The sequence below is a fragment of the Callionymus lyra genome, chromosome 13 (genome assembly GCF_982586985.1).
Source record: "Callionymus lyra chromosome 13, fCalLyr1.hap1.1, whole genome shotgun sequence".
Taxonomy (NCBI): Eukaryota; Metazoa; Chordata; class Actinopteri; order Syngnathiformes; family Callionymidae; genus Callionymus; species Callionymus lyra.
In genome coordinates this window covers 18,064,179-18,623,565 of record NC_141830.1, presented here as the reverse complement: position 1 = coordinate 18,623,565, position 559,387 = coordinate 18,064,179, and the positions used below count along the sequence as shown (strand labels likewise).

Genomic DNA, 559,387 nt, shown 5'->3' with positions numbered 1-559,387 from the left:
GAAAGTTCTACCTGAAAGGTCCATCTTGTGTTTGTGTCTTGTCAGTAGCTTTTTTTTTTTTTCCTGGAAACATTCCCGATCCTTCCACAAACATGATGACTGAGCGTGAAGGAGTGGCCGGTTAAGTGCAGATGTGTCCAAACGATTGGAATTATGGTGGGGTTGGTAACAAAGGGAAGGGTCTGTTCTAATATTTGTCTTAAAAAATAAGTCAGTGTTATTACTTCTGGTGAGACAATGATGCTTCCTGTTGAACTCCCACTCAGAATTTATTGGAAGTCAACCATCAGAAGCTTTCATGAGTAGATGCCCTTAGTAAAGGGATTTCTTTCTTGCTACTCCCACTGGAGTATATTCCCTTCCATCCTTGTTCGTGCACATACTGACCCTTCATGTGTTACCAGTAGCACTTTAAGTACACTTGTACACTGTACTTGAGATCTTCCCTCTTCAATCCTCGCTGGCTTTAGTCAATCGCCTGCTCGTACATCATCCAGGCTCGTCCAAACACAACCTCCAGAACTGATAAGTTGATTTAAGGTGATCGATCCTGTTCTGATGAGTCCTGACGGTGCACATAAGTAGTTGGTACTATATCTGTGGAGAGAGTTTTTGAAGGCCTCGCCTTCTCCCTTCAACTCCCCTGCATGACTCAATGCAAACTGTCGCCATCACTCATCACCGTTATGCATTCCCAGAATTCCCCGCCCGCTGCACAATGCAGTAAAAGGGAAGAAGAACTGAGTGTTAAAGGAATATTGACAGGTGTGTTCACAAGTATGGAATATCGGTATTATATGAGCAAAATATGTACCTGGAAAGTTATCAGCTATTCATGTCCACCTAAGGATATCTATGTAACATTTTGTGATTATCTTTTCATCAGATTCATTTTAAACTGTGACTCATAGCCTTTTGTGGCTATCGTATTAACGGTTATCTGTAGTGATGTGTTGATGAAGCTTCATGAAGCAGTGTCATTATCTTCAGAGTACACTAGATGGTAGTGATGTGTTGATGAAGCTTCATGAAGCAGTGTCATTATTTTAAGAGTCCACTAGATGGTAGTGATGTGTTGATGAAGCTTCATGAAACAGTGTCATTATTTTAAGAGTCCACTACATGGCGGTCTCTGCACTATTGTCCCCTGTTTTGAACAACTGTTCTAATGAAACATCATTTTCAAAGTGATGGCGCCACCTACTGACCTCTTGATCATGAACGAGATTATCCAGACAAGGCACATAACCATGTCTCGGTTCATTGTTCCTCGTCTGCAATGTCAGGTGAGAACTGGAGAGGCGGAGTGGAGGAGCTTATATTTATTTATTTATTTTCGATGGAAACCATGCGTAAGGTTACTTTGATCCAGAGCAGTCGGTCAGAGACAGGGCTTGCATTAATTTCCATAATTTCTGAGAGGACTTTTTGATGTTTCCAGGAAGAAAAAAAAGGAAAATAGAGACTACAAACGCTTTGAGTTCGTGTATCAAGAGTTGTGAAGTGACTCACGTTGCACAGACTGTTGGAGTCAATCATGTTCATCAGCGTCCTATCGAGACCAGTTGCTCATCACGGGGGATAATTAGGCTGAAGTGTTTTTGTCATACTTGTGGTACACACTGACAGCTGGGTGTATGTCACGTGCATTTGTCTGTCCATTGAGGTTTACAGATGATAATGGTGTCAGTATATAATCCATAACATAAACCACTACACTGTTTCAACTCTACTTTTCCATAATAATGTGGTCGTTGACTTGCTTTAACCACAAGTAGAATTTGAGGTGTGGGATGCGTAAATGCATTTATACTGAAAATAAGATTCAATTCAAATGTTGACGAGCACTTTGGAGGACTCAAACTGTTCAGTAAATGCTAATGCTAAGTGCTTTTCGGTGCCTGTGAACAGAGCAGGGACACATGATTACACAGTCGACGCGAGCGTGTTCAGTAGTTACACTGTGCACAACAAAAGACCTTATTTGGCCTTGATTGATCATTTCCGTGAGTGCCATTCAATTTCCATCCCATCTAAAAATGAAGCCAGAGAAACAGTTACATTATAAATTGAGAAGGACAAACTGAAAAATACATGTTTTAATCTTGATGGCCTTAATAAGATGATCTTTTCATGAATAAAAAAAGGATATAAAATTGTAAAAATCCATTAAAAAAACGGATTTAAATCTATAGAAATTAAATCTCTTTCCAGAAATCCAGAAATCCCAAAAGTAAGATGTGATTTAAAAAAAGAGAAAAATATAAATATTAGAGGTCTTAGAAAATATAATTTTTCTTTATCTTCACAATACTATATTGATATTTAACAGAACTGCATCGATTATTGAAATAAACAATTTTTTTTAAAAATACTTACATTATTAATGTTTGGCTTGCAAATCACGTTTTCGGTGTTACTCCTTTTCTATGGTTTATATATATAATATAATAATAACAACTCTTTTTTTTTTTTTAGAATTAACATGCACATATTTGCCCTGTTTGTTCATTTTTGTGTTGCAATTAAATTTAAGGCTGTTAATGGCAGCAGTCCTAACTCATACGCAGCTGAGGGAACATTGTAAACCCGAGAGATACTGGGAATGACTGAGAATGAGAGGATACAGTCGACTCCATCAGATTTTAAAGCTGATGTTTGGACATATTTTGGTTTCAAAACAAATGAAAGCAGTTACGACTTCGTCAACAGTCATGTGGTCTGTAAATTCTGCAACACCAGAGTCAAGTCCTCGAACAAAGAAATCCCGAAATGCAAACCTGGAAAACTGGAAAATGTACCTTTACATTTTTGTTCTATTATCAACTTTTCAGGAAAATAAAATCAACATAACTTCTCATGTCATTTTGCTTAGAGATAGATTATAAATTAATTATATCGATAATTATACTGCAATAAAAAAACTTCCCCTGAAGCATTTAAATCAGATCCTTATAACTATTGTTTTCTGGTGAAGTAGAAGAGAATCAATGTTCTAACCTTAGAATCGTTGTTGCTCGGATATCATCCATATTGATGTGTTTGTCTGTAGACTTCTATTACACGACTGCAGTAATGGACTCACATCGACCCTTTTGAATTTGTTTAGTCGAATCGGGTAGAAGCAGCAGAACAAATACATGTGTTCAGTACTCTGATAGTGCATTAGTATTGATGGAAAGGACACACACACCTACACACACACACATGCTCAAAAAAAGATGTGTAGCAAAGGGGCAAAGCCCTACTGGGAACCCATTTGCTTCCCCTCGCAATCATCACACACTCATGGATTGAAAAAAAAAAGTCCACTCTTCGGTTGTCATGGCAACCATGGCTTCATTCATTTCACTTTCATTTCATATTACCTTCTCGTCCATGGAAGACCGGTGAGCCCTGTGGGTTAGTCACTGCAACATAAGCGAACATGCTCTTTCGTGTACGCCAGCATGTCTGGAAGTGTCTGAAGAGAGAGCGGTGTTTGAGGAATGTCGTAGGAAAAGCTTCACCTGAGGGCATCCTTCTCTTGAAAACAACATCCACTGATCTGACGCTCACTGTAACACATCGTGTCGTGTTTGGAGGAGCTGTAGTGAGCGAGGAGTGTGTGACCTCAAACACACATATCTCTCCCCCCACTGCTGCTTCCACCGGGTAAGACGGGAAAACTCCCTGCAGCTAACCCGGGGCACACAGAGAAGCCACACTTAAGGTTACAGAGGTAAACGCATTTAAAATAACCCGATGATTGAGAATGATTTACCCTCACCAAGGTCCAAGATGCTTTGCTTTCTGTGCAATCATAATATATGCAACAACACACTCAGTAGAGGAACATACTGTATGTGAAATGAAGCAAAGCACTCAGAGAGCGAAGACCCCTGCCAAGCTGATCATTTACAGCCGGTACATCCAGACAGATAAACGCTGAGAAAAACATAACTTTCTTGGCGGACAACTAACGTTGTTGTAAACATACACTAGAATATCCCCTGTTAGTTTAACTGAAAGGGCAACTAATGTATTTATTTGAGTGTCTCTTAAATTGATCCAGGATCTCTATTGTACTCCTCAGTAGTGATGGTATGATGAAGCGTCATGATGTAAGTGTCATTATTTTCAGAGTCCACTAGATGGCAGTCTCTGCAATATTTATTTTGTTTTAAACAACTCTTCTAATGTAACATCACATCATTATTAAACTTACGGCGCCACCTACTGACCTCTAAACAACATGACACTTATTCATGAAGCTTCATCAGTGCAACACTAGTCATCAGTAATTATTTGGTTTTACAAAACTCTCTTTTAATTTAAATATTTACACCAGAAAATGGTGTTAAGCCCCATCCACTAAAAACACTTATTTTTCTGGAGATTAAATCTCATTTACATTAATCAAGCCCACTCTACTGTGATAAATTAAGCATCAAGGTTTGTCACCTGTGCGTTATTAATCCTGGAAGTCTCTACCTTCAAAGGACTTGTTGTATAAACAAAGCAGGGCTTGATTACAGCTGGCTGGGGGAGTGAAGCCATTATTACATCATAATGGACATCGCTCTCGTAACCTCTCGTTCACCCAGATTTCAGTTGGGGGAGAACTTTATAAATTAATAAGTTTAAAACATGGTGATGATGAGAGACTTACTGCATCTTGGAGAAAAAGACATTTGAAACATGTGTTATTTGTCTTTTAAAGGGGCCAAGGGATCAAAACAGTAAGAGTTACCTGTTTGACAGACATCATCTGTAAAGAGTTAGCGCTGCATTGGACGCCTCCGCTTATTGCTAAATAGATTCTGCAGACAAGGCTTCCAGGTGAAATCAGACAGAAAAGTGAGTGAGCAGAGAATCTCATGCTTCATTTACCTCAGTGGTCCTGCTGAGACTTCACCACTTCACGCCTGAGAGCCATAAATAATTAATATTTTTGCCCTGATCGTCTTGGCGCTCCGCACACTAAGGACTGCCTGGCTGTTTAAGAGCACCAGCAAATGGATTAAAAAGTGACAGGATTCTCAAAATAGAGATGGATGATGCCGTCAATGCAGCATTTACAGTCACATTGACAAATCCTGTCGAGAATAATGAGCGATAGCAGCAGCTCAGCCTCCACATCGTTGTGCTCCATCAAGCTCAAACCACTGACAGTAAGGGACAAAGGAAAACATGTTTCTTGCCTTTTTTAAAAACATGTATACTATCAACACTTTAACCAAAGATGAGTCAACAGCTCTATTTCACATACTTGTGGAGCAGAAGTATATCTCATCAGCAAGATCTGCGGAACAGATTCATTGTTTCTAACGTCCCACTCCTTTCCCCTTTCTTGAAGACAAAAGTTCCGTCACAATGAAACCGTTTCCTAGTCATCAACAATACACGTTTACAACGGATACTGGGTCAATACCGAGCCGGCAAATGTGACAAACACCAAAATGATCTTTGAATATGAGTGTTTACATTTCTGGTGGTGACCTGCAGGTTCACACATTGTTTAGTTGTAGTTTTCCACACTTGTCAGTACAACAAACACACACCAAAAAGGGAAGCAGGGTCAGAGAACACACACATAATTAGTGAGGAATGTCGGCTGCTCGGACCCCACCCATGTTTGCCCCTTACCAGACACGACCTGATACAGTTAAAGTTCAGCGTCAGTGAACCTGAAGCTCCTTGAAACTTTTTAATAGGTGCGCATTTATAGGTGAGTTCAATGGCCTCTCATTGACTGGTCTTATGGAAAGTGTGTGTGTAGTACAGTTTGTGTGTGTACATTAAACATAAAGACAGAGGCGTGTGACGCAAAGAGGATTGTGTTGAGGTGTAAACACCAGAACAGTCGTAAAAGTGACACACAAGCATTTCACAAGCATAGACACCAGGTTTAATTTTTTTTTTTTGTTTTAACTCAGATTAAAAAAAAACATGTATGTAAAAGAAATAGGAGGAAACCTTTTTATTTAATATAAATACAAATGAAATGAATAAAAATTATTGAATTATATAAAGCTAAAAACTGCAGTTTTATGAATATATTAATTGTATCCGAAATATCAAACTCACTTAATTTGATTATGAACAACCTTCATTTTCTTTTCTTTCAGATTCTTTACATTTTTATAAATACATGTCATTTTTGTGTCATCTTGTTTTAAGCATTTTGTTTTCTTGAATAAAATATTGTATGTTGACTTTTAAATAAAGCTTGGTACATTTTTAAGTTGTTGTTTCTTGAAAAAAACAAAACATTTTAGATGACATTAAAGCCTTTGTGTATACAAACTTAGATTTTTATTACTTTTTATTTTAGTTTTTATTTTAAGTGTCTCGATGCATGTGCAAGGTCATATATGACTATTCATTTGAAGTTTATTTTGAATACAAATGTTCTTTTACTACTTGATTGTTGAATTATTGTGTCTCTGATTGTTTCCATAGAAAAAAAAACTCTCAGACTTTTTGAAAATTTGAAATGAAATGGATCTTCTCAGGCTCTAAAGTCCACGTCTTCTTTTGAACATCTGACAAAACATTGTTTAAATATCTACCACTAGACAATTCATCCATGAACCTTTGGGTCATGACCCAGACAACAGGTGGAGAGATTAAAGCCTGTCCACTGAAAACTAAGATATCCATAGAACAAGAGTGTATTGGAAACTGCTTGCACACAATAGGAGGTAACATGGACAAAGAACATTAAAGAATGAGAATCCTTCAATAGGCTCATGGATCCAGATGGTAAACTTGAACACCACAAACAGTTAATCATATAACCCATCCATCAATCTAAAGATTTATTTTTTCAATCATTCCTCTAAGAGTGCAACAAACAATTAGTCGGATAACCTCCAACTTATTCTTCCACCATCACAGAAAATGATATGATATGATGACAGAATTAACCACGGATGTCAACGGAGAATTCTAGACAGTTTAATAATTTTTTAAGTGTCACTTTTATTTGGCTAAAAAAGGAGAAAGAACAAAAACTAGCCAAGCTACACGATAGCTAGGAGGGTGGAGTGTGTCAGATGTTAAAGAGCAAGGTCATGTTGGAACCCTCAGTATTTCTATGGAAAGGGCTGAATCAACGGCAACCCTAAGTATTCTAAAAGTAATTTGTGTTCTCAGGTGAACCCTCTTCTTAATCATGTTAGAAGAAACTGACAGATGAGGGTAGTTAGAGGGGGGGATTTAAATGGAAACTAATAACAGACACATTGTGACTTGCTCCTGTTTGAAGGCAGTCTTTTGCAGAAAAAACACAAATAATAAAGAATGGCAATCTGCAGTACGTTATGTTGTATCTTTAGATTATAGTTAAGAAAAAAGAACTTGACTGTGGGGCTCACGGTTCACCACCAACCCTGCAGCATAATGGACTGTGCATGTATAAAGTTGGCACTTTGAGAGAAATGAAGAATTCAGTAAACTGATACAGCTTTGCTCCCCATCTCAAAAGAATGTCGCCAGAAAGCGTGTTGATGTTTGGTCAGTGGGGGCACCGTGTGTTTCAGCTTCAGGGCAGCTGTTGCTTTGTAACGTTAGCCGACGGGAGGGGTCGCAAAAACGTAGAGGAGTCCATTCAACAGCTGCACTGGGACTTCGCCCTCGACCCTCTCCCTCGTCTTTTATCATGGACTTTCAGCAAGACTTGATTTGCCTCTCCACTGGGGATTCTCACACACTTTCAGAATGATTCACGGCGTGTGACTGTGTGCGAATGAATTAGTCAAAGTTATTTGTGTGGGTTTCGCTCTTATTTTGCCCAGAAATTGCTTCTCAATGGAGGCAGTTCATGGTGTTGATATAATGTCTGGCGTTTCACCCGTTAAGGAATATTTAGCCATGGTTTTCCCAAATTAGTAATTTCAACATGATTCCAAGGACCCTTTTGGACATGGTAGAAGGAATTCAATCATGAATCACAAGCTATCACATGTATATCTTCCTGAGGGTTCTGGAACAAATCTGGATCATTCAAATCATTATTTGATATTCATATTCTGTCCCCGACTCACCATTAATCTGGAAACCGTGTCATTAGATCACACTCGCAGCTAAAATGTCACGCAGATTATAGACTTAGTGTCAAAACAGGTCTCAACTGTTGCCCACAGGTTCATTAAAGATCGTAGTCTAGACAGAAAACTCAAATCATTGAGAGGATTTATCAAAATAGGATATCCTTAAATCCCCTAATTTCCACAGAATAATGGAAACTAAAGTTGAATTAACATGGATTTCTAAAAAGTTCAAGACACTAGTTAGACAAGAATTATTGTAAGAGGAACAAAAGACTAATATTGGAATACAGAAGCGTCCAGTTTTTGATGTGATTTGTTTCTTCTTTGCAAGGAACGTTGCACGCCTCCGTCATCTGTCACAAGACGTTCTTGTTCATTCAAAATTGACGTGATATATTATATTATTTGAATATTTATTCATTAATTGCCATACGTATACTTTTGTATAGATAAGACCTTGACATATTGAGCTTTTTCAAGCAAAGCTTGTAACACGGCAGTAAAACGGCAACATTAAAAAGAATGTTAACAGTTGCTGCTAATGCTTCTATTACCTCTGAGAGCTTTTGTTGTCTTCTTGCATTGACAGTCCTTTCCGCTGCCGTCTCCAACTTCTCACGTTGATTCATTGATGCCAAGTTTATGTGAACCCCCTATATTTTCTTCTGTTATGTGTCACCTTTAACTTAAAAATGGCATAATTTGCATTTCTCAAAATAAACTATCGTTTTCTTAATGGCTGTATGTATCCAGATTTTTCTGCATTAGCATCACTTATATTCTTCCTTATTATCTCTTCCACCTCTCCGTCTCGTTTGTGCTTACTGCCACAGCGCCTCCTAGAGGCTGTGAAACTTGTAAAAGTCAGTGGTAAAGTTATAGCGCGATTATTTATACTAACACGTAAATAGGTGAAATAGAAATTCTTAGTAAAATTCCAAAACATGGATATATATATATATATATATATATATTTGAACTACTGAGCCATTGAGAAGTGTATCTTACGCAACATGATTTATAAACGTGTAATAAAAAGAAGGAGTCGAGCGGGAGAGAACAATAAATGGAGGGACGTAAAAGGGAAGACAAACACCCAGAACACTGGTACCTTCCGGCTTCTGTAACAAGCTGCCAGTACAGGATATGAAACTGTACGACTGAAGGAGATAAAGACATTTATCACATCTTTTCATTTCAGTCCCCCTGCACTGCTTTTTATTCCCTTCCCGTTCCTTCGTCTCTGTGATAATTCATGTATAAATCTAAGTGATAATTCAGATTTGTGATTCTTTCCCTAGATATAATAAATCATCATGTAAAATATGATCCCTGTGCATCCAAAGTTGAAGTTTGTGTTTTGTCATTCCTTAAAATCAAGCTTAAGCATTGTGTCTTTTTTCAACCTAGAAAAAGATATAAAAAATATATTATTATTAACACTATATTCTTTTTTTTTTCACTATTGCCAACCTGACACAGACACGAATCACTTCCTAGAGACAAAATGCAAATTGTTATTTCAGTGCTGGTAGAATTCACCTCAGGATGAGGGCAGTACTGTTATCTACTAGCTAAAGCAACAAGTATAGCATTCAGTCCAAAACAGAGGCGTCAAACTTATGATTATCTTTACTACCTCGAGCTTGATTTCATTTGACATGAGTTGTACTCTTGGAAGTGTCTGTCTTGTTGTTGCCATGATAATGTATGTCCCTTACAGACTGACATCTAGTTCAGATCAGTTTTCTTCACAAGACATTAAAACATTATGTTATTCACTGAAAGTAACAGTTAAGATATACAAAATATATTCTTTTACATTTTTGAGAATGAAATGGACCATCAGGACGTCAGTGTTTTCTCAGCAAAACTGAGAATCAGTAATCTCAGGTGCGACACTATCGTAGCAGCTTAACAGCAGAGCCGGATTCAATCCAGTACCCAAGGGAAGTGTGTGGCACACAGAGGGAATGATCAAACTATGATGATATTTAATGGCAGAAAAAGCTGTCTGGCATGCTGGTGAGGAAGTGAAACCACCATTTTCAAGAATAATTACTCTCCACATATACTATATATATATATATATATATATTTATATATATATATGTATATGTATATTTATGAAGCCAAAATAGAAGCTTATTCAATTGACTATTAGTTATCATCCTTCACACATATATTAAGTTTTAAAAATATATAATTTATTTAATAATTTCTCAACAAGTCTATTGGATTGTTGTGATATGTTGTGGGATATTAGTCTACATCCTCTAGATCTATGGCAGTCATCAATTGTGGATATATAGCATCATAAACCTGTCATCTTTGACATAAGAGTCAAAGCTGAAATAATATGTTTTAATTATCAATGTATTTAAAGTTATGTTTTCAAAATCTTTAACCTACCATATTTAATGATATGAGACATTTCAATTGGCTGAAAATCTAAATTCGCTTTAAACCATCAATGGATATAAAAAAGATGAATGAATTAATAAATAATAAGTATTAGCAAACGTGGACTTAAACAGCATTGAGTATGACCGTGATAGTAAAGGATTACAAGGAAGACGCAACTGATTCAATGCTCTTAATTTGAAAGCATAATAAATACATATATATAGTTATGTTTTCAAAATCACCGACACGACACATATATATATATATTCGTTCAAGGGTTAGATCACCCAAAATTCACCCATTTTTTACTCACCCTCTTGTCGACTGACGGTTGGGATTACTGTCAGAGTAATCCTTTCTTTTATTTAAGTTATATACAAAAATGTATGTCAAAGCAAATGTAGCGACTGGAGCTCAGTGGTCGTCGTCTTCATCTACAGCCAAAATGACGCACTTAGAATCTTGATTTTGGTACTACTATCACTTTAAGGAATTAATGTGAGGCTGTAACGTCTCTATGGCAGTGGAACTAACTGGATCCCTAAGATAGACTTTCTTTCTTTTTGTGGAAGAATCATGAAACAAAAGGTTTGTTGTCACACTATTAAGAATGATCTCCATCCGTTAGACTCAGTGACTCGTGTTGATCTTCTCTGAACACTCGTCACACGTGTGCTGATCACGCTGAGTGATGCCAGGTCGTGAGCGGAGCCCTGAGCCGCTGGCCTCTATCTCAACAGAGCAGAAAATAAAGTTTATAGCTGCAGCCGAGAGGCCATCAGATCTGGGTCGAGCAGCTCCGGGGCGACAGACATTGGCTGTCATCCCTCAATGAGCCGACACTAAATGGCTAAATAAGTTTAAAGCCTCTGTAACTGGAGCGAATGGAGGCCGAAGAAGAGTTCACAGCGGGAGTGAAAAAAGGAGGAAGAAAAGGAGGAGGGAGGGATGAGAGTAATCCTCTTGTTGGATGGAAAGAGCTGATCGTCTCGTATTTAGACTTCAACAACTAGCTACTGTTTTATTTTGCTGAACTCTGTTTACACTCTTCCCCAAGTAAGACGGAGAAACACTGTGAGTGGAGAGTGAATCTTCTAGGACTAGTCATGTTACGATGGCGTCACAATATAAAAATATACAAAAATACTTTCGTAAAAAAGTAGTACTATGCAGAGTACTATGGACACTTGCGGAGTAATACTTAGAAGTGTCTTGGAACAATACTACGCAGCCTGTCAGAGTAATACTAGAGAGCCTCGCAGAGTAGTACTTAGGACTGCGGGAACAATACTAAGCAGCCTGTCAGAGTAATAATATGTAGCCTCGCGGGGTAATACTAAGGAGTGCCGTGGAACAATACTACACAGCCTGTCAGAGTAATACCAGAGAGCCTCGCAGAGTTATACTAAGGGGCATCGTGGAGCAATACTACGCAGCCTGTTATACTAGAGAGCCCCACATAGTAATACTAAGGAGTGTCATGGAGTTATACCAAGGAGCTTTGCGGAATTATACTACTTAGCTTCGTAGAGTAGTACCACACAGCCTTGTGGGCTAATACTGAATAGCCTGTGGATTAATACTACAGAGCCTTAAGAGGTAATAATACAGTGTCTAGCGGAGTTTTACTTTAGAGCCTCATGGAGTAATACTATGGAGCCTCGCAGAGTAATAATAGGGAGCTTCTTGATGAAACCACATAAAATCAGTTTGAGGTCAAAAGTGCAACCAGAATGAATTCATACATGATCCATTTTTAGTCCGAAGATTCTGGTAATGAATTTGCACAAAGCCCCTCAAAATAATCTGTGAAACTTCATCCATAACATGATATCCTTACCAGAATCGAACCCACGTATCAGCCTCTTCTGATTGAACTTCATTTCTCAGCGAGAGACCTCACTGGAGTGAAGGTGTAGCTCGACAAACACACTTCCTCATGACAATTGTTTTGTACTCACTTCATTGTGTGAACTAAACAAAGCATAGTTCCTCATCCGAGCACGTGTTTGGATTAATACTGTGGGGTCATGAAGATGTTGACCTGCACAAGAACCTCCAGCACAGCACGTTATTTACACTTACTCATCATTTTCACACCTTTCTGCTTTATATCCCTCACAAAGATTGATGAAATTGCTCACATTGATGGGTCACTTTTCATTTCCTAATGGAAAGTTGGCAGAGGGAGTGTATGTGTGTGTGTGTGTGTGTGTGTGTGTGTGTGAGTGACAGGACATTCATCAAGTCAGGCAGGGAGGAAGGAAAGTGATGAGGGCACGAGGTTAAAACACATTGTTGCATAAGTAGATCAAGATCATGAAATATGACACGTTTTTAATCTCTGGTTGCCGGCTTTTGCTATCTAATTGAAATGAGGATTATGGTGATAGGATTCATCCTTCAGCTGCAAACAAAGATTCTATCGCAGCTTCAACATCTATTTGAAATAATTGTACAGGCAAGAAAAAGGCAACGACGGAAGCTAACGCGTCGATATCTTTAGTCATCAATAACCGACGTTAAACTCGCTTCCCTTTAATGTTCCGTCACAACAAACCATGACATCAATCGCGGCTGGAGGAAAACCGCGCGTCGGAGAGATTAGACGAAGAATTAATTAAGATTTACTCTGACATGAAGTTGAGGCTAAAAGCGAGAACCGATCCTGACTTCAAAGCCGGTGTGTTCTGAAAATGACGAGATTGCGTCTGAAGACTTACTTATCTTGTGACACGCACACTTTAGCGACGGCAACCGCCTCTGACACGCTGATGTGCGAGCGTGCACACGGCAGGTTTGCCCGCTGCCAAACCATGCAGATGAAAGTCAATCGTTTTATTTTAAGAAATGCTTTGTTAGCTTTTTAATGAGGTCAATCCAAAATTCCCAGAAAACCTGATAAGAATCGAAGCAGGTTGATGGTTGAGAGCTGAAGGGCTCATTGGAAAGTGCTTAAGCCCCGCCCACTGAAACATTTTTTGGAGATGCAGATTGTGATTGGTCAAGCATCAAGGTTTGTCAAAACACGTCATCGATCTCTCCAGCTCCAAAGGACTCATTGTATAAACAAAGCGGAGCGTGATTACAGCTGGCTGGAGGAGATGATGATCACATCATAATGGACTCCGCTTTCGTAACCTCTCGTTCGCCGAGATTTCAGACGGAGGAGAACTTTATAGAATAATTAATTCAAAACATGGTCATGTTGAGGGACTTACTGCGTTTTGGAGAAGAAGACTTCAACATTTGAAACATGTGAGTGAGGATAATTGGGTTTTCACATTAGTTGCCCTTTAAGAAACATCTTTAAAATGATAGTACTGTGATATGTCAATCAAACTTAACCGCTGTTTGTTCCTCCCTCTACCAACGGAGGTGTCCTATGTTGACGGACGGGCTATGATGGAGTCTGGAGACAGTTGATGACATCATAGAACAGGTATAAAGGCGCCAATAACTGATAAATAAGATAATAAACTCGAATGCATTCTGTGTAATATGATTACCATTAGATACAGGGGAAAAAGCTATTTAATAATGTAGGGAAAATATAAAATATGCAATGTTTTCAACATTAATTTAAAAAGTATGTGACCCAACATTAATTTATAGTCAATATAAATAAATAAACATCAGGAAAAGGGGAATATTCAGCGTTGGAAAAGCATAAAAGCCTTAAAATGTGATCAACTTGTAGTAAAAAAAACAAACAATAAACCATAGCAGGAACATTTATCCACACCAAGGACGTTGATTGGCTGTGTTTGTGTTGCGTTGCACACACCCACACAAACGGAAACACACACACACACATACACTTTCTCTGTAAAAAAAAAATGAAACACAAATGGTCTGTAAAAACAAAAAACTCAGGGGATAAACAAGTTGATTCATTTTCTTGTTTTTTATCATCATAAATTCTACACAGCCGGAACAAAATAAAAAGATACAGTTACACACCACGGAGGTCACAACAGCGTACCACAAAATATACAGTATACAGTACCCAGAGAGAGAGAGGAAGGTAAAGCACTGAGATGTTCTTCTGAAATCAAACCTCCTATTAAAAACTCTAATGGAAGAAAATGTAGCAAATGAAAACTCAGTAGTTCCAAACATGAAAATCCCCTTTAAGTAAAAAACAAGAAAAAAAACAACTATAAAAGCACATGTTTTTTTTTTTTATAAAACATTTAAAAAAGTCTTCACCTGCGAACACATGGTTGCTTGTTGTCAGTGGAAAGGTCAGTAGACAAATATTAAACTCGCCTCGTGGGCTCAGATAGTGGTTGGACCGAAAATATTCCCGAAAAGAAGTCAAGGTCGTCGGTTCCAGTGTTCAACTAAGTAGAGCTTTTATACCGGTTTTGACTCTTGGCCACACTGCTACCTCTTCATTTGGAATCACAGACAAAACACCTGTCGAGCATCAGTCGTGTGCAGCCCAACGTAAACAGGAAGTCAACCTTTTTACAGTTTTTTTACAGTTAATTTCGCTAAAAATGATTGATCACCATTTATTGCTTCATATTTGAGTATTATTGTGGACTTTTTTTTTTAAACTAGATTATTGCTGATTCACAAATTTACATTTAATTTACAAAATATTCATTGATCTGTTATCAACTTTCAACAGTTGATATATGGTATAGTATAATTTTAAATCAAAATGTCAAAATTTTAAGGATTTTTTTTCCTCTTTTTCTTTTAATCAAAGAGTTGACTTGAAATAAAAAGGTGGAAGTGTGGATGAGGTCAAAAGGGACAGTGTCAGGACGATCCCAAACTTCCGTCTGAGCGAGAGTCAAATGGCATCAGGGATAAAACAAAATTAAACCGTGATTTCAATGCAACGATCATAATTAGACGTTTGTTGAAAAACCACTGATTTCTTTTTTTTTTTTTTTTTTCAAGGATCAACCAAAAGGAATTCTGGGAAAGCAGATTCCTGAAATGCTGTCACTCTTGTGTCTCCGATGCTTCGGTGGAGGACTGAGCAGGATAACAACTGACACAACATACACATAATATATTAGAAACAATTGTACAACCGAAGAGCTTGTTTTTTTTTGGTGAAAGATGCTGGATTTACACAAAAAAAAGCAATTTAAAATCCAGGAGCTTCAGAAGTCTGGACTGTCTCACTGCAAGGCTAATTAACTGGAAAAATATAAACATTCTCAAGCGGCAAAAAAAGGCAATTAAACAGCAAATTCCTCTTTTTTTTTTAGCAGTAATGTCAAACAGTGCACAGCAGGATTGGATGATGTGAGTTAATAATCACTTATTATTGTGGTTATTATTTTGAGAATATGCTCAGAAGACAGAGGAAGAAATACAGGAGAGTCCAGAGCAGAGAAGAGGCAGCAGTGACAAAATGAAGATTTGATTTTTCGTCTAAGTTTGTGTTGGTGTCGTCACGACAGCTTTCTTCTCTGCAGAGGAGACGAGTGGTTGAATGATGAGTTTACAATCAAAGTGAAGAGTATCAATCCAGTGAAATCATCATTTTGTCTTCACCTCCAGCAGCACCAGTAGCTGAAGCTTCAACGTTTTGATTTTGGAGAAGAAACTTCAACTAAAAGTTTTGCTTAAAGTTAGAAAAAAAACGAGCAACGTCAGGCCCCTTGTGCTTCCCAAAGTCTCCGTGCAGCCCCTCAGCAGGTAAAAGAAAATGAAAAAGTCCTGTTTGTTCTCGACTGATGGCCGACTTCCCTTCATCCCTCCATCGCTGACGTCTGTCTCTTATCACTGTCAAAGATAAGAAGAGAAATATTATGTGTTAGAACATCAACCATCACTTTTGGGGGCTTGACAGGGAAATGATCGACCATAATCACAGGACCTAATGAGTAACACAAATGGAAGTTAAATACACAAAACCGTACGACAAACATTATGTACGCTGCATCAAAGTATTTTAAGTTTACTGTTCATTTATACAGAAAGAATCTTAAAGCAGTGAAGGTCGAGTTTATTTTAGATTCTGATTTTGTATTTTCACTTTCTCAATATCGACTTGAACTTTCAAGTACTCTGATTTTTAGTTAATTTAATTATTTGTTGGGCTGTATTTTGAACACGGGCCTTAAGTGCTGTATGTGAGCACATGAAAAAAGTGTTATACAGTATCTTCAAGTTATGACTCACCTTTTTTTTTAACCCCCGCAACAGCACAAGAAAAATAAACCAACAGTAAGAATTGAAATGAGATCAATGTGATTAGAACACTTATTATAACTAAATTGTATAATTTAAATGTATGATAACAATGTCAAGTATGCAGACTAAAATACTTATTTCTCATAAAAACATAAAATATTTTGTATTCGATCGTGTAGGTAAAACCTTCACGGATAAAAGAGGGAAGACATCATTCATTAAAAAAACATGTTCCGACTGAATCTGATGATCAAAACTTTCTTCAAGAATTCTATTTCAAAGTGAGCGCGAGGTTAGCTGAAGCAACTCATCGTCAAAATGCCGGAGCCGTTATAAGTTTTCATGGGAAGATGTCGTTTTCCAGCTGTCGCGCTTCATCACCGAAACTGCTTTTACTGTCTTTGAACTCCGACAGACTTCACCAGAGACTGAGTGGATTCTGCCGCTGTTTAGTTTGATTTCATCTTCTTGGATCTACTTTCACAGATTCTGACTCTTCGGGTGGCAAAGGAGACGGAGGGAGACGTATGAAGTGCTGCCCACCTGCTCTGCAGGCGGTCTCTTGTTGAGGAGCCCGGCTTCTTCGTTGGCCTTTTCCGTTTTCATCTCCACGACGATGTCGTTGTTGAGCTCACCGGTGGTCCTGAAGGGGGGAAAAGAGACGGATGAGAGTTCAATTTATAAATGCAGGGGTTTGTGTTGTAGTGGTTGGCATGACAAGGTTGCTGGTGCAATTACAGCTCGAGGGAAACTGGGTTCGTTGTGTTTGGAGTAAGTTCTCCCCTCCCATGCTTCATGCTTGGGTTTATAACAAAAATATATATATATATATATATATATATATATATATATTAGCAGTTGTTTATGAGGTATAAATATATATATAAGAGATAAGAAAACGACCAATGTGATTAAAACACATATTATAACTAAATTGTACAAACAATAAGGTGACTTAAAAAGTCAAGTATGCAGGTTCAAATATATATTTCTAATAAAAAAGGAATTATTTCATATTTTTTGATCATGGATGTAAACATTCACTAATCAAATATATATTATATTGAGCCTTTTGAGACCAAATATTATCGTAACAATAAATGTCCAATATCATAAGAGATCATGTATTTTAATGTGACCCCCAAATCAAAACCTGCGATAATTTCATTATTATTATTTAATAACATTCAGAAATTGTATAAATTAATAAATAAAGATTGACTTTGACATTTTAAAACCCAAAAAATCCCCAAATATAAGTGATTAAGATTATACAATAATAAAAACAATGACATAGAAGAATAAATATATTCCATTCATGTCATTGAATCTTTCTAAATCTAGCTGCATATTCACGAACGATGTGCTCAGGACTTACACTTCCTTCTTGTCTTTCTTGCCACACGGCAGTTTGCTCTTCTTATTCAGGAAGTAGATGAGTCCGACCAGCAGCAGCAGCAGAAGAACACACACCACCACAGCGACGACCACCCCGCTGGAGCCTCCCTGCTGGCTGTCAGCTACAGCGCCGCAACCGGGGGGGGGGGAACATGGAGGGGTGGGGAGGGCAGGGTCATGATGGAGGGTGGATTTGGAGGAAGGGAAGGGGTAGTAGCGGGAGGATGATGATTGGTTGATTTCGTTGAAAGGGGGTTGATTTGGTGAGGAAGAGGAGATTTGATTTTTCATGAGGAAGAAGAGATGGATGAGGTGAGGAGGTGGGCGGGTGGGAGAGGAGAGGGGGAGTCGGAGTGGGGAGTTAGTCTAACCTTCAGAATGTAATGACTGACATGTGATGGGACCCAGAAATTGGGGACCAGAATATACAAATATGGTGAACAAAACAGGCAGAAGACGACACCAGCAAACCCGCCTGACAAAACTAGTATTACTGAACTTGTGAGGACAAACCAGAGAGAACAAGCTAACACGCTAGTCTGCACAGGAAACTAGTTCAGGTTTCATCCAATACTGGCACGTTTGTAAAGGAGCTTAGAGAGTGCAAATAATGCTATCTTTGTCCAAATACTTAAAAATAAACAGTGTTTTGAAAGTGTGTCCATCGTGAATGGCTTCTGTCACAATTATTTGGGGGATAAATTGTTAATACGGTGTGCATGAGGGGACAATTTAGATGCAGAGAGTGCAGAAACCCTGATTATAAACTTACTATTTTTAAATACATGATTTTTATTTTTGTGTCTGAAGCCAACATGAATCACAGAAGTTTTGTTAGGAAAGTTAATGCCCTTAAGGTACAGACTATGATTCTTCTTAACATTCTGGTATACTCACCCACATGAATTTAAAGTTTTTTTTCCACCTCATCTATCTTTGTGTCAGAAGTCTCAGAAGTGTGTATAGTTCTACACTGAATTAAAGTTTGAACAAAATTGTTTTGTTGAGTTGTAACAAAGACAATCTTGTGGAGATAATACAGTATTTTATCAGGTTTTCAAAGCATATTTTATCAGGACATGGCACTGTTTATTCCTGTTTGACCTTGAAAGGGGTCGGAAAAGACTCGCCCTGAATGGTTGAACAACCTTTTCCGCATTAAAATAAAGTCACAAGCACCTTCTTGTTTTAATCAAACGAAAAGTGTCCTCACAACTAGAGTAATACTAGCATGCATGTACAACAACAACAACAACACTGGCTCTTGTAAACATAAAAACATGGATGAGTGTGTGTGTGTGTGTGTGTGTGTGAACGGACGTTAAGACACACACACGGAGACTAGACAGATCTAGACGGACGTAGGACACGTTAAGCGGTACAGACCTGACTTAAGCACAGGGTTTCCAGAGAGCAGCACTTTGAGAGAAAGAAAGTTTCTCAGTCCCAGAGCAAAGCAAACACACACATTGGAAAAAAAAACACGCTACGAGTTAAGCTAATGCCACAGTCACACACGGCAATCCCGGCAGGTAAAAGTGCGGAAAAAAAGAAGAAATGAAAAAAAGGAGACACTGAGTGAGGAGACACGGAGAGGAAAAAGGAAGAAATAGAATAGAATAGAATTCTTTATTGTCCCCTAGGGGCCACAAAAACTTGTAGTAGCATCCACAAAATATAGGACAGACATTATACAAAGCTGACAAGAGAAGAGGAACAATTTACAATATCCACAGTGTCTGGTAGCAAGAGGACAAATGTACAAGAGAAGATCAGAAGAGTGTGTTAATATATGTGTGTGTGTGTTTGTGTGTGTTTGTGTGCGGGTGAGAGGAGATGTGTGAGGTGGTTCTAAGTTACAGGGACTGTACAATAAAGAGTCCTGATAGTATGAGGGAGGGGAGGAGAAGGATGGAGAAGGTTCTACCTCTGTTGGCCGAGTTGCCAATATCTGAAAAGAAGAAAGAGAAAGAATTAATATCGAATTTCTTAATATAAAATCTGGTTTCAAGTAAATCAAACTTGGAAATCATGATTTATGTCTTTATTTTTATTTTTATTTGTTTTTTTAATCTCAGCTTGTCCCTCCTTCAAATACAGTATATTCACAAGTTTTACTTCGATACTGGATAAAGACAGACATGGAATGAAATCTATTTATTTTTTATTTTAGCTGGAATTCCAACTTTTTTTGGACTTGTGCCTATCTGTTACATTTCTACATTGATAAGAGAGGGATGACTTTCAAGGTTTTTAGAAAATCTATCGAGGGCCCATTACTGGGAATTTTTATCTCAAAGACTGAATAAGGAAGAAAAATGATCTTGGATGCAAAAAAAACAAACAACCTTTAACAATCTTCCAACTCACCTTTGAGAACTACCATTAACTTCTTGCTATCGGTTCCGTGCTCGTTGTTGACCTGACAGGTCACTCCGTCCTTCATGACCTCGGCGGTGGCCTTCAGGGTCACCATGCTCACCACCTTGGCGCCTTCCATTGCTATTGACTGAGGAGAGAAGGAGGTTGAGGAAAAGGTAACAAGAGATTTTACTCAGTTCCAGTAACCATTGAAACATGTTAATGAAGTCTTTGACGATCAAATTACTCAATAATTATAAAGAACGTTAGCTCGAGTCGTCAGCTTCATTTGAGCATCTTTTCATTCCTCACATTTTGCTTCATTTTGACAATTTAAAAACATTAAAAGAGCAGATTATTTATCTCATGAGAAAAGTGCTCATCTATCTCTTGCCAATGGATTTAGGAAAGTAGCCAACGTTTCTAGAGAAGCAGCACTGGAGAGATAATAGTCGACAACTCGCCACATTCGTACCTCTTTTCCTGAGGGCGTCCAAGTGAACTGAGGGCTGGGGAAGCCGAAGGATGAGCACTTCAGAGTCACCATGTCTCCTTCCTTTCCCACTTCTCCTTTAGCTGGAGCCTCAATCATCGGCTTTCCTGCAGGAAGCGGAGACGAGGACCTCACGTGAACACTTGCTAATCTGGCTGCATCTTAGGTTTACAGTAAACATCAGGCTGAGACGTGTTTCTTCACGTCTACTTCCGGCACACAACAAGCTCTGGACCTAATTGTTTGCAAGCTTTGGTGTTGACCAAAGATCTATTATTAGCCACATCTCAAATTAGCAAACATTCTTGCTATTTGTTTTAGCTTCTTGCAAATTATATAAGCTTCTAGTTATTTATTACATTTTATTTAATTAATCCAAGCTTTTGTTATTTATCTTAGCTTTTTGCTATCTATCTTAGCTTGTTGTCATTTATCTTAGCTTTTTGTTATTGATCTTAGCTTGTCGTTATTGATCTTGGCTTGTTGTTATTTATTTTAGCTTGTTGTTATTTATCTTAGCTTGTTGTTATTTATCTTAGCTTTTTGTTATTGATCTTAGCTTGTTGTTATTGATCTTGGCTTGTTGTTATTTATCTTAGCTTGTTGTTATTTATCTTAGCTTGTTGTCATTTATCTTAGCTTGTTGTTATTTATAGAAGCTTCTTGTTATTTATCTTAGCTTGTTGTTATTTATCTTGGCTTGTTGTTATTTATCTTAGCTTGTTGTTATTTATCTTGGCTTGTTGTTATTTATCTTAGCTTGTTGTTATTTATTTTAGCTTGTTGTTATTGATCTTAGCTTTTTGTTATTGATCTTAGCTTGTTGTTATTTATATAAGCTTCTTGTAATTTATCTTAGCTTGTTGTTATTTATATTAGCTTCTTGTTATTTATCTTAGCTTGTTGTTATTTATATTAGCTTGTTGTCATTTATCTTAGCTTCTAGTTATTTATCTTAGCTTGTTGTTATTTATATAAGCGTGTTGTCATTTATCTTAGCTTCTAGTTATTTATCTTAGCTTGTTGCTATTTATATTAGCTTGTTGTCATTTATCTTAGCTTCTAGTTATTTATCTTAGCTTGTTGTTATTTATATAAGCTTGTTGTTATTTATCTTAGCTTGTTGTTATTTATCTTAGCTTGTTGTTATTTATCTTAGCTTGTTGTTATTTATAGAAGCTTCTTGTTATTTATCTTAGCTTGTTGTTATTTATCTTGGCTTGTTGTTATTTATCTTAGCTTGTTGTTATTTATAGAAGCTTGTTGTTATTTATAGAAGCTTGTTGTTATTTATAGAAGCTTGTTGTTATTTATAGAAGCTTCTTGTTATTTATCTTAGCTTGTTGTTATTTATCTTAGCTTGTTGTTATTTATAGAAGCTTCTTGTTATTTATCTTAGCTTGTTGTTATTTATCTTGGCTTGTTGTTATTTATCTTAGCTTGTTGTTATTTATCTTAGCTTGTTGTTATTTATAGAAGCTTCTTGTTATTTATCTTAGCTTGTTGTTATTTATCTTGGCTTGTTGTTATTTATCTTAGCTTGTTGTTATTGATCTTAGCTTTTTGTTATTGATCTTAGCTTGTTGTTATTTATATAAGCTTCTTGTAATTTATCTTAGCTTATTGTTATTTAGATGAGCTTCTTGTTACAGTAGCTTTGATTAGTCAATTATAAAGAGACACACCCATTTTATTTTACCTTCAACAACTTTAACCCTATGTTGTCTGAAAATAAATTAAATTAGATAGACAAAGGAAAATATATCATGGTGAGCTTGCAAAGTAGCATTTATTGGTCGTGTGTATGTGTGTGTGTGTGTGTGTGTGTGGTTCTGCTACCTTTGACGGTGAGGTTGACGCTGGCCTCGGCGACCAGACCCGGCACCGAGGGGACCGCTCCGACACACATGTACTCTCCGGCTTTATCGTACGAAACATCTTGTATTGACAGAGTGCCGTCCTGAGAGAGAACATTGGAGCCCTGGAGGAACACAAACCTGAGCTATCAGTACGAGTCTGCGCTGGGAACACACGCCAGCAACCTTCACAAAACACATTGAAATGTGATGTTTGTGTTTGATTCAAAAAGTGTTCTCAAGGCATTCCTTTCTTTGGAGGGAAATATGCTGGAGAAGCAACAGCTATCAAGTTTCTCTCACACCCTCGAGACACAACAACAGATAGACACTACAAAAGGTCTGAAGCGTCACAACTCAGCGCGAACAAGGAGAGCAGGAAACATCACACTGTTATGAGCTGTTCAATAATCAGAGAGAATTGAAATAGAATGTCCTTGTGAACACTTGGATGCTAACAGTGTGAGACAGATCTCAAAATCTACATTCCACATGAGGAGAGATTGATACGATCTGTCGTCTGCCAGGTGTCATCACTCATGAACACAGTTGTTCATTCATTTATTTTGGCTGCTTGACATTGAGATTCACGCAGTTTTCTTTAGCACTTTGCAAGACACAGATGTTACCCAAGTCAATAGACATTAAGTAGATGTGACCGCTAAGCATCATTTTGTTCGTTAAAGGTGGGGCAGATGTTCTTCAAAGTGGTGTGATCAAGCAGCATCTGGACTTCAGGTAAAAATAAGTTTCTGAAACCTCAAAAGTAGCAAAGCAGTGATCGTAATTTTTAGCCATGGCTCTTTCAAAGAGTAAAGAGAGGGTAGGGGTGGGACATTTGGCAGTTTAAATTTAGAATAGGTACGCTAAAAATAACCTTGATATAAGGCACAATCCATATTTTTTTATTTTACATGTTGCTGTTTAGACAGTTGCCAATTTTTGTAGAAAACATGCTTGTCATTTTTTCAGTTAAAAGGTCAAGAGTTGCTGGAGACTATCGCACATTGTGTTCTTGCGAAAGTCAGAGGACACCCTGGAAAGGGCCACAGTCCAGCAGAAGACACATTAGTAAACAGTAAACCTCTGCCAGGTTAAACCTCTTTAAGGGGTCATCATTTTGACTTTTTGGGGGCTGTGGGAGGAAACTGGAGTGCCAAGAGGAAGTCCACAGAAGAACAAGAAGCGTCCGCAACAAAGCTAGCGAACATATTTACCCAAATTTCCTTTTTAAGATAAATCTTACATTTAAATCTTAAGTAAGTCACAAGGTCGCCGAACAAACCTTCTTCCATTGGACAGTGTGCTGAGCCGAAGCTTTGGTCTTGCACTGCCACTCCACTTTGTCTCCCAGCATGACCACCTGAGGTGCAGCCGGGGTCACGCTCACTGGGTCAATGTCTGACGGAAACACAGCGACAAGCAAATAAGATTTAAGTTCTGCAAACAAGACCCGCCCCGGCCTTCAAGATAACAACCCCCCGTATCGTCAGGTCGGTGGAAAATTAAAAGTAAGAACAGTTACTCACAATTGACGCTGAGTTGTATTTTTCCGCCCAACTCCGCATCCAGGTTGTCGAAGTCGGTGGCCGTGCAGACGTACGCGCCAGCATCGGAGCGCTTGACCGATTTAAGGGTCAGTAGACCTCCTTCGCCCCTGATCACATTGCCCTGCAGGTGCAAGAGTGGAGATGGTCAACACAACAAACACCGCACAGGACCAAGTGAGAAGACAATTACATCTTTTGAGAAGTCGAACTCTGGCTGAGGGTTTCCGTCCGTCTCGCACATCATGGTGACCTTATCGCCCTCTTTCACTGGGCCGGTGTTCATGAGTTTAAAGGTGGCTGTCTCGGAGGGATCTAGATCCATGGAAACATAGAAGGAACATGTTGTTTTTAGATGCGGGCGCCGGAGCAGCAGCAGCAGTTAGAAGCCATACAAGTCAAAGGAGTAACTGCAACTACACAACACTACCACAATTGAATCATGATTTTGGCTACTTCGGTAAACAGATGATCACAGAAGCCCTGGCGACTGTTTCCACTCACAGTGCAGGTTGATGGTGATGATGTTGGACTTCTTCTGCTTGATCTGGTTGCCTGGCATGCTGTACTCCACAACACAATGGAACTCAGAGTCCTTGTCTGCTTTGGTGGGCAGCATGTTCAACGTGCTCTTGCCAGTGAAGAGGCCTGATGCCTCCTTCACCATCGAGGGGATCATGTAAATATCTGATGGAGAAGATAAGGAACAATGAGAATCTTTGCTCTCTTGTCCAACATTGTTTCACTTCCATTGGCGACTACATACCCCTGTTCTTGTCCTTGACCTCTGGGAGGGGCTGGCTGTCCTTGAACCAGATGAGCCTCGGCTGCGGGTGTCCGTTCTTTGTCTGACAGACACCGATCTGATACAAGAGGGAAGTGTATTTAGGAAAAAGTCTCACAGAAAGGGAAAGATTCTAAAGGTGTTTCACCTCAGAGCTGGAGGTCTCCGTCACTGAAATGGCCTGAGAGGACGGCTGGGTCAGTTCTGGATCCTCTGGAGCATCTGAGACACGAAAGTAGAAAAACATTTTAGGACCTCAGAAATGGTTGAATAGTTAGTTGATGACGGTTAACTGCTTCGTCCTTCTAAAGGCATGAATCCTGGGAATATACAACATATTTTCTAGGCACCTCCAAAGCTTGCAGTTGCAAATATTTTACTCTTGCTACCAGATCCATGGACTCTGATGGCTCTGGCCTAAATCTTTTCTCCAAAATCTTCTTTTCTGTCCTCCCACGCTTTCTTTTATGTCTTCTTCTCCCTCCCAGCCACTCACAGCAGAAGGCTGTCCACAGTTAGTCTGGTTCTGTTCAAGGTTTCTGCCGGTTAAAAAGAAGTTTTGATTGGCAGGGACCTGTTTTTCTCTTCTCTTGTATAGTAGTGTAAAGTTTCGCAATCAAGAGTCGTCTTTCAACAACAAACAGATAATTTCAGCCAGAGTTGAAAGCAAACTAAGGAAAAGGAATAAAAAAAGGATTTCTTTTTTTTGTCTTTTGAAAACACAGTCAAAGAAGATTTTCCCACTTTTGAGGATTTTATGCTTCGTAATTCTAAATTCAGCCATCAAAGACTTGAACATGAGCAAAAGAACTCCAGCTCTGTTCGAAAATATTGCTTTTTCCCCCTTTTTTAGCTGAAAGAGCAGCTTCTTTAATCAGGTAAAAGGGTAACCAGAAGTCTTTTCTCTTCCTGATAATGTCATCTAATGTAGAAGATATCCACCCATAGATCGCCCAGGACTGCACAAGATTTTCTACCCTTGAGGGACTGAGTCTGACAATCCTGCCTGAGAAAAACATTTTTCACTATTAAATAGGTAGAGTATAAACAGTATAATATATATGATTGAATTTGTGTATAAATAATAATATACGCATGTAGTTAAAACATAGTTTGAAACACTAAAATACATGATTAAATAAAACACATTATTTGAATGTGAGTGATTGTGTAACGCAGATAAAATAATTGTGTTTAAAATTTCAAATAAACATTTTTTTTTTTTTTTTATGATGACACCAAACACAATTTATGGATAATCATGTGGGAATTACCCAAATTACATTAAACATAAAGTTGCGTTAAGTTTCAATCATCAACATTTTAAAATCAGAAAGTGACACAGAATATTGTAGTACAGAATGAAATAAATAAGAAAGAATAAGAAAATCAAATCAGAATGAGACATTTTTCCTGAAAGACATTTATATTTGATTTCCTATTGAAATGTCGACAATAATAATCATCATCAAATAGTTTTTAAGAGTATAATTGAGGGAAAAAAAAAACACTTCCCAGCAGAGCTGCCACATGATTGAACCGTCCAATCAAAAATGCTAATGATGCCACTTCGTCTTGTTAAAGGTTTGATGAATGCGTGACGGGGGACGGCGCAGTGGGGGAGCGGCGAGGACGCTGGCGTTCGGACTTTGGCGGCGTGCGATAAATCCCCTTCCGTTATTAAAGATATGAGACATGACAGGTGGGATTGAGGCTTTTATCAATCGTGTCATTAGTGATTAGATTGGGATTGATTGATCTCTGGTGACCTCATCAAATTAAATTGGTCACCATCTGCCGATACACTTCCAGATACACCTTTAAGGACAATTTTAAGCTCTTTTGAAATCCACCAGACACGTTGGTTTTACTGGGGAATTCAAGCCAAAGATTTCCACTCATGACGTCGACAGGTTAGTGTACTCACGGAAGACTTTGAGCATGGTCTTGCCCTCTCCAACTCCGGCAGGTCCGGCGGTGACCTGACAGTGGAAGGTCAGCTCATCGGAAGGCTTCGCATTATTGATGACGAGGGAGGAGTCTTCTCCGATGGTGACCCTGCCCGACAGGGGTGTGCCAGCGTCACCTTCGCCTTCACTGCCCTGAGAACGGAAGGCCACGCGTTTCCTGGTCTCCTGGTCGTCCTGGATGGACGACAAGAGCCGTGAACTTAAATCGAAAACGAAGACAGAAGTTTGCGCGAAAGAATTACTAAATGTACTCACGATGTACCACTCCACCAAAGTCTCGCTGAACGGCGGGGAAACCGTGTAGGTGCACGGCAGCTTGGCGGTCTCATCCTTCAACACCTCCACTTTTGCGGCAACTTGGACGTTGACAGCAGCATTGCACACTGTGAAGGAAAACAAAAATGGTTAGCACGGAAGGTATTGACGGACATGTCCCGGAAGTGAAGTCGCGATGAGTCATATTCGGAATCCAGATCACGGATGAGTGGACAGAAGGAGGGCAAGCGGAAGACCAACAACTAGTGGCTTTGTTATAAACTAAAGGGTTTGTTTATATCCCTGCAGGCTTTCCCGAAGCCTCAAACATCATGTTCCCACAGCCGAGTGGGATTTTATCGCGGGCGGAACATGCCTTTGCGATGCCCTGGATACTTCACACTCATTACTGCTCAAACAGAACTCCAAGATTCGCACGTATGCATGGCTGCTTCCACACTGTCAACACCAGCGCACAAACAAACACACACTAAATGTTGTGTGAGCCTCAGGAGATGATAGCTACTAGGGATACTACCAGAGGAGATACAGATAGTCTGAAGCTCATCTTTTTTTCTTTTTTTTTAACTTGTAGCCTGCCCGTGAGAAGATAATAAGTAGCCCTTCTATTTGTTGTCTACGTGGTCTGTGCAAGGGACTCCATCTTTATACAATGTCAGTGTTCAAAGTTGGGACCGTCATATACAATGCTATCAGTTATATAGCTTTGATTTTATAGTTAGGTAAGAACTGACCACTGGTGGACCCCAGCAAGGTTTGAGACCCCTGATTTAAAAGGCCATAATGTACATTAAAATAGAAAAAAGAAGGGAATTATAGCAAACCTAAAACATTGAATGACCAATAACAACACATTTATCCATAATTTCACTAGTTTTTGTGCTTTTCTGATTCCTTAAAAACCTTTATTAACCCTTGTGTTGTCTCTGGGTCAAGGTGACCCGAAGGACCAAATACAAATGTGTTTTAAGTATCCCCTGTGGTGTCTCTGGGTCAAGGTGAACATCCTCCCTGGCTTCCAGAAATACATATGTAGTGGTGGAGGTTATACTTCAAACACATTTGTTTTTGGGCCTTTGGGTCACCTTGATCCAGAGATAACACATGGTTTAAATGGAACTTCAGAACACCAGCAGAATTATCAACTGGCTACACTAAGGAAGAGAAAGTAAGGAGTCTGAAAGTATGTCAGAAAACTGTAACAAAATAACAAACTATTTTAAGTGTCTACTGTCATCCAGCAAAACTTCAGGGTCATGTTTGTGTTGTTCCCTTGTCTTCTAATGTACCCAAAGCACTTCATGTAATCATGAATCAAAGTTGATGGGGTCAACTCATTTTCTTGTGAATCTTTTCCCACAAATGAAAAAAGTCAGCAGTGAACACTTGAGGATGCTGAACTGTCCCCCGTGACTCTCTAGAACACGAGAAAAAAAACGGTTTTCCGTGGGAACTCCAGCAGATGCTTTAACAGTTTAACTGAGTTAGAGAGTCTGGAGATAGAGACTGTCTGAAAACACCATTTTTTTTTTTTGTTCCTGAAGTTGCACAGAAGTTGAAAACGATGTGTGAGAACCTCCCACACGGTTTCCTACGAATTCTTCAACGATTGCAACTTCAAAGAAGTCTGAATGTCTGAAGAAGTCTGAAAGACCGAATGTATGCATTAGTTTGAATAAAAAAGTACGGTAAGCCAAATTTCAAGACCTTTCAAAATCCTATTAAGGACAAGATATAGCTTTTTTTTTTATTAAACACACATGAACATATAATAACACATACAGTACACATATAAAAACAATAATAAAAAATAATAAAAATGATATATATATATAAACAAATAAATTAGTCCAATAAATAAATGTATTTAAAAACAATAGGCCTAATGTATAGCACCCGCTGATACCCTGTTTATTGCAAATTCACATCAGCATATAACTTTTAAAATTCTTCATTTTAGGGTTCGTCATTTTTCCTAGGTTGGATGATGCTCACTCAATAAATGAAATCAAAGTCTTTTAAAAGTGACTTTTAATTAACATTTTTAAATGTTGTATAAACCTGACTTGTAATCTCAGTGGTGCATCTCTACGTCAGTATCTGAAGCACCATATCCACTGGGTTAATTTTTAATATTTTGTGGAGGAGATGGACGTCAGGGACTCGCAGTAGCCGGGAGTGGACGGTTTAAAGAACATGGCTCAGACGTGGAGAGGATGAAAGAGAACTTGCTCTTGGGCAGGATGAGAGGAGTAGAGGGTCGTTCTTATCGCTCCTGCTCGGAGGAGGAGGAGGAAGGCATGAAAGACGGGGCGTGCTGTGATAAGGCACCTTTAGCTCAGGGTGTCCGTACGTGTGACATTCCAACAGGGTCAGACACTACAATTCGGCATGAACCCGACAAGCACACGGGAGTTCAAAGGTCAGTCGAGTGCTGACATCTCAGGAGACGATACGATGTCTTTCTCCTGGTGCCTCGGTTGGAGACTGTCATAACTTTGTAACGACACCAACGTTCTCTCAGGTGCAGATTGTTTCGCCGACTGTTCCGAGAGACGCTCCTCTGCCACTGTGCCAAACCAAACGGGCCGCCAAGATAAACAAGCGTTAAAGAATGTGTGAGCCGAAGAAGCGGCCAGCTCTGAGGCAGCACTCAGGACTGAAGTGGTGCATGAAAAGGACACACACGGCTGAGTTAAATAAAGTGACTCACTGGCACGAGTGCAGAGACCCTCACATTCTTCCCTGAATGACTCAGCTTCCTTGTTGCTTATCCTCCAGCAAAAGTCACCTCTTTTCAACTTGTCATCGTTGAGGTCAGTGTGACACATAAAAGTTATGTTTTCTAGGAGCTTAGTCATCCAGAAGTGGCTCAGAATAGAGCTGCAAGTCAAGAAAGCCTGAAGACCATCCTATTATAGATTTCCTCTTGTGGTTGTTCACCCAGAAGAGACACCAGCAGATTCTTGGGAAAGTCTTTAAACAGACAGTTTAACAGATTTATTAGCATTTAAATTTTAAAAAAACAACAAAGTTCTTTGTTTCAAAAAGTATTATTTTCAAATATATCAAATCATCTACTGAAATTATATTCTGTGATGCATAAATGTCTTTACAAGATCTTTAAATTTATATTCACGATCTAAAGATCAAATTTATAAAAATAAATTATAATATTTCAAGATTATCACGTCCAAAGTTACAAGGTACAAGAGCAGCTTTATTTGCCCTTAAATATTGGTAAACATACATGGGATTCTTAATAGCTGTGGACGTCCATGGAATTGGTCTTAAAAATGTAGATGAGGTAGATAAAAAAAAACAATACTGTATATACAAAATTATACAGAAAATAGTGTGGAAAAAAACACAAAAAAAGCAGTGCATAAAACCATCAAACACTTATACTATATTTACTTATATATATTTATGCTTATACTATTTACTTATGTATACTTATATGATCTATTTTGTTCTATCTTATTAAGATGAATTTTCTTTTGGCTTGTAATATTTTAACATACACCTCTTTATCTAGGGTACGCCTTTTTACTGGGACAGCTGCCCCCACGATATTTCCACAGATAAGAGAGGATCAGTGGGAGTCCATGGGAAGACCCAGGACACGCTGTAGAGACTGTGTCCCCGGGCAGAGCTAGAAGGTGTAGCTAGAGGGTCCGGGCCTCTCTGCTACAGCTGCTGCCCCCAGGACCCGACCCCAGAAGAAGAGATGACAACCAATGAAAGTGAGGAACCAGCAGGTCAATTAGTCTGCGTGTAAACTAGAGGTCCAGGAATCGATGCTGCTAATTCAGCGTCTGTGATCTAGCAACACAACATCTCTGTCACACCTTTTGTTCCCGAGTGATCCATCAATCCGCCGCCCTTGTGTTGTGCACGACGGACAGCTGGACAGACGGATCCGGCAAATGATGGCCTAATTAGATTCTCTTCTGCCCAATCTGAGCCCGGAGCCGCATGCATGTGTTTGTGTGTTTAAAAAACACAAGCTGCTTGCTGTCACTTTGTGTGAGGAACAGAGTCAGGGAGAGGGGTGAGTATTGGAAGGAGGGGTGGTCAGGAGGCGGATCCAGCTACATGGGGGTCTCGTTAGCTGACGCAGGCCAGATTATCGGATTTAACCAACGAGAGGGAAAGTGTGTGTGTGTGTGTGTGTGTGTGTGAGGTGCTGTGTGACGGGGTGTGTGACCTGGTAGGAAGACAGATGGAAACGAGACGGTCAGACTTGGACACACACCCACACACCCACACACACACACATGAACAGTTAATCTATAATGCATGGATTATTTATGAGCAGCTGAAGTAAGCCAAAAAAACTACAGTTGAGTACAGGGTATGTGTGTTTTTGTGTGTGCCAGAAAAGCGGGATGAAAAAGATTCCAGTCTGCAGTCAAGTCAGCATGACAGAGTGGAGTCGACCCGAGGAGCAGCAGCAGTCCCACATCTACTGAAAAGTTAATGTTAAACCATCTTCAATACTTTTCTCTGTCTGGCTCTTTTCGCCCCTTTTTGACGAGGCTGGCATCATGTCTTTCTGCCTCTTCCTGCACACACACACTCTTGCATGTGCCCCTCATTATGAGGAGAACCAGCTTCTGTCCTCTCACTCGTTCCCCCTCCTTCCCTTCTTCACCTACTGTCGTATTCCGGACATCAAACTCTTTCTCTCCCTCAGACTTCTCCTCCTTTCATCCCTCCATCACAAAGAGCATTCTTTAATACCCAGAGCACACACTCTCTTGTGTGCATCACACATGGTTAAGGGTGGCAAAAAAAGCGAAGCCTGGTTACGAGTTAGGATTCCAACGATGGTAAAAGACAGGTTTTAAGTGAAGTGAACAAATAGATCCGGGTTTTACAACATCTGGGTAAAAAACAGTGTCTTGTCTGTCGTGTGACCTTTGATGACCTTTGACATGAATCCAGGAGAGGCTGTATTTTTTCTGGAGGACGAGACAAAAACCTTTTCTTTCCATTTCTCGATCGAACTTGAGAGTTGAAATATTTACACCTACACACTCTCTCTCTCTAAGCCGCTGCACTACTGTGCTTGAAAAAAAAAAAAAAAGATTCCAAGGTGGGTGTGTGCGGGCACCTTTGTTTGAGGGTGGTCTGCAACAACCTTGGTCTCTAACAGGATTAGAAAAAAGTGTGTGTGTGTGTGTGTGTCTGTTGTCAAAGCAAACAGTACCTGTGGAGGATTGAGTCACCTTCAGAGAATATTATGAATTTAAACTAGTGCATCCAGAGAGCGCAGACCTCCCCCGTGCAGCTCATGATGTTTTTCTCAGTCATTAAATGAGCAGCGTTCATAGCTCATTCTTGATAGGCCTCTAATGAGACTGGAAGTAAAGCACTAGCATCCTGAAAGGGTAAGATACCAAACCACCATGAAAGTTGTTTTCCTACCAAATTAAAAAAGATAGAAACTTCTATAATCTTTAATTTCATGTTTAAAGGTACAGTGTTGGCCAAAAAAGTTTTTAAAACGGATGATGTTTGGGGTTTCAAAAGGCACTCCAAGTAAATGATCTACAGTTTAGTGTTTATATAAGGAAGTATGAATGTGAATGCAGGAAGTTGCATTTTAGCACTGAAAACGAATGACTGGATAATGGTCCATTAATGCTCCGAGCTGGACTCCAAAATCCTGTTTACCGTCCTCTTCGTGTCCACTTATTAGCCCATTATTTTTGGCCTCTCTCGGCATCACCAAGTCATTTATCTTGTCAGGGAAAGTTTGTTCAGTAAGTTTGTTGGTTTTGTCTCATGGAAATTGTCAAGGCTGGGACTTATAAATCCACTGCAAAGATAGAAAGAAGAGGTTATTTATAGCATCTTTCTAGACAAGGGTCACAAAGCGCTTTAACAATAAAAAACAATACACATTTAAATATATATAGAGATTTAAAAACTGTAAAAGGACAAGAAATTGTACACAGAAGTCCCAGAAAATTAGGGAAAAGTCTGCACAAATAAAAATGTCTTAAGATTTTTCTTGACATTGAAGGAGTCAGTAGATCATCAAACACAGAGGAAGATTGTTCCAAAGTTAATCAGCAACAGCCTGGAAGGATTTCTCTCCTCTGGTCGTGAGCCGTGTGCGAGGAACCATCAGTAGATTCTGATCCACAGACCTCAGAGCCCGAGCTGGGGTGTGAGGCTGGATCAGATCACTGATGGAAGGTCTGACCATGAAAAGATCTGAAAGTACCAGAATTAAAAAATGGATCCTGAAACAAACTGGAAGCCAGTGAAGAGTTTTAAAGATCGGAGAAATGTGAGTTCTTCTACTAGAGCGGGTCAGAAGTTTTGTATAAACTTCAGGCGAGACATCTCCTCCTTGTTTAGACACGGAAATAAAATTAATATTTAAATATTCTTCTTATAAACCTGCACCCTTTTACCTAATGACAATAACTACAAAATGATTTTACATAACATCTTCAATGCAGATTTAAATAATTTATATAATCTGCTATAGGGTATATAAGATATTCAATTTACTCTAGAATGTTAAATAACTCATCCTCGAAAACTATTGATTTTACCATTTAAACCAGATAGTTCCACGCCAGTACAAGATATTCACTCCCATATGTCCATATTTCTTGCACACGTGTCTGCATGTGGGTGTCGTGTGGGTCCACATTGGGCCAGAATATCCGTCAGCGTCTGACTGATGAGACATGAACAGGTGCAGATCAGGACCAGCAGCTGCTCCAAAACACACACTCACTGGACTCACAGACCAACAAAGAAAGTCACACAGGGTGGGCGAGTGTGAAAGACAAGCACAGAGACACGACTGAGTGACAAACGGGGAGGAGAGAGGGAACTTCTCAAACAAACAGAAGAAGAGTTTGGAGAAGTGAAAGTAGTTAGGAAGGGGCCATAAAACACACAAACAAGCAGGGAAAACACACACTAGTCGTCTCTGTCTGGCTACTTCTATTCTGGGAATGTTGAATTATGCTGTTGTTTGCCCATATAATAGCATCAAAAATCACAAGAACATGGGATTTATTAAAAACGTTTCATAAAATCATGAAGTTATTAAAAGTTATTTTAAAATAAAAGTGCATTAATAACTTTGAGTACAATATACTAGAGTTATGGTCTTTAATTAAACATTACCAAACCTACATTTCAGACATTATTGTGACTCATTTGATGGATAAATTGAACAGTTTTTCTTTTTGATACATCATAATGCTGAGTAGTGGAGGCTCTGGCCTGTATATATATTCTTAGCTCTAAGAGCAAGTACAGGTACACACAAGAATTTTCACTTTATATTAAATGGTAAACTGATAAAAGTTCATACCACAAAAAGAATAAAAGACACAATGACAACATTTATTAATATAAAAATCCTACCTTATCATTTAATTTGATAATCTTTTTGTATTCCAGTATTTAAAGAGGTAAACAATTTGTTCACTCCTAGACTTTACTCTACTACAGAAATGATGTACTCTTGATAACAAATCCCAGACAAGCAGCGGTAGTTTTGGATCACTGCTCTTGACACTGTAAACATATGAGGTAAGCTGGCTAGGGCAAAACACTTGCAGGGTTCAAAATGAGTATTAAAACAACTAGATGATCCCAACACTCCCAACAATTTCTTCTTCTAAATATCAGTTACTTAAAATCAAAGGTACTTTCAGTCAAGTATGTCTTCTTAAAGGTAGAGAATTAATTCGGCCTAACCAAACTAATTACTGCAGATTACATCAGAAAATGTTCCCGTCATAAAAATCTTATCAGACTTCACAGGGAAGTCAGATGCTTCAAGAGACTCTCGACTGAAGACAATTGCTGCCTCTTGAAGCCCACCTTGATTCATCTGCTGGAGTGAAGGTCTCCGCTTTAATCCACGACTTTGTGTAGTTTTTCTTTACACCCGAGTTTATAGATCGTTGAGGAAGATCCCAGATGTTAAGATCCTAAGTACTACAATTACAGGACACCCGAGCGTCTGTCTGGACTTGTGAAAAGCTTAATGGAGACTCACACCTGAAGGCCTGTGGCGACATCTAAAGGACAGGCTGCAACTAGTTCTGTAGCCAGAGTGACGATTATGGTCTGTTAGGAAACGCTAACAGCACTTTGTGATAAATTGAAACTTAGGTTGCTTGGAGAGAAAATGTAACAATATCCATCACAATGAGTGTTCCCACAATGCACCAGTGCCAACGCCCACATATAGGATGCAACTGGCCTCCTATGAAGGCGCCTCGTGTCAAAATGGGGGAAGGTATGCTTTTCTTTTAAAATGCTGGTTCAGGAATGATGTATGTTTTCCAATGAGCCACAGAACATTTTTGCAACAAGAGACACCAGCCCTAACGGTCGCATGAAATCTGACCGAGGGCTGCAACTTGCCCCCCGGGACAGACTTTGAATATGCCTGCTTCAAAATAATGACCACCTGAAGAGTGCAGAGGAGGTTTTATAACAAGAGTGATTCACCTCTGTGGTATTCTGGGAAAACCATAATTCAGATGAAAGCTCAAAAGTTCAGGGAGTCAAGCTGAGTCAAACTGTTGAGTAATCTGCTAAGTATGCGTCTCCAGAGGCATTCGCTGGACAATACAAACAAGCATGTGTGAAAAAGTCTGTGCAGATATGTGACTCAGCTACTGACCGAGATGATTGTGTCGGAGCCACATGTGTCCGTTCATGTCCTTTAGTGGGTCCATTGCGCGGCGGGGCAAGATCACAGTTGTTGCAGATAAATCACAGCTTAACCGCCGAGTGTGTTGTGTCATCCCGTGGCTGTTTAAGGGTTCAAGACAAACACTATCAAGTGGGCAACAAGGTCGCAGACACACACTCTTTTGTCGAGAGGGAGATTCCTGTCGCCGGGTCTTGTTGTCCCGGCAACGGGCGAGAAGTCTTACCCTTTTCAAACAAGAGGGTTTCGGGTTGTAGTGAGGGTTGGTCGTCCTCAGCTTGGAGCCGAAAATGAAGATAAATGGTTGACGGATAAAAAAGATGGAACACGCAAGGGGAATATTAAATCACTTGGCTGACATTGCTGTTTCTGTAGGAGAAAATTAAACAAAGTCACCATAAAAGGAGACTATAAATAGAGCGATGAATGGAGAAGTCCTACTGCTGCTCCCTGATGTCTCCATGATAAACTGAATCAGTGTCTTTTTCCATTAGAGCACAATTGAACTCATCTTTTATCCACAGAATTTGGGCCGTTTATTTGGTTAATATCTCGAACAGACGGGAATCGCTGGCTGAAGTCGTCCTCCTCCTGTTAGAGCATGAATTATGAACCAACCAAATATATAGGCTTTAGTAGTAATAGGGCGATGAAGAAGATCTAAGCATGTTTTCTGCATTAGAGTTGGTTGAAAATGTAGTTTTATCTCTCTACAGGGAGAATCCCTGAAACTTTATTTGGCTCAAATTATTCTTCTGCAATTTAATTCGCTATAGAATAAACTACAATGAACCCCTTTTTTGTGCTATTTACACCATAATCTATTCTTTTTATATAGCTTTTACAAGGAAAAAAATAAATAAATAGATAGATTTAACTTATGAATTAGAAAAACAAGTAACTTTAATTGGTGGACAAAATTGTGCCAAAATGATAATAACAAGTAGTAGAAATATTTTTTTATATGGTTTAAATATGTATTTGAAATAACTATGTTATTTATTTTTAACTGCCTTTACTCAAAATCGTAGTAACACTAAATACACAGTTTTGTAAGGGTTGATGTTTTTTTTTATGTATTTGGCAAATTGGTTCCAGATAAGTACCGTCATTTCAAATTAAAGGGCACAAACTACACCCACCGATTATGCCGACCTGTCGACTCCCGATTACCCCACCTCTGGTTTTCAGGGGCTCAATTTGATGGAGGGGGCGAGGAGAAAACCCAATCAGCGGAAGTCACTCAGGGGGCCGAGATGAGAAAGGGAGTTAATATTTAATGTTTGGGGGGCCCCCCGAATATGGGCCTCAATTCCTCTCCTCCATCTTCGCTCCATCTCTTGCCCGCAGGCTTTCCAATTAACACACCCCGTCCTTTCTCCTCCACCCCAAGTCTCACTCACTGCTCTTTACATTCACTGGACAAAATCTATTTCAAACAGAATAACATGATTTTATGAGTGATTTTTCTTCGAAAGTGATATATAAACAAGTCCTTATATGGAGTCATTATGCATCGTTTCCCCATTTCCTACTGACAGATGAGAGGAAGAAATGCTGTACAAATATCGTAATGATGCTCCTTTGGATAATGGTTTTGTAAAAAAAAATACCCAAAACAAAATGCTGAAATAGAAAATGAGTTCATGAAGGGAAGCGATTGAATTGAGAGTGAAGGTGAGAGAAGTATGTTTTCCATGTATTTTGTCTCCAATCCCCCAGCCTCCGGCTCTTTATGGAAGTAAATGACTGACTTTAATGGACCAAAATGATATGCATTGTTTAGCCGAGGCAATCCGCCGGCACATGTTGCTACTAATGTCGCCAGCGTGGATAATAGACCGACCTAATGAGCTGCATTCAATGATGAGGAGATCTTCTAATTCACCGAGGGGCACACGTAACAGCTTCCTCTGCAGTGATGATGATGGACTGCTAGATGACAGGGGACTGACAAGTGAGGCTGAAATGAGCTGAGATCATGTTTGTGAGTGTATATGGATCAACTGGGCCGTACGTCTTTTTGGACATTAATGTATTTTTTTAAAAGCATCTTTTTCTATTCATTTAGTCGTTGATCGAGATCAACCAGTTGATGGCAAAGTAGTTGAAAAACAAAAACTTGATTGACAGCAGCCAGTCAGGTCTCTGACAAGAAATGTATGTTTTCTGTCTTTGGATTTTCAGCAAACGGAGGAGAAAAAGAGGCTGACTGAGTGTAAATAATGGTAGAGACATTATGGCTGCAGCTAATCTCACTAAGAGGACAGAGTGCTGCCGTCACTGCAGTCCCCTTTCTCTCGCTTCCTCTCTTTGTCGATCCTGGAATCAATTAATTCCACTGCTCATTTCCAAGCAGATAAATACTCCCATTTACTGTAATAAAAGCTCTTCTGGAGTCAGTCCATTTCCCGTTTGAGTCCAGGTGCACCTTTTTTTTTGCCATGTTTGAATAACAAGCAGATGTTGAAGAGAGGAAGACGACTCGAGATGGGAAGATCGTTGACGGGAGGTGAAAGCAGGCCACCGAGTCTCACATTTCCACTGAGGGGGTCCTACTACAGACTCACACCCACCCACTCGCAGTTTGTCCTGCCAAGCATGCTGCGATACTGATGAGTCGCAGGATGTATGTCTCCATGTTCTATTTACAGTCACCTATTTACAGTAGCGTCACTGTAGCGTTCACAAACACACCTGCCCGGCCTTCACATCTCAACACCGGCTCTTGAAACAAGCGGTAGTCGCACATTGGGTGCATTGTTGGGTGAACAAAGGATCTCTTGCGTGTGGGCAGGGTACACACACATGGTCGTCGAGCTCAGATTAACAACAGGGTCTGCTGGTCGACATCATGGAAATGCTTAGTCTCTCTTGTTTCCACTTTTCAACAAACCGACAGTGTTGATCATTAGTAGCTTTTAATTTGAGGTGCTATTAAACACGATAAATAATTCATTCTACACTCTAAAAACAGTTAAGATATTAAAGTACACTTTTAAAGGGCAACTAACGTCAGAACCCAACTTGTTCAAGTCTTTACGATGCAGTTAGTCACTCATCGTGATTAGGTTTTGAAGTTATTACTTCATAAAGTTCTCCACCGTCTGAAATCCCGGCGATTGAGAGGTTACGAGAGAGCATTTTGACGTAATAATGGGCTTCACTCCTCCAACCTTTTATAATCACGCCCCGCTTTGTTTATACAACGAGTCCCTTGGAGGTGGAGACTTCCAGGAGTGATAACGCGTGGTGACAAACCTTGATGCTTGACTAATCACAGCAGATCAGGTGTGGTAGGGGTAAACACGATTTGATCACATTTTCTAGTGTAAATGTTTCAATGAAAAGAGACACATACTGATGAGTACAATAGAGGTCCACGATCAAATTTAGAGACGCTTACAGGAAATCAAACCATTTGTTGACCTTGAAAGTTCCATTAATCTACATAAAGCACCAGAGCAACACTAGATCATTCTAATGATCGACTGTACCTACAGTTGGGACTAGCTTCTATGACATAGTTTGAGCTGCCAAAGATCTCAGATCCGGTGATACACAAGATTAGCTACACATGCTCTGATATCTGAGCCGACCCGTATCCCTGAAAACGTTCTGCGAAAAGATTTTAGTGGTCTATATGAGAAGCTAATGGAAGGCAGCCAACATTGTAGGAGACAGTGGTCATTCGGTGCATTTAAACCGGCTAATATCTACAATGATCCACTGTAAGGTTTCAAGTATACCTTGAAAACTCAATAAGCACAAAGTGTTGCACCTGTCCTTTTTTTCAATTACCTTTTTCTCTGCAGTTCTCTCTATTACTAGTTATTTTCTAAGCTCTCACCCTTTTTCTGCCCTTAGATTGGCAGGAGTGCTGAGTAGCACTCTCCCTTTTTTCCCCCATTTAAAAACACCACCACCCCTTAGTCTTAATGAGCCTTCATTTTGGAGAGAGACCTGAACAGCAGCTAAGAGGAACACCATTTCATCTACTTCAACTGACAACAGTTCCCACTTCAAACCCTCTCCTGATGCCCACGCAGGAATCTGCTAAAGCGGCAAAATACCTTGGAAATGATGGAGCAAATGGATGCCACACTTTAATTTAGCCTTGACTGTCAGCAAGTGTGTGTTCTTGTTGGTCACATGAATGACCCGGGACTCACGCCGACTACAGTGAGAAGAAGAAAAAGTCACAATATTCTTGTAAAATACAACATTTTTGTCTGTTGCATGGGTTTTACTGGGATTCCTCCCACAGTCCAAAATATACAGGAGGGTCATTGAGAACTTGGGAAAACTGTCCATAGGTACGAGTGTGTGTGAAAGGTTCTTCCTGTCCAGGGTTTCCCTAGCCTCGCGCCCGAAGAAACTGGGATAGGCTTTAGCCCACCTGCAACCCCCGTAAGGAATTAGGCGGCACAGAAAATGAATGAAAGAAAGAATTTAAAACTTTTATTGAGACTACACAGTCACAGAAGTTATGTTTGCGAAAGTACAGCTTATTGGACAAGGTTATTAGTTTACTAGAGGTATTTACTGCTATTTCTCGGCAGCAAAAAAAGCACCGTGACCACTTTCGGTGAGAAATCTTGATTTTATTGGTGACATTTAAGTAAATGAACTCTTTTATAATCATATAATAAGATTACACGCTGATTTTGAGCCGTTATTATTAGAAAATTCATGCTATAACAAATAGGGAATGATGTAAAAAAAAAGAAGTAAGCCTGGACAGATGCAGAGAGCTGTCATATTCTTTCAGCCCAAACGGAAATAGGAGAGCACTCGGTGAATAAAAGGGGGAATTATAAGGGGAAGAGGGCTCTTCTCGTCAGTCGGGCGTGACAAGCTGGTACCGCTGTAATGAGATAACAGGCCACTGGGGTACACATTGAATTATTTGTCATGTCTTCCACGTTACAGTTTTCTTATCCGCTCACTGCTTCATTTAAAATAAAAAAAAGAAAAAAGAATCAGACCATCAAGCTGGATAGGCTGGCTGAGCCGCAGTGTGCTGGCGAGATAGGGGAACAGAGCGGAACGAGCAAACATGTTGGCCAACTGATAGGAGAAGACAAAAAGAAAGAAGCAGGAAGTGTGTAAAAAGAAAGAGTGAACGCTGGTGTGTCGGTCTATGTGTTCAACCACGGCTTAACAGATAAAAGCCTGACGGTCTTATGAGGATTTTGCAAAGTCCGATTCAACCAGCAGGCAGATTCTTCACACGATCTCACTCTCAACAATATCTTAAATGGTTAGTTTGCCAAAAATTAAATGTCGCTCATTTTTTACTCACCCTCATGTTGACTAAGGGTCAAGAGATATAGGCGAAAATGTAAGTCCATTTTAATGTAGCTTCTTGGCGCTACAGCTCAGTTTCAGACGAGCACCACGGAGGTATTTGGATGTTTTTAAGTGTGTCATTTTGGGCGACGATGAAGTCGAAGATTCCTGAGCTCCAGTCGCTACGTATGTTACATCCGTAAAACATACATTTTTGTCTATAACTCTAAAAAGGAACGTATTACTAGTTAACCCCTTAGTCTACATGAGGGTGAGTAGAAAATGAATTTTATTTTATTTTGGGTGAACTATCATTACTTTAATGTTTTGTTTTCGGCTTCACTTTTTACGGCATTCTCTGTTTACCCACGAAATTAGTGTGTCTAATTTTTCCGACCCATAAATGAGTACCTGGAGAGGAAGAGAAATGTGTAGGAGATGTGGTAGAAATGAGTGGAAAGGGTGTGCACAGTTATGGGTCACTGGCTCCAGACAGACTGAGTCAAGCTTTAGGTCCACTCCTCTGCCATTACAAATGACTCCGGCACCTGCCCTCTGGCTCTCCTCCCATCATGCCCTGCTCCCAAAACACTCCAATCTTGGTCTCCTCCCTCTCGGGGACAAACAGTCTTCTACAGTGTTGACTGTGGCAACACTAGGTGGGAGGTAAAGAGATACGGGAAATCCCGGATGAAACTCCTTCTTTGTGTGCTTGGAATATATGACTTTGAGCTCATTTACTTTCTAGATGACAAAGAGTAACAGCCAATGACCTCTGCAGGGAAAGGTGCAGTTGCTTAAATAGATCGCGGGTCTTACATCAAGTTTGTTGTTTTAGTCAAGATGTATTACGGTGATAGAGGCTGTGTCGTCATATGATTGGCATGAGCTGCTGCTATCAACACCCTGCTGTCCCACAACAGAGTTTAAGCCACCGATTTACAATAGTCTGTCTGGCCCTAAATCTCCCTGGCATTCCTCACACACTGCTACACACACACTCTGATGTGCCACCTCCCAACCAGTGTTCTTTTCCTTCATACCTTCCCCCTATTTTTTTTCCCCTATTATGGTGGATTAACTTATGATGCTTGAATGAACCCTAGTAAGTGGGGGGTACAAAGTCACACACCAATTCACTCACAACCGCGGCTGCCGGGCAGATATGGTCACAAGCCCACTGGCACAGACACACTGAGCTTTGTGGGGAACACATGCCCACAAAACACACACATGCGCACACACATGCGCACACACATGCGCACACACAAGCACACACAAGCACACACAAGCACATAGAGGAACTAGACTCCCATGTTGAAACTGAGTGAAAGGTGCAGGATTCAAATTAAAGCCGATATTAATCCCCTTGATTCCACCACGATAGAATAATTCAGAGTTAATTACTATTCTCCCGCTTTTCACCCTTTCTTTCTTGGGATTCCTTAATCTTCCTTAATTCCTAAAACTCCTGCTTTCACTCTCCTAAGCATCATTGGAATATATTTACAACCATTTCTTTACAGTAGATTCCTCTTTGACTTCTTTCCAAATCCATTTCTGGATTATTTTGCCAGCTGCTTATGTATATCTCAGGCAAAAGAAATATATCAAAAGTACTTCAATTAAATATTTAGCAAATCACTTATGTGGGAGATCCACAATAAATCATTTAAAACTATTATTCACATGAATAATGGTTTTCAAATAATAGCAAGAAAAATGTTAACTCGGAATATATTAGCATTTGTCATTAATTTGTGATTATTCTTTTAAATACTACTTTTTATAATCTTCTTACAATTAATCCTACATGAGATTCCCCATCTACATTTGTTATTTTATTTATTTTGATCTTATTGTTAATAGCAAAAATATATATTTGACTTTGGAACCACCCTCGCTATTGGTACAGAAGTGATCATCACTTTAATTTAAAGTAGCAGCTCAAAAAGTAGGTCATTCTACTGGGAGCAGGTATTGTGTCAGTGGAGACTCAAAATGGCAACTAGGAGCAGAAGTACTGATCCGAATTCTTCGTCTATTTGTCTTTTTTTCTTTCTCTCCATTAACTCTGTATGATCTGGCCTCTGATTGATTTAAGAATCTAAATATGACTCAACTATAAGTTAAACATTAAAGAAAATCCTTTTTAGTGTTGATGCTAATCGAGCTAACCATAATAATAGTATCGTTGTATATTCAAATCTGAGAGTGTTTCATTGCCCAACATGATGTCCCTGTTCTTTTAAAAGCCTCATCCTGTATTAACTTGCGTATTAGAGGAATTAAACAAAAGATCAAACTTATTAGAGTTGGACAAAGCCGCCGTCATGACAGTGAAACCTGAGGTAAATGGGTTGATGAGCTCCATGTCGTCCCAATAATTCCCTCTCCTACTACTCAGTCTTGGCAGAGTCGGACAGAAAGTGTCTGGCACGGATGTTGTGTGTTTCTGGTTGGAGTTTGGAACCACTCAGAGATTAATTAGAGGGGAGGGGAGACCACATGGCTGGGTGTCTGGCTGAGACGATGACACTCACTAACAACCTCAGTGTCTGACACAAGCTCAGGTGGAAATATCCTTTAGGTTGGTTCGATTAGAAATGCTGGTCCAACAGTATAGTAGTCATATCAACCTTCAACAAATATAATTATAAGGTATAGTTAACAGTCTCTTCGGGAGATAATACAAAGTGTTTAAAAGAGTATTTAACAAGATGGTCTTGTCACTTTTAAATGGCATGTTTGCAAAAATATTTAAGGTTTCTGTTCCATTCCATGTGCGTCGTAAAAGGTTTTTCTATCCTGTCCCTCTCAGCGGCTCACAGCAGAAAGCCAATCACAGTGAGTCTGGTTCTGCTTGAGGTTTCTGCCTGTTAAGAGGAATATTTTCATCGCCCCTGTCGCTCATTGTCTGAAACCCGTTCCCCAAACCCCGAAAAGTGTCTGATATTATTTGTTTCTTTAATAACATTATATTCAATCAGGACTATAAATATGTCACCACTCAATTGGCGTGTGACTGCCAGAAATAAACAACGAAAAAGTAGGAAAGAAATCTCAACAGTGGAACAAACACTATGACTGAAAAGCATGAAAAAAAAGTTGCCAATTTTGCCAAACAAGGGAAGGTTGTTGTGGCACCGTCTACAAGTCTGAATATAGATGGATAAAAATCCTGCAACTCCGTCTAGACCATCTACGATAATACGTTAATTATTCATAGAGCAAAGTGTATGTGCCTCTACCATAGAGTACTTTTTCCCTTGAATAGTGTGCGTACAAAGTGGGATAATATTAAACTAGGGTAGCCTCATCCTTGCACACAATGTTACACGTAATATATTTATAGATGCCGGCGCAGTTGCTGCACATCATTGGTATGCAGCAACATTCCATCTGTATCGTTTTCATTGTTGACTGTCGTGTCTGCAGGACTGCAAACAACAGAAGATTGTCATCATCGCACCATTATCTTGGGTCTGGTGGCCTTCAACACGTACAACATTTGACACTGTAAAGAAAAATATGTAATCATTAAAGTTTATTTGGGGCAGATAAGCCGGTGGGAAGGAGATAGTTGGCGTCGCCTGGCGCCTACAGACATTCAGAGATGACAAGGACGAGGAAATATTGTAGAATGCGACCGTCCTTCCGCCTACTCGTACTCTCACACCCAGCTAGCAAATTTCAAGAATCAAGCAGCATATGGACAATGCACGAGTGGCATGCAGATCACGATCACCCATGCATATTTTATCATAAACTGGAGGGAATATGAGCCCACGCACACAAATAAATACTCCGCTTAGCCGGCACTGGAGTGCGCTAACCTCCTAGCATTCCTCTCTAATCTTCAGTATAATGGCACACCTGTCTTCTCCCATTCTCTACTATCTCCTCTGATATACAGTTGGGAGTTGACTATTCATGAGCCAACAGCTGATCCTTCCTCTCCTTCTTTACGACCATGAGTGTTTTATTAGTTTGCAGTATTAAGAGATTTAACTGATCCCAAAGTAAGTGATTCATGGTTAGCAGGAATTGTTGAGATATAATTAATTTAAGTTATAAATGTAAGAAGAAAATTGGTTTTAAGAGTCATTTTAAAGGGCCATGGAATCACCTACCATTATATCATTATATTATTGCCATACCTCGATGCTTTTCTAGCATTTGAAATATTGTTCTTTGCCAGGATATCAATGGAATAGTGACTCGAACTCACTTACACAACACACAAAATGAGCATGAGCAAGAACTGGAACTCTGAAGCTCCTTCTGCAGCAATGTTTTGACTATTCAAAAGATTCTTAGACCCAGATGTGTTTTCTGAAAACCATCACCATATGTCACTTTATCAATAATTAAAAAAAAACTCTGTTTTTTTTTTTCATTTGCTAATAGACAAATGGACAGACAATCAGAGGAACTCCTTGAAAGGGGACGCCATAAAAATAGTGATCCACTAAAAGTAGATTCTTTTAGTATTTTTTGATGTGTAGTTTTTTTATTTCGCTAATGAAATGAAAATATTAGAAAGTTCATGAATAAATAATGGAAGAAAAAAAAGTGCTACTTTAGGCAAGAAAGCAGTGTAAAAAAAATAGCAACATGTTATAAATGGTCTGTCAATAATAGCATTTCACTCAATAATACCTTGTGCTTGTGACCAGGGGTTGCACATGCTTCAGCAGGGGAGCTTGTTGCTTTGGTAGCAGACACTGGAGATAATACCATAGCAAGACAAACATTGGTAAATGTGGGTGTAAACGGGGTTCTTAGGGGCACTGGCAGGTCAAAATGGTAGCAGTTAAGGCCGGGGGGGGGGGCGAATAGCTGAGGCAGCGGGCCGGCGGGGTACGTACCCTGGTCACATCATTATTGATCGCCTGACATTATGTGGACAGCGGGGGCAACGACGGAGACAGTCGAATAAATTGTGGCTTGACATCAAAGCCAGACTGCTGACATTGAGCCTGCAGGGGACAAAACGTGCTCACGGCCGGATTAGAGGTGAATAGATCCACGTATTGTCGACACAGACAGAAATAAACAGATGGGGCGTCCGACGGTTACCTCATCAAAATGAAGCTTGTACTGAGAGAGAGCGTGAAAATGACAACGACAGGGTGAAAAAGTGGAAATGTCAACTTTAAATTATTCAATATCTATTCCACAGCTTCTATTACAAATTGGGTATTTAAAAAAAAAAAGTAAGACACCAAGTGTCGCACGTTCATTTACATATCAAGGCTTGCCGAGACTTTTTCAGAGTGAATTATTCCAAACCTCATTAATTTCCAATCTGCCTTCTTTTTCTCCTTTTTTTTCTTTATAACCTAGTCATTCCCTTTCCAGATGGTGATGTCTTGGTTTATGAAATATTTCAAGGTTATTGGGAATAAATAAAAATGAATAAATAAAGGTTTTTGTTTAATTTTAATTATAGAATTGCATTTGTTGTCAATTTAAATAGAGGAGAGGGATTATTTGATGCAAATATTAGTCACCGACAGAGTATTATTCATCTAATCTCCTATTAAGAAAACAAAAGAGCAGTTTCATTGTTGACATGTTGTTGTTTTATGAAATCAAACATTTGTGTTATTTAATATTAGCATTTGTATGGTCTTTAGTCACGTTTCCGAGCTGATTTATTACTACATTATCTTATATTTAAGTCAAATTGAAATTTGAATTTATAGAAAACATGGTTTCTGGTGATTTTACATTTTATTAACAGATCCATTGTCTTCTTATTCCGTGGAAACATGGAAAACGGTGTGCTAGCTGGAGGGGGACTTTGACTTTTACAAAATAAGTTATTTATGTGGTCAAAATGTAATTTTCATACGACAAAATAATGATTCAGTGTTTTCAGTTGCATCTGATGAAAGAGCTGATAAACGACTTATACTGCAAAGCTAGCAATTAGCAAACAGCATTAAAAAAAGGGCGCCACAGGCCAAAGTTATACTGCCAGACTTTTCAGCCTAACTCTCCTAAATCTCTTAGAGCTTTTGGTCTGTCGGAAACACCATCAATCAGTGTCTGTTAAATGATAGACTGCCCCATTGCGATGGGTATCAGCTAAGCTAACCGGAGCCTGGTGATAAAATCTGGAATGCCAGGAACCTGAGAAAGACAAAACAACACACGTCAAAACCTGCTCGAACCTGCAGCTACAGGTGATGGAAGGCACGTCGCAGCTGAAGTGAGGAAGGGGAGGCGAGAAGTGTTTGTGGCAGGATAAGATTGAAAAGTCAAAGGATGTTTTCGTAGCCTGAGAAAAAAAACATGCGGCGCTGAGTGAAAGGTTAGAATTTTTTTTAGAACGCCTCAGCTGCAATCCAATCATTGAAAAGTAAATTCCTCGCAGCTTTTCTTTTTTATAAACTGACACGAGATTACTAGGTTTCACAAAAGCCCCTAGAATAGATGACCGGAGGGGGATGAGTTTCCCTTTGTTCTACACAAACAGATCGAAGTCTGACCTAAGATCCTTCCTCAACATAATACCTTCTTCGTAGAAGCTATGAATGTTCGACAGTGTTGTTTTTTGACACCTGTTAAATTCCTTTTTTTTTATTTGCGTGAGGGGCTGGTCCAATCAGCCTGATCTGGGACCATTTTCGAAGTGTAAACGCACTTGTATTAAAATAATAAAATACCAACGTCAAAGGTCAACAGAAAATATAAATATATATATTTGACAAGAATATTGTGTCTGGAGAGAAAACATCCGGGGTTTATCAAGATTCCATGGAGAAAAAGGTTGCCAGACCAGCATGTACGAGCCTCACTATGCATGACATGATGAAAAGGAAAATGAAGAAAGCAATATAACAGGATGTTCTTTGATCGTGGCTACTGCATAAAATTACAGAGAGACTGATTTGTTTCCCTCCTTTTCATTAACCGAGTGGAAAGAGATACCATCCCTGAAAGTAGCGGAGGAGTGCCATCCTGGCCCTGTCAGTCATGCCGAACTTCAAAATAAAAAGAGCTGGGACTTTTGTAACAAACTTTCTTTTGACTTATTATAGGTTTGCTGGTGTATAGATGTGTGAGGAAACACATGAATACCGATAGAAAAACTGTAGAATACGGTGTGATTGAGTTTAAAGTTTTTGAGAAATGGATCTCGTGGGTGTTTGTTCAGGAGCAGATGGTCCAGGTAGGCGTCTCCAGAGAAAGTGAGCAGGAAATTAAAACCTCATATGTTACAGGGGAACACCAGATGATACGATGAGGACGATGAGGGGGAGGAGGATTTCGGCTCGGCTCACCTGGCACCACGTCCTCCTACGTCGACTCCAAGCATCTGGTTGTGATGAAGACGTCTGAGCGAGGAAGTGGGAAGGCTGGGTGCAAAGCACGGGAAGGTGTCTCAAGGGGAAACGGGGTGAGGGGTCAGATGTAGGTCAAAGATGAAGGATGATCTTGGATCAAACCTGTGCTTTGTGCCACGTCAAGGCTACATTTTATAGATTTTTCTTTGTACATATCCTTTTCAACCATCTGACATGTCATATAACATCCCCATAATAAACACTATATAGAAATGATTTCTATATAATTTCTACATTATTTTTGACACTTATATATTTATATTTAAAACCTTTGAGAATGAAATCGGGGAAAACGTTAACAATATTGGAAAAAGAACCTGCTTTAAAAAATGGAAGAAGACAGTAAAACATATCAGTTCTTCCGGCGCAGCAGACATGCAAAGATAGAGGGATGATGAAAGAAAAAACAACCCATATTTAATGGACATCTGCGATCCTGGGACTTTATTCATGTCGGCCCCTGCCTTTCATTTCAGAAGTGGGGGATGGAGGCAAAAGAGATGGAGATAAAAGCGGACATGACACTTTTGAACTTGTTTCAATTAGAGGAACTCAAAGACACCGGCTTTGAGGAGCAGGACCTCCCATCAGCATCCTTTATTTATAATGCATGGCACTGTGTCCAAAATAACAGGCTTGCACTTAAGAACATGTGTTTTTCTCCGAGACCAAAGGAGTCCAAGTGCAGAGGTGCAATTTTAGACTTACAGTAGCACCGCTCTCAACCTCCTCCCTCAGTCCAAAAACGGGAAGGTTCACTCATGACTTTAGGTTGCCTTCAAGCTTTCCAGGGTGTCCTCTGTATTTGATTTATTGCACCCCCCAATACTCAGGGAATAACCAGAAGTATTCTTGTCAAATGTGATATTGGTGAAAGAACTTTTGTTCTCTCTCCAAACTACTAGAGCCATTTTCAGAATGTGGAGGTTAGTATTACACGGGTTGTGCGGTTGAACCTGCCCCTCAGGCCAACGTTGGCATTTTTCGTGTCTTAAAGAGCGTTTGCAATGGTGAAGGGGAAAGCTTGTTCATACAGGTAGGAGGCAGGAACGGCGAGCGTGAAGGGCAAAAAGCTGAAAGTGGGGGAAGGTTGTCAAGACGAGCAGAAGTTGTAAAGTATACTGCAGTATACCTGTGTGCTCAGGAATGTGGAAGTTGATGGACAGGAGATGTGCAAGCTGCCTATCACCCACGCCAAAGTGAGATTTTCCATGACTTGAGCCCTACAGATGCAGAGGGTTGCTGGGGGGCAAAGCAGCCTCCTCGGAATCACTGTAATGAGCAGCGCTGCAGGCTGAGATGGCAGCTAGACACTCGAAGGTAACACTCAGCACTGGGTTTCAACAACACACTCGTGAAGGCATAAGGCTTTTTAAGAATCGAAGACAATGTGCTTTCCAGAGAAAAGCGGCATATCGCACATTTGGCACAGCAGCGTCAGATGTTCGCCACCGTCTGCTGTTGGTAATCACACCAACTGCAAGAGTATGTCACTCGTGCACATTCAGCTACAGCCTATAGAGACACAGTCCCACTTCACACGAATAACCTCTTTCAGGTAAATGACACTATTGGTGGGAACAGGTGGTTTAAAAAACAACAACAACATGCAATTTGATTTCAATTCTACCGTACTGCACCAAAACAACTCCCTGTTTTATACCCCACAACAGACGGCCAGACAACTACATGGGCGCACACAACCTGACCCCGAATACCCCTGACCTTATTCTTATGGTATTCAAGAAAGACCACAATTATCGAATCTCACACACATGCACAAACATTATTGATATTGTATTGATCACGTTACATTTAAATAATGGTCTCTTCACTTAAATAGTTACAAGGACTTAAAAAATGGCCGCTGCTACATGTTCAAAATGTTACGACAACCCTTTTTGTCGCAAACTCCAGTTTCAATTATTAACCAAAGCATTTCTGCCTAAAACTAAATTGATTAAACAATATTATATAAATACTTATAAAGTTGTACTTTTTCCATTAATGAGACAGTATTATAGTAAATGACTTCTCTCATGGTATGTACACCTAAAAAAGGGGTAAATAGAGAGAAGTTAGTTTTCACCAAAGTACATTTTTTTTATTACTTTTGGTTTTTACCTGTTAATAACCAGTAATTGAGTTGTAGTTCACTCCTAGTTATCGTGTAATTAGTCACAATGAATAAGGTATTAGTTAGTACTTTATGATGGTTAATAAGTGACTAACTTTCTGTTAATACATAAGTAGATTATTAATAGTTAATATGTGTAAGACAATCTAAAATGGTGCTGATGTATTTTTTTTTTTATCTTCAGGGTTTCTTTAGCAATATGTTTGCTAGAACTACCTATTTGCTCACATCAAAATAAAAAAAAAGCCAAATCAAAGCAATGTATTCCAAAGATGAAATTGTGTCTCCTTTACACTCAATCCTAAAGAGGAAAATAAATATATATGTATACATGTTTTCGATGTATGCCAAGGTTTGACCCTAAGAACAGTATAATAACAGTAGATATCTCGTAAAAACCTGAAACAGGATAATAAGTACTCTTCAAGTTTAGGACAGGTTGTGAGTTCTTTACAAGAATCTGAAAAATGTGCCCTCTGGCTAAGCTCTTTTTATGTTAAAAAGGTGCTTAAAAGTGAAGATGTTTGATAAGATTAGAATATATGATAGTTTAATTCATCTTGTGTTTAAGTTGTTTACGAAAAAAAACAAATGTCCAACAACATTCTGGTAAATGAAAAGACAGAGGTCTTAATGCTTCATTAACTCCTCTTGCATATTTAAATTACTGTTTTGGATTGAAACACCCATCTCTAATTATCCAATACAATTTCTGCAGTTGCATAATAATAACCCAGTACAGAGTTATTATCCAGATAGCAGCTTCTGTGTTTATCTGATAATTGGCCCAATTTGCCCGGCAGAGCCGGCTGCTGCGAGCAAACAGAAGCGCCGTTGAGTGTCAGTGATACGAACTAATGTGGTTTTATGAACAGACCTGTGGACCAAGCCTGGCTCAGACTGATATGGAGGTTTGTTTTCACCAGTCAGAGCCAAAAAGCCAATCATTTGAATTTTCTGTCGCGTTTGAAAGGGCGGCTTTGGCTGCCCTCTGAGAGTCAACTGACTGATAATCCACCGCAGGGGCTCGAAGTGGAAAAAGCCAGACAATAAAAAAAAAGGAATCAGCAGAAAGAGTGACATAGAAAATGCTTTGGGATACAGGATTCATTTTGTTTGTTCAGATAAAAGCCTGTATCGACAGCAGAAAAGAGCATGGTGGAAATTGATAAACTCAGGTTGGAGGTCATTGCTAAGTTACTTAAGGCCTCAAGGAGAATTGAACTGTTAAGTTTGTCCTTATTCCACCCATCAACGACATTTAGTCCCGAGCTCTACTACTTCTACATGTTGAGCTAAATTTGAGCATGAAGTCACTTATGTGCACTGAGCCTTGACTCTCGCGCCCTGTCATGCCGATAGTGGGCTTGGCTTTGTGGCCATTGAACCGTGGCTCCAACTGTTCCCGCACCAGCGCCAACCGTACCCACATACACACAAATGCAAACAGATGGATGGAGGCAGGGGGTTGTGAGTGGGTGAGGGGCCACAGGCAAGGGTGTAGGTGGTTGATTTTTTTATTTTTTTTTATTTTGCAAACTTCCCAGCCAAGAAAACCACAGTCCCGCTCTGCCAGGCTGGATTTACCAGATCCCACCAGCTGGCTTGCAGAAGTCCCAAGCATGGCGACACAATATGGTGCATCGCAAACCAGACGAATGACAAGCACACGTTTGTAAGAAGGATTACAATTATAGACGAATAAAACGCTCGCTACCAAACGGACAGGTATTTTGAAGAGGTGGCATCCAAGATATAATAATAAAAATGTATTTACTGAGAGCCAATTACATTTTTTTTTCTTAATTCATAAATTATTAAGAGAGTTTAAGGTTTAATTTCAAAATTACATTTTGCTTTGCCAAGGATTTTTCTTTTTTAGGTCATTTTCAATCTACTATTATGTGTTTTATACTTTTAAAGCATGCAGGCGATTGCGAAGATACCTTGGCCCACATTAGAACAATCTGAACAAACAAAATGAAGGGTTCCACTGGAAAAAAGGTAACGCCAAGAGGAGCCAAGAAAGTCTAGGCCTCTTTGCTGAAGCTGCTGCCCGTGTGATCCAACCCCAGATGATCAGATGAAAAAGATGATAAAGACTAGGTTGATACTGAAAATTCACACCACAATAGCCAAAAGAAAGAAAGGAACTAGACGGGAGGGAGCTTTGAATCCCTGTGAGGTGTCGTGGCTCACTGGTGGGCTCTCCCTCAAGTTCACGAGAGCTCTGCTGCCCCATCACAAGCTGGTACAGTCACCGATGTGGGCCCAACACACACTCACCTATTTATAACCTCCCCTTAAATCCGGATTCCAGCTCTTGTTAGGTTTCCAATAATGTTCACATGCTCATAACATGTCTGACGAACGGCCACACACACTGTGAAATCCAGTCCGAGTGCCTCCGTCAAACACATGTACTGAAACATGTGAACACCCAGAAACTCCTCACACACCTTTGACACATGCTTACATACAAGTAGAGATCCCAGTGAAATCCATTGTTCCCTGTTCCTCTGCTGCCTTCACTCCTCACCTCCTCCTGCCTCTCCTTCTCCTGCTTTCTCCCTCTCTTCTGTGTGTAATCAGCCCAGGATTAATACCTGCATTCCTACAGCTACAGGAATGTTTTAACAATGTCCCCTTGTTCAGGTGCCGAGAGAGAACAACTCACTGAAGAGAGGGAAAAAAACATCTTTTAAGTTGGTATTGACTTTATTTTGGGAACCTTTTTTTCAAGTTCTTCAGCAACACCTAGACAGTAAAACGACATTTTTAGAGCTGCTACGAGCTGCGGTTACATTTGTGTCTAGATCAGGAGTTGCAACCTTTAACATGTTAAGATGCATTAAGGAGTACTGCCCGACAAATAATAACTCAATCACAGTCGCAAAATCCTTTTAACTGATAAACCAAGGCCAACAAACTACATCAGATCTATGTTCTTTATATTTATCTTAAGACTTAGATTGTATCATCTTGTTCTTTCTCTTTATTTCTCTTTGTCCTTCTTCTTATTTTATTTTGATTATTTTTTTATGAAAAATTGCTGTATTTGCTGTGGATAATTTGGAAAAAAACAATCAATAAAGTTCTACCTAACCTAAACACATATATTATGAGAATAACATCTTTTAGTCAAAAACAGAAAAGGCGTTTTAATTTAGACAAATAAAAACTGAACTGTCTGAATCTTGCTTACGAATGGGAAAGTTAAACATTTTAAAACACACAAAGATTCTACGCAACCTCCAAAAATATTATTCAATAAATAATAAATAAAATAAAATAAAATAAATAAATGAATCAGGTTTTATTAAAATGTCAGAAGAACTACCTGTACTCATAAACAATCCAATTAAATAATGAGAGAAAAATGACATTTATATTATTTGTTTACATAATATTTTCTCCTTGTTATGTGGCCAACAAAGTAATTTTACGTGGTCCTCAAGAGAATGAAATACACATAGTTTGCTTTGGTATAAACTAGTGCAGGTTAGACTTCCATGGAGATAAATTTGGATTAATCATCTAAATGAAACCTCAAAAGATTGATGTAGCCAGACAAGCGTTTCTTCCTTGTAAAAAGTGAAACAACTTGGTTAAGTGCATTGACTTCTGCTTCTGAAACAGCGAGTTAATTAAAAGCAGCAGAATGCCGAGCGCCGTCACATCCCTCCCTCTCCTCGTCCATTCTCCTTTGTCAGCTCTTATTATTGAACATATGTCCTCGCTGCCCCCGACATGAACCAAACCTCCCCTTCCACACAACCTTCAGTGGACGCACACACTCCTCTAGCTGACATGTGCTGTCTAAGCTGCTTCGTGGTTCTCCGTGGACGATGGCCTTGAAGCTTTGAGAGCCCAGAGAGGCTCATCTAACCAGCTCTAGAACGAACATCTCCATCCTTAGAGAGGCAGAGATGATGTCATGCAAGCATCATCTCTGCCTGATAATGACTGAAGAAGCTAAATTTAGACCTGGTCCACCACCGAAAAGCTTTCTGGCTCTAAAAATCTTAATGACTTGAGAGAGAGAAATAACCGGATAAATCAGTTGACCACTATGTTAGTGCGACATGATCCTCACAATCACTGTCCATCATGTTTGTTGTTCTGCTGTTTGTACAGACGTGTAATTGAGAATCATTTACTCTAATGGACTTATAACCCAATTCGATGCTATTGATTCTGGATTAAATATTCACGTAGACCATCGCCTGGCCTGTTCTTTTCCTGCCGAACTCATTACGGATGAAGCCATGATACTTGAACCGTATGTTTTGGGATGAACCACCCAACAACTCAAAGCTTGTTGGTCCATGCTACATAAGCATTTGTGCTCAAACATCGATAAATGTGTCAACATGCAAAAAAAAAAAAAAATTGTTATAGATCTTATACTGTATATGTCAAATAATTCAAAATATATTAAAGAATTGAATCAGTCCTGCAATTTTGCAAACCACCACTGCTCTAAGTGATACTTGTAACAAAATAACTTTGCAGGGGCCAAGGTCTCAAGCAGGCAAGTTGGCACACAATAAGATATGATTTATTTACTCTTCAAGGTAGTTAGATAGTATTTCTAACTTAAGACTAGTAATATATGATAGCTATACTCTGTTTTTCTAGAGAAATATAAAATGAAGGACATTTTAAACTGAATGCTATACCTGCTTGCATGGCTAGTGGCTAACAGTACAAGCAAACCATCATTTCTACTATTCCATTTAGGATATTTTTGTGGAAAGAAAATATTGATTTTTATATACATATATCTCTGTCACAAATGGAGTACATTTTTGGGAGAGTAAAGATGAAATGAAAAACAAATAAAGAGGCAAAGCAAAATGTTTTCGGAGGGGATATAGCTCTTTCATGTGAAAGTGGCTTGACCTCAAACTTATAAATATAAATCCTGTCATGAAGAGAACAACCAGATCCGTTTAAAAATAATTGCTTCCCATTTGCTGGTGATCATATTTGACAGCCACATTTTTAGTTGAGAAAGTGCAAAACAAATTTGAAAAAAATAAATAAAACCCAAGGGAAAAGATGTTGGAAATCTGTGCCCACTGAAGGGCTAGAGTGTAGTTTTGGCCTCTGTGCCAGTTAGTTGCTATTTTCTAATAAACTAAATATATGCTAAAAGTGTCAACACTAAGTGAAACTATAAAATGGCCCGGTGAAAGATGAAGGTGCTGAGAGACAAAAATCTCTTTAAAAGTGTCTATTAAAGAGAGAATTCAGTGAGGCAATGAATTCTTCTAAGAAATGTACATTCGACGAGGTGAAGAACAGGATGAGACTTGAGGAGACATTTACTTTCAGAATGCGGTAACTTTAACTCCTCGTTCTTGCCTTTCAAAGTCAAGATCATACAGGCAGAACTTTAGTGCGGCGGTGGTTGTTTCAGAGGGACTGTGTTAAAACAAAGGCGGAGAACATCCTCAGGGCACATGAGAAGATGTGAAAACCGAAACCTGCTTACTGATGCTGCTCTGGTAACACTGGAAGTCCCCTTCAAAGAGAGTCTTAATCAAACCAGCGGAACAAACTCATACAATCACACCTTTGCCATCCTGCCTCTTACCCCGGACTCACACTAGAAGCATTTGCGATAGACTGAGTCGACTGTCGTGTCCCTGGACAGAAGATGTTCCATTCTCCCTCCTGACTGTGAAGGATTAATGTTCCCACTGCTGCCCTCTCAGGTCCCAGCGGCACAGTTGAAGCAATAAGATCTCATTGTCAAACAGTGACCAGCCTCACCAGAGAGGTTAACCACCGCTGCTTAACCATTAACTAGATTAAAGTCAAACCGGGTGCAGGAATGCGGTCGGACAGATGGAGGAGGCAGATTGAACATGAAAGCTGGTTCTGAAGGGTGAGCAGTAATCCGTGAGGTCTGGGCTCACCATTGTTGCGGAGATTTGAGTAAATATGCTCATGTGTGAGCACATATAGACACATGTATGCACAGACCCTCGGGTGGTCCGGTGAACTTTGAGTAACCTTCGTCTCTCCGTTATCGTAGCGACATCAAGATAAGGAACAAAAAGAATTTCTTCCTGGCTCCACAGTCATATTCCTGTATCCACTTCTGAGGTAGCGCTGAAACTGGGTTGGTCGCGTAAGAAAATACTCTTAAAACGTATGAACTGAAGAAAAAGTATGTACTTGACTGTATATTTTACTGTATATCCAAAGTTCCCTTTCATTACCTCCAGTAATTCAAAATAGAATTGGAGTGAATGAGTTTTCTCAGAACATTTACAATGTTCGTCTTAAAAGCCCTGATCTATGTCAAAGCTAGCTCAAGAACATCGCAAGCTAGTTAGCCTCAGCTAATGTTCTTCTGAGCCTTAGCTTGTCATCATGCTAGCAACTCTTTACAATCATTCATTCATTCATTCATTTTCTACCGCTTTATCCCTTACCGGGTTCTAGGGAAAAAACTGGAGCCTATCCCAGTATCATAGGGCGAGAGGCAGGGGACACCCTGGACAGGATGCCAGTCTGTCGCAGGGCACACAAAGACAGACAACCATTCACACACACACACACTCATACCTACAGACAATTTCGTAAAGTTCTCAATCAACCTCTGTATGTTTTTGTTCTGTGGGAGGAAACCGGAGTACCCGGAGTAAACCCACGCAACACAGGGAGAACACACAAACTCCACAAAGAAAGGTCACAAGTTGGCTTGGCCTGGAAGCGAACCAGCAACCTTCTTGCTGTTCTTTACAATCAGCGTCATTTGTTTGCATTTCCATGCGTTTTTCTCAATACTGATAAATTCAACTTTTTGTACTCGAAACCCTAAAGTCAATCATGAACTAATACATATCCATCAGAGGACGGAAATCAAGCTTTGCGCCGCCAAAATAGGATTGGTTTCTATTGTATCTATTGTATTGTATGTGGATTAAATGGTTCAGGAAATGAGTGATAAAGGTAAAGTGTTCAACATTACAATATATTAAAAGGACAAAGAGAGGTATAAAGTGGTATGGGTCACGCTTTCCTTTGGGTTTATCGAATAGGAAGTCTAGCGCGGGTCATACTGCGAACACTTCCAAAGCTCGGTTGGGGTTTTCGTGACAGGCTGCTCGCTCAACAGTCTCGCAGAGCCCTAACATAAAGGTGTGAAAGTAGGAACACACTTGTGCGAACGATTTCAAATCTCCAGTGAAGAATGAAGTCTCACTTAGGAGGCACATGGTGAACATACACGTTACACTGGTTTCCTAGAAAGGCAGGAAGTGGTGACAGAAGGAAGTGTGTGCGAGCGTTGAAGAAAAGGGGGTTGATGAGGCTTAAGAGGAAAAGGGGGTGCGTTCGACAACTGCTGCTGGAGCAACTGTTGACGTCTAAAATGCAACAGCTTGCGGGGCTCCCAGTGGACCCTCTGCCAGCCAACAGTCAGATGAAGGGTTTAGAGTTGAAGGGGTGCTGGGGCTAGGATTTACCCATCACTGCCAGGAAAATGATCTCCTTGGCCACAGATCTGGGATTTTCCATGACATTCCCGATACCTAATTGGTATTCCTCAATGTCTAGGAAGCTCACCCGTCTGTAGCTTTCCATGTCTTTCAGCCTTGACTGGACATTGTAGTTTAATATTAGATGTAAAATGATCAACATATTATATGTAGATTAACAGATGTCCTGACGTTAAGTCATAAGATAACATTTACACTGAATCTATGATGCGATTCGAGAGACTTTCTAGCTCCAGGCTGAACTTGAACTTTGACCTGCCTTGCTGCTGAGCAAGAAATATTCATAAATTACTGTACACAACTCATTGAATCCCTGTGGGCAGTCAGGGCGAAACAACACACTCCACACTTGTTCAGATTACCGCTCACATTATTGTTGTACAAGAACAATAGAGGCGTTAGTTAATATAGAGCTTTCCCTGTTTATTGAATAATATGAGTTGAATAAATATACTCACATTTAAAGTATAGTTTAAAAGACTGAATTAAATTGTTGGAATAATTATGTTTTGACTTGTTATGTAGGTTATTATTGCAGCTAAGAAAAATGTTTCTGCATTTAATCCCAATTTAAATTCTTTCAAGGGTCAAGCTTGAGTTGATCTGTAGAGTATTAAGAGGTGCTAGCGTGTACTATTTACGGGGGTTAAAATCCCTCTTTCCATTGCAGACAGAGCTTCATGTTTATGAAGTGAGACGTGAGGGTTAAGCAACTATAATGATACATTTATAAAGAACATTTCTCATATCAGTTTACTTCTGTTAACAAATATCAAGGACATCTCTGATGTGAGCGTTTGACAATTTGTAGCTAGTTGGGTTGGAAAGGATCTCTTATTTTCAACCTAAAACGTCGCTCTCAGGCTAAATGGATTGGCAGCACTTAACCTCGTCTTCCAAAAGAGCTTTATGAATTTTCAATTTTGTTCCAGCCCTGAGTACCAACCCCCCAATACCCCCTCCTTGTTTCTAAGACAAGGACACACACACACAGAACTGTGTTGCCTCTTTCCAAGGCTGCATTTGAAAGTGCGCTTCGCCATCATCGTCCTCCCCTGAGACAAGAACAACAAGATTGCATAGTAGCAACACAATAGTCAGCTTAAATCATCTCCCGTCATTCCCCTTGATCTTTCTTCATCCTTCCTTCCAAGGCTTCCTTCCTCTCCTCCCTTTAACTCCCACTAAAGACAAGAAAGCTCAGCCTGAAAACAAATGAATGAAAAACTTTTCCGAGATAGCCCTTTTTTCAACCGCTTTCATGATTAACCTCGCTCCAATTGTAACGTTTGTTTTGCTTATTGGTAGCAAAAGATAAGAGGGAAACGAAAGCTGGAGTGTCGCCAACATGATTAAATGAATGGCAAACAAGGGACCAGAAACGAGTGTTAATATTGGAGTCAGACCGGAACCACTAAAACTCTTCCTAGTTTTCCTTAAGTTACTTAAATGTCTAGAAAATTATGTAAACAATCAAGTTTATCTATCCATCCATCCATCCATCCATCATCACCATCATCATCATCATCATCATCATCATCATCATCATCCATCATCCATCATCCATCATCCATCATCCATCATCCATCCATCCATCATCCATCATCCATCCATCTATCATCCATCATCCATCATCCATCATCCATCATCCATCATCCATCATCCATCATCCATCATCATCCATCATCCATCATCCATCATCCATCATCCATTCATCCATCATCCATCAGTTCATCATCATCCATCATCCATCCATCCATCATCATCCATCATCCATCATCCATCATCCATCATCCATCATCCATCATCCATCATCCATCATCCATCATCCATTCATCCATCATCCATCCATCCATCATCATCCTCATCATCATCCACCATCCATCCATCCATCCATCCATCTATCCATCCATCCATCATCCATCCATCCATCATCATCCTCATCATCATCCACCATCCATCCATCCATCTATCCATCATCCATCCTTCCATCCATCCATCATCCATCCATCCATCCATCCATCCATCCATCCATCCATCCATCCATTCATCCATCATCCATCATCCATCCATCATCATCCTCATCATCCATCATCCATCATCCATCCATCCATCCATCCATCCATCATCATCCTCATCATCCATCATCCATCATCCATCCATCCATCCATCCATCCATCCATCCATCCATCCATCCATCCATCCATCCATCCATCCATCCATCCATCCATCCATCCATCCATCCATCCATCCATCCATCATCATCCATCATCCATCATCCATCATCCATCATCCATCATCCATCCATCCGGGACATACATAGTAATGTGACGAAGTATGAATATTTATTTATAGAGAGGATGAAATATAATTTCGTATGAATAGAAAGTTTCATGTAGAATTATTTGTGAGACAGCTGTTATCCAACACTTAAGGTTGGATAATAAGGTTAGAATCTCTATCATCTCAAAAATTAAGAACACAGCTGGTAGTAGAGGGATAATTACCATCTGTGTTCCATCATTTCACTGATCATTTGTTCTAGTTTTGGGAGTTCCTGACGAGCATTGGTGCAAGTTAAAAACTGCCAGCCGGAGTGACTTGGTGGGCGGGGCTTTTGGACTTTGAAACGATTTGTTTCTGTTGAGACAAGATCCTTGGAATGGGAACTAATGACAAAATCATTGACAGTTTTGTGTCACCCCGACATGGTGGATCCTAGGGTGACCTGGTTTATGGTGTCATTTCGGGTGAATAATGGACATAAAACAGCAGCAACATGAATGGACTTAACTCCAGGGACACTGAGCCTTCCTTTCATTTCACACACTAATGTTTAACTGGGCCCTCGCTGTGGTGAAACTCAGTCAAAGCACAGGAATGTGACAAAATCCTGCTTTGTAACTAAATCTCCGGGGATTTTAGGATGGACTCTCTTTTGTCTCTTGTGTATACGTGGATTATTAACCACGACTTGTTGTGAGAGGACTGGGGTTCCAGAGAGAAAAGGAAGTGCTGCTCAATGGAATTTGAAGTAATGGCAAACAAACAGTGCCGCGCGAGCAGCGACCTGTCCGGAGGAATGCCACTCATTCCACATCACATCACAGCTCCGTCACTGTCACACACACTCGGCCATTTATGCATGAATCGCCTCGGTAATTACAGCCGACAACATTCCAACGTTCGCTCGACTGACACGGAGACGAGTTTACCTGCTGCTGGAAATCATCGCCCGTCAATCCGTCATTCAGTATTTGCAAAAAGTTTCCGTTATGTGTAATGACAGGATTGTTCCAGAAGGGGCACACCTAGCGAAGAGAAGCTAGTTTTTACCATCTATTTTCTCTCTCATTTCCAACTGGGGAGTAACTTCGGGTCAGACCAACGATAGTCCAAATCATCCTCCTCTCATTATGATGATGTGAGAAGATCTTTTGATCGTCTATTGCTGAAGAACCTTTGAATGGTGAATACAATAAATATTTAATACTTAAAACGGGCAAAAAAACATAAGCAATGAGAAAAAATAGAAAATTCTGAAAGAAAACCATCTGAAGTGATGAAAATAAACCACAATAAAATGAAGAAAGTTGGATAAAAAGTCAGCGCTGTTGCTAAAAGGTTTTAAAATAGGTCAGAATGGACAGAAAACGGTTGGCTGTGCAATTTGTAGTTCAGATTTGCTCTCAAGAGGATCCTCCGAAAAGAGGGTCCGAACCTCTTTTATCTCCTTAAGGCCAAATGACCCTTTTTCTGGCCCTAATACCATAATAATTACACGTGACAGCAGGGGGTGCACTTTTGATTCCACGCCGGCATGCGGGGAGAGAAATTAAAGTGAGGAAATGACTGCGGGAGTTAAGGCGGCCGTAGACAAAAGCGACCGACACCACCAGTCAGAGGCTCACGTCTGAAACTCAGCTGATGCTTGTCGCTCCAATTCTCTTCACTCGCTCTTCAAACGAAGACGGCGTCGCAGAACTCTTTATTGTTTTTATTCGCCAGTCAACCAGGTGTCTGGAGTCATTGACCAGGAAGTGAGGAATCCGACATCAAACAAGGTTTTGATGTGGTTATGGAGCTACTACTCAGTTGACCAGCGTATATATTAGTAATTAAGTAAGTAAGTAATTAGAATATTAGGTCTATTTTTGATAAACTTAATTTTCTTATACTTAATTATGTAAATATGGTGCTTTTTTATTTATTTTTTGCCAAAATATGTCCAAACATCAGCTTTAAAAACAGCTGGAGTCCACTGCATCCTCTCATCCTCAGTCATTGCCACGTAATGACTGCTGCCAACTACCTATTAGTTGCAACACCAAAATAAAAATAAAAAACTGAGCTGTGCTGAGAATATTTGTATGTAAATTGTAAATAAAAAAATCTTATAATTTTATTTTACATACTTAATTGAAATATTAACCATAACAGAACTATGATAAAACTCATTTGAAAGCCCCCCAGAAAAAAGAAAATAAAGTATATTTAAAACTTGTTTTTTTTTTAATATAGTAACGTGAAAAGAATTTCGATAAATATCAGTGTATCCATTTTTTCTCACACCCCTAGAGAAAGTTTTTTAATGAAGAATACCACTCAGGCTGTGACAAATGTGGTACTAAATGTTAAAAAATGTTATTTGTAAACATTTTAACTGTATTTCCGTATGTCAGATAAGAACTACTTGAGGTTCAAGGAGTTTTCTACCCTCTTCACTCAACAATAACAACTTGCCTGACCTTGAACGTCGAACAAAAACAACACGATTCGTCTGTTTCAGTCCGTCGTCAAGTTTTAACAGCGAAAGGAATCTTAAGAGTGCAGAACAGGGACCTCATACCAACATGTCTGGGTAAGCCCGGGGTCAAGAGGTCAGCATGATCCTGGGACACACACATACCGAGGTCCTCAAGACCTTCAGTTGCAATGAAGGCGTGTCGCATCTACACAATATTTAAAAAGCGACGACAACCTGTGTTCTATGTCTCCATTGGTCTGATTTAGCAAACTTTAGCTCGAACCGTTGACAGGCGTGTGACCAACAGTCGAGTCCCACTGCGACCTTGCTGGAGCAGCTATTATTAGCCAGGAAAAAATGTTGGGCGCATAAAAAGACTAGCCGATGGGAAAACATGTTCCAGATGTTTGTACGGACTGGTGAGAAGAAATCAAAGCAGCCCCCGTACCAATGTTGCCGACTTCAGAGTGATAGTAGAAGACCATGGGGAGCTGTGCACCTGGAGCCGGCTTACGAATCAATGCACCGCAGCTGTACACAGGGATTTGTGATCTTCACAGCGTCCATCAATTATGGGATACATCTTCCACCTGCTTAAAGGCTCCAGGATGGGCAGACCAGACAGCAAGGCAACGCATCTGATCAAACAACAAGGGTTGCTTGTAAAGTGCTCGGAACTTCAATGAAAGCTAGTTGTGGCGGGTCATTTATCCTGAACTAAAGGTCGTCCAGACGCTGTTTTACCTGGAAGCTGTAATTACAGCTAATATGATGTTTATGCCGGTATTTTCTTTCCACGCACTAGACTTTATTAGGGTTGAGAGGTTAGTTAAGTAGAATAAACATATTTTATCGACAAAATGCACCGGCGTGGCAATGATTTGTCCTCTTTTTTGACCAATATTGCTTTCAATTATAATAGAATTTCACATCTTTAAATGGCTACTTTAAACTTATTAACATTTGACTCAACATTTTGACATTTTTTAAGTTAAAAATCCATCAAATATTGTCACCACTAACTTTTCATACAAAGTCAAATAAAGCCGATAATTCATAACTGGAAAACCATAATATAATGCTGTGATTTAACTTTTGATGGACCACCAAAAAAAAAAAACACCTTATAAGGGAGTCGCCCCAGAACAGCCACGCCCTTCCAATCCTTCAGCTGGATGATGAGAGATAACGACTTTCAAACCAAGAGCCCTCAAGGCACCTATTTTGATTACACACATATTCACATGAAAAAAACACCGCGTATTTGTTTAGAATGACATGCATCTTACATATGTAGCAAAATCCAGTTTGAATTTGCACGACAAGCGATCGATCATCATGCGGTTTTTACCATTAAGAAGATGCAGCCTTTCAAAATAAAAGCTTATATTTTAATCTCCGTTTTAAATCAATATCTTATTGTAGAAAAGGAAAGTTACAGAGGGGGTGAGCAGAGAGAGAGAGGGGGGAGAGAGAGAGAGGGGGTGTGGGGGGTCGTCCTCCAACAAGTGCGGAGTCTTGTTGCGGGACTTCCCGCAAAACTTCAAAGCGAAGACCCGCAGTTTTGAACCAGCAACCTGCCGCTGTCTGCACTTGTAGACAAAAAAACACGGCAGGAAATCTAGTTTGTTTTTATGTAATCGCTCAAAGTGAGCTGGCACCTGGCGATGAATTCCACAGCAAATGTAGAATTCTTTTTTTATTGTTTTTTTTTGTTTTTAAAAGAATAAAAAACTCACCTTGCAGGGTCCAGAGCAACAAGGTGCACATGAGAGACGCGCGTCCAAACGTTATCCCGTCCATTCTGGCAACTTTGTTTTCAGAGCAGGTTATTGACTTGAAGAGCAGTAGAAAAACGTAGCAGCAAAGTCTTCTCTTCTCCCAAACCTTCTGGTCCTCTCTCTCTCTCTCTCTCTCTCTCTTTCTCTCTCTCTCTCTCTCTCTCTCTCTCTCCTTCTCACACACACTCACACAGAAATCTGATGCGGGTGGCAGTCGTCTAGGTTGATATATTTGCACAAAAGGTGCCCCCTCCCACCCTCCCACCCTCCGTCTTCCACTCCCTCCCTCCGGTGCTCCCACCCCCATTTCACTTGCAGTGAAAAGACCTGCTTGACTATCCTCTTATCTTCAGGGGGCCACGAGATTCCCTAATAATCTCAGATACTTCTCAAGTATTTCCTTTGAGGGAGAGATACAATAAAAGAATATTCTGTTTTATACCCTGTAAAAAAAAGGGCAGACACAACTGCTCCTCTATCTCAGTTGTTGAACTTTTATCTAGTGTTCAAGACCGGAGAGTGTTTTGCTTTTACTTTAGTGAATCTTTTTTGCCAATTTTCAAGTGCTGAAAAGGTTGAAATATATGTGGCTCCAAGTTTTTATTTTGAGACAAGACCCCAGAAAAGTGCTCTTGAGATCAAGACCAGGCTTGAGTACTACAGGTTCTACTGTTATTCTATCATTTGCAAAACACTTGATTTAAATTTAAAACTCAATATAGCAGGCTATTAACAGGTCCTATTTTAGCATCCCTTATAGTTTTTTGTTCGTTATTTTGTAATAAATAAGTCCAACAGGGAATCTAAATCATGACTAAATCAAAAATGTCAACAATTTAATAAAAAGATTTGGTGTTTTCCATTGTTTAATCATCCTTATTCAATTATTACATGATTATGATTATGACAATTCATTTCCTCAGTATGTACTGTGCTAGTTTTAAGGGACCGTCAAGCCAATTGAAAGGATGGACAAAACCTTTAAAATAAAATAAAATATTTTATTATGCCTTTTATAACAAAGGGAAAAAGTGAAACTGAATTAAACATTTCATGTGATAGTATGCATGTTGTTTTCTCTACATTTTTAATAATGTACTTCAAAATCATTTTGAGGAAAAACAAAAGAAAGGAAAAAAAAAAGGTTTGAAACAAACAAAAATACATGTTTTTTTGGGTTTGTAAAATGGTGGAATTAATCATAAAATTAATACAAACTAAAATTGTTTAGTCAGCTATCAATGTAATTTCAACATGATCATACTTTGACCTCATGAGGGCCGCATAAATACAATCAAAGGGCCCCCAGATCTATATTAATGTCTGTTTGTCATCATCAATGTCTTTACCTTCAACATCACATTACTTTAATTGGAACCTGTGAATAATTGTTGACTCCCATCATTTCTGTTGTCTTTTTTAATTCTGCCATCTTTATAGATCGCCAACATGAGCATTAATGTACAGTACGATCCAGCGAGCCACAAAAAATAACTTGGTGGGCCAGATTTGATCCCTGAGCTTTGAGTTTGACATTTAAATGAGTGCACGAATGATCCTTCCCAGATGCAAAACTAATAGACTCAAGGACTCATTCATTCCTCGGGCTATTAGATTGTACAATTCTGAGTTTGGGGGCAGGAGTGGAGCGGAAGTATCATGATGTTCTTTTCTATTGTATCCTTTGTCTTCGTTATTTTTCTGTGATCTATGTTCTTTATCTTTAGACTTAGATTGTATCATTTTGTTTTTATTTTAATGAATAATTGCTGTATTGCTGTGTCTAATTGGAAAAAAAACAATTCAATAAAGTTCCACCTTACATTAACTTATCTTAAATTGTGAGTAAGTTACAGACGAAACATTTGACACACTATGAGCTGCTTATTTTGAAGGAAAGTGCTCCTGATACAGTAACCTGGTCATGATCTCAATCTACCCCAGAGCACCTTGGCGGAGATACAGACCAGCGACTTCCCTGCACAGACAAATTTCCTGTTCGGCGTTGAACCTCAAACACAGACCATCCCTAACTGGCTCGTGTCTTAAATAATGCTGTGGTTTTCAAAGCAAATGGAGGCCACCAGACTAATCTGTCTCTTATACTATCAGACATACCAACCATTCCGAGACGAATAGCTCCATAGCCCGTTTGAGTATTTACCAAGTGTGACTCTGGCGGTCTGACTATTTTTACTTCCATGATAAGACAGAGGGCAACGACACAAGGGTCTTTGAATCATTCCTTTCTAAATAAGGAACAAAAAGGAAAAAGGAAATATTTTGGGCAAAGGTTGCAAGGTTTTGTTACTGTAGTTCAATACTACATGTTTTTTAAATCACACAACTCAACGATTGTCAAGGTGATGTCATAAGATAAGAAAATAATTAATTTCAATCCACTTTGCACAACTTTTGTCGTGTCTGAGAAATTAAGTGCAGCATTGTGGTTGACACTCGGGGTAGCTTGATTTCTCCACCACAGCAGCAGCTTGAGCAATTGTGTTTTTTTAAAGTGTAGAGTGTGGGTTTCAGCGGCTACTCTGTGACGCTACAGTTGCTCCTTCAAAACTGGCTACTTCAATTGCTTTTCAAGGAAACCAGATCTGGAAAAAGTCACTAGATTTGTCGCAATTTAGCTACAAAGTCGCCCTCATTGGCGCTTGCAAAGTTCCCACCCTTGACCCCGGAATTTAAAAAATGTTAGATTTGATCGGAAAAAAATGCCTTTGCAGTGTTAAACGACACCGAGCCAAGTACCAGGAAGTGACATGGAATGAAATAACACTACACTAAAGTAAGAGAACATTTTGAAATCCAACATTTCTATTCCCAATTTCTTAGGTAATTGGTCCTACAATTAAAAACCGCATTCCAAACTCCTGAAGTACTGCGAGAAGCAAAACATTTTTCCGTATCTTGAAGTGACGTGGGAGGAGAATCGAATGTAACATCGAACTGGATCAGAGTGAAATACTATGTGGTCTTAAGTACAGACACCCGTCCACGATGCTTAATAATAGTGTGCCATTACCAAGCTAAGTGCGCGATAGCTCTTTGACTGTGCAGCACCACTAAATAATCGCCGCACCCGCAGGTAATTATAGTACTTTGCAGAACAGTTGCTCTTCCAACATACATTCCGAACATACTCGCTCCAAAAACAGCTGGTTAATTTTTTTCTTTTTTTGTGGCGTATAAGGAGGCGATGTGACATCTTTCAATCAGATCCATCCACAGATTGTTGGCTCAGGCTCATCTCACATTGCCAGCATACGTCGAATGTCTTCACCACTATCTTGGGATGTGACATCAGAGAAGGCATCTGCTCATCGTTGATATCGACCTGCTTTTGACCCGCTCGTGATCATCGGAGGTCCATTTAAAAGTCTGCCGTCATGTGGTCAAGGACTCAGTTTTGAGTAACCCTGCTTATGTAAGATGTCACGTGCTGATTTAGCAGAGTACAGGGCGTTCCTTCAGGAGGTGCTTTCTGTGATTTACTTTATTGGTTCAATTACCTAATGGAGCTGCAGTAGAGGAGAGGAGAGAGGGAAGGGCAGGGGTAAAGGAGAGGAGAATTCAGATGACGCTATTTTTCTATTTGTAAATCCTCTTACGTTGACTGCAGAAAACACTAACAAATCAAACAATCGGCACTTATTGGAATTCATTCACTCAAGGAAGACATAAAATCATTTAAAGAGGCTAAAGCTTGACTGATCCACAAATGTAATCCCAGAAAAAAATCTTAATATTCAATACTATAGCCTTTGGATTTAAGTTTCGACTTAACTGTCCTTTGTCGTGAAGCCAAATGTATATCTACTAAACTTGGGATTTGATCAGTGCTGACCAAAGTAACTTCATGACAGAATTTAGCTTCAAGTGACAAATTTGTTTTTATAGTGAATTGATATATTTGAAGGGATCTGTAAAATCATCAAATCCTGGACTAACACACGGTGAAAACATCAGCATTGATTCTGCACCTGAAAAAAAAAAAGTTAAATCCCTTTTAATTCATGTTTTTATAACCAGCGAGCGTGCACTAACACATCCACCGTCACAACATTTCAATAGTTTAATCCAGCCATAGCTCAGATGGTAGACATGTTGACTTAGAAGTTGCGGGTTCAATCCCAGCTCCAGTTGGTTTCCTGATTGTTCCTGATGGTTGAGCTGCCGTATTGACTTCAACCATGTTTAAAACAAAAAATTATATTGTTTGGTTCAAATAAAATGAAAAATCTCAGATGGGCACAAATGTATGTTAATAAATATAAATAACCTTCTTATGATGTTACTAAAATTATACTTGTTTCAAATGTCCAATGTTATAATGATTGTGAAATATTGACATGCAGTGTTTCATAAAAAAATGTATAAATACTTTACTATGACTGGCATAGGCACTAAATGTACATCCCTTATAAAGAACCTCTCTATCAAGCTAGTTTGTCTTTCAAATTTACCTCTGTAACATTTGACAGAAACATTTTTCATGCAATATTGAAACTGGTTCTATGAATACTTAGTTATTCTTCAAAGTAGTTCAGCCATGAAATAATGAACAGAATAAAATGTTTTATTAGTTGAATTAAAATATATAAATGTGTCAGACTAAATAAAATAAATATTAATGTTAAGTAGGTCAAAATACACTATCTTTTTTAATGTATCTTTTTTTTTTTTTAAAAAAACAAGGGTTTATTTATGTTATTTGAAGTCATAGTCAACATGTTTTATTCAAAAGTATTAGTCTTGTGATGCCAATATTTTTATTTTTATTTCACCTTTGCTTTGTGAAAATTTATTTTCTGAATAGTTTTTTTTTCCCAAGTTCAACATATAAACATTGTAGCAACAAATATGGTGAGTGTTATTTTAAGCAGTTGTCGTTTTTGTGATGAAATTGAGAGTGTAATCAGAAGAGGAAGTCGTATTTTTACTTTGTACTATCATCACTCTGGACAAAAAACATATTTTGCTGTTGGTCTGGTCGGTCTGAGATCACATCCAGATCTTTCAGATTCGACGACGTGATGACGAGATAAATTAAACGATTTCAAGAAAATCAATTTCTTATCTCACTGGTGTGTTTAATCACCAGATAATAAGATTCAGTTTTGGCGCCAGAAACAGATTAGTAACGAAAGATTTTCCGGCAACCTTACTGGGGTTCAGGATTGCCATCATCTAACAAGTGTAGTTAGTGTGTTACCCTTATCTTAACACTTGTGTGTGCATGTGTAAGTATTGCGACCAAAAACCCAATTACCAGGAGAAGAGAGTTGTTGTTTTTAACCAAATGTTATTTAAAATAAATGAACAAATATTGTATATATATGAGGTCAGATTTAAAACTGATCAAAATCTGTAATAACATTTTTAATACTTAACAAATAACATGAATTGTTATATCGAAGATGGTCCTTTTCCTCCAATGTTGTCCCTTATCGAGTATTTGAATTTTTTTTTTTAAAACAATTGAAGTAAATATGAATATAAGAAAGTGTTGAGGAAAATACCCCAGCATTTTACCTGAATTTTTAATAGATAGAATGTACATAAAATATCTTTCTTTATTAATGTCATGATATTATTACATTTTAATTTGCAACAGATCTTATCTTATTTTTACTGTTTTCATTTTAATTTATTTGTTGTTGTTTTTATCATATTAAGGCTCTCTGCTCCTTCTTTCTTTTGGTTTGACGGCCCCTCACAACACTCCGAGTATAGGATTTGGCCCCTCGACAAATGTGATTACCAAGCCCTAGTCTGGATACACATTCTGTGTAGGAATTTGATTTTTAAAACCAGCATGTTCTTCATCAACAAAAGCAGCACAACAACCCTGTAATCACCACAATGTGCATTCTCTCCTCCTCAGGCGAGTCCTTTATCGAGTGGCTGAAAAGCCAAAGTGGTGCCAGGACAACCTTGCCAATAAATACACAAGTACACGGACATAATTCCTGCGGTCGCTCTCCACGCGAAAAGCTTCATGGTGACGAGCTAACCTGTTTGCCATGGAGCTCCTCGGCAGATGGATTTCATTTGGACTGCTTCAAGAAAAGAATTCAAAATGTTGCCAGGACCTAAAGGTCCAGCAGAATAAAAGATGAATCTGTTTTCTCTGGATGTCAGTTTGCTGGAATGGTTCAGATGGGGTTGAAGACTATATTATGTTCTGCAAAGTCTCTACATAGTTTATGAGCTGTGTTTATCTTATTTCCTTCAGTATGAAAGCTGCAAGAGTCAACATGACGAGGACATCGTGGCTGTATCAGTGTCATCAAAGATGCTATTCCACACCAGACTGAAGGTTGACCTCTTTAAAGCTTTGTGTTTATGACTACGTCTATCGCATCATATTTAAAAAACACTTTCTTATGGTATGGGAGAGATAGTGTTACTAGTTTTGTATCTTCACATCACGACTGTCTCGTGTTTGGATTGAAATTTTGGAATCTTTGGGTTGGACCTTTCTTTGTTGAGTTTGTATTTTGCTTTTTCCTTCAGCATTCTTCAGTTTCTACTCATTGACTAGTGTTTACAAGATGTATAAACAAAAAATGTTTCATTTACTCAGAAAAGGCATCTAGAAAAATGGGGTCACAGAAAAATGTGGACATAGAATTCCTTAAAACGAAAATTCATTAATTTCCTACTCATGTCGACTATTTTTTTTAGAGTAATCAATTCCTTTTAGATTATAGTCAAACATGTATGTCCATTTTAATTAAGTGACTGGAGCTCAGTTGTCTTAATCCAAAAAGACACTTTAAAAAAATCTGAATACCTCCATACTAATCGTCTGTAATGTCCATCATGTATTGAAGCCTTGACGAGAAAAATAGTTAGGAAAAAAATTAAATAAGTCTATATTTTAAGTTTGTTTGTTGCAGCAGTTTAAAGAATAACAAGCCATACAGCAATGTTTTAGTTTTTCCAGAACAATTCCTCTCGTACAAGATGGACTTTACAGACGAGCCTTGGAGGTATCTGGATATTTTCAAGTGTCTTTTTGAACGAAGACGAAGCCAAGTGAGCCAATCCTTTTCTTCATTCAGATGGATATACATTTTTGTCTATAACTCTACGAACAGATTACTCTGAAAATAATCCCAACCCTTAATACTAGAGGTGACTGTGTAGTTCTTTTTAGAAAGAGTGCGTTTGGTCAAACCACTATCCCTGTCCCTGTATCTCAAAAGTTGGAATTCAATACCAAAACCAGTACTTGAATTCCATCCTTGACTTCTTTCACCAAACCAAAGTAGAGTTAAACACAAACTCTATATTGGACCATGTTTTTTCAGGTAACTTGCCCAGGTCTACTGCTGTTCAAGGGGTTATGTTGAGATGTATTTTCATGACCTTTCTTCTATTTTATTTATTTTTTGTTCATATCTGTATGCCGGTCCGTGAAAATATTGCTGACATTAAAGTGGTCCGCGGGGACAAAAAGGTAGGGGACCCCTGGTCTAGAGAACAAGACTGGGCTGGACAAAAACTCTACGATGGACCATAGTTCACCATAATTCTCACTGTAAACAGTTTTTAAAATGTTTCTTTATTACATGGGTTATTTCTGAACTATTGTTTTACAGTGCTTTGGTATGGAGCACCACTCTTAGAAAACTCTAATCATCACAAAGTGGTTAGAAAAGTCTGCCAGTGATCTGGATAGAGATGAACTATTACCTGGATATAAGACAACATTGTCCGTAAATAACTAGATTAACATTGACTTTGTTTTAAGCAGGTACAAATCTGTCACCGCCCGGGGCAATAACTCTGTGAACCTTAACGATCCACCATCACAGTTTGTGTCAGCAATTTCGATCTCACCATCCAGACGTAATTTGTCAACCCTTGTTTTAAGTGATATTCCCCCAATTAGATGCCACAAATCTGACGGAGGAAAAAAAAAAAACCTGTCAGCTGTGGAAAGTTTAAAGGGAAGGAGAGACGTGGAGGCACTACAAAGGGGACGGAGATGTGAAATGAAAGAATAATGAAGAGACAAGATTAAAAGTGCAGGAGGAGGGGAGAAGAAACTCCACAGTCAGGGGATGGGTAACATCTTGCCCCGAGGAGTAATGGTGAACTACAAGAATTAAAAAGAGAGGATGTAATGAATTCATGTATGAATGGAAGATGCACTGATGCGTCTTCTTGTTCTTTGATCCCAGCCTTCGTTTCCCCTTTTATTTTGTCATCTCTCCCCGCGTGCCCTCCTTCTTTGTCCACTCTAATCCATCCATACATCTTTATTACCCTTCTGCTCCCCTCCCGGGCCAATTCCTGTCTCCCTCACTTTCTTTTTTTGGCTCAGCTACAGAACCACCATCTCTTTTCCAGGCAGTGGTGGCTACAGAATGTGTTGTGAGTCACGAAGCGGGATTTGCAACATGATGGAGCATTTCTGGAAAACAAAGCTGCTTGTCAACTTACAGCGAGCAGGGATGATCCACAGACCCGACAACTGTTCGTCATCATGATTCATCTCAACGTTTCTCTTCCGACTGCCCCATGTGATTTCACAGACCGCGGGGATCATCATCCTCCCGATGAAATGATTCCTGCTCATGAGGCGGATGATCATGACGAACAAAAGAGCTTCGGTATTGAATTTGTTTTTCAGCATCACCGGGACCAGGAATAATTAACAGTAAAATGTTTCCTTCAACTGAGAAAAATCTTTAAACATGATCTGGAACTTGTAATTCATGCGTTTGTGTCTTCTCTTTCATGTCTTAACAAGAAGGATCTGTCTCGTCTGCAGTTGATTCAGAACTCTGCAGCGAGAATTCTGACCCGCTCAAGTAGAAGAACTCACATTTCTCTGATCCTTAAAACTCTTCACTGGCTTCCAGTTTCTTTCAGGATCAACTTTAAAATTCTGGTTCTTACTTTCAGAGCTATTCATGGTCAGGCTCCGCCTTACATCACTGATCTGATCCAGACTTACACCCCAGCTCTGGCTCTGAGGTCTGTGGATCAGAATCTACTGATGGTTCCACACACACGGTTCAGGACCAGAGGAGAGAAATCCTTCCAGGCTGTTGCTCCTAAGCTTTGGAACGATCTTCCTCTCTCTTTGTGTTTGATGATCTACTGACTCCTTCAAGAAACATCTTAAGATTTTTTTATTTGTTCAGGCTTTTCCTTGATTTTCTGGAACTCCTGTGTTGTTCTCAGTATTATCTTGACCTTTAAAGTACATACTTAATTGAATTTTGTTTAGTTTGTTTAAGAGCTTTGTGACCCTGGTATGGAAAAGTGCTATATAAATACAAATTACTTACTTACTTACTTACTTACTTAAACACATCTTGGTTCTGGAATTAAATGTCCCACAGCAGAAATAGACGTTTTAATCTAAATATTTCAACATTTAAAGAGCATAATATACACGCATCAACGTTACTAAGCACTTTTAATTAAAACTGCTCTTTTGATGTTTATATGTTCTTAAGTGATAGTTCCCCCAAAATTCAAATTTCACTAATTTCCTACTCACCCTCATGTCGGAAATTATTTTTAGAGTAATTTGTTCCATTTTTGAGTTATAGACAAAAATACATGTCCATTTTAATGTATTGACTGGCGCCCAATGGACAAACTTCCTCCAAAAATACATTAAAATACGTCCATACTGCTGTAATGTCCATATTGAAGCCTTAAAGAGAAGAATTGTTACTGGAAAAATTAAATGAGTCTATATCTTGCGCTTTTTTGTGGCGGACGTTTAATGAACTATAGCGATATGAACAAAAAGTACACCGGAAGTATTCTGGGTAATATTGCCAGCACTTCCAGTGTAGACAGTAGACTGTATGTGACAGTGCAGAACATGCATTTTTGCCTATAACTCTAAAAAGAAAAAGATAACTCTAAAATAAGTCCAACCCTCTCATCGACATGAGGGTGAGTAGAAAAATAAGTGAAGTTTAAATTTTGTGTGAACTAACCCCATAGTCTAAGATAAGGGCAATCAGGTTTTGAAAAATCACTTTTTTATTCAAAAAGTTCACTAAGAGTTTCATGAACTGCCTGATAATAAAGCAACAGATGTGTCGTTATGTGTGACTCCAGGAAAATTCCAATTTACTGTCAATCTCCAGCAGGAAAGAAGATGAGAGACAAGATGGCTCCATCAGCCAGAGGCGAGAGCAGGAAAACGTATAAGTGTTCCCCATCTGTACCTCCTCATTTACACACAAAACATTTTGATGACAGGATGTAAAATCAAAACTGTTTCACTTACAGACAGACAAAATTATAATTTAATAGGACACAGGGTTTTGCCTGGAGGAGGTGTTCTGCTCCTTTCGAGTCACCTGAATTCCACTCAATGTTTTCAGAGGCTGCGCATGTGCTTGTGCCTGCAACTCTTCCAACTGGGTCAACGCAGGGGAAGATAGGTCGGTGCTAAAAATCAGTTTAAAGGAGAGAAAACTCTTGCATCGACATTTCACAGCCCAAACATGAATTTGATCAGACGATGACTATTTTACTCTGTCTAATAAACTATATCTAGGGCTTAATTTAAAACAGAATAGGCAGAAACCTCTAATTAACTGGACAACAGCATGTGGCTGAGGGTCGTAGAAAGTGGGAAATGACATGAAGGGCTGATGTGGGAGTTTACTTTAAATTTAAGTTTCAACAAGCATGACTGCGGCTGATGAAGTCAGACAGTGATCTGAGTAAACTGACTACTTAAGAAACTGTTATTGACACAGTCCGTCGAAGATTTGACCTGTGAGGTGGAGCTATGATATTTTAGGGGTTGCAATATCACCTAATGCCTAGATGATTGTTTTCATCTTTCTTATTTTGTCTTATTTCTTTATTATTATATTTTTTGAGTGTGCCATCATTCCTTTGGCTTTCTTTGTTGACAGTAGAGTTGTGACAAATACACACAAAATTATAATTCAGACTGAACATATTTACTACTTTTCGAGTCTTATTTACAACAAATATAGTGTCAATCTAAGAAATGCTTCAGGACTTGATAGTTATTATTTTCAGAGTTATATGTTATGTTTTAGAGTTATATGCAGAAATGTATGTTTGTGTTCAGTTGGCACTTAAAATTAGTGTTGTGTCTGATGAAGCTTCATGATGCAGTGTCATTATTTTCAGAGTCCACTAGATGGCGGTCTCTGCACTATTTTCCTGTTCTAATCATTTTTAAATTGATGGCGCCACCTACTGACCTCTAAACAACATGACACTGCTTCAGGAAGCTTCAGTATAAAACACTTAAAAACATACAAATACCTTCATGGTGCTCGTCTGTAAAGAAAATATATATATACTATGGGAATCCGTTACCTGTAAGTTAACTTCAGGGGCGATTAAAAGTGCAGTGCAACCAAGTTACAAAGGAGATAAGGGACTACATCGATCTAATGCATGAGGGTATTTCATAAACAAAGGAGTGGGTAGGTGAGAAACAAGATGAAGAAGTCTCAATGGGCCATGATGTTTGCAGATGACATAGTGATTTGAAGTGAAAGTCAGGAGGCGTGGGAGGAGAAGTGGAAGAGGTAGAGATATGAGCTGAAGAGAAAATGATGCAAATCGTGAGTTATGTGAGAGAGAAAAGAGGGTCAGTGACAATGCTCAGAGTAGAGGTAGTGAACACAGAAGTATTTGGGGTCGGGCAAAAGAATAAGAGAGTGCAGACAGGACAACCAACAGTGGTGATCTGTGATAGTAGAGTAGCCAAGAGAGGGAAAGTGGTGAGAGGTGACACCTAAGGTTCGTAGACGGAAGTTCTTAAACACTAGAAGCAGAGTTAAAAGAGTCAGAGTTGAAGATGCTCAGGCTTTCAGCGGTTGTGAATAGAAAGGATCAGAAAAGAGAATACCAGGTGGACGGATCATGTGTGGGGACCCCATGGCTTGTCAGGTGGAGAGGCAAAACAAGGTACACATTGAACAAGGAATAAACTTGAGGTGCACGATGAGATCGACCTTCGATGAGTTTGTGAGTCTATGCTGAGTATGTTTGGATCTTGGGGATATTTTTGCTCTCGGTTTTAATCCTAGCCTTAAATAAAAGATTGTAAAATCTGCACTAATTCAATGTCACAACGATGCTTCCTGTCCTCCTAGAGTTTACTCTTCAGTATTGCTTAAATAATGAATTTGATTGTACTGTTTGTTTGGTTTCAAATCCGTTCAGCACATGTTTGCACGTCGAAGCCCAGAGGGAGAGCACGTTTAATCCGGTTCGTTTTCTCTAAATGTTTTACACAAAATGGTTCTTTTTAATTGTTTTGATTCAAATCCAGAACGGCGGGACTCTAATTATGTTTTACTTTAATGATATTTGTTAACTTTAATCATAGATTTCATCTCCATGCTTGTTTTAATAGGTTAATAAAATCACATTAAAATGAACAATTTAATGAGCAAAGACATACTCCTGCATGTTAGTTCTATTATGTTGTGAGCTTCTTTATTTGCTTACAGTCCACGCTTTCCTTCAGACATCTCTTCTGTGTTTGCATGTAGCTTGCACAGAAAATTAATTAGGATTCAGCTCTTTGCCTTCAAAGTGGATCATCTCTGTGCTGTACTTCTTCTTTTTTTTTTTCTGTCTTCCTCCGCTGCTGGCTGTGTGGACTTCTTTATCGAGTGCTTCTCTCGCTCTTCGCGCTCTCCTCCTGCAGGCTTTGAATTCATAAACCACATTATGGAATATTAATCAGCCTCCATCGCTGAATGAATTGCAGGCAATTGCGTCGTCTCCGTGTCCAGCCGTAGGTTACAGTGGGAGCGTAAGTCAGTCAACACCTCGTCCGGCCCTAAATTGTGTGTTCTTGTGTGAAAGTTCACAATTTACATATTTGTATCATTTGAAAGGGTTTTTTTTATGTTCTAACCCAGAGCAATGTTCTCTTGAACTTGTAAGCGTTCTCAAGTAAATAACTGTTTGTGTAAGCAATTCATAGAAAAGGCAACAAATAATTCATTTCTAAATCAAATATCAAAAGTCATTTCTATTTAAATCCGTTTGGCTTTGAGAGAATGCACAGTAAGAAGTGAAGTAAACAAATCATCAAAGCCTAATTTTGCCAAAAAGAAATAGAGTGTATTTGCAGAGTGCAGTGGGCCAAGGAAGGCAGAGTTTTAAACCCACAACCCATATGAGCGTAGGCAAGCCTGGAAAGGTCGACCACGGTTCACTTATTCTTTTGACTTTTTTTTTCAGAAAGTTTGCAAGTTAGCTTCCACAGTGACCCATCTTTACATCCATTAACCTTGTTGGTTGACTTTCTCTTCTTCGCCTTCTACCGCTCTCTCTCTCTCTTTAACACACATTTTCTTTCATCTGACTTTCTGATTTTTCTTCCCTTGAACAAACATCTCTAGCCTCCCAACATCCTCCTCACTGCTGAAGGAAATAAAAACGCTGCTCGTAAGATCAGCATCAATGAATCAATGGTGAGGCGTTGGCGACGGCAGCGTAAAAAACAGAATCAAAGCAAAAAGAGTGAGGTTAGGTTTGTTTATTTGCTTTTATGTTGACATCATCGTGAGCTGTTTTTTTGTGTATGTATGGTCTTCAGTTTCAGAAACGTTTGTAAACGTTTGTGTATTTCAAATGGAAAGATTCTTGTGTAGCTGTTCCTCTTTAAAAGTGTGTACAACAAAATGAAAAGTGCAGGGAACAGACCATAGTTAGAATCAGTGCCTTACTCTTATATTAAATACATAAATCTTTTGGGACTGAAAACTTGCTTTCAACTATGAACTTAAAACCTTGCAATGTTTAATTTTCGAGGAATTAAAGTGTTTTTTTTTTTATATGTTTTTAAATGTTTCAAAGAAATGTATTTGCCAACATTCACCTCGGTCAAGGGTCAAGATCACCACACCCTCAAATGACTGATCTCCAAAGAAGTAAAAAAAAAACGTGAAAACGTCATTGTTCAAATCAGTAATTCTGGTCACAGTGCTGTCAGGGTTGTTTTTCCACCTGTGTGTCTTCTTCACCCCTGAAAAGGGACCCATCTGTGTGCGCCCAATGAGGCCTGAACCATTACATCACTTCTCATGCAGCCCCTCGTGTCCCCCGAGGCATACGGCGCCCCGACAGCCGCCAGAATCAAGACGTCCAGTCGATTGATGAACTCGCATTATGCTGATTCACAAACATTTTCTTTTTACAGAACCTCCCTCGTCTCACCTCCCAACGTCTGTGTCCCCCCCTCTTGGGCTCATAATGGGGGGTAATTATAGTATTAGAGCCACAATGGCTGTGCAGTGGGAGGCGAGGAACCATGACACACGCTCACACACGATGGGTTAGCGCCGCCATCAATATGGTCGTCTGTGACTCGGCAGGGGGTATCGTCCGGGAGGGGGGGAGGCTTCGACCAGAGAAAAATAAGAAAGACACTCGAAAGGGAAGCAGAACACGCTGGCTGGAGGAGGCGTGGAGAGTCAATTAGTGTGGAAAAAGCAGGTGAAAAGTGGAAGAAACTAGAAAGAGAATTGGAGATTGGAGTGTGGCCGGGATCAAAAGAACATGATGGAGGGAAAAGAGGGGAGGGAGGGGCGGGTGAGACTGCAGGATGCAGAGACGGAGGGCGAGGAAAAGCAGACGCAGAAAAAGTCTATCGATAAAAGCAAATCTGAGTCAGTGAATTTTTGTCAGTCCTGCAGTTCGTCCAGTCTGGGCTGAGCTGACCGGTTGGCACAGGGCGGTATACAGTGGTGCGTCAGCAGAACCGCCCGTCCACACAAACAGAGAACAAGTGAATACAGGGGACGCAAAACCATCACGCCGGGATCATTTCCAAGCTGGAATGATGTGTTGTAACCCGTGTCAGTTTTTTAACTCGAGCCCAGTCATCTGTGACCCATTATTGAGTCGTCACAGGAACCACTTAGCTTTGTTAAAGTGACTAGTATACAAGTTAAGGGTTCAAATGCAACTCGTTTTTTACTCACCCCCAAGTCAACTAATGGTTGGTATTATTTTCAGAGTAATCTGTTCCTTTTTAGAGTTATAGGCATAAATGTTTGTTCATTTTAATGTACCGACTAGAGCTCAGTTGTTTTTCCTTTTTTTCAAAAAAATGTCTTATGTCAAGGCTTCAATACAAGCTGGACGTTACAGACGAGCACTATGGAGGTATTTTTATTTTTTTTAAGATCACGACCAAGACAACCGAGCTACATCAGGGGTGGGCAATTATAATTCTGTGAATGTTGTTAGGGGCCTTCCTGCAAAAAGAAAGACGAAAAAATCCCCCCAAAAAAGGACATTCGTCATTAGGCCATGACTTTTATTAAGATAAATAAGCTGCAATTTTATTCTTGAGTTTTTTTCGAAACATTTCTTCAATTAACTTATAAAAAAGTGTTTTGAGGGATTAATATATACTCGAAAAATTACACACACAAAGTAAATAAGTGTTATGTTGAAATGTAAATGAATACTAAATACAAAATACTTTTGTTAATGCATTAGAACCATTTATTCATGATCATATTTTGACATTACGAGGGCCACATAAATACAGTCAAAGGGCCGCAGTTTGCCTAGGGTCTGCCCTACATTATAATGAACATACATATTTGTCTATAACTCTAAAAAGGAAAAGGCTTACTTTTGAAAATAATCTCGACTCTGAGTCGACATGAGGATGAGTAGAAAATTTGTGAAATTTGAATTTTAACCTTTTAAGTCAACGTAGAGGCAAAACTGTTGTGACAAACAGAACGAGATGTTCAAGAGTCAATGCATTTCTTATAAAATAACATCAGTAGCTAGAAATACTCACATTGAGAAACTCGAATTTTGATAAATCACAGCTTGTAAGACAATCAGAGCTTCGATTTTAAAGCTGATGTGTTCAGAGGTAAAATTAAAAATGAATGTGAAAATAAATAAAACATTGCTACCTACAGCTCCTCTGATGGACCAGGAGTCTTGTTTTCAAAGCCGACAGATAAAGTTACAATACTTTATTGTTGCGTATGAACACATCAGTCACAAGAGAAGCGATAAAAAAAAAAAATGGAAAACTACTTTTGTTCGTGTTAAAATTTGGTGTAAGATCATGTGAAACATTAAAGAAATATAGAGTTATGTGAATTTAATGAATCACCAGAAACAGACACCATCATCTTGGCTTGTTTATTTCAGTTTTCAGGGTGACAAGGAGCCACGGCATTAAAGATTTAATAAGCCAGTTAAGTGGCGGCCGAGTCACACGCTTCACTGGGTGAGTGAAGCACTTGAGCAGCTGAGCTTCTTCACGATCAATATCCACTGTTTTAATCAATTTGTGGCGGATGCTTTTTTTCCGTAAACGGCATGGACTTGAAATTGGAGCTCCAGCGTAGCAGGACGGTGCTTTGGGGAGTTTGTCTCAAAACAACAACATCAAAGCTCTTTTTCTGTTGATGATGCAGAAAGCTCATGTGACCAAAGAACGAAGAAGTGACTCAGACATCATCATCATCATCATCATCATCATCATTGTCAGAACAGTGATGAGCTCATGCTTGTTTCTTACCGCTCGCTGGATCTGAGGGAATGTGGGAAAGCAGCTGATGTGGTCAGAGATCATCATCGACGGTCAACCTCAGGGGCCACAACTGGTCTTTTGTGTATTTCACACAATTAGTTTTTATTGTTTTGAGGAGAAATTGGAAAGTGTTTAAAAAAAAACACTTACTCTGTTAAGATAATGAATGAATGTATTAAAAAACAGGAAAACAGGAAAATAAATGATATAGCAAAACAGTATATTAAAGATCTAATCCAAACTTACCAACCCTCTAGGACCTTACGATCCGTAAACTCGGATCTATTAGTTATACCACAAATCTCTAAATGTAGATTTGGAGCCGGGGCCTTCAGTTTTCAAGCCCCTTTTCTCTGGAACAAACTACCTGCCTCAGTCCGGAGCGCAGACACCCTCTCTATGTTTAAAAACAATCTTAAAACCTTACTTTTTGATGAAGGATTCTCTCCAGCACCTCCATGGACTCTCCCATACTCTCCTCTCTCACTGTATCCTCCCTCACTCTTCTCCTTATCCATCCGTCTACCCCCCCATCCTTCCTCCTAGCCGGTCAAAGCAGGAGGCCGTCGACAATGAGTCTGGTTCCGCTCGAGGTTTCTGCCATCTAAAAGGAAGTTTTTCCCTCGCCATAGCTCACTGCACAGTGTTTCGCTTACTGCTCATTGTTGAATTGCTGGATCTGTTTTTCCTTTCTCCACTATAGTCTTACTTCAACTGTAAAGTGTCTTGAGATAACTTTATTATGATGACACTTTAAATAAAATTGAATTGAATTAAATATGAATGAACAGTAATCTAAAGATATGTGCATCAAATGGTGTTATCCGTCTCCATTGACGCTTATGATAAAAAGATGTCGATCCTTTAGAAAAGGAAAGTGCGGTAAAAAAAACAACAACATTATTATAGATGGAAGTTTCATTCCATCAATTTCATTTCTTCTCTCCTCGCAAACCGAGTCACCTCATCTGCATTTGAATGTGTCTTGGTTCCAGCTGTGAGAGGAGGAAGAGAATGAAAAATGCAAAGACGTGAAAGAGAAGATTACACTTCTTCGCCAGCTTGGCCCCCTGGCCAGAGCGCAGGAGAAAGGGAAGGCTCCATTGGTGGGAGGCTAGATGGGGTGTGATAGGCTGAGGAGGACACAAATGGAGATGGATGAGAGTGAAAGTGCAGGAGGAAACATATCACAGGCAGAAGATTACTTCTGGAAAAATCCAAATCAAAAGAAGAAGAAGAAGAAGAAATAATAACTTTGTTTTGTCTGACAATGAGGCATGCGAGTAAAAACTGAATTAAGATAATTTAGTGGTCAAGACGATCATTAACACTTCGGTTCTCTTCACCCGTTATAGATGGTATAGATTCCTTAAAGATCAACTAATGTGTTGATTCAAATGTGTCTTAAATTAATCTGGACCTTTATTGTATCATCAGTATGTTTCTGTTTGTACAAAACTCTCTTTTCATTTAAATATTTACATTAGAAAATGTGCTTAAGCCCCGCCCACACTTCAGTTTTCTGAATATTAAATCCTGAGATTATAACCCCACCCACTCTGCTGCGATTGGTCAAACATCAAGGTTCGTCACGCAGCGTCTTCAACCCCGGAAGTCTGCACCTCCAAGGGACTCGTTGTATAAACAAAGCGAGGCGTGATTACAGCTGGCCGGAGGAGTGAAGCCATTATTTCGTCATAATTGACTCCTCTCTCGTAACCTCTCGTTCGCTAAGATTTCAGACAGGACAAAACTTTACAAAGTACATTATTTCCACCTTATGGAGAGGGGAAGACTTGTTTATTATTAAGCTTTTGAGAACCAAGCGTTATACTATAGAAGTATTTCTTACTGATGGTGAGTTAGCGATAATAGGAAAAACCTGAAATTGTAGGTCCTGTGGTTCCATGATGCTGATGAGCTCGATCAAGATGAAACTGATGTAGCAACGATAACTGTTGTCATCATCATGCTAATACTCAAGAGCTAAGTGCACACAGTTGGTCCTCAGATATGTTGGCAGGCTGGAGGAGAGACCTGACTAGATCTAGTGTTGCTGTTGGAAATGAAATATTGAAGTCCAAGTCTATAAAATGCACCACATTTGCTGAAGCATTGTCCATTGCAGTCTTAACTAGAAAAGCACTGAAACAGTTCATGCCTCTGCCAAGGTGCCAATTCACGTAAGGGGCTGAAAATAAGCTTCCAAATCTGAGGCCATGGTTCTTAACCAGAATAAGTTGGGCACCCTCTTCAGGTCGAAGATGAGGTCCTGTATCTGGTGCCAATCGTTGGTGGTGAAAAGAGAGTTAAATATAAAAATATAAATTACTTACTTGCTTACATTAAAATTGTTTGTACACGCCAGTTAGATTCATATATGTGGGTCCACTTTTTACTTTGACTGTTCTTAACAGAGCTAGGGGAGCAGGAGTTAGATATTCCTTAATCAGATTTATTTGTTCCTTTTTTTTTTAGTTAGAAATGTCCTAATGATTTTATATAAATGTTTATTGTGACAGATAAACTTGATAATAACCTCCTCAGTTGAAACAAAATATCATGTTGTTCTAGAAAGCAGCAAAGGGAAGTACTTAAGTGAGAGAGTTTAAAACCGTAACCCTTGTGTTATCTCTGGGTCAAGGTGACCCGGAGGCAATAAAAACAAGCCAGGGAGGTCGTTCACCTTGACCCATAGATAAAACAAGGGATACCACAAACACATTTGTTTTGGGGGCCTCTGGGTCAACTTGACCCTGAGATAAAACAACGGTTAAAAGCCTTTGCATTAGATTTTAAAAAAAAAAACAATTTTGTAATCGGAATAGAACGAACATAACTGACAGCACATTCCCTGCAAATGCTTCCCAAAAAAAACCATCAACCCTATTGCTGAGTTCACTGATTAAAATGGCGGGGAACAACAGCTCCGCTGTGTATCATAATCAACATATTGAAATGATCTTCTTAAATCCATTTTCAAAATGTCAGGGGGCGCCAGATTGATACATTTCTATTCATGAGATTCTGGGGTCCTGGTGATACCAAACTGGCGAGTATCGACCTCAGCTGGAGCCCAGAGATGAGCTCAAATTGGGGAGAGGGGGGGTGGGTTAATAAAGTAAAACAAAAAGGAAATAACAGACAAGAAAAGCAATTTCTCTGCTGGGGAAGCAAGACGGTAGGAAGGTGCTCCATCTTGACATTTATGTGTTTAATGTTGTTCCGAGACGATTTCACAGCACGACTCGCTGGGCATCCAATTAGATGCAGTGAACATTCTTAAGCTTGTAAAATGCTTCCCGTTGATTTATAATAATTATTTACACAGTAGCCATTAGTGTTAGCCCCACCCCATCTGCTTAGGGTGTGAGACAGGGGGTCACCAGTGTATCTCAGGGGTACTTTTTAAACAAGCATTACTGAAAATATAATTTAAGATTTACAATCTAAATCTCAGTCACACACATGAGAGCCAGGTTTCTCCATTTCTCCTCACAGATGAACAAAAGGCCCTTTGAGAGTGTTGAGGATCCTCAACTTCAAGGTCGCACAACAGTTGTAAATAAATGTCCGCACAAGCGGTGGAGGAGGAAAAAGCGGCAGAGAAACAGAGGCGACAGGAAAAATCAAGGTCAAGACGACTATGAGAAAATGTGTAACAGAAATGGTAGAAAACAGGCGTGTTTTGCACTTTATCCAGGAGCGAGGAAAGAAATTTAATGGAGTCAGTGAGGTCAGAGAAAATAGCCTGAAATGATTTTTAAACGAAGGGCATGAATATAAGTCGGGTGTCAGGAAGTGGAACAATTCCGGGCAATGACAGGCACACGGTGTCTCTAAGAGTTCAGCCTTTCCCAGCTTTTCTAAATTCAATTGTGACACCGTGTGAGGAAGTCACATGGTACAACACACACATGTCAGGTGAGAGGAGTTAACCAGAGCTGACGGTGTGTGAAACGGACCAGGCGACCGGCTGTAACTTACTGTCACAGACGGTGGATTTATGTGCTGCTAGAGACTTTAATTGGAACGAACATACAAATGGTTTAATTACGAGTCTGCAATTTACTTGATGTGGAAGTAGATCAGTACCATCAGAATATTTAATGGTTGAATTAAAACCTTTTTTAAATGTTGTATTTTGAATTATTGAAATTCTTTAAAGGTTTAATTCATTTTTATTAAATCATTACTTTCGATAATTTCAATATAGAACGGTTTAATTTAATTTTTTCCAAAAATTAGTGATGTGCTGATGAAGCTTCATGAAGCAAAAAAATGATGTGATGTTTCATTAGAACAGCTGTTGAAAACAAAGGAAAACAGTGCAGAGACCGCCATCTAGTGGACTCTTATAATAATGACACTGATTCATGACGCTTCATTAGACCATCACAAAAAAATGTAAATGTTCAATAGTCAATAATCTGAATAATCTGATTTTCTTTAAGCATTGAATTGAATTATTGAAAATGTAATAATTTCTACATTAAAATGTTTAATTCGTTTTTATTCATTCATTATGGTCAATTAATTTAAATATAGAACGGTTGAATTAATTTTTTTCCAAAAATGAGCGATGGGCCGACGAAGCTTCATGAAGCAGTGTCATGTGATGTTTCATTAGAACAGCTGTTTAAAACAAAGGAAAACAGTGCAGAGACCGCCATCTAGTGGACTCTTATAATAATGACACTGATTCATGAAGCTTCATCAGACCATCACAAAAAATGTAAATGTTTATTGGTCAACAATCTGATGGCTCCTTCCATAACTTCAGAGCCACTGGAGGCCGGGGATAACAAATTCTATGATTCTATGATTCTATTACTATGAATAGTAAGGGGAAAATCATTAAAGATTTCCTTGAAAATATGATAGTGTGAAAAGGAGAAGATGCAAACTACTAATTTTTTTTAATATAAATAGTTGTTTTAGAGCCCTAATGTGGTGCACGACACCTGGGTTGGGGTTGAAGTTATAAAACAGGATCTCTCCCTAAACAATTAGCTAAAATCATCCACTCCTCTCTCTCTCTCTAAGCCCGGTGCTGACGGCACCAGCTGAGACACAGACTGGGCCATTTCCTTGTATAAATCATTTAGGCGGGCAGTTTCCACATGATTGTGTTTTCTGAGATAAGATAAGGCAGCAATAAATGTTGCCCTAATGAGATTTTATTACTCGTGTCGTACACGTGGTTCCTGATTCCATCTGCATCGGAAGTTGGCGAAGATGGTAAGTGTGCAGCGACGAGGAGGGATACAAAAGTAGCTCACTTAGTGGTCCAAAAACTCCATTTTGCCGACTACATAAAGAGCACTTTTACTTAAATGTGCCGGGCGGCAAGTCATCAGAGGTCCATTATGACTCAGACCAAATATGGACAACATGAAATTTCTAATCCGATTTAAAAATAAACAATAAATCAAGAGAGGAGCCGACCTCACTACTTACGCCAAGAGATGGAGGGAAGTGTGTTTATTAATTATACCGTATATGTTTTGAGGCAGATTAAAATTAAAAGATGAAAGAAGCTTAAAATATATAGACTTATTGACGATTTTACGGAACAATTCTTCATGTCAATAGAAGAGGGACATCAAAGACGAACACCACGAAGGTATTTGTATGTTTTTAAGTGTCTTTTTGGTCAAAAGACGAAGACAACTGAGCTCCTGTCGCTACATTAAAAATGAACATAGATTTTTACCCCTAACTCTAAAAATTACTCTGAAAATAATCCCAACCATTTGTGGACATGAGGTTCAGTAGAAAATGAGTGAAGTTTTTTTATATGATAATTTGAAGTGTAATTATATGAAAGCAAACTGTACAAACAGCTTTTTTAATCAGGTATAGTTTAAAAAACGTGAAAAAATATTTATATATAATAGAAGAAGTAAAACATTGAAAAATTGAAGTTGCTGACTATTACTGTAAGTAATTAAGTAGGTATTTTAATGTCTATGAAATCAAAATAAAAGGTAAAATATAACAAGTTATATTCATATATATACAACTCAAGAATGTTTAAATAGTTAGGACTGAAAATATGAATGCCAAATATATTCAATGCTATTATTGTTAGAAACGGAATTTTAAAATGGAAAAATTGACAAAAGACAAAGCTATCCGTAGATAATAAAGACTATAAAAGTGTGTTTCTAATCTCTATGTTTTTTGGCCCATGCTTTAAATATCACCAACCCTTTGATTGATACGACTATTGAACACACAGTTTGGTATAATTTGGACAAATGGCTCATTTGGAGAGTGAGCCTCAAAACATCCTCAGATAATTAGTGTCAAAAGACTGTCAGCGACAACTCTTTTCAGGGGCCCTTTTTTTTTTTAGTCCATTCAAAACCGACACACACTGTGTGAAAGATAAAGAAAAGAGGCTCAGGGCTACAAATACACACACTTCCTCCTATCTCCGCCACGAGTACCATGAGCTGTCACTTGAGGCAGCGCTGTGGTTTCTCTCTCCGGCACACAACAAAGAGTGAAGGACTTGAGAGGGACTGCTGTGGGTCGTCCCTGGACGGACACACTCACAGTGGCACGACTGAGGCTCGCACACTTCAGCTGGCGTTAGTCGACGGCATCTGTTCTAAGCTCCGTCTCTCCGACAGGTGGAGGGGATTCACGGGACCGAGTCGACCAACAACATAGTCAGTGTTGTCTCTCCGGTCACACCTGCTGTAAGGCCAGTGGTCTGGTGGTGCCGTACAGGCTGAGTGCCGCGCTGGGTGTTAGCGCCACCTGCTCTCAGGCCGAACACTGGACGATTACAGAGCAGCGATGACTGAAGGTTGTCGGTATCACATTTTTAAGTCGCACAGGAGTCAATGCACCACTGCTGTAAAACTTTTTTTTCAGAACATAAACAGAGCGGCAGCTAAGAAACATGCGAGTTTAAGACTTAAATGTACAAAACATTTGTCAATGTCGCTTACAACGCCTTCTGTATTTAGTCTGATTCACTGACTTCTAACATATTATGTGGTACACACAAAGATCTGACAGAATGTTGCAGCACCAGGAAGCAGCGCAAGATTTGTGGTATTACCTGGCAATGCATCATAGAATTAACTCCTAGGGCTTTGTTGTATTACTCTGTGAGTCTGTGTAGAATTACACTGCAGGGCTTTGTAGAACTACTGTGTGAGGCTTCTTAGAATTACTCCATGAGGCTTGGCACAATTACTCTGCAGGACTATTCCGCGAGTACAATTATAGGCAAGGCTTCATATTATATGCCAAGGGGATTCATAGTATTTTTCACACTATAAGGCGCAGTTAAAAGCCTTTAAATTTAAAAAACGACAGTGACCCTTATAATCCGGAGTGGCTTATATATGAACATTACCTGGTGTGTGACTTGTTTACAAACACTTTCAGCGGGCGGAATCACGCCATTGCGTCGTCAAAGGGTTGGATTTACAACGCACGTTACATCATGGCGGACATCTATGGAGTATGATTACTGCCACCGGTTTGAGCGAGTGTGTCTTGGTTGTTCAACTCAAAAAAAATGTTTTGCCGCAAAATCACTTGTCATACACGTGCGCTCTAGCTGTCATACACGTGCTCAACTTCTCTGCTGCGCACTCAACATTTGTCTGCTCACAACACCAGTCTCACGCGCTGCTGCTTGAAGCCTTTTAAACATCATTTGAACATCGTTACCATGGTAAGAAACGGAGTTGTCAGAATGCTTAATAAAGTTTGACTTTATCCGACTGTTTTGTTGACATTCCCTTTAGCATAGCTTTATCTAGTGGATGCATAACGCAACCCCAGTCAAACGTTTGACTGTATCTTTTATTCTATGCTCCTTATAATCTGGTGCAACCTTTTTATGAAAAAAGTTCTAAAATAGGCCATTCATTGAAGGTGCGCCTTATAATCCTGTGCACCTAATAGGGCGGAAAATACGGTACTTCAAAATGATTCATAGTATTACTCCTTATGGCCCTGTAGTATACATTGTGAGGCTTCGTAGTACTACCTCGCGACGCTCTGTTGCATCAGACCACGAGGCTTTGTAGTATTACTCTTCGTGATGTACAGAGTTTTGAAAACAGCAGGACAGAAAAGGGTTGTTCCAATATCTGGGGGTCAATATTGTCGTAAAGTGACTAGCGCTGGTTTTAAAACATGTTTTTCATAATTCTTTTAGAGAAAGCCACACAGACGAGTTGACTTAGCGAGAAAAGCACCATGTTTGGTGCGAGAATATTTGTGCTGCTGGAACAGCTAATATTAATTTTTCCCAAATCCAACAGAGGATTGCTCAGGCTCTACAATAGCTCCCCTTGGAAGGATTCCACATGGCAGGGAATATTTTAAAGGTGTTTGCGGTGGTGGTGGGAAGAGAGGCAACAGCCACGAGGCATGAAGCTGTGGCTTGACGAAGTGTAGGTGTGTCAGCGCTCTCCTGATAGCTGGTTCTATTTTAGTGGGGGGGCTTGAGCAGCAGAGACATGTCTTAGTTATCTGCTGGTTCCAGCCCTGAGGCGGTGAGAGGAGCGCCATCCAGGTCCTGGGTGTGATCCAGAAAATGTGACTCGTAAGTGGGAGTCTCTATGGAAGGACTGGTAATTAGCCAGTAATGACAAATGTGTTAATATTGGCACGGCCACGGTCTAGAGATCGGCACCTCGGACGTGACGTTGAGTAGATATAGAAGGACATGGAAACTCATGCATCATCGAGGACGGTTGACGGATCAGAACAAAGAAAACTTTTGCACTAACAAGCCAAGGACACGCTCATATTTCCCGTTCAGTGAATAACGAGCTAGAAAAACAAGGATTACAAGACGGCCGGGCCCGGGGAGGCGGGTCGACGCATCCAGGTGTGCAAAACAGCTGGTTACCTCTTGCAAAACAGCAGCAATCTGACAGAGATGGACGGTGAAGGATGTTCAGATCGCCTGAAGCCACAAAGGCGTAAGATTCTGTGTATCCGTGAACCTTTGAGACGCCAAGTCTAGTTGAATACAGCAACATGATCTCTTCCAGTTTCTTTGTATGTCACACAATTAGGTTAGAAAAGAAAATGGCAAAATTGAAAGTGTCTTCACTGTCGGGGGAATCTTTCTCTACTGATCTTTCTGTGACGAGTTAACAGCAAAACTACTAACCCATGAACCGTCTACGTCGAAAGTTATCGTGTGATGAAGCTTCTTGAAGCAGTGTAATGTTGTTTAGAGGTCAGTAGATGGCACCATCACTCATCAAATAAACTGATGTTCCATTAGAACAGTTTTTTTATTGCACAGACCGCCATCTAGTGGACACTGAAAATAACGACACTGCTTCAAGAAGCTTCAGACCTTCACTACCAAAAATCTAAATTCTTCTGGGCCGAAAGCGTGAACCCGAATGGATCTTCAGCAGCTTTTTATTCTGAAGCCGAGAGTGAGCAAGAACCTGAGATCTTCAGATGACCTCATTGAACTATGGATTTAACTAATGGTTATAGGCTCATATATTTTGCAATCATATTCTAAAAGCTGCTGATACGAGTTGTAAGCAATTTCTCCAAGGAGAGCCAAGAAGAGACATTTGATAATTAAATATAAAATCAATTTCTCACACAGCAGAGGCTCGACCACAGAGGGAGGTAAAACAATAAGCTAATAATCCAACATGAATCACTGATGGCGTTACTCACGAATAAATGTAACCCTTGGTGGGTGATTTATTCACGGCCTGACCACCACGTGCAGGAGGGACGTGACATTCCATACGCTTTGGCGCCCTCTGCAGGAATTTAACAGCAGCACTTACTCAGACCATTTGTTCTTGGAAACACTTGTTCAAAATTTAACACAGTAGCTTGAAAAACAAGGTCACAGAGCATATTAAAAAACATTCAACCGTGTAGTTAGAAATGTGTACTTGAGGTGAAATGTGTTCCAATTATCTACAGAAGTAGCTTTAAAAATATATATTAATGCAGATATGTTTATATTCTCTAGGAGGCACTGTGGAGCCAACAGACAACGTCCTTCTCCACTCTGGGTCTTGAGATTTTATGATCCAAGAGACTTGTTGTCTCAGTGAGAACACATCAGTCCATAACACCTCATGTAGAAGAACGAGATTTTAGTAACAGTTTGACACCAGGACTTTCAATGAGGTGCACTAAGGATTTAATCTTCGATTCACTCACTTAAATACATCCAATATGTAATTATCTAACGGCAATCATTAAAATAAGCAGTTAAACCAGATAACTCTATTTAAAGTGTACTCAAATACACAAGATTTAGAAAGAAATTAAGCCATATACAACCCTTTTATTTTAAGTGCTACATCCGTATCCAGATGTCTAAATATTCCCCGACTATAAAAATATCTGTAAGCATAGATGCAACTGACCTTCACATTCAAGTACAAGGTGACACTGCAACTACACAACTGAGGAAAATATATTGTTCTGTGTAAGCAGGATAGGAAATATAACCTTCTCTTGGATTACAGGATTACACCGTATACATACATACATGGATCCAATGCAGTTTACCCTCATGTGTGAATGTGGGCCAGGATGATGAGACGACAGTGGACGTCTCTTGAGTTCCAGGCACACCCCAGAAGCTCCAGTTGAAATTGAAGCGCATTCATCAGTCGAGTAACCTCTTCACTATAGACGAACATCCATCTTTTCGTCAAGGCTCAGGAGCATTTCCTGCATATTCTGGGGAAATACCTCGAGGATGCTGGTGCACTTCTACAATCATTGGTGTTTTACATGCTCATGTCAATATACGAATCACTTACAAACCAAACGATACTCGTTTTAAATGTGTAGTGGCTGACCAGGGTTCTCACCAGCGCCATTTAGGATAGCAGATAACAACCTGCTAAACACTGAAGACTATTGTAAATCTGCAGAAATAAGATGGTTGCCGTGTGTAATCAGGGTTTTATACTCAAGTCATATGTTCTTTAATCGAGAACTAAGCATTTTTTTCCAATATAAGAATTTAAGAACTTAACTACCTAACCAGGTAGGTAAAAAACCACCTTGTCATATAGTGGCCAACCTTGCACTACCCATTACCCCCCCCAAAAAAAAGGGATATAAACCTTCCAATCCCAGGAAAAAGTTACAAGTATCAAAGCTTGTGGTAGTTTCTTTGCAGTGAGAAATAATGTAGACAACTTTTAACTTTCTCCAAAAAGATTTATTGAACAACTTTCTTTGCTGCAGCAACCTGTTGGAGAGAAACACAATGTTCAGATTTTCAAATCCATTCAATGAGGTTGATGGTCATTTTTCAACCAAGTAAAGATGCCTTGCAGCCTCCCTGACCATCTAAGAAGTCTCTCTTGCTGCTCTAGACTCCATACAAGTATAGCACGAAAGAAAGGAGGGGTGAACAGTTGGAAGACGCGTTTGTGTTTCCTGGCATAGAACAGTGCATAGCGACAATACATGGCAGAAACACAGTCCACAAAGGAAGCCAAATCAATGTGTGTCACGGCCAGCTAAAAGACAAGAGGGGATTTTAAAAGGCCCTGCCATGATTCTTGCCAGTTCTACCACAGACAGGAAGTGGAGGGACTGGTTCTGCTCATCTGTACACAGCTCATTAGCATTGGTAAACAGGGAAGAAACCGGTGCCATACGGCAGATTTGCCAAGCATGAAAAATCCTCCAAGTTTACTCCCATTACCCTTGGATTATCACAACACTGTCAAACTCCCAAGGTCAGTAACTGGTGAAGGTGACCATCACTATTCTAATTGGGATGATTTGTTTGCAGATCTTAAAAGGCAACAGAAGAGTCAAAATAATTTAATATTTCAAACACAAGCTCAATTTAGTAATAGCTCAACACTAAACCCAAACTCTGCTTGTGCATGTCGAGGACATCAAGTTAGTCAAACGACTATATAGCAAATCTACAGGAACAAAAACAATTTTTACCAGCGCTTATACACAATATTTCAAACATGTGATTCATTAGGAAGTAATAAATCACACATCCCAAATACAAAGTAAAAAGTTGCTCAACTAGTGTAAGGAGCAAGCAACGCCTAAATATGGCAAGGTTTTGAACAAATACCAACTTTTGGGAAACAATATTGTTGTCAAGTGTCATATTTCAATCGTGTTAACTGAACTTTCATTTTCACCCAGTAAAAACAGTTACCGTACAGCAGAAAGACACTAAACCATTTCAGCGGTTTCTTCCATGAAAAGTATTTTGCCATAAAAGCTTCCAACCGTGCGAGTTCACATCATGCAACAAATAGTAAGATTAGTCTGGACATGACATTAGACCCGAGTCAGATGAATAATGTTTTGATCCAGAAGAGACGTTCTAAAACGCATCTAAGAAAATGAAGTGTGACAGAGAGAGTATTACAGCTCTCGTCAGTAAAATGAACTTCTTTTCCCCTCTTTGATGTTTCATTTCTAACACAGTAGGAGGCAAGAGGAGGAACAGGCGAGTGGTCTGCATTGATCTAAAAACTTCCCCTTCACAGACGTCAACTGTGATCTTATGTCACATTTTATCAAAAACCATAGATCAGGGTACATATCCCTAAAATAATAAAGCATTATATTTTTTTATAATTTCCCCCCAAAATTGAAGAGGTCTCACTATTAACTATTTGAGATTGAAGCATTATAAGCATAATTTCTCACCTGGCCAGCAATTCGGTCAAGGTCTCTGGCTCCCTGGGGGGTTATTCTGCGACCACTAGAGATGGGGAAACACCATGTTAAGACCACAAAAAGACAAATTGCACAAATCCTGAGAAAGGAAGGTCACAATAGCGTTTGGCACACTGAGCAAACATTTACTTTGAAAATGATGTGCCGTCTCATTCACACTGGTGTTGTGCCAACTTGGCAAATGACCATGTCCATAGAAAATTACAGCAAAGTGAAGACAAAGGCATTGTGAATCAGTCACAAAAATGATTCCTGACATCAGTTGAAGCTGCACGGACAAAACTGGCAAATTATAAAAGCCATCTGATGACAGGGACACATCAGCTTCTATTATTGCTGAAAAGTATCATATTTACAAAATGTTTTTGTTTTAAAAGAAAGCAACTATAATTTTATTATTGTCCTTTACCTGCAAGTTATTACAACTTTAGTGTCGTTTTACACCGTTGACATGAATTTTTGTACCTAAAGCCAAAGATTTTAATGATGTAGTTGGATTCATAAAATCGCAAAATATGTCATCTTATTTTCTATCCTTTCTTAAAGCAGCTACATAACTTAAGAGCAGAGATCCAATTTTGATTGTTCAAGCACTTTGTGACCCTGCTCCAGAAAGGCACTTTACAAATAACTATAACTTACATTCTTAGCTTCTTTTTTTTAATTTAATAACCAGTTGCAGTTTTGAAATCACTTTTATAAAAACGTTGAGATGTGGTAACAGCAATTAAAACAATAATTTTGTATAGTTTCTACCAGGCTTCTCTTCTCTGAAAAACACCTATTATAACAGCTTGCTGACCAACTCACCCATTGGGCTTCTTTTCAATCATCTTGAGGAGCTCCAGAGACTGCAACACCTTACGGGCCACATTCTTTGACCCGACACTGTAGTGGGAAGGGCACACACCGTTCCTCATTCGACCGCCATAGATCTTGATCATGGAGCCAACACCAGCACCACTGCGGAGGTACAGGTGGCGAACAGTGGAGGCTAATGGAGCAAGAGATGAGTTGTTCAGAACACATGCATTTCTATATTCCGCATCATCACATAGATTCAAATTATACATATTTTACAAAAAGTGTTTAAGGTCTAGCAGATACAAAAACGCTGAAGCCATTTGCCTTTCCCTGTTGAACAAAAAAAATGCTTGTTTTGTTTACATCAAGATGTCATAGAATTTTTAGGAAGGCAACTTTGTCATGTGACAATTTAAATATCCTGCTTCATTAAATGAACTTGATGCTTTTGACTCACCTGCTCTGATATAATACCAGTTCTCATCACTCGGGGCCAGTTCCTTGTGTTTCCCAAGTTTCACAAGGTCGACCCAGTCAGGCACCTTCAGCTTTCCTGACCTGCAGGAAAAAAAGAGACATTTATTTTCACCAGAATATAAACAAAACCTTGCATAGTATTGGTAGCATTACAACTTTGCTTGGTTTAACTAAGAATGTCACTTTATACTGACATTGAATTATATTAAGTGTTATATCAAGTTCTCATTTGAACCCTCCACTTCATAATTCCGTAAGTAAGTAATTTTTATTTATATAGCACTTGTCCAGACCAGGGTCACAAAGCGCTTAAACAATTGAAACAATATTCAATAAAGTATATACTTTAAAGATCAAGATAAAACTGATAACACAACCCATAAGTAATCATTTGCTTCATTTAACCTTTAAGAAACTTTCAGTATTTAATTTAACTTTCATCAATTAACCTTTTGTGATCAACTTCCAGGAATAAAAACGGTTGTAGACAAGACAACTACTTTCTGTGAACATTGTAGAGCAGTGTAGCATTTACTGACGACCAAAATGAAGGCATGTACAAGATACTCACTTTTTCAAGAAAGCTGCCAAGGCAGTGACGAATTCCTGCTGGTTGACGTCTTTCACCGTGACACCAGGCATCTTAAAAAGATAATACAAGATCATTTTAACAAGTGTAACAATAAGTATCCACGCAATAACCATCACCAGTACTTCACGGAACACGTTAGCTACATTAGAGCATGATGGCAAGCAGACAAAAAGATTTTTTAAAATTACGGAGGAAAACAAGTTAACTATATTAAGAAGTCGCTTATGTGACATTATTCAATTGATGGCTTGTTGTTTCAGAAGCATGCAGCCGGTGTTAGCTTATACTTAGCTTAGCATTCCTCTATAATAGAGAATATCACCCCGGGGTCACACGTTAGAACATTTATTTTTAAATGTATGATTTATTGGTTAAGGTAGCCATTTTTGAGTAACGTTGATAACGTTTGAGTCCAAATGTTGCGTAAAGATTAGCCACAGCTAGCAGGCCTCAACGCGGGCGCATGGGAGCAGCCATCGTCGGCTCAGATTCATAGCGTCAAAAACACCTCTTTAACATCAATAAATGGATGTCCAGCGAAATCTACCCATGAACACGCACTTTATACCTCGCTCAACGGATTTCAGCGCCGAAAAAGTCAGACATTTAATAGAAAAACCCGTGAATGTATGAGCGCAATAGAGACGGCGCTTTACCTTGACACTGGACAGCGAACGGAAGAGGCTGAAACGGGGTTTACTACTCGAGTTAAAACGGGCAAATCTCGTTAGGTATCGCGAGAATATAAACGAAGCATGGCTGTTTTATATAAAAAGCGCTTCACGACGGCGATGCTCTATGAAAGTAGAATATTCTTATCAGAATATTGAATCGTTTAGTCAAACATCGGGATAAGAATAATACACTTTTATCGCCAGTGTTGTAAACAAACACACTTTAATGATATTTGTGGTGCCATTACAGAAAACACTTTAAATAATAGTAAGTAAGTAAGTAAGTAAGTAATATTTATTTATATAGTGCTTTTCGAGACCAGGGTCACAAAGCGCTTAGACAATCAAAACAATACTCAAAAAAAGTACATACTTTAAAGATCAAGATAATACTGAGAACAACACAGGAGTTCGAGAAATTCAAGGAAAAGCCTGAACAAATAGAAACGTCTTAAGGTGTTTCTTAAAGGAGTCAGTAGACTCCATCAAGCGCAAAGAGAGAGGAAGATCGTTCCAAAGCTTAGGAGCAACAGCCTGAAAAGATTTCTCTCCTCTGGTCCTGAGCCGTGTGCGTGGAACCATAAGTAGATTCTGATCCACAGACCTCAGAGCCCGAGCTGGGGTGTAAGGCTGGATCAGATCAGTGATGTAAGGAGGAGCCTGACCATGAATAGCTCTGAAAGTAAGAACCAGAATTTTAAAGTTGATCCTGAAAGAAACTGGAAGCCAGTGAAGAGTTTTAAGGATCAGAGAAATGTGAGTTCTCCTACTTGAGCGGGTCAGAATTCTCGCTGCAGAGTTCTGAATCAACTGCAGACGAGACAGCTCCTTCTTGTTAAGACATGAAAACAAACTGTTACAATAGTCCAGACGAGAAGAAACAAACGCATGGATTACAAGCTCCAGATCATGTTCCGACAACATTTTCCTATAATAATAATAATATGAATGAAAAAAAAATTAGATGAATAACATGATACATTAAACTGAAACAAGATACATAACATAACATAACCATAAAATAACATATAAATAATGAATAATTAAAATTAAATTAAAAAAAAGTTGAATTTTAATTCAAATGTGTTTGATTTGAGACATACTATTTGTGAAGAATTTGCGTACTAGTTAGTATGTACACTATCCTGATGCATACTAACTTGTAGTATACTAAGAAGTATGCGATTTGAGACACAGAACAGGTGTATTTTTCCTGCAGAGTTTCAAGAGGGCAGCCTATCACCTTCTCCGCTGCAGTCTCCTCAGCTGTTTCATCAGGGTATGGTATAGATCATATACGGTGATGGAGGAGGTGGCGATGGACTCCACAATGGCAGTTTAAAACTATAAAACTGCACCAGTACGTGGGAGTTTGAATTTTATCAACTGACGCAGGAAGAAGATCCGCTTCTTGGCCTTCTTCACAATGAGGCTGGTGTTCTTTAAATTACATTTTAAATGGTAATTGAATTCAATCATTTTTATTATGAAAGGTTGAATTTGTTTTTGTTTAATAATTGAATTCAATTATTTGTATATTGAAAGGTTGAATGTAAATTAATGTAAATAAGTACACGTTTTACTTCATTGTCTGTATTTTTATTTGCTCTTTGGTTACATCTATGTAGCAAATTGTTATATAAGTCAATATTGTTATTTCGTATTTTACATTTTGGATTGTTTCTCTGCAACTTTTAGTATTCGCTACAGTGGCTTGAAAGTCATGATGAAATAATGATCAACATCTTCAAACTAATTTTCAAACTAAAATCAGAGCATTTGTAAATTTGTTTAATTATTTAAATGTTTTCTTTCTTTCTTGTTCATACAGTTTTTAAATGTCTTTCAATATTTTGTACATTTGTTTTAAATTTGCATGTGTATCTATAGACTACATCTTTTCGAATTAAACGCTTGAAAAATGTTGATTTTATGTCCCGCAAAAAAATTGTAAATTGGTTTCATTTGTTTGTAAATTCCAGAATAAACATAAAACGGATCCAACCAAAATAAAAAACACTTTTTCCAAAATTTCCGTAAAACCTGATTTAAGAATAATAAAATAAATGTCTCAAAAGCCCAAAGCAAGTTAAAAAATGCACTAGATTAGCCTTGACACATCCACAAAAATATAAAGTTATCAATTCTCTTTTACACGCAGTCAAGAAATATTTTTAAGTTGATCCGTTCAAACTATTATCAAATATCAAATAGCGCACCATACAGTTTAACATAAATGTGAAGGAACCTAGCGATTTACAGTCCCATTGAATTTTTCTCAATCTCAGGATGACAAACTTCTGCTGGACATTAAGAACTTCTTGCTGAGGCGGAACCTCTCAGCTATACAGGTATTCAATTAAACGTATCTCGATACTGTTTGGTCTAATAGTATTTAATACATTAATACTTGACTAACGCATCATTGATTGAAAGGGAGATATTCTACAAACCCACAAAAGTTTAGCAAACCAGCTGAAATGTGATCAACCAGCTAAATGCAACATGTTTCAATGACCTCAATTGTGTGGAAAACCCATCCAATCTGACAACCTTGAACACAAGCATGAAAATGACTCCACTGCCCTGATTCATTCTTATTGTTATCACTCGAAAATCCATGTTTCCTTGATGCATTCTGAAAAGCAATCTTGCTCACTTGTTGATCTGCCTACTTGTCTTGTGTAAACTGAAAAATCAACCAATTAAATACCTCATTCTTCTATTGTTTATTGAAATGAGTAGGAAAACTGATGTTGTAGAAGGGTTGATGAATACAAAAGCTCTTGTTAGGGTTGAGACATTTGTTCTCATTTAATTGCGAATAATGTCACATTTATGCATTTGCAGTGGCAAAGGTGTTGTTGGCCTTTGGATGCCTGGAACGGAAAGGGCGGCCTGACCCAACATTGACACAATTGACATGTTTGCATAGGCGGTATCGAGCCATTTAATGCGAGAAGGGAGGCAGAGGTTTATGAATCAGGTGTATTCTGTTGGCAAGGATAAACATTAGGAGCAGAAAGGGCACAGTAAGAGACAACGCTCCAGGGGAGGATAGAAGAAAAAAAACACGACATAAAACATCCCATAAAGTGTCATCGCAAGGCCTCACGACAGGTAATTGCATCTTTTTTTTTATGGTGTTTCTTTCCAGTCTCACCCTCATGATTTCACTTTAATTGCACAGAATGAACATGTGCATCAATTAAAACCTCACAGATTGGGGGCGAACAAAAAAAACCCCCAATAATAATAAATTCTCAAAGAGCATTAACGTGAGTATGTAAAATATTAGCCTTGATTTAATTGCACGATTAGCATGCCGAAGCAACTTTAGATCATCTGAAAAGGTCAAACTAATTATGTTGGAACAGACAGGTGGCAAATTAGATCAGCCACTTGACTGTGTTCTCTCTAACCCTTCGTCTTTCATTTTCGCAATACTGGCTGCCGATCATTTCATTAATACCGATGAGTCACGCGTTGACATGTTTTTTTACGGGGCAGGAAGGAAAGCAGGCGGTAACCGTCGGAGGCCGCTGGTTGCTGTGTTTGTATTCTGCCCACATATCAACAGAAAAGATCACTTCAGTCTTGTCTTGTTTGACCTTTTCACACCAGTGCGGCCCTCTGATGTCCTTAGATACAGTGTCTCTGTGCTCTCAACACACAACTCTCTCACTCCTTTTAAACCTCCTCGCACGCACTGGAATATTGCTAGTCTTGTAGAAGGTTAAAGAATGTTAAACCCCTTTATTGTCGGTGTTGGCAGGTGTTTCAAATCGCTGTGACTCCTTGACGGTTTGTAATATAACTCACACAAAGGGACAAAACATATTATTTCCCTTGCTTTTGCTGGTTGAACACTTCTTATATTTTCCAAACTGTCTCTGAGTAGAGTAGAAAACTCCCATTAGATGAAAATAAATCCAGGTGACCTGTAAATAAGTGGCGTAAACCACATGCAGGCGAGGATCTGTAGGTAGAAATGGGGGAAATCCAGGTCGAGGCATAACATATTTATACACAGCTATTGATAAACAGCTGAAATATAATAGGATACATTGGATTTGAGCTGGTTTTGGTCTCCTGCCACCTGTGCCAGCGTGGCTCTGGATGTTGGTGTGCGTTCCACTTTTAGAGGCATAAATAAACTTGAATAAGCCCATTGAGGATTCCTTACACCTTATAAAAGCTGTCCTATTTCATCTCAAGTGCGGGTGAAGCAGTAAATACTACTTTTCAAATATCATAAATATAGGGGGAAATGATTCCGCTTGGGTTGGATATATGTTCCAACTGCATCCGCCTTTGTCTGTTTTTTATCATTGATCGTTTGTGAAAATGAATAAAACCATGACCTTCGCTCATTGAAAGCTACACCTCTCAAGGTCTCTGGCATGATGATATTCTTTTCAAACGCTTTATTCAAGTCTATGGTGATCAAATACAGGCAGAAACTTCCAGATAACTGTGCCTCACATGCGAATGCGTGTTCCCATACACGCAATGGTCACATGATGTGTAGTTCCTCAGCATATCCCCAATATAATATTAACTGCCTGTGTAATGTCCTGAATGTATTTGTGATTTATGCGTTTTCTTTCACTTTATAAAGCACAAAGAAAGAAAATTCAGTGAAGCACCGCAGTAATGTGGCTCACCTCTAGGGGAAAACGTTATTTCTAAGGGGTTATTTCTAACTTCACTGCTCAAAAAGCAGAAACTGAGAAGAACAGTCGCTGTTTTCGAATGACAAATGACTACAAATGAGTGGCTGTTCTGTTTTCCTTTGCCTTTTATTTAAATCTGGATTGAAGCTGAACTGAATCCCTCATCGAACAAAAAAAAATCAATCCATACAAAGACCGATTTCTTTAAAAACTTTTGGACAGTAGCCTCCACCATTCTAAGGTAAGGGAGTAATTTAAAAGACCTTATCAAGGCAACATTTTTTCTAACAAATAGGGTCCAGCATTTAACCATGAGAGAACACTTACTCTTACATGCTTTTACTGAGAGAGCCCTTTCACATCAATTCATGTCAAGGTCGCAACAAAAAAAATGTATTATTAGGATTGCCAACTAAACCTAAAGCCTGAAGAATTTTTCTTTTTCCTTACAACCTTTTATTCCATTAAAAATGTACTTTCCATGAAAAACATGATCCTGTGTTTATACTGTGAGTAAGTGGTGTCATTAAAGGGTTATACTATTATAGGATATTAGGCCTTACCAGTCACATGCTGTTGGAGGCTGCTCTTCTGATTTCTTACAACCGTATATCTGACTCCAGAGGATCAACACTACGTGTGGTGAGGTTATGAACCTCACCACACGTAGTGTTGATCTAATGCAAATACCGCAAAATTCTGTAAGGAAAAGATAATATTCTGGATAAAAACAAAGGATTTTGACAAAATGTCTTGTATGTATGTGGCTGCAAAAATGTGCTTTTTAGATGTCCAAAAGAACATGAAAGGAACCTAAATTTCCATCAAACCACCAACTATATTCAATATTCTGGTCTTATTTATAGCTTTGCACCATTAAAGCAGTAGGATTTCAATTCCTCTTATGTGCAACAAAGTGACTCTCTCTCTCTCTCTCTCTCTCTCTCTCTCTCTCTCTCTCTCTCTCCCTCTCTCTCTCTTTCTCTCTCTCTCTCTCTCTCTCTCTCTCTCTCTCTCTCTCTCTCTCTCTCTCTCTCTCTAGATATGGAACTGTCCTGGCTCTTCACACTATGCCAGTGCATCGTCTCAGCGGCTGTCATAGGTGTGAGCGTGAGGTTATGTGTCGCGGTCAGCGGTTCAAAACCACTGCTCCGGGTCACCAGGAGGAGCGTGTCCGACTGCATCCTTCTGTGTCTGGGATGGTTGGGGGCTCTGGGGGGTGCTCTTGAGATCCCCGTGACCGTGTTTCTGAACCTCAGAACCGTACAGTGTCTGTACACCTGCATAACGTTGGTGTGCTGCCCCCTTCTGGTCAGGCAATTCACCATGTGTCTCCTAGTGATACTGACTTTGAACTCCCACATTCTTCACCGCTTCGCCGACAGGTGAGCGTATTCAAGATGAGCAACTAAAATTGTTAATATTATTATGCCTTACCTGGGCAAAACTTGTGTTTGTCTGCACTTAAGCAGCCCTTTTTGAGGTTAGAATAAAAAACTATAAAGCTGATGATACATCATTTCATCTGGTATCATACGATTAGTGTTTATAATTCCCTATCTTTGGAATATTTATTAGGATTTAAACATAACCTTTTTTTTTATTTGTATGCCTGTTTTTCTCTCCAAAAAGACATTAAAGTGCTTCTTTGAGTTATATATTGTATACGTCCTGTCTTGTCTTTGACCTTTAGGTAAAAACATTGCATAATGAAGTGCGTTAATATCCTTTGAATTTAATGATTTAACGTGAATTTAAATGTACAATAGATTGTTTGAAGAACCTTATAAAGAGAATCTCTAAATACAATGTCAGGTAGTACTTAACAAAAAAAACAAAAACAGAAATGGATCGTGACATAAAATGTATAAAAAATGTATGTTATGAAACAGCATTTGTAGCTTAATCATACAAAGATCTTTTGTTAATTATTTATTTTTTCACTCTGTCTTTTGATTTGACAGCCCCTAACATTCAGGGTATAAAATGACGGGCCCTTAGGAAATGTAATAGTAAAGCTCTCCCTGAAGACGCTGGAAATGAACTATAAATCAAAGTTCATCAAGAAACAGAGATGTCAGGATTTGACTTTGCTGTTTTATCAAATCAGACTGTCACGACTGCAGCAACATCTAACACGGTCAGCCTTTCATCCGTCTGACTGACCTTGGGAATGACATTTAGCATGATGTGTCATCATATTGATGAAGAAGAACAGATTAGGAAGCGATATCAGCAAGCTTAAGTCTTTTTGTTAGTGCTGCACCAGCTTAACGTTTTATGTTCTCTCAGAGGAACTGTTGTTTTCCTATGAGTGTAAACGTTCAAGGATTAGTTCACTCAACATTTAAACTTCACTCATTTTCTACTCACCATCATTGTCCTTTGTACTAAGGGGCAGGGATAATTTTCAAAGTAATATGTTCCTTTTTAGAGTTATAGACAACAATTCTCTTTATCTTCACCTTCGTCCAAAAATACACTTAAAAACATCTATATACCTCCGTGGTGCTCGTCTGTAACGTTCCTCCTTTATTGAAGCATTGCTATTAAGAATTATTCTGGGAAAAAACACAAAAAAAAAGTTTTTAATTGAATTTCAGAACAATTGCTGAGGCTTTTGTACAAGATGGACGCTACAGACGAGCAGCATGGAGGCAGTTGGATGTTTTGAAGTGTGTCCTTTTGGACGAAGATAAAGACGCCAACTCAGCTCCAGTGGCTTCATTAAAACAGATATATATTATATTTTATAAATAATCCCAACCCTTGGTCGATAGAGGTCCAGTAGAAAATGAGTTAAACTTTGAATAAAAATAATTCCTTCATGGAGAGTTGGAACTCATTTGCAACACATTTGCAAATAATTGAGGGACAGCATCTGCCATTTTCGTAGTCCAGTCCATTAAATCTGTGCTTTTTTAAGTCAACTTTAATAAACTTCATAAAGAAAAAACCTTTAAAAAGTTATTATGCAACATTACTCTCTGGGTGTAAAACTCTTAATAAAAACGTCTCAATAAAGCTCTTTCACTTAAGCATCATAAACATCAACATAATTTGTTGTTTTATTTCCATCTGTAGATACCAGACGGTGATGACACATCGGCGGGCCCTGTGTGCCGTCCTTCTGTGCTGGGTGGGTTCTATATTGTCATCCTTCGCCCAGTTCATCAGCACAGATGGTCTCAGCACCTGGATTAGCCGGCAGAATCCGGGCACCTCCGGACTCGAGGCTGAGGGCAACTTGACTTCACCCGACGTCCCACCGACGCCCAAGCACCAGCGCGAAGTCATCGGAAGATTCCTGCCGTACGGAGGTTTCCTGTCCAAGTTCTACACGCAGGACCTGCACAACTTAACTTATTCAGAAATCCACCGCAGCCACATGGGCGTGTGTGCTCCAGACACACTTCTCAGCCCACAGTTTCTCGTTTATGTCCACGGGGTGACAGTGTTCATGCTCCCACTGCTCTGCCTGCTGGCGGTTTTCCTCGATCTTCTGTGCAGAAAACCCCATAAAGGTCCTTTTAGTCATGCAGACTTCTCTGAACACAACTCCAGGGTCCGGTCCCTGGCCCTGTCTCTCTCCCTGTTAGTTCTGCTGTCAATGCCGCTCCATATTCTCCACACTCTGCTACTGTTTAGCCCCAGCACCAAACTTCCCATCTGGGCTCATGCGGCCGCCACTTTCCTCTTCCAGCTGTACAGTCTGGTGCCACAACTTCTGTTTACTCCTCCGAGGAGGAGAGTGAGTGACAGACGAGCATCATTTCCTCTGTCTGTTCTTCACCTTCAAGCCATGGGGAAACGTGTACCGAAAGCTGTGTGTGAGGCCATCCATGTCGCACCGTGGTCTGATGATAAACACCCTCGGAAAGCCCAAACTTTCCAGCAGAATGCCTGAACCACGAGTAGCATATTAAATAAACACATCTTGAAGGCTCCTTGACATTAAATTCAACCTTAACTGTCTGTGGAAAATATTTCAGAACTACCACAAGTATCGCAGTGATGTAGATGATTAAGATGCTTGATTGTCGTGTTTTTGCGCCGTAATTGGTGCAACCAATGACCTTCTTGACTGAGTAAAGTGAAGCAGAGGTAGTTGGGGAGCAATGAAGGCTGGGCTGGGATAGGTGATGTCAATTTCATTCATTTGTCAGTAACTGTCTGTTTAACATTCCTAACTATCATTTATCAATAAAAATATTTTCTGGTCGTGTCTACGTTCCAAGTTTTTGAACATAAGTTAAAGTGATAGTTCACCCAAAATTTCACTCATTTTCTACTCATTCGTCGACTAAGGTCTGAAATTCTTTTTCAGGGTAATTCAGGGCAGAAATGTTATGTAAATCCATCCATGTAAACATCCAATTTCCTCCATACTGCTTGTCTGTAACGCCCTTCTTATTTGGACACTGCATCAAGAGAAATTGTACCCAAAAAAAACAAGTCTTTTTAGATTGTTTGAAGCAGAAGCTAAAATGCTACAAAGACAGGAAACACTCACAGGGTATACTGTATATCCCGAGAGCTCCCAGTGTTATGTCATCAATGTTTTTCTGAACAATTCCTCTTGGGATTTCATTACAAGATGTTTGGATTTTTTAAGGTCTTTTTGGAAAAAGATAAAAAACAACTGAGCTCCAGTCTTTACATTTAAATGGACATACATTTTTATCTATAACTCTCAAAAGGAACCGATTACCCTGAAAATAATCACAAACCTTCATCGACATGAGGGTGAGTAGAAAATGAGTTGGAATTCTGGGTGAACTATCACTTTAAGACCCTGTAGTTTTTATGACAGTTTGCAATAATACTGTTCCAATAATAAATTAAGTCTTGAATAGGGGTTGGCAACACACTGGCCTTCAAGGTGTGGCAGATAAATACATCATAAATATGAATGTTAAGTCGGTGAAAATGCAACTGAATGTAACACTGAATAATCTGGGGACGTTTTAGGGTCAGAGAGGAAAAGCGAATTTCTGAAAAAATATGGTCGTTTTTAAAAAGGATTAAAATTTCTAAAAAGACTATTATAATCAATGTCTTAAGAGGGCAACACCTGGTGGTTCATTCAAACCACACCTCGAAGAAGAAGAGATGGAAGAGGGTAATCATCGGCGACAGTTGCAGCAGAGTACCACACAGGGATGGAGGTGATAATAAACTCAAGGTTGATGTATATCTGCAATGACCTCAATAGAATGTTTTGACCTTCTGCAACACGAGTAAACATTTTAACGACCAATCCCCACGACCCCTAATTAAAGCTCTTTTCATCAGTTTTTTCGTCTGCTTATCCAAAGTGGAAGCAGCTCCTCCTGGGGTTCCACCATATTATAATCAAGTCAAATGAGATGAGTTATTCACTTTTTCTTATACTGCATAGAAGGTCCGCCTCCAGAAGACCAGAAGAGTAACGGGTATTTTATGCAGCGCTGGAAGTGCAAGTCCACTGTTTGTCCTGAATTCACCCAGGAGCTGGGAAATTGGTTTGCTTTACAACTGTCTTTATTGTCAACTAACCAATGGGAGTGAGCGATGCACACACTGGGACTAACTATGAAATCTATAAATAGAGACATAAACAACATCTGGGCAACTCTGGCTTTGAAAATGTCACGTCGGCCGGTTGTAGACGTCTGAGAGCCAGAAGAAGAAAGATCGTTTGAGACTCATATAATGGCAAACACATACTGATTGTTGATGTTCATAGACTAATTATATGTTTGTCAGATGCGGGGGAGTGAAAAAGGCCAGATTAATTAAAGGATCCGACGCAAAAGGTCAGTAAAAATATGAAAACCTTCAGAAAAAGATCTGATCACAGATGACGGTCTTTCTTTGATTGCACATCCTGCAGGTTTCAAAATCAGATTTTAATCACAGCTAAGCCAACCGCTGGTGATATCGACGCACGAGTGACAGCGTTTAATTGAGCCTTCGTCCAAAGAGAGATGGAACTTAATTAACTTGGTTATGACACGTTTCCTAAGAAAGTAGCTACAATGTAATGCTCTGGTTTAGATATTAGGTCATGAAGTCATTGCTTGAGAATAAATATATTAAATCAAGTCATAGCAGGAAGGGTTAGGATATGGCAATGCTTGGTACTTGCACTCGATCCATATAATAACACTGTAATTATTTTATTACTGTGTTCAGAATAAACTTCTGCTGCAAGTACTTGTTTTTCCTTTTTAAATTTTGCCTGTAATTTTCCATTAATTTAACATTAAACCTAGCACATTCTTCTTATTTAATTAGAAGTAACTTCTACTTCTATTTTATAACCAGCTGACTTAAAGGGATATTTTACCCCAAATTTGAGTGTCGATAGTAGACAATAGTAGACAATGCCCAAATTTTCTGTTTCTGTTGCATGTAAGCCGCTTAGATTCTGCTACAAACTAGCTTAAAATATTGACCTATTTAAGTTTTTCTGAACAATTTCTCATTTCAAGCTTTCAGTTAAAGAGGGAAATTACAGACAAGGAGTAATTGGATGTTTTTTTATGTGTGTCTTTTCGGAAGAGAAGGACCAAGAAAAGTCGGCGCCGTTCTCGACCGTCATATTTTCTCTAAAAGATTTCCAACCCCTTAGTCAACACGATGGTGGAAAGTAAATAATAATAAATTAGAATTTTTGGTGAACTAACAATTTTTAAAAATGTTACATTTTTCTTTTTGTTTTCAAACCAGGTTTTTTCAAGCTTAGCATCAGCCCATTAAAAAACAATAATTCATTTTTTTAACATTTAACATTTTGTTCCTCATCTGTCCCATCCTTTCTGAATGTAAATTTTATTTTAGTTCTCTTTGATTATAAATGGAAAACCAAGGTAGAACTTGATGGAAGAATCCAAATAAACCAGCACTCACATATTGCACAGCCGGTCCGCACTAGTTGTTCCGTGAAATTCATCTGTCCATGAAATTCAGAAAAACCCAGCCACTGAAATATGAACGTGAGACTGTGGCACATTATTATTGACAGAAATGTGGTATGGGACGACAGAGACAAAAGATTTCCCCAGCCTGGCATTGCACAGCTGGTCATTCAATTGTTCCGTCAGATGCATAAAAATGTGTTCCCTGATTTCACAAAGCCTGGACACGGTCAGTCATTTCAATCAATGCTTTCTCCAGGTAAGCGGTCGCTTTACACACCTTGGTGCTCTGCAGAGGGAGGTCTAACTTGTGAGCGGACATCGAGCATTTTAAAAATCAGCAGGATGTTGCCGATTGAACATTAGTGAAGCTATTGATTTTTTTTAGGACACCCCAAAGTGTAGAAGGATTGGAAATGCAATATATCGGTTGTTATATTATATTAAGCAATTGTTCAAACAATGCAGACGTCTGTTTTTATTTCTCTTTAGTTTTACTAAAAACATGACATCACAGTGACATTATGAGCATACAAGTCATCTGTTGGATTTACTCTGGAAGTTCCTATATACAGTCTCAGATGGACATTGAGTTAGTCTTCCATTGTGTCATTTGTATTATTTTGATCGATTGCTTACTACCAAGATGCCGCTTGGCTTAACTTAAACTGCCTTGAAGCGGGTCTCTGTCTTCATGTTTCAAATGTTGAAGTCTTCCTCTTCACGATGCAATGAGTTCCTCATCATCATGATGTTTTGAACCCATTACTTTATAAACTTCTCCCCTGTCTGAAATCTCAGCGAATGAGAGGTTACAAGAGTTGAGTCCATTATGACGTAATAACGGTCTTCACTCCTCCTACAGCCAGCTGTAATCACACCCGCTTTGTTTATACAAAGTCCCTTGAAGGTGGGGACTTCTGGGATTGATGATGCGTTGTGGCCAACTTTGATGCTTGACCAATCACAGCAGAGATCATGGTAAACAAGAGTGTATCTCCAGAAAAACGTGTTTTTAAGGACTTTAAGGAGCTTAAGCACATGTATTTCAGTAAAAGAGAGTTTTGTACAAACACCTACATCAACACATTGCCCTTTAAGATATGCGACAAAAGGTAATGAACCAGGTAATGTTGCATCTACTTTGAATTTACATGAAAACCATTAGCTCGAGGCATTCGAGTGAACCCTCCTAAAGGTGCCAAATACACTGAGGGGCATCAGTAAGTCATCTCCATCACACTTCCTAATCATCTACAAAGACACAAGATGGATCCATGCTACATTTTGACGCCTTCTGGTGGAAAATAAATAGGAAAACCCGCTCGGTTCTGTAGGTTTACTGATGAACCATCCTTCTTCTGACCACATCAATGTGCAGCCATTGGCTCATGGATGAGCCGTCAGTGTTAGCTGACTAGACGAAACCTCATATGATTGAACCCTACAGGCATATACAAGACACTTTTCATTGTGTTGAAAAAATCTCCAGGATGAAACAGTGAACCACACACAGCGGTTGTATGAACCAAACCAAAGAAGAAGGCATGTCAACACTTATGTTGTTCAATAATGTCACACGCCACAGCTGTTGATTTAAGTTTCCGTCAACAATCATTTGTTTTTTACGGCAGAACCGAGTCTTGCCAGCGACGGAAGAGAAGCGCATCGATCCATCACCAGCGACCTCCGGCTTCTTTCAAATCCAACCCTGTGCACATATGGACATGTTGAGTGCTTCCCGACAGGATCAGTATTGATTGCTGGAAACTTAATGGCAAGTCATATTTTTCTGTGTGCCTTTGACTCTACCCTCCATTATTTCCCTGTTCTCCTCTTTCGATTCATTATAGAAGCTCCTGCTTTGTTTGTTCTGTTCGCTCTGAACAAGCTGCCAGTCGATATTGCTTTTTTTGTTGTTCTCGCTCCAGACAAACTCACACCTGATGATCTTTTTATCCACTCTCCAGTCATTGTGAAATTCATCAACGTGTGTTACCGCTGTGGAATATGCTGTTGCTTCTCTGTTTGGAGCTTTTTAAAAATGTTTTGCTCATCTACAATCTGTCGTTATGATGAACCGTTACTTGCCTAATGATAATCTGGGATGGTGTAGTGGGACCAATGTTTTTTTTTTAGCAGATTTGTCAAAACCCAGGCCCCGGGATAAAACCTATCCCATAAGAGCCAAAATGACTCTTTGTTGGCTTCATTTATTGTTTAAAAGGAAGTTTTCATGGTGTAGTAGCACAATTTAAAGCAAGGGTGTCAAGCATGAGGAGCAAAAATCTTTAACACTCGAGGTGACCCGAAGACCCTTGTGTTGCTTTTGGGTCAAGTTTAATAACTTCTGCATATGAATTTATGTAACCCAGAGACAAGGGTTATAGCCGCAGCCCCAAACAATTACTGATTACAGGTGTGCCTTTAGCCCTATTCGCACGGGATAAGTATTACCTGGGGACCTCAGTGTTTTGTAAATGACCCCCCCTCCTCTGCGTTATTTTAAGTGCATTCACACGGGATAAGCGACGTCTGTAAAATAGTAATTTTTACTGACATTACCTAGAGATACAGATCTAAAAAGGAGCGCAATTACTGAAAGAGAAAGTTAGTGTAACCAAGCAATCAATCAAGTGTTTATTTTCTTTCGTTTCTCAACTTGTGCAGACGCAACTTACAGAAGAGACACAGTCTGTTACAATAGTGTAACTGAGTGTATTCATCTGGGAAACAACGAGGCTGGAACTTAGTTTGTAGCTGCGCAGCGCGCACATCTTCTTTTACTTTCGTCATGTGGAACACACCCCCAACAACAACAAACTTCATCTACTTCCTTTTCAACCTCTTCAAAATAAAACAGTGTAAGTAAATATGAACACAATGGCGAGTGTCTAGAAGTGTGTTACAGTGGCATATATGTGGCATTCATAATTACAAACACAGACATTCGGATTCACACATGATTAGTATTATCACCTGACGCCTGTGTTTGGTGAATTACAGTAGCTAATTTGCGGCGGAATTATTACATTACAAATCACAGACATTGCGCATTCACACGGGATTAAAACTCAGACATTCTCCGCAATTATTACAAATTACCAGAGGTCCCCAGGTAATACTTATCCTGTGCAAATCGGACATTAGGCTGGCCACAATAAAAGTCTGCTCTAAAAATGTTCAGTTGTATCACACAGCACAATGTCACAGATGTCGCAAGTTTTGAGTCTCCGGAGGCTTTTTAGAGAATTGGGCACTACATCCAACCAGCCTCACAACTGCAGACCACGTGTAACCACACCAGCCCAGGACCTCCACATCCAGCATTTTCACCTCCAAGATCGTCTGAGAACAGCCACTCGGACAGCTGCTGCAACAACCGGTTTGCATTTCCAAAGATTTTCTGCACAAACTGTCAGAACCCATCTCAGGAAAGCTCATCTGCATGCTCGTTGTCCTCATCGTGGTCTCGACCTGACTACAATTTGTCGTCGTAACTGACTTGAGAGGGAAAATGATTACATTCGATGGCGTTTGGCATGTTGGAGAGGTGTTCCCTTCATGGATGAATCCCGGTTTTTACTGTTGAGGACAGTGTGTGTGTGGTGTCGTGAGCGGTTTTCAGATGCCGATGTTGTGGATGGAGTGGTGGCAGTGGGGTTATAGTATTGGCAGGTGTATGTTGTGGAAGAAGAACACTTTATTTTATTGATGGCATTGTGAATGCACGGACACCTTGACAAGAACCTGAGGTCCATTGTTGTTCAACACATCCAGGAACATCACCCCATGTTGCAGCATGAAATGAACGGCCTCATGTTGCTGTGATCTGTACACAATTCTTGGAAGCTGAAAAACATCCCAGTTCATGCATGGCCAGCATACTCACCAGACATTTCACCCATTGAGCATGTTTGGGATGCTCTGGATCGGCGAATACGACAGCGTGTGTTCCATTTCCTGCCAGTATCCAGCAACTTAGCACAGCCATTGAAGAGGAGTAAAACAAACATTCCATCCATTCCATGGATTATCTCGGCAAAGGAGAAGTGCTCACTATCAGAGGATTAAACAGATTTGTGTACAATATTTGAGAGATTTTTTATTATTTTTCTTCAGTGTATTTACTTTTTAAATTACTTTTAAAGCTTCTGCTATAGAACTACAGATTTATATTCACGTTAACCTTTCCCCACCCCTTTGTGCAGTCAAGTGAATAATTCATCAAAAAAATAAAGGCATTCTCCATTAACAGTGTATTTCTGTATTAAGTAATACGTGCCATCAACTGTGCATTAAAGGAGAAAATAGCTGTAATCTCAGTGTTTTTTTTGAGTTTCATTAATTATAACACACCTCATGTTTGCCTGAGCTCCTGCTTTAATTATGGATAAGTAAAACGAGCTCAAAGGCTTCACAACATTTCAAACATTTAAATGCTCTAGGTAGTGTTTGATCAATCGTTTGTCAACTATATTCCTGATCCCTATGAATTTAAAAATATATATATATATATTCTCTTTAATGCTGCTAAATAACTTTTTATTTACGGTATTTTTCTACAGTTGAACATGTTTCATTATAGACTGAAATTCTACAATATTATGTGAGTGATGTATACAAATCAAAAATGTGTATAAGACAAAGTGTATACCCTTTTAAAAACCAAGAAAATGTACTTAACTGATGTTAAGGACAAGATGAGAAACAAAATAAAACCCCCAAAATATTATTTCCTTAACTAGGAGAACTACAACCTATTTTCTGACGGCAACAGAATGTAATACAATGAAAATAATATATGACTTTCATGTAGCAAGAGGCAGGAGACATCTTGGATGGACAGAAGCTTCTCTTACCAAATCATTTTGCACTTCTACTGTATATAGTCGTATATTGTGATATTTTTCACTGTTACTGTTTATTGTACTGCCACCATTTTGTTTCGTATGTGAACTTACTGTAGGATGAATAAGTATAAATTCTACTCAACCCCTGAACTGGAATTGAACCTGTCCCCCGATGTACTCGCAGTACGAAACACACAGAAGGAAAAAAACAAATAAGCACACACCACACAAAAAAACAGACTGACTGCCAACACATTTTTCAGCTTTTTAATTTTCTCGTGCTTCAAATGTTTCCCTACAAAGAAATAGTTAGCTATATATCAACAATGGCACATGAACGCTCAAATTAACCATGAAGGACGGGAGAGGAAGAGACTACTTGACACAAGAGACAATAAGAGAGAAATACTGGGTAAGAGAAGAAAGGCGGAAGGAAGAAAAAAGGAATTTCTCTACATCATAACCAAAAACAAAACCATGAAAATTGTATTTCTTTGACATTTACATTTGTAAGAATAACAACAGCAATAATAATAACAACAGTAACAACAATCATATTTGTTCAAATAATTATCATAATTATTCAAATAAATCTTGTTTATCATAAAGACAAATGATGTATATATATTTATATATATATAGAGAGAGATTTTTTTTGTTCTTTTTAACATTTTTCTTTAAAGATCACTGGACAGTAGTTTGTTTGCTTTCGCTTCTAGGCTAAAGTCAGTTGTTAGTATAGTTGCAATATTCAATAGTAAACAGTGTTTCTTGTCTTTAAAAGTTTCACTTAATTTATTCTGATGTTCATTTTCTATACAAATAAAGAATTCAGAGATATGTATACTTGTTTTTTTTTTCTATTTTCTGTATGTATAAATGTGTGTGTGCTGCATGTGTGCGGCATCGTTCAGTAAAAAATGTTTTCCCTTCACTCACTTCTGTGAACTATCAGCCCCCCTGCCCTTCTTAAACCTTTCATCCCCTTAATGACGCTGGGAAATAATTAAGCTATTCTTTAATGCCTTCATAAGTCATATTCCTTTCTTCTACGTTAGAGCACGGCCCGACACTAATCCTTTCATTACGCCGCACAGACAAAGAGCGAGAGAGAGAGAGAACAGATGGGAAAAACGAGAGAGGAGGAGACGGTAAGCAAGCGAAGAAGAGCTCGCGAGTCATTTGTTCATGCAGGATTCAATTAGGGACCACTGGATATAATTTAATAAAACTGTGCCACTCTGAATCAAACATTTTACAGGGGAAAGAAAAGAAGAGGTTTTTGCAATTAATTTAGCATTTATTTTAATTCTTGCGCGTGGTTTTCAGGATAAGAAAGACGTCCGGAGCAAGAGCAGAGCAAGAGCCATAGAAAAACGTTCTTTTTTTTAAAAGAAAGTTTCTATACATTTGTTTAAAAAGTATATTGATATATTGATATACTGACTCTGGTAATGATTGCAGGTACAAGCCAACCAAGAATAAATTTGAAGGTTTAGTTTCTGTTCGTCCAAAATTTAGTAGTGTTTTAGTCTATTGTCTACACTGGGAGCTCTTGCTATATTTACCCGGAGTGTCCATGTAGCATTTAAGCCTTTTAGACTTTGCTACGAAAAAGCGTAAAATATCATCCTGTCGAGGCTTCAAACCAAGATGGACGTAACAGACGAGCACCACGGAGATATTTGGATGTTCTCAAGTGACTTGTTGGACGAAGATGAAGACAACTGAGCTCCTGTCGCTACATTAGCATGGAAATACATTTCTCCCAGTTAGTCTAAAAAGGAATGGATCACTCTTAAAATAAGCGCAACCCTTAGTCGACTTGAAAAGAAAATGAGTGAAATTTAGATCTTGTTTGTGAATAAAGGGCCATTTGAAAATTTCAATTTCTTTAACGAATGCATGATGATCACACATCTATTTAACATCAATAATATATCATCACTTTAGTGTCTTGAAAGGGCAGGATTTGGGACAACAACCTTGATTTCAGGATCAGGATTTTCTGATCATGGACAAAGAGACACTTTAAATATTTTATAAAATACCCTAGAAAATCTTCTACCTCCATTTTCTACCATCATAAGAATAATTCTATTGTCTTCCATCAATGCAACATCATCCCTGCAGCTATGTATCGGCCACAAAAATTTGAGAAAATACTTTTAAAGTTGATAAAAGTTTCAAATTAAAAATTAGTTACATTAGAAGTTTAAAACAAGTATAGATGGTGCTCACTCCCTCTACGATTGTTAAAGAATTAAGAATGACTACTGCGTGTCCGAAAGGATCGCTTGCACTTCTAAGCATTATTCATTTCGAGACACTTTACGGCCACTGGTCAACATCCCTTCTGCGTTCTCTCTCGCTCTTTCTCAACCTCACTTGGAGCTGCTGAATATTGAGCTTTGTGAAATAAACGATTCCCTCCAGGCGAGGATGTATATCAGTCATCTGCTTCTAATTCCCTTTCCACTTTGGCGACTGCACTCTCCGCTCAATCAAAATAATTATGGCATCATTTCGGCTTCGCCGTCAGCCCTCCTCTCTTCCTTCATTTCCCCCCAGATTCATCCGACTTACAGTATATGGCACAGTCGTTAATAGCTGGTGGGTCTATAGTCGCTCGCTCTTTCTCGTTTCCTGTGTGATGTGGAGTGAAATGGATTGGCTTCTCGCCGTATCAGGACGTAGTCGTTTTCACAAGGCTGCCCGCTCTGGCGTGTTGTGTGTGTGTGTGTGTTTGTGTGTGTGTGTGTCAATGGGGAGACTGGGGAAGGACTAAATGAAGGGATGAGGTAAGAAGAGGAGAGGGTTCAAATAAAGAGATTGGGGCTACAGAAGGTACTCCTTCTTGCCCTGGCTGGCGTCGTTCCCGTTGAGAAAGGCTTCCTGGACCTCGCCATGTTCATCCAATCCGCTGGCCTCGTGGGTGAGATAGGAACCTGAAGAAAGAGAGATGGAGAGAGGTAGGGAACACAACGGGGGTGAGGGTTAGGCGATGAGGCGTAAGTATAAAAGCTGAAGGTCAGTATAAAACCATCCATTCAATTATCAAACAGTAAAAACACCTTTTTTTTTTTTTTTTAAAGTTTCTTCTAGGTCCTTCTAGCTTCATTACTTTCACATAATCTAACTTCAAGGTGATCAGCTGTCTTTACCCCGCGGGCCTAAAATATCCAATTAAGTCACAGCAAAAATAATGATACAACTGATCGGTGCATAATGAATGGACAAAAAAAGTCACTCTCTCTCTCTCTGACTAAAATAGCATTAGATGACACTATCAACAAACATACCGGTGAGGGATTAATTTAGGAATTGTTAGGTCAATACCAAGCAAGAATAGGCTCGCGGGTTCGGTACGAGCCTGCCGGCCAGAATTAATAATGTGGATGGACGTGCGAGACGATGTGGGTGGGAGAGGGAGGAGTGGGTGGGAGGAGGGATTGGCAGACAGGGGAGGATGAAAGGTCAGATGAATTGGAACGATGTGGAATGGTCATCACTTAGAAACAAAACATCCCGGTGTGACCTCAACCATTTCGAAAGGCTTTTTGTTAATTTGTCTCTAAAGATCTTCGTTGATTCGAAATGATCTGAAATAACGAATCAAATAACCTTTTCACTATTGAGGCGGTCGGATTGATTTAAGTTAATAAACCCCTTATTGTAAATTAACCTTTTTAATAGAGAAACATTTTTCATTGTGGCCAATCATTGCTATTGATGAGCCTGTCTAGAAACGCTGATGTGAGGTTACGGTTGAAACCCCTGTTTCAATATTTTGTGAAATTCTAAGACGTTTATACTGTAGTGACAGTTTTCTTGTCTAACAAGCCTCCAAATCCACTTAAAAAGTATTGTTTAATACAACAGGAGTGTTTCTTTGACTTGGATTAATTGCACAGAATGAATGAATATCTCGTTCAAAAGCATTTTTTAACACATGACATGACAACATAGGTACCATTAAAGACCACATGGAATACCACATCCAATAAAAAAATGTTGTCTAAAAAAATGCTTGCAAGTTATGAATTCAAAGTAATTGTCATGATCATAACTTCTATTTTTTCTGAGGAGGAACACATAAATGAAGATTAAAAAAACAGGTACAATTGTATAATAAATATCTAAAAAATGTCATGGTGTGTTCATATTTGGTTGAGCAAATGGCTACGGGCGAAGATTTATATAAATTCAGATAAATCAACCGAATACTTTTGTTGTTCCTGTCGATGTCATACTGACATTCAAGCTTTGGTTGGTCAACAAAAGCTAAATAATATTTACTTTTGTCATGGTGTTTCTTCAACACCATGACAAGTATCCCAACCTGCCATGAGACCACAGAATACAACTTAAACCATTCATTTTACCAGTCAAAGCTGAAATAAATTATCCTTTAGCCTCAGTCCGGGTGTTTAAAAACAGGGACGAATGTTTACCACTGTCCGTGACAAATGTGATAAGAAGTAGGATGGTCACGTATGTCTATGAAAGACATACATGAGTGACTGAGATGCTGTGTGGATGACTGAGTAAGTAAGTAAGTAAGTAAGTAATATATATTTATATAGCGCTTTTCGAGACCAGGGTCACAAAGCGCTTTAACAATCAAAACAATACTAGTGAGCTCAAGGGTTCCTTCCCTGGGGGGTAGAACAAGTATATGGCACTAAGTATAACACTAAGTATAATACTGACTTGACCTGCTCACTGGTGCAGCTTTTATTTTAAAAGGAGTTTATCTATGGCCAAGCATGGCAGCTATGTTGAAACTGTTGAAATAAATGCTGACTTGACACAAATACAATGCACAAGTTGCCCAGTTATAAACATCCATTTCTTCTGATTGGTGGTCAAGCCCCGATAGATATGAACTGACAACTGGGGCTGGTCAATAGCTCGGCACGCTAGTCTCTGAATCATTGCTTGGCAGCGTTGCTGGTCAGAGAAATGCTGCCAATACGGGGGGCACTTTAAAAGATAGAAAACACTGGGAGGTTTCTTTTAACAGATGAGTCCTGCTTCACTTACATGGAGCCATAAAACATGAGGACCACACCGACGTTTTCCACCAGCCAAGGTTATCCATCAGGGATGGCAGCCTTCTATATGATGTTGCTAACACCAATGTCTAACGCCTTCATTCAGAATTATATTTGAATTATTATTGTATTTTATATACTTATATGAGCAGATAACTGAAGGTTTCTTCATTAAACTGAAAAAAAAAAGAAATGCAATGCTGTCGGACAAATGTCCAAGTGGATATTTCATGTAATTCACATACACATATGGTGCTTGTTTTCACAAGATCACATCTTTTTGGAATATAAATCTATATTACTTTTATAAACGCACTTACACTTAGTCAATTTACTAACAATAGTTTTGGTTGGCTACCACCAATTAATAATGAAATGTGAAAGAAGAATTCTTTCAAATATATACTGTTAATGGTTGTTGTTGAGCTTCATGATCAAAGGATTGACGGCAGCAAAAACAAATTATATTGGAAATTCTTAGAATAACTGACCCCTTTTTTGACCATTAAAAACATTAAAGCATTAATAAATCAATTAAAATTTGGAAATCAAAATGTAACTTCAAACAGAAAATGGCAATTAAAAATAATAACAGTAGCACATGCATTTTGTGTGTACTTGTGTTACCTTTCTGTCGCACAGAACACCAGATGGTGACGATGAGAACACAGATGACGGTAAACACCAGCAGTGCAAGGACGCCACCTATCACCGCATATGGCACTGCACTGTGAGTCTCCACCACTGCGCCAGGATCTTGGGAACAGACAAAGATAAACAGCTTTAGTGGCCAGGAAGACGTGGCGTACATGACACAGCGAGGGAGATTAAGAGAGTGATGGATCTCAACCAGAAGGTTGGAAGATTTTGGAAGAACCTCAGAAGAAAAGAAGAAGCATTAAAAAAGAGTGTAAGAGGGTGAGTGAGACAGCAGGAAGGAGAAGTCGATATCTTCCATCCAAGTTGCATTAGCACTTTTCATTACAACACCAAGATGGAACGGAGGGGGATATGTGAAAGAATAAAGAAGTAAAAAATACGCTCTTTAAAAGCCCTGTGGAGAAAAGCGGCGGTAGAGAGGACTAGGCACTTTCTTCTAAACCAGGGAAACTTGTGAGTGTATTTACACCTGAGAGCTTCAGAGCAGGAAATTAAACCCTCCTATTTGCCCCAAGAAGTGTCATAAGATAAGAAGAGCAAAAACAGATAAATGGCTTGTAATGTTGTTTGTGAAAATTGCTTAAAATTGCCGTTATAAGACTTTGGATGAAGAAAAAAATCTAAAACTGATGCGTGACTCTTTCTCTGAGGTCTTCAAAATGTTGAACATGTCGCTGAATACGACAAACACGAGTAAATAAAACCTGTCAGAGCTAAATGTGTCCAACTAACACATGAAAAATACTCCAAAGTATCTTATATATAAAAAGAATAATAGATATATATATAAAAAATTATGTTAACTTAAAAAATGTACATCCAGTTTACTTAATTAAATTGATAGTTCACACATAATTCATTTCACTCATTGTCTTTTCTTTGATTTACGGTTGGGATTATTTACAGAGTAATCTGTCTGTTTTTAGAATTATAGGCAGAAGTGTATTTTCATTTTAATGTAGTGACTGATGCTCGGTTGTCTTCGTCTTCATCTTTGTCCATCCATCCGGACGCCTCCATGGTGCTCGTCTGTAACGTTGCAGGCGTAATAAAAAGCTTAAATAGGACTTTTAACGTTATCAATCTCTTGGTTGTGAGTGTATTCAAGGTAATTGAGTTGCATACAATAATCTGACGAATCGTTGAAAAGAATCGGAATCGATGAACAGTATTTGAAACAGGAACAGTTCAAATTCAAACTCAAATCTAGCAGCGAGACTTGAAGTGGATCAACGAATAATAGAAAGCGTTGTGTAGAGGAGGGCAGGGAGCCAATCGGAGCCAAGGACACTGAGTCATTGCAGAAGCTCCTGCACCTTCACAGTGTGGAATTAAAACATGAATCATTTATATCCGCTTTGATTCAGGTAAAGACCGGATATGAAGTGTAGGAGTTGACGACTGAAAACCGATGAAATACAGTTGAATAACCACGATCTATTCAAGTTGAAAGAACCTCCACGACATGGATCCAAATGTTGCTCAGTATGTAGTTGTTCATTCTTAATATACTAATATAATCAACTCATACTACTTAGAACTTGCTCTTGTTCTCCACCTAACTACTGTATAGAAAAGATGAAGGTGTCATTAAAGTCAGTTCATAACAGAAGATCAATTAGAATATTTTGTTAGTCTTTTTGTTGCCATATTTATAAATATATACATCATAGTAGAGAAGTTCTTCTCATTTTTATACTCGCTACTTTCAAACATCATCACATCAATTTTTCATAGAATATAAGATGCAAAAGATTAATAAAATACTGTTTCACATCAAGTAAATATTAATTAAATATGCGCACAAGTATTTTTTTGTTACACTAATTAATTAAAAAGGATAGTGTTTGTTCACTGTTGCCCCCTGCAGTAGAGGGGGAGGTACTGAATGAACCACAGAGCCATGACTAATACTGAATATGAGTGATCCTTTATGTTTTTGTTGGGAATTAAAGAAATTCCACCAATGGTTCAGAAAAAAAGTTTCCAAGGACGTGTTCTCGGATTTGGGTACAAAAAAAGGTTTGAGTGAATTAAGAACTTAAGAACACAAAGGATGATACTTTCTGATTCCGACAATGCCCTGAGGGTGAACAAGCTCAACCTGTCAGAGATGGTAAAGGAAAAGAAGTCACAGAGAATCAAAAAGGAAGCTTGAGCTCCAGACACCGACTCCCTTCTTTTAAGAAACATGAAGGAAGGAGGCGCTGAAGGAAATGTGAGAAACGGAGTAATACTAAGGAGCTATTTGGAGTAATACTGAGGAGCTTCATGGGGTAATACTGAGTATATTTGTGGAGTAATACTGAGGTACTTCGTGGAGTAATACTGAGGAGCTTTGTGGAGTAATACTGAGGAGCTTCATGGAGTAATACTGAGGAACTTTGTGGAGTAATACTGAGGAGCTTCGCAGAGTAATACTGAGGAGCTTTGTGGAGTAATACTGAGGAGCTTTGTGGAGTAATACTGAGGAGCTTCGTGGAGTAATACTGAGGAACTTTGTGGAGTAATACTGAGGAGCTTCGCAGAGTAATACTGAGGAGCTTTGTGGAGTAATACTGAGGAGCTTCGCGGAGTAATACTGAGGAGCTTTGCGGAGTAATACTGAGGAGCTTTGTGGAGTACTACTGAGGAGCTTCGCGGAGTAATACTGAGGAGCTTTGCGGAGTAATACTGAGGAGCTTCGTGGAGTAATACTGAGGAGCTTTGTGGAGTAATACTGAGGAGCTTCGCGGAGTAATACTGAGGAGCTTTGCGGAGTAATACTGAGGAGATTTGTGGAGTAATACTGAGGAGCTTCGCGGAGTAATACTGAGGAGCTTTGCGGAGTAATAATGAGGAGCTTCGTGGAGTAATACTGGGGAGCTTCGCGGAGTAATACTGATAAGATTCGTGAAGTAATACTGAGGAGCTTCGCGGAGTAATACTGATAAGCTTCGCGGAGTAATAGTGATAAGCTTTGTGTAGTAATACTGAGGGGCTTTGCGGAGTAATACTGAGGAGGTTCATCAACACATTAATTAGAAAAAAACTTGTATGTGAAATTATTATTTAAAAAAAAAAAACCAGTTCATCCTTTGCTTAAATTTTTATTATTTTATTTTTATCCATTTATGGCTGTTAACATATAACTGCAAAAATGAATGGTAAATATTAAATTAGTCGGAAGAAGACAAAGCACCTGAAGAAGAGCATTTCACAGTAACCGTGTCTACGTTTAAACAGAAGGCACTTTTCCATTTTTTATTTGATGACCCAATTGTTTTTCACCTCCTGTGCACTTCAGCACAAGATTTCCATTATTGCTGTAGTTTAGTTCTGTTGGGTTCTATACTGGCAGGAGGACACGCGTCGAGAAGCCATCATCGTAGCATTATTGTCACATTTATTTTTTTAATTTCCCAGAGCTAGACGCGTGTTTCGTAAAAGTAATGAGACATATTTAATGCCATCAGTTAAGATAAAAGGTGTCTTGTTTAATGACAGTGTAATATATGGGGTGTTTTTTTTTTGCAACTCTTGCATCTTATTGCAAGATGAAGTGAGTTTACTGCACCCTCAAGCAACGGCTGTCACTTTAAGTTTGATGTTAAACCCCTAACACACAGTCATTAATAATATCCGCCGGGCACTTTGGGAAATCTCTAACACACACTCTGATATAACGAAACACACATTGCATGCACACAATGCTGACAGTGCAGTTTGTTGGTTAGCATCAAACCGCCCGTGATAAGAAAGAAAGCAGAAGTGTGTGGCGCTTTCCCCGAGTATCTGCAGACATGATTATGCACAGGGCAAATAAAAATAACAGTTGCAGGGGAAATTTGTTTGTGTGTGTGTGTGTGTGTGTGTGTGTGTGTGAGTGTGCACCTGAGCGCAGCAGGGGAGTGGAAGACACCAGAGGAGAGCGGAGAAGGGCGAGCGGATAGATGGGAAGTGTGTTACCTTCTGGGTCCTGGCCATGGATGGGTGGGGAAGGGGTTGGGGTGCTGGGGCGGGAGGTGAATGGTTGGGTGGTGCGAGTGGTGCGAGTGGGAGGTACCGTGGTAGTGACATTATCTACAGGACGGACACACACATACACAAAATGCTATTATCTACAACATGCGGTGACATTCAGACAAAGACAATGCAGCACATAAAAGACAAAACAGGATGCAAAGAAATGGTTTTACTCCAAGATTCGTTTTTACATTCATTATTATTAATTTCTCATTGTTTTTGTAATTGTATGTCTTATGTTGGCATTGTTAACATGGGTTTGTGTTTGTTTATAAAAACAACTTTTTTCTGCAACACCAGCAAAACTTTTGCTTTTAGTTTCTTTTTACTTAACTGCATGTTTGTTATTGTGCAATTTATATACTGACTCCTTTAAGAAACATCTTAAGACGTTTTTATTTGTTCAGGCTTTTGCTTGATTTTCTGGAATATTGTTTTGATTGTTTAAGCGCTTTGTGACCCTGGTCTGGAAAAGCGCTATACAAATAAAAATTACCTACTTACTTACTTACATACATCTGTGTCTTAACATTATCTCGCCTTAATTTTGAAGAGGTAAAGTTTTGCAACACAGGTTTGAAGTATTTAAAATATTGATTTAAACTAGGCTTGAATTTATTTATTTATTTTTTCCCCAATTTTTGTCTGCATTTTCTTACCTATGAAGTCTCAAATATTAAATAAAATGCCAATTTAGTTGAGTCAACCATAGAGTTGTATAATATTTAGTTTTTAAATATTTTTTAAAATCATTTATAATAGTTATGATTAATTATTTTCAGGTTTTGAATCGATAGAAGCACATTTTTTATAAAGAATAACATTAATATTTTAGTTTGCATCAATGTACTTTTATCCTTCCATTAATAAAAGTTTTATCGACTGATGGGGAATAACAATGACAACTTTAAGAATGTTCCTCCTCCTACAGTAACTTATGTGTGAGATAAACACAGTACATCACGGGTTTGAAGATGGAGGTGAAGGCACGAAGAAGGAAAAATCATCCCAGCAATGATAAGTAGAGTCTGATGCAATTCCAATAGCAGAGACAAATGTGACTAATTATTTTCCTAAATTGACCGTGTGTGAAATGGGATCGATTGGAAGCAGTGACACGTGGCTGGAACACGGACGATTTATGCTCGTAGCCGACGAATACACAAGTTGATCGGCAGTTCAAGGAGGAGATTCACGAGTGTGGGGGCGGGCGATCTTCACAGATACCGAGACGAGAATTCCACCTGGCAGACTGACATTCATCTACCGTGTCCAATAGAATACATATGAACACATTTCCGATCGTGGACACATTTCCCCGTGGCACGATAGCGGTAGAGACAGGGACGCCAACTGTGACAGATGCGTTTTTTCCCCAGAGATGGTCGCCACACAGGGAAACGTGTCATCCCTTGACGAGCGATAGCTTGGATCTCGACACGTTCTCTGGATCAATGGTGGAGACGCTCGAGCGGGAGGAGTTCATATTGCGTTTAGAGACTAAAACAATGGGAGAGAAAAAAAAAAAAGGAGATGATGCATCAGCACTTTCACGACACGTCACTTCATCAAACCGTCTGTGCGGGAACCTTCTGTGCTGGTTCTCGGTGGCATGAGAGCATGTGTTCGTTCAAAATTGCCTACATACATAATTGTTACCGCACACTCGCGGCTTACGGAAGCACACCTATATACATACTGCCCTTTCAGCTCAGGAGTAATTTATTGGTAAGTGTTTCACCGTCTTCTTCCCTTTTCTCCCACTGGCCCTGAGATCATCAATCTCTTTTTGTTCTCTTCTTATGTCAGCAGTAAAACTCTCCCCTCACACTTTCTTAAAGCCCATTCCACTCTTGTAAGAGCAGAGTTCTTAAGGATGCTGGAGAAAAAAAAAGAAAGTATGATGGAAAAATACGACGCACAGTGTTTGAGGGACCATCTGGTCCAGGAAAACCTGAGGTTTTTTTTGGTGAGGGGTTTGTAATTTGGTGAGGGGTTTGTAATTTCTCCCCCATGCTTTCTTTTAGGGTTTTAGTCCAGAAACATACAGAGGTTGATTGGAAAACTCCAACCACTTGAAACCCAGATTAAGGAATCAGCGATAGAAATTAAATAAATACTAGATAAATACTTTGATGAATAATAAGACGCATGTAAGAATAGAAAAGGAAAGAAGCGCATAAGCTCTCAGAGGAATGTTTTATTTTTGTACTTTCCTCTCTGATGTCGACTGAATAGCAGCGTACTTTGTTCAAAAGTAGAGATAGTTTTACAAGTCCATCTAAAATCCTTTCATTTGGTCCCAATGCGTTGTTTGAAACAGTGTTGTGGAATATGCAACTGCCTGACAAATGCCCACAGCATGAGGGGAAAAAAAACATGTTTTATTTGCTTTTATCATAGTCATATACCGGTGTTTGATAGCCAGAAGTGTACTTCAAAAGTATACTGCAAGAGTCGCAGCACTATTTCACGAAGCTTATATGTGCAAAAAACAAGTGGTGTATGTTCAAAAGAAAACATATTTGGAATCAGTTTTTTTCTGATTTCTTCTGAAATACATTTGACAATATCCTCAACATATTTATTAAGCTTTTAGCGAACTCTTGCTGTATTATGCTTGGAACCGCTGGATGTTCAAACCTTTTGCAGTTTTCATGTTTTTTGCTACTTCTTTCCTGACACTTGGGCCTGAGCTGGACCTCTGGATTCTGGACTTAGCAGGAGGTATCTTGCTGCCTACACAATCTCATAACTTTACAAGGGTTGCGTGCATGTTGCGTTAAAGTTAAATCATGCTCAATCAGTGTGATATACCAAGTTTGTATGGGGTTAGGGTTTCCCTGTTTGCAACATTGGGGAGTTTTGATCGATGCATTTGTGAAAATGGTATTTGACCTGAAGGATAGATAACAAGGGCGGCTGATTGCTCTAAAAATAATGGTTCTTTGTTGCTGATGCATCCCAGGAGACACACAAGATCATTTAGTTTTGACACTAGTTAACCCAGTGTTGTCAACCCGAAATAAAGCACTATGACTTTAAATTAATTAATTATACTCTAGATCAGAGTTGCTCACACTTTTTTATCATGTGGGTTTCTTATAAAAATTATTAAGTCAGAATGATCTACAAAACATTTATTTATGTATAAATATATATCGAGGATGATTCATATGTAGAATGCATGGTATTGCACATTGACTAGTGACATAATGAACACAATTAACTATACATACTGTACATATTGTACCTAAATTAACTCTTTTCAATTGCACTGAATGAATAATTTTTGTTTACACAATCATTGAAGCTCATTTACAATAATGAACCTTGACTGCAGTGAATTGATGTAAGATTAAGTTTAAAAACATACACTTTCTCTTCATCGTAGTGTGGAATGTACGGAAACGTAGTTACAGCGTTTACTGAATGAAAAACAACTAAATAAGAGATAAAAGATATTAAGAACAGAAAACTTGCCATTCAACATGTGCGTGGAAAACACTGCGATAGCATTTTGTCCACAACCTTTTTTGTACCGCGGGCCAGTTAAATGTTAGGATTATATTCACGGCTTAATGTTCAGATAAAATATATATATATATAAAACAGAATGACCTGCAAGAGTCACACGCTAATGTTACTTCAGAGAAAATCTGTTTTCTTTTTCTAAAATAAACACTTTTCAGGCAGTAATAATATTTTATTTTGGTCTTTCTGAGCGGCCCGGTAACAAGTCTCACGGCCAAGTAGGTTGGTGACAACCGATTTAAAGAACACTCATATACTACAATTATATCACTTAAACTGTGAGAATAAACAGTTTCTGTTTAAAGGACTCATCTTGTTAAATGTTGGATTAATTGTAATCAGATGTTTCGAATACTCTGTGTACTCGTGAAACAGCAGATCTCTTAAAACAATCCAAAAAGCTTTGGATATCTGAAGTAAGTGTACATTTATTCTGGTCTACATGTTGTCCCTGAATATAATTAACCAACTGGCATCTTCTTCTTTTCTTTCTTTACATTGTCTTACTTACTTTAACTTTCATGAAAGGGAAACACATTGTTCACAAATTCTCTCGGGTCATTGAAAGGTTTCCTTGAACCTCGTATCAGTGATTGTTTTTACTTTCAACTAGAACTACAGACAAATATGAAATGCTGTATGTTATCCCTCCACTGCAGTCCTCCGGCTCAATTGTGGGCGAGCAGAGGAGCATGTGTGTGTTGTCAGTGTAAGGGCTCAGGATGAATAACCGGGGTAGTGGCGTTAATTAACTGGACACAGATTAATTTCTCTTGAACTCAACAAAGCAGCCAATAATAGTCCCCTTTACATTTGTACAGTATGTACCTTCCATATATATATATATATAAATTAATGTTGCATCTTCTTTTCTGAGAAGTAGGAAAGTTTCTCTTCATTTCTTTACCTTTGTGCTGGTTCTCATTCATCCAGGCAGCACTTAAACTGGCTCCTGCTGTTTGTGAGGCATGAAAACCCTTTGACATATATTTCCCACAGTTGGTCACTTAAATATGGTGATACTTATCGGTGAAAGGTTTGACGTACATTGTGACTTCTCAACATGTGCATCGCTCTCTCTCTCCCTCTGACCCTTGTCGAAAACATTAACATTAACAGGAAAGCAGTCAAAATTGTATATTTCTGATTATCCGACAGGCAAACTCAGTTTCAAGAAGGTTTCCCGGGAGAGAAAATAAAATATATTTTTTTGTCATTGGTCATCCTCCTTGGATAATGTCCTAGATGGAGAATCTTTAAACATATTGTTTGGTTTCAAACAGCATAGAATGTTCTCTATTTTGCTAAAATATATGAACGATGGTAAAAATGGATAAATATACCTTGGATCCGGAGGCTCAGGCATTAATTCATTCAAATCCAAAGTCAAGCTGTGAAGTCATGACTGTGTTTCGGACTGATCACTGGTCAATGTTTAGTCTCTAAACATTCCCTTTCAGTTATGTTGAATGTACATTTGCAATAAAATTTTGAACAAATGCCTGCCAAGGAAAAATAGAAAATTAAACAAGTGTGGCCATATGGATTCTGGATAGAAGATTGATAACTTTATTGATAGTGTATATTGTGATGTTCTTTCCAATGATACTGTATCTATATTCAATAGCACTGTATCGATTATTTAAAAAACGCTTAAAAAAATATTTTATTTTTTCATGCTTGCTTTGCCAATAAAGTTTTCTGTGTTAGAGTACATTTTTATGGTTTATATAAATAGTGTTTGTGTAAAATATAACAATTCTGTTTTCTACAAATATCTCCAGCAGATTTTAAAGCCATATTTCGGTTTCAAAGAAAATGGAAGCAGTTATTACCTTGTTAACAGTCATGCGGTTTGTAAATTCTGCAACACCAGTGAAAAATATCTTTTTCCTACAGTATCTTAATATATCGCAATACATCGTATCGTTGCCCCTGTATCGTGATACGTATTCTTCTGATTACTTCCCACTATCATTTCTAGCTTGAGGGCACATATTCTTGTTATTTTGCTCACTTTTCTTCAAAGTGTTTGCATCTGCTGCAGAGTTGGATCCATTAATTACTGATCTTTCATCCAAGCAAGCGATGATGGACAATGTTGCACTTTAATATGCATTCATCTTTTGTGTGTAGTGTGGCTCCACATCCTTGTTTTGTTCCACGTATTCCGGACCTCCCTCTGTAGCTTCCATGAATACGCAAGTGCTGTTGAGATAAACACAAAATAACACAACATCTTCACGATTTTATCCGTCCCTACAGACGGAATGAATTGTCTGACTCTGATAACAAGTCCATCAACACAGTGGAGTACAAAAGAAAGATATTGGTCGGTTTCCCTCTAGTGGTGTTTTATAATGGATCCTCTTTCTTTACTCCTTTTTTTTCTTGCTCTTTCAATTCTAATGTGTTTTATTGGCTCTTTGATTCATTAATATTTGCTGCAATTACACAACATTTTCTTTCCAGACGATCTGCAGCATTTCTCCCGATTTTCAAAAGCAGACTCATCACAAAAGCACACACTTTAAGGAATCCATTTTCTCATTTACAACTGAGATAAAGCAAAGCTCCAGCCTCGCTTCCTTTGACGTCAAAAACTACATTTTCATCTTTGTGTTATTTGTGTGGAACACTTAACAACTTCAAAAAAAAATGCCACACTTGGATTTCTTTAGAAAGGAATTACAACTTGAACACACAAGGATAAAGTGATAAAGCTAAAGCAACAATTCCATTTATCTTGAGTTGCTTCATCATGTGTGCATGTGACCTGAGAGTGATCCAATCACATTTCTGTGTGTGGCGTACGATCTTCACAAACATTCCATCGACCCCAGAAGTTGAGAAATGACTACAGAAAAAAAGCTTAACCTTCAGTTTGAATGGCTTGTATTCATCATTTCAAGTGAAAACGGTTTAAATACAGATTAAAATTGTTTGAAAATTGTTGAATTCTAAATTCACTAGGTTGACTGCAGCTGAAAACTTTAGTTTGTAGTTGAAAATTCTACGATTATACGTAAGTACTAAGTACTTAGTGTACAATTGTACACTTTGTAAATTTGCTGAAACTGATGTGATCTAAACAAACAAACAAAAGTATTAATTTCTCAAAACTGAGTCAGACTTAACAAGTTCCGTGTTAAGTTTGGAGTGCATTTGTTTAGTTTTTGACGTTACCTTAGTGAGAAGTCATTTCACGTGATTTAGTCTTAAAAATATATGAAGAAACATTAGTTTTAGTTAACTAACACACCAGCTAAAAACACCTGGACACTGACCTGTCAACTTTCAGAAAAGGTGAATAATAAAAGTCCAGGAGTGTAAATATGTCAATGAATTTGTCATCTTACTTTTATTCACATTATTTGAAAATGTTCTTATATTGTTTTTAGTTGTTTGGCTGTTTTGCTCACTGTCTATTATTTTTTATTAATAAAACTTTTCTTTCCATGAAATCAATATACCATTGATAAAAACATACAAAACTGTAGCAGTGAGATAATTACTAAAAGGTATTCAAGCGTTATGACTTACAGAGATCCTTCAAAGCGTCTAAAAAGGGTTTTTAAAAGGCATCGACAGAAACACAGAGAGTGACCGGTTCAATATCACTTAAAAGTGATACAGTTTGTCAAAGCTAATATTTCCCCCGGGAGCTTTTTCGCATCAGCACTAGTCTCCGTTCAAAAAGTGATGAATAGGCACTTTTACCTGGGTTTGTATTTGGTATATATCTCCTGACAGTAGATATAACTCTCACAAAAGGGATTTTGACAGGAGAAAAAGGTTAGAAAAAGCCCTGGTGGTGAAAATGTTTTTTTTTTCTTTCTCACTGACTCATGCTTAACAGCGATCATCGTCCTCCAGCACACTCCAGGAACCCCCCCCCCCCCGGGGAGCTCACACAACCTGACACTCAACTCATCTGACAGGCCGCGGTACTGCATGTTAACCTGCATTCGACCTCCATCGCCCTCTCTTTCCTCTTTCATTCCGCTGTTTCCCGCCTTGACTTTAGACATCTTCCTTTCTCTCGCTCCCACCTTCTCATCCCTCACTTGCACTCCCTCATGGTTTCTTCGAAAGCCTGGACAGCCATTTTTTTTCCTGAGAGACAGGAATGTGGGAGCAGAGGCCAAGCTGCTGGCGAGGTGATAAACAGTCAGAGAGGAGGAGGAGGACGAGGAGGAGATGGAGCAAAAGAGAGAGACCAGGCTCGAAGAACAAGAGAGCGGAGACGATGATTGAGAGCAGGACCAAGGGTGGGTGATCTCGGGGGGGATGTGATGTGGAAAAAACGGACATGAAGTGAGCGTTTCTTTCTCTGTATCCTCGGTCAGCCGAGACAAAAAGTGTATATAGTAATGGAACATGATGTAAGTGATGATTATTTGTGGGTCACACAGCTCCAGTCCAGTAACATACATTGGATGAACTCTTAAGTTATCTGTAGGTGTGAGTGTGTGTTGATGAGTGTGTCTCAGAGACAGACTAGTGACCTGTTCAGGGGTTCCCCCAGCCTCTCAACCCTCTGTCCCATAAGAAGTCCACTGCCTCCTTGAAGAAATATCTGAAGACATTTGTGCAGGCTTTTCCCTGATTCTCTTAGACTCCTGTGTTGTTCTCTGTGTCTTGACCTTTTAAGTATATATTTTATTGAATATTGTTTTGATTGTTTAAGCGCTTTGTGACCCAGGTCTGGAAACGCGTTCTTCAAACTTATAACCCGAGAATAAGTGGTTGAAAATGAACGAATAAATATTTCATTCTTGAAATATTAAATGTTCAAGATTTATATTTAGTCAAATTATTAAGCCACTACAAGCTAACTAACACTATTTGTGATTATAGAATCTAAATAGAAGCTATAATAACATGTATGTAAATAAAAAAGGAAACCATAGAAGCATGAATCACATATTTGGCATTTTATTAGATAGTTTGTTAATTTCCTTTTAAATTACATATGTTACATATAACTTGGTTAATATTGATATGCAGGAATGTTTTGGTAGAGATTAAGAAAAAACAATTATGATGAAAACAAAGCTTCAGCATATAAACATCAAGACATTATTTAGTGAATGCAATGTTTCAACAAATATTGACACAAGAAAGCAGCAAGATTGGCTTAAATTATATGTTTCAAAGTGAACTACACCAATATACTCTATCAATGGCGGGCAAACTACAATTAAGTCTGTAAAGAGGTGGACATCAAGGAAGTGTGTTACTCTGTGGCCTGTCTTCTCACCTGGCCAACCTGTTATCTGGCTGCAAAACATGGAGTTAGCGTGAAAGGGGAAGAAACGATGATGAGCTAATGGCCGGGCTCCGAATGATGGAGGGCGGTCTCGCTGTCAGAGACTTGAAGAAATTGGATTCTCAACAAGCTGTCTGCTCAATTTGGGGAAAATTGACATTTTGAAAAGTGCAGAAAAAGCCACAGTGGCCAGTCGCACAACAATTTTGAGGTATTTTGGGCTGCAGTTCGTCTCGTTGATCTACAAACTGTCAGAGGGGAAGTGGAGAGATCACAGGATCCTCAGCACCTTTTTCACCAGCACATCTGGTAGTTATTTTTTTTAACATTATCTTAAAAGTAGATAAAAATGTATCTGATTGAAGAAAATTTCCGCTATAATGTATTTCTCTTCGGCATCACCTATCTACCCTGTCATTTAAGGACGGAAGATAAGAAATTCCCACTCGCCAAGATTGCGAAAAAAGTCAAGATTCACTCGTATAATGATTTCCTCTTTACAAGATGGCGACGCACAGAAGTGCAATGACTTCTTCAGCTCCAGGGTTTTAAGAAAACACTATCAGGACTACGATTACTACACAATATCAACATGAAGTATCAGCTTGACTGACTATTTTGAAAGTCAATTTGGACAAAACCACTTTTTCTGAGCTCTGAATTCAACATGTCTGACTCTTCTGGGGACATGTTCATGGTGCAGCAAACAATCTTTCTGGCAAACGTCTGTGATTTCAATGAGAAGAAAGCAGCTTTAACAAAAACATTCTCAGTCTTCCAGGTCAATGATCTACAGCTCGTCTGTATGGACTGATGCTACTTCAGGACTTCTTCATCCTGCTCCAGGATGTTGCCCATATTTAGTTTTTTTTATTCCATGTTCTGTTGTATTCCAGTCATTCCTAGACCTCACAAATTCATTCCCCTTATTAATATTGAATGAAACAACAAAAACAACGCTTGAAATCCTAATGAATGGAAAACAAATAATATCTCTATGAAGGTTATTAAAGCAAACACCAATTACATCCCTTTGAATTGGGAAGAACAACAAAGACAGGAACGAGACAGTTGCTGGTACGGGCTAGTCCTAAATGTAGGTAGTTGGTCAATAGAAGAATATTTTTCCATGATGAAAGAATGAGTCATGAGTCAGATGATAATCACTTAGGTGGATTAGACTGCTGGACATTATCTTTATTGACTGACTCGTTTCTCGTTTAATCAACACAACGTGACGCGCCACAATCTATGATCTCCCAAGCTTTATTTCCATTGGCCACACAGTGAAACAAGGTTGTGACATGTTAAAAACGCAGACAAACATTTGATTGTACACAAGCTCTACGGAGGATTAACTCATGACGCGAGTTGAAGTGACTTTGACTCTTATCCAGATTAAAATGACGAGTGAATCATCAATTTGAAGCTCTTTGGATAAGATGTTACACTTCATGCACATCAAGGACACAGTTGAAGTAGGATTGCTAAAGGATTCTATAGAAGTGAGCTAATAGAGAACTGCAAACATGATCTTATGCGAGAGATTCTTTTGTCAAGTCAAACTCATACGGCTTGGAAATACATTCTGACAAACATAGTCATCGGTTATGTTTTTCTATTGATTATTATCCTATGTTGTGTTTACATCACTATGCAATAAAAGATGACCAAACCCTTCAATACATGAACATGTTTGTTTTGCTTATGTGAACCAAGATTAACTCAGAAGAGCATAAGAATTCTATTCTCACAAGGTTTCTGCTTTATGTGAGTGGTTGCTGGTTCAAGTCTTTTGAAGACCCAGTAAAAAAAATAAAGTTGAGTTCCTGGCCTTCTGTTTGAGCCCACTGCCTCCTCTATATCCTAAATTGTGGCATCTTGACTCTCTGGTCCTCTGCTGCTACACCGAACAGTCTGGACACACAGACTAGAAACTAGTGCAATGTGAAAGATGCTTTACAAATAAAGCTTACTTATGTACCTCTCAAATTTCGTTTTATGTATTCCCCCCGCATGCCCACCTTAGGAAGAAAAGAAATCATTTTGTGCCTCAACCCTCCCACAGCTGTGAATCGTATAATTTGTTATAAAAAAAGAACTTCCTCAAATTGCCTGAAATAATAATAAAAACTGAATCTTCAAACAATTAACGATTTTTGTTATATTAAATTGAAACAATTATTTCTGAAAAATAAAATGAAATAAATGCATTTAAATTAATCAGCAACTCAGGAGCCCAATAAATAAAACAAAAAGGAATAAAACAAGTTGTGCTGTGCTAGCGTTGCTAGTTCACTGAAGTAGCTTTCCCAAAGCAGGATGATTGTCGGTGATATTAAACTCTTTTTTCGCTCTCAAGCAGTTTATCAACAGGATAGATGTGCAAAGGTTTGAAGTGACGCGTTGTTTTATTAAGCTTCATAAGGTCAGCTGCCCATGTTTTGAGTCACAGTAAACACACTGGTCCTTCAACGTCTCCAACCGTCACCAACAGTAAAGCCTACACTACATACAAATCCTATTTCTCATGTTAGCTTTAAGGGGATTTTGGTTTGTCTCATTATCGCCATCTCTCTCTGCTTTTCTTTTCATCACTGATAAGTAATGTTCCATGGTTTTTATCAAGAGTTTATTGGATTCAATATAGTTTTTTCTGTTGCTGGAAAATGCAACTGTCTTTTAAAGTAAGTAAGTAAGTAATTTATATTTGTTGAGAGCTTTTCCAGACCAGGGTCACAAAGCGCTTAAACAATCAAAACAATACCCAATAAAATATATACTTAAAACGTCAAGATAACACGAGAACAACACAGGAGTCTTATGGTAAACAAGATTTTATCTCCAGAAAAACAAAGCATTTTCAGTGGGCGGGGCTTAAGCACATTTTCTAATGTAAATAGATCAATGAAAACAGACACATACTGATGATACAATAGAGGTCCAAGATCAAAAGATGCACTTAAATCAACATATTAGTTGCCCTTTAACTAATTCGTGTTTTAACATTGACGCCACATGACTACATTCTTTGTAATCACCTCTCAAGGCAGTAGTCCTCCTCACACTAGCTCTTAAAAGATAAGAGGGTTTGTCTTTACAACAATAACAAGTTCTTTGATACTACTCTTGTGTTGCATTATGGGTAGATCGCAATCCTTTATTCTTCAATCGCCAGGATACGAAACTAAACCAAATTAAGCGTACCAGTAAGAGAGACCTAATTAAAGATCAGTGAAGACACCTAAGTGAAATCAAGAGGATGAATGATGAAATTTAAGAGCAGAATACAGTAAGAAATGTGAGAAGGAAGCTAAGAAGTGGAGGTGGTGAGAAAATGCATTTCTCAACAGAGGTGGTAACGCACATCAAAGCTCGACTTGTCTAACCTTACACACTAGGGAGTGAGGGAGAGAGGAGTAGGTGGGGATGGCACCTTTCATCTTGTCACCGTTGACACCCTTGATGCCCGTGGAAGGGTTCAATTATAAGTGTCGTTTGATGCTTGATGTTGTTGTACAGAAAGAGTGTGATTCCTGATTCTGTGCTCTCTGAGACAGAATCAGAAAAGAGTAATGGATGGATGCGGGGGCTCTGCTGCGCCAGATATCTAGTCTACAATTCCCCCCCCCCCGAGGCATCTGATTCCCATCCCAGGTGTCAGGGGTGTAATGGCAGGGGCAACCAGCAGGGGGGCAGAGGATGAAAAGGGCAAGACCTGCTGATTGACAGCCCTGAGCGAGTAATTAGGCCGCATCAAAAAAAAAAGCAGATTACACACGAATAGTGAAACAGCTTTTCAAAATGTCAAACTAGTTTGTCTTCACTTAATAGAAAGAAGCAACCATTATGAGTCAACCTATTTAAGGAGATGCTTTAATGTCATCACAATGATTTTCATTTTTATTTCCACCACCTTGGTTTCCTCATGTGTTCCTTCTCATCTGCAAAGGTTCCGCCACACGAACGCTGCTGCCTCAGCATTTCTGTTATTTTTGTATTTCTGTTAGTTACTCCTGGACGGGCTGTACAATCTCAAATATCCCCAATGTGGGAAAAATAGTACATATACTGCCGAATTTTACTTACTTATTGCCACATGCTTCAATGAAAACCAATGTAATGACAGGAATCCAGCTTCACATACACTACTATATTTTTGGACTATGAAGACATATTCTAAATTACTTTCCTATAGGTGTATCCATTGATGAGTTGAATGTATGTCCTTTGTGTAATCAACTGTTAAACATTGATAATGTCATCACGAATGCGCAGAACTCATTAGACAGGAAAGAGAATTGAGTTCCTTTAACTACAAGGCTTTCTTTAAATCCTTTTTTTTTCTCAAACACCAATCACCATATGATGTTCCTTGTGTGTGAATTCTTACCGTACTTACTGATGATTTTGTCCGAGTTGCCCAAACATTTGTCAAAATATTGGTAAACTTAGAAGCCATTACTCTGCAAGACGCCTTGGTACTACTCCGCAAGGTGCCGTGTTATTACCTTAAATAAAAGTAATTCATGCTTTAAGTAGGCTTGTTTATTATCCTCTCTCTTCACAATCTGTTTCTTTCATTTAACACATCAAAACCCCTGCAACTCAGCGATATGCTTTTCTAATAACAGTGAATGTGATGTTGGCCAACACATATATATTCCTGTGTCAACACAGTATCCTGACGCTGCGATGCCACGCCATGTTTTATGCACCTAATAATCCAGCCCCTCATTGAAATTGCACCTTGAAATCCAGAAAATTCAGTAAGTACAACGCAGTCCCTGATGAATCCATCTGTTTTTCACCTTGAGGTAAAGAGGCCAAGAATTCTCTTTCCTAAGAAATAACCTTGAGCTCCTCGAATACAATGACATTCCCAATCCAACCTAGAGATTTGAGGCCTCTACCCAGTTGGACATGCCCATAGATCCTCACCAGAAGGCTTCCTCAAAAGTGGACGAGCAACTTCGATGTCAAGAAGAAGCAGAACTACTTCAAGTCTCTCATGAATGACTGAGCTTCTCAGCGATGGTGTTTGTTTAAAGTATGAACATAGATTGATCAGTAAACCAAACCTTTTTTTTTTAATGACTGTCCCATGTATACCTGACTGAAAATAATGACAATCTGGAAGAAGTCACGGCAATTTTCCGACCGTGAAACATGGCATCAGTTCGGAGGAATTTAAAGTCTTTACAGCGAAAACTGAAACCTAACTTAAGTTATCATGTCATGAAATGACCGGTGTAAGAGCACATTTCTATATTAACATGTTAAGCTGCTGTTTGTGTCGGCTCTTATCGTCAAATACATTAAGCTGTCAAAGCAAAAAAAAGAAAAAAAGATTTAAGTTATTCTGAATTGCCTGCTGGGAGGATTGAGTCACGGAGGGACATGATAAATTGGTTCTACAGAAGCGATACCCCGGAATATTGATGGTGTCCGAGAGTTTCTGGGCGCAGTATTCTGTGTCTTGTTGGGGGGAAATCGATATCACTGTTGAATCAATTGCACAGAAGGTTTAGCGGCGGTTTCCTGCTGCGAAACCAAGTCAAGAAAACAAATACAAGTTGAAGACAGATGAGACAAACATCAAGATATAATGAGTCTCTTAGACAGGATTTGGATAAACTGGCTCAATCAGCCCCGGGAAGATAAAAAGATGAATAACGATTGCAAAGTTAACTGAGGAAAAGTTCTAATGAAAGGCTCAATATCAAATGAACGCACTCACAGAGCGCCTTTATTATATTTCATATATTATTCCATTGCTTTTATAGCATTTCTAAGATCATTGATAATTTTGAGCTGAATTAGCAATGATGGGAGAAATGTTTCGCTTTCATCCAACAGACACAGAACAGAGAGTTCCAGCTGAAAAACAAAGAGCGATGAATCCTTTTTAACATTCCAGGATCCAGGGCGGTAACTCAGAACACCTCCAATCATCTTCTCCAACCATCAACCTTTCCATCTTCATATTCATTTGTTGTTTTGCCGAATGACACGACCTTGGTGGAGGTAATAGTGTCGCTGTTACTGGAAGAAAGACCATGGGTACTCACCATACACCAAGAGAGTGTAATGGTCAGCGGCTCGTCCATAGTTGTTCTGGGCCTGGCACAGGTACGTCCCGTTGTGCGATTGGCTGAGGCGAGAAATCTGAAAGGTGGGGCCCGAAATCTCTGCCCTCTCAGGAAGGGTGTCGTTGATCTTTGACCAATGAATGACCCTTGGCCTGGCAAAGAAGAAAAGGGTTGTGTTGTTTTATTGCGACAAATAGTAGTTGAAACAGATTGATTTGATTTTATTTACACGTGTGCTTATCAGTTTACACACCATGGTATAATTGATGATTTATTGGCCATTGTTCAGAGAATATGAATGATAACACAAAAAACTTTCTTCCACTCATGGTTAATGGTCGAGTGAAGCTATTTATTGGCAAACAACTGTGTTTACTCTTTTTAAACGATAGATTGAGATGGCCACTCCTTACCCTTCACTTTGCTCTGCTGTGGATCATATTCATGTTGGAATGTCTAAAAAGGTTCAATATGCAGCTTCCGGGTTGATGAGTGCAAATTTTCCTCCAGTATTTTCTGATAACATGCTGCATTCATCTTGCCATCAATTTTGGCCAAGTTTCCTGTGCTCACATCCCCAAAACATCAGTGATCCACCTCCATGTTTCACAGCAGGAATGGTTTTCCTTTCATTACAGGCCATGTTGACTTCTATCAAAATGTAACGCTGTGGCCAAAAAGTTAAATTTTGTTTCCAGCAATCCAATTTGTTCCAGAGGTTTTGAAGCTTGTCTCTGTGCTGTTTGGCGTAATATAAACGGGATAGTTTGTGATGTTTGCGCATAAATGGTTTTCTTCTGTCGACTTGACCATGCAGCCCATTTTTCTTGTGCCTCCTTATTGTGCATCTTGAAACAACCCGTCTTTTCAGATAGCACTTTATTTCAGCTGAAATTATCTGTGGATTTTTCTTTGAGTCTCGAACAGTTTTCCTGGCAGTTGTGGCTGAAATCTTTGCTGGTCTACATGAATCCCTAATTTTCCACTTTTTAATCAGCGTTGAACTCTGCTGATTGGCATTCTCAATTTCTTAGATATCTTTTTATAGCCCTTTTCTGTTTTATGGAGATCCTTGGGACAATTATTTTGCTTTTCCCTATGACACAAAATCCGGAAACGTCTGTGCAGGACTGGATGAAAGATGCAATGGTCTGTCAAAGACCAGAAACTCACTGACATTGTATGCACACACCTGAATAACAAATAAACAGGTTATAGGTGAGGATGGGAACTTTGATAAGCCATTGAAACCCATGTTATCATGTCAAAGTCACTGGTATACTGTATGTAATCATTTGATCAGCGTCATTTGGGTACTTTCTTTGGACATTTTGATTTAAGAAAGAGTAAACACAGTTGTTTGCCAATAAATAGCTTCACCCGACCAATGAGTGGAAGAAATGTTTTTGTGTTATCATTTATATTCTCTGAAGAATGGCCAAGAAGTCATCAATTATACCAGGGTATGTAAACTTGTGAGCACAAGTTATTCACACGTGTATGACAGCAAATCAGCCACTTATTAACCATTATTAACCATTATAAGGTACTAACTCACAACTTGTTCATTGTGACAATATTCTACCCTTAATAGCATGATAATGACCTTAATTAATGACTAATAACAAGGAATCAAGAAGTAATAAGAGGTTAACTTTGATGACTCTTCTTATTTTGATGTCCATTTTACGGTTGTTGTGTCGTGTACTAAGTGTGAAGAGAAGGTCACTTTAGAATTGGGAACATCTTCTTTGTTGTTAGGCCTCAATATCGGTTGGTTGTGATGCTAATAACAATAGCAGATTTATCTTCTTTCCCAGTAAAAGTAGTTACAATATTTGCCTTTATAACTGTCAAATACCTATTAATTTAGTATGAACAAGCTACAATTTTGATTAATAAGCTATAAATACCTTTAAGGTGCACCTAATATAGAGTTGTTGAGAAAAGCTTGTTGTCATCATAGTTAACCTCTAATTACTTCTTTATTCCTTATTGGTCAGTAAATAAGGTGTTAAGAGTGAACTCTTAATGATCCTGCTATTAAGGGTAGAATATTGTCACAATGAACAAGGTGTGAGTTAGTACTTTATAATGGTCAATAAGTGGCTAATTTGCTGTTAATACACTTGTGAATTATTAAAAGTTAATATGTGTTCCCCATTCCAAAGTGAAACCAACTTTACAACAGAGCTTAAAATAGAAAATAGATATAAATGATGACTAAAAATCTCATGGAATTTTTCGGAAACAGAAGACAGCGCATCAACGTGGACAGACTGGTCAAGGAAGATGCTGAGAGGAAAAGAAAGAAGACGTAAAATCAATGCCCACTGGGGCAGGATGACACCAAGAAGATGTATGAAAGGTAAAAGAGTCAATAACATCAGATGGTTGACCAAAAAAAAAAAGATGGACGGGCTGATGATGTGAAAGGCAGAGCTGATGAAAGAGGCAAGGGGTGTCAAATATGAGTAGAAGGGGAAACAGAATAAAAGATGCACAGGTGGTAAACAAGTGAAGGATTGTGAAAGAGTGATGGATGGACCGGAGGTGTGAGGATTATAGAGGCAACCTGTCTTTTTGTCTGCACGTTATGGTTCATGCCAGATTACAACTCTGACTCATCCTTATTCTAATCCCCCCAGGAAGTTAAATTACAGTCTTTCTTGCCCTGTCACACTCCTGCTCACACACTGAAATCTCTTTTCATCCTGCTCCTGGTTCCCACCGCCGTGTCTCCAAAAACAAATTAGAGGCCAATCAAGCAAAATGACAGGACGCTGCCCCTCGTTCCAAATGCCAGCCGAGGATATGACTTGTAATTGGTCATTAGAACTTAACAGGTTGTTAACAGGGTCATGGAGCAAGTGTGATGGAGTCAGGAGGCTGCTGCCGTACACACGAGTGTGCACGTCAGGCTGGTTTGTGACCAGCAATTTCTCATATCTGACAAGGGTAAGAAAAAGTCTCAAAACTGCATAATAATGATCATTTTAACCTTTTTTTTAACCCAATATTTATAGTTTTGAAAGACAGTTTGGACAAGTCGAGATAAAAGACGCATGTGGAAGACACATAAAAAAGGAGTCAAAAGAGTAACTCTATGTACAGAGAATGAGATCCATACAGTAAATAAGGGCAGATAACTTTATTATTCAAAATTGTGCTTGATCAAATGCTCCAAATGGAACTCATGATGTACTTTAAGATGTACAATAGTTCTATTTATGCTGGAGTAACTACTTTTTAAATGTAACATGAGCGTGATAAAATGAGGATCATTTCATTAAAGGGCAACTAATGTGTCAATTTAAGTGTCTCTTAAATTCACCTCCAATGTACTCATAGGTCTGTTTCTTCAAATCGATGTTTGTCACCGCTCGTCATCAATCTTGAAAGTCTCCATGTCCAAGGGACTCGTGTACAAACAAAGGCGGCATGATTACAGCTGCCTGGAGATTATTACATCATAATGGACTCTGCTCTCGTAACCTCTAGTTCGCTGAAATTTCAGAGGGAGGAGAACTTTGTAGTAATAGCTAAAAAATATCGGCAGGAAGACGTCAACAACATGTGAGTGAGTCAGGAGAGTTGTGTTTTCACATGATTTCCCCTGTTTGGCCTGTCTTTATTCACATAGTCTTGAGTCTATACCCAGCACTGATAGAAATACTTCTCAGCTGGTGGCCTGTTTCACTGGCACAACACACGTTCAATGGCCTTTAGGAAACATACACAACACAATATTCTGCTGAAGCTGTAAGAAAGTTACTGTGGAGCAGTAAGAGTTGACGTAAGGCATTTCTTTAAAGGGGAGAATTATTTATTTATTTGCGAATAGACTGATAAAAATTGAATATGGAGTATGCAGAATTGTGCTTCAGAGGTCAGTAGGTTTCAGAAAATCTCCCAACAAACAAAAAAATGTGTTTTTGACTGCATTTTGAAATAGTGAGATCAAAGATTTAATATACTTTTAGGTGGAAAATGTTAAACAAAATAAGCTCCGTTCACAAACAGCTTTAAAGGGTGAGTTCACCCAAATTTAATTCATTTTTTGATCACCCTCATGTCAACTAAGGGTTGGGATTATTTTCAGAGTAATCCATCTCATTTTGGAGTTTTATGTAAAAATAAAAAGGCCATGCTCATGTAGTGAACGCTCCATAAAATATCAGCCCTGTTAGAAAACATCCTGTCAGTCAAGTGAAACAAATATATAACGACTAGTGTATGACGCTCAGTACTCCTGTCGATCCAATCAATCAATTAATTTTGTGTTTGGCTAGAATGCAATTAGGGATATGAGTACTTTATCTCCGCTGGTAGCAAGAGTTTTGAACTCAAGATGTATCAATCATTTTATGACAAGAGTGATACAGCCTGTTTTCATTTAATGGATGCGGAATTGCAAAAAAATAGGTATGTGGAGTATGAACCCCTTTTTTTGTCGCCATTGTAAAAACAAATCAATTTTAGTCGCTCAATTCATGCTGGAACATTAGGCAATATTAAAAACTACCAATATTGTTGACTTGTGACACTATAGAGCCCCCAAAATGGGACATATTGTACGTCTATTGTCTCATGTCTATTCTTGTCCATACATCAAACCGCCAGAGATCTTGTACACAAGGATGGAGAGTTTGGTTGATTTCTACTCTGAGCTTGGTAAAAATCCAACTTATCCAACAATTCAACGCTTTGAATCAAACTATCTGTGGCTAAATTGGATTTGGACGAATAGGCAGAACATTATGGGCATATAATACTGGGTTAAAAAACGTTAAAGAATCCTTTTCAGAGTTTGTCGAAAATTAAATGCCTCTTTCCTTTTAATTCCTTGGTTTTCACATATTATTATCCATTAAATTAATACATTTATTAGATATTTCTGTTCATAAACGTGTCTGAATGTTTGTGTAAATGTATCAAACGTCTATCTAGAATACTATACAACAATACATATTATCCTTAAAAAAGCCATTATTCACATTAGGTGTAGTTAAAAAGGTAATTTGAGTTGTGATTGTAAATGGGTTTTTTTTTTATCTAAGTGAGTTTTAGATTAATAGGAAAGGATCAGTTCCTCTTGTCAAGGAATCTAAACAAGATGGACGTTACAGATGAGCACCACGGACATTTATGGATGTTTGAAAGTGTGTCTTTGTGGATGAAGACAACTGACCTTCAGTCCTACATTAAAATGAACTTGCATTTCTAGGTGTATAAGTACAGTATAAAGGTATACCAATCATATACAACAACAAAATAAAAAAAATATTGCAAAAATAAGTTAAGTCATCAAAGATAAAGGTCGTGTCTATTGCTGTGAATGAATTTCACGATGTAAAAATATGACCAGACGTCGAGGCCAAAGTATATTTTTCTGTGTATTTTCCTCTGAATTCTAGTGATGTGCTGGTGAAGCTTCATGAAGCAGTGTCATGTTGTTTAGAGGTCAGTAGGTGGCGCCATCAGTTTAAAAATGATGTGATGTTTCATTAGAACAGCTGTTCAAAACAAAGGAAAATAGTGCAGAGACCGCCATCTAGTGGACTCTAAAAGTAAAGACACTGTTTCATGAAGCTTCATCAGACCATCACAATGGATTTCTGACTTTGATTCTGACTTCATCTCCTGTGACCGACACTTTTATTACTTCAATTAGCTGCATTACGACTAAATATCATGTTTCTTAAGCAGCAGAATTCTGCAACAGAATTTCAAAAGGACTGAATCACCTTGTTGGGTGAAATCGAGACACATTCTGCACGATTAATCATCGTAACAACGTGCACGACAAATGTACACTTACAATGGGTTCCCGCTGACGGAGCAGGTCAAGGTCAGTGAGTCGCCCTCTCGCAAAATCCCGGTGGGAGTAATAATCCTGACCACCGGAGCATCTGTGGAGAAAGAAATGAACATCGGAGGTTCAACGTAAACAGGAGAAAAGATGAACAAAAGTAAGAATGATCCTCAGGATTCCTAAGACACCTGTTTTTTAGAGTCGCACCCACTGCGGGAACAGCTGCTGGACTTACTTCACCAGGCGACTGATGGGAGACCAAATCCACCCTGACAGTTGGTCATTACTGCCAGACGCGAGGCTGCGTCGGGCTTTGTGACTAAACCGATGAATAATAATCATCGCGATCCATCAACAAACAGTCAGACACATGTGGAAAATTAATTATGCACCGGAGAGTCGAAGGGCTACTTTGGAAATAGATCATGTCAGCGTTTGTAAATATTTATATGGCTGTTTGGATATGTAAATTGAGTGAGCAAAAAAAAAAAAAATCCGATTGAACTGTCAAGAATAGGGTAGGAAACAAATTAAAATGAATTTTTGTTGCTGTACAAAGCGGAGTGTAAACAGCGGAGAGTTTGTGTTCGTGATATACATGATGAATGTTTGTGCATATGTTAAAATGGCATTAATGGTGTTGATGTATTGCCTAATTATTCTGCCTCTCAAGTCGGGTTTTATGAACCCGTGAAGAGGGAACGGTAGCGCACAGTACTGGCTGAGAACGCTGCGAGGATTGATGTACGTGTTGGCAAACAGGTGGAAATGTTCATGAAAGTATGAATACGAGGCAATTCTTCAATAGATACAGAAGATTGTTGCGTTAACATTGTATAATTGATTCAGTTAAAGTTATATATTCGATTATAGTTGAAAAACTGCTTGACTACAGTTAAAAATGTTTAATTACAGTTAAAAAAGGTTTAATTACAGTTAAAAATGTTTGATTACAGTTGAAAATTGTTTGATTACGGTTAAAAATATTTTGATTTCAGTAAAAATTGTTAGAATACAGTAGAAAATTGTTTGAATACAGTTAAAAATTGTTGGATTTCAGTTAAAATTGTTTGATTACAGTAGAAAATTGTTTGATTACAGTTGAAAATTGTTTGATTATAGTTAAAAATAGTTTGATTATAGTTAAAAATAGTTTGATTTCAGTAAAAATAGTATGATTTCAGTAAAAAAATGTTTGATTACAGTTAAACGTTTTTTTTTATTACAGTTAAAAATAGTTTGATTTCAGTAAAAATTGTTTGATTACGGTTGAAAATATTTTTTATTACAGTTGAACTTGTTGGATTTCAGTAGATTGTTTGATTACAGTTGAAAATAATTAGATTAAAGTTGAAAATAATTTGATTACAGTTGAAAATAGTTGGGTTTACAGTTTAAAATTGTTGGATTACAGTTGGTAATAATTGTATTACAGTTGAAATTAGTTAAATTCCAGAAGAAAATAGCAGGATTACGGTCGAAAATGGTTGGATTAAAATTGATTATAATTGAATATAGTTGAAAATAGTTGGAAATATCAGGATAAAAGTAGAAAATTGTTACATTATAATTGATAATAGTTGAAAATAGTTGGATTAAAGTAGAAACTTGTTGGATTATAATTGATAATAGTTGGATTACAGTTGAAAATTGTTGAATTACAGTTAAACTGTTTAATTATATTTGAAGATTTTACAATTGCACATGTGTGATAGTATACAAAACAAAAGAAATGTGTTTATGATTCGAAATCACTATTCCTGAAAATGTACAAATGAACTGTAAATAGATGTGAAGGTAGAGAAGATGAGATTGAATTAAATAAACGAATCACAAATAACATTGTTCGGGTTGCCAGCTTGCATAAACTTGATGAATTGGATAAATATTTTATATGAGTTTAAAGCCCATTGAGACATTTGCCAATACCTCGTTTGTGGTGCGACCTACGAGCACTGGGGTTTGAAAAGCTTCATAGACGTTTTCCCGTTGAACTCACAAAGCAAAAATAAAGATTCATGATTCTCAACTTCAATAGTTTTCAAGAGGAGGTAGAAGAGTGTGTGTGCGTCTTGGCTACACACAAACTCTTGGCTCTAGGGACTTACAAAAGACATCCAGGCGATAATGACGGACCCTCTTCTGGCCGCCGAGCGCAGGATGGATTGCCTCGCAGCTCAGTGCCGCACCATTGTCTTTCCTCTCCACGGGGATCCGGATGGTGCTGGACACACTGAACGTCTTCGCATTGTCCTGCTGGGACACCACACCTGCAGAAACAGAAAAACCGGAGGCACGATGAAATGATGGACGGATCTCGGACAGGTGACTTGGCAAACAAATAAGCCGATTGCTCATCTTCCTCCTGCGGGGAACATCACTCTCGCTTTTTGGAAGGAGAGACAGGAGAGAGTGGAGAGATGTTAGTTGGGAGGAGAAGAAAATGATAATTCGGGAGAACACAATGGAACACAGCTGAAAAAGGCACAACAAGTTCAGACTAATGAATGAGCTGTTTGAAGCAGCAGCAGGTAGCTGTAAAGTGGAGGATGAGTAGTAGAGAAGAGAATAGGAGAGAAGGGAGATGAGAAATCAATTTGCATCTATATTTCATGGCCATTATGAACAGCAGAACACTTTGTTTGCAGATGCTAAATCAAAACAATGATGTGTGTGTGTGTGTGTGTGTGCGTGTGTGTGTGTAGGAGAGGGATGAGGCTGACTCGGGCCTGAGAATAAAATTAAAAAAAAGGAGAATAGACATAAACCAAATGAGATTGGAGGCAAGTCTGGCACACACTCAGAGGAGACAAGCCAAAGTTACACGGTGGAAATAGAAAGAGACTCACACCCTTGAATGAGTGTCAAGAGTTACCTTGTTCCGGAACACAATTTAAGTATTAATAAGCTACTCTTAAATATGTGTATTAAGAGCAAATTAGCCACTTATTAACGATTACAAAGTAATAACTCGCACCTAGCAAGATTAACTTTTGTGAAAACTATCTTCTCTCTTTTAACCTTGTATTAAGGGTAAGTACCATGACAGAAGAAAAATACTTTATTTTTTAAAGGGAAAAAGCAAAAATAGTAATTTTAGCATCCTAATGAATAAACAATTATAATATTTGTAGAAAAAGAAGAATAGAAGGAAGGGATTCAAAAGGATTGGTGACACAGTAAATATGAAGATAGTGTTAAAAATAATGATTAAAATGTATTAATAAAAAATAAAAAAAGTGAATAGAAGGAAGTACACTATAGGAAGGGGAAACAATGGATAATAATCCCTTGTTATATCTCTGGGTCAAGGTGACCTGGGAGCCCTAAAAACATTTTTTTTCAGCTTGACCCTGACAGGGGTTAAAAAAGAAAAATAGGATGAAAAGAAAGGAAAAAAGTTTTGGGGACAAAATAATGACGCTTTAGGGCATTAAACAATAATAAATCATGGTATATGATTTTTATGATGTATTTTTTAATTTAATGTTTCTGTGTTTAACATGAAGATCTTTCTTCTTGTTAATCCTTCTTTTTCCAACGTTGATTTTTGACAAAATATTTCCTACAAGCTAATCAATATTTATGTTTACTGTGGATGTTATGTTCACTCATTTATGTTGTTCATCGCGTTTTTTTTTATAATTGTGGCTGTGATTTTAAAGTAAAGAAGGAGGGAATAAATCATGAAGAGATGTGTACAAGAAAAGAAATTGAATAAAAGGGAAAAAATAGAGGGCAGGACAGTCTTTTGTCAATACTTTCCCAAGCAAATGTACAGCAATCTGGCTGTCGTAGTAAAAGCCATTCAGGGAACCATTTTACAAAAATACAAAACAGAATGAGAAATGAAATTGTGCGACTGAGAAATAACAAGAAAGTTGAAAAAAAACAACCATTAAAATAGTTTTGCAAGGAAGATGAAATAATAAAAAATATAAAATGTGTTTAGTAAAGGGAGAAATAATAAATAAAGAAGAGGAAAAATGAAAAAAATGTAAACTAGACAAATTTACAAAAAAAAATTTAAGACAAGAAGAATGAGAAATAAAATTAAAGCAAAGAATCGTCAATATATTTAAAGTAAAATGGGAAGAAGAGAGAGCAGAGAGGTAAAAGGTCAGACGGGGACATTGAAGGATGAACACGACAGGGAGGAAAGAACCAAAAGATCAAATGATGACAGACCTATCAGTAACATTAACTCTTTTGTAACTCATCTAAATTTGAAGTAGAGAAAACGAAGCAGGAGAAGGAATGAAAAAGAACAACAGGCAGCACAGTTTGAACAGAAAATCAGTTTGTCTCCTGACAACCATGGAAATGCTTTCTGTCTGTAGATCGTAAACAAAGCATTTGAGCAGCTGTGAAAAAGAATGTCAGTTTGGAAGGTAGACTGTGATCTGACGCAAGTCTTGGTAAGTTGTTTGCCTAAAAATAAGAATAACAACAAAAGCTCCATTGGCATGTTTTTGAAACACAAATATTTGAGAGAAAAGAGTATTGTGTCAATGGCTTTAGGAGGCCGCTGTGTTTTTAGTTATAAATTATCATTTCTAGTCAGATTAAGTTCAGTTCAGTTCAGTTTATAGATGTTTTTATATATTGATATAAATGGTACTTTATTTAATTCTTATACAGTTACATTTCTGCCTTCTACTACTTTTTCCTTGTGTTTATGATGGTTTTTATTTGTACTCTTCCATGACCCTTCCTTCCATTTTTCACTTCAAAGATTATTGACACCGACTGGAACAATTCTGCAATCAGTGAACATTCAAATGCTACTTGGTTCCAGTCCGTGGTGTCTGGTGAAGTTGACTTTAATATTGATCTGCACTTGTGATCCTCTACACATTTGATGTTTCCTCCTCAGTTGTTTAATTTACTGGCACACAATTGTATTAACACAAGGGTTTGTGTGTTTCACTCTATGTTTGTTCTGGTTTCTGTTTTTTGTCTTTTTTACATTTTTACATTGCACAACTAGGCGTGTGAACTGTTATCGGCCCCACTAATTATTTATAATTGAAGTGGAATTATGAAGGACTTGTAATCAGCGAGAGTGACATAAAACTGGTCTTTTGTGTTTGGCTGTCCTCAACGAAAGCAGCATGACACCGTTTGAAGAGCAATGATTGCAAATAGACCGAGTTCAAAGTAAAGGGCTGAAGTGAGAAATCAAGCTCAGAGTTTGAGGGAGAATCTGCATCCATAAAAGCATGATTGTGAGTGCGAAAGAAGATGAAAATTGACTCCCCCGCCTCAGTAACGGATATTCCAAGAGGGATTATATAACAGTTCTTCTTTTGATGGCATTATTTGCAAGCCAGGTATAGTGGCAGCACACCAATTCATTTCCCAGGAGCAGTAGCTCCAGACTTTGCGTTCAAGTCTTCCTGGTGAGCCAGAAATCATGAAAAGGCCAGAGGCTGGTGCGATGTAGTGTTCGTTGTGTAGAGTGAATCAACATGATTTTGGAAGACACCATTCACACCCAGACTTTTGGCATCTCCCCATCCTTCAGAGATCAATGCTCATATTTTTCTCCTGATCTCAACTTAGGTTAATCATTCATTTCTATTTCAATTTTTTTTTTTTAAACATTCTTCATGACGATTGAGCTTCATCAGTGGCGGTCAAGACTCGCAAAGCATAAAGTATTGGTATCATGGGATTTCGGGAATATAGATCCTTTGCTTTCTCACTTTGTTTTTTTCTCTTCTGCTTTTCTTTCTGAGCATGAATGTTAAAATAAAATGATTATCCACCAGTTGTCCATCAGTAGTTTAGTATCTGCTGAAGCAAATACTGCTGGAAAAAAATGACTTAAATTAAACGATCCCTTTATAAAACTTCAGTTTTGTTTTAGTCCAGATTTTTAAAGGGCAACTAAGGTGAAAACTTTCCTACTCACTAACATGTTTCAAATGTTGAAGTCTTCCTCTATAAGATGCAGTAAGTCCCTCATCATGAAAATATTTTAAAGTTATTACTTTATAAAGTTGTGCCCCGTCTGAAATCTTAGCGAACAAGAGGTTACCAGAGTGGAGTCCATTATGACGTAATAATGGTCGTCACTCCTCCTCCAGCCATCTGTAATCACATCCTGCTTTGTTTATACGAGTCCCTTTGAGGTGAAAACTTCCTGGATTGATTACGTGTGGTGACAAACCTTGATGCTTTTACCAGCAGAGTGGGCGTGGTCGTGGTAAATGAGATTTAAAATCCAGAAAAATTAAGCCTTTTCAGTGGGCGTGGCTTAAACATATTTTGTAATGTTAATATTTCAATGAAAAGAGACACATACATATCATTGACTATGTGTGTACAATGCCTCAGAATCCAAACTATCTTGACCCGCTCTAGGAAAGGGCCAACAAACCCCTGCTTTGATCGATGTACAGAAGACTTGCTGATGGAAGAGAAAATCAGAGATTTCCCGCAATGAAAGAGTCATTGAAGTCTCCTTGCTCAAAGCATGGTATTTAAACGCTTTGATGCTTTTAAGAGGAACACCAAAAAGGACATGTGGGAATATTTCGGGAATCTTTCCCACACTCTTGGGGGTTGTTGATAAAACAAGCCTTGAGAAAAAAAAAATGAAATATCAATCGTTGAAAAATGAAAGGCCTCAGAAACAAAAATGTTAGTGTTAGGAACAGGACAACAGTGTATGTGAAGTATCGGAACAAGTAAAAACTTGATGACGAAAAGAAAATGACGTAAATAAATGTAAAAAAACACTTTAGGTGAACTAAATCTGTCAGATTTCACAGTTACTTTTGATTAAACTCAAAAGCATTTTGAAGGACGCATGAAATATTTCGTCTCATCAAGAGTGATTGATAAAAGTGTTTATCAGCGACATCACTTAATAAGATCAAGAAAAAGAAGCAGCCAAGGTTTAAATGCTGGCTCCTTGTTTCGTCCATCCATCCATCCATCCTCACCTGCTCACAGCAACACATCCATCTGCTCCCCTGTCAGTCGTCGTATCCATCAACCCTTTATTCACCTTTACATAATTTAACAGTCATTCTATCAAGGTTAACACTTTCGCCCTTGTTTCCGTGTAGGAATAGTGAAGGTGAATTTGCGTTAATGTTAGAAGAACTTTTTTATTAACTTATGATAAATTACTAGTGTTTAAAAGGTGCCTCTACTTAAGTTTTACATTTCCATTGTAATTAAATGATCTCCTAACCTCGGCTGTTGGATATCAGTAGAAAACAAACTCTCTTATAAATTCTAATCTCTCTAATGATTGGAATCTTCAGGCAGGTTCCAGTTCCAGCATTTCATCTTGTTCTTTATGAAGGAAACAGCAAACAGGGAGGTTTAAAAGTAAGAGATTGAGACAAAGATCAATCCACAAGCACGTTTATGATTCGGGCCAAATCATTTTGGCCAATGTTAATTAGGTAATGTCTTTCAAAATGGAAGCCAGGGAAGATGTAGATAGTATAGCGAGGTTCTTTTATGGTGCTTAGAGATAGGCAGTAAAAGCTGTAGTTTCCTAATCACTCAGGTCAGTGTGTGGACTATCTTTCCTCAAACTAACGACACTTTGTATTTGGAAAGTCATTTTATTTGCTTGGACTCACTCCATGATGTTTTATCAGCTTTATTGGCAGCGGCGGTTTGTGCCAGATCTAAATTAAAATGCTTCATCTGCAATGTTTTTCCTGTTCAATTCATAATAACTGCCCTTGTTAGTTTAATCAATTTCCTCATAAGTGTTTGTCATTGTTCGAGAACAGCGGCGAACCAACGCTGTGACACATTACGGAGAAAAGTAAACAAAGTTAACTTTGACGTTCTTTTCAGTTAGCAACAACGACAATGCTAATATATGATTGTAGCGCCCCCTATAGGTAAAAAAATGTTTTTTCGCTTTACTTATTTGGCTGATTTTCAGTGACCGCAGGTCTTCATAAATATCCAGAGACTTGCCAGAAGATTCCCCAAGTTCTTCTCGTGACATCATTCCCGGGACAACTGAATATCGCCGTCAAGCCCTGGGTTTGTCCCTGTGTCTCCTCCCAGATGATTAAAATATCCCATAATTTAGGCGTACCTCAATAGTCTTCTCACAGGTATAAATAGAAGTATACAATCTACTTTGAGAGTCTCACAGATCAGTGAGCTCTTCACACATCGCACCATGGGTGCTGCACTAACGCCCTTTTTTTTAATACAGTACAAAATGTTTATTCGTCTTTTAAGAGGCACAAGCAAGACTTTCCTTGGATAAAAAATAATTTGATGCTATTGATGTTGGTACTTTGGTTTGGGAAAAAGAACATAAGGACGAGAGTATTTACGAATTTTGAATGTACGGTGCAAGATATTAAACCGCAAACAATAATTGAAATGCTTAACGCAAACGCCACGTTCATTAGTTCTAAATATTCGATTGAACCTTTAACATGTTTGCATGGACTTAAAAGGGTGTTAGCTTTATTTTTCGGCCGATAAATTCCGAAAAAATGACAGGAAAGCTGCTAAGGGCTAAAAGAAGGCCACTTTCTTCATATTTAAGCCACATCGCTCTTAAACGAGAGTCACTCTTCGAGACGAAGAAAGAAGAAATGGAATGTTCTTTACCTTCCTATTGCCAGTAACCAGCGAGTCATTGTTACCTTAATCTGACATAATTCTTACCTGAAATCTCGCGGCCGTTACGCATCCAGTGTAGCGTGGCGGCTGGTTTGCTGCGCGGCGAGACACACGAGAGCTCCACCTCGCCACCTTCCACCGCCTCCTGCTTCACCTCCACGGTGGGCGTTTCTGGGGGCACGGAAACGGAGAGCGTCGCCACCTGGTGGTGCGTGGCATCGGTGTAAAGCTGGCAGAAGTAGCCGCCCTCGTCCGAGACCATCACGTTGGTCAGCTCGATGCGGACCAACTGCTGAGTGAACAGGACCATCTGGAATCGGTCATCTTTCAGGGCTGAGAAAAGAGGAATCAGACAATACGTTACGCGTTATCAGTGGTGAACAAACGTGCAGCTTTAATTATTGAATAACACAAACGTGAATACAACTCTTTATAGTGTCAAACACAAAAAAACGCCTGAACTAATTGTTTCTTGGAGGCTGAAGGGAAACACAGAGAGCTTTTGTAACGCACAAAAACACTGTTCATGAAGAGCAAATACACTGAGGCGACGACTATCACAATGAATATTTGTCACCACACATTTAAAATAGGAACATCTGCTTCCACTCATAACAATGTTTTGAAAATGTTTATTTATTTCCTTTGGCAGCAGCTTAACTGGTTAGTTTGCCCCAAAAATGTAAACTTAACTAATTTCAAGGGTTGAGATTTTCATAGTAATACGTTCCTTATTATAGACAATAATAACAATACTAAAATAGTTATAGACTATAGGCGACTGAGCTCTGAGTAGACGAACTTCCTCCAAGAATACGCTTATGAACATCCTTATACCTCAATACTGCTCGTCTGTATAGTCCATCTTGTAGTAAAGCCTCAAGGAGAAGAACTGTTCTAGAAAGAATGTAATATATGTCTATATTTTATGCTCAAACTGGCATTTTTGATCCTGCCAATTAGATGACTTCAACTATCTCAATCTTGTTCATGAGTGAGGGGAGAATGGAGTATGAGGCCACAGGCAGATGTGTTAGCAATTATGTTATAAATATAGAGCTAAGTTAAAGGGCAAAGCTGTACGTATAAGAGTTGATTTACGTCTCTATGGTCATGAGCAGTCTGTAGGTGTCTTGGATATCCGATTAAGGATGCCTCACTCGTGAGGATTTAGGGCATGTCCCACCGGTGAGAAACCATGGAGGAGATCCAGGATACACTGAAGAGAATTTGCTCTTGGCTGGCCTGAGAAAAACCTCGGGATCCCACAGGAAAAGCAAGAAGATATAGTTGGGAAGAGGAAAGGCAGGGCCTCCCTGCTGAAGCTGCCCCTGCGAGCTGACCCCAGATAAGCTGAAGAAGAATTACATTATGCAGATTTGGGGTAATAATTAGACACGCTACCGGAAATATATGTTTTATTATTACTTTTTAGACTCTAGAAACATATGTGTAGATGTAGGGTGGGCCAAAATAATTCAAATCAATTAACAATTTTCAAGTAGATGTTACAATGTACTTTGGATCATTTAAACCCAGTCACTAGTGTCTCATAGGCATAAGTCAAGTCACTCCTACAAATAGCAGCATTGAGCGAAGGACACTGAATTTTCCAACAATCGCGAGAGATGATCGAAGCATATATAAGGAACAATTCCCTGTTTTTTTTGTATTTTGATGCTTTAAAAATTACGGTAAATATGATGGGGAAAATACAGCTAAAGAGACTGAATGAAGGGCAACCAAGCTGCAAGTGATCATAAAGTGTGGATTAATATATTTCCCAGATGAACATGGACTATGAGAAATGATAAATACTAAACTTTTTATTTATTTTAATGCCGTTATTGGTGTCTGAAGACTCGGCTGCACGTCGGCTCGACATCTCATTCCATCTCTTTCCTTTAGGGATAGTTTTCTGTTGCATAGATCATTATTATTTTCTGTTTGACTTCAACTTGTCACACAAAAAAAAAAAAACTTTGATTGCGGGATTCATTCTTTGGGGGTTGATCGCAGAAAAAAATTGGATTGGATCCAATTTTTTGAGACGCGAATCTCGCAGAAAAGCTTTGTGTTAGTCATCTGATGAATTTTAATTAGACCGGCTTAGACTACGACAGAGGCGTAATTAAGTTCTTTCCCCAGTTTCAGATTCCGTTGAATAATCCGAATTTGTTCGTTAACAAATGTATTTTCATGAAAATAGTATTTCTGGAGTCATTAGAGCCACATTCTTTTGTCCGGTTATTACTTTTTATGTCAGGAACGGTACCAAGTATTAGTGTCCGGCCCTAATTAAGACGAACTATGGGAAAGCAAGGAAAGTTCATTTATTTATATATATGTATATATATTTAAATATCAATTGGAATTTTCTTTCTGAGCTTCTTAATTTAAATTATAACACTCTGAGCTTGCTCGTGTATTCGTATAGTTTTTTTTACCCTCACATATCACAACTGAAGGTACATTAGGGAGCTCAAGAAAGTTTCTGTCCAACAAATATCTCACATACATGTGTGAAACATCTTTTTGCTAACCCTGTAGTAGAGTTTTCCTTTTCAACAAAATCCTTACTTTTATTTCTTTAGCTAAGCATTATTTATGGTTGCTCAATTAGAACAAATTACACCTTTGAGACTTGAAGCACCTTGTTAGCACACTTAAGACTTCAACCTCTTTAAACACCTGGCTTTGAGGGTCTCAAGCTTTCACCGTTGACAAGGGTCAATTTAATCAAACACAGTAAAAAAGGTTTTCTTCAGTCGTGCCTTTTCATTTGCAAATAGTCACTTTCAACCTTTGGCAGGAGGAACAAAAACTGATTCCCACTCTTTAATTTGCAGCATCAGCTGAAGTTGAAATAGCAAAGCAACTGCTGGAATTCCATGGACGCAGTCCTCTGGAATTGATAGCACGGCTCAGTCTCAAGCTTGGATGGATACGAGACAGTTCAGTCAGAGTTAATGAAAGGATGTTAACTCTAAAATATGCTTTGGTTTTTTCATAAATGGCTTCCTGAGAATTTTTCCAGAAATAAAATGAGCTCGTTCCTACTCCCGACAAAATATGCTTTTTCCTCCCAAACCCATTTTCTAATTAGAGAGTTGTGTTTCCTAGATGAGTTTGTGGAGTCGTAGCCAAATGGAAATCAGTTGGATTTCCCAAATTTGAAAGAGAAAGCTAATTTAACAATTGTTTTTTTGAAAGAGAAGAGGGGAAAAAAGAGGGTGAAAATCGACTCTTTTTTGTGCGTAACCACTAATTGGCAGACATTAAGATTGGCTGCTGAATAAAAACAATGAGTTTAAATGAGTATTGACATCACAAAAAGACAGAGAGGATTTTATTTCTTTGATGTGACAGAAATGTAATTATGGATTAATTGGACCTAATACATACGAATGAAATCCAGTAATAAAAAGCTATTTTCATTAATATATACAGAATTACTAAAAGACTGAAAAGAAACAAAGAAAAGGACGATCATCTCTTAAATTAAACTCTTGAGAGCTATTTTTCTTCTAATCTTTATATTCGATTTCCAGAAAGTAGTCGGCCTTCCTATTTGTGTGTAGTCGGAGAGCAATATCCATGTTACGTTAAAATACTTTTTACATTTTTTTGAAATGTAATTAATGTAATGAAAATTAAGAATTTAAAGGTACGTGTTTGCAAAGGGTGTTAGAAAACATCGTAGGCATTGATATGTCGCAATGTCATTTTTCATGATATTTAAGAAAAAACAAAAAAACAATAATATATTATATTATATTTTTTACCAACGTTTTTTAATGGTTAACATGGTACATGGACGTATTCATGTTGTTTGTTCATTTTTGTGTTGCAATTCAACTTCATCATCTTTATGTACTCTGCAGCTAAAGGAACAATAAAATCCTGCAAAGATCCAGCAATGACTAAGGACTAGAGGATACAGTCGACTACGTTAGCTTTTTAAGCTGATGTCAGGAAATATTTTGGATTCAAAACAAATGAAAGCTTTTATGACTTTTTCAAGAGTCATGTGGTCTGTAAATACTGCAACACAGCAGGAGGAAATCTCAAAAAACAGACTATAAACTCTGGGTTGTTTCCATCCATGCTGGCGTCCAACACATCATGATCCAAACACGATGTGGTTTGATTTTGTAATGAAATAATATCGGGTAAACATTTTAGAATCGCTAGTACATTTGTGTTCTCCGCTCCAGTTGTGAGTATCCAACACAATAATCCCACCACTGAGATTCTTCCAAAAAAACTAAAGTCCCGCCTCGTCCAGATGGCAGCGAAACATGACAGAGAGCTTTTTCCCCACAGACAGGTAGAGTTTTCTCCCTCTAAATGGCAACTAAATGTCACAGTCCTGTTCAAGTCAGGGTTCACCTTTATTGTTCCGTCTCATTGGCATGCCGGGGAGGTTTGGCAGCGGCTCCGGAAAGATGGCTACGGACCAGTGAGGAGAAAGGCTCCATTTGGTTACTTCCACCGCTCTATTATCGCTATCTGTTGTCCAAATCTCATAAAACAAACCCCTGGCTGGTTCCTCGCTTGCAAAACAGGAAGCTTAATTCAGTGCACTTTCAGCAGCAGCTCTGTTTGGACAGTTAGTCTGGAGCGACGCCGCACTGAGAGGCCTCGCTGTGTTAGTCCCCTATCTTCACAGCAGATGGGCAATTGGCAAGAATGTAAATGCATGAAAGTAAAGCATGGAACAAACAGAGGTGGGAAACGTCGGTGTAATTCATGCTTCCACAAAACATCCCCAACGAGGGATTACAGTGATTTTCCCCGCCTTGTCTCTTCTAAACGCTCCTCTGCTGTTTGGCTGACGACACCTTCTCTCTATTCCGCCGCTGTGCCACTCTAACCTTCCCTGGTCGTCTTAATCTTTCCCACTCTTTAATTCTCACTTACACTCCTCATTATTCTCCTTGCTCTGATTAGGCCTCAATCCTCATTGTACTTTCTAAAGGGAGCAGAGAGTCTCTTGAGGGGGAAGACAATGCAGCCGCTTAAATACTTAATAGGACTTACCGCATGTGCTGATCTAATGCAGTTTTGGAAAAAAAGGTAATGGAGACGCTTCCTAAAGCAGAGGCCTCATCTGGCCAATTAAGGAGAGTGTTCCGATCAAGGACAGAAAACATGTTTGTCAATGGAAGCAGCTTCTTGAATGACTTGTTATAATTTAGCAAAATGACAAAATTGACAGTCCTTGATGAAGCAGCTGAGGTTCTACAGGATCCAGGAGTTATGCACGGCTTGAAACCGGGATGTTATTGAAATTTCGAATAAAGTTTGGCCTCGGATTGTTGGAACCCACGATAATAGTGTTGTGGGTTTCCGTCCCAGTTTTTGGTAGAAGCCTGTGTTCACCGTCTACTTAAACTGTTAAAAGTGCTCTGAAAAAACATATAGAAATGTATGTAAAACGATCAAAACTATCTATTGACACTACATAACTAATGTTTTAATGTCTCGACAACATAGATCTACATATTTTAGTTTATAAAGGACAATTTTCCCATCCCCACATCAAATCAAAACCCTTAAATATCAACCAAAATGTATTTTAAAATTATGCCCTTTATACCAACATTAGTTTCAGAATACAACTACATTAAACTGAACCTTGAAGCCATTACACCAAATAACAGTGGCATATTTTGACGATTACAAAGACACTGTTTTGTCTTAATATAAAATTTCAGTCAACACAGTTTTGTGTGATTTCATTTCGCTTTTTGGTTGTTAAACTCAACCTAATCTAACCACCTCATAACACAGTTATAGTAATTGTTCAGAAAGATGTAAGTCTTCCATTTAATTCATTTCTAAAATCAAAGTGAGAACATTTTTATGCAGGAAATGATTGATTATTTCAAAAATGGAGTGATTTCATCTGTTGATGAAAAAAGAAAAAGCCACAATAGTCACAAATACTTATTTTTTATTCCTATGTATCTTAGAAAATTGGTAAGAAATGTCTTAAAAAATGGCTTTTCCTAAAAGATAGTAATAATAATAAAATATTTGATGACGATAAGTGACAGAGGAAACAGATGCAATGATTCTAACAAAAGGTTACTTTAGTGCGACATACACACCTCGGGTTCCGTTGAAGAACAGAGTCTGCCGCCTGGGGTTCTGAATGACCACGATGGAACCGTCGTAGTTCTGAAGGCGGCACGATATCTGGGCCGTGCCTCCTTCCAACACCGTCACATTCTCCGCCTGCACCGCCTGACAGTGAGCTGAGAGAGGTTGACAAAGAGGAGGGAAATGACGGTTAGAATAGGTAATGAGGAACCAAAAATCTTTTACAACAGTCACACATTTAGTCCATTTCAAGATAGGGTGCAAAAAACCGAGAGGGAAGAAAGACGAAGCTGAATAAATAACAATATGTTCTTGTGATTATAGTAGGGATCGTTATAATTACTGACATTCATCTTCATATGTACGGAGACACACAAATGAAAAAGGCAAATGACCCCATTGCCTCAGGCTTACAACGCTGCAGAATACAACTATCATGTTGGAATACAAAACACCTTATTAAAGCTCCGCACTGGAATTTCAAAAAGTGACATACAACCTGAGCAAGAAAATCTGACGCTTCTGAAATGTGTCAAATACGTAGAGGAAAATAAACAGATATTCATACAGTATATTCCCATTATTTACTTCAGGTTTTACTCATTGTGAAGTAAAAGGCTTTACAACATTCTCAAATAGAAAACATTATTAAAAGTTCAAAATGGTTGAAATTAGTTTATTCCTATTTTTAATAACGTTTATTCAGTTTTTCCTTAAGATAAAGGATGATTTTTAAATTGACCTTAAAAAAATTCATAATCTTAAGTAAGGGATTACAATACTTTTATGACTAGACTAGTCTGGTTTTAAGTTTTTATTATTATTCATTCATTTTCTGTACTGCTTAATACCTTATGGGGGTTGTGAGGGGGGGGGACACCCTGGACAGGATGCCAGACACACTTAAACTATTTGCACACTTATACCTATGGAAAAATTCCCAATCAACCTCTGAATGTTTTTTGGAAGTTTTAGTTTGTTTTTCAGGCAAAATTTAAAATGCAAATGAATTTTTTTTTTGTTGATACTTTTTCAAACTGATGCATTGTATGTTTTGTTTTTGTGGATGAGAAAGAGCAGCATTTTATTTAAGCTCTTTGACATTTTGTTATGAGATAGCACCTGAAGAAGAGGCCTTTGCAGTTTTACAGCACCTGCCAATGTACTGTAGTGTGCTTTGAAACAAGCGCACCCTATTTTTTCCCCTCAATGGGTGACAGAAGAAGGTTCATTTAAATTGTTGTGAATGTGTTTTGAGTCCGTCATAATCGCAAACGAAAGATTGTTTCTCTATACTCCACGAGATTTTAAGATTGAATCATTTTTTAATAAAGTCATCAGTGTATCACTGCCTCATTCTTGAACCGAAAACATGCACTCTTGAGGATTTCTAAAAAAAAAGTTATTTTTTTCCCCAATCATCAAAGATTTAGAAAGTTCAGATCGCTGAATGCGAACGCATCAATCCTGGGGAGCTGAGCGAGTCACACTGACGGAGAACTTTGCATGTGCAAGTAGGCAGGGGCACAGCAGGGGGCATCTCTGATGTTGTCGACAGGCGGTAATGAGGAAGTTGATTATGCTCTGATTGGAGGGCCCTCCTCGTGTTTGTGGGTCAGCCTTTAGACTGTATAGGTCATTTTTAGCCTGCGGTGCTAAATGGACACGAGGACTGCAGAAACCATACCTTAGGTTAACAATCAGCGACATTAACCCTTGAGCCAGGAGTAAATCATTTACAGAAAATTGTAGAGCAATGCTGCCAACCTCAAGTTAAAAGGTAACAGTGGTTTGTATTATGGAATTATCTATACATCTCAATATTCTTTCCCATGATACTGAATCAAATGTTAAAAGGAAAGACACAAAAAACATTTTTCGTTTTAAATGTAAGAAAACTGCCAGTGAAGTGAGGGAGTAGCAAATAAACAGGCATAAGATATTATATCCTTCCTTTCTTTATCCACCATGACCTTGTGAAATGGCGTAATATTTAGCAGCCGCATGTTATAGTTTGTTAACAAAAGTAACGCTTCAGCTACGTTTACTATAACAAGATACCAGCCATGATTGAGGACAAGAGGATACAGTTGACTCCAGCAGCTTTTAAAGTTAATTATTTGGAGATATTTTGGCTTCCAAACCAGAGGAAAGTACTTGGACAGTACTACAAATATATCCTTGTTCCTACAGTATTGCAATATATTGTATCTTTGCCCATGCATCGTATCGCCTGGTTCTTGGAAATACACAGCCCTGTGCTGTGTCTCAAATCGCATACTTCTCTTAGTATACTAGAAGTTAGTATGCATCAGGATAGTTTGAATACTAACTAGTACGCAAATTCTCCAAAGATAGTATGTTTCGAATCAAACACTGCTGCTACGTACAGGAAATGACGCGACAGCTTCTTCTTCTACTACTATTTAACAATGGTTTCAACCAGCTGTAGGAACGCTATCGCCACCTGCTGGCAGCACGTTTTGCAAGTTTGGAATAAGAAATAAAGAAAAAATATGAGAATCGAAATATTCACGAGATATTTAAGCTGGTATCAGCAGCGAAGACGTGTCATCCTCCTACTGCTGCTGTAAATACACTTGTACGTGTATGAATATATATGCATATATATATGCATATATATATGACGTAACTTCCGTTTACAACGTCACTAAGATGGAGCCGTTTAGTGTAGATAGTGTCCATCGAACCATACTCAGTTTTGTGGGCGTTTTAGTGACAATTTAGTGTGCATGGAGCACTAAATTTCGCATTCTAAGAATTGAGACGCACTTACGCACTAAAAATACTAACTTTGAGTACGCTAGTATGCGATTTGAGACACAGCACTAGTTTGTTTAGCGCCACCGCTGTGTCACGAGCTGCACAGGTATTATCACAGTGGTGTCTGGAGTGTGAGGAGACGGTGTTGCGGTCGAAAGTTGAGTTATTGAGTCAGGCTGCTGCTGAGCCCTCAGCTAGCTTGAGTTGGCGTGGATCGCCATTGTTTCTGGCAACAATACCCGACAGTCCAAGGGCTAACTGTCAGCGTGGTGGAGAGGAGGGTTGAGATAAAAGCCGCTCAAACGTAACTCCCTGGTTTGAATCCAGGTGTTGGCAAAGCATTAATTGGGGGAAGCTATGTTCTATCCGTATGGAGTCTCTCCGTGTGATTTCATGGTCTAAAAAACACATATTCAGCTTTGTGTTCGAGGTATGGGTGCATGTGTAGCCTGCAGGGGGGTGTCTTTACCTGCTTGCCAAGAGACATCTGGGATCGGCCAATAGATGTTCAACACCACCGCTGTGATGATTGTTTCAGCCTATTATTATCGTTGAAAGCAGGGAAACGTCGAGACAGATGGAAGTCTTCACGCCGGAGCCGCTGACTCAAAGCAAAATACTGTGTCGGCGGCCATGTGTGTTTTTTTGTGCGAGAGAACATGTGCTCATGAATCATCTTCGTGGGGCTCAGGTTGGCATATTGCAATTAGGCAAATTTGACACCATCTGATCCCACCGGCTTCATCCCGATTTAACCCCTCGTCATTATTTGATCGGCTTTAATGAAACATTCAAAAGTCTACATGTCCGTGTGACAGGGAACTGGCAGTTTCAACATGGTTTCAACTGCAACTTCCTGGAAGTTTCCCTCCACTTCTTCCTTCTCTATGACCTTGAGAAATGGAAGGATATTTAGCAGTGGGATGTTATAGTTTTGTTACTAAAGAACCCTTTTTCATTGGATACTTCAGTTGCATTTCATGTCTATGGCTTCAGGACCTCCAACCTCATGGTAACATTTTCAAGAAAGATACATTGACTTTTTCCACTGGGTTTGAAAGATTATCATTGTTATTATAAAAAGGTAGTTGGGGTTTGATCACATGACAGTAATTCTTTTTACATCAAACCCTGCATATCCATGTCATCACTTGATTGACAAACAGAGCAACCAGTCAGATGATAAGGGTAGTTTTTTACCCATTTCTTTTCAATTTTCGTTCACTAAACAAAAATTGAACAACCAATTGAATTGTACTTTTAGCTGAAAAATACCCAAAACAAATCCATCGTTCACACTAGTGTCATAATAGAGTTTTCAAAGTAAATAAAAGGCTAAAACTCAAGGATAGCAACATAATGAGCGATACAATCGCCAGGCGATACATGTTCCATTCAGGGAATGAACATCCTCGCTCCACACATAATAGTAAGAGACTTTGTCCTATCATTTCTGTTAATAAATTCTCATATGGCTCGAGGGAATCCAACAATTGAAACTGCGACTGACTGTAAAAAGTCCAGAAACCTGCTTCCAGGTATACTGCAGATAAGATAAGATAAGATTTTCCTTTATTGGTCCCACAGGGGGAATATTTTGTTACAGCAGCATCAGGTGAAAAGAAAAAGGACAATAAGCAAGAGCACACAAAAAAAATCTAAAATTGAATAAAATACTCTAATAAGAATACAAATATATATATATATATATAAAAATACATTAAATAATAATGAAGAAGTTAAATTCCTCACATTTCTGGATTACAATACCTTCTTCCACATGTTTTTCTAGGAGCCAAAAATAAAATCCATAACAGGAAAGCAACAGAAAATCCTATTTGTTTGCTGGATTTTAATTATTTTTAGAAACCTGCTACACATATTGTTTTCCTTTTCCGATTTGCGTTTCTGACTTGAAAATAGAATGAACAGAAGGTACCATGACTGAACAGCCCAACACAGGTTAGAAAAATTAAAAAAAGGTCACGTTTGTTGTCATAAAGATTTCATTGGATCAGCCAGCTGTCAATTAAAACTGATGATTTGGTGTTTTAGAGATGGCTGGATTACACTCATAAAATTATTCATTCAGTAATTCTTCAGGATGAAGTCAAGTCGAGAAAAATATTCACTTTTTGTGTGATATTGATTCCATTCATAAATAAATGTATGATTGGAATTTTGTAGTAGCTGCATCATTTTAACCTAAAGCTTTTTGAAAGTAGTTTATATGTCGAGAAAGTGTGAGCCTTCTGGACTTACAACACATCACAACAATCTGAGTAAACATTCAAAAGAAAGGGAAGCAAACCAAACCACGAAAACAAGAAATAAAGTTATTGTTTTTTCTTTCACATCAGGAGCAATTCTGACTAGCAAGTAAAGCGTAAAAACACTCCCCCTAAATTACAGCTAGTGCTTATCTGACATTTTCAAGAGCTTTTAAAGCACCAATGGAAGCTATTATTATTGATACTTTCAACAATAAAACAGAACAAATCAAGATGTCGTGTTTTTTTCAAAAGTCTTAAGATAGCCCAATTCAAATTATATCCTCTGTGTTCATCGAAAAGACGAAGGTAACGATTGAAGGGTAAATGGCATTTCAAATGTAAATTGCTGTTTTGATTTGTATCATTTTCTTTTTTCTTTTCATTTTTTCATCCATGTTTTCCTGAAATACTAGTTTAAAAAAAAAAGAACTGTGCAATAAAACAATGTTTTCATTCGCTTTGAGTCTTCGAATATGTAGAAGCATAAAGTTAGTTACACACTGAAGAATAGGTTTTTCGGTTAAAAAAAACAGTTAATTTACTGAAAACTTAAAATATTCAACTAAATAAAATGAATGAATTGGTAAAAGCAGGTAAAGGTGAATTCATTTCTTTCTTAGTTCGATTTTGAGGATCCAAGGCGACTGCTAAGACAATGTGAAATCAAGATACCCTTACATTTAAAGAACCTGCCCAACCAAAAGACCTGCCGGTGTTGTTTGCAAGGACGGCACAAAGGCTCATTAGCTGTCGTTACTCTGACAGCTGTCGCCAATTTAAAGTGATTAAACCAGAGAGTAGTTATGCGACGGGAATGGAAAAAGAAAAAAAAACATCGTTTAAGCAGCATGAAGAGCTACACCTGCCAGCGGCGGCGGAAGACTTTGCGAGGACAGAAGAAAAGTTGAATCGTAGGAAGAGTTTTAAAGCAATAACTGGGGCTGGAGAAGCTTTGATTCCTGTTGGTGATGCAGCTGCGCAATTTGGTTTGACTGTAGATTTTATGCACAGCCATTCACATCGAGGCCACCGTCAATGGGAGAGAACAAGAGGGGGAGTATGGGAATCAAACTCCATGGCAGTGGTATTAATCTTGACCCCATTAAAATCTACTCCCACAATAAAATGCTCTGCAAGCGTCCAATCATAAGACAGGACGCAGAGAGCGATCAATAGCATGGAAGTGCTGTGACGGCTACCATCAGCGGATAAATAAAACAAGAGGGGGGGGAGAAAACAATCTCTCTCCAGCCAAGCGGGGGCAGTATTTCAAAGTGGTGACTTGTCATCATTTGAAATGGCTTCTTGCCTACTGTCAAGGCCCCCAAGAGACGAAGGAGCCTTTATTTACTACGGCAATACAGCGTGGAGAGGCGCCATCATTTCTAAATACATAAATAAATAATTGGTGCCCGAATTCATAAGACAAGGCTGTGGGGAGTCTGTCCTAATAGTGCTGCTGTAGAGTTGACTTATAACCTTAGCAGGAAGTGTAATAAAGATAGGTAGGTTGTTTATAAAAAATGATAGTAATTAACTTCAAACAATAAGTATTTCCTTATGTCATCTGACCTGATCTCACAGAGGGTGTGGTCCGGACTGTTTCAAGCGGAAGTTTTCGGGGGGGGGAACATGCAGGCCTTATCCATGGTCACGATAAATTCTCCAAACTGCCTTTCTGGTGCAGGGTCAGCAGCCTGAATAATCGCCCTGCTCTTCCTCTTTGTTTCACCCTCCGTCCATATCTCTTCAAGAGAGAGTGGGGAGGCTGGACGACAATCCACAGAAGAGATGAGCTGTCTCTATCTGCCCTAAACCAAAGCACCCATGTATCCTTGAAGCGATGCCATTGTCTTCTCCCAATTCATTATCTCTCATTATCTCTCCATTGGGTGCGGGCCAAGAGCTTGTGTTTTCTCTGCGCGCAGGCCACAGATTTACAAGGGAATCGATGGAGGAGATGCACAACCCCATATGTTATTACTGCTTTAATTAAAACAATAGCAGCCGCTTGTACTTCTCACTCTGACAGGTCGGTCCGCTGGCAACTTCTCCATCTACTCCCATCTGGATCTGCCATTATCCCCGTAGCCTGTGAAGTGATGTATGAAAATGTCTGATACTGTTGTGTTTGAAAACTTGCTCCAAGTTCATTTTGTAAAGTACAGACTCCAAAAAAAAAAATGCTGACGCCAGAGGTTCTCCTTTCTTTAGTCTTTGCGGGCAGAATGGGAGAAATTCACAAACTGTAAACAGCAGATGTTTGATTCATAAGTGCATGAAATACCTTGAGTAGTGTTTAAAGTTTATTGGTAGTTAATTTCAATTCACTTTGCAAAATATATACGACAGCGGCTCATCCATTTCAAGTTGTATTTGGGATTGGACATGAGTGGAGGAAATATATATTATCTGTAACAGGATTGTCTTTTCGGAGATACCTGGGCACCTTTTAGGTAATTCGGGTCAGTTAGTTAAAACGTTAAAAAGGATGAAGTATCGCAACTTACTTATGTGCACAAGTATGAAATGAATGCATGAGATAAAAGACAACATTAATTAACATAATCCTATCGGTTTTGACGATACCTTAAATGTACTTTCCTATACCGGATCTGATCTTGGTTTCACTAATAACATTCTTTGAAATTCAATTTAGATTAGCTTTAGTTATGTATCAATTTTCTAGCAGATGAAAAAAAACATCATCCGGTCTGTGAGCGTAACAAATACCACAATAATGTTTTCGACTCTTTTTATGCTTGGTTATCATCTTTCATTTGAAAGACGAGGTATTGGTTATTACAGCAACTGGAGATGTGTTGGTATGAATGAGGTTGTGTTGCCATGTGGGAGAATGTCGGCTTATTATTGCATTCTTTCAGGAGCAGTGTCGTGACCGTAATAAGAAGCCTACTCAAATGCTGTTCAGACATTTTCTGGTTTGTGATGGTGCGATTAGATTGCAACGCAGGACGATCGACCATTCGGCCAATCAAGCTCATTGCCTTAAGACGAATACATTACTTTTAGCTGGTTGCAAAAATACGGGAACCCAAGCCCTTGTGGTACATACACCTTTATCAGACTGCATGTCAAATATCAAGGTGTGATCAAACTATTGTACGTTTGACATTTTAAAGGATTTTGAACCATAGGTAGTTCTCAATTATTGTACGAATGTGATAATCATAGCACAGCTGGCAACACTAGTCTGAGGGGGTTTTAGACCGGTTGAAGATATGTTAGCCAAAGCTATGTTTGAATTTGGTTCTATAGCAAGTCATAAGGCCAATTAATTGTCAGGTCTTGGTAAAGACAGAGTTGAGCAAAAAGATTTCTAAATTCTATTCCCAGTAATGCTCACAAATGTAGGGTAGCGACCCAAAGATTTTGGATATAGTGTGCCACCCCTGTTGGTGACGGAGTGAGGATTGTTAAGGTCACTTCATTTTAATTCTTCATCAGGACCTGCTTCAGGTACTTCATGTATCTTCATACTGTATATGAAATGCCCGGAAAGCAAGGCACTGCGTTCTTATCATCAGGTAAGAAGTGCAATGGTAGATAAGGAACTTGCCACTACTCCACAAACAAAATATGAGAAGTTAGATTTTCCCTTTGTTTAGACCTGTAACAAGATGAATGGTAGGCCTAGGCTGGTCTATGCTGATAGTCAGCACATTTCTTGTGGTCATATTCAACAGATCAACGGTTGTTAAGTTGGCAGGAAAGCAGCAGAAGCCACACTGCAAATAATTGGATTTCCAATCTTGAGTCAACAACCTGTATTTTCAAAAACAAATTGAGATCGATGGTGAGCTGGAGCTCAAGTAGGAACCGTACAGTATTACGTTAATGATGTTATCACTGATCCAGCACGGATCATCTGCATCGTTCTACATGTAAATGAATAATACAGAAGAGCTGTTGTTTTAATTGTGATCAGGCCTCTTCTCTGGCGTCCTGGATCTACCACGTCCCGCTCGTTTGTTGCTGATCTAAATTCATCCCTCCATCTCTCTGGGGAAGATGGAGCTCTGCCAATCAAATCCAGTGCGATGAAGAAAAAAAGAAACTCTATAAATAAAACATAATCCTTAACAAATCTAGCTCCAGTCTCATTACCTCCATCCTTCTCATGTCCTCATTCCTTTTTCTTCTCCCCCCTTTTCTTCTGATTTCACTTCCAACACTCCACTTCACTCTCCTGCCTTCATTTCCAATCTCACATCATTTCTTCTATTTAAACTTTCAATATCTTTTTCTGCCCTTCAAACCCTCTGCCTTATCTAATCTTTGATTCCCGCCCTTCTCCCTTCCGTTGGTTTTACTTCTCCCTCTTTTTCCCTGTTATCCCTCATGGCATCATCATTCATCTTCCTCTCGAGCTGTCCTAAAAATGCTGTCCTCTTCTCTTCGTCTCCTGGGTCTCAGGCTGCATCTATCCCCTTCCCCTCTTCCCTTTTAACCTATTCTCTCGTTCATTTTCTTTCTTCCTTCGTTTCTGCAATCATTCCCCTTTTTTTCTAGGCATGGTGGGAATCGTTCTGTGCCCTGCTGCAACTTCCATATCCCCACTCCTTACCACTAAATGTGATTTGTTCTGCAGCTCAAGTCTGCGGAATAATCGCACTGTGGGTGCAGGCTGCGAGAAGAGATGGAAGGAAATGGAGTGAGGGAGAGAAGTAAGAGGAGTGGATGGAACAAGGGAACAAAACAATGGAAAGAGTGGAGGACTGTATATTTCATTTTTGGGAGTGTATCTCATCTCCCTCTGTTTAGCCTACTTTAATTGCCTGTCGTATAGTTCAGTCATCGGCCCACTTCTCTTTTATTCGCTCCGTCGTTCATAATCCATCTCTTTGGCACAGACTTCTCTTCCGACTTCCTCGCCCACTGTGGTTCTGCATAAACGACTAATCAGCAGATTCAGCCTGGACTCCCTTTTTTCTCACTTTGTAATACAATCATTACCGTTCATTTGGTTCAATATGCCACGAGGCTTTGTAAACGCTCTCAGGACTCAAAGTTAAAAATTCAAAAAAGTTTCTTTGGTGAGTTTGTTATTTGCTTCATGCTAAATTAAAGTCCAAAATCATCAATAAAATGGATTTATTCAACCTTAATGAGCTTGAAAATGAACTTTTTTAATTACAGCAGCAACAACGGTACATAACAAAACAGAAAATGTCTTTCAAAATAAAGGTTCAAAGTTTGATTTATGTGTTTATTTTGCATTTATGTCAAAGCTAGTTAAAACATTCCTACGGGAGGGTGTGTTTTCACCAGTGTTGTAGTTTTTGTTTGTTTTCTGAAAATCAGATAAGGATATTATCAGGGATATAGAACAGTTTAATTTATTTTGGTCATGTTTTTGATAAGAAGAAGGTAATTAAAATTAATTAAAAGTGATTTAACGCATGAAAAATACGGTTTTATTTTGTGTATTCACGGGAGGCACTTTACTTTTGCTTCTTTGTAAATTTGCTGCTTAAGAATCACTCAGTTCTTTTGTTTTCTTTTGTCTTTAGTGGAGCTTGAGGAAAAGCGTAACCCTGCTTTTCATTTATAATAACTCACCACAGCTGCTTTTGGTGTGAGTCTGGGGTTAGACATTACTATAAAAAAAAGTGGAAAACAACACTATTCAGACATCTTTCTCTCTCCTCTCTTTGGTCATTATAAAGTCTTTCTCTACACTGCTACTTCTTCAATTGGCTATTTCCCTTCGTAAACACTTTTGTCTGTAGATGGTCTCTTCCGCTTTGTCTTAACAAGCAATTGTACCTTAATCACCAGCAATTTGAGTGTTTCATTAGACTCTTCCATTCCATGATAACGCCGCAGGCTATTCTGCTTCTGCCGCCACGCTTTCTTATATCCACTCACTGGGACAAAAGGACAAAATAAATACTTAAAATTCGTTTTTTTTCGAGGACTAAAATGCTCTCCGTTTTCACATCAATTTGGAATTTACTTAAAAGAAAAGACATGTTGTTTTACAATGGACAAAATAAAGAAGTTATGAAGGGAAGGGCAGTGGAGTTTGATAAGCAAATGATAACCTTTATTGCATAGTGTTAACTAAACATTATTTAGAGTTGTTTAGTGTGGATTTTTTCAAAGGGCAACTAATGTAAAAACCTAACCTCCTGACTTACTCACATGTTTCATATGATGAAGTTTCCTCTCCAAGATGCAGTAAGTCCCTCATCATGATCATGTTTTTAAGTTACTTTTTAAAAGTCTCCCCGTCTCGGCGAACTAGAGGCTACGAGAGTGGAGTCCATTATGATGTAATAATGCTTTAACTCTTCCTCCAGCCAGCTGTTATCATGTCCCACTTTGTTTATGCAAGTCCCTTGGAGGTGGAAATCTACGGGATTGATAATGCACAGTGACAAACCTCGATTCTTGACCAATCATATGTGAGTGTGTGTCGTTATGGTAAACAAGATTTAATCTCCAGAAACACAAAGTGAGCTCCCTTGGTGGGCTTAATAATAAATATTTCAATGAAAAGTGAGTTTTATACAAACAGACACATACTGATGAGTACAATAGGGTTCCACAGTCAATTTAAGATACTATTAAATCAACACATCAGTTGACCTTTAAATTTCTTTCTTAGATTTTGAATGTATTCTTATTTTCATTTATTATTTTTCTTCCTTTAGTTATTGTTGTTTTTTGTCCAATATCAACACCTTTGCAAAATATGTGAAAAACCAAACTACTTAAGAAAAAACATTGATTCACCTTGAGACCAAATACAGACTATAAAAACAATATTTCACACTGGAATAGGTCGTAGCCAGTTTGTCAAGAACACACACATAAACAAAACAATTCACACGTCATCTTGTATGGATCAGTATGTGCTGCGTGACTTACGAGAGATGCAAAGCAGGACCAGGACCAGGACCAGGCTCCGCGGTGCCGAGGAGGAGGGCGTACGGGGGAGGGCAAAGCTCAAAACTGGCATCATTGTTTTTGTGTGTCCGCTCGATCAATGGGTCCTCTGTGACCTTACCCGCTCTTCTCCGAAACACAACATACACACAAGTGCTTTTCACACGCACGACTGCCCAAGCCTTCTTAAACGGCAGCCGTTGTTTGCGAACAACCCGGCGCCTGTTTGGAGTAAATAATCCGATCTAAACTAAAACTTGTAACCACCACGAAGTAAAGCAACTTCCCTCAGTTTATCTCAATACGCACACACCTTCAGCTCCAACCTTCCGCTGCCTGGCTCTTCTTACAAAGACTTCACAACATCTTTGGTCTCAAATCCACAAAGTATTGAGGATTTGCGTTTACAAAGCGGCACAGAAGTTCACTCCCATCCGAGCACAACAAAGTGCTCTAAACCTCAGATGTGAGAAGAAGCACTACAAGAAATGACCAAAGCGAAGCAACAATGATAATCTGCTCTTGTAGCGCCGCTTTAAAGTGTAAGAAAAAAAAAAGAGGTCATGCAATTAGCTCATCACCGACTGCTGCGTCAAACTTTAGCTGAGCCGGTTCTAAGCGTCACGCGGAGCCACACAATTAACCACAACAACAAATAGACTGCTGGTCTCCTCGAGGTCAAACCGCATCGCTCCAAGGAACACCCACATCAATAACAGTCAGACGCTGGCGGAGGAAAATGGCTTCCGAAAGCACGATTTCATCTGCTGATGTTTGTCAGAATGCAAACTTGTAAAAACGGAGCTACCTACATTACAATGCCCTCGAGGACTGGGGAATATAGGGCAACGATACTTTGATTCTAAGACTTTGTTTTTACAGGATTCTATCGCCAGGGTGTTCCTTTCAGCCAAAACACCGCAGACTCACAATAGTGTCTTACGAAGCAAATTCTGTGAGCGCCGAGGTTAAATTACAGCCATAAAACGAGAGTGCGGCTCCATAATCAGGGACAAAAAGGCTTGTGTTGAGACTGAACCCTGCTGCTGGTCTGCTCTTTTCCTGCCTGATCCTTGACCTGAGATATAGATCGCTCTCGCAATGCTCACACCAAGTCTTTGGTCAATGCTCTCATGTATGCTATTGTACTATTGAACGCTAATTTTGATGCAAGCAATTATAATTGTAACCCAAAATAATCAGCATAAATGAGACCTTTTAATCCGCTGTTGATTTTAAAGTTAAGAGACAAAGCGAGACGCGATCCAGCCGAAGATCCTATGCAGCAAAATGAGTTTGTCATCCACAGATTACTGTCGACTGTCTTCCACCCTCCGGGACAAAAGCAATGAGATTCAAAATCTGGCAGTGATGGAAGTGGATCGCAGCCAACCTCCTGTACAACGCCCGACTTCACCGGTCAACGTGGCTGGCTGGTGAGACAACCCGCTCTCCGCTGGTGAGGAGCGGCGGCTGCCCAGGGTCTGGCAGCCCAAAACAAAAAAAAGTACTTTTCAAATTGAACTCCTGAAATTGATTTCAGTACATCCGTCCAACTCGCTGTTTTTTTTCCTCCTCTCGTAATCCACCTGTCAATCAGCAGAATAGTCCTCGCGAGTTCGTCCTCCAGTATTTCCCCCTCGATCGTCTTCGATTGGATCCGTGTGCGTCCTCGGCTTGCTTATATAACCCCTCGTGCCCTCCCCTGGCGTCCGCCAGCGCGTGTCAGTGTAGGACCAGTGTCCACATATTTGGCATACTGTTTTGTGAAGGTCACAGGGATGCTTGTGTGGGTTAAAGTGCTGACAATGACGGTCTTTGAGGTCAACAAACAGTGGCAGCATGTGTCTGAATGTGCAACTGTCCGCTGTTGACTGAAGCAGGGCGCACATTTGGCACGCCTGTTCGGAACGCTCGCACCATCCATTAATTTGTCCACACAGAAGCGTCACAGTGACTCTTTATGTTAAATGTTTTTTTGTTTTTTTTATGGCGACAGCAGACGTGGGCTGGTGTCTGCGGACAACTGTGTGCACATTTGTTTGTAATCTGAGTCGAAGTCAACTTTGAGCACCACAGGCTGATATTAGATCCTCTTTCAAACCACAAACAAGATTTTAAAGTGGAGTTGGAGACTTGTTTTCGTCACAGCTACGTCTATTTTCAAGCATTTTATTGTCATTGCATTCAACATCAGTGAGAAAAATGAGTTTGTGAGGTCTGGGGATGACGTGAGTACAACAGGACATGAAAGAAAAGAAGACATTTTAAACATCATGGAGAAGGATGAAGAAGTCCTGAAGTAGCATCGGTCCACACAGACGAGCTGTAGACCATTGAACTGTTGTTTAAAGCAGCTTTCTTGTTGTTAAAGAGAATAGATGTTTGCCAGAAAGAGTGTTGGCTGCTCTGCTAGAAATTAGCTTCAATAGCAAGTAAACTCAAGTCCCTCTCTATTGTCTCATTTTCCTTTAGATACATTGATAGATACTTTATTGATCCCTGTAGGAGAAATTCAGTTGACCAGCAGCAGAAACACATCCATCCATACATCCAAGTCTGATCTTTTTCAGGAGGAAAAAAAGAAATTGATACCGTTTCTGATGGGAAAATACTAAATAGGTGTGTTGAGTGTTATCAAATTTGTTCAACCATAAGAAACCTAATGTAAACCTTTGCTCTTATTTCAATCATTGCTCTGTCTGAAGAATGTCTCAGGATGTTGTAAAAGTCAAGACTGATTCGATCAAGTAAGAAGACAGGAAGAAACGTTGATCTTCCTCTGTTACATTTAACGACATCTGTTGTGGTTTCCTTGTGGCTGAACTTTTTCCTGTTTCATGGCTAATAGATAACGAATGATTCTGTATAAAGGTGCGACTAAAACGGGGCACCCCAGAGAGAAAATTGGGACCATCTAGGGTCTCGTATTCATCTCTCCTCATTTATGAGGAAACAGTTGTTACTTTAAATCAAATCTGATGTCTCTTCTTCTTTTGTTTACAGTTTTAAGTCAGATTCCTAACCTGACAGTCTCTCTGGCACCTCGAAGTAGAAACAAATAAATAACACAGATATAATTCAATTGATTCCGTCCCCACTGGGCCAAAGTGTCAAGAAGAGCTTCCAAGAACATGAACTGTTCCAAAACAACACAAAATACAAATCATGAATTTATAAATTTGTGAGTTGGATTTTTTTTTTTTATTCCCATCTTTTTGGAGACGGTACATATTTGAGCTTTTCCCAGTCTGTCAAGTGACTCTTCAAAATCCGTAACTTTTATTGCCAGTGTTGTGAACACAACATTGCATTTTTTTTGTTGTGGTGGCAGTGCAGAATAAAAGAATGAAATAAGATAACACAGAAATAAGCAATAGAAAAACCGAACCAAGCACCAAAGCAGCCTTTCTGCGCCTGCCACGGAAATCAAAAGCAGTCTAATGGTGGCCAGGAAACGACAATAACATGTTGACAACTTAAACGTGTTGTGGTCTGTGAACAACAGCAGAGATATAATGACATAATGATGATCACATTAGTTGTCTATTGTGGTGGTATAGTGGTTAGCATGACCGCTTTACAGCAAGAGGGTTGCTGGTTTGAGTATAGTTTAAAAAAAAGTACATTGTTTTGTCCATACTTCTTTATATTGATGGTATTAAATCAAAATTAAAATAAAATACTTAAATATCAACCTCGTCTTGCTTTAAAAATTTCCTGGTTAGATTCCTCTGCATCACTTTGTTTGGCTGGATGGACCCTCACAACGTTCCCAGTGTATAATCTATCCCCTCGGGAATTTGAAATGGCCACCCCTGTTGTGAACCACCAGCTGTGCGAGCAACCTCAGCTTGATTCTTCATGTGTATGCAGCTCCGCTACGACAAGCGATTATGTAGTAAGACACCATCTGGGGACGACTCATTTTGTTTGCTATTATCACTGTGAATTGTGATTATTGGTGATTAAAACAAAAATTTCCCTGGCAGCGGGACATTTTACTTAAAGGCGGACCTTTCAATTATTATTATTATTATTGTTAATACGTATCATCCAGTTACTAGAACCAATATCAACCAAAGTGGGGTTTGATTTTCCTAAAAAGTGTCTTTACAATTAGAAAAAAACCTTTTTCTTTTTTCACTTTTATACTTTACACAGTAAACCTAAAACCCTGTTTCCACTTTTTCTTCTTCATTTTCAAGAAGTAAAAATGATACTTTAAATGCCCAAATGTCTTTAATATGACAAAATACAGTATACAGTAAATATATTTGACACATGTATATATTTGCAATCCAGAATAGTTTATATTATTTGCTATTTTTTGGGCCAAAAATCACACTGTAAGTGCAATGATGTGTCAATCCCGCAGAGAGGCCACAAATGTTATATTATGTGGTCAGGGGAAATTGAAATGTGTATGGTTAGCATACGAGCTGACATAGGTGACTCCAATAAGAAGATGTTAATGAAAAAAAACAAACCATCTACATTCTTTGGGGAAACTCATCTACTGTTTAACTTTAAATTGTGATTTTGGGGCTCAGCAGAAACTGATCCAATCCAATCCAATCTTATAGTCCTTCAACTCACTAGGCGAAGCTTATGACAAAGAAAGCAGCTCTTTGGACCCCATTGTTTTCTTTGACCGTGCAGTGTCAATAAAGTTGTACATTTATTTACATTAACAGAATAAGACAAAGGTCAGGAAAAACGATTAACCACAAAATTAAAATGCAGACTGATGTTTTATTCTGTATTGGGTGGTATTTCTGTCCAAGCATTGTAATAATAGACGTGGACCCTTTTTACGCAGTACACATTTTTACATGTCCTGTGGCATGTGAATAGTAAAAAAAAAAAAAAAAATTGCATTCCAAAGCTGTCGTGCATGGAGGTTAAAAATAAAACAATGATTTATTCTGATGATGTCTGAATACTGCACAACAACTGTTACCTTTAGAGCCTGTTGAAACATTATCACAGCTACAGGCTATTAACTGGTTATAATAAAACTGGAATGAGAAGGCTCAGTACTGGACTCCAAGTCTATGACTTTCATTGTCCTGTAAAACACAAAACACAATACTATATAGAGTCGGCAACACTTTCAATCAACTGATCGTACATTCACACTTCCACTGTGTCACGCCTTTTATTTAACCAAATCCTTGTATTTATTAATTATTATTATTAATTTTAGAGATACATATGTTCTGCCACCGAAGACTTCGGCTTTGGGACCGTAACATTCTTCTACAAAATTAAAACGAAATCAGATATGCTATTTCCGTTAACGTCCAGATTAGAAGTCAATTTATTTCTGGGGTCTTCTTGCATTTACACAAGTTTATAAATCAACACTTTACAATTCTGTGATGGAAAGACTCGTTGAAAGGTGTTAACTATAAACACACCGCTCCTCACGATCCATCCCATTACGTAGGATATATTATAAATAAATGCAAAACACATTTAATGTTAAAATGCACTTGACTTCAATGCACTTTGTTATCATTTTCCTACACATACATGTTAAAATACACTTCTCTTCAAGGCACTTTGTTGTAGTTTTCCTACACATACATGTTCAAATACTCTTGACTTCAATGTGCTTTGTGATAGTTTTCCTACACATACATGTTAAAATACACTTGACTTCAATGCACTTTGATGTCGTTTTCCTACACATACATGTTAAAATACTCTTGACTTCAATGCACTTTGTTGTAGTTTTCCTACACATACATGTTAAAGTACTCTTGACTTCAATGCACTTTGTTGTAGTTTTCCTACACATACACGTTAAAATACACTTGACTTCAATGCACTTTGTTGTAGTTTTCCTACACATACATGTTAAAATACACTTGACTTTATGCACTTTGTTGTAGTTTTCCTACACATACATGCTAAAGTACACTTAGATATCCAAGCACACAATTAAAGTAATGCTATAATAGTACCAATAATAAGCATAATAGGTTTTTCTTCAGTGTTTTCTTTCCAGTTTTTTGGCCCTTTTTACCTGATTTTCAGTTTTCATTTTTTGTTCATTTGGGTGCAACCCTACTGTTTTCCCCATTACCAACTGAAATAAATCCTAATGGACAGAACCAAGTCACTCTCAAGTATTCCAGCAGAAACAACAGACAAGATTAAGAGGGAGGAAACATTACGTAGCGCCGCAGGGCAGGCAAGTGTACAGATAGTGTCTGTAGAGTTCCAGTGTGGATAAACCCCCCTGATGGGTGTATTTGTTTTTGCCACAGTGTGTTCGGAGGAGAGAATTGTAATGGCAAATTGTGTCCCTGTCTACTACCTCTTTCTCTCTTCACTGTTTCTCTCATTCAAATCTCTCTTTTAATGGGCTTCATTGGTGCCACCGTGGAATAAGTGTTGCCAAAGCACTTAAGGGGCTTAAGTCAGCGGCGTGCTGGAAATATTAAACACTCAAAGAGCCTTACAAGGATCGCTGCCTGCTTAAATATGCCGGGGAGGTCGCTCCAGCGTTTAATACCAGTGGTATTAAAGTGCCACGACAAGGGAGAGGAACAAGAAAACAGATATATACACAGTTTGTGCCAGAAGTGGTGACAGAGACGGGGGGCCTGTTGAGATAAGAGCCAATAAATAAAGAAGCCATGATTCAGTATAATCACAAGGATGGATATAAAATAGATGAGAAGGATATAAAGGCTCCGGGGTGACTTTACAAACTGAAAAAGGGGTGAGGTTGACGCCTTTTGTTTATGAATGTGTAAATCATGATCCATTTCTGTGAAACAGTTCACTCTTACATGTATAGAACCGACCCTTGCATCAGTTACCACACAGCCTTCTCTTTGTACCCGCTCTATTGGCATGGACAACAGCGGCAGGGTTTTGAAAAACAACTTGCTTGATTTTACAGGTAGCATATGCTCATCAACAAGATCACACAGTACATGTCTACACATGGCCAAAATAACAATCGAAAATGATATGAATCATGACATATTTGTAATGACAATAAATAAAAAACAAGAATTTAATCCTGTAATTCAGTGAAATATCCTGCGTTATTACAAAAATTAATAAAATAAAGTAAAAAATTGCAACATAAGCCCTATTCGCACGGGATAAGTATTACCTGTGGACCTCTGGTAATTTGTAATAATGCGGAGAATGTCTTTGAGTTTTAATCCTGTGCGAATGCGCCATGTCTGTGATTTGTATTGTAATAATTCCGCCACGAATTAGCTACTGTAATTCTCCAAACACAGACGTCGGGTGATAATACTAATCCTGTGCGAATCTGCATGTCTGTGTTTGTAATTCTGAATGCCACATATGTACGGTAACTGTAACGGACTTCCAGGAACTCGCCATTGTGTTTATATTTACTTTCGCTGTTTTATTTTGAAGGAGTTGATATGGAAGTAGATCCAGTTCGTTGTTGTTGGGGGGGGGGGGGGGGGGGGGGTGGTGTTCCACATGAGTAAAGAAGACGTGCGCGCTGTACAGCTACAAACTAAGTTCCAGCCTCGTTGTTTCCCACACGAATACACTCGGTTACACTACTGTAACTGACTGTCTTCTCTTCTGTAAGAATAATGTTGGGGCAAATTTTGGTGCAGGGCAGCGCTTTCGCTGTTGAGCGTCTGCAAAAGTTGAGAGACTAAAGAAAATAATTTGTTGTCCGCTTGATCTTCTTTAAACAAAGAACGCTTGGTTACACTAACTTTCTTTTTCAGTAATTGTGCTCCTTTTTTGCTCCTTTTTACATCTGTATCTCTAGGTAATGTCAGTAAAAATGATTATTTTACAGACATCGCTTATCCCGTGTGAATGCACTTAAAATAACCCAGAGGGGGGGTCATTTACAAAACACAGAGGTCCCCTGGTAATACTTATACCGTGTGTATAGGGCTATAGACATAGGTGCAGTAGGAGATTACTTTATGTAGATAACTATTTTCTGATCATTGCAAATATTCTGTCTGGGGTAAACTTATTTAGCAACAACAGATGTGGTTGAGTGATGTCTAAAATGTTGTGGGTAAGATGCATTTTTAACCACCTTGAAAACATGTCTGTATGCTAACTTTGCTTTATTGATTCTGGATAAACGTCAGTTGAGTTTAAACATCAACGTTCAATCATTCTACCTAAAATGACAGGACTATGTATTAATTTTACAGTTATGTACCTTTAACATAGTGATGGGCTGGTAAAGCTTCATGAAGCAGTGTCATGTTGTTTAAAGGTCAGTAGATGGCGCCATCAGTTTAAAAAAGGTGTGATGTTTCATTAAAACAGTCGTTCACCACAAAGTAAAATAGTGCAGAGTCTGCCATTTAGTGGACTCTGAAAAAACTAACAAATGACTGGATTATTTTATTTTTGTGATATAAATGTGGACCAGGACAAACATCCCCTACATATTCTATAATTGCAAATGTATTTTTTGTTACTTATTCATTTTTTTCTGAATTTGAAACTAGCAAAATCTAACAAAATCATATCTTAAACACAGACACACACACACTCGTCGTATTTGTCTGAATATGATGTTGTGTGATATTCAGTGGCCTTCCAGTTTGGAGAGCGACATTTTATAATTTGTATATATTTAGTTAAGATAGAATAAATGAAAAGGAAAAAAAAACATCTGAAAATTTCCTTAAAATCACATAGACACAAACCCACTAAACATTGAAAAATATATATATTTATAAATTACATTTTGATCAAAGATGTGTTGTTTTCCTCACCATGCTGCTACAGTTTTCGGATTTCCATTCTTACCATTAAATCTGATACATGTTTTACATGTTATAATGGACTTAATTACATCGAATGGGGTTGAAGGAAAAATGGGACATGAATGTGGAGCTGAAGAATCCAGCAGAGGTGTAGGAGGAGAAGGTTGATGGGGAGCGTTGAACCAGCAGCACAGGGCTAATGCAGAGATTCTATCAGAGAGCTTAAGCAAGATTAAACTCCTTTTTGTCCTTAAGGCTCTTCATGGGTAAGCGGAAGTGGTGAATTTATTTCTTATTTCTCCCTGGAGACACATCAGGGTTGTGCACAGGATGGTGCGTGAGTCGAATGTGGTTAGATGGACGTGTGTAGGCGGAGAACTTGGGAGTTTATAAGCAGGCAAATGGCGAGGGATGGTGTGTGAGCTTGGAAGGAAGAGGAAGGAAAAACAAATCTCTCTGAGGAACCGGATATCAACATCAAATTGACACTGATGTTGATGATGAACACGTGGCTATGTGCACCAGTACACACACCTCCACCTGTGACACCAACTTAACAGCACAACAGCATCGCTCCGGGGATGTTCTTAATCTTGTAAACATGAAATCCTTTAGGCAGAGTGCTCAGCGCAGGCTCCCGACAATTATTATTGCGTATCGAAATGGGTTTGTACCAGAATGAAATAAAAGAGTCAAATACGACAATATAGATGAATTAGCTTCCAAGCTACCTTAAATCTAACATTGATTCTGGTGTTTTGCCGAGGAGTGGTTTCGGTACTGCAGAGAGAAGATAGTGTTAATTATGTATATTGGCTCTAAATCAGCCATTTTGGCACATTAACCAGACAACCAGTCCAGTTACCCGGAATCCACAAGAAAAGCAGTCGCGGCTCAGAGTTATTTTTGTCGAGAGGAAAATAGAAATCTTAAAAAAGACTATAGTATTGGCTGAAATAGTATTAGCAAGAAGTGAGGTGATTTCTTCAAAAATAAAACACTATTAAAGAGAGGTTAAATCACCTTATACTCTTAAAACATTAACTTGATGTCCATGTACAAACACATCCCTCCGTGATGCGTCTTGCTTCTCTTGCTTGACACCCTGAAGCAGTCCATTTAGGAGGTCCAGAACTGGGAAGGTTTCCTAGGTAATGCTTGTAAGTACTGTCACAAATTTGGGTTGATGAATCACAACATTTCATTAGTTCAATCCAGTCATTTTGCAAACACCAAATCAGCTGTTTTGATTGACACTTGACCAATGACATTTTTTTATTGATCCAACTCAATGGGTGGATCTTAGGATCAAAATGAGATATAATAGTGCTATTGTTAGGGTCCCCAAAAATAGGTCTATTTGCTACAAACAAAAGTGCAATTATTATGTGTCTGCTACTTTGAGGGCTAGAAATACTGTCAAAGGAACATTTTGTCGGAAAATAAATCAGTTTAAGTCACTCCTATATGTTCAGAACAACGGACGGATATAGAATGTTTTCAAAAATTGTATCTTTCTAAAGGGTCGTCTTCACCACTTTCCATCGAGCACATACGAACAGTGCAACAATGTACGTTTCAACGTTTGTCTTGACCCCAACAAGAGTCCAAGGTTCTTCATGTGCCAATACTCCCACTCTCTCCTGAGGTTATTTAGGATTGAATGAAGTTTGTTATGAGGCCATGTACAATGTCACGTTTATGTTTTATGTACTTCACTTTTATCAGTAATTTCCTGCATGAACCATCAACATCGGAGACGTGACGCAGATAACATAGGATTGAATCCTATTGTATGAGTTTGAATGCCACTGATACACAACATTAAAAACTCAAAGTTTGTCCACATTTAAAACTTGACACATTTTCATGAGCTCATAATCAGTGTTAAAATAGACTTGAATAACTTTTACTAAAAAGTGATTCAAAGCATTCTGTTCCTCCACAGACTTTTTCCTGCCTTTCCTTTTTTTCTTTGGTTGTTTTTTTTGTTTACGCAGCTGAGTCTGATTTAATGACAGGCCCGGAGACAAGCAGACGCTAATCCAACCAAATTTGCTGTGAACTCTCTAATTAGAAAAGCCGGTGCTCCTCGATCTCCGGACATTATGCCTTGCTGCAGGTCCTGGAGACGTGCCGCTGTCGGAATAGACCACTTCTCGCTCACCTCCAGCACTTGTGCACTGGGATCAATACACTCTGATCACTGGGTTGCGTTTGCAGTGACACCATCTGTCTTATTTTCCATCCACATCCAATTACAAGAGATTAAAAAAAAGGTCTCTATTTTGTTATTTGTTGACAACAGAGATGGAGAGTTAACGGCTCAGAGGGAGAAAAAAACAGACATTGAAAATGAACCTATCTGAAAAGAGTGTTCTTGTTTATGCACTTGTTTTAAAGCGGCAGGAAAACAAGAAAGCACCCGGCTATCCATCAACGATCTAATATCACTGTGGTTTCATCCATTTATACAAGTGTTTTAACAGAATCGTCTGTTAAAGACGGCTAAGATTTGTGCGGACGAACAAAAAAACGGAGCATAAATGAGAAAGACATTTGATGAAAGAAGAAAAAGATGCAAGCTGAACCGGCAATGCTGAAAATGTCTTTTAGTTGTAGAAAATTAAACCAGAGGCTTCCAAGGGTTTACATTTTTTCACGCACGAGTCTTTTTGATACTGTCTCTGAAGTGTTCTTTGTCTGCCAAGAATAAAAGCAAGATCAATAATTTATCTCTGGCACAAGCTTCAATGATTCCCCTGGTTTAGAATAAACGCGTTTCTTTTTTCCTCCTAATTGTCTAAGAAATGTGATCCACACTTGGTCGTTGGTGATCGACATAGTGAGCATCCCTGACCTTAACCTCAAAAAGTAGCAACATGTAAGAATACATCAAAGGAACATATGTATTCTATCAGACAAGTCTGTTATTTTATGGGTGGATGTGAAGTTATGAAGTTGACAAAAAATTATTTCCCGAGCCAAATGAACATTGACAGACTGAGGACGAGGGGATACAGTCGACTTCAGAATCTTTTAAAGCTATTTGACCACATTGTACGAGTATTTAAAATCAAACTTAATAAAAACAATTATTTTACAAATCATATAGTATGTGTTAACATAGTTAACAACGTTGTTCATAGTTTATAGCTCAAGAATGTGTGTTTAAAATAAAATCATTCTGTTTTTTACAATTAACATCCAAATATTCCCATCGTTTGTTTATTTTCTGTTGCTATTAAACTTCCGGCCACTAGATGGTTGCAGCCATTCTATCCTCTTTAGCTAAATAAACATTTAAATCCTGTGAGATCCCAGCAATGACTGAGGGCGAGAGGATACAGTGACTCCAGCAGCTTTTATAGCTGATGTTTGGATTTTTTTTAGGTTTCAGAACAAATAAAAAGCAGTTATAACTTCGTCAAGAGTCATGTGGTCTGTAATTCTGCAGCGTGTATCGTGATACATACGCCAGATTCTTGCCCTAACACAGCCCTGAGCACAAGACCATCTTTTCCATTAATATGTTTAAAAACTGTGGTTAAACATGAATATTTCATATCGAAGCCTCCACTGGGAAGCAATCGGAACGCTCTGATCCATCAACAAGGTTATTCTGCGAAGATAAACGCCAACAGGAGAGTGTGCCGGCACAGTCTCCTAACAAGTGTTGTTCGTGCGCTGTGAGGCCGGCGCCACCTGCTGTGAGTCACTCTCATTATTCATGTGGCATCATACGTCGCGGTGACAAGACACAACTCTCAGCTGACTGCACGGCGGGCGCGTCAATGCGACAATCTCCCTCTCATGTGTGTGACGTTCGGCTTTGTTCTCTGATTGATCCATCCTTCCGAGCGAGTGCGAACGTTTGATGTGTCGATGGGTTTCATTTGTGTGCGGGCCCTGTGAGGGTGGGTGGGGGGTTGGGGGGTTCACATCATGTGTGTTCGTTGCCTAACTGGAGGTCTCCACCAGGTTAGATTTGCACCGTCGGCATAGAAGAAGATTGAAAGTGAGTAATAAGAAGCTTCATCTCTGAGGTTCAGGGGAGGAGGAGGGGGTTCTGCCAAATGCCATGGCCTCATTCATTCACATCAAAAATGAGCAACAAAGAGCTAATTTCACTCTCCATGATAGTCATCTTTCCTTTCAGCTAAAACCTCACTGGAGTCATTTGTTGTTCACATCACCTTTTCTTTCCTTTCACTGCTTCACATTAACATTCTGATGCTTTCAACACTTAATAAATAAACTACAGTCACGGAGAGAATGATTAGAGCAGATTGTCTTGTTTAATTTCGTGTTGATTTTAATTTCTATTATGAGGATAAAAAGAAAAACAGTTGAATTCAAAAGCTGAAATAGAAGTTCTTAGTTCTGATATTGTACTGACAAGAAAATACACGGCTTTGGGCTTTTCATGTTTTCCTTCTCGTCTGCCAGTCAAATGACAGAAGTTACTACTCGATTCATAAACATTGTTTGAGCAAAAAAAAATCAGAAATGTATGTCCATTATAATGTAGCGACTGATGCTCAGTGCTCGCCATTGTCTTTATCTTCATCCAAAAAAGACACTTAAAAACATCCAAATACCTCCATGGTGCTTGTCTGTACTTTCTGCCTTTTATTGTAATCTCAACATAAAGCATTAAAAAAAAGGCTTGCATAAATCTATATTGTAAGTAACACGTCTATAACACGTATAAGGAACTGATTTATCTAAAAAATAACAGTCGACATTAGGGTGATTAGAAAATTAAATTAGTATTTTAATCACTATATCTCATGTTAAACTGGCTTGTTCTTTTAATATCATGGTGTTTATTTATTTATTTTTTAATTTGGCAAATACCAGAAGGAAAGTCCTGCCATTATTTCCCCCCAGCTATGGAGTTTTTCGATTGGATGTTAAACCTAAACATTTACCGACAGTGCCTGTACAGATGGATAAGACTGACATTGTCTAGATCTCTTTCACCTTCCTCTTTATCCATGGCTCTCACAAAATCCCACACTCATCAGTTTGCTGTTTTTTCTTCTTGACATGTTGACTCGCAAGGAGAATATTAACGAACTTCCACTGCCAATTAACACCTCGAGCACATAACAACCTTTCATGTCGGAGGACCACACACTTGCTAGCAATAACAGTCGTGCACGACGGCAGAGACGAGGACATTTGTAGGATCGGAGAGTTGAGCAGATGTGGCGATTCAGAAGGAAAGACCAGGAAAAGACTTGTTAATGAAGTGTGAAGAAAAGGCGTAAGGATTTGGAATAATATTGAAAAGAGGGCAACGTTGCATGAGCGCTTCTTAAAAGTTTGGCGATGATTCCACGGATTAAATAGCACATAAAAAAGGGTGCATTAGGAGGGACAGCAGGGGTATTAGCGGTGAACCTCTGCAGCCATATTGTCCGACACACGCGAGCAGAAGAATCAAATGCATTAAACATGTCCTGAGATGGCGGGAGCAAGGTGAGGGAGATAGAGAGAACATTTACGAACGGACAAGAAAGTGTATGCTAATGACCCGGATAACGAAAAGGTGGCCATGAGGGGCCGAGCGAGGAGGGCGATGATAAAGGAACGCTGAGGCTGGAGAGAAGGGAAGAGGGAAACTTTCCTCACGGCCTGCTGCTCTCGGATTGAACGGCGTGCAAATGAAAAATGGAGATGAAATAATTAGACAGGCTGACTGGAAGCGCTCATCTAAATATGTAAATGCACTTAATTTTACTTTGATTTGCTCCAGCGCCTTCCTATAACACTCCCACTTCTCTCCCCTCCACTCTTTTCTTTTCCAGCCAGTTTCTCTTTCACGTTCCCATTTTATCCTTTCTTCATGTTACTTTTGTCTCTTTACTTTCGCACTTCTTCTGCTCTGCCAATCCCTCCACGACCTCTTTTCTACTCGGATTATTCTTTATGTCTATTAAAGCTACAGTCTTTTGTTTCACCAGATATGTTGTTCAACGCCTCCACAAATTGGTACTCCCTGTTTTTTTTTGTCATAAAGATGGCAGAGTGACAACACAGTATTTAAGTTCCTCGCTCTGTATCTTCATGTTCCACACAAACATTAGGAGTCATTTTAAAAACCTTTATGATTTGTCTGTGGCAATAGAAGAGGGCGAAGACTTGGAAATAGGAATCACCAGTCTGTACTCATCTGATCATGTGTCTGTTGTGGAGGTCTATCAACTCTAAAAGTGATAGTTCAACCACTACTCACCCTCATGTCGGCCAGGGACTTGGGGTCAAGGTAGGCAGGTGCAGTGCCTCACCTCTCAATGCGCAGCCCATCACAAACTGTGTTGACACATGCAATTGATGCGCACCGGTTGCTGTATCTCTGAATGTGAATTATAATGCTCACATACTTTTATTTGCCTTATTTTCCACAATCTGGCTGTAACCAATAAAGTTTAATATTTGAAAGGGTCTTATTTAGTTTTGCTGATCAGAAATTGCTTCTTCCTCGTAATCCTTAATTATCATAGTCATTCTGTATACTGTTTAAATCCATGTTTGCTAATCCTTTTTATATTATTTATTTGTTAAATAATTGTTTCTATATCTATTAAATGTTTAAAACGAGTTTAGGTTTAGATTTTCAGCCAATTGAGAGGTCTCAGATATTGGAATATGGAAGGTTAAATATTTTGAATATATATATATGATAATTAAAACGTCATATTTCAGCTTTTACTCAATGTAAAAGATGAGAGGTTTATGAAGCTATAAATCAATATTTATCCACAAACAATGGCTGCTATAGACTGCCATACTACTATCCCACAAATATCACAACAATTCACTATAGACTTTTTTGAGAAAGATTTTGAATAAAATCATATAATTTAAACTGTCTTCATATGACATTGTCAAAGATGGACAAAAATATATGTTCATTTGAATGAAGCGCCTGGATCCCAGTGGTCATCGTCTTTATCTTGCACAAAGATACGCTTGAAAACATTCATATGCCTCAGTGGTGATCGTCTGTTACATCCCTTTGTGCTCTCTGGAAGTGCTGGAAATAATTCGTCAATTAAGAGAAGTACTTCCGGGTATACTTCCGTTTTATAATCGCTTATTATTCTTTAAACGTCTGCCATAAACAAGCTTAAAATATAGTTCAATTATTTTATTTCCGCTTTTAATTCTTCTCGTCGAGGCTTCAATACAAGATGGACGTTACGGATCGCACTTTACGTTTGTTGTATAGTTCAAAGCAATGAGCCACTGGTCATTCAGATAAATCTATTATCTATATCTATAACCCCGCCCCTCTAAACCTGAGGATTTATAGATCCATGCTGCTGGGTATTGTTGAGTCATCATCCAAAATATAAAAAAAAATAATTGAAAAGAAAAATATAATCCATCTGAAGTCCTTGGAACAGCAATTCAACTGGTGGAACATTTTGACTCGGCTGTATTGACAATATACTGAGAAAGGGGTGAAATTTATTTGTTTCGGGTTTGGAGGATGAACTGTAAAGGCCTCTATGCATTTGACCCATTTGAGAAGTGGCAGATTAAAAGTTACCGGTGGATAAAAGCCCAGACATCAGGCAAGGCTTAACCAACACAGTGCCCCTGTTAGAATCTGACCTTATGAGTTAAGATCATACAAAGGTTTTTTTTGTTGTCAAGCCAAATGACCACTTACACCCTGATATGGCATTGTTTCTCTTCTTCAAAAAAATAAATATGCGTACCGTATAGGCCAAACATTTGGACACAACAATGCTTTTTCTCAATGCATCACAACTACTGATGGTGTGATGAAGCAGTGTCATTATTTTCAAAGTCCACTAGATGGCGGACTCTGCAATATTGTTCATAACTTCCTTTGCCGCTATAGCGGCGCTGAGCTGAATTCAATAGTGCTCACCGCAACACCATAAATATAGAAATATAAAAACAAAAATATACAAAGAAATATCAGAAAAATACAAAAGAAAAATACTTCAATTGTTGTTGTTCTATGACATAACATACATTGAAATACAGAAGAAATCTAACAATAACTCAACCTTAATATAAGTTGGTAAAAAGCAGTGGTAGTTGACTGGTATAAAAATATTTAACCTAATTGAAGATTTTCAGAATTTAGCTGCTTTACTTTTGTGCTTTCGTTCTGAAGCACAAATAATATGAATTTTAACGAGACTTTTAAACAAAATAAATATTATACTATTGTGTAAGTGTAAGAGATGAAAGAATAGTGTCTAAACGAGGCATCTGTCATTCTTAACGACAATCTGCCAAAGCTCTTCCAAAGCATTCCACTAATTTTATCCCATCCTCTCTTCCTTCGCCAACTTCCCACTCCCTTTTTAATATAAAATGTCCCAAACATCTCTCTCTGGGACTTCTGCTGTTCCGACAAGGTGACTCCGACTGACGCTCTGATGTGTCTCATCTTGAGAAAATATCTGTTTTGACTCAAATGTCAGGCAAGTAATGATAATCACAGCTGCGTTAAGTTGTTTTTTTTTTTGTTTTTTTTTACAGCTCAGAGGGTTTTTGGATCACTCAAATGAGCTTCATGATCCATGTAACGTCAACCGTAAATGTGATGACGATTGATCTCAGGCCTACTTGGCAAGTCCATGGAAAACAACAGAAATATAAATCTGCCACCTTTAAACTAAACTGCCACACAGCAGTTGTCCACAGACCCACAGAGCGGTTTTGCAGTGTACTGCCAAATAATAACATTTTACAAGCACCATTTTGACAGTATACTAAAAATTAAAGAGATAGGCTTTTGAAAGGCACAAGCACCATGTTTTTCCAACATGTCAGTAGGAGAAAATAACAAAGAGGGACATTGTCAATTGCTTTTTTTTTTGGTTGAAATGATTTAAAGGGCTCCAAATTTAACAGACAGAGCAGAGAGTTAGTTTTAGCCACGTTCACAGAATCAGCGAAGCTACTTTTCATGAGCGTCAGCAGGAGTTTTATGCTTCTATTGTGTAGATTAGATGCTATTTTGGCCAGATGGCCTTTCAAGTGTAAAATCCTGCTTCGTGTGTGAATGTGCGAGTTTCCACTTTGACTTTTCCCGAAATAAAAGTGTAAAGTGTAGAAGGAGTTTTAATGAATACAGATAATGAGTGAGGGTAAACATTTTGTGCAACAATTTTCTACACTGTATTTACGATGAAGTACGATTATGTTTCTAATAATATCCCTTGTGTTGTCTCCAGGTCAAGGTGAAGGACCTCCATTATATTTCTGGAAGCGAGGGAGGTAGTTTAACTTGACCTCCGGGTCAACTTGACCCTGAGATAGCACAAGAGTTAAGCAGACCATGTATAAGGTACACATTTAACTGCAAAGAAAAATCCCTGTTGCTATCTACTGTGCCACATTCTCAATGAGTAAACTAGTCTTGACTAGGTATGTCATACCCTGTAATTCCGAAAACAAATAGTTTCCATTCGACTTTTGCGAAACTTCCAATTTGAAAGAATAAAAACCTGTAACCAATATTGTGATTCCTTACTGCCTAAAGCCATTTCGATTGTACGGGTTTCCAAGGGTAATTATGGAAACGGACGGTTGCGCCCGACAAGTACTGAAGGTTGATTATCACGTCATGAAACAGAGAGTATTCTCAACGACCTTGAGAATACGTTTCTTTTGTGTTTTTGGCATCTAGCCGAGGCTCTATCTAACCAGTCTTTGGAACATGTTCTTCATTACATTAAAATGAATTTGAAGTATGAACAAGGTTGTCTGTACGTTCAAATAGAAAAAGTCCTGTCAAAGACGTCTCCCTCACACTGGCAGGAGTTTTTATTTGACCCTGTGGGGAAACAAATGCTCCATCCTTCTCTGTAATGCAACAACTGTCAGACTACAAAGGCACCTGTTTAAGTCTTCGCTCACTAGTTACATTCTTTGGTTTCTCAGCTGGAGAGATGTCAGACAAGGAGACGTCCTTGTGGCATTCACAAACCTAAAACACATTTTTAAATGATAGTTGTTTGAAGTGTTTGAGATGAATCATCTGTGTCTCACTTTGGTGACCTTGGATTTGTTTTAATTCTCTGTGTGTCCCTTCAAAGTTTCTGGTCACGTCATGCCACTCATGCCAACATTTTGCAAGCTCCTTTATTAAAAGCATCAACAATTTCTTTTTTTTCAGCATTAGTGTGCACATGCATACAAAACAAAAATCTGCATTAACACATCAATGTCAGACAAATATAACTCAATCAAGATTCTACTTTTGTTTGTAATTTAATGTTTGTATTATGTGTAAAAAAAAAGAAGGTTGTCTAGAATATGACTATTACCTAATCATTTAAAGTTTTAAACTTGTCTTTAATTGACAGTTTCAGTTGTGTGTTTAAAGAAGCAAAAGCATTTAGCATGCTATAAAAGTATGTAAAAAGGTAGCTTTGTAGTGTAAAATAAATGCCTTTTTTTCCTGGATCAGAGCGACATCCATGAGAAGTTTCAGTCTGGCTTCCGAAAACATCACTCTACGGAGACAGCCTTACTGAAAGTGTCCAGTGACATCATGATGTCGGCTGATTCGAGTAAATACTCTGTTCTGGTTCTCTTGGATCTGTCCTCAGCCTTTGACACAGTTGATCACCAGATCCTGCTGAGAAGACTGAGGGATGAAGTGGGTCTGTGTTACAGCAGTTCTCCTAATATCTTTCTGGGCACAGTTTCAGTGTATCTGCCAATCAAATAAGGTCTGAATGAGCTGATCTGTTGTGTGGAGTCCCTCAAGGTTCTGTTTTGGGTCCTTTATCATTTTTGCTGTACTTGATTCCCCTGGGTAAAATCATTGAGAGATTTCCTGATGTTTCTTATCACATTTTTGCTCACTTTTGATCCAGAGGCGGAACAGCTTAGTCAATTGTTTGCTAGAAATCAAACAATGAGTGAAAACACTTTGCAGCTAAATGTGGAGAAAACTGAAACTCTGGTTATTGCGCCTGATGACAAATTTCCAAGGTTAAGTCAGTACTTGGGTGACTTAGGTCAGTCTGTCAAACTGAGCCTGAGAAACATGGGTGTTGTATTTGACAAAGACATGACCAGTACAACACTGCAAATAGATGACTAAAAACAGTAACTTTCTTGCTTTTTTAATGTTTAATAAATGGCCCATAATTTTCCTCATTTCACAATCTCGTTATGCAGCATGTGAAAAGTTAGTCAACTGGTATGGAATCTTCTTTTTCTTTGAGGGTACACGTATGGATGTTTTAGAAAGATTTAATTTAAAAGTCATCTTCTTCAAGCACCAACTTATTCAATACATGGGCTTTCTACGATTCTACCTTCACTAATGGTCCATAGCTGAGGTTAGAAATCTGCGAGACATTCAAAGTAAGAAAGTTCAATTGGTACATAGAATATCGGATATGACGTTAGTATATATGAATATATTTAGCAGGGACTTACATCTGTTTTAAAGCCTGTTTTATATGTATAGATTTTTAAATTAGATGTTTCTTGGTAGAGGTTAAAAGAATGTGGCATTTAAGGTTTGAAAAACACACTTTAATGAAGCATGAAACATCCCCTCCAAAAGACAAAATAAGAGACACAAACAGGCTTAATAAGGCACATTGTTGACCAGCTGGCAGGTAAACAAATTCCACCTTGTTTGAGACAGAAAATAGATGGAGGTGCTGCCGTTTAATTAAAAGACCAGCTCAGAGCTCTTAGCATTGGAAAAACACATTTATCAACCTTAACCCGTCCATGACGCATTAAGCTGAATAAAAAAAACTCCCTCACATGTGTTTCTAACTAAAAAATAAAATAACTAGGTTTTGAATCAGCTGATTTACAACTGTGGGGCCGAAGTGCTGACCAGGACAAGAAGCGGTGGAACCCATTACAGCCATTTTAAACTTCCAACGCTGGTCGCCTGTCAGTTTCTATTTGGCTCTTACAAATTAATGTTGTTTAAAAGCATTCCAAGTCTCACACCGGCATTACTCATAATAACACGGGGTCGGAATGAGTCACAGTGGTGCAGAATAATTTATATATGTAACGTGATGTCTTGAATGACAGAAGGAGAACAAGGAGAATAAAAAGACAGTGCACTTCTTCGGTGTTAATTTCTTCACTGCAAATACCATTTTTGTTGTTTAAAAGTGTTACTAAATGTTCCTGTGGTTATCTACTCTTCCACAATGTGAACAAAATAAGAAAAATAACGTGAATTTTTGAGGTCCATCCATAAGTTTGAACTATGTGATAAGATAATCTTATTATCTGATCAGCTATGATTTATGAGAGTGCAGCCACTAAATAGAAAAGCCCCAAAAAAGTAAGCACCTGAGGTCACATGCTCGTCCGACGTTTAGGTACACACCATCATACCGTCACACTCTCCATTTTACACACCTTCGACCCTTTGCAAATTGTATTTTTTATTTATGTTTAAGATTTCATGTTTTTTTCATGTTTCTTTTTTACTCTATCCTAATTCTTGCATGGCTTCTCACAGCTGCTGCACACAGATTTTAAAACTGCAGGGCCAAAGTTCTGACCAAGAAGCGGCGCAACCCATTACAGCCATTTCAAACTTCTAACTTTGGTCGACTGTCACTTTATATTCTGATCCATTGAGAGCTAGCGGGAAAAAAAGAAAGAAAAAAAAAAGGAAGAACCTGAAAAATGATTGGTAATACAATGAAATGACAAAAAGATTTTTGGCTTATTCAAACATGGCCCTGGGCTTCATTTTCCAGAGCTCATCGTGTCTAAAAAATGCTCAAAAGACCAGGTGAATACATCCAGAGAGAGATACCTGAATCACGATGCAGTCTTAATGAAATTTATAAGACCATAATGACAAAATGTCCCCTCCCCAGTAATCTCTGTGCTATTTCCAAACATATTATTATTCAAACGTATCTCAAGCTAAATCTAGCGACTTCATTGCTACACAATAACGGTCGCCTTCTCCACCCGAACAGCAGAGAATGGACCTGTTTAGCAGTTTTAGCAATCATTGAGGCAGTTGCTGATTCCATCCGTCAGAACTAAAGGCTCACCTCGGGGCCCTGAACTCCTGCCCCTGAAAGGCAGCCAATCAGGTGAGGTGGCCCCTGGAGACTAACTACTGCGATCAGAGGGGAATAAGCAATAAGAGGTGTGAGGATCCAGTCAATAAGGGATTTGTGCGACCAGCTAACCTTCATCTTCTCTTCTCCTCTACAGACTAGTCGTCTCTCTACACTCAGACTCACACCTCTAGATGTAATGTCACCTGCTGCTGTGTTGTCAGTGATTTGTTTATAGAAAGGCTGAACTAATACAAGATCAAGTCACATAGATACAAAACTACTCCTGTTGAATACGTATTTGATATAAATAACAGTTGTAGTTCATGTTTACACTTTAAAATTGTATCAATAAAATTGTTGGGTTTTTTCTAAACGTTCATCATCATCTACTTCTTTTTTAAGTAAGGGCTTAACACAGGATTCAGATGAGAATGTGCATTTGAGAAGAACCAAAAGTCAAACTAATGCAAAAGATTGTGACAAAGAAGTTTAGCAGAAAAAACGTATATATCCACAGGATTTCTTTGTGACTCTCTCATAAGATTGACAGTTTAGTTTAGTTAACAATGCATCCTGGAGACAAAGAGATGAAGACACAATCTTAAAAGTGTTTCCCATTCACCATTTCCTGCTTTCTTTTTTGAGGTTTAGGTAATATTTGGAACATACAAGAAAATTTTCAAATATTTGTACTAGATTTTCTTTTTTTTTAGTTAAAGGCCAAAATCAAAAGTAGAGATGCCTTGATGAAGCTTCATGAAGCAGTGTCATTATTTTGATAGTCCACTAGATGGCGATGTCTGCACTATTTTCCTTTGTGTTGAACAACTATTCTAATCAAACATCACATCATTTGTAAAGTGATGGCGCCACCTACTGACCTCTGCTTCACGAAGCTTCATCAGCCCATCACTACTCAAAAGTCCCATGACCTGCTTTCGTCCAATCGACTGAACTGACTGATCAACTCGATTGGCTTATATTTTTGATTTGTGTATATTTCAAAAACATCTTTTAGATTTTTATTAATTTTGGCTTTAGAACTTTTTTTTAAAATTTCATTAGGATGTGATGCAAGTTTTAGGCAATATAGTAAAGTTTGTCAGCCCTACAACAGTAAAGGGTACAACAAACTTGGAATATAACAAAGTAGATTTGTCACAAGAACCAATACTTCTGTAAAAATACATGATCGCTTAAACTTTATTTTCCCTTTTCCTTAAAAAGTCAGATGGCACTGACCAAAAGCAAGAGACTGCAGCCAAGAATCAACGAAACCTTTTAAGGCAAATAACATTTTCAAACGTGTAGTTTGCTGTTATACTTGAAGGCTGCTCAACACTGTTTGGACATATAGTAATAGTTGTTGGTTTCGTTTTTTCAAGCCTCTATAGGGAAACAACCTTCACTACTCTTTGAATGGGAAATTATTGGTTTGTTATTCGACAAAATTGTGCACTTAAAAGTAATGTTGTGCCGATGAAGCTTCATGAAACAGTGTCATGTTTAAAGGTCAGAAGGTGGCGCCATCACTTTAAAAATAATGTTATATTTCATTAGTAGAGTTATTAAAAACAAAGGAAAACAGTGCAGAGACCGCCATCTAGTGGACTCTTAAAATATGACACTGCCTCATGAAGCCTTGTCGGACCATCACTTATTAAAAGTACCAAGGTGTAAAGGAATCAGAAACTGGTGTTGGTATCAACAACAGACATTTTGGTATCGTGACACTCCTATAAGAAAAGCGATCCATGATATCCTTCTTGCCTAAATCCAAACTCTAGAGGGCTTTCTTAAGGTTTGGGTCAGAACCGGGTAAAAATAATATTCCCAAGAGTGACTGGAAAGGCCACTGATGACATGGATGTGAATAATAATAAACGAGTGAATCTCAAACACACATTTACGTCAACACAAAAGTGTCTGAATCCCTTCATCCGACGATGTCATTTCACTTTGGGATTCTGAGGTAAGCTTAGGAATCGCTGTTTTTTTTCTTGGCGGATGTACAGCTCATGACGATTTAGATTCTAAATGCAGAGCCGTGGAACGCCCTCGCTAAATGTATTCTTCTCTATAGCTCGGGGGTATCGTAGAATAAAGGGCCAGCTGCTGCAACAAAACTGATGTGGAAAACATGACTGACTCACTATTTCTCTGTGTCAATCCAACAGCTGCTCATAATGCAAACCTCTTCACACAATACAGGTTATGTGATAATGAATTACAGCTTTTACCATTTGAAACACGTTCTTATGGTGGAGGTCCACTTGGACGCTTGTAAAAGAGAAACATCTGTGATTTTCCAGGGAAAAGAGATTATCGATAAAACCTCCTGCCTATTGTGTCCGGCCATCCGTCCCCCCCTTGCCCTCCTTCCATCACTTGGCCTCCCTCCGTCTGTCCCCGTCCGCGAGATGTGATCCCTCCATCATTTCTATCTCCCCCCAGTGTGCCGTGCTTACTCGCCTCATCGCTTCATCAAGCCACCCGCTCACTGGCCACCAATCTCTCTGGTCTCCCGACATGACTCGTACCCTGTTGTTCTCCCTCAATACCTTACATCCCCTTCCTGTGACCCCCAACCTCCATCAGCTCCCTCTCCTTGACGACACATTTTCCCGTCACAGTTGCTCCTGCCCCTGCTATCAGTGGATTTATAATCCGCTCGTCTCCGGCTCTTTTTTTGATCTCTTGAGGTTGATGGATTTACACGGCTTTTGTCCACGTTTGTCACCGCGTCGGATGCATCTCAAGTCCTGGGGTTTTATTTTCTGTGAAAGGAAGTGTACTTTAAACAGCTAATGCTGCAGCCAAGATTGCTGACGTGAGAATATTCTGCTTATTCAAGATAAATGCTGAGTTCACAAGCAGCTGCGCACAACATGTTATTTTGCAAAACTGTGGAACTAGTCATTTCGAGGCACACGGTTATGTGCTACCTTTGATGATTTCAAGAGTATCCACAACAGGGTAGCTGACACTTTATTATTATGCAAGCTTTTCAAAATGATCAAGTCAAAAGCTAATACAAAAATGCAAACCATTTAATTTTAAAGATATTGAGACTTATTTACACATGATTCAACACAACAGAATAAACTACATTTTTGTCCTGACATTACTCAGGTGCACGGAATTAATCATTTGGGACGATGGATGAAAACATTTTATTAGTTTAATCCAGCCACCTTTTGAAAACTAATTCAACTTTTTTAATTGATGGCTGGCTGATCCAATTTGGGGATTCCACTCAATGGGCGGAGCTTTCAAGAAAGAAAGCGGCCCATTGGTTCATTTTCTAACTTGCGTGGAGCTGGTCCAATCAGCTGGACTTTCACAAACATTGTTTTTCATGACCGTGTAGTGTCAATAAAGTTGTTTAATGTACTTGTATTAACAGAATAAAATAGCAAAGTCAAATAAAATGTTTATATTTAACAACAATGTAGAGACTGAGTGATCTAATGATGTGTTAGTCTCATCACACTGGACAAAAAAGATAATTTTGTACGTTTATTATTTTTATGTCGCATGATCTCCACAAACTACCTTCTATCGTACCTCCTACCTATGCAGCGGACCTCATTTCAAACTACATAAATCAAATAAATCAAAAAACAATATTAAATAAACTGATGTTTTCTTCAAACATTTGAAAAGTTAATTTATTGTGGGCTGTATTTTATGAAGTCAGGTTTTTAGTGTTCTTTAAAAAAACGTATTAAATCCATCTGAAACCCAGAAACCACTAAAATATGTGTCCCAAAATAAACAAAGACGACAACATAACTTGGCAGATGAATAGTTGTGGCAGCATCTGTCTCTGATGGATTATGAGGTTGAGTTCAGTTTATCTCCACATATCACTGAGATCCACTAAAAATGAAATATTCCTCCAAGTCTTGTTCACTGCAAACTTTCATTTTGACACCTGAGAGCAAACGTCTATGTGTAGTCTGCGTCCCCAAATTACGTTGGTGTGGAGTCCACACAAGTTTTAAGCAGCAAGAATGAGGTACGAAAAAGACTGTTTTGAATTTCAGTTTAGACGTCCATTCTATCTAAAGATAGCTGGAACAAAAATCTGAATCGACAACAGTTCAACTTTCCACAAAGTTTGGCAGACAAATAGGAGATTAAAAAGGGTTATTGTTTTCATCAGATATTTAACGAAACACATGGAGGAGCAGCTGTGCGACAAGAGTCAATGGCAAATATCCCCAAAACTAATTTAGGGAATATAATTAAACAACATGAGAACGGAAAGCCGAGTAAACACTGGATTATTTTCCTTATTTTACATTTTCACAGATTATTGATTCATAGTTTGAGAGGCTGAGGCAAGACTGATCAGCAGTGTAAACACCAGCTCTTGTGTATTTTTGTCTTATCAACTGCTTGTGTAGTTGATTCATACAAAATTGCTTCTCTTTTTTTACCAAAAAGTTTTGACTTTTAAGTTGAAAGTCTATTTTCTTTTTTTGTGCCCAGAGGAAAATCATGAGTCGGTTAACAGACCATATGCTCACTTTAATTAAGATTATAAAGAACGGTTCCTCTCACTGTTTGTGTGTCTATGTGTGTGTGTGTGTGTGTTTAAGTTTGTGTGTAACTTCTTCTTCCTTGTCCAGCAATTATTAGAGTGAACACGATCTTATAGTTCAAATAAAGGACGGAGAAGAGGAGGGGCTAGTACTAACACACACACATATGCACACACACACACACACACACACACACACACGCACACGCACACGCACACGCAAACCCACACGAAAACAGACGCAGCTTCTCTTATATAGCATTAGCTGAAAAAACAGTATTATACTCAATAATGTAAGTTATTACTTCATATAAAAAACTAATGACAAAGAATGATTTCCAAATAACTAAATAATCAATAACCCCCAAAAAATAATGAAAAGAGAAGAGAGCAAGTGCAGGTGGATTATGGGCCTTGCAATTAAAATTATACGCATTAAATATGTTATACATTTGGTTTAGATTTCATCAAGAATACAGATATTTGAATTCTAAGGGGGTCTTGTGCCCCCCCTTGTGGCCGCTTTCACTTGACCTGATGGTTGATCATTTTCTAGACATTTTGTAAAAGACATTAAGATGAGACAGCAAGCACCTTCTCTCTTATATACAGAGACAATAGAAACATAAATATAACTCCTATCACGGGCAAAAAAAACAACATATTTTTGCAAACACAGATACGAATCCCATCCTAAAAACACGTATCCATTAAAGGTAGTGCTTTAATGGAAACAGAGTGTGCGGTTAAAGACAGAGAAGAAGGGAAGAGATTGAAACTGTAGCAGACAGCAGGCGAACAAAGTTATTCATAGACACATATGTCAGGATAGAGAAAATATGGGCTCATATACGACGGACGACAAAATGTACAAGTGAAACTGATAGAAACCCTGAAAGGGACCTGAGCACACTTATTCGCTCCAGACTGCCTATTAGTTCAGTCTTCATTTAGCTGTGCTGCTGAAGGGCTGTGGTAACAATAGATTTTTCACACGGTCTGCACCCTTTAAATTCAACTCCAGGAAAATAACCAGCTGGAGAAATAGCTGAGAGCACGAGGCGCCAGATATCGAGATGTGTTATTGGTTACATGATCGGCATTATTTGTTTCCATGAGCCAAAATCACCAGAAAATCTGCTGGAAACATTTAGTTCCATCAAGATCAAGCCATATTTCCAAGGATTTGTCGGTCACTTCAATATGGATTCTAGCCACTGATGCATCACATAATCCACTTTTGGAACGATGTTTATTATAACAGTTATGCACTTTTCCTAGTTGTTTTTCACCCACTAAAGTCCATGATATATTTTATTAACTACGATCCCGTCAGAAGAAGATGAAGTAAGTAAGCAATTGTTATTTCTAAAGCACATTTCTAGACCAGGGTCACAAAGCAGTTTAACAATAAAAAACAATACACACAGTTAAAATATATATTTTAAAAGGCTGAGACACATAAGACAAACACAGGAGTCCCAGAAAATCAGGGAAAAGCCTACACTAATACGAATGTATGAATATGTTTCTTGAAGGAGTCAGTAGATCATTAAATGTAGTAAGTAAGTAAGTAAGTAATTTTTATTTGTATAGCGCTTTTCCAGCCCACGGTCACAAAGCGCTTAAACAATCAAAACAATATTCAATAAAGTATATATTTTAAAGATCAAGATAAAACTGATAACATAACAGGAGTTCCGAGGAAGATCGTTCCAAAGTTTAGGAGCAACAGTCTAGTGGCATAAGTGACAACGAAATATATTTTTTATTGATCGTTTCAAGCTTTTATATCTTGTAAAAAAACAGTCTTTGGTTATGATTCAACAAATTGTCTGGTGGTTCCTGCTTTAAAACAAATAAGAAAATGAAGAGAATGGAAGTAAATTCATATTTAAAACTAAAGATAAAAGTTCTTCACCAGAAGTCCAAACTTTTGTCACTGCAGATCTAAAAGTTGAAGCGTGACTTGATGTAATATATTAGAGTAACTGTGTATATCAGAATCAGAATTATTTTTATTGCCATTGTCAGTGAAGTATTCTACTAAATAAGAATGTTCTTTGCTACAGCTGTGCAAATGTAAACATGACATAACATAATAAAAATGCTATTTAACAATTTATACAGTGCAGAGTCAAATTGAAAAAGTGTAAGAGGAAAAATCTTTGCAGAGAAACAGCTCAAATCAGTGATGGTCTGATGAAGCTTCTTGAAGAAGTGTCAGATTTGTCTTTAACTTTGTTTTGAACAACTGTTCAAATGAAACATCACATCATTTTTAAACTGATGGCGACACCTACTGACCTCTAAACTACATGACACTGCTTCATGAAGCCTCATCAGACCATCACTAGCTCAGCTATTTTAACAAACACGTTATAAAACACCCTGACAATATTCATTCATTCATTCATTCATTCATGGAGACCATCCCAGCTACTTCGGAGGAGAGGTAGGGGACATCCTGGAAAAGGTTCCAGTCTGTACAGGGCGAACACCTACAGACAATTTCAAATTTTCCATTCCACCTCTGTATGTTTTTGGATAATCCTAGATCATGACTGATTATCCGACGATCATCCCTGGAGCAGATGTATTTTTTTAACAAACCATCGCTGAATTTAATGACTCTGTGACCACAGGTGACTTCTACATTCCCTGCGGCAGAGCGGCAACAAAGTGACACTACAGAGGCGAATGAATCTGCCCGCTAGAACCACCTGAGGCTGTGCACACTTTTATCTTTGGGTAACTTAAGAAATAAGCAGTTCTCATCGTCTTGACATCTCCAATACACTTTGATATAACGTTCATTAATATTGGAGGCTTACACGCCCCCCGCGGAGTCGCACCCCGGCTAAATGGCATCAGAACTCCACAGCCTTCATGACAACCGGGACAAAACTGAGGCTGTCACATTCTGTTAATTCACAGAGGATTCGAAAATAGTGTTTTGCTACTAAACACCAGCTAAATATTTAAAATGCAAGATTTTTTTAAAGGGAGTTGAAAACCTCACTTTCATAATTTGTCCTGCTAAATTCTGCACGCTCGCTGCAGGCAATCTTGCCAGGAATGATGCTTCCCATGTTGACTCAGACAGTACCCATAAGTCAGTGCAGCGTTATTTTCACTTCTCCAACATTTTAATCGCTCCGCTCAGTTTTCACCAACACGTTTTTTTTTAAAGTAGTGGGTGAGATGATTATACATTTGCTCTTTAATGTGGCAGGATGTCAAATGTGAGATTTGTTTTCTCGTTATACATTATTTCGCAGAAGAATTTGGCGAACGTTTCAGATGACGGTGCCTTTAGGATTTGATAACCATGAGGATTTATTTTACAGAACGTTAACCATAATACACTTGAAGAGACATTTTAATTTGATGATGATTCTTTCAGATGGTCTGAGCTGTACCCTTGACTGGTGCAAAGATGTATATTTACTTAACTGTCTGGGAGAATTAATCTGATGGTGACATCTTTGTCTTTTCACTCTTGGAGGCTCAACCTCTTGTGACCCTGTATTGTCAATAAAGTTGTAAATGTAGTTAAATCAACAGACCAATACATTCTATATGTTAAAATAATAATGTGAGTGAACTTTTGGTGTCACATACATTTTGTAAAATAGAACATGTTTGATTTGCTTCTTTGACATTTTATTGCATTGATGTAATTAAATGTGATGTTAAAAACTTTGCACATTCACGGAAGTGGTTCATTTGGAGGTCCAGCTGATCGGATGAACCCCTATTTTCAGAAAAAGTTGTGTTTAAAAGTTTTAAAAAGCGTGATCAACGTATCAGGAACCACGCATTTATCCAATGGGAAGCGTTATTATGATTGTTGACGTCGATAATCTGGTTCTTATCTTACCCTAAGTACTTGCATCTTTACAGGTCCCAATGTCAACATTAAGCTACTTTAATTTTGATTATGTCAAAAAGTGTAGTCATCCAGGAGGGACTCAAGATTGAGCATCTGCTACACCCATTAAAGAAACACCAGTTGGGATGTTTTCATTCTAGGGCGCCTCCTTTAGACCTCGCCTGCTATAAGTATTTGAATATACCTGAAACAGACCTAGGGCATGATGCTGAATGCTTCGTCTGGCTTTTGTAAGTAAGTAAGTAAGTAATATATATTTATATAGCGCTTTTCGAGACCAGGCTCGCATCTCAGTATTCTCCCTGGAGGAAGTTTCTAGAGATATCTTCTCTCTCCAGCCTTCTCTTCTCACAGCACAACCCCAGTTAACACTTGCCATATCACAAAATCCATCATCATCCCACCTCTGACACTTTTACGTAATGTAATGTGAAGTACACTAACTAGATGAAGATAAAAGCTAAAAGATACAAACCTGATTCACTTTAATGTGACGCACCCCGGTGAAAACATAGCATACAGGATTGTTGTGATACATGTAGTATTCTATATTTTGTTATATTTCTATAATATCACGCTACAAGTTACCAATGTAGACAGTATTCTGGAAGCTCTAATGAGATTTACCCCAAGATTTTTCCTGTCCGTCTAGCACCTTAGCCTTGAAGATCCTGCTACAAACAAGCTCGAAATATAGTCTTAAAAATAAGATCTTCTCAAGGAGTCGCAGCAAGATGGAAATGACGGACGAGCAGTATGGAGGTATTTTTAAGTGCGTCTTTTTTTCAACAGAAGAAAATGGAGCCTCAGTTGCGACCATCAAATAGACATACATGTCCGCCTGTAGCTCCGAAAAGTGATGGATTATTCTGAAAATAATGTCAACTATTAGTCAACATGAAGAGGAAAATAAGTCAAATTTTCAATTTGGGGCGAACCATCACTCTAAGAACACAGAGGAGCTGCTGCGGAGTTGACAGGCCGACCCCTTGTTTATTCTCATCATTGAGTCGTGTTGCATCAGCCTGTCATCACTCTTTGTTGACCCTCGGCTTGCTCACTCGTGCACACGCACACAAGCTCGGGCACGACGCGAGTGCACACACACACACACACACACACACACACACACACACACACACACACACACACACACACACACACACACACACACACACACACACACACACACACACACACACACACACACGGCTGAAGCTATGTCACAGAGAATCGAGAAGACCCAGGAGACGCGAATGAAAAGGCTCTCTCTAAATGGCTTGTGTTTTCTCCTCAGTCCCTCTGCGGATCTGCCCCATATTGACAGAGCAGAATAGAGGAGACCCTTGAAAAAAAAAAAAGCATGACACAGTTCCCACACTACCTGAGCCACACCGGATGATCCAGTCCCTCCCCGATCCAGTTCACTGGATGACAATATGACTCTATTGTCGTAAAGTTCCCCATTGTGTTGAGATAAGAAAAAACAATGTGAGAAAATTGTATCTTATGATATATTTTATGATTGTTCTTCATGACTATCAAGGAGCCAATTTGCAATATAACTGTGCTGAAATGTAAATGTGAAGATCAATAAATGATTAAAAAGCTTTATCTTGTCAGCCTTGACGTTTTCCTGGCTTTTAAAAATAGAAGAAAAATATTGCATGCATTTATTCTCTCACCATTTCTCATCTGGTGTTCTGGATATTACTTGGAAAGTCTGCTATTGCAGCTAACATTATTGAACCAATTTTTCTTTCACTTTTTCCTCAGATGTTCCATCTGAGTTGAAGGCGCTCATCATCATTCATGACTGAAGATAAGTGAGAAAATGACTAGATGTAGCACGTAGTGATGGTCTGATGAAGCTTCAAGAAGCAGTGTCATTATTTTCAGAGTCCACTAGATGGCGGTCTCTGCACCATTTTCCTTTGTTTTGAACTGTTCTAATGAGACATTACATAATTATTAAACTGATGGCGCCACCTACTGACCTCTTAACAGCATTTGGTACTGCTTCTTGAAGCTTCATCAGACCATCACTACTGTTCAAGGCAATAGATCTATAATATCTAAAATAGGAGAATGCTTGATGAAGCTTCATCAGTAGTGATGGTTTGATGAAGCTTCATAAAGCAGTGTAATGTTGTTTAGAGGTCAGTAGGTGGCTCCATCAGTTAAAAAATTATGTAATCTTTCATTAGAAAAAGAGACCACCACCTAGTGTACTATGAAAATAATCAGATCATGATCATCATGTTTAAAACTAGGCATGGGTATTGTTTTGTTTTTATCAAATAATTTCTAATTTAAAAGCCGGAAATGGTGGTTAAAATAAAACCTGTCCTAACAACCACTTATCTCAGAAACAGGGCCACCTTACTTCAAATCTTGTGAGGCCCTGGTTGTTTACTTTCTTCAAAACATATATTTCATGACTACATGTAAAGGATAGCAACAAATGGTTTCCTATTATGGTATCTATATTGTTTAGATTTAAACATGAAAATAGAAAATTAGATGCATCAACTATATAAAGCATTTCAGTTTTGTCTTAACAAAACAATAAATACAATGAAATAACCAGTTTTTGAATCCATCTTATTGACATGTCTTCTTTCCTGCCAGCCTTTCTTCCAATGTTTTCATCTGTTGCTCTGAGTGGGTATTGATGAAAAGTGTGTTTCAGGATGATCTAGATTCAGACGGCGTCAGTAGAGACAAAGCAAACACAGTCGATAAAAGGCACATTGCTAACAAGGACCTGAAATCTTTCAAATAAGGGACAAAAGTGATGAGCTGTCGGTGACAGAATAAGCTCAGGCTCAAATTTAGGATAGGTTTTAAATACAGGAACTTGAAAATCACTTCTCTTCATTGAGTGTACAAGTTCAAGGTTGGATGATTAAATTAAGCGTTAAACTGCAAAATATTTAACCCAGAAAAATATAAATATTTAGCATTTTTATTTATTTAATTGGATTTAAGGGCATCTATGAATTTTTGTTTTCTCATGTGGCAACTATCTTGGATTGGTTTTGGTGCCATAGAATTGTAAATCAAGTCAAATACACTGAGGGGGTTGAAGGTCATTTGTGTATAAGAAAAACTAAAGAGTGCCTTCCCTAAATTTAATCAACAAGAGTGGCGCTCAGTGTTAATATGGCTTTTTTTGGAACCATATGTGACCGCCACCTATACTTAAGCACAGCTGCTCACTTGGCTGGTAACTGCAAACACACACAAAATAATAAAATAAAAAACGGTATAAAACATTTCACAGAGGTAGGAAGGGAATTTATATTAAAATTAAAGATATACATGGGAAGTGAAATCTGTAAGGTGACTTTTTTATGCAAAAAAAAGGTTTTGCAATAAATAATATGATCACCAGTAAGTGAAGATCAGTCATAAACACCCTTATTATTAACATACATGAATAAAGAATAATGTATTATTGTCACATAAAGCTTAACTTGGTTATGAAAAAGTTCAAGCTTTGATAATTAATCGTCAACTGTTACGCACTATCATGGGAGCGTTGCACTGGAGCGGTCGGAGGATGTGCCCTCTCTACGGGACAGTAATGATGTCCACTGTTGCTGCTGTGTGGAGCTGAATTCAGGGACACAGTCCAAAGAGACTAATGTGAGGGTCCTGTGGAGCTTCAGGATGAGTTCACAGAAAATCTGCAGGATCTCTCAAGCGTCACAAAGATCAGCGGACGCATTAAACAAGTTTAAAAAAAAAAAAAAAAGTAAAAAAAATAAAATCAGAGAAGCCACAAAACCTCAGTCGATGTCGAAAAGAGTGCCGCCATTGCCAGTGATGGATACACATGAGAAAATGAAAAGGCAAATCTTATATTCATGTAATTGAGCCGTTTAGGTGGTGATTGTTCGGCTCTCATTTCAGGCTGCAGTCATTAGTGGAAGCAATGAGGCTGTGCAGCGGCCCCGAACATTGGAGGCATCGAGCATCACGACTTTAACTTCTCAACATTTATTATTTTCCTGTCCACGTCCACAAATCGCATCAAGCAGTCAGTTGTCGATCATCCATGTCTTCCACCAAATCTCTCCCTCTTGAGGAGCTTTTAGCACCATCTCTAGCCAAATGTACCATGATACTCTGAAGGAAGACAGGAAGGAAGTAAACCTTCGCTCTGAGGTGTCAAACTGTTTAAAAGAGGAAGTCAAACATTAGACTCTTTTAATTACAGAAAACTGATCATCCTTGTTTCTGTCTCCCCCCGTTGCTAGGAAAGTGCAAGTGCGTCAGTGCAGTCAGTTGTGAAAACGGAAGCCCCGCCAGCCCACCCGCCAAAGTCTGCTCGTTGATGTGTTTAGAAAACAAGCAAAAAGGCTATTGTTGCGTTGGTTTTCTATTCCAGGAAACTCCAAAAACTCCTCGTCTTACTTTGGCACCAATCTCCGACCCACTGCCTAAAGCCGTTTAGTGAAGGAAGAGCTTCTGTTGCAAGACCATGTTCAGCTCAAGGTTATATCTGGTATCAGGTACAATTTTTGGAGAACTGAATTCAAAATATGATTTAAATCCTCGTCAATCTGATCACATCTTAACTCTATACACGACTCCTACTGATCTTCATCCATTTGTCTTTAAATTGAAGCTGGGATTTGAGTGACACCACCAAAGTGCACCCCAGACCACAGTGTGACTGCGTGTCTATCGATCACTAATTCAATAGAAACTCACGGCTGATGTGAATGTGCTGCTTTACCAGCAAATTTCTGTGTGGATGAGGCTACCGTCAGCATTCGTGTGTGTGTGTGTGTGTGTTTGTGTGTGTGTGTGTGTGTGTGTGTGATGAAGTGTTCTGCGTGCTGGAGCACATCTCTCGCTGTGTGCAATCTGGAGACGGTCTGTAGCGGATGTTGCCCCCCTCCTTACCCCCCATCCTACCATTGCATCCTTCTCAAAATGGCAATTTGTAAAACACAACCCCTCCGTTAGCCTCACAGCCATCCCTGCATGACCACTCCCCTCCCTCATCTGTCCTCCTTGCATCGCCTCTTTCACTTCCTCACTCTCTCATTTGCCTTTTGAGGAGCCTACCTCATTGTTCCTTCTTTTTTTGTCACTCCCTTTCTTCCCTTCACCTTCCGTGACACTCTAGTTTCCTCCCAAAAGTCAGAGCCATACATGCTTTGACTTTGTGACGACAGAATCTCCTTGGCAGAGGAACATTTCATAATGTTGCCATTAAGGATGAAACAGGATCAACCAAATGCAACTGTAGCTGTGGGCAACATCTGGCCTGTTAAATCATGATTCATGGCCTGAAATTTGTCATAGTTTCTTATCATTCATCAATATATATCGACAAGTAAAAAGCATTACCATAACAAATCCCACAATGCATTGCGATGGTTCAAATGCGGGAATCACACCAAATGCAAATTTTGATATGTTTAAGTGCCGCCCGTTGTGTTCATCTGTATTATTATGATCATTTATTTTGACTCTCCTTGTCTTTCATTCTCCTTTCAGTAAATATCCTTGAGGGACTTCAACTATTTAGATTCACCACAGTAGCTTCATATCGCAAAGGTTAGCATAAAGGCTAATATAAAAGCTAATATATCAGGAAAATAGTGAAAATCGTTCAGTCCCGCTACAACAGACATTTTGGGTCATAAAGCATCAATATACTAACAACCAAAACAATGGATTAATCCTACATGTTGCTGTTGCCAGAGATGTTACGATGCTGCACTCCACGATCACCGCAAACTATCATCTTACGCCACCAAACTGATGAAAACATTTCGACAATTCGCTCAACGCAACCTTCAAGCATACGAGTTGGTCACATTCATTTTTCTGTCTTTATGTCCACATTTCTTCATGTTTTCATACAGTGATGCTTTATAGATACAGCAAAATGTATTTCAGTCGTTTTGTCCGTTAAAAGGAAGACGTAGGTCGATAAATAATGTCAATCCAGAATGAAGTGTATACGACTGAACCTTGAAATGCAGTTCCTGAAAGCAAAGGTATTGGAGGATAATGAGCGATTCATAAAACGAAAAAAAAAAAAGAGCAAGATTCCGTCTGAAGGGCAGAAGAGGAGAGGCTTAACTTGTCGTTCTCTCCTCTTGTCTCGCCTCCTGTTCCACCTGTGATGTCAATTGTTTCCCCTCGTCCATTAATCAGTTGATTTAATCAGTGTTGCCGTGTTGACCAGATGCATCAGTCTGCGCCGATCCATTCGTCCTACGTCTGAACCGAACGCTCTTTGAGTGTTTCATCTTCATTAAGCATCAGTCCACCCCTCTTTTAGATCCCGTCCCACCCTTTGACTGGTCCATCCATCCCAGCACACACACACACACACACTTCTGACGACAATGTCAACATGAAAACCGGCCCTCTCCAGAGGTTCCTCTTATTTGCATTCATTTGCATGGTTCCCAGGCGACCGACGGCATTTGACTTTGACAAAACCTCGACTGACCCGACTCTCTACTTCACTGTTGTGACCGTCTGTGCCTCGGGACACTCCTTTTTTCAAACACATGATGGAAGAGTTTGACATCTTGCTGAGAAGTACGTTTCCAAACTTTCTGCGTTTTGAACCGTTGTCGTGGAGACAGTAATTAACCATCTTTTTTTGAAGGAGACTTGAAAGAAAAAGAGCCCTCAATAAGTGTTATAGAGAACACCACTTCAGAAAAGTCTTGCAGAAAAGAAAGATATTCTGTTTCTGTTATGATTTTTTATTATTTTAGTACTGTAGAAAAGACATCAGGAACCAACTGAAACGATTCAATGTCCAAAACTAACCAACACTAAGTCCAATAATAGGATATTCTTAAGGTGTGTTCATGTCAAACGTTAGGGCCCAAGTTGTAGACCAATCACAGCACTGTGATAACAAGTCGAGGTTCAAAAACATAAGGAAGTTCTTTTGGTGACCACTACCACTAGGACAATTAAGTGTTGAAAAATGAGTAAGACTGCTAAAGAAAGGACTCGGAACAACATGTCACCCATTCAATTTAGCAGAATTAGAAAAAAAAAAAAAGGGAACTATTCTCAACCACAACTAGAAAAGACTAGTAAACTAGTCAACACAAAATACTAACTCTGAGTGAAATTGACCAAATTTATCTTTGGAGTTTCATTCTCTGGTACAAAAAAAAGTCTTATTTAGATATTTCCCCCCATTTTCAAAAGTGCAGTCCAAAGTGCTTGCCTGCTTTCTAAAACTGTATCTGCAGACTGTGGGTTCAATATTACACTAGTTTGTATCAATAGATTAATGTTCTACTGGTGGTTACTGGGTCTAAAATATTGAAGCTTAAAAGTCTAAAAATATATATTTTATACTAGTCCGTGCGTTCCAGATTTGCATCAGCTGTTTGCTTTCTGTCCTTTAAAACAAACATGTACATTATTACCATGGCAAAGTCACTTTGTTCTTTGTCCTGCTCCGTTGAGACGATAGAAAAAAAAAAAGGACACGAACAAGACAAAACTGATGTTTGCTCATATTCACAACAACAATTTTCCCGTCCTGTCCTCTCTCTACTCTCCCTCTCTCTCTCTTATGATGAATGACAACAAGAGCTATAGAGACGTCTAGCTTCGGTCACTGCAGAGATACAGATGGTAGAATCTAATTCTTATTCTAGAACTAATTCTAGTGTACAATTTTTCTTCGCTTACAGCCAGGGTTATGTTCCAGGACAAAAAAAAGGAAATTTGAAATCTTTAGTGGCACTATATTAATTTTGTTATTAGCAAACATTTTAAACAATATATATGTAAAGACAAAATATATAATTACAATTGTTGAATTAACGATGAAACTACAATGATGTTGAATTTCATGTGCAGTAATGATGGTGACGAACACGACCATGAATCCCGCGATATAGCAAAGGATCTGCAATTATCGTAATTACATCAATAAAATAGATGGATAGATAGATATAACTTTATTGATCCCTCTGGAGGGCTCCTTCGGGAAGTTGTTTTTCCAGCCAGCACAAAGCAATACAGACCAAGAACACGAACAAAGTTCAAATGTGGTGAAGCCAGATAAAATAAATTGCGATATAGTTAAGCCTTCTGGAGATCTCTTTCGGGAAATTGGGTTTCCAGTTCACAGCAGATGATAGTTTTTATAAAAACAAGAACAAGAACAAAGTTCAATCAAAAAGAACAAAGTGCAAAGGGTGACAAAGTGCAAATATAGAAGAAGAGAACATAGATTAAAGGAAAAAACCCAAAGAAAAACCTATTAACATAGAATATCATCATCCTTTCACGCCACTCCTTCCCCTCAAATTCAGAATTATAAAGCGAGATATAGCTTGTGATGAAACAGGAAAGAAGATTAAATCCATGAGCAGGTTTTATGTGCACTTTTACACTTTTATGGGCAAGTGCTTAGAAGATGCCAGAAAACAAGTATTGCTTTTTTTTTGGCTTCCAGTTTCACTCATTTCCCCATTGCGATATGTAGATCTTACTATATATTAAGGTTTATCTGTCCCCAAACTCCTGATAATCTTGTTCCACAAACTCTTCAACTGAGGGACGTCTTTCGCATCTTTTCGTTGGTGCGTTCACTTCTAAACAGTCTTGTAATTAAGTCAATTCTCCACGGTTGAGATCCGGCATCATCTTCTCTCGACGACTAAAGCCACATCAAGGATGTGGCAAAGTCACCTCCCCACCGTCGTGCTCTTGTGGGAGAAAAGTATGACGGTGCACGTCTGATGTCTGATGACATCCTACTCTGTGGAGAATGTTTAAAAGTCAAGCGTCTCGCTGTAATTGGTCGTACAGTTGAGGAGCAGAACTCTTCACAAGGCTTCATTATTGGCACGTCAACAAGACTAGAGCCAGATACCGCTGCTGATATGTTGCAGTTTGGACAAGAACCAAATGTGTGTGTGCGGATAAATACGATGGATGTGAGCGCCTATTAACATTCAGAGTGCTTATTGCCATTCAGAAAAAAGGAGACATTGTGTTTGAAGGGGGAAGAAAAAGAATGTTCAGGCTGTCATTTGACATTTTCAAAAGCTCGTAAGCAAAGGACAGACTTATGAAACCAGCTGAGTGTCCAGCAGAGATGACAGACGGATAAAGACGGACACGGAGACGTGGGCGAGCGAATACAAAAAGGAAAAAAACTCAACAGGAGACGAAAGTATTGAGAGGAGGGGAGAGAGAGAGAGAGAGAGAGTGGCCAGTGTTTGGAGAGGAAGAGCCTGGACCGTCTCATTGATCTGAAGCAATAGGAGGCGAGAGAGCAGGGGACAGGCCGGAGACAGAGTGGCTACTGTAGTGAAATGGCTTCATAATAAAGTTAAAGAGCAGCACTGAAGACAGAAAGTCTGACGCCTGGACGGATGAAAGGAGCAAGAACGAGAATAAAATGATGAAGGTCAACAGATATGTGGCATTTTTGGAAATGAGTCAGAAACTAAAACTCCAGACATTGGAATAATCTCCTATGTAGTCTGTTGTTTATTAAAAGACTACTTTTTTGTTTTGAGTTGGTGTTTAATTTTAAGTTTATTTATAAATGATCTCTTCATTTTTTTTTTTAATGATTTCTCAAATTGACTGCTCAGTATATAATCTTTGAAAAAAATATTCCCTGATATTACATTTGATCTTGACAATAATTACTTGTGTATTCATATAATATTTTGTCACACATTTATTGATTTTGATAAACAGTTTTTAAAATGTATAATATAAAGTATTTGAGTTATTAAAGGTGGTTCAGGGTATTTCTCTACAAGATAAAATAAGTCTCTCATCATGACGTTCTTTTAGAAGTTATTACTTTATGAAGTTCTCCCCATGTCAGAAATCTCAGCGAACGAGAGGTTACGGGAGCGGATTCCATTATGACGTAATTGCGGTTTCACTCCTTCTCCAGCCAGATGTAAATCACGCACTGCTTTGTTTATACAACGAGTCCCTTGGATCACAGCAGAGAGGGCGTGGTTATGGTAAACAGTATTTAATCTCTAGCAAAACAAATCGTTTTTAGTGGGCGGGGCTTAAGCACAATTCCTAATGTAAATATTTCAATGAAAAGAGAGTTTTGTACAAACAGACACATACTGATGATACAATAGAGGTCCAGGATGTATTTAAGACACACCTAAATCAACACATTAGTTGCCCTATAATGACATTTTTTTAAAGAAAAAGTTTTTTTCCTTTTTTTGCAACTTGCAAATGTGATAGAAAATAATGAGAAATTGCATTTGAAGTTTTCAGCCTTTACAGCACGTGTGTCCAGCCCGACACCCGCGTGCCAACAGGGTCGCCAGGTCATTCCTTTTTTCGCCCAAAAAGAGCCGAAAATCCAACTAAATGGCAAAAAGGGATACTGAGCATGTGGAGATCATGAGCTACAGAGATAACAATGTTCAGTGCTTTGCTGTTTGACCAGCTGTTTGCTCGCAAGCTGGGATTATAAACGTCAACAATAAAGCAGGAAACTTCCAAAAACTCAAAAGTAAAAACAGTTTCAAAATGAAAAGGTAAATGTATTTAAAAAAAAAGATGCTGTATGGCAAGCCTTCCTGATATTTCCCATTTTTAGAATAAAAATAGATTAACTAAAAAAAAGTTGACCCTGAAAGCGTGTCTCAGTTCATGCATTTAAAACGAAACGTCAAAGAGCCGAGAGAAGGAAGGTCGAAGCTCGGTCAACGGGTTCATCATGTGTGTTTGCACATCATTGTCACAGAATTTATGCTACAGGTCGACACATTAGCTTGTCATGGGAGATATTATCTGTAATGTAGTTCCTTCCAGCGCGTCGATAAACCTGCTCCAATCAATTTGTCTCAAGGAGAGACTCACTCACGGGGCGAGAAAAAGGTGAATTAGAACAGCTACATAGAAGTAGCGATAACAATGTTGATTAACTCACCTGATTCACATTGATTGTTTCTTATGCCTCATTTGTTTGCCGATATTGTCCGACCAACCTTGATCGTGACTTTATCGGAACAGATGCGGAACAGACGCATGGTGAGAACCCGCGTGTCAAATTGAGCGGTGGCTTTACAGAAGTCTGTACGACGTAATTATATGTAATAACACTAATTATAATAGAGAAAACGTTGCCGTAGAAACCAACTTTGACAACGTACAGACAGAACACTTTAGTGTTATTGAATCAAAATACGTTTATTTATCAGTAGCAACAAGTATCAGAGCAAAAATAATAATAAAATATGTTTCCCACTTAAGTATAAGCTTGTTTTCTGTTCTTTATTTATCTGTAGAATTTTATTGAGTTTCTTTTCGTGTCAATTTTATTTTCTCAAAATAATTTCAGCATAGATTCTAGTTGTACAGTACATTTTTGTTCGTCATCAACATCTTTTATGTTTAGTCTCGTCTTTTCTCCTGATGATAAAGTCTTTTATCATCTAAATACTTCATGATTTTGGCTACACTTTACACTTTACACTTTGGCTTTAACTAATCAAAGAAAGAAAATGTATTGAAGATAACTTAAAGAGGTTGGGTTACAATGAAAATAGTTAAATAACTAAACGACCAATATTAGTTGGTGGCGGTAAAGTTAAAATAACGAACATGAATAAATAAATATTGTAAAAGAACTAATAACCATATTGGATAAGAGTATAATTCACATGTTGATGTTTAAATAAAATGTATTTAACTTCAATAACAAAACAGTAGAAAACACCATAATGAAAAAAAGAAGGAAACATTAAAAAAAAAAAAGAGTTTTGATAAACAAATATAACAAGAAAAATGAGTTAAATAATCACTATTTAAAATAATTGCACAAGCAAAATAAGGTCATTTATACAAACCCTGATAAAGGGTGTTTAATAGTAAGATATATGAACTCAGCTTAATGTTAATAAATTACAAACAGGGCATCAATTGGCAACACAGCTACGGTTGTTCAGGAGCTGCTGCCAATAAAGTTTCCAGTTTTGCCAAGAGAGGTTTGAAAGTGTAATCAGACATGAGAGCACAGAGAGAGAGCCTCGGAAACATGGAAGGTCAGACAGCTAAGTGGAGAGAAAAACAGCGAAACAGAGACAGAAGAGAGATGAGCTCAGAGCACAGAGCAGAAAAACAAGCCCAAGCTGCTCTCTTTCTTGACCTCTGGTGACCCCAAGACAATGTCACTAATAGCCAGGAGAGCATTGGCTGGAGCGGACACACAACCACCACCACCACGGACACACAGTATGTAATAGTTATATTATATATACACAACAAATCATTATGATAACAAAGTTTTGTCAATTTTTCTGACCAGTAGGAACATAAATCGTCTTTACTCTTTTTTAAATGAACTCACAAACAGTTCTTTCTCTGCAGCAAAATAAAGCTAATGGCTACATTATTGATTTTTTTCACGGGTTGAAGTGGCGTGAGGACATCAAACCTGATACGCACAGTTCTGACAATATGGGGTTTCCATTTTTCTTAAGGTAAATAAAGGGCGAATCCACATAACCGAGTGTGATCTGATGGTCATGGTTCACCTGGACCCAGAGACTACACAAGGGATACCCCAAACACATTTGTTTTCCAAGCCTTTGCGTCACCTGGATCCTGAGATAACACATGTGTTAACAAGTTTTAAGGTACATCAGTGCCATCAGAATATGGGAATGTTGAGGTTAAGAGTAAGTTCATATTTGAAGAGTTGAAACTCTTTTATTTGAAATGTTGTTTTTTTCTAAAACAAAGAATTATATTTTTGAATACTAGAATTCAATTATTTCTATATTAAAAGGTTGTATTTGTTTTAACCAATATTTAAATCAAAACATTGTGTAGTAAAAGGTTGAATTGCCTTTTAAAAATAACTTTAAAAAACTTTAAAAAAATGTATTTCAACCCGAATAAAACAAATTCTACACATAGAGTTTATTATTCTAGTCATCGTCATTCAAAAATTATATTTCCTAATGTAATATTTTTTCATTTGTAGCCTTTTAAATTGAACAAAAATTTTTATTGCCAGTGTGCATTAATTATTGATTCTATTGAATTTCTTATGAATATTATTTATTATTTATAATTACAAATACATTTCCTCAGGGGCCACATTATATACTACAACTTTTATAAGGGGCCGTCCAGCAAAAAGAAAGAACAAACAAAAACAAAAAAGAAATTATTAAATAGGTTTTAGTGTTAATCTGAATGTATATTATTACACTTATTATGTATTTTATTTAAGGATTCTGAAAAAAAAATACATTGAACATATTTTAAATTAAAAATAAGGTATATCAAACACATTATGCCATAAAAATAAGTTTGTATTATTTCATTTAATATGAACACCATTAAAGAAAAGCTATTTATTTTCTGAAAATTAAAAACATTTCCAATAATAAAATAAAAACATTACATGTAGAGCTATACTAGTAATACAATTGTTAGATAGCCAATGTAAAACTTTAAAAATGGTCTGTTTTATATTATTATTATGAGTCTCCTGTCATTGAGATTTTGCTCAATTTATTATTTTTTTCTTGCTTTTACACATTCTAACGAATTATCTTTCACAGGTTCCAGTTTACATGATATTGAATCTGCAACTGAAGACTTTATTTACACTAACAATGCCAGTAAATATCTCCCACACAACTTTCCTCTCCGTGCCTTTTTTCATTTTCATCCCTCAAGGCCTCGCTTCCCTCACTCGCCTTTGTCATCCCCCCATTGTTACTCGTGGGAGGCAATTACTGCTCTCCCCTGAACCTCAACTAATTAGCTCAAAATCTCCTGCTGAATAAATAAAGCAACACTGAGCTCGCTTCATGTTTCCCAGTGCTTGGTCCGGAGTGGAAACAAGTGGAAAAATATCACTAAATACAGAGTTAATTCAATAAACTAGTGACTGGCACTCGCACGCATGAGCAGGTACGCTCGAAAGCTTTGACCGTAGATGTGACAAAAACACAAAAAGAGGCTCATTTTCATCTCTCGTGACGGGGATTTTTAACTTTTCTTTTTTCTTTGTTGAACGGCAATAAAATGTTTTAGGAGACTGTTGGAAAGCGACACTTCTTGGCTCGGTGCAGTGAGAGGACCATAACTGGGACGGCTCTGTTGATGAGCTAAACTGCTGCCGTTAAAATAATGAGCACGTCGTAACTGCAGGTTATTTGACATCGAATGTTGGTTTTCTCGCAATCCAAACATAAAAAAAATCACACGTTAATGGACACAATGAATGACAAAAAAACAACAACAACAGGGAGATTTTCAGCCGCGTCAGCAAGAGTCTGTTCTGGAGTCACTCAGGCGTATTTCAGCTTTTATTTGACTGTTAAAAATCTCTTTTAACAGCCTCACTAATGTATACAAATAAATGTTGACTTTTAATTGAGCCTTTACGTGTTTCGCTATATACTCCTGGTCTAGTGAGTGTTCGGAGGTATTAAGTATCGCTTTAGAATATAAAAAAGAAAAGGGATTTCTTTATAAAACAATGACAATGAAAAACAATTGTAATTTCATACGATACAATTTTATGGGTTGAAACTGTTGTTTGGGACATACAAACATTGTGTATGTGTAACTGTGCATACATGGCTGCAGTATTGTTCTTAGATAAAAAATAAAAAAACAAAGTCAGTTTTTGGTTTGTTTCAAATATATTGACATTGATCATAATCATTTTTCATGAGTCAAATATCTAAAAATATTGCTTTTAATTTTTTTTTTAAATATTTTATTTTCATGTATTTAATGATTCAAAATCTATATATATGTATATATATAAAATATAAATATTTTAGTCAATGTTTTTGTAATAAATATTTACAACATCATATCATGACTTCTTTCTTCTGTAACTACCATTATTGTCTTAACAAGAGAAACAATAATCCCTTTTACACTTTACAGTCATGGTAGAAAAGTCTGTTGAATGAATTCAGTTTGAGTTTGCATCGCAGCGGTTGTGATAAAATCTGTTAGATTTCGTTGTGCGGGCTCAGGAGAGAAGACATTAATCAAAACCACCACCGACAGAAATATAAATCAACACGTATGTGCACTTTCGAAATCGATGATTCCTCCAGGGCGACACTTATGTCGGTGATAGACCCGAGCATCGACACATGTGAAGAAACAGCAGTAAGAAGTGAGGGAGTGAGCAGAGTAACACTTTTAAAAACACACAGTAACGGTAAGAATTCTCTCTCTGTGCTGCAGCGATGAGAATGATTAACCTACTTTAGCACAAGCGTGTTCAACTGCATCCACATGCTCATCAAGAAGTCCCAACAACAGATGTTCAACTTCCGAGCAGGAAGAGAATTCCTTCTGAAAATTAGGGGCGCAGCATCACAGCCATGTTGCTGCCGGGGTCACTGTCGACAACGGTGTGTCTTGAGGCTCTGTGTATTAATATTCACCAGTTTTGCTACAGTGTTGTGACACAGCTGCAGACCTATGAACCTGAATGTCAACATGAATTTACACGTATAAAAGAAAATGTAGAAACTGACGGAAAAATATATCAGAAGGTTTTCTCACTAGATTGGATCAGTGGTTCGCTTGTAAAATACAAGATTCAAAACACATGCATAGAAAACCTCAACACCAACACTTTTAACTCAACTCATTACCAACTTGTCATTATTAATTTATTCATCTCTTGACAGCACATATAATAATATAATATAATAGAAAAAAGATAAATAATAAAATGGGGGAAAAAGTTTACATTTCAGAATTTTAAGATAAAATCAAGATAATTACATTTTAAAATTATAAAGCTCAAGAAAAGTTAATTTTTGACCTTAAAAATAACTATTTATATCCATAACTTTCAATGTGTAACAGTATACGAGGGAGATGTAATAGACCAGTATTAGGGTTAGTTTACAATGTATCTAGGAATGGATGGATAGATTGTTAATAAGGCTCACATTTGGTCAGTATCTCTTTAGAAAATCAAAACAAAAAAACCTTCTTCCAATAGTTTTCTTTAAAGAAAATTGAGTTTATTTAATTTCTAATTACATTTTTAATTAAATCTTTCATTTATTTTTTTTATTTTTAATTAAATTAATTTAATTTTTAATTTAATTTAAAAAAAAAAATGCTCAATTACATTTTTAATTCGATTAATTTTAGATTTTAATTTTATTTAATTTCTCAATATATTTAGAGGTTTTATAGGTTTGAGGTTGATTTGAATTGAAGTAGAAGTTAAAAACAGGAAGTAGAATTCAAATTGCGCTGTGATTCACTCATTGTTGAGTTGCTCGGATCTGTTTTTATTTTCTCCACTATAGTCTTACTTCAACTGTAAAGTGTCTTCAGATAACCTTAGTTATGATAAGACACTTTAAATAAAATTGAATTGAATTAAAACAGTTACTTGTCCTAACTTTAACAAATTAAAACTAACAGCATGACTTTATCCACGCATCCAAAAATGGTTGGCATGTCATTAAATTGCTTTGAAAGCTTCTCTGAGTTCAAGCTTGATGGAAAGAGCTCGTTTCCAGGAAGATAAAAAAGGTAGAAATACTAAATAGAAATAATAAATAGAAGAACTTGCATGCACAGCACATAGTAGGCGAAGAGGAGTTGTTTGAGTCGTGGCACAGAGAGTTCAAACTAAACTGACTGAATAGAAATGATACATATTCCAACATGTAAAAATATTGATTCATTCAATACATTGATGTATTAATCAGTGAAGTCACTGACAGAACGATGCAGGTCAGTAGGATGATCAGCGGCTCTATGAACTTTTATTGATTGAGGAAGAAATGATGAATGGATGGATGACAGGAGACTGAAAAGAAGAGAGAATGTTCAAGATGGATGGATTATGGTTGTGTCACAACATATAACAACAAGGGATCAGAGGTTTCAAAATATTTATGTATTATTATAATATTGGTTGTTGTTGTTTTAAAAAAAAAAAAATCCACTACTTCTCCTCGCAGGAATGAATGTTAACGAGGTTTTAATGAGGATTTAATAGCGACGCCGGTGTTGAAGTGTCAAATATTAATGACATCCAGCCTCGCCAGGCTCGACCTCACCACACCGCTCGCCAAGTTCATCAAGACGTTAAATGTAATTATTAACGATGACGATGATGATGGATCATCTCAACATGTCAGTCCTCACTTGCCGATCACTCGGGGACGGAGGCCACGAGCGTCCGCAGCCAAATACAAATGAAAGGAAATAAAATCTCAAATAAAGAAATTTAGGGGTTCTTTTCCACTTTATTCATATTAATTTTCTTCAAAAGACTTTCTTTTTCTTTTTGCCATTCAGAGGAAATAAGTTCTGATTTGATTGTCAAAACCTTTCGACTGGCTCGTCAAGAAATGTGAGTATTAAAGTTGAATTATATAAAAAAGGTTCATTCAAGTGATGAAATTCAAGTGAAGGACCGACAGCAAGTGTGAGGGGTCATGAAGGTAAGTACAAAAAAACACCAAACATTTTGATGATACTATTATTAATATTTATAAAACAAATGAATAAACAACAACAATAATAATAATAATTGGCTTATTTTATTTGACGTTTTTATTTGTTCAGGCTTTTCCTTGATTTTCTGGAACTCCTGTTGTGTTATCAGTTTTATCTTGATCTTTAAAGTATATGCTCTGAAAAAGCGCTATACAAATAAAAATTACTTACTTACTTACTTACTTTCGTAATTACATAAAATATTTTTAATTGTAGCTTTAACTTCTGTTTGCAAGTGGCTTCTTGGTTGTGTTGACTGTTCACTGGGTTGTTTTCTTGTGTTGGTCTTACAGCACTTCATAGAAAGCGGATGTTTTGTTTTATTTCTTTCTAATGATGGATGAAGAAGAAAGCAAAAGTCACCACTGCTGGTGAAAGTAAACATTGCAGCCACACTTGAGTCTGAAACAGAAGAACTGCTCCTGAAAAATAATGTCAATGTCTAGAACGGCATCTGTTAACAATGAATTACTACATGAACTTTTTATTTAAAATCTATTTTTCTCATTTGACACAATCATGAATTTAAATTGAAAAATAAAGAAAACCTGAGGACTTTAAATAAAAGTACCAACGAGTCATTATTACTATAAGTATCTCTTGTCAGCACAAATAATATAAAAAAATAAATAATGGCAAATAATAAAATAGGGAATAAATATACAATGCAAAAATTTAAGAAGAAAATTGAGAAAATCAAAATGTGTAAATCAATAATCAATCAAATAAAAAGCACAATAACAGCTTTATAATTCAATTGTAATACAATGTATCCATGAATTGTTGGACATATGTTAATTAAGCTCAAACAAAAAGCAACTTGAGATAAAGGCTCACATTTGGTCAGTTTCTATTTGTTAAAAAAAAAGAAAAATAAAACACAAAAACTTCTTCCAAATCTTGATGTTGTTCAACTTTCTAAAGACATCGATTAAATATTCATTACATTTATAAAACATAAGAATATCTTTTATATGTTGTTGTACAGAGAAACTGAATGAAAAATAAAAAGAGAGCTATAAAACTGTTCTGTTCTTAAGCCTCTGGATGTTCACAGTTCTCTCTCCTCCGCTGCTCCCTCTCCTCCACCTTCATTTACATCTCCATGGAGACTGCCGCCTGGCAACAGCTGGAGTCGGGCCAGTTGCCGCGGTTACATTGACGCCCAGCATCCCGGCAGGAAAGAGCAGCGCCGCCACAATGGAGGAAATGGGCAGGTTGAGATGATGAAAATGTTGGGAGAAGAACACGTATCTTGTCCTTCATGTTGTTGTTCATCTGCAGCGACACTGATCTCCCTTCATCTTCACGAGAAGCACTCGCTCTCGCTTTTTCTCGCCCTTCATTTCTGTCTGTTTTTCGAACTCTCTTGTATGTCCGCACTCATCGTTGAGAGAGAACTAAAACACTTTAATTAGCAAATAATTAAAATTCTGCCAACATAACATGCAAAACACAGTCCCTTGACAAGTGTGCCTCTGTTTTGATCAAAACACACAAACAGCGTCCCGCTAATATGCTCGACAACAGCATTTTGCAAACACGTCGGGGAGAATTTTGACTCCATTAACTCCTCACAGATTGGTTTTTAAAATCCCGACTTTGTTTACATTTAATCTGTAAACAGCGACTGAGACGATAAGAGCTTCGGCATCGACGTAACGCATTAGTGTGAGAGCTGATATGCAGATGAGTCTTGGCAATAAAGTCAAACACAACAGCACATTTTTTTTAAAAGGACAAGTCGTTTAGCAACACAAGCGATCATGAGTTACCGTCTCCTCTCAAACAAATCGGAGGTCTGCTCTGCTCTCTGTGGGTCTCTGGACGACAATTCTAGTTCAAAAACTTTGACCAGGAACCAGATTTTCGAGTGTGCAGATGCTTAATGGTGCGTTCACACCGAATGCTACTTTGATGACTCTGAGAGTGCTTTCTGGTTTCTGCTAACAGAACCAAAGATGCAGCTCAACAGTAACGATCTGGACTAATGTGTCTGGTCCATCAGATCCTGATCCAGAGGAGCTCAATGAGTTTGATTTGAATTATTTTTCAAATGTTCCTCTCTGATTGGTTCAAGTTTTAGTTCACCCAAAATTCAACCTTATTCATTTTCTTTTCACCCTCATGTCATTGAAGGGCTAGAATTGTTTTCCAAGTAATCGGTTCATTTTTACATTTATAGGTAAAAATGTTTGTCCTTTTTAACGTGGCAACTGGAGCTCAGTTGTCTTCGTCTTCACCAAAATGACACTTAATAATGAATATCTCCGCCTGTAAAGTCCATCTTGTAATAAAGCCCTGGTCTGGAAAAGCGCTATAAAATAAAATTGACTTACTTACTTACTTACTTACATAAGGAATTGCTCCCAAAAAACTTGAACAAGTCTGTATATTTTATGTTTGTTCATAGCGTTATCAGTCTCTCAGCACCAGCTTGAAGTATTTCCTCATTCAAACAAGTGCAAGTGTCAAATGCGCTCGCAATGTAAGCCGCTGGTTTAGTAGCTTCCACTAAAATCAAGCTTTAAAAAAAGTCACTTGGGTACATTTTTTTTAAAACCAATAAGCCGGCGAGTGAAAAGATTTTATTGGATGCTCAAGGTCAAAGAGAGTCATGATGAAGATAATTAAATTTCATTTTTGTTCAAAATCGTTTATTGACGCACAAAATTACACAAACCTGGGACCTTAACTGTTGAAAAAACATTAGTAAATGTTTTACTAATGATACATTTGTGGGACAAATACACACAATATTATAGTAAAGGTCACATGACTACATTTGGTTCGACTCCAGTAATTAAAAGATCATTTCAATCGTGCAAATATGAGTCAAGAATGTTACTGCTCAGATAAAAACAAAAGAATCAAGATGTTCCCATGGTTTTAAAGCATACATGTAGTTTTTGACACCAAAACTAACACATTTTCAGTGCATTATGGGAGGTTAAGTCCGAGCAGTGATGTCATGAGGAATATACTACTGTCTCACTACTATCCTGACTGATTCTGCTCTTTATGATCACATGATAAGTGGGTCGTCTTCAGCGTTTCCACCCCGCCTACACTCCCTTCTTCACCATCCTTGATTCCAAACTACCCATCAGGTCGCACACAACCGCTCCGAGGACTATCTAAAGTTTGACACCAAATCGATCCCGAAGTATTCCTGACACAGCGGATAATGCAACTGGCGAGCTACCCTCACTTCAGCTACTTTGCCGCTGTGATCAGAAAAGCCTTGCACGGAACAACAGAGCCAATTGATGGCCATGCACAGTGCCCTGAAGCTAAGCTAATGCTACGACTAATGAAGACGTAAGTGCTTGAGACGGTTGATCCACCGGGGCAGTGGAGATCTCGGCTAAATTAGTTGTGAATTAATCTGCTCTCAAGTAAATAACGTTCCTCTTCACTGCAGATTAGAAGGACACTTGGAGTCAGAAGATTTCTCAGCAGGGTTGTGTGGTAAATACACTTGAGTAATGAAATATTAGTCCATTTTTTTTCTGTTTCATTTTGATTGTCTCTTTCTGGGTTTCTCGTGTTTTGTGTTTCCTTGCTGACAGCAGCATTTTCTCCTGACCATGAACCAGCACCGTCTTCATTCCCCGACATTTGGTTTGTGAGTCCCATTTCCAACAGTGCTTCCTGTTTACTCGTTTTTGGATTTTGCTATTTGTAGGATACGCTTTAGATATAGCCTTTTTTCAGATTATCTATTACAGACAATGACTTTGCACTGATCTGTGTCTCTGCTTTTGGGTTCTCGGATCATACGGCACCGTGACAATATCTCAGAGCTGCCAGGTGTCACACTCGAGTGCGACAGTCTCGCAATTTTGACCCATTGTCACACCACACTTCCAGTCATGCGGCACACTTTAACCGAGAGGCGTCACAATTCTTGCTTAGCTTTGCGGTTATTTCCCCAACTCCATTCAAAAGTAGAAAATAAAACATTCGGCTTTCAAAGTAAGAGCATTGATTCAGCTGCGTCTGTTTAAAATGCATTTTGGTTATTCATTTTTGTTATTAAATACATTTATATTCAGAATTTCACCCAGTTAATATGTTTCTGATCATTTTAAAGGTGTTTGATTTAGAGAAATTAATAATTAAAACATAATATATTTTAGCTGTGATTGTTAAAGATGACCAGTTTATAATGCTATGCATCTGTAATTATCCAAGGAGATGAAGTCTACCGTACCACAAAATATAATGGCATTTAAATGTAGACTTTTGGAGATACTCTTAATTAAATCATCATATTTTATCCATCTTAGTCAGATGACTTTGTCAAAGATGACGATAGAGGTGGCATTGAGCTGAGGACATCAGTCTTATTTATTATTTATGCATTAAAAAACTTTGATCAAACCATTTCACCATAAAAGCCTCATTGTTAGGACTAAACCTTAAAAGCAAAACCTTTATTTCATTCAGTGGTTATTTTCTGGATCTTTGCAGCCCTGATATTTAATGAAAAGAGCATCTATTATAAAAGAACATTCATGATCTAAATAACCATAAGTGGCTGTAGATGTGCTCTTAAATGCATTCAGGATGTACAGTATACTGTGAGGCTGTCTTTAAAATTCCTCCTGCCATCAGGATTAAATGCTGTCTTTGAACCTTCCCTAACAGTTTTCTCTTGTCCTTTCCCTGCTCCGTCTGCCCTCTCCCATTTAATCTGTCCTTCTTTCTCTCCGACACTGCTCTTGTTTTCCTTACACTCCATTTGTTTTCTGTCCTTTTCGGTTGGCCGTCCTGTTTGTCTGCCCTCTTCCCGTGTCTCACTCTCTTTATCCCCTCTCGCGGTCATGTTATGAATGCAAATGGCTCGACTCAAATTAAGTGAGTAACCCCGCTAGAGCCGAGGCACACAATCGCGACCCTGTTTTGTTTTTCCTTCATCCTACTCATGCATATATGGACAATTGATTGCTTTCCATCACTATAATTGGTTATATGTAGATAAGTGAGCACACAACTGAGCGTAAATACACACAAACAAGTAAACAAAACAGCCTCCTGCCGGCACATTTCTTCCCCAAATTTGTCATTATTTGGCAGAAATCCTGCTGAATCAAATGCCTGTGATTTTTAGAATAGAACCTGAGAAATAAATCTGAGAACAAGGTGTACACTTAGTGTCACGAGTTTAGGTAAATAAATGTTTAAGAGTTTAGTTTTTAATTTGTCTTAGAAACTCAAGACCTTCCATATCGGTGTGTCTCTTATCTAATATCTGTCCCTTTATTTTGTTGATTTATCTATAATATTTGTATTTTATTTATCTAATTTTAACCCCTTGATGCCTGAATTTATTTGCAATTGTTAAAAAAAAAAAAAAGTGTATTTTTGCTTTCAAGCAGAGAGTAAATTAAGTGAAGATAATTTTTTTTACTGTAGAACATAGAATTATTGTAAAATTGGGTATGTCGCAAATTAGCGACAACAGGCATTAGAGGATCAACAAATAATAAAAACACATTTCCCATTTTAGGCATGACATTTTATTTTTTAATGCCAACATATACATTACAGTGGTAAGAAAACAACAATAAAAAAAAAAGTGACTCAAGTCTTCCTTCAGAAGCGTCACCTGACGTGCTGCAGACGTGTCACTAATAAGATGGTTGTTTCTGGTCCCACAGTTTGTTCTCTGGTGCGAGGAATCCCCAGGTGTGCAGGTGCACTGAGTAAAAGCTAACACCAAGATATGCAGTACCTGAATATTCAACAACAACAACAACTGATACTATAACTACAACTACTATAACAATGATAACTGAGCTGTCTCAATTGTGGGGTGCCTTACTCATGAAACTCCCTCAAGCAATTGTTGTTTTTGTTCAGGCACAAGTGAACATTGCACTTAGAACACTTGAACACAGGGTCAGTTTTCCTTTCAAATACTTCAAAGGAATGCACCAGCCCTTTTGTGTCACAAAGCACAAATATTTTTTATCCTCATTTATGTGGCTTCTTGGGGACATATTGTTTTAAACTTAATTTTCCTTTGAAAGGAACCATTTGCTCATCAACACATGTAGAAGAGCCTGAAATTTGGGGAGAAGTGCATCAATCAGTGGCCTTATTTTGAAAAGTCTGTCATTGTTTGGTGCCATGTTGTCATTGAAATGGATGTAATCTTTTATTTCTTCCTACTCTACTAAAAAAACACCATTGAAAAGTGTCTATTCTATTTAGGTTAGGTAGAACTTTACACAACCTGTTCTCAAAGCGATGTCCTCAGATATGTGGCTTACAACATAAAAGCTGAAAGTCTGTACAATATAATAATATAGCATTATTACTGCTATTTTCATCACCTTTGCAGTTATGTATTCCTCATCAACTTCTCCACTCTCACTGAGACAGATGTCCTCACTCTCAGCTGGTGGAACTCTTGTTTCTATAGGAGTTTGCTTACCATAAAACGTTCCTGAGGAAAAATAAATGTCAAAAATGTAATTCATAAAACATGCTACACGATTACAGATTGTTACAAGAATTGTTTTTGCTATAGAAACCGTGTGACGGCTAAAATCCATCTGAATATATATTATTGTGTAATGCGCCATTGCGCATCTGACCATACTGATTAATTTAGCGAATTCGCGACATACAGAAAACTTAAAATATCTTTAAAAATTACGTTCAAAACTACTTTATTTTACTTTTCCTAGTTCCTTAGACAAACAATAAGCAGACGTGTATTTTTTTTTTTACGGTAACTTACCTCAAACAAGAGCATCTGTTCGCACTTCCAACTTTGAAGGGGTTGCGCAACAACCGGAAAGAAACGCGATCGTAAACCGGATGTGGTTCCAAGTTTGATTGGTCCTACGAGAAACTAGTGATTGCAAAACGTTCCTAGGTTCCTATCGCAGAGGCATGAACCAACATTGGGTGAACTCGTGCACAATCTATGCTGTATTCTGAATGGAAGCGGTATGTTGCAAATTGGCGTTTGTTTCCAAGGCTGGATTTCATTAATTTATTGTTGTTGTATTTTACTGATTTTTAGGGATTTATATTCTTATCTTTTTCACTAACTTCCTTAAATCACAAGTGTTTGTCCACTAGGGACTCGGGCAATGATGGCGTTTCCCATGTCCTCTCAAGTGAGTGTGTATGTTCTAGAGGGATGATGAAGCTTCATGAATCAGAGTCATTATTTTCAAAGTCTACCAGATGGCGGTATATGCACTATTTTCCTTTGTTTTGAATTATTTTCCTTTTTTTTAAATTGATCTAATGAAACATCACATCATTTTTAAACTGATGGCGCCACCTACTGACCTGTAAACAACATGACACTGCTTCATGAAGCTTCATCAGACCATCACTACTATGTAACCATAGCACTAGAGCTGTCCAATCATATGAAAAGTTATATATGAATGTCTTTTATCTTTATCTTTTCAACTTCCAGCAATTTTTCAATTACAGTTTTTGGAACTGCCTTATTTACATTATTTGTAGAACTTTGAGTGTCAATGGAAGGTGGTTTTGGGCTGTAGCAATGCTTGTAAACGAAAGAGGCAAGAATCTTGTTTCTGATTTTGGTGTTATTTTGTTAATATTTCCTATAAACTGAATTCCTTCATAGTTATTTTTTCAGTGGTGAACAGAATGGGATGGAAAAAGGTTTCTTTTGATAAAGCTGTCCAAGAAAATAGTGCCGTACATACAAAGACAGATTCCACCAAATCCACGTACAATTTCTGTCCAAAAACGTAATTGTTTTGAAAAAAGGTGGCGTAAAGTGGGAAAACTTTCTTGTGTCAAATTCTACTTTTCTTAAAGAGTTTCCACAGAGTCTCTGGCGACATTTGTTATGTTTTTTGTTTTTTTTTACTATCTGAAGGTCTAATTCTTTTCCTTCAATCATTTAAGATTTTCACAAAAATATTTTGAAATGCAAGAAACTGCTTTAAAGTGACGGGAAAAAAAACTTAATTCTATTGGTCAGGTGATCCTCAAGATAGTCTAGAAAAAATGAGTTTATTAAACTCGATTTGGAGTCAAATTCAGTTGAGCTGTGAGAAAGAATAAAGGAGGAGAAAACAAAAAAAAAAGCATGACCCCTTCGGGGTTGGAGTTGACCCGCTCTCCGTTGCTGCCATGGTACGACCCAGAAAATAGATTTAATAGGTTGAAATGATTAATACATGAACGGTGACATAAATGGAATGTCACGATATACAGTTTTCTTTACATCTCTCCCATAGGATGGCTATTCTTGACTCATATTTGCACGATTGATATGATTCAATATTTAAAGACTTGCTTGGCTAATGAAGTTAAAGTATAAAGTTAATGGATAAAATATAGATCTATAATGCTTTATAGCATAACCATGTTATGTTGATTTAAATCTGAACTTCCCCTTAACTCATCATATTTACTTTGTCCGGATTTACTAAACCAAAAAGATTTAATTGTAGAATCTGGACAAATGTCCTGAAACATTCTTAACAAGGCTTTTCCCTGATTTTCTAGGACTCCTGTGTTTGTCTTATGTGTCTCGGCCTTTCAAAATATATATTTTAACTGTGTATTGTTTTTGATTATTAAAGCGCTTCGTGACCTTGGTCGAGAAAGGCATTTATAAATAACTTTTACTTACTTACTTATGGAAAACATAAATTATAGCTATGGTGAAGTGGCTTTTTGTGAACCGGTCACAACTGTGGTCGGTTAGGAAACATGTGACAACAAGAGACCAGAGAATCTATGAAGGCGCCAAACGCAGTAGTGCGTATAGACGGATCAGTTTCAGTAATTGAACAACACAGACGAAAATGACGGTGAGGTAAGAGTCGGAACATGGAGGTCTCAGGCCTATGACGTAAATCTGTACATCGATTATAAAAGGAATAATCAGGCCTGTGACTGACGCAGGGTTAGTGATAACAGTCATGTTGAAAGAGATCTTTATGTCCAGGATGCTCTGGTCTCACAGCTGGAGCCATACATTGAAAAATATATATATATATATAATAATGAATGGCAAGTCACAATGTGCAATGATTATACCTACTTGTGGTCGTATGGGTTCTGAAATTAAGATCTGAAGAGGTACGAAGAACGTCAGAAGAAATAGATGAATTAAGTACATCTCAATAAAAGAACGAGGGCAAAGAACTGCACAATCATTTACTTAATTATTTGATCAAAATCCTCCCTGCGGGGTTTGTTTTCATCATTTTCAAATGTTCAGACACAACAACAAGGAATGTCTCCTGAAGAGGAAGAGACAGGAAGAGCCGATGCTTGGGGTGACGGGACCACTTTAGGTCTCATTCACTAAAACCTTTTAAATCCACAAAATCAGAGATAATGGCTGGTGACCCGGTGTAGACGTAACTGGTCCATTAGATGACTGAACTTTAAAAGCAGCAACCTTCTTCCATGTACAGCTTGGTAATGTTCACTCTTTTGTGAATGCACACATTTAAACACACACCCATAGAGTCCATTTTAATTCAATGAGAAATATTATTTAGACAGTATCAATAGCTGCTTTGCACTTAGAATGCAGTGTCCTTGATATTTGTATATATATGTATATTGCATCACTCATTGATAAATAATGGTTTGAAATCACAAAGCTACCTTGATTCTTAAGTGTACAAATTGTCTATTTCTTTTGGGACTCAACCTCCAGATCATCGATAAAAGTGGCGACAAAAGTAATGATTTAATCCCGTCTATGTCAAACAGCAACTTGACCTTTTTTAATAAATACCAGAAGAAAGAATAAGGATAAAACGTTTGTTTTTAAGCTAGTGAAGGACCAACCACTTACAATATCAAAGTAACCATGTGAATTTCCGTGTTCTGAATGAATTATTGAAGAAATGTTATCAATGTTATTTTTGTCATTCGAAGAAGGAAATTTTATTTTGTTAAATAATAATATCACTTGGTTCCTATAGCAAATGGTTTGATTTTTCAGAAAAGCAGGACGAGTGCGTGGCCTTCTGAGAGAACGCCAGATCTAGCCGACTATTTTCCGAGAAACCTTTTAGAGAAATAAATAAAGCGGAAACCATCAAATGAGGAATGATGGGTAGTAGTGCTCATCAGTGGCTGTGGTTATATAAAGAACAACAACAACCTGCACATGTGTGATGGTTTCCTATGATGTGGGTTCTAGGAGTGAAACGGTGCAGAAGTTTTTTTGGCCTCTTTGGATACTTAAGTATATTACTTAGATTAAGTAATATCATCCATGCTTTTGTTAACTCCCGGCTGGACTACTGTAACTCTCTTCTGTCAGGATGCTCAAAAACTCTCTCAGAACTGTTATTTATATTAGAACTTATTCAGAACTCTGGAGCTTGTGTATGACTAAGACTAAGTGGCTTCTTCCAATTGTTTTCCAGTAGAATTTGTACGGGAAATGGAAATAAATAGTACAATTTAAAATCCTCCTCTGACCTTAGCTTTGCATGGTTGAAAACCAACATAAATCACATCCAAACATTTCAGCCTTCTATGATGTTACGCTCCTTAAACTCAGATCTATTAGTTATACCACAAATCTCTAAATGTAGATATGGAGCCAGGGCCTTCAGTTATCAATTCAAGTTATCTTAAAATAAATATTAAGGACTGACTTCAGGCTTAATGACAAGCCCCCATATGACATATGGAAATATTTGTAAATACGTACAATTTGGAAGTTATATAATTTTTTTTTTTTTTTTCAGTAAACAATTATATAAATGATACTCTTCACTGCACAACTTCGACTGGGTCGTCCGTGTGATTACTAAAGTACTTTATGGAACCAGGTTTGAGACAGTGTTCGCATTCATTTTCATAGTGGATAGAGAACTCGTTTTTCTAGGAGGAAAATGAACAAACAATACCTTTTCTCTGTCCACTCACCAACCTTTCCGTCCAACTTTTAATCTATCTGTCCATTCACCCGTCCATCTATTAATCTATCTTTCTGTCCATCTAATCAAGCATTACTTTATTTGGTGAAAAGATAATGTCGACATGCTTATCCTCCTCTTGACAAAAAATAATTTTAATAGTCATGTTGTTTGTTTTGCAAGAGAGCGAGACGATGCGATCAGTCTATTCCATCCAAGGTGGTGAAACAGCCGACGAATCGCTATCGGAAACACACGGAGTCGACTTCACACTCACAGGGCACATGCAAAGAAGAATATGCAGCACCTGGGCCTAATTAAAGTATAACCCACAGGTCATTCAAATGCATAGTTTTGCTGCCATATGTGTACGTTTCTGTGCGAGAGAATTAAGAACACGGAGGGCGGCTATTTACACATTTATGCACTTAATCTTTCAGCCGGTTAATGTTTGAGTTGGGTGAATACACAGGGGAGAGTCAATGCTTGAACAGCTCATTAACGCCTGTGTGGGTGTCCAACCGTCTCTGAAAAGATGTTTGACTCTTGTCTGGCAGGAACTTCACAAGGTGTGTATTTATGTGTGTGAGAGTGTATTTAAACAATCTCCGGACCTCACCTGAGCACCACCATTTTAGATCAGGATTTGTGTTCATTATTAATCAGTCCAAGATGAAGTTTACTGATTCAAGACTACATTTAGAATTATAAGAGCGGTACAATTGTTTTTATCATGTCTGAAAGTGAAGTTGTTTTGATCAAAAAAGATTTTTGGTAAAGACACATATTATACAAATATCTAATTATTAGCATTAAAGGGATAGTTGGCCCCAAAATTCAAATTTCACTCATTTTCTACTCACCCTCATTGACCAAGGGTTGGAATTATTTTTAGAGTATTCCATCTCTTTATTAGAGTTATAGGCAAAAATTTAAGTCCATTTTAACATAGCTACTGGAGCTTAGTGGTATTTGTCTTCATTTTTGTTTAGAAATACACACTTAAAAACATCCAAATGTTCCTCGTCTGTAACAACCATGTTGTACTGGAGCCTATTGAAGACAACTGAGCATCAGTCGATACGTTAAAATGGACTTACATTTTTGCCTATAACTCTAAAAAGGAACCAATTACTCTGAAAAAAATCCCCACCCTTATTCAACATCAGTGTGACGAGAAAATGAGTGAAATTGGACTTTTGGATGAACTATCACTTCAATCTAAAAGTATAATTTCCTGTTGGTAAGTTAGGAAGCCATTCAAGGTCTCATCATTAAACGTTGATTGAAAGTGCATTTTGTTGAAGAATTATTCATGTATTCACTCTAAACAACTAATCAGTTTGGTGTTTGGTTGAGTCACAGCCTCTTGTGGACCTCACGATAAAAAAACGATGTATTTTGTGTCCAGTCCATTTGTGACCTTTTAAAATTGTTAAATTTAATTAAAAGGATAAAATTTAAAGATACAATTTGTTTTAAGGGGTAATATCGGGCAAAACATGTTTCAATATGAATACAATTTCAATTCTTGTAGATATTAGTTAATGTTATTTTATAGTGTATGTTCTCTAATATGAATCAAACAACAGCTTTTGACAAAACATGCCATTTTTGCTAAATATTATTCATAATTTTCTACCTATTTATTTTGGTGGACTAGATATATATACGCACAATCAGATATTAAAAAATAAATAACTAGTAGATATACTTTAATGAGCAGGTAATTTATTCGTCTTCTATGCCCATTTTGTATTGTTTTATGTAACAGGTAACAACATACCGTCATCCCGTCTTTACCATCAACCTCATTTGCAAGTATTACCCTATTCATTCATTGTATATTTTGGAGAGAAACAAATTGAATCTGAAGTATGAAATATTTGTTTTTATTCTCGTGTCATACATTTTTAGAAAGAGATCTAATCCAAAATGTTGTTATATACAAAGATAGGTAAGCTGAGGCATTTAAAAAGAAATTATAAACTCCTTTCATACGCTTGCTACGCCAGTTCGTCACTCAATGTGCATTGAACCTAAAAAACATTCCCTCTAATTCCAGCTGCTCAACCGAGCGCCGTTCCGTTCTCCCACATCTTCCCTCCCGTCTTTTGCTCTCTTGCGGCCGTGACAGGAAGAATGACAGCCGCACAATGGGAGACAACCCACCATGTGCATTTCAAAAGGCCACACAGACATTAAAAAGGCAAACAAGGATGGAATTATGCAGCACAAGTTGATGTAAATAAAACATTTGAACTGTAATGATTGAAGAGTTGAAAAGAGTAATATCAAAGTCAAACAACCAAAGTAAGTATATAAATAAATGTTTATTAAATATATATATATATATATATATATATATATATATATATATATAAGTCCAACCATGTGGCTCGTCTGGGAGAATCATGGTGGGTGTTGAGCCAGCTGGAGTGTCAGAATGTGACAGCTGTGTGAGCTGACCACGAAGACTTGTGAAGTCGAACCAACTGTTGCGCCGGCCTGTGCACTGAAACTTCTCGCCAACGTAAAGCAGCAACTGCCATGAACCTGTTAGGCAGCCTGCAACTCTGAATATATAAAAAAATATCTAAGATGAAAACTGATTAGATGCCATGTTTTTATTGCGGCTATCGACCGGTAAAAGAAAACAAAAATCAATGTCAGGCCACTGATGTCTCACAATGCATCACTATTTGCCGGCTGTCACTCACACTGTCAGCAGAAGCCTTGCGGTTTCCCTTCAGCCTTGTTCGAATGCTGCTGTAAGCTTCTATTAAAACTGCTTAATTCATCACCCCTTCCGTTTGCTGCATAAACATGGCCTTTTTTCTGACACAAGGTCATACTTCTACTTTGCAATAACATCAATGTGTGATGTGTAACATAAGAACAATCAGGGTAAATTGGTTTGAACCCAGATATGTGAAGGAGCACTTTAACATTTTATGGCAAGGTCTTAATAGTAGGATCAATGAATCACATTCCGTAGAGGCCACAACACAAACGTGGAGGCCAGAAAACACATTATATTAAGGTTAACTTATAAGGACAGAAGAGGTGAAATCATGAGCAAATGCAACATCAATAAGGAATCTGGAAAAATAACCTTGGCTCTAAGAGGAGCCAGAGAAAGCCTGTCAGGTGAAGTGAACAGCGCTGGAGCAGTGGCTCCAACAGATCCATGGAGATACTAGAGAAATAACCCTCCAGAAGAGTGCAGTCCTAGCTACAGATACTGCAAGACCCTCAAGATCCCAGGTCTCTTGTAGATAATCTGAGCTGAAGGTAAGTAAGTAAGTATGTAATAGTTATTTGTAAAGCGCCTTTCTAGACCAGGTAACAAAGCACTTGAACAATTAAAAGCAATACACAGTTAAACATCCCTACATATTTGAAAAGGACGAGACATTCAACAAACACACGAGTCCCAGAAAATTAAGAAAAAGCCTCCACAAATAAAAAGGTCTTAAGTTGTTTCTTGAAAGAGTCAGTAGATCATCGACCAGAGAGAGAGGAAGATCGTTCCAAAGCTTAGGAGCAACAGCCTGAAAAGATTTCTCTCCTCTGGTCCGGAAGCGTATTCAGGAACCATCAGTAGATTCTGATCCACAGACACAAGGTGGAAGAACAGCCACCCACAAAGCCTTGGGTGAAGGGATCAGGTGACCGAAGAGTTGTTTTTAAAGAAAGGCTCCATGAAGTATGGGATAAAGACGGTGGCCGACAGACTAACATGGTTTAGATATGAAAGTGTAGCAGTGATTGTATGAACGTGCTAGATCATAGCGAAGGAAGTATAAGTAGTACCATTGTATTCATCAAAGGACATTCATAATTCATCGTATTTTCAAAGAATTTGGCATAAAATCTCTGGACATACCAACCTTCAGGCTACTTTTCATGAAAACCTTTGTTCTATGTTTCATCTTTATGTGGGTGTAAAGGGGTGTTGAGGGATGTAGTGCTGCAGGGTCAACATCTTCCCTGTGTATTGTAAAGCATTATCATTTAACCTCCTGCAGTCAGATCTGCAGTGTATCTGAATCATCTCATCACAGCTAAATACACAAGCTTACTGCACTTCGAGAGCTCCTCTCTTCTTTTTGATTGCACGAATCTTACATTTACAATAGCATTGATTGGGCCATTTGAGCCCCCGCGTGGCCCTCGGAACAGTGGCAAAGTAGCGGCTCTGCGACCCAGAATTGAGCTTGGCACCATTTTCTTCGACTGTATAAAGCGTCGTTTTGGCAATGGAATCATCAGCTGTGGCGTAAGCACAAGCAGAGGATCACCCACAAGCTTTTTGCAAGGCTTTGATTTAAATAAGGTATTTGAAAGCAGCGAATAGAATAATCAAATGTATAATCGCATGTATAAAAATGCAGGGGAAAATTCATAAATCTAATTTAATCTTCATTCGGAGAAAATCAAATGTTCTCCGAAAATGACTATAAAAATAATATTAAAGAAGATTTTGGTTCATTGGATTTGTGCCCGTGGCTCTCGTGTACTGCTGTAGTTATTGAGCAGTAAAATAACTGATGAGGCAGCACTGGAAAGACCCTGGAGGACATGGACAGCTACGGTAAGAGCTGTGTTCGGCAGTATGCAAATTGCAGTCATATATATTTTAGTACCACAATTTGTAACGGAACAATGAATCATTCGATTGTCTACTCTCCTTTTAGATGAACACAGCTAGGGTTAGAGCTAGTTTCCGGTTCTAAATCAACTTAAAAGTTGAGGTAAACTTATTAAAGCTGGTTGTTAATGCTTCCATATTTCTATCCAACCATCTTCCAACGCCTTTCCAAAGTCTGGTCAATGGGTAAATCAAGATCCCAGTCTCCTCCCAAGTTGGTCATGTGCGGAATATCTACCAAGGATGGTGTCCAGGGGCAACAGTCATTTCTCAATGTAGACGAGCAGAATTTGAGTCTCTCGTGAATGACTGAGCTCCTCACCTTAGAAAAAGTACAGGTAAATAGACCTGGGAGAAAAGGCCCCGATCTGTAGAAAACATTGTAGAAAACATCGCTATATTTAAGGTAAATTTCCGGTCTGGGAAGTCGTCCCTTTCCGGCCAAATGGTTCTTTCAAGTTCCCTGTCTCCCGATCCCTCGTTGAGAGACATCCAGATTTGTTTTCTTGTAATCTAATCATTCAACTGTTCTCGGGTGGGGGTTTCCGACTTTTAGCCCCCCTTTCCCGGGTGTGTCTTGCTTCGTTCTTTTATCTACGATTTAAGGTGTGATTTGCAGATAAACAGATGTTTTAAATAACTGGTGTCGTATCTCTAATTCTGATCCAAGCTAGCCTCGAACCAGTGTGAATCAGTCTCGAGTGGAATGTTGATTGTGAATGTGTATTCAAGTGTTTAAGCTCTTAGATCAAGCCAGTAAGTTATACTTTATATTTTTATTATCTTTATGCATTCATTTAAGTATGGTGTGTACGTATAGTGTATAATAATTTCGATCTAACAGTGGTTAGTGGAGTTCTGAACATGTTAACATGGAATATTTAGTTCTTATATGACCAGCGTCAGAGTCGGGTCAGATTTTTTCCAATGTAGCCATTGGTTTTATAATCTTTTCATACTAACATTTACTAAAAATGACTTTCAGACTCAGAGCGGTAGCAGTTCTTCACCAGTTACAAGCCTGGATGGTTGATGAGGAGTGAATAACAAGAAGATCCAGGCACCTTCATCAGTCAACTGGTCTGTCAAGCTCTTGCTGTAGTGTTGATGTAACAATGCTACTGTTCTCCTTCACTGGCTACTTACTTCACGCTTTTACTGCCTCGACATAACAAAAGAGGCTTCATAAGCTGACTGCAGCAACAATAAAACATGTTTCTACTCCAGGCATGTTATTGCCTAATAGAGTTTCAGTAATTGTCTCATTGTGCAGAATTAATTTTGATCCAGACATTAATTTTTGTCTCACCCATAAATGAGCACAGCTTCAATGGAAATAACGCATAATAGAAATACATAATTACATGTAAAAACATGTATGACTCATAACAGGTAGTCTTTTGTTTTGTTTTTATATTTTCTGGATTAAAGAAACATGTATTTTGATTGTTACATTTATCAAAATTATAAATTTTGTATCATTTTAAATTTTGGATTTTTATTTTTTCTTTGTATATACTGTGCATTTAATACTTTTTTACTTAAACCTGACCACAACCTTTTTATAACCCCTCAATATAGTGTCAAATCCTGTGTTTCCGTCATGATATTATAAAAAAACAAACAATAATAATATTAATTTTAAGAACACTTTCAAAACTCCCAAGGTCACTTTCATTCACGATAAAATCACAGAATACAAAAAAAAAAATCACTAAGTGAAAAGCTGTAGCATAAGATCAACACAACAAAATAAGGGTGAGTTATGAGTTTGGATAGGAAGAGGGTGAAAGAGCCACAATTGCCGAGTTCATTTTATGCTTCTGAGGATATATATGCATGTTTTTTCAACACACTTCATGTTGTCAGGATGCTGGAGGTTTTAAGTAATTTCCTGTGCTGCTCTTACTGCCTAACAACTACTACATATTGTTCATTCTTGTGTGTGTGTGTTGTTTTGAGACAGCAGCTATAAATCCTTGCTATAATTGAGTACTCGTCTTAAAGCGCCTCACATGGCTGCTTTTCCTTTTAATAGAATTTTTCATCAAGGCCAGGCTTGTGACCAGGCGACTACGTTTGGGATTGTTTATGTCTTCGTTTGGCCGATCAAATCGGAGACAAAATCAATTTCAAAGTGATGTGTTGCTTGAGTTATAGTACAGTTCATGTTCATTTGACAACAGAAAGAAAACCTTGGCTAACAGAATGATGGTATAAAACATTAGCAACTCTTGGTCCCTCTCACGAGTGAGGGAAGAGCTGCTGCCCCCGCGACCCGTCACTGGATAAGCAAAAGAAGACTTACCCTTGTTTTGGAACAGGTATCGAACTTATGTTATTTTGTGGCACTTACCACACAATTCAAAACTTCAAATGTGTTTAAAACCTTACAACTGACTTTTCACAACAGTTTGGAGGGAAAATTCACCAAAGCTGAAAATTAAACTCAAGATTTGTACTGTGTCATCATTTTTATTTTGTTAGAACCAGGCTAAAAAAAATAGCATCATTCAGGAACCATTATGGAAATAAAGGCGTTCAGTACAAGTATCCAAATTTTTTGAAGGATACCCAATGAGGTAATTTCACTTTTAACAACTATCTTTTCTGCATCAATATATTTAAGGATTCTTTTTTTTTATCAGACGAATAAGTCTCTCTCTTGCTGAGATCTTGAGTTGATCCTCCACACACGGTGATGCTACAGTAACCCTCCATATCCATTTTCTTCACTGACACCTAACCAGTCCCGTATTCTTCACGTCTATCACTCATTTCCTCACGCATTCCCGTCTCTAGCACCATCTCCAAAATTCGCTTACATCATGCAGCCACCTTTTATTTTCTCTTTCACTCTCAATTCCCATCTGCCAACAGCCCCCTTGTTGCACCCGTCCTCCATCTCACACTTTCTCTCCGCCGTACGGTCCAGCAGGACTGCTGACAATAACCAGAGTACAGTGGGACGCAATTAATCTTTCAAATAACTTGTTCTCTCTGCGAGACGGCTGGGAACAAAAGCGAAGGAACGTCAGTGTGAGGAGGTGAGAGACAGCCGAACAAAAGCAAGACAGGCGTTTCTTCCCTGCTTTGTAAATACCAGGAAGAAACAACTTGCGCTGAATGTGTAAATGTTAGCTCATTTATTTTGTCTTCTTCTTCTTCTGTTATAATTAACGTCAGGCTGGGATCCGGTGAAGGCTTTGGTTGTCAAAACTGGTTTGAACACGTCACAAACTCTGACAGCATGATTAGTCAGAGATTGATACGTTAAACGTGAGGTTCGGGCGCTCGGATGCTTTTCGGTCATTTATAACCATCGTTTTGGTGAAGGTGAGCTGGTGTGAAAAGACACTTTTGAAAATGCTTACAGTTGAAAAATCATTTTTCTGCTTGATGTCACCGGAACGTGCACGGACTGTCAAGAATTGCAAACATCTTCTTGGTCCGAGATTGACTGCGAGGGATCACTTTTAATATTCGGGGTACGCCCGAGGTTATGACGTTGACATCTACTTCGATGACATGTAGGTATCAGTCAAAATTATTACCTTATTTACATTGAAAAAGCAAAGGCTTTTATTTTGTTACTACATTTCCTCTCCTGTGTGAGCTACGCTGAGCTGAATTGATTAGTTTGTGCTTTGGCAAAAGGAGAAATTCATCCGTGTAACAAGAGAAGCAGAAGCTAGTTTAGTCATATGTCACGCCTCCACTACTGTTAAGCCAAAGTAATGTAAGACGCGGTAGGTTAGCGTAAACAAAATGAACATGTTTAAATCAAGCACAAATGTGTTTTGAATTCAACTTTTACATAAATACTAAAATTAATTAAATAACCCAAAAGTTTTTTGTCTTTTTTTTGTTTTGGCTCCTTTTTGTCTAACTGGATGTTGTCTTTGCTTCTGAGGAAAGTCACCTCTGTCATCCTTCTTTTCTGTTTTTATTCTTGTTATTTATCCCCTGGTCACACCTGCTTTTCTTTAGGTTTTTTTACAGCTTACAAACTATATTTTATTTTTGTATTATTATGTTCACACTTTTTTTTTCTCCTTTTCTTATTATTATGTTCACACTTTTTTTTTCTCCTTTTCTTCAAGCCTATGTTGCAAACTAATAGCAACATATTAATCATTTAAATTCATTTAAATGAACAATATATTTAGCTGTAAAATGACATGGACACATGAAATACTTTCTGTAAACACAACTTGTATCTGTCATCAACAACCACAAATGGGCAGAATAATAAATAGTTAATCAACACAAATAGCAGAAGACGCTATAGAACATAAGTCAAACAGATTGTTTCATGCTGAGCTTCTGTAATTGAGCATGACAATCTTCCCGCACTCCGCTTTCTCTTAATTACATTTTAGTTTTTCCTAATTGTCGCTGCAAAACACTTGTAGAAAACAAAGGTCAGCACAGACTTAAAACATGAGAGAGAAAAGGAACAAGCGAGAAAAAAAAGAGAAGTAATTGAATACTTTTTCGTGAACATGTTTTACGTGACGTATGAATTTATTCATTTTATTCACATTATTTTCACTGAAAGTCAAGAAGCAATTATAGGATCATTGTTGCAGCATCTATTAAAGCAATATTAAACTCATGATAATTGTTGCTTAGTTAGCGTTAGGACCGTTGCTTTTATTTCCCTTTTAAATCTGTTTTGTGAGATATTTGCGTGCAAATGAGTTGTATTTAAAGTTATTTAAAACGTACTCTCATGGTACTTCACGGTTCAGAGGAGTTTAATAAAGCTTTGTATTTCACGATATGTTGATAAAAGAGCAGCTAAACCCCCATGTTAACATGACTTTAAGCATCAAGGGAGGAGGTTTGTTCAAGACTCACCCATTGGCGGCCCGTAAGATTCCGAAACTCCATCTTCATATACAGATGGTTAATGAATGAGATGAGAAGTAAACATGTATAAAGCCTTTTATTATTTTGCTATATAGTTTTTTTTTAAATTACGTTTAATAGTGTGACAGAAGTGGTTCAAATCCACAAATAGCTTTAATGGTTTTTGAAAGTAAATATTGGATAAAAAGGAATGGAATATTTTTTATTCTTATTTTATTTTAATTAATTTATGTAAAAAAAAATTCATATACAGACTTTTGCAGTTAAAATCCTATATGAAGGAGAAGAGAATTTAAAACCTTGTGCCGTCTCTGGGTCAGGAGGCAACCGGTGGGATAAAAAACATGAACGCCAACTTGGCTAAAAACCTTCTTATATGCATGTTTTGGAGTAGATCAAATATCCAGCTAAATCTTATACTTATTATAAAAGGGTTTAGACAAAACCAAAGAAAAATAAATATAATAATAAATAAAAATAAATATTTACGATCTTGTCACTAAACCAGATATCAACCTTTTTGATTTAAAAAAATTCATGTAATTAGAATAGAAAATAATTCAAATAATAACTGAAAGAACAATAAAAACACGATGAACAAGACATATATATATATATATATATACATATATATATATATATATATATATATATATACATATATATATATATATATATATATATATATATATATATATAAAGGCTGGGAAAAGAAGAGACATGAATCTTCACGATGTATTGTCAGAGAGAAAAAGTCGAGCAGAGATGGACTGCCGAGTGCAGACGAGGAGAAACAGGTGGAGACGAGGGATTACAGAGACACACTGTGAGACGCAGAGATGTTGCAGAAGGTCACACTTTGCTCTTATTGTCTGAAGAAGACAATCGTGGCTCACATCAAGTCTGTACGTGTGCTGGTGGACGATGTAAACATCAGTAAGGGTGTGTTGAGAGCACGCTCAGGGGGTCGGGTGGGGGGGGGGGGGGCATGACAGCAAGACGGAACAAGACAGAAAAATACATTTGCATTCCAGACTTCTGATGGAGGCTGTAACAGCGAGTGTGCCTAGATTGCCAGAACTCATCACATCGCAGTAAATCCGGTGGAAGGAGGCCAACAGGGTGTGACAGATGCATTGTTTTTTTTCTCCTCCTCGTTGCCACTTGTTTGAATGGAACGGGCCAAATTGAACTCAAATGGGATTTTTTTTGCGCGGGGCAATAAAGTGAAAGACAGTAAGTGCAAAACACGAGTCTCTCGGGGCCACTTCAAAAGCCTCCTTGTCATTATTATTGTTTATAGCTGGAACTCAGCAGGTTCACAACTCTAGCTCCGAGGTTAATGTATACCCTGGAACAAGAGGTTTTCACTTAAAAGACAAGTGCAATCTCTTCACATAAACCTGCATGTTCAGGAGCAGGCGGATGGTCATCGCTTTCAAATATTATTTTCCTTCTGTCTCAGCCAAGGCTGGCCCTGTATTCACAATGTTCTTTGCTCACATATTATTATTGTAGTATTTCAAATAGAAGACCAATTTATTTCAAATAAAAGACACAATCTATTAATCTGTGTATCCTTTTCTTTGTGTCATTTCCTTTGATTTATGTTCTTTATATTTGCACTTTGTCATCCCTTGCACTTTGTTGCACTTGTTTGTTTGAGCAATTTTCTTGTTCCTGTTTTTCTAAAACTATCGTCTGCCGTGAACCCAATTTACCAAAGGAGGAATTAATAAATTCTATCTAATCTATAAGAAAAGACAACTAGTTAAGATCTGGATTGTTTTATTAGACCATTTTTTGGTGAATTAACTCTAACTGATGACTTGTTTTGTTTATATTATCATTACTTTGACTACAGTCAACCCTTCAACACTTCTCAGATTTTTTTTAAAACATTTTGGTTTATGTAAGGTTATATGATTATTTGGTATAAAATCACTCCTTTTATACATTTTTAATTTATTCCAATTCCGTGTAAAGCATAATAAAGAGAATATATAATACATGGTTATCAGAACATGCTGTTCAGGATCAGTTCACATTCAGCAACACACACTCTTTCCACATTTTGTGAATCTGTTTCAGGCTGTATCAAGACAAGCAAATATTCTGAATCTTACGTTGCACTGGGGCTGACCACAAAATACTAAAAGGGAAAGTGTTGTGCTGAAGTGTGTCTTAAATTGATCTTGGACCTCTATTGTACTCATGTCCTATGTGCTAGTTTGTACAAAACTCTATTTTCATTGAAATATTGACATTAGAAAATGTGCTTAAGCCCCTCCCACTGAAAACACTGTATTTTTCCAGAGAAGAAATCTTGTTTACTATAGCTGCACCCAGTCTGCTGTGATTGGTAAAGCATTAAGGTTTGTCAGCACGCGTAATCAATCTTGTAAGTCTTCACCTCCAAGGGACTCGTTTTCTAAACAAAGCGGGACGTGATTACTGCTGGCTGGAGGAGGAGTTGTAATAAACTCCGCTCTTGTAACCTCTCACTCGACGAGATTTCAAATGGGGAAGAACTTCATGAAGTAATATATTCAAAACCTCATCACGTTGAGGGACTGAATCATGGGAATCAAGAATCAGAGAAAAAGCAAGACAATCCACAAGTGAGTAAGTCAGGAGAGTTGGGTTTTGCTATCATAAAGGAATTACAATTGTTATTCCTGTTTTTGTTACACTGTAGTGGTTTTTAAGCTCTCGTCACTCGTATTACCTCTGCCAAGGAGTGGTACTGCTTAGGTGTTAATATTTGATGTTGTTTGTGGCATTTCAGTTTCAATTGGATTCGGAAACATTTAATCAATCACTTGTATGAGTTCTTATCACAATGCCAGCTCTGTTCAGAACTACAACCAAAAAAACCAAAGGTAATGTGGTTAGATCACATAACAATAACTTTTTTTTTTTTTTTTAAATCAACACCAGCCTATCAACCATACAGGAAAGCCAGTCAGTTGACATCCCATTTTTTGCGTGCCTGATGTTTGTCATCGCCCATTGAGTCAGGGCACCCAATAAAAGAGCATGCTAAACCCCCCTGGGTCGACCCAAAGAAAAGTCACAACAAAAATGTAAAAAGTATTTGTGTTGTGTGATATAAGATCATCTGGTAATGAGGTACATCAACATACGTTCATATAAAGGTACAACTCGACGGGAGTTGGGATAAGCATTGGAAAATGGATGGATGGCTATTACGAGTCTTGTATGATTCATGAAGTTATCACTGTTGTCCTCCAAAAAACGACAAATCTGTTGCTAAAAAAACATCCATTATAATGGAATCAAACACTCCTCTGATGCTTGGATGGTGAGGCGTTCAGGGCACGTCCCGCGAGGGAGACCCCGGGCACTCTGGATGAGCAGAGGAAGACAAAGACAAGGATAAAGATGAAGGTTGTTTTTGACTTGGAATGAAACAGCATGTGAGACGAGATCGTTCTCCGCAGCTTTGTGCATGACTACAAAAAAAGAAAGCAGTTCCGCCCCAAAAATAAGATTCTGGACTGACCTGGAAATTATAATTGCATGCATAAGTTATCAAGGAGTAGACTTAAAAAAAAGAGATAATTCTGACCAAGCATTTATTACTTTCCTAACTTTCCATTCACTTCCTGACATCAGGTAAACTTTCTTCTCGTGTATTGTGTGCGAGGTCAAACCCTTGCTGACCCCACAAAATATGGAAAAATATTCCTAATCTTCGAGTCGAGATGAATAATAGATATAGTTGAGGAGGTCATTTTTTTCCCTATGAAAAAGCCTGAGACATAAAGAGAGAGATAGAGCCTTGGCAACAGTATGTGGATTGATTAATTAAAGATGTTATCTTTCATTCCACTGACAGAAAGAAAACTGTGCCCTAAAAGAGAGATGGGAGGATAGAGGAAGCCGGAGACACCGGGGGGAAGGATTCGAGGTAAACCAAGGGAGTAATTGAGGGAAAAAATTAGATGGAGAGAAGGCTATTCTGGAGGGGAAGATAGATGGATTGATATGGAGGGGGAGAAATGTGACGGTGATGTGGAAGCAAAGAGGACACATGTGAAAGGAGTGCGGGGGAAATGAGGCGAGCTGCGGCGGCTAGAAAGAGCTCTGAAAGGACAGGATGAGCATTTGGAGGCGGAGGGTCAGGACGGCAACGTCTGCTGTGTTATTTTTACCTTTGATGGAGTGACAAAATATAGAAGACGAAAGAAGAGGGAAGAAAGATGTAATTAATGGGGAAGTGTGTGGGGGGGGGGTGGGAGCAGGGGTACAGCAGGGGCCTCAGGGAACATGGGTTTAATATCTGAGTTTGAGCAAAGAGGAGCGACACGACGGTTCATATGAAACACAACATTATATTTGATGAACAAAACGAGTGTTGAAGATAAAAAAATAGAGGATGAGAGAGAACAGCTTGACAAAAGTAGTCGTAGTAGGCCGGACAACATCAACTCTTTAATGATCACTTTCAACAATAGGTTTTCTAGATATTTACCTTCTCATATTTTATGTATGTATTGGCTTTATTGATCTTCCGTAGCATCTGCTTAGTCACTTGCAGGCCTCTCACACCTGCCAAGGGCAGAGGTGAGTACACCCTAAACCAGGGGTGGGCAACTCATTTTTACCGGGGGCCGCATGAGCAACCCGAGCACTGCAGGAGGGCCACATCGACAATATTTCAATTAAATTCTGCTCAATATTATTTTTGATATACCGTAAGATAAATAATAATAATTTTATTTAACTTAACTTTATACAAAAGCAGATTTGATGGTTTTATTTAAATCCTTAATCCTTAAATATTTATATTAGACTAAGTGAAAATTGAAATTAGAAAAACAATCATCGAATCACTGCCATTGATTTTCAACTTGTTCACACTTTGTTGTTTTGTTTGTGTAACAAAATCAAACAAGTTTATAGAAATACTGCAATACAACAAACAATCACTACTTGTGTTTTCCACCTCATTTTACCTCTTCAGTGCGAATAATCCAGTCTGTTCTGGGCTTGAACAAGGGCATTGAAATCTGGCTGAATGTTCACTCTGTTCTTTAGCTGAAGCTCCAATTTTCCAGCAATATCCTCAATCCGCCTTGTTACAGTGCGTCAGGAGAGTGAAACGTTCTCAAATACGCTTCTTTTCTCCGGGCATATCAGCGCAACAGAGTCCAATATGCACTCTTTAACAAACTCTCCGTCAGAAAACAACTTTTTTTTTGCTTGGCCTTAAGCGGGCCGGACGACCCTGCACAAAGGGCCGGAAACAATCCAATTCATTACTCTTTAATTATTTCATCATTTAAAAATGACATTTCAGCTACACCTTTATTCTTTCTCAGCTATTGATCCAAAATCTTTATTTGTGAGACTTTATTAAATAAAGTCTCAAGATAGAATTTATCAAGATAAGAGTTACGTTTGCACAAAAGTTCAAGAGGTCAATCCTAGTTCATAAAGATATTAAAACTTATATTTCATATTGGTAGGATCATTTTATTTTCTCCATTTCTCTACGTGTTAGCGTCACTTTTACACTTAGATTTTAAATATGTATCAATTCAATTTGTTTCAATCTCATCTTGTCCTTTGCATGGATTTACTGAGTTTAGTCTTACACAATTCAACGTCATTTTGTTATATATAAATCATTCACATTGTAGAATGTTCACAATAATAAAAAACATTTCTAACATAATCTAACAATTTTCAACTGTAATCAAACAATTTTCAACTATAATCAAACTATTTTCAACTATAATCAAACTATTTAAAACTGTAATCAAACAATTTTCAACTGTAAACAAACTATTTAAAACTGTAATAAAACAATTAAAAACTTTATTCAAAATGATTTTAACTCTTATCAAACCATTTTCAACTCAATTCAAACAATTTTCAACCGTAATCAAACCATTTTCAACTCAATTCAAACAATTTTCAACTTCTAATCAAACCATTTTCAACTCTAATAAAACAATTTTCAACTCAATTCAAACAATTTTCAACTGTTATCAAACAATTTTCAACTTAACATCCCGCCTCTAGTTGTCCACATTCATCTGGGGTGTTCTATTCATAGGACTGATTATAAACCACTGTCCTGTGTAAAGAAGACACACGAGGAGCTTCGAATCATTTGGAGACGTGTTCTTTATCAGTGAATCGTGCAGGAATACTATCACCACCTCCAATTTCATTGAGCTCATTGTTAGGCACAATATTTGAAATGCTAAGAAGGTATCCAATAATATGTATTTAAAAAAGATTGTGGGTAAAAATACATAAAATAAACAACAATAATTTGTCATCATTTAGTCATTAAAACATCCATAAAGGAAGAGTGGACAGACGTGAGCCTGGAAAAAAATGAAGCCAGAAAAAGAAGAAGTGTTTGCAGTTGAGTAATTACGAGCAGGTCAGAAGTTTAATGTATAGTGTACTTGTGATCACGCATCAACATATGCTCAAGATGTTCCATTAGATCAGGGGTCGGGAACCTATGGCTCGCGAGCCAGGTGTGGCTCTTTTGATGATTGCATCTGGCTCGCAGATTTCGGCTTTTCAGATAAAACATAAAATATTATCACTTGTTTCAGGGGTGGGCAATACGTCGATCGCGATCGACCGGCTGTTGCGAGTAGATCGCGTGATTTAATAAAATATGATATAAGAAAATAGTAAAGAGAGCTCTGATTGGCTGCTGTGCATGTCAATCAAATGGTTATTGTGCCGATTGGTTGAAAATTTGATTGACATGCACAGCAGCCAATCAGAGCTCCTGCCTCTTCCACTGAACGCACGGAAAAGATCATATGAATCGAGAATAAAAAGAGCAAACGTGCAACAGTCATTTTACGCAATTCAGAAAAACAATATATAATTATAAGCTTGTTTTTTTAAAATAATATATCGAACAAAATAATGCTCGTTTGATCGCTTCAGGTTCTTCTCTACGAGAGTCACAGAAACATGACGTCAGGTCCATCAAAGTTAAGCTGCAGGTTTCAATGAAAGCGCAACAAATGCTGGTTTTCCTTTTGTGATCGCGGTCCTTAAAACCCACTTGCATTAATACATCATCACATGATGACTATTTGTAAATTACCTTTATCTCACGAATGTAATAAGAATACGCTCAAACACAAACACGTTAAACAGGTGCAGGTGAGCCACACATTCTAATGACGTCAGAGACGATCAGACAAAGCGATGATGATGTGAAGTTACTGATGAACAGTTTTATTCTCGTTAAACTTCATCTGAAATTTAATTAATCCACTTGTGTGATTCATATCAGACATGTTTAAAATTAACAAATATAAACTGTTAGTTTGAATTCATGTTTTCATTTGTTTTTGTTTTTTCATGATCACAGAAATGGAGACATTTTAGTCTTGTGCTTCATTTAAATATGATGGACATATTGAAATGGAGGCATGGAAAGGGATGAACCCGTCTGAATTCTTTGTTGATTTTGATGAACAAAGGAAAAGGGCTTGAATTCGTGTCAAGCACAGATTCTTACATCTGAATATTATTTAAATGGCTCTCACTGAAATAAATTTCCAAATATTTTGCTTTCATGGCTCTCTGAGTCAAAAAGGTTCCCGACCCCTGCATTAGATGAATCATAGCACGGGTTATTCACAAATACAGTGGTCCCTGTTCGCCCGACTCATCCAAGCCAAGTGAATTCTCTGCCACGTACAATCCGAAGCTGCTCTTGAAAAATTGATGCCGACCTAAACGAGAATTAATATTTCACTTTCATCTTTTCCCACAAGCTCTTGATTATGAATGGTCTTTGTGTAGTGAGCCCAGAGGTGCGTCCAGGTGTTTGAGATTCAGGTCAACATCACTTGACCCCCGCGGGTCGACTTCCTGAATAGTCATAAGACACGAAACTCAAAGAGAAAGATGGTAAAAAAAAAGAATTGAACGTTGGGAGACAGCTTTTTTTCTTTCTTTTTTTTTTTTGATACACCCGCAAACTTGATCTCTTCTCACGCTCCTTTAATCCCACTTCCTCGTTCAAAGTGGAACCCCTCACCCACCTCTGGCTGGGCTGTCAAACTGTCGACCACCATTTAATTACACTTCTTCACTGTCAGCCTCTTTGTTTTCCTCCTCTCGCTTCTTTCTTCTGTTTGCCACAGATTTGTCATCTGCCATTCGTCAATCTCCTTCTCATTTCTCGTTAGATGTTCCTCTCTTCATTTCATTTCATTTTCTGCTCTCTCTAAATCAAGTTATTGCCTGTAGCCATTTCCCCTCATCTGCTACTTCAACACGCGCTTCTGATTGAAGAATTTTCTTCTTCTTCTTCTTCTTCTTCTTCTTCTTCTTCTTCGCTCCACTGCACGCCTTCTTTCACAGTTGATGATGATGATGATTAATTTAACCGAGACAAAATACAGTTGTTTTGCATTTTTGTGCAAAATACATCTCAACTTTTATCAGAACTAACTTGACTGAACTTTTATGTCAGGGGTGATGTTAAAATAAAATTTAAAAAAATATATATTTTTACAATTTAAAAAGTGAGTATTTTACATTTTCTGGTTCAATTATATAGTTTAAAACGGTGGTCGCCGGCCACATATTATATTATATTTAACTTTTTGATATCCCTGTTTTACGTTAACCTTTGACAGTACGAGAGAGTGCAAAGGTGTTGGGTTGGGCGCCTGCTGATGACATCACATCCTCCAGTCGTGATCAGAATTTGAGAGATTTTTCATCAGTTAATGAAACTTAAAATACTCAAGGACACTTTTTTTTTTTACCACAATTGAGGCAAAAATATGATATCTGTCAATCAGATCCTTTTGCTTTCACTTCCTGGTATAATGAAGCTTTGTGATTGGCTGGTTATTGCTTTGTACGTCATCGCACATGAATCAGCAGTATCCACAAGCATGTATGAAAAATATTAATGAATTTTCACCTTTTCACAGTAACGGAAACTGTCCGGGCTAGATGGCTACTTCGGGCGAACTATAGTAATTAAGTAAGTCTGTAACTTGTAAATTTGTAAAGCGTCTTTCTAGACCAGGGTCACAAAGCGCTTAAACAATCAATAACAATACACAGTTAAATTATATGTACTTTAAAAGGGAAACATAATACGGTTATCTATAGGCCACGGACCACGTGACGATATTCAATATTTTTTACATTCTTTGCTTTTATATATATTTTATATATAAATATCTATCCAACAACTATTTAAATGGCTGTGGTCACATCAACAGCAAAGTACGGTGTCGGTACGAAAAGTGTCTTCCTATGTGATGACATCCTGCAGTTTTTTTTAAAGCTTTATATTATGATAGAACAAAACACTTTTAGCGACACATGGAACATTTGTACGACCAAAAAAAGACGTTCTTTGTCAGACTTTTTGTCCTTTTTGTAAATCTCCGGTCTGATGGCACTACAATCTGGGGTAAGTATTCAACACAGAAGATATTAGCGATTGAAACTTTTGAACCAGAGATTATACTATACTGGTACCGTCCGGGATACTTCAAAGACATCGAAACATGCTTGGTTTGCTTTGTATTAGTGAATTCATGAATTTTTAAAGCTCTTCAATTGACAACTGTTCAAGAAGAAAAATCAATTTCAATAAGCGAACTATGCATACTCATGTGAAACAAATGTGACGACTTGAAAATGGTCCAAAAGTGCTTCCATAGTTCTTTTGTTTTATCCGTTTAAATTCAAGTCTTTTCGCAGCACAATGTTGGCGGCAATTCCATGTTGAGCGAGGTCAATATTTATGTCACTGAACTTCCACTGACCTTATCCACAACTTGTGTTTGTCAGTGGTGTAATGTAGTATCGCAGTAATTCACTGTATTCCTGGATAATCTGTTTTATTTGGGGGGTTCGGGGCTCTATAGTCGCTGTAGGGCAGGTGCAGGGTCTCATTAGGACATGTCGACCGACAGAGCTCTCTCGACATCCCACCCCCCTACGCTGCTTCTCCATCTCCCCCGTGTTCCATTATGTCCCGACCTCTCACCTGTCACAGCGAGCGAAAACATTATGTCCACCAGCTTTACACACACGCACAAAAAAAACCCGGTATAATACCACACCGGGGGTAGAAAAGCAAACAAAATCGTCCTTTTAACAAATTCTGTTGTGGGATAAAGCTGCAGCAGCGACCGTCCAAACAGACACGGGCTCAAACAAGAGGACTCGTTTGGAATTACGCGGCTAATGCTCGACCCCTCCGGCTTGAACGCTGCACCTTTACAAATTCATTCCAAAAAGCAGCTCTCACATTCAGCACTTGTGCAGCCCTTCCTCGCACACTTTCACTGTGGGTCAGCGGCTTGAATTGGAAGGTTGCCAGTAGCAAGGTCACCGTGGGCGTAAGGTGTTTTTTTTTTAAAAACCTTCAACTTTGCGTTTTTTTTTAATCGCAGCCTTGGACATGAAGATTATTAAAGGTTGCAGAAAGAAAGGAGAAAGAAATGTATTCACCTGCCAACGATTCGAAGACTGTCTGGTGGTTACTGTTTAGTCCCGGTTGTGGATTACTAAAATCCCGCTAGTTCTGCTGACGTTCTCAAGGACTATCGACAGGTTACCTGCCTCCGGTCCTGACTGGGTTGTTCCTGACCCAGAGTTGCAGGCTCTAGGGTTGGAAACTAAACCAACGACTGCATATTTGTCAGGGAATATTTCGAAGCTCAACATGAAATTAATTGAAATCAATAAGAGTCTCTGTGTTGTGTGTGAGTAACAAGGTTAGATCCACGATTTGATCGTTGAAGTGTGACCCCTGACTTAAGACAGTAAGTGAAGCATGCAAACATGCCGCCGGACCCTCCTTTAGTCTTGAGGGAGAAGAAGATAAATACATTCATAGTCAAAGCAAGACAAACAAAACTGAACATTTAAGTAGTCCGTACTATTACCAGTACACTTCGATATCTTTCAATACCATGGTTAAAAAAATAAATAAATAAATGACGGCATAAAACCTTTTAACCCTTGTGTTATCTAAGGGTCAAGGTGACCCAAAGGAAAACAACAACACCCATTTGTTTAGGGGCCTTCGGGGTCACCTTGACCCTGAGATAACACAAGTTTTAAATAACAAAACCAACAATGAATCCCAATCAAAGAGTGTTGACGGTAACATTTGTTTCCGTATAGATCCACAAACAAACAAAACTAACATCTATTATACATGAGTATAATAACAAACTGAAACATTTGTTTTATTAATGTGCAAATGAAAAAGAGAAGAAACAAATATTTTACATTTAAACAGTTGTGATGAGCAGCTTTCAACTTTCAACACATATGTTCACAATTTAATTTCCTTTCAAAGATTTCTGTGACAAATAATTAAAAATAAATTTGTATTTTAAATGACATGAGCTCAGGAATGATCTCATTTTGCTACATTACATAACAGTATCATCACATTAAGTTAACGTAACGAAAAGTATAATAAAGTGAGTGTAGCTGTAGTAAAGTGACTCTCTCACTCAAATAACAGTGTTTGTTGTTAGTTAACATTAAGTGAAATTGAACTTAAATTGACTCACGTTAAACTCTTTAAGCGAGTCAGGATGTCTATCAAGTGTTTGTTGGTTGAAGTGATTCCTTTAGTTCCACCAAGAAGCTGTGTATTCGGTACTTAAAGCTGGTATTGTTGTATTTGAAGCACGTTGGCACCAAATTGGTAGCGAGTTATCAGTTCTTGTGACAACCCTAATCCCTGGTAGGTGCGGCGGCTGATTCACGAGAGATTACCGTCATTCCTTCTCACTCTGCACCTCCAAAGAAGATGGGCTGTAGGTTTCATTCTCGCCGCCATAGCAGCTACAGACACTAACCCAATAAGAATAAATCTGTTCTTATTCATATGCTAAAAACCTTTTCTGTTCCCACCAACACTCCAGCCCTGTCGACTCCCACTACCTGATCAGTACTTTTGTTCAATCAATGGACCGTAACCGTGACTTCTGTATCTCACTGCCCACCTTGCTGCTTTTCTTGTTGTGGACTCTTGTGTGTCTCAGACATCCATACTTTTTTTTCTTGCCTTTTTATCTTCCCTTCAGCTGATGCTTGTGAGTTGTTGTTTTTTTCCCTGGGGAAAGAATTATATCTCTTGTATGAGTGGTGCTATTGTGCTGTTCGGTTTCATTTTCGAGTTGAGTCACATCGCGGCAGAGAGCAAACGAAAGCGTTTTGGTGGAAACATGACAGAGTCTGAGGGTAAGGGAAGGAGAAGAAGATTAGCCTGGTGTTCCTCCACTTCACGATGGACTCTCTGGAGGTCGGCTGCAGGGTTGTTGTCACTCAGACGCGAGAATATTTTCTGTTTGGAAACCTGCTTTGTCATTGAGGTTTTATTTGCTCAGGCTTGTCAGTATAAGAGAAAATTCAAGACCTGTTTTTCTCTTGATTTAAATCAGTAGATTTCTCTTTTTTGAACATTTTGTCAAGAAAACATCTGAAAAAAGTTGGAAACTCAAATGTTGATAATGACAATTGTTTTACATGGTTAAGGTAACACTACTAAAGTCATAGCTTGCATATCAATAAATATATATATACATACATATATTAAAATAACGTATATATATTATTTTCCAATACAATTCAACTATTTGTTCCAACATACCTTTGAACAACCACTTTTATTTGTTAGAAATCAATCAGTGATGATGAAAAATGACGAAAATGCTGCAAATTTAATTCAAATTCTGATCCACTGCAATTTATTATGTTAACAATATGAGCGTGGCTGCGTCGCATTTTTAGCCAAATTAATGCAAATAAAATGTTCGCTTTGGTTTAACATTTTTTAAATACATTTTTATGGACTAATTTGTTGAAGCTTGCATATACTTATTCAAGCGAAATTATTCAATCGTTGTTGAATACTATTATTATTATTATTATTATTTTTCAAGATTTTCATTCATCATCTTAATTTTCTGTACTTAATAGTGAAACTTGAATAATAAGGATATTGATTGAATTACTTGATCAGCCTATATCAGGGGTCGGCAACCCGCGGCTCTTTCAGCTCTCTGATACGGCTCACTGTGGTTTTGAAAAAATAGCATGGTATAAATGATGGTCATTAATTGAAATGTTTTGTAGCGTTTTTCCTGTGATGGATGAAAAACAAGCAACCCTCTCATTCACTTTACACTTTATTTGACAAAAAGTTACTGTATGATGTTCCTTTTAACTTGCGTGGAACTGTCGCTGATTCCCACTCCCTCACCTCATCAGTCTTAAAGGAACAGTAACACGCACAACAAAGACAGTGATAGTATTTTACTTTAGTTTGTTCAAAAATATGATCTTAATTTGACTAAAGAAATAAAGACATGTAAAACTATCATTTCTTTTAGAGTTATTGGAAAATATTGTTATATTTTTCAGCTTATCAGTCAATTACAGACCTTAACATTATTATAAATTCAGTTAAGTTTGATCAGAAATTAAAATAATTACGTTAATTTGTCCGTCTTAAATCAGGAAATAAATGGAACTGTATTAAATCAAATATGTAAACAAGGGATCTGCTCTCACTAAAGACAGATTTATTTTCCACTATACATTCTGACTAGTTGGGCGTTAACTGAATTTATTGTTTTAAAACTTTTTCATCTTAAAACAAGAATCTATAAACAACAAAAATGTTCAAAACAAACAAATAAAAAAGGACATTATTAAAATGAATAACACAGCCTCTGAAAGTCCCAAAATATTTTGCTTTAGAAAAGTTATAAACAAACATGAGTCAGTTCAAACACACTGTAGTGAAAATACAGTATAAAACATTGTTAATGCTTAAAGTGATATTTAATATTCAATCTTCACTCATTTTCTACTCCCCCTCATGTTGACTAAGGGTTAGGATTGTTTTCGGAGTGATCTGTTCTTTTTAACGTAGCGACTGGAGTGCAGTTGTCTTCGTCTTCATCTTCCTCCGAAAAAGACACTTAAAAACATCCAAATACCTCTTTGGTTCTCGTCTGTAACATCCATCTTGTATTGAAGTTTTGGCTTGCAAGATGTATGCTGATGGACTGGAATCATCCGCTACAAACAAACTTAAAATATAAACTTATTTAAGATTTTTAAGGAAAAATTCCTCATGTCGGGACTGCAATACTAGAGGGACGTTACAGATAATCAGTATGGAGGTATTTGGATTGAATTATATTAAATGTGCTTTTCTAAACAAAGTCACATTGAGTGTGACTTTAGCCCTATTCGCAAGGGATAAGTATTACCTGGGGACCTCTGTGTTTTGTAAATTAACCCCCTCCTGTTGCTTTTGGGTCAAGGTTAATAACCTCTTCCCTGCATATGTATTTATGTAACCCAGAGACAACACAGGGGTCTCCGAGTCACCTTGACCCTGATACATCACAAGGTGAGTGTAGACGAGTGTATTCGTGTGGGCAACAATGAGGCTGGAACTTAGTTTGTAGCTGTGCAGCGCGCACGTCTTTTTTACTTTCGTCACGTGGAACACACCCCCAACAACAACAAACTCGATATACTTCCTTTTCAACCTCTTCAAAATAAAACAGCGGAAGTAAATATTAACACAATGGCGAGTGCCTGGAAGTGCGATACTGTGGCATATACATGGCATTCAGAATTACAAACACAGACATTCGATTTCACACGGGATTAATATTATCACCTGACGTCTGTGTTTGGTGAATTACAGTAGGTCATTTGCGGAGGAATTATTACATTACAAATCACAGGCATTCGCACGGAATTAAAACTTAAAGACATTCTCCGTAATTATCACAAATTACCAGAGGTCCACAGATAATACTGTGCGAATCGGACATTTGTTAAGAAAAGCACTCTCTCCAGTCGCTACATTCAAATGAAAATACATTTTTGTCTATAAGACTAAAAAGAACAGAATACTCTGAAAATACTCCCAACCCTTAGTTGACACGAGGGTGAGTATAAAATGAGAGAAGTTTAAATTTTGGGGGAACTGACACTTTTACATTTCATATATAGTTTGTTTAATATTAGGACAACGCTTATCAAAGTAAGTTAACCTTATATTGTTACAGGGGTTTGTGGCTCCCAGTGTTTTCTTTACTGTAGGAAATGGGTCCAAATGGCTCTTTGAGTGAAAAAGGTTGCCGACCCCTGGCCTATATTATTTTTTATATTCACGTTATAATGAGGTGGACTGATTTAGGTTGGAGTAAGTATGACGCCATTGCAGGAACATAACAACCCTCGAAACACGACAATTGAAGATGTTAACACGCCTACTGTATTCATTTCTATATTGTACGTCACTTTAAGTTCATGACTAAGGATACTTAAAATATCGGTTCATACCCGGGAAAACTTGAATGAGTTATTTAAACCATTTAGAGTAAATTAACGAGAAAGTTCATCATCATTCACTTGTGTTTTTTGTTATCTCCAGTGTTGGATCTTCTGCTTCTGGCTTCCTGCCCCGAACAACCCAGCAGCTTAGACAACCACAGGTCTCATAACTGTGTTGTTATCATCAGCTCCTGCTTCCTCCCAGGTCCAACCCATCTGGTCTACCTTCTGGTCGTGTTTCAGAGGGGTCCTAACTACCCAATTTTCTGTCGCTGAGTTTCCCAGCTGCCCACCCAAGTCCCAAGAACCTACCACAGCTTTCCTCTCCTGCTGTTCCCTAATATCGATGTCCCTTCCTCTAATTATTATTTTTCTTCTCACATTTTTCTGCAGAGGTTTCACTCTCAAGCTCACACTTCTATATATCGAAAATGGTCGGTCTCTTATGTTTTATGTTTCATTTTCCAGCATTTCTACTTTCCTAATCTGTCTCAAAGTCATCTTTTTTTCTGACAACTCTTATTCAAGCAAAGTTGAAACCTTCTGCCTCCCGGTGCCTTCTCACCAGGGATGTGGAGATTCACTCTCGATGTGTCGGCTCCAGCCCTTTTGCATCTGCTAATGCAACGGCAACATTGATTTCCGAGGAACCCTAAACGCACCATCGTGTCCTCAGACACAGACGCAGAATCTACAATGCTTACATGCGCTTTAAAAGACTTGTGGGCCAAATTTTGTGGAATTATTTTTATTTTTTCAGCGTGCGTATCAAATTGTCTTTAGTCAAGGCCATATACAGTACGTCCCTACTTCTTACATGACCGATTGGATCCTCACCTTATAAATAACTGCAATATCGCTTATAACTTTGTAACTTCCTGCAATGAGACTACTTTTAATAAATATGATCCTAGGTTTGTTTTCTTCCATAAACAAGAAGATAGAAGAAGAATAGATGTGTCATTACAATTCCTTCAGTGTATGTATAATATTTTATTACGCTTGTAGAAAATTCTAAATGTTCAAATTTATTGGTGAAGTTCTGATTCCTGTTCTATACCAAAAAAAATTGTCCTGTCATAGGTAACCAATAACTTAATTGGTTTCTTGAGGATAAAGCTGTTTGGCGGAGTGAAATGTAGTAGCTGATCCTCATCTTTGACTACAGTAAGATAAAACTGTGCATGAGAGGATCTAAAACCAACTTATTTTTGTTGTCATTTTTAGTAATATTATACTCAATATTGTTGTTTTTTTATTTTCTACTGCTAATTACTATCATGGATTCATCAGCCTCCTAAACTAGAGTATCCAGAGTAAACCCGCACTAACACAGAAAAAAAATCAAGCTGGAAGTGAAGCTGCATTAATAACCTTAAAATATATTTAGAGAAAAAGCCCATTTGTGTTGTTCCTCACATAATTAAGAACAAATAAAGTCACATTAAGGCTGTATGCCAGAAATTGTTTTTAATTATATCGGTTTCACAGTATTTGATGGTATTTTTTTTATAAATGCAAGACTACTCTTATACACATTCTTCTGATAAGAAAATTATTACTGCAGTTGATTTGCTTTAAATAGCCCATTTTACTGTCATAAGGACTGTATCATGTTTTTTTTCATGTCCAGACAAAGGTAAAATCACGATCCCTTCAAAGAATAGCGGCAGTAATTAAGTTAAAGATGAGAATGATAATAGTCATAAAAGAATATTTAATTGAACATGGTTTGCATAACTACTTAGATTTAGATTTAGATAACTTTAGACTTAGATTGTATCATCTTGTTCTTTATCTTTGTTCTTGTTCTAATTTTATTTTGATTTATTTTTTATGAAAAATTGCAGTATTTGCTGTGGCTATTGGAAAAAAATAATTTCCCGAAGGAGACTTCCTGAGGAATCAATAACGTTCTACCTTACCTTACCTTACCTTACCTTATAATCAGTGCAGTTAACCATCATTATCATCTACAGTTTTCACAGGAACCATATCCTTGAATGTGATTGCGTTCATTATCTCAACCCACTGCTTGCTTTTGTTCTCACAAGCAGTCCCTTTAGCGAACACGTCTTAAATGGACTTCTGACTGATACTTGCAGATTGAGCTGTGGATGTGGAGGGTACTCTCAAACGTGTTTTCGGCTAAGGTGGTGAAGCAAATTGCTGGTTTTGCCAACACCGGCTACCACTTTAGCGCGACAGCATTTGCAAAAGATAGTTGTTTAGTCCTCGTCCAACCTTTTAAAACCGAAGAACTTCAAAACCACAGACTTGGCTTCTCTTTTTGGTCTTAAGCAACAACGTGTGCTTCGCTTTGAGAGCTCTCACTAGCAGGCATTCTATGCTCAAAACTTTCCTGTGCAGATGCTGTTGTTGGTGTGCAACAGTGAAATTGGTCCCCCCTAAGTCACTTTTGTTATTACCGTTGTGCACCTTTAAATCTTACTATCTCACAACCATCTATTCATGAGCAAAGATCAACATACACCTTGCATGTACTAGCTAACCCGATCTTTCCTTAAAGTTTATTTTTTCTTGCGTAGCAACTGGCCTGGAGTCCTCTAGCGCCCCTCACACCCCTCACACAGAAAACAACTGTTATAACTAGTATTACCTTTGCCTCTATCTTCTTAAAAATATTTTTTTTATCACTGTTCAGTTGATTTTTCATATTCAATCCAATTTTTAGTTGTGAAGGTCATTCACAAAATGTAAATTCCGCTATAGAGAAGATTGTTTGTCCGCTATTATCCCCAACATGAAAGGACAAGGTCTCGCTGTATTATATTCTTCCTGAGGTCGAATCTAGTTCCTGATGTCAAAAGAGTAAAAAGATGGCATTTTCCTTTTTCTATTAATTTTCACTAAGTATTCTGTCTGAGTGTTTGACAGCTCAATTGAAGGAGGTTTAATTTTGGTCTGTGTTGCCATGAGTCATGCTGAGAGTTTCATAACTTTAACTTGTCATTTGATCTTTCTCGTGTGTCTTATTGTGACAGACTACTTTTGTGTGTGTGTGTGTGTGTGTCTGCACATGCATATGTGCATGTGTGTGTGTGTTTGGGGCACTTAGCTGTTTGCTGGGTGTTTTTCAGAGTGTGGATGAAGTTACTCCAGACGTCGATAAAGATGTGAAATGAAATGAGCTATTTAGACAATGATTTTCTGAATGCTGTGTTTTTTGCCTGAAAGGGATACATTGAGTGGATTTTTTTCAGGAGATTCTGTGGCTAAATGTGGTGTCTTCTGTCTCAATGGTACACTTTCATCACAAGAAACTGAAATTCTGGATAAAAAGTTAGAAGCATCACATCAATGAGTCTCAACAACTTGGATACAATGTATGAGGGACGCGTCAAAATTGGCCCTTCAAGTCATTAAAGGCTCAGATTTACAAGTCAAAGATATAGATAAACAGTTAAGAAAGTTTAGGTCTGTTGATTTTATGACTTATATTATGAAGGCGCTTGATTTTTTGATTAAGTTTTGTCCCCAATACTGTAATAAACAATCCTGTAACATTCGATTAAACTCTTTTAGTAGTTCTTCTGTATTTTTTGGACAATTAGGCACATACTAGACGTAATATCAATGATCTGGGATAATTTCATAAATAGGACACACCGGATTTTATGGCTCATTAATCGTGGCACAGCTTCATAGTGTCGTGTCACTGTGTTATCCCAGGAATAGTTTGTGTGGGCCAACGTTACATGCCCTATTATTAGAGAGCATATAGTTAAGGATTGAAAGGGATTTATTGTGAGTGAATAATAAAACCATCCAAAAGCATAACTGACTTTTATTTGGAGTGACAACAAAACTACTACTAGTGATGAGCTGATGAAGCTTCATGAGGCAGTGTCATGTTGCTTAGTGGTCAGTAGGTGGCGCCATCACTTAAAAAATTATGTGACGTTTCATTAGAACAGTTGTTCAAAACAAAAGAAAATAGTGCAGAGACCGCCATCTAGTGAAAAATAATGACATTGTTTCATGAAGCTTCATCAGACCATCACTAAATACTACAGCGTCTAACTGCGTATTAGCATCATGGTGTGTTCATAGCTTTTATAGCAAACTTTTTGACAGATTTTGAACTCTTGAAAGGCGCTGGAGGCAACTCATGCTAATGTTGTAACAAGCTAGTTCACCTTCTGTGACACCAGTCCATCAAGAGCAGAGAATCAATAACGAGCCCATATTAACAGCAAACTAAAGACCTTTTATTGCAAGGTTACCCTGTGGGGTTTTTTTTATTGCCACTAAAAAGGGTGCAGAAGAAATGTCCTCATTACTCTTATTCAAAATGATCACAGAAAAGTTGCACACTCTGCTGTTATCACTTTCAGAAAGTTTTATACTCATGACACATATTGCATATTTACTTTTTCCTAAATGATGCCGGCTGTGAGTGGATTTCAAAGTCTACATTTGGTCTAATATCTTCTTTCCCTCCAGTCCGCCTCCTCTATCTGTCCCCCTCCTCTTTGTACTTTGTAACCCATCCAAAATCCCGAATGGTAATTCTCCACGCCACTTCTATCGCTCTCTTTTTACCCCCTTTTTTTTTTTTTTTCTATCTGACTGACTCTTTCTACATGGTGGAACAAATGGAGATCAGTCGGACTAATGCAGAGTAAGGCCTCTTGTCGCACTGACAAAGCCACCGCATTAGCCTTCTCATTTAACCAACACTGTGATCTGCACGCACACACACATGCACACTTGAGGAGGAACACTTTATCTCCATTTCACTCTTAAACCCCCCCGACACGCACTTAAAGACACTTACACAACGCTCATGTACTCACATGGCCGTAGCTTTTTGTCAATTCTTAACACGCCTCGGTGACATTTCAGACAGAGAGCAGCGTCGCCCACGGCAACATCTATACTTGTGAGCATCGTGTTGAAGGGAGAACTGATGTGCAGAACAGCGAAGTATTACCTGACCTGAGATCAGGAGATCAACAGTCCAGATCAGCTATATCCTCGTACAGTTAGTTTGTGTTGTTCTCATGAAATCCAGCTAATGATCCAGCATGTGAACTCTAGAGGACGAGGAGCAACATAGAATTCATCTTTACTCGATTTTCAAAGGCTTACATTAATACGTTATCGAGTTCTCCCCATGTCTGAAATCTCTGCGAACGAGAGGCTACGAGAGTGCATTATGACGTAATGATGGCTTCACTCCTCCTCCAGGCAGCTGTGATCACGCCCCGCTTTGTTTATACAACGATTCCCTTGGAGGAGGAGACTTCTGGGATTGAGTAAGTGTGGTGACAAACCTTGATGCTTGACCAATCACAGCATAGTGGGTGTGGTTATGGTAAAACTTAAGAGTTTTCCGTGGGCGGGGCATAAACACATTTTATAATGTCAATATTTCAATGAAAAGCAAGTTTTGCACAAACAGACACACAATAGATGATGATATAATTGAGGTCAAAGATCAATTTAAGAGACACTTAAATCAACATTTAAATTTTATTTTAAGAACAACTTGACAATAAACCAAAAATGAAATTATTATAAGTTTTTTTTAGAATATCTGGTACTGCCTCTAGTACTAAAGAAGAATGCTTGGTGGAAAACCAATACTCCCAATATTCCCAAAAGAAAACATATTTCTTTGCAGAATTTGCTACATGAACCAGGAAGTGCATCTGCTGTGAGAGTCCAGTGTGCAACCAATCCACCGCTTTGTTAGTAAATAAAATGTGCCATTTAGTAAAAAAAAAAAAATTAAGTACATTTTACCAGTTACTATGACATTTGAAACTAAAATAACATCTTGGTAATCCTGTGATAACAGTTGAATTATTTTTTTTTTTTTGCATTTTAATGCAAGGATTTTTAAGAAAATCGCTGGAACCTTTGGCTGGTAGGGCACCAGAAATGGCCCCCCTCACATTAATTGGGGTCTATGGTCAGTTGTGAAAAGAACAACCATTAAAAACATTGTGAAGGAGCTTGAAAAAGCCCCGAGCTGGCTTTGGAAGCAGGGTTTGAGGAGCAGTAGGTAAACGTCCTACAACATAAGACACAGAGGAGAGGTTGTATGAAGAGCCGTTTACTCACTGTTAGATCCTGCAGTGCATTAAGGGAGTTTAACTCATAGTATTGATGAAGTCTCGAGTCATATTAGATTACATTAGAGGCCGGATGTGGTCTACAAGCTTTGGGTTTGACATGCTAGCTCCTGAATATTAGGGTTCAAGGTGCGTGCTTTGAACTACAACCTGTTCCTGTTACTTCTTGTTCTCTACCTTTTTATTTTTCCCGTCTTTCTTCTTCAAACTTGTTTCGAAATGAACACTTTAGCCTTTAATTGAACATCCATCATTCAGCCAAGAATAGATTTATGGCATATGTAAGAGCTTAAATGTCCCAGATTAGAGTCAAACAACTACCATGTGATGAGGTACAGTTTGTTACACAGCATGTGCAAATTAATTATAGTATAACAGTTATATATTTTATCGTTTTTATCGAAGGCATGAAACAAATATTACAAAGACAAAATTGTTTATGTTAGATTGCCAGTATCCACAGCATCTTCACCAAGGCACGAATACATTTGACATCGTAGAAAAAAGGTCATTTTCCAAACACACACATGGACGGACACGTTTTTGATGGAAAATAAATTAGGAAATTTGTCTTACCTTTGGGACATCCAAGCCACATGTGGAGAAACAGAAGAAAACAGCATGTTAGAAAACTGAATAAACATTTTTTTGAGGTGAATTCAGGATGATTTATTTGCTGTGTATTCAAGGTTTTCTGAAGCAGAAGAAGCCACAAGAAATGAATAAAAATCTAAATCCTTACAACATCCAAAAAACCACCAGCACTAAACTCCTAATAAAAACAGAAGGGATAAATAATCTCCACAGTGTGATTTTAAACTGTTTAAATGCAAATAAAAGCCCACCGACAGAAAAAGAAAATCACTCATTATTGATTCAAGTTTCTTTTATCTTCCCTCTTTTGCAATATTATTTTTCTTCTTGCGTTGGAACACAAACACAAACACAATCACACATTTGTCTGGAGCGTGATTCTAGGAGCCAATTAACCTGGAGCCGAACAGAGCCAAACATTTGGCATTTGTCGAGAGGGCAGCAACCTTTCGGTGATAATTACTCTTGGTTGGAAAGCTCGCACATAAAACGGTGGTAATCGTGGCTTCCGGCGCGGCATCAATCACGCGTCATGTTGGAGACAACCACGGTGAGACCCGGAGCGTTATCAATTATTCATCCACGTCCAGATAAATATCTATTTCAACAAGATTCGGGTAAAGACAATATTGAAAATAAATGGTAAATCATTTTCTTCCAAAAGCTAAAGTCAAATTTAATGGGCTTTACTTTACTTTAGTTATTTGCTTCTTTTTTTTTTAACTTCAATTTCTATGTTTCTCTGTTACAGCACGCTCAACAGCTGCTTGCCTCAGAGAACTTCCTGTTGGTAACATCTCAACAGGAAGTAAACGTTAAACAGATGTCTACTCATGGATCAAACTCTTGATTTTAAGAGTAATTTCCTTTTAGGAGAAATGGAATTTGTGAGTATGCCATGTCGAAAGTGACCGACAGTTGTGATTGGTTAGCTGGGCGGCAAAGCATTATGTCATTTCAGGCCAGCATTAGGATTACGGAAAGGGTTGGCTCTTCACATAGAATTATGCCTTTGTAATATCAGATAGAAATTGTTAAACAAATGTTTCATTCATAAAATTTTAAAGGTGACAATGCATTTTTTTGCACTTTTTCTTCGTCTTTTTTGTTTTATAAACTCCATTATTTCCATTTTTATGTATGTTTAATTAAAGAGTTAAGTTGCCCAAAATGACAACTAAAATCATCTTCTACTCACCTTCCTGTCGCCTAAGGGTTGGGATTATTTTCATTTTATGGACAAAAATGTGTGTTCATTTTAATGTATTGACCGATGCTCAGTTGTATTCGTCTTTATCTTCCTCCAAAAAGACACTTATTATTATTTTAAAGTATATACTTTATTGAATATTGTTTTGATTGTTTAAGCGCTTTGTGACCCTGGTCTAGAAAAGTACTATACAAATAAAAATTACTTACTTACTTACTTTCTTACTATTATTATTAAGACACTTGAGTTATTAATGAAAATAATCCCAACCCTGAGTCAACATGAGGGTGAGAAGAAATGAGTGAAGTTTGGGTGAACTACCACTTCAACACAAAGGTTAAAATAAAACACGAAAGATAAATAAATAAATAATAATAAAAGTAGAACGTGAATAAAAGATGACATGAATCCTAAAGTACTTTCTATCAAAGTGAGAAACTAAAAACTGGAAATCGCACATTCAGACATTTTTTCTTTTCCCGGCAACAATCATAAAGAAACTGACAGGATCCCGACGGGAATGAAAACAGACTGCCGACTATATGGATGGTGAGAATCGGAACATTGCCTCGGGGCATCAAAGTACACGAAACAGAGAGTCAACAAAAAACTCTTCAGAAAGGCGCAAATACACACACACACACACAAGCTACACAACGTGATACAATTGAGACATTTTCCCTCCAGAGTGAGCGAGAGACCCACCGTTTCCAAATGTCAAGATCTAACTCGAAGTGAGGTGGTGGAGGCGATGTGTGTGGAGGGGTCGGAGGGGGGGTCGGGATGGACACAAACAACAATCCTATGTATATTTGATTCCGAGTGGAAATGCAGGGAGATAAAAGAGGAGAGAAGATGATGGGGAATTACTGTAAATTGGCATGGCCGCCTCTGAAAGCACGACTGAATCGGAGCGAAGGATGAGGGGACACAAGAGTGAAAGACAGTGTAAGTGCCGGGGAGAGTTGCAATGATTGTTGGCTGGTAAACGTCTGTCATTTCCCTTTATGGAGATAAACACATTTGACACCTCCACGCTCATCCCCTCTTCTCTTGTCCCCTCCATTATTTGAGTTGGACATGGCCTGACAAGCCTTCAAATTCTGGGTGAAAAATAAAAAAAAAATCATCTTTGTGATCCTCTCACCGCAGTTCCGTGTCTACGAGGCGTTTGCTTTCGTCTTTTTTGTCCTTTCAGACATGAGCGACAAACTCACCCTCGCGGCAGAAAGAGGCGTATAAGAAGAAGAAAAAAGCTTGTTTTAAGTACGTCTACCTTTTTACTTATTCTTGCTGGGGACTTGAGTGAAGATTAGATGAGGAGGAAAGGAGGGGGGGGTTTGAATCAAGTATGAGAGTTTTGAAGACATCTCGAGGAGATAAAATAGTACGATGGGGCTTGAAGACGTTTAGACGGGGATCAGAGGAACGCTTTTTGTCATGAGGGAGGAATCGTCAGAGACGGGAAACAAAATAGTTTGAGAGAGACGTGCGGGAGGTTTGTGATCGGCTGTCAGTTGGGATCTGTGGGCACACACACACACACACACACACACACACACACACACACACACACACCTGCCCACACCACTCGCAATTGAAGTGACTCCTACACAATTGAGGCTGTGTGATAACAGGAAAACACGATAAAGTACATCAGACATTAGCAAAATGAGAAAAAACTGTTTCAATTAAAGCTGATTTCTGCCTCGACCTGTGCTGCCGTTCTTTTGTGTGCATGTGTGTGTGTGTGTGTGTCAGGACTATCATTAAATCAGGTCCAATTTCCTCTCCATAATACATTTTAATTGAACCGTAATGGCCAGTATCTGAAGAAGAGTACTTTAAACATTGTTTTATTGATTGCTACTCTGTGTCAGCGCTGATGCTCCGCTTGCTATTTAAGCAATTTAGCTAAATCAGCATCTTTACTTTGTTGGATCTCCTGACAGTAATGTGAAGAACATCAGGTACATTAGAGTCCTTCTGAGACAGACCCGGTCAAAGTATTTATTTGAGCCTCATGAAGTCTGAGTAGTAGTTTTATACTGATCATGTGGAAGAGTTTCTGACAGGTAACTTTATGTTGTACTATTTTATTAATCATTAACTTCTTAGTAGTATTCATTCTTATTTATTTGATTTTATTTGTTCTATATTGTCATATTTATTGTTGTCAAATTGGTAAATATAATAAATAATTTCTCTTTTTTTGAGTATGTTTATTTCTTATTATTTTTTTCAAATCAAATTGAAAACAATAATAATTTTTTGTATTTGAACCAGTTTATTTTCTATTTACATAGAAAAACAATTTTGTTTGTTTAATCCTTCTGGAATCCTTACTGAGCATTTGACAACACAGATTAAACAAAATATAATTTTTAAAATAAATATCAGTTCGCGAGTAACTTCTACTTAAATTTAACAATGACAATAATAATTTTAATAATGAAAATCAATTACAGTATTATCATTAGAAATAATAAATACAATTAATAATGTCATGTCATAATAAGGTTTATTTTTTATAATTATTAGAAGTGGTATGACGATGGCTTATCCCAAATGTAAAGTGAATAACATTCATGCCGTGTCACACATTTGAAATGTCTATTTTGGGATATATTTTCAATTCAAGAAGGCATTTAAAGAATTGATGAAAAAAAAAGGGTTTTAATGAGTCGGCAAGAATTCTCAAGTGGGTTCGAGATTTTTTTTAACGTTACTTGTGTTACAAAGAATGAATTGTAAAAAAGGACATTATTATTCAATTCAATTATTCAATTATGCATTATTTTTGTGACTTAATATTCCGTCATAACATCGGAGCTAAAATTGTAAATTTTGCATTTAAGAGCTACTTTGCCATTTTCCTTTTGTGTACTTGATATATGAATAGGTCAGATAAAATAAATACAATATATGTCTTACTTTTGAATACTTTCTTCATTTAAATTTTTTCCAATCTTCTGAGATGTTTGGTTTAATGAGTTGTGCAATAGTGTTCCAAAGCTATTCCTCCAATGGCACGCTTCACACAAAACTTCACACCACTTGATCTGAAAGACTTTATGTGACCATGTGACTTCTGGGTAGAGGGTATATGATACAGGAACATTTTAATTCATTCCAACCCGAAAACACCAGTTTGCATGTTGGCTAGCTGTATATTGCTATTTTTAAAATTAGCTTCTTTTTTTTTACATTTAAAAAATAAAGGCAATGCAAGTAAGTAAATAAGTAATTTGTATTTATATAGCGCTTTTCCAGACCAGGGTCACAAAGCGCTTAAACAATCAAAACAATACTCAATAAAGTATATACTTTAATGTGCAAGTTAAAACTGATAACACAACAGGAGTTCCAGAAAATCAAAGAAAAGTCTGAACAAATAAAACGTCTTAAGATGTTTCTTGAAGGAGTCAGTAGATCCATCAAGCGCAAAGAGAGAGGAAGATCGTTCCAAAGCTTAGGAGCAACAGTCTGGAAGGATTTCTCTCCTCTGGTCCTGAACCGTGTAAGTAAGTAAGTAATATTTATTTATATAGCGCTTTTCCAGACCAGGGTCACAAAGCGCTTAAACAATCAAAATAATACTCAAAAAAGTATATACACTTTAAAAATCAAGATAATATTGAGAACAACACAGGAGTTCCAGAAAATCAAGGAAAAGCCTGAACAAATAAAAACGTCTTAAGATGTTTCTTAAAGGAGTCAGTAGACTCGATCAAGCGAAAAGAGAGAGGAAGATCGTTCCAAGGCTTAGGAGCAACAGCCTGAAAATATTTATATATATTATAATAATATATATATATATGTGTGCGTGGAACCATCAGTAGATTCTGATCCACAGACCTCAGAGCCCGAGCTGGGGTGTAAGGCTGGATCAGATCAGTGATGTAAGGAGGAGTCTGACCATGAATAGATCTCAAAGTAAGAACCAGAATTTTAAAGTTGATCCTGAAAGAAACTGGAAGCCAGTGAATCGGAGAAAGGATCGGAGAAATGTGAGTTCTTCTACTTGAGCAGGTCAGAATTCTCGCTGCAGAGGTTTAAATCAACTGCAGACGAGACAGCTCCTTCTTGTTAAGACATGAAAACAAACTGTTACAATAGACGAGAAGACACAAACGTAAGGATTACAAGCTCCAGATCATGTTGTGACAACATTTTCCTATAGAAGAAGATGCAATTGCTATACCTACACAAAAATCAAAAACCTAAACTAGTGCTATGTCTGTGTGAACCTTTGTATTCACTTTGTTAGAATACATCTATTTTGGCCACAAAGATTCTCGTGTATTTTTTCCCACCATTGTCTCTTTTAAAAAAAAAACACATTTCTGCTTATTTAAATGGAAATATACAGCTAGAATAGATGTAAGTAAATTGAGAGAAAAAAAACTTTCAAAAAAGGACAAAGACAGGAAGTGCAGAGCTGCAAAGACAGGACGGCAGCAATCAGAGTAGAAAAGAAGATGGAAATAATAAAACAAGAAAAAGGTCTGAATGTATTAGAGCGGTGAGTTTTCTGTCTTCCCTCGCTGTGATAGAGAAAGTTGTTATGCTGTGATAGTGAGGTCTCTGGAGTAACAACGGTGGAATCTAAACAATGTGAAATTAGGACACACACACACACACACACACACACACACACACACACACACACACACACACACACACACACACACACACACACACACACTCACACACACACACACACACACACACACACACACACACACACACACTGGTTTCTCTCCAGAAAGCACAAAAACAAGCCTCAACTTGTCAGTCAGTATCTCCACTCATACCAAAGAGCAGCTCGTGGTATTTCGACACCATCAGTAGAGATAAAGAAAACGCATTTTTAATCAACACAGATTTAAATGAGCTCTGTCATTAAGCTAACAGGACGAAGGCAGACTCCGGAATACTCTTCGGGAATTCATTAGGAGTTTGTGGTCCCCCAGGGGACTGGTTCAGATCTGGGACAATACCACTATGATTTATGTAGGAAGAACGCATGCATACTGTAAGAAAGACATTTTAATTGTAAGCTTTGTGACTTCTCGGCAGCAGAAAAATATCATGGCTGGACACACAACTAGTCATGAATTAAAGTTGTTACCCTATATTTCTCTTTGAAAATTCACTAAAACCTTTGTGTGAAAAATCTATTCAATTATTTTCTTTGGAATTTTTTCCTAGGGGGTTCACTGTTTGATGTTTTTTTTACAACTGAACTTCGACAACAACATGTGTTATTAATATATAATTACTCAGTTCATCAGAAGCTCATTTACTAACCAATATCCATGAATATTCATGTTTTTATTTCTATTCTATTTGGATATTCAACGTTCTGTGGATTTTTGTTTTGTGTCATTGAGCATCTGGATCCTTTTCTTAGTTCAAATTTGATGTGTTGACTTATACAATAAATTGGTGTGTAAAATCATCTTACTGTACTTTTGTGGCCACTGAAGTATACAAAAGCCACTATCATTACAATTCAAATTAAATAAGCGTATTCATTTTTTTAATAAATATCAATGAATTAATTACAAATATAAAATCAACAAAAGCCTCTTAAAATAAAATAGATTTAGTATTCTCTTTAGAAATAATTAAAAAAACACATAATATATAAAATATATATATAAATATATTCTAAAGACAATAAATAAAGTGACGTGAGGTTCATGATCTTTAACCTTCCATATTTAATAATCCAAGAAGGATTAGCAAACATGTATTTAAACTGTATAGAGTACGACCGTGACAGTAAAGGATTACAAAGAAGACGCAGCTGATAAAATGCTCTTAATTTAAAAGCCAAGCGTTTATTTCCTCCTATTAAATGGCGTTTGGGGAAATGACCATAAAAGTTTAGCGAGAAATCTACAGATATAAATTTGGCTCAAGAGTGAAGAATACCTAGCGATAGTTAGCTTGACAGCATTATCATGTCAGCGCTGTATTTGTATTAAAATGTTAAGTTACGAAGACTGGAGCACACTTTCTTGTCAGTAAGACTAATAGTGTTGCTCTGCTGAAAGATAGACCCGCCTTATGTTGCTTCTGATTGGTTAATATGTCGCTGGGGCCTTCTGTAATTGGCTAGATTTACGCAAAAAGTCTATTATCATGAAAATATAAATATTTAGTATTAAATGGGTCAATATAAGCGTGAAAAAAATAAAATATTTAAGGCCAAAATGTAGGCAAATAAAAGTATCTCTGAGCATTATATTGGCGACATTTAGAGATTCGGCAACCATGGATTTCGCAATGAGAGGCACTGCCTCACCCGCCTCCCCTGACTGCACGTCCCTGATAAAAGGTGTATTTGTCTATATTCATAATTAATATAAGAGGTATGCCGGTGCCTTACCCCTAATTAGAGTGGATAACATCCATGGCGTATCAGGCATACAATTGAAATGTATTTTTAGAGGATACATTGTTAATACAGGAAGGCATTTGAAGAATTAATAAAAAAAAGGCATGAATTCTCAAGTGGGTTACCAGCCATGAGCCTTCAGACGGCACGTGACGCACCATAACAAGAGTCTCGCCAGATGTCGGGGGGGCTGGTTAATTAATTAATTTGAACGTGGTTCATAGGAAAAATAATACAACCCAGTTGAATAATGTTGTCGATACAGACGTGCAGTCGAACTCAACATCCATTTCAGCTTCACTGAGGGATTAGGGAGTCGATGGGTGGCGTGACGAATGACAGAGAAGACCTGAAAGACGCTGGAGATTAAAAAAAACAGCACAAAGTTAGTTGAAAAGGGCGGAGGAAGCAAAACATTGCAAGCAGCCAGGAAAATGAAATCAAAGGCAAAGGTATGGCTTGAAAGACAGCAGGAGATAGAAGCGATTCACGGAGATCAAAAGAAGAAGCAGATGGAAGACTGAGATGCAGATGCAGCTTAATGTATAAAGAATAGACTCTGGGATTTACGTGCACATGTCATGTTTGGGAGGCAATACCTTGATAGGTGGGGAGGGACATGTAGATAGAAAGAGAGATTAAGTGTGAAGCAAATGAACCGAAAATGAAGCACAATTAGTCGTAGGTGAAGTCAATGGATTCTGTGAGAGACAAAGGAAAATGACAGAAAATTCATGGACACTAAAGAGAGGCTTATTAGTTTATTCAACAAAATGTGTACAAACACATATGGATGGGTGTCCCTTGTTTGTTTTGTTTTCGGACACAGTACTGAATATCTTATTCAATTTAGGAAAAAGTGCAGTCATGAACTTTAAAGAACATTATTCGCTCTGTTACAAACATGTGATTTATCGGGGCAGCAGATAAAACACCCCTAAAGAAATTACTTGGGAGGCATTAATTACCGCAACCTACCTTACTTATGTTGCCAACTAAGCACTGACCTCCCACGATTCCTTTCCAAACACCGCTCCATTTAGTGATGACTGATTTGTTGGACAATATTTCAATATTTCTGTGTCTACGTTGCCATGTCAAAAGTGACCGACAGTTGTGATTGGTTAGCTGGGCGGCAAAGCATCATGTCTTTTGTTCAGGCCAGCATTAGGATTACAGAAAGGGTTGGCTCTTCACATACAATGATGGATTTGTAAGATCAAATAGACATTTTTAAACAAATGTTTCATTAATTTAAAGCTTATCAATGTAAACATCGTCCATCAACTTCAGAATCAGAAACTTTTATTTTCAGTTGTAAACACAACATGGGAAAATGTTAAAGACAGTTTGGTAAAGGTTACTTGGTAGAGTGCAAGAAGGGATTATGCAGCCTCGACATGTATATTTAAAAGCGAACCGTCACTATTCCTTGGATTCCGTTTAATGAGGACGTTTTTCAAATGTAACCCCCACAATAAATGAGGGACCACTTCACACTGATCAACAGACAGACACCAAACCACCACTGCACTTCTTCAATCCCCTTACAAAGAATCCATTAACTTCCTCTTGGATCCAGATGGTAATCATGTGCGACACCAAAATTGTTCTGTTTTCATGCAAAAAAGTAAAAATTTCATTTTCTTTTACGAATACGTTTTCTAACGGGGAGATCCGATCTATCTAAACAATCTAAACGATGTCTCAAAATATCAATAGTAACCAATAACACGATGCCAGTAGACACAAATTCAACAATGAATAGACAAATAGATTATTTCAGATGATAGACAAGACAGAAACAACAAACCACATGATCCAACTGTACAAAACTTAAGATGCATATAAGCGCTGAGAAGCTAGAGACTCTTTCAAGTAAACAATGATGAAAGTAAGACTGCTGTGTTGATGAGAGGTCACAGAACAGTAAACACTGTCTTCCAAATATTTAAAGGAGAATAAATTGCAAATGGTGCTGAAATAACGACGAGGATGTATGTATGCCGTAGTTCAAATCAGTGAATACTACATTAAATGTTCCTGAAATTTATGATGATGAAAGCTTGAGGGGTTGGCTGTGCGTCTCACAAATAAATCTTCCATCGCTCGCAGCAGTCAGGGGTGTGTGTAGACTCTCCCACCATGTTGCTGCTTTCAATTTTCAATAGAAGACAATAAGTCTTTTGTCCGCAAATATTTGTATGGCAACAATTCAAAGACATAGTTACACACATTGTTATTCTGTTGCTTATTTAATAGAGACGCTGCAATTATGCTTTCTATTTTCCCAATGATTTCTAAAACCACATTCATACGTCAATAAATCTTTATCTTAAAGATAGATTTTAATCGAAAACACAACACAACATGTGTTCATTCTGAAGTAAAAAATATTCCACTTAGTCGCTGCAACAGTGACAACATATACCTGAGGATCAACAAAGTCAATGTAAATACTAGATATAACAGCTGTAATTACCTTTCATTATAGCACAAGATTGGCTGATGTTTGTCCAGATGCATCTTTCTCTCTTCTGGAGACATTCTCAGACAAAAATCGCATCTTTTTTTACCACATGTTGTGAGGAAATGTATTTTTTGAACCGCCATGGTAGGATTGCTAGATTACTCGGTCTCTACTACTTTTTATTACGTAGAAGTAAAAATGATTGAAGCAGGTGTTTTACTTTGAATATATAGATTTTAAGTCTAAATCAAGTTCTGTGCTCAACTCAGATTGATTTTTTAACTTCACCTTTAAGTTAGTAAGTTTGTCTAAAGTTCTAAGTAATGAGATAAAAACTAAGAAAATGTCAGCTTGTGCTTATATACTTTTCGTGTTGACGGTAATATCGATACCTCTGTATGTTATAAATAAGCGCAATATATTTAATATTTAATTTTTTTGCTCTACTTTTTGTGATACCTTAGTGAATTTATATATAACAATGAACTTCTAAATGTTGTAAAACAATTTGGAGCAATTTATTTTCATCCAAGATATTAAAAGAAAAACGTTAATAAAAGCAATATATACCATTTTAATATTTGTATTAATGTTTTTAAGAAGCAAGTTAAGAAGTTAAAAGTTAATCTCCAAAACAGAACGAGAGGCTTGATGTAACTGAAGACATTTTAAGATCATTTTACAAATCAATTAAAGGATCAACTTTGTGTCATGCATGGAACACCTCATTTCTGTTTTTGCTTTTCCCTGTACTTTTTCTTTATTATTATAACATATGTTATCTCCATTATGACTTTATGTTTCTCTGTATATAAATAACAATAAATAAATAACATGATCTAGTAGTAGAACCCCCCCAAAAATGTGAGTCAAATGACATCATAAAAACTGAACAAAAAAAATAGATAGATAAAAAAAAAGCTTTATTCATTTTTGTAATGGTAAATTCCTAATCAGGAGTTGCTGGATCCAAAATATATGTTCTATATGCTTTTTTATTGCAGTGCAGGGCATTGATGAACCAACAATAATACATTAAAAACAACTACAAAAAGCAATGGTTTGTGCCTGTAAGTCCCTTGGAGCGGGACCACTTACTGGATTTTAGATTTCGATTTTCTAATGTAATTTTATTAAAAGAGAGTTTTGTACAAACAGACACATAACAATAGAGGTCCAAGATCAATTTAAGAGACACTTAAATCAACACATTAGTTACCTTTTAAAACCTACAGAACTTATTTTTACCTGCATTCTCATATTTCCAATAGTTTCGCAGCTCCTCGGCTCTGACCGTCATAATCACGACGAACAGAAACTGCAATGCGCTCCCAAAATGGAGACATTATATTTAAGAAAGATCAAGAGACAGAAACAGCCATTAATCACACGGGGTCGATGTTTTAATCGTCAGCTCCTCCTGTCCGTCAAAAGTGTGTGGGGGGGTGAATGAAGTGCACCATTGGAAAATTCCAATCTTGTGCACAAAAGTGGGTGTTTTATATGAATAAATGTCAAAGGGGGGGTTTGTTTTTCTTTGCATAAATACGATCAATAATGGAGGCAAAACAAACATTTCCATCACTTTTCTATTGACTTAAAAGAAGAAACCTCGAGAGATGACTATATTATAAAATCCAAGAGATAAAAGGAACTGTATCCGCCTCCCAGGACGCCGTTGTTTCTGGGCCGTTTGTTTACTTCGCTGGGAGATCTGCAAGTAATTCTCAAGTATTTTGGCCCCACGGTGGCAGAGACGACCTTCTACTTACAGAATAAAGGTCATCCCGGTTTTCCCGCAAGGACGGGAGAAAGCACACACTCTCGAACCCCGGCGAGAGTCGGTAATACTGTTTGACTGTCCGCCGCACTTTACTTTCAACGCCTGAGGGAGCAAGATGAGCCGAGACAAACAGACGCAGGCTGGAGGTTAGACGAGGGTTAATTTAGTGTTTGAAACAGAACAACCGATTGGATTACTGGCGTGGCAGACAGACAGCCACTCTCCGAATTAAAAAAAAAAGGACACACCTCGAAAAAACCAAGATCGCTCTATTGCTATGCCGATCATGAGAGTGTGCGGAGGAGTCCAAACTGGGACTGCTTTGTTTTACGGCGTCACATCCTCGAAAAGCAAATAGTGTGTGATTTGTTTATAAAGTGGTCGCAGCCCCTCCCCCCGTCGCATCCAAAAAAAGAACAGCGTGGAAAGGGGTGGAAAGATACAGCCCTCCATTCTACCCAAAAACACGTCACAACAAGATGAAAGAAGAGTAGCAGGACGAGGGGGATGATTGATTTTCACGCCGGCTTAAAAGCGGATCCCGCCGGAGTTCTCAAGAGCCCCCGAAGATGATGGGAAGAGGGGAAAAGAGGCTGAAAAGAGAGTAACGACACAATGAAAAACTACTACAGTTTCTACATCTGTCACCATTTCTATCCGTCTCCGTTAGCATGTTCTTCAATCACAGATGCCTTCATTTGATCGGCAACTCTAATCAGTTTAGAAAAAAAAACAGATGCTAATTTAAGATCCTCTCGGCGGGAGTTTCATTCCTGTCACAGATGTTGTCTTCGTTATTGTCCAAAAGAAACTACTCCAATATGAAAGTTACACGTCAGATTAAACAGTGAACGTCGACGCGAGTACAGATGGTGACGGTTGATTAACCTCGGTAGGTTTTCGGTTCCGGCCCGGTTTCGGATGAAGCGGCGGAAGAACTCCGAACAGAGCTCATGGTCGCCTCAAGTCAAGCCTTCATTACTGTGCTGCACATGTTTTATGAAGAACACGAGACAATCCATGAGAGATGGAGATATTGCAGAACCTGATTCTCAGTTCGTAACTCCAAAAAAGAGATCATTTTTTGAAATCCTGTTTCTGAAAGCATAAGAAAGTTGTCCATATTTAATATTATTTTATCGACGTTTGCTGCTTTAGTTTCATAACTTGGGACGGTAGGTTAAAATTTTTTAATCAACCTCAAAAGTGTTTCCACAGTAACACAATTTGAAGTGGATCAATGTCATGACTGTATTTTTATTACTCTTTTAACGTTTGTGTTGAGGACAAAAAAGATAGTGTTCAAAAGGCATCACACTGAGCAGAGTTGAGCTGCTTTGCCGCTGCCTCTTCTTCTACATCTGGTGGCTCAGAAATAGGTCGAGTGAAGTTTGTATTGTTATGTTGAATATTTTTCAACCTTCGATTCAGAATCGCTGACGGTTGAAATGCAGATTCTTACATAAATCTTTTTATTTTGTCCACCCACCCCTTTCAGTTGTGTTTACTCACCGCCAGAAATTGAACATATATATATTTTTTTAAATAAGTACAGCAATAAAGTAGAAGTCTCAGTACTACCCATTCTGGCTATTGTACAAACTAAAACCAGTACTAAGCGGCACGATGTGATGAAGCTTCATGAAGCAGTGTCATTATTTTCAGAGCCCACTCGATGGCGGTCTCTCCACTATTTTCCTTTTAAACAACTGTTCTAATTAAACATCATATTTTGTGATGGCGCCTCCTACTGACCTCTAAACAACATGACACTCCTTCATAAAGCTTCATCAGACCATCACTACTTTCTCCACACAAGGACATGTAGTATTGTAAGTAAGTAAGTAAGTAAGTAAATTGTGTAGCTATTCAACTTACTGGTGTGCGTCTAGAAGTGTATCATCACAAGGTGAACATAAAGGTCAGACAATGGCTAGTTTGTCGCTAACCACATTAAAGTTAGACCATTTGTGAGATTGTACAATAGGTTCAAGTAAAGTTTTCTGTAAGTACACAGAACCCACATCATTCGGGTGTGTAGTTGGACTTTTGTGTTTTCAACAACAAGATAACGCTTCCATCTTCTAACAACAACATGTTGGACTCACTCTTCCAGATCAATAGTAAGTAAGTCCACAGCTCTTCAGTGTGGACTGATGCTACCTCAGGACCTCACTTCATTCCCAGACCTCAAACATTAATTTCACTCTCTCACGTGGAATGAAATGACCCCCCCAAAAAAATGAGGGGTGCCATTAATGTTCACGAGCCTAGTCCAGGTCCAGGTTCTGAGTCAGAAAAATGGATGGAGAGAGGGAAGAATGAAAATCTTCAGGGAATTAAAAAGAAAAGAAATGGTTAAATATGAAGCTGTATAAATCAGCGCTCTAGCTGATGTATTCCTTGCAGTTACTAAAGGTTCTTCAGGAAGAAGATTAAATTATTTCTTCAAAAGAAGGTGAGAAGGAAAGACAGGAGGGGGTACGGAGCCATGACGAAGGTGTTAAGAGTGGACAAAAGAGTACATTGGGGAGTAAAATGTACAAGCGGGTGGTCGGCGGAGTGTAGGTGGAAAGGATAAAGGTGTGGAGAGAGCTGGGGGGTGATGGAGCCAGTCAGGGACGGAAGGCGAGGCAAAATGAATGTTTGTTGATATCCCATTTTCCACGGAGGAGATGAAAGAGGGAAAGAGGGGATTAGAAAAGAGTGGGCAGAGAAGAGGAATGGGCTGATGGTACGAAAAAGAAAGCGCAGAGGGAGGGGGACGACTCCGAAAAAATGACCAGGAAGAGTCTGAGGGTTAAAATAGAAGCCTTTGATCCGGTTGGCACTGGTGCAGGAAACAATTATGACGTCATCATTGCTCATTATTTTTTGAGTTATTAAAGCAGAAATCTAAAAATAACATTGTTACAGAGAGATAGTGTCGGAGGGATGGAGACGAAGGAAGCGGTGATTACTGCAGGTCTATTAGCGTTGCTCTCATTAAATATTCAAACTGGATTCTTTGACTAACAAGTGGATTTTTTTTTTTTTCTAGGAAAGATGTTTCGGACTACAGCAATAAGAAGACACGAATAAATAACCCGGTTCTAAATGAGAAAAAAAAAATCCTTATCATTATATATATATATATGATGCTGATTTCTGACCACTTGTTAATCTGAGAATTTGCCTTTCAACTCAGTAAAAAACAAGGACGCTTATAGACATTTATCTATTTCTGCCTTGACTAACAGGACAACAAGAATACCTGGATTTTCTCCAAGATATCAGAAGCTCATGTGTGTGCATTACACTTTATGATTTGTAACAGAAAGTTGACTTGTTTAGGTACAAACATTTTTTTTATCTAATCCTAGATTAAATAAGGTGGTGGTTTGGACCTGTATTTGACACGCCTGATGTGTAAAAGCAAAATATTTGAACCTGGAATCTAAACATGAGGAAATTTGTTTAGTTTTTTAAAGTTTTTAACTAAATATTGCAAGAGTTTTTGCATTTTAAATTTAATGAGGTCATTGCAACAGTGGGTGGCAGTAACTTACTGGCACAAAGCACACAGAAGAAGGTGTGAAAAAAGGTTTTCGTATTCCTGATCTTTAGATCAAACGTTCTCAACTTTTTTGTGATGCAAAAAAGCTAAAAAAATATATATATTTTTTTATTTTTAAATATACATTATTATAAAGGCCAGTTTGAACCTATGGCACTACTAAAATGAAAATTATTAATTATTTTTTAATTATTTCAGGGTCGAGGTGACCCGCAGGTCCGGAAACAAATGCGTTTGAGGTATCCCTTGTGTTGATTCTGGGTGAAGGAAACATTGACCTCCACCCAGAGATAACACAAGGGATAAACAGAAAAAGAGACCCATTAAAAGCGGCCCTACATGGTAAATGGTGAATTCACCGATGCAATTCCTACACACCGGTTTGATCACTAAAATATGAACACATAAAGTATCCGACATAATTCGAGTCACTGAAGAGGCGTGTCAGCGCGGCGGGAAAACACATGTGCTCACACCAATCGGATCTTTTATCGTCATGTTTAAAGAGGGATGTGCGCGGTCGAGCTGCTGGCGCCGATCGATAGTTTAATGGGCAGTCTGGGCACCTCATCTTTTGTATATATCGTGTGGGTCGTGTTGTGCTGTCGATCCATTGATTTCTACACATGATTAATACATGTTGTTATTTCTGCGACTGTGGGCTGCGGGAGCAAAAGTGCACGACTATAAAAACAGATATCTTCCTTTTTTCTTTCAAAACCATTTAAAAAGTAGAAACCAAAGGGTTGTTAGCATAATAATTTGTTTACACTTAGTCAAGTTATAATTCACGGTTTCTCCCCTGACAGTCTGTTTTGACATCATACCCACAGAGGCTATCATGGGCAGCTGGAATGATGTATTACCATATAAATACAATATTTATTCACTTAAAAAATGACATCGCTAATCATTATATGACAAACTTTTTTTTTTTTTTAACCACGTTGCAAATTGTTTTTATTATATTTAAAATGTTTAACTCTGTGAAACTTATTTGAACACAGACTATGTTTTAATTTCCGGATACTTCGGAAATACAAAGAAAATGAATTGGATGTATGTGTAATTGTATTTTTAATTCATTTTTTTTGATATACATACATTTTATATGCGTACAAATATGAGAAATGAAAACGGGAAAATTTGAAAAAAAACTCTTAAAACAAAGAAGTTCAAATTTTAACTAATCATAAAATGTTATATAAAATCAAACTGTTAACTAGTTATGCGAACAATTCTACATGATTAGTTTTTTTTTTGTTTTCTTTAAGCATCATATTTGTGCAGAAACACACCATTAACTAATTTTTGCAATCCACTGCAGCCAAGGTTGAATATTTCACACATAAATGTCTTTTTTCTTCAGGGTACGTTTTTCCCTACCCCCTCGTAGAAAGGCAACTTCGCCGGAGAGAATAAAGCACAAAGTTACTGCAGCCCCCAAATGTTCAACAGGTGAAAAGGTAAAGGTTTTTGTCTCGTCTGCATGTTTCAGTTCTCTCTGAACTTTGTATCTCACTCGGCGCTGGCTGGCTCTGCCGCCGGCTCTTGACCTCTGACCATGGTCTGTGAGATGAAAAAAAAAAAAAATTCAATTAAATGCTAATTCATTTTTTTCCCTTTTCATTTCGACATAAAAAAAAGAGTATTGGTGATTAAAACACTTTCTAAAGGCCTGAAGTGATCAAGGACATGTTCATTTGTTAGCTGTTCACGTCATTAAATCCTACTTGCTCAGTAAAATGCAGTGAAATTAAAAGAAAATACTATTATTATTAGTATTAGTATTAGTAGTAGTAATAGTAGTATTGGTGGTACTAGTTATATTATTTCTTATGCTTTATCTGTTTCTCATGATGTCGTTTGGCTAATTTCCCTCAAAACAATGTAAATACAATGTTAATTCAAAATCAATTCAAGGGTTTTAAGATGGTGGTGATCTGCATCAGATGGTGGGAGTCTCATGTTGAAAGCAAATCTAATCTTTCTGGCTGTGCGGGTTGCAATAGAGATTTGAATAAAGACATTCATCCTCGGCTACGTATTGACTTTAAATTTCATGAACACTCAAGGCCATTTCACCGCATGCCGACATGAACAATCCTTCACCCCCAGAGTGCGAAAAAAACGCTCAGCGACTCTTTGACATTCATTCCTGCTGACACTTTTGACACAAATGCGGCGTTAAATAAAGAGGTTTGAACATATGTCCTACACGCATCCCACGTGCGTGAGCCTGAAACAGGAACATGAAACACAACAGAGGTCAGGTGTGGGTTACTAGTTGACAGTCTTATGACTCCAGTTAAAGATGTGTCAAAAATGGTCTTCATCTGATGTATGTTTGAAAAGAAAAAGACTTGAACTGACATCCCCGGTCTCTCGGATCCTGCAGTAGAGCTCTCAGCTCATCTTGGCTCTGATTGGTTAATGCAATTTGTTTGTCCAGATTCCACTTAAGCGTTTGTGACTTCAGATGTCGTGTCGCAGGAAATGCACTTAGGATGCAACCAGGTCACTGCAAATGTGCTTTATTCTGTTAACCACATTTGCAAATTCACTGACAGCACACGGTCAAGGAAGCTGATTTGAAAATGAACCATTGCACGTGGAGTCAAAGCCATTTGGCGTTTGAATTTTTGCTGATCCGATCGATAAAATGCTCTGATCGCATCGACCCAAATGGGCGACATTAGTAAGTAAGTAAGTAAGTAATGTTTATTTATATAGCGCTTTTCTAGACCAGGGTCACAAAGCGCTTAAACAATCAAAACAATATTCAATAAAATATATACTTTAAAGGTAAAAATAACACTGAGAACAAAACAGGAGTTCCAGAAAATCAAGGAAAAGCCTGAACAAATAGAAACGTATTAAGATGTTTCTTGAAGGAGTCAGTAGATCCATCAAGCGCAAAGAGAGAGGAAGATCGTTCCAAAGCTTAGGAGCAACAGCCTGGAAGGATTTCTCTCCTCTGGTCCTGAACCGTGTGTGTGGAACCATAAGTAGATTCTGATCCACAGACCTCAGAGCCCGAGCTGGGGTGTAAGGCTGGATCAGATCAGTGATGTAAGGAGGAGTCTGACCATGAATAGATCTGAAAGTAAGAACCAGAATTTTAAAGTTGATCCTGAAATAAACTGGAAGCCAGTGAAGAGTTTTAAGGATCGGAGAAATGTAAGTTCTTCTACTAGAGCGATTAGAATTCTCGCTGCAGAGTTTTGAATCAACTGCAGGCGAGACAGATCCTTCTTGTTAAGACATGAAAATAAACTGTTACAATAGTCCAGACGAGAAGACACAAACGGATTACAAGCTCCAGATCATGTTGTGACAACATTTTCCTAAATTTAGAGATTTTTCTCAGTTGAAGTGACCAGTAAACTTTCACTGCCAGTCCTGCTCAAAATTTGCATCAGTTCCATTATCCAGTTGAGCTTTTTATGTCAAGGGATTGATATTATCTTGTTTTCCTAAGACACCCTAAGAGGTGCTATCAAATAAAATACATTTTGTTTTACTATTACAGTATTTATTCACGAGTACAGACGGGCTTTGAATGAATATTATTTGAAATTGATTGAAGGGGATGAACATTTCATCTGTTTTAGAAATGCTTGTTTTAATTTAGCAGCTGGAATATATCTCAAGTGTAAAGATGAAAAGTATTTTTGAAAACTATATAAGTGATATCTTCACACAAACTCCTGTTGTGATCATGACAAGAGAAATGAAAATTCCAAAGACGAGCCATTACCACCGTCCCAGCGGAGAGATGCTGCCATCAACACAGATGAAAGAAAGACATGAGATGTTTCGTATGTTCCACACGCCATTGAGGTCAACATTTTGAATCAGAGCGAGTCGAAAACGGACACACACTCACAGCCGCCGCTCTTGAAACCAACAAGTACTGAACATGACCTCGTCTCGTCCCTGAGAAAATTCACACTGAGGCAGCTGGTACAGGACGACAGCCGAACAAGGACACCCACTCGCTGTGTCGACTCTGACCCGCACACAGGAGCACACCCATACACTCCAACATATGGAGTTTAAAACCTTTTATTAAGAGAGATTTGGACTCAAAACAACATATTCTGAAATGTATTTTACAGCTAAATTACAAAGAAAACAATCTTATTATTTTCAAAGATTAATTTGAATTCTCTTATGCTTAAGTTATATTAAAACACATCAGACCCGACAACCATAATAAAATAGAGTCTTAAGCTCTCTGATTTTTCTTGTTATTCACATCTCTTCTACTGCTTTTCCGAGGTCAGGTTGAGTTGGTAGGAGTCAGAGAAACGAGGACCAGAATCTATAGTCTTCCCAGAAACTCCTCCCAGTTGGACATGCCTGGAACTGCTCCACTTGACTTCTGTGGATGAGGAAGAGCTCTGGTTCTGCACTGTCTCTCTCCCAAATGACTATATATATATATATATATATATATATATATATATATATATATGTACACGTATATATATATATATATATATATATATATATATATAGTTGTAGCTCGTATAACAAAGACAGCAAGATTCTTAACTGTTGCAGTGCATTATGAGGGCCAGTAAAAATATGACGTGGCTCAATATATAAATGATGGTTCCCTTCTTTCCAAGTTCAAGGGCGAATAATACAGATTCTATATAATCTATTAAGATTAAAAAGACACATAACGAAGATGTGTCAACTCCGATCTCTTTCTAAACTTCTTTACAGTAACGGTTAAGCCGATTCTGTGTCCAAGGCGACAATGAAAATTCAACTTTAACGTGACTTAAATCGCATATAAATGACAGTTTTAGAAAATATGTAAAGCATGCCATTCATTTGTCGTTAAATTTTGCTGACGTGGCACATAAGTACTTTGTGATTTATGCTTTCTTTCCATAAAAAGGTATCATGGCGGCGTGAAGAGGCTCGTTTCAAGTGGAAATCCAACCTTGGACCTTCTAATGAGGCTGCACACGGCATCCTGGAGAAATAAAATATAATCATGTGACAAATAAAGTGAAAAGAGACAACACAAAACTAGCTAACCGCAGTCAAAAGTGACACTTTACAAGAGTAGGCGGAAACAACTGCAGCAAAACGTCCTCCTCCGGCGGATTTATAGGTAAATTAAAATTCAAGCTCCAGAAGGTGATTCCTTATGAAAGAGAAAACCTATAAAAACCAAACGAGCAACTGAAAAAGTCATCAGCGTTTGGAAATAGAGTATTTGCTGAAGCGCTCATGAAGATGAATTGTAAATCAAGGTGGACGGTAAATGTAATAGTCTTTGAAGCGTGACATTCACTTGCCAGTCCTATTTACATGTCATTTTAACAACTTTACTTGCATCCAACGCTTGTACATGATGGACAGGAACCACATGATGATAGATAATTGTTAAGGAATTTGATTATGATTAAGATAATAACTAATTTCACATGTTGAAAGTAGGGTTTGGCATTGATATTTATTAATATCAATTTTAATATCAAGTTTGTGTCTTCTCGCCTGGACTACTGCAACAGTTTATTTCCATGTCTTAACAAGAAGGATCTGTCTCGCCTGCAGTTGATTCAGAACTCTGCAGCGAGAATTCTAATTGCTCTAGTAGAAGAACTTACATTTCTCCGATCCTTAAAACTCTTCACTGGCTTCCAGTGTCTTTCAGGATCAACTTTAAAATTCTGGTTCTTACTTTCAGATCTATTCATGGTCAGGCTCCTCCTTACATCACTGATCTGATCCAGCTCGGGCTCTGAGGTCTGTGGATCAGAATCTACTGATGGTTCCTCGCACACGCTTCTGGACCAGAGGAAAGAAATCCTTCCAGGCGGTTGCTCCTAAGCTTTGGAACGATCTTCCTCTCTCTCTGTGTTTGATGATCTACTGACTCCTTCAAGAAACATCTTAAGACGTTTTTATTTGTTCAGGCTTTTCCTTGATTTTCTGGAACTCCTGTGTTGTTCTCAATATTATCTTGATTTTTAAAGTGTATATACTTTTTTGAGTATTATTCTGGAACATCGCTATACAAATAAAAATTACTTACTTACTTACTAATATTGATATAAAGTATGTCGTGCTAAACTCCACATGCTAACTCTGCCTACAGATAAAAGAAGCAGCACTCGTCAGATGGTAATAATGGTCAGCAGATCACTAGGAAGGTTTTATAATGAGAGACAAAGTTGTTCACTGACAAATATATTCATGACAAGAGTCCTCCTGACAATCACTCTTATTCAAGACACCAGACAACACTGGAGTGACCGGTCCGTGGGAGGAAAGTGGAGTGCCTGGTACCAGTTTTCATGACAGGTCTCGGATGAAACGCTTGGTTCTCTTAAAACAGACAGTACATCCTCAGTTTCTCGGAATTTGATTACGTAAATCTCCTCTGTAGGAATCCCAGAGTGTGAGAAAACATGCGAGAGCACAAGCGGTTGTGTGTGAACGTCGAGTGCTTGTGTCTGAAAGCATCTATTGTCTTCACACGTTACCAGCATCACAATGACATTTTAATCTCTTCTTCAAATGTCACTTCAATAAAAGAAACAAATCACTGACATTTTAATTCACAAATTCAAGGAAATAGTCTTCGTCAGAGAGTCGACGATTGGGTCTCTATTATAACTGCAGAAATACAAGATGGTTGAGATGGCATAAAAGAAATGGGTTTTTGGAATCTTAGCCGTTTGGGCAAAAAGTTTCATGTTTGTTCCACAGAAAACTGACACAAAGTCTAAGTTATCATCACAGGAGAATGTGTGGTCAGAGATAAACTGAAAGGTGGGGCCATGATTATTATTATTATTATATAGATTAATGTCCATTTTTATATCATCATTATTTATATAATATTACATAAGAAAAATGTACATTGCACAAACCAGAAATAATAATAATCTAGTAGTGGATCAAAGGTATTGTAGGTAGATCACATCCTGTCACTTGATTCTAATACAGGGAAGCCAGTCAGATGACATCTGACTTTTTCTCACACCGACCCCAGACTCACACCAATTGATCTGTCCAGAGAGTGATGAGACTCACATGTCATCGGTTCCCTTAGACACATTATTCTTCTTAACTATAAGATGGTTGTCCTTTTTGGATTTGACTTTGATACACTATTTGTGATTATGTATTTCAAATGTTATAGCAGATGACAACCAGGCATCTATTAGTAGAGGTCCGCTAACTTTACTTGGTGAACTCCTTTGCTAACCTAGTCTCTGGATCAAGGTGAACACATTTGTTTCCTGGCCTCTGGGTCACCTTGACCCAGAGACAACACAACTTTAACCTTTAAAGATTTGATTGTTTTAACGCTTTGTGACCTGGTCTGAAAAAGTGCTATATAAATACAAATTACTTACTTACTTACTTACAACAGTTCTAGGTGCCCACAGCTAAAAGTTCTAGGTGCACTTAGCTAACAGTGCTAACCATGACCCTTAACCTAATCCTGCCCTGACCCTTACCATCACAGTCAATCAACGGTGCTAACTGAAGTTAGCCAACTTTGCTAGGTGTGCTTAAAACTGCTTAAAACAACCCTACCCCAACTAAAAAATACCCCACCCGATGGCAACTAATAAACGATGGCGATTGACAGGTACTCAAGAATAAGAATACAATTGTATTTAAGACGATGCTTGAGACAAATGGATGATTATTAAAATGTATGTGCGCAAAGAATGGGAGCTTTACAGAAATTAAGCCAACACAGGTAAGCATGGTGCCAATGGGCCGCGAAGGTATTGCAAGTGGGCTGCAAAATCGTTTCCAAAATGGTATCATTTGGGTGGATGTAATTATATAAAAATATAATATATAATGTTTTAAATGTTAAAACTCTCTAAGTTCAAAAGGATATTAAACATTTTCAAATATTATTTTCATTATATTGTTTTCCATTGACTATTATACATGTGACAAGGAAATGAGACCGATTATAATGCCTTCGTATTTATGGGGTCGGAGGTGGGCCTCGAAGGTTTTTGAGAATTAAAAGTGGGCCCTGAGTTGGAAAAGGTTGGCGACCACTGGTATATAGAATTTAGAGAAAAGCAAAAGCTGGTATATTTGCATTGACGGTAATCATTTTAAAAAGTCAATATTGTGATATAAGTGTGTATATAGTGGGCTAGGTAGTTTGGTTCTCTTATGGCACTGACTAGAGTGTTTATTATTATTGTTTTGTGACAAAAATATGCCTTAAACTATTCCTCGTCAGACTGAGCGGTCAATAATGTGATCAACGTCCGATAAGTCCGCCAGGGATTGGCTGTAGCAGAGTGTTGCTATGATGCCTATCATTGACAAAACCAGGGAGCTTCCAGATACAACCAGTTCACTGCAATATAAGGATAATTTGGGATTTAAAAATACACACAAATCTCCAGAACCTGATGCTGACTGAAGCATTGTTATTACAGGATGATGTCGAAACGACATAGAGAGAATCCCAGAGGAATTACCACGTGTAGTAATGGAGTCACTGTGTACATTACAAATCCTCAAAACATTTGCAGACTCAACGAGGTAATGCGGGGTTACCCGTTTTACTTCCTGAATGATTGCCGTCTCAGAAGAGATGAAAACCCGGTGAGATCTAGGATATGAGTTATTCTCGTCGGATTTATCCTGGCTTCGCGCTGCAATATTGGAGCGTGGGTAGTGACATGTTTGAGACCTGGTTACATCTTCAAAAGTTTTTTTTTTTTTTGAAGACACAACATCTGTAGCACAAGCGCCAAGGTTGCAGAGGAAAAACTCCCGATCACGAAGCTAAACCAAGACTAACCAAGCCGATCTAAAGGGTCAGATAGATCTGACGCTTTACTTTAAAATGTTTTATTTTTATAGTTGAGATAAAGATACAGTACTCTCACTACTATCAAGGATTGGACCCACCCATGATTGCCCCTGCATTTGGTTCCTGCATTTGCGAGTCGTTCATGCGTGTCATGTTGTTAAGAGGTCATTAGGTGGCGCCATCAGTTCAAAAAGTGATCAGATGTTTGATTAGAACAGTTGTTCAAAACAAATATTGCAGAGACCGCCATCTAGTGGACTCCGAAAATAATGACACTGCTTCACGAAGCTTCATCAGAACATCACTATCCAGAAGGACTCGCTTATTTAATTGCTTAAAAAATTTAATAAGGAAAAAAATAAAAAAAAACTTACCTAGACATAGAATTGCATATCATTTAATTTTATATGAATTTAATTTAAAATAACTTTAATCTTCCAAATCTTAAAGCAACAATGGACATAACATTACAAAAATATGATTATTTTCCAAAAAGAAAAATACAAAATTGAAGGGAAGAAAAAAAGAAAATCTTTTTTAAGTTGGATTTCAAGTAAAGAAAACTTTGGCCTCCCTCAGTTAATAATTAGTGACCTCACAGGGCAAAATAATTATCTATTCAAATAGAGTCAAAGGGCAGCAAGTCCACTATTTTCACATAAGATATCACTCTGCCTCCACTCCAACCCGCCTACATAATTTGACTAAAGCTGACGGGTGATGTTGTGGGCAGAACAGAGACAATCATGCAATATGGACTCATCAAGTTTGTCTTTTTCTAAGGGAGGTTCATGTGAGAAGCATTTCATTTACACAGTACTTTGCACGAGACAACAAAAAGTTGAATCACATGGTGAGCAAGGAAGGGTCTTATTAAGCAGGACGAATGTATCTATTAAAACAGAAACTTCTACCTGACAAAAGAATATACGCTGAGGAAGGAAGAAATCAAATCGGTTGGGAGTAAAACAAAGAGGGTTGTGAACGAAGAACTGGCGAGAAGAAGCAAAAGCTCAATAGAACCACAATGAGAGATAAAAACAAGCAGGAGGCCATTTCATTTGTCCAATTATGTTTATCTATTTTCGCGCACCCAAACAAACATGGGTGATAAATGGCGCTGACTAAATAATCTGACTCTGAACGGGCGAAAACACGCATTAAAGTGGGCGCGCATTAGCAGGAAAAAGGTATGCGGGTGCGCCGACGATAAATAGAAATGAAAGAGAAACGTAGGAGAAATGCAGGAAGTGAGAGAATATGAGAAAAGTGCAGAGTGGAGAAGAAAGATCGCAGGGCTAAGGGCACAAAGCAGATTGACACTGAAAAATTAATGCGCAATTGCAGAAAGAAATGTGTGTGACAGGCTGAGAGGAAGAGGGACGACGAGCCTGACACATGGATGGAGGGAAGATTGGTCCTGATGCTGAGAGATTTAGTGTTGGAGTAGGGGTCGGCAATAACAATCTATATACTATAGTGTTTTTGATGTATCAAGAAAATTGACCTTAATAATCATATTTGTACTGTGTTTTTCTAAAAATGTACAGCCCTCCAGAAAATCATTAAAAAAATGTCTCTAGTGAATATTTTCTTCGGCTCTCTGACAGAGTTTTCTGAATCTATCCATCTTTTCTCCTGTGTGCTCCTTTAGTCCCACATCCAAATAATGATCTTTGTGATACGGTTCAGATACAGGCTGGATGACTTGCAGAAAGAAAATGTTCTATTGCCGACCCACTGGTGTGAAGTGATTGTGGCGGGGAGCTGAGAATCGTCAGTCACAACTCCCTTTTGCACAGTGATACTATTCTGTCTTCCTATCAGTTCAACAATTCATATTGGTTGTCCTAAATTAATTTCAACATAAACAGTCTGTTTGAAAATACAAACAGATTTGTATGACTCTATTCTGTAAATTTTATTCCAACCACAAATATAGACTAATTGCAGTGAATTGTAATGTTTTCTATATTGCTAGGGAGTCACAGTATATATAATTATATATATATAATAATAATCCATGTTTGACACAATTCATGAATCACCTTTTCTAGACTGTTGAAAATAGAGTCTTGTGAATCACTTTTATCTCTTATATCTCAACTTTTCGGAATCAGAAAAATATTTATTGCCAGTATTATGAAAAACAAAAAACTAACAAAGGATTTATTTGTATTGCAAATGCATAATAAAATGATATAAAATTAAATTAAATAACAAAATTAAACATGAAAATCTGGTTCTTCATCTCCTGTCCTCGGTTCAAACAGGGGCTGTCCTGGGTGAAAGGGACACCCCTATATGTAATGTAATTTAATGCAAGTCATTTAGAAAAATGTCTTAAAATGTCCAGGGCTGCTTGGTTCCCGAGTGCTTACTTACATGAAAAATATTATATTCACTTGAATTTATTTGAATTTAAAAGGTTTTTATGTCTTCACTTCACACTTCTACATATTTATTATTCATTCATTTTATCTTTTATCAAACCAGAACTGGAGGGATCATGTGTGAAGGACCTTTTATCACTACTCATACTTAAACATTTCATTATTCAATGTTTGTAATTCAATGTTTCTAGCTTTGCTCTCCGGGTCACATGGTTATCCCAGCTACTAGGGGTGAGGGGCGGAAATCATGCCAGATCGTGACCGGACACTAATAGACAGATGGATACTATCTTTTCCTTACATTCCTTTTTATATACAACACAGCCTTCAGGATTTTCACTGGTACATTTTCTGAAGATCTGAATGCGAAACAATTGAATTATGTTTTGGAAAAATGCCACAAAACCCGAGGTACCCCCTCGACACACTCTCGACTAAGAGCATTCATCTTGAATCTGAGTGTCAATTCCTGTCACTGTCATGCCATTCTCCAATTTGCCGTCCGTCTGACAGGATCTTATTGATTGGCCCACACACTTGTCATTCTTCAAGTTTCACCCCAATCTTGTCAAATTTCCACTAGGAAACTTTTTTCTTTTTACCCCCGGCATGAATCACCAGCATTTCTTCTATCTTCAATTATCACACCTCCTGTTAACACTCCATCTTTCCAGCATTCCCAATTTCCATCTCCACTTTGCTTCCTTCTCTCCAGCCACTCGCTTGTTTTATAGAGCTCACAAATCAGAGCTATGAGCTTTTATGCTGTGATCACTAACCCAAATGGAAATGCAGGTATAATAGTGATTACCTGTCATAGTTGGGCTTAGCTCCTGAGCTGTGGCGGCGCATCCATCCTCGACTTGAAACAGCAGAGTACCAGTCTTTACGGCGTCTGTAACTCAGCAGAGCTTCCAGGCACCAATGCTACAACTGAAAACTTTCAAACTCTAAAATCAAAACCATGGCTACAAAAATGGAGAACTGAGACGAAAACACTACATTTCAGGTCTTCAATCACAAGTGAGGTATATTTTTAAACTCCATAAAGCTGCACTTTCATCCCATCAGTTTTCATTTTGATAGCACATCACTTTTACAGTCCGTGTGCAGGAAGTTTGACGAGAAACCCCTCGGTCCTGAACCGGAGAAACAGATTAAGAATAAACGTAGTCGAAATGACTTTCCTTATAAGGGTCGTCATAAACGACATAACAGGGTCACTCGACGAATGAGGGAAGCAACAAAGATCCATGACCACAGAATTAAATTAAAGATTCCTGGAAGAACAAGAGCAGCAAATCTCTCATTCGAAGAATGAATCGTACAACTTGTGATGGTCTGATGAAGCTTCATGAAGCAGTGTCATGTTGTTTAGGCGTCAATAGGTGGCGCCATCAGGTGGAAAATGAAGTGACGTTTCATTAGAACTTCAAAACAAAGGAAAATAGTGCAGAGACCGCCACCTTGTGGGCTCTGATAATAATGAAACTGCTTCATTAAGCAACCAACCACCTTATATTCAATCATGATCATTACGACGGCCAATTTCAAAAGGAGATGTCTCTTTTCCTTACACTTTCCCTCCCTTGTACGTAGTTCTCTCACCAGAAGTTGACACTTCTTTCAGGTTTATTGTTTCTTGCGCCAACCTTTCAGTCTTCCGCTCAATAGGGACCTCGATCTCTAGACAGTGGGTAACCTTTAAATCTCTATAAAAACATGATCAAGCAGATATAACCATATTTTCTGGACTAGAAGATGTACTTCAATTCCTTGATTTTTTTTTCTTTCAAAAATGGTCAGTTTGCCTCATAATCCGGAGCACCTTATGTACTTATTCTGTTTGTGCTTACTGACCTAGATTCAATTTTATGTGCAACACGGCGCTGAAAAATTCAAGACAGAATCAGGTAGGTTACCACTCAGTATTACCTGTTGAAGAAAATAGTCAGAAAAATACAGACGTTGGACTTGTTTGTATTTAACTAGTCAACCTAGAAGTACACAGGTTTATGGTTACATGTAACATGGGGTTGTATTTAAACGCAGATGGTTGTTTTTTTTCCCCAGGTTTTAATATACCTACTGACCTTGTACTGACAAGGTCAGACCATATACAAGGAAACCAGATTGAATTCATCACATTGGTATTCACATTTTGCATCTCTTCTAGTCTTTTCTTGTACACCTCACCACAAAAACAAATATCAAGACCTTGAGTGGTCCACACGCATCTTTAGTAACCATGGACAATCTGCAAACTCTGACAAGGAACGGGGTTGTAAGGTGAATTTCTTGTTTTTATTCGGCTTTTCAGAAACAGGCCTTTGAGAAAGGTACTTTTGAAAACATCTGTTGGTGAACAGAGCGGAGGTGATATCGTGAGCTGGCACCAGTGTGTGTCCAATACGACTCAGGACGCTGAATTCTGGAAGTCCAAAGGTTCAAGCACACAATATTGAGTTCACCCAACCCGAACCCATTGGGTTTCAAAAGTGAGAGCAGACCTTTGACAGGAGGAACAGCAGCACAGTTATTTATTTGATTATATACTGCAGTGTCAGCATTAGTTTTAGAATAAACAAATAACTGCTGACTTGAGATCATCTGTAGATTTTTAAAGAAGATAAACACAATTCCACCGTCGCTTCAGAAATGTTCACATGTGTGGGATGCAGATGGAAAAATACCAAAATCAATCTTGACTCTCCTGACAGAGAATCTTGTATATCTGCAGCTGCAATCCATCAACGTAAATGTCGAACGTTGATTTTATTCATAAGGCGAATACTTTTCTATCTGCATTCCAGGGGACATCTTTGATAACTGCTGTTTAGCTTCCCGATAAGTGGTGGTCGGAGAGAACGCTTGGAGCAGCAAATCCGTACAATGCATGCGCTCTCACGCAGACGAACGCAGTCTTCTCCTCCATCACCATGTAACCACTATAATTTCTGCTACTTTTCCTCCCAGTCTGCCCTGTGGTTACTTAAAAAAACAAATATATTATGGACGAAAAGACAGGTTCAAAACGCAGCATTTCAAATGGAACATTGTTTCTTTCTCAAGTGTACCCTCAGAAAGAATCTGAGACATACACATTGATCCACACATGCATAAAACATGACGGATGTTGAAAGAAAAAGAAAAAATTGTTTGATTACGCTCAAAGACAAACTGTACAACCGAGGAAACTGTTTTTTTTTTTTTTGTCATTTCATTTTTGCAAAAAGGTTTCTCTGTTTACGGCGTCTGTTTTTCTTGTTATTGCACAGAGGAGGTTTGTTGTATTTTTTAGTGGGGGTTAAAAACAAGAAAAAAAAAAAGGAGTCTGCTGAATATATTGGATGGTTAAGAAGTGAAGAGGCCTTGGAGAAACCCATTAACTTTTTCAGATCCAGATAAAGAGCTAGATCCATTCTCATCCTCACTTTCTTCAACTATGAGGTTCTCAGTCATCCATGTCAAGGCCAGAGCTCAGTGTAAAGACGTCTCCATACAGGTTCATATTTCTCACCAGTGTGTACCTGCTGCTCGTGCTAAGATACACTCCAGTTTAAGTTGCTCAAGCAGATGCATGAGTGGTATTTTACAGAAATATGAAATGGCAGAATGAAACTAACAAACTCCTCCAATTGATTAATTATATTAATCTGTGGTATTAAAAAAATAATTACTACGCCGACGAAACACAGATTTACTTGCCCATTAGGCCTTGCCACATAAAGAAAAATATACTGCCCCACACTTATATTACTATAATCAATCTAGTTCAGGATAATTACGTTTTGTAATTGAACATGTTTGAAAGAAATAAAGCCCCCATCAAAGCCCGAGTGACAACCATGGATTGTATTTCAGGCTGCTGACACAATAAGATTAAAAGAAATGTGATTAATATTATTATTTTTAAAGGACATATGAAACTTGTTTTTTCTGTCTTTTTATCTCAAAACATTCCAACGACACAGACTTAAAAGGCATTTTGTTAAAGACCTTTGCTTTTCCTCTATATATTATCCAAACTGTCCGCTTGAAATGCCTACTGAAAGTGCTGAATGTTGCAATACGCCTATAGATTATAAACAAAAATGATTGATGATATTAGCAATAGAAAATGGTGGTAAAAATTTCACAAAACTTTTTAGTAAGGAGTTTTATAAACCCTTTTGCCAATAAAAAATGTTGGTGAGCCATTGATGACGTAGGAAAACGGAAATTCTGTGCGTGGCCAACATTTTTATTCAAGTAAATTTAAAATACATCATCAATTTCACTTTATTTTATGCTATAGGATGAATGTTCATCATGCTCAATATGTCGACCATAATTCACCTGTTGATCACAAAGTGTACTGTTCAAAGGGTTATCTGTCTCTTGGTGAATTCTGCTTTACACAAGAAGCCGACAATGAAGGATCAGAAAGCGACGCCATAAGCCAGTTATTCCTGTGGTAACTTTTTTGAAACCTCCTAAAAACCCCAAAAGTCTGCATCCACAGTGAAGACTCAAGATCAAGCGTACTTTATATGACAGCTGAGGAGTAGCCATCTTTATTATATATAGATGTGGTCTGTTTCAGAACATTTCATCAACAATGTCTTGACCTGAACTGCAGCTTTTGTTCTGATGGTTTAAGCTCAAGTAATGTGTAGGTGTTGGCATAAATGAATCCCCTTGTGTCTCTACACACAGACAAAGCAAACACCATAAATCAACTGCTTATATATTCATAATCTTGCAGATTTTCTTTCCAATTTAAAGGATTTGGCAGAAGAAAAATCGTATTCTCCTGCTCCTCTTTGGAGACTGTCTTTTTTTAAAAAAAAAAGTAAATACACAGTTTGGAAGCTTTCAACCTTTTGCAAAACAGCTACAAATAAGTTAAATTATAAGACTATTTATTTGATCATTATATTTATTTGCTCTAGGGATAGGTTTCTTGCCAGGTTTGATGAATTCATAAATTTTAAAGACAAATTGTTGGCTGGAGAATTTCAGGTCTTAAGATCTTGCACATTTTTGCTTAAACCTTTTTGGTCCGTCGATTATTAACAGTCAAAGCAACTCCCTCATGGATTCATCCACACAAAGAACATACGCACAACTTGTTGTGTGGTTACACAAACTTTTGAAGAAAAGCTTGCCTGCTATTCTTACAAGAATCCGGGCTTTGTTTTTGATATTCTACTCAGTTCACTTCACGGCATTCAGCAACATTTGTTAGAGGAAAATAAAGCAGGCGCAGCTGAGACCGCCAGCAACAATCGCAGAAACTGCCACAACGCAGCACCGTCTTTGAGCCGGACTGAAGCGGCTGTGGCACACCATGAGGCAGACGTGGGGGAGAAGACGTGTCGTGATGATGAAGCAGCGGCGGGTATAACATCCCAGACTAAAACTGATGTCGGCCCGCGTGAGTCTGTCACGTCAGCAGAGTCGGATCTGTCGGAAGCCGGAACCTCAGATCTGTCTTGGGAACTGCTCCAGAGTGACCAAACCGACACACACACACAAACACACACACGCACACACACACGCACAGAGGCTCCTGCAGCAGCCAATCAATGCCTTGGCCTGTGAAAACAACAGTTCATCATTTTCTCGGACAAAACCAAGAGCCCATTTCTCTTACTTTTGACATGAAATCTATTTTCTACTACAGTGTCATAATTTTCAGTGCAGCGAATCCATTATTTAACACATGTGGAGTTGACCACAAAGGTAGTAAGTTATCAAATTTCAACACCTGCCGCAGCACACATGGACCACTTCTTGCTTTTGAATGAGTAGTAATTCGACAAACTTCCAATAAAGTTAAAATACGAACAATATGTTTGATTTAGAAGAATGTAAGAAAGGTGAAAAAAAAGGTTAAATTATTTACAAAATGCGTTGTGCAAAAAATAATCAATTCACAATTCTCATTTGATATTGATATAAAATGATATAAAAATATAAAAAATATTTAATGCTGCCCGATGTGGGACGCGGCTGGACGTGTTCATGTTGATATGTTGACGATTCGTATCGCGAGAATAGCGAGGTCAAAGTGAAGCTTCCGGATCCCGTGTGTTGTGTGTTTTCATCTGCACAGCTGTGAGTTGTTAAAAATAACAAAACAGTACATATAACTTATATATATTACAGTATACATAACTCCGCAATGCTACTGACCATGGTAGCGGTAGTGGTTTACCAAAGTTGTACTAAAACATTTTGACAACCCAAAAACACTTCTAAGTCAGTAAGGCGCTCTGGATTATGAGGCACACTGTTTTTTTTGGAAATTTAAAGATTTTAAGTGTGCCTTATAGTCCAGAAATTATGGTATGGTTGTCAGTCTGTCTTGTACTGCATATGGTGGTGGATCGTGATCAGAAAATCGGAACAGCAACCATTATGAATATAATTGTTTTGGAATAAAAATCTATTTTAAATCAATCTGGGCCCCAAATGTAATCAAACCATGAGATAGCGAAAGATTCCTGAACTTTTTTCCAGAGAAAGATATATATTAAAAACGCAAAATGAATAAACTTTTCGAATTTATTAAGCTCTACTTCAACTTCAAGCTCTACCTAACGTCAAGCATCTCCCCCCATCTAAATGCATTACAATGCAAAGCACTACAACTTCTGATAAAAGTAATGAAAGTATTACAACAACGATGCCTTGGATAATGTAATGTGAATTCACTGTGTATTATCATATCTCCGTCTGATTTCTTTCTTCGTTCATCTGACGTTGTTTGCTTTTCAGATCTGGGGTGGCTTAAGGAAATTGGCTGCAACTTTGCTCGGCTATTTGTTTCTTATTATAGGCTGATTAGTTGAGTATGAACCATGTGGTGGCCCCCTAGTGGCTGGCTGAATACTTGTTGAACCAGAGTTTGATAACATTGCCTTTTATATAGAATATAACTGCAACCTTTATTTCACTATTCAAAGCTTAGGAATCTGAGTCCGTCCTGGGGCCTTTCTGTACCTCAGAGAAAAGTCAACAGTAAAATAAATATCGAGACCATGTAAGATGTGTCATCAATGGCTTATATCACATCTCTGCCAGCATAGATTGCTTACTCGGGCTCCTCAGAACTTAACTCTTGACATTTACTTTGTGCATCGAAGAAATCGGGTTCAGGTCCTCTGATCTATAAAACAACATCAGCATACATTTCTTCAGAGATTTAATAGAGTCGTTGATCGATGTGAGTGACTTAACGTATCCAGTGCCAGGTGCTGAGATATGAACTTTTCAATACTCGTTTGCTTTGATTGAGACTTAAATAAAATCCCTCTGCTCGATACTGCACAACACGACACACACACAGTCTGAAGCTGTGAACAGTCTTCAGCACTTTCACCGGTTTGCTTTATTGGACATGGAGGGAGGAACGCTGATTTGTGCACTGAGGAGAAACAGCTGTGACCTTCTTTTATTTGACTTTTCTTTTCATTTGTGTCGAGGGGCTCCAGGTTCAGCAGAAAGGAGTTGGAAGTAATCCAATGACATACATGACAGACAAGAGTAAATTGAAGATGCTCGATCAAGGATGTTCATCTTTGGGGCAGCAAAGGCCACCTTTTAAATTTGAGCTGCAGTTTAGATTAACATAGCATGGCCCCTCAAAGCGAGGTGAAGTTAACATGGAAAACAGACAAATAAATTATGAATGGACTGAAAAGAAAATTCCAAACAAATGCTCAAGACATTCCCATGTGCCTCTTGTCCGTCTGCACTGTATCTGTGTCAGTGTTAGGCTGGGTACTGGTACTGATACAGATTTGATAGCAGTAATTAAATATACTTTTTTTTCGATAACATTTTTTTAAGATAAATTGGGCAAAAATAAAATGACATTACGCATAGTATACATTTTTTTTTTTCATATATTAAATATATATTTTTAGATTCAGTACATTTCCACTTGAAGCTGTTTAGTTGCTAAATAAATAAATAAACAATTTTCAGTTCAAAAGAACACTTTTAAATAATCTGTTGTTGCCACAAAAGAACCGAAGTTCGATACCCAGCCATACAAACTAGCTTCGTGAAGCAGTGTCATGTAGTTTAGAGGTCAGTAGGTGGCGCCATCACTTTAAAAATTATAAGATGTTTCATAGTGCACAGACCTCCATCTAGTGGACTCTTTATTAATGACACTGCTTCATGAAGCTTCATAAGACCATCACTACTTCATTCAGTACTTAATAAATTACACATTTACAATATGTATTTATTCTTAAACTATTTATTTTGATCAGCATGAAATAGTAGAAGAGTCGACCATAGTCTTGACATCCTTCTGAGAATCTTGCCCTCAAGAAAATAAGTAAAGAAAATAAAAAATGACTGAGGTAGGCTTGTCCCAAGAGTATTGATATTCAAGCGCTGTATGTAGATATGGAACTAACTAGCTGATAACTGATAACTAATGTCATTTTCTGGTTGTGTTGTTATTACCCATTAACCGCAGCTAACATTCAGCATGTTTTTTTTCCATTAAAGATGCAGACTGAAGCAGAAGTCTTTTGTTATTGTTATTTACTGTTATTGTTATTACATTTTATTTTATTTGTAAGTTAAAACACACTATTTTTTTTAAATTAATTTCTGAAGCAGTGCTAGTTGTATGTGTGAGTTTTTAGTTCATTCTTATCTCTTTTTTGTTAATCTGAAATATTCCCTGTTACAATTAAGTAAGAATATCAACAGAAAACATTTCTTATTCTTGCATGTTGATTGTCATAACATGGAATAGATCCATCCTGTTGTTTAGCTTAACAATTATATTATTTTGACTTTTCTCCCATTATTGTTTCTGTTGCCACATTTCATTTTGATTAATTTGTAACTATATATTTTTTAATTATTTTTCTCAATTACTTACTACCTTATAATCGCATCATCATTTTAGGATAAACAATTAAACGCTATTTGAGTCTTCTTTTTATCCTGCACTAAAAGGACTACCATGAAACTCTCAAAATATGAATGTAAGATTTACATATGTATTAAGTAAAACTATACCCTTTCCATAACCTCAACCTCAAGTTATCATTTTGATAAATCCGCAAAACTTTAGCAGAAAATATTATTGTTGTGCCTTTTCATTTGATTGGTTGTGTTTCTTGTTGTTTTTCATTTTTACTGGGAGTGCAACAAAACTCTTGGTTTACATGGTAGCAAATAAGCTGCGTCTTCAGAAATTGTAAGTTAAAAGCTTTAAAAAGAATAATTTATGTGATTAAAAATAATGTTTTTTTTTGCCTAAACCATAAACCAAAAAACATAAAAAATAATCAGTTTTCTAGATACTGGCTATATGCAAATGTGAGTTGACTTAAGTGTTCTCCCAGAAGAGAGTCTTCTTGGTGGCATATTGTTGATGTTTATCCCCAGATACAGAAATAATTTTGGTTCGTCTTGTAAAATTTTATTACAAATTGTGAATGTGTGTATGATATCGTATATGATTCTCATGAAATATATATAGATGATATTGAGGGCGTGAGAAAGGTTCATGAGCACATGGGCAGGTTATTTTTACAATGTATAAATACTATAATAAATGTGTATTTCTCTCATCATCAGGATATTGGTTTACAACCCCCACTATATTATGACTGCGTTCATATTCCTTCTTTGTCCTTCTAATGCTGTGTATTTTCGCAGTTTCCTCTTAAAATCAAATCAAAAGTTTCTGAATATTTGCCTAATTCATCTCAACATTTCTCCGCATCTCATGTGGCTTCTTTGTGAAAATTAAATATTACCGTTTAGCTCTTGTGAGTCTGTTTTGGTCTCATTATTGTGCATTTCCCTCATCTATCCGCCGCCTGTTTATCGCATTAGATTGGGAGAGTGGAGGCAATAACAAAACCCTCAGCGATTTAAAATACCTACACTGGAGACTTAAAAAGCTGAAGCGAAACAAAATAAGAAGATATTGTTTTGCTAAGAGAAGGAGAGGAACCAAATAAATGATCGACTCCATCACGCAGTCGATCACACTCGTTCTCTTCCATTAATCAGCCGATCCATCGCCGCTCAAGTGCGTCTCCTTCCAAATGAATGTCAGAAGCTCAGAGTCTTCAGCTTGTTTCACAGAGATCACGCCTCCTGAGGAATTCTTCATCCGTTTCGCCCCTCGGTCTCGGAGAGGCATCGCTATCGCTGTCACTTTAATCAAAGTTCAAAATGTAGAATTTGGGTGATAAAGTGGGTACCTGGTGTCGATTTACCGCCGTGAACTGAAGTGACTCTCAGCGACGAGTGACTCTGAACATCATCATCTGCCAGCCGCGGCTATTTATAAATCGCAGTTGCAGAGTCCGGCAGCAAATAATGAACAGTGTGTCTTTATTTCAGCTAGAATTCTCCTGAGCTGTCAGCCATGGCAGCCTTCACTGAGCCTGTCAAGTCCCGACTCTAGAACCTGTCCCAGAAACTGAGCTTTCCATCCAGCATCAAACATATTGTCTGGTGTGAAGATTAAACCCTTTCTTGGCTACAATTCTTTGCGTCACCTGGCTTTATTTTATTTAAATTGATTTTAGATATATTTTGTTTATGCATATAGGTTTTGAATGTGTACAAAAATACTTTATATTGTTTTTCATAGACATTGACTTTCTTTGCATTAAAAATGAATGTTATTAACAATAAAAATTGTAAATAGGGGTTACAATATAATCATTCAAAGGCCATATATACCGACTGATTATTATATTTTATAATATATATTATATTTTTTAATTTTTATTGGGGGTTTTCTACCACGTTCCTGTCAAGACTGCTCTACAATGTGATCTAACAGTCTTTACTTTCGGCACTCTCCATTTTCTCACCTGGTACCCCCAGGTCACTCGCAGCAGACGACCTTACACACTCAGTCAGGTTCTGCTTGAGGTTTCTGCCTGTTAATAGGAAGTTTTTCCTCACTACTGACGCTGATCTTGATTGTCAAGAACCAGTTTTTCCCTTCTCTTATAAAGTGTTTGTAAAGTGTCTTCAGATAACACTGTTGGGATTTTACACCTGAAATGAAATGTGATTAAATTGAATCACAAAAATCAAGCAGAACTAAATGAGAAGGTAGGTAATCAATATTTTGAGTTTCTTCCAATGGCATCAATCCGCTCTGACACATTTCCAATCGAGATGAGCAGCTGAAATGTGTCGTCCATCCAGGGGGTTACGAGTCCCACTGGTCTGCTCAGTTAGGAACATAAAAGCCATTCCATATCCCTCTATTATTGACAGAATTCATATGACCATCTAATGTATAAATACTTGGCCTGAGGCTATTACAATTCAATATCAGAATCATGATCTGTAATTGGTACCTGTGGGGCCTTGAACAGTATGTTTTGTTAAATAAGAACCATGTAGGAACCACAAGCACACAAAGGCGTTTGAAGAACAACAAGCTTCCTAATTTTGGCACTTAAACTGACAGCAGGTGGCAAACGAGTCCTAAAGCCCGGACAACAAATCCACCAGCAGGGACACCCACTCTGAGCGATGGCAGCCAGCAACACTGACCAGAACTTTGAGTGTCTGTGTGTGTGCATGTGTGTGTGTTGAGATTTGAGATAAGCCTGTTTAATGTGTCTTGATTCTGGTTCTATTATTTCTAAATACTCTTATTGTGTCCAATAAAAAAACAAACAATACATCTACATTCTGATAATATGTTTTAATTACCAAAACACAACCATTCCAAAAAATACACATTTTTTTTCAGAAACACAACAACACAGACATTAAAAGAAAGAAACTAATCATCTTATGAATACAGATCTGTTCAGACAATTTCTTTCTGATCCAAAACAGAAACTAAACAGCCGTTTATGCAAACACACACACACACACACACACACACACACACACACACACACACACACACACACACACCTACCCACATTTTAACGTACTAATCTCTGTTTAACTGTGGGATGAAACCTCAAGCTAGTAGAGAACCAGCAACCTTCCACCATTGAAATTGAATAGAATAGTATTCCTTTCAAACGGTTTTAGTCAATAACAGTTTCCTCATAATTGGATCTTAAACAGGAAACTTTCATCTTTTCTCCTCCTCGACTTTTCCCTCCACAGAGTGTCTCCAAAGACCACATCGTGTTTGTGTGTGATACATTCAGGTGAGCAGGCTTCTGTTCAGATTGCTGTAAAGGTACCGCCGGCGTCTCGAAGGACACCGACTGGCGCTGCTCAGGGGGGGAATGAGCTCGCAGTGGATGAGGTGGAAATGAACTGAATCTGACCTGAGCAGGAAATTCCCATTTTCACATGTTCGAAACTCCTTTTTTTACAGAAGGAAGCTACAACTTTTGGTGTCATACGAGAATGTAAAAAAAATAATTGACAATTGATTTGATTTGCACTTGAATTCAATAGAAATGGTTCAGAATATGATGGATTGTCGCTTTTTTGTTGTGTTCCCAGCGCTCCTGTTGCAGGTTTACATCCTCCGGAAAAAAAAAAACTGCAGCTTTCGCTGTTACTTTCATTCGTATCACAGACTGTTTATGTCCATGTGCAGTGGAATGATGTTGTATCTTCATCACATTTGACTGTTTGCAATCCCAGTTTTTATGGATCTCGTGTTTGGCTGCAGATAACAGAACGCTTTGATGTTCATATATGCACAAGCATGAATTACAAGAAATGCAATTTCAAACCCGACTTGGCAGGTCTGTGCCACATCTCTCTCTCGAGTGCTTGTGAATGTATCCCTGTAACCCCCTCAGCTCCATGGAAATGATAACATTAAGCAGCGTCGGTTTTTCTAAAATACTGATCTGTTATGTATTCAAAAAAACTCATGCCTACACAGAAACGTAGGTGCCGTGCTTGCACCAGAGACGTGCCTTTATATCTGAACTAGATTTGTGGATATAGGCTTAGAAAACTTCTTGTCAAATAGTAATTCTAAAGGCATTAAATCGATGTTAGAGACCAGCAGAATATTTATGAAGGCTCTGAATTTTGTTCATAATCCAGAAAGCATTCTAAACGATCCCTGCTGCTAAATTTGGCTGGATGATTATGAAAAAAAACAACGTATCGGTATGTTATGCCACTCAATACCAGACTGGCACCAAAGGAAGTCTGAGGGAACCAAATTATATCTACAACTTCATTGGCACTACACAGCCCACAGGTCCATTTTGAATAACCATGACTTTGATGAATGAGGACCTACTTTCTGGACTTTCAGATTTCATATAGTAAAGTTTAATGTCACTTTTTTGGAATTATTGAGGAACGGATCCACCCCTATTGTGTTGCTATCTTAATAGACGACATACAGATTCATTTGTGTTTCTTACTATTAAAAGAAGTGTTTGAGGAACATTGTACAGTTTTACCACTGTTTGTTATGTTTAGGAATAAAGGGGTTTGATTGCATTTTAGAAAAAATAACCAATAAATCAATAATTCAATTAATCATTGGTCGCAGACATGTAAAAGCCTCAGATTAGAGGAAAATTGTTATCTTGTAAAAAAAATTCAGTTACTTATTTATCCTCAAGTAGTTTTCAAACAGGAAATAGTTTTAATTTATTTAGAAGCAGTTCATATTTTTTAGGTTTGGTACAATAGCGTTTTTAGTTGAAATCAGTGGATATAAAATTCACTTTTGACTATTGCATTCATCTGCTGAAGTATTTCCTTGAATAGAGTTAATGGCGTGCGAGCAAAGATATGGACAACCTTTAGCGTCAGACTAAAGCAATAGTGACGCATCGCTGATCAATAGCTTCATAAACAACATTGCAAAGTCATTACGGCAACTTGTACTTTGTAACCCGGACTTGACCGCGTGGTCTGTCTGCATGTTCCATCTACTTCAAGTGCAGCGCTAACTCATTTATCCGACCACCAGGTTTGAATGATTGCAGACGCATCCTTCAGGATTAACACGCAGCCTCGGCCAACTTTGTTTCAAGTGTGACACTAACCGATAATTCACGCTGACCCCCGCTCGCCCTGGCGAGCTGATTCAGGGCTATGTGTGCTGTTTGCTAGCACGGTGTAATGTCTTATTACTTCACCCCGCCGGTCCAGACACTCAATTATGTCAATACGAGATCTCTTCTGCCAACGTTTCACATACATTATGAGGTGTTGACACATCGGTTCTCACCCCTTTGTGACTCTGGCTGGAGGTGAGCTAGTCGTCACACAATGAGGAAATAGGTCTCGAAAAGCTACCGACAAAAATCATTGATCAGTCAAGGTGGATGCTGAGAGAGAGTGACATCAGGCAGGGACCAGTACTGTCATGCTGTCATTTTTCCATTATCAGACTGAGAGGAATACTTGCTTTGTCTCTTTTGTGCTTTAAACTTGCCAGATGCTGAGAGTTCACAACAAGAAGTGCCTCGGCATGAATCAGACTTGCAATTCAAATTATACATGATTCACACAAGATTAAAATTAAGAGCAAATAAGTCAAACGGGGTCCACCAAATATTTAGATTTAAAGACCTGTTCAATTTAAAAAAGGTTGTGTTTCCTTTAGAGGTTGTATATGTATATGTGTGCAGCTAGGTATTTAACTGTTTCCTACACTCGATGCCTATGGACTTCATTTCTATTGTTGTTAATTGTTGTTCAAACAGTCTCCAGAAACGCATTTAAACAATAGGACTTTAATGGTTTCTTTAAAGCTCAACTACTGTCCAAATCCAACTCACTCACATTTTTCAAACGTTGAACTCTTCCTCTCCAAGATGCAGTAAGTCCCTCACCATGACGCATTTCATCATGATAAAGTTCTCCCCCGTTTGAAATCTCAGCGAACGAGAACTTACGAGAGTTCATTATGTAATAATGGGCTTCACTCCTCCTCATGCCAGCTGTAATCACGCCTTGCTTTGTTTTTTAAACGAGTCCCTTTGAGGCGGAGACTTCAAGGATTGACGACACGCGGTGACGAACTTTGAAGCTTGACCAATCAGAGCAGAGTGTGTGTGGTTATGGTAAATTAAAAGTCATCTCCAGGAAAACAAATTGTTTCAGTGGGCGGGACTTAATAACATTTTCTAATGTAAATATTTCAATGAGAAGACGTTTTTTTTGCACTAGACACTAGACAATAGAATTCCAAGATACATTTTCTTTTGCATAATTGTACAACAAAGTTTTGTTAATAAATGTAATTTTAAATGGTGGTAAAAGTTTTCTGTCCTGCAGTCACTGAAGAAAAATTAGATAATTTCTGATTCAAGCCTCGGGCAGCAAGTGATAACTGTTGTTTTCCGTAGATGAAGTAGCAAGATGCTGTGCGGCAGTGGGACGATGCACTCGGTAAAGGTCAGAAGACACAAAGTGCAAGCTGGTGAGATGGCAAAGATCAAAGGTGACAGATGAGAGGTCAAAGAACCAATAAGAAAAGAGATGAAAAAAAAACGTGGATGCATGACGCTTGTTCCGACAGATGGCAAATCACAGAGATCCCTGATAGGACGGTAAAAAAAGGGAGTTTGACGGAGGGACAGAGTGACGCACATCCTGCAGCAGGCGACTGCAGGCACAGAAGACAGACGCCGTCAGGCACTAAAGGAGAGAGCAATTAGATTTATCTGCTCATTAACAGACGAGATAATTGACTACACAAGTCTGTAGTGATACCAAAGGAGACATGAGGAGGAAGAGAAATTGAGCTGGGCCGAGGACGGAGAGCAGGTGGAAGCGGGAATGACACGAGGCGAGCGGGGAAACGTTGGGAACGAGGCGAGGGGAAGAGCGTAGAAAGAAGTGAACAACGAAAAGGAAGACGCCCACAGAGAATTCTTGGGGAAGGGATAAGTGAAAGTGAGGAAGAGGCGGAAGGAAATAAGGATAAATGTTCTGTAATGCGTGAGGTTTGGGAAGCAGTAGCAGCAGTTATCTACAGTCCACAAAAAATGTTTCTGACTTCAGGGCAACATAAAAGTTGGCTCAGAGTTCGTGATTCCATTGAGAATGCGATGTCAGTGTATGTTCAACTTCGCCGTGGAGTGGTTTTGCTGGATCAGTGAGAAGAGCTGCAGGCACACGAACACGCACCCTTCGTTTAAGCCACATGATGGAGCACCAGCTGTCAAGCCAGCTCACTCAAACTAACTCGGCAGAACAGTCATATGTGGAAACTCACTGGATGGGATCGATACCGCTGCACGACGTTGAGTTTTCCAGCATTTACACTTCAGACTCACCAAAGATGATAATCAATACCACTTTTTTACGAGTAGAAAAACCTTTCTTAATGCGACCTTTGAACAAAATTCAACAGATTTTTTCAACACAACGTCGCCTTCACTGTTTTTGTCTTCTTTTGAAAAGAAGCACAATTTCTGTGTAAGGCAGTCTGACAGCTGAGGGAAAGATGTCTGAAGGTCTGACTCTGGATGTCCCGCAGCCTCTTAAAAAAAGCAATCTTATTTAATAACACTTGAATCTCTTGAAAGTCGCTTTGAGGGAGCATTTCATATATTTTTTCACTCTTTCTTTCTTATCACTCAGTGAGAACATGTGACTACAATGCTCAGACTTCCATCTAAACCAAATCAATTGACAGTTCTTGAAGAATGAGAATTAAAAAATGAAATGGGTCTATTCGATGTCTTAGATTCCAGACATCCTATGGATACTTACTTTATATGTACAATAATGCAATTTTTAGTAAGACGCCTCAAGACTTTCTTAAAGACTGACAGAAAAGGAAACGGTTTCTGAGATATTTAACCCTTTCTCGACTTTTCCAGGGAAGACATTTAAGTCTGTAGCTCAACAAAACCTGCAAGTAAATGTTAGCTACATTAAGATTGGACAGATTGATCAGCTTGCGTTAGCTTCTGTGGCGCGGCAGAACTCTGGTGTGCCGAACGATGCACTTCATTCAGTCTTTATCGATATTAAACGGACCCGTTTTCAGCCCTGTCGTGGACGGAGTTGAGGCACATTGTTTAGCTTGTGACCTCCAACCTCCTTCACATACTCCAGTTTTAGGTTGGTAGTCCTCATGAACAGACTCATAGAAATGGTCAGCAGGCACAAACAACGTGCTCAAGGTTAAACCTAGACATCAGTGGCGACATGTAGCAATTGCGTTGAAGGGGATTTGTGGCGACCAACAAATTTATTCCATTTCGAATGGTGTGGCAGGGAGTCGGTCCTACCCCAAGTCATCTCAGATGACTATTTCGATGCTGACGTCAAATCCCTGGGAACTACTCACAGTCGCCACTGGATAGAACAAGACCATAACCAAAGCACTAGTAGAAGAACTCACATTTCCCCGATCATTAAAACTCTGCATTGGCTGCCAGTTTCTTTCAGGATCCATTTTAAAATTCTAGTTCTTACTTTCAGATCTATTCATGGTCAGACTCCTCCTTAAATCACTGATCTGATCCAGCCTTACAATCCAGCTCGGGCTCTGAGGTCTGTGGATCAGAATCTACTGATGAGGAGAGAAATCCTTCCAGACTGTTGCTCCTAAGCTTTGGAACGATCTTCCTCTCTCTCTGCGCTTGATGGATCTACTGACTCCTTCAAGAAACATCTAAAGACAATCTTATTTGTGCAGGCTTTTCCCTGATTTTCTGTGAGTCCTGTGTTTGTCTTATGTGTCTTGGCCTTTTAGAGTTTTTAAATTCGTAGGTATGCTTTGTGACCGTGGTCTACAAAGGCGCTTTACAAATAAATATTACTTACTCAAAGCAGTACCGTGCTGTTTTTGATGTGACAGACAACTCCTAACAACATGGCACTCTTTTACTTGAAGGACAATTGTAAACCAGAAACAAATATATTAGTAGACTTCCACTTTTTACTCTCTACAAGTGAACTACATGTAATTTTCCTTCGCAAAAACGACTTCTAGGTATTGATTTGGGTAGTTAAATGTGAACAGAAACTATGTTAAAAACCATAAAGGTGTGTTGTGGTGGGTAAATGAAGTCAATTGAGAACCTGATTAACATTAGCTTTGCAATCAAACAAGTTAACTCAGAGGTGAACCAGTTATATACAATATATCATATATATAAGACAGGCTGAAACATCGATGTTTCTGTCCCAGACCACAGAGCACACATTATCCACCCAAAGCTCAGTGGGATTTAGGATTTGGAAGACAAAAGCTACCACGGTTTGACTCACTGGAACTGCAGTCAGAAGCCAAAGCGTTTAAGAGAAGAAACAAATTCAGCAACTTGCTTTTGATACTTCTTATGTGGACCAAAGAGGAGGCCTGGAGAATCAGGGGTAGAAATGAGAACCGGATCATAATCCCGCCTTTCATCACCTCCTTCATCAGCTATTATCTTCTCCTGCTGATGACTCCATGAAGAAAAGCGGCCGTTGCCCTCAGTTGCATCACTGATGGAACAGAGGAGTTAAAGAAAAGCAAGAGGTGAAAACACAAGTAGCAAACTCCTCAGCCACTACACTTTCATTTTGAGTCATCCCCCCCTCCCTCGTTGTTTTGCTCACCTTCTCTCGTTTTTCTTTCATCTCATCTTCCTTTGGGGCATTGAAATTGCGGCGAATTTCATTCCAAAATAGTAACTGGGAGAGCGTTGCATCACTTTACTGCAAATAGACTGTGTTTTGATCTTTGCTGCTACGTCGTCGTCGCCCCCCCCCCCCCCCCCCCCCCAAGAAATTAATTTTATCATTTCAGTAATATTGGGAGAAAAAAACATTATAATTAAAATAGATCATAAAGGAACATTTTGCTGTAATGAAATTTATCTGCAGTAATTTCTGCTAATATGTGTGAAGATGAACAATTTATCTTTGGGCCATATTTCAATGCAATGATCTAATTTCATTTTAAATTACTCCGTCCAGTCTGTCATTTAAAATTTTTTTTTTTTTATTAAAATGCCTAAGCTAAATCATCGTTTGATTTAATTTTCTTCATACAAGGTTTTAAACCTAGGACCTTCGCTACTTTGTACCATAATACATAAAATAATGAACATGACTGTGGCATATGTTGCTTCAGCGCCAACATGGACAAAGTGTGGCAGTTTTACAGTTACATTTTGTGACACGACGTTTAATACGATGTTTGCCTTTCCCAGACATCTGTGTACGCTAACTCAATCACACAAGGGGCCACACCTTTGTAGCAGTGAAGGTGTCAGGCTAAATGAAATGTGTATAATGTAAACAGGAGTATGAATCTGATGTGGTCAAATTTTCTTTTAATTTTTGATTTGGAGCAAACCATCCGGAGGGCCACATAAAATGACTTATATTATATAGTATATTTGGTCCACTGACCTTGAGTTTGATGTGGTGGTCTAAGAGTTAAGCAGGGGTGTTACCTTGCCACACATGAGACAACCCCTGAAATGAGTCTTGACCCCATGTAGATGACACCACAAGTAAAGATGACTTCAACCTGTTCCGAATGAAAACACGTTGAACTTATGTGTGTCTGGGTTACCAGGGCAACGACTAGTTATTACAGACGCGGGTTCACATAGGTCAAATGTAAATCTAGCTGTTGATTAGATTCAGCTCTTCCGCTGAATCAAATCAACAAATACATTTACATCTAATCCAACACAGGGGAACTCGGTCAAATAATAAGAAGCTAGTTCAAACCAGAACCAGCAAAATACAAATCCAAGATACCCTTTTAGCTAATAAAGAGGGAGCTCAAACTTTAAGTAAATATTCTGGTAGTTATATATATATTTTTTTAAATGATAGGTTGTTTAAAAAATGTTAGAAAGCAGAGTTGTCGTGTTAGTAGAAAAAACATTTCTGTCTACACAGATTATAAACTGACGATAACTACATAATGATATCGGCAAGGATGCGTAATCGTAAGTGTGTCAAACGCTGTTGAGAAAAAGAGCAGATGTCAACAAGCACCAGAGTACTGTGAGGTGGAGGAAGTTGTGAGTGATATCAGTGAAGAAGGAGAACCAGTTGTACCAACGATGAAATGCAGTCATTTTTTTAGAAGAAAACATAGAACATTCGTTCAGGAAGCAACGTTGCATTTATCTGAGGATAGAGGCGGAAGATGGTCTTCACCTGAGACAACAGTAATACATTTTTATGTTAAGGTCAAATGAATAACAATATAATGACATAAATACAAAAAACATATCCATCATTTGTTTCTTGTTTTCAGCTTGTATCTAAACACCCACGATTTTCTGTCAATCTGATGTACGAGCATTTCTATCACATTGGAGACCTATAGAATGGGAGTTGCTCTTTTCTATGTGGGTTTTTGACACCATTTCTCTGTTTTGTTGCTGTAGTGTTGACATATTCTCAAAATGTAACTCATTTGTCATGTTATTATATCATCTTATTTTCTTTTTGTTAGAAATTATATGATAAAATGGGTCTCAACAATAGTATCTGTAAAGAACATTTTTAATGGATACCTATCCCTAGTACTGTAACATAGGTGAAATTTCATACTTACGATTGGTTGTTCACTGCACAACAAGCACTATGGTGTGGAGTTAATTTTCTTATATTGTCACAGTGTTTGTTATCAATGATCTTGAAGTGATCTAAGTGTCAATACTACTACATCAAAACTGGACATTCAATGATCATATATCAAATAATCCAGGTAATCTATTTTTGGGGTGTATTTGTACAGTCCTTGGACATAAACACAACAAAACCTTTAGTGCCACTAACATTTAATGAAGCGTATTCGTAGTCTGGTTCCAGCGCTGCAGCAGATGAAAGATTTTACAAGAAGAGCGATTGTTAAAGTGAAGATGAGATTAAGCATCCCGCAGTCGAAACTGCACCGGTACCTGACAACCGACTCCTCTCCATCTAAACATTTACACACACGTATTGGAACAAAAAAACACACACACGGTGCTGAAGTACCTCCATGCTTGACAGGAAGAGGAAATGGCTTTTCTCCATTTGGAGTGCTACAAACAAGAGAAGCTGCAGGCCCATTTCAGATAGCGGTCCTCTTAAAGAACTCTCTGTCTATGAATATGGAGATGAGGATTTAGGGAGAGAAGAGGAGGAGTGGGAGAGATCCCACTGTAGAAAAGAAGGAGAAAGTGGGAGATTCTATGTCTCTAAGGTGCTTTTTCCTGCCTTGCTCATGGCCCTGGGTTGGATTTAAACACTGGATTTAGATAAGTGACTGTGTTGGCATCAGTGATACAGATGCAGCACCAGAGGCAGCAGGTCAGAGAATAATCACAGTCACTCATTGGGCTGTGATGACTATTTGATGAGCAAAACTTTGCAGAATTGGTTGAAGAAGATGGTTGATTTTTAGCCTAAATATATATATATTTAAATTATAAATAAGGGGGATACATGATAAACTGTTAAGCAACATCATGGGACATATTTTTAAGTCACGTGAATTTGGTGCACGTCAGTGTTGTGGACAAAAATATTTACATCTCCCGCCTCCAAGTCACCCACCATAATAAAGATCAGACATGGAGATCCACCAGGGTCCATTCTTGGACTTCCCTCTTTCAAAGATTGACATCACACTCACTCCTCTAATCACATCGCATGCTCACTAATTAAAAAAAAACCTTCTCAATTTATACAAGCTTAGATTAAGATATTGCAGGGCTTTAAATTGCAGATCGGTATAAAAATGTCACCGCATTTGTGTGCTGCCTACGGCATATTTCCTATAAATCACTCCTAACTTGATTCCATTTCTTGACTTTTAAATGCCACAATATCCAATAAAGGGGAGGAAGAAAAACTAGCTTTTCCTATCTAGTGTTTTTTTTTTAAACTTTATTCTATTCAACATTTTTTGGGAAGAAATTATTTAAACTAGGCTCCTGGGTTCCTATCTAATCCATCACCATCAGACCCAGCATCCTTGGACACGTCTGAGTCATCACGGCCTCCTGAAACCTAATGGTTTGTAGACATATGGCTGCTCTTCTTCATCACTTGATCATCTTCCTTTAAAAAAAAAGTATCCACAAATCACTGAAACCTTCACTGACATCACTCACAACTCTTCAAGATACTCAGCCTTGCTTGATCTCATCTGAGGTTTAGCTACAAAACGACCCTGAAGTTTGACCCACTTACGACACTTGAACATCCTTAATGTCTGCATCAAGATTTAAATTAGGTTTATGATATATATTTTTGAATATATATATATATAACTACAAATAAAAACACCAAAATTATTCTTTCTGATTAGTTCTAGTTGACAACAGATCTGAAGAAAGTCAAGATAGAGATTTTATGAAAGCTTCGTATTCTATACCCACCTGAAGACCCATTTGACCAACCTTTTTTATGAAGTGTGCATACCAGGTGGTCTTGGCTTTTCAAGGGAAACACGTCAATGCTGTCAATTTGAAGTACCTCTGAGTGTTATTCATTAGTGCTCATTTATGAAGCGCAAGAAAAGGCATAAATTAAATCCCTGCGCAAATTTTCTGAGAAACACATGAGTTTTTGATGAATGTAAAAGTGAGAGCAGCTCATAGTAATAATACATTAGCATCAATCTCCGCTCATATGACTATATAAGGAGGTGAAGATGACCCTTTGAGGGTTGATAATACTAACATAACAGAATATAAATAGATAGACAATCTAAATGGGATCCTTAACAGAAAAACTACGGTAGTTAAAGAGTCTTTTTGGGAGTCTGACCAGCCGTGATCAGTGATCTAACTTGAGGCATGTATCGGACTTAGACTCGGCTAACTTTATCTGTTAATCTTGCCTCTGTAGAACATAGAACATATCACACATAAAACATACATGATTTGACATGAAACTAGAGGCAAATAAACATGCAAAAGAAACAATATTGTCTTTTGTCTTATATTTTCAAATCAATAAATAATTTAGTGGTGTAGTGTTTTAAAACAAAAAAAAGCCCCAAAGTCAGTTCCCGCCCCAGTAACCATGCAGTAAATTATCCCCCTTTTTTTTGTTTGTAGGCATTTAAGGTACCGCCGCAGTCCAACAACCCTGCATCTCCTCCACAATCCTCTCCTTTCACGCTGCTAAGCACCGGGAACATTACCAAACACACACACAGAAGTACAAAACATAAACTTCTGCATCAGTTGAGCACACCTGCCTCTTCCACCTGGCTCCTCCTCAACCTCATGAATCTTCCGTCTCGATCCGTGTGGATCCAGCATCTACAGCAGATAAGCCAGGTTGGTTTTCTGTCTGGTGCCGGGATTCATTTTAATGCGTCTCTGAAGCAAAACAAACTGCCATCCCCAAACACCAGATAGCATCTTGATATCACAGGCTACAAATACAGCATGAATTATGTATTTTGGTAAGTCTGGCGAGGGTTGGACATGAAGGACGAAGGGCGATCCCCGCGGTGCTGTTTCTATGATTGATGAGTATGAATGCAGCATGGCTGTGATTATCGCTGTAAGCATGGCGGACATGATAAACACACACACAACAGCGATGTGGGGGGAAAAAAATAAATCTCACGACAATATACACTGAGCTCTGACCTGCACGTGATGGATGAACCTCAACTGTATCATCGACGCTTACGATCTAATCTGACGTGATGCAGCAGATATCATGAAGGGCACAAAGGTCCCATGTTAACATACTCAGAAACAAACAACCAAAGCTCCGCATCCAGACATATGTTTCCCTCTTAAACATTTAGCAAAACAGCACTTGGTCTGTGCATCATTCTTTCATTCGATTTCTATTTTGAAACGATCATCAATCAAGAGAAGTCTTTTGTCAATACCCTTCATCCGACATGATTATTCTTCTATAGAAGGCTTAAAGTCGTCACTTATAAAGGTTATTTCGCTCATTTTCTACTCTCATGTCAACTAAGGGTTTGGATTATTGTCAGAGTAATTCGTCCCTGATAGAGTTATAGACAAAAATGTATGTCCGTTTTAACTTCGTCTGAAATAACACTCTTAAAAACCTTACAAACTCCTCCATAGTGCTTATCTGTAACGTCCGTCTTGTGTTCAAGCCCAAACAGGAGGGATTGTTCCAAAAAAAAATTAATAAGTCTATATTTTTAACTTGTTTTAGCAGAAGCTCCTTAGCCATCAGCGTACATCATTTTAATGTGTTTCAAAGAGGAATCATGACTTTAAGCAGAAGAGGATTACCTTCGCTACAAACTTTAAATATAGACTTATTTGCTTTTGGCTGTTTAAAAAATATATATTATATTGTATTTATTATTAGTGTTAAAATAATAATATAATAATCGTTATAACTACTATTTCTTTTTGAAGGGACCGTCAGTGATGTCACGTTTCTGTAGCTCATACATGTCGCAAAAGCAACGGAGAAGCGTCGTCTCTGAATATGAATTTATGGCGACCCTGAAGATCGTCAGATCATAGTAACGGTTTGTATCCACTTATGAGGTCAGTTGGCTCAATTGGTATCGCGCTACACATTTGTTTGAGTATGTGAAGTTTCGCCGGTTCGATTCCAACATTTTAATTTAATGTTTTTATTATGTTTTCTTTGCAGTTTACTTGTGTGTTTTTGTGATAAATTGGGTAAAAATTATCTCAAAGGGCAGGTTGTTAAAAGCTTTCCTTTAGTTTTGTAATAATTTACTTTATTCTGTGTGATGTATGTTATAGTGTAATTAAAATATGTTCTCATTTGCATCTAAACAAGGAGCACAATCAACATTATTATCCATCATTAGCTTTCAAAGTGTTTATTTCTACATATATAGGATAGGCAGGAAAATGTTCTGGAAAGGATTTCCACAGAGAATATTTTTCACCAGCCGCCACTTGTCATTAAAACGGACAGGAAATGTGGCTAAAAATGGAACAGATTACTCTGATAATAATCCCAACCTTTACTCGACATGAGAGTAATAATTTCCAAATTTGGTAGAACCAACCCTTAAAGGATTGAATATATGGATACATTGTAGTGCAACCATCAGTCCATCATTGTTTGTTATTGTTTCTTACCTTTTTGGTAATATATGTGGACCAACATGCATCTATTTCAAGAAATAATACTCCTATACCTCGAGCTATCCTCTGGCTTTTTAATGAGTTTTAACTTTTATGTTGATGGAAGGTGCGTAAATGTCTAATTAGCCACCGCGCACGGCCACCACATTCATCCTCACCTCCATTACAGTAATCTCAACGCTAGCCATCATAATCACCATTACATCTGTGGACCCAAGCTCTCCTCAATCATCCCCAGAAGATGCTAACTGTAAATGATCGCTCACACACACCATCGCAGGCCTCGGTACGGAGCAGCTGTGGTCTGAAAGAATGTGTAAGGTTCGTTTCTTAACAGCAGAGCCATATAACGATAGTCATAACCGTTATTGTCCAACGCTCTCTTGTTCCAGTTCTTTACTTTACCAAATGACTTTTTCTTCGAGCTCTCTCGCCGGTTCTATTCCCCTGCTCTAATTAAACTCTGTTTGTTTGGCCTCCTGGCTGCCCCTTATGCAGAAGACCGCCATCATTATAATGATTTACCGAAATAATGCCCTTCTCCCCTCTTTCTAGCCTTCCCCCAATTCTCTCATTCGACTCTCCCGACCTCACGGATCCCCGCGACATAACTCATCATAATATAACCACTGGGAATAAAACCCGTCTCGATTAACCCTTAGCCTGCTTTTTCCACCCAAGCTTTCTGTTTTATTGCCCTTTTCCACCTTTGCAATTTTCTCCATCGTCACCCTAAGATAAAGTTGGGAGCATGAAAACTGTTTTAATGCGAGACACAATGTTTCCTTCATAACTTTTAATCTCCCCTCACCTCTCTTGTCTTACATTTACACTGTAGCTTGTGTATGTTTAAACTTTGTTTCCATAATAACTGCTTTACTAGAATAGCACTCAGAGAGTGTTCACCCATGTTGTGATGTTTTTTTGCATCCAATATTATCACCCTACGATACATTTATCTATATCAATAAATGGAAAAAAATCAACCAGGCAATGAAATGTTGCTTCTCATAAGTAGCCTTTTTTTAACTGTTCACATTCCCACTGTATCTTTTCATGTGACACAGAAAGTGGTAACTTTTAATACAGTCTACCAAAGAGGGGGAAGTTTGGTGCCAACACTGCATTTGGTAGCGGTGCATCAGCCTGGATGAGTTGTGCATGTGTACTGTACTGTACATAAAAATGCTACCATCGTCAAACAACGATGGACCAGCAGTCGCTATCTTTCATCAACACCTTTGACTTTTATTGACTCATTGATGCTCAAGAAGTGTTGGAGTTGGTTTCATTTAAACACAACCTTGTCGTCCTTCAAGCTGCACTAAGAATCATGTTATTTAACATGAAATAAAACAACATCAACTATGATATTTTGGTCAGTAGTTTTGTGATTTTTTTCACTGTACTGCTGTTTAAACTTTGCACACGTGCACAGTTGTAGTCGGCCATCATATGGCCATAAGTAAATCAACGGGCAACATTAAACTAGTGAGAAGCCAAAAGCATGTGAAGGCATGTCACTTACGTCAAGTAGAAGAGTCTAATGTAAAATCTGCAGCACGATGTTGATGCAGGAATGACTCAGAAGGAAACACGTTCGTGCTGATTCAACAAACATTCATAACAGTAGTTAACTATTTAGCTGTTGATGTCATGTCTGAGTGTTAGCAAATGTTTCTCCTTCTATAAGTGTCTGCTACCACTGCAAATTACTGCATCATTTCTTTTTTAATGAAACATTTTACACAAGAGAATAGTCTTAATTTTACCAAACAGTTTTTGATTTCTGAGAGGAATTGTTACACTGATGTATTAAAATGTATTAATTATCCAAAGTAGATCAGACTCATGTTGAATGATCAGTAGGGCTTTTATTATGAGACCATGGAGTGAAGATAAGTGATTGTTGTCACTTTGTTTTCATCTTCAGAGCCATTTGAAAGAGATTTTTCTTATTCATGTTTTCTTTTTTTACATTAATAATTAAGTTGACTAAATAATGAAAAATAATGTCTTTATTTTTCAAAGGTAAAATGTACGCTTAAATGTTATAATCTGATTATTCATTTTATGTGTGTGTGTGTGTGTGTGTGTGTGTGTGTGTGGGGGGGGGTGTGTGTGTGTGTGTGTGTGTGTGTGTGTGTGTGTGTGTGTGTGTGTGTGTGTGTGTGTGGGCCTCTATTTGCGATGATATGAAATAGAACGAAAGGGCCCACTTTACCCAGGACTTGCACCAAAAAGTGATGTGCTGATGAAGCTTTGTGAAGCAGTGTCATGATGCTTAGAGGCCAGTAGATGGCGCTGTTTAATGATGATGTGATTTTCCATAAGAAAAGTTGCAAGGACCGCCATCTAGTGGGCTCTGAAGATAATGACACTGCTTCATGAAGCTTCATCAGACCATCACTACCAATAACAGTAATAATGCCGTTGTTTTGCAGCCGAAAAAGAAGAACAAATGTAAAAATGTATTCTTTTTTTTCAAGCAATAACCATGGGCATCATTTTTCTGTGAGCTTGGCACCTACGAAAATGTAGCGATCTTCGAAACATCCAATTGAAATGGTCACCATTGAAATGCATAATTGGCAACAACTTAACTCAGCTAGCTAGTTTTAGTGGACACAATACAATTGGATTCTAATCAAAGCTTATAATGTGATCTTCTCTCTCTTCTTCTTGATTCTCTGTTGGTAAAATAAAACAGGTTAACTCAAAGTCCTGCCTTGAAAAAAAGGTTCATCCTTTATGATCTTTGATAAAAACAAACTAAAGGGATCTCCTCATATGTGTGTTTAAAGCACATTGAACTGCAATTTTTACAAATAAGTTCTGAACTATATTGATCATTTTCATCCGTTTGTAAATCCGAGCCCCAGCTGCATTCCTCCCTTTTACTTCATTCCATTCTTCAAGAAGTCTGCGGATGAAAATGCTGCTCTATCTGAGATATTGAAGAATGAATTAAATCAGGAGAAAGTCTGAACTAACACCAGGATTAAAATCTGATTCAATGAATCCTTTCTTCCGTTTTGCCTTTTCTGAGCTTTGCACACTTTTCCACTTGACTAACTCGCTCGTTTCATTCCTCGCCCTCTATCTTCTTTGGTTTTGAAATGAGTTTTTCTGCGTGCATGTGTGTGGGCAGGTATTTTTTTTTTTCAACCTCCCTGACTCCATGTTATCTCTCTTACCTGATTTTCTCACACCCCCATTCCATGTCTGCTTTTAATTAACACTCTTTATTTCACAACACTCCCTGCTAATCTCTCCATCTGAGCCTTTTAGCACTCGCGACCGAGCTTTCACTCTCACCGGGGGCTCGAAGTGAAATCTGCAAACAGACACGGCGATGCGAGCAGGTCTCAACATGCTCGGTAAAAATAAATACCCACACAAACACACTCACCCCGGCATACTTTGCAAAAAAAAAAAAATCCATTAGTTCCCTTTTCACAGAGCAAGACATGCAAACGACAAAATACCACCTGTGATTAATGGCGAGAAACCTTTAGTGCTCGGCTTCTCTGTGCAATTAAAGGGGCGCCTAATGCATACTGTTGTGTTTCAGCTTTTAACAGCCGAGGCAAGGTAACTGATCAAGCCAGGTGAATTCTAATCTTTTTCCATGAGAAAAGATAACTGTGTATCCAGGAAAATCAATAGACTAGGTTAAATAGTACGTGCATTAAAACAGCAGTAATTAGGATAAAGTGTTTATATAATTTCTGTTCTGTTGATTTTTACTGTCTTAAAGTTATTTAATTGTTTTGATTATATAATTTTTTCTCTGAAGTAACATTAGTATGAGACTCGTCAAGTTTGTCGTTTGTTGCAGTCAAGTTTACTCAAAAAAAAATAAACCTGTTAACAAGTGGAAAAATATAAAAATATTTTATATGAAGGTCGGTCTGTCTGATCTAATCTAATGCTCACATTAAAGTGGTCTGCGGTGCAAAAAAAAGGTTGGGGAGCCACTCATTAAAATATAGACTACTATTAACGAAGGATATAAAAAAAAAAAAAAGCTAATAGTTAGGACTGAATCAGGCTCCGCCGGGGCCAGCTCTTTTGTCCGATTTGGACAGGATAAGTATTACCTGTGGACCTCTGGTAATTTGTAATAATTATGGAGAATGTCTGAGTTTTAATCCCGTATGAATGCGCCATGTCTGTGATTTGTAATGTAATAATTCCGCCGCAAATTACCTACTGTAATTCACCAAACACAGACGTCAGGTGATAATACTAATCCTGTGTGAATCCAAATGTCTGTGTTTGTAATTCTGTAACCACAAATATGCTACTGTAAAGAACTTAATATTTACTTCCGCTGTTTTATTTTGGGGGTTGAAAAGGAAGTAGATCGAGTTTGTTGTTGTTGTTTTTTTTGGGGGGGGGGGGGGGGTTCCACATGAGTAAAGAAGACTCGCTGCACAGCAACAAACTAAGTTACCGCCTCGTTTTTTCCCACATGAATACACTCGGTTACACTAGTGTTTCTTCTGTGAGAATAACGTTGGGCCAAATTTATGTTCCCGTGTGAATGCACTTAAAATAAAACAGAGGAGGGGGGTTCAATTACAAAACACAGAGGTCCTCAGGTAATACTTATCCTGTGCGAATACGGCTTTAGTCAGGCCTTTATTGATTCAGATTGATGGAGTTCATTTACACAGCGTCTGGTTATGCTTGAGGTTTCTGCCTGTTAAAGTTTAGCCAAACTATCGCTGAGTGTGATTGCTCGGGATCTTTTCGCTACTAAAGCAATTCCGAAATCATCTTTATTCATCTGGAATAGATAATTTCAGACGATATATTACAGCGATTTCGTCATATCCCTCTGACCTCTGGCCGGCAACTTCAAATCATTCTAGTCACTACCAGTGAAAAGGTCGTTAAGGCAAGTGATCAATAGATTTCAGTCAACACGTACACAAACAATCTCCTTCATACTATGCAGCTGACAACTTCTTATAAACACCACCACTTGCCTTTGCAGCAATCCGGACACGCCAGCCAACTTCCACTCCCCATAAGCATCAGTGAGATTGGTCCATGACCCTGTCGTCAATCAGCTGCATTTCATGGTCAGACTGTTGTCATTAGTCAATGACCACTGCGGACCAAGGACAGAAGCTGCTTGAACAAAAGGACGACGCTAGTTATGGATGTTGTGTGGAGTGACTTGACCTGCAGAAATAATAATAATCACCGGACGATAGCAAGAGTAACAATAATATGAGGGTAACCCCGGATGACATTGAGGGACAAAGCACCACCTGAAGCTTCAACCAAGAGGGAGAAACTCTTCACACGGACGAGATCAAGAGGCGGCGGAAGTGGTCTGTTGAAGCACTTGTCATTCAGAATGTCATGATAACTGATTTCCTTGTCACGATTAGAGTGAGATAATTTGTCACAAAACTACAATAATCATGAATAGTGTGTGCTGGTTAATATATCACAGTATCGCATGTACACTAGTGATGGTCTGATGAACAACTGTGCTATTTCTGTTGAATTGATTATTATCATTTTGTCTTGTTTTAATGAAAGTCTACCATCTTGATTAAATCCAGTTAATATCTGGTGGTGCTGCTGGGAAGTCAACAGCTTGTTCTGGAGCTCTGCGGTGTGCAAAGACAGTATGAAACAGCGGCGAGGAAGATTATATCGAGAAGGGACATTGGGCTTTGGGCGACATTTTATTTGGAGCTTTAATCTTTCCAGCACATTATGCCGTCGGTGACGGCGGATTCTTGATGTGTCGGCACATAACTTTAATAAATGAGCACACTATCATTATACTTTCTCCGTGATGATGTTATTCCAGCGCGAACAGATCAGATTACATAGACAAACGCTCAAGAAGAGGCGCGCTAAAGTGGAAATAAAACTCAGGGTTTCATCCGATTCAGCGCACACGTGCAATGTTCCGGCGACGAAGGGCTTACGTCGCATCTGTGTAAAACATAGTATAATTGCTAAAAATGACTGCTGCGAAGCTGTGAGAGGATGATGCCTCTGCCAGATTAGAACAAAACAAATCTGGTTCATGTCCAAAAAAAGGTCAAACAAGGATTTGTTGACATCAATTATGGAATAATGGCTTCAATAGTCATTACGTGGATGCCAGTGCGCAGAATTGCACTGTGAGCTGAGAGGGATTGGACTCGATCGTGCACACAATGACACAACATATTTTCAAACACAACTATCCAGTCGTTTGATTATCTATGTCCGCACCTGTTTACCTTCGTCAGCAGAAAAGGTTGTGTCCGCTCATCTAGGTCATGTTCCTGAAGGACTGATTTCAAGTTTTCGGAATACGTTTCACCTCTCATCCAAAAGGCTCCTTCAGTTCCAAATAACTTGGCTATGGGAGCCAGTATTCTTCTTGCTATGTACCTGATCATTGCTACCTCAAAAGGTTATCATTCACCTAAAGCACACTGGACGGAGTTCTGAGGAAAGGAAGGGGCTCTCCTGTGTTGAGCCATATGGTCGAGAGGCGTTTTGCTTCCCCGACGTACATGCCATGGCACCATTGTTCTGGTTATCTTTGTATGACTTGCAGTCTCCCTTAGGAGATATATAGGCTAGGAGTGAGGAGAAATTTGGTATTTGCCAAAGACCCTCAACCTCCCCCTACAGTATATATACCTGCTCCTCAGAACAGTTTTCGTTTGTTTTGTTTTTTTCAATTGAAAAAGCATTTTGGATGAGGTGTCTTATCAAAACCTTCCGGATAACCATGACCTAGATGAATGAAAACCAAAAAGGATAACCACAAAGAGCCAAAGCTGTGGTAGATAGGGACATGAAAAGGATGGGGATGATGAGCACGAAGAGCGCACCAAAGTTTAGGATGGATGAGGCTAATTTGCTGGCGCCTCCCGCTATCCCCAGATGGTAAAAGCTGATGGTAAAAAAATATACACAATTTAATGTTTCCTACCTTGATTAGACATACACAGTTTTGTTTTTTGACTATTGCAACAGTTTGTTTTCATGTCTAAACAAGAAGGAGCTGTCTCACCTGCAGTTGATTCAGAACTCTGCAGCGAGAATTCTGACCTGCTCTAGTAGAAGAACTCACATTTCTCCGATCATTAAATCTCTTCACTGGCTTCCAGTTTCTTTCAGGATCAACTTTAAAGTTCTGGTTCTTACTTTTAGATCTATTCATGGTCAGGCTCCTCCTTACATCAGTGATCTGATCCAGCCTTACACCCCATCTCGGGCTCTGAGGTCTGCTGATCAGAATCTACTGATGGTTCCACGCACCAGAGGAGAGAAATCCTTCCAGACTGTTGCTCCTAAGCTTTGGAACGATCTTCCTCTCCCTCTGTGTTTGATAGATCCACTGACTCAAGAAACATCTTAAGACATTTTTTGTGCAGGCTTTTCCTTGAATTTCTGAGACTCCTGTGTTGTTCTCGGTTTTAAGTATATATTTTATTGAATATTGTTTTGATTGTTTAAGCGCTTTGTGACCCTGGTCTGGAAAAGCACTCTACCAATTTAATTTATTTACTTACTTACTTACTTACAGTTTGTAGCCATTCATGTTGTACATTTAAGATTGTATTTTTTTTTTTTAATGTAGCCATTAGCTGAACAGTGCCATCAAACAATGTGCAGTTGAATTTGTTGTGCCTTACCACCCACATCCCACCCCACAGCGCATATTCCTTTGCTTAACTGTTCATTTTGAGGTTTGTCTTGCCTTTATTTATGTAGTGGTTTGAGGAGGACGGTCATTTTTCTTATACTCCAGGCACTGGTCTGGAGAACTTTCATTGTTTCAGTTATTGGACTTCTTTCAAATCAAATGCCACTGAGCCTTTCTGAGCCAGAATGTAATAAAAGTGTCTGCTGGTTATGGTCCTCTCCAAATCATTAATGGTGCCGAAGGGAGGCCCATGTTGATGTCGACCCAATAATATCTGACATCTTGTCTGAGAAGAAAAATGTTTCTTCCTTTTGCTTCTCTAATTTTGTTTGCGGTTCTGTTAGTCTGATGTTGGATGTGTGCTAATGAACAGAATTAATCATTTAGAGCGTCATCTAATTAAGGTAGTTGGTATTATAGGTGCTTAGTGATCGATGGGGCGTGATTAGTTGTATGTTAATTCAAAATCTTTTTTGCATTTTTTTCTCTTCTTTTATTCTCGAATAAAACTTTTTCTTGATTAAAAATCAACACCAGGCAAGTGTTGCAGCCATTGAGCATACTTTACATAGCCAGCGATGTCTATTATAAACTGTATTTTGAACCAAAAAAAAACGTCAAAAGTGTTCTACAAATCAACATTTTTAAAAACAACATGCCTTTTATGACACATTAGTCAAAGAAACACACCAAAAACTGTACTTTCTTTTTATAGAAACTTTGTTCTTGTTCTTATTATTATTTTTTAAATTAATATCATCTTTATTGCTGTGTATTGCTAATTAGAAAAACTATTTCCAGAATGGGACCTCCTGAGGGATCAATAAAGTTCTATCTATCTAGCTATCTATCTATTTTCTGCCGTATATCACAGTGACTGAAGCTTATTTCAGCTGTAGTGTATTCTACATATTTGATGGAAATTAGCTTCAGATATAAAAGATTATCTTTCATGTTTCTCTCAAGCCTTAATGGTAGGAAGGTTGTGAAACTACCTTAAAGTGAAATAAAGTTTTCGATTTTTCCATCTTTGACAGTCTGAGAATTTTGAGAGGTTTTCAACAGCTGATAAATAAATTAATTTTTACCTTCTTTTTTGAGTCCAGGACGCGCCGGCAACTCTTCAGGCTGCACTTTAATGAGTCTACCAATTAAAATTCACAATGAACGCTTGTGATTAATACAAAATGTGAACGGTTTTCTTTTAAAACTCTTAATTATTTTTAATCCTGTGTTCAATTTTCTACATTAAGACTACATCTGAAAATGCAGCCAATTAATTTTACTCATGAGGTGATATTCACCAATTAGCCTTTTCTTGTCCTCATCTCGTGGCTTGATAATGATTTTACTTTAGTTCAGTAGCTACCAAGCTAAAGGCTGGTCTTAAAAGAAAAAAAAGTAAAAATGGAGATTAATTAAACATGTGGGGGGGGTGGCGAAAGGTATATATTTTTTATCTTAAACCTTGCTGTAGGTCTGCAGACACCCAGGGCATAACTCTGGTTTCATGTTTGATGAAGGTAGTTAGTGGGAGAATGAGAATACATAGATGTGGTTTGAGTTCCTTTCATTCACTCCATAGAAAACACAGCTTGCACTATGTTGTCTAATATTAATAATAATATAATAATAATTTTATTTATATAGACCTTTATTAACAGGGGGTACAAAGTGCTTGACATTAAAAACAACAACTTCAGTTAAAAATGACACGATACATTAAAACGGCAACAAGATAAAACAACACACGTTTCTATTCAAGGAAAAAAAGTATTAAATAAAATGATAAAACACTGCAAACAAAGGAGAGTAAAAGCCCATTGATAATCCAGTTAAAGGTTAAAAGGCGACATCACATAAAAGCCAGTCTGTAAAAGTGTCTTTTTAAAGAGATTTAAAAAGAAGGCACAGACTCAGACAGTCTTATCTCTTCCGGCAGACTGTTCCAAAGTTGAGGTGCCCTGATGGAGAAGGTTCTGGAGGTTTTTATTTTTAGCCCGGACTTTGGAGCAGCTAACAGGGCCCTGCCCGAGTATCTAAGACTGTGAGCCGGGCTCATTGGGGGGTCAGCATGTCTGAGATGTAAGAGTGAGCCAGACCACGGCGAGCTTTAAAAGTAATCAACAAAATTTAAAAATCAATTATAAAACGCACAGGAAGCCAGTGCAGTGAGGCTAAAACTGGGTTGATGTGATGACGTCTGTTAAAACCAGTTAAAAGTCGAGCTGCTGCTTTGGTCCAGTTGGAGGCGAGAGAGGGATCTTCGAGCGATGCCAGAGAGGAGGGAGTTACAGTGATCTAAACGGGAGAAAATTAGTGTATCAGTGAGTTTTTCCTGGTCAGATTTATTGATCATGGGTTTGACTTTTTAAATGATTTTGAGTTTATTAAAGCAGGATTGAACGGTTTTCTTGATTTGTTGGTCAAATGAAAGGGATGAATCGAAGAGGACCCCGAGGTTTCTGGCTGTGTGGTTAATGTTTTCTGAGAGGTGTCCGAGGGGGTGAGGTTTAGCTGAGTGGGATTTTCTAAAACTTTGGCTAAAAACAGGAGTCTAGAAATTGGTCTAAAATTACTAAACACTGATGGGTCCAGGCTGGGTTTCTTTGTGTGAAAATGTGTAAAAAGCTGGGCCCAACTGTGCTAAAAACATCCTTTAAAAATGTAGTGGGAATGACATCAAAAGCACATGAGATGGTTTTCATCCTGGATAAAGGTTTTGCTAAAACGGAAAGGGTCAGTGGAGTAAAATTAGTAAAATAATTAAGAAAAAACAGATTGGCTTTTGTCAATAATGTTATCTGGAGGCGTTATCTGTTGCCTTAGTTCTAAGATAACAAGATTACTTTTGACCTTCCATCTATATTTAACCAACTCAAGGCCCTGATGCCAAATCTGGAAAAAATCATTTCAACTGTGACTTGGAGAGTATATGGAACAAATGAAACAACCAAACATCTATAAGTGAAAACATTTGGCTTCTGGACCAAACTAATACGGATTAAAGAAGGGCCGCAAGATTTTAGGAAAATGGACGATTTGATTTTTCTCCTATACGTATAACATATAAAAAAGACACAAAAAAGTCAGATGTTTGCAACAAAGTTAATTCCAAAATATCATCTAAAATAAAAATGGTTCAATAGAAAATGATTCCGTGAATGGTGCTAAACAGTGTTATATGATAGATGAACAGATATGAGGGTATTAAAGTATAAAAAAAATAGTAAATCTTTTTTGGGATATTTACTAAAACATTTGAAAAGTAAATTGCCCATCTATGTGCTAGAATTATTGGGCAACGAATGTATTGATTTGAGTGTCTCTTAAGTTGATCTTGGACCTCTGTTGTACTCATCAGTTTGTACAGTTTGTGTCTTTTCATTGAAATATTTACGTTAGAAAATGTGCTCAAGCCCCCAGCCCCCCAACTGAAAACTGCTTTTCTGGAGACGAAATCTTGTTGACAATGACCACAACCATTCTGCAGTGATTGGTCAAGCATCAAGGTTTGTCATCGCACATCATCAATCCCAGAAACCTCTGCCTCCAAGGGACTTTGTTTTACAAACAAAGCAGGGTGTGATAACAGCTGGCTGGAGGAGGAGTGAAGCCATTTTTGTGTTTTGTATTCCAACAAAACACAGTATTAAGCTATTAAAAAGAGTACAAAAAAAACATGTTTTTCTTTTATGGTTCGATAATGAAACCATTTTGAATAAGACGACAAAATTGAAAAATCGAAAAATCGCAGGCGTGTAACAAAAACAAATAGTCTTAGTAGATATACGAGTTCAGGAGAAAAGAAGGAGGCAGTGCAATGTTGTTTCGATTTCCTTTATATTCATTTTAATCCTCTTTGCTTTTTTTTTTTTTCTTCCAAAAACGCATTTGCAGTTTTTCCATTTTTCAACAGCTACGTGTACTTCCTGGTAAATAGCGTCATTAAACAGCACAACTACCAAATATCTCAGAGCTTTTCCCTGTCCTCTCTCTCTCCTTGTAGCACCGCTCTCAGAGGCAGCTTATTGATCCCTGAGCACTGTATTACGCTTTTATTAATAGCACAAAACAATAACAAGAAAGTCACAACCCCGGCCTTGCACGGGAGCAATTAATAAGATTAATCTAGAGCTGAGGGATACATGCTCGCCTCCTTATTGGCGTCTCCGTTGACCTCAGCATTTTCCGCCTACACGCTCCTGTACCTCCAATCTGCACTTGGAGAAAGCTAAAGGACTGTGATTTGATCTTCAACGATCAGGAGAGCAGGGGGGTGGAAAAGACGCAGATGTCGGCGTGTTGGGCGAGCTGGAGGGGCGACCGCCGACACGAGAAGCCCGGTGATACATTTGTTCTGAGGCGAGGTGGAAAGAGGGAGACAGTGGAGGAGCGGAGGAGAAAATAGCCATGACAGGATCAAAAATGAATAAAAGATGAAGGAAGGATTGATGGAGCAGAAAAAAACAGTGGCGCTCAGAACTATGAGATTAACGACGTAACACTGGTCACGCAACTCTTGTAAGTAAGTAATGGTTATTTGAAAAGCGCCTTTCTAGACCAGGGTCACAAAAAGCTTTAACAAACAAGAACAATACACATTTAAAATATATACTGAAAAGATCAAGACACATAAGACAGACATAGGAGTCCCAGAAAGTTAGGGTCTTGTGTCACTCTTCAAAGTCGAGCTATGTTTTCCAACAAGTGCTCACACTTTACTTTAATAAGAGTTACAATAAGCTGTCATATGTACCATTTACTTCCTGATATAAGCCATTTCAATTTTGTATAATGTTTTTACATGTGTTTTATATCAGAACAGAGAATCCATCGGCGCCTGTCAGATTTCAAAATGCTCTGTGGCCCACCAGTGTTAAGGTTCGCCCACCTCTGATCTAGAGTGAAGCTATAAGAAGGAAGAGGAGTTTGTGGGTGACTAGGGACGGAGGCAGCATTACAGAAAAAGTACTTGTTCAAAATGTTCAAAAATCGGACAAGAAAAACACAGCTGGAATCTCGCATAATGAACAAAGCAAACAAGAAAGAGTTGGAAGATGTTTCACTTCTGTTGGTTGTTGAACGGTCACTTCACAAGATCTAATAATTTAATTTAAAATTCATTTATTGATTTAATTGTATTTTAATTTTATCTTGGACCTCTATTGTATACATTAGTATGTGTCTCTCTTTTCATTAAAATATTTTTTAAAAATGTGTTTTTGCCCGCCCACTGAAAAAGCTTTGTTTTTCTGGATATAAAATATTGTTTACTATAACCACACCCACTCTGCTGTGATTGGTCAAACATCAAGGTTCAACATTTAACATTTTGAAGTCTGGAAAGTTATGTTTTCACTTCAGTTGCTGTATATATTTAACTTCACTGCTAAGCCAATTGAGTACTAAGTGAGTCTGATTATGTCTTTAATGTCGTTTAAAATACAATTTATGTCCCATTCAAGATAAATTGCATTTTTTTTAAGGATTCAACAATCACGGGAGTTCTCGTGTGACAAGAAAGGCCATCATGCATTTTCTTGACATACTTCATTGGAAAGATTTACACCTGTAAATGACAGTTATGCGAGTACATCGCTGGGATTCTTTGCTTTCAGATGATGTATGAATCTTTGAGATGAACTTTCTTTGAAATGTAACTCGGCAACAGATTGATTATTCATTCATGGCTCATTTCCAGTTGTGTTCTACATCTCTTATATTAAAAAAAAAACAAAGTTTTTATGACCTGAGGGAGGTCAAACGGTCCACTGCGTTCACCCTCCACTCTCTCCCCTCCTGAAGCACACACACCCTCATGTAAACAAGTTCCAGCCACATAAGTTTGGAGTGTTGCATGACAAGGTTTTTCACCTCACCTCCCATCCCACCTCATCCTCCTGCCATCCATCCAGCACCCCTCGGTCATTGTCGACACTCCGGACGGGAGAGCGGCGGCAGGACAGTTACCTGGGTGTGGATGATTGACCGCTGCACTGCCGAGCGAGGCTCACTGTATCTGTTTATTGCTTCTTTCACCTTCGCCGTAATTGAGTCCCTTCACCAGGCGAAATATGCACCGTCAGATGGGCCGTTTGTGTGTGTGTTTTACGAGCGCAGTGGGGAGTACGAGTGTGCGCCTGGACAACATAACTCAATTCAGCGATTCGGACGGCAGAGTGTGACTGCAAGTACACAAATCTGTGTTTGACTGTGTGACTGTTCCAACCATACTGTGTGTACTGTAGGTGGAGAGTGTCCCATATCTATTGTTGTAGTCTGTGTGTGTGTGTTTCATTTGAAATATATATATTTTTTTATGATCCTGCCTCCATCTGCTTTACCATCACGCTGTGGTGGCTCAGGTGAGTGATTACACTGGATGATAAAATGGTAAAATGAGGATGCTTGTGTGAGGAGAATTTTTCAAGCCACATTTGCAAGATAAAACCAAAGCTAAAATTGATCTTTGAGAGATTTGGAAAATGTATATAGCTAAAAAAAACATAAATACTAGTAGAAATTGAAAATGTATAAAAGAGTGAAAGCTATGGTTAGTCAACTTCGTATATTATATGAAATCAACTTAATATTTATTCAATCCAAAACTAGTAAATGAAGTCATTTTACAAATTTAAAGATGTGGATTGGTCACATTAGCAAATTTTGATTAAAGTAACTTATACCACAGCCCTTCTTTTTTTTTTACTGGAAATGATCACAGCCGTCTCCAAAAAGTTAAAAAGACCATGTGCAAGAGGCATCATTATGAAGAAAAAAAAATGTTTCTCAGATTTTTTTTACATTTTACAAAATTAATAATTAATAATTAACCAAAATTCAATTATTAATAGAAAAGCTTTTACTGGCCAACTATAATTGCTGAGCAGATTTTTGCATGTCTCCAATGGTATTTTTGCCCATTTATCTTTCACGATTAACTCCAATTCCATCAGGTTGGAGGGTCTCCTGGCCATCACCTTGATCTCCAGCTCCCACCACAGATTCTCAAGTCAAGTGGCAGATCCACTGCAAAATGTTCATGTTTTTATCTCCTTACCATTTCTTCACTACTTTTATGTCTGCTTTTGGTCGTTTTCATGCTGAAATGTCCACGGGTGCCCAAGGCCAAGTTTCTCTGTAGACTGCCTGTTTACTGTAATGAGGTTCTCTGGTCCATTGGCAGAAAAACACCCCCAAAGCCAAAACTGTGTTTGACAGTGGGGATGGTGTTACTAAGGTTGAAGGCCTGTCCTTTTTTACGCCAAAGGAATGCAACAAACAATTTCTTTTTCATTTTTGTTTCGTCTGACCGTCAAACAGATGACCAGTGTTCTTCTTTGTCCACATGAGCCTTTGCAAAGGCCAAGCGGGCTTATCTGAGAAGTGGTTTCCTCATCGGTCTGCTCAGCAGTGTGTCTGTTGGACTGTCTGCCTTGAGATGTTGCCACCAGCAGATCCCAGATTCTCCAGGATGGCCTTGGTGGTGATTCTTGAAGGGATTCTGTTACACCTCTTTAACAATCCTCCTGGACAGGTGTCACGCCTGGCTCCCGACCACCTCCTCTGAGATTCTTGGAACGTCTTGTATTATTTAATAATACTTTGCACCGTAGATACTTTCTGTAGCCCTTCCCTGACTTGTGAGTGGCCACAATACACAGCCAAAGGTTCTCAGACAGCTCCTTTGTTATAGTCATGGTTGTCTCCAAACCAACTGTAGAAAGTTGAATTAATTAAAACCGATGTTCCCATTGAATCTGGGTGATGAGGAAGCTTTAGGAACAGTTTGGACTGTTTGGAATAGTGGTTTGGATTTTCATGTAGACTGTGACAGTTTGCAAAGGGTAAGTTTAATTTTGGACATGCCACTTTTTGTTCCAATCAGCCACCAGCCACCCCCTAGTTAGAAAATGATTCTTCTTTCTTGCTGTGAAGCCCCAATTTGCTCTGCAGTAGATATCAACATCATCTCCGTCACCTTCTTAACTGTACAGCAAATTCATCATCATGGAAGTCTACAACGTTGTGTACAACAATTATAAACAAGTGTTTATTGAACTTAAACAGGGTTTAAAATGGTCATAAAGTACAAAGTAAATATAGCTTCTTTATGTCAGGGAATCTTACTGAATGAATGAATGAATTAAAATATTTTATTATTTTGTAATATCGTCAGACATACTTTACTTGTGCCACAACCGCTTTAGTTAGGAGACGTGGTACTGCTTGGAGCGTCTTACAAATTATGTTCAGTAGTGCAATAACTATCCTAAAGTTAACTGTGAAGTTGTCAACGCGAGCTCCTTAACTACATTTACTACATCTCTTAAAACCCCATTTACAACTGTAATTATTTGCTCCAGCAAAAACAGTTAAGTGTCTACATGAATTACTAATATACAGTATATATAAGTTAATTAAGTTGTTGCTCCTTTTGTTTTGTTTCTATGTGTGTTGTGAAAATAAAAACCTTTTTTTAAAGCGTCATCTGAAAACCATTCGGTCATTCATTATTAAGTCAATGTCTGTTTTTTTTAATTGCTCTTTGACTAACAAAAATGTTTTTTTTAATCTAATTTCTCTATCTAGAGATCTATCTATTTCCCATAAAATACATTTGCTAAATTATTCATTAGTTGCAGTCCTGCAAAATTGAAAATATATTATTATAATTATTTGAAAAAACCCTTCTCCATACTGCCTGGTGCTTTACAAATCAAAAACTGTCCCATTGTGTTCTAAAGATAGAAATGTGGAACCAGAAGGTAAATCTGGGCTGGTTTAAAACAAAAGCATTGCAAGTGCATTTCATTTTATGAAGCACTTTTGAGGAGAGAGAACAGGTGGAGAAAGATATACGATGATAAAATGTTCTTATGCATAAATGGAATACGATGAGGGGAGTCATGATTCACAGACAGGGGAAAAAAAATAACCATTTGTCGATGCAAATCAGAGGTAGAGTGTTCAATCCGGCCACCTGGGCTCCGTCTCTCCTTCTCTTTCAGTGCCACACACTTTAAATCGGCCACTGCAGATCCATAGCCAGGAGCAAGAGTGAATAAACATTGTGAGACAGGATACAGAGAGTCCTGCTTGCCCCCAAACAGTCCCGAAAAAAACTTTTTTCCAGCTGAGAGACAAACGGCGTGGGCAAAAAAAAACAACAAAAAACAAGGGTATCCATATTTCATTACGTACGATGTTGATGTGTCCTGAATCCTCAAGGTAGTGCTCATCGCAGGAGTGACCATTCAAAAAGTGTGAAACTGAATCCAAACTCACTTAAGCTTTTGCAACAGGCTGGTACAGACATGAATAATGGATGCCAGAGAACTCAAGAAGAAGCTGGTGAAGAAGGCTTTCGTTTTTGTGCCAGGATTTTTCACTTTTCACATTTTTCACTTTTGACTACTAATGGTGTATGGATTGGTATGCTGAGAGAAATCCATGGTGAATGATACCCAGTGAGCTAGAGCTGGAATATTCTTGCACGATAAAGTCGTCAAAAATCGAAGTTATCGTCATAGTGAGACTGGTAAAGTCACTCTGGACTGGCCATTTGATTTGGTCAAATAGGAAGAGAGGATATGACCAAATGTACTAATGTTCCAACGGTAACCTCAACCATGCGAGTCTGAAAAGCGCAGTGAAAAAAGCGAACAACGTCAGAAGTACAAAGGAAAGAAGGAAACTCAGATTTGGTGCCACAAGGGGGATCAACATCTGTGGTTTGGAAGTATTTTGGATTTAGGGCATGTGACATCGAACATGTAGAATGTTAAGAGTCTGTCGAGACTGTGCCACCAGGAAACAAAGCCAATCTTTTTAAAACGTGAAAAGAAAATATTTTTAGTAAAAATGCTTGAAAGCTGAAGACAAGGCTTTTGCCACACGTAGGCCTTGACTGGTCAACACGGTATTCCTGCGCCTCCCAAAGACACTCAGAAATATCCGAAATTATAACTTTCCCTTATAAAAGATGTGTAAATGCACTGTTTCATAGCATATGTATTTAAGTGGTTATTATATAACTTCAATGTTACGTTTGGTTTTTATCATATAATGTAATTTATTACTGTTTATATATTAATTTGTTGTAATGCAATAGAGAAACAGATGTTATGAATAATAATAAGGATTACAATATGAGTGGAAAAAATCACGACAATTTTTTTTATTCTCAAAATCGTGCACTCATGCTGAGATGTTGCCACCAGCAGATCTCAGATACTCCAGGGTGGCCTTGGTGGGGTCCTTGAGAGATTCTGTTTCACCTCTTTCACAATCCTCCTGGACAAGTGGACAGGTGTCACTTTTGGCTTCCGCCTCCTCTGAGATTTTCCACAGTGTGGAACGTCTTGTATTATTTAATAATACTTTGCACCGTAGCTACTATCTGTAGCCCTTCCCTGACTTGTGAGTAGCCACAATATGCAGCCACAGGTCCTCAGACAGCTCCTTTGTCATAGTCAGGGTTATCTCCAAACCAACTGTAGAAAGTTGAATTAATTAAAACAGCTGTTCCCAATGAATCTGGGTGATGAGGAAGCTTTAGGACAGCTTGGACTGTTTGGAATAATATTGAACTTTGGATTTATTTTCATGTAGACTGTGCCAGTTTGAAAAGGGTTAATTTTGTTAAGTTAGGTTAATTTTGGACATGCCACTTTTTGTTCAAATCTAAACAAATGCCGATTTTTTTTTCTCCATAACGATGCCTCTAACAAATGGTGTTTTTTATCTTTTTGGGGAAGGATTTGTCATTTGCACTAAAAAAAAAAAAAAAAACTTGCTGGTTGAATAAGTAGTCGAAGATGCGTCATCAGTACACTGACTACTGGAAAGTGATTTGGTGTCTGCAACTACTTGTGCCGCAACCGCTTTAGGCAGGAGTTTGTTACTGCTTAGAGCGTCTTACAAAACGTCCTCTGTTGCCTGAATCTATTTTTCTCTATACTACCATAGTTTCATCAGTAGGCAAAATAGGTTCGGCAAAATCAGTTGCTTGGATGGATGGATTATTTTCAGCTGTTTTTTGTTTTACCTGGCAGCCCACCAGGCCTCTGCAAATTCAAACATTGTTAAATGTTGGCTTTTGCGACATGTACGTAGACCTTGACTGGCCATCACGGTATTCCTCCACCTCCCAAAGACACTTAGAAATATCCATTAATAGCATGTATTTAGTTTGTTATTATATGATTTCAATGTTGTGTTTTTTTTAACATTTAATGTAATTTACTACTGTTTATGTATTGATTTATTGTAATGCAAAAAAGAAACAGACGTTATGATTAATAATAGATAGATTACAATATGAGAGAAAATAATCGTGGAAATCATTGAATTGTTGAACTAATACTTATTATTTGTGTTAATCTAAAGCACAACTCAATTTCTGAAAACTTTGAGTTATGTTTATTATTATAAACACCAAACCATGACAAGACAGTAGAAATAACCTTGAGAGCAGTTTCAGTAGTGGCCACAAGAAATGATCATCCCATTATCTCCTTCCAACATTTAAAATCTCCGCCTTGAAGACGGTGAGCAGCAGCCAAAGCATGTGGCAACATGAATATGCATCATGGAAAATGAAGGGTGTGTATAATCTTTGGCAGTTCATCACCTACAAGGTTGAGTGTTGCAAAAACACACGCACAGGTGGGGGAAGGTGCGACACATCAAATCAAAAAACCTTGAGAACAGGCTACGAGTGGTGAGGAAGTGAGATATCCAGGGAGCAGACAGCCATCAAAGAGGTGACACAAAGCTTCTCTTGACAACAAAGAAAGAGAAAAATGTTGCACAGTTGAAAAGGCTGTCTGTTTGGATATCTGAAACTGCCAACTGTGACTGGGTGTGGCTACATTGAACAGTAGTTTAAGTAACTTAACTCACTGAAGTCAGTCCGCTTCAGCACAGACTTTGATTTCTATCTTGTCTCGTCTTGAAAGCGATTATCAGTTAAAAAACACTTTCGTGAAGTTTTAGAAAGCAACAACTCGTAAATATTTCAGAATGATTTTGCTATTTTCCACTGGAGGTTAGGCCCCTGCATCCAAAGATGCCTTGTTATATCTCCCAATCCGACAGCAGTAGATCCTGAACAGGACATGGAACACTAATCATCTTGAGTTCATGGTGAGGTCACAATTCATCATAATAAGATATCTTGGAGGAGACAGCTGGGTGTAAATATGTGCAAGTAACTTTGACACTGCTATGCTACGTACTTGATAAAGGATAATTGACACACATCAACGATTGTACCATATTTTCCGCACTATTAGGTGCACAGGATTATAAGGCGTACCTTCAATGAATAGCCTATTTTAGAACTGTTTTCATAAATATGTTGCACCGGATTATAAGGAGCATAGAATAAAAGATACAGTCAAACGTTTGACTGGGGTTGCGTTATGCGTCCACTAGAACTCACATGGTAACGATGTTCAAATGATGTTTAAAAGGCTTCAAGCAGCAGCGGGTGAGACTGTTGTTGTGAGCAGACAAATGTTAAGCAAGCACGCGAGTATGACATGTTGAACACGCGTGTATGAGCGCGAAGCAGAGTGATTTTGAGCAAAAAAAAATGTTTTGAGTGTACAACAACCAAGAAACACTCGCTCAAAACGGTGGCAGTAATCTTACTCCATATATGTCCGCCATGATGTGACGTGCGTCGTTAATCCCACCCCGTTATGACCCAATGAAGTAATTCCGTCCACAGTTTGTCGGCTCAGAGTCATGAAAGTATTTGTAAACAAGTCACCCACCAGGTAATGTTCATATATAAGGCGCTCTGAATTATAATGCGCACTGTCGTTTTTTGAGAAAATTAAAGGCTTTTAAGTGTGCCTTATAGTGCAGAAAATACGGTAGTTAAATCATCACAAAATCGACCAAAATTGACATGTTTCTGCCAAAATGCGCACACTAAGATTGTGAACCAGATAAGAATCTGTAGGAAAATCTATAGAATAACACACATTTATTAGATGACTTGTGCACTCCCATCACTGCTCAAGTTAAAGGGATGGATGATAGACAGTCAGAGTATATATAATCTGCGCAAACAACCTTTTGGATCAGCTGACTGCGGAGGGCGTGTTAAGCACTACTTCTGTGGAACATTTTCTCAGTAGTTGACTGACTCTCGTCCCAAGAAACTGGAATAGGCTCCAGCCCACTGTTATGTTATCAGTTTTATCTTGATCTTTAAAATATATATTTTATTGAATATTGTTTTGATTGTTTAGGCGCTTTGTGACCCTGATCTGGAAAAGCGCTATACAAATAAAAATGACTTACTTACTTACTTACTTACTGTGACACCCATAAGGAAACAAGCGGCAGACAAAAAAAATGACTGATTTACTGTATGTGTTTAATAATCAATAAAGTGCTGTCAAATATCAATACAGTATCATGGAAAATCGATATTTTCTAACACACTTTCCATACACTACAAAAAGAATGGCAAGTAAACTTAACTAGAATTAGTGCTGGTTTGATTGGTCATGTTGCTCTGTCTGTTCTGACAGCTAGCTGACGTGATTGGTCCAATTTTTCCCATTGAGACCTAATGGGACTTCTTTCAGTAGCCTTTACAAATGTCACAACACACCATTTTTTATTATTTTTATTTTACCATTACATTTGTTTCGGCAAATATACCGTCTACGTTTTGTCTCTGGATACTGCCATGTTTGATTTTCTGTTTGATTTACAGTCTCATTAACGAATAAAGATCTGAAGGTGGACGCCAGCTTGCCATCTAAGAGACAAAGAACATCCAGCAGGACCGTCTTTTGTTACGCCCTCCTCCCTAATGGGTCACCAAACATTAATTCCAAAGGTGACAAACCATGCCGTGTGTGCTCTAGGTCAACTCAAAACCTCAGAAACATACTTTTCATCCCTGCAGCAGAACCAAGTGAGACATTTTACAGCTAAATTCTGCAGCATGACCCAGTAGGCGTCAGTTGCCATGAACCAACAGCCTACGGTCGCCGTGAAGCCCTGTGAGTATCACAGCCTGCATGGCCGCTTGGCTCGTCTGCTGTAGGGAATCGACCGATACACTTGCTTATGCAGTGAATGATAAAGTTAAATTGAAGACAGATGGGTTGCCAGATAGAAAAACCTCTGTGGATATGAACCAAGGAATCGCTTGGACATGCTGCTGTGGAAAGAAAAGCGGGACAGGTAGCAGCCAAAGTGTGAATGAATCCTACACTTGAGCGGAGATACACAAGGATTCATAAAAATCCACATTGTCCTCCTCTTGTCCCTTAGCAACAACAGCCACAGATTAGTGGCCAGCTGAGCCTACCTTAAGCAACTACAACAAAAAGAACAACCCACTACATACTGAACATGTGAGTGCCGGTGATTACTTTTAGTCGACGGGAGTCTGGACTATTATTCAGAGAAGAGGCAAGAAGCTATCCAGGAGAGATTACGGAAAAACAAAATCTTTTTGAAATCTTTCTGAAAAGTACCAAAGACATTACCAACATTGGAAAAAACCTTGTTATTCCTCCAAAAAAGAACCACAGGGATTTCTTGGGTCATGGAAATCTTGGTTGCTCCGAAATGAACAACGAGGACGGATGAATGGATGAAAATAATAGTAATAAGAATTAAGTTCCCCTTAACTTACACAGAAAATACATAATAAATGGAAATATGTGACACGTTTAACAAACATGACTGTAAAATAAAATAATTATAATAATAATCAAGACTTTAGATCACTTGTTGTGAATTAACCTTTGGGGGAGACGAAAGAAAGGGGTTTGGACTATGGCTAGCTCGAATCAAGATTAGCTACCTTATTATATCGATTAATGACAAATCAACTCGAAGGTCATGGAAAATAAAATAAAAGTATTAAATGTAGAAAAAAAGCGAAATATTTCACATAGAAACGATAATGAGACATTAAGTGAATTCAGAATATATAGATAATTAGATACAACTTGTTTGATCCCTCAATGCATATTTGATTTTGTGTTATTACAAATAACACTCAAACACTAATATCTTAAACTCAGATTCAATTCCAGAAGTTTAATGTAAATTTGAAGCAACATATCTTTTAAAACTGGGACGTTGCCTTTAAAAAAATTCCATTATAGGGATTGAGACATTGACCTCCCTTGGATTCTACATGGACATGTATGTGTCACATTTTCTTTTGTCGTCCCACCACCAACGCCCTTAATATGCCATTATTGTAGGTCACCGACGAGTGGCCAGTTTGAAAGTGACCTTGTTGGATATAGAATAGCCACACTTACAGCAAATTAGCTACTTCTTGAGTTCCTGAAGTCTTTAGTGGTCCACACAGGAGTATAATTTGAGAGCATTTAACAAAGCTGCAGGTTTTTCTCTCTTCAAACCCCTCAATCTTTCTGTTCTTGTTCCGGGTCTCAGAGAGCAGCATTTATCCCGACATCGCTCCGTGAGAGGCTGATTAATCATCCAATTAATGCTTGTTTACCGATCACTAATGAAGTGGACCGATGTTTACCACCTCTGATGTGGAAGAGCTTTTCTTAGGACCTGGTGAACATCCGAGGGGGAAAAGATGTGAAAAGAAAGTAGAGGGGAAGGAACAAAAGCATTTTTCAGTAGCAGTGTCAACAACCACTTGGAATTGGTCCAGATGGGAGCCGGGCAATCTAAGTTTGATCTATCGACAGATGTTGTTATCACAACTCTTCTCCTTCTGTGATAGGTTTTGTCTTTCGTGTGCGAGCGGGCAAGTACACAATGATCAGATCTGTCTTCTGCTTCGATGGGGGAACATAAACTAGAACAGTGATTCAAATCAGGAGTGAATGTACATCCTTAATTTGTCTTGTTGCAAGTGCTCAGAGATAGATTGGCGAAGTTTGAAACTCCTTAGCTGGGTTTGGCTCCTACTCTACCTCGAGGAAAAAAAACAATTAATTATTCCATGATTATTCAAATATAAAATCAGTTGATTTTTAGTTAGTAACACCTCTGGAGAGACCTACAAGACACTTAAAAAAAAAAGACAGACCAGTCCAGTCGGACCGAACCATTATTTAAATTCCAATCGAAATTGGTATTTTGCTATTTGAAGAGAAAACAAAAACTGATTCGGATGCTAAAGTAGTTGACGTTAAACACCTTCAAAGTCACAGTTGCAACCGGTTAACAAAAGTAGAAGAGGCTGACATGACACCTGACAGAAGAGTGAGAGTGAGACGATACCATTTTAGTAGATATAGTCAGCTCATGATTCAAGTCAATGCAATATATTTAACTAACAACCTGATGTATACATCTCACGGTTCGATAAGATACATTCAGCTTAAGATTCGATATAATACATTGAGCTCACAACACGATTAATATTTTCAACCATTTTAAGGTGAAAGTCAGTAATTGATTTCTTTTGGTTGAATAGAACTGAAATCCGAAACACTGTATGTCTGAACATCAGCTTTAAAAGCAGCGGGAGCCGACTTTAAAATATCCTCTTGTCCTCAGTCATAGGCAGGATCTTGCTGGAATTCATTGATCCTTTAGCTGCAGAGAACGTAATGACTATCTAGCGGCCATAAGTTAAATTACAACACAAAAATGAGCGCAGTGAATATTGTTATGGTCTGTGAAAGGCGCTTTACAAATAATAATTACTTACTTACTTTCTTGCTTAATTTACATTAGTATATTTTCGACCAACTTAATTGATTATAAATAAACCAAAAATATAAACAGTGGTCCCTCGTTTATCGCGGGGGATTCTAAAAATCACCCGCAATAGACGAAGTAATCCGCTTATTTTTAACAGTTATTATACATGTTTTAAGGCCGTAAAATTCCTAACCATTACTTTTATACACTTTCTCGGACAGGCATTAACCTTTATTATCACAGTCCTCTCTTATTTAAACACTCTCAAAGTTTAAACTTTTGCAGATTTAAAAAAAAAAATTACAATATAAGTAAATGAGACCAAAGATCAAAACCCGTTTTCAGCCTTTCTGGCGTCTTGACCAAAGTAAGACCCGCTGGTTTTCAAGTTCCCAAAATTGAGCTGGCTCGATCCTATATGTAACTCGCTGTCCGGATAGTTTTATATGAAACTGGTCACAGGAGTAACAACAACTTATTTTGTTCGGCTTGACTGGTTTATTTTTAAAAGCAGGACCACCGGACTTCTGGAACACATGCGGCTGCTTCACTCGCCGTCTCAAAATCACAATAAACGCACACCTTCCAACTACGCCACATCCACAACTCACAATACCGCCGATAGGTGAACTGCCATATAGCGAGTGACCAAAGTACTTGCTTTTTAACAAGATAAAACATTAAATGTTTTTTTCGACACCTTGCTGTTGGATATCAAATCGGTGAAAAAAAAACAACTTATATTGTGTACATATTATTTCACATTGTGCAGAAACTGCTTTGCCAGTGCAGCGACAACACTTAACTACACTACAAACATGTTTCTGCATTTAAAAAGGGGTCGCAGGGTCACATGCTACAAGTGCTTTGCTAAAAACCCAACAGCCAGTCTGTCGAGTACCAGCCAATGTGAGAGTAAACAGCTCTGCCAAAATACCGCGCAATAGTCATGTTTATACACTTCATTTGTAGAGTCAGAGATTTGTTTTCATTTATATGTCTACACACTATTTTTTCACATGATTGTTCATACCATGATTATGATTTAACTTGACATAGGTTCAATTATAATGTGTAAATATCAAACATTGTATTTTTTCAGCATCAGGAACATCAACTCAGTGGTTAGTCCTGCGTTCTTGCCGTCTTGTCTCGCACTGACTATAAGACTCGGGACAAGGACTGGTGTAAAGAACTCAAAGTCTAAAAACTAATTTAACTAAAAGAAGTAATTAGGCAGCCGGTAGAAATGAGATGAATACGCATTTAAATGGCAACTGCAACAATAACTAAAAAAATATATACCCCATTATTTTAACACTTCTTTGCAGTGCAACTTTCAAAGCCAAACTTGTCCAATTACAAATCCTTTGAAAAGCCTTTTCTCAGCTGGATTAAAGTCTGATCACACTTGAGAGAAGAACATAAGTAAGTCAGTAAGTGGGGTTATTAATACAGAACCACCTCAGCTGACCCCGGGCTCCATCAGATATGGCAAGAGCTCATGAATTCAATTCCAGTGGGACGGGTGTTTTGGGAGTTTTAGGATTGAAAACTCATCTTAGAGCTCCTCAGCATTGTCGTTTCCGCCACTCGACCATCCACCATCTGATTTCCCAGCAGATTGTGCGATGCACTGGCAATTTCATAGCGTTCGACAATCTCATCAAAGCAAAGCGATTAATGCTGATGCTACGCGGAAGGACTTTAAATGCCAGATGGATGAGTAGCAACTTGCTTGTTATGTTCTTCAGAATAAAGTGCGTCTAGAAAGTGGAAGGAGTTGTGAGCTGCTTGAACTGTTGCAGTGCTTTCTTGGTGTGCTTTTGTGTCTGTGGGTGTGCGTTTTTACCGTAGGCCTCCATCGATCACGACACCTCGTCTCTCCTCCGTGGTCACGGAGCTCTCGTCTCTCCCTCGAGGTCACCTACACGGCACTTTTATTTTCTTCATCGCTGTGTGTCAACATCCATCTATTCTCAGCTAAAATAATCAACTTTAATTCAAAAAACATGCTCTGTAAGATTGCAGACAAGTGCTGTGAAAACATGTTCATAAATACTTTTATTTCACAGGGAGTTAGATTTGTATAATACTCTCTAGGATTTTTTTTTTTTTTTAAAGGAAGGAGTCCTTTTCGTGCTGCCCCAAATCAACGTCCAGGATTTCAAGTATGTTGGCATCTTTTTCATGAGTGAGGGAAGAACGGACTGTGAGATCAACAGGCGGATTGGGGCGGTGCCAGCGGTTATACGGAGCCATCTTTGGTGTTAAAAAAAGAGTTAAGCCAGTGGGCTCTCTCAGTATAACAAAAGGGAGATTCCTTTATTTTGTTTTTTAAATATCTCAATTATTTTCTGTCAAGCTGTTTTAATATTGTTCTTTTCATAGAAAAATATGTGATCAACTTTCTAAAACAAGACATATACTTTATTTAAATATATATAAGTATTTTATGGGGGTGTCAGTTGTAACTTTTAATACATTTTAAATTAAAGTATTATTTAGGACAGGAAGCAGCTTCAATAGAACTATAAATATGATGTAAAACAAAAATATTAAGAGGAAATACATATACGGCAACTTCAGCATTTTCAAGCAAATATAAGGGAAAACAACCAATTTAACCTTTATGAGTTTTACACTGACCTCATGAGGGCCAAAAAGATGAAGACAAAAAAGGGGGCTCCTTGTGGGTCACGCTTTTCCATCTTTATTTCTCCGACTCACTCATGACCCAAATCAATTTGGGTCACACGAACAAAAACATCAATACCTCCATTTGGTTCAGAACTTGGAAACTCACATCTTCCCTGCAGGCAATTTAAATTCTGGACTTTATTAAATAAAAAGAGAATAAATACGCCCAAGTGACATTCCATTAACAAATTTGACTTCCGATCTTTCGCTCCTGCTGCTGCCGCGCTCTCTTTTCCACATGACATTCCACACAGCGGGAGTTCTTGCTCCCGCTTCCCCGGGACCCGCTTCCATTTTTCAGCTAAAATCCCGCAATCATTCACTCGTTTGTTGGACTCAGTCTGACGTTTCCCCCCAGCTCCGCTCCTTGCAGCTTCACTGGTCTGTGACGCAAGCCCCGGGCGCTTTACTCTTCCCCTTCACTCTTTCATACACTCGGCAGCCAGCCACCTCTCCCTCTCTGACCCCATCAATCCCTCGGTGCTCCGGCTAAGCGCGGTCACTCTTCATCAGCCATCTCCAAGTGGACACAGACCTCCCAAAGGTAAGTGCAAATTGGCTCCTGTCGGGCCGGTTTTACCTGGTCACCAGTCATTTTTTAGGTCGCCCTTGTCTGAGAAGTCATTCTTTCACTTGTTCAACATCGAGTCCTCTAGCGCTAATGAAACCCGAAGTAAAAGAAAACCATTCAATTTGGTGGTCGTAATAAATCAACAGTTACTATCATAGATGGATTTGGAATTGTGAGACAGGAAAATGAAAAATGTAATAGTTTCTGTTTCCTACAGTATAGCATTGTATTATCCAAAACTCGGTGGTCCCTCCCTGACCCCGTCCATCCCACGGTGCTCCGACAAAACCAGGTCACTCTTCATCAGACTCCTCCAGCAGAACACAAAACCTCTCATAGATAAGTGCAAATTGGCTCTTGTCGCCCTGGTTTTACCTGGTCTCTAATTCTTTTTCAGACCCTCCTCACCTCTGGATCATCACCCCATTACAATCCATTCCACCCTTGTTCTCCGAATCAAGTCCTGCAGGCGACATTAGCCGACCACGGCGGCGCTTTAATTTTTTTAAGGCTCTTTCCAGCTCAATCGCCGCCTCCTGTTCAGTCACCACAACCCGTGCCAGAGCCAGGATAATCACCTTGGTTACCGGTGTTACCAAGATTCGACACTCTGGCCACATTAGTGCCGAGCCCCGCGGGAGTGGAGAAGACAGGTGTCAGACCAGTGAAGTGGGGTGTTAAACAAGCCAGGGGCTGAGCGGGGAGGCATAAACGTTTACTCTGAGTCATGGAAACAGTGCCCCCAAAAGCCAGGAATCCTCACCCTGTGGCTTCAGTGTTTAGGTTTCTCTTCGTCACGCTTCTGTGACTATAGCCGGACTGGTATCAGAGAACGGCTTGAATAGCACCATACAAGGTGAACACGCAGCACGGACCAACACTATGAAAGGGTTAGTTCAATCAAATTTCACTCATTTTCTACTCACCCTCAGGTCGACTAAGGGTTGGGATATTTTCAGGGTGATTTGTTCCTTTTTGGCATTATAGACAAATATTTAAGTCCATATTACTCATGAACAGAGCCCAATTTTCTTCGTCCAAAAGACCCACATCCAAATACCTCCATACTGCTCGTCTTTAACGTCCATATTGTTTTAAAGTCTCGAAATTCGGGATTTTTAAGAAAAAAAAGAAAAAAGTCCACTGTCAACAGTCGAAACTTGCTCGATATTTACTGGGAGTGTTTCCATGTAAGCCTTTTAGCTTCATCCACAAACAAGCTTAAAGTATAGGCATGTTTAATATTTTTCCAAACAATTTCTCATGTCTAGGTTTCATTACAAGAGGGACAAGCGAGCAGTATGAAGGTATTTGGATGTATTTAAGCATGTCTTTTTGGAGAAAGAAAATTGAGCTCTGGAGCTCCTTGGATTCAGTCAGCTATAGTAGTAATAATAATGCATATAATAGGACAGATTTGAAAAAGGTTTAACCTTATCAAGACATGTTTAAAAATGATATTGATGAAAATAAATAAATGGGTAAATGTAGCAAGCAGAATTATTGGCAAATTCTCATTGTCTTCAAAAGCTTGAGTCAAGATTATGAAATTTAAAATGTATTTTATTGGCCCCTGATACTTAATTAAACATGTTCTCTTCTGCGCTCCCTCACATAAGATCTGCCCACACCACATTTTATTTGTTGCAAACTGTACAATTGACTAAATGTTTCTCACTAAAGGGCTAAAGAAGTGAAGTCTTTAGTGTTCATCTTAAGTTCAGCGTGTTCTCAACTCTGAACAGTAGCTTTGTTCTGTCGCCCAGTGGGGTATTTGCAAAGTTTTAAATCCTCCTTTGCAATGCTACAGACCGCTCTGAAACGGCTTCCCAGTAGTTTCCTCGCCCCCCCAGGACCGATGCCAAAAATGTTCTGTAGTTTTTAACATGACTTTTATCCCTACGAACGAGGGGATGAACCCAGCACCGCTGCGACGATGCCATAGTCTCCCAGATACCGAATCATTACGAGTTGAGGTAGTTTATTCCGGTGAGATTTTTCTCTCCCAGGAATGCTCTTTCTTAAAAAACATCATTAATCACAAGCAAAAGGAACACTCGTCCTCCAAGACTTCAGTATCAGCCACAACAATACAGAAGAAACTTAAAGTGCAACGACGGCTTACTTCTTGTTTTTCAGGCTGAAATCTTTGTTTTGTGCCTTGACAGGCTGATAGCAAAGACAAATTTCCAGGGCAAGAGATGTCGCCAGCTGGAGAGAAGCTGCTGGCTCAGGGGACACCGGGTCGCGTGGAAAGCTCCATCAAAAAGCAGAGGGCGTATTCCTTGGAAACTCGCAGCCAATCAGAGTGAAGCGTGCCCGGTTGATTGGCAGGCACTAGCAAAGTGAGGGCGACCTTGGCGCCCGAGTTAAAAAACTTGAGCTGGGAAAAGTTGGTGAGTCGCCAGTTGTTCTCGGAGGAGCGACATGTAAGGACGACATAGATCACCATTATGATAATCACAAGCGGCGCTGGCTGGGGAATAGTAATGGGAAGGAGATGAAGTGGCGGCCATAAAGAGTGTTACTACATTAGCGCACGACTGATTAGATTGACAGAAAGTTTCACTAATGGACAATTAAACAAATGGTTCAACAAGATATTGGGCTTCAAATTCCAATTGGTGTCTTTTTGTGGCGCTCTTCGACGGTCGTCTATCTGGTACCCCGTGGATAAATCAAAGACTTTATGGGACAATATTACACGAGGAGCAGACCGGTGTGTCTTTAAAAATAAAAGTCAAACGCCAGTCATGACCTTGAGGACATCAGGGCTTTAAATGATTACAATTAAGTTTGCCGCACAAATTTACACCATTTACAACATTGAAAACATGTTAACTGACTGGTTAATAAAACAACTCAAACACTCATTTCAATATGTAAAAGACTACATTTTTTTTCTAACATTTCACTTTTTATCATATTCCTATTTAAGAATTTTTTTGAATTTGCATGTTAAGGGGCGAGGTTTCATTAACCAATCACAATTCAGCCCTACCCTAGACCAGAGTCTGGCTAAACAGCAGGATCGGTTTCCAAAATGGCTGCAGAAACTGTACGAATGGGTGACATCATAAACATAGCATCTGCATTTTAAACAGTATACTTCATGGAAAGCAGGCTGTTAGTCAAAATGATGTAGCTATTATCGAAATGTTGGGACGATGAACATTTGTTAAATCAATCCATATTCCAAACACCCATTCAGCCATTTTAATTCAAAGAAATGAATCCAAAGAAATATGTGTGTAAGTGCTATATCTCAATGGGTGGGGCTTATAAGAAAGATTGGTTTATTTTCTAACTTGTGGAAGGACTGGTCCATTTAGATGGAACTTCACAAACATTGTGACTGTGCAGTGTCAATCAAGTTTTAAATTTACAGAATTAAAGATTGAAAAGAGGCAATATTGAAGAAGAATAAATTAGGGAGCCAATTTATTTACATGTTTTTTTTAATACATACAACCATTTCAAGGCAAACCATTTGTTTGTTTGTGTTTGTGCTGAGTCAAACAATGTTGTATACGCAAACAATTAAGTAAATCAATTTCTGTGTGCGCTATGAATCTGACATAAAGTCAAATGATGTTTCAGGGGGAAACCAAACCAGATAAAAAACAAACAACTCTGCCTTTTCTGATATGGCAGGGCTGTCTGCCAAGTTGAGGTGTTCCAATTATTTACACCTACAAAAAGACGGGATTTGGGGGGCGGGGCCTACAACGGCGAGAAATTTGATCATGGAGTGGAAGATGATTTAAGCACGGAGCCAGCAGATGGCTGGGAAAAGGACTGGGCCCGGAACGTGCATTTTAATAACGTTGCCGTCAAGTTAATTCTGTGTTGGGAGTGAATTACGCACCAATGCTTGGATCAAAGAATCTGTTTTGGCTGCAGAAGGAGATTTGTCCAGAGGTGTATTGCTGAATAAGCAAAAACAGATTTGAACTCCTATAGGATGCAAGTAAAATCTCAAAGAATAATTTAACCAATAGACGAATATGGATTTATTTACTTCATCAATGTGACGATGTACAATATTATTACCGTCTAGATCTGCCAGAAAGAAACTTTTTGCCTTTTATATTTGAGTAGAAACTCTGTGATTGGCAAAGATTTAGATGCATCCGTAGACGTTACACACATTTATGTATGTATACTTATAATAATTGGTATTCAAATCCGTTCCCGCAGGTGCAGCCGTTTCTCAACATGCCAGAGCCGCAGCCAACGTCCAGACATCCTGACGGGGAACAAACGGATGACTCTCATTGCCGACTTTCAAATAAACAAATGACTATGGTTTAATGCTGGCGCTGATAAGCCAGGTGCTAATGGAAGCATCCGAGGAGGAGGAGGAGGAGGACGAGGAATGATGGGCGGACAGAAGCAGCAGAGGAGTAAGAAGATTATTAAAACACGCACGTTTGCATAAGTGATCATTAATTTTTATATTATTTAGTTATTTCATCATTTTAAGGTCGTTGTGAATGACAAAATGACTACTTTAGAAATATGATTAGCCAATCTGATTCAATAAAAACTTAGATGCTAGAGTGGTTGGGTTGTGGCTAAGCTGTTTCTGGTTCAATCCCAGCTGTGGATATGATTTTGTTGAATTGTCCCTGAGCAGGAAACCTAGCCCTGCGTCTCAGCCTACTCCCATCAGTGTGTAATGCGCAAGGATCAGCCACTTGGTGTAGAGCGCTACAAGTGCTGAACAAGGCACTATCTAAACCAATTACCAAATTAACATTGATGTTGATACAACAATGAAGACCATGGTTGTGTTTCAAAAGCAGGTTGAGTTTCTCACTCGCCCTCAGGGCCACACGGAGGCCACATCAGTTTTGATTTAAGATGGACTTTTTTTATATCACCATCGCCCTTATCCTTTTCTCCTTCTTTGGTGGGAAACAAACAGCAGACGATGTCGTTAAGAGTTCATTACTTCAACCACATGGATTTATTTTCTCGTGCACTACAGCACATCAGTTTCTGAAGGCAACTCAACCTGGTTCTTTTCAACACTCATTATGATTTACTAAACAAAACATGGATGAATGCCATCAGAGTCTCAATTGACTGAGTCTCATTTGTCTATGGAAGAAATGTTTTTAAAGATATGTATTAACTTGTGCACATGAAGAAATCTTCTGACAACTTTCTCTTATCTAAATAAGTATTTTTTTGTTAAACATTTTCTTTTCTGTTTGAGCCCAGACACGCGTCCAGCTTTAGCCTGTTGTTTGATGTATAACTATTCATGAAATATTTTCTTTATATCAACAATGGTATCTTTGAGGATCTGTTTATCTGAGACGATAAAAAAGTCCCAATGGCTCCGATTCACCACTTTGTCATTATAGTCAAGTCAAACTCCAGCTATACCGAGCTAACTAGCTATAACCAACCACCCACACGCTGACGTGTCACATCCACTCATAACTGTAGCTGCCGTCACAGAAAAAACAATAAATCTAGTAACACGAGACACTTCAATCGAACGCCGCCGTAACCACCTTTGACTGACAGTCAGGTTCCGCATCTATTTATTAAAGTTGGTATTTCAACGATAACCTTATCGCCGCAGCCGTACACCGCAGCTGCTCCGGATCCCCACAAAGACGATCAAACACTGCTGACATTGTGCGATTGTGTGTGTCCCTTAGGCCTGCCCGTCAGACACGCTGTGAAGTCCTGCTGCCTTTCTTCTGCCTCTCCTCCTCCCTACGTCGCTTTCTATATTTCTCCCTCTCCTTCTTTTTGTTCTTCACTCCACAAAGGGAAGTCTTGTCGTCTTTCAAGTACTACTCTCGGTCTCAGTGTCTACTCATCGGTTTATCTTTCCAGTGGATCTTGCCATCTTTTGTCTTTCATTTATAAATGAACTGTTTCTGAGGAGGACATAAAAATAAAGAGATGAAGAGACACCCAGCTCAGACCAGTTGATCTTCTGAGCCAACAGAGCTGGAACAATTAGACTTCACTTTTCTTTCTTTTTTTTTACATAATGATGTTTTTTATTTTTGAAGAGTCGGGACTCATGCAGAGAATATTTATCAATATTAATATTAGGGTTGTCACATTTTTCGATACCAAAGTTAAAAAAGGAAGCCTTTACTTTTAAATACATTACTTTTTTAAATAAACCAACAATCAATAATTTATTCATTCATTCAAAGAGTGACCATGGTTACATATTTTTTCCCTAATGGATGCGAAAAATGAACAAAAAAACAACTATTATCCATACATACAGTGGTGATGAGCATCCTTCAAGTACAATAACAAACCAAACAGTGGTGAAGGGCAGAGATTTAAAAAAAAAGTTGTCTTATACTTGTGTCGATAAAAAAAAAAAACATAAAGTTAATGTAAAGTATTGTAAACGTAAACGTCTGTGGTGAGTGTAGCTTTATGGAAGTGTCTCCGTCTCAAATAATAACGTGTTCTGTTATTATAGAGACAGATTTTATTATTATTATTATTATTATTATTATTACTAAAATTCACTCACCTTGAACTCTTTAAAAAGTCAGGATGTCTTTCAAGTGTGTTTTGGTTAGAAATGTTTCCCCTTTTAGTTTACAAACTTCAGAGACACCATTTGCAGGCCTGGTTTTAAATAATCATTCATATTTACTCCACATTCATCAGCCTCGAATCCGAAGTATCTACGACTACGTCTCTGGCTGACAGGTTTATCAATAAGAAGAGGTGTGTTGTTTTCACTTGAAATAGCAGAACCCATTTTTCGATGACGGCAGTGGTTCTTCTTCGCTCATGCTTATACTGCCCCGTTGCTTCCGCCAATAAAGCGGGTATTCTGTACTCATGTTAACGAAAACTACTGGCTACATTGGGTTTTAAGTGTATTGGTAACAAATTGGTACGGAAGTATTGGCTCCTGTGACCATTTTAATTTATACAATACTCTTCACAATGTAACTTGAGTCTGTCCACGTGACCATCCGAGACATTGGAGTTTAAATCATGAAACTTGAGTAAGTCTACACACGGATTTGCGCAACAATTTTGACGCTTCTAAATCCCTATTCCAGATTCATAAACAATACAGAAACCTCAGATCTGATCAGAAAAAACTAATACTAATTACTTGAAAGGTGAGAGCACGATCGTGGAGATCAATTAACATGAACCCCCACTCATGAATAGAAAATGATCAAAATAAAGGGAGGAGATGATCCTGTACACCTGTCACACACATAGATGAAGAGAGAGCACGAAAGGAAGATAATTGAAATAATTTTGTGTGAAATAGAGAAAATATTTTCCATTTTCTTCTGTTAATAGTGGACGAAAGGCAAAAGCTAGGTCTGGAGGGCGGTCACAGGTGTCGTTAATCTTGCCTCAGTAGAACTTGGAACATATCCCAGGTGACACGTAGAGGTTTGATATGAAACTGGAGGCAAAGAAATTCATTAGAACACACAAAATAAATACTTTGTAATCTCACATTTCTCACATTATTGGTGATTGTGGTTTACTTTTAGTTCACAGTTGGATACTTTATTTATCAAATAAGCCAAAACTTACATTTAAAGCCTTTCCTTTTGGCCACAACCAACACCAATAGTGACACAAGTCTCTCTCATGAACATGCAAAACTGAGCATACCATATATACATTATACCATAACAGTGCATAACGCAATAAAACATAAATAGTAATAAAACATTTGTAATTTTAGAACATTATTAGCTGATATTACACATAATTTAACTGAATGTATTACTGTTTGTCATGTTATGTTTAAAAGGCATCTGCGTTTTCTAGGGATGTAACAAATTACCGATATCAATCGGAAATCGCTTTTGATTCAAAAGATGTGAGTGCATCGATGCACAAGCCGCTGGACCGATGGCAGGTAAATGTACCACGAATCAGTCGATGGCCCGATTACAAAGTTATGAATAGGTTTATTATTTTAGCAATAGAGCTGGAAGCCCCGCTGGCTTATTCTCTTTCTCTCTCTCTTTCCAGAGACAGCGTAACTTGATGATATAAGAACAACAACAGTTCTTCACGATCATCAGTGCATAACTCCTCCCCCCCTACCCTCACCTGTCTCACTCTTAAAGGAACAGTAACACGCACAACAACGTTGTAGAATTTTACTTTAGTTAGTTCAAAAATGTTATTTCAATTTTGTGCAGACCTAAAAAAATCAAGATTTGGTTAACTATATTTTATTTCAGTCTTCATAGAAAATATTTTATATTTTAAGCAAGTCAGTCAGTTACAGACATGCACATTGTTATAAAATAGGTTAAGTTTATTAGAAAATCATTACATTTTGAATGTCATATTATTTAGTTTTCGCCATTGTTGAAGTGATAAAAATAATAATAATGATACAATTCGTATGATGTATTTTAACATGAGTCCATTCATCAGGACAAACTGCAGTTACTACACAGTACAAAACATTGTTATGATGAATCAAATACCAGCTGTTAAATGCAGAGAGTGGCAATAAAGACCGAAATTGTATTATTTTGTTTGTTTGTTATCATTTTTCACCTCAGTAGCAGCTCATTGTTCCCAGAGCCTACTCAGACCTCTCTCCAAAAGGTTTCTTTCTTTCACATCCTTGAGTTTGTTTATTTTGCTCTAATTTGTGTCAGCAGCGAAAATTGATTGTTTTCAAAAAACACTTTTATTAAACTTAACTTTTATTAAACTTAACAGGTGAACAATATCACATTTTTAGAATTGATTTAGGATCATTCATAATGTAAAATGTATACTTCAAAATGTATACTTCAATATGGGATCACTTTCTAGGCCCTTGAATCAGGTCAACTGGACTTGGAATGAAACTGAACTATGCACGTCGTCGCTGCTGATCCGAGTGAAAGAAAACACAAACCAGCTCCACCCTTCTTTTCTTTAAAGGAAAAACTCCACTAGCAACTATGTCAACATGACCAGCTTGCTCTGTCGTCTCCTCCCTCCATTTGGGTTAAACCATAGTATGGTTATATCTGACGGAATTTTGTTATACAGGAACACTGTTAACTCATATATAGATACCTGGGAACTTTTAACTTTTAAGTTAAGATAAGAAATGTGTTCATGCACTCTGATGCAACATTTTAAGAAAATTTAACCCAGGATAGTACATTTGGTAAAAAACGATTGATTAAATCTTGCTTTTACTGTTTTACATTTTTGGATTAATTATTTAATTTATTTTCTATCGCTCATTCCATTATCGGGGTTTGTGGGGAGGCGGCGGACGGATTGACTTCTCAATGGGAATTGTATGTTTTTGGACTGTGGGAAATGTTTGTTTCTTATAGAAAAGTTATTTTCTTTTCTCAGAAGCTAACTGCTCAAATGCAGCCGCACTAATTCCTTTATAATTTAAATAAAGAGCTCGTCTCATATTTGCAGCATTAGCACGATTAAAATATGACACTTGGATATATGATGTTGTTTGGCATGAGTTGGTTTGTTTGTCTTCTATGAGTATGTACACTAGGGGTGTGCTTTGCAAGAATCTGGCAAAACAATATGTATCAACACACAGTAGCAATTATAAGATATTTTGTGATACTGTGGGAGCAAAGAGTTGTAGTATTGTCCCACACTTGACTATTTTGTTGCATAATTTACAGACTCTACTACAAAGTAATAACTGCCTTCATTTGTTTTTAAACTAAAAAATGTCCCAACATCAACTTTGAAAGCTCCTGGAGTTGACTGTGTCCTCTCATCCCCAGTCAAAACCTGGATGAGGTGGGTTTTCATCGTTCTTTTAGCTAGTAATGACTCCTGCCTTCCAAGAGAAGTTTAATTAAAACACACAATTTGAAAAACACCATCAATATTTGCTTGTTAATTGTTAACTCAAAATTATATGATTTCCGTTTGAAAACACTATGAAGTGTAAAATTAAAAAGAAATATGGTTAAAAATAATAAAATTAAATTTTAAGGCAATAAAAGAGAAATAAGAAATAAATGATATTGCGATATATTGCTGAATCAATATTATTTAACACACTTAACATTCAAGCTGGTCAATGGGGGGAGCCCAGTTTGGTTAGTAGCGCAGCTGTAAACCATCCAGGGATTTAAGGTAGAACTTTATTGATCCGGGTTGACTCGGGGTCAGGGGCCAACCCTAGTGTGTATTATGTCTCTTCACTTTCATTTCTAGAAAATCCTGCTTAAAATGTGTTCCAAACTTCTCTTCCATACCGTACACCATGTAGCTTGGATCGGCCAGTGACCACAGAAAAAGAAAAGGAGCTAAATCAAATGAATTAAATCAGATATAGTTAATTATATTTAGATGGAAGTCAAACATTGATGACGTTTTTTCTGCAGTCAAAAGTGCTTCGACGTGATTGAAGAAGGTTGAGTGAAGTGAACCTGTCCATCATGACAGAATATTAATAACGGGTGATTCCATACGTAACGCATTAGGAATCATAGAGTCATTGCTCTGCCTTTCCCTACACGGCTTCTTCCTGCATCCACCTCCGCGCCCCCCCCCCAACCCTGTGTCTCTCCAGGCCCCTGTCAGTGGTTAGATTAATGACAGTGATCAGCGAGCAGCCCCCAGCAGAGGTTGCCTGCAGCTCAGGCTAAACCCAGCACAGTAAGCATCACACACACACACACACACACACACACACAGACACGGAGACTCTTACATGCGACACACTCCGAGCGAGCTCCAGAAACACACGCGTCACTCGTAACACAACTCAGCAGTTACACTAACAACAGACATGGTATTGCATATCAAGCACACCGCTCTGGTCTTTGGGGGGGCGTTCACGCTACACACAAAAGGGCAGAAATCAATACACAGCCAATGGTGAGGTTGTGTCAGTGGGGAATGACGACGGCGGAGTGTGATGTGTCCTCTTGGTACGAGCACAGTGTGGCTCCTACACTACTTATGCTGAATATCCGTGCTTTCAATTTAAAGTGATTTTAAAGCCAAAATATGACGTTAAGGATAATTAGGGAAACTCCGACTTCAGGAGACGGACAGTGAGCGAGTACCTAGATACATCTTGATGAACCATACAAAGATGATATCGGTGAAATCTGTATTTCATCAGTGTTCTTTGCAGGTGATGTCATCCCCTCATCCAGACGAGGTTCATTCCAATGAAGCTCGAGTTCAGGGAGCCATTGTTTCCAGATGGATTTTATATTTTTTAATGATATGGTCTTGCTCTCAAGTGAATGGTCATTGAGTGAGTGTCTCATTTTAGAAGAAAAGCGAAGCTTCTGCTTCGAAGCGTGAACTTTCCTCAAAAGATACAGTAGGCTTGCGTAACTCTGGCTGAGGAACATCTCTTCAAGACAAACTGGCTTAAGTGGCAATAAGAACTTGGGTCGGATGCAGATTTTCTCAGGGTCTTATTGGTTGGTTGGCGACTAGTGATGACCTCACATTACAATATATAGCTATACATATCATATTAATTGTATAAAGATAATTCATTTATATTCTTTGGCTCAGTTTCCTATAGCTTGGACTCGTCCTATTTTTTTAATGATTAAAGCATTTAAATCTTCAATCTGACATCACAGGAAAAAGAACAGGCCACATAAAAACCTTTAAATGTTTATTTTGTGTTTTAGGTGTATGCTGTATATCTAGTGTATATTCTAGTATGGGGGTGTGTATCTATATACTAGATACTATAGGAACAAGGATATATGTGTGGTATTGTCCGAGTACTTGACTCTGGTTTACAGACCACACGACTCTTAACTTTAGAAGCTGCTGAACGAGGGAATCCGCTCGTCCTCAGTCATTGTCGTGATCTCGCATGATTTAATTGTTCCTTTAGCTACGTTGTACATAACGATTGCTGCCCTCTAGCGACTGGAAATTGAATTGCAACACAAAAATGAATAAACGCTGTGAATATTTCCGCGTTAAATGTAAATATTTAATTAAGGAATTGGTTTTTAAACACAATGCATTGAACCGACAACCATTTAAGAACGATGGCGAAAAAATAAATATGATTTTGAAAACATTACGGTGCTGTCGAATATTGATACAGTATCGTGAATAATAGTTATCCCGATCTAAAAAAAAACCATTCCTGTCAGCAAAGAGAAAAATAAAGAAATTATATTGAAATTTTAGATACTTATGATGATGACAAAACTGTGACCAAACCAAGAAAGATTAAGTATTTGCCACACAGAGAAGATGCAAGAAGATGATACCCCCTAAGAAAACTTGATAACCCTGAAGATACTGGAGGGAAGTATTGTGACTTGTCTTGTCATCCATTGCTGACCCCTCATGGATCAGATCTGTGACATCCATCCAATAAAATAATGGAGAGAGACTTGAGTTTGATGGTATTTGAGAACTACAACTGCACACTGAGATGACCAGAGGAAAGAGGAGAGAGAGAATAAAAAAGAGCATCACCTGCCTCTGCAGGAGGCTTTATAACGGATTGTTGGCCGTTATTGCATCTGATAAGGTCAGGTCTCCCCAGTGCTAACCTAACGCCAGCAGAATATAAAGGTGAGTCCAATCCTTCTCTGACTGCGGATCTTTTTTTTCCAGCGTCCACGCGTAATAAACACCACAGCGTGCGCAGCAGGAGCATCATCCAAAAAAAAACAACACGAAAAATAAGTCACGGCGTTCACTTTTTGTTGTCAGTCACGAGCGTGTCCACGCGTGTTTCGACACAGGCGCGTCATCGTCCTGACAGGACTTGAGCAAAACTTGGAAGAAAAAAAATGCCAGAGACACTGAGACTCACCAGGGTCGAGCAGGCAGGAGAGCGTCAGGAGGACAAGCGGGAGGCAGTAGTTCCACACGCTGCTGCTGAAAGCCATCGCTGGATCTTCCCCCCTTTTCTCTTCTTTCTTCTTCTTCTTCTCCTTCTTCTTTAATATTCCGGCTGCTTCCGCGGGGAAATCACGGTGACATGAACCTGCAGGTTCACTCTCGGCTGCGGCTGCTGGAGCGTCAACTCCTGTGTGCTGGTGGGTTCGGCTGACAATTTTCTTTTTACATAATAACAATTTTCTTTTTCTTTTTTTTTTAAAATCTGCTCACACTTTCTCGTCGACTCGACCGGTTTTTCTAGGCGACTTTACATACTGGATGTGTTTTAAAACGCCTGTCAGGTGGGCGGGTTGGTGCGCGTCTCTCTTGCCAATCAGAGGCCGAGGCAGGTGGAAGGGGTGGGCCCATGTGACCAGCTGGGAGGGGGGAGGGGGCGGGGCTTCCAGCATCACAACAATAAAAGAGGAGAAGCTTCAGCATCTTCTTCCCATTAATTGAAATCAATTTACTCTAAATATGATTGATGGCCAGCATGTAGTTCTCCGAGCTGATAAGCAATTTATTTCCAATTTGGGGTTTCAGGAGAACAATGTGCACAGCGCTGATGAAGATGGCGACGGCAGGTGATTCTGTTGGAAGTAGATTTACAAACGATGTGAGAAAAGCTTCTCATACTCTAAGCCTGCACAAATGAGATTTATTTACACATGGGTGTATTCCTGGTTAAACAACATGTTCAATTATTTAGTCCAAATCTGGAAATACCATAATATCAGACTCCCCCTGATACCTCAAAGATCATTTTAGAATGATATATCATCTCCATGGCTATTGTGAATATGTACATATTCAGTGGCAACAATAGGATATATTGACATGCTGTAGAAAGAAAGATATATTTGTAGTATTGTTCAAGTACTTGACTATGGCGTAGCAGAATTTACAGAATGAGGAAGAAAACTGCTGTCATTTGTGTCCAAACATCAACTTTAAATGCTTCTGGAATTGACTGAATCCTCTAGTTCTCAATCATCGCCGTATTCAAGCATGATATTATTGTTCCTTTGTCTGTGGAGGACATATATATATCCAAAGGGAAATATATATAAAATACTCTAGAGCAAACGGTAATATTTTATATTCTGAGCGGTATTAGTTCTCACTGACAATCTTCTCTGAACTTCAAGTTAAACATAGAATTCAAGGCTCTAAGTGACTCGCTATTACCTTTTATTTCCATTCACTGTGCTGTGTGTTGTGACACAGTGTGTGATCAGACCAACATGAAAGAATCTTCTATGTATTTATATATTTAAAAAGCCTATTTTCTAACTTAGTCTTCAACACAATATATGTTGCAGAATGCACTTAATCACACTCCTAGCAGGCTGTACGTTTTATATTTAAGTGATTTTAAAGAGAGAAACATTTGCTTTTGAGCAAAGATTATCAGGTATGATATCACATAAAGCTATTAACAACGGAAATCTACATGATCTTTGACTTGAGGTGACACACATAGCTTGTCTATGCTTCATAATTGTTGTTTTCACCCCCGATGTTGACTGAGTAATTGCAAATCATGATATGATGTTTCACCACAAGTCATTAACCACAATATGTCTTGTTTTGAAAAGATATTTGATAAGCTAAGCGTCGTGGTAGTTAAAAAGTGCATCAATATGATTAGATCAGTTTTAGCACTCACGCAACCTGAGGTTGTTTTTTTTTTTACTTCCTACATCTCAATTTTTATGGGCTGGAACACAAACCCCAGCTCCGGACGGTCCAGTGTTTCTGCTCATCTGCAGTCAGGCCTTATTAGGTCCTACTGCTGAAGGGCCTCTTTAACTTAACCCCCATGCTGTGACCACAGCTAGCCCATAATTGTGTTTTGCAGTCAGAGTGTTGGTCCATTATGAAAATTGCTTCTCTTCTCATATCTCTTTCCCCACTGATCTACTTTTACACTGTGGCCTCATGTCCCCCATCTCTGCGAGGAGATACTGTGTCTACTGCGCCCCCCTCAGGTACTTCAAAGAAGTGCATCCATATGAGAAGTAGTTTCTCTTCAGATTTATTTCAAGGGGGCATCAAAGTAGTGGATGGAGATTATATTCAATGTTCTCTTTCTTTGACTCTTATATCACTTTCATCTTTTGCAACCCACGGGTCATTGCTTAAGGCTTTCTCTTTCATCGAAACTCTGGTACAATACAAGTGCACCTCTTTAAACTAAATATTTTGTGCGAGCGCTTGTTCTATTGCTCGGGAGGGAGCGGATGGCAGCAGTTTGCATGCACCAGATGGAGCATTGTGGAGAAGTAATGAGGGGAAAGCACCTGCTACTCCAGTTAACTCCGCTCCATCTTCAGCCGCTGACAGAACATATGCAGGAAACACACACAAAGCAAAGTGGCCGTAAAAACAGCCTTTGTAGGAGGAGAGAGAAAAAAAGCAGCACTGAGATGTTCTCCTATGGATGCTAGCTTGCGTTTGATCGTTTATGTTTGGCAACAAAGTTACAAATCATGGGTCATAATAAGAGCCTCGTGATGAAAGAGAAAATTTGTTTTTGGTTTTTAATACTTTTAGAACATGTTAATATGTTTAAAAATGCAGTTAAATCATTATTTATTAATCTTCCATTTATTCACATCATCCAATGCTATATTAAGTTATGTTGGATTATAATTATTACACACTATACGTATACGCCATACTTAAATTAATGCTAAAAGATAATCAAAATATAAAGTATAACTTACTGGCTTGATCTACGAGCTTAAACGCTTGACTACACATTCACAATCAACATTCCACTTGAGGCAAGCTTGGATCAGAATTAGAGATACGACACCGGTAATTTAAAACATCTGTTTATCTGCAAATCAAACCTTAAATCGTAGATCAAAGAACGAAACAAGACATACCCGGGAAAGGGGGGCTACAAGACGGAAACCCCCACGAAGAACATTTGAATGATTAGATTACAAGAAAACAAATCAGGGTGTCTCTCTACGGGGGATCGGGACACACGGAACATGAGAGAACCATTTGGCCAGAAAAGGACGACCTCCCGGACGGGAAATTTGCCTTAATATAGCAATGTTTCTACAGATCGGGGCCTTTTCTGAGGCTATTGACCCGTACAGTCGCCGGGAGAAAGTGTGTCCGATCGTAAAGCTTGTATTTTGTTTGACTTGAAGCGGGGAATAAACGACCCGTGACACAATCTGATTGTTCATCCTTCTCCACGAAGCGAAGTATAAGACCTGGGACGGGAAGTGACGTTGTGTTGGAGCGACGGAACAGACTCCTTGTTTTGATCGTTTTAGTTCATAAAAATATATAATTTTAAGGCAAGGCCTTCTCCACAGGCATAAACATAATCAGAAAATAAATTATTATATTATTATTATTATATAAACAATAATTATATATATATATATATTGAAAAAAATAGTGTTTTTTTCTTCATTTCATATCTTTGCTCTTGCATGCACTGCTCCCAGGATTCTACATTTATGTTAGCTTTCATCCAATCATATTAGAGCTGTCATGTGTAGCCAGAATCCAGTCAGAGCCGGCGCCTGTACATTTAAATGAACTGAAACAGACAGATTCTGATAACCAATCACATTTCGAGTTGGCGATCAGGGCCAGCTAGCTGGTTGAACACATGACACGTCCACTGATTGGATACTTGCGAGACGGACTTTTCCAAGAGAAACAGGATATTGTGAGGATCGGTCGTCCAACCCCCGAGCTAGCTTACCTGTCCCAGCCGGGGAAAAGGTTTTATGCGCCACTTTCAAAGCAGCAACTACAAGCGTTATCCCTGGCTCACAGTTTCAGAGAGGAACTGCAAGTTGTACTGCTGGGAATGCCTGCTGTTTGCAACAGATCAATTTGGTGTTTGGAGCCACATTGGATTTGCAAACTTGAATTGTTTAACCAAGGCTGCAACGAGACACCAAATGACAGCTGGGCACTTATACATTCAAATACATTTGGGGACAGCCTAATAATTGCTCTTTAACTTCCGGAGCATTTAAAATCAATACATCGATGTACTAACAGACCATACTGATGTGTGCAATAGAGTTCCAAGATCAATGTAAGAGACACTCAAATCAACAAATAGTTGCCCTTTAAAGAAGTGTTCAACACACCACGGTCCTCTCACTGTTAAACTTCACAATGTGCAGTTTGGAAATCTGTGGGGGGCGATGCACCATTTTTCAGGGAACTTCAGTAAAATAATTACATTAAAAAATGTCTTATTTGATTAATCAAATACCGAAAAGTTTCATTTAAAGTTCGAGATTCAAGATCAGGGGATCAGGGTTGCATATAACCTCACCCAGGGCTACAAATGGTCCCCAGTCCAGACTTTGGACAAACTTATATCAAAGTTTAAAGCATCCTGTAAAAGGAGTATGAGGAACAGTTCTTCTAGTTCCCACAGAAGATCAAGAAACTTATTTTCAATTAACACACAATCTCATGGAAGAAAGGCATGAAAGCTTCTTCAAGAGGGTGAAGTAAAGGCCCAGTAAGTAAGTTGCCCTGAGTTGCATGCCCTGTATAAGGTGTCTTGTTCTTATGTTATTTTATTTTTATTATTTTTTATGAAAAATTGCTGTGGATAATTTGGAAAAAAAACAATTTCCCGAAAAAAGACCCCCTGAGGGATCAATAAGTTCTACCTACCTACCTACCTACCTACCACCCCCGCGCTCATATGGTATCATTGATTACATTTGGAGTTCCTGCGTTCAAGCTAAGGCTTGCTCTTAAGGGCACTTTTAAATTTTCACTCGGGGAAGTGAACTGAAGAGGTTCATAAGGTCAGTTGCAGTGATGAGTTTGGAGATGTCCCTGCAGCTGCCCCACCTCAAGTGTTTGAGGGAAAGAGTAGCTGACGTCTATGATGCCTTTGGCATCAACAGAGGTGCAGAAACAATGTATAATTACATAGTGATGGGTTTATGAGGCTTCATGAAGCAGTGTCGTGTTGTTTAGAGGTCAGTAGGTGGCGCCACCACTTTAATAATAATGTGATGTTTCATGAGAACAGTTGTTCAAAACAAACGAAAATAGTGCAGAGACTATCTAGTGGACTCTGAAAATTATGACACTGTTTCATGAAGCTTCATCAGAACATCACTATAGTTACTTTCAACAATAAAACAAAAAAGATCAAGTCACAAATTAAAACCACCAGAAAACTTCCTTCGATTTATAACTCTAAAATAAATTCGACCTGATAAAAACCCATTCTGCTGTGATTTAACTGGCTGGTAAGAGCAGAACACGATGATAGCAAACTGGGCCTGTAAACGAATCAACTTGATACATTGACTCCAAACTATTCCAGATAACTGAGCTTCTTACATCTTCGTCCTGGGAAAGGCCACGTTAGCTAATTTTCTCCACTTCAGTTCACTTCAATCTTCCATTCACAACCTGCAACTCCTTGTTGTAGAGGAAAAGCAGGAACATCCACTAGTGTGCTGATTGAAATCTTCCCTTTATTAACCAGGAATGACTGATAGAAAGTCTTCATTAGACAATCCCCTGAACTAACCTGCCTATTGATCTTAAGCCTTATCTTTAACTTCAACTCCCAGACACTGAGACGTCCCTTTAGGCAGGTTATCATTATCAACCTTTGTGAGAACACAGTACTCCACACACCTAAGATTTGCTTTCGAGACCAGGGCTGTCTGATTTATTCATCCCATTTGGCAGGTTTATGTTCCATACCCTGTTCCCTAACCTCATTAGAAGCTACTCAGGGTTTTTTTTTTTATGGATAGTGGTTTTTGACTTTCTTTTGGGGTTTTGTTTCCAAACCTTTAACTCTGTTATGATTCTTGTAAATTGTGTCTTATTTAGTTTAAGCCCTTCCTGATCTGTTGCTTTTTTTCTACCGTTTTGAATGAGTCAGGATTATCTTTGTGGACATTATTGATCAAACTAAGTGACTTTTGGATATTCTCTCATTTTTGTGTTTTGGTCCTCCTATCATAATGAGTGAAATATAGTGATGGGCTGGTGAAGCTTCATGAAACAGTGTCATGTTCTCTAGAGTTCGGTAGGTGGCGCCATAAGTTTAAAAATGATCTGGTGTTTCATTAGAACAGTTGTTCAAAACAAAGGAAAATAGTGCACAGACGCCATCTAGTGGACTCTGAAAATAACGACACTGCTTCACGGAGCTTCATCAGACCATCACTAGTGAAATGTCCTTCTGATGATCTCACAAGGCCATCCAACTTCTGATACCATTTGTTACTGAACACCATCATAAGATTTAATTTAAACCTGAGCTTTTGTGGTAAAAAAGAGAGTGTTCATTATGCAATACAACCCCCCACAGCCATCTTTCTTGTACGAAAAGTAGAGTGAAATGCTAATGTTGGCTTCCCATGACCTTTTCCTCCAATTTGTCGGGCTAAATGGGCTCAACAATATACCTGTTCCCGCCAAACATTTGCACACAGACAATGTACATTGTAGAACCATTGACCTAATCTGTACAACTTGCACTTCTCTCTCTTGTTCACTTATGGATTTCTAATATGACCATCCCACGTTTGGTGCCATCAGACACAGGACTCAAAATCATCCACACTGAACTTGACACCCAAGTGTTCTCCTGATGTTTTTTGTAACAGCAAACCAAATCTTTAAAGTGAGAAAACTGCAAATGAAAATCACCCACACTAGCAAGCTATACTATCTGTTGGTTTTACTCTCTATTTTTGGGTAAATAACAGACCAAACCATTGACAGCTTGTTTTGGTTTGGATCCTTTCTGTCCTGGCTGAGATTAAAAAATAAATTGAAAAATAAGAGACAACATTAAAATTCAAACATGGTTGCACAGTTGTTGTTTTTTTTACTCACTTCGCCAATTCTAACTAAGACTGTTCTGTATTCCATTCACAACTTTTGTTTGCTGCCTAAAAGCATCAGTCCAGCTTGTTTATCCATGAGAGACTATCAGGGTCAGGATATGACATTAAACTACACTTCTATTTTTACTGAGAATCACAGCCTAGTTCCTCAGGGTGAGATACGCTGTGAGAAATTCCTGATCCATAATCTTGTCCTTTTTTTTGACCAACTGGGTTGAAAGCCCCCGGAGCACGGCCCACTAGGAAGCATACAGCTTTTCACTCATGACTGACTCCAGACCGAAAACAAAAATGTGGCATTTCAAATACAGCAGGGCACTCTGAAATTTCCATTTCGCCCCCCACAAAGCGTGACAGGACCTTATCTTTTTCGCATACATATCTGATGTCTTTACTTCTGAAGCCTTGACACCTTAGTGGCGTTCCTTAAGAAAGTGTGTGAAAAAGCCGGTGGATGGATGGTTGCAGCAGAACGGCCGTGCAGGCTGCATGAATAATCAGTTTAATAACATTATCCTGGCTGCGCTCTGCAGCACATGCACCCGTTAATGGAGTGTCATTGTTAAACTGCAGCTTGGCCCGTTATTAACGATGGCCCACGGTCAACCACACACCGAAAATAAAACCACATAAAAAAAACTTCACTGGACAAGTGTAATGAAATTCTCAGCATTAACGGCACACTTATGGTAATAACCGATGGTGCGCTGGTACGACGTGCGCAGTGTCAACGCAACAGAGGAGAAAATTAAATAGATGAAGTTGTCGCTCCCTGATGGTAATTTTATGGTGAAGAATTGGAAAAGGTTAAACGAAATCCCAGTTATTCTGAAGGATCTAGCCACTGAATGGAAAATTCCATCTCCGGTTTTGAAGGAATCTTATGTGTTTGTGAAGATTAAGAACAGAAAATCATGCTTTTCATTTATCCCTCAGCGACACATCCTTTTACAATTTCCTTTGACTTAATCTGGATTATAACGGTATAAATCTAACAACATTCCATTAGGGAACTTGGAATAACAGTTGTTTCGTTTTGGTATTATTGTGATTACGCTTATTACATTTGATGATTTAAATTGTCGTTGCCAGGTTTGACAACCTTGTCCTCGGCTTCTAATACATACTTGCCAAGATAGATTGCTGCTCGTTTCGTTCCCTATTTGCAAGGTGTTCATGCAATCGAAGCAAAGGGGATTGTCTCTTAAGTCAGAATCAAAATAAATTAAGCAACATAAGATGTTTTTTTTAGTGCAGTACATAATGAAGGAATAATATAAATAAGCAATAGAAAAACAGAATGAACCAATTATGAGTACTTGAGAAAAACAAAATCAGTTTAAATCTTGTTTTCACGAAAAGGTTTGTGGATCGGATCTGGTCCTCAACTGCCGAGTAAACAAAGCTAGCATTGTTTAAATGACATTTTCAGGAAACGTGATATCGGGAAGAGAAAAATAATGGCTAAATGTTGCGGAAGATTGGAGGATACGTCATTTAACTGATTTAACTGTCATTGATTCAAACTACTGTCACGCACATGCCAAGATCTCTTCAGAACTATCACAAATACAGTACATATAACTCGTAAAAAAAGAGCATTTAACTGAATTGCCAAAATAACGTGTTGGCTAGATCTAGGCAGAAATGCAGAGCTCAAGGTTCCGTGGTGTTTTTTAACTGGTGAAATCTACAGTATTGCGTATTGCCTGTGTTTACTGTGTGTTGAATTCAATCAACCGGTTCTGTGTAACCCACAGGTGGCTGATCAGCATCAAATGAAATAATGAAACGAGCATGTCACCTGAAGTCCCCTGAATCCCAACTCTTACTATGAAGTTATGTTTGTTGTAGAGTGTGCAGTGAGTGTTGGTGTTAAAAGACGAAAAAACACTATTGTTCCCTTATGTTTATTCAAACTAATCATTTCACACACAATAGGAAAATAAACAACAATGTGCTTATGTTCTTCAACAGGTGAAGATTTCCATGAAAATAATAATTTGAGCAGAAAGAGACGTAAGGCTGGGCAATTGCTGTTATCAAGATACACAAGCAAAAAACAATTATCCTTGAGAAAGAAATCAGACGACTGATTGCGGAGCATTTCTAAGAAAACTGCAGGTTCCTATGTAATTGCACAACAATTTGAAAACCAGTAAATAATCATATTTATAAGCTGTAAATGTAAATTCCCGTAGCATTCTAATGATTACTGTGACACTTCGCCTCAAGCTGTTCCCTCTTCCCCAAGTGACCATTTCATATGATCACTCCTCTCACCATCTTGTCTGCCATCACACCAAAGGCTGTTTGTCGCCACAGGTGGAGGGGATGGACGTCAAACTGCTTTTGTAGATGGGCTTCTTCAGAGAGCCATCATCACTGGAAAGGTGGAGAAAGAAACATGATTATCCAAATATCGACTTGTCAGAAGCCATAGTCATTTAATAAGGAATCTATGTTCGAGTCGTAGGGGGCAGCAGGTACAGCTACCGCTACATTGTCCATCTGTTTCAGAGGGATCCTGAAGGGGCCAGCTGAGGGACACTGTCTGGGTCTTCTCGTAGTCTCCTATTGGTGGGACACCTCATCAGCGAAGCACCCAGGAGACTCCCTAATAAGATCTCCAATCCACCTCAACTCTCAAATGGAACAGCAACAGCTCTACTCCGAGCTTCTCCTAGATGTTGGTGCCTCTAAGTAGTGATGGTCTGATGAAGCTTCATGAAACAGTGTCATCTTGTTTAAAGGTCAGTAGGTGGTGCAATCACTTTAAAAATACTGTGACGTTTCATTAGAACAGTTTTTCAACACTAAGGAAAATAGTGCAGAGACCGCCGTCTAGTGGACTCTGAAAGTAATAACACTGCTTCATGAAGCTTTATCAGACCATCAGTACCTCTCACACTATCGATAAAGGAGAGCCTAGCCCCCCTATAAATCATCGTACTAATTTACAAGAGGGAGCGAAATTATTAAAATAAGGTCAGAGACTCACATCTGTTAATCCCAGCTGTACAGGGAATTTTTTTTTTTACTTTTAATATCTGTTTCTCTGTGATCTATGGGTATTAAACCTAAGCACCAAAGATCGACAATCATCAGGTATAGTCAACAAACTTTGACTTTTTTTCAACTGTGATGCAAAGTGACGGGAATAACTGAATGGTATTCTTGCTTGCTAAGCTACTGGAGTCACTCTTAAGGTGAAATTCAAGCATCATTCTGTGCAGTTTACAGCTCTGTAACATTTCTTTAAATATCTGAAGACTCTGTAAACTTCCATTATAATTTTGGAACATTTTTTAAGGTCAGGCAAACATTGAATAATTTGAAATATGTATTTCAAATATGTAAGCCTCAAATAAATTCAGTCTACAAAAATAATTAATCTTGGTCATTGTGTTGTATTGTCGGAGAATGTTCAACAGTTTGCTTCTGGAAAACCGCCGAGACAACAATTGATAAACACGAGAAGTGAAACAAAATTATTGGCAGTTAAACATTATCTTCAAATGGACCAGAGAAAAGCAGCGACAAACAGAAGAGCAGACAAAACAACAACAATGATCTTCTTACATTGGCCCCTTGCTGGTTTTACGTCTCCTGACTGTGCGGCAAACCACCACGACGAAGACGAGCAGAAGCATCAGAAGAGCCGCGGCACCGGCTGAGGTCATGAGCACAAGACGGCCATCGCTGGACTGATACCACGGGGTGTCCTCTGTGGGTCGAGATCAGACGGACATTAAGGAAAACATGCATCATAGAGAATGGGAAATCAGGGTAAGTATGAGCTTCCTGCCCGCGGGGTTCTTGCAGCAGCACCCTGTTTGTTGAAGAAAGCGAGTCTGGGGTTCAGAGTCACTACAGAAAGACTATCTGATCTCTCTGTAGACTGCTGTTACGTTTTTTTTATAAGAATGATCCTTAATATTCTCAGACAAATAAATGTGGAAAAGCGGGAAACAGTAAACAGAACAAGCTATATTAAGATACCTAAATAACAAATTCACGTATAATACGCAAGATAAAAACGATCAGAAATACACACTATATATCCTCTCACACACATTTGATTTCAAATATAATTTCTAACAAAAACACATACAAAAAAATGCCTGTGAAACAGGATTTGACAAGATATATATAAAAAAAATGAACATTTTGAATTAAGTTTCAATGCTGTTGTCATTAATGGCTGTTTAGTACAATGTTAGAGAAGCTGAAGGTTAAAGAAGCCTTTATCGTCTTCACAGAAATGGTGCTTTTTCCACATTTTTCCTGATGCAACATTTCAAATCTTGCAGAAGGGTTTTCTAAATTTCGTAAAAGTCTCTCTTTTGTGTGTTATTCCTGTCTTTACAGAACCAGCTTCAAGTGAATCTGTATCGGCTTTCTTTTAAAACCAAATGTTTCTCCGTGTTGTAGACGTCTTTCAGTGTGAACTAAAGGCCAATCTGACACACAACTTTAGCGATCAACTCCGACACCGCATGAAAAGAGGGCTAAGACTTTGTGAGGGCCAAGATTTTGGTGTGAATGTCAAAGCAATCGGTTGAAAGTTTATCACCAACTGGGTTCTGAAATCTATGAAACGACCCGGTAGGCCAGATTAAGCCGGCGGGTCCGCAGATCATTAAAGTTTTCACATCTGACTCTACAAATATTGATACAAGATCAATTGTTTGACGCCTCCAGGTGAAGTCACAAACGCTCACATTGCGGTTGTTTTCTTATGAGGTGCATTGAAAGCACGGGCAGTGACATGAAAAATATTTTCCCTGAACCTTCAAGGATGAGAACACTGCATCACATCTAGAAATGATTGCTTTTTTAATTAGAACATGTTCTTTGGAGAATACAGCCGAGACAATGTGGAGCACAGTGACCGATGAGTCAATTGCAGCACTAATAAGATCTCAACCATAATAAATAACACATTGGGGTTTAATTGCACTTTTAGGATACATAATTTCAGGGCGAGTGAAATCAAAAGGCGGATGAATCCAAAGTGGGCGAGAGGACGGCGCTCTCAAACGGCGTTGCATTACCGCGGTGCTCTTATTTCACAGGTCACTGATAAAGATGATGAAGACGGATGAAGTGGTTTAATTACATTAGCAATGATATCATGAAGTGGACTCCACACTTCACTACGATTGTCATATCCAATGAGATATAAGAGGGTTTTTATCTGCCGTGCACAAACAATGATGTCTCACTTCGGCGGCCATTACGGGAGGACGAGAGTTGATGCATTGTCGGCTCACTTTCATTTAAGGTTATGGCAGATTACACACACACACAAACATGTGGCTTTCATTTGTTTCCAGTATTCATTCCAGACACAATAGGACTCAGGAGCCACATGTATATTGTATGAGTGAATAAAATGGGCCATGAAAATATGAGACTGTATTCTATACTTCAATAAACTAGCAATTAATAGGTCAGACAAAAGGGTTCTGATTTAAACACACTTTAGGCCTTTGTGTTGTCTCTGGGTCAAGGTAACCAGAAAACAAATGTGTTTGTGGTATCCCTTGTGTTGTCCCTGGGTTAAGGGGAATCTATTTCTTTAAGCCAGGGGGGTTGATAGATAACACAAGTGTTAAACACTAAATGAAACAAAATAATATTCTATAAATATTAAAATATATATTTAAAAAAAAAAATTGGATTAATTACTGTAAATAAAAGTAGTCCCTCTGAAAATGTTATCACCCTAAACTTTTTACACATAATGGTTTTTGCAAAAAAGGTCTAGACAAATAAAATATATTTCTGAATTAATATATTAGATATCTTTAAATTAAACTAGTTGACAGTAAACATGAGTACTTTAATAATAGTAAAAAAAAAAAAAAAATAGAAACAATTTTAGTGCTTCAGCAGATACCCGGGTCACTGATAACTATATTCGGAAGATGATCTCCTGCCATTAAACCTTTTTGTTTGGTGGCGATAGACCAAATGTGCCTCCAAAATAGGATTTTTGTGAAGCAATTATTGCTTTTTTTAAATATATAATTTATGAATCACAACTGTCTGTCAAACATCATAACCCAGAACATAATGTTCTATTTGACAGCGTTCAGTTTCATGACCTAAAGTCAGGAATAAATCATTAAAACAGCTTGCAGCGGGTCCACATCTCTTACCTGGCAGCACAGTGAGATAGAAGCTTCTTTTTTTGGTCAGAGAGCTGACAGTTGGATGAAGAACCAGACAGCTGTACTCTCCTTGGTCCAGCTCGTCCACATGCCTCAGCACGAGCTGAGAGGACGGCAGAATCCAGTCACTGTTCTGAAGGAAGAACAAAGGGTCAGGGGGGGAACAATCACCTGGTAACAAGACAGATCTTACATATATAAAATGAATCATTTAAGAGAAAGGGTTATTTTTGATATCCCTAAGATGGTAGAAGTGCAGGTTATGAGCTAGAATCTAAAAGGAAAAGGTACAAAGTAGAACATAGTTTGATTTATTTGGTCATAAGGTTTATTATTTGTGGCCCATTCAGTTAGAAAATATTACATTTAAATGTACGGAAAAGTAAATAAAATGTGTTTTTATACTTGATAACATCTCCTTTAGCGTTAAGATAAGTGGTCTTTATATTTTTAACTTTTGAATGTTTGAAATCTAGTTTTCAAAATCAAAAGTATTGCGTTTTAAATCAGAGTGTTTCACCTTCTTAACCGAGCTTTGCTAGTGGTTAATACATTTCACATTAATCCTAGAACCTCGGGGTTCTGTAAAACTTTGGACATACAGACGACAGAGATGAAAAGCAGTTCCGTAAGTTCGATGCTTATGATGCTGAATTGCAGATGAGTCAGGTTGGCAGTGACGACCTCATTACACTGCCAAGTGACAATGTAGAGACAACGAGTAACAAAATGTCTGTTGAACCATGTCGTGGTGAGATTAGCATCTTGTTTCTTGGACTAGCATTGTCAGTAATGACACAAAACCTGCTAGTTTGAATATATTAAACCTTCTGTCAGAATTATTTTGGGGCTAAACTGTGTTTGTGTGTGACAGCAGTCGTACATTTAAGGTTTTTTTTTTTTTTTTTTACCCAGAGAGTTCCACATAACCATCAAACTGCTATACATCAGGTTTAGAGACAGTGTTTTCAAGTAAGTAAGTAAGTAATTCATTTGTAAAGTGTCTCCACAGACCAGGGTCACAAGGCACTTAAACAACAAAACAATACACATTTAAAAATAGATACAATTTAAAAACTTTAAAAGGCTAAGACAACATAATGACAAAAACACTGAGCAGGAAGACAAAAACTACAATCGTACACAGCAAAATACTTTATCTTGTTTCGTTAACAAATGCAGAAAATTGGTTATAATGAGTTAAGGCATAATAGCATTCCGACAGTAGGGGGAGCCAAAAACCCTATTTTAAATCCCACACACTGGTCCTTTAAGAATCAATCCATATTTAATGTTGTTAGCATTATGTTGTTTGTATGTCTCATAATTCGTTATCTTGAATGTTCCTAATTACAGTTAATTAATATTTAATCAGGCACAGTGGTAAGCGCAACCGCCTCACAAGAAGGTTGCAGGTTCACTTCCAGGTTGGGGGGAGGCAACCTGTGACCTTTCTGTATGTCCTTTTATGTTGGGTGTGTTTTCCTCTTCCTGAGTCCAAAAACATTAGGGTCTGATTGGGAAAGTGAGGAAATTGTCCGTTGCATGAGTGTGTGTGTGAATGGTTGTATGTCTCTTGTACGGCTACAGCCCCCCTTGACAAGCAGCAGAAAAATAGAATAAACAAAAAAAAATAGGATTTAATCGGTTGACAGTGAAGAATGTATAACACAAATATACCATAAACTAATATGACTATGTTCTTAATACAATTCTCATCCTCTTAAATAAAGTAAAGAACATCCTTAAACTTAAAATAGTTCTTCTGCTCAAAAAAGAAAACCACCTGAACGTTCTTCCAAAATATGAATACAAATCTCCTCAGTTTAATACCTCCGGGAGCCAAACCGGCTCCAAGGAAAACAACAGACGCTATTAAGACAAACATAATGACATGGCAAGAGAACAAGATGAGTTGTCTTCGGGAAAAAAATAGGAGCTGGATTATGATAGAGAGCAACACGGGAGGAAACAAATGATTGACCAAACACATGGATTGGGCGACAAATGAATATGTACAGGAGGGGTGGGGGGGGGATTTAAGAAGAAAAAAAAAGATATTATACCATGCAAATGATTTGGCTCCTGGGAGTGTCAGCTCCTGCCAACAAACTCTATTTCAATTTGAATGAATGTGAATTAAGAGGATTTTCCATAAAGGGCAGGTCTGGCCAAAGCAGCATTTTGTATGCAAATCCACAGACTCCCGGAGCTCTGGCCCATTTCCGCCTCAGCCCCGCTGTCATTACCCGCCGCCACCATGGCTGTCTATCATAGTGGAAAAATCCTGATGCCACTTTCTGCCCCGAGAACCCGTCGCCGACTCACGGTGTTCGTACAGTGAACACACACTGATAGAGAGCAAACACTCCGGCTCAGTCTTGTCACTCACGCTCTCCCGAGGTTTGAGCGCCGTATGCAAATGACTCGTCTGAGGTGAATAATAAGTGTAATTACACTTCTAAACAGTGTGCACAACTGTCATTCCACCTGACAAAAAGCATCTCTTCAAACTGACATTTACACTGAATACTGAACAAACAACCCGAGGAGGAAAAAAGGACCAAAGCCAGGCGGCATCAGGATTAAAGTTGCAACTCAGAGTCGAAAACACGAATTTAATACAAAAATATTCATAACTTTCTGTTTCGCTGACCAACGGTGAAACAACACTGAGGGTAGAAACGCGAAAGAAACAGCTGCGGCGTTCAAAAACACATTCAATCATGCTTCCTTTTTGTTGTTCCCTGTGTTTGCGAGGGTTTACTCATAGTACTGGGTTTTCTCCAGAACACGAAACATACAGCGGTTGATTGAATACCCCAAATTGTCCATGGTGTGTGTGTGTGTATGTGTGTCCTGCGACAGGCTGGCGACATGTTCAGGGTGTCCTCTGCCTCTCCCTCTGAGAAAGCTGGGAAAACTAAGGGAGTCAATGGCTGGGCATAAATAAATGAATGTTTTCACTAAGTTTAACTTGTAACTAATGCTTGATTTAAGTGTGTCTTAAATTGATCTTGGACTCTATTGTATCATCAGTATGTGTCTGTTTGTACAAGACTCTCTTTTCATTGAAATATTTACATTCGAAAATGTGCCTAAGCCCCGCCGCCGCATTCCATTTTTCTGGAGATGAAATCTTGTTTGAGCCCACCACACCTGCTCTACTCTGATTGGCCAAGCATTTAGGTTTGGGTGTCATCAATCCAGGAAGTCTCCACTTGCTGTGTCTCAAATCGCATACTTCTCTTAGTATACTAGAAGTTAGTATGCATCAGGATAGTGTACATACTAACTAGTACGCAAATTCTCCACAGATAGTATGTCTCAAATCAAACACTGCTGCTACACACTAACAGGAAATCACATGACAGCTTCTTCTTCTACTTCTATTTAACAATGGTTGTAACCAGCTGTTTGAACGCTATCGACACCTGCTGGCAGCACGTTTTGCAACTTTTGAAAAATAAAGAAAGAAAAAATATGAGAATCTAAATATTCGCAAGATATTTAAGCTGGTATCCGCACCGAAGGCGTGTCATCCTTCTACTGCTGCTGAAAATGCTCCTGTAAGTATATGCATATATATGCATATATATATGAAGTAACTTCTGCTTAAAACGTCAATAAGATGGCGGCCGTTTAGGGTGGTTAGTGTCCATCGAACCATATTCAGTTTTGTGGGCGTTTTAGTGACAATTTAGTGTGCATGGAGCACTAAATTTCGCATACTAAGAATTGAGTCGCACTTACACACTAAAAATACTAACTTTGAGTACTCAAGTATGCGATTTCAGACACAGCAATGGTCTTTTATAAAGCTTCATGAAGCAGTGTCATTATTTTCAGAGCCCACTAGATGGCGATCTCTGCACTATTTTTCTTTGTTTTGAACAACTGTTCAACATCACATCATTTTTTTAAAACTGATGGCGCCACCTACTGACCTCTAAACAACATGACACTGCTTCATGAAGCTTTATCAGCCAATCACTAGTCTCCACCTCCAAGGAACTTGTTGTAGCAGGTGGCAGTTCTCAGGGCTCCACGGCTGCTGACAATAAGACAATCAACCACCAGAGATAAAGCCCAGACATTCCTGACAGTCAGTGTCTGCAGGTTCAGACACCGATGGTAAATCTTGCTCCTGTCCAACCTTCTGGATACCTACGTTGTACTTGTTCCGCCATTGTTGTCCTGACTGCCTCTTGAGTCAGCATTTTTTGTTCTCCTACACTGAGTTACCAACTCATTTTGTTTCTCCTCTCCCCTAGTAGATCTCGTGCCTTTCCCAGAACGGTATTTTTCTTTCTCTTGGACATTTTGTTGGATTCTTGTCAAACCTTTGTTTATGAACTCAGAAAACAGATTCTTGAGAACTATTTTATCTTGTGGACTTTTGTTGGTTTTACTTTGCGATAAAACTGTATTTTAATCGTTACTGTTATTCTTTATCCTCTTCCGCACTTTGGTCTTTTGTTTAATAAATCCTATCCCTAAAAAATAAACAGTTTAAATGTTACTACATCCACAGGGGAACTTGGAAATCTATGATAATGTTTAAAAAATAGCTACACTTTCTGTCTACCTCAGGCATTTAGTTGCCCTTATAATATAAGAAAAATAACTTAGTAACTTCTTGGTAATGTTGAATGTTTTCCAATGAAATGGATATCCCAGCAGGTTGGTGAGGTAGTACATTGGAGATAAATTATACTCTTACAACTGAGATTATATTAAGTGGATGAAGGAAAAATGAACCAGGATTCAACATGGAAATATTAAAAATTCCAGCATGTTAAGTTTGATCAGTTTCCATGATTTACGAGTGATAAAAAAATACAAACCTCATACATTCCTAAAAGCATTTTAGTTCCCTCCAGAGAAAGAAACAAAGTTCCCACATAGAAGGTAAAGAACGTGAAATTAAACTTCCAATAATTGATACCGACCCATAGAGAGCACTCTTCCCATCAACCACCCATTTAGTTTGTCGGCTACATGTTTTAGGGACGTCTTAATTTCCCCCGGGGGGGGGGGGGTGGCCACTCGGTGATGAGACTTAGTGAATAATTCATCGTTGGTTAACACTGAAAATAAACTCATTAGAAATCAATTGGTGTAATTGTTTTCAGGGCTGACTGGTGCTAGTCTAGACCTCATTAAATTATTAACCCTGTTTAAGTGGCTGAGCGGTGGACCTTAGCTCATCAGTTATGTTAGATAGCATAGATGAAAAGATAATGGAAGACATTTCAAAGTAATCAAAATTAATCTTTAGTTGACAATGCGGCTAAAGTTGTTAAGCTACACCATTTGGGATATAAATGGACTAGAACGTTGACATGAATATGAACCATTAGCATTCAAAAATAACATGATGGATAAAACAAACGAGCAGTGTTGTCTACAAGTCAAATAGCAGTATTGGATTATTCTGGTTCTTGAAACTTGCATGGAGACTTTTTTTTACATTTTATACACATAACAGTAGTGATGAGCTGATGAAGCTTCATGAAGCAGTGTTATGATGTTTAGAGGTCAGTAGATGGCGCCATCAGTTTAAACAGGATGTGATGTTTCATTAGAACAGTTGTTTAAAACCAAGGAAAATGGTGCAGAGACCGCCATCTAGTGGACTATAATGACACTGTTTCATGAAGTTTCATCAGACCATCACTATATAATAGTGAACCTCGAGGGGTTGAATTTGAATTTGAATTCCATAAATTCAATCATGTTCTATTACTGATTCCCTTTTTCGGAGTCTGTCCCAGCTACTTTGGGTGAGAGACGGGGGACACCTTGAACAGCCTGCAGGGCTAACCTTGGGTTCTCAGTTAACCACTGTATGTTTTTTTTGGACAGTTGGAGGAAACTGGAGTGCCCATGGAGTAAACCCATACTAGCATAAGGAGAGCATAACCACTACATAAGGTTGTTTTTTTCAATTTGAGCGAGAAAAATAAATAAAAGAAAGTGGAAAAGTTATATTAAGAGGTTAAATACTAAGAATCATATTCCTTTAAAAATACACTACCAATTAATAACGATGTTATGGTACCGTCCGTGAAAATATGTATTGATTATTACTATCTGAGATGTGTTTTTCTGTTGGCAACCATCTTGTTGCAGAGACACCAGTTCAAAACTCCTGATAATCAAGCATTATGGTTGGATGTAAGTAAGTAAGTAAGTAATATTTATTTATATAGCGCTTTTCGAGACCAGGGTCACAAAGCGCTTAAACAATCAAAACAATGTATATTTCATGCACTTCAATTTCGTTTTTTAGTCGGTCATGACATTTTATCTTTGCTATTTTTATGTAAAGACTGATCTTTTTTAAAAAAAGGCCGACATTAAACCATTCCTTGGTACATACAATTTTGTTGACCCCCTCATTTAAAGTACAAACCTCTTTCTGCCACATGTATTCTGGCTCCTCGGACGAATAAGCAGAACAGTTGATCTTCACATTGTCTCCTTTTCGCACTAACAGATTTTTCGGGAATCCAAGGAACCGTCTGAAGCTTTCTTTAGACAACCATGGCTCGTCCATGTCTGCAGAAAACAAGAGCAGTGTTTGGTGAGTAATGTCGGTCAAATTTGTTAAACAGTTTCCATTTGTTTGAGATACATTTTAAATGTGTGGCGATCCATCGTACATGAAACCAAATCTCTTATTTCAGTGTCGCCTTAAAACCGACTCACTGAAGTCTTGACTTCCACTACAACAGATCAAAACTAGATCTTGTGAAAAGGGTTGAAGTTGAGTTTGGTGTTCTTGGAAAATAGTTTGACCAAAATAAATTTTTAATTCAAGAATGCAATCCCCTTTCTTCAGACCCTACCTTTTGTAACCGAGCCTTCAGATCTGAGTCTTTGAATCGCTAATGACAGGGTTAGGGTCAAGGGTTATTACAGTGGGTCTAAAAAGGACAATGGTTATAAGTTATATTAATCAGTTGATTAAAAGTTGGACTTTTCAATTGTCTTGTAATAATTTATTATTCCTAATTTTTTATGAAAAATTGCTGTATTTGCTGTGGATAATTTGGAAAAAAAAAACAATTTCAATAAAGATATCAATAAAGTTCTACCTTAACCTTAATAAAGGTTGAGTTCTGTGAGCACAACGATCAACAAATTCCCTTTCAGAAGTTGGGCTAGCAGAGAGGGTGTGGTTGAGGTAGATTTTTATCTCCAGTAAAACTTTAAAATATTTTCAGTGGGCGGGGCTTAAGCACATTTCCTAGTGTAAATACTGGAAAATACTGATGAGTACAATAGAGGTCCAAGATCAATTTAAGACACACTTAAATCAACACTTGAATCGCCCTTCAGAGACCAACTGACCTCTTGACCAACATGGCCGATAAGAACCCAGATTGAATAGAGGTCAGGTATATATATATATACCTGTGTATATATATATATATATATTCCACGTAAGAATGCAGCACAGGGACAAGACCATAGGCAGCAATCCATCATAATGATAATAGAGTCCTATGGGTTCTTTTGAGAGGCGGCGCCGCTAATAATGAGTCTTTTTCTTCCCCCGTCTCAAAAGATGGTCCACGTCAATCCCACTCGCGGCTCCTCAGTGTCTTCCTCGTATTCAGTCTCTTTGCCTCTATAATCTTTGCTCCTTATTGATTCCTCCCGTGAGGCTGAGTGGCCTATCAAGCGGCATTACGGTCGATTTGATGGCCACTGAGAAGATAGAGGACACAGATAATCCCGCTCGCTACGCTATGGATGCTGTTAAACGCCACTGAGCTTCCGACTGATAATCTTAAACTCTGTGTGGGGAATGCATCATTGTTTGTTCGGAGCGCCACAAACAATCGAAGAAGAATGTGCAGTTGATCAATCACAGGCAACGCGGCAGCTTTTCCATTCTTCACTCTTCGGAGAATCTCTCACATGGGTATTAACTATAAATATGTTTTTTCGATCGCTGACTGTGAAGGAAGCCATGTCCATATTTCTTTTTTAAATTGTCTTCGCCACACATTGCTTTCAGATGTGACCATGCTGTGTTCTACTTATTGGAATCTGCAATGTTTACCTGTGAAGATTTTGACTGTGTGAGGGTTTTTTTAACAGTAAACCCCAATTCTTCACATGTAAAATGAAGATGTAAATTTAGCATAAATAAAGTACAAAACATATTCGATGATGTCCATATAGAATGTTTTAAGTATCGGCATTCACAATCTATAGTCATTGGGACTTAAATAAGCAGTAGCTTTATTATTGTTATTAATTGAATTACCCTGTAACTCTTAAAGCAGTCAGAGACAGTATTTTCATATGAAGGACTGAGAGACTTTTTGAGGTCACCAGGAAGATAAAACCAGAATTTGACATACCGTATTTTCCTAATACGACTATAAGTCGCAGTTTTTTTTCATAGTTTGGCCGGGGGTGCGACTTAAACTCTGGAGCGACTTATGTGTGAAATTATTAACACATTATTACCGGTATATCATTTCACATGTTATTTTCACACTAAACCTCAAGAGGGCGCTCTAGGCCTGTGTTGATCATTTCGACGTAGAAGAGGAAGCGCCGCATCTTCTACCTCCGGAGTTAGCAGAGTTGTTTATTATGCATTTTATGGCTGGTGAGACTTGTACTTCCAGAGCGACTTATAGTCCGGAAAATACGGTACAAATCTTGTTTTGTAAGCGAATGCGCATTTGGTGATTTGATAACGTTGCAGTTACACTTTTCTGACGAGTGTGGTCGCCAGAATGCACATTTTTAAACGTATTTATTGTTGTTCTGGAGCTCCACAGCTTCAATAGTTTCAAACTAGAGCATTCACTCATTTTCTTAACAGGCTATATCGACTCACAAGCATGTTCTTAACTTTGTTATTTCACACACTGAACTCACAATGAACTTTGAACTCCACCACCGGGGAGGAGAGGTCCGTTGATGTGACGTTGACGTTGGAGGACACGCAGTGGTAAGGTCCGCCCATGAACCTGGCGACGGATGGCAGCGACATCACCAGTTTGTCGCCCACCTGCTCAATGTGTCGGCAGTAGCAGCACCAAGACAGTCCCCAGATATGGCGCCAGTTCCGCAGGCCCTAAAATGAGATCAAGGAAATTATAAAATCATCTTCTTGTGATTATATACAATGAATGGTCTGTACATCAGTTTTCTACCTATTTCAATCATCCCTTGATCATATACATTTATTCGTCATTTAGAATGTGTTCTTCATTTTAAAAGGAGTAAGGTAAATCAACCTGGATTTCATTTCTTTGATTTTTGTGTAAATATTTTCATTAAGTTATTTAAGTAAGCAGTTTTACCTTGGCAATAATCACCATGTTATATATATATATCGGAACACAAAAAACTATCAAATACCGAAGTATCCATTTTCGTTTCCCAAATAATAAAAGACAATATGAAAATGATGATGACAATAAACAGCTGGGAAAAACCTGGGAAGTTTTTATGCAAGCACTTTGATATGTTCCCCTTCTGGACAGCAGGTGGCGCTAATATGCGACGTTAAAATCAAATACATAAAATATAAAATTGCAATGGTAATATATGGTATTAAAATGCGGTCAAATTAAAAAACAACTATAGAATGTTAGACATAAAAAAAGCACCTATTTTTTAAAAAGTTTTACATTATGCGACTACTTAAAATACAATGTACTTGTAATTAACATATTCTTTAATGATGCCAAGATCTCGCCCCAAAAACATAAAACAAACATAAAACATTATGCTAGAATATACTTTAAATATTTTCTTTCACCCAAATCCTGTGAGTATTGACAAGGCATGCAACTTTCTCAGATTTATGAAAAATATTTTTTGTTTTACATACAACTGTACCCACAAGTAGGCCCCTCAGTCGCACTTTTATAAATTCAAAAACACTTAAAAGTGTGCGGGATCCTACCTTGAAGTAGGTCTCAAAATTAACGTCAGTGATGTTCAGGTCAGAGTCTTTGTACTGGCACTCTATTGTGACGTTGTCCCCTTCCAGAACCGGTCCGGTCGGCCCTTTAATCAGCAAAGTAGCTGCGTGTGGACAGAGATGGCAGAGACGGGTCATCAATCACAACGTAATTCAAAGAGTCAGCAGTTAAATCCACTTTGGGGTTGCATTTCATGTTCTGGCCTTCACACTGGCCTGTTTATGAAACCAGACCCGGCCATAACTGAATGTTTAAGCCACACGACAAAATCATTTGGTCAAATGGAAATACTAGCTTTGAGACGAGTCAGCTTCTGCGGTCCACACTGAACAGATGTCGCTTCTGTGTTTGTGAAAGGACAACGTCAAGTAACTTCTCTTTTGAAAATGCACCTTGCTGAATAGAAAACAAGTTAAACTGGTTATGACGCACTGATGCAAATACGTGTAGGCCTGTGGAGAGAAGTAGTTCAAACTACGTAGATTTATTTTCATTATATTAGAATAAAACAACATGTTCACCTGATAACGACAACATGTTACAGATCACAAAGAGAGCATACACGCACACATCACATACCCACTGGAATTCCAGATTTCACACAGGAAGAAAAACAATAGTTTTACGCTGAAACTTCTCAAACTCTTGGTCGATTCATTTATTAACAGAAACATCTTCAGGATGTAACCTAGATATTTGTTTGTTTTTTAACCACAAACGACTAAAAACGTATATTTACTTTAGGTGTTTGAGAAGTGAACACTTTACTAGACATTCTACATTTTATCATTATTATAGGTTCATACAATGTTCAGATTTCTTCTTTTGTTTTTCATTTTTTACTCAAAGTGGCGTAAAAAAAGAGGATCCACTGAGTCTCATATAGTCAGTGCAAGACTTATTGTCAACAACGTCGATAGGTTTGTGGTCGTAAAAAGATGTTTGTGAGGAGAGGGAAAATATGATTTACCAGCCTTCAGCAGAGACATAATCGGATTCTGTACAAAACATTTTATGAGACAGATGTATTTCCAAAGTTACAAAACCTTTATCCACTTTTCTGGTTTTGTTTCCCAAGCTACAGTGTTTGTGTCACCTCCGGGGGTTACTGAAAAGCATGTGTTTACGTTGTTATTTCGCTGAACAGAAAATCTTTGAAATCCACAGGTCACGTTGATTTCTGTGGCTGTTTACAATGCATAAAATATTCTTCAGCTTGTCTCCCCTGATACTTTCTGTTTCAGTCTGTTTCCTGTCAGCGTCTGGGGAAATAAATGAGCGACAGGAGAAGAAAAACACCCACGCAAAGTTTTTTTTTTTTTTTAAAGACACACCTGTGTTAGACAACACAGAAACAAAAGACAATGATGTTGTGTGCCAAGAAATTAACAAGGAAATAAAGCCAGAAAGCTTTCTGGAAAGAAAATAAATATTATATTGTTTTAAACAATAATGTTTTTAAAGGCATTCATTTAAAAAATGATTAAACAATATATGATATTTAAAAAAAAACTATTTTACATCGCATTACTCATAGAGTAAGTAATTTTTATTTGTATGGCGCTTTTCCAGACCAGGGTCACAAAGCGCTTAAACAATCAGAACAATATTCAATAAAGTATATACTTTGAAGGTCAAGATAAAACTGATAACACAACAGGAGTTCCAGAAAATCAAAAAAAAAGCCTGAACAAATAAAAAAGATGTTTCTTAAAGGAGTCAGTAGACTACATCATGTAAATATAAAATATTATGTTATATGCTTTAGATAAATAGCAAAGTTAAACCACAAATGACGTCACTGTTTATTGCGGATGTGTTTATTTTAATACACTTTTCTAAACAAAAAAAACGAAAGTTTTCGAAAAGACAAACTCACCCAATGACAGCTCGATGAGGGCGACAAAGACGACGAACAACAGGCCCTTCATGACGTTCGAAACGGATTTCCAACTTAAATAACGAGCAGATTATTGTGGTGCGTAGATAAACGTCAAAACGAAAGTTGATACGTATTTATAGCAGACGACGTTTGAGGAGGAGCTTCAGATGTTTTTCAGGAAGTGGTTGAAAATGAAAGTCAAACTCAACAACAACGCAACATTTTGAGCGTTATATCGATGACAAGTATTAGATTCAGGAACATGGATCGATTTCTTAGATGTTGCAATTTATTTAGTGTTCTGGAAAACCAGGAACTTGAAAAAAAAACACGATAAAATTGGGTCTGATAAACAGGTTTACTGGTATTTTTTCCTGCGTAGGCATTGTTATATAAACAATTAAATGAAAGTAACTTAAAAAAAATGGATTTTAAAATATCAAAATTTTGTTTTTGCTATTAGAATAAAACAATTAAATATCGAAAACGTATTCTTTATTGGAATCTACAATGTCCTAATGTCTTTGGGTCTTTTACATTTTAAACAATTTCATGTGATGTTCCCTTTTTAAAGAAGTTTGTCTTTCAAATTAAAAGTATAGTAAACTCAAAAATACCAAATTGAACAAATTTAAACAAACACATAATTCATACCCCAACATTTCCAAAGCGTTATCAATTTGATAATTAATATTAAAGCTGTTTATTGAAGAAAAAATATCGTTTTGGTTCGTCGTGTGGTGTGTTCAAGGGCAGGAACTGCATTCCAAAATTATATTGAGAATTGAGAATTCACTACATAAAGTATCAATAGGAAGTGAAACAAAACTGAAGGTCGTTTGTTCCTAAGTTATGAATTTCATTCGTATGAAAATATACAAATATTTGTTGTTGCGTTGGTGTTTTATACATGGTGAGAGTGGGGTAGTAGTTGGCAATTTTTACTTTAAGTTAATTTAAAGTAAGGGGATTACAGTACTACCTCCAACTAAGATGTCTGCTTAAAGTTTAGGATGTTGTGCATCCCTGGGAACAATCCCTTTCGGTCTGAAACAAACTATCTTTGAAATATAGCTTCAGAAAAAGTGGTTTTGAGAGAATACACTGAGGTATATTGTGCCTTTACTTTAGCTAATTAATTGGAGTAAAATGAATCATATGAATCTCACAAATGATGGTAATAAATAAAATCAAGACAAATTGGATACATTTTTATTTCATTTTAACAACATCAAAGGCCACTTTTCTATAACAAGACCTATACCATCAAATGAACATCTAATGACTCGTTACAAATCCAGTCTACTAGCCCTACAACCTAACATCCTACTTGTCAATGCTCAGTGGAATAAGAACTAGTGCCCCTTATGGCTTTACTACCAAGTTTTTGTGGTCTGGGTAGTACATCACTAGTGATGGGCTGATAAAGCTTCATTAAGCAGTGTCATGTTGTTCAGATGTCAGTAGGTGTCGCCATCACTTTTAAAATGATGTGGTGTTTCATTAAAACAGTCGTTTGAACTAAAGGAAAGTAGTGCAGAGACTGCCATCTAGTGGACTCTGAAAATAATGACACTGCTTCATGAAGCTTCATCAGACCATCACTACTTTCAACATTCTCCGCCAATCAAACATAGTTATAGGATTTGAATGTTTTTACCGGCAAACTTCACGATGACCAGGCACCAACGGACAGATCCATGGCACCATCTCCATCATCACTCTGGACATTTGAACTCTCACAATAAGCGGCATTGCAAAGTAGAATCAGAAAATCACTCTCCTCTTATCCACACATCTTTTTATGGTCCTCCTTTCCAACGTGACCTATGGTCTTTCCCTGCTGTTACTGCTCCTTCAACTCCTCTTGAGTTATAACCCTATAAAATTAAGAATACCTCATGGTGGTCAAATGTAAGAATGATATGTGCGATAATAATTAAATACAATAAAGTAATGTACAATAAATAATCTTAAGTACCAAAGGGACAGCTTGCCCCAGACGAACAATTTTGGGTAAACATCGCAATTGTATAGACTCATTGTGTAGCTTAGTTATCCAGTAGAACATGTGTGAACTGTTTAAAATGTTGTCTAAAATTGTTCAAAAACACAGCAATAAAAAACCTTGATCTTAGAACGTTTGGACTTTTGAAGTAGCAAAAAAAGTTCCTTCAATGTGCTTACCTCTCAAGCCACGTGTCTCTCTTTTTGCAGAATAAGTGAAATGGATGCCTCTTGAAAAATATGTGGTGAGCAACTTCTTCTATGGTTTTCTAGACAACAGAGGTGGCACTAAGTAACCCTTGGCCCAAATTACCTCTCTCCGACAATGTGCCTAGTATGTTCAAAAACAAATGAAAAAACTATTGAAACAAATGAACAACAACATTTACTTTTGACTGAAGTGCTTCCTTGCATGTCGCCGAAGTGAGCCCAGCTTTATTCTTGTTGTTACAGCATAATAAAAGGGAAAACTGTGATGCTGAGCGAAATCTTAGACCTTCAAAGTTTGAAATTCAAACTGAGAAAGCAAACATTCTCGCTTCACTTGCCGCAGCCTGTCGGAGTCATCTCTGTGGTACCTGACATTGAAAAAATTAAATATATTTTTTTTAGAATAGACGTATCATCCAATGAATGGCATTCATTTCTAAGAATTTTTTGAGTTCACTTTCATCTGTCAGGAGATTTTTTTTCTTTCTTATCTCTGTAACTAAAGGACAAATCTCAGTTACATTCATATGACATCATATTATCGGACTAGTGTTGGGTCAACCTTAGAGGAAAAGTTTTGACTGATTCTTCACCACCTGTGTTGAGAAAAAGCAGAAGGATATAACAATTTGGTGGAGTACACAAATAATTCGACTTATATACAGTACTTTGTTGTATTCCAATTAGATTTGCATCAATATTGATCACCCAACATAAACCAATACTAAAAATTAGCATGAAAAGAAAATTATGTGAAATAAAAACTACTAACAAACACAAACACCAGTGTCTGTTGTTGATACACTTGATGGCACTGTTTTCTGAAACTTGTGACACAGATTTAGATAATCGATCTTCAAACTAGGTAGATTGGTTACATTTAAGTTTGGTTGTTTGACTTCTTAAATCTTAAAATTAAGTACCAGTTCCAGTATTTTCTAAATAACAAAAGGGTCTTGCATTTCATTTTTTTAGGGTTAAAACCTTAAATGGTTTATTGTGTTGCTTTTTTTTTTTTTTTTTAAGTATTTGGGCATTTGCAGAAAATACATTCACTTTGTACCGAATAAATGCATTTTGATTTTGTTCATTTGAATTTGGCTTGTTCTAAACAGTTATTTTATTAATAGTTGTGTGAATGCTGGGAAGCACTCTTCCTCTCTTCCACTCCTTCACTCCTTCACTCTTCCACTCTTCCACTCCTTCACTCTTCCTCTCTTCCACTCCTTCACTCTTCCACTCTTCCACTCTTTCACTACTCAATAGTTAAACTTATAGTTATACTTATAATTATAGTTAAACTTATACTAATAGTTATAATTATAGTTAAACTTATAGTTATACTTATATTTATACTTATAATTATAGTAAAACTTATACTTATAGTTATAGTTAAACTTATAGTTATACTTATAATTATAGTTAAACTTATACTAATAGTTATAATTATAGTTAAACTTATAGTTATACTTATATTTATACTTATAATTATAGTAAAACATATACTTATAGTTATAGTTAAACTTATAGTTATACTTATAATTATAGTTAAACTTATACTAATAGTTATAATTATAGTTAAACTTATAGTTATAATTATATTTATACTTATACTTAGAGTTATACTTATAATTATAGGAAAACTTATACTTATAGTTATAGTTAAACTTATAGTTATACTTATAATTATAGTTAAACTTATAGTTATACTTCTTATTATAGTAAAACTTATTCTAATAGTTATAGTTATAGTTAAACTTATAGTTAAACTTATACTAATAGTTATACTTATAATTATAGTTAAACATATAGTTATAGTTATAGTAATAGTTATACTTATACTTATACTTATACTTATAATTATAGTTTAACTTATACTTATAGTTATACTAATAATTATACTCTCCTTCACTCCTCCACTCCTCCAATACTCTACTCATTAAATCCTCTACTCCAGGGGTGGGCAATATGTCGATCGATCGCGAAGCTGTTGCGAGTAGATCGCGTGATTTAATAAAATATGATATAAGAAAATAGTAAAGAGAGCTATGATTGGCTGCTGTGCATGTCAAGTAAATGGTTATTGCGCCGATTGGTTGACAATTTGATTGACATGCACAGCAGCCAATCAGAGCTCCCGCCTCTTCCACTGAACGCACGGCAAAGTTCATATGAGTCGAGAATAAAAAGAGCAAAACGTGCGACAGTCATTTTACGCAATTCAGAAAACGATATAGAATTATAAGCTTTTTTTTTATAATTATTTTTTGAACAAAATAATGCGCGTTTGATCGCTTCAGGTCTTCTCTACGAAAGTCACAGAAACATGACGTCAGGTCCATCAAAGTCAAGCTGCAGGGTCCAGTGAAAGCAACAAATGCTGGTTTTCCTTTTGGGATCGCGTCCTTAAAACACACTTGTATTAATACACCATCACATGATGACTATTTGTAAATGACCTTTATCCCACGAATATAATAAGAATACGCTCAAGCACAAACACGTTAAACAGGTGCAGGTGAGACACGCATTCTAATGACGTCAGAGACGATCAGACAAAGCGATGATGATGTGAAGTTACTGATGAACAGTTTTATTCTCGTTAAACTTCATCTGAAGATGTTTTAAAGTTAAAATAATCCACTTGTGTGATTTATATCAGACATGTTTAAGATTAAAAAATATAAACTGTTCCTTTGAATTCATGTTTTCATTTGTTTTTGTTTTTTCATGATCACAGAAATGGAGAAATGTAAGTCTTGTGCTTCATTTAAACATGATGGACATATTGAAATGGAGGCATGGAAAGGGATGAACCCGTCTGAATTCTTTGTTGATTTTGATATACAAAGGGAAAGGGCTTGAATTCGTGTCAAGCACAGACTCTTACACGTGAACATTTTTTGTGCACTATTTGGGTTCGAATGAATGACCATTTTTAGTAGGAAATCAATGCAATTCTTAGTACATATGAGTCTGAACTTGTCTGCAGTGGAGGATGAGATTTAACACAGGCTGACACTTAAGACCAGGTCTCATGGATCTCATGGACATCTTTGGAAGTTACTCTCAGAGGAAAAGTATCTTCTTATGAGGAAATATGCTCCTCACGGACTGAACTATTTGAATCTAGTTATTTTTGTAAGCCAGCATTTATATGAAGATGATTAAATCCACACATCCTTCCATCATGACTGATCATCATTCACTTCATTCAGTGCAAGTCATCTGAGTGAAGTATGTTCTTACTTACGTTGAGCAAATTTGATGAAGGTAGATCTTTTGAACTTTTATATTACATTACTACAATTATAAAAGTAGCTCACGAACCAAAAAAGTTTTTCTACCCTTTTCCCCTCGTTTAATTTCAATGGGGAAACTCTTCAACTCAACTTTCAACTCCTTCCACTGTAACCTACTACTTCTACTACTACTTCCACAACTACTACGACCATCTGCAGCACCGGGGTACCTCAAGGGACAGTGCTGTCACCTTTCCTTTTTTCCTTCTACCCGGCGGACTTTACCTATGACTCCAGCAGCTGTCACCTCCAGAAGTTTTCTGACGACTCGGCCATTGTGGGCTGCGTGTCCTGGGGGGGCGAGCTGGAGTACAGGTCAGTCATCAAGGACTTTGTCGACTGGTGTGAGAGCAACTACCTCTGCTTAAACACCGGTAAGACAAGGGAGATGGTGGACAGCTTCAAATACCTGGGTGTTCACCTCAACAATAAACTGAACTGGTCTACACATATCAACGCCGTGTATAAGAAGGGCCGAAGTCGCCTCCACCTCCTGGGGAGACTGAGGTCCTTCAGTGTGTGCAGACCACTATTAAGGACCTTCTATGACTCCGTGGTAGCCTCTGCTATCCACTACGCTGTGGTCTGCTGGGGAGCAGGCAGCACGGACCGGGACAGGAAGAGACTGAACAGGCTGGTCACGAGGGCCGGCTCTGTCCTGGGCCGCTCGCTGGACTCGGTGGAGGAGGTGGGAGAGAGGAGGACACTCTCCAGACTATCCTCCATCAGGGACAACACTCTCCACCCACTGCACCTGACCGTGGAGGAGCTGGCCAGCTCCTTCAGTGGCAGGCTCAGGCACCCCCAGTGTAGGACAGAGCGTTATAGAAGGTCCTTCATCCCAACTTGTGTCAGGATATTTAACTCTCTACTTTAAATATCCTGATGCTAATCCGTAGTGTGTTTTTCTTCTCGTGTGTTTTTATTTTTTGTTTCATTTTATTTTATTTTATTTTATTTTTTACTTTATTTTATTCTGTTAATAGTGTTAATTTTCTAATACTGTAAATAATTTGTATATTTTTAAGATCGTTTTATTTTATTTTATTTTATTATCTCTTTTACTATTTCTTTTTTTTCCATGCACTTTATTTTCATTGTCCTGCTGCTGCTGTTGTTAAAGTGTGTTTCCCCTTTGGGGATGAATAAACGTTTTCTATTCTATTCTATTCTATTCAACTACTACTTCCACTACTACTTCCACTACTACTTCCACTACTACTACTTCAACTACTACTTCCACTACTAATTCCACTACTACAAATCCAACTACTTCTTCCACTACCAGTTCCACTTCTACTAATTCCCCTACTACTACTTCCGGTACTACCAGTTGTGTGAATGCTGCTCAGCATTCCCAGTCCGGTGTAGGTACAATTTCGGTCCCCCCTACAATATCGGTCCCCCCACTTCCTACGTGATGACGTCACACGCGTCATATGCGAACGTCTCTTTAAAATATTTTTTATGGGTTAAAGAAACGTGAACAGAACGTTTACATGATACTTTTAACCACACATAAAACATTTATATTGACAAAAAGACGATCTTCGTCAACATAATCACTTTCCGTTCTTTCATTTCCTGGTCTGACGACACACGTGACTTTGAGACCAACGGAAGGGTCCGCGCTACATGTGACGAAGCCGCTGATTGGCTGAAGCTGTTTTACTAATAATAAAGCACAACTGTATAATGAAATAAAAATCATGCACTCTTTTCTAGTTTGACTAGTGACTATAATAAACTGTAGTTCTACATAGTAACCACTTGATGGCGATCTTACAAATCCTGTGCCCGGAAATAGTAGCCGGCAAAGCGGAAGTGGTGACAGATAAGTCTGTTGTTCTGGTATCTGCTTCGAGTTTCTCCTCCAAAATCGTGGATCTTTGTCTTCAAACCCAGCCAAAAATGGACAGATAGTTTAAATGTTATACTGGTAAGTAAGTATTCGCTGAATTGTGATTGCATTGCTCATCATCAGACGTATGCTACGGTTAGCCTACTTAGCTGTAGCATCGCGGCGCTATTTGTTTTTAGCACACCAGGTACTTTCCGCCTAGATTTGGTCTTAAAACTTCGTATAGAATTCACCTAAGTGTTGTTACTAAGTTCTCGATGTGTCACATTTCCCCCTTTCGATACTCATTTCTGTGTTATTTTGACTTCTCAGTGCTGCATACATCGACATGTTGTTAGCATGATCCCGTAGATCGACGTAAATATGTGAGTCAGTCGGTGTCAAGTGTCCTGGAAAATAGAAAACTATACCGAAATTTGATTTTAACTCCTATTTCATTGTCCGGATTCTTCCAGTCATAACTGTCACTGCATCAAGTGTCAATCCAGTGTGAACTCCCGCCAATATACAACAAATGTGTGTAAGCGTTTAATGATTATTTTATATTTCTATAGATCCAGAGTTTGTCTGACATGTCTTGTAAAGACGGTTCCAGTGATAAAAGTTGACCCTTTGTGATATATTTAAAGAAAGTTAAGGACAGGTGGAAAGCAGCATTGTGCTAAATCTGGTGCAGCCATCATTTCATCACCATGTAACTGCACATTGTCATTTAAAAAAAATAAATTTAAATGAACTATTTTCCATTCCACCTCCTTAATATTGAGTCAATAGGTTTCAATATTTTAGGTGTGACCTTTTTGTACAATCCGACTTTTCGGGACTTAAATATCCTAACTTACTTTTAATATTTACCCAATTTTCAGTGTATGTATCATTGGAAAGCTTATAAAACAAAGAAACGGAATAGGTTTTTATTTTGTAGTAATGATTTTAATGATCAATTAATAAACATGAATTAGTTTGATTTAATTAATTTGGCTCAAAATATGCATTTAAAAAGCAAATCCATAGCCTAGATGGAACATACGTCATAAGTTGTTTAAATATACAGTAATTAAAGCATAAAGCACAGGTATGGTGTATAAAATTCATGAAATCACTAATGGAAGTGACAGGAAATCCACTGGCCGGTCAGTCAGGCAATCTGTGGGTCCAAAAAACAAGGTCCAAACGATCAATTTAATAGACATTTGGCAGAATCACAGATAAAGCTATAACGTATAATATAATATGGATTCCAATAAATAGTTTACTTACCTTGGATGTTTTGCGAAGGATCTTTGTCAAGGGAAAATTTGGAAAGGGTTGTCACTGATGTGTGGCAAGTGGACTTAGTCAATCTGAACATTTCGATATTCTTGATAAACTATGACATATGCTCTAAGTTGCTGTATTGGTGTAGTGGTGATGAAAACAACACTACAGCAGTCACACATTTTCAGATAGCGCGATCAAACGTGAAGCATACCTACAGTTACACTAGTCCCCATGTTTATTTCCGATTTAACAACACTTTATTTTGTATTCTTTGTCCGTCTATTAGGTGTACAGATGCTGCGCCTGTTGAAGAGTAATAATTCCAGGAATACCCTGCTTTAACTACCAGACCAGATTTCCCGTAGATTCCTTGCTCCTCCACCATGGCAAACAACACCAATGCAACAGTAAAAGTTCTGGGCACACCAGGCCCGGCTGGCAGAAGCAGCCCTGAAGGATCTCAGGTGTGTGCGCTTTAGACAATTTAAGAATGCCCTTTGTTTGTTTTTTTCTCCTGTGGTCCTTTCCCCTGTAAAAAGAACTAATTCAAACAATAAAACAACTTGCATTTTCTTAATTTTAATAATAGATCTTGCTATCATAAAATGTGCTTTGCACAACAATGCTGTTCATGTATTTCTGTATAAGTGTCATGAATGGTTTGATTAAAATACCTTTTGACTGCAGATGCATAATCAATGTTGATTTCAAGAGAAACTTTGAGTGATTTGAAAGGTGTCTATTTAATATCTTTAAATATGTCATTTCTGATATCTGTTTGATTTTTATTCAAGGTCTTGAGCAAGAAGAAGCTGCAAGACCTCGTAAGAGAAATCGACCCAAATGAGCAGCTAGATGAAGATGTTGAGGAGGTTTGTCTCGGATATAATTCAGAGTCTCTTTTCTATTTAATGGGAAATATAAGTTATTTTTAATCGGATGAATCATCTTGTCCTCATTAAATTGTGACTCTCCTTTCAACTGTTTTGACAGATGCTGCTGCAAATTGCAGACGACTTCATCGAGAGTGTAGTGACTGCTGCCTGTCAGCTGGCCCGCCATCGTAAATCCAACACCTTGGAAGTAAAAGATGTCCAGTTACATCTTGGTCAGTAAAAACAAAGAAAAACATTTATTTTTAAAGGGCAAAGAGTTTCTCAGAAGTATGACTGGGTGTGATGTAGAGGAAAAGGCTGAATATAAGAATTCCTTTTTCCAAATCAGTCCATTTTGATATTTCAAACATAAAAATACTTGGAATAAATGAATATAATTTATATAAACTTCTGAAATGGCCCAAACGATTACATCTGTTGGTTAACTTTAAATAAATAAATGAATTCAAAAATTTAGAATGAAAAAAAAAACTAGACATTTCTGGCTTCAGCCAGGAGGTGGCTCACACATCCAGAGACATTTTTCACTTGAGTAAAGTTATTTAAGTTGAAGGCTTAATGGTATAAATTTGCTCTTGTGTGAATTGATTACAACTGCTAGTTAACCGAAAAAAATGATTGATTTGCTCCTTTAAAAAAAAAAAAGCTGCTTGTTTTATTGTCTTCTTTGTCCTATTTTCTTCATTTTTAACTCATCCCCTTTTGAACATGTGCCTCCATCAATTTTATCTTCTTATCAATATACTGTACATGCAAGTATTTTTAGCTAGTGATGTTCTGATGAAGCTGCATGAAGCAGTGTCATTATTTTATAGCCCACTAGATGGCGGTCTCTGCACTATTTTCCTTTATTCTGAACTGTTCTAATAAAACGTCACATCATTTTTGAACTGATGGCGCCACCTACTGACCTCTAAACAACATGACACTGTTTCATGAAGCTTCATCAGACCATCACTACTTTTAGCCAATGATTATTTAAATAGCTTGTGAATAAATGTTGCAACTTCGTGGTCTGAACTCTGTCGTTCCGTTGGTCCCGCAGAACGTCAGTGGAACATGTGGATACCTGGTTACGGCTCAGATGAGATCCGGCCCTTTAAGAAGGCCTGTACAACAGAGGCTCATAAACAGGTTTGTTTTATTTACGTATTTACTTAACTATCTGTTAAATAACGTGTTAGTCACATTCGCGTCCACTAACTTTGCGTTTTTTCATTTCAGAGGATGGCTCTGATCCGCAAGACTACTAAAAAGTAGCAGCTCCGTTTACTAAAATGTGTTGTATCTATCCTGTGTGTTTTAATTTTTGTGTTTGGTTCACCTTTTTTTTTTTTTTTGGTGCGGTTGAAATCTAAAACATAGTTTATTGTCTCTTTTAAATCGTGTTTTCAACAAAAAAAAAAGTAATGATGTACATCTTGTTTTGTTGCTGTTTAGCTAAAGCATTTTTGTCAATAAACATTTAAACCTCTTCAGTTTCATTTCTATTAGTCTTGTCTTTTCGATCATTCGTCCGCAAGTCTTGAGCCGGTCGCCACGGAAACTACCTGCAACTTCTGAGTAGCACAACATCGAGAGCAACCCTGGAGATGTTTTGTAATTAGTTTCAAATGTAGCACCTGTAAACAATCAGTCGGCGGAAGGATGTCGCGTAATTACAGTTGAAGCATTGAACGCCTCGGCTACAGCTCTAAGCTGGCCCAGAGGGTTCGCCGTCTTCAAGAGTGATACCCGGAATATCAACCAAGGGGGGCATGAATTAATAACCCTTGCTGCTGCGTGATAAACAAAAGCATTCCTTCTATGACAAGTCCCGGAGACTCTGCTGCTTTGTGAGAGTGAATTATATTGTATCGGGTTCTCTCGGTCGACGTGAATGAGACGAGCCGCCTCAGTTTTGCTTCATTTCGACAAGATGAATCACTTAAAACGTCCCTTTAAGAATGTGGCCCCGTCTGTGTCTGTGTGTAATGTGTTTGTAGATCACATTACATTGAGAAATGGACGTCAGTGGATTGGAATAAAGAGCAGCCAGTCAGACATCTGACTTTATCTGACACTCAAGAGATTGTCTGGCCAGAGAGTGATGAGACTGCACTATTTTATTTCACTGTAAGTACACAAAACTTTATTGACAGTCTGGCAGATAAGGGCAGCCTCACAATGGTCTTCTTTCTTCGTCATAAGCTCCGCCCACTGAGTACGAGCACTAAAATATTTAATTGGATCGGCCAGCTGTCAATTAAAACAGCTGATTTGGTGATCGGTAGTTGCTGGATTAAACTGTTTACGAAGTGTCACACCTGTGCTGTGTCTCAAATCGCATACTTGTGTACTCAGTATTTTTAGTGCGTTTTTAAACAGAAGTTACGTCATATATATAATTACAGTTGTATTTTCCGCAGCAGTAGAAGGATGACACATCTTCACTGCTGATACCGGCATAAATATCTCGCGAATATTTCGTTTCTCATATTTTTTCATATTTTTTCTTCCAAACTTGCGAAACGTGCTGCCAGCAGGTGGTTGGAAGCATAAATAGTAGTAGAAGAGGAAGCTGTCGCGTCATTTCCTGTTAGTTCGTAGCAGCAGAGTTTGATTTGAGACATACTATCTGTGGAGAATTAGTTACTAGTTAGTACATACACTATCCTGATGCATACTAACCTTTAGTATACTAAGAGAAGTATGCGATTTGAGACACAGCACTGATATAGGAACAGTCAGTTTTGCATAAGGGCTCATTTATTTTAAAATACAATAAAAACCATCGAAACCAGAAATGAAAGAGACAACGTTTCTAAAATAATTCAACAAAGGCATGAAAACATATTCAAATATTAAAAAGTTAAATAAATAATAAAAATATAATTATTTTATTGTAATCTTAACACATTTATTTTGATTTGCCATTATTTAATTTTGTATTATATTTACACTTGTTGAAGTGGAACTAGTCAATTGAGTCTTCAGAATGCTTGTCATTTAATGTTTGTTGTGTAACATGAAAACAAATATATTATATATATATATTTAACAGCAAAACTTTTTCTCCTTTTTCGAGTCTCTGATGGCCAGACTGGCTCGCGTCAGCTTGAGAGTCTGCGACAGAGAGCACTTGATCCCGTCCCAGCCCTCCTGGAGGTTCACCTCTCCGCTCAGAAGTCCCTGGTAGATCCGCCGGGCGAGCAGCTCAAAGGTCTCCTTGACGTTCTGATTGGTCCTGGCGGACGCCTCCACGTACGGGACCCCCAACTGTCCCGCCAGCTTCTCGGCCTCCTCCCGGCTCACCACCCTCTCCCCTTGGGCGTCCCGGTCGCTCTTGTGGCTCACGAGGATGAACAGGATCTTCTGCGGCTCGGTCCGTTCGCACACCTCGCTGTGCCAGTCCTTGATGTGGTCGAAGGAGGCCCGGTTGGTCATGTCGAAGACCAGCAGGCCCCCTGCGGAGTTGCGGTAATAAGAGCGGGTCACTGACCTGTGGAACAAAGAGTCAAGTTAGTTAGAATGACTTTTGTCTTTTCCAATTTACCTTCCATCTTCACGCTGAACTACACCAGTGCTGTGTCTCAAATCGCATACTAGCGTACTCAAAGTTAGTATTTTTAGTGCGTAAGTGCGTCTCAATTCTTAGTATGCGAAATTTAGTGCGCCATACACACTAAATTGTCACTAAAACGCCCACAAAATTGAGTATGGTTCGATAGACACTTACCACAATAAACGGCTCCATCTTAGTGACGTTTTAAACGGAAGTTACATCATATATATATGCATATATATTCATATACGTACAGGTATTTTCCGCAGCAGTAGGAGGATGACACGTCTTCGCTGCTGATACCATCTTAAATATCTCTCGAATATTTCGATTCTCATATTTTTTCTTTACTTCTTCTTCCAAACTTGCAAAACGTGCTGCCAGCAGGTGGCGATAGCGTTCTAACAGCTGGTTGAAACCATCGTTAAATAGAAGTAGAAGAAGAAGCTGCCGCGTCATTTCCTGTTAGTGTGTAGCAGCAGAGTTTGATTTGAGACATACTATCTGTGGAGAATTTGCGTACTAGTTAGTATGTACACTATCCTGATGCATACTAACTTCTAGTATACTAAGAGAAGTATGCGATTTGAGACACAGCACAGGAATTAATCCTCAGTACTAGAGTCAGTTTAGTTCAGAGTTAATAGCTGACACCTCACTCATGTTGATCTTGTGCGGAAAAGATCAACGTGATCCTTATCATGATGTTATTTGCTTGTCAACACAAGAGCTCAAGAAGCCGCCATCTTTAAACTGTCAAACTACTTTCCCATGCAAGACCTGTGCTGTGTCTCAAATCGCATACTTCTCTTAGTATACTAGAAGTTAGTATGCATCAGGATAGTGTATGTACTAACTAGTACGCAAATTCTCCACAGATAGTATGTCTCAAATCAAACACTGCTGCTACACGCTAACAGGAAATGACGCGACAGCTTCTTCTTCTACTTCTAATAACGATGGTTTCAACCAGCTGTTTGAACGCTATCGCCACCTGCTGGCAGCACGTTTGGTAAGTTTGGAAAAAGAAGTAAAGAAAAAATATGCAAATCTAAATATTCGCGAGATATTTAAGCTGGTATCAGCAGCGAAGAGGTGTCATCCTTCTACTGTTGCGGAAAATACCTGTACGTATATGAATATATATATATATATATATATGACGTAACTTCCGTTAACAACTTCACTAAGATGGCAGCTGTTTAGGGTAGATAGTGTCCATACTCAGTTTTGTGGGCATTTTGTGTGGAGTCCCTCAAGGTTCTGTTCTGGCTCCTTTATTGTTTCTGCTGTACTTGATTCCCCTCGGAAAAATCATTCAGAGATTTCCTGATGTTTCTTATCACATTTTTGCTGATGACATCCAGCTCTACTGCTCTTTTGATCCAACTGAGCCCCAGAAGCTGAACACCTAGTCAATTGTTTGCTAGAAATCAAACAATGGCTGAGTGAAATCACTTCGCAGCTAAATGTGGACAAAACTGAAACTCTAAACTTAGGAAAATGTTGTCACAACATGATCTGGAGCTTGTAATCCATGAGTCTTCTTGCCTGGACTATTGCAACAGTTTGTTTTCATGTCTTAACAAGAAGGATCTGTCTCGCCTGCAGTTGATTCAGAACTCTGCAGCGAGAATTCTGAACCGCTCTAGTAGAAGAACTTACATTTCTCCGATCCTTAAAACTCTTCACTGGCTTCCAGTTTCTTTCAGGATCAACTTTAAAATTCTGGTTCTTACTTTCAGATCTATTCATGGTCAGGCTCCTCCTTACATCACTGACCTAATCCAGACTTACACCCCAGCTCGGGCTCTGAGGTCTGTGGATCAGAAACTACTGATGGTTCCTGAACACTGTTCAGGACCAGAGGAGAGAAATCCTTCCAGACTGTTGCTCCTAAGCTTTGGAACGATCTTCCTCTCTCTCTGTGTTTGATGATCTACTGACTCCTTCAAGAAACATCTTAAGATGTTTTTATTTGTTCAGGCTTTTCCTTGATTTTCTGGAACTCCTGTTGTCTTATCAGTTTTATCTTGATCTTTAAAATATATACTTTATTGATTATTGTTTTGATCGTTTAAGCACTTTGTGACTCTGGTCTGGAAAAACGCTATATAAATAACAATTACTTACTTACTTACATTTTAGTAGGCCAATTTAGTGTGCATGGCGCACTAAATTTCGCATACTAAGAATTGAGACGCACTTACGCACTAAAAATACTAACTTTGAGTACGCAAGTATGCGATTTGAGACACAGCACAGGAATTAATCCTCAGTACTAGAGTCAGTTTAGTTCAGAGTTAATAGCTGACACCTCACTCATGTTGATCTTGTGTGGAAAAGATCAACGTGATCCTTATCATGATGTTATTTGCTTGTCAACACAAGAGCTCAAGAAGCCGCCATCTTGAAAGTGACAAACTACTTTCCAATGCAAGCCTGGTGAGTGAAGACCCTGTTTAACTTAGATAAGCTGATCGATGAACATTTTTTGGTATCAGTCAGAAATTGACAATGTCATGATGTCACTTAAACCCATCATGTGATACCTGCTGCTTAACCTTCGCTTTTAGATCCATCATGTTTTTTAAAAATATAACCCGACACCACAACAATTAAATTAAAAAAGTTAGCTTATCCGTTTCAATATATGAAACCAACTGTGGCTGAAACGACAGCATTAGCAACATATGCTAGCAGAATGAGCAGAACAAAGCTGTGTGAAACAATGAAATGATCTCTTTCATTTTATTCAATTGACATGAAGCCAATGGCAAAAAGTAACTTTTTGTCCTGGCTGCAACTTTAAAGCCAAATTTGAGGCACTTCAAAACATTTCATTATTAAAAATGTCTAAATGTTGCTAAATGCTAATAATGAGCTAACTAGCATTAGTTACAAGCTCTCAAAAACAAGTTTAATTCAAATATTTAACCTTTCAAGCATGACTATGACGCGTTGAAGAATAAACATCTTCCATGTTCTTCACTAACACAACACAAAATACGCTTATTATTATCACATTACTTCTTAAACTCTGCCAACTTGGATATTATTTTATTCTAAATTTAACATGACATGAATTTTCTAGTAAAATAAAATGTTCTATTTTAAATCAGCAAAACAAAAAAGCTTGCTAAATTCTCGACCACACAGGCAACTGTTTTATTGATCTTGTAAAAGTAGATTTCGTTTTGTAATTGTTTTTTTAATTTAAAATGACAAAGGTTGTCATTCAGACTGAGTACCATTATTTCCTTTTGAAACCATTCATTTTCACAGTAAACCTGCTTCACTTTTTTTTTAATCCAACAAAAATACTTTGTCACACCAATGCTATTAAACATTAAAATGCAGTTGTTATAATAATTCAACCAGTGTTAAGTTTCAACAAATACATCAAGAGCGAGGAGGAGTTCATGATACAGTCAAATGAGTCTTGTTAACATAACCACACACACTCAAGACACTTGTATTTATCACAAGTCTTTTGTCAACATATCATCAGAAACAGACAGGTTTACAGTATGAGTCAACAAAGTGACTTTTTTTTTTTTTTTCTTCTTTCTGGGATGCAAAAAATGCTGATCGTGACATTCTTGCCGAATTCGTCTTGTGACAGAGACATGGATTATAGCAAGAACCAAACAGGAAAAACTCAACCGAAGGAGTTTTGTTTGATCAGCAAATACGCACAATGATTTCAAAGTTCAATAAATGTTCTGTGTGTAAAATGTGACTGAGTAAACAGCTGAAAACTTCAGCTACAACACTTTGTGTTCTCACCTGAACCTCTCCTGCCCAGCCGTGTCCCAGAACTGCAGCTTGACCCTGACCCCCGGCGCCACCTCCAGAAAGTTCACGTAGAAGTCCACGCCTATGGTCTCGTCGATGGTCTCCAGGAACAGGTTCTCGGTGTAACGCTTCAGCAGGGAGGACTTGCCGACCGTGGAGTCGCCCAGCATGATGATCCTGAACTGGTACTGCCACAAACTCAGATCCATTACAGCAACAACAAAAAAAACTTAAAAAAAGTCAAAGTTAGATCAGAGCCCCACAGCTGCTTCCCATTTATCCAAAATATATTCAGATGGCATCAGTTGTTGTCACTCCTCATTCTGGTAGTCAAATCATGTGACAGAGAACAAAAAAAAGGGATCTGCTGTCAGACACAAAAGAGAAGCATTTCTTATCAGAGTTGAAGAGCTCTGAGGATAAGAGGGCGTGGCCTGATATCAACATGTTGATGCTTGACATAAGGAGGAGCACCGTGAAGTCAGGAGGGAGAAGAGGCTCAGATGAAACGATGAAGGCTTCTTTTTACATAGGTGTTAACAATTTATATTTGATTGCATTTAAAGTGGGATTCTGACATTTAATAGTTTTTGTTTACACTGAGGGAGCATAAGAACCAGGAAGTTGCCCACCATATTGTTTTATATATAAAATTAAAAAACAAAAACCCTCTGGTAACAGACTATAGTTCTCTTACGCTGCAATATGTAATACACATTTCTGATAAGTCCTTAAAGCCTTTTCAATTTTCACTTGATTTGCAAATCAGACATTCTAACATAGGACATGAAGACACAACTTTTGTTTCAGTATCTAGACTTTATAGACGACCCAAAACGACCAACTCCAAATATTGATAGTTGTCGAGATTGATAAGAAGACTTATTTAGGTCAGTTTATATTTAACTTTTGAGCGATTTCCACACCATTAAAATAACATGAGAATGTTTTCGGTTCTTCATGGTACCTTTTATTGAGTCGCACACATCGATGGATGCATCACACAGAAGATTGACAGGGGGTTCAAGCTCCATGGTAGAATAAAAAGGTAATTTCAGTTCTTCTAAACTGCAAATATGAAAAAATGAACTTTCCCCACACGTTCTCCAACTTGTACTCTCGATGTAACGTTGACATAATCCGAAAGAATAAACATTGTTAAAAGACCCATTTGATAAGATTATAACATTCATGTAGTTTTCACACATCGTGACCTGGATAAACAAGTTCTGAATAAAAAGGTCCACAGCAAAAAACAAAATAAAAGTAAAAGCAGGGTGCAGCGCACCTGAACTTAAATCCATCATTTGTTCTTACCAAACCGTAAAGTGTTAAATAAGATCCTAGAGAAAAGAAATGCAAACGTCCAGTTTTATTCATGGAACACTTAAAAAAAAAAAAAACCCTGAAAACTTGAGGTTCTTTGCTGTGAAGCAGGCAACATCCCTTTGACCTTAAAAATACCTAAGTGGACAGTGAGGGCGTAGATGGTCGTCGAGGAAAGAGGTCGAATGAATGAATCGCTACAACGATGGGAACCTCAGCTCGGAGATCTCCGTCTCAGGCGAGCTGCTTCCACTGCGGTCGCTGTAGTTGTCCCTGGACGAAGAAGAAAAAAATAAAAACATTAATTTAAAACAGTCAACTTGAAAATCATTTAATCTAGATCGTCCCCTTGATGCTCTGACCTAAACTAAAATATCAGCGTGAGAATGGATTAGGTTTTTATTAGTTCTTCAAACAACTCATAAAATGATGCGATTCTTTGCCCCCCCACCCCACCACTGACGTCAGAGCGTTCACATCCGTCTCACCTTGGAGAAAGCCGGCAGCCTTTGGCCAGGTAGCTCTGCAGTTTCCCTGCTGCGGCGAGCAGAAGACCGAAGTACGGAGGCGACGGTTTGATGGGCCTGGAGGTGAACTCTGGGTGATACTGAACACCCACAAAGTAGCAGTGATCTGAAATCAAAGTACAATAGTCAACACCACCTTCACTATACTTCTTCAGAACGACAAGTCTTGTTGTCGACTTACTGCTGTATTCTCCGTCGCAAGAAGACAACTGTAAACCACTAATGTTTCTGTGGGTTCTAACATGGCTCATATAAAGATGTTGCAATAATCGTTCGGCTCTACCCGAGACTTTGCAAAACCCTCATGACGCCGACGACAATTATTTATTGATGAGTGAAGTGTTGAATGAATATATTTTACACTCCAAGTCATCAGCTTAAGATATTGACCCCAATTTTTATAGTAGAATACAGTAGGATAACTCACAGAAAAGTGCAATTTCCTTCTGCGTCTGGGCACAGAGATCTGAAAATCTAATTTCCCACAAGGTTTCATAAAATAACACTGGCTTTTCAAGACATTTTCAAAAAAAAAAAAAAAGCCTCTTTTTTCAGCAGCTCAGGATTAAGCGTAATTTGTAGTCAATGAGGGATACGTCGGGGAAAAAAAAAACCCAGAAGCTAGAAAAACAAAAACAATAACAGGAGAATACCTGAGAGTCCACCACAACAAAGCTAAATGTAAATGTAGCTGCTCCTGATTAAACCGCATGTTTTATTCATCTGTAAACAGGAGGTTTTGACTCACCTTCCAACTGAATGACCTCCATTCTCTCTCCCTCCACGTCCTGGCCGACAAACTGAAAACCCTTCTCTTCGAAGTGGTGCTTCAGCTCGGGGTTCACCTGCAAGTCAATCGAATGGAAATGACAAAAGGTTCAAGCGTCAACAGTAACGTATCCTCGCTTCAATCGGTGTGTACCTCGAATCTGTGTCTGTGTCGCTCGTCAACATAGTCGACGTCGCCGTACAGCTTTCCTGAAAAGACACAACATCCCATTTAGATTCACTTCTAAATACAACGTGCATCAAAATCAAAGCACCAACCAGACGTCACATCAGGGACGGACAACTTTCTTTTTAGTGTAACTACTGTGACGAATCACCGTAAGCAAAGACGTACACAGAAGAATGAAATTTAAAAAAGGACATTTTATTATCATTTTGTTTTATATGCTTTAAAAATTTTTTTTTTTTAAGATAACGATGAGCAAGTTGTGTTAAATTGATGCACCTTTGAATTTCATCGTGTATTCTGGTGATTTTATTCACGTACATTTAGACCTTTATTGACAAAATATGGTCTAAGAAAACTGTGAATGTCCAGCTGAGCTGCTGCCCTGAAGTTAGAAGTTAGACTTTCTTAGTTTTAAGCTCTGCCCATGAAGTCGGAGCACTAAAGGATTTAATTGGATCAGCCAGCTGTTATTTCTCGTTTCATTAAACTAAAGAATTGGACGTATTGGTGCACGAGCACCAGGTAATGTTACGATTTAAAAGTGATTTAACGCCTGCACATGTTTTATTTGGTAAATTCACCGGACGTGCTTAACTACTCACTTCCTGCTTAAACGATCCCATCAACATTGGTGCCGATAAAATGTCGCAGATGGAAAACCAATCCTATATTAAAAACTAAAACTGAAAAGGGTCACCGAGGACACACTTATGTGGGATTTATTTCACTCCGACGTCAGAACACAAGACCAGCCGACTGTTTTGTTTGGTTGAGAAGATCATGAAAAAAAAGACAAAACGTAGAGCGTTTATGACAGACTTACTTAATACACTCGTTTTAGATTTGAAAATGGTCCGTCTTTTTCCCAACCTCATGGTGCCGCCCATATTCCCAGGATTATGTTCTGGCATGTCAATCACCTGCCGATAAAATAAGAACCACATCTTAAAAAAGCTGGTGAAGGATTCAGGTGAGCAAATTGTAATACCACTACTTACCACTGGGTGAGTCGTCTCCGGATTAAATTCGGTGGAGTTTGCGTCTAAAAAAAGGAACGAAAAGGCAAAAAAACAAGTTTTGTGGCTTTGAGAACAACTGATTTGCTCACCGTGTAGAAACACGTTTGTTCGTTTACAGCGACGCTGAAAAGCACTCACCTTCCCAGTTGAGGACATTTCGAGCGAATTCGCACACAGCCAGCTGCATGCCCAAACACACGCCTGCATGAGACAAGAGCAGCACAAGTTCATCGTACGACTCGCCATAGTTCATAAGAATATGATCAGCACATACACCCGCTTCCGAGTGCGTTTGTGTGCAATTCCTTCAAGTGTTATAAGTACACGTAGACAATTAAATAATCTGATAAATCAGAACTACTAACTGTAGTCAGTAATGAAACATTAAGGTATTATACATCTTAATTAAAATCCTTAAATATACATTAAAGTGTTTTAAAAGTACTTAATTGGTAAAAATAGTGTACACATACGAATCCTAAGATGTGAAAAATATTTTCACAGGGAAGCCCCCATACTTTGCATGTAGTAGAAGCTGAAACAGGAGCCGAGATCAATGAAATATTCACACTTACCCAAGAACGGCTTGTTCTGTTTCCTCGCCCAGTTAATGGCCAGAATCTTTCCTTCCGTTCCTCTCACACCAAATCCTCCAGGTACCAACACTCCACTGTAACAATAAGTAAGTAAGTACAGTGGTATGAAAAAGTTTGGGCACCCCTGTACATTATCATGATTTTCCTTTATAAATCATTGGTTGTTTCGATAAACAATTCCAGTTAAATATATCTTATAGGAGACAAACACAGTGATATTTGAGAAGTGAAATAAAGTTTATATGATTTACAGAAAGTGTGCAAGAATTATTTAAACAAAATGTGGCATGTGCATAAATTTAGGCACCGTTATATCTTATTGATTTTAATACCTTTAGCACTAATTATTGGAACTCAAAATTGGTTTGGTAACCTCAGTGACCCTTGACCTCCATACACAGGTGAGTCCAATCGTGAGAAAGGGTATTTAAGGAGGCTCTTTGCATCTTCTCTGAATAGTGCAACATGGGAGCCTCAAAACAACTCTCAAATGACCTGAAAACAATTGCCCCGCCCCCTTTTTCTCCCACTCCCTCTGATCCACTCACAGAGTCTTGTTCTGCTCAAGGTTTCTGCCCGTTGCATATTTGAGTGTTTTTCTCTTCTCTTATAAAATGCAGTTTGATCTATTGAGCGTCTCCAGACGTTATGATTTGGTATATAAAGTGACATTAAATTGAATTTGTGATGTTAATGATCTACTGATTCAATTAAAAATAAAAATAAATGCTCTGCAGTATAGAAAACACGTTTTTGTTTGATGTTCAAGTTTTTATGGGATTAAATCAGACATCTAATGTAGACTAACAACAGCACACTGCACACTCACTTCCTATTCTTATTGGTTTCGAATGAAATTGTTATTTATTACCATTATTTCATTATTTTTAATGCCATCTGTTCCGGTGCTATAAAACGAACAAAGATTTACTCCCACACTAAAAGTCACCGACAGCTCAATGCTGCCACCACATGGCGGACAGATGACACTGTAAATTAATGAAAATCACATTCCTTTGTTGACAGCTTTATGCAGCAGACGGATATTATTGTCTGGTGTGCTTCAGATACTTACTCCGCACTGCAGAGCTTCTGCCAAGCCTCGTGATATTTCACCGGGTCGTCCTGGAGAGTGGACGCCTCCAGGTCAGCGGAGTCGATGTACTGCAGAGAGTCGGCCAAACTTTGTCAAACTCCAGTGTCGGAGCAGGCATGAACCAAGTGACCAATTTTGTTAATCTCTCACCTTGACTTGTAATTTGTAGTTAATCGCCAGAGCCGAGTGTTCTAGAGCTTTCGTGACGGATGTGTACGAGTCCGACAACTTTGTGTACTTTCCGACGAGTGCGATTGAGACTTGCTCCAGAAGACGGTCAGATCTGGACATGAAACGGTGTCAGATTAGTGGGAATTTGTCCAGGCTTTTCACGACATTGGACTGCAAATACAGAGCAGTTGACCATAGTTTTTACATTTTAATGTACAGTGAATTCATTGAAGAGGACTTGAGTCATCCATGATGCGTTCTCACCAATGACATTGCCATTGAAATAGAACCTTTGTGAATATTTCCTCTACCCTGCTCCTCGTAGCGTGACTTTTACAAAGTTCACACACCTGTCTGCCATTTCTTTCCACTTTGTCAACATTCTTCGGGGCTTCATCTCGATGGGGAGGTTGAGTCTGCGACAGAAGTAACCAACGACTCCCTGCTCCTCCAGGAGCAAAGGAACTCTATACACGGAGGAGACGTCATGGACACAGATCACCTGTGAAGAGAAGGTCAGGTTTAAAAATGCTTCGCTAATATTTCCTTTTATAAAAGGTCAAGATTGGAAATAATCTTGTGACATTTATCTTTTGTTCAGTCATTTTAAGTGTTTTTTTTAATAGCTTACCTGGTACTACTACTTGGATCAGTTAATGATTGGATATTGCTGGTTAAAAATTAGGAGAAATAAATAATTTTTTTGGTAATTTACATTAACCATAAATCCATTCAATCTTATGAATAAGGCGATAAGATGTTTCCTTAAATCCACTTCCAACATAATCTGCTGTTAAAAGAATATCAAACCGGAGTGCAGGAGGTGAGGTCATGCAATTTCAGACCCTAAAACAACACACTCTCCCCCATATGGACAAAAAAAACCACCTCACCTGAGTGGGCTCCACGTGACAAAACATGGAGATCTTTTCTTTCACGGCCGTTTCTAAGACTGTATTACAGCGGCACATGATCTGAAACGACAATAAAGAGTGAGGCAACAGCCGAGAGAGACACAGAATGTAGGGCAAGAGTTTCAAGGTTCAGTGGAGCTGCTCACCAGATCTGGAGACAGGCCCAGACCTCGCAGCTCTCGCACACTGTTCTGGGTTGGTTTGGTCTTCTGCTCGCCAGTCGTGTTGGGCTGGTCAAAATAAAATAAAATAAAAATTAATAGGAGGAAAGAGAAACATGCTCCAATAAAGCAAGACCATGGAAGATTTACCATATTTGTATCAACATGAAGTACAGGTAAGTTGAGCTGATCAATTTGAAAGTCAGTTTTGACAATTAAACTCATTTAATTCCATTTATATAGAAAGACAAAAGACAATAAACGTATATTTAAAAAATACTCTTCTAGGTCATTTCTTCTTTAGGTAGTAGCAGGTGGTTAGTTAGTCCAGACACGTTATGTGTTGTTAAGGATCAAGTAAGAGCGACAAAGAATTGGACTCCAAGAGTTATCGCTCTTTCAAATTAAGAATATCATCACAGACGATATATAAACAAAATAATTTGAAAACGTCTCGTCCTGCAGCTTCGACGTGCGTCGATCAATGTAAGCGCCATGAGTTTCTGTACCTGTGGTATAAGGCTGACGTGGAGGTTACAAAAGTTCTCCTTCTTCACTTTGAACTGGAACTGCCTGAAGGCCTCGATGAAAGGCATGCTCTCGATGTCCCCGACCGTCCCTCCGAGCTGTTGACACAAAGATGGCTCGGAAGTGAAACTAAATTCAGATACGATAGTGTAATAAATGCAGACACAGGTGTGTTTCCTTCCTTTTGTTTCAAAACACAACAGCTTTGATCAAGTGCAAATCATTTGTTTACAGTGCAGTAAGAACCCACTTAATGGCAGCCCTGCACAAATCAATTCACCTCAATTTAACACGCATAAAAAAAAACTTTTTTCATTTTCTGCTTCACTGGCGCCTTTTGACACTTATTATTACGCTGTACACGTTATTATTGCAGCTTTTTGCTGAACGTAGACGACGGCTGCCAGCAGAATAGAGCAGGTTCATTCGTAATTCAAATGGTTTGTCTTGAAGAAGAAAAAAAAACGACGTGATCACAGAGTTCGTCTCATTATGAGAATATAAATCCTTGATTTACATAATCAGCACCAGCTTCTGCAAACAAACCGTTTTAAAACGTGGAACTTGTCGAGGGCATTTTGCATTAATGAAAATCATTGGTAAAATAAATGTTTGATGACAGCTGCAGTCTGTTGGTTCCGGTGACTTTAAGTGTTTGTCGACAGCTTGGGAGTGTTTTGTTGTGCTGTGAGAAAGTGGCTCATGACAGACGCAAAGGTGAAGAACGTGTTTTTCCAGCAATGAAAGCTTTTTAGCAAAGCTTACTTAGAACAGTCACTTTTCTAAGAACCCCACATAATCATTTGGGTGTAAGCGCAGCTAAAATTAAATGGTTAACATTAAACAACAATTTTTTTTTTTTTAAATCAACAAATCCAAAATATATTGGAGGACAGCTGTACGACTGTTCATCCTCACTTATTAACTGAAAATTGTGCTGGAATGAGGTGAATATTTCCTCCTTTTATCAACAGAACTGTGGAGCTTTCATCTCGTTTCGGAGTCAGTCATTTCTACAGATACAACCGGGTTCAGCCTTGCTGAATCAAGCTACTACATTAAGTAACTACATTACCATTACCACCTATTCTAACACAATAATACTTTATGACTACAATGTTACGGCCAAGTGAAGAGTGTCAACAACTCGCATAACATTTTGAAGCAAGAATTTTTATTTCAATGTTTTGTATTCATTTTCATTATTAGAGAAGAGAGATTCTGGATAATAATGGAATGAACACTTCTGTGTAGCTATACGTATGCAAGTTTCAGAACACTAAACTTCAGGCGTTTTCAAGTTCAGATTGACCCGTTTCACAGTTTTAAGAACAGGTTTTTCCTACTCTGTGTAAATACTACTTGGCGTCAGTCCTGCATTTACATTTCACACTAACCTAAATTAGTATTGTTATCATAATGCCTGAAATTAATGTTTATTATTTAATATTTTTACTGTACTTACAAATGATAAATATTAAACATTTTCATATTTCCATTCATTTTTTATTCAAAGTAGAGCTTTTTTTCTTGATTATGATTATTTGAGAAACGTAACTGGATATCAGTGCTATCTCAGCAAAGGATCCATTTACCAGGTAGAAAATAGATGATTCCATCATCAATAATGTATCACCTAAACTCTTTTGTGTCCTACTTAACTCGACCTGAATGAGCCGGTCCTCGACAAAAAGGAGCCTAACATTAATCAAACATTAGCGATAAGATAAAACATATTCAAACCCAAATCCTTACCTCGATAACGCACACTTCAGGTTCAACTCCGTCCTCGTCTACAGAAACCTTCGCTTGTTTCATGACCCATTCCTGGATGGCGTCTGTGATGTGGGGCACCACTGAGAAGAGAACGACACAGATTAGACTTATACGACACTAAGAAAAATAATACTTCATCTCAACAATGTCATCATTAGTTTGCTACAGCAAGAGACTTTTCGTTAAAATGAATAAAACACATTTGTACAATTTGGACCAAATGCTCAATAACTATACAAATATTTCTATCATGCAAATCACCTTGTACAGTCTTTCCAAGGTAGTCGCCCCTTCTTTCTTTGTTTATGACCGACTGGTAGATTTTGCCAGTCGTGAGGTTGTTGTCTCGAGTCAAACGAATGTCCAGGAAACGCTCGTAGTTTCCCAAGTCCAGATCCACCTCCCCTCCATCGTCCAGCACAAAGACTTCACCTAAAACAAAACAGGTTCATTGTGAGTTTAATACGCTAGGTACATTACAATAACCACATATTCTAACACAATATTACTTTATGACTGCAATGTTACGGGCGAGTGAAGAGTGTCAACAACTCCCAAGAACTTTCATTTCAATGAATTATATTATTTTTTCATTATTAGAAAAGAAAGATTCTGGATAATAATGGAATGAACATTTCCTTTTAGCTATATCGTGATTTGTCATATGTGTAAATGTAAGTAATATAGATTCGTAAAGAACTTTTCACAGGCCAGGTTCACAAACCGTTTAAACAAAAGACAATACACAGTTAAAATACATGATCTTACACGCCAAGAAAACAGTGATAAACTCAGCAGCCCAAAGATAATTAAGAAAAAGCCTGCACATATAAAAAGGTCTTAAGATGCTTCTTGAAGGAGTGAGTCTCTTCTGCACGAGTCACCAAACACAAACTAATCTTCATATAATAAAACCAACACAATACAATTATTGACCAGACCTACATATCGTGAAGAAATGAGACAAGTTGATGCACAAATTGATATAAATTAAACAACTTTATTTGATTTAAAATTACATTACAAAGTGACTTCAAACATCGCTAAATTTAATTATAATTCAAATGAACACTAATCAGTGAAGAAAAAGGGCAATAATGAAAAATGAATGTAAATCTTTTTCACACACACTAGTGGTGTTGATTTTAATTGATCATTCAGGCCTTATTTTTATACTTTTATTGTGGAAAAACATGTTTGGTTCTGTGTGAGGAAATCAAAGTTCATAGTCACTTTGATAAATACCTTTGTTAGCAACGATAAAAGACATCAAATCACTGGTAGAAGATTCTTCCATTACCGTGTTCATAAGGCGAGAAGGTGCCGGCGTCAATGTTGATGTACGGGTCGATTTTGATGGCCGTCACGTGAAGGCCGCATGACTTGAGGATCGTCCCGACGCTGCTGGCGATGATGCCCTTACCGATACCAGAGATGACACCGCCAGTGACGAGGATGTACTTCATCGTATGATGCAAGGGCTGTGGAAGAAAACAAACATTCGTTGCTCGAACCCAAAAAAAACATGACAGACAACAGGTTAGCTTTAGCTTCATTCTCCACATTTTTTTCACAACAAACCATTGCTTGCAAAAGACAGTCTCCCTGCATATTAGAATAGCTGAATGTGACGAATGCTTTTCCAATCAAAGGAAATACAACCTTTTGAATATTAAACAATTAAGTTTATGGAGAGAAAATAACTTAAGTCATAAATATAATTTGGTTTAAAAACATGACATCTTTCTTACAACGCTTGTATTGAAACAAAGTCTTTCCGCTGAACAAAGACAGTTTTCAATTCATAGGTACATTATTAGGTACACGTGTATTTGCAGCTTCCTGGACGTCGGCAGTGGTCAGGAGCTGCTGGACCACTGTATCCCCAGATCGACTGAGCTCGTTCGTCACCACGACAACTTATACATTTATCTGTGAGTCTGACAAATATCCATTACGTTGATCGAGTGGCACATTGATTTTTTTTTTCGACCGGTCAATAGCCTAGTCCAGTACGACCTGCTAATGTCAATACACTGGAATTGTACTTTACGTTTCTATAACTGTATATTTAAAGAACATATAGCATATTTTTTTCCACAATCCGGCCCATTTATTAGTTTTTTTCTTTACATATTTTCCGAGACAAATGTTCCAATATAACGTTAATGAATTGATTAAAAATGATAAACATCATTATTAAATTATTATTATTGTTACTTTTAACCGTTTCTGATACCAGCCTTTTTATGATGGTAAATATTAGGCAAGTTATGACAATTTGAAAGTCGGATTTAACTAAAAGGTCATACCTAACATATTTAACTATTTTGACTTAGTATTAAGGAAGTCGACCAGAAATCAGTGCATTTGCAGAGGTTTTAATAATCCATACATTTCTTAATATTTATCACAGGAAAATGATACTTGTATACAAGACCGGGCTGATAATACTGGTTTCACTGTAAATGAATGAATCTTTAAAATGTTACATGCAAACCTACATATACATAGGGCTGAGAATTATTATTAAAAGCAAGATTTGGTGTTTTAACCGTAATCTACTACAAAACCTTTTTAGTTTAAACAACGGAGAAAACTTTGTTTGTTTTTATTTAATTGGAATTTTTTTGGTTGTTGGGTGAAGAACCGCCACGTGTAAATTGACGTCCAGGTCACTGGAGTAATGCTATCCGACGCTAAATTTAGAGTGCGCATAATGGCAGAACATTACGGTAGCACTATATCTGCTTGGAAGAAACGAATAATATAGATTCATAAAATAATCCTTTATTGAGGTTTTATCCGATGTTTTCCCGTGTTAAACCAATACAAAAACAACTTAAATTGACATGAAATAAAATACATAATATATACCAATATATTAATGATTTTTATTTTGTTCCTGTTCAAAGTTCTCATGTATTTACACTGTATTGAAAAGGAATACAACATTCACAACATGATCAAATCAAAAAACTACAGTAAAATATTTCTAAATTCATTCATATGATAGATAAAACTTTCATCTTTAATAATATATAGTTATTTTTTAACAGAGGTTTGCAGATTTTTATTTTATTGCCGTTTAATGTTGACTTGTTATTTCAATGGTTTTAAATAACATTCATAACAAGATAAAAATCCATAATAATAATAATAATAATAATAATCCAAAAATACAGTAAAATGTTTTCAAATTCATTCATATAATAGATAAAACTTTCTTTAATATTATATAGTTATTATTTACAGAGATATTTATTTTACTGCTGTTAAAAGGGGTAATAGAGTTCACATCAGAATTGAACATAAAGCTCACCCCAAAAACACAAGTTAAATGTCTCTTTGATTCCATACAGTAAAGTATTCATCCATGATATCAAGGCGTCAAATCAATATTGAAAAAAATGAATTTAATAAGAAAGTCATTTAGATTTTCAACAAATAATTTCCCTTTATTCTACATTTAGTAAGTATTGTTTCAACACACAAAAACAAACATTTGAATCCGCATAAAACCTCATTGAAGGATAAGTTATTGATCTGAACTCGTTCGAGTTGTTTTTTGTTCGTTCGGACGTTTCTTTCAAGCACATTCAGTACTACCGTAATGCTCTGCCATTACGCGCACTCCAAATTTACCGTGGCATGGCTTGGTTGCGGAAGCGTCAGTAAGTTTTACCTCCAGTGTCCAGGTCGCTGTAACCTCAGCAGAGTCAAATCGACCCAAATAAATAACTGAACAAACAATCCAAGTCACACGTTTTCCACGTTGATATTACCTTATAACTTCAGTTCCCCAACTGGCGGGAAATACGGAAATTTACCGCCAAATTGAAAGATGGAGAAAGCATGGCTTGACCAAAATAATGCCATTATATATAAGAATCCAGGTGTAACATCACCTGGACTGAATACTTAAGGCTCAGACACAGTTGTTAGAGAACCCCATAGCTTTGTCAATAACATCCAACGTCCTCGTGGAAATATATCAGTAAGTAAGTAAATAAGTATCAGAAATGTGTTATAAAGACAGAAGATCAATTAAAACACGCACCTGTCAGTAGGTAACCGCGTCAACTGCCACTAGCGGCGAAAATAAAACAAATACGTTAATAAATGTTTTGTTTTCTTTTTTTGCCTTGAAAAGCCGCTCCACGTTGTCTATGTAACCGACGCACGTGCAAAGTGTCCCTGCCTTAAAACCTTCCCCGTGCCGACAACCTTCCACATCCGGGTTGTTGTGACGTCACCGCTGAGAAGCGCTATCTGGGGTCCATGAGGGAGGGGTCCATCTGCAGACGGGAGTTTCAGACGGGAAGTTGTTTCAGACGAGTGTTTTTTTTCTTTTAAACAGCGCCATATTTAAATACGTGTTAGCGAGCATGTTTTTTTAAAAACTAATCTGTAACACATTCAAATGATAAACATGATTTTCTGAATTATATTGAATTAAAGGGGGAGTTAGCTTGAACGTTTAACGCATTTAGTTTATTATTATAAACAACACTAGTTAGTAAACAGCGCTTTAAAGATACTTCTGGCAGATAAGAGATGATCTAATGATACCTGTTATGTAATGTAACTTAAATAAAAAACAACATGTTTTGAAAACTATACCTCACACATCAGGCATTCTCTAGAAGAATTAGATTGTCATGAGCTCATTGAAAACGCCTCAATGTCAATACATTTTTTTTAACACTCTATCATTCTGTGCCTTATTATTATTCTGTTCCATTTTTTTCCCGTTGTTTATGTCCTGCAGCAAAGTGAAGGGTTACCAGGTCTGTGGATCAGAATCTTCTTATGGTTCCTCGCACACGGCACAGGACCAGAGGAGAGAAATCTTTTCAGGCTGTTGCTCCTAAGCTTTGGAACGATCTTCCTCTCTCTTTGCGCTTGATGATCTCCTTTAAGAAACATCTTAAGACGTTTCTATTTGTTCAGGCTTTTCCTTGATTTTCTGGAACTCCTGTGTTGTTCTCAGTATTATCTTGATCTTTAAAGTATATACTTTTTTGAGTATTGTTTTGATTGTTAAAGCGCTTTGTGACCCTGGTCTGGAAAAGCGCTATATAAATAAATATTACTTACTTACTTACTTATTGTATTCTTATGAACTTTTATCTGTGCTTTAACTTTGTTCTTCTTTTTTTGTTTATATTCTGTTTATTAGTTGATTATTTAAGTTTGTTGATTATTAATTTCATTTTGTTGGTTATTTATTTGTATTTATTTTCTTTAATATCTTAATTAATGTCTGTTTAAGTCTTTAACTGTTTAAAGTGTTTAATGTCTTTAATGTTTTGCATCGTGGGTCAGGCAGGACCACAACTTCATTTATGCTGTTTGTCTTACTACATGCACATTTAGGTTAGGTAGAACTTTATTGATTTAAATTGTTTATATATATTTGACAATAAAAGAACTTGACTTGACTATTCACTCACTTGTTTATTTTTACCATTATAGAGAATCCCTCAATGTTTTAAGATAAAGTTTTTGCTTATTGTCTCAAAATCAAACATAAATGAGTGCTTATTAAAGAATATACTTTATTGAATATTGTTTTGATTGTTTAAGCGCTTTTGACCCAGGTCTGGAAAAGCGCTTTATAAATACAAATTACTTACTTACTTACTTATTGGTATCAACTCCTGTACAGTTTACCAAACAGACACTGTACACAATATCTTGGCAGTGTCATTCTTCGTATCTGTATAAAACCATCCCAATATAAGGCTTAAATATGAGACACCTGCAACAGTAGTTATCATCTGATGTATTCATTTTTGCATTGCTGTGAAGATTTATTTAGATGTAAACAAAACATATATATTAATCAGATTATTGGAAGACACAGTGGCACTGTTCATAAAACTTTATTTACATAAAATATCCACACAACAAAAAAGGAACAAACAAACCACCCAAACTATGAATTAAAAAAAAAAAAAGGTTTAATAAAAGGCGGTCAATGTTTTCTGTCCTGCAATGAATTGGTTAGAAATGGGTTCTTTACACAGTAATTCAATGTTGTAGGACTCGCCTATCATGGAAGTCCCCAAAGTTCTCCATCAGAACCAGGGTCCACCATTTCCTAATTTGTGGAAGGTCAGACTGGAAGACAAATATGTATTGGAAGAACTCAATGTTTTTTAATATATTAATAATTTCATTTGCACATACTGCTGTGAAGTTGTAAAAAAAAACAATGAAAAAGATAAATTGTTAACAGGTTAAATGATAAACGTTTTCAAGTAGAACCCAAATTTGAAATAGTTACCATATCTCACCATCAGCATGTTAGACTCCACAGTCAAGCTCACCAATTTGTTGTGGAGTGTGCTGTATAAATATATAAAAAATATATGTATTGAAAAAAATTAGCCTTTATTTTTGGCTTCATGATCTGCATTACTACGTGAATACGTTATGACATGAACTGATAGTAAACATTTTAAAAAGCGTAAAAATTGTCATTTAACTACGTGAATACGTTATGACATGAACTGACAGTAAACATTTTAAAAAGCGTAAAAATTGACATTTAACTACGTGAATACGTTATGACATGAACTGACAGTAAACATTTAAAAAAAAGCGTTAAAATTGTCATTCAACTTCGTGAAAACGTTATGAAATGAAATGACAGTAAACATTTTTTAAAAAGCGTAAAAACGGTCATTTAACTACGTGAAAACATTATGACATGACATGACAGTAAACATTTAAAAAAGCCTGAAAATTGTCATTTAACTACGTGAAAACATTATGACATGAAATGACAGTAAACATTTAAAAAACAATGCATAAAATTGTCATTTAACTACGTGAAGACGTTATGATAGTCAACATTTAAAATAAAAGTAAAATTTGTCATTTGTTTCTTTTACCGTGTTTGTCCGCCAGTTGCCACAGTTTTTAATTCTTTTTGTGTCTTGTCCAAATTCTTCCATCTTGGATTCGTCTTTCACGAAATTAAAAAAAAAGTCGTAGTTAGTCTGAGGCCACTTCCGGAAATTGGCCACGCCCCAAACGCTCGTCTAAACCCCTCTTCCTGTCTGAATCCTCTGCCGCTGCAGCTGGATATACTTGCTTCCGTTTAGGTCGACGTCACTTGTGTCGTCAGACCCAGGAAATGAAAGAACGGAAAGTGATTAGGCTGAAGAAGATCATCTTTTTTAAAATGTGTGGTAAAAAAGTATCATGCAAACGTTCTATTGACGTTTTTTTTACTCATAAAAAAATATTTTAAATAGACGTTCGCATATGCAGCGTGTGACCTCATCGCGTAGGAAGCGGGGGTGACAGAACATGTAACTACACAATTTTTACCATGTGTTTTCAAGAAAGGTTGACAGTCATTGGGTGAGGTACGCAATAGGTAATACTGTTAATCTCTCAGGAAATGTCGCATTTTTCGCATCACTTACAGAATATATTAGTCATGACACTGTTTGTTCAAACCGCGAGGCTTTCCCGAGTTTACCGTGACGTCATCAGCGATGCGCCGCTGCTGCAGAGAAATTCAAGGACTTTTGTTATTGTGCAGTTTCATTTATTAGTTAAGATCACACTTCTTCTATAACTACTACTGATATTGACGACGAGGGTTAACGAACAAAAAAACATTATAGATAAATATAAAATTACATTTTTACATTTTATATCCGAAAATCAAATAAATATTTATATTAAATTGAATAAAAAAATTCCACATTAAAGCATGCTCACATTTTCCATCAAATTAAAAATATATATTATAAACTTTAGGTTCTTTTTCCTTTCTTCGAAAATAAAGAGATCAACAAACACGTGACGTCACTGTGGAACGCGACACAAGAGGACTTCCTGTCAATGATAAAAAGCGACAGATGACTCCATGCGTCCATGTCAACCATAGACATGTATATATATATATATATATATATATGTATATATATATATATATGTATTTATGTCTATGATGTCAACCATAGTAAAGATGTTATCATCAACAATACTTTTAAAAAACATTTTGCCCTTGGACTGCTTTTACTACATGCTATTTTATACTTGCAACAATATATATGAAGATTTCATAGCTTACATGTTTATATATCAGAGTTTTAAAATTGTGAAATTGTACAAAAACTTTCCATTTCGACATGATGTTTTTTAAATGTTACAATTCTTACTTCTGACTGTTTCACCGCTAGATGGCGCTTGAACTACACATGGCTGTGACTGAATCGAGCGGCTCTAATAGAAACGCTAAAGGTGAAATAAAAAAGAAATGACTCATTGTAAGCTTTAAAACGCAAATCAATAATACGCCCGCTTAACGCGTTATGGTTTGTCAATACTAGAAATTAAAGCACCATATATCTTTTTTTTTTTACACCAGGTTTCTTCCCCATACACACACCAGTACAGCTGAGTGTCTCTGCTTTGGGTAATGAGAGTGGTGCTTCTAATTCATTTCAGTCCACGATCCTGATCTAATTAAAGACCTCATCTCTGGCACCTCATTTTCATAAGCTGTTCCCTTCAATTACACAAGTGAGCACAGGCGCACATTAACCTCCTGCATCAAGAGCTACTGTACTCTCCTCATCTCTGCCATCTTAAAATAACACACAGGGCTCAGTCAAAAAGATAGAGTCAACTCTTTGAAATCACATTTTTTTTATTTTTGGGGGTGGAAAACATGTGAGGGTGTCACTCCACCTTCGGTGGTGCTTCCATTTTCCGCCAAAGATGACGAGATAGTGTCATATTCCCCGGCATGTGTTTGGGTCACGTGGCTCTCTCTGTGGGCAGTCAGCTGTGAGGCTCAGGGTTTGTTAGTTAATAATTGTCGATACACGTTTCCTCGTCTGGTTCTGTGACAAGTAAAAAAAAAGGACTGAGTCACTTAAGTGTAAACACAGTGTGACTAGTAATATCTCTTTGCTGAAAGGGAATCATCTCCATATTTGCTACCGGGGCTCATTAAGAATTAATCGACCACTGGACCATTATCGTGGTCATAATGTTCTATTTCAGCCCAACTGGTATCAGAATCAGAATTATTTTATTTCAACACAGGAATTTGTTGTGGTGGCAAAACAGAATATAGAAAAATGAAATAATATGAATCAAATAAAAATGGATAGGGCTTAAAAAAGCTCATTATCTAATTTATAATCCTTCACTTATAACATTAGAATTACTAACTCAGTGCTGTGTTTGGTCCTATATTACCAAATGTATCGCGTCAAGGAGGTACCGCTTCAATCAAAGTGGCCCAGACTTTCCTCTCCCTACAACCTACATCCAACTCTTCTGAGAGTACGCACTAGGATGAAACATATTTTTGTTTTTAAGAAAACAGTTTTTTTTATTCGTCTTTTCCCTGATTTTCTGAGACTTCCTGTGTTGTTCTCGGTGTTATCTTGACCTTTTAATTATATATTTTATTGGGTATTGTTTTGATTGTTTAAGCGCTTTGTGACCATGGTCTAGAAAAGCGCTCTATAAATATTACTTACCGTATTACTCCGGAGTACAAGTCGCACCAGCCATAAAATGCATAATAAAGAAGGAAAAAACATATATAAGTCGCATTTTTGGGGGATTTTTTTTTGATAAAATCCAACACCAAGAACAGACATGTCATATTGAAAGGCAATTTAAAATAAAACTAGAATAGAGGCAACAACAGGCTGAATAATTGTATGTTACGTTACATGACACAACTGAGAACGTGCCTGGTATGTTAACATAACATATTAAGAGTTATTCAGATAACTATAGCATAAATAACATGCTAAGAAGTTTACCAAACCATCCGTGTAACTCCAAATAACTCAAATCCAATGAAATCTTCATCCTCTGTGTCACTTTTAAACAACTCCGCTAACTCCGGAGGTAGAAGATGCGGCGCTTCCTCTTCTACGTCGAAATTATCAACACAGGCCTAGAGCGCCCTCTTGAGGTTTAGTGTGAAAATAACATGTGAAATGATATACCGGTAATAATGTGTTAATAATTTCACACATAAGTCGCTCCAGAGTATAAGTCGCACCCCAGGACAAACTATGAAAAAAAACTGTGACTTATAGTCCGGAAAATACGGTAATTACTCATTTATACATTTACCAAGAATATTTTTAAAGCCTCCCCGACTAGAGATTAAAAACAACAGAACTCCTCTCGATCTGGTGGCAAATGTCCACGCCTACTGTGACGACGAGGCTGGCGGGGTTTCAGTTTTCACGCCTGCACTGTTGCAATTACACCGTTCTATCAGAGGGGGAGCCAAAACATGGTGATTATTTATCAGTTCAAAAACATCAAATAAATGTTTAAATCAACTTTTACACCCAATTTAAAGAAAAAACTGTGAGTGAACAAAAGGTTCAAATGTCTCCCCCCCCAGACCTCCAGTAGGCTAAACATGTCCCCCAAGCAGCACAAACACTAGGAAACAGTAGCCCTGCCTCCCCCTCCCCTCGCCACCACCACTCAGACATTATTTATGAATGGGAGTTTTGGAATGTGGTGGATCGATTGAAGCCGGGAACACAGATGGTTTCTTTTAGGAACAATGCGAAGAACGCAGAGGCAAAATGAGCTCAATAAGTGTTATTACGGCAGCTCATGTGCTCGCTGGGCTGGAGAAGGAGCGACGGAGATGATGGTAAACGGTCGGACATGTGAACGGTGTGGACAATGGTTGATTCGTGCAGTGAAATCACACTTTGTCTGTTCAACTCATGCAGCACAACTCACAGCTAGCAATAACATACAGGCATTTTGAAACAGATATTATTTAAATTGGACATATTTTATCACCCGCTTTTTCACAAGTTGTGGCAGCGTTTACAAGAACATTCAGCCACGTGACAAAAAAAGCTGTTAATTAGAGAAATGTCTACAGTTCACTGTTAAATATTTTAGGCAGAGCTTCTTCTTTTTTGTCATTTTATAAACAGCAGTATTTCCCTGGCTGCTGATTCCCTCAAAGCTAATGGCATTTATTCCTCTTATCTTCATCCTAGGAAGTCAAATGTTTGACTATTTCACTTTAATCAAGTGTAATATAAAAGTAAAGCATGACATTATTACCAACAAGTCATAAATACAATAGGGGGCTGTAACGCTGCTGGACTTACACACACTGTACACCTGTTCTGCACCTTTTAAGACCCTTCAAGTGATTCATGGGTCCAGATGGTTATTTTCAACACCACCAACGAATCCAATACTATGTTCTGCAGTTATTTTTCTAACTGGAAGACAAAAAGATAAAGGCTGAAAAAGAGAATCCCTACGAAATAAAAGGGAATACCTAGAGATGTTAGTTGCAAAATGAAAATTGGAAAGTGCCGACTCATGGCTTACTTCTGCTAAGGAACTCTTTATACACGTCTCCCAAGAAGTTAAATCTCAACTGCTGAAATTTTGCTTTTGAAGGTTTTTAACAAAAGCAATTGCAATCATAGACAGAAAAGCTTTTCCTTTTTAAAATAGTTTAAATCCAACCTGCTGCAAAAGTCTCTTGACAGAGGAAACTAATGGTTATTTCATAGTTTATTTCCTTTAGCTTTTCTGCATCACATGTGATTTAGTGTGTCCTGGTCTGTGACAGCTAAACACCACACTGGGACGGAGGAGATGATAGATGTTGACTTTCCTCCATTCATTTAGGAAATATACTCATGTTTCCAGCCTTCTTCACTAATTCAGATGAGCTGATGCTCATCTCTCACTTCAGGTGACAGAAAGATTTACATTGTGATTCTTCATTTTACTAATCTATCATGAACACTGAAGCGCTGGAACTTTACAAACAATTAGACCAAAACACAAAAGACAAATCCTCTTTTCAACGTTAAACTGTCATTTCATTTTTAAATGCAAACAAAACCTTTATCATGAGAAAATAATGAATCAAATAATGTGTTGAGGAAAAAGGTTTCCCCGGGAGCGATTGTTGAGTTCATCGATCTTGACAACTCACTCTCCTCCGTGACGGAGGACAAAGACTATCAGCAGTTACTGCAGAAGACGAAGTGACATTCTGTCTTCTCTGGTTTCTTTAATCCCTGTTTTAAACACTCTCACTTTTGTTTCCGTACAACGACTGCTCGGCAAATGAGCATTCACACGTGCACCAGTAGATAAACCTTTATTGCCGGCATCGTCAACACCAGTCGACAATAATATTTTCCCTCTTGGCGTTTTAGTCGTGTCACGAAGAGGAACAAAAACTTGACATGGGTGGGCGGCGTCATGACCGGCCACATGTCCTTCTCTGACATTCTAATTCCAGCAGGAAGCCTTTCAAGAATTCCCGAGTAAGATAACAAACAGGAACTCGTCAAGAACGTCACGTGCGTTTTTTCTGGACAAATTCAGAATGAAGTTCTCGGCAACAACAAGGTCAGCTGTTGTGAACTGGAGCCTGCAGGACAAACAATGGTCTCTGTGAGAAACAGAGCTGAGGGGAAACCCACTCTGCGCTTCTTGTCATTGTCTTGATCCTCCTTAATGCTCTGTTTACACCGTTGTGTGTACACATGCACACTCTCATGAGGAAGTATGACACGGACCATTGTCTTCCTCATTGCTTAAGCCACATGTTATCGAGGACACTGATGTCAGTTGAAGGGTGTAGTCTGTTTGGTGAGCCCCACTCAGAGTTACAGTCTTTTCCTCATGCTACTTGGAGCAAATCTAATTTGATTATGAGCGCCAGTGAAGAGGAGCATTGAGGGACGAGCTTTATGGGATAACAGAGGGACTACGGATGACAAAGGAGTGATGAGAGGAGGGGGAACAGAAATCTGTGTTTTGACAGCAGGGGTGAAGATGAGGTGGAGATGTTGATGGAACAGGCAAAGTAACAGGGCAGGTTCATTTCAGTGTGTCAACGAAAACAGGGGATAGAAAGAATTTTGCTCTGTGCCCCCGAAAACAATTTTAAAGTAATTTTTTTTAATCTCTACAATTAGATACATTTTTTTTATAATTTCAAAGATAAATACAGAAGCACTAAAACTAAATGACATATTACTTGTGAATTATACTAGGAATTACTTTAATCAACTTTTGGGATGGATTTTCCAATTTATTTTTCAGAAAATAAATTATATTCAATAGCAATTTAAATTACTACTATTTTTAGGTTTCTCAGTCCATAAAAAAGGCTCTGTTTTTAAAATGTGTGGCTTCAGGGCTTGAGTTCGACACATTCATGATAACAGATCTCACTGCAGTCCTTTTTTACTTCTTGGCACAGATAACTTCTGTCAGTCTTCATCATCCTTAAATATGTCCTACTTTAAATTTACCTTACATTCTGACTGACTGTTTGCTCCTCGGTTCTAAATCGAATGTCTTTGTAAATGCTTGGATTTTAAAATGTTATTGACCGACGGCCAACAAATGTCTCGTCTGGGCTCTCCTCTCATTCTCCATAAGTCTTCTCACTGCTATCTTTCTCTAGCTTCCTGCTCTCCACAGGAGCCAGACCCACAGTGAGAGGTGGTTCTCTGCCACCTTCATGGAAACAGATGACAGTGATTTGTTTCCCCCCTACAAACGACCACAGACTCCCTTCCAAGAAAAGGATGTCTGCTCACCAGGAAGAGAGGAGGATTGATTAGTTTAAAATGAGTCCTTTCCTCTTGTCTTTTCTTCAGCATGTGCCCCGTCAGCAAGACATGTTCAATGAAAGGATGGAGAGGATGATCATGGGACCTCAATTATCAGCCCATTTAGACACTCTGTGTCTCGTTCATGAAACGTTTTTATTTGGAACGTTAGTCAAGCGAGAAAGGATTTTTTTGTAGCTAATTACAAAATCGTCAACTGCTCATGTGTAAAAATGCTAATAAATAAAGCTTGTCACTATTGTCATATTATGCTCTGTTATTTAAAAAATATACAGATGCCTTTGAAACATGTGACAAACTGTTAAAAATATTTTAAAATTGTTGACAACAAGCAGGTTTAAAATCTAGATTATATTCATGAATGTAAATTACCTATTCAAACCTTCAATAAATTACACATTATTAATACGTGAGGAATGTTTATTTAGGAAAATAATCTGCTCTTGTGTGCTTCTAAAGGAGAACTCACATCATACCATTTTGTCCTGATTTCATCCTAAAGCTTCTTAGAATCAAAAGATAATCCTACTAAAGTTTTATCTATCTATCTACTTCCCTTTTTTATCACTTGATTTACCTTTTCGATGCTTTTGCTGAACAGTGCCTGAGCAATTACTTGAATAAGAGATCCGTGGGCTTAGAGTGCCTCGTGGAACATAATACACTCATAAGGCAACGTCATTTTCATTTGGGAATATCACATTATCAGAGTTATTTAACAAGAATAATGTGCCTGAGTGAACTTACAATGTGTGATTTCTCTTAATTCTCTGAACAGAAATAAATAAAATGACAATAGTGACGAAGAAATACAATTCCCAAGTATTTATAAATTCCCCAAGTGTTTATTTTGACAACATACTCCTCACAGAGAGCACTTCCAGCCAGGCTTAATTCAACCTGATAACTTTATTGTAATGAAGCTGAAGTCATTATTATCAATGAGTAAGAATTACCAAATGTTGGTTTGTTGAGGGAGTTCATTGATATGTCCCGAGATATAGATTAAGACACATTTTTAGATCCAAACGATTCAGCTATTTTGACACTTTTCTATTTCAAAATAAAGTCACAGGATGTGTCAATTCTCAGAACTTCCCCCTTTTCTATTTTTACAGAGTATTATGATGAAAATAACAGCATCATTTTCCAAATACTAAGCGTTTGATACCAAAGATAGCAGAGGGATGCACCCACACGCCTTGTGACCATGTGCACTCACGCTCGTAGACCACATGTCATTCTCGAGTCAGATGCTAGACTGCGGTGAACAAGCAGCCCTTTTATCAGTAACTCGGTTATTCCATCCTCATCCGCCTGTCGCTGTCCAGCTTGCGCACACCACTTAACTGTGGCAGCATCCTTCACAGGCGGTACCAGTGTGACTGCTCTGCTGATACCTAGGTTCAAAAAGGTTCACAGATAAAGAACTACTGTGTTCCTTCCCAAAGTGACACTTGACATTTTCTTGCAGTTGATTTTCAAGTGCTTGTATTTCTATGAGACAGCATGTGTTGGATGGAGATTTTCCCATTAAAAATGATTAATGGGTAAATAAATTACAGAATATCTTAAGGATTTCAGTGAAGCAGGAAGTCTTTAGATAGCTGATGGCTATATTTGATTTACCAATTTGTTGCACCTTGGGGGATTTTACAAGAGTATATACCAGTCAAGCCTAATCACCTTTAACCAGTATTTCTCTAGGACCTGCCATCCCCCAATGACGAAAAGGTATGACACAAATAAATAGAAATAAAACCAACAGAAAACCTACTTATATATAAAAAGGTAAAGTTAAAAAAATTAAGAAATAAATTACGGTCCTCTGATGATTATTGTCCAGTTTTTATTGCTGTCTAAATAAGGAAATTAAGCGTGATCCCTTATAATCATGATTTCTGTTTTACACAACGAGAAATTCTATTCCCTTCAAAATAAAAGCAAACCCGTGACCCACTGTAAACATTTCCACGAACTACTTTTGGGGCAAACAAGAGGAAAATTATTTTAAACACCAATGGATTACCTTAACTTTGCTGTTGAAGTTTCATGTTTTACTTCATCAGTCTTGTACACTTGCAACTAAATAATTGAAATTTGAGATTATATCTGGCAAATTATCATAGAAAAAGGCCCAAAAAAGGAATGATATGACATTATATGTTGGTCTTTGTTGTTAGATTCTTTGTTATAAATCATTACTTATTTATGTTTCTGTTCTGTTGCTGAATGTCTTCCACATATCCACAATTATATGTTAATGCTTTTCTTTTTCGACCATGAATATCCTTTTCGATGGTTAAACCATATATCCAAAGCTTGTTTTTATATTAAGCAAAATGTTAACAACACTGTTTCGTAACATTTGAATGTACTGATTAAAAGTTCATTTTAAATTCTTAAAATCCGCAGAAGTATCACTTTATCTCTTCTTTCATAATCCCAGCAGCAGGATACTATCATACCTTCAAGAAAGACCTTCTTTTATATGCCATACCTCATGTGTGCGCTTCAGTTGATTATGCTCACAAAGGGGCTACAGTACTAAACAATGCAGTCTTTAGCTATTTCCGTAGTCTTATCAATAGAGCATCTGTCTCTTTGAGTGTCTCAGCCATTGCCTTGTCTGCGAGGAGTCATCATGAAGGAGTCTAAGGACAATGGAGGACTTGATCGAAGGATAGATCACATGTATTGAAGAATGGAGCGACATAAGCAGCCAGAACCGACTTGGTTTTTCGCGCTCGCGGAATGTAAACAACAAGAATTCATTTAAAAGTTGTTTGCCTGTCGAGAACCATCAAGATCTTTCGTGAACATGATAGCCTCTGGTGACTCCAGATCATAGTTGTCGTCACACTTGCGTGGTGTGATGGTCATACTGTTAGAGTGAGAGAGATCTTTTGACCTTCTGCGCCTCTGATCCCTTAACATGTGGTACATGCAGGTACCTCGTAAGTTCACCATCCTGGACGCTGTTGGGATTTGGATAAAATCTACAAATATATCATAACCATAAGAATTAAAGGAGCGTCGCAGAGTAAACAAACTCTCTATCCAATCCTTAAAGATGGGAAATTCTATTGTTTCTTTTGCATCATTAACGCTAACATAATAAGCTAACTTTGATGATGAAACGATAGGCAGGCTTCATAAATTCCAAATCAGGCACATTACAGTGGTGGATCCACACGATAGTTTATCATCAATCCTGTCACCTGATTGACACACAGGACAACCAGTCGGATGACATTTAATTTTGTTTTCTTACACTAACCACAGACTCAAAACAAAATGAGTTTCTGTCGAGAGAATTATGAGAATACAACACATTGTAAATTCACTCAGTCACATTATTCTTGTCAAATGTTGCATTTTTCTCTGTTGACCTTGGACTTTGGTATTTCATGCTGTTAATAAGTCAAGTAACAACGTAATTGACACTACACACTCTGACAGAAAAATTATATTTTGTTTGGACTGACCCCCCAGACAAGAGCAACCCCTATAGCAAAAATAAAAATGAATAATATGTTGAAAAATTGCCAGGAAAGATTGATATCGGATTTTGAAAAAAACATTTTTGGTTCCTGCTATGATCAACTTTGAAACAATCTTGGATTTTCAAATAATTGTATTAGTTAATTCAACTATTAATGCATTGATAACGTTGAGTCTCAGCTCTGTTCCAACTGGCCACACATGTCCACTCTCCCACCATCTATTACTACTTAGCTGCTTATCTAGTATTAAATGATTTTCAACGTTGAAGTAATTAAACATTGTTAACCAAAACTAACCAATGTGACCTATAGTCAACATTAAATTAACGTACATTTCTATCTGGGAAGTCATCAGAGTTGACTCATGTGGTTATGCTAGGTACGTCAACATACATTGAACCTATAAATAATTCTCAATATATTTATTAATAAAAACATGTTCCTTATATTTGTAGTAACAAGATCATTTTTGTAAAGTGGCAGCACCCCTACCCTGGAGGCCCCAGGATCAAGATCTTAAAACTGTTGTAAGACTCTGAAAACCTGTATAGTATAATCATCATATTGTAGTCTAAAAATGCAATAGATTCCAGGGAGCCTTAAGTCTGAAACAATTCCCTCTATCTTGTACATTTCCAATTGGTTTTCAAACCTCCCATGACGACTTTCAGGATAAAGACAATCGAAGCATCTCTCTCTCTCATCTCTTGGTCAATGTTTATAAAGGAGTCTTGAGCACTCGCTCGGAGTCTGAGGTTAAATTTGCAAAGAAATGATCTACTTAAGAATGTTGACTCGGAGCACTCGTGGCAGCTCAGCAGGTGCTCGTGTTTTGGAATCTGAGTCATGATTTTTCTCTTCTCCCCCCCAATTTCTTTTTTTCTCTCCATCTCGATCGTACGCCGTCTAATGAAGCATGGCCGCTGTAAAAATAATCATCAGAAAAGGATAATCTCTCCCTCACCTCGCTCATAATCTCCCTGCCTCTCTCGTTGAGCGTGGAACGCTCCAGCGTGATCGCCCCTGCTGAGAATCATCTCCAGTAATTCTGTCTTACATAATGGAGAGTTTTGCACACAACAAGACATGTAAAAACAACATCAGGCCAAGCCAGAGGCAGAGAATGCGATCCTCAGCTATTTGTAATGGAGAGCAGCAGAAGAGTGGAGAAGGAGGACGGGGGGTGGATGTGATTCCACATTAATTGTGTGGGTTCACAGCAGCATGCGTGCGCTTGTGTTTGCGACCACATAGGTGGGAGATGTTGCTGGAATTTCTGAGGGCTATGCTGATTTTACAAGCACAGCAGGAGTTGTACGTGCATGTTTGTGTCCATGGTAGTCAACCAGAATGCATTTGTTGGTTGGAGTCCAGTGTGTGTGTGTGTGTGTGTGTTGGAGATGTGTGAGTGTGTTTGAATCTGAGAGGCAGAGGGTAGTGACTATGTGCCCTCCACACTTGGCCAGGGGTTGAGGGTGGAATCTTCAGAGTATGATGTTGAATTTACAGAGGTTTTGGGAGCCCGCCTAGCAACTGACACACAAAAGCCATTTTTACCCCAACAGTACATTTGCATTCATGCCTTGTCATAGTTATTAAAACTTGAATTTCAATAAATCATGATTTAAACCTGGAGAAATGAATCCTAGGTTTCACTGAAGAAGTTTTAATTTTTTCGATCTCATCTTGTCCTTGATGGTCATTTTAGTTTAATTTGCTGGAGGTCATTACTCTTGTTGGTTTTATAATGAATGCTATACATCATAACCAGGAAGTTTGCAACAAGAGTTGGAGTTAAGTGAGTTGAGGGGTCGAAACAATGTACTAATGAAATTGGGATTGTTTTCATTTGCATACATGCCCGCATACTTCACTTTTGTTTTAACAAAACAATAAACTACCATCTTATATATCAATCGACCAGATGGTTGTCCAGACTCTTGTGACCAAGACAAGACACGTTCAATGAGGTCGAGTCCACTACCGTGGTTTGAAACTGAGCGTAAAGCAACCAGCTGATTTGCCCCGTTTCACTTCGGCTGATCTTGGCGGATCGACAGATATTCTTTAAGCCTTTTAAGCTCATCTGCCACAGCGACCGCATGCACCCCAGATTTCTGCTGCACAACTTTTTCTTCCAATTTATGAATGACAGTCGTATTTTTCAAGAGTACCTTTATGGTTTTTTGTTGTATCTTCCGGTGTGGCAAAGATGTGAAGGAAACTTATTCGGTTGATATCCTGACACATTTGCAGGGTTGCTTGTCCTGGGACCAAATACTAGGAAGAAATATTTTTACCACACACTATTACTGCGAAAAACATATATCCTGGTCATTTTTCTGCAATTAAAAAGGGCTATAATGAGGTATGCTTTAGGTTCTTGGTTGTCAGGGTCACAAACTATAGTTGTATCTTGTGACATATTTAAGTGGCATCGTGGTGAGCTCACATCACACCCTGGAAGACAGGGAACTGTCTGGAACTCCTGTGTTATTCTCTGTGTTATCTTGACCTTTTAAGTATATATTTTAATAAGTATTGTTTTGATTGTTTAAGCGCTTTGTGACCCTGGAAAAGCGCTGTATAAATACAAATTACTTACTTACTTACTTACTTATTAGTAGAGATTAACAGTCAAGTGAAGAACTTTCTGCTAGTAAAGAATTAGTAGTAATGATGTATACATACAATAACTGGCCAAAATACACAGAACTATAAGTATCTAACTACTCTTAAACTTCCACACATATTTACCAATCTAGTCATTTGAAGCTCTGGGTACCTCCATTAAAGATTTATGGTTACAGTAAATGGTACACTTAATGTATTCTAAAGAAAACAAATGTATAGGTTTTGGTGCTGGAATATAGCTGATGAGTCTTTAGCTTCATTTCTGTCCAAAAATAACTTTGTTTTACCACCCACCTCAGTGGGGAAGTTATTAAAATTCAATATTATGCAACAGAGAATTATACAGACATGTAAGAGCCCACAAGCCTTTTGACAAGACACAGACTGAAACAGCGGGAAAGAGAATAAATGACTGACAGAAACTTCCTCCACTCTTTCGAAAACGTTTACACTTCACTCTTGCGTATTAAGATATTCTCGATGATAGCCGCTCTAATATAAATTAAAACCTTCCAAAGCATTCACTCTTTGATAAACTGTATCTCGAATCTCGATCAATATCAAGATGGCTCCACGTGACGCTGATCAACGAGCGTGTTCAGCCTGAACACGTGTCTAACATAAGTGAAGTGTGAGACGGTGGTCGTCTACCTGAAACTGTATCTGGCCTGATCCAAGATTTATTTTTGCAATGGCAGGATCAGACACACCCAGGGAAGGAACAGCATCGTGAAGGTCATTCTAGCTTGAGAAAAGTTAGATTTAGATTTAGAAGGTCCCTTATATACTTGTTTTTCCACAGTAGCTTTGCTGCTCCTGTCGGTTAGGTAACATGTTGTCATGGATTGATGGATCGGAGATTTATAAATCTAGTATATATTAAATAGGTCAAGGGGAAGGCGGGCATAAAACATGCAATTTTTAGATTAGATTCGAACCACATTTATAACATAATAAAGAAATTATTCCGGAATTTCTACTTACACCAACAGTAAGGGGTTGCAAAGAGGGGCAGAAAACCTCTTCCTCCTCAGAGGTTTAGGGGTTATTTGGTTATTTGAAATATAACTTTTATACTTGGTGTCTATATCAGATAGTACCCTCATAAAAAACGAGTTTTATTATACACAAAATAGTTGAGAACAGAGAAGTGCATCGTGTAAACAGTCCCAAATGTGACTGAATAAAGGTTTGGTGAAAGAATGGAAAATAAGGAAGGAAACAGGTGGAAAAAGCACCCTTGAGCCAAAATAAATAAAATGAAAAGACCTGTTTTTGCAGAATTGGAGAAAGGAACATGAGATTATCTGTCTATATTTAGAAATGTGGTGTTATCGGTGTTATACTTATTAGCAAGTTAGTAATTATTAATTGCGGTTCTCAGACGCTTAAACAACAAAACAACAAAAAGTTAAAAACACATACTTTAAAAGTCCAAGACAACATAGTGACGAACACAGCAGCCCCCCAAAATCCTGCACAAATCAATGGGTCTTGATATGTTAATAGACAATGATAATAATGTATAATTAGAATTTAGGATATGTCAATATTTTTAACACAATAAAATACAATATTAAGTATTTAGATATATGTTTTTAAATCACACATTAAGCAAGAATTGAACGTGTTAAAGATGAATTTTAAAAGCATTGGCTCAATGCATACACTTATTTAGAGCCCATAGTTTCCCATTCAGGAAAAGGGCAGAGTGTTGGTCAGACTCTGCCCTGGTTTGATCGATAATGCCTGTTTGCTGCTTTATTCCTCGATCATAAAACGCACCCTTTTACATTGACTGAATGGCAAATAAATATGTTTGGTATACAGAACGTTTTCCGTGGTTGCAGACATCTCTGTTCAAGTTGATTTTCTCTGCTGTTTATGTGGACTCTTTATCTTCTGGAGCAGATGTTTATAGATGTACAAAAGATGTAGAATGTGGTTTTCTAACGTGGAAAGTGGTAAACAGGCTCAACTAATAAAAAAAACAACAAAACAAGTCGAAGTAAAAGATGTGGAAAAGATGCTGTTTTTCCCCCATGACCCAGATCTTAGACAGGCTGAGCAAAAGAAAAAACAACTTTTTTTAAAATTCTACTTGACATTGATCGACAGCAAACAAGTTTTTTATCAAACACATTCAGAAAAACTTGATTGAATAATGAAAAAGTGTAGTTTGTGTCATTCTACGTGCTCTTGTTAGAAGATTAGATTGGAATAGTTGTTTATTGTAAATACAATCTCTCAGACTGGGAGACCCAATACATATACATATACATATACAATACTTAATTCATAACCTTTTTCTTCAAAGTAACTGTGTGAGGGTGTTAATGTTGACAAAGGAGTTTCAATTTCTAAATTTCAGTCTCTGTAGGGATTCATTTTGTATATTGTCTACTGGTCATTACAGTGAAATAAAAATGTTAATAGCATTTAAAGCTATTCTGTCTGCTTAAAAATGTCCATTGTTTAATAAAAAGAAAATAATAATTATATCATCTTATCATTGAGTTGCAGCAATGTCTTGTATCTTTGAAAAAAACAAACAAACAAGGTTTTATGTTTTTAACGTAAAAAATAAGGTACATTTTGGTGATACTATAATACTGTATATGTTGCAGATCAATAGGAAGTAAACATTGCTTAGAATTAGATTTATTTATATAATTCTGTGTTGCAGGGACGACAGAAAGTTAGTGGCTAGCTTTTAGAGCTGTGAAATAAAATCATTAAATAATAAATGATAAAGAAACAATTAATAAGAATGTAACTGTGATTATCTAAAATCTCAATACAGCATTGTTTGCAGAAGTAGTAAACATAGGGTTTAGGGATATTATTGCTCGCACAGTTGGGTGTTATCAAAATGATCTCAGTTTGAATCTTGGTATGAGCAAAGATAGGATTATTGTTGGCGGGGATGGGGTTGATTTAATCCCTCTTTACTTTCGCATGTTGTTTTCACAGTTGAGACGAACACGAAACTGTGTTGATGATTACATTATTTCCCAAGTTTGCATTTTTACATAAATTGTCAGCAGGGTATCTTAAAATGCAGAAAGAACTTGTCATAATAATTATAAAGAAATATAAATGTATGAAAAGTAAATGGCGTGTGTCTTCTATCCGAATCTAGCACCTAGAAGAGAATTACATTTTACAGTCAGCTTATATGAGAAGAATGAACATTCATCAGTCCTTGGAATGGCACATCACTAAATGAAGATTAATGGTTGTTTGTGGCAGATAACGTGGCTCGCGTCCAAGGTCTGGACAGCTGCCGATCTAGCACTCGTCTATTAAACATCAGGTCACTCCTCACAACACTCGGGAACTGTTTATGAAAATCCTGTAATGTTGTTATACTTCCGCATCCACTGCCAAGAACTGTGGCGGGGCGGACCTTTAGCCGCCATAATAATCACATGAAGAGAAACGTTTCTGGACACTCGCCAGCTGCCAATTAAACTCACGAGGGAACCTGTTGATGAAATACAGAGTCAAAAAGATCTTCTCTCCGATCTGTTATCTGCAAGAAGAAGGAAGTAACTTGGATGTCAAGATGAAATCCGAGTTCAAAGACAGCAGTACAGTAGTAAACATTGTTGACCTACTTGAACCTTTGGATCCTGAAAAACAACATTGAAAATAAATCTGAATAAATTTAAATTAAACAACACCAAAAAGTTAAAAGATAAAATACTATGATTTATTTTAATAATAATACATTGTACAACAAATTATATTTTATTTTATTAGTGCAGGCTTTTCCTTGATTTTCTGGAACTCCTGTGTTATTCTCGGTGTTATCTTGACCTTTTAAGTATATATATTTTTTAGTATTATTTTGATTGTTTAAGCGCTTTTTGACCCTGGTCTGGAAAAGCGCTATATAAATACAAATGAATTACTTACTTACTTACTTAATATTTAAAATAAGAATGTTTTTGACTTAACATGTATTTTTAATTATTAATTTATGAAATGCATAATTTCCATTATTTGAATGAGTGTCAAATAAACATAAACAATTAATTAATTAAAGCCACAATAAGAGCTTCATTTTTGTACATCATTCTCTTTTTTTTTTTTTAATCTCTAGCTTTACTGTTTCTGTTTGTCTTTTTTGTTTGTTTGTGGGTCTTCTTGAGCTGGAGGTCATTTTACGGTCCCGTGAATGGTTTAAAAATGATTGGTTTCTGATGTTGTAACGTACATCACTTTATATAGACCTGGTGTTTTACTCTCATTTCATTATTTCAATAGTCACCCCTCCTGGTGAAACTAAAGGTTGCAGCAACACTTCGCTAATAATGTTTTATTTTGCCCCTTTTTTTTTAATCCGCCAGCAAGTACAAACAAATGACTAGTGGCTGGATGGAAAGAAACATGATGTCAACCCTCCTCTTGGTTCTTGTGGTTTTAAATGTACATGAGTTGACATCAGTTTACAATCTCAACGACCACACTGATGATGACAGCGTTTTTATTTGGGACACAAATCTATAACCGAGTACGAAGCTGTGCACGCGAGTGCTCATCTCCAAATAATGAGTGCTGATGAGTCACTTGTCACAACGTCAACATGTTGGCCGTGCTGTTGTAATCTTTCGTGACGCGTTGTTCTTACGCCATCGTCCCTGCGTGGCCTTGGCTTGTTTTTATATGTTTTCCAGTTTGCCTTGTGATCTGCCACATACAAAACACGGGTGTATTGCACATAACACACAAAAGCTTTTCATTCGTAGTCTGTCCTTCAATGACACAACACTTTTATTCTCACTTGAAAACCTAACTTGTGTGTATGAGTTGGCTTTATACAATCAAAAGAAAGAACAAACGTTGAAAATGTTTGATTTTAGACGAAAACTCTAAAGGGCCGTATACAAAACAACAATGTGAATGATTGTTTGTAAACATATTATTTTACTGAAACTGATGTGAACGACAAGATGAGATTGAAATTAATAAACAAACCAAAAAAAAAAAAACATTCTGATGAATATATCCTAAATCTCTATGATATATACTGTATTAGCACTTTTCTACATCACAATATGAGCTTTAGGCTACATTAGATAAATTAAGATACAAAAAAATCACACAAAATTCAAGGACATTGTTAAAATGATTAATTAAAAATGATTACCTAGACATTTTCTTTACTTTATTTTTACTGGTAAGCAAAGAAGGTCTGGCCATGGACTAGTGATGCAGTTAGATATTCGAGGCGTACGCTAGCAGACACCAGACAAGATTGTCAAGAAAAGAAAAAAATGACAAAAATGTACATCCATGACGCTCAGTGGTCTTGTCTTTATCTTGTCTTTATCTTTATCAGAGCACACGCAGTCTACTGTCTACACTGGAAGCGCTCCTGCTATTTACACAGTACTTCCTGTCTATATCGCTTTTTATTCTTTCAACTTTTACTACAAACGAACTTAAAATACATAAAGGATTTATTTATTTACTTTATGTCATTTATTTATTTATTTTCCGCAACTATGCTTCTTGTCGAGGCTAAAATACAAGATGGACCGACAACTCTGAATCCCGACCCTTAAACCCTAATTTCACGGGAATCCACCTCTGTGTTATTTTAAGAACATTCACACGGGATAAGCGACGTCTGTAAAATAGTCTGTTTTACTGACATGACGACCGAATATGTCGTCACATCCGCTTATACTTCAGGCAATGACAAGATGGCGTTTTCAGGGACCAGATCTTCAGGGAGGTAATAGCTAGTGATTAGCTTGTAGGCTACTATCATCTAAATCAACTTAGCACACGCTGTCACGCATGATATCCAGGCCAACATCATGCGAGCACGGTCTCTCTTGGATTTCTTGCCGTTTTTTACGGATCGGTGTCCATGTGAGATAGGCTGGCGTGCCGTAATTCTCCACTGTAAAGCTGTCAAGACTACTTGCAGCCTCCATTATTCTGTACCAACAGCCCAGAGATACAGTTCTTAAAAGGCGCACAATTACTGGAAGAGAAAGGTAGCGTATACGCAGCAAGATGGAAAAGCGCCATTACAATAATAAACACTGGGATGTAGATTCACACTGGACTAGTATTATTACTCGACCTGTGACGGCTAAATACAGTAGGTAATGTGCAGCGGAATTATTACATTACAAATCACAGACATGCCACGGAATTAAATCTCCAACATGTTCCGCAATTATTACAAATCGCCTTTGGCCCAATTGTAATAATTATCCCATGCGAATCGGGTTTTAGAAAATATAAATTGAATTTTGGGTAAACAAACCTTTTGAAAAATCATTGTTTTTCACAACTATTTGTCGGAAACTCATCAGGTGGGTTTATTCAAACAGCAGGAAGGATATACAAGAAGAGCGGCGACAACAAACGAAGGACAGAAATTAAAAAACAAAACAACTGAAGACATGGAAGAGAAACTGAAATAAAGGAAATGTCGAGAGGATTATAGTAGAAATGAAAGAAACTATGAAAGAAAAAAAGCCAGATTTAAGTACTGAAAACAAACGTCAATTTAACAAAGGATCTCTGGCATTAAAAAAAATATATATTTGTAACAGTTGAACATAAAGACGACGAATGAATAGCAAAAACTATAAAGAGACAAGTGAGAGAAAATCATTCAAACGTTGGTGGCGTCAGAGGAGACGTTTGTTTAGAGTTGAAGGCAAGAGCGACAAATATATATTCTGTGCCAGACGCAAGTAAACTGCAAACAACTTCCGTTTCGACAAAGAAAGTATCAAAGATAAAGAGGAAAAGAAAGAGGGAAGGATTGGGATAATTTAAAAACCACAACCGGTCCTAGTCATGAACCATAAGAATGACATGAAAGTCAAGATGCTCAGGGAAGCTTGGTGGGCTTGGAACAACATGTCGGATGACCAGAGTAAAATCACTTTTGATCCTGAAAATCCTCTTTAAGATAGAGGAGAAAAGTGGTGATACAAAAGTAATTCCAGGAATTCCAGGTGACCCTCCTTTCTCGCAAAGGCTGAGAGTTCAATTTCAAGACGATGAGGTGGAAATACACCAAACCCAGCTTTAGGTGGATCATGTCCTTGAAATCATGACCATTGGTCCACATTGCATCCTAAGCTTTGGAACGATCTTCCTCTCCCTCTGTGTTTGATGGATCTACTGACTCCTTCAAGAAACATCTCAAGACATTTTTATTTGTGCAGGGTTTCCATGATTCCATGAGACTCCTGTGACTTCTCGGTGTTATCTTGACCTTTTAATTATATATTTTATCGGGTATTGTTTTGATTGTTTAAGCACTTTGTGACCCTGGTCTTGAAAAGCACTATATAAATATTACTTTGTTACTCACTTACGTCCTCAACTTGTCTGGCTTTGCAATCCAACATCTTTCAACAATGACCAAAGAAAAGAACAATGAAATAAAAGCTTATCGTAATAGATATCAGAAGGCAAGGCTTTTAAAAACTTAAGGAAATACATGTCAAACAAACATGTGTAGTCGGTCTAAATGCCAAGGTTTAGACCTGCAAACATTTGAAAAATAAAAAATGTCTCTTTAAAATATTTATCTTTTGGAAAATATTATGACGATACGTTCAAACAGGATGCTAGGCGTTGTTCTTTCTGCAACTTACTTATTTTAAATAAACAGTTAGCATCTGATTAGTCATCGCAGTATTTACACAAAATGAGTCAGAGACATTTACATCAGAGTGCCAGTTGCTGAGCGTCCCACTGAAGGATTCCTTCTGTCCAGCTGAACGGATAAATGCACAAAATGAGGCTCAAGACAGAGAAAAAGAATCAGTCAAATAGGACGATCATTTAGGTTCTGTTGTTAGACTCGGCTCGGTAACATACATCAGCACAACTCGGCTGACCCAAATACCTTGTGACCCAGTAAAAGAGGGCTGACCCACTTTCGTATTTTAACTCCACCGTCACAGGTCCGGGTTGTATTTTGATTTGCTGAACACAAAAAAAACAACATGTTGCTCTTCCTCACATTATTCAATACTCTTAGAGTAATGTTGTTGGTTCATAAAAAGCCTCAAGATGCGAATTTGATTATTTTTATGAACTATTTTGAATCGTGTTTTATAACCAGAACAAGTTGTTCCTCTGAAGATCTGTTCCAGATTGTTCCTATTACTGAGTTAGACCTAATTAAAAAAAACAACATCAACATTCAACGCTAGATTTAAATGTTAACGATTTTCCTTTGAAGGTTATTTACTAGATTTTCTGACTCTTTTTACTCGTGTTCTTTAATCAAAACCACTTGTGTTGCTTTTCATCTCGAGGAAATCCTGAAAGTGTCAAGATAATGGTGAATCTGACAAATTACACCCAAGAGCAGCCTTTTAAAACTGTTTCTTAAATGGAAAATTCATTTCAACTCATTTGACTTCAACACTTTTCATGATTACTAGTCTTTCTACCCTCTTGAATCTTGATGTGGTCAATGGTGCCGCTACTTTTGAGTTGAATGAGTTAAATAAACATTCCTCATTTAATTAAAATACCATTTAAATGTTTGTATTCACGCAGAAACAAAATGTTCCAATAAGGAACAATTATTATCTAAAAGTACAAAACAATAGAATTTCCCGCAAACCGTTTCACGTCAAGTTCTCCTTTATTTCCCACATTTCCTTTATCTCATAACCTCCTCAACATCTTCTATTTCCCGCGTCTGTATTCCCCCGCTCTAATTCAACGGACATCATCCGCTTCCTATCTGCACTGTCCCCCGCATTCACTTCCTTTTTCCTTTCATAGGTTAATAAAGTAAAAATGGTGGTAAAAAAACAACATTAACATCATTTTGTTCAAATATTTTAATAATTAAATAGCAATTGTAGGGACTAGCTCTGATAACATCAATACAATTAGCATGAGACTATTGACGAGTCAAGTTTATTTGCTATGTTTACTGAAAAAATAAGCCTATACAGTAGCAAACATCAGTAAACTGGGCCATTTTCTTGCAGAACAAAACAGCCAAGAATTCCTGCTGATTCAGGAAAGATGTATTTTTGTGTCTTCATCTGTTGGGGAAAGTAGTTTGTAAAAATGTATTATTCATTGATTTTAATTTTAGAGAAGATGGTTCCACTTTGAGCTAAACACTTCAAATTAAGTTGTTTTTATTTGTAAAGCACCTTTCACAGACAGTCACAAAGTGCTTAAATAAAAAAACAATACTCAGTTAAATTAAATACAAATTTTAAATCAAGACAACACTGTGACAAACATAGCAGCCCCAAGAAAATTAGGAAAAAGCCTGCACAAATAAAAAAGTCTTAAAATGTTTCTTGAAGGAGTCAGTAGATCATCAAACACAGAGAGAGAGAAGGATCGTTCCAAAGCTTAGGAGCAACAGCCTGAAAAGATTTCTCTCCTCTGGTCCTGAACCGTGTGCGAGGAACCATCAGTAGATTCTGATCCACAGACCTCAGAGCCCGAGCTGGGGTGTAAGGCTGGATCAGATCAGTGATGTAAGGAGGAGCCTGACCATGAATAGATCTGAAAGTAAGAACCAGAATTTTAAAGTTGATCCTGAAAGAAACTGGAAGCCAGTGAAGAGTTTTAAGGATCGGAGAAATGTGAGTTCTTCTACTAGAGCTTTGGTATAAACTTCAGGCGAGACAGCTCCTTCTTATTTAGACACGAAAATAAACTGTTACAATAGTCTAAACGAGAAGACGCAAATGTTATAACTTTATAGTTATATAAGTTGTTCCCCGTCTGGAATTTTGACCATTCAAAGCAGAGTGGGTGTGGTTAGGGTAAACACAATTTAATCTCCAGAAAAGGTATTTTCAGTGGGCGAGGCTTAAGCACATTTTCTAATGTAAATATTTAAATGAAGAGAGTTTTGTACAAACAGACACATACTTACAACACACAACAAACACTACAATAGAGGTCCAACATATATTTAAGAGACACTTAGATCAACACATTATTTGCACTTCAAGTAACAATCAATCAACAACAATGACTCACTTTATCATTTGTTTTGTGAACACACACCTTTTCACAGTCGCCTTGAATACAACATCCAGCCTTGAATAAAATATATGAACATTAAAATCATCTGTAGACATATTTGACGACTCTTTAATCTAGTTTTCAAGGTTGTGGGTGTTCTTTTTTTACGAGGGATGCACACACACACACACTTCCCTGTGGTTTCATGAAATGATGATGATAAGGTTAAATTTATAATTGACATCTAGTGACACTGCTGTTCCTCTCAGTCTTGCCTTCTAAAGATATATGGCACAGTTGGCCTTTTTAACCCAGCGCTTCTGCTTCCAAACTAGAAGTGGATCAAAAAGCTCTGCCCAGCATGTATAATCCAAACACTGACCTCAATTCCCCTTTTTTTCCTTTGCTCACTCTTGCTCCATCAGTGCCACCCCACCCCTCTATTTCCTTCCATCCTCCCTCCAGCTGCCATACTACTCTTAACTGCAGCAACATTTTCATGATGTTTCCAGCACACGTTCAGCCCTTCACCTGTTTATCAGGACCCCCTCTTTGCGAAAACACTTGTATTCCAACAGGGTGTTTCCAAGGTTACGGCGGAGGCACTAAATAACTGTGACAGCTGTGGCTAGAGAGTCTAGTCAAGCAAAACGATATTGCCATAGATACAGAGCGCCAGAGAGCAGCAACGTTTATTCCCCTGCCGAAAAACAAACGTGAGGCAAATCATTTCTAATACAACCAAGGCGGCCGTGGTTAAATCGGTGACAGATTTTAACATGTGTGGCAGCACTGTAATGTATAGCTTCACGTGTTTATATTTGTGTTGCCTCCACCTAAGGTTAGCAAGATGATAAGGTAAAGGTTAAGGTTCAGTAGATGATGATGAATTTCCAGTACAAGTAGTAAAATCTATCTTAGTAACCTGCATCTGCCCTCAGGGACTCTAACTATTTTGGAATGCAAGAAAACTTCACACAAAAACAAAACATCAAGGGTCTGTCTTTTGGTCAACTTGTTGTCATGGGGACAATGTGTATTTATCTACACCATTTGCTGTCTCCCAACTAAAAAAGAAAGGGAATCTTAAAATCTTGATTTCACAAGTGTTTAGCCTGGAGAAGGTGCTAATGTCCCTGGCTAAAAATACAAATGTGGAATCCCAAAATAAAGCGGATTACACATAAGGATTTTCTTAATCTTAACAGTTTTTTAATATACAGTATATATGTTTAAGACCCAACAAAAAAAGAAAAAACGTTCCAGTGTGGTGTGCAATGCTCAACGCTGCACACCTTCATTCCACGTTGCACATCCTGATTTAACCCTTGTGTAAGCTCTGGGTCAAGGTGACCCGGAGGCCCGGAAACAATTGTGTTTGAGGTATCCCTTGTGTTGTTTCTGGGTCACGCGATAACATAAGGGTTTTAAGATTAGTTCACCAGAATGTCAAACTTCACTCATTTTCTAATCACCCTCATGTCGACTAAGGTTTGGTTAGCTAGCCTAGCAGCTAGCCTAGCAGCTAACCTAGCAGCTAACCTAGCTCCTCTAGGGTCCCTGTAACAGATCGTTACAGACGAGCACCATGGAGGTATATGAATGTTATTAAGTTGTTCTTTTTGGACAAAGATGAAGACGACAACTCCTACCAGAGATTCTTTCTAGGATAAACGCTTAAGGAATAACATAATTCGGCGACTGCCATCCTTAATTGGAAGTAAAATCGTGTGAAAAACAGCCTTAATATTTTTATGTGGGAAAACAAATCAAACTGCAACAGAAATTGTATATTTTATACCTGAAGTCCTGTCACCTTAGTTGTCGGTAGAAACTCAGTTTGATGGTTAAATAACATTTTGTTAACACTTTTTCAGTCCTTTACATGTTGCAAGGTCAGTTTTGGTCCTTTGCAATAGAATTGCACACAATGGACACACAACAAAGGGAAAAGAGAGATTACTAAACCAGAGGACCAGGATGGTTACAAAGATCACATTACACAAGAAAATCTATAATCGGAGAAAATCAAGTCACAGTACTCGCAGGATGAGGTGAGACAGCACATAAGACGTTTTTATTTGTTCAGGCTTTTCCTTGATTTTCTGGAACTCCTGTTGTGTTTGAGTTTTATCTTGCCCTTTAAAGTATGTACTTTATTGAATATTGTTTTGATTGTTTAAGCACTTTCTGACCCTGGTCTGGAAAAGCGCTATATAAATAAAAATGACTCGCAGTGACAAAACGCAATGCTTGACCATGTCAAGGGTGTGCTTATGGTAAACAAGATTTCATCTCCAGAAAGCGTTTTCAGAGGGCGGGGCTTGAGCACATTTTCTAACATGAATATTTTGATGAAAAGAGAATTTTGTACAAACGGACACATACTGATGAGTACAATAGAGGTCCAAGATTAGTTGCCCTTTAAATGACACAACTTATCTCATCACACCCTGTCACCCCATCTGTTTCCGTATGTATCTACACCTCCTTATAGTGGGATCCGTCCTTAAAAATAACATCCTCAGGAATGACCCACCAGGGAACTTCCTGGACCATTTCAACAAATACATTTTTAATGTCTGACTCAGCAATATTTTAGTCATAATTCTCGAGAAATGGGCGCCTGTGCTGAATAGAAAGATACCTAATAGGGCATCTGGACGGAGCAGCACCAACAAGGCAGGAGTTGTGGGTTCAAATCCCAGTGATGGAACCGCATTGGACCATGAGGCAAAGCCCTTGGTGACCCATTTAAATCGTTTCAACATATTGTATAATAATCTTAATCACAGGACTTTCATCATAGCGAAAATCTGTGACTATTTGTTGAAATTTTGAGAAGTTAACCCTTATGTTATCCCAGGGTCAAGGTGATCCCTGAGGCCCCTTAAACAAATGTGTTTGTTGTATCCCTCGATTGTCGAAGAGGCTCATTTGAAGGGACATTTTTGGAAACGTTAAAAGACTTAAGACTTTGTTTTAATTTAAGTATAGTTCCAAATATGAATTGTATTATTTTCCGTATGCATTGCTCTTTGTCAACCTTCAGATACCTGAACGATTAAAACATTTTTCTTGCTTCTTGAAATGATTTTCAGGTTGCAAAGGACATCTTGTGCATGATACGAATGATCCGCCGCATGCCAGAGCAAAGTCCAAGCATTGTGCCGCCTTGGCAATAAATGTGTTTTTGATTCTGATACATCATGTGACCATTGGAACACACTTAGTATGCGAGTGCTGGTGTAGGCAGGAAGCAGATTGTCTACAGTCAGTTGCAGAAAACTGTTTGGGGAAGAGAAATGGAGCGACGTCTTTGTTTCGAGCGAAGATGCAAACGTTTGTTACTGTCATGACAGGAAACATTACTAATCCAATAAATATGGTTCAGAGAGTCAGAGACATGAGATCAAAAAATGTTACTTACATAATACTTACATGATCACTTTATTCTGTCCAGCTAAGTTATTTAAATGAAATAAATAATGAAGGATCCATATGTGTTTTCACCCATGTGCTTTATATACATTTCAAACACTTACACACTTACATCATTAACAAATAGACTGTTGTTGAATGTTCATATTTTTAAGCATAGGGCTAACCTTGCATTACAGTTTTCACTTGTTATTATGTTCATACATTTTGTCATGCTAGCTAGCTGTATGAACATGACCAGTAAATTATACGACAGAGTACTTTTATCTGGACATTATTTCTCGACCCTTGTCTCTTAAATGGATTACCATAACCACACCTACTCTGCTGTGATTGGTCAAATCATCAAGGTCACCATGTCCTCAATCCCGGAGGTCTCCACCTCCAAGGGACGCGTTGTTTGAAAAAAGCGGGGATTGATTACAGCTTGCTGGAGGAGGGGAGATCCTCGCATCCTAATGCACTCCTGTAACCTCTTGTTCCCCGAGAATTCAGATGGGGGAGAACTTAAAAGCTTCAATGCATCGTCATGATGGGAGACTTACTGCGTCTTGGAGAGGAAGACTTCAACATTTGAAACATGTGAGTGAGTCTGGAAAGTTGGATATTAGTTGTCCTTTAATAAACATGAATCCAACCAGCTTTCTTGCTAGGCCACAAGAACAGCTCTCATGTTACATCCACTTTACCATGTAGTTAGAGGCAGCAGTTGAAGCCTGGATGGTAATCTCCACAGTCCATGTGGCCATCTGTGTCGCAGTGTGTCTAGTGGCCTGCGTGAAGTCTGTCCCGAGCTCGAGCGACTGGAGCTGCATTCATCTTTCCGTCGCCCAAAAGCAGATGTCAGCGGGACGATAGGGAGAAGGCAGATTGCGGCGGTGAGCGACCGGTGGCAGGTTGAAGGTGTCTCCACCCCATCGTGGCCAGCAGATGGAAGCTGAGGTCATTATCCTGAACCCCCCGATTTCCCCCCTCCCTACACCCCTCTCAAACTTACTGCAAAGAGAACTTGTAAATGCGGCGTAATCATGTATCGCACCAACTGTAACAAATGTGACTTAATTCTGTCTTTACCTTTGTGCACAATCATTTTATTGTTCGTTCAGTTCCCGGTTCCTTTTTTTCCCTCCGTATTAACAACCTGAAATAAAGTTATATACAATAAGTGGCCAATCCAACAAATACACAAGTCATCAACTACGCGGTGAAAGTAGGGCAGCCCAGAATGAGGCACTTTGTCACAGCAGGCAGCCTCTCGGTGTATTATCATGCTGCCAGGCTACTTCTATAATAAGCCATGCCGGCAGTACGGAGGACACGGACAAATCCATGCTTACATGCTCCGTGTCATGTGTGTGTGAGCCCGTGACAGCTGTCAGCGAAGCATGTTCGTCCGCCGCAGCACGTACCGACCGTCCAGCAAAGGCAGAGGTGTCTGCAATTATCCCTGCGACTGCTGCAGGCTACAGTGTATCGAGCTAATCACTTCCTGTGTGTGCACTTCTGCTTTGCTGCTTAAGGTTTTCCCCTCCGCCGCAGACTCCAGATGTGTCACGCTGTGCACTATGAAGCTCGTGGTGTATTTGGTTTGTTCGGGGTGTTTGCACGTTGCAGCGCTGGCTCCGTTCCAAATGGTGCCACGTTGTCCTTGTTTTTGTGTGTTCTCTCGGTGCAGTTCGGAATCCAGGTTTTTTCTGTTCACACGAGCAGCGCCTCCTGTCAGCGCGAGAGGTGTCGCCGCTTTATGGACCCGGCACACATGTGGCACACAGACGGGCTGAGCGGCAGATCTCACAAGTCAGGCCGGGTCTTAGGTTTGGTTGTAAAGAGCTAATGAAAAGATCAAAAGGTTGGCTGAAGTGAAAATTCAATGTCAATTCCAAAATGTGTAAGTAAGTACGTAAGTAATTTTTATTTGTATAGCGCTTTTCCAGACCAGGGTCACAAAGCGCTTAAACAATCAAAACAATATTCAATAAAGTATATACTTTAAGGGGCAAGATAAAACTGATAACACAACAGGAGTTCCAAAAAATCAAGGAAAAGTCTGAACAAATAAAAACATCTTAAGATGTTTCTTAGCAACAGACTGGAAGGATTTCTCTCCTCTGGTCCTGAACCCTGTGCGAGGAAAAAAGAAGCTGGAAGCCAGTGAAGAGTTTTAAGGATCAGAGAAATGTGAGTTCTTCTACTAGAGCAGGTCAGAATTCTCGCTGCAGAGTTCTGAATAAACTGCAGACGAGACAGATTCTTCTTGTTAAGACATGAAAACAAACTGTTACAATAGTCCAGGCGAGAAGACACAAACGCATGGATTACAAGCTCCAGATCATGTTCCGACAACATTTTCCTAAGTTTAGAGATTTTTCTCAGTTGAAGGAAACCGTTTCTGGTCAGTTTTCTTCAGTGTTGAACAAGAAACATGTCTTTATCAAATACAACACCCAGGTTTCTCAGGCTTAGTTTGACAGACTGACCTAAGTCCCCCAAGTACTGACTCAACCCTGGAACCTTATCATCTTACCTTTATTTTAATACAGATTATTCTGTTTGTGATGTTTTTCATGTTTAGTTCAATACTTTATTTAAGGATATAATAAATCAACGATCAGATTAACAGGAATTTGATTTTTATCTTTTTGTTACGCACTGTAGCTCTATCAACGAGCTAGGCTAGCAAGTAGAGCATTCAGGTTAAATTGTCCGTTACTTTTCATTCAATTATTTTATTGTTTTTAACATAACAGACCAAAACGAGCTAATACGTCATTTCAGGCTGCGCGGGAACTCACCTGCTTCAGACCCTGGCTCCTGATGGTTTTAGTGGGGTCATCAGCTGTTTGTCGCTTAAAGAAATGTTGTCTTTGCAATAGCTGATATATATGTTAAACGTGAAAAAGAAAATGCTTATTCTCATTGCAATAAGTAAATGGAGAAACTGTTAAAAAAAACATGAAATATAAATGTATTTATTCAAAACTATTTTATAAACAGTTTTGATCTATTACAATTTGATACATTTCTAAATTTATTTTATCCATTTAAAAAATTCTTAATTCTTCATTTTATGTAGACCAATAAAATAATAGCTGTACTATTAATGATTCATTTATTTAATTTTAAATTTAAATAATTGACTAATTAAGCAATTCTTTGAACTGTTTAAAAAAACAGACAATCAACATCTTAATATGTTTGTATTCCTTTTTTAAAAATTCTTCAGACACTCAACAATAGTGGCAGAGCTGAAAGTGACCCTCACTGGCATTTTCACAAGGTCTCATCCTGTTTTGAATCTTTGGCACAAAACATTTGCCAACACACTCAAATTACCCAGCAGCCATATTAGAATTGCATTTGTCTTTGAACTCGTCCTGCCGCTTTTTATTTATGTGGCAAACACTGTGTGATGCCTGCGCTTCCAAAGTCGTTGACTAAAGAAACAAGGGCATTAAAATCCAGACCTCAGAATAACATTAATATTATTTGCGTTAACATTACGTAATGTTCTGTCTTACCAAACTTCAGGACTTTTTTCCATTCAGCTTCATGATGTTGCTTATATTCTTGTTTCTTTGACGTGCTATTCCAACACCTCAGAAACTAGTTACACTAGTTTATATTGAATTAAACAATCATTGAATACTTGAATAATTTAATCTGAAGGAAAAATGTCGTTGCTTTTGTGTAGTTTGTCAAAATTAACAGCAAAACATGTTATTTTACTCCAAGGGGGACATTTTGACAGCCCTGTTGTTTTAACTGCAGCTCAATAGTCTCCATTGTGTTTACATTCTCAGAGCAGCTGACCACACAGTGACTTGCCCATATCATCCGTCAATAATTCTATTAGGTTGGAGACTGTTTGGTATCCAGACGGAAGCTCAATCATTAACATAAATCCAGACTGCAAGGCACACTTCAGTCTGCAGCGAGGCTCCATGTGTTCCTCCCCCCGGTGGTGCATCTCAAGGAACCTTTTTTTTTTTCTCTAGCATTTCAGTGAGTAATGGCCGCTCTTTAGGAGAGCTCACTCGCCAATTTACATGTCAAAACCTCCATCCGCCGAGGATGTAAGAGATCCAATCTGGAATGACAAAGCTCAGTCAGGGACAGCTGATCAACAAAGAGGCCTGGTTAAGTTCTTCCTCCCAGTCACCAGCTGCTCCACTGACCCACCGTGCCACTATTCTGCCAACCAGCACAGCAACGAGGGGAAAATGTAGTCGTTTACGCCAACTGGGTTAAAAAATTGCACGCTTATGTGGACCGTTCTTGGATTTAAAAAAAATTATCCTTTTCGTCGGGTTGTTTTTAAACGGTTGTGTCAAATATTTATAAAATCAATAAAGATTACATTTACTTCAGTGAGTTTTATTCCTTTCAATGTTTCGCTTTTCAGAGGCTTCAGATGCCTTCCAGTCAAACAGACTGTTAAACATCTGTTTACATCAGGTTTTCTTTAAAAAAAATAAGCTTTTTTTGCTTCCTCTAATCAATCTAAAATACTAGGTTTGTATTTAAAAACCTACCATTTCAGTAAAGCATATTGCTATTTATTTTATATTGTAATTTTCTTTTTACTCTCTTTTTTTTGAATATGTTTATCTTATTTTAAAACACTGATGCTTTGTTATTATTATTACAGCTGGAGTTATAGCATATTTTTGAATCGCTTAAAGAGCATGTTGAACTAACCTTTAAATATCCACGTAGTCAGAGTGAGTCACCCCATTCAGGGGACTCATTCTAGACTTACTCAGCATATTAGCAACGACGTCTTCATTATTTTGACAGGATTCTTCAATTGCAAGTCTTTAAAATATTACATGACTTACATTTACTACATAAACATCTAGGCTTCTTTTGGTAACTCAGATTTGGCTATGTCAATAAAAGCCATAATATGCATAAGTGTGTTGAGCTAGAATAGCAACAAATGTCACAAATCAATTGTTTTAAGATGCTTCTAAATTCCCTTAAAATTTTCAAGAAGCAGAAATACAATTCCGCCTAATTGTGATGACATGCTTTTATTGTGTTGCAAATATTCTTTTACACAAATAAAACACATTTCATTTCAAGTTGCAGTGTGTACAGAGAGTACACAAGGGAAGTTGGAATTTGCAACTTGGTCTCCTTCCAAGAAATGTGTGGACTCACAATGATGAAAGGTTCTCAACCACTGCAGCCATCTATGCACAAATACACACCGCTTCCAGAGAAAGTACATTTGTATTTTAAAATGTTGTCACTGTAAAGTGTGGAATATTTTAATTAACATTTGAGAAACATTAAATGATTTTCCTTTCAACAAACTAAAGTCTGGAGGCAGTTTTTTACGCATCTTATCTTTGAATCTGAGCCAAGTCAGTAAAGACAAAGAAATCTTTTCATGAACGTTTACATCCACTATTTTTAATAGCGGGTTGTGCAAATGTTTGTCAGATCCATTTGTCTTTTTTTTTTGTAATTTTGAAATTAAAACATGGAACATCAGGTGAACTCAACTGCTATTGATTTTGAAAGAATCCTCTATGAGCAGCATCTGTCACATGGAACACCGCTCTATTTGTGTCTGCCTCTGATACAAAGTGGCTTAGGGATTTGTCACCTCCCTCTCCGCATTGTGTAGTGGAATGACAGAATACTGGCAGTAACTTGTAGGTCACACCCAGTGTGTATATTACTTGATTCGGTTCGATATCTAGATGGAAAATTGCTCCTCAACCCCCCACCCATCCATCTGCAACTCATGCACCTGACCTCCAAGGCCAGAATAAGAACAAACACAGGCTGAAATGTGTAGGACGGTAGTGACAGGCAGGCGATAACTGCCGGATCAGCTCCAGATGGTGAGCTATGACCAGCTTGCATCGATGCAGGAAGGTGATTACATAAGTGGATTTAAACCCAGTGCAAAAAAAAAAGAAGGACGTGTTTCATTAACGTCATTGGTGCTGGATCTATATTTGGATCCCACTGAAACCCACATGCAGGAGTGGAAATAGCGTATAATAGCCCAGTTTGGGAGCTTTATTACATTCCACCCTCCTGCCATAAGGGTAGTGACAGACGAAGCTCGCTCCACAGAGAGCAGCTTGTCCAATCGCAGGGCTCTCTTGGGCAGAAAAGGAAGGAGGAGTGTGGGAAAAAGGCAAGGAGGTGGGGTAGCGAGTGGGGGGGGGGGGGGGGGTGGACATGAAGAAGGACAAGATGTGGCAACAAGAATGAGCTCGGAGCTGTGTTGTTTGAAAGGCCATTTGTCGGCCCTGCAAGCGAGATTATTGAATCACCCCCCGTGTAGGAAACACAAATGTTATTCTTGCATGACATTTCTGCACCACAACATGATTAGAGCTAATGATGCAACTCATTTCCTGGAGAGGAAAAATCTGCTTTGTGAATAGGATTTGACGGAGAGAGAGCGGCATTCCGCTCATGCCGAGATGCGAGGATTCTTCTGTCCAGGAGTGGTCTCAGACAGAGGGACAGACTACAAAGGATGCTCGACCTCATTGGCTGGAGGGACCTCGGGATGGGGTGGCGGTAGTAACCCAATCTCCTTGCCATGGGTGCACATTACCTCCAGAGAGAAAGCAAGAAACAAGAGGCCCAGCTGTCCCTAACAATGGACCTGCCCCTCACCAGTCACCACTCAAAAGGACTCTTTTTGGCTCCTAGAGGGCTGCTTCCAGGCAGACTAGCCAGAACTTGTTCTCAGACATGTCTGTCTCTGTTGTGGGCAAGTCTGCAGGCGTGTACGTCTGGATGCTAGCGTGCCTCGATGTGCATGTTCAGTAATATTAGAACCTGAATAACTATATTAACCTCAACTGAGAAAAATCTCTAAACTAAGGAAAATGTTGTCAAAACATGATCTGGAGCTTGTAATCCATGCGTTTGTGTCTTCTCGTCTGGACTATTGCAACAGTTTATTTTCATGTCTTAAAAAGAAGGATCTGTCTCGCCTGCAGTTGATTCAGAACTCTGCAGCGAGAATTCTGACCCGCTCCACTAGAAGAACTCACATTTCTCCGATCCTTAAAACTCTTCACTGGCTTCCAGTTTCTTTCAGGATCAACTTTAAAATTCTGGTTCTTACTTTCAGATCTATTCATGGTCAGACTCCTCCTTACATCACTGATCTGATCCAGCCTTACACCCCAGCTCGGGCTCTGAGGTCTGTGGATCAGAATCTACTTATGGTTCCACAAACACGGTTCAACCAGAGGAGAGAAATCCTTCCAGGCTGTTGCTCCTAAGCTTTGGAACGATCTTCATCTCTCTCTGTGTTTGATGATCTACTGACTCCTTCAAGAAACATCTTAAGATGTTTTTATCTGTTCAGGCTTTTCCTTGATTTTCTGGATTTTCTTGTATTATCAGTTTTATCTTGACCTTTAAAGTATATACTTTATTGAGTATTGTTTTGATTGTTTAAGCGATTTGTGACCCTTGTCTGGAAAAGCGCTATACAAATAAAAATTACTTACTTACTTCGGCGGGGACCTAGGGGAGACACCACAGTCGCGACCGAGAGCCACAATTTAGTTTTTCTTTTTTCCTTTCACATCATATTGAATTCACCTTGTATAGTCATAAACATCAGACTAAAAAAGATTGGGTGAAAATGACATCACAAGAACAGTATCCAATTGTTAGCAAAATATTAAATACACAAGTATCCAAGTAAACAAAACATAGGGAACATTTTCTAATGAGCCCATGTTGAGAAATAAAGACACAGATTATTTAAATTGAAAAATAAAAAAAAAGGTAAATACATGGGTAATTGATTAAGTAAAATTCTGAAACCATATTACAATCTATAGATGAACTTTATTGATCCCTCTGGAGGACAGATCAAAAGAAAATAACAGAACGAAAAGGATACAAAGATTAACACATCTCTGCTTACTGATGACAGTGTTCAGAGGATGACTGTCATCATCCATGATGGACAGTAGTTTGTCGAGTGATCTCCTCTCAGCAACTGTCACCGGTGAGTCCATGACAACCACAGAGCCAGCCCTTCTGATCCACCTGTCCAACCTGTCGACACTCCTCCTGGACACATTCCCACCCCAACACATCACAGCATAAAACAGGACCCTGGCCACCAGGACAGGACAGGACCATCATAACAAACCATGCCAAGCGGCTCATTTCAGATTTTACCAAAGTCACATGGAAGTTGATATATCATTGAGATTCTGTTTGTGTTGTTTAATGAGTTTTTTTTCCCCTTCTTTTGCTGGTTCGGGGAAGTCAGCAGCAGCAGTTAGAAGCCATACAAGTGAACGACGACTTGATCTCTGCTTTTACACTGGAGGGATTTTCAATCTTTTTTTTTATAAGATCCCTAGATTTTTAGACATTGATTGATTTCTCCACCACAGCAGAGCGGCTGCATGAGTATCTAAAACTTCTGTTAATGGCCAAGTGTGTGAGAGTATGTGTTGCATTTGGATTATGATGCCACTGTCGTGTAAACAACCGCCCCAAACCAATAGGAAATAATAGCTGATCACAGTGGGGCTGTCTTTGCGTAAAAGATGCCTCAGTCTCTGTAATAAATGGACCGTGCCACAACTGGGAAGTGCTCATGGAAGCTTATGAGGCAAAGCTGATAAATAAGTCGTGGCCATTAAGAGAAAACCACTGAAAGAAAACTACAATAAATATTAAATGAGGCAGGAAGCCTTCATAGAAGCTCTGTAATCGGCATTGAAAGAGATTCACAATGAATACTTTTGACAAATTAAGCAGCATTTAGCTAAGGATGTGTGATTTATTCTGGAAAGAACCAGATTTGAAATGAGTGCATCAGAGAGAAAGCTCATGTGGGGATTTTCGGAGACATAATCAGGGAGACAAGAAGACATAGGATACATGTCGAATCAATTAAAATATATCAGGAAGAAGATAAAGGCAATAAATGAGGGTCATAAATATGCAAAAGAAAGACATGAAGAAGACGGGTGTAACAAGGTGTAACATGAACACGTGTTCATGTCTTGACAGTGAACCCAACGCTAATAAATAAAATGTATCTTTGAGTTAACTTCACCCTCTGACTCTCTGCTTCATACAACTGACTGCAGGTAATCCGTTTAACCCCAGAGATCATTTTCAACGGTTTCCTTCAGGCTCTGGAACACCAGGAGAAAAACCCCCGCTATAAAGTACTGTTCTTCCCCTCAACGGGTGTTTTCAAACGTCCTTTTTCATTGTGTAATCTTTTTTTATGTTTTCTAAATGATCATTTGACATGTTTTACTGTACATTTTCCACTGCATACCAAAGGCATTCCTTGAAGTCTTTACGTGAGCTCGGCAATAAAACATGCCCCAATTGAGATGAATGACTACTCCGCCTGTTGCTGCAGCGGCTCCCCTTTGTCGTCTTAAAGAAATTAGCTAAAAGCATTCGTTCAACAATAACAACAAAAGAGCTCAGCGTTGTCAAGCTTGACCATTTGTATTCACGTGGCTCGACCACACAGCACATTCAGAACTTTTACTCAAGAAAGTAGCTTCAAATTCTCTCTATTCTTAAATTTTAAAAAAAATGTAAACCCCTATCAAAGCCGACCTGACACTTACACAGTATGCGTAAACGACACTATAAGATACGTGCGTGTCTCATAACAAGTAAGGGTTGTTTTGTGAGAACAGATTATTCCGGCAGAAATTCTTATCATCAGGAAAGTCAAAATAGTGGGACGGATTGTTCTCTACGCTCCAGAGAAGATAACCGTCATGACGCCACTTGATAGTGCCGAGAGTTGAAAACCACAGAAAGTGTGAGAAGACGAGACCTTGAATACAAATAAACACGCAAAACGTCAATTAATCTTTATCGCCTACCGAAGACTCATTTTACACACATCAAAACGTGAGTGAAAGTCTGCTCAACAAGATTTATGAAGTCTTGCATCTCTGCTGTTTCAGTTGTCGGTCATAAAAACACATTACAACCTGACAAGTGTCTTGTATTGCGTCTTGATTTTGGTCCCCCCTGCATATTTATTTATATTGGATGGCTATTGGTCAAATAATAACTTGGTTGTTGATTAAGGTATTGTGGGAGATGATCTGTTGGTTACATACTTGGTTGGATCGCAAGGGCAGCAGCTGGAGCAAAGATGCCCAGACTTTCCACTCCCTAGAAGTGTATACCAGCTGTTAACACTAAACGATTGCTCGACCAACTGGGAGACATATTGTCTCTAGTGTGTACCAGGACTTCCCCGATTGGATATGTCTTGAACAGGTTTTTCTCCTCTTTGAGTCTCTTGAATGACTGAGCGCCTTATTCTAAAGAATAGTCTATAAACCCTGTGGTGGTGATGAGAGCAGAAATAGATGGAACCCTAACCCTAATCATTGGAGATGTAACCCTAGATTAGGTCGGAATAGCCTGAATATTCTTGTACCTCATACTCCCAGATCACCTTCCACAGGTTACTGTATCTCTAATGGATTAGTCGGATTTGGGCAATAACTGGTTCTGGCCCATTGCTGTTTTATCTCCATGGAGTAAGGAAAGTCAAATCATCTTAGGGTGTACATTACACTCGTGTTCATCTGTAGGCTGCGCTACACACGCTGAAATGATCTGTAACACGATCATAGCCTTCTATATAATAAAGCGTAGCATGCTGTACGCTTTATTACATCTGTAATTGAGCTAGACCATATAGTACCTTCTCTCACGGTGTTATTCAACCAAGGCAGACGACATTGTTGGCTGCTGTTTAAAATGTCTTGTTTATGTTTATGATCCTTTTGGTTGCTCCTTTTATTCTGTATAAGCTCATGTTGCTGTGTGATTGTTATTTTTTTTGCTTTTTTTGCAAAAAAAAAAAAAAAGAATCAGGGAAGTAGAAGGCCATCACGTTTCTTTTATTAGTATGTTTTGTTTATAGTGAACAAATTAATTAAAGCATTAGCATCATAGCTAATGATTGCCTGAACGGATGTGTAATGTTATTGTAATAAAGCCCTTTTTTTAATGAGAATTAATAACAATAAAACATACAATTATATTAGTAAGTAAGTAAGTAAGTAATTGTTATTTGTATAGCGCTTTTCCAGACCAGGGTCACAAAGCGCTTAAACAATCAAAACAATATTCAATAAAGTATATACTTTAAAGGTCAAGATAAAACTGATAACACAACAGGAGTTCCAGAAAATCAAGGAAAAGCCTGAACAAATAAAAACGTCTTAAAATATTAGGTTAAAGCCCAAAGCTAGCGATGTGCAGATCTATTCAACATTCACATCCGTTTGGAGCAAAAGGAACATAACTTGTTATTGATCACATCTGATGGTCAATGAGCGCCACAGAAGCTAATCTAGGCTATTTTACTTCCTCAATGATCAGAGTAGTCTAAAGCACGGGAGTGTAAACGAGGCTCGGGAATGTAAATCTTTGCCTTTGAGCTCATCTCCTACTTCCACGCTGACAGATTGATACAGCACCCTCATTACTAAAGATGCTGCACCGATCCGTCTGTCGATTTCACGCTCCGACATCAACTCGCTTGTGAACAAGCCATCGTTTGTGGAAAATCGTTACTTTCCAACCATTTTGGTAAATTCCGTTAAAGTCGTTTTACCTGCACAAAACAACTAACTTCAGGAAAGCTGAAGAAAAGTCAGTATACACCCACAAACTGAGGCTGAAGTGATGGCCATTCCTTGATTTTCTGGAACTCCTGTTGTGTTATCAGTTTTATCTTGATCTTTAAAGTATATACTTTATTGAATATTGTTTTGGTTGTTTAAGCGCTTTGTGACCCTGGTCTGGAAAAGCGCTATATAAATAAACATTACTTACTTACTTACTTACCTTTATTGGATATTTATTTTCTTTATTATTCGTTTACTATTCTGTATTTACTATAAATCGCTGGGAATAAAAATTCAAGATGGTTGTACAAAAATTCCCGTTATTTATTGCCCTCATGTGACCAAATGGAAAGTCAGGGATAAATCGTCAATTAGACAAGGAAAACTTAAATATTAGCTCCTCCAAGTCTGAATATCACAAACAGCTTTATCAACATGTTGTTGCCTCTTAATCCAACATGATAAAAGAAAACACTAAATCATTTTTTTTTCTTTTTAACCTATTGTTGTTTTTGGTTAAATATTTGTTCATGAAATGTAAACAAGTCTAGTCTCAGCTTCCAGGCTTCTTCATCCATCATCCAGCAAATATATTTTTAAGCCAAATATTTACTTGCATTTCTAAATTTGTACCGTGACAGGCCCTGTTCTGTCAGTTGCAGCAGGAAGTGCTTGTATGTGATTATCATCTCATCTGTGTGTGTGTTTTAAATAGCACTCACACTCACCAAGAGGGCCTTTTGAGAAATCTGAACTGCCCAAGTTTGGCAGTTGGTCCCACCCAACCCAACCCTGGTCTGATGGAGGCCATATGTCAGGATATTTTCTTCCCAAATGTCGCATACGCGCCTGTTTTGGGTGATAATGTTGAGATGGGAGAGTAGAGAGAGGCAACTTTCTTGCTCTGTATTATTCTCTTATGTTGCCGGCTTAAATGTGACAGTGATAAGTTTGCGCGTGGAGTTTGATGGATGAACGAGACAAAGAGTGGACAACCTTGTGTGTGACGTGTTTTGTGTAGGTGACGCTCCCCTGGGTTTTCCCCACGAGCGAGGCCTTTATTCCACACATCACAAACACAAGCAGAGCTCCACGGGGGGAAAGCACCAGTCATTGAGTTCTATAGGGGTCCTAGTAAAGTCTTCCCCTCCCCCCTTCACAACAATGATCCTCTCTTTCTCTCTGCCTTTCTGTCTCTCTCACACACAGACAGGGACATGTATGCAAGCGCCACATATGCTTGAAGCCATATGAGAATGCTTCCACACACACATGCATAGGGCCGGCCCTTTTCTCCTTCACACACTCAATTGTCTTCCGTGCCCTCCCTCTGTTTATTCATGGCGACCCCGGAGCTGATGCTATCTCATTCTATCTCAATTACATCAGCCAACTCCCTATCCTCCTCACCAAGAACTGCTTTTTTTTTCTTTTTTTTTTAACTCCTTTACGCTCACATTTGCACCTTCTGTCAGTTCCCGGATGTTTCTTATTCGATCACTATCTTGCCTTTTCTCATGGTGGGTGTTGGTACATTCAGGGAATTTATCAAAAATGAGTTTGGCCAAGAAAACAACTATTAAAGTGGTGCAGTACAAGATCTGGAAAATCAGCGATACACTTGTGTATGCATTCAAAAACATAACTTTATTTATATAGCTGATAATATTATCTCAATATATATAATATTGTCTCATCGAGTCTCAAAGCATCACTTTTTTGAAAAGAAATCCGGTTTTTACCATCTCAAGATAACTATTATGATGTTCTATGTAACGGGTTTTGTTGTAAATGTACACAGACTCAATGGTGCGTTTTCCACTTCATCTTTACTATCTTACAAGATTATGTTTTGTATGCAACAGCAAGTGGATTATTGCACTGATTTCCCAGAATTTCTTTTGTCCAACTCAGTTTAGCATAAAACTATGGTGAATCACGACATGCTATTACTCATGTGCTTACTGATCGCACAGATTTTCTGGATGGTGTATTGATAGTGGGTTTTATATCTTGAAATATTGCCTTTCGCTTTATAAACATTACAGTTTAGATGTTGAAAATGGTAACCTGCCGTCCTGTTGAGCTCTTTACGAGAGAGAAAAGAACGCAGCGTGAGATCGATATTATTATCATTACAATATTATTACAATATTATAATTATTATTAGTATTACAACAATATTAATAGTATAAATTCATTTGATTTAGGACCACCTTTCAAGACTTTCAAGGAAACTTTACAGGTAAAAAAGGAAAACAATAAAATCCCATAATAAGCAGAAGATGTTTCAAATAAAAAAATAAAGGTCACTAAAATGTACTAAATAAAGAAACTGGGATATGAATTGAAGCGGCTTTTACAAATGTTAAACAGAAAACAATTTATACTCAATGATAAAATGTGTTTTGTTGTCTGAAGCTAAATATATCACCGGTTTTCTAAAGGTTATAATAACCAACATCGGCTGTTTTCTAGAAAACTCTAGTCTCCTGCATGTCAATGAGCTCTTCACCTTTGTACTGTCGAAAGAAAAGAGAATTTGAGTCATTTAACATTATCACAACATCACCTCCATACTGTGACGTCTCCTCGGCTTTCAAAAAACCAGACCTTTTATTTTTATCTAAATGTGAATGGAAGTCATCGCCCGTGTCTGTGTGGAGCTCTTAGCTAATTACATTAGCCTCAGGCTCTTCTGGATTTGTCAACCTTAGCTCCGGCTAGATGGCACAAATAGAGACGTTATTGCGTTTTATTTGGTTTGTAGAGCCCATACTTCTGCCAAGGAGCCCGTACCACATCACTATATACAAAAATCGAATTAAAAAAACAACTATTGAACCCTGAACTTATCGTTGAACAAACTTAAATGCCTTAACCACTAGGCCACAAGTAAGGTTATTTAACAAGCAAATGAAAAAAACAACAGATCATCAGTTTACTTTTCCATCCCCAACATGTCTGTTTCTGAGCTTTTGTACTAAGAGCCAGATGGCTTAGCAACGATCACATAACCTTCTTTGTTATTCTCTGTGGAAACTGAATTGCATCACAATTTTTTCTTTCTTAAGGACACGTAATAATAACCGGTTTCATGTCTCATTAAGTTAAAATTGTAACTTAACTAGACAAGTTGGACTCATCACCTCATGCTTGGATTTTCCCTCACAGGCCAGGTTTGCACTTCTAACATGTTTTTGAGTCGTGAAGGGAAGAATTTGGGCACTTGCTCTGTCATGAATCATTTGAAGAGATTTGATTCCTGCAGGCCTGTCTGCAGAAAATGTTTCTCCATCAGAAAAGCATTTCATTAAGTCACATTTATGAATCACAGGTGTCTCGCGGCTTTAGCAATACTGTCACATCATCCAATCTCCCCCTGTGTGTCGCGTTTCATCATTATTCCGATCTGAGGAAAATAGTTTCAGATTCAGTCAACAGCCATTTTATCTAGATTCATCTCAGTCTTTCTTTTCTCTTCTATTGTGTCATTTCCCAACTGATCATCTTTTATTCAAAATAAAAGAGGGTTACAGCTCTGTGAATTAATTTATACACTTAGGAATAGGTTGTTTTTTTTCTTACCCTTTAGCACACTTGACTGTGTCTACATTCATGTTTGTTCTTGGATTGATGTTCACTCTCTAACGGTTACTGAAATGTGTCACAAGCCTCACCCTCGTCTCTTTCAAAACACACATTCGTGGGTAAAAATGTCGAAATGCCATTGAACTTCTGCAGAACATAACAGGAAGTGGTGAATAGGACACCAGTCAAACAAAACACAAAGAAGTCAAGCCACGTTGACACAGTGTCTCTCAAACCTTCAGCGATGGGGAATTTAAGAGAATTAACTTTATTTAGACAGTACTAAGACCCAGTTTACTAAACAGGGTGGACCAATCATAGCCTGTGATGAACATGAAGGGGCCTTACTCCCTATATGTATGACACTTCTTTTCTTTCTCGATTTTAACCTGAAGGAAAACAAGTTGAGAACCATTGTTCTAGATTACACATACATGTACCAACATGTAAAACAATAGGTTCATTAAAAGGAGCTTCATGTTCTCATAGGTCAGCTGTGGGCGAGAAACTGTTCCAGTGAAGGTCTCTCAGTGTCTCTGACTGAAGATACAAACCTTCTTCTATAGTGAATCATAAAGATAATATGACTCTTAAGTGCTTTTACTCATTTACAAAATCAGTTGTGTCACAGTTTTATTTTTGCCTCCTGGAAAATATAAGTCATTCAAATCCGTCAGAGGACTCACGTTAAACGTCAGGACTGATTCCTCTTTTATCTGCGTCATGTTGATGGTGATAGGATAGTCCAGGCAGGAAACGAGTGATAAAAGTAAAGTGCGTCAGTGTAATTACGAAACAACATTTGCAGTCGTTATATCACTTTTAATTCATAACACTACTTTTTTAAACTTCAAAACACTACCAATTGACTCATCCAATGAAATCTTTTAGCGTCCTGACCAAATGGGCGGAGCTTATGACAAAGAAACTTGCCCATTGGTGCATTTCCTCACCGTGTAGTGTCAAAAAGCTGTAAATATGATTATATAAACATAATTAATTACAGTCAAATGTCAACAGACAAAAATGTTATATTTGACATGAATGATTTTCTTTGATAGCAAGGAGGTGGCAGTAGCATTAGAGAGGTAGTTATTTAAGCTACTACTGCAGATCTTGATGATACCTTCAAAATATTTTTGGATCCGGATGGCAAATTTTGAACAATACTTCTATTTGAAATACATGTCTTCTGTTTTTAAGCTATCCTGCTAACACACACACAGAGAAGGAAGGACACAAACACAACCACGGAGGAAACCAACATGAACAGGAAAATATGCCTTTTTTCATCTTATTTCAAATGGCCCTGCAGCTAAACTAAAGATGTAAGGACAATTCCTGCCTTTCATCCATCAGCTCCACATCTAGGCTAGTTCAGGATGCTCCTAGCGTAATGACCCTGGCTGGCTTCATCACAGGACGGCATCTTTATTCTCGGGGGAGCAGGAGGGAGGTGTGGTTTCTGCTCTGTCCGCCTTGATCCAGCTTGCACCTGAACTTATTATGGATGGATTTGCCAGGACAACACAAACCTGACGTAGTATGTTCGGGATATTGACACAAAAAAAAAAGACTCAGAGCAGCAAGAACAGCAATTACAGCTTTGGTGGGAGGAAGAGTGTATAAAGGTATTCATCATGTTTGACAAGAGCTACTATTTACAAAGCATTTACGAAACCTGTTTTCGATTTTCAGGATTTCTTCTTGTTCTGGAGGCTTGACTGACAGGCTCCAGGCTAGCTGACAACACTGTTGGTCGGGGTGTAGAATTTGGGGAAAGCTGGACTATACAGGCTAGAACTGGAATTGACAGTTGTCTCTCTCCCATTCAGCCACAACAGATCATAGTGCAGAGCATCCAAAGGTCATGTTGTGTTACAGAGGGAGCTCAACTTTTTTTCCCCTCTCTCTCTCTCCATGATTATGTCCCGCAAAAGGCAACACAGAGGAAACTTTAAGTCTAAACTTTATAAACATATAAATGATTAAAAGTGGGAGACGGAGTCACTTTTGTTGAAGTTTGCTCACCCTCAAGTCAAACTGATATGGCTTTGCTTTGAAATGTACCTGACACGCATATCATACTTGAAAACATTTGATTTGCTCGTGTGAACCAAGATCCATAACAGTATTATTGTTATTTAAAAGTCTGAATCTCATATGAAGTGGTTAATATAACATGCTGGTCCAGGTAGTGGTTTCTCTGCATAGCTTCTTAGCTCGACAATACAAAATAGGTTTGGGAGTATTTTTCTGTATTTTTGCATTCACAGGCAGAAATCTATGTCAATATGACTGGGAAATTCTCCCAAACCTAAGTCGAAATGAGGTAGAAAACAAGTTAACTATACCTTTGATTTGAGTGTCTCTTAAATTGATCTTGGTCCTCTTTTCTACTCATTGGTATGATTATTTTTGTAAAAAACTGCCTCTTTCGTTTTAATATTGACATCAGAAAATGTGCTTAAGCCCCGCCCACTGAAACCACATGTTTTTTTTCTGGAGATGAAATCTTGTTTACCGTAACCAAACCCACTCTGCTGTGATTGGTCAAGCATTGAGAATCGTCATCGAGCGTTATCAATCCTCGAAGTTTCTACCTAAAAGGGACTAGTTGTATAAACAAAGTGGGACATGATTACAGCTGGCTGGTGGAAGAGTGAGGCCCACTATATCTTCATAATTGACTCCGCTCTCTTAACCTCTCGTTCGTCGGGATTCAGATGATGAGATCTTTGTGAAGTAATTACTATAAAACATGGTCGTTATGAGGGACTTACTGCACCTTGGAGAGGAAAACATTTGACACATTTGTGAGTCAGGAAAGTTTTCACGTTATTTATATCTTTCTTCATGATACAGTTGTGCAACATGGCAGCAAGAAAGAGAACCAAAGGCTATAAAAAATAAAAAATAAATCATTTTTTTGTCTACTAGAAAGAGTTGTACAAAGAAAAATACAAACGAATGATATATATTAACAAGTATATACTTTATTGAATATTCTTTAAGCGCTTTGTGACCCTGGTCTGGAAAAGCGCTACATAAATAAAAATTACTTACTTACTTACATAATTACTAAAATCTTATTTAAAGGACAAGACAACATATAGATCATTTGATTTAAAATAACCAAGGCTAAAAGTTAAGGAGGGGATAATGGATATTAATTTTATGGTAAAATGAATGACATCCACACATTATCACTAATTATCACAATCCTATATTTTAAGAATCATATCTCCACACAGTTTCTCTTTCTCCCCTGCAACGAAATCGCTGTGCTTTTATATAATGTGAATTAAATCCAGCCCATTATCCTCCATCGTCAGCGTTCATATGTGCAGCCACAAGAGAAGGGCAATCTACCTTTTTTTCCCTCTCTCTCAATCTGTAATTAATGTTCTTTGGGGATGTGTAAATATAGTTGCTCAGTCTTTTAGCCAATTACACAGAACAAAGACAGCGGATGTCAGCAGATTCCTCGGCGCTCTGGGAGCTCCCAGCTCAACCAGAACTGACCTTCAGGCTCTCACTTCGGCGCATTTCCTTATCAACACGCACTACATTGTTTTTGTCAGCCCTTCAACGGGGCCTTCCAAGGACAGGGCGACTATGAATCATTCTGCTGGAAAATAACAGTTTTGGTCGAATTAGTTTCCACTTAATTAATCACCTCGACACGGAGAGTGTTCGAACAACACACGTGACTCTTATTCAACGGTAATATTTCGGAGGAAAATCGTGACTTCGGGACTTCGCAACTACTTTGACTTTCAGTCCAAGAGTTTTTAAACTGGCCCTTCCTGTCACGCACAACGCTGCTAATGATGAATTCACCCGAAACTCAATGGTTTTTTTTTCGAATTCCTAGAACATCTTTCAGAAGAATATTCCCACAACTACCGTAACAGAAGATTTGTAGCTGTCAGTAAAAGTCATGTTTAAAAGTGAATAATGGTTTTGATGTATTTTATATGTGAGTAAGGGTGTTAATAAAGTATTTTCACAGTTTTTGAATTTAATTACAAAGCAAATTTATACGATATCCATATTTCATTGTAGACAATGGCATTGGTTTTTTATGTTTCATAATTTTCAATACACCTCTAAGAAGAATGGACACAGTGTATACAAGGGGCAACATTAGTTTTAAAAAGACCCCACTCATTACAATCAAGCCCTTTGTGCACTTTGACATTCGTCTACACTGACTGACACTTTAATAAACAACAACACTTTACACTTCGCCTCTGCCTTGTACTCTTCCATTAAATACACAAAAGTCCAAATAATAAGTCGAAAATGATAAAGCTACATTCAATGCTACCGTTTTTAATACTTTGTCCACTTAAAAAAAAGCATTTCCCTCTTTGGTCTCCTTTCCTGATGTTTTTTCTTTAAAGAAAAGGTGCTGTTGAAGAAACGGTCAAGACGTAGAATTTTCTTTTGTGACTGAAATTGCTGGTTGGAAGTGGATTCTGTGGATATGAGCACTCACTCTTTGTGGGACTGAAAATAAAATCCTTTAATGGTGTTTCCCATGATGTGTGTTTGCGTTTGTAGCCTTAGCTGTATTTCTTGAATCCTACATTGAATCAAAAGTGTACAAAAATGGTCAGAGACCAATTCTCAGCACTGATATCAGAATCGGGAAAATGTGTTTTTAAAGTGCGTATTGAAAAAAGTGTTTCATGCCATTGAAAAAACAAGGTCACAAAACCTTCTTTGGAATAGCTCAATAGTTAAGGAAGAGAGGGAGAAACACATTTGTAAAGATTATGAAAAATATGTGATAATATTATCATATAAATCCCTAAAACTGACGATATATAAAAAAGTAAAAAATAAATAATAATAATAATAACATTATTCTAGCATTGATTAATAGAGGCTTTGGGTCTAGTTCGCTCAAGGTTTCTGCTTGGGAAAAAAACAATCTGCAACTGTGAATTGAATCATTCTAAATCGGTGGATGCCAAGGGACAGATCCAGTCTATTTCTCTTGCCACTGAAAATAGCAAGAGTTTGGAGAATTGAATTTCCAAATCAATATATTGGTCTGGTCACAAAAGTACAATGCGTAGAGTGTCTCAATCACAGAGACAAGGATGTAAAACCAGGAAGGACTGGCCAAACAAAGGTCTTATCTGTAGCTCGGGCAGCTGCCGTCCACACACGTCAACTGGCTCCAGGGCAAGTGTGTCTCTCTATTCACACAAGTAGGAACCTCCTGAAAGAAAGGTCCACGATAACAGCCTTCTGATTCACGACACTCAATGTCCTACTATTCTCCACTTCAAAATCTCCTGCAGGCAGAAAAGCTGCGGCACGTCGCCAGAATCTGATGGCCAGCAGTGATCGTGGATTAGCGGTGCTGCCAGCAGCACTTTCTTGGGAGGTCCCTGGAGTCACCTGGGGGAGGGAGTCATCGTGTGTCAGCACATGGTGGAGAGGAACATCTGGACACGTCCAAGCTGTTCGTCTTGTGCAAAGTTTGGGGTTCAATGTGGTTCCGTTGAGCAGTAACCTTCAATTTAGCCCTGATAACATTTCACAGTGACACGTCTTGGATTTATCTCTTTTCCATGTTTGATATTTATCTGCTCGTCATCTTTTTCCTTGAATGGGCCTATCGACGTTTCATTTGGTTATAGAGATAACTATAAACAGATCCACAGAAGAGGGAACATATTCGTTGATGTTTTTTCTGTGTAGAAAAACCCCCAAAAAGATGAATGCATCTCAATTGAATTGACAGTTGAATCCCATCCCGGTTGTCTCTGGTGTAGATTGAGCTGCGCACTTCCCGCTCTTGCTTTCTCCTACTGTGAGTATTGTGCAGGCAAGTCTTTGTATTTTACTGCTATATAAATGAATGAAAAATGTCCTTTTTTGAAAAAAAAAAGTGTTTAATTGCTTTAGTTACACAGCACGCCTCTCTTTATCTCCCTTACATTAGATCACGTCAGGGTCATTTAACCTCCATATGGGGTACAGCTTTTATCTTGACTGATATGGGTGTGGGTAAAAAACTATTCATTTATTTAATGGCTTAAACACATTATTGTATAATCCCCCCAAAATATTTTAAAAGCAGAATAAAAGGTGGGGGAAAAAATAGATGCTTTGAGAGAAGAATAATTTAATTTAGTGTGTGGTGAGACAAAGTTTAGCCTTTACATTTGAAAAGGGAAATTATATACAAAGTTCATAAAAATGGAAAAAGTATTTTTTTAAAGATGCTTTTTCTTAAGACAGATGTGCCTTACCAGACAAAATAGTTGAAAAGCCATTATTAATAAAAGGGATTTATGTAAAAGGACAAAGAAAAGATTCAAATCGACAAAAATGAACTACAAAAAAAAGAGTGTAGTGAGTGTATTGGTTGTATGAATATATTTGAAATATAAAAAGATCAATAAAGTTATATGAATAAAATGGTTGATAATAAGTCACGGCATCAGTTTGCCTCGGGGCCTTAAAGCAGAGTTTCTTTTGTCCATGTTCAAAAATGTAATTTACCTCCAACACTTTACAGCGCCTGCTAACTCCAGCAGTGCATTGTTAACTCAGCTTCAGAAGTGTGTAATTTATCGAACCATCATTATGCCAAATATAGCTTCCAACGCCTTTTTTATTTTTTCTCATTTAACACTTCACGGTTTGTTGTTCAACTACACAAAAGACTGTACAGCAAGGGACGATGTGCCGCTACATGTCTGCTAACACCCACCAGCTCTTTGTCGGAGCTCGGTAAGCAGCTGAATTCCTAATTAATATGCAGACCTAACCATCAGTGGTATCATGGAAACATCGAAACACTTTCTCATCTCCATCTGTTAACCTCGAGAACTGCATTAAGCTCTACAAAGAGTCTTTCCATTATTTACACTCAACGTCTTTTTTCGATTTCAAATGAACATTTACACATTATTTCCTGCTCGAGTGTGTTCACACCTCTCTCACAGTCCTCCACTTGTGATTTGGAAGCAAGAAATTCCAGGTCTAAAGAGCCTTTGTGAACCGGGAGGGTCGAGGTCTTTAGGACTTTATCTCGTTATCCTGAAGTACAAACGTGTTCTTGTTAATGAAGCTAACACGCGTAAACAAAACCTCCATTTAGAAGCTTTTCTCCTTTGTAACTGTGACTCCTGACTTCTGATCTACTGTGTTCTGTTTTAGGTTGAAAAGGTTCTATTCAGCATGTTATTATACTAAGTCTTAGTACTCGGGGTTTGTACTGGCAGGCAATACAATTTGTATCATGATACAGGGGCAACAGAACGATATATTGTGAAACTTTTCAAAGTCGTAATTGTTTTCATTTGTTTGGAAACATCAGGTTTAAAAGTGTCTGAAATTAACTGTATCCCCTCGTCCTCAGTCATCTCTAGTGTCTTGCTGTGGAGGACATAATGAGTTTGCAATCTATGCTGCCGGAGTACAATTTTTTTTTTTTAATTGTAAACACACTTTTTCAAACTGTATTTAAAAGCCAATAAATAAATAATAAAATTCCCAAATAAATATGGTGCACTGTGAACATCGATACAGTATCGTATATTAACTATTTATATATATATATATATATATATATATATATATATATATATATATATATATATATATATATATATATATATATATATTTATATATATATATATACTATTTATATATATATATATATATATATATATATATATATATATATATATATATATATATATATATATATATATATATAATATATAGTATTTTTACAAATACTCCCTTTTTTTTCTAAGAGTATTCATGATATTTTTAAAAATAAATTTCAAACAGTTCCCCCTAAAAAACATAAGATGACTCATTTTTTTTTTATTTCTACCGCTGATTTCTATAATGATAGGGTCTGGAATCTATCCCAGCTACTAGTCGGCAGACATCCTTTTGGGCACATAAAGACACACAACCATTCACACACAAACTCACAACTATAAGCAAATTTGGAGTACCTGGAGTAAACTTCAACGGACGAAATCATACCAACTCCTAACAGAGTTTGGAGACGTTTATCAGACTTTAAATGTATGTTTTTTAAGGTGTTTATACATTTTTCTTTTCAATTTTTTGTGTGAAATTTAAATGAAATGCGACAAAGTTTATAACTTGACTGTTTTATTCATTTTCCCCCGATTATTTTCTAGAGACAGGAGGACAGAACTGTTTTGAAAAAGTTGACAGACAGTAATTCAAGGGCAATTTAATCTATGATGCACGGACCAATAATAAACCTCGGCATTCAAGTACATCCGCCTTCCATGTGACATGCTGTCGTAGGTCATTTGCATTATTTACATGCCCTAATTGATTTAATTTGCATATGGAAGGACCAGTGGGGGGGCTTTAAAAGAAGAGAGAAGAAACAATGAATCCACTAGAAGAGAATCAGAAGGTATGTGTTGACCTGTGCGCAGTTTTCACAGAACAAACAATTATTCAAAGTACCCAACACAAAGCTACAATCCTCAGACAAAGTGCTGTGACCTGTGATGAGACAAAGCAGCCGGAGGTGTGGCTCATTGCCTTCAGGATGTCTGAAAAATAGGTCACATGTGTGGGTGGATTGATATCCGTGGATGACACAAAACAAAAGGATTCATATTTTTCGATGGGGAGATGTGGCGTTAAGGAGGCAGGAAGCATCTCTGGCTGCTTCAAATTAGATTTTGGACCTGGGCGGGGGGCGGGGAGGGGGGGTTAGGGTGGGGGTAAATGTGCTGTGCAAACAAAGTGGACATTCATCAGCATTGCCAATCATACCGGACATGATTAGGTTACACAGCCTGTGGCCACGGCAGCGGAGCCAGCAATACGCTGGTCACCAATGCAAACACAAGCACGCCACACTCACAAGGCTCAAAGGTCAGGAGGTGTTAAACTGGTTGCTTACATGAATTCCCAAAGAGAGCGCATTAACATCCGAGCGTAACTTTCAAGGGGAATTATTGTTACGAACACGTGAATGCAACACCAAACAGAGATCCTCAGAGGAGGTCCGTTATCACTGCTTCTTTTTAAAAAAAAGAATTGTTTTGTTGACCTTCACGAAAGCGCTCTGACTCACATGCTGACTTCATCGATGCTTTTTACTTACAGCAGAATAAGATTTACCCTTTGAAGGTCTGGTTTTATATATATATATCTGTATAGATGATAGACAATACAAAATAAGAGAAGGCAAGAGAATTCATAAAAACAACCTAAGAAATGTTATTTAGTTTAAAAAAAAAGGTGTTATTATTTTAAAGATTTATCGCAATATGAAAAGGTTAGTTTGCTGTCTACTCAATATGGGCTGCATAAATACAGTCAAAGGCTGGGGTGTGGCTCCCAGTCAAACTTAACCACAATCTGGTTTAGCGTGTCACTCGAATAGGCTTCGGTTTTTTAAGGGTTACTTGACGTAGTTCGATATAGACTCGACTCATTTTGGGATACTCAATTGATGGGAACTATTCACATGAAGACGGAGTTGGTCGTGTCTTCACACGACCTATATCGGATTGGCCTTTTCGTCAAACTTCATTTTCAATGTCTAGATTTGTTACGACCAAACCGCAACTTCCTGAAACCGATGACGTCACAGCAACAACTGTTGAGCTTGTTGGAAACAATAGAAATCTTGAATTAGTTTTTCATTATAATGCGCAGCAAACAGATTAATAACCCTTCCACATGAACTTGGATGTATCACTTTAAACACAAACACTAGCTTGATACCATCAGCAAAGTCTTAATTTAACAGAACAATTGAACATTGAATATGAATGTGAATGTGTTTTCTTTGGAATTCTTGTCAAGTGTGACGCGTGAAAACATCTCGTCATTAAACCACAAACTCAGTTTTAATTCCTTGTTCCTGTTTGGTTTGTATTCAGCAGGTTAGCTCTTCTATGTGTATCTTCCCTTTCAGTGGCTTTGTGTGGACGCCTGAAATACACATTGACAAGATTGGATATGTGGATATTTTTTTGTGTTCAGACAAAGGCTCGGACAGTGAGGCACGAGTCAAGTTTCCACTTCATCAACTTGACCAGTCTCCAGTGCTGCCCCAGGCTTAGACATCCAGACCCACAAGAGATCAATCCACGTATTGGCCTAAAGACCCTTGTTGCTGGGTGAAAGGCAACGTTAATGGATGCCTGGTGGGAGCAGAAACTTGACATTAACCAGACTGAGTTTGTATGACGAGGCGAAGCATCTAGATAATAATCCATTTTACCAGACTATGACATATCATTAGTTCCTATCAGATCTTGTATTAATAATGTTTTCATGTTGTGTGGTATGGACTATTAGGGGTGAAAGTACCACAAGTCTTATATGTGTACAATGTAAGTTGAAGTACCTTAAAAACCACATGAGCCAATACAACATAATTAACTACATATTTGTCATGACCTGACTTTACCATGCAATTGAAACATTTTATTAGTTTAATCCAGCCATATTTCAAACACAAAGTCAGCTGTTTTTAAATGACTGATCCAATGAAATATTTAAGTGGAGCTCATAACAATGAAAGCAGCCCATTTGTTTATTTTCTAACATGTTGAACGCTGGTCCAGTCACCTTTAAACATTCAAAAACATTGTTTTCCATGATCGTGTACTGTTGATAAAGTGGTAAATATACTTAAATGACCGTCTGAACCGGTCAGAATCTCAGACGGTGGAATGTTGTTGAATACGAATGTAAAACACATATTTCTGGTGTGATGTAAAAGTCAAATGCTGTGACTCACGGAGCTATTTAACACTCAACCTTGTTAGTCCGATGATGGAATTGTTAGACGACACTGGAAAAAACATTTTTCTTAATCATCCTTTAAAAACCTCGACATGGATTAGTTTAATTAAAACAGCGATTGAAACATCTCAACAGAACAGAAGCAGTCTTTTTAAGAGGTGACTTAGTGGGATGTCTTAATGCAGTCTACTTGTGGCGTCTGCCTTCAGGGATTTTCAAGGAGCCGAACCCAAACCAAATAGTCTGCTCTCCTTTCTCCCTCGCTTGTCTCAAGAGTAAACAGGATGCACGCGGCGTAAGAGGGGGGAGGGTCTGCCAGCAGCTCAGATGTGAAGAAAGAAGACAAACAAGGAAGAAACAGACCCATAGAAAGACAATAATCAACCCGTTATTGTGACTTTTTTATTTTGACTATTAACAGGAAGGGAGAATCATTTCTGGGGCAGCATCTGCCTTTTTAAAAATAGTGCTTGAAAGAGGAAGAGAAACTTCATCTCCTTCACAGTTTTGTTTAGACTACTTCTTCTCCTAAAATGTCAGTGTTTGTTTTTTTGGCTTCTGCTAATATTTAAATACATAATCCTTTTCCCTTTTAATACACTTGAAAGCTTGAATAATCATTTCCCTGGTTCTAAAATGGTTTGTTTTCAGCCGTGTTTTTTTGTTTGATAATCTTGTTCCTCTGAGAACAAGACCTTTTAAGGAGCATTTTCTGATTAATTTACTAAATGAGTCAAAATATTTCCTCAGTAGGTGTTGAGTTCATGAGGCAACAACACATGCAAGTGAAATTGCATCATAAATCTAGTGGTTTTAACCAACAACAGAACCTCGATTAATCCAAAAATAAAGACAAGCATGTTATGAACTTAGGATCAAGCTTAGAAGCTCTAACTCCGGACTCACAGCAAAATATTTTTTCTGTTCAGAGACTCACATGTAATTTGTTCACTCCGTCTCAATATTCTTGTCAAATATAACATTTTTGACTGATGATCGTTAACTTTCATATTTTATTCCGTTAATATAAGTTTATTTATAACTTTATTGACACTACACGGTGACAAAAAACTATGCTTCCTTAGTTCGAGCTGAGAGGTTCAAGAAAAGTTTGAAAAGGATCAAAGTGGCTTCTTACTTTATCATAAGGTCCGCCCTTTGATTGAATTATCAGATGTTAGTTTGATCATCAGAAAAATAAGTGGTAAACTTAAATCTGAAAATATATTTTCCCCGAATGTACAGTTTAAATTGAATTGAATGAGAGGCTATGAGAGCGGAGTCCATTATGACATAACAATGGCTTCACTCCTCCAGCTAGCTTTCATCACACCCTTCTTTGTTTATACAACAAGTCCCTTGGAGGTGGAGACTTCCGGAATTGGTAACGCGCAGTGACGAACATTGATGTTTGACATATCACATCGATGAGTACAACAGAGGTCCAAGATCGATTTGAGATACACTCAAATAAACACATCCGTTGCTCTTTAAATCGTCTATTTTTTCGTTTAAATCCGAGTCGAGAATTCCAAGATACTCTGGAGCGACACTCGTGCAGACGATGCCATCATCCACCGGCAGCACGTCACTTTGCTCCAGAACTTTAGTAAAACTGACATGACAAATGTTAAAAAAAGAAAAGAGCAGCTCATTCTTAAAAGTGAAAGGAAAAAGAGAATTGTCTTCTTCGCACTGTTGGCCCCGTGTTACATCATGCAGCTTGTTCTCTAAGACTTGATCCATCAACAACACATGGCGCCCAAGGAACCCGCCTGCCAGCTTCTCATCACTTGGCTCACAGTCGCCATGTAAATTTCATGACCGCAGCATGTCACCGCTGCCAATTCTCTGCTTTGAGCGAGACGCGCCGGGGCGCCCACAAAAGCAGGGTAACATTCATGTTTTATAATGCTGTTTTTTTTTTGTCTTAGATTGACGGTCTCCGCCAAAGATAAAGGGGGGGAGATGCTTAATCCTGCGGGTCTCGTCAGGTAGACGGATATTCCTCCCGCTGCTATTGTGGGGAGATTGAGGGAGGAAGGGAGCAGACTGACAAGCAGACAGACAACCGTGGTTGCTAATATAGCAAAGAGGGAGGTGCTGATGGCCTGTTGCCAAGGTGACACAGGCCAGCCGGTTCTGTCTCATTTGCAGATGCAAACGAGACCTCGCAGCTCCCGACGCTTGCTAAGCTTCCACCGGAGACACCCCCCCTCTCCCCATCTTCCTCTAGAGAACAGCTCCTGCATACACCTGAGCTGTAGGAGAGAGAGAGGATGCGCAACTATTTATTTGCTTTTCACGTCTCCCTGTGATCTTTGTCCTTTGTGCCCAGTCTGCCTCCTCTGGGAAGAAGGATTGCTCATGGGTTCTAAGTGTTCAACAACCCCCTCATTGACATCTTCCCTCCTTGTCTCTCCGCTTCTCTTCCATTGATTCCCTGTCTTGAATTGGCTTTTTTTTTTTTCCCTGAGAGGGGGGCCGATAGCAGCGTGCCCTGTTGAATAACAGCCTTCAGCCGACGCAGCACTCCACCCCAGCGACAACAAAAAGGCAGACTCCTTTGTTTGGCTGGAGGTAAACAGCTGGGAACAGATGATGCTGCCCGAGCTGATTTACGTGGCCACAGCTACCGTGGTGACGGGGTTTTGTTGTGCTGGAGACGAACTGACGTGTGGAGAGCGAGGAAGACGGAGTGTGAAGTCAAGTGAGACACAAAGACAAAACACACAAATATTCTTGAATTATTGCCCATAAGAAAGGCTTGAGTCACCCTCTTATTTCTTTCTTACAAAAGTCTCTCCAAAAAAACTCTTTGTTGTTTAAACCGCAACATTTTTAACAAAACTAAGGAACCTTGAAACTAACTGGGGTCATTAAATAAATTGACAAAAATAAATATGCAAGCTTACAAAGAAAATCAGACTCATCTAAAAGTTTTAATTCAGACTGATTCATGATCCTTACTCTTTTTAATTTCTAATATAAGGGCAACTAACGATGTTGGGTTTCTGACATGTTGAAGTCTTCCCCTCTAAGATGCAGTAAGTCTCTCATCATGACCATGTTTAAAGTTTTTTACTTTATAAAATGATTCCCTGTCTGAAATCTGGGTGAACGAGAAAGTATAGGGGCGGAGTCTGTTCTGTGGAGGAGACTTCTGGGATTGATGACGTGCGCTGACAATCCTTGATGCTTTTCTAGGCGTGGTTGTGGTTGTGGTAGACAAGATTTTATCTTTAGAAAATTTAAATTTTCTCAGTGGGGATGCTTTAAGAACATTTTCTAATGTAAATGTTTCAATGAAAAGAGAGTTTTCTACAAACAAACACATACTGATGAGTATTATAGAGGTTCAAGATATACTTAAGAGACTCTTCAGTCAACACGTTAGTTAACCTTTAAATTTGAACGTGCGACAAAAAGATACGTTTATGATTCGTAACCTTCCAGATAAAATCAGACCTAACAAAACTTTTTAATGATCCTGACACTTCTTCTTATTTTAAGCTTTAGCTTTGTCAGTAAAAGACCAGTCAATGAATATAACTTATTTTGTGTATGTAACTTGTCCGTGAATCAAATCTCAGGTTGATGAAAACTTGGTGTTTTTGGTTGTCGTACACAGCAGTTGAAATAAGGTGGCAGTTTAAGGCAGGACTGAACAATCAAAAGGCTAGATAGTTGTTAACTTTCCACTTATGCCTTTTAATCGTTCAGCTTTATTCAAATAAACGGATCAAGAAAAAGTTCAACGAGTTTAGTAGCTTCTAGTTTTTCATGGTGTTTTTATTTCCAGTCAGACAGACAGAAATCCCACAAAAATGTCAATTTACAAAACAGAATATGGTGATGAAAACATTCACGGAATTCACAAACAACAGCAAGCTCCATTAACACACACTTATGAGAAACGCCACATATGCCGCGCCGAGCAAATCCTGAATGGTTAAATGGTCATGAATAATTAGGGCATTCTCTTACTGAGCAGATGTCTCTTTCTGCTGAATGCTGCTTCCTTGCAAGAATAACGTCCAGATAAGGCTGGTGGAGAAGAAGAGTGGGGGGGGCTCACTCGATAGGAGTACGAAAAAGAGAGATGACGCTGCCTGTGGGATAATATAGCATGTGTGTGAAATCACAATTGCCTTTATAATGCCAAGACTTACACTGTGAATGGATCAATGCCTCCAGCCTCTTGACCTTCTTCCAAAACGGAGCAGCTCCGCACACTAACATTATTTACGGGCAATATCACTTTAACCCCCTGAAATCTGAAGAGACTCGTGGTGATTCTGCTACATCATCATTGTGTCACTGGAGCCATAAATGTCTTGCTTTGTCGCTTAATTATTGATAAGGCACTCGTGGACGCAGACATGAGACGTCCTCTTGCTAAAATATCTCATCGTGCATGAATAGTTCTAGTGATCTACGACTTCTTTGCTTCATTTGTTTATTATTCTTATATCTGCTGTGGAAAAGGTCGACCACAGGCCTTATGTCACGCTGACATTCCATGTGTCTGTTTATGTGTCTATAAATCAATCAATATAAGCTGACTCAGCGACATGAAGCGACAGGTAGTTTACACCTGGTTTCGAAAACACATACATAAATAAAAATATACCAAAGGTTCTGACTTGATTGAATGTCAGAAAATAACAACCGAGTTTGATTTGGCAGTGTTGGCGAGGGTCAGGTTTTCATTCAGACTTTAAAATAGAAGATGTTAGTTCACTAGTTCGCTACATTAAAATTAATATACATATTTGCCTATAAGTGAAAAATAAGTGAAATTTGAATTTTGGGTAAACTATCACAACTACAAGTTCACCAGATGAACAGCTGATGGTTTGGGGGCCAGAATCTCAAGGTTTAAAAGAGACAACCAGGGAAGTTTTGGACAAAGAATGTTACAAACGGAGGCTCCAGGTTAAAGTATAAGAGACAACCATTGAGGATCATGGATGTAAAAAAAAGGCAATTCTAAACAAAAGAAGTATGTAAAAGTTACAGGTATACTAGTACGGTATACCTATTTACATTGTAAATAGGTATACTATACTAATATTTGTGATATACTGTCACCAGATCCTGCTGAGAAGGCTGAGGAATGAAGTAGGACAGTATGGGTCTGTGTTACAGTGGTTCTCCTCGTACCCTTCTGGGGGCAATTTTAGTGTATCTGCGAATCAAATGACGTCTGAATCAGTGCATCTGTTGTTTGGAGTCCCTCAAAGTTCTGTTTTAGGTCCTTTATTATTTTTGCTGTACTTGATTCCCCTGGATAAAATCATTCAGCGATTTCCTGATGTTTCTCACCACATTTTTGCTGATGACATCCAGCTCTACTGCTCTTTTGATCCGACTGAGCCCCAGAGGCTGAGCAGCTTAGTCAATTGTTTGCTAGAACTCAAACAATGGCTGACCAGAGGAGAGAAATCCTTCTAGCCTGTTGCTCCTAAGCTTTGGAACAATCTTCCGCTCCCTCTGCGTTCTAGAAATATCTTAAAAACACTTGGCCTTTTATTGTATATATCTTTACTGCATATTGTTTTTGATCGTTAAAGGGCTTTGTAACCCTGGTCTGGAAAGGCGCTTTACAAATAACTATTACTTACTTACTTACTGTTTACTGTACTGCATTTGCTTATTGTTATGTATTTGTTCTTCTCAATATCCTTCTAACTTTTTAAAACATTTTCTAGTAAAAATTAACTGTAACTGTAACAATAGTCACAGATTTGTGTGGATATCAATGATGATCCTTTTGTAACAAAAAACGATAATATTCCAACTCAGCCTTTACCTAAACCGACCTTAAGGTGTATAGTTCATTGATTTCATAAGAAAGAGACAAAATAAGGTTTTATATATTAATATAGTTTTTCCTGGGAAAGAAACAATTGGCAGGTTTAACTCATTTTGGATATAAATGACTAAATATCCTGGTGCTGATTCGTTTTTTTTAACTTAGGAGAAATGTATGTTACGTCTGCTTTGAGAAAGTCTAGTAAATATGACGGTGGTAAGAGTCATGACTAAGGCAGTCGAAGAAGTGACGCTTACGTCAAAACTCTCATGCCACACCAGAGAAAGTGCAGGAGTCGACACGTTGATCATGACTCACTTACGACTGGTGGCCAAGAAACTTTTTTTTTTAAATTAATAAATGAGTCATTCATGTTTGCTGCGTAAAGATCAGACCCGTCAAATGTCTTCTTCAGAATCTCTTTATTCGGTCGTTTATCAGCCTTACTTGCCCATGACCCAGTCGCTGCTATGAATTTCTCATCTTTTGGAAACATGTCTGGAAAATTAAGTCTATGTATTTGCAAAAAAAACAACTTCCTTCCTGCCTGAGGTCTCGTGATATCTGAAGTATTAACCATGTGTTGTCTGTGTTATCTGCCCTTTTCACATATGATATATGAAAATATATTTTGCATTAAAGGTCGAACAGACACGAGAGGTAAATATCAGGAGATACATAACAACATTAAGACATGTCGGAAAAATAAGACGAAGCTGTGGACTGGGTGTAGCTGGGAAATATTTGGCTTCAGAGTCTGACTTCTTAACCATACTTTTGATAAGGATGTTGCGCAATAACCGACAAAAAGTCACAAAAAGGAACACGATTTAGGAATTTTGAAATCCCTCTTCAGGTGGCAAAAAACAACATAAAAGGTGACATTATCTTAAAAATGTATTATGACAGGGCGTTTAAGGAAAAAAAAGAATATCAAATTGTTTCATTAAAAACCTCTCAGCTTAGATAGGAAATATTATTCTGTCTCAATTCAAGGCGTTTTTTTTCAAAGACTCTTCTTTATGATTTAATTAGTGCGCCCAGACTGTACCGAGCTGCAGCTCTAAGAAATCCGTGCTGAATGTGTCTTCCCTGCGAGGAGTCACGGACCACTGGGTTTATCACAGATAAATGCAATGAAAAATCTCTAAAGGTCAAGTCTCGCCAGACTGATGGTGTATTCAGCAACACACATCCGTGATGTGAGCTGACTGGTGTAAATAATAACTGTCAGCTCCTTGGAACCTGCTTTTGATAGTTAGCAATTGTGTTATGTCGCAGAAGAAATCACACGTTTGTGTATCAAGCTTGTGCCGGTGAAAAGGTCAATGAAGGGAAACAAGACAGATCAATGGATTGATTTCTTTCTTCGGCAAAAACAAAAATCAGAGGACATGAACTCTGGGATTTGAAGCAGGGGAAACAATAACTGCTTGTTATTAGTGGGATTGAATTAAGCGGATGTAGATTCAACAAAATCAATGGTCAGCAAACATCTTAGTGCTTGAATAGTATTGATCCCCACAGAGTCAGTCTGAAGGGATCCAGAAACGCTTTTAAGGCTCCAGGTGGATCTGGATTATGACGGCAAACAAAGAGAGTCAGAGGCTTTTTCATCCTGCATTTCATCAAAAACAAAAAGCATTATGACCTTCGAGTGCAGATCTTCTTTCCTGCTCAAACTTTGAGATTCAACATGGGGTTTCCATGAAACCTTGCTCAATATTCAAGAATCATTTCTGTTTGTTTTACAAGCTTGCCCTGGGAAAACCCTGAGTCTCTCAGAGACAAGTCGGAGGTATCTTAGAAGAAGTAAGTTCTGAACTTTGCTTCATAGACTGCTGCCCACTCACCATTTTCCCGTGTGAGAAAGTGGATGGACAGGATTTTGTCTCGACCGTCCTGGCAAAAAAATGTCACACCATGCTTACTGGAATGCAGCATCATCATGTCAGTGGATTCAGGGAAAACAACATTCCCGATGGATAAATTGTGTCAGTAATCCCTGCCTATGTCAATTCATTAACAAGACATGAAGCCGAGGAAAAGACTTTATCCTCCAGCACCGTCTTTATCATCCACAAAAGCTTGACGTCTGAATGAAAGTGGAGTCAGACAGTTATGAATATTTTGGTGTTTCCTTTGTCATAATGTGAACTGTCGATGAGTCACAATGTGTGTTCGTGCTCTGACGTTTGTTCGCTGGGGCAATTCATGTTTGAATGAAGATAGCCGTCCATCAAAGCAAGTTAAGGAGGAAGTGAGGAACTTGTGTGTGTTTCTCTTTAGCAAAACTAAAACAGGAAATTCCCCACTTTGTATTTTTGGTGTAATGAAAGAGAAAATAAGGAAAAAAAAATTTGAGTGGGCTTGAGGACCTCGAAACTTCACGCAAGATGACGCTTTCATTTGAAGTGCTAGAAATAATTTCATTTTGTATCAATAAAACTGTTGGCCACTCCAAATGCAAATCTAACAGAAGCCACATTAAAAGCAACAGAAACATTGAGCTGGATCAGGTACACATGCGATGAATGATAAATAAAAAGTTGCTTATCGTTGGATGTGTTTAAATGGCACCAGAGGAATTGTGGGAGCTTGAATATCTGCATCTGTGTTAGAAGTATTTATTTTATTCTGAAAAAAATGAAAAGAACAACACATTTCGTTTAAGACACAAAACTTTTTAAAGCAACAATTTGTAATTAAATGTTCATGGTTGAATTGTATATTAAAAAAAACGATGTTAGTTACAGCAGCTACTACACTAAATGATTAATCTGAATAAATTAAATAAGTAACACTAAATAATTAAGTTATTAAGAAACAAAGTGGTTTAGTTGTATTGAAAAATATGTGGAAGCTTTAGTCATTCTCTGTCTTTAAAGAAGCTGAATGTACATAAGGGAAAATAAATCAGACCAATGGTCCGAAACAAACCAGCGCCTTTAATGTGGTGATTATAAACACGTTAGATAAAATAAGTCACATCACTGTTGCGGTTACATAATTGAGTGCCTATGAATATTTTATGATTTTAATTTTCAAATTCTTAGAAAGCCAACATAGAGCCAATGATCATCACCGTTTCTTTGACTTGTTTCTCGTGATGAAATTCATCTCCTCCTCCAACACTGGCTTGAGTTGGTCATCTGCCGGGTGGTTTCAAATCAACGTCTCTTCAAGTCTGCCCCACCTTGCCGTCTTATAGCAGCAGATGTTTTTCACCCAAATTGCACACAGATGTACTTGAAGTTCACTTGAAAAGAGACTTAAAAGCAACCAAGTGCTCATGATGCCCCCTTCATCCTTCGTTTTCCCCACTTTTACTCTTTTCTTTCTCCCTTTCACACTATCTACACCTAATGTATTCATATTCAGTTGTTTGTGTGAAGTATATATTCCTGGTTATAGCACATTTCCAATTTGATATAAAAGATACTACAATTACCATGACCTGTAACTGGTCAATAAGACAATTTGTAACCGGACTAGGCAGTAAAAGATAAATCATTTTCTGATTTATTTAATGATATTCATCATATTTTCAGTTTTTTCATAGTTGGTTTTGGATAGATAGTTTTAAAGAGTTTCTCTGACACAACATTGTATCTATTGACACGTCAAGACCCTTTACTGTGATACGTTACTCCGAAAATAAGTCAAGAATGTGTTAGGAAAATGTTGTCGGAACATGATCTGGAGCTTGTAATCCATGCGTTTGTTTCTTCTCGTCTGGACTATTGTAACAGTTTGTTTTCATGTCTCAACAAGAAGGAGCTGTCTCGTCTGCAGTTGATACAGAACTCTGCAGCGAGAATTCTGACCTTCTCTAGTAGAAGAACTCACATTTCTCCGATCCTTAAAACTCTTCACTGGCTTCCAGTTTCTTTCAGGATCAACTTTAAAATTCTGGTTCTTACTTTCAGATCTATTCATGGTCAGGCTCCTCCTTACATCACTGATCTGATCCAGCCTTACACCCCAGCTCGGGCTCTGAGGTCTGTGGATCAGAATCTACTTATGGTTCCACGCACACGGCTCAGGACCAGAGGAGAGAAATCTTTTCAGGCTGTTGCTCCTAAGCTTTGGAACGATCTTCCTCTCTCTTTGCGCTTGATGGATCTACTGACTCCTTTAAGAAACATCTTAAGACGTTTCTATTTGTTCAGGCTTTTCCTTGATTTTCTGGAACTCCTGTTGTGTTCTCAGTATTATCTTGATCTTTAAAGTATGTACTTTTTTGAGTATTGTTTTGATTGTCTAAGCGCTTTGTGACCCTGGTCTCGAAAAGCGCTATATAAATAAATATTACTTACTAACTTACTTACTTACTTAAAATAAGAGGAAAAAGATATCTTGGAAGATAAAAGGAAAGCCTCATCTTAAAAGTCGATCTTTTATAAAAAAAAACCTTTACTTAACTTTACTTTGGTATTGGACATTAAAGCAATACCATGTAACATTTAAACTCTGGTATGATTGGTTTAATTTGGACTATTCATGACTCACGTAGCACAACTCTCCAATTAGTATTAATATTGCTCAGGCTTAGTAGAAATGGCAAGTGTGAATCAAAAGTGTCAAAGCGAACAATCTTCACCATTAAATATGTATTTCGTTGACCCAGAGGCAACCCAAGGGATACCACAAACACAATGATTTTCAGGCCGTCTGGTCAATTTGACCCTGAGATAACACAAGTTTTAAGAACTTTGCACTTACAATGTTTAAAAAAACAAACATATAGGGCTTCATAATACAGGAAAAACGAAATACTGTAACCTTTTGATTCTTTATATCTTTATCTTGTGTGACGATGTGAGGCCAGCACCTGCTTCAATGCAACAAGTAAATTTGGAATTCAAACACCCAACAGTTGGATTTATTCATGCTGTCTTGAATCAATTACTGGTGATAACACAGATCAAGACAGATTAAGTCCCGGATAACCCAGAGAACATACCAAAGCACTAATTAAGCCTGTTATTTCACATTAGCATTGTTTTATCTGTGTGTCAATGATGATTTAGGAACCTCGCCATTCTCAAACACCATGTCCTGCCCTCAGAAAACAGTGCAAAGGCTCATGGGATATGTTGATTTTAAACCATGAGAACGGCTGCTCACTGAAAACCGCACAAACATGCTTTACCAGTTAGCAATGTAACACACAGAGATATATTGATCGATTCATCAATTGCTTGATCAGAAGTCTGTCCCTGTAGGAAGGCAACTCTTCCCAACTGCCAACCTTTTATCTCTTCTTCCAACTGTTAATGAATCGCTACCTCTGTGTTATTTCCTCCCCTTAACTTCCTGTTGACACCAGGACAAAATGATTAGGAATCCTCACGCAGATGTTTCGTCGGCTGTAATGTGAGGGAGATATACATGATAGTATCGTCCTAATCTAATATCCTATTTTTCTTTCTTCCCGACAGGAATGGCAAACTGACCTTCTTTCACCGTTTTGAATAAACTTCACACCTTCTATTCTGCAGCCGCAAGTGTGAAAATCCCTTCATCTACTGCTGAAAATGGTTTCCCGAGCCAGCTGGAATCAAAACTAAAGCTGGGAAGTTATTTAGTTGGAAGCAATCGCTCGCTCATTGGTTGGCTGGTCGAAACAGCAAACTTCTTAAAATAGTTCCCACTAACAGTTTTCTGTGTGTTTATCCATTACAGTTTTTGGGTAAATAAAAAAAAAGAGAAAAAAAAGTTGTTATACTGAATATGTTGATCACTTCATGCAGTGTATCGTCACTTTTTTTTTCTTCTCGTCTTAATGATTCAAAAGACTGCAACAGTTTCAGAGGAAGGAAGATCTTTGCCAACCTGGAAAGGGTGCCAGCAGCTGGCATGAGCAAGATGTAGACTATCATGTGCCTTTCAGGCCCCTCGCCAGGATCCATTTTTAATTGAGGACCACCAGCAGCCGCAGGGGGTTTGCAGGGAGGAAGCATTGTTATTTTCAGTTAATACACTTTGCAGCTTAACTATTTCTAGCTCTGAAACATGTGAATAAATCTTTACCTGTGCCCATTTTCACCATTTTCTTTATTTACTTTTCACCAAAAATTATTTTACTATCCATAACCTTTCATTCATGGTTGTGAAGGAATCTTTCATTCACTTAGTGTTTTAAATAACTTAAACCAACCCACACTAGTCAATCAAATGAGCTACTTATTAGTGTCTCTGTTAGTGTAGCACGTTAGCCTTAAAGCTTCTGCAACAAACAAGCTTAAAATACAGACTTATTTAGGTTTATTGGAAATAATTCCTCTTGTCAAGGTGTCACAACAAAGGGTCTCTTTTTGAATGAAAATGAAGACGATGACAACTGAGCTCCAGTCACTACATTAAAATGGATATACATACTTGCCTATAACAAAAAGACCCAGATTGCTCTATAAATAATCCCAACTGGTCACCATGAATTTTGTGTGAACTTTCCCTTTTTAGCATAGTTCTGAAACCAAAATCTACCAAGTATTTAGTATATTTTCAAGTAAATGTTCTAAAATATTTGTTATTGTTTGAGAATTGTTTAGGTTGTTGTATTTGAAGAGTCCACAGGGCATGAGTGTATACATCTGTGTATGTCTTAGATGTTGGAGAGCAGTAGGCTTCCTCCTGAACTTGATGTCCTGCTCTCCAACATCCAAAGTCCTATTCGATGCTCGCTTGTCTAAAGACACCTTTTCTGGGATGGATAAGGTTCTGGTGGTGTGCCCATCGGGGACGTCTTTCTTTTCAGGGAGTCCACACAGAAAGTACAAATTTCTGGTAGAAACGAAATTGCTCACAGGGCCGTAGTAGAAAAGGTAATGTCGAAGGAATTTCTTATCTTATCTTAAAACTGCAAAACAAGGCAGAGAGAAAAACATTCTCTTTAGTTTAGCCAGTAAAATCCTCCCCCAACTTATCATAGTCCTTGACTTTTGGTGCTCTTCTCTTTTCGGTTGAAAATATTTCAGCAATGTTCAACATTCTTTGTGTGTTTTCCCCGATTGCACTCAAGGTTTTTTTTTTTTTCCTGAGGATTGATACACTCGCTACCTGGTGAACCTCAGTTCTTATTTGACCGGGGAGATCGTCTGGGGACCTCATTGCCACGAGCTGTTCTCACTGAACAAGACATTGCTGAGTTACTTCTTCAAGCTTTTGTCTTCTGCTGGGGTGAGTTTTCTACCTCGTCCACTGACCCAGGCCACCTCTTCTATTGGGGCTTGTGATGTCAGGTAACCACACAGCAGAGCTGGCTTCCACCTGATTAACTTTACTAATTGGCCTGTCATTCTGGGTCACCCTTGACTAGTTAAACACAATCGTCACCTCGTCCGGTCGGCTGAGGTTCTAATTGAAAATACTAATTATGTCTGCTTTGCATGTCTCCAGTTTGTGAAGACGGGTTAAGCTTCTATCCTCCATCAGGGGTCCTTTTATATGGACTTGTACTTGTTTCTGCTCGTCTTGGTTGAGGGTTTAAAGCTTGGCCAGTGAATGGTAGTTGTTTCTGTCCCAGTTCCTACTGAGTCCACTTAATTAGTTTAATCCTGAACTTCTTTACGCAAGCATGACCGCGGAATGATAACTGGAATAAAAACCGTGTGGGAACGTTACCAGATACAATTATTCCCATAATTATGGAAAATAAAACATCCACATTACACTTCAATCGTGTGTAGCTTCTTTCATCGCTTTCTCTTTTAGTGGCTCAGAACAAGTGTAGAGTTTGTATGTTCTCGTCGTGTTTGTATAAGTTTACCCACTGGTGCGCTGGTTTCTGCTCGCAGTCCAAACAAACATAAAATAAAAATGAGTTTTTGGTGTTAAATGAATATGAAATTCCTTCTCTGTTTTAGGACTTGATTAATGAGAAAAGTGTGATGGTGCCAGTTCTCCCTTTGATGCTGTCATCTTTTTTTGTCAAATAATTGTCGAGACCTCAGTGTAGGCCTGCTCACGACATGGATTGAAACCATAAACTTTCCGAAGTACAGACAGACATGAGTCAGTACTTTATGAAAAAGTAAAAGATTTTCAGGAGCCGAATTTGACAACACCAGTCTATTAGTTATCTGTGGATATGTGGTATCACTAAAGAGAGAAAAAAACCCAGTCCAGGATTCAACAATCTAGTATCTAACAATTAAACCAATTTGATTTTCAAAAATTTCAAACAAGTGACTTTTCAACAACCCAAGAGGGTCTCAGAAATACCAACGATGTCTTGATGCATCATGTCCTGTGTGACAAGTCAGCCGGTTTAAGATCTGTCTGGTATGCAGACCCGAAGCACATTTTGTGACAGGTGGAGGACACGTCGGGGAGTCTAAGGATCTCCTCTTCTGTCTCTTCCATTATCTATGGCTCATAACGTGGGTTAAATCAGTGGAGACGATTGAAAATTGAATTTTACATAATACATTTCTTCCCGCTGAAGACACGACACTTACATTATGTTAACATCGATAATAATGTCTGGAAAGAAAACATATTCAATACTTTGACATAAACATTGGGACCACGCATGACTCATGTGAATCTGTTAGTAATTCATATTTACAGGATGGCGACACACTGTAGTGCAGAAGCTTCTTAACTTGGACGGACGGACAGATGGGCGGATGGACGGACGGATGGACGGACGGACAGATGGATAGATGATAGGTAGATGGACGGACGGACGGATGGATAGATGATAGATGCATGGATGGATAGATGGATAGATGGATAGATGGATAGATGGATAGATGGATAGATGGATAGATGGATAGATGGATAGATGGATAGATGGATAGATGGATAGATGGATAGATGGATGGATGGATGGATATATGGATGGATGGATGGATGGACGGACGGACGGACACATGGATAGATGATAGGTAGATGGACGGACGGACGGATGGATAGATGATAGATGCATGGATGGATAGATGGATAAATGGATAGATGGATAGATGGATAGATGGATAGATGGATAGATGGATAGATGGATAGATGGATAGATGGATAGATGGATAGATGGATAGATGGACGGATGGATGGATGGATGGATATATGGATGGATGGATGGATGGATGGATGGATGGATGGATGGATGGATGGATGGATGGATGGATGGATGGATGGATGGATGGATGGATGGATGGATGGATGGCTGGATGGATGGACGGACGGACTGACGGACGGACGGACGGACATATAATAGATGGACGGATGGACGGATGGACGGACGGATGGACGATGGATAGATGATAGATAGACGTATGGGCGGACAGATAGATAGATAGATAGATAGATAGATAGATAGATAGATAGATAGATAGATAGATAGATAGATAGATAGATAGATAGATAGATAGATAGATAGATAGATAGATAGATAGATAGACTGATGTAATTGTGACTGTAACTGTCTCACTTGAGCTAACAAGGGAAATCTCTGATGGTTTATTCAAGCAATTACTAAAGGGGACACACAACCGACAAGGATACAGAGGCAACTCATGGTTTTTGAAGAAAATGAATCGCGGCAGGGAACTGAGTACACTTTGATGGAGCTATTCCTCACAGCCTTGGAAACAGCGGTGACATAACAACAGAAACACAGAGCGTTTTGTAGTCACAGGTTATGTCTCTCACAACAACAGTAACTCTTTGTCTTTGTTGAATAATCCCCCAGTGCAGCACGTAAAGTAATAAAAAGTCAGACTAGGTTTGCTAGACAGAAAATAAGAAATTCCATTTACATGACTTCTATTCACATAAGTGACCAGACGTAACTGTTACCAAGCCTGGATATCAAACCTATTTAATCATAAAGCAGACATTTCTTTTCTGCCAGTTTCAATGTATTGCAATTATTGTGATTGTGTATTGAGGGTGAAACACCTTTATAATCCAGGAGTTATGGCTACTACTTTTCTTTCTTTTTTAAAAAATTATAAATGTCACTCATTTATGATTACATGCTTATGGAAGAGAAATATTTTCTTGGCACTAACCACCATTATTCTCTTCTAGCAACTTGCGAGAGAGGTGCCTGTTATGCAACGAGCAGATAAAGCTTCTTAAATCCCTGACCAGAAGAAAGTCATTATGAGTTTCATTTTAACTAGCGAGGCTCTTCAGTAATATACACATTTACTTCTCTCGCACTAAAGCAACAGGGTGGAGGTCAAATGGAGCGTTAGATAAGAAGGAGAGGGGGAAGAGGAGGGCGTGTTCTCTGGCATCAGAGAGCAGCGTCTTATCTTGTCCTCTGTCCTCTGTCGTTATCTGCCGCACATGGATGTGGCAAATGAACACAGCTGTAAGTCGCCCACCAAAAAACAGAAAAAAACACATTTTATTGTAACACCAGCGTCAGCAACTAAACATGTATGTTTAAATGATTGCCGGAGCCCACTGAGATGCCAGTCGATTTAAACCCGCGACCCCCGTGTTATAAGCCATCCACGGCAGCCGCTCATCCACCAGGCTGCCCTTTCGCCAGCGCGCTGAAATTGAACGTAAGGAGTCTGAATCTTTGAAAGGTCAATGCTGCCAACATGGTTTTTCAGTGGGTCGTCAGTTGAAAAAATAAAAGCTGTAGTGATAAAAATAAATTAAATAAAAATGTTTGGTTTAGGGTTTTCTCTGTAAACATTGACCTTAAATCCAATGTCAGATCTTTTATTAACAAGCTTGAATATCAAGTATTGTTATAGAATTAAATGTCGACTAACGTACTGAAAGCATTTGGTCCCCGGATCTTAAATTTGGCACAAGCGTCTGTTAAACGAAGAATGTTGCTCTTACTCTTGGAGTTACCCGACTGAAGTCAACCCATTCAAACACAATACCAGGAGATGCTGTTCCCTGATTGTCTTGTTTACTATTAACAAATTCCCGCAGTCTCCTGCTGAGAACCATGGCGTATGCCTTTTGAGCTGCCTATACAAATGACTGTGGCTTCCCATTGAGATTCAAAAGGTGTTGGGTATCATGGCCGGAAAATCGCGCCACGTTAAACCGCAAATTCAGGCGCGCTTAAGTTTAAAAAGGTAAACTAAATACTAAAGATCCCTTATATGTTTTCTGTTGCAATTGAACAGAACGACAAACTCTGGTTTATTTAAGTCGTTGGAATGTAGTGGAAGATGATGTTTAAAAACAACATCTCAGCAGGATACTTTTCCAGGGGTCAGAGTCATTTGATATGGCCAGTGAGAGCTTCAACTTCAAATTGTCTGGACAAGATTAAATTGAATATGATACCGCCATTAAAACTTTTTACCTGTTAATAATTATGAATGAACTTCTATGAACGGGTATAATTGTACAGGAAGAGACATCCAGGTGACCTTGTCCACATATAAATGCATGTTCCTCTCCGAAATCTCTCCCTGGCATTGGGAAGAAACCTGGGTATTACCTGGAGAGTCTCTGAGAGTCCAGCCATGGGTGATCACTGGAGATAGTTGATGCTTACAAACTGCATTGTGGTTAGCTTTAAGTGAAGGAGATAAATGCAGAATTGTACCTCGTTGCACTGAGCTAGCAATCTGGTGAAGCGAGGTCTATGGGCACCAAGATTGGTGATTTGGTGAAGGCATGAATTGATCAAATATTTAAAACAAATCTTATTATTCCCAGGTAAACAGGTTTGATCAAATCTGTCAAATCGAATCTGCTTTACTAAGGGTCCAACAATTTAGAAAAACTATTTTCAGTGTGTCAGATTTTTGTAAAATGAAAAAAGATGTGTCATTTGGTGTTTTTCTTTCTTTCAATCTGCATCTTCTGTTATCAATTCCTGGTTTCAAACAGCAATATCCAGGGATGAGCCCAGAGTGGATCTTGGATAAGCCTCTCGCCTTTGGCTTAGGTCCCCACCCCCATCACTCTAGCGCTCGCTTCTTCCTTCTCTTTCTCTCACTCGCACACACACAAACATAGACTCAGAAAGCACTATAGTCACTCTTTGCCAATTTAATAAAGACAGACTTTGTCATGCGTATCTTTCCTACAGCTTCCCCAGCCTGACAACAGTGTGGGTTCGTGGAAAAAACAGGAAGAGAAGAGGCAGACGCGAGTGGTCAGTGCATGTGTGTGTAGGCAGCATATGTCCTCACAAGGACATTGCTCAACATGTAGAAGAGATGGTGGTGAAACACATTAGCAGCCTGGTCAGGAAGGAGAACTAGCTGCTTCCTGTCAGGGACGCCCAACTGTCAGGGGGAGGGAGCGAGATCGCAGCTCTGACAATTAACCGACTTCATGATATGAACACCAATGGACAGTGGCCGCCAGGGAACTTTAGCCGAGCGCTCGGCTTTTGGGGAAACTCAATAATGGATGATTTGTGTTCTCTTCTGAGAACAGCATGATTGCTTTTCAAAATATCTCTTTGGAGAACGAACGTCTCTGGAAAAGTACAGATCCCTGCAGGTGTTATTAAATCCAGGAGTGAAAAACATTTTGCTTTTTCTCCGGACATTACACGGTTGAGCGAATGCTTCTCTCTCCGTGTTTTGATTAAGAATTGAAAAACAAACTGCACCAGTCTTACTACTTTTTTCAAACTAAATATAGTTTCGGTTGCTTCTGGTCTGCATTGAAATGTTGCGGACCACAACCTTTATTTATCAATCCAGAAATCAAGAGCAGTTTTAAATCACCATCTTTATGTAGCTGATAATGGATGCATTTTACTCAAACATGTCTATGGTAAGGTTCAAAATTCAACTGTCCTGATCACTGCACAAAACTTAAAGGTCAATGGTAATATGAAAACTTAACTCCAAGATGCAGTCAGTCCCTCATCGTTACGATCTTTTGATGTTATTACTATATAAAGTTCTACCCCGCCTAAAATGTTGGCAAACATGAGGTTACAAGAGCGCAGCCCTTTTTGACGTAATAATGGTCTTCACTGCCAGCTGCAATCACGCCCGCTTTGTTTATACAAAAAGTCCCTTGGAGGTAGAGACTTACAGAATTGATGAATACTGATGAGTACAATAGAGGTCCAAGATCTATTGAAGAGACACTTAAATCAACACATTAGTTGCAGGATTTTCAAAAGGGACCTTGTTAAACTCTGATACAAATTGACTTTAGAGTAAATGCTAGCTATGTGACATGTAGCCAACTCATTTTGTTGAATTGCTGTTGTTGTTGTTGTTGTTGATAGTATAACAATGCTAAGAATTCCCTTTATGTTTTTTGTAGCTAGCGATTGGACTAGCTTGACAAAGGTTTCAGCTTCTCCTTTGATATGCAGCTGGAGAGAATGTGTTTTGTGTGTTAAGGACTTTCGATGGCACTCAAGACACAGTTGACATGATAGTTTGAAGTATTATATCAATATACCGTTTTTTTACTCCCTTCACTGAACAGTAACATTATACCTGGGTCATAGATGATTTGATGATTCATGAGTCATCGAAACCATTGTCAGTATACTTTTTGTTGTTTTTTTGGAAAAAAAATTTTTTTTCCACCACAATAGATTTAAAACAGTCTTTTTTACACTCTTATTCAATTATCTTGCTGCAGTCAGAGACGTCATAACTGACTGTGTGAACGCAAACTGTGTCCAAACACGTCTCTGCTGTGAGTGAGTCATTTTGTAAATATAGAGAATGGCAGCCAGAGCTGACTTTCAATTTGGGCTCAGCTGTTTAGCAGTCTAGATGCTGCACACAAACAGTGTGACAGATGTGCACGCACACACACACAGAGCTGGGGAGACGGTCTCTGGCACGCTGGCAAGCATGTCGCAATGAAGTTAAAAAGGAAGGATGAGGATTGGAATCAAGAAAAGAAAGATTGCACACTCTTGTTCAGGGGTGTTCGGTAGCAGATCTGCTGCCTGTTCAAAGCCATGTACAGTAGAGACAAGAAAGTATATAAAAAATGGAGTAATTAAATAAAATGAGATAACAGTCAATTATGCGGCACCTTTCTTTGGCAGAATTATTTAGTAGGCACTTTCTGTTGAGGTTGAATAGAAGAATGGAAGACCAGATTTTGACATGGATTCTTAAAGGGTTGTTGTGAAGAGTTCTTTTGTATTTCTTTCATAATGATATGTGTACGTTCTGACTTCTATAAAAAAAATCTGCTGTTGTCTCATTTGAAATGAAACTATTGTGTTGGAAAACTTCATAGTGTTTCTTAACTTCTAGATACAATAAAGGGCAAAGTTCAAATGACGGGACTCGCACTATTCAACAAATTGTAAGAAATTAAATTCACTATGTTTTTCAACATTGGGTCCCCACATGGCAAAGATCCTGAGTTCAAGGCCCTGGTCATCATGAAAAGTTGGTAGTGGTTTAAAATAGGCTTTTCTTAGACTTAAATTCCGCATTTTCGGTTAGTTAGTAGATTATTAGCTATTACTTGGTTTTGGAGGCAGTCGCTGCATAAATCCACCTATGGTGATTTAATCGATTTTTCATTATATCTGCCTTTATTTGAATTTGAAAACACAGGCAGTCGTGTGGTCTGAAAAAATTCCTTCCAGGCCACTATCATATGCATCTGAACAAACATATTTACATATCTTTTATTATTAGGAAATCTAGTGGTATCAGCGAAACTTAAACTGAGAAAACTAAGACAAGAAGACAAGAAAATCATGGAGTTGAGTTTTTTTTATTCTGGAGAAGAAAAAACAACCCTCAATTATGTTTCATATTATTCACAAACATGGATTAAAAAAAAGAACATGTGGCCGTCTATATCTGTGCCACCTTTCCATGAGGTGTAATGTTTGTTTGTGTCACAGGGCGCTTTAGGCTGCTCTGCAACACTCAGCTCCTCCTGACATCTGTGAGTCAATTAGCTGACTGAAGAGAAAACATCCCCCCCCCACCCACCCAACACTCCCCGACACCCTCCCTTCCTCCGACAGCAAACAGCTCATACCAGCCAGTCGGTTAGGTAGTATAGCGTCTGCCCAGGCTGGTGTGAGGCTCCTGGGGAGGGGGGTGGGGGGGAAGGGCACCCGCCTGGGCCAGGGCTGGGAGGGTAGTGGGGGTGATGAGGTTGGATGTCAAGAATGTGGCTCATGGTCTGCTCTTTTGTGTGTTTTGTGCAAGATGAATAGGCCCATGGCAGGCTGGGGTGCTAGCCAGTTCCCTGTTGACTCGCGAGTGAGAAAAGCCTGAAGGCCCTGGCCTGCCCCTCTTCAAATGAGACAGACGAATAATGAAGGCTGCTGGGTGAAGAACTTAAACGCCCACTACATCTTGACATAACTTCCAATGTGTTATTTCCATCATCTTGTGTGGGTATTGGGCGCCACTTAATTATCCCCTCTCTAGCTCCGTCTTTTTTTTGGGGGGGGGGCTCCTGGAAAGATCGGGAGAGTTATCGGTTCCCTGAGCCTACATGGAGGTTGTTTCTTGTGCCATCCCATATTCCCAATCGTCCCCAATGCCCTCCACTTCCTCAGGCTACTGCTATGGAAATATGCTTCAGTCACATTGCTAATTATTTAAGAGTCGTCACCTCATTACCAGTGCTCGAAGATAATGAATGATTAATAGGTCATGTCACATCACGGCTGCGCTCTCTCCCACTCTTCCACACTCCCTGCTTCCATAATAACCACCGGTTCGACAGGTTCATCCTGCTGTTGTCCGTTCGGTTGTTTGCGTTCTTGCACTCGGTGTGCAAATTCCGAAAAGGTGAACTGGAATCATCATCATCAGTGGCTAAGAGGCAGGAAGTGCAGTCAAGGGGACATGATAAGTGTTTGTGTCGACAACGATGCCTCGGGCAAGAAAAACTTGAGGAATGCCGTTAGCTGGAAATACAGGTTAGAGTTAGTCGTGAGAGAAAGTAAACAGTAGAAGTGAGATTATAAGCAAGCTCTTAAAGACATTGACATCGTTTGTTGAATGATCGATTCAGTGGAGATTTTTGAACATGCCTTTTTTATCGTTCGTTACCTGGCCTCTCAGAACTCCTGTCATAGTAAGTACTTTTTATTTGTAGAGCGCTTTTTCAGACCAGGTTCACAAAGCGCTTAAACAATCAAAACAATACTCAATAAAGTATATACTTTAAAGATCAAGATAAAACTGATAACACAACAGGAGTTCCAGAAAATCAAGGAAAAGCCTGAAAATAAAAACGTCTTAAGATGTTTCTTAAAGGAGTCAGTAGATCCATCAAGCGCAAAGAGAGAAGAAGAAAAAAATAACCCTCCATTATATCTTTTACACAAAACCATTCAATATTTGGAGAACAAACAAATTTCACGTGATACAAACAAAGTATCTTTTGTTGCCATAATACTTCCACATCTTTACTCCATCAGGTTCTACCTGGAACTAGCCAACATTCCAGGTTCTATTTTAAAAGGCATTTAAGTTGATGGGGACAATTACTTTATTTTGGTTATATCGTTGAGGGTGCTTATGCAGGCATTGTGGGAAGAAAAGAAAGCCAAAAAGAGGCCAAAAAATAATCCATTCGTTAAACATAAATATCCCACAAGAACATGAGGACTATCTTCTTGGATGTTTCACTCATACGTGGAGGGACGGAGACACTAAGACAGTTCCAGAAAAACAAGGGATATACATCACAATATGTCCTTCGGCGCTGAGCTGACATTGTCTTACAACCAATAGAATTGCTTGTTATTGTAATCAACAAGGGTCACTACACACACAAGCATTCCAACACAAGAGGTGTCAAAGCAGATAAGAGATGTTTAACATTCCTACGGAGTATCGCTGTAATTCCATTAGCGCATTTAAAAAAAACATCCCTGGAGAGAATCACACGGATGAGTGTCATATATATTGCATAATGTTCAAAATACTGTAGATGTAGAATGTCTTGAAATGTTGCACAGGATTGGTTTTCTTTACATCGTCTAACCTCTGAGCAAGGGGTTACCACAGCCAGTCAGCCTCTTTCACCTTTACCCATTTCGTGGGTCAGGAAGTTTTAGTATCGATCCTTGATGCTGACAAAAAATAGTATGAGTAGAAGTAATAGCAAACCAAATGAACGCTTGAATAGAAAAAAAAACACACACAAAAAAAACGCCGTGCAACTGCGACACAGCCAAACAAGTATAAAACCGACTTAAGAGCTGCCCCGTGTACAACCCAAATAAAGAAGTTTAATTTTTCAAACTTGACACTACTGACCTCATCACGTCAAATCACAAGAAACCAAATGAACAGAAATGCTAAATATGCCTGCTTAACCAGTATTGTGAAAGAGGTTATTAAGACCTTGTCCAGGCAAAAATCGGCTGAAAAAGCTTTTACAGTACAAGCAAAGCTCACCACCATTGTTCAACAGTGACAACATCTGGGGTGAAAGAGTAATGACGGTACTATAAATTCGTACAGAAAGATGTCAAGGCAGCGTTTTATAATCCTATCCATCCTGAAATCAGAAAGTCAAAGGTCCAAATCACTGATATCATGTGTATGAACGACCTAGTTAGCACATAACTTGTGCGTTTACATTACAGACAGACAAGAGGATAAATTGTTACGCAAATGAATCTTTTGTAAGACTTTTCGTTCTCATCATTAACCTAAAAAGATTTTATATAATCCAATGTAGGTCAAAGCATTTTACCCAAAATGAGTTTCATAAGAATATTATGCCATAGCTTGGTCTAATCTGACTATATCAAAAACTTCTGTCAATGAATACATTCATGTTGTGTTTGTTTAAAATAAATCACTGTTGGTGAAATTAAATCAAAATAGATTTTCCACCAAGGTTAGGTTATCATTAGAATTGAAGTACTGCTTTGTGACCATGGTCCCCGAAAGGCCCTTTACAAATATGAATTACTTACTTATTTATTGTCTTTGTCAAAGCACCATTTCAACATCATATATATATACAGTTTGATATCTCAGAAAAAGTACAATTATATGAGTATTTGCTTTATGTCAGGGCTTCTTTTCTAATGTCAATTCAATTTAAGTAATCAAATCTTGTTTTTGGGATTTATATGTGAAAAGACAGAATTTAAAAAAATGTAAGAGTTACTTTAAGATCATAATGAAATACATCAAATACACAAAAGAAATAAATCTTTACATGTTTCACCAAATTAAATAATAACACAATAAAAACTGTACGGACACCACAGACTGGTTGACCTCGTTGATTTGAAAATCAGGTTTTTTTATAACAAAGAAGGAAAAGTTTCGATGGTATTTTGTAGTTATCTTTGTGTTTATTTTATATAGTTTGTATGGTCAACTTCCTTCAATAAATGGAGCCAGTGTTTTTTAAGTTTGTACTTCACATACTTTTAGTTTTTGCATCAACAGGTTTCTAGCGTCAATGAACTTGGATAGAAAGGAAGTGAAATAAGGTATTGTTGGAAAAAGAGTGAACTTGTCGTTGCTGGTCTGGAGCCACTTTTAGATAAATAATGTGGAAAGTTATTTTAGAATACATTCAAGCTTATAACTTAATTCTGATTGAGCAATATAATAAATCTGCCTAGGCACCTCCTAACATCAAAGTTCATGTAAAGACATGTTTACAAGTCAGTTTTTTTTTTCCGCAAACACAAAGGTGGAATGCGAATTTAATGAGGTCGGATTCTGACAACTCCCCCGCTGCACCACATCACGACTTTCACTGGGCGCCGCCTCCCCCCCCCCACTCGTGGCCTTCCAAAGTCCCTCCGCCGCTTCTTCATCGTGGTATGTCGGAGCCGGACCCTCCCCCAGCGCTCCCTCCCTCCCTCGCTAGCCTTGACTCAGGCTTATTGCCCTGTCGCAGCTACTCAGCTGAGCGGCGACCGTTGATTGGTGGCCGAGACGAGAAGGAAGCCTTCCGAGTATTTATAGAGACTCTCATTTAGCAGAACAATAACAACCCTCCCCCCCAACACGCCGAGGAGAAGACACACAAACCTGACTTTTGGTTTCACATGTTGACATGACACATTGCATGAATACTTTTGATAATCACTTTAAAAATGACAAACTTGATTAGTCATGAGTTCTTGAGAATATCTTAATTCACTTTTGTGGAATGCCCTAAAGTTGGCATTTCGTTTTTTAATCAGAAAATAACTTGAAGACTATTTTTAGGGCCCATCAGCACAAGCCAGATGGGGTCCGGAATGTTTCGAGTAGCAACAGAGGAACAGAAAGCCAGGACTTTAGCTGTATTTTGTGTCTTCAGAAGACTTGAACCAGCAACCATTATAGCTTTGGACTCACATCTCAACCTCACAGAGTGAAACCTAAAACCCCTAGAGCCCAGATTCATGACGTTCCGTCTTTCTTTTCCTCTTCTGGACTCATCTACACACTGTCAAAACAAAAGTGTTTGTGTATAAGGCAAGATGTGCGTCTGGTACTTGCCAAGGCAAAGTGGCATCAAGACTTAACATGAGACACAATATCTGTCTTTTCCATTGATACACTTAAGTGTATATATATTTGTATTGTCATATAGTTTATCTTTATATATGAACTGGAACTTTTAGGAAGCAAATATGGTCGAAACTCCATCCACATATTTCAGGCATCATCACCCATATAGATGAGAGTTCATTGAGAACAGCGTTAAAATAAACACACATGGGTTTAGGGTTAGTTCACCCACAAATTGAATTTAAAAACTCATTTTCTACTCGCCCCCTTGTTGACTAAGGGTTGGGATTATTTTCAGACTAAGAAATGAATGGAAACATCGAAAATACCTTCATACTGCTCGTATGAAATGTCCCTCTTGTATTAAAGCCTCAACATGAATGACAAATTTGTCCAGAAAAAACTTAAGCAATTCTATATTTTTAGCTTGTTTGTAGCAGAAGCTAAAAGGCTAACAAGCTACACAGACAGAAAAAGTATCTTCAGTCTACACTAATGATTTATTCAGTGTTTCCTGTCTTTTTAGCATGTTAGCCTTTTAGTTTTTGCTACAAAAAAAGCTTAAAATTTAGACTTGTTTGAGTTTTTCAGAACAATATCTCATGGCGTGGCTTCAATACAAGATCGATGTTACAGACGATCAAAGTGATGTTTTTAAGTGTGTTATTCGGGCGCTGTTTGTGACCATCATATAGACATAGATGCATGCCTATAAATCAAAAAGACACGGATTACTCTGAAAATAATCCAACCCTTAGTCAATTGAGATTGAATTTTGAGTGAACTACCCCTTTAAGGATCATCGTAGGTTAAATAATTTCGAGGAAAAAACACTTATTAATAGTACATTTGAAAAGCAGTATTGCTGCAAAGCACCTCTACAGAGATTTCTTCCATTTAACTCCCGGCAGGAGTGTAGCCGGCAGAAGGCCTCATGGCAACTCTGGTGAAGCCATTCTGCATCACTGCCTGTGGCAGAGTTAGAGGGATTAGTCAGGTATCTGGGATGGAGTCAGCTGATCTCATGGTTTGTTAGGATGACGCGTCGACAGCCTCGAGTTAGGCTTCAGACGACTTCCTGTCCTAAATTGGTTATTTACTCTTTTTGTGTCCAAACTGTTATGACCAAATGTTTACACATTCTTTCCACAATACAATAACACATATTTAGAAGAGCGTAAATATGTCAAATTCAATGAAAAAAACAGAAACTTTGTCATGAAAGAATACAGAAATGTATTCTCAGTTATGTGACTTTTTTTCCCAATAATGTTATATAAATTTCGTAGAGGAACATTTAATCCTAAAATCAATTATTAATATTTTGTTTTGTGAATACAAACAATTGATAGACGAGATAAACTTCATAAGAATAACATAAATTATACATGTGGTGATTTAGCATTTGAACTATAATTAATGACCTCGACTGAGTCACCCGAAGGTCCTGACATGTGCCGTACTTTACTGAACATGTGCTCAATTCGAAAGAACATTCAGAAACCAAACAATCCTTAGATGGAGTCAGAAAGTCTCACTTAAAGGACAACAAGTAAGTCATGTGATAAGACGAGGGTGGAAGAATAAGAGCGCTTGGTATGTTTTTCTTTTCAGACAATGTCAGAAGACAAATAAAAGCTACACTTGAGCGCCGCGGAAGCATTGTATGTCTACTTCTTCAAATTTGCTGACAAATAACTCTTGTCGTCGTCTCCTGAAGGAGCTCAATAGCAGCTGAACTTTCTGAAAAGTTCTATTTCGCAACCCCCGTCCCGAGACCACCCCCCTCCCCCCCTCACGGTTTCCCCCTCAACACACCACATGCCTTTCAGAAGCCCACTCCAGACCCACTTATCCCTGGAATAACTTCACATTTGCAAACCATTTTAGAGTTCAAATGTTTGAACTATTAAAAGAAAAAACACCATCTATTTGTTTTCACTGAGAGGAACGTCGTTTTCTTGTTGAGTCAGAATGAAAAGTGGTGCCTGTCGAATAATGGAGTCACTCCTTATCTGCATCCAGACTTATTTGAGTTGTTTTGTTTATAAGGCAAGAAACGGGAGAAAGGTGAGTGGAAGTTTGTTGAGTCGGAAGAATGTTTTAACGCCCATTTGGTGCGACACTAAAAAAGGCTGGTGTCTGTATTTGCACCTATAGAGCCTTGTGTTGATGAGCTACATCTGCAGATGTTCATCAGGGACTAACAAAGTGTTTGTGCCCAGTTTTATTTCAATTAAATTGTAACACACAAGTGTTTCCCTACATGCCATCATATCGTTGAATACCGAAGATGAGTTTAAAGATCATTTTGTTGAACCTAGTTGACAAAAAAAACCCCTGAATAAATCAGAAATTGTTGGTTAAATAAGATTTAGCCTTCTCTTTTAGACGGCTCGTCATAACTACCTAATACTTGATAATTTTTTTAAAGGGTATTTAACCATCAACCATTTGTGTGACACAAAAAAAACACAAACTTCTCTGCCCCAGAGTTGTGCGACAACCTTTACGTCGCCAGATGCTGCCGGAGAACAATGAACTTTGGCCTCTAGAGAATGTCTGCGGAGGGTTGACTGGAGACAATGAAGTCCCCTCATCCAAAGGTGGGGGATCATCATATACACTCCGAGCCAGATGATGCACAGATGAAGAAATTCATGTTGAATAAAAACTAAAAAAAGACCCTCAAAATACGATATTAAAATGTTATTATAAGAGAGTAAACGCGACTCGTACTCCAGACTGATACTTGAACTGTTCCCTGAGATGCCACCCAGCTTCTTCAGGAAACTGGGATCGGCCCTCATGACCTTATTCAAACACCTGTGTGAAATTAACTTTTCCTTGTGGGTTTAACTGTGTGGAACCGAGCGGCGACTCGGCAGGGAACGAAGAAACAATTGCACCCGATTCCTCAACAGAAGCCTACATAAAATATACACAAATTGGGAGGTCTGGGCTACTAAGTGGGTATTAGATGGAGTATTTGGGGATTACGAGCGAACTCCTGCCAGGCACTTTATACGTTAACCCCGGAGAGTCATGATGTCACGTGAAAATGGTTCGGAAATGAGGGAGACATTTAAGACTGGGAGCTCCTAATGACAGAATCCAGGTTAGATGAAAATGTTTCCATGACAGAGGCCCACATTGTTGCCTCGCTTCTAGACCCTTCAGAACAATTAGAAAGGTATTTGTGAAAAGTGGTTAGCGTGACAATTAGCAACACAACTTTGTAAAGCATTAGACAGAAGTTACTCAAGTTATTTGAATATTGATACCATTTATTTTTTCTACTGGGAGAAATGTCTAACAGTATTTTAAATAAAACCAGGATTTTGTTCAGTAGGTCACATTTTGCTACATTGTTTACTATAATAAGGTAAGGTAAGGTAAGGTAAAACTTTATTGATCCCTCAGGAGGTCTCCTTCGGGAAATTGTTTTTTACCAATAGCCAGCAATTTTTCATAAACAATAAAATTAAAAATAAATAATACACATTTATATGCAATTACTCAAAAATATAAGTAGTAAAAACCAATTAAAATACATTTTTCTTTCTATTGTGTTGTGAACTAAAACTGTTTATCTGTGAAAAGTAGATATTTTCTTTTATTTGTGTAAAATATGTCCTCATTTAACAATATTTGTTTCAAATGATCTTCACTCTCACTTGGTAAACAGCCCTTACATGCTTTACATGTTGTGGCACTTGATGACAGACACGGAGGGCTGCGTTAAATCTGATCACATGCCACAAATGGCCCTCGGGTCAGGTTTTCTGATCATTTATTTTCATGTAAACATGCTCAGCGATGTGTAAGTACAGCTTCAATTCCCCACTTTTCCCCATGACTTCCTCTACCTCTGGACTGAGACTCACTCACGGAAAAAAAAAAGTACTGCTTGAATTCTCTAATTAACTTCTCTCCACGTGCTCACAAGCAGGACATGTAGATGGAATTATGAGCTTGAATTCCGCCGAGAATCATGGCCTCAAAATTTTAAGATACTAAAATAGCTGCCTCACGCAAAAGAGGCAAAACCAGTGAGTTGCTTGATGATGAGTTTGATGGATGGATTTGACTGAATAAGATCAGGAAATACTTGACTACATGTCAATAAACATGTCAATAACTGTCTGAGGAAAATATGTGATGGTGGTATTGTTGTTGTGTAACATGAACTCATCGTAAATCATAATATTTTGCATGGGATTATTGAATTAATCTCTAAATAGACCAGAAAAATAGATTCCAGATTTTATTTGCAAGAAAACAACTGCGAAAATACAGCTCACAAGACGACAAATTGGGAAGAGAGTAGTTGGTTTCTCTTTAAAAACATGGCCTCACAAACCAGATAACCAGACCCTGTCAGTTTATTAGATGTTAGCCAAACATACATAGGTGCGTTTAATCTTAATTCTATTGTACTAGACAATCATTGAAAATTAAATGGTTTTAACTACAAGAGGCAGCCAATCATTGAACAGTGATTTATACAACATAGATGAAAGTATCCAATTATTGTAAGGTAGCTTGAGAAGAAAACTGGAAATAATTTAAGGATTTTATTAATATATGATTCATTTTTGTACTCAAGTTCAACAGTAATCTAGATGAGAAAAAAAAAAGTATTATTTAATTTAGCTAACATATAGTTTGCTGGCTAATGATATCAAGGTTACTATGACTTTACCATCTTGGGCAATTATCAAAGTTCTTTCTCAAGTTTCTTTTTACATACCTTCTAATGATAATCTACCATCCACCAACAACATTGTCAGGTTACCACGGTCAGACTGTCCAGACTGTCTTCGGGAAAACAAGATGGGTTTGGGTTTCACTCACTGTGGCTTTGTTTAATGGCAACAATATTATGCTTGAAATAGTCACTCAGGTACTCATTGGCAGGTGTACATACAAACTTACTTATATGTTGAGGTTTTTAGGATTCTTTAACAGCTGTTTCAACACTAACAATGGCGGGAAATGTGTTTGTAATAATGATAAAAACAAGTAAAAATAAGTTAGAATACAATACACAGTACATACAAAAATACAAGCTTTTGTAATTTATTGAAAATATGTTAAAAAGATATCTGTAAAAAATATCCAAGGTCGTAATCTTTATGTCAGTGTCTTGAGCTCTGTTTCAACAAAAAAACTGCATCTATTCAAGTTAACAGAAAATAAACTTGTAAAACGTCGGTTTGTGATTGGCTTCTTTGTACAGCGTGTGCTTGAGCAATATTGTTTTTTTAAGTTGTTGATACAGATTCCTTGGTTGGCGTGTACACAAGTCTTATTTCTAAATGTGTGAATTAAAATAGCTTAAACTCAGGTACTCATTGGCAGGTGTACATACAAATGACTTATACGTTGAGGTTTTTAGGATTATTTAACAGCCGTTTCAACACTAACAATGGCGGGAAATGTGTTTGTAACAACGATAAAAACAGACCCTTGAAAATTAGTCACAATACAATACACAACACATAGAAAAATACAAGCTTTTGTCATTTATTGAAAATATGTTAAAAAGATATCTGTGAAAATATCCGAGGTCATAATCTTTATGTCAGTATCTCGAGCTCTGTTTCAACAACAAAAAAAACTGCATTTATCCAAGTTAACAGAAAATAAACTTGTAAAACCACTTGCTTAAGTAAGACCACTATTGTTTTTTAAGTTATTGATACAGATTCCTTCGTTGCGTGTACACACGTCTTATTTCTAAACGTGTGAATTAAAATAGCTTAAACTCAGTTCATAACGTGGCTCTTTTGTCACACTGTCTTATTCTGTGTGTCTTTTGTGATTATTACCTAATCATTGACGCATCTAGTCGGCAAACACCAGCGGCCATTAAAAATCTGTCTTAAAAAAATAAATAAATTCACTAACACCTGGGAGTCGCAAATTGGCGCTTGCTTTAAGTGGCCGGACAATGTCAAACAACAGCGGCCACTGCTTGTACCATTTACAGACACCTTTGAGCAACAATGGGAAGGCGACCCTCTCTCTCCCTCCGAGTGGCTCTATTCATTTACAATCGGAGGCGAGAGGTCGTCGCTCTGAAGTGGCCAATCACTTACATGTGCTGAGTCCAACACATGCGCACACCAGGAATCCATACTCGGGTCCACAGCACTAGACGTGCAAATGGAACAATCAGGCGCACGAGCACAGGCGCTTGGTGGTGACTTTCAGGGAAAGAGCTGAGAATAGAACACAAGCAACATTCCTCCGGCCCCCTCGCTCGCTCTCGCTCTTGCACAAACTCTCCGGTGGGTCACATGGTTTCTGCGGGTGATCCAGGAGATGAAGTGGACTTGCACATACCAGGGCGAGCACTCTTGCTACAACCACACACACAGGTCAAATACATAAGTAGGTGTAGACAAGTGACAAACGCTGTCGTTTGAACCGCGGCTAAACAATGAGTGACACAAAGAAGCTTTTTTTTTTATTTCACTGTAATTGACTAACAATTAAAATTACTTTTGAAACCTTTGTGCGTCACAAACGTCACATGTTAACAAGGTATGTTAACAAGGTGTAACATTTGGGCTCCAAGAAAATCCATGTCTAATTGAATTAAATTGCGACGTTAAAAGAACGGCTTTCTTGAAATTGTGGTTTTAACTTGACGATTTAAAATAAAACTTGAACGCAAAACACAATTAAATTAAATTAACAATATTAAAAGAACACACGTATGGGTCATACTGTATGTCTAGAATTTTAAAAGCAGTTTTCTATACATTTTTGTTGTTTTTTTTTACATGCGTTATCTCCGATTTACCAACAAATAGCAACTTAGCTCTAATAACTTTTAACTTGACATTAAAAAAAACTAAAAATATTTAGTAAGTAAGTAATTTGTATTTATATAGCGCTTTTCCAGACCAGGGTCACAAAGCGCTGAAACAATCAAAACAATATTCAATAAAGTATATACTTTAAAGGTCAAGATAAAACTGATAACACAACAGGAGTTCCAGAAAATCAAGGAAAAGCCTGAACAAATAGAAACGTCTTAAGATGTTTCTTGAAGGAGTCGGTAGACTCCTCTAAAAGTTTTGTACTCTACTGCCACCACCAAAAAAAAATAGACATAAAATCATATGTTGTGTTTTAAACAACTGGGAATAAAAGTTTCTGCCGATAAAATCAACTCATAATTATCCTAAATTAAACAAGTTTATGTATCTAAGTAAGTAAGTAATTTTTATTTGTATAGCGCTTTTCCAGACCAGGGTCACAAAGCACTTAAACAATCAAAACAATATTCAATAAAGTATATACTTTAAACATCTACCCATCTTATGTGTTTTCCCCCCTCGGGGAGTGACTTGGAAAGACAAACAAGATGTTCTCTTTTTCTCAAACAAAAACAGTAGGAGGAGGAGGAGAAGGAAAGGGGGGGTGGTTCGGGTGTCACGGCCCTCGGCAGTCCCTTTTCCTCGCTACGCCCCTGGACAATTACAACCACCCCGACCAATCAGAATGCGGCGGGGAGGCGGGACTCAGCCTCCGCCCCGCCCCCTTCCCCGCCGTCCTCTGAGCTCTTTACATGAACATAATCCCAGAGTTGACCCAGAAAAGAGGCAGTCGTTTCAAGATCTGATGCAGCTCCTTTGTGCGCAGCCTGTCCCTGCCCGAGCATGAAGCGTAACCCCTTGGAATACCCACAGTAACACGGACTCCCTTTTTTTTTTCTTTCTTTTCCTGGTCGCTTCTCCACCCGAGGGATACAAACTGATCTGGAAAAAACGGACGCGGAAGAGTCGCAAGTTCGCGAAAAACGGAGCGGATACGGTGAGTTTGAAGAAGCCTTCGTCGCGTTTTATTTGTCAAACATGAGGGGATGTTTTCTCTCTCTGGTGGGCTTCTTCTTCTTCTTCTTCTTCTTCTTCTCCTGTTTCTGCTGCTGCTTCCCATCCATTGTTAGCTCGTCCTTGTGTCCGAAACTGAAACGACTGGTTTCGCTGCAAAAAAACACAAAGAGAAGCTCCTGACGGTTTGTTTATTCCATTAATGGACGGATCGTGGCGGTGATGCATGATGTCAGTGTTTTCTTTGTTGCAACCTTGCGTGCCTTTTAAAATAAAATAAATAAAAAATAACTGAGGCAAGTGACCATCAAAACCATGCAAGGGATTGAATATTTTCCTCCTCGTGAGGCTCATGATCCCAAAAACAATGTTGTCCTACTTGACAGGAACGTGCCTTTTAAAATAAAATAACTGATGCAAGTGACCATCAAACCATGCAAGGGATGGAATATTTTCCTCGTGAGGCTCATGATCCCCAAAACAATGTTGTCCTCCAACAGAAACGTGCCTTTTAAAATAAAAAAAAACTGAGGCAAGTGACCAGAAAAACATGCAAGGGAATTTAATATTTTCCTCCTTGTGACAAAAAAACAATGTTGTCCACCAACAGGAAATAACAACCCCCCCCCCACACACACATGATGATATAACCTTCACCACCCATGAGTGTAACAAAGACACATGTGCTGACTTCTTCTTCCCTTCTCGCAGACAGGAGGCATGGCTGACCATCTCATGATGCCCATGAATCACGGATCGGCGGGCGCCATCCACGGCTACAGGATGGGCATGAACGGCCTGCAGGCGGGTCACCAGCAGCAGCAGCATCCAAACCAGCAGCAGCAGCAGGGCATGCGCTCCATGCCGGGCGGTCAGATGATGCACTACGGAGGACCCCAGGCCGGCATGGAGATGAGGCAGCGGCAGGGGATGGTGGCCGGACACATGGTGAACGGACAGCCGCCGATGGGCCACCACCAGATGCCGTCCGGTAACATGATGTACAGCAGTCAGCAGCAGCAACAGCAGCACCACCATGCACAGCAGCAGCAGCAGCACCACATGCACCCGGGGCAGCACCAGCAAGCGGCCCAGCACCCGCAGCAGCAACAACAACAACAGTTTATGAACGGAGGGCTAACGTCGCAGCAGCTGATGGCCAGCATGCAGCTACAGAAACTCAACACGCAGTATCACGGACATCCGCTGGGGCCGATGGCCGGGAACCACATGGGCCCCGCCGCCCAGTACCGCATGAACCCGGCGCAGTTGGCCAACATGCAGCACATGGCCGGACCCGCCTTAGCGCTGAACGGTATGGACGCGGATATGATCGACGAGGAGGTGCTGACCTCGCTGGTCATGGAGCTGGGGTTGGACAGGGTGCAGGAGTTGCCGGAGCTCTTTCTGGGCCAGAACGAGTTTGACTTTATCTCAGACTTTGTGAGCAAACAGCAGCCCAGTACGGTGAGCTGCTGAGAAGAGGACCTGATCTATCGAAGCCAATGGAAACTGGAGAGCGGGTTTGTCCGGCTAGGATGAAGAGATTCTCCTTTTCGTTTTCGGGCACCTTTTTTTCCCCCCCCTTGGAGCGCCAGGTTCAGCGTCACCACTGGAGGGACTGGATGTCTACCTGGGGACGGTGGCTTTGGGAGGCTTTTTCCGGCCTTGTTTCCTGGACATGAATGTAACAACGCTGAAATTGTCAAAACGCCACTCTGAACAATGCTACGACACTGTGTCTCCTCAAAAGTCCGGACTCTACGAGTAGAAAAGTGTATTTATTTATTCTGATTTGAGAAAATTGCTTTAAGGAAGAGAGGTCTACAATCGTTTGTTTTCAACCGAGGTTCAACATTTTTTCATGGGTATCCGTCAGACGTCGAGGCACCGAGATGTATTGGTTCTAATTTGTGTATTCTCAGCTTTATGTAAAATGATAATTTTAGGTACACCCGAAATGGTTTAAAAATACCGTTCAGAATAACCAAAATCCTACATGTCTGAATATGAATACAGTTTTTTTGGGGGGGACGGGGGGCCTCGACAGAAGTACAACACAGGCAGAGAAAGATTCTCATATTTGTCTTTTTTGACGCCCAAGCTTTTTACTGTGTTTGGCCTGCTGTTGAAATTCTAAAAATCTGCTGCATCAATTACAGACAAAAAAAGTCAGCTTTTTGTTTCGATTATTATTATTTTTTTAGATGTGATGTTCTCAAAGATGTACTGCTTGTACTGTATGAAGCTGTTTAACTCCAACACTGTTGTGTTCTATTGCAGACGTAGAACCGCCTTAATCACGCAGATTCTTATTTATTGGTTGTTTATCTTGTCTCTCCTCCTTTATTTTTTTTTTTTTGTGGACAAGAGTGGAGATGGAGGGCTGATGACGGTCTTTGTGAAAGTTTTTTTTTTTTTTGTTCGAGGATCAATAAAAATGGCCTGGATAGAAATGTGGCCTGCTTTTCCATTCATTGCACCACTCCACACCGCCCCCCCGCCTTAACCTTTTCTGTGAAGAGACGACTATAGTTCTATAAATATTTAAACACGCTTCAGATGATGCAAACGGTTTGAGCGATGGATGTATATGTGATCAATATGGAGTGGTGGAGATTATGATTACTGTTTAAAGCTGCATCAATCGTGGTTAATGAAGGTTAAATGACGTGTGAATATAAACCGACTTGAGGCGTAAACCACATTAAAAATGGTGATTAAAATATGTCGTATGCTGGTTTAAACGGTAAAAAGCGAATGGCGTGAGTTGACGCCAAACATGATGGAATTTAAGTCTGTAAAGGTAAAACGAGATTGAAGATTGTAAATTTCTATCCGAACATTTTAAGGCAATCTTACTTGCAAATGATGTGCGAGGGGATGGTGTCGGATTGATGCGGAGGTCGACGTGCGGGGTCAACCTTGAGACTGATAAATGAGCATCTAACGGGAGGCGGCGTCTTAAATCATTGATGGTGCAGAGATCATGAAAGCGAGCGATTTAAAGATGTGTTTTAAGAAAGAAAAAAAAAACATTGCTTCCACATTTCAATACTTGTTCTGTACGGTCAAAATAAATACATCCCTTTAGAAAATCTGAGGTCGGCAACATTCTCTACTTCTTATATTTGAGTATTAATTTGCTATTTTAAAAGACATTATCTTTACTGTATAATTGATGATTGACTGGAACTCCTGTGTGGTTCTCTCAGGTTTTATCTTGATCTTTAAAGTATATACTTTATTGAATATTGTTTTGATTGTTTAAGCGCTTTGTGACCCTGGTCTGGAAAAGCGCTATACAAATAAAAATTACTTATATCTATCCATCTAAACATCTACCGTGATAATCCATGCGATGGTGCCGGAATGAGTAACCTGTGTGAGAAACTACTTGAGTTAAGATTATGGAAAAAGTCATTTCTGACTGTACGGAAACGAACGAGTAAAGCTGAAGTCGAATTGAATGTGTATCAACATCTAAATGAGTCAAAAAATATTACCCAAAAACTGTGTGAAAGGAGATCGACCTCCACTAATGAGGCTTGTGTTCGACTAAACTCCGGTGTTTGAGGCAACATTATCTAAGTGGAGCCCAAAATAATGGCATTAGTGAGTAGATAATGGAGTTCCTGCATGTGGTGGTGGAGCTGGAAAGGAGTTGAGTGCAAGGATTTATTTATTTTAATGAACGGCTCGCTCAAACGAGTAGATGATCCTCGATCGTGACTCTGTGTGTGGAGGGAAGATTTTCGGAAGGAAGAGTTTCACTAGATTAATCCTGGTGGAGTTAGAGTCAGAGTTAGAATCTCTGGGTTTTTGTTCAAAAATGAGGGAAGGATGAAGGCGCGAGTCCTGCTGAGCTCTTGATTTACCCTCATATCCACTGCACGAGTGGGGAGAGACTGGAAGAAGTGGTTTTTCTCTTCAGAGACTGTGAGGAGCTCCGGCATCCAGGAGAGACTCAGAAGTAATGCTCCTGTGTTGTCGACAGGAACCAGTTGAGATTCATTTAGTCAGGATGACCAGAGAAACATTGAAGTACTCGGAGGAGGTTTCTGGGAGGAAGAAGTTTTTTTTATTATTGGCTGATCGACCATAGACATGTGGAGGAAGATTGTGTTTTTGTTTAATACGATCTGTTTGCTTCAATATTAAAATAATTAAACTACCGCTAAATATAATTGTGGATGTTAAAAACGTAAATTAAGGTGCTTGACTTGGTTGCCAGTGGACCCTGGTCTGTGTGTCCAGGATGCAACAATTCAGGGGAGCGAGGGGGCAGCACAGTTCCAACAGAAGGCCAGGAGCAAGATTTTTTACCTGTTTATTTTCAGGAGACTTGAACCAGCAACCCCTTTAGAGCTGATGAAGATGTTACAACATTTCTTATAGTTCTCTGGACCGCAAAAACAAAGTGTTGTATTTGTATGTATGGTATGTGTTGTCATGGTAATGGTGTAGGCAGGATGTGTGTCAGGTACTTGCCAAAGCGAAGTCTGTATCTATTCAACTTGACCGTTAACGAAAAGAAAAGTGAGAAATGCAGGGTCCAACATGTTATCTAGAATAGATCACTAGAGTTCAGACCCTGAAATAAGAGTAAGTCCAGGATTTGGTATGTATGTAAAATGACGTGAAAATAAGGTTGTTTCTCCGTAGCTACTTTCATCGCCAGATCTAAGTTTTGATTTCCACGTTAAAACTGACACATGTTGATTCAGTTTGAGTACCCGTCAAACTTTCATTTTCACTCAACCTTAACTCATTTGAAGAAAAACAGGATGTTGTCGGCTACAAGGGGAAAATCCCTGCGCTAGCAACACATGCTAATGATGAAGGATCTTGTGCTACTTGAAGCTGCGTGGTCCTAATGAACAATGAGCTCCTCTGACAAGGGTGTTTGCATACTGAAAATGGTCTCCACGGGCACCACTATTTAAATGGCCCTTTGCTTTTGGTTGCAAACATTTGTTTCTGTGGGGGTGGGAGACCAAAGAATGCTTCACCTTGATGGGGGGTTTAAGACTCTTAAGACTTGTAAGCTGGAAGTCAAAAAGGAGGTTTTGCTGCCTTTTTCTCTGCTCACCCGCCAGAGAAAGATACTGATTTTTAAAACCATGAAAAAAAAATGGCTGGTGTGTTTTTCACAGCCAGAAGGAGCAAATCTGTTTCCCTCTTCAAAATTGTGTTGATTATGAAATGAGGGTGAAGTGATCTTCGTTGTGGCTGAGTTTGTCGGATTGTTTTGAGCCTGCAGGCTGTGAAAATGCTTGATTGGGGTCATGTTGGGAATTTGATTTCCACATTATCTTCTTCACACTGTCAACAAATGCATCTTCAGTGGCGTGGTTGCTAACCAGGGAGAGCTCTTGTTGTTAGCGACCGGAGTCGCCGAGGCTGATTGCTCGCTTTCAGCCTCGGATACTTTATTTATTTTTCTACAACTCCTGTTGGATCCTGCGAGAGATCATCAAGGACGTACATGAGCGTTCTTATTTTATTAAACATGCTCTCCATGGGCACCGATTCCTAACAGATGTAAACACAATAAACAAAGTAATATATCTACAATATTACATTTATATCTAAATATTACATCTAAATGTACATGAATCTTTATCTAAATATTAAAGTTCTATATAAATATAACATCTAAATGCTCATGATAAATCTATATCTAAATATTAAAATTATATATAAATATTATTTCTAAATGCACATGATGAATATATATCTAAATATTAAAATTATATATAAATATAACATCTAAATGTATGTGATGAATCTATCTCTAAATATTAAAGTTCTATGTAAATATAACATCTAAATGCTCATGATAAATCTATATCTAAATATTAAAATTATATATAAATATTACTTCTATATGCACATTATGAATATATATCTAAATATTAAAATTATATATAAAGATAACATCTAAATGTATGTGATGAATCTATATCTAAATATTAAAATGATATATAAATATAAAATCTAAATAAACATGATCAATCTATATCTAAATGTTAAAATTAGATATAAATATTACTTCTAAATGTACGTAATAAATCTATAACTAAATAATACATCTATATTATAATGTTATATGAATTTATGTTATACATCTAAATCTAAATAATACAATTCTCTATAAATTTAACATCTTAATGTACATGATGAATGTATATCTAAATATTAAAATTATATATGACAATTCTCTATAAATATATCATCTTAATATACATGATATATCTAAATATAGAAATGATATATACATGTAACATTTAAATGTGCGTAATACATCTATATCTAAATATAAAAACTATATATAAATATAACATCTAAATGTACATGATAAATATATATAAAAATGTAAAAATTATATATAAATATAACATCTAAATGTACATGATAAAAATATATATAAATATAAAAAATATATATAAATATAACATCTCAATATATATGATAAATATATATATATATATATATATGATATCTATATTATAATATTACGTATGTCTGAATGTATGTGATACATCTATATCTTAATATTGAAATTACATATAGATATAAAATCTAAACGGACATGATAAATATATATCTAAATATTAAAATTAAATATAAATATAACAGCTTAATGTATGTTTTAAATGTATATCTAAATATTTAAAACACAGTTAACACAGTTAAAATATACACGGTACTTTAAAATACTAAGACACATAAGACAAACACAGGAGTCCCAGAAAATCAGGAAAAGCCTGCACAAATAAAAATGTCAGTAGATCATCAAACACAGAGATCGTTCCAAAGCTTAGGAGCAACAGCCTGGAAGGATTTCTCTCCTCTAGTCCTGAACCGTGTTCAGGAACCATCAGTAGATTCTGATCCACAGACCTCAGAGCCCGAGCTGGGGTGTAAGGCTGGATCAGATCAGTGATTTAAGGAGGAGCCTGACCATGAATAGATCTGAAAGTAAGAAACAGAATTTTAAAATGGATCCTGAAAGAAACTGGCAGCCAGTGAAGAGTTTTAAGGATCAGGGAAATAAATGTGAGTTCTTCTACTACAGCGGCTCAAAATTCTCGCTGCAGAATTGTATTAACTGTGGGCGAGACAGCTCCTATAACATCTAAATCTATCTGTTAAATCTATCTGTAAATATTAAAATTATATATACATATAACATCTAAATGTATGTGATGAATCTAAATCTAAATATTTAAATTATATATAGGTATAACATCTAAATGTACATGATGAATCTATATCTAAATGTTACAATTATATATACATATAACATCTAAATTAACATGATGAATCTATATCTATATTGTAAAATTATATATAAATATAACATCTAAATGTACATGATGTATCTATATCTAAATGTTAATATTATATATAAATATAACATCTAAATGTACATGATGAATCTATATCTATATGTTAATATTGTATATAAATATAACATCTAAATGTACATAATACATCTATTAAAAACATTTTAAAATGAGAGACATTTTCATTTTGGGTTATCTATCACTAATCTAATGCTCTCAAATCTTTCATCAGTTTCATTACTTACTTGCAGTAGCTGTGACATCTTCACTCGGGGGGGAACAGCCCGATGAGATGCATGGTCTACAGAAAAGGAAGCGTCTACTTTTTCACTTTACAAAGGGCAAAATATTTAGATGTATTGTTAAGATTTATTACTTAAGTAAAAATGTGATTCAATATTTAAACATGAATGAATAGTTTAGATTTTGTATTCAATTACAAATGAAAAAACATGTTTAATATTTAGACATAAATTAATTATTAAGATATAGATATGTAGATTTATGATTTTGGTTTCACATTAACGGCAGATTTGAATGTGACCAATATTTGCTAAATTGCGAAAAAAAACCCATTGCCAAACACTGTTGCTAAATCAGTAAAAAAATCAAGTGTTTTCCTTTTTCAAATTTGGCTTCCCATATAATTCAGATTCATTAATTGAACTCTATACGTTGTGTTGTAGGAAACTGTTGACCCTAAAGAAACCTTTGCTCCACTTGATTATCCAACTTGTTTTCTCCTCATGCTGTTGTCTGGTGACAGTTGTGTCGCGGCCAAATGTGGCATCAGCAGATTGTGAGCTCAAAATAGATGTTACTCAGTGGACTTTGATATGTACTTGTCAATAGACTCGCACCGGTAGTACCGGTCTGAAATAAGAGAGTTCCTACTTTACATGTTGTGTAGGGTGTATACAAATATTGAGCAGTGTAGCCTCCGTGACCATAGGTGGTGCTGTGACCTCCTCGAGGCGTTTAAGTCGAACCTGTCTGGTCACTGGATAATAGTGGATAAGAAACAGGTATGAGTGTATGAATGGTTGTGTGTCGACCTGTTCAGTGTGTCCCTCGCCTCTTGTCCTCAGTAGCTAGAATAGGCTCCTCCCCCAGTGACCAGTGATAAGTAAAGAATCAACAGAGCAACTACTAATTCAAATAAACAACTGCATTTATCATCTGTTCTCTAAGTTTTGGGATGTTTCGACCATGTTAATATGTTCTGGGTCATTTGCAACGTGGCAAATGAGTTCCTCTTCATTTAATGTCTGGAACACAAACAGAATTCTGAGGGAGTCGTCCAAAATGATGCTGTTTTACAAGTTCCAGCTAATATCATTTGCAAACAACAGAGATGAGGTTCAGAAAGTGTGACGCAAGTTAAAAGGTTAGTTCACCCAAAATTCAAACTTCACTCATTTTCTACTCGCCCTTGTGTGGACTAAGAGTTTGGGATTATTTTCAGAGAAATTTGTTCCCTTTTATAGTTTAGAGTTATATACACAAATGTACGTCCGTTTTAATGTAGCGACTGATGCTAAGTTGTATTTATCTTCGTCCAAAAAAGACAAACATAATAACATCCAAATACATCCATGGTGCTTCTAGTATTAAAGCCTCAATAAACTAAAGAATTAAATAAGTTGTTTTTTTCGCAGACGCTGATAGGCTAGCTGCTAGGCTAGCTGCTAGGCTAGCTTTATCTTCTATTTTGTCCCCCCAACACTCGTAGTTACTTAGTTTTCTTGCATAGAAAAACATGAATAATAAACTTGGAATGATCAAAATAACCGATTGATGGACTGACGAAAGTCATTGTACGGTGTAAGTATGATTTCGGTCCAAAACTTTCTACTTGATGATGTCACACGCTGCAAACGCGAAACAACTTTTTGTTTCAAAAGTTTTTTGTTTGTTTTATTTTTACGAGTGAAAGAAACCTCAACTGAACGATTGGAGAGAACTTTCTGCCACACAAAAACAGTTATATTAGCAAGAATCGCATGTTATTTTCACCCCAAACGCAATGTGTCAAAACTACATGTGACGACAAATAATGACTTTGTTTGTAAACTTACGACTAACCAATACATTTGTACATTTTCCCTTTTGAAATTTCGGGTAACCTTTAATTTGGTTATGGCTTTTTAGTCACTTAAAAGTTTTTTGTGCATGTAACACAAGTGAATAATTTTTTACTCAAACACCTTTCAGCCAATCAGCATCATTGTACCATGTAGCCCGGACATTCCATCGAAGGTCACGTGAGTCGTCAGACCAGGAAGTGACAGAACATGCTTGGAAAAACGATCTGCTTGACTACGGATCATCTTTTTGTTTAAATACATTTTTTTTTTTTTGGTAGAAAGTGTCCTTCGGTTGTTCAGCTACACATGTGCTGTGTCTCAAATCGCATACTTGAGTACTCAAAGTGAGTATTTTTAGTGCGTAAGTGCGTCTCAATTGTCAGTATGCGAAATTTAGTGCGCCGTACACACTAAATTGGCACTAAAACGCCCACAAAACTGATTGCGGTTCGATGGACACTATCTACACTAAACAGCCGCCATCTTAGTGACGTTTTAAACGGAAGTTACGGCATATATAAATATATATATATTCATATATATGCATATACTTACAGGTGCATTTTCAGCAGCATTAGAAGGATGACACGTCTTCGCTGCTGATACCAGCTTAAATATCTCGCGAATATTTAGATTCTAATATTTTTTCGTTAATTCTTTTTCCAAACTTGCAAAACGTGCTGCCAGCAGGTGTCGCTACTGTTCAAACAGCTGGTTGCAACCATCGTTAAATAGTAGTAGAAGAAGAAGCTGTCGCGTCATTTCCTGTTAGTGCGTAGCGGCAGTGTTTGATTTGAGACATATTATCTGTTGAGAATTTGCGTACTAGTTAGTATGTACACTATCCTGATGCATACTAACTTCTAGTATACTAAGAGAAGTATGCGATTTGAGACACAGCAATGGTCACTTGAAGGTCATCACACAGGAAGTGCTGACATTATGCGTTCTACTCCAGATCTCACACAGATGACCGGACGACTGATCATGTATGAAACGCTTTACGAAAAAAAACCATCTTTTTTAAATATTGTGCTCATGCATGACGCAGGAGTGAATACTGTCCGGGGGGGGAGTGGACGTCATAGGAGGCTAATGATATCTTTGGCGTTGAGCTGCAGAAGACACCGTTCATGACGCACAGCTGGCGTCATCTCGGTGTGGTCAGCTCAACAGCTGACAAAAACAGGCTCAAGAAAATTATTAAAAGTCTGCTTCAGTCCAGGAATGCTGGCTCAAAACAGCAGAGGTGGAGATGGGGGAAGGTAGGGGACGGACAGACGGCCCCACCCCCCTCGTTCTCTTTATGGAGCAGCTACAATGGCAGCAGAGATACTGACTCTGGACTAGAGTCACCACACGCTTGTTAACAACATCTTTCACTCAGATGTTTACACTCACAGCGTCTAGGAAACCAACCTTTTTTTTTGCACCACGTCATGTCTGCATTATATTCATCAACTGAACTTCAGATAAAAACTGAAAGAATAAAATACCATGACTATAACAAACATTGAGTGCGTGAAAAATACTTCTCACTATACACATTGTCCTTTTAAATAAACTGAACTGAACTATAACGCTGAATCAGAAGGAACCCTAGATTAACTAGAAGGAGATATATAGATTTAGTCTTTTACTAATTTTAGCTTATACACGTTTATTTTTTGAGTAAATTTCACTGAAAAGCCCTTCAAACAGTAATAATTAATAGAACTGAAATTATATAAATATATACATATTTTAATTCTTTTGCAGGCTGATCAGAATTATACAGACCATGCTCAACTTATTACATTTATTACATTTAAATGACAACTTATACATATTTTTTGACCTTTAAAGTATATCCTTTATTGAATATTGTTTTGATTGTTTAAGGGCTTTGTGACCCTGGTCTGAAAAAGCGTTATATAAATAAAAATGACTTACTTACTTACTTACCTAAAGTTCTTCGCCGTCTGAAATCTCGGCGAATGAGAGGTTATGGGACGATTTGGTTTCAACAACCAGTCCCTTGGAGATGGAGATTTCTGGGGATGGATGACGCGTAGTGACAAACATTGACCGTTGACTAATCGCAGTAGAGTGGGTGTGGTTGCGGCAAACAAGATTTAATCACCAAAACAAAAAGTGCTTTCAGTGGGCGGGGCTTAAGCACATTTTTCTAATGTAAATATTTCAATGAAAAGAGAGTTTTTGTACAAACATACTGAGTACAATAGAGGTGTTAGATCAATTGAAGAGACACTCAAGTCCACTCATGAGTTGACCTTCAAATAAACCCTCACGCGTTGTATCGATCATATAAACGGGGTCAGCAGTCATGCATTCATCTCACAGTGCATCTATCAAGACAAAACAGGATGACGAACCAATGCGTGTTGTTCTCAAACCAGAGCGACTTCTGCCGAGTTCACACCCTCAGAACTGTGTCTCCTCATATATCTCATAATTGCACGCTGCACTGCGAGCGCCTTGTTTAGCCCCAATTAAATGCCGAGCGCTATTTTTTTCCTTCTTCCTGATTGTGACTAACTAGTCCAAACAGACATGTTTTTGTACCCGATCCCCCTTGTTATGACTGCCACCTGCCTCGCGCTGGGCCAGTCTAGACGCCGGCTAAGCAAGGGTGGGACGCGAAGACAGTTGTTTTTTCTTCATTTCTTCAGCCCACCCACAGCAACCGCATCAACGGCGTCTTTCCTGTGGCGGCCCTTTTTCTCGCGCTCCGAGTCAGCGAGAGAAAAAAAGCAACAAGAGCGAGAGAAGTGAATGCAAACTTGACATATCTTTAAGTTTACGATGAGGGAATTAGGAGTAGGGATTTTTTCTTTCTCTCTTCCAGCCACTGGGGATTTTTAATGCTTGGGTTTTCCCTCCATCTACTCGTGTAATCACACGGAGAATCCCACCGCGAGTCACTACTATATGCGTCGCTAATGACTAATTGTGTCGCGGAGCCTGAACTAAAAAGGTGGTCCACGCACTCGTGGTTGTCAGCGTGGTCTTTGCACGAAACACTGTGTACACAACCTGATCAAACAGGCTAACGGGGCTAAACTTCAGCGCTGATCCGGGATGATCGAGGCTCGTGTGATCCTCACACCTACACCGGCGTCGGGCGAAACAAAGCCGTCGGATTGTTGAAAGTGAGCTCATGATATCGGTGACATCACGTTCACGACCGCGAGAGGGGTTGATTCCTTTTTATGTGGAAAGAGAGATGACGGCGATGAGGAACTTTATAGTCACAGATCCAGATCATGGCTGAACAAAAAAAAAATTGGTTAAAATTAAAGATGAAATATATGAAGATACAATAGATAAGAGGGATGAGTATGCTAAGTGTGAATGTTATAAATATAACATATTAAATATAAAACATATAACAAAATAAATATATTTAAAATCATTTCACAGTTTGTCATTACTATTGCAAAAAAATTAAAATAATACGAATAACAATACCCTTTTCTCAAGTTACTGTATTGATATTCAGTTTGTCAATTGTTATCATAGTTCTTTTATAGTTTATATTTATGACTATATTATAGCATTCATTTCGTCCTATGCGGCGAAAGTAACCATAAAGTCCTTTAAGATCGAGGGAATGACTAAGGATTTGTTTTTAGAAAAAAATGAAAGTAGTTACAATTTTGTCAGGATGCCATGCGGCATGTAAATCAAGTACTTGGGAAATACTACAAATGTTTCACTTGTACAACACACAATAGAGTTGCAGAATGAAAAAAATTCACAAAAACTTCAGAACAACACCAGAAGATATATTATCTAATACATAGATATATGTATATATGTAACGTGTCCCATTGCTTCAATTTTCTTTGTAATTTTTTTGTAGTATTTGACTAACACCTAAGGGATTATGGGGAATCAATGTTAAGATCTGAAGTACATCAGTGAAAGAAAATCTAGTTTTTCTTCATTTGCTGAAGGACATTCCACACTAGATTTTAAATGTAAAAAACACATAAAACTACATTTCACTCATCTTATTGAGCAGACACATAGTTTAAATTAAAACGGCCCTGAAACAAACCCCTGCAGAACACCACGGAAATTTCAACAATGAGAAGTAGCCAATGGTGACTGAAGATGTCCTTTCGAGAAGAAATCAATACAAAAAAACGAAGGCTAACGTCGTACAGATCCGCTTAAGAAGACACCAAATGGAATGACGACAAAGAGATGAGCAACCGAGTTGTGTCTATTTTAAAGTGATGACACATTGTACAATCGACAGGGCTCGTAATGAAAGCCTACAGCAAGTAGTCATGACGATCTTCCTACAGATCCAACATTCTTTTAATTTCCTCTCCATCCGCAATAATTGCAGACAATAGAACTCACAGAGAAAATTAATTTTCAAGTTCCAACTTGACCACATGAAAACCTTCCCTCAAAAAAAAATTTAACCAAATGACCTAAAACAGTTAAAAAGGATGCTGTACGAATGCCATACCTCTATATTCCCTTAAATTGCTCTTGGAAACAAAGCAAATAGAGGAGTAGGCTCGGAACAACAAAAGCTGAAATTCGTGTGCGTCTTTGTGGTCCTTCAGAGATCGTTCTTTCTACTGCTCTTTGTTCAGGGTAAAACACTAGAGATATGGGGCTAATACCTCTTGTTGAGGCTTCAATACAAGATGGACGTTACAGACGAGCACCATGGAGGTATTTGTATGACTTAAGTGTCTTTTTGAGGAAGATCCAGACAACTGAGCTCCAGTAGCTACATTAAAATAAAGTACATTTTATTCCACAACCCATAAAAAGAAACGTATTTCTCTGAAATTATTATAAACCCTAAGTCGACCTAAGGGTGAGTAGAAAATGAGTTAACTTTGAATTTTGGGTGAACTACTACTATGACAGGTATCGCACCACATACTTAGTCCCCAGAAGGTCCACTGCACACTCTAGCAAGACCCTGGCAGCTCACCATTTTAACAGTACTCACAATTCCCTGCTGGCTTGATGTTTTTTAATCCACAACACTCCCTTATGCGGCTAAAATGTTTGGTTCATTTTATCCAATTGTTTTCCTGTTTCATTATTGAAAACAACCCATCAGCCGCGTATTGTATTACAATGTTAAAAGGATGGTTCAGCCAAAAAGTTTTACTCATTTTCTACTCACCCTCATGTCGAGTTTTTAGGCAGAAATGTATGTCCATAAAATGTCCAAAAAGACAAAAACATCCACACTGCTCGTTTGCAACGTCCATCTCGTATTGAAGCATCGACATGAAAATTAAAATACGTCTTTTTAAGAAGTATATTTACCTTATATATAGTATTTTACCCTTGTTTGTGGCAGAAAGTCAGGTCTCTGCGAGTAAATCTTGCATGAGCTCCCAGTGTCCCATTTTGCAGCTACATCGATGTCAGCACGAGATTCACCCTGAAAGAATAGGAGCTTCTTTGGAACAATTTCTCTTGTCGAGGCTTCAATATAACAGCCGTTAAAGAGCAGCAGTTTGGAGGTATTTGGATGTTTTTAAGAGTCATTTTGGAGGAAGAAAACTGGCCACCAGCAGCCACAGTTCTGCCTCTACCTCCGAAAAACAAAGGATTTCTCTGCGAAAACCCCAAACTTAAATTGCTACAGGTTGAGTAGATTAAAAAAAAACGGCAGTTATCTTTGACGCCACTCGTCTGTTACTCAACCACAGTTTTCAAGCCAGTTGGCGGTCACGGCCATCTTCCCGTTTAGCCTCAGGTCAAGAGGCAAAGTTTTTGGCGAGTTTTCTAAAGTCTACAGTGGCGAACATGCGCTCACTTCTCAACTCCGCCACGCCCCTTTTTATGCAAATCCAGGACCTCTGATTATTGGGAATATAATCTTCTGTTTCTAAAAATCCCCCCAACGACCGTACTGTGCCAATAGTGAAATGACTGTCATGTTTTTTTAAAATCTTAAACATTGTTTTTGGCTAGGTGTGTTTGTGACTCTGCTCGTTCTGTAGCTAGCCTCAAGTGGACACTCGATGAACTGCACCATTAGTTACTGGTTTATGTCTTTATCCCCCACCCACCAGCCATCACAATCCACCCAGAAATATCAACATTAAACATATTTTTTGAGGTATCAAAAGTAGCCATTTAATACCTTTTAACATTTTCTTTTAAACCTATCCATGTTCCATTTAAGATTCAAGCTGTACATGCAACGTCTTGAAAGAGTGAAAACCTGGTGTGAACCAAAGTTTGAACACGTGAGTCTCCCGGTTATTTATTGACGACGCATGAAAATGTTGTGTGAGGAGATGGAACTTGTCTGCTCTGCGAAGAGAGTTTAAAGGTTGTCAACTTGTTTTGCTGCTGTGCGTCTGTACGGGTGTGTGTGTGTGTGTGTGTGCACAGATGGTGGGGGCACAGGCACAGCACATCCCTCAGGGCAATGGTTCATTCTCCGGACATGTTGCTCAAGCGCAACTTCCTGATATTCAATCAACAGTCTCCTTCCACACATGTGATCCTCCAGTATTTAACGCTCAATCGACGTGTCTGAAGTGTGTGAAGCCGTGTGCTGACAGATGTCAGAAAAGACCGAAACCTGCACCGTGAATAAACCACTTTGTGCTTCCTTTCTTGTGGCTTTGCTCTCACCAGGACTGAGCTTTGTCATGTGATCTGCAACAGGAAGTAAACAAACTTTTAGCCTGATTAGTCTCACTGGCTCCACTGACTCGCTGTCTTTATCTGTTGGCTTTTTTGTCTTTTACTACTTACTTTAACTAGATTTTCAATCAAATGATTCACTTTTATTTCCCGCCACAGTCCAAGAACACAATATTTAAATATATATTAGAGCGAATTCCACATTAATAAAATCTATTAATTTTAAATTAGGAAGATCAAGACATTAACCCGTGTGTTACCTCAGGGTCAAGGTGAACCCTGTCCCGAAAACAAATGTGTTTGTGGTATCCCTTGATGCACATTTTTCTTTCTAACCTCTCGGTCACTTTGACACAGAGGTGACACAAGGGTCAATCACGTGGGTAGAATATTTTTTTTAATTTTAATCTTTTATATTTGAAAATAAACAATTATCAACATGACTTCTTAAGACGTTTTTATTTGTTCAGGCTTTTCCTTGATTTTCTGGAACTCCTGTTGTGTTATCAGTTTTATATTGATCTTTAAAGTATATACTTTATTGAATATTGTTTTGGTTGTTTAAGCGCTTTGTGACCCTGGTCTGGAAAAGCGCTATACAAATAAAAATGACTTACTTACTTACTTAAAAAAACACTGTAATTTCATCTGAATCAACTTTTTCTCGTGACACATCCTAATGTCAGAGCTTCTGTCGAGGCCCCTCACTACAACACAATTTTGTATCGGTGGAGATGGAAAAGTGCTTTGATGGGATACACTATCTCAGGCGAAGGGGAAAACCTATATCAAATCTCCTCACACCTTCATTCCAAACTTTTCCCAGAAACTATCATTTTGTTTTCCACGTTGGGTCATGACGCCCGGAGTCAAGAGCCTTCTGTGCCTGAAGCCTCGAGAGGTTCAGCATCTGAATTTGGCATGTTTGGGCAGGTGACACGGAGGTTGCCTGGTGACGAGCGACTCCTCCTACATCCCCACCTCTTCCCCAAATCTGAGGTTGAATGGTTTGCCAGGTCTTTGAAGTCAAGCGGGTGGAGGGAGGCAGGGATAGAGGGGTGGGGGGGTATAAATAATTTATTTTCCTGCACACAGCTGACACTCCTTCGTCGAAATTGGCTCAAACACATCAAGGTGTCCTAACAATGTCTGAAGGTGGTAAATATTGCAGGCCTGTGTGATTTACACAATGCAGCCAAGCGAGAGGACGGCAGCGAAAAAAACTGCGAAATCCCAGAGTCAGCATTTATTCTGATGCTTTTTTATTTATTCGTTTTTTTCAGCAATTCCAGAAATGAAGCACCTTTTTTGTTACATCTCACGTCATGTTGACCATTTTAATCTGTAATACATTTTTATGAAAGTCTTTTAAGAGTTTTAATGTAACTCTTTCTTTTTTTTTATCTCAAGTTAATATTCAACAGGGTGTTTGGGGCAAAGGGTGACCCGTGTGATTCTACGCCCAGAATATACTTTAAAACAGAGTCATTTACACACATTATACATGTATATGAATCAGCCTGCTTAAAGTATAATCTTTAAATTTTTTAAATGTACTTTAAGTTGTTATCTAATGCACTATTCTCTTTGCGCTTGATGGAGTCTGCTGACTTCTTTAAGAAACATCTTAAGACTTTTTTATTTGTTCAGGCTTTTACTTGATTTTCTGGAACTCCTGTTGTGTTATCAGTTTTATCTTGAAGTTTAAAGTATATACTTTATTGAATATTGTTTTGATTGTTTAAGCGCCTTGTGACCCTGGTCTGGAAAAGCGCTATACAAATAAAAATTACTTACTTACTTACTTTTCCCTAATAATATTTAAACATGTAATTACTGATATTCAATTTAATATGTTTCTTTATATTGTTGAAATCAAAGATGTTGCTTTTTCCGGATCACATACATTATTTTGTGTTTTATTTAGCATTTTGGATTTGTATTTTGTTGCCTTTATCTTTAATTCTGCTAAATTCAAATGATTTTTCAAGTTTTATTCGCTTGAAATTAACGTTTTTTTTTAAATAAATAAAACTTGGTTATTCACACATTTTCATTAACATTTTTAAATGAAAAATAATTTAACAATAAGAGATTAATATTGTACTTCATTCATCTCTTTTTATTTCAGTTTTTTATTCTGTAATGCCACCACAACAAATTCCCGTTTTGTGTGGCAATAAAAGTTTCTTACATCGATAAAGGGATAGTTAGAGAGAAATTCATTTGAAAATACACCCAGTGTTTCAAGTCAACACCTATTAAGCCTCTTCAATCACACTTGAATCCAAACGGTCCGGAATTCTTTCGCCCATTCGCTGCACTCCAGCGTCTATTTCCACTTATTTCTGTGTCAGCAAAGTGTTAATTGCACCGCCGGGCTCCCCGTGCACGAGAAGTGCAGGTTAAATCAGAACATGGCTGCTTCAATAGCGGCAGAAACTCGCCACCGGGGCTTTTTTTTTTTTTTGCTTTGAATTACATTACAGCTGGAGCCGATATTATTGTGTTTACCTGATGCACTTGTTGTTTTTTATCTGACCCCGGGTCTGCCTTTATGGAAGGCTGGGGAATTATTGGAGGAGGCTTGCAAGGTTAGAAGCAGTATTAGCACAGGCTGTGTTCAGTACACACCGTCTTTGTGAGCCGGGCTTTGAACCTACGTGCTAATCTGGTGACAGTGGCGAGCACATGCTACTAAAGACAGAGTCGCGATAGGCTGACGGAGGAGGGGAGGAGGAGGAGGGGAGGAATTAATAGAATGGAGCCGTTCTTGTTCAACCCTCCTCCCTCCCGCCGCCCGTCGCCTGCGATCAAGACGCCGACATAAAAATGAGGAGGATTCAAGTGTAAAATAGACGCAGGAAAACAGGAGTCCTGTCACAAGTGGAACAGGAGGATGAGGACTTGAAGTTGTTTTTTGTTCATTCATCAGCGACCACTTATCCTGAACAGGGTCACATGTCGCTGCAGTCAATCCCAGCTGACAGTGAGTGAGGAGCACCTCCTGGACGGGCTGCTGCTGAAAACACACAAGAGCCTTACAAACAACAAAAACAAGCACCTCTTGAGACGGCACAGTGTTCATGGAGGTCAGGGATTGGTCAAGAGTGAGGTTTTAGCTGCCCCTCATTCCCTTTAGTATTAATAGTCAAAAACACTTCAACTGTCAAAACCTCTGATCCTCCTCCCCTGCCGCTTGGCTGCCTCCCAACTCTTTTTCCTTCTTAGATACTGAATCAAACAACAGTAGAAAAGTCTCTTTTTTTGTACTTAAACTTCGTCATACATGTGGCTCAGAAACGACCGTCACGTTATTTTCAATCATGGCTGAAGTTCTGGCAGTACTTTTTAAAACCTCCAGGAAGAAAAGTATTTTTTGTGCACTGGATCTACAGTAGACCTTTACATTTCCACAACAGTTTACGCTTTCTCGATTACATTTATTTTAAGAGCAGTGAAAAACAAACATACACTCATCAGAACCAGGATATTAAACCACTTTTGCTAGCTTTGTTGTTTTGATTGATGGTCTAAATCAGGGACCCCCAACTTTTTTCTGCACCGTTGCATCGACTTCATGTCAGTGGTATACAGTATATATCTAATAAAGAGATTGTGCTTTACTCATTATCAATGGTTTAGACGAGGTTTATTTTAAACTTAGCGACATGATATAGCGAATGCTAACGTTAACTCAAAACAGAATTTAACTTTCAGACAGTAATAATCAATAGTACAGAATATATATATATATATATATATATATATATATATATATATATATATATTGTTCTTTGCGCCCCAGTTTAGTGGACCCTGCTGTGTGTCCAGGAAAAGAGAAACATGCTCGCTTAAGGGCGAGTGGTTCAGATCCTCGGTTGCCTGTGGTGAGGAACCAAGTGGAGAGCCACCTTCTAAAGTATGTCGTGAGATCAACAAAAGCGGCGCCACAAGCAGAGAAAAGCGTTTGGACTGCCTTACAAAACATGCGCAACAAAGCAAGGGTACAAACTAACCGCTGTGTCTGGGCTTTTCAGACGGCGGCAGAGCCACGTTTACGAATGCGACTGAAATAACACGTCTTCACAAGAGCCAAGATCGGTTTTGCTCTATGCCTTAAGTTCCCATCGTGGTACCAACAATTAATTTTCACGCAGGAAACTTGATTTAAAACCAGAAAGGTTTGTTTTTGGTTGGCGTGACGTATTCCACTTCAGTTCCGCTCGTATGAAACCCAGGCTGGTTTGATAAAAAAAAAGCACCAAGGGTTCTGAGAATCAAGATCCTCGATCCGTGTGAAAGGTCTTTGTGGAACCCGTGACTTCTGGAAGGAATTTCTGCTCACGTTGTAAATAAGTAAGTAAGTAAGTCATTTTTATTTGTATAGCGCTTTTCCAGACCAGGGTCACAAAGCGCTTAAACAATCAAAACAATATTCAATAAAGTATATGCTTTAAAGGTCAAGATAAAACTGATAACACAACAGGAGTTCCAGAAAATCAAGGAAAAGCCTGAACAAATAAAAACGTCTTAAGATGTTTCTTAAAGGAGTCAGTAGATCCATCAAGCGCAAAAAGAGAGGAAGATCGTTCCAAAGCTTAGGAGCAACAGCCTGGAAGGATTTCTCTCCTCTGGTCCTGAACCGTGTGCGAGGAACCATCAGTAGATTCTGATCCCCAGACCTCAGAGCCCGAGCTGGGGTGTAAGGCTGGATCAGATCAGTGATGTAAAGAGGAGCCTGACCATGAAAGGTTGTGACCTTGAAAAGGAACCAGGGAACGGTCGGAACTTCCAACATCAGAACCATTTTCAAGGAAGCTCGAGAGAGAAAATCCAAATAACGTACTCATGAAGTTCAGCAGAAACTTCCTCTCTACGGGGAAACCACTTCAGCCGACAGCTCAGCTCGGAATTACACCGACGGTGGAATTGTTTTTTATTTCTTTTGTCTTCCTCTTTAAAAACGGTGCCCACACTGTGCTACCGCGGAGAGAAGGTAGCTCTGCCGCCACTGATCTTTTTAGATCGAGACTTCCTTCCACGGTGAAACCTTGATTCTGGTGTTGGTAAATACCAAGAGGCAGGATATCCCCCCTGATGTACAAATGCCACCACGTCGGTAAGTATAAGTAACGTGCTTATCTATTCCCAGATAATGGAGTCTATTCACTTTTTGAGAACCTCCTTTCGCTTCTTGTCGTCCTATCGGCTCGGCCCCCCCGACGGCACCTAATAAAATAAATTCACGCCGTGGCGTTAAGAGCCGAAGTGAAAACAATATGCAGCACAGGGAGCCGTGACTTCTATTAATAGCTCCGGGTTTCACGCACACAACACTTTGGCTTCCATCGCACATCAACAAGCATCAAGCCATGGAGCTCCGTCGTCACATGCGCCCCGACACGCAAACACCACGCAGATTGTGTGCATGTGTCATATGCTCGGCAACACAGAGACGTGCATTCATACGCCGTCCTCAGCAGGGTTAGGCCTCCGTTGTCAGCCGTGTCTTCCTGCCACCAGTGGGAGGGTTTGTTGCAGTTTGATTTTCTGTCTTACGCCAAGTTGCTTCAGTAGAACCGGTCTTTTTTTTTTCTCGCCCACGGGCCTAATGGCCCACTCATGTACTGACAGAAATAATGACAGCAACATTTACCAGAAGCTCGCATGGACAATTGGTTTTGGATATAAACAGGCCGGTGAGGAGGGTCATTAAATAAGGGGATGATGAATGAGCGTGTTGGTGACGCAGCAGAAAAACGCCGCAGCCACAAAAAAACAAGCCTCGTTCCTTCTCCCGAAGTGTAAAAATAACACGCCTATTATCATGCTGAGTCGACCAGATGGAGTTATGGCCTCCCATGGCACAACATGTCAGCGAGTCCCAAGGAGAAACAGCAAGGAGACGAGACTGAGGGGTGGAGGGGAATAGTGGAGCCGGGCTGCCCCCTGGTGGCGGATCCTAGTCGACGCACAAAAATGACAAACCAGCTCAATGAATTCTATAATGACAGAGTAATGACTAAGAACGAGAGGAAAAAAACGATACATGTCTACAATAATTGTAGTCGAGTAGAATCACGGTGCACTTAAACATCCACATATTTGGTTCTTTGTGTGTCAAACATAATCACCATGTTTAATACATTTTAGCTAAAAACTGGTTTATTCATTTAAACAGACCACTTTGATTTAAGTGTCTTAAATTGATCGTGGCCTCTTTTGTGTCCTTTTGTACAAAGTTCTCTTTGAAATAATGACATAAGAAAATGAGCGTAATCTTGAAAAAGTATTTTTCTGGTGATGAAATCTTGTTTACGTTAACCACACCCACTCTGCTCCGATTGGACAAGCATCAATGTTTGTCACCCTTGCCTCATCATTCCTGAAAGTCACCACCGCCAAGGGAATCATTGTGTAAACAAAGCGGGTTGTGGTCATTGTTACGACAGAATGGGCTGTGCCCTCGTAGCCTTTTGTTCACCGAGATCTCAGACGGGGGGAGAACTTTATAAAGTAATAAGTTCAATTTGATCAATACGTTTATTTCTATTTCTTATTACCCAGCAGCCAAATGGTAGTTTGTTGTCATAAAATGAGCTAAAAAACAAGATCCAAGAAGTGTGTGAATTAAATAACGCACTCTTATTTTGTCTTTGTCTACCTAGATAATCCAGGTTAGAGATTGATTAAGCCTGGAATAAACCTGTGAGCTTGGTCCAGGTGATATGTTTTGCATGAACTACACCCAGGTCACCATAAGTATTTTCAATCTCTACAATATCTTGTTTCATCAGCTGAACATTGTATTGAAACCTTTTTTAATTGCAGTTTAAAATATTGTTGAAAAACAGTTGAAAACAGTTGAAATGTTTAATTTTAATGGAATTTTTTATATGATGAAACCAAATATGTCTTTGATTAGAAGTGTATAAAGTTGAAAAAAAAGGAAGAAAAAAACAACGTGAAATAGGTCGGATTGAAATAAATAAATACCTTTATTGAAAAATGTACCATTTAAGACACATTCACACTCAATTGCAAAGACAAGCATCAGATCACACAACTTTGTATAATTATAGATTTATTGGACAATATGAAGTATCATAGGACTCTAACATCATAGTATAAAAATTAAAAAAGTACAAATAACATGCCAGACAATGTAAACAATACTGAAAAGACTTTTTTTTTTTTCTTGTTTGCCGCATATATCTTTTCTTCTATGAATAAGTGGTGCCTCCAAAAGAGGCGTTTATTAGAAACAATCCCAACAATTGAGACCTATGTTCTTCTCTTCTTTACGTTTAGGGTTCTTTTGGTCGAACCATCAAAAATACTCCATTTCGGACTTTTAAGGAAGTACAAAAAATGTACGTGAGAAGTCGATGGTAAATGCCACTCTTGGGAGTCCATGGTAAACTTTTACTGACCCAGGATGCCTCTGGAGTGGAGGGTGACGAGGCCAACACGAAAATACAGATCTCAGAACCAGAAGTGAGCCATATTTAAACACAAATATCAAATACGTTTAGCATCTCTTCTGCTGACTGACCTGTCAAACTAGCTCACCTACTGTCAACCACAAAACCGTTGGTTTATAAGACAAATAAGACAAAGTACAAGCCTCTCACTCTGAAAATAGTCATTTATAAATCTGTATTCAACCTTAAACCGTTTGTGCTGCAAGAATAGTTTGTGCCTGAAGAGGGCGTCAGCGAGCAACTCCCCCTTGATGGTAAAAAACGATCATGTTTTTCTTTTGTTCGGGTACTTTAATAGTCTTTTTTTTCTGACTTTACTCGCCAATAACAGCCAGCATCCTAGCACAGATGCCGACCAATCAAACGCTTGACGAGGGAAGGCTGTCGAACCAATGGCTTACTTCATTCATCCGAGCCCTCCTTTTGCTGTAAGTGATGCAGAGGAAACATAAAAGCGTAAAAGACACGCAGAAAGAAAAGGAAAATCTGATGGAAAACAAGTTGTGGATCGAGATCGAACCTGTGGTCGCATAGTTTGTTTAGAGAAGACACTTTTGGTTAAAATGAACGGAGTGTTTGGTAAATAAATGTTTCTTGAGAGAAGAAAGACTAGTTTGGAAGGTTGTTGGCAAAAACAATTGACGAAACTTCTACAAAAAAAAGATCAAATTGTTCCCCCCCGCCCCCCACCCAGGTTGACCCTGTTAAGAGGTTGTAGTAGTGCATTCTGGGACTTGTAGTACGAGTGGTGAGAATGTCAAAAATGGTCATTGATAACAGATATTATATTGTGGAGCATGTATATCATATTGTGGATTTCCAAGATGGCGGCGCACAGATAACATGAAGTACAGCTCAGAGGAACCATATCTCATATAACTCATAAGAACGTCAAATTAATCCATTTTACAGTTAAATAGAGGAGCAAAGGGAGAAACACAAGGAACCACCATCGTTCTTAGTTAGTTCATTCAAAGCCGTAAACGATATTCCAGCTTCAACTCTCAGCGACATGATTTGTCTTTGCAAGTGAGTATCTTGGATCTGAAGGAGATGCATGGAGGGACACGGCAAGCATCTGTAATTAGGTTAAGCAGCGCAACGGTAACCATGGAGACCAATGCGACACAAACCTGGCACACTTTACATTCCCACTGTTAAGATCATGCCGTGTTACAAATTCTGAAGAACAGAATGCACTAGAGTCGTTTAGTGTGAAACATTTGTGATGAAAAGGTCAAGACCGGAGAACTGGGTTCAATCTTGCAGAGCAATACAAATATACATTTATCTTCGAACCCTTTACATCAGGTGTGTTTAACTCATTCACACAAGGGGCCAAAATCCGTATCAGGGCAATAACTGGTTTAAGTTAATGTATATTTAGCTAAAAGTCCGATTTTGATAACATCTTTGAGGCTCAATTTATCTGAATTTTCTCTGTATTTGTTCTCCTTTACCAAAGGAATGACATTTCTTAAACACCAGCATCTTTGTAGGTCACAATATCAACATGAACCTGAATCTACTGGATTTTGAGACAACCATCTGGAGGGCCACCTACTTGGAAGGCCATGAGTTTGAGATATGTACTTATAGAGCTGCAAAAATCCAACACTACGGAAACAAGGCCAAGATATATGAGAACTAACTCAGGGTTATATTCATTGATCACACTTGCTGACATTGCGTTCATTTTGAAAGGAAGATATGATGGCGGAAGCGGCTCGTCTTCTTTGTCCCCAAGCGTATTTGTATCAAGCTTAAGAAATATCTCTTTTTAATCGGGAAAATAGCTTCTAACTGGACATCTTCGTAGATGTGTTATGATGACACCCCCCCAGCATTAGTGATGTTCCGATTAAGCTTCATGAAACAGTGTCATGTTGTTTAGAGGTCAGTAGGTGGCGCCATCAGTTCAAAAATGATGTGATGTTTCATTAGAAAAGTTGTTTAAAACAAAGGAAAATAGTGCAGAGACCGCCATCTAGTGGACTCTGAAAATAACGACACTGCTGTATGAAGCTTCATCATCTTCTCCACGTTTAACTAATAATCTGCAACACTTTCACACAGATTGTTCTCTGGCACCTCATTCTGCGTGTGTGTGTGTGTGTGAAGATATGAACCCAAACGTCAGGTTCTGATTGATTCCTTCTTGTACCCAATTTACAGTCTCACTGCAGAAGTGGGAGAGTCTGAAACATCATCAAATATTCTCGGTGGTAACACAGAAACACACAAGAGATAAAAATTAAAAAAACGACTGATAAATGGACTCAACCCCGTTTGAGCTTATCGATGTGAAACGTGAGCTTGAGTGCTGGTCCTAGTTTTAAACCCATATACTTCATCATCACGTCGCTTCGCAGCAACAACAGTGCTTTTCCATCGATCTCCTGAGAAGGCAAAAACGAATGTATCAAGTTAAACGTTTTTTTTTCCAGCACTTGGGAATGTGATCTGCATTAAAAAACAATAGAATAGTTAGTTAGAATAGTTTGCCTACATGTTTTCTGAAGAGGTCAGCGTGTGGTGCCAGCACCGGGTCAATGTCTCTGATATACTGCATGACTTCCTCTACGCTCCACACATTCGGGTCATGGCCGCTGGGCTTGGGACTGTTACGAAAACTTCCAGAGCCTTTAAACAAAAGAACAAATCACCAGTGAGTTGTTTGATTGTTAATATAAAGCCCTCTCTGATTGCATGTGCGACCAATATGCATATAAAAGCATTCAAAGTGTTTCTTTAAACATAGTGGTTCTGCCTCCCCCTAGTGTTGGCTCAGCGTCAGCAATGAAGGGAAATTCTCGGTTTCTGCTTGTTCATTTGTTTACAAAACGAGTTAAAGATACTTGTTCAGTCTTATTTTATCTTCCTGGTTACTCTAAATGTTCTTTCTGAACTTCATACAAAAAAAACCCCCACAAGTTCATCCATACAAAGTTAAAATACCAGCTAAAGATTTCTACTACTATACATAAAATATGAAATAATACCAATAATGTCAAAATGTTACATATTGTTGCTTCAAAACACGTAAAGGCCTAAGATTGTTTACATTTTAATTCTGTTTTGAATCATCTGTAAATGTAAATGAACCAACTCTTACCCATGTTGTTGAAATGTAGCAGGTTGGATGTAGAAATGGAGCTTGGACTCCTCTTTAAGTGCTCGGACGTGCAAATGTCTTCCACAGTCTTCCCTGTTAAGAGAAAAGCACAATAGTTACGTAAATATTTGGATTAATCAAATACCTGTATGATGAGCAGAAAAATGTCTTACAATGAGTTTTAGACTTTTGTAAGAACCAACATTGTGTTGATGAACGAAGGCCTGGTTTCTATGCATCAACCTTCTTTTAGTTTTAGTTTATGTGTTTTACATTCGTTCAAGTTAAGTTTTGTTAGATGAGGACAGTACCGGATGTTATCTTTATATATCTAGCTCTTCAAACAGTTTCTGTTCATATTTAATGTATAAAACAATATAAAAACATTACGACACGGGTGCCACACTACTTTCAAAATGATCATCTAATTTTCTCAACACAAGTAAGTACATACTTGACTCAGATGACTGAATGGACTGATCATCAGTCATGATGGAAGGATGTCTGGATTTAATCATCTTTATAGAAAAAGGCTGACTTGCATAGATAAGTAGAGTTGGATATTGCATTGAAGTAAGCAGCATATTTCCCTGATATTTTCCCTGATATCTAATATGTCAATCATATTCAAATGAACCACGAGACCAGAGATTCTCTCAGAAAAAAGATAATAACGTCAATTTTCACTAGATTAAGAACAGTTTATATTTGTTAATTTTAAACATTACTGAAATGGAGCACACACCGTTATAAATCAGTGCAGATGTTCTCCTGTATAAATGTTTATATTTTACATACAGGGTTATTAACACAAATACTTTATTTACAGAGACGATCAGTGGCCTGTTTGAAACATCTTTAGATGAAGTTCAACCAGAATAAAACTGTAAATCAAAGCATTGATGATGATGATGATGAAGATCGTCTCTGAGCTTTTCTAGAATTTGTGGCTCACCTGCACATGTATCTTTTTACATTTATAGACTAAAAGTGTTTTAAAAAATAATTTCATCCCTGTTTTTTGTGTCTGACAAGTGGAAAGGTTAATCTATACCTCATTATACGGTCATTTATGGGCAGAGATTTTTGCTAATGACTCATTATCACGAGTTGCTCACACTCTTAGATTCATCCAATTCTCTTGTGTGTGGAAATAAGCACTAACTTGTGGAGTATATATGACCTTCGAGGTGTTGACCGGCTACAGGTTGGCTACCAAACAGTGGATCGCAGTGAAGATTGTGGCAAAGCTTTTCCAGAAAACGGAGAACGTAGGTGACGCTGCTGACCGTGGGCAAGGTCAGGGTGTGTTGCTGCTGGTCGAAGAAGGCTGGAAGACATGGTCAGACATCTGAACATGAAGTGTGACACAGAGGAAGCGATTCATGCTTTAAATTGATCATTTCAATTTTTCAGAAATATTTCCACTAGCTATCCTCACCTGAGATGACCTCGCCACCTTGACCGGACTTGAGGCAGGAGAAGACCGAGCTCTGGTCATGTGCAGAGTCCACACAAGCCTGAACACATTGCTGAAGGACTGAGGCGGCCCGACCTGGCCCGAAGTGGTCCGGCAGCCTCTGAATGCGTTGCTGGTCTAAATGAGGTCCCACTTTGCCGTACTTGTTTAGATACACACAAACTTAAACACAAAAAATAAGACTCAGTTTACACTTTCATTTTCCGAGACATATTATCCAACAGGTGAGTGTGTTGATTCTCGGGGGTGACGGGTACCTGTTGGAGCCTGCAGAGCAGAGCTGGGTATTGTTGCATTGTCCATGGGGACAGTGCTGGTGTCAGGCTCTGGGGTGCTGCTGGTGGGAGACGTGGGTACTGGATTAGGTACCACCCGAGGTTTCCTCTATACACACAGAAAAATATGCATCATGTCAAATTGTAATGCCTCAAGAAAGTCAAAAGTTTTAGACTGGTGGGTAGACTAAAAGGATTGTTTCTCTTTTTCCTTTTTTCCTAATCTAATCTTGTCTAAATATTCACAAAACTATACATTTTAAAAAAGAAAATGTTTCCTGTTTATACAACTTGTCTTTAATTGATCCAAAGAAGGTCTGAGTGGGTGCAGGTTTTCGGTCCAGTCTGTATCATTCTATTCTGGATCAATTCAAGACCCTTGTTTAATGGAACTCAGGTCTCATTTATTAAATGTACCTTGCTTCCGGGTTTAGGCCCTCTTTTCTTCGGAATTTTGACCGGCGGTTGCTCCTTATTCCCGGCGTCCTGAAGAACTAGACTCTTTGACCAGTTAGACAGACGGCCCCTCGGGCGTCCTACTGGGGGCCGTCCAGGGCCAGTCATCGTAGCTTCCAACCAGCCAGCTTTCTTAGTCCAGCCCAACTGTAAGCAGACGGAGAGAATCAACTCTGACAATCACCACAATTGCTTAACAAGTTCTCTGTTAATCCCTTTAAAATAAATACATTCAGTCAGTCGTTAAGAAAAAGCTCGGCAAGATTATCACCATCTTGTTGGTAAACATACCTTACTTCCTGGTTTAGGACCTCGCTTCTTGTGTATTTTGATGGGCCCAGCATCTTTGCCTGAAGGGATTTCTTCTTCCAAAGCCTTCTGATTCCAGGAAGGCAGCTTGGTTTTCCTGCGGCCAGGTTTACGTCCTCTTTGACCTGCAGGTCGACCCACAGTGGGGACCCGTTGCATTGTTTGGTTCTCCACACTCCCCTCGGATAACAGTCCAATGCTCTTTGGTAACACAACTGCAAAAACAAACATAGGTGAATACGATGAGATTGTCTAGCGACAATTAAATAGGATTGTCTGGGTATGGATTTGCTAAAAAAACAACAGAAAACATGAGAAAACCAACTCAGATTGTGAAGACTCATTCCAAAAGGACCACGATTCAAGATTCAAGGAGTTTAAATGTCATCTTGCTCGCACAACTACAACAAAAAGGTAGGACCCTGGTCTGATGTCAAAGAGCGGAGCCTTAAATCCTCATCAGTAGAACAGAAAGAATAGTTTTAAAAATCAGATACAGATGCTAATCAACACACACATCAGGTTCTTAAAGGGCAACTAATGTGAAAACCCAACTCTCCTAAATTACTCATGTTTCAAATGTTGAAAACTTCCTTTCCAAAATGCAGTAAATCCCTCATCATGACAATGTTTTGAAGTAATAACTTCATAAAGCTCTCCCTGAAATCTCCATTATGACGTAATAATGACTTCCCTCCTCCTGCAGCAAACTGTAATCACGCCCGCTTTGTTTCCACAACAAGTCCTTTGGAGGTAGAGACATCAGGGATTGATGACGCTCTTTGACAAACCTCGATTCAATAACAATCAAAAGAAGATTTCTTCTGAAGAAAACAAAGCGCTTTCTAGGGCTGAGCGATTTATCGCATTTGTGGTATAATCACTTTTTTTTTTAAAAAGAGATTTTTATATAGTAAAGGTTGTGATTTAATTTAATTTTGTGTTCATTTGATTTTCGAGCAGAACAAGTAAAGAGAATTGTAAACACTCCACTATAACCTGTTGATCAATGACGTCGACAGAAGCTTAAGAGAAGCAGTATTGTATTGTGCTATCAGTGTCTCAACAACATGGAACAACATGTAGTATCAGCGTCACAGTAGTAGTGATAACACACGAACAATCGTCTAGTCAGACGACAATCGCCAGACTTAAGACATCAGTTCGTAAAGTTCATTACCTCGTACAACCAAACCTTTCAAACTGATTAATTACGATCTATTATTTTTGTATCGCAGCAGACCAATTAAAAGACAACAGAGTGACAAGAGCAACTGTGCAAAAATGAGCTGGAATAAAAAGGCAGAACGACTTACCAATGTACTTGTCTTTACTCTGCACTGAAGTTTGTGTGATTTATTATTGACTAATGAATATAAATGCTTACACCACACTTTTTAAAAGTATTTGCGGTAAATATATTATGTCTGTTCACAAGTGTAATTAAAGTTACTAAATAAACCTCCATTTATTTTAATTTATGCTTGATTTGCCTTTATCTTAAAAAATGTCTTTATAACTCGATCTTATCAATCACAAATAAATGCATTACAATAGAGATAAAATGCACGAAAGAATAGATTGAAAAAATAATCGCAATATTTAGCAAAATCATCCCTTGCGCTTTAATTTTCCAGTGTGAATATTTCAATGAAAATAAACACATATACTAGAGGTCCAAGAGCTATTTAAGAGACACTTAAATCCACACATTAGTTGACCTTTAAAGAGAATTAAATAGTAAAAAAAATCCCCACTATTAAAACACTACTAAGCACTGAAAAGGATGTTTTTTTCTTTAATCATCATCCCAGTCATGAGGGCCATGTTCAGGCAGAAACAATAACAACTATTGTTGGTGACTTACAATCTCTATCATTTTGTACAACTTCAGTGAAAGATTGTGAGTGAGTTGTATTGTAAATGGCATGGAATACATGATGTTAGCTCATAAGAAGAGACTGAAATAAATAATTGATGCCTTAAGAATTCATTGAAAATCCAACAAGCTTGTTCTCAGACAGTTCCAGGGTTTGTTTAATTTGGTTCCACTCTGAGGGTCTCAGGACCAGATGGGAGTCTATTCTCTCACTTCTGCTACACACCTCGTTTAGTGCGTCAACCCAAATAAAACATAGAAATGTTCCAAAGGGATATCCAGTTAACCCTGAAACACACATAATGTCTTTACCTTAAAGGGTCTGGCGTGTATTTAGCCTTGAACAGAAGCCGCAACCAGTGTTTACAAGACGTCTTGACCTACACAGCTGCGTTTATTAAACATTGACAAGAGGACTCCGGAAAATGCAAAAAATCTCAACAATCGTGTTAATCAATAAAGAGTTTTTTTTGTATTCTGGCGGAATATTTGTATTAACTTAAGTACAAGCAGTTTAATGTCAGCAAACAATTTAAAAGAGCATTTTCTATCATGATTCTATGAGTTCACACAAGTTCAGCTCACGAGGCCAACACTACCAGCATAACAGGACAAGCCCAGAACGGCTCACTCGCTTTTTAATGAAAGCTCCAATTACAATGTTACCAAATTTATCCTCACTCACCTCTCTTGCCCAAAGAAAAGTCACAACTGTCCGCCTTTCCTCAAACACACAGCTGTACGCTTCTCTTCCTCAGCTTCGCTCCTCCTTTCTCTTCTTCCCCCCGTTTTCTCACTGCTCTCCTCCCACCGTCTGCTAACTATGTAAACAATCAGAAGGCAAGGTCTGTCTTTTCTCTAGTTTATCAGCCATCGCTTAATTTACTTCTCGCCTGCCCTAACGCGTCCAATTATTTTCCAAGGGTCCAAACAAAGGGGCCAGTGAAGGGGGCACCCCGGTTTGTTTCTGCAGTCTAACAGATGCTCCTGCCAACCGTGTGAATTCCAGAGCCTTCTTAAACATTGTAGAAGCCATCAATATAATCTCTTATTTCAAAAGGACCATTTCATAAACGACCTTTAGTATTGCTTCATCCTTTGCCTCCCATCAAATGACACATCACAAATCGATATGATACAATCCATTAATAAAGACACACACATGAGATGTGGAATCCATTTTTAGTGTTGAGCCACAATGGCCGTGTACAATGTATGTTTTGGCTGGCACGATAAATGGTGATGGCCATCTGATACTTCCGGAAACACTCCAAGGGATTCATCCACCCCAAGCTCCTTTCACCCCAGCTCTCTACTGACATCCAGTGTACAGAGTAAAGCACTGCATACAGTTCTTCAGAGTGTTGTCTTGTGTTAAGAGACGTTTTATTTACTATATTAGAGCTTATTTTGTTTTTATCCCCCTCACACCATGTATTTATATGCAATAATATATCCATCCATCATTCATCGTCAATAATATATATTGCTGATAATTGTAAATACTATTGCATTGAGAACTAAAACGGTTTACATTTAAAAAGAAACTAAATGATAATCGTTTCTTTTTATTGATTAATATGAAGTTAAAGTCATATTTTCATGAATTTGTTTCCGTCCTTTTACTATCCAAAACTGAGCCGACTGAATTACTATCATGATTCAATTAGTAATTTAATTACAAAAAAACTAAAATTATATTCTCAGTACAGCAGTGATGTTAATATTACATTTTTGCCACCCTAGTATCTCTAGTAACTAGATCATTTATTTTAAATAAAGTAAAAAGCATGCACAGCTTTCGGAAATTATTTTAAAAATAATGACGGTGGGTCAAAAATACTCACATCACAGGCATCAAAATGGTCTAAAACCAATTTGTAATACTAAACTATACTGAAAGATTAACAGGATGAATTTAATATAAAGACTATGGACTCACTCCTTAAAACAGCTTGGCATAAGACTGAAACCATCTGCCATAAATGAAATAAGATGACACAAAACCATTAAATACTTTTGATTTATGCATTTATATACTTTTGCATCAGGACTTTCAAGGGTCAGAGGGTCACAACGAGTTTTATGTAGCTTGTTTGTGGTCACGTATAGAGTGTGAAGTGTCGATGAAGAAGTAAATTGATCAAATGCACCTGATGAAATCCTGAATCTGAGCCACACAACAAGCGTTTCTGAACTGACCTTTGGTGCCAGGCGGCTGCAGGTTGTCCCCGGTGAGGGAGCACCAGCCCACTGGAAAGATGTCACGCGAGTCGTAGCGACAAAAGTAGTCGAATGCTCCTTGCCACCCATCAAAGGTGACCTGCACCTCAACTCCTCGCAGTGCGCCCACGGTAGCTGGACAGATGTAATGAGGGTTTTTCCGGTCCACTGCCTCCAGTTTCATACCCACTTCAAATGTGTTGTGCTCAGGGGCAGGAGGCTCCTGCTGGAAAAATGTAGGCAGCTTACAGTCATGTTTCTCTCTAATAGAAATATATTAAGGCTTTGATCGCGAGCTGTGGGGTACCTTGTGAAAGATGCGGGATGGTGCCATTTCAGCTCCATTGAGGGTTTTTAACAAAAACATGGGCCAAGAGGATGCATTGAGGCGAAAGCCTGAAACAGAAACTTTGGTATATTATGCAATCAGACAAACGCAGACTGTAAAGTAACACCTGTTTCATTTCCACAACTGTTCATCACAGATGTATGAAATGAAAAAAATGTGTCACGGGAGGATTTTAATTATGTTTTTTTGTGTAAAGTTGTTTGTCTAACAATCACAGCTTATGAACAAATACAAAATATAAGCTAACATTATGACCAAATCCTTATTGCTTTCAAATTTTAATGTAAACGAAATGGTATTTATGTTCCCACGTTCATTTAAAACAGATTAATATACATAATAAAAGCTTTAAGTGCTGGTTATGTTATATTTATTTCTCATTTTCTGTCAAATGTGTTTGTTTATGAAAACGTAAAACCTTTTTCCATTTAGATTAAGGATTCACCTAAATTGTGTTACCTGTAATGATCAATTTACTTACAATGACTCCATCTTAAAGTTACACATTTTAAGTCAACAATATGTGACAATTTTTTCATTACATTAAGAATCTGTCCCTATAAAAAAAAAAATTAATTGCGTAAATTAATTACCAATCAGTAGTGGTGGTCTGATGAAGCTTCATGAAACAGTGTCATGTCATTTAGAGGTCAGTAGGTGGTGCCATCACTTTAAAAATGATGTGATGTTTCATTAGAACAGTTGTTCAAAACAAAGTAAATAGAGAGACCGCCATCTAGTGGACACTGAAAATAATGACACTGCTTCATTAAGCTTCATCAGACCATCACTTCTACCGATCAAAAGAATAAATGCACAAGTTACTCACACATTTACCAATGCTTGTAATTTAATTGAATATTATTTATTGAATCTTCTTATTAATATAAAGAATTTGATCAAATACATTTCTTGATTGCAATGTGTTGGTGTTATTCTTATTTTTGCTTGCATGGACAATTTTTGAGAAGTATTATGGTATGTGACGTGAATCGTTTTACCGAGTGGAGGCTGCAACATTCCCCCGTTCTTCTCACAGCTGCCGATGGGTTGGATCTCTAAAGAGTCCACCAGGCGCCAGAAGTCGTTCTTGTTGTCAGAGCCATCCAAGCGAAGCCGCAGCCGTGATCCTGTCAGTCCCACAACCGTGGCAATGCAGGTGGACGTGATGTTTCTGGGGTCCTGAGCCTCCAGCTTCATGCCTGCCTTAAACTCATTGACAGGAGGCGTGAGGCTCTGAAAGGAAATGATTTTAGAGCAAAGATGACAAGAACAAAAGGGGGAAAAAAGACAAGATGAGACGCTTCTTTCAAGTCGGAAAAGTGAAACTCTTCAACTCTTTTCACCTGTTTGAAGCAAGAAGCTGGTGCTGCCTCGGCTCCGGTTTCTTTAAGGTATTGATCCCAACTGAAATGTGCTACAAGAGGTACACAAAATCAGGCTAATATATGGATTTGTAATCCCACTAACTAAACATTACCACGATCTTAATGTACAAGTACAACATAACAATAATAACAACTTTATTATTTACCTTGGTTGTGTGAGGTTGGCCGGGCTGGACGTCCACTGCGTGAATGTTTGAATCTTCTGCCATCTTTCCACTCAATTGCTATAAAAACACAAGTACACAAGATGGTACATGGTCACTTTTTTCTTAAGAACTATAATATTAAAACCAGCTTTGAACGTAGTAGTTTTGAACATTTTGAAACAGACACAATATAAACAAGTAATTTTGCAGCCTGCATTATTTTTAATTGAAAAAAACCCCCAAAAACATACCTTTCTGTGGCACAGGTTTCCTCATGATCCAAACAATGTGACGGAGCACAAAACAACACTGTCCACCACACTGCAAGATGAAAGCGAAATAGAGTTAAGTAAAGTCAAAGCTCGGCACAAACCTCTGAAAGAAGAATACATTTGAAACACCCCGACTGGAAAAGTGAGAAAGTGAAAAGTGATGACGTGCTTTTTCTCCTCCTAATAAACGCATGAGAAATGCTCCAATGACACCAGACCTCACAGCAACTACATAGTGTGTCATCAGAACTTCAGAAATTTGTGATCGTTTCCAAATACGATGCTTCTAGAGAAGCAGCTGTTAAGTAAAATCAATAGATAGTAATATGAAGTCAGCAATGTTTAAAACCACTCATTTTTGGTTCATTAAAGGGCAACTGATGTGTTGATTTAATTTATTCATTCAGTTTCTGGGCCATGTGAATTACATTATACTTGGACCTCTGTTGTATTCATCAGTATGTGTCCGTTTGTCCAAAACTCTCTTTTAATTCATATGTTTACATTAGAAAATCTGCTTTAGGCCCATCCACTGAAAACACTTTGTTTTATCGAAGATAAAACCTCATGTATGCTGTCCATGTCTACTTTGCTGTGATCATCAGTTCCTGTAGTACCCTCCTTCAAGGGATTCGTTGTATAAACAAAGCGGGGCACGATTACAGCTGGAGGAGGAGTGAATCAGATCAGATCCCGAGTTCTCTCCAGCGCCTCCATGGACTCTCCCATACTTTCCTCTTTTCTCTTACTATATCCTCCCTCACTCTTCTCTTTATCCATCTCACCCCCCCATCTTTCCTCCCAGCCAGTCAAAGCAGGAGGCCGTCAACAATGAGTCTGGTTCTGCTTGAGGTTTCTGCCTTCTAAAAGGAAGTTTTTCCTCGCCATAGCTCACTGCACAGTGTTTCGCTTATTGCTCATTGTTGAATTGCTGGATCTGTTTTTCCTTAATTAACTATAGTCTTACTTCAACTGTAAAGTGTCTTGAGATAACTTTGTTATGATAAGACAATTTAAATAAAATTGAATTGAAGCCCACTATTACGTCATAATGGACTCCACTCTCGTAACCGCTCATTCGCCGAGATTTCAGACGAGGGAGAACTTTATAGTAATAACTTGAAAATGTAGCGTTATCATGATGAGTGACTTACAAATACAACATTTATAACATAAACGTAAGAAAGGAGAGTGGGATTTTCACATTAGTTGCCCATTAAAAAAGGTTTTGGGTTTACTTTTTTAAAGAACGAAAAAAAAAAAATCTAAAGGTTGTGTTAGTTTAGCCATCATGAAGTAAATTAAAACCAAAACTTTTTTTTTCCCAAGACACAACCCTGGACAGTAAGTCAAAAATGGTTAAAAGTTAAACCCTTCCCACATATACTCTGGTTCCACACCGGTGCTGTGTCTCAAATCACATACTAGCGTACTCAAAGTTAGTATTTTTAGTGCTTAAGTGCGTCTCAATTCTTAGTATGCGAAATTTAGTGCAATGACACGTCTTCGGTGCTGATACCAGCGTAAATATCTTGCGAATATTTAGATTCTCATATTTTTTCTTTATTTCTTCTTCCAAACTTGCAAAACGTGCTGCCAGCAGGTGTCAGCGACAGCGTTCAAACAGCTGTTTGAAACCATCTTAAATAGTACTAGCAGAAGAAGCTGTCGAGTCATTTCCTGTTAGCGTGTAGCAGCAGTGTTTGATTTGAGACGTACTATCTGTGGAGAATTTGCGTACTAGTTAGTACATACACTATCCTGATGCATACTAACTTCTAGTATACTAAGAGAAGTATGTGATTTGAGACACAGCACAGGTCTGTGCTCCGGTACCAAAATGAATGAGAACTTTACTGACACAATGAGAGGGTCAAGAGTTCAGACCTATGGCTCTGAGACATGTGTAACGTCTGCATGTATGGTATTAACAATGTCAATAAAACAATAAGTACATTGTAGTGTTTGATCATCATATGTTAAATGTGTTGATCTAATGTATATAAGTAAGTAAGTAAGACATTTTTATTTATAAAGCCCTTTTCCAGACCAGGGTCACAAGGCGCTTAAACAATCAAAACAATATTCAATAAAGTATATACTTTAAAGATCAAGATAAAACTGATAACACAACAGGAAATCAAGGAAAAGCCTGAACAAATAAAAACGTCTTAAGATGTTTCTTGAATGAATTAATATTTAATAGAAATACAATAAGAAGACGGTTTCAAAAGGATGTACACAAAGAAAACGAAAAAACAATTAAAAACAAACAGCTGAAAGACATGTGCGAACCCACTCGTTACTTAAAAAACGGGGCTGAACGTACCTTTAAAACGTCATAACCATCCCAAAGTTCTCCTCAGCAGTCAGGCTTTTTTTTCAATAAAAGTGCGCCCTTTTTCTAGCGCCAAGGAAGGACGTCGCTCCAGTTAAAGGGACCAGCTGCCCGGTTCTGAGAGAAGTGACAGCAGACGTGAGACCACTTCCAATAGAACTTCGGTGTGTAAACAACATCGGTTCAGGTTCTTAAAAACAAAAACACATGAGGCTACAAATGTACAAGCGTCCAGGCGTCATGTTTGTTTACAACACAACTGGAGGGAATAGATGGAACATAGCTTTAAGAAGCTGAAACTAAAGGGTGATATACGGAGTTAAATCTCCTTTAAACAAGTCCCGTGTGTTCGTGTGGAAGCAGTGGTGTGTGTGTCTAAAAACATGCACGCTAGCTCACACTGACATGTTGTCTGCTGAACATGCTAAAGACGATGCTAGCATGCTAACCCTCGCTGCCTTCACTAGCCAAACCACAGATCATAAGCGAGAGACGAGAAGCTGCTGATGGAACAGAAATGTAGGAAAGCGTAACTCGGTTTTGTCCCCGGGAAGCTTTACCTTTTTTAAGCAATAATTACAGTTGGAACTGATGGATATTTTAGTGTTAGTCCGCCATTTTTTCCCCTCATCAAAGTGAGGAGGGGGTGTTTGACAACACTTCAAGTGGCCGAGTTTATCTGAGAGGGAGGGAAAAAAGGGGAGAAACGACGATACCTATGGGCGGAACATGGAATTACATCAATATTCAGTTGGCTGTTCTATGAATACTAACGACATAATTATAAACAAATAAATAAATACATAACTAAATGGTTAAATAAATGTAAAAATATTATAAACATTTTGGCTTATATTTATTATGATACTTAATTATTTATGTATTTCGTTATTTCAACATCTATTTATGTATGTATTTATAGATTTCGTCTTTTATTAATTCCAATGATCAAACTCCACCACCAATCCAAAGTAAAAACTACATAAGTCTAAGTATGTATAAAACATACTAATAACCAAATTATTGAGTGAGAAGACTGTCATTGCGTCATTGCACATGTCAAGAAGGTTCAGAGTAGACTGTACTTTCTGAGGAGGCTTCGATCATTTAACATCTGCAAGAAGCTCCTCTGCATGTTCTACCAGTCTGTGGTGGCCAGTGTCCTGTTCTATGCTGTGGTGTGTTGGGGTGGAAATGTGTCCAAGAGGAGTGTCAACAGGTTGGACAGGTTGATCAGGAGGGCTGGCTCTGTGGTTGGAATGAAGCTGGACTCACTGGTGACAGTTGCTGAGAGGAGATCATTGAACAAACTACTGTCCATCATGGATGATGACAGTCATCCTCTGAACACTGTCATCAGTGAACAGAGAAGCAGCATGAGTGCACGAATGCTCCTCCCCAGGTGCAAAACTAATAGACTCAGGGACATCCCTCGGGCTATTAAATTGTACAATTCTGAGTTCGGGGGCAGGAGTGGAGTGAGAGTATCTGGATGTTCTGTTCCATGTTAGTCTTTGTATCCTTTGTCTTTGTTATGTCTTTGTTTATGAAAAATTGCTGGCAATTTTCCATTTTTAATCAATAAAGTTTTACCTTACCTTACCTTACCTTTATTAAAATGTATCTGGAAACCAAAGAGACAACATCTATCTATCTATCTATCTATCTATCTATCTATCTATCTATCTATCTATCTATCTATCTATCTATCTATCTATCTATCTATCTATCTATCTATCTATCTATCTATCCATCCATCCATCCATCCATCCATCCATCCATCCATCCATCCATCCATCCATCCATCCATCCATCCATCCATCCATCCATCCATCCATCCATCCATCCATCCATCCATCCATCCATCCATCCATCCATCCATCCATCCATCCATCCATCCATCCATCCATCCATCCATCCATCCATCCATCCATCCATCCATCCATCCATCCATCCATCCATCCATCCATCCATCCATCCATCCATCCATCCATCCATCCATCCATCCATCCATCCATCCATCCATCCATCCATCCATCCATCCATCCATCCATCCATCCATCCATCCATCCATCCATCCATCCATCCATCCAACCAACCAACCAACCAACCACCCACCCACCCACCCATCCATCCATCCATCCATCCATCCATCCATTATCTTATCTTATCTTATCCTATTCTATCTATCTTTAAATAGCCAATAATTATCATGGTAAAAATACAAACCAGAAGCATTACATAGCTGTGTTTATAGTGCAAAAAAACTGTATTTGTGTAAAATTAAAATCTAATCACATTTAAGTAGATCATAGACAGACTATTACTTGAAAAGTAAATATGTTTAAATGAAAATCATTTTATCCGCTTTCATTTTTCCTAATTCTTTTTTTAATGTACTTTTGTCCTATTAATGAATAACTATATTGTATAATATAATTTAGATAAATGTTTTTTTTTAATCCAAAGGAATGAAAAAGAACCAATTATATATATATCTATATATATATATATAGATATATATATATATATATATTTAATCATTAAAGGAAAAACATATAATTCATCAAGTGCATTATAGTAGTTTTACCTTACCTTACCTTACCTTAGTATTAAATTCAATATCATGCATCCAAACAAGAAAGTAAAATAAAAATTCTAATAACTTAACCCTTGTCTTATCACAGGGTGAAGGAATAATGTGACCCAGAGGCCTGAAAACAAATGTTTTTGAGGTATCCCTTGTGTTATCTCAGGGTCAAGGACCTCCAAACTTGAAGTTAACTTTGAGACCTTCGAAAAAGAGATAAAAAAAAAAAAATCCTCAGATTATGTAATATTCTGACGGTCCTAACAAAGAAGAGCAGAGAAGCATCAAATTTGCTGCTTAAAGAATGAGACACAAAGGTTGACTGACAATTATCTTTACTTATAAAATACTAAAGCTAATTTTCCTTCATTCATCACTAAGAATCGTTTAATAAGAGGAACTACTTTTAAAATGTTTTTAAGAGATGTTTAATTTATCATGATACATTATTTTTGAGGGCTTTCAACAGTGTTTGGTATCAAGTGAATACATTCAATTCAATTTTATTTAAAGTGTCTTATCATTACAAAGTTATCTCAGACACTTTACAGATGAAGTAAGACTATATTGGAGAAAGGGAAGACAGATCCCAGCAATTGAGATACCAGATAATAAATGTTGTATTTTTAAGCAGTAAAGGAATGTGATAGCACAAGGTTGTTCTGTTCGAGTGACCATTAACAGCAGCAAACGGGACGATAAAAGGTATAGACCCATTAGTATTTGTAGTAAAAAATAAAGTGTTCTTAAAGTGAGGAGAGTAATTAATTATGAATTACCACCAAGTAAAGCTAATGATTTTTAAAATGTTATGATACATGCATGATGCACTTAAACAACTGGTAGGAATAAACTAATTTAAAAAAAAGTACTGATTTTTGTGAACCGTTCATCTAAGATATTTAATATATGTGACCACAGCACAAAGTATGATCAGGTTGTGAGGAGAACCATATTCACGACAGTCTCGTTGGACGTCATAAAGGATGTTGACACAATTTTCCAAACTTTTTAAAACTCAAGGTACATCCATATTTTGAACTACCTCAACTAAAAATGATCACAGAAACAAATTCCGACTCTTGTCGTCGAGCTTTCTGACGTTAAACATGAATCATTCTGACTGAATTGGCACCGAGTCTACATTATTCATCTCTTAAGCAAGTAATTCCATGTCTTATTAATCATAATGAATTATTTTTGCACAATTATCAAGCACAATTAATAATTGACTTCAGGAGCACTGAATGACAAATGAAATAAAGATGGAAATCATTGTTTTATGAATCGCTATAATTACTGCATTGCATCAATAAAGCAGTGATGCTCGGTTTAATCGCAAACTGTGCTCTAGTTTAGGGCTGTTTGACTAAAAATGAGGCTTTTGCCTTGAGCGTTACATGAATAAAAAGTGATGATCAGACACACAGTTTGACTTAATAAGTACTATTTGTTTCAACAAAGACCGTCTCCACATTCATGCTTATATTGTAGCTGCTTATACAAAGAGGAAAATTGCCTCAAGGAGTGGTGCGGAAGACTAGCAGTAGTAGTAGTAGTACAAGATAAATGAAGGGACTTCCATGATGACCACACAACTTGCCACAAAAGTGGAATTTGTGCACTGGACCTGAAAAAAATCTCTATTAAACTTACGTGCATGCATTAAACAGACGCTTTTTTTTTATGACAATAGAATTTACAATCGATGGTAGAAAAGTAAGAAGTGTCAGGGAAGTAGAGATAAGTGCTAGGAAAGGTGCTCCCGCAAGAGCTTCTTGAAGACGGGCAGAGATCTGAGAGAGTTCATGAGACAACACATTAGAAGAGCCTGGTTTGTTAGTAACTAATTGAATCTGTGAAATCAACTTAAAATGTAAGTTAGCATATTAACACGATTGAATATGTTTCTTAAAGTCATAGTTCACCAAAATGTCACTCATTTTCTAGCCATCCTCATGTCGACTAAGGGTTGAGATTATTTTCGGAGTAATCTGTTCCCTTTTAGAGTTAAAGGCAGAAATGCAAGTTCATTTTAACGTAGCGACTTAAGATCAGTTTTCTCTGTCCCGAAAAGACACACATATAAACATTCAAATACCTCCGTACTGCTCGTCTTTTCTTTACTGTGCTTTGATCGAAGGAAGTTTTGGAGCGAACAAATATCTTTTTAAAGGCACTGTTTCTCTCGTCTGCTGTGGAATAAGTGTCTTTCTTTATAACTGTGCCAGGATAACATCTTTCTTGTGTGTTGTTCAAATGTACACCTTCTTTTTTGTAACAAAGCAAGACATAGGATGATAAAAAGTTATACTCTGACATGTTCAAGTGTAGGTTCACCGTTACCGAGAGGGTTGTTGATGTCACCTCACGACTGGCAGTCACTTCTTCTTTGGACTAAAATCAATCAGACTTTAATCTACTGTGAAAGAAAAAGTTTTTAATTCAATTTATTTTTGTAAGATTTTACAAAAAAAAAAGTTTTATGTTGGCTCAGTGTTAAAAGAAAACAACTGAAAATGTATCTGTATCAATTTTATTACACTCGGTTAACCATAAAAAGTGTCACAATACAATTTATTAAACCTACATTTATTTATTTAACTATACTTTTTGTCATGGTTTCATATTTGAATCGTTCAGAAATGATTTTAAATATTTAAAAATATAGTCTATAAATACAAATGGAGTAATTTAGACAATATTTAATCTACTCCTGTTGTGTTATCAGTTTTATCTTGCCCTTTAAAGTTTATACTTTATTGAATTTGTTTTGATTGTTTAAGCGCTTTGTGACCCTGGTCTGGAAAAGCGCTATATAAATAAAAAAATACTTACTTACTTACTTACTTTCACTCTCTCAATGCAACTCTGTACTGCATCATTAATTACCTTTTTAGGTTCTTAAAATGGACGTATCAAATAGAGCGGTGAGGTGTCCTCGACAAGCGGCATTCATTTTCAATAGAATTCAAATTTTTTGAAAAGCTGATTGAAGCCGCAGAGGATAAAATAATAATGATACAGTCAGTAAGCCCGATGCTGTATTAGTAGTCGATCTGTGATGAAAATATCTCTGACAATATCCCTGATTAGTTATGAAGGTGTGAAAATTAGAAATAGGGGCCATTTGGAAAAAGCTATGCCAATTATGCCCGGGTAGCAACTGTAACTATGTGATTTAGAGGAACACCCCAGCAGTTCAATTGTGGGTAATGGTCACCTGGCAGCAGTGCTAATGCCCATTTCAGCCTACGCTGGGCAGGCCATGGCCCAGTGGCCCCCTGCACTCCAGGCAATTATGTTTGGTTTCACACAGTGAAAAGGGTTAATTGGCAGTGCCCACGCGCCTGATTGGACCTGTTTCACGCCTGTCGGCCTTCATTGCATCAAAGGAAGCCTCCGTCCGCCAGGCACCATTAACAGAACACACACACACACACCTTGTGGACATGCTGTTCTTAAATGTGACCAAGGAAAGTATGCGCATCCGAAGCAAAGAAACAAACAGGTTGAGAATGTGACCAAATCAGAGTTACACACCCCTTTTGTGAGTACACTAGACATTCGTGTGGAAACAGCGTTCACTGTGGCGTGTTAAATCACTTTAAGGAAGGGCCTCACTGTCGCCGCTAGGGGTCAGTGTTGTTGTGTAGTAAGCGAGGGTCAAGAGCGTCTGCCGTCCTATCTTCTCTGCACATGTCATCGTGATGTGTTTTTGATTTCCTCTGAGGACACAACACACTCGTGCTCAGCAGCTATCACTGCTTCAAAGTCAATTAGTGAGAAAATCTGCATTCATTCCTAATAATGTCTCCTTTTTTTAAATCCAAAGTTCATTTTACAGAAGTTCAAGATCAACTGGATTATTTCCTACATGAAAATCACATTTAAATCTAACACTTTTGTAGAAGATTAAATGTTTTTTATTGTGTATTTTGTACCAAATATTTAATTTTACAGAAGTTCAAGATCAACACGTTTATTTCTTCTTTGACAACCGAATGTGATGAATTTGTGGAAGAATAATTGTTTTTATTGTTTATATACTAATTAGAGTGTGACAACAGGATAATAAGTACTTCTACAATAGAACTCAAAATCTTGTCAAGTTAGATTAAAAAGGCTCTGAGACATCTGTTACTTCTGCATCATGACATCAATACCTTATTTTAAAAAAATAAAGATGTGTGTTAAAAAACATACAGTATGTAAATGTTTGTATTTGGTTTCAAAGATAATTTCAATTAAAACGTTTTTTTCAGAACAAACCCTAGGTTTTAATTTGATTAGATTATTTGTCAAAAGTCTGTGTTTTTAATGTCTTAGAATGAGAGGAAATTAACAAGGTATGACAGAGAGAAACGTACGGTAACCATGGCGCTCTCAGACCAGATAAGTGGCATGAAGCTTTTCTCATGATTATGGTGCAATTTTTTTTATTTTAATGTAATTATTCAGCCGTTATTTCTACCTTGTTTGGTTTGGTTTTATACCAAAAAAATAGCCTGCCTGTCCATCTGTCTGTCTGTCTGTCTGTCTGTCTGTCTGTAATATATATTTGTAGAGCACTTTTCCAGACCAGGGTCACAAAGCGCTTAATAAATCAAAACAATATTCAATAAATTATATACTTTAAAGGTCAAGACAACACCGAGACCAAGTCTCTCTGTCTGTCCGTCTGTCTGAATATATATTGGAAAAAAACTGAAATTCAAGAAACAAATAAACAAACAAAAATATATATATATTGCATTGAAGTCAAGTTTGTTAAGAAGATCTTGCTTGTAGATCAAACGCAGGTTTTTAAGTGTGTCTTGTAGTGGACGACTTTTAGAGGAAAACCTGACAATTTACTGTGACCAATGTTGCCCAATATCTAGTATATTATATACTATACTATATATTATTATTTAAACTTCCATCTATTTTTCTAACGCTCAGCAAATTTGGGGTCGCGGTGGCAGCAGTAGAAGCAAAGAGACCTCTCCTCTCCCTAGAACCATCCTGCAGAAATAGTGTAGACTGCAAAGTACTGGGTCTGCACCAGAACCTATACTCAGTTGAACACCTCACAAAAGATTTATTTTCTTTCTTCCAAGCAACAAAGAAGTAGTCCGGCCACCCTACAGAGAAAACGTTCCACTACTCTTAGGTACTTTTTTCTTTAATCTGAAAGTGTTTTCATTCTTGTGATAAATGTTAACTTGATATATTTGCAGTAACTGTACTTGATAAAAAAAAGTCTAAAAGAAAATCAACACACACCTCAACTTCTAAATGAGCCTGACTGGATATGTAAAACTGATTATTGTCTCTTTGTCTGTTTAAGAACTCCGGTTTAATGAAGTTAACGTTAAAATATCTGTCCGTATAAACCCAACTGGTGTCTTGATGTGGATCTCTGGGTTTATAAGGGTTTTAATGCAGAGCCACCAGCAGTTCATGAAACTCCATCAGCCGTTATACGAGCCCTTCTGAGCGGCGCTCGGTGACGTGGACGGAGAGTCCCGTCCAAGACTCTCATATAACTTCCTGTTTTAGAGTGTGATTCATCCAAACACAAATTCTAGCTATTCAGCAGGATGACAAACAAAACTGAGGAACACAATGTTCATAATGTAGATATATTGTAACTTAAATCGTGTAGCTTAGAGTTTAGTGTTTAGATATCATAAAAGGGCTAACAATTGAATACATGGAACTAAAAAAGAGATTCAATTAGATACTAAATCTTACTTGACAAACAGCCTGTGAGCCTTTTTATGAGAGTATCAGAATTTTCCGTGCTGTTTGCGATGGCTTACTTGCACTTTTCATCTTATCGTGCTAATTGAATCTGGCTTTGTTCTCTGGCATCTGCTTTTTTTTTTTTTTTTTTCCTCCCGATTCCCAAACATGTTGCCGTAGGTGTCCACCAGCCAATGGCACGGCTCCATTGGCGTGATCTGTTTCGTATAGACGGTAACACCAAGGATCTTTTCCCACTGCGCCTCCTTGTCACTTTCAGCGCTCTGGCACGCTGCAACAAAGTCACCCCGCTCACACACAATCTCCAGACTCTCTTTCTCACACACACTCTCTCTCTCACACACACACACACACACATGGTGAAAGCCTGAAATGTGTGTGTTCCTTCCCAACAGTGCCTCAAAGGACTGTGAGCTTGTTTCACAGAGAGAACATGCACACGCACACACAAACATGCAAGTCCTGATACACACTTTCCATCTCTGCTGGCATCCTGGGAGGGACATGCGAGAGAGAGAGAGAGCGAGCGAGAGAGAGAGAGCACAAGCATATGTTGGATAGACGTCGGGGGGACGGGAGGGGGTTCTCTTTGGATGTTGTCTCACAAGCTTTGACGGCGTGGTGGAGAAAGAAGGCATTTTTTCGTCCAATTTATTAATCCTTTTAGGCAATGTTCTCTGTTCAGAAATGCAAATTGAATCAATCTGAGGCTGACTTTAAGACTTTTCAAGTGGGATTTAATTAGAAGCCAGGGCCTGCAGTTTTTAATGAGAGAGGGGGTGGAGAAAGAGAGAAAGATAGAGGCATGGGGAGGGAGAGTGGGTTGCGGTTTTGATCTGGGGGTCCTGCTGGAGAAAAGGATACACAAACACCCCCCCACACACACACACAGAGTTACACACATGCGTGCATGCGCACACACACAAATGTATCCTGTGTTTGGTTTTTTCTTCCTTAACTTTATCTTTCGAGAGTTCATCCAGAGATCTTGTTACTTCGGAATTTCTCAACTCCAGCAGGCTCCTGGATATCGACATAGATGGAGATGAGCTTCCCTCTGCTCCTCAGAGTTGAAGATGCTCAAGGGCCCTCGGGTCCATATCGGCTTGAAGAAAGTTGTATTGCAGGTGAAAGGTAAAAAAAGAAAAAAAAGTTCAGGTGTACAATTGAACTTTCTTCTAGGCCCGACCTGGTCTTTGTTTAGTCTTGTTCGTGGACGAGTCGTACTGAAATGGCTTTTGCTTTGGCAAGTACCTGACACACGTCCTGCCTACAACATCACCATGACGACACATGCCATACGTCTACCTTTTTGTTTTGCTTTTGTGAACCAAGATTAGCCCAGGATTGTATAAGAAATATGTAACATTTGGGCTTATACTTAGTAAGGTTGAACTTTGAGTCCCGGTACTAAAGTGGTTGCTGGTTCAAGACACAGTGAACCGATAAAATCCAGGTCCTGCTACTGGCCTTCTGTCTGAATCGTGCTGCCCCCTCGCTCTTGACGGTGCAGACTGTGGTCACCTGTCTCTGGCTCAGGGACCTTAACACTTAAACACATCTTGATTTCCTCCTAGCAGATGATATGTCACATCCTATCGACAATAACACGTGCGCACATCTTGGTCTTGATATGAATCAGATTTTAAGAGGTGGTACTTTGGGCAGAGACTCTTTGGTATCAGACTGAAGAGAACCATGCATCTATAATAAAATAAACGTTTGATGTCACAAAGAATTTTGACATATGGGTTTTGTCAGCCACACATTCAACCAACACCCCTTAAGTTGCACAAGGGGCACAAATCGCCATCATTCACATGCGCACATACGTCGCAAAATCTCCTCGGCCTCGATGAACCTTTGAAACGATGAACCACGCTTTAATCGATAATTCTCTGCAGAAGTAAAGCAGATCAAACAAAGTCATTGCGGCGGGCCAGATGGTTTCATGCGAGTCATTTAGATGATTTATTGTGGTAAACCATCTTTTTAGATTCATCTGGTTATTACGTGAACTAAAAATAACTCTCGTTTCACGTTTAAAATTCCATGTATTTATGTCTTACGCGCAGGAGCCAACATATGAAGTTATTTTTAGTGTGTCTTTAAAACCACGTCGATCTCCTCATAGCTCACCGGCAAATGGCTTTAGCAGACAAGAAACCGGTGCTGAACAAATCAGAGATGTCTCCACCATTTGGCTATCATGTGCAACATCTGAAACATTTCGGGGGAAATACGGCGCTGTTAAAAAGGGTGAAGTTGGGTTGTGGTGTTGGGATGCGGTTTGAGGGCTCACGCTCTCCTCGCTGGATGAACTCCACCACTCCTCTCAATTCTCTTTTTCGAATCACTTCTTCAGTCCCAGCCTTTCGGGGGGCTGCACATTTGTGACACATGCCCAACATCATTGTCAGATTTCACATGATGAAAGAGGACTTTTCTCACTCATTAATTGTGGCAACTTTTCAAGGAGATGGAAGCACATTTGAAGAACCAGAATAATTTCAAGCTTTGCCAGCTAAATTTGGTCAGGAATAAACAAGAAATGATACGTCGCAAAAACAACAATTTTAGATGCCAGAGGAGTTAATTCATAACATTGAAGAAAGGGGGGAAGTGAGATGGCTTTTGGTCTGACATTTTAAGAGACATGAATTTAGCATCTCCAGTGTGCGTCTAACAAAATGCTTGACAACTAGTTGATACTGTCAATGTTTAAATAATACTAATTAATCTCCATTATGGAAACATGTAATTAATCTGTCCGTCACCCGCTATGCTTGTCTCTGTCTCTTTCCTTTTCACAATTTAATGGAACATGAAAGGGAAACCTAAAGAGCAACGGCTGTGTTGTAGTCCTGGTGGAGAGCACATTGAGGGACTCACATCAGAGGAGAAGACAGGCAGCGAGACAGACGGCTGGACGTGTTTTGACAAACAGAGAGTTGGTCCAAAACTCCTCCCTATCTCAGCGCTCTGTGCCACCTCTCCCTCGCTGTATGTCTTTGAACTGAGGCCTTCATTAACAATCTGCTGATTAACAGGCTCGGGAACACAGGGGGTGGAAGGATCAGAGGCAGAGAGATAGAGACGTCGGAGGCAAACCCAAAGACAGACATGGAGAAAAAAAAGAAATAAAAGCAGATGAGAATTCCGGCTTGATTCAAAGTGGAATATCAAACTTTCAAGCCATCTTTTAATTAACCAATTAGACGGGTTATAATTGGCCGATGAAGGAGGCCTAAGCAACTATCCATTTGGATCCCATTGTGCTCTGAATCCAAATGAAATTGACGTTTAAATTGGTGCAAATGAATACGAACAAATCGGCAAATGAGTTTGCTTTACCCAACTGTTTTTGGGACAAAAGAAGAGTACCGTATTTTCCGGACTATAAGTCGCTCCGGAGTACAAGTCGCTCCAGCCATAAAATGCATAATAAAGAAGGAAAAAACATATATAGTTGCATTGGACTATAAGTCGCATTTTTGGGGGAAATTTATTTGATAAAATCCAACACCAAGAACAGACATGTCATCTTGAAAGACAAAATAAAAAAAGAGGCAACAACAGGCTGAATAATTGTACGGTATGTTTACGTTACATGACACAACTGAGAACGTGCCTGGTATGTTAACATGACATATTAAGAGTTGTTCAGATAACTATAGCATAAATAACTAAGAAGTTTACCAAACCATCCGTGTAACTCCAAATAACTAAATTCCAATGAAATCTTCATCCTCGGTGTCACTTTTAAACAACTCCGCTAACACCGGAGGTAGAAGATGCGGCGCTTCCTCTTCTACGTCGAAATTATCAACACAGGCCTAGAGCGCCCTCTTGCGGCTTAGTGTGAAAATAACATGTGAAATGATATACCGGTAATAATGTGTTAATAATTTCACACATAAGTCGCTCCAGAGTATAAGTCGCACCCCCGGCCAAAATATGAAGAAAACTGCAACTTATAGTCCGGAAAATACCGTAAAACAATCTTTCAATACTTCAATTCCAATTTATTTTCACTCATACATGCAGAAGTTTATGTGTTATGTTCACTCATCCATCCTAACCAGTCCAAAAAATGTATAAAAATATGACTTTTAGAACGCAGTTTCCTTTAAGTTAGAGCACACTACTCCATAAAGCTCAGGATGCAACTGAGCATTTATATTAAGGTGATCTGCAGCCTTGTCAGTCTCCCATAGACCTCAGACTAAACAACAAACTGCAAACGATTTAATAATGCTATACATGGCAAATACATTTTGGTAAAACTTGAAGGGATTTCGTTCATTTTCAGAGGCTTAATGATTGCTTGTGGATTATCCATCCATATCAGTGTGCCATGTTTGAAGTATGCACTCAAGATTTCCCCGTTAACTGCCTTTATGAGTGAATCAATGTTTATTTATTAAGTGTTCAGGGATCATAATATGGATTTTCTTTTTCAGCCAAGTGCGAGAAAATGTAACTGTGCAGCCATTCTCTTTACCAGCTTTTCACTCTAAAACTGAAGCATTGCTGGAACATCATTGCCTATGTTGAAGTTACTATTTAAACATTTGTATTATTATATTAATAATAACTATTATTATTATTATTATTATTGTTATTGTTATCATGCTGCTGTTATATCTGTATCTTATAAACAAGTTGCTCTCCAAAGGAATCGCAATAAAATCCGTAAATACTTTCCTTTCAATACGTATATATATATAATATATATATATATTTATATATTAATTTAAATTATTTTACGATTTATATCTTTATAGTATGTGTATAAAAGACAATCATTCACTTCAATTTTACATTTAACACTCAAATATTCATGGAATTTATTATTTTGTGTGGTAAAATTAAACCTCAAACTTCTACATTCGTCATTTCCTCCGTGCCAAAGTAACAACAAAACCGGCGAAATTCCAGCAATGACATACAAAGGATACACCTGAGTCCAGCAGCTTTTAAAGCCGATGTTTGGACTCATTTTGGCTTGAAAATAAAGTTTAAAGTAAAAAAAAAATCAACACTGACAGATACTGGATAATGCATGTTGCTCCAGGTTGTTTCAGACTGTTAATGCATTTAATTGTGCATTGTTAATATAATTTTACATTTAATTAGCAATTTCACATTTGCTCAATTCTTTGTTGTAAAGTCCAGAAAAAGTGTTGTTTCTTAAAAAGGAACAACGTATTGTTGTTCCTATGGTATCACAATATATCGAAATGTATCGTCACACATGTATCGTCACACATGTAGCGTCACACATGTAGCGTCACACATGTAGCGTCACACATGTATCGTCACAAATGTAGCGTCACACATGTAGCGTCACACATGTAGTGTCACACATGTAGCGTCACACATGTATCGTCACAAATGTAGCGTCACACATGTAGCGTCACACATGTAGCGTCACACATGTAGCGTCACACATGTATCGTCACACATGTAGCGTCACACATGTAGCGTCACACATGTAGCGTCACACATGTAGCGTCACACATGTAGCGTCACACATGTAGCGTCACACATGTAGCGTCACACATGTATCGTCACACATGTATCGTCACACATGTATCGTCACACATGTATCGTCACACATGTAGCGTCACACATGTATCGTCACACATGTATCGTCACACATGTATCGTCACACATGTAGCGTCACACATGTATCGTCACACATGTAGCGTCACACATGTATCGTATCGCTACATTCTTGCCCTAGTTTTCTCTTCTGTATATTGGTCAAATGACAGGATTTACAACTTAAATGATAACCATTGTTTGAATAAACAATGACTGTTCACAAATAACTGGATTATCTAGGTAGTGAAAAGACTGTTTAAGTCTAACAAGCAACCCAACAGTAACAAAACACCATTTATTTACAACTATCCTAATGAAATCTAGGTGTTCAATTCGGCACATCATTGATCAACATTTAGTTCTGCTGTGGGTGTGTGTCGGGGAGAGAACTAGGACACTGTTTTAGTTTCAAATATCCCCACACAAGTTGTTCAAGAAACTTTTTTCGGTATGCAGGTTACTTTTTAGTTGTGACAAATCCTCCGAAAGTACAAATTTGACAAGATTGGCACACCCCATCATAGCAGGTCAACTGATTTTAACTCCCCACCCCCTTTAAAATTCAGTGCCAGCGGGCAAAACAGGCTTCCAATTACAAGTGTGATTCAGTGTTAAATAATGTTGAAAAAGCCCAATTTGGGGCGTTAGAGAGCGCCAGAGTTTGGACCGAGAGCTCAAAAAGAGACTGGGTAGAAAGAAGAGAGACATAAGACGGGTGAATTGGAAGAGGAAAAAGAAACAGAAAGATGTAGAAAAAGAGAGGAAGATTGGAGAGACAGAAGGAAAAGGCAGTATTAATATTCACAGACTCCCAGCGCTTCCTAAATATTTTATTACTTCCAGCTGTTTGATGTTAAGGAGACTCACCAGAGATCCCAACACACACACGCACACACACACAAAACGCGCTAATAAAATGGATGTATGCGCACACCATCACAAAGCCACATGCAAGTAAATAACAACTCACACGCACCAAGACAAACTTAACACCACAAACTCGCAGAAGAACCAAGACCTGCGCTGACCCATCTCACGCGCTCAGGAAGAGCCTCAATTACGGAAATGCCAACAACACACGCGAGTTTACAGCCTCAAACCTACACTCGCCCAAACCACATGCTGTCAACCGCTCATAATAAAACACGAAGTAAAAGTGCATCGGCTTAAAAATATGAATATATATATAAAAAAAAAGAATCACACTGGATCCTACACCACAGACTGTGCATCAATCATGATCAGTCTTTCTGGAGTTCTATCACGTCTCTTCATTTATTTATTGGCTTATTTATTTATTTGTGTATTCATTATTTCTTGGACTGACTTTCTTTTTTATGTGCGAGCTTCGGTTCCGAGGGGAGAGCGGGAGAACATTCATCTTCTGATGAGAGCAGTCATTAATGCAGAACAGGCCGATCCCTCCCTCTCCCTCTGTCAGTCTGTCTTTCTCTCGGCGTCCATCAGACGAGCTTGCTCTCTGTCTCTGCCCATCAGCCTAAATTTCCGTCTCTCCCCGGGTGTCTCTCTCCGTCTCTCTTTCTCCGGGTTTTTCCGTCTCCCTTACTCATATCCAACATCTCTTGTCTCCTGTGACGTTTTCCCCCCAAAATACCTCCCGTCTTTAAAACATTAAACTGTCCATTTCAAGTTGTGTGAAACAGGCATTGATGACTTGCTACAAGTTTTAAAAAAAGAGAAAAACAAATTAGAAGTTTCAATAACGATCGCAGACGTTAAATACACTCTTTGGTGTTTATATATTTTTGAGTTGAAACAGGTTTAAAATTTAATTTCAACTTTTGATCCTCTTTCCACATCAGTTCGGAAAATCCGACTCAGAGTCGTTCCCAAATGCATTTCTTTTCTAGAGTAGGCATTTCGAAACGTTCTTCAAACAATCGGGTTAATCCTGCAACGCTAAACGGAGATATCTTTTGAGTATTTCTATGTTTTGGTTTTGATCAGAGGACGAATTTGCATGAGGGGTAAAAGATTAACTGGTACAAAACCATTGCGGTTTTCAATTTCAAAGATGAGAATACATCTATTGGTGGGTGATGGATTGAAATGTAGTAAAGTTATCATTATTTTTTCACTATCAATATCGCAAACGTTGTTTGAAAATAAACACAGATTGTTCAGGCGGGATAGATTATCTTTAATTGTTTGGATGTCAGTAATAGATTAACTGCATGAAATCATACTGTTTTAAAATGTATCTTAAATAAATTGTGTCATAATACATAACATTTAAGGGAGAGATACACGCCCAAATATTCACACAAGTTTCAGATATATTTGAGAGATATGAGAGTTTCCTGTTTTACTAGTTTTAGTTTCACATGGACAGCAGCTCCGTCTGATAGATGGAGGAGTCCAAAAATCTTAGGCTTTTGTTCACAAGTGAGGGAGAGAAGGATTGTGAGATCGACAGCAAAAAATCTAGTTCTCGATCTAAAGGTCAATCTATGTTCCTACTTGCATTAACTTGCATCGTCAATTTTGGGTAGAGACTGAAAGATCTAGATTGGAAACGACCGAAATTATTTTCTTCGCAGGGAGATATTCGAATATACGCGATTTAAGCTCTAATGAGTGACTCAAAAAAGTGACAATGAATCTTGTGAATCATTGTAAACACACTTTCAGGAATAATTCTGACAATTAAATGGAAAGCTGTTCCATGTTTCACAGTACTTTTATGTACTTATTTTTATTGATTAATTTGTCTTTACGATAATTCGCACCATATTCCTGCATTTGATGGAAAACTTAAACCCTAAAAGGGAGGAGATTTAAATTGTTGGTTTGTTTTAACTCTCTCTTTACTTTCATTTGACTTTGTCATTGAAGCATATGTATTGAACGCATTTATGGAAAAATTGCTTTTCGGATGATACAGATATAACATTAGCATAATAACAATAATTACAATAAAATGAATAATAATACAAATGTTTAAATAGTAACTTCAACATGGGCATGATGTTCCAGCTATGTTTCAATATATATATAATTTAACTAACTAATGATTTTTTTTAAAATATCGATACAGCGCTATTGAATATCGATACAGTTTTGGGAATAAAAGTATCGCAATATACCTATATTTTATTACACAACCTAGAGAAAACGTGGAATGCCTTAAACCCTTTTTTGGTTTGTACATTGTCAGAGCAAATGATGTATCGTCTCAAAAATGAAACTGTTATTAGATTTTTAAATCTTGTATTGGTCCAGAAAAATTTTTAGTTTATAGATATTAAAGAAATTCAGGAAAAAAAGGTGATCTAATCGTTCATCCGATGCGGGTTCTAACAGAGGACTCTATGTTCATTGGGGAGAAACTATAAATGAAACATTCCTCTTCAAATGGAAGAATAATTTAAACAAGACAAGATTGACGTATCAACCGAAAAGCAAACCGAAGAATGAGCCATGACCGACCAGAACCCCTAAACTGATAAATAAATTATATTCAATTTTTGATGGAATCTGATGTCGAGTGAATTTCTGGAGCCGTCCCACTGAAGGCGAGTATTTAGATGCACAAGGTCAGATATTAGAATGGACAGAACATTAATATACATAAGGAAAAGACTGAGAAACACCAATCATTTAAACGAGTCAAGACAGTGTTTGGAATAAATAAATAAATTCATCAGGGTCATTTGTTTTGAGATGTCATTCAAACTACATCGCTCTTTGTCCCCTGAAATGAAGGAGTCTTTGTCGTTGGAAAATACAAAAATACACAAGGTCAGATCCGGCTACAGACATGTCCACGTGAAACAACGAGGGGATGAGTTGAGCGGCCAGACAAAGAGATATAGTCGTGGTGAAAGACAGGCAGACGGGAGAGCTCGCTGCTGTCGGAGTCGGTGACAACGGCAGCGATGCAATTATAGGTTCTCTGATTAAAATCAATCTCATTTCTGCCACGCACAACACATTTTGCCTGCTGAACAGATCCCCCGCCTCCCCAACACCTCCACCGCTAAGAGAAATGGCAGGAAGTTGTGCTGGACAGATGGGCAGAAATATTAACACGGTGGCTGTGGCATCCAAAATGAAAGCTGATCTTCCTCCTTTATTTTTGCAGTGAATGAAGAGACTATGGATGCAAGTTGTTTTTTTTATTTCCTTAATTATCTGTTTACTAATAAAAGTGATATTTTCATCAGATTTGTACAGATCTGATGGCTGTAGATCTACATTCCAGCTTTCATATTTGGCCCAAAGAACAATATTATGGATATAAATGCGAAGATAACATTTGCTAACTCCAGTAAAGAAACAGTGAGAACTGTTTGAGTTATTGTTATTGAAGTAGCTAAACATCCACAGTCACATCCCTGGCCGGAACATTCCAAGAACACACACTTGTTTTCACTTCTGTGGAGAGGTAACATTAAGAGCTCCCATGTGATTGGTCAGCATTACGCGGAGCAATGCTAATTCATTACATTTCTCCAGAGGTCGGTTAAGACGATGCCCAGAGGCTCCGGCCTTTCATTAGGGCCGGTGTTGATCAAGTGGCCGTGAAGTTAAAACCTGTTGGATAAATTGGATCTTTAAAAGCGTGTTCTAACTATGTCTGGCAGACGCATGGGATGAAGTGTGTATTCCTACCACATCCTAGTCCAGTTTATTCTGTTCTTATTTTCATTTTCATTTTTTTCACATCATACATTCCGCAATCTATCACCTCAAAAATTGTAAAAAAAAAATATATATATTTAAAGTGATATATGTTTGTATTTCAGTTTATGTTAGAGAGGGGCCACATTAAGTTCTGCAACTGTTGTAAGGGGGCGTCAAGCCGATAGAAAGAAGAGATTAAAAACAAAATAGTAATTTGACATTATGCCATGACATTTATTAAGATAAATGCGCTCATTTTTAAAAAAAATTATATAAAATACAATATGAGAAAAGACATGTTTGTGAAAAGAGATTTTCAAGTTGTTGTTTTTTTTTAATTGAGGGAAAAATGAATTCCAACAATATGTTGAAATGTAACTGAATAATAAAATCTAAACGTATTAGATTGTATAGCAGCATCTCTACATACTTTGACCTCATGACGGTCGCAGAAATACAGACAAAGGGTTAAATGTGGCCCCCGAACCACACTTATAATTATTGTGTATGTGTAGATAATGTAATGGTCTGCATTCATGTTTCCCTCTTTAAACCCCCAAACCCCCAGAAAACACAAATGCATAGATTTTATCACAACATTTTGTAATAATTTAATAATAATAATTTGCATCAATGTTATATGATTGTGACTGTTATATTTTGTAGAATCATTTTTAATTGTCGACACTTCCTTTGAGGTTGGTATTCTACATGTCTTTCCTCTCTTCTTTTTTTCCCTTCTCCCTCCCAGCTGGTCACGTCAACAAATTTTTCAGCCTTTTAAATGGAATTTTTTCCTCTCTACAGTCGTGAAACACTTGCTCATTGTGACTGTCTGCGACTATTTTCCTTCTCTTCTTTTTTAAACGTGCATGCAGAATTATTGGGCAAGTTGTATTTTTTGGGGGATTCATTTAATTATTGAACAACATCGGTGCAATTCAAAATGGTAATACATCTCAAACTAAGATATTTAAAGAAGTAAAACGGCGATCATAAAAATTAAAAGAATATCTGTGTGTGCACAATTATTCAACTTTCCACCTCCACCTTGCTGGCATCTGAGTCGGAGTGGATCTCTCCGCCCATTACTGATCCAACCACGGGCCCATCCATCTGGTCCATCAAGAGTGACTCTCGTCTCATCAGTCGATAAAACCTTGGAAAAATCTGTCTTCAGATATTTCTTGGCCCAGTCTTGAAGCTTCATCTCGCTTGATTCTCCTCACATCTTTTGCAGTTACTTTGTGTCTTTTTTTTTTTCTCAAGATTGTTGGGAATTGTTGGGAATTTGCAACAAGGTGTTTGATGGTTCTGTGATCACGGCTCAATATCTTGGAGATTTCAAGAGTGCTGCATCCCTCTGCAATACATTTTACAATTTTGCACTTTTCAGAGTCTTGCCCGAGGGAAAGAAGCGGAAATTGTGCACACCTGATATAGGATGTTGGTCATCTTAGGCCACACCTACTTTTATTATACAAATGCACTTTACCTGGTTTGCTTCAATCCCATTGGCATTCAAGTTTGTACAGATTAGAGCTGGAAAATATATACCGTATTTTCCGCACTATAATTGGCACTTAAATGCCTTTAATTTTCTCAAAAAACGACAGTGCGGAGCGCCTTAAATATGAACATTTCCTGGTGAGTGACTTGTTTACAAAAACTCATGACTCTGCGCTGACTGAGCAGACATGCTGTGGCCGGGCTTACGTCATTGCGTCATCACGGGGTGGGATCAACGACGCATGTCACATCATGGCGGAAGCCTATGGAGTAAGATTACTGCCACCGGTTTGAGCGAGTGTGTCTTGGTTGTTGTACACTCAAAATAACTCTGCCATACAGTCATACATGTGTGTTCAACATGTCATACACGCGTGCTCTAGCCATCATACACGCGCTCAACTTCACTGCCGCGCACTCAACATTTGTCTAGTCACAACACCAGTCTCACGCGCTGCTGCTTGAAGCCTTTAAACATCATTTGAACATCGTTACCATGGGAAGAAACGGAGTTGTCAGAACGCTTAATAAAGTTTGACTTTATCTGACTGTTTTGTTGACATTCCCTTTAGCACAGCTTTATCTAGTGGATGCATAACGCAACCCCAGTCAAACGTTTGAATTTTTTATTCTATGCGCCTTATAATCTGGTGCAACCTATTTATGAAAACAGTTCTAAAATAGGCCATTCATTGAAGGTGCGCCTTATAATCCGGTGCGCCTAATAGTGCGGAAAATAGGGTATCCAAAAGACAATGTCATCAAAATACTGAATTGCTTAATGATTTTGAACGCAGTGTAGTTTAAAGTGCAAAGAGTCTTTGGATTAGTTTGTTATGATTTGACACTTTTAAATAAATTTAATTGAATTAATTTATATTTCGAATAATGATTATTATTATTTTCAAAATCCTATAATAATAATATCAAAACGTACAAATACAATTAAACACATTTTTATTGGTATAAATAGAGTGTTTTTTAGATATCAAAGAGCCACTTCCCTTTAAAACCATATCATCTTGTAGAACCACTGTGTCTGTTTCATGTCTGCAGATGAAGAAAGTAGTTTACGTTACTACTAGACCAGACGACCACTTGCCAAAGTAATGGGTAACACAAGCCCGGGTCCAATTTGTTCCTATTATGCAAGGGTGTCTATTAAATATTCCACAAGTGAAACTCCCATGTTGAGCTTGAAGAGACGGAACAGACTAACACACACTAGACACACATGGGGTTGTGACAGAGGAAGGAGACAGAAATGGAGGGAGAAAGGCGTCAGTGTGGAGAGGATTTACGAGCGAGGCCTGTCTGTTGGCTGTCGGCCTGGACCCACTGTGGTCCACTCCTCTGTAATATTCACCACTGCTGAGGCTCCCATGTGTCTGCCTGTGGCTGCGATGTACACTCGTGCACGCACATACACACCAAGCACCGAGCCCGGACGTGAGCGCACTCGCTCAGACGGCTCCAGGAGACTCCAGTCGCAGAGGCAATTACCCCAGTGCTGTGTCACTGGGCAGTTAACATACTCTGTTTCCCTTTTCCCCCCCTTTATGGATGACGCCGTGGTGGGGTAGCTCTGAAGATCTGCTTTGAGATGCATTTAAAACTAGGATTGACAGACTGTTCTTATTTAAAATTGTATATTGGCCTGTTTTCTGAGGTGTTCGTGGTCCAATATTGCTGCTCATAAGCCAAACCATGGCAGTTTCCACAGTTAAACTCGAAAAATAAAATCACTATACACCTGTTTGAATAAATGCATATACTAGATATTATAGATGGAAGTGACCAGGCTGAAAAGCAAGGGAGTCATTTGGTGTTATTTTCACTGATAAAATGTTTTTCTAAACTAAGTAAGTAAGTAAGTAAGTAATTTATATTTATAGAGTGCTTTTCCAGACCAGGGTCACAAAGCGCTTAAACAATCAAAACAATATTCAATAAAGTATATACTTTAAAGGTAAAGATAAAACTGATAACACAACAGTAGTTCCAGAGAATCAAGGAAAAGCCTGAACAAATAAAAACGTCTTAAGAGGTTTCTTGAAGGAGTCAGTAGATCCATCAAGCACAAAGAGAGAGGAAGATCGTTCCAAAGCTTAGGAGCAACGGTCTGGAAGGATTTCTCTCCTCTGGTCCTGAACCATGTACGTGGAACCATAAGTAGATTCTGATCCACAGACCTCAGAGCCCGAGCTGGAGTGTAAGGCTGGATCAGATCAGTGATGTAAGGAGGAGCCTGACCATGAATAGATCTGAAAGTAAGAACCAGAATTTGATCCTGAAAGAAACTGGAAGCCAGTGAAGAGTTTTAAGGATCGGAGAAATGTGAGTTCTTCTACTTGAGCAGGTCAGAATTCTCGCTGCAGAGTTTTGTATCAACTGCAGGCGAAACAGATCCTTCTTGTTTAGACATGAAAACAAACTGTTACAATAGTCCAGGCGAGAAGACACAAACGCATGGATTATAAGCTCCAGATCAGGTTTTGACAACATTTTCCTAAATTTAGAGATTTTTTTCAGTTGAAGGAAACAGTTTCTGGTCAGTTTTCTGCAGTGTTGAACAACTACAAACTACAAACATGTTTTAAAAAATATGGTCATGGCAGTGATTCAGAACACTCTTTACCTCTTTAGTATATATTTTATCGAGTATTGTTTTGATTGTTTAAGCACTTTGTGACCCTGGTCTGGAAAAGCGCTCTATAAATATACATTTCTTACTTACTTACACTCGCCTGCCAAAGCCTCTCATCCAACTCATCTCTTGCACACACTATTATGTGCTTCAGAATAATACTTGAAATGTATCTGAGGCAGTTACTGTTTAGTTTAGCAAAAAAAAACCTTGACTGAGCCTAAGATAGTATGTTACAATTAACAAAATTAACCACAAAATAATAGTGGCAGAACATAACAGAACAAAATTAAGCCCCAAAAGGTTAGTGGCATAAGTGAAGAACTTCTTTTATAGTTAGTTTTCAACATGTATCCCCCAAAGTAAACAAAATTAAGCAACAAAATAATAATGAAAGTTTTACAACTGAGTGTGTTACAGTTGACTAGTTTTAGCCCCCAAATAATACTGACAGAACATAAGTGAGTCTGTAAGAATTGATGAAATTAACCAGCAAAATAATACTAACAAAACCTAACTCACTGTGTTACAGTTGACAAGTTTTAGCCCCAAATTATAAATTACAGAACTTTAATCAGTGTGATCGAGTTGGCAGAATTAACCAACAAATTATTACAAGTATATATATATATATATATATATATATATATATATATATATATCAGTATTATAACTCTGTCTGTTAGAGGTTTAAACACTATGAAAAACTGACAGAACTTAGCTCATTGTTTTACAATTGACAAATTAAATAACACAATAACACTGTCAGTATTATAACTCAGTGTGATACAGTTTACAAGGTTTAGCCCCAAAATAATACTGACGGAACTTTAATCAGTGTGTTAAAATTGACAGAATTAACCAATAAAATATTACTGTCAGTATTATAACTCCATCTGTTACAAGTTTAAACACTATGGAATTCTGACAGAACTGATTATATACAATTGACAAATTAAATGACAAATAAAACTGTCAGTATTATTACTCAATGTGTTACAGTTTACAAGGTTTAGCCCCAAAATAATACTGACAGAACTTAGTTGAGTCTGTTAGAGTTCACAAAATTAACTACTAAAATAATGCTGACAGAACTAAACATAGTGTTTTACAGTTGACTTAATTAACCACCAAAACAATACTGACCGCAATTCAATCAATGTGTTACAGTTTGCAAAATTTAGCCCCCAAATTGTACTGACAGAATGAAACTCAACCGGTTACAATTGGGAAAATGAACCACTATGAAATACTGACGGAACTTAACTCATTCTTTTACATTTACAAAATGAAACAACAAAATATTACCTACAGTATTATCAGTGTGTTACAGTTGACAAGTTTTAGCCCCAATATTATTCTGACAGAACTCAAGTGAGTCTGCTATGATATTCTTCAATTCTCATAAACACTGCTAGAAGAAATACACATATACTCATCGTCCAATATTTTTTATTTTACAAATATTCAAAATACAGCTTGTTCTGAGGTTAAAATTGTTCCCAAATTCTTTGTTTACACAAAAGACATGTGGAAACATCTCAAATCCTATGACTTTTTTACTTTGACAAAACTCTGCTTGATTTGACTTTTTTTTTTTTTTTTTTTTGTCCATTCCGTCCAAATATTTGCTGGTCACGGCCCAGATACCGACTATTAGTTCGGGTGGCTTCAAATCAGCACAGATGTGATGGCGAATCCTTCAGAATGATCCGGCCGAAAATATATCGAAATATGCAACGGAAAAATAAAAGATCTGGCATCAGCGTCTGTCCTGATCTTGATATTGAGAGTCAGCGAGTGGACAAGTCGCTCCTGAATCAGACTCCGGTGATTAAACCTGCAACGGAGAAACTGTTGCATCTGTCTTTCCATCCTTAATTCTTATTCTCACCACTGGATTTATTTATCAATTCAATGCGGAATTATAGTTTTTTGGAAAGAGCCACATAAACAGCTCTGCAGGTTTATGTAGATCAGGTTGTTATGGGTCACGGAGGAGCTGATGCAAACTCTTCCAATTAGCCGCTCAGGTGCATTAAGCCGCATGTAAACACACCTGAAAATGTCAGTTTGGTCCCATTAGAGACGGAACGCTCGTCCCTCGTCACATTCTCCTGCCACTGCCGGCCATATTATCCACTGGACCTACGTTTATATCCGTGGGTTCCGTGGGTTCCGGAACCTTCGACGCTGCAGTAGCTGTCGATAAAAAAAAAAAACGGAGAAGAAAACATTTAATTTCCCGTCACTCTAAGAATGTACGTCAGTCTTTAATTACAACGGTGGCATCTGCATCGGTCGGAGTAAATGTAATGAGCCGTCAAAGAAAATGCTTGAATTAAAAAATAAAGGTTTCTATTGTTTGTGTCTTGAAGTTTGTGCATTTTCATGTTAATGCAAACATACTTGTGTTTTTACTTTCAGACGTTCATGACTGAATCGTTACAACTGTTTAAAAAAAAAAAAAGGGTTTGTGGTATCCCTTGTGTTGTCTCAGGGTCAAGGAGACTCGAAGGCCCGAAAGCAAATGTGTTTATAGTATCCCTTATGTAATCTCAGGGTCAAGGTGACCCAAAGGCCTGAAAAAAATGTTTTTGTGGTATCCCATGTGTTGTCTCAGGGTGAAGATGACCTGAAGGCCCTGAAACCAAGGTGTTTGTGGTATCCCTTGTGTTGTCTCAGGGTGAAGATGACCTGAAGGCCCTGAAACCAATGTGTTTGTGGTATCCCTTGTGTTGTCTCAGGGTCAAGGAGACTCAAAGGCCCGAAAACAAATGTGTTTATAGTATCCCTTATGTAATCTCAGGGTCAAGGTGACCCAAAGGCCTGAAAAATATGTTTTTGTGGTATCCCATGTGTTGTTTCAGGGTGAAGATGACCTGAAGGCCCTGAAACAAATGTGTTTGTGGTATCCCTTGTGTTGTCTCAGGGTGAAGA

The 559,387-nt window shown here is 38.2% G+C and overlaps 10 protein-coding genes across 16 annotated transcripts; 3 read left to right on the top strand and 7 right to left on the bottom strand.

The window, feature by feature from the left end:
- Positions 1 to 14,334: 14,334 nt before the first annotated feature.
- bcam (basal cell adhesion molecule (Lutheran blood group)) lies at positions 14,335 to 65,008 on the bottom strand. 2 transcript variants are annotated; one of them, XM_087804973.1, is made up of 17 exons: positions 64,790 to 65,008; positions 27,272 to 27,399; positions 26,974 to 27,190; positions 25,195 to 25,268; positions 25,029 to 25,125; positions 24,767 to 24,949; positions 24,456 to 24,577; positions 24,245 to 24,386; positions 24,001 to 24,116; positions 22,699 to 22,840; positions 20,842 to 20,966; positions 20,376 to 20,514; positions 19,933 to 19,956; positions 19,392 to 19,424; positions 17,986 to 18,127; positions 17,151 to 17,250; positions 14,335 to 16,196 (listed from the first exon to the last, which is right to left on the bottom strand). In XM_087804973.1, exons 1-17 carry the CDS (start codon positions 64,851 to 64,853, stop codon positions 16,194 to 16,196), a joined length of 1,851 nt encoding a protein of 616 aa, XP_087661099.1. In that variant the 5' UTR covers positions 64,854 to 65,008; the 3' UTR covers positions 14,335 to 16,193. The 2 variants fall into 2 exon arrangements, with proteins under 2 accessions (XP_087661099.1, XP_087661100.1); XM_087804974.1 differs by lacking the exon at positions 19,392 to 19,424 and having other exon boundaries at positions 64,790 to 65,007.
- A 27,586-nt stretch (positions 65,009 to 92,594) lies between these two features.
- Positions 92,595 to 96,098, bottom strand: rps19 (ribosomal protein S19). The gene is made up of 5 exons (XM_087806163.1): positions 95,971 to 96,098; positions 95,380 to 95,480; positions 94,929 to 95,112; positions 94,089 to 94,143; positions 92,595 to 92,646 (listed from the first exon to the last, which is right to left on the bottom strand). The coding sequence occupies exons 1-5, from the start codon at positions 96,063 to 96,065 to the stop codon at positions 92,617 to 92,619; spliced, it is 465 nt and encodes a 154-aa protein (XP_087662289.1). The 5' UTR covers positions 96,066 to 96,098; the 3' UTR covers positions 92,595 to 92,616.
- Positions 96,099 to 102,385: 6,287 nt separating this feature from the next.
- Positions 102,386 to 105,248, top strand: LOC148067615 (adenosine receptor A1). The gene is made up of 2 exons (XM_087806405.1): positions 102,386 to 102,726; positions 104,426 to 105,248. Exons 1-2 carry the CDS (start codon positions 102,386 to 102,388, stop codon positions 105,246 to 105,248), a joined length of 1,164 nt encoding a protein of 387 aa, XP_087662531.1.
- An 8,101-nt stretch (positions 105,249 to 113,349) lies between these two features.
- On the bottom strand, positions 113,350 to 353,092 carry cadm4 (cell adhesion molecule 4). 4 transcript variants are annotated; one of them, XM_087804978.1, is made up of 10 exons: positions 170,216 to 171,839; positions 158,270 to 158,416; positions 152,199 to 152,486; positions 145,640 to 145,801; positions 143,538 to 143,628; positions 137,696 to 137,868; positions 122,762 to 122,875; positions 118,781 to 118,909; positions 116,399 to 116,469; positions 113,350 to 116,044 (listed from the first exon to the last, which is right to left on the bottom strand). In XM_087804978.1, exons 1-9 carry the CDS (start codon positions 170,307 to 170,309, stop codon positions 116,429 to 116,431), a joined length of 1,239 nt encoding a protein of 412 aa, XP_087661104.1. In that variant the 5' UTR covers positions 170,310 to 171,839; the 3' UTR covers positions 113,350 to 116,044; positions 116,399 to 116,428. The 4 variants fall into 4 exon arrangements, with proteins under 4 accessions (XP_087661104.1, XP_087661102.1, XP_087661101.1 ...); XM_087804976.1 differs by lacking the exons at positions 116,399 to 116,469; positions 170,216 to 171,839 and adding an exon at positions 352,634 to 353,092; XM_087804975.1 differs by lacking the exon at positions 116,399 to 116,469 and having other exon boundaries at positions 170,216 to 171,834.
- Positions 353,093 to 361,485: 8,393 nt separating this feature from the next.
- LOC148067613 (cell surface glycoprotein MUC18) lies at positions 361,486 to 377,775 on the bottom strand. The gene is made up of 7 exons (XM_087805204.1): positions 377,615 to 377,775; positions 375,717 to 375,838; positions 374,681 to 374,879; positions 372,189 to 372,334; positions 365,759 to 365,903; positions 363,174 to 363,318; positions 361,486 to 361,976 (listed from the first exon to the last, which is right to left on the bottom strand). Exons 1-7 carry the CDS (start codon positions 377,664 to 377,666, stop codon positions 361,889 to 361,891), a joined length of 897 nt encoding a protein of 298 aa, XP_087661330.1. The 5' UTR covers positions 377,667 to 377,775; the 3' UTR covers positions 361,486 to 361,888.
- A 7,152-nt stretch (positions 377,776 to 384,927) lies between these two features.
- Positions 384,928 to 388,627, top strand: taf12 (TAF12 RNA polymerase II, TATA box binding protein (TBP)-associated factor). 2 transcript variants are annotated; one of them, XM_087805530.1, is made up of 6 exons: positions 384,928 to 385,075; positions 386,544 to 386,721; positions 387,052 to 387,129; positions 387,251 to 387,365; positions 388,199 to 388,287; positions 388,378 to 388,627. In XM_087805530.1, the coding sequence occupies exons 2-6, from the start codon at positions 386,641 to 386,643 to the stop codon at positions 388,411 to 388,413; spliced, it is 399 nt and encodes a 132-aa protein (XP_087661656.1). In that variant the 5' UTR covers positions 384,928 to 385,075; positions 386,544 to 386,640; the 3' UTR covers positions 388,414 to 388,627. The 2 variants fall into 2 exon arrangements, with proteins under 2 accessions (XP_087661656.1, XP_087661657.1); XM_087805531.1 differs by lacking the exon at positions 384,928 to 385,075 and adding an exon at positions 385,495 to 385,513.
- A 684-nt stretch (positions 388,628 to 389,311) lies between these two features.
- rab42b (RAB42, member RAS oncogene family) lies at positions 389,312 to 394,877 on the bottom strand. The gene is made up of 2 exons (XM_087805539.1): positions 394,487 to 394,877; positions 389,312 to 390,634 (listed from the first exon to the last, which is right to left on the bottom strand). The coding sequence occupies exons 1-2, from the start codon at positions 394,702 to 394,704 to the stop codon at positions 390,190 to 390,192; spliced, it is 663 nt and encodes a 220-aa protein (XP_087661665.1). The 5' UTR covers positions 394,705 to 394,877; the 3' UTR covers positions 389,312 to 390,189.
- A 565-nt stretch (positions 394,878 to 395,442) lies between these two features.
- On the bottom strand, positions 395,443 to 407,785 carry ctps1b (CTP synthase 1b). The gene is made up of 18 exons (XM_087806100.1): positions 407,628 to 407,785; positions 404,868 to 405,048; positions 403,829 to 403,999; positions 403,547 to 403,647; positions 401,773 to 401,889; positions 401,249 to 401,332; positions 401,082 to 401,162; positions 400,539 to 400,690; positions 400,168 to 400,300; positions 399,997 to 400,085; positions 398,901 to 398,995; positions 398,464 to 398,526; positions 398,305 to 398,348; positions 398,130 to 398,226; positions 397,271 to 397,326; positions 397,097 to 397,193; positions 396,310 to 396,454; positions 395,443 to 396,094 (listed from the first exon to the last, which is right to left on the bottom strand). The coding sequence occupies exons 2-18, from the start codon at positions 405,031 to 405,033 to the stop codon at positions 396,019 to 396,021; spliced, it is 1,767 nt and encodes a 588-aa protein (XP_087662226.1). The 5' UTR covers positions 405,034 to 405,048; positions 407,628 to 407,785; the 3' UTR covers positions 395,443 to 396,018.
- Positions 407,786 to 495,632: 87,847 nt separating this feature from the next.
- cited4b (Cbp/p300 interacting transactivator with ED-rich tail 4b) lies at positions 495,633 to 498,345 on the top strand. Its single transcript, XM_087806012.1, has 2 exons — positions 495,633 to 495,872; positions 496,601 to 498,345. Exon 2 carries the CDS (start codon positions 496,610 to 496,612, stop codon positions 497,366 to 497,368), a length of 759 nt encoding a protein of 252 aa, XP_087662138.1. The 5' UTR covers positions 495,633 to 495,872; positions 496,601 to 496,609; the 3' UTR covers positions 497,369 to 498,345.
- Positions 498,346 to 519,046: 20,701 nt separating this feature from the next.
- LOC148067608 (polycomb protein SCMH1) lies at positions 519,047 to 534,320 on the bottom strand. Of its 2 annotated transcripts, none has more exons than XM_087804971.1 (16): positions 534,254 to 534,320; positions 533,685 to 533,810; positions 531,335 to 531,404; positions 531,084 to 531,161; positions 530,896 to 530,966; positions 530,551 to 530,785; positions 529,508 to 529,596; positions 529,180 to 529,426; positions 525,081 to 525,313; positions 524,751 to 524,936; positions 524,316 to 524,442; positions 524,020 to 524,220; positions 523,744 to 523,908; positions 522,579 to 522,671; positions 521,973 to 522,106; positions 519,047 to 521,862 (listed from the first exon to the last, which is right to left on the bottom strand). In XM_087804971.1, exons 3-16 carry the CDS (start codon positions 531,357 to 531,359, stop codon positions 521,743 to 521,745), a joined length of 2,004 nt encoding a protein of 667 aa, XP_087661097.1. In that variant the 5' UTR covers positions 531,360 to 531,404; positions 533,685 to 533,810; positions 534,254 to 534,320; the 3' UTR covers positions 519,047 to 521,742. The 2 variants fall into 2 exon arrangements, with proteins under 2 accessions (XP_087661097.1, XP_087661098.1); XM_087804972.1 differs by having other exon boundaries at positions 523,762 to 523,908.
- Between the last annotated feature and the right edge of the window lie 25,067 nt (positions 534,321 to 559,387).

Coding starts and splice junctions, on each gene's coding strand:
- cadm4 (XM_087804975.1), bottom strand. CDS start 170,309: ATGATGCCAGTTTTGAGCTTTGCCCTCCCCCGTACGCCCTCCTCCTCG. Junction 158,417..170,215: donor GGTCCTGCTTTGCATCTCTC/GTAAGTCACGCA, acceptor AACCTCTCTCAG/CTCACTGTCAGGCGGTGCAG. Junction 143,629..145,639: donor TTATCGCCTGGATGTCTTTT/GTAAGTCCCTAG, acceptor CTTTCTCCACAG/ATGCTCCGGTGGTCAGGATT.
- LOC148067613 (XM_087805204.1), bottom strand. CDS start 377,666: ATGAAGGGCCTGTTGTTCGTCGTCTTTGTCGCCCTCATCGAGCTGTCA. Junction 375,839..377,614: donor CCTCATCGAGCTGTCATTGG/GTGAGTTTGTCT, acceptor GTCCACACGCAG/CTACTTTGCTGATTAAAGGG. Junction 361,977..363,173: donor AAAACCAGCAAGGGGCCAAT/GTAAGAAGATCA, acceptor CCACCTTTCCAG/TGATGATGGCTCTCTGAAGA.
- rps19 (XM_087806163.1), bottom strand. CDS start 96,065: ATGATCTTGTATTATCTTTTTAAGATGCCTGGTGTCACGGTGAAAGAC. Junction 95,113..95,379: donor CTGGTATTATATCAGAGCAG/GTGAGTCAAAAG, acceptor TTGCTCCATTAG/CCTCCACTGTTCGCCACCTG. Junction 94,144..94,928: donor ATTGAAAAGAAGCCCAATGG/GTGAGTTGGTCA, acceptor CCCCATCTCTAG/TGGTCGCAGAATAACCCCCC.
- taf12 (XM_087805530.1), top strand. CDS start 386,641: ATGGCAAACAACACCAATGCAACAGTAAAAGTTCTGGGCACACCAGGC. Junction 386,722..387,051: donor GCAGCCCTGAAGGATCTCAG/GTGTGTGCGCTT, acceptor TTTTTATTCAAG/GTCTTGAGCAAGAAGAAGCT. Junction 387,130..387,250: donor TAGATGAAGATGTTGAGGAG/GTTTGTCTCGGA, acceptor CTGTTTTGACAG/ATGCTGCTGCAAATTGCAGA.
- rab42b (XM_087805539.1), bottom strand. CDS start 394,704: ATGGATCTGAGTTTGTGGCAGTACCAGTTCAGGATCATCATGCTGGGC. Junction 390,635..394,486: donor GCTGGGCAGGAGAGGTTCAG/GTGAGAACACAA, acceptor TTTGTTCCACAG/GTCAGTGACCCGCTCTTATT.
- ctps1b (XM_087806100.1), bottom strand. CDS start 405,033: ATGAAGTACATCCTCGTCACTGGCGGTGTCATCTCTGGTATCGGTAAG. Junction 403,648..403,828: donor CCTTGGAAAGACTGTACAAG/GTGATTTGCATG, acceptor TTCTCTTCTCAG/TGGTGCCCCACATCACAGAC. Junction 400,301..400,538: donor TGGAAAGAAATGGCAGACAG/GTGTGTGAACTT, acceptor TTTCATGTCCAG/ATCTGACCGTCTTCTGGAGC.
- bcam (XM_087804973.1), bottom strand. CDS start 64,853: ATGGACGGGATAACGTTTGGACGCGCGTCTCTCATGTGCACCTTGTTG. Junction 27,400..64,789: donor GTTGCTCTGGACCCTGCAAG/GTGAGTTTTTTA, acceptor TTTCCTTCACAG/TGTGCAATGCTGCTGTCAAC. Junction 17,251..17,985: donor AAGAAAGACAAGAAGGAAGT/GTAAGTCCTGAG, acceptor TCCCCCCTTCAG/GACCACCGGTGAGCTCAACA.
- LOC148067615 (XM_087806405.1), top strand. CDS start 102,386: ATGGAACTGTCCTGGCTCTTCACACTATGCCAGTGCATCGTCTCAGCG. Junction 102,727..104,425: donor CTTCACCGCTTCGCCGACAG/GTGAGCGTATTC, acceptor TTCCATCTGTAG/ATACCAGACGGTGATGACAC.
- LOC148067608 (XM_087804971.1), bottom strand. CDS start 531,359: ATGAGGAAACCTGTGCCACAGAAAG. Junction 522,107..522,578: donor GCTACATTTCAACAACATGG/GTAAGAGTTGGT, acceptor TTTTGTTTAAAG/GCTCTGGAAGTTTTCGTAAC. Junction 521,863..521,972: donor CTGACCTCTTCAGAAAACAT/GTAGGCAAACTA, acceptor TTGCCTTCTCAG/GAGATCGATGGAAAAGCACT.
- cited4b (XM_087806012.1), top strand. CDS start 496,610: ATGGCTGACCATCTCATGATGCCCATGAATCACGGATCGGCGGGCGCC.